The sequence below is a fragment of the Anopheles arabiensis genome, chromosome 2, assembly GCF_016920715.1.
Source record: "Anopheles arabiensis isolate DONGOLA chromosome 2, AaraD3, whole genome shotgun sequence".
In the NCBI taxonomy this organism is placed as follows: domain Eukaryota; kingdom Metazoa; phylum Arthropoda; class Insecta; order Diptera; family Culicidae; genus Anopheles; species Anopheles arabiensis.
The window spans coordinates 104,124,789-104,695,339 of record NC_053517.1 but is presented as its reverse complement, the minus strand read 5'-3'; the positions used below and the strand labels follow the sequence as shown (position 1 = coordinate 104,695,339).

The 570,551-nt window shown below is 45.6% G+C and overlaps 18 protein-coding genes and 1 long non-coding RNA gene across 51 annotated transcripts; 6 read left to right on the top strand and 13 right to left on the bottom strand.

The window, feature by feature from the left end:
- Window positions 1-1,386: 1,386 nt before the first annotated feature.
- On the bottom strand, window positions 1,387-2,774 carry LOC120894447 (calphotin-like). The gene is made up of 2 exons (XM_040297041.1): window positions 2,582-2,774; window positions 1,387-2,511 (listed from the first exon to the last, which is right to left on the bottom strand). The coding sequence occupies exons 1-2, from the start codon at window positions 2,597-2,599 to the stop codon at window positions 1,483-1,485; spliced, it is 1,047 nt and encodes a 348-aa protein (XP_040152975.1). The 5' UTR covers window positions 2,600-2,774; the 3' UTR covers window positions 1,387-1,482.
- A 16,115-nt stretch (window positions 2,775-18,889) lies between these two features.
- LOC120894319 lies at window positions 18,890-19,485 on the bottom strand. Its single transcript, XM_040296831.1, has 2 exons — window positions 19,351-19,485; window positions 18,890-19,262 (listed from the first exon to the last, which is right to left on the bottom strand). Exons 1-2 carry the CDS (start codon window positions 19,459-19,461, stop codon window positions 19,002-19,004), a joined length of 372 nt encoding a protein of 123 aa, XP_040152765.1. The 5' UTR covers window positions 19,462-19,485; the 3' UTR covers window positions 18,890-19,001.
- Window positions 19,486-29,316: 9,831 nt separating this feature from the next.
- On the bottom strand, window positions 29,317-31,442 carry LOC120897456. The gene has a single exon (XM_040302379.1). It carries the CDS (start codon window positions 31,057-31,059, stop codon window positions 30,181-30,183), a length of 879 nt encoding a protein of 292 aa, XP_040158313.1. The 5' UTR covers window positions 31,060-31,442; the 3' UTR covers window positions 29,317-30,180.
- A 6,039-nt stretch (window positions 31,443-37,481) lies between these two features.
- Window positions 37,482-42,655, bottom strand: LOC120894999. Its single transcript, XM_040297955.1, has 5 exons — window positions 39,600-42,655; window positions 39,486-39,527; window positions 38,422-39,421; window positions 38,019-38,341; window positions 37,482-37,938 (listed from the first exon to the last, which is right to left on the bottom strand). The coding sequence occupies exons 1-5, from the start codon at window positions 42,653-42,655 to the stop codon at window positions 37,776-37,778; spliced, it is 4,584 nt and encodes a 1,527-aa protein (XP_040153889.1). The 3' UTR covers window positions 37,482-37,775.
- Window positions 42,656-42,697: 42 nt separating this feature from the next.
- LOC120897170 lies at window positions 42,698-42,973 on the top strand. The gene is made up of 2 exons (XR_005738504.1): window positions 42,698-42,833; window positions 42,913-42,973. It is a non-coding gene; the product is annotated as an uncharacterized LOC120897170 (long non-coding RNA).
- Window positions 42,974-71,047: 28,074 nt separating this feature from the next.
- Window positions 71,048-71,800, bottom strand: LOC120894996 (trypsin-7-like). The gene has a single exon (XM_040297940.1). It carries the CDS (start codon window positions 71,798-71,800, stop codon window positions 71,048-71,050), a length of 753 nt encoding a protein of 250 aa, XP_040153874.1.
- Window positions 71,801-74,628: 2,828 nt separating this feature from the next.
- On the top strand, window positions 74,629-75,565 carry LOC120896993 (trypsin-1-like). The gene has a single exon (XM_040301558.1). The coding sequence runs from the start codon at window positions 74,685-74,687 to the stop codon at window positions 75,429-75,431; it is 747 nt and encodes a 248-aa protein (XP_040157492.1). The 5' UTR covers window positions 74,629-74,684; the 3' UTR covers window positions 75,432-75,565.
- An 88-nt stretch (window positions 75,566-75,653) lies between these two features.
- LOC120896994 lies at window positions 75,654-76,727 on the bottom strand. The gene has a single exon (XM_040301559.1). The coding sequence runs from the start codon at window positions 76,713-76,715 to the stop codon at window positions 76,338-76,340; it is 378 nt and encodes a 125-aa protein (XP_040157493.1). The 5' UTR covers window positions 76,716-76,727; the 3' UTR covers window positions 75,654-76,337.
- Window positions 76,728-115,712: 38,985 nt separating this feature from the next.
- LOC120898409 lies at window positions 115,713-116,177 on the top strand. The gene is made up of 2 exons (XM_040304231.1): window positions 115,713-115,797; window positions 115,889-116,177. Exons 1-2 carry the CDS (start codon window positions 115,746-115,748, stop codon window positions 116,170-116,172), a joined length of 336 nt encoding a protein of 111 aa, XP_040160165.1. The 5' UTR covers window positions 115,713-115,745; the 3' UTR covers window positions 116,173-116,177.
- A 14,125-nt stretch (window positions 116,178-130,302) lies between these two features.
- LOC120894532 (Fc receptor-like protein 5) lies at window positions 130,303-182,958 on the bottom strand. Of its 2 annotated transcripts, none has more exons than XM_040297177.1 (7): window positions 182,735-182,958; window positions 179,127-179,667; window positions 156,881-157,026; window positions 154,045-154,255; window positions 153,265-153,376; window positions 150,631-150,806; window positions 130,303-136,663 (listed from the first exon to the last, which is right to left on the bottom strand). In XM_040297177.1, the coding sequence occupies exons 2-7, from the start codon at window positions 179,236-179,238 to the stop codon at window positions 136,242-136,244; spliced, it is 1,179 nt and encodes a 392-aa protein (XP_040153111.1). In that variant the 5' UTR covers window positions 179,239-179,667; window positions 182,735-182,958; the 3' UTR covers window positions 130,303-136,241. The 2 variants fall into 2 exon arrangements, with proteins under 2 accessions (XP_040153111.1, XP_040153112.1); XM_040297178.1 differs by having other exon boundaries at window positions 182,840-182,957.
- Window positions 182,959-201,924: 18,966 nt separating this feature from the next.
- LOC120895779 (sodium-coupled monocarboxylate transporter 1) lies at window positions 201,925-246,439 on the bottom strand. Of its 8 annotated transcripts, none has more exons than XM_040299401.1 (12): window positions 246,148-246,439; window positions 240,860-241,366; window positions 240,588-240,791; window positions 240,294-240,442; window positions 235,982-236,143; window positions 224,228-224,343; window positions 221,591-221,754; window positions 220,389-220,584; window positions 216,335-216,457; window positions 207,496-207,643; window positions 204,996-205,291; window positions 201,925-203,229 (listed from the first exon to the last, which is right to left on the bottom strand). In XM_040299401.1, exons 2-12 carry the CDS (start codon window positions 241,020-241,022, stop codon window positions 202,614-202,616), a joined length of 2,337 nt encoding a protein of 778 aa, XP_040155335.1. In that variant the 5' UTR covers window positions 241,023-241,366; window positions 246,148-246,439; the 3' UTR covers window positions 201,925-202,613. The 8 variants fall into 8 exon arrangements, with proteins under 8 accessions (XP_040155335.1, XP_040155331.1, XP_040155336.1 ...); XM_040299397.1 differs by lacking the exon at window positions 246,148-246,439 and adding an exon at window positions 244,600-245,247; XM_040299402.1 differs by lacking the exon at window positions 246,148-246,439 and adding an exon at window positions 244,600-245,247 and having other exon boundaries at window positions 240,860-241,342.
- A 10,119-nt stretch (window positions 246,440-256,558) lies between these two features.
- Window positions 256,559-333,588, bottom strand: LOC120894363 (protein ECT2). 4 transcript variants are annotated; one of them, XM_040296889.1, is made up of 14 exons: window positions 333,140-333,587; window positions 332,191-332,773; window positions 280,173-280,410; window positions 273,198-273,333; window positions 269,915-270,021; window positions 269,579-269,828; window positions 265,577-267,076; window positions 260,212-260,343; window positions 259,664-260,053; window positions 259,199-259,595; window positions 258,935-259,095; window positions 258,265-258,807; window positions 258,004-258,153; window positions 256,559-257,601 (listed from the first exon to the last, which is right to left on the bottom strand). In XM_040296889.1, the coding sequence occupies exons 2-14, from the start codon at window positions 332,495-332,497 to the stop codon at window positions 257,467-257,469; spliced, it is 4,446 nt and encodes a 1,481-aa protein (XP_040152823.1). In that variant the 5' UTR covers window positions 332,498-332,773; window positions 333,140-333,587; the 3' UTR covers window positions 256,559-257,466. The 4 variants fall into 4 exon arrangements, with proteins under 4 accessions (XP_040152823.1, XP_040152824.1, XP_040152827.1 ...); XM_040296890.1 differs by having other exon boundaries at window positions 280,173-280,407; window positions 332,191-333,587; XM_040296892.1 differs by having other exon boundaries at window positions 257,490-257,601; window positions 258,018-258,153; window positions 332,191-333,588.
- Window positions 333,589-334,247: 659 nt separating this feature from the next.
- On the bottom strand, window positions 334,248-336,081 carry LOC120897055 (transmembrane protein 43 homolog). The gene is made up of 3 exons (XM_040301663.1): window positions 335,889-336,081; window positions 335,602-335,825; window positions 334,248-335,537 (listed from the first exon to the last, which is right to left on the bottom strand). Exons 1-3 carry the CDS (start codon window positions 335,982-335,984, stop codon window positions 334,730-334,732), a joined length of 1,128 nt encoding a protein of 375 aa, XP_040157597.1. The 5' UTR covers window positions 335,985-336,081; the 3' UTR covers window positions 334,248-334,729.
- Window positions 336,082-337,731: 1,650 nt separating this feature from the next.
- LOC120896884 (division abnormally delayed protein) lies at window positions 337,732-464,713 on the top strand. Of its 8 annotated transcripts, none has more exons than XM_040301442.1 (9): window positions 337,732-337,802; window positions 339,024-339,775; window positions 429,945-430,106; window positions 437,183-437,753; window positions 437,860-438,046; window positions 457,530-457,714; window positions 458,901-459,105; window positions 459,363-459,486; window positions 459,613-464,713. In XM_040301442.1, the coding sequence occupies exons 2-9, from the start codon at window positions 339,553-339,555 to the stop codon at window positions 459,777-459,779; spliced, it is 1,824 nt and encodes a 607-aa protein (XP_040157376.1). In that variant the 5' UTR covers window positions 337,732-337,802; window positions 339,024-339,552; the 3' UTR covers window positions 459,780-464,713. The 8 variants fall into 8 exon arrangements, with proteins under 8 accessions (XP_040157376.1, XP_040157383.1, XP_040157369.1 ...); XM_040301449.1 differs by having other exon boundaries at window positions 337,742-337,844; XM_040301435.1 differs by having other exon boundaries at window positions 337,745-337,898.
- A 9,261-nt stretch (window positions 464,714-473,974) lies between these two features.
- On the bottom strand, window positions 473,975-476,733 carry LOC120896796 (DNA replication licensing factor Mcm7). The gene is made up of 3 exons (XM_040301246.1): window positions 476,601-476,733; window positions 474,594-476,517; window positions 473,975-474,487 (listed from the first exon to the last, which is right to left on the bottom strand). Exons 1-3 carry the CDS (start codon window positions 476,626-476,628, stop codon window positions 474,286-474,288), a joined length of 2,154 nt encoding a protein of 717 aa, XP_040157180.1. The 5' UTR covers window positions 476,629-476,733; the 3' UTR covers window positions 473,975-474,285.
- Window positions 476,734-477,255: 522 nt separating this feature from the next.
- LOC120895053 (NEDD4 family-interacting protein 1) lies at window positions 477,256-480,550 on the top strand. Its single transcript, XM_040298051.1, has 2 exons — window positions 477,256-477,792; window positions 478,172-480,550. Exon 2 carries the CDS (start codon window positions 478,213-478,215, stop codon window positions 478,918-478,920), a length of 708 nt encoding a protein of 235 aa, XP_040153985.1. The 5' UTR covers window positions 477,256-477,792; window positions 478,172-478,212; the 3' UTR covers window positions 478,921-480,550.
- Window positions 480,551-480,973: 423 nt separating this feature from the next.
- Window positions 480,974-482,493, bottom strand: LOC120896200 (60S ribosomal protein L8). The gene is made up of 3 exons (XM_040300163.1): window positions 482,380-482,493; window positions 481,909-482,060; window positions 480,974-481,827 (listed from the first exon to the last, which is right to left on the bottom strand). The coding sequence occupies exons 2-3, from the start codon at window positions 482,044-482,046 to the stop codon at window positions 481,180-481,182; spliced, it is 786 nt and encodes a 261-aa protein (XP_040156097.1). The 5' UTR covers window positions 482,047-482,060; window positions 482,380-482,493; the 3' UTR covers window positions 480,974-481,179.
- Window positions 482,494-482,936: 443 nt separating this feature from the next.
- On the bottom strand, window positions 482,937-567,367 carry LOC120898043. Of its 14 annotated transcripts, none has more exons than XM_040303366.1 (15): window positions 567,118-567,367; window positions 564,746-565,016; window positions 544,695-544,719; window positions 518,492-518,687; window positions 507,042-507,462; window positions 505,904-506,594; window positions 504,730-505,685; window positions 503,827-504,655; window positions 503,609-503,761; window positions 491,412-491,733; window positions 489,617-489,637; window positions 488,814-489,068; window positions 487,580-487,810; window positions 487,425-487,465; window positions 482,937-485,441 (listed from the first exon to the last, which is right to left on the bottom strand). In XM_040303366.1, exons 4-15 carry the CDS (start codon window positions 518,594-518,596, stop codon window positions 484,598-484,600), a joined length of 4,869 nt encoding a protein of 1,622 aa, XP_040159300.1. In that variant the 5' UTR covers window positions 518,597-518,687; window positions 544,695-544,719; window positions 564,746-565,016; window positions 567,118-567,367; the 3' UTR covers window positions 482,937-484,597. The 14 variants fall into 14 exon arrangements, with proteins under 14 accessions (XP_040159300.1, XP_040159299.1, XP_040159302.1 ...); XM_040303365.1 differs by having other exon boundaries at window positions 567,130-567,367; XM_040303368.1 differs by having other exon boundaries at window positions 564,746-564,992; window positions 567,130-567,367.
- LOC120898045 (forkhead box protein K2-like) lies at window positions 515,056-516,907 on the top strand. Of its 2 annotated transcripts, none has more exons than XM_040303377.1 (2): window positions 515,056-515,198; window positions 515,277-516,907. In XM_040303377.1, exon 2 carries the CDS (start codon window positions 515,291-515,293, stop codon window positions 516,665-516,667), a length of 1,377 nt encoding a protein of 458 aa, XP_040159311.1. In that variant the 5' UTR covers window positions 515,056-515,198; window positions 515,277-515,290; the 3' UTR covers window positions 516,668-516,907. The 2 variants fall into 2 exon arrangements, with proteins under 2 accessions (XP_040159311.1, XP_040159312.1); XM_040303378.1 differs by having other exon boundaries at window positions 515,262-516,907.
- Window positions 567,368-570,551: the final 3,184 nt, after the last annotated feature.

The following is a 570,551-nucleotide window of genomic DNA, read 5'->3' as shown; positions in this document are numbered from 1 at the left end:
TCCGGTGAAGTTACTAACGCGAGCGAAAGCTTGCCTCCCGACACTGGGGTTCTGGGTAAGTTGCGGAAAATTGATAAAATAGCTTAAGCTGAGCTGAGCGTGGAAGCACTTCCGAAAGTATGCGTTGGTTGGTTTGGTGTTGTTTGGTGTTTCGTTTTTGGGGTCCTATTTTTAGCCACACGTTACTTCCTTGCTTCATGGGCAAAGCTTTCGCAGGCGTGGTGCTCGGCGTGCGTTAATTAAGGTGTGCTGAGTGTGAAGGAAGTTCTTAGAAACTGTCATGGCAAAAAAAAAACTTAGAACGTGCTGTTTGGTATGTTTAAAAACAGTTCCATTGGGATGGATGTTCTCATGACAAATTTAAAAGACTTAATGAGGACAGTATGATGTATTTGGCTTTTCTAAATTTGGATTTACATCTTGATCCTTGAGTGGCGATGAAACAAGGGATGGGTAAAGTTGTTTAAAATCCGCCGTCGACTCCGATCCAACTCCAATAATTTAGGCATCGATTCCGGAAGGTAGATCCGCTTACCGTTATCCGAAGTCGTTCGTTTGATACCGTGTGGAATTGCCTAGAGTCTTGCGGAGTCGCCCAGAGTCGTCTGGAGTCTTCCGGAGACGCTCGGAGACGCCCGGAGTCTTTGAGAATTGGCTGTTGGAGTCGTCCGGAGTCATCCGGAGATGCCCGGAGTCGTTCAGAGTCGTCCAGAGTCTTATGGAGTCGCTCAGAGTCATGCGGAGTCCTTCAGAGACGCCCGGAGTCTTTCAGAATTGGCAGGAGTCGGTGTTGTCCGGAGTCGTCGGGAGTTGTCTGGAATCGGCCGGATTCGGAGTCGTCCGGAGTCGGATGGCTCCGTTTCCGGTCGACTCCCAATGATTCCGACTCCGCTCGACTCCGATTGACTCCGGACGACTCCGGACAACTCCGAATGACTCTGGACGATTCCGACTTCAGCAAATTCTGAACGGTTCCAGGCGACTCCGCAAGACACCGGACGACTCCGACTCCCAACGACTGTGGGCAACTTCGGATGACTCCGTAAGACAACGAATCTGGGCAGAACTACTGGTTCTTATTTTGCCAGAGTTGGAATCGCACTAACAATAGTTAGAATCGGATCGATGTCGTGGATGCGCTCCAGAAAGCACAGCACTTGAAGAAACCATATAGATATACATTGACAATGACTATAATTTGGTCCAAAGGATAAATAAAAGGTAGCTTGTTGTTAAAAGAATCTACTCAATTTTTTGAAATGAAAAACAGCTTTCGTTTTAAGATGAAAGAACTTTTTGTTCTGCGGGATAGCCTAATTAAAGGCGTCAATCGTTATTAGCGCCATCTAGATGCAAAACATGGAAATGAAACATAACCACTTGAAGTAATGTTTGATTATGTTTGTTTATTCTATAACAATCTCAGGTATTTCAGGTATCCATTTTGCTACTAATCCGACCCCTCATCCGTCCGTCTGGTTTTTACGGGTTAATAGGTGTACCAGCTGCTACCGGCAGCCCGTACTCGTTAAAAGGTGTCGGCTGCTGCTGCTGCTGCTGCGGTTGCTGTACGCCAAAGTTTTCCGGTCCATTTGGTGACGCGGCCCGTCCAGCTGGCACCGTGCCGGGAGACGACGATCGACCCTGCTGAGCGCCACCCTCCTGTCCACCGGGTGCAGCACGTGCAATCTCAACGTTCGTGGGCGCACCTTCAAACGCTTGACCACCGGCGACACCCAGCAGCCGAATGCCTTCCGTCGATCCGAACGCAGTTACGAAAGCTCGCTGAAAGTTGTCGGCCGCGGCACGGGACGCTGGGGCAGCGGCGCGTGCATCGAAAACCCCGGGCAGGGAGTTGGCCGGAGCAGGTGCACCAACAGCTGGCGCGAGTTCGGGAGCAACACCGACCGCTGGAACTGCCGGCGCTAGACGGGTGGAGAGGACCGATGGAGCAAAGACAGGAGCAGGAACGGCAGCACGTACGGCCGGGGCAGCAAAGGTTGGAGCGGCGTAAGCTACGGGTGTCTCAACGGCATAGGGACGCACCGTTTTTAGGACCGGACCGGCGACAAGCTGCGGAGCGGCAGCATAAACCGTCGGGACGGCAGCTTTGACGATGGGAGCAGCTACGGGTGCGGCAGCGTATGCCGTCGGGACGGCAGCTTTGACGATGGGAGCAGCCACCGGTGCGGCATATACTGTGGGGACGGCTTTCACTATTGGGGCAGCCACCGGAGCAGCCGCATAAACCGTGGGGACGGCTTTCACCACTGGAGCAGCCACTGGAGCGGCAGCATAGGCGAGTGAGGTCGAAACCGGCACAAAGGATGGCGCATAGCTACGTCCAACAACCTGACTGTAGGCCGTCCTCAGGACACCCTGAGCAGGGACAATCGGTGCCGCTACGGAGTAAGCGAGTGGGGTTGCCACTGGGGCCGCCAGATAGGACGCCGCATGTCCTGCTTCCGTGCTGGAGCACAGCATAGCTACCAGCAGCAGCACCACGGAGAGCTATTGAAGAATGAATATATGATACTTTGTGAGGTGCTCTTTGTTGCAGCTCGAACAAATCATTACTTACCGAGCGAATGACTGCCATGATGGTTGGAGGATTAGATGAAGACGTACGCCACACAACTGATGCCTTACTCGGTGGCTAGGTGTGACTTTTATAATAGGATCACGATCCTACAACTATCCCTACCAAAAGTGGGCAACCAAATCGAAAATGAGCGGGAACGAGCAACCCGTGACTTCGGGATCATTCACAATGCACAGTGCACAGTGCGTTGCGCTTTGCTACGGCCCCGAATGGCTCAAACATTGAAGCTAAATTTGAATTTAAATCGTTTCATTTTCCTTTCAACGTTGCACCACGGTGATGTAAAGCGAAGGTTTTAGAGGACCAGCAAAAAAAGCCACTCCACTCCGTTCACCTTTTCGTTCACGGCGCTGACATGAATTATGCAGAATGCTTCTGGCGGGTGCGTTCGTTCGTTCGTTGCGGCAGCGGCATACACCCCGGCAACAATAGCAACAGCAGATATAAAAAGAAAACCTCTCCGAATTAAAAGCAATCAAAAAGTGCGCGCTTCGGTAGAAAAAATCCTCTTTCCTTCTTTCCTTCCTTCCTTTTTTTGCAGGTGTTCTTTTCGCTTTCTTTCACTGAGCGCGCTCTCCGGATACTGTGTGTATGGATCATGTTCTCGTACGGAAATTTGCCCAAAGCTCACCGCGGCAACCACTCTGCATACTGAAACGGAATTTGATCGGGTTTGTTATGTGTTGTGAAAAATTAATTTCTTTTGCTGAAAACTTTTGTGTGTGTGCCGGGCTTTTTTCTGTCGTGATCTTGTGTTTACCTTTCCTAACGGTATCAGTGTAGTGAGGAGAGTTTTGAGTAACGCCTGCATATTACATGCTGTTCGGTAGCTGATTCATAATGGGAAAATGTGTTGTTCTTGATTTTTGTTTTCGAGCGCAAAGTTAACCCCATGCCGGAACTAATCGCACACGATCGCACCGTTGTGATGAGGATGAGAGAGAAGCCCGGCAAGGAAATCCCACCGGTAGTGATTACGTACGGGGTTTTGGATTGGCCTGTGTGTTTTTGTGAATATTTTATATGCTGCTTTCTGTTACAGCCGAATGTAGACGGTTAGGTGGTGCTATTTTAAAGTAATTTAAGCCATTTTTTACTTTAAACAATGTATGGGTTTTTTCAAAGCTGATCTGTGCATTGTTACCATCAAGTGAAATGCTTAAAACATGTTATTACATACATTTAGGCGATATTGAGGAATGTTTTTTTGTAATTTTATCATAATATTTTCTGTAATATTTTTAATTATTTTTTCTTGTTACGTAAAACAATAAATATTATGTTTAGCTAAATTATGAACCACAATTTATAATATTTTAGCTATTATTGAATGTTGATTCATAATTTAACTTCTATATGTTGCATACCTTTAGGCGTTCTGACGACGCTGGGGAGGAATGCTGTTTTGCAATTTTCAACAAATTAATTTCCTTCGTTTCCTATTCCTGTGCTCTTCATTTAGCTACTTTTGAAACAAGATAAATTTAAACTGAACAACTAACGACCCTCCCAATTATTGAGCCTTTTTATTTCCATCAAACCTGCTGTTTGGTACCGCATACGGTGGGATGTGCTGGTGAGGAGAAGTGTGGAGGAATGGGAATTTTTGGCGTGAGTGTGTGCGTGTTTTTGCACACGCTGCTTGAGCTGGGTGCGCGGCGCTCAGCGATCAGTCGCGAATCGATACGGAATAAAGACACACGTGAACTGTACGAACAATATAAATTCCTCCGTGTACGGCAAATTAATCAAAAATAAAAATATCACAACGTAGGGCAAATTTGCTAACGATCACGGGACAGAACACCTGCTCTGATGAGGTTCTCCAATGAAAATCAATTCTAGCTCGTACACTCAAAAAGCTATTTTAACCTCACACGAGCTTAATTACTCTCCCACCAAACGGTCGGCCTTAGTTAGCAACGTCATCAGCCATGATTCCCGGACACTATTAAAAGATTAATTCCGTGCGATAAACAGACTGTGTGTGTGTGTGTGTGAGAGAGAGAGAGAGAGAGAGAGAGAGAGAGAGCGAGGTGGCAGCCCTAAACTGCGCCCAGATGCGCACACGTATGTGAGCTATTCTGTTTGGCCAGTAGGCGCTAGACTGAAGGATAAATATAGCGCACCTATTCTCAATTAATCGTATCGGGACACAGGGTAGGGAAAGCGGAAAGGATAAAACACACAAAAATCCAAAACACCGATCGAAGTCTTCGTCGTGAAATTAGCCTATTTATAGGACAATGAACAAACACCACACACACACACACACATCCCCTGCCTGTGTTTGGTTCCGATATGCGAACGCACGCTTGCCACTCTCCCCCAAAGCTACATGCAAAAGCATCGATCTCAAAAGCTTGCAGTCACACTATTTTAATGCGCGGCAACATAATGAGGAAACTTTTGCTAATCTTTCTGACGCCATTCCTGATGCCGTCATTAGCATTGGGGTGTTGGCGGTGGGCGAATCGAGTGCGCGCTGACGGAGGGAAATAGTTTCATCCGCTTTCTTGATCTTTCCTTTTTGCTGTGATGTGTTTTTGTTGACAGTTATGTATCGTCATGTTTTGTTTTTTCTAATGTTGTTTTTGTTGTGAATCCTGTTTTTAGATATTTTCTTTTGATTTGTTGCTCTTGATGATTTGCTTGATATCGCTAAATAGATACCGTTGACCTATAAGTGTTCTAGAAACGTTGAATCATCTTGCTTTTTGACATTTTGAGTACAGATTTAACACACCTGGCTAACACCTACCCTGAATCGTACAGTGTATCTTCACAAACGAACGCACAATGCCCTTCTTCAGGCTATTTACCTACATGGTTCCATCCATTGTTTGGAGTTTGTAGAAAGCTTAATGCCTTACCATTTGTTGTGAGATTGTGTTCCGTTCAATTGATCAAAACCTTGCAACAATAACACACACACACAACACTCACATACACTGAGAGTCCATCCCGGTGTTCCCACTTTTCATAGAAGCGCGATTGAACTTTATTTTCCCATCCCGTGAACTTATCCGATCCATTTGTTCATACCATCCTCCCGCAACCGCAGTGTGTATGTCGTCCCAGTGCTAAGATAAAGTTCAAAGGTGAACATCGAGCTCTAGTACGAACGTACGCATTCAATGCTTCTTCTGCCCGGGGTCTGCCGGAACTGCATCGAGGCAAGAGACAAGGACTGCGCACTTCTCTTATCCTACTCTCGTCGCTCTGGCCTTTCCGCAATGTGTTCGATCGAACGTGTGACCTTTTCAAGTGGCCGTTCACGTGCAGCCACGGTTGGATGTGCCCATTTTCGGTGTAAATCTGTGTTCGATTGCACTCTGTCCAACAACAACAACAACACACGGCTCGAACGTCACGGGATAAGCTGGATCGAACACAGCAGTGGACACAGAAACGAGACCCCTTGTGAAGGCCATCGATGAGACGAGCAGTGACACACCTTAGGCTGTGGTGTACCGTCTGCATGTCCACCGGTGTAAAGACAGTTCACGTGAGCTGAACGCTTAGGGGAGTGCAGCTTGTACGGTGGTTGCTAGCTGTTGGTGATAATGGCAACTTTGTTTACCATCGTTTTGCGTATGGAAAGGTCGCTACAAAGCTTCACCTAGACATCTTCTAGGAACAATCACGGAACACTTACGGAAACAGCTTCAAAGAAGCGCATTTGTGGCGCACATATGTCGTGGGTAAAGTACATTGACGTGAGTTTGAAACGTGTGTAAGCCTACTACGGATTATGGCTCGAGCACGTAGCACCTAAAGGTATAAAAAAAAAGTCATGGGGTTCAGTATTGTACCGTATGGTCCGAGATTAAAGACGCTCTTCACTAGAAACGTTCAAAGTTATTCATTTTACCTCTCTTTCTATATTTAGCATTTCTTTTCGTATAAATGTATAATAGCCAAGCATAACCGAACCGCATTATCTCACTTATTTTTATACTGAAACAAAAATACTCCACAAATGCTTTATAATGCGCCATAAGTTATGCAATCTGCGTAACAATATGTTCATTTTATTCAGGCTTGAACCCATGATGGGCATGTTATTTATTGAGTCGTTCGAGTTGACGACTGTACCACGGGATCGCCCTCCAAAGAGCCAAAGTTGTTAAACCTAAATATGCTCAAACGCATCAAAACTGTAGCTGACAGACCCTCGCTTTGTAGAATGTACATACTAAATCTAGCCACTCGTAAATAATTCCCCATCACACGTGCTTCCCGATCCATCACAATCCGATCACAATAAACTTCAGTGAGCAAAGCCACTCCCAAGTGCAGCATAAGCACTAATACCATCGTTATCCCCAATAAGGAGATTCAATCTGAATCACATTCCTTTTGCTGGATTTCTTCCCTGAGCTTAATAAACAGTATCACTTCCTCTACTGCGTCCAATGACCAGCCCCGAGTGCTACTCTGCTCAAATGGAAAAGTGTGTACAAAATGTGCCAACGAGCCAGGGATAGTAGCAGCAGCAGCCGTGTCTGCCCCGCACATAAATATAGATTCAGGTTATGGGAGGATTTATTTTAAAATTTATGAACAGCTGCGTTCGATGGGCTGCCGTGCTATCCCGGCAAATAATGGGGTACACTAGATGTGCGAGCTTCATTGTTCGCTTAATCGATTTCTACAACCGTCTTCTTAACCCACCACCCTTTCGACTGTACACTCAATGTATCGCAATCCTTCCAAACGGACGGCAGTGTTAAACGTTTCCCAGAATAGGTCAGATTGTTTCGTTCGCTGCACGCTGTTTATGTTTCTACGGATATGCATCCTCACACACACACACACACACACACACACACACACACACGAGATAAAATTGTTTTATTGTTTTTAGTTTTATTACAAGCCCATCGTTCCATCCTTTCGAGTAATCAGGACGACGGAAGCTTCCTGAGTAAGGGACGCTTGCCTTAGGGCGCGCTGTTGTTTACCGTCCTTTCCGGGTGGTGGAAGTGGTTTCTTTTTGCGGTCCATACCTCTCTCGCTGATGGAAAATCTATTTTTAGCCAGCACGGAGTATGAGCGCTAAATAAAGCTCGTCTTTCTGCTGCACGTACGTGAAAGTTTTCGAGCAGAGTGCTTCCTAGATCGCATAAAAAATGCACGGTGAAGCCCACCTTGTTTGTACGTTCTTTTGTCATGTCTCGCTGTAAGCTCTTCGTTTCTCTTCCTCCATTGGGTTGGTGTGTTGCTTGTCACTCTCGCTGCCACGTGGTTAATGTTATCCCTTCAACCACTTGTCCACATTCGCCCGTCATGCAAACCATCTTACACACGTTTGCTCATTGCCCACCTTTGCCGCATTACACCAGCCAAACCCGCGTTGCAACAACGTCCTTGTGCGGCTCACCCGCTGGGGTGGGTCCACTGCAACAGGTGACAATTGCAGGCAAAAGTAGTAGGTCATCGCTCGTGAGTGTGTGTCAAAAGACACAACCCTTCCTTGGCCGGGGCCATTGAACCCCGAGACTCGCGCAACGAGGACACTTGCCCTGCGCGCGAGCGCTGGCGCCAAAACACGGCGTGGCAACCCTTAACACTTCCGCTTCATCCTCTCTCGCATCCGTGTAACGTACCGACCGAGCCAAGGGTTCACGTCCTCCTCTCCACGTCCTCCCCGACCCACCCATACTCGGTTCGTACGACGTCATCCTTCGCTTCTGCGGCCCTGTTACCGATGGAACTCGTGCGCATTCCGAAACGATGCCGGCAAACTCGTGCACGCTGACGCCGCGGCCCTGTGTATATTTCGACGACGGCGCATTCGGTACGCCGGCCGGGTTGAACCCTACGCCACAGAGGAGAAAACAAAAAACAGACACGGATGCAACACACTGCTCGCGCGGGGCGCACCACGACGACGCGCGCCACCTTTGCGTCAAAACGCTGCCACCGGGCGAGTGTTCGTGTGCACACAGGCGCACACGCCAGCAGCGTCGCCGGGCATGCCCGGACATCAGGGAGAGGGTATCCACACTCGCCTTCCCTCCCGCCTCTGTCTCCCTCGCCAAGGTGCCGCTATGACGATGGGCAACTTTTTCATCGCCTGCTTCGTGCATGCTTTTGCGCGTCTCGCCCGGTGCGCCTTTTTCGTGCGTTTACCAACGATGACGTAATGGGGTGTAGCGATTCATCGCCGTCCAGCCATTATTATACTGGTCGGCGGCGAGCGTACACACATGCAAGGCGAACATATCGGTGCGGTGGAAGTGGCGGCCTTGTTCGACTTGCCTTGCGTCCTGGTCGCCTGGTAGTTGCGCGTTCCCACCATTTTCGTAGGTTCGCGGTTGCCAAGGTGTCCGCTGTTTTGGAGCATGGCTGCTTCGTTCGGGTTTCGGCTTGGGTAGGGGAAGATGCGCACTGGCCACGTTGCCGGTATGGAAATACAGCAGCGAATGGAGCAATAACAATAACAGTGAGGCGTGTTGTGTACAAAACGAAAAGCAGCAAATTTCACAGAACTTTTTCCACGTGCTTTTGTGCAACACAATGGCAACAATGTAAGAACGATGTGTTTGATAAAATCTCTTGTTTTTATTTTGCCATTTTGGGATATTCGCTGGCACTACGCTGTAAGGGTGTAGTGGCTTTCGAGGATGTTCAGCTCGACTGAAAGGAATACATAATTGTGAATCTATTCTCATTGGCGCTTAACGAGCGTTTGAGAGACGAAATTAGTGTTTTATTATAAATAAGTTTTGTTATATTTTCATTAATTATGAAGATCTAAAAACACGCAATTTGGCAGCAGATGGATCGCAGTACAGTCTATTAAAATGTGTTGGAGCTGGAACTGCACTAGTTTTTAACGCTAAACGGAGACGATAACAATTCTTTAATGTCGTTTTTAATTAATTTTAATTTGAGTATCGTTTTTTTATGAATTTGCTTAAATAAATGAGGCCTGAAAAGTTTCTTTTACAACGTTCTTCGGAACAATTCTTTTTACAACGTTTAAAAAAACTTTCAATGACTGTGATGCTAACATAATTTTATTAGTTCACATTTTGCATACCTTCAGGCGTCTTATTCGCTAAAAGCTAGAGCTATTTATATAAATAATATTATTAACTAAAAAGCAAACGATATAAAGCTAAAAAAATGCAATTTAAATTCAATTTGCTCTTCAGCTTCTATTATTCCCGCATTTATTTGTACTGCAGTAAATTCATTACCTCAGAGTACTAAATAAAGAATAGCTCACAGAACGACTGTATTTTCATTCCGGAGGCCTGCTTCGATCTTTTCTTGCGCACAGAAATTGACGCAATGGAGTGGGCACATAGAGCACATGTCCATACATTTCGATTCACTGGAAACGACGCGAACATTCTCGTGCATGCAACGACGTCACAGTAATAATCAACAGTACTGACCAATAGGTACGTTATGGAACGCATTTAATCCTGCTGCTCGGTGACGGCAGAGCTGACCTCGAACGGGGCAGGATGTGCTCGAACCGTACCTTACACCTCGCAACGAATCGATTTAATGATAACATGTTGATAACATGTTGACCGGACCGGTACATACCGGTACATCTGTTGTTGCAATTACTGAATAGTACTTTGTTACGGCACAGGCTCTCTCCGTCAACCAGTACAATCGAGTGCGGAACTGAATGCAATGTGCTATTTTTGGACCTTGTTTTGATCTCATTTATCGGCGAGAGATTGTTTGAAGCAGTAGCTCTTCTCTGCTGTGCGTTGCCAGAAGAACGCTGGCTGGTATTACAAAAATTGTCATGATTTTCATCTGTGAGGATAAAATAATTCTCTTCGCCGTATGCAATCTTGCGGGAGTTGCAATTTTCGCAGCACTCGTTCGCATTTTGATGGCCACCCATTCCCATCCGGGCGTGCTGAGAGGGTGGTTGGCTTAATCATCAACACCGCATGATGCAACATATTACGTGATGCAATACTGTTCCATTTCATCGAATCATTTGCTGAAAATAGATACTGCTTTGGCAAAACCTCAACGCCTCCATCACAACCCAGGGCCAGTTGTTTCGATTTTAATCGTTTCCCGTTTGAACAACCGCAAACCACACAGAAAAGGCTTTAATCTCTAGATTCGAATGTCAACAGAGCGAACCATGCGATGCGTCATGCTGGTCGGCCCAATCAGTTGTTGTGGGATGTGGGTTCTAGCGTTATCTAAACTGCCCACTGCCGTAACTGCGGCATGACATAATATTCGGCCCCGCTGGAGCAAGGAAAGGCAACCGTCGTTTTATCAATTTTCCATCAAAATCCGGAGAATTTCAGGGCGGAAAGCATCCATACAAACGCACCACTAAATGGGACCCATTCTTGATGATAAAAAAAAGTCCATTCGCCGGACCGCAGCCTTACAATAGGAGCTAGTGGTTCACAAAAACCCTCCCGCATAAACACACACACACACACTTTCTCTCTCCTAAGTTTTCTGTGTTTCGCTTTTCAATAGAATGTGCTTTCGACCCCTGACCCTTTGTGGAGCGCGAAAAACGTGTTCGAGCTTTTCTGCCGCGCGTTTGCCGCAATTGATACGCACGGTCCTTTCCACGATGCCTTAAAAATAGTGCCCCAGCAGCTGGAGCGAGCCCAAGCGGGCGGCTGGCGGCGAGCGGTGAAATGTGATTTTTCACGCTGCACGTGGCACGTGACTCACGGCAGCCCGCGAGACGAACGACCGCGGTAAAACCGAGCGAGTGCGCGCGCGGCAACTGGAGCTTTCAGTGCCGGAGAAAAGCGTGACGTTTTTGCCAACCGCTTTCCGCTCCATTTGTGTCGCTTGTGATTCTATTAAATAGTACGCTTCAAAAGGTTTGTTTGAAGTCTGAAAGTGAATGCCCACACGCAATCGTCACAATTGGTTGTTTTTGCTGGTACCGCTGTGCCTCGGTTCTGGTTGATTTGTTTGCCTTTCTTGTGCTTTATTAAGCTGAAAAGTGTGGCACGTGGACTAGGGAAATGGCCCCTTGTGGTAATGACACTAAACGGGCATCTATTTGTGTGTGGCTGCTTTCGCGTAAACAAAATCTCTTTTTTTTATAGTGTTGTGTTTTATTGATATTTTATACATTTAATTGTAATTTAAACGTTCAATAGTTAAGCTGATGGTGCTTTAACAGAGATTTTAGACGATAAAACCTCCTTAAAAAAGTTAAAAAAAACAGAACAACACTACAATCTTTTTAATGCGCCTAAACGTATACCTTTTGTTTTAATTGTACATATGTTCAATTTGCATACTTTTAGGCGCTTTAGTAGTAGCTTAGCTTTAGCTTCTTGGTTTGAGTACTATAACAATTAGGAATTGTATGGTACAACATATTATCTAAACAGCAAACGAACTTATACTAAAAATGTGACAAAATCAAATGAAAACATCTACTCAAAGAAGCATTATTGGACAGAGGTCTTCAAAAGATGACGGCAAAAAGGAGAAATACACAACTCAAGGACCTTCGATCAGCCTCCGACTCCTCGTAATAGATCCTTATCTCAATGTTAAGCGGATCAAACGATCATCCACTATCTTTAGATCCGTCTACCCAGATGAAAATTGCCACCGACCTGAGACCGTACATCACCTACGCCCATCAGCTCGGCAGCTTGACCCACTAACCTGTGAAAAGCTCGATGAAATCTGTCCTGTGTCCCGTATCTATTTGTGGCTAGCTTTATTTGTTTGCCCTTTATTTTCTCGCCCGTTTCTTGTGCAAGTAAACAGTAATCTGCCCACCATCGCTCGAGGCTAATATTCGCCTTGCGCAGCATCATTCCGCACCAACAAAAAGACCGGCAATGCCGGTCCTGGTGACCAGTGGTATGCTCCAACAAACGACACCATTGACCTAGCCGGCAGGCTAAAAGTCACCACCGACAAACGACCGTTGCTGTCTGCCAGTCGCGACCGGTAACGAGTACAGATTGGACTTCGGGCGATGGCGAAAATTTAATAAATTACACCTTGAAACTCTCCCACCATATGAGGTGGCACATTGTTTTTACCAAGCTGCGTAGGTGACAGCCAAGAAATTGTAGTAAAAGAAATAGGAAAATCTTCCACCTGCAAAGCGGTTCCTTACCAAATGCGATATCAAATCTAAACCTGACCTGCGATAAGCGAAATGGCCGTGAAAACTCTGTTCAAGCAAATGAGCGTCTTATCTATTCCTACCTTCCCCACCCACGCTCCTAGGCTATATCTTCAATGACGGTGTATGTGTTTGTGTGAGCGATGAATATTTCCGGAAATGACGCGTTCATTTATCTACCGTTTCAGCATCCAGCTAGCGGCACAAACGGCCACGCAAGAACGGTCCATTCGCACGTGACCTTCGACCTCTTGCGGTGCCGTAGCACGGAAATGAGCATAATGAAGCGAAGATGGTCTTGCGGCACTTATCGTGCCCGGGTGCACCCTGCACCCTGCAACACTGGCTGCGACGGACTGTGTTGTGACAATTGCGATCGTTTTGTCCGTTGGGCCACGCAGCGCAGCAGTCCAAACGTGACCTTGATCCACTTCGACCGTCCTACCGACCGACCTTTTGCTGAGCAGACGGCACCGCACCGTGTCCTTTCACTCCTTTCACTCTCACCGTGCGGGTGTGCAAATGCATTCGCCGTTACTTGCGGTACGTTGCCCATCTGGGTGATGGGGCTCAGATGCGGCTGCTATTAGGGTTAAATTGCACGGTGGAAAAGGAGGGTGGGGTAGAGTATGATTTGCTCACAACTTGGTGTCCAATCGGAAGGACATTTACGAGTGATTTGTTGTTATTTTGCGTTGTTGGTTGAGCTCTCGATTTTTCGTTTACATACGTTGTTGGTAATTCTAATCTCTATTATTCAATTATTGTCTATAAGAATTCACATGGAGTTTTCTTTTTTAATATTTTTCTTTTTTATCTCTTTTATTTCTTTTTACTAGAATTATACTTTATCAGCATGGCTGCAAACAGAGGCCTAGCAGAGAAAAATAAACAGCTCTTCCGACAAATCAGAATACAAATAACAATTTCGCTTCCTGTTCCTTCCTCAAGGCGCCTGCATGTGTGCAACTAAATACTAACAAAACGCCTGAATTCATGCAAAACAATGACGTCATATTTAAAGACACTTTACTCATTAAAGCTTCATGGTGCTAACAGGAGCTGCTGTATGACCACAATCATTATCAGTTTTGGTTTTAGACAATCATAAACCTTTTGATTTGAAATTCTTTGGAAAACTAAACAATTAATTTAACGCACGAATAGTCTCTATGGAGTATTTTTAAATTACATTTATCCGTGCTTGCTTGCCTCGAAAATTCTTGGAAATTTTACACACAAAAGCTTCCATTACCGGTGGTTCCAAAACAGCAAACACCTTCTCGGAACTTTCTTGGAGGATTAATTCCGGGAAGTGTTAATTCGCCATACCACCGGGTACAATGATGTAGTGGTGTTCACAGGGTCGGAATAGTCTTGAGATCTTATTCAATTAAATATTCAACATATCCCCTTCCATCCAACTCTCGTCGAATCGATCCACGTGATTATGCTACGTAATGCGAACTAATTATAGGGTGTTAATGTGTGTGCCTCCACACACCCATACACACACATACGTTCAACTAGAAGGCCAAAGGGAAAGAGCGACAGCGATTTGGCGTTTTTAGCAACCGAAAAAGGATAAAGGAAAGTCTTGTATCCGCTCGCTAATTTCGACGAATCATTTGTTGAAGGTAAAGCCGGACGGAAGCGGAGTCTGGCCAGAATTTATGTATCCTATTGTCCTTGAGAATCTAGGTTAAGCTACACAGAAGGGCCCATTGGAAAGTCGTGCTGAAGGATTAGCACACGCACACTCGCACACTCGCACACCGCTCATCCTTGAGAGTTTTGGTAATGTATAGGCCCAGACGGCCTAGAACAGATCGACGCAGTAACAGTGTGCCAGATTTGGGATGCAGACCTTCACAACTCGTCACGGTCGGTTGGTCTACGTGCGGATTGGAACGTAGCTTGACACACCACGCGCACAATGCTGCCATGTGGCGAAGCCAAACAAACAATCAGTCATCCGATGGGTTTGGAAAATCCGGCAGTCGCAACACATAGCAAACACGGAACGGCATCTGGGTCCGATGTATGTAATCACCCATTAAGCCACTCTGACCGGAACTGTTGGGTTATGCTTTTTTTGCTGTGAATGTGTGTGTCAAGCTTTCCAACTAAACACAAACTACCCTTCTGAAACAGCATTTTTAGCAAGATAGATCACCCATTCTACAAGAGGGTCCTTCATCGAGTGCGACCGAGACAGAGGAAGCGATGCTGAAATGATACGGTACGGATGCAGTCAGCGTGTTGACCTAGATTTTTGTCCCGATTCCACGGGACCACATCCTGCCCGTCGGTGTCCGTGCCGAGCCTACGAACAGCGTGGGAAAGTTCCGCACATCAGAACCAAAGTCCTGCCACACCCAATGCACAGGATCCGGGAGGCTTGCTTCCCGGGGAAAGTCCCGCGAATACCTACCTACGTCAACACTGTGACGTCATTGGGTTGACCTACTTTTTCGCGTCCGAGCGGGCGTCCTTGAACGGGAAGGTAGAGAGAGGGTGCGAGCCAGACGGTGTGGATGGGAATTTCGGGACGCTGCTTTTAGACTGTGCAAGGTGGTGAAACAACAACCCCCTACTGCTTGTTCCATGGTCGAGTTTTTTTTTTGTTGAAGAACGTGACACAATTTCAGCCTATTTTGAACGTGTCACCTTGCGAAACATTCAATTTTGGCGCTCAGTTTTATGGATTCGTTACAAGATGAGGGAGGTGTTGTGATGGTGTGTCGATTTATGGTCCCCGGATGATAAGCGCCTTCTCCTAACAACACAATGCACGTTAAGGGCCCGTGTTACAACCGCCTGGCGGGAGGCTTCTTGGTGCGATGCAAATTCCAAGCCACCCAAGCTGGCATGTACCGAGTACGCGCCCACGTGAACGCGTGCAGCAGTGTGGGATATGACGGAGAACGTCGGCAGTGTGCCCGCATGCTGCTGTTCGCTATCACCATGGATGATGCTCATGTTTATCGGCAAAAGGAAGCTGCTGCGTGCGTTTTTCCTCGAGCTGCTGCTGTTGCTGCTGCTACTGTACTGCACGGCAATTAGCGAAACACGTTACTGGAACTTTACAGCGTTCACGTTTCGAGACGCCCATAAGTCAACCCGACCTTGGAACTTGTTTGAGCAGTGCAGGCCCCGACGATTGAACTGAGTGACCTTTGCTTGCTTCGTCGATTCATCGCCACAAACTAATGGTGCGGCTGAATTGATTTGTATGATGATTTTTGCACAGATACAGTGGCGACCATCATGATCGGGTAACTAACGAGGTTGATATATTTATGGTATAGGACACGCAAATAAAAATATTATCTTTAATATGTTTGGTAGCGCTAAATATACTGAAAATGTGCCTAAAAGTATGCAATTTGCATGACGCCGTGTTCCAGATGTGGAACGGTGGAGTAGTACAGATAATAGCAACAAGCTTGCATAGCTTCAGGCGGTTGAATAAACGTTCTTACTAAAGTTTCCTGAAAGTATGCAATGTTTTCCCGGCTTTACTATTATTCTCACTATAAACTTTGCTATAATCGTTGTGGCGTGCAAAATAGTCACAGAAAGCACCTCGTTTTGCAAGATACAATGTTCTCTTTGCTTTTTGTTCAGTTTACAACTTTGTTATATTTAAAAATAAAACTAAAATAAACAGAGGCCATAAACAGCCTTCCAAAACGTATCGAGCGGATGTTAATCCCATTGAAGTACTCTTCGTACTTGTTTAGCCGCATACAAAATGAAAACTGACTAACACGCCGTAAAGTGAAACGCTCGCCTTGGGAATGTAAACTTTAATTATGCAAACACTGACACAAAACGTTCCCCACCATTCGGATTTAATACTGTTGCCTAGCAAAACAGAAACCCAGTTCGTCGTTCATGGTCTTCTGCCTTTGCAAAAACAGGCAACAAACGGACAAACTTTTACGACCTACTATCACACACGTCCCAAACATCAAAGAGCAGCAGAGGATTGTGATTCCTTTTTTCTTTCTTCCTCCAAAATGTTGTGTCACCTTCACCGAGGCGGATGTTCTAAGTGCGATTACTGTGTTCTGCTGGCCCCGTCTCTCTACCTGTCACACACAAAAGCCTGCCAGATTTACTTTACGAAAGTTGTTGTGAAAACGCTGACGAGCATCGTCGTGAGGGTCGTAACAACGGGATCGTCTGACGTCATTGCTAGTGCGGTACCTTAGGGGAAAAGAACTTTTATCCACACCAAAGGTAGCCCCTTCGAGTGTGTGATGTTTGAAGGATTGATCTGAAAATTTTACTGCCACTCTGGCAGGACAGTAAATAAAACACATGTAACACATGCCTCGAGATGGTTTGTCTAGTGAAGTAATTCAACATTTACGCACCCGGTTCATCGAATCTATTGGACCATAAAATGAAAGCCAAACAAAAACCAATTCCAATGCAAACTTCCACGAACGCGCGGCGGGTCTTGATGATAGATCGGGTCTTGATTAAGCCACAGCAACGACACGTACTTATTTGTACGTTACTTGTTCTTTTTTTACTCTATCTCTCTCTCTCTCTCAACTGCAAAATAAGCAACTCTGCTAAAAGATTGCACTTCAAAGAATTGTTATGTCTGCCGGACGGGTTGAGGCTCTTGCTCTCCCCAGAGGGACTAATCCCACCGGGGGGACTTCCGACAGCGCTCGGAGGACACTTTATTTCTCCGTAGTTCGTTAAGCGTTTCTTCCACTGAAAACGAACCCATTAACACCACCTTGTTTTTTACAGCAGCAGCGACAAGCAAGATGATAAGCCACCATTCATTGCCCTTTTTTCCTCGTACGGGACGTGTCTCGGCGATACTTGGCCCAATGTACGGCAACAAAACAATACCGAAGGAGAGATGTATGTGTATCTTTGCTGATCTGTGGCAGTGTGACCTTTTCGCGAAACTCATCTGCTGAGTGGAGCCTAACCAATCAGGCCGTCCGCCAACCGGGCGAGCTAATTTATTGTCCCCTGATTAAGGACACCGGGGCTTCGGGTTCGGCGAAGTGGTGCAGCGATTCGTAAAGCAGAAAGGCGCGCACAGGCACGAACAGTCTCGATAGTGCACATGGAGGGTACAGTCATCTAACCGGAAATGTATTAATAAGCGGCACACTCGGTTCACGCAAACGGCTTGATTGGTCTTAGCCCGAGTGCTTGCCGCCGTTATGGGTGTTATTTTGAAGGAAAACTTACGCGGAAATGGGTAGCATTTCTTTCGTGAAAACAGAGGTGCCGAAATTATAATCAGGGTGTTCATTTGATGAGACGAGTTTCCTGTACAGAATTATGTCAAGCATTTCCTGTAAAATGTTGTTGTCCAATATGTCCACATTGGCGTAATTATGGACAGCTTTAGCTATTTATCGGCATGTGCGCATTAAGTGGAATGCAAACAATGTACTCATTTTACACCTTTATTGTTTCGTTTTAGGTATTCTATTTGTACCAATAGCAACTTTTATACAAGCGATTACTATTTGTTTGCCCATAGCGATAAACATAGAAGTATAAACATCGCAATACACTCGTACAGATGGTCAGTTCAAGCAGCAAAGATTTTCAATCCAAATATCGCTTTTTGAACGGACATTTTTACTTTGAAGTCCTTTTGTTTTCGACTCGAATCGAATCTAACGCATAGGATACGTCATTATTTACAGCAAATCTTTTAAACCAAACGTTATAAACACATTTAGTGAGATCGCCTGATCGCCTTAAGGTATGCAATTGGATGCCCCATTTTTAAAACATACTATCAGGCGCACAGTATAGCTGAGAGTCTCTACAAAAGGTATGCAGACGGTTCGACAACTTACCCGATCTATTTATGAAAAGCTTCTCACACAATGTTGTTCCTTTCTGGTATTTATAGTCTATATCAGTGTTAAGTGCTTTGAATACGGAATTCCATTCAGCTTAAAATTTTGCATTTAGTTCAAACTGACCAACTGAACATAATGAACCATTCTAGATTGTATATTAGTCGGATAGTCAGTCATTGCTATGCAGTAACAGTCTGGCTGGGAATCGCTTCCATTCGGTCTTATTGGAGCCAACGCAGCTGTCGAATCTACTACCCGAATGCCCCTTGTCATCAATATACAGTACGAAAAAGAATCCTTGGCTAAGCAGTGTAACTCACGGTAACTTCATTTCAGAAAAATAACAGCACTCTTTTTTTATACAAACATAAGCTTTGGTCGGGTGTTTGCAGCGAAAACTCTTGGCTTTCAGCTTTTACTTGCGCAGCAGTACGGGGGCAGCGACGGGTACGGGCACGGCAGAAAGGTACGGATCGTAGGCAGAGTAGGCAACGTATGCGGCCGGCGCCAGGTTACCGTGGAACGTTTGCTCGTAAACGGTCGCATAGCTAGCGACGGCGGGAGCAGCAGCGGCAACGACCGGCACACCGGCCACATTGTACGCGAGGATGTCCGGTTTCGGTTCGGGCTTGGCCCAGGCACATCCGGCGACGGCAAGCACAACAAACAGGCAGATCTGAGAAAATTGAGACGGAGGAAGAAAGTATGCACGGTTAGAAGAGTTTTCGCGCTTTGCTTCGTATTTTCCAAACAAATTAACTTACAATCTTGTTCATTTTGATGCGGTTGCTGTTGGTTGTTTTGCAGTTGAGCTGGCTAGAGCAGTTTGCTAGTGTAGCGAATGGCACTGACTGTTGCTTGATGGTTGGTTGCATTAATTATTTATACTGTCTTAAAATGAAGACTCGATTGGCCGTTCGATTGGTTTGATTTAATCGGTCTGTTCATAATTGAACAGTCAAAACAGTGCTCTCCCACTCTGCCCAACCAATGTGTCTACAGCGGTCGACGATTACGTTGACTCGACCGCATGCAGCTCACGTACACGCACGAGCACTGCGCACCGAACCTGAACCGCGCACCCCAAAACCGGGAAGCCGAGCATAGCACGTAATAACTGCCCCGTTTTATCGCTTACTATTCGAGGGTGTTCCCTTTCGTGGCCGGGATTCGTCTTCGGTGCGAGTTTGTTTGTCCCACCGCAGTGGCCTTAGGCTCGGTTAACCGAAAGCTCCACTTCAAGGGCAACACTCCGGTTTTGGGGTGAGGGTGAGCTTCGGTGACCGTGAAATGTGCAGCCACATTGGGTCACACAAACCGCCCTATCGGTCAGTTTTGTCAGCTGGATGGGTTACGTTCAATTGATTGAAGCCACTTCTGCTGTCCACCTACGGGTACGTTTGTTATTGAACGGGGGATGGTTGCAGCTACGGCTGTCGGGATTAACCGGCTGACTGGGATGTGAAGGAACGTCCCTGAAGCAGCAGGTAGGCAGTCCTGCGTGCGAGGTTATTAACATGCCCGTTTGATTGGGCCTGTCTGAAAGTGAAGGTTGTGTAAGGACAGTGTTACCTAGGGCTTTGCACTGGACCCGGATGACACTTGGCCAGAATGTGAGAACACACAAGACGGTTTAGTGAACTGGGCTAAACTGATTAGACTTATGTCAGCGCTCGTTTGCTAGTTACGTGTCTATTATGGGTATGAGATGATCCATGAACTCCTGCAAGAATTGACGAAAGATTATAGTTGGATCTATTTTGTGTGGGATAAGATGTTTCTTTGTTAGTTTGGGAAGTTTAGCAAGAGGTCAAGATGTATTATTTTGGAGACAACTGATTCTATAACAACCTAAGTGTATCATCTTCCAAGAGTATCATGAATAGGAAGTCTGTAAAAGATATTCAACTCCAGAACAGATAAGCTAGGAGTCTGTCATTTGAACGAGAGGCTTATATACTTAGTTTTTTGTGGAGGACAAGGTAGTTGCTTCAATTTTACCTAAGCTCCTTTTGCCGCCAACTCTTCTCTCTTATGTTCGTATGTATCTTCGCAGCAATGAGCGATAATTTCGAAGTACAAACATCAAACAGTAGGAGTGACGGGAGTGCACTATAAGCATCATCTATTGGAAATAAAAAATTACCTCATTATCGTATCTCTTTGACTATAATCCCCGACCTAGACCAACCAGTTTAGGTGGGCATCAGCAAGAATCATATTCAACCACCAAATAAGCATTACCGTCTCTTTTTCTTGTATTCTCGCTACAAGAAAAACAGATAAATCTCCCCGAAATGTAATGTGTGTGTGGTTGAGTGTTTGTCATGGCGACCGCCAAAACAGTTTCCGATTACAGTTTCCGAAAAAAATGGTGTTCGAAAATGGGCGCGCCATCACGCCCGCTTTAGTGTATCGCGTATCACCTGCAGTCATCGACCCTGGCGGGCACTGCGTGAATATCATCTGCTCTACGGCAAACCACAACCTAGCTACACTTTGTCTAACGGTTGCCATGGGTAATGGGTAATAGGTAACTCAGTCCCACAGCAACGCATCCTGGGAGTCTGTTGATTTGGAACGGCAAGAAAATGTGCCTTCATTTGTGCGCCGTTGTGCTGTAGAGTGCAAGCAAAGGGAGTGGCCAAAAAATTGAGGAAGTTTATTTTATTTTTAGCTTGTGTAATTCACGTTTTAAGAAAAAGCAATTTGCAAATCGCAAATCGCAAAAGAAGCTACACAAACAACCAACTTCCAACCCCTCCCGATTCATCCAGCCGGGTAATGAGGAATGGTCACGTTGTGAAGACGGCACAACCATCATCGCACAATCCTTTCAGCAAACGCATATACGCAGCAGCGGTAAAAAAAAGTGAATAAAACACAGCACCGGATATGGTTCCTTGCGGGACCACCCGGAATGGAAACGTTTTCCGGCACGGTGCCTACAAACAGGCGCAGGCCGTGCTGGCCACATTGTAGTGAAGATGCTTAAAATTAGCTGCCTGTCATTCCTTCCCGTCCCGGGAGACGACGGTACAGCGCTTCTTTGAGTTTTCAATTTGCTTCAATCCGCGCCGCACACACACCACACATTTTCTTCCCTGACTTTTCCCACTAGGCGCTTTCTTCCACTGAACCTGTGCCCGTGCACATGTTTACGCAGCTGCTTTCAGCGTGAGCCTATACGCGCATATACGCCCCGTTACCAACGGCAACAGTCTCGGCAACATCGGCGTAACACAGCATGTTCGTCCTGCCGTACAGCACGTTGTATCCCTTTTTTGAGCCAGGCAGGGCAGCATGAGACTTCGGGTGGACTGCGTGTGTGTGTGTGTGTCCGGTGCACGGGTTTTACCACACAGTGAACCGGATTGTGCAACGGGCGGGTTACGCGAACATGAGTATTAAGTTTCTTCGTGCTTGCTAGACCACCGATCGTGGAGACGATCACGCAACTTGGAGTGTAATTGATGGTCCTAATAATATCCTGCCTCAAACGGTGGAGGAGATACAATTTCCGTGCCGATGTGTCTCAATAGAGAAATCGGTTACCTGCCAGCCTTCGGTCCAGCTCTCCAGGCTGGCTGGTGAGTGTAATCCGAAATTAAACGATTCACCAAACGAAACGGTCCCTTCCGGGCACGAGGCAAAACCGCGTAAAACCGCGTGTTGTGCCACGAACCGTTACCACCGCCGCCAATATGGCAGAAACGTGGTCAATGGCAAAAGCGTTCAGTGTGGGCGCTGTCATTGAAAAACAACAGCCCCTAGACACACTCTATTGCAGCGAGTCCTTTGCTTCCTTTCCCTGGTTGCACCCTCGAAGTGCTCGATCGAACGGAGCAGATTGTTTTTGCTTCGTATGCGAATTTCTCTATTTTGTTTTGATGAAAGCCGGGATGGTCGTACCCGGGACTGGCCCATCATCATCGTCATCCTTCCATCCCCCTACAAAGTTGTTGTTTTAAGATTGTTTATCCTGCATGCGGGATTGAGCAGGCTGAAAGGAAGCAGCCACACGACAGAGCGAGAGAAAGAGAGAGAGAGAGAGGCAGAGTGGAAAAATGATACTAGCCCGAAAATATAAACATATCAGTCAATTTGATGCGCTACGGAGAAGACGGAGACTAAAAATAGCACCCAATCAGTTGTCTTTCTCATGGATCTCAAGGTTTTCGCATCAGCATCGGATACGCAGCAGCAGCAGCAGCAGCAGCAGCAGCCGCAACAGGAAGCACTCCGGGAAAATAATAACACCATTACGCGTTTGGCGTTTGCCTCCTTGGCGGCACTATGCTATCCCCCGGGGAGGAGGTAGCTTCCAAGAAAACACACAACAAACTAATACGAAAAATGAAGGAAAAACTGAGTGAGGGATGCAGAGCGAACTGAGTCTCAAAAGTGACCTTTTGGGGAGGAATTTGCGCTTTTGCAGAATCTTTGTCAACTCGGTTGCGAAAGCTTTTAACCGGTAAGTTTGAGCTTTGTCAAAACACTGAAGATAGCCTTTTGGGATGATGTTTTCATGTGTTTTTCTCTCCTTCTTCCGAACACATATCTTGTGTTGATGTCATGCATTTCTGCGTGTGTATGACAGCATGGTAATTGAATTATAATATTTTAGCATGGAAAAGGTTCTGGTTTGCGTAAATGAGGCCTTCTTTTTACCACCCCGCAGGCAGAGGGTTTAGTGTCCTTTTTTGTTATTGCTGTATCTTGCTGTACCTTTGTCGCTCATTTCACATACAAACCACACATCCGAAGGGGACGAAATCGTGAATAAAAAATGGCACGGTATTCATACATTATGTACCACGTGAGTGCTTGGTTGTGTTTCCCTTTTTGTTCTCCTTCGTTTACTTACGTGTCGAGAAGATTCTTTTCCCACGTCGTACCTCGAATCGAATCGGGTTATTCATCAAGCTAAATGAAAAGAACTCTCACCGCTGACGACACCAGCGACGGCACAGCACATGAGGTCATCCGTTTCGCCGAACTGATTCGGTTTGTGCAAGCAAACTTTACGCTTTGCTTTCACCCCGAACTCCGAACGCCCTCCGAAGCCGGCGTAATAGCATTTGGGTTTCGTCAAAGTTTTGTGTGCCGTCACATTCGCTTTGTGCGCGGCAGCCAAAAGGTCAGGACGGCTCGGAAAGCATCTGCTGCCTCGCTAATGGAAATTATACTCATCCACCACGCCAAATCGGTGGCCTGGGAGCCAAGCTGGGAGACACATTAAGTGGTGTTCCTTCATCGAGCAGACTGATCCAGTCGTACGGACCGCTCTTGAACGGCTTATCCAACGCCTGTCCGGAAGTGTTTTGTGGGTGCTCTTGTGGGGGGCGTTGGACGTGAAAGAGGGAAGGTTTCTCCATCAATATGATTTATTGATGAAGAGCAGCTTAATCTCGGCAATGTTGCTGTCGCTAAAGTGCTTGCTAAAAATAAAAGCTACGTTTATTAGATTTCACTTTACAGCTTAGGGTTGATGGGAGAGTTGGTTCACTTTTTGGGGCGCTTTTGTTGGGTTGGCAAATTATCATGTATTGGAATTGGTGTAGTATTATCTGTAGAAATATCTAGCCAATTTAAGACACCTTGAACTCCAAGCAATAGAAGGATATTACTTCTACAACCTCTGATGTAAATTACCCGTATCTTTCAAGTACTGGATTGTCCTGTTCGTAACAAAGATTTTTCTATTTGGCGTAACGTCCTACGCACGCAGGCATGCCGGCCTATTCAGGCTTTCGAGACGTAATCCATTACCACGCAGCCAAATAGTCAAATCCTTACTACGGGAGAACGGTCCATTGTAGGCTTGAACCAGTGACGGGCATGTTATTGAGTCGTTCGAGTTGACAACTGTACCACGGGATCGCACCACGAGACGTAAAGGAGATATTTAATATCGATTGTTCAACAAATGTTGGAGAAGATGCAAGAATCGTCAACGATTTAGTATGATTCAGAACTTTTTAAGAATAAGCCCAATCAGTCATGTTCTTACTCCTGTCGTAATAGAGCTTATTTGGAGTTCTGCCTTCTTAGCAGTGGCGGAATAACACGAGTGAAGGACCTAATCGATCTCCCAAAGCTAGGCCTTTTTGAAGACTCGGGCGGGAAGTTGTATCAGGAATTCTAGCCCATGGTAAGATTAAGAAGTAAATTCAGTTGTGAGCGAAGAATGGGTTCCTTTTCTCGATGCTCCTGCAGATCTTGAGGCCTCACTTGGCAGCTGGTGAAAAAGACGACAGAACAATGACCAAAAAAAGGGAACAGAACATTGTAAAAAGGAATACATTATCCATTTAATAAGAAGACATCAAACAATAATTCAATGTTCAAAGTTCTAAGTCTGTCTAAGGTAATCATGAAGGCGAAGTCTACAGCTCACAGAGCTGCTACATTCATCACACAGGGAAAGCAACTTAACCTGCTACTAAGAGGTCCAAAACAACATCAACATATTACTATGGAGCATCGAAGAATTCAATCCGATCAGCATTAGATTTCCCTGCAATCAGAACGAACTCTCCCAAACTCTTCGACTACCCTTGCTACAACCTAAAATACATCCCTGCCCATGGTTCAATGAAGCGATTCCCATAAAATGTGTCTCTCTCTCTCCCTAGTGTGTTTCACCCCCATTTTTACACACGTCACAACAGGTGCGCGACACATCCCAGGTGGTCGGTTTTACCACGAAGCCACTCACCGAGCCCGTAGTACATCCGTCTGGGATGCTAATTTAATTAGACGTCACTGCATCCCATCCAGCTGTCTCTGGCCAGCAACCAGCCAAACAGCAAAGGGTTCTTCTTGCGGAGGCCTTGTGTTTCAATACCATCGGCAAAGGAATCTGTGACCGACCGATCTACGCTCTGTGGGATGCTATTTTAAACGCTTGCAATATCCTTTCACACCCCGACCACCGCTTGGCTGGCCACAACAAACGATGGCGCCGCGCGAGCGGTTAGAGTGGGATTTTATTTTTGACTTGCTTGCTTCCTTGTTTTTTTCCGTCCACACTCCATTGACAAGGGTTCTTGTTTGTTGTGGCGTGTGATGGCACAATCTCTTAACCAGCTTTCCCCAATTGCCAAGCTCGGTGCCGTAAACTGTAAACCCTTCTGTTTTTTGGGCTTTCTTCAATGGCACCGATGGCTTTCCCGCACACATTCCGATGATGGAAAATGTTTACCTTTCTGCTGTTGAGCCAGGGCGTGCGCCTCTCGGGAAAGGGTATGGGATGAAGGGCAGAAAGGACGGAGTGGGTCATATTTTTGGATCAAAATATTGAACATTTTGGTATGGTTTATTTTTAGCAATCGTTTCAACATTCCAACATGAACATCTCGTACCCAACAGATCCCGCAGTAGAGGGCCCACGATGACGGATGAATGAAACGAGCCAGAATGACAGGGTGACTTTATTCTTTGCCGGAATTTGCTTACTTTTCTCCTTCGTGTCTTTTTGTGCCATTTTTTCACATTTTCTGATAAGCTATCGACCGGATATTGAAAAGCTCGGTCCTCAATATCGATCCCGTCTGCGGGCGGACACAGTTTCGGTTATCAATTTCATTTCAAACGCTCTCAATTAGGACTTTGATTCTAGTGGCTGGGTGTCTGTCTGTTTCCACCCTCTTGGAGGAAGCTCATAATGCTTCCCTCTCTCTCTTTGGTTCAATCTCGTTGCTGAATTTGAAGAAAATTCGCGGAAATTGCCCTTCTGTTAGTGGGTGGCAGGAGCAATTTTTTTTGGTTTGATTCGTTACTGCGTTACTTTCACTTGTTTTTTTGTCCCCCCTAATGCGATTCGTCAACGTTCATTTACGTCGTCATTTGCATGTTTTCTCTCGCTCTCTACTCTTCCTATCATGTTGCTGTACCTTACTTTCAGCAACTACGCTTTTCCTCTTGCTCGACGGGATGCGCGTCGTCATCAACGTCGTCCTTCGTCCGCGGGATGAGGTTGTGTTGTATTGTAGTTTTTTATGGTTTTTTGTCGTTCTCTCTCTCTCTTCTCTCGGCGAAACTTTACGGCCAGACAACACGCAGAAAAGATGACGACAAAACCACTTCCTCCTACTGCTGCTGGCAAACTTAAGTACCTTGGAACTGCTTGGACAGCGTAGTATTAGATAAGCAAATTTTTGTTTTGTTAGTGTAATTGTTTTCTTCTAGCTAGGAGTTTCTTGCCTTTTTTCACCATCCTCCTCGTGTACTCTTATCTTAGACGTCTGTTTTCTACTCCTGCGTATTTAGTTTTTCCACCGCATTTCACCCCACAATTCTTTGGGAGGTAAAAGTTAACCGTTCGTTTTAGCGCTAAGCCATCCCGCCTCGGTCGGGCTTGGCTTTTGCGTCGTCATATTTGAAGTTGACTTCCGATTTGCGTCACGACACCGTGACACTCACTTGTTGTCCGAGGCGAGGTGGCTATAAGCGTTCGGGGATAAACGTTTTATCTGACCCGCTTGATCTTTGGCCGATCTTCAGCGGTGCTACAGGTAAGATGGTATCATCTCACCTATTGCGTCGTCGTTACGCTCGTCAGGGTCACTCCAGCAATTATGCTCGTTAGACCAAACAACCAAAGTCTATTTTTGTTCCCCTCCCCATGCTTCTGTGAGGCGGCGTTGGGATGCAGAGTTATCAAAATTTATTCAATAACTCATCTGCTGCTGCTTGGTGCGAGAGCGCCGTTTATTAAATTATACTCCAATTTGGTTAAGAGAAGAATGATTGATTAAACGTGTAACAAAGTCAAATGGATTATTTGTTGTGGTGCTTAAGGTAACTTGGTTAAATGAACTTTAAGGCGGGTAATTGCTTATACAAAGTCTGTAACCGCTGGTGAACACTAAGCTTATTGGATTTGACTCTAACAGTACTTAAAATTGATACTAGAAGATAATAAGACCCATAGTGGTTTAAGGAAAAAAACAATGATGAAATCTAGTCATGGGCCGTAACGCTGTATTTCCAATCTTAGCTCATATGTTCACTTGTTTTGAGCTTTTTACTCTATTTGGCTACAATATTGAAGTAATTACTTCAACCTATGTAGTTTGAGTGTTTACAGAATGAGTAATTATTTCACTCAATTAGTCTACCCATCAAGATGCCTTCAAATTAACTAGAGATTATTTTATTCTTCTTCTACCTGGCGTAACGTCCTACGCGGGCATGCCGGCGAACACAAGCTTTGGTGGGACCAATGCAGTACCATGCAGTAGTGATGGGCGTTTCGGAGCGCACCAACGGCTCCGGAGCCGGCTCCGGACTAACGGCTCCGGAGCCGGCTCCGACTTTTTCCCCGGAGCCGGCTCCGCTCCGACGGCTCCGGAGCCGGCTCCGCTCCGACGGCTCCGGAGCCGGCTCCGCTCCGACGGCTCCGGAGCCGGCTCCTCCGACGGCTCCGGAGCGGGCTCCGCTCCGACGGCTCCGGAGCCGGCTCCGTACCAACGGCTCCGGAGCCGGCTCCGCACCAACGGCTCCGGAGCCGGCCAATACCACGATGTGGAAACCAATACACGATGTGATTGCAGTATTGACATGCATGACGTTGTGTAGCATTCGTTGGTCTCGCCTTTCTTAATAATATTCAAAAGTCATCGATGTTTTTTTTTGATAAATTCTTTTATACATGACTTACTCCGCTATTTACGGATTTTCTCGATTGAAACTTAATTGAAAAAGTTATTTTGGTCCTTTGTGTTAAAACCGGCTCCGGAGCCGTGGGTGCGGAGCCGACTCCGGAGCCGTCGGAGCGGAGCCGGCTCCGGAGCCGTTGGTGCGGAGCCGGCTCCGGAGCCGTTGGTGCGGAGCCGGCTCCGGAGCCGTTGGTGCGGAGCCGGCTCCGGAGCCGTCGGAGCGGAGCCGGCTCCGGAGCCGTTGGTGCGGAGCCGGCTCCGGAGCCGTCGGAGCGGAGCCGGCTCCGGAGCCGTCGGAGCGGAGCCGGCTCCGGAGCCGGCTCCGAAATTGTCTGGAGCCGGTCGGAGCCGGCTCCGGCTTCGGAGCCGTTTTGCCCATCACTACCATGCAGCCGAAGAGTCAGTCCTTGCTACGGGGGGACTGTTCATTATGTACTTGAACCCACGGCAGCAATGATGTTAAGTCTTAATGGATAACTTAACTTAAGTTGCAATATACATCCGTCATTTGTAAGATTTGCTTTGGTTTGATATGGCGAAGTGTTGGGCTGTTGGGAGAACTCTAATATGCGTAGGGGTAGTGATACAAATGCCGCTGTATAAACCATACATGCCATAACCGTAGGACTTTTTTCTGAGAATATTAATAATTTTGAAGATTTTTGAAAACCCACTTCTTAATATTTTTGATTATAATGATTTTTGGAACCAGCAGTTATTTCAAGGTCGATGAGATCAGTGAGCAGAATTGAATGGAAAGGAGTTTGAAGCGTTCCAGACTTTGGAATTGCCATTCTTCAATCTTTTGGTTCATTACTTCATCAGCGTTTTAGTTCTGTTGTATGATCTTAGAGGCGAATATGCAATCAGCATGAACAACTGAAGACAGGAAATATTTGGGATATGGAACTGGACCGAACATTTTTTCCACAAGGTCACAACAGACACAAGAAAAGCTTACAAAAATTCATGAAAGATATCAATGTATAACAGCAGAAAGGTTGAATTTCGGATATTTGTTTGTCTACTTACAAAACATACAATGTATTTTTGTTTTAGTTTGAATTATTATTTTTAAATATTTATTTACAAAAAAAACCCCACTCGGACAATTGTTTCTATTGCCGCAGAGGCATTTACACCTTTCTTTGCCTCGTCATATATTTTTTGGCCCGATAGCTCTACTCTAACTCTTACTTTAACGATAGTTTGATTTTCTCTCTTTCTCTCTCTCTCTCTCTCTCTCTCTCTCTCTCTCTCTAATGCACAAGTTAACGAATCTTACATCTCGCTCGCCCTACCCGCTCCCTGCACCCTTCGTTTGTCTAATCGAACTGCGAAAAAGAAGCTACGATCGTATCATAAGAGAATCGTTCAACACTACAGTTGCCTAGAGCTTCCACTCAACCCGTCGCCCGTCGCGTGTCGCGTCCGATCGGGTAAGAATAATTGCACTTTTTATCGCAAATAGTTTTTTCTTAGTAAGGTCGGAGGAAGGGTAGTGTGCCCGTATTATTTTACAATTTATCTGCATTTCGTGGTGTGACCAAATGGGGGGAGGAGAGGAATGTGCAAGCAGTAGGCAGTAGTTGCGAAGATCTAAAGAGACCGAAAGCGCTTGTGATTCTGTGTCTTTTTTTCATTTTGTTTGTTTGCTTATTATTACTAAGGTACATGGCGTCTCCGGCCGCGCCATCCCACTAAACCTCCATCCACGCTCGCTCTACTAATTTAGAAAACGTATGTATCAGTGATCCCAATTGTTGCCTTAGTTTTGGTGCAAGAACTCACGTGTTTCGTTTAGCTTTTTTTTTTGTTCTTCACTTTTTTTCAGTTCTGTGTTTTTTTTAACATTTTCGTGGCTTAGTAGACGAAAACAGTAATGATATGGTGTTTCTACCGGTGCTTTCACACACACACTCTGGCCCTTCAGCGGCCATAGTAGCCGCAGCAGACCGACGATCGTGGCACTCGCTGCGTCGGCAAACCGGAGATGCCGCGCAGATACGTGTAGGAGACGGGCCGGCGCAGGATCTTCTTGGGCGGTGGTTTGTTCGACTCTTTGCTCAATCGTTCACCGCCACCTCCGTTGGCTCCATTGTTGGCACTGCTGGTGCTGAACAGTGAACACTTCGACTCAGCCCTCGACTCACGGCCCTTCAGGTGGAGCAGATTGTTGACCGAGCTGTTGCTGCAGGACAGTGATCGCGACCGGATCGGTGCATTAATCGCTAAGCTTTCCAGCAGCCGCAGTACGGACGAACGTCTCGATTTGCGCCGGTTTTCCTTCGCTCCTTCCGCACCGCTCTGCTCACCCTCTTCCCGGCCATCGTCGCTACGCTTGTTGGTGTTGGAGCCCGTTTCGCCACTGACGCCCGAATCGCTGGACGCACTCGAGAGGGCCTGGTTGGAGAGCTGTAGCTGAAGCTTACGGCCACTGGGGCGCTTGCTGCCCGTTGGCTGGTGGTCCCGCTGCTGCTGCTGCTGATGCTGCTGGTGGTCACTGATCGAGGAGCAAGAATCGACGGACGAGCTGCGCGAGTCTTCGTCCTCCCCGTGCACACCGAGCTGATCGAGCTCGTCGGCGTCCTGCGACTTGAGGCTTATCTTGCGGTACACACTCTTGAAGAAGCTGAACGACTTCTCCTTGCCGGGCGAAACGGACGCCGACATGGGCGAAACGCTGCGCGTGGACGGGGTCGGTATGTCGATGTAGTACCCGTCCATTGGTTCGGGCGTGCTGCTCTCGGCGTGGCGTCTGTGGCGCCCGTTGCTGCCCGTGTCCAGTTTGTCCAGCGTCATCATCATGTTCTCGAAGCTCCGTTCAATAGCAACACCACACTCTTACACACACACACTCTTCAAACTGTTCTCCAAAGTGTCTCTATTCTACGGGACTCACTGTTACGCGTGAGGTAAGTCCACGCAAAAATGTCTCTTTTTTCCTCACGCTCACTTTATGTTTCGTATCACACAAACACACACACACACAGTTTGGTTTGGTATCCGATTCCACGATGGTGATTTGTATTAGAAGAGTTCGTTCGGTTCGGTTTGGCTCGTCAATTCGAACACACTCAGTCTCCTCAGCTCTGCTTTGCTGTAATTTCCCAGGTATGAAAGCTTTCCCAGTTCAACTGCTGCCCAGACTAACAACTGAATGTAAAGCTTCCCTCAGCATGGTCGTCTTATATAGAGTTTTCCAAACCGCCGAAACCAACGAACGCGTACATAGAGCACGAACGCACCCGAACGCTCCCGAACGGCGCTCAGGAAGGATGCTTCGGATGCTGCGACGTCGCGACTGCTGCTGCTGCTGCTGCACAGTGATGCCGAAGTGAGAGTGAAAGCATATGGCTTCGCGGCAACAGCAACAAAAAACTAACTTCCTTTGGATGGGGGGGTTGGTCGTCATGGGAGAGGGTCTGATCACGCGGCTGATGCCATCGCGGTGGCACTGGGCACGGTCTCCAGGAACAGGGCGAAAAGTATAATGCACAATGCCTCCAAAGCAGTACGGCTTCCTAAAGAGGAAAGAAGCGGCCAAAGTTAACACCGAACACTGTAAATCAGTTCGATGTGTGGGGAAAAGACTTCTCTCTTGTTGCTCGGGAGGAGGTGGGAGTGCAATGGTGAACGATCTGCTGCAACTACGCGACACTGGAGTTCCGCAGTTCCTCGCAGTGGTGGAGTAGAGAGAGAGAGAGAAAAAAGGGCCACATTTAAATCCTTTAGGCTCTATTTCACCATCTTCGCCGTGGTTTAAATTGCACCAGTTAACCTATTTACACAAATATATGCTGCATCCCGCCGTGATTAACAATCGTAGCGCTAGTTTTACATGGAAAACAACCGCCAACCGAACGCATTAGATAATCACGATCTGGCGGCATGGTGGCTGTGAGCTCCGTGGGGCGCGCGAATTCCCAGAACGGCTAGCGGGATGCGGGTCACGCCAAGTAGAGGCATCATACCGTAACCAAACATTTTCCTCCGTAGGCACATAATAATTCGAAATTGAGAACGCGAGAACAGCAGTAGCAGTAGCTGGGAAGCAATCAGAATTGGAGTCAGCAGTGTGGCTCATTGCGTAATTTGTGCGAGTGCGTTTTGACCTAATTTTAAGGCGCGGAGAAAACAAAATTCATACAGCCTCTTATCAATCATACGTTGGTGGAGCTGGTGCCGAGATTAAGAAGGAGGGCGATTTATGATGCCGCAATGGGGGGTAGCACAATTATTTTGCAAGTGCCGATCTACTTACTGTGCGATTATTTCCACCAAAAATAGAAGCGCACGGAAGTATGTCAGCGATATTGCCCTAAAAAAGTGGAAATTTTGTGCTATTAAATGTGTTCGACTTTTGCAGGTGATGATAGATTACATGGAAATGGTGGGCATATTTACCTTTTTAAGGTCGGGAGCTTTCATTTGAAAAGTGTGTTTTTCAATATTTTTACTTTTCAGTTTTTGGGATATGGTTTTTTCAATTGCATTGTTTTCTAACGGAAGGAAACGTGCCATTCTTTGATAAGATTTAACGTTTAATTTGAAAGTAAAAAATGCATGGCTTCCTTCGGTCTCTTTCCCATTAAAAACCGTCAATACACTTCACATAGCTAGCATGCCATGATTTCAAATGAATAGCGTTCTGTCAATTCTACTATGTGATAACGCACATTAGTATTGTTCCTATACTCCTATACGTTTGCGTATTCTATCGGTTCCTGGACCTTCAAAGGTTTGCGAGACAGATACAGGCACAGTTTTTGTATCACAATATCAATATAAACAGTGTAGTTGCAGTCCCAACAATGGTTCAACAGCATTTCTAGGATCTTTATAGGTACTGGATATGTTCGAAGGTCGATATGGATACATGAATTAGTATCAGCTCCAGGACTAGTATAGGTTCAGCATCAGCTCCTCAGAATGATAAGGGTTCAGAATCAATTCCATGACTGCTATGAGTTTGAGATCCAGGGAGATTCCGGGACTGATGAGTGTTGAGTATCAGCTCCAGCGTCGGTATGTGTTCAGGATTAGTTCCAAAAGCCGGAATAGATTTGGGGTAAATACCAGAATTACTGTAAGCTCCGTGTTTGTCTGAGGGCTAATATGAGTTCTGTTCAAGTATCAGATCCGGATGAGTTGAGGATCCGTTCCAAAATCGGTATCATTTCGTTATCCAGGATCAGTCATGTCCCCGTAGGACGTTTACGCCAAATAGAAGAAGAAGAAGTAAATCAGAACCTTAGTTTCCTCGGGATCTGTCCCAAGAGTGGGGTTATGTTAAAGATCAATTCCAGCCCCAAATATGGTATGGATTCGGGACAAGTTGCTTCTCCGTTATGGGTTCAGGACGGGCTCACAAACAATTCCAGAACCGTTATGGGTTCAGTATCCACTTCAAGACCGTTTTAGGTTTGGTACAAATTCACAATACCTGGTTTCACAGTTTGATATGGTTTCATGATCCGTTCTAGTACCTGTATTGCTTCAGGATCAATTCGAAGAGCGAGAGTTAAGTTCGGGATCTGTTCTAGAACACGCATGCACCCATGCCTGCAACGTGATTTATGACGTTTATGGTGGAAGCCTACCGAAAACAAAACACCAATTACAGTCCTCGCAACAATATCCCAGCAGGCGTTGAATGCGCTTCTACGCGTACAAATCCCTCGGAACTTTTCCCCTTTGTGTATGTGTATGTGTATGCATGTGTGTGTGTCTTACCAGTTGAAAAATAGTTGAACACGTCAACAGCGAGGAATTGTTCTCATTCATCCACCTGATCGGGCACAGAAACACAATCGAATCGGTATGTATTGGATACGAAATAAATTCCACATACATTCCCAGGAAAAACGTTTGCCCTTTGACCGGGCCATGTGATTTCATTATATAATTTAAAAAACGCTCGCTCCAAGTACGTCAGTAAAATCGCTAACTTTTCACACCCTTTTCAGGTTTGTGTCCCGCTACCGCCGCTGTCACCGCCGGGAGAAACTGGAGGAAAACTAACGACAGGGCGAGTGGGGAAGAGCGAGAAAACTTTTGCGATTGTAAACCATTCCCTCCCTCCATGGCATCGACACGGTTTCGGTACGTTTACCGCGAACGCTGCTTTTGCAAACCGGCCGGCCGGCCGGCCTGCCGCACAAAGATCAGGAACTTCTCACGTGCAAAGTCAACTCACGTGGACACTCCTAAATGGAATGGTGGGGTGAGGTAGCAGGAAACAGGAGACGGGGAACTTTCTAGCAGCCGGTATGGAAAACGTTGCCTATTGTAAGCTTGAAAGTAGATGAAGGTGGTGGGGTCGGTGAAAAATTAGCACCATCAATGAATGGCAAATATGGTCGTTCGTGGTGCACATGTTCCGGTGGTGCAACCGTGACGTGATTCCACATGGCATCGGCACCGGAAAACCCCCCGACATGTAGTGTAGGTAAAGTTGTGAACTACTCGTGTAAAAATGCTTTCAGATTTAAATTGCTTCTTTTATTTCCTTTTTCAGTCCTTTTTTACATCTCCATGCAATGTCACCGTTAGTACAGGAAATCCGCTACGACCGCACCAGGACTCGGAGGGAACAAGGAGATGGCCTGATACTCGGAGACGGTACTAATGCCGGGTGATTGGGGCACTACCTCCTGTACCGTCACTACCGGTCCGGGCAGCACAGCAGCAACACCGAACGGGACGGCATACGGTACGGTGGATGGCACTAAAATCGCTCCCGGCTTACAGTTGGCCACGGTAAGCAAACACAGCAACAGGAACTAAAACGGAATTAAACGGTGGAGGTTTAGTTTTTTCAGCTCCAGGAAAGGATCTGATGGTACCTACGCTTCGCATTGTATATCCTGAGGAATCGACGTCGACGTCTGACTGAACCGATCCGCGGTTGCAATGACACGATGCTTAGACGGCAGCAACGGGTATGTCGATGGCCGGACCGAGCGAATGCACTTTTTATAGTGCGTGACGCTGTCTGTAAACACGGACCCAACAACGGCCAAACAGGTTACTGTCGCCGCGATTGTTCGGCATCGTCAAGAACGCTTCCCTGCCTGCTGTGATTGATCTTGGAGCTATTTTGAGCGCTTTCTGTGCAACATCCAACAGCTGCTGGACGGCAGGTAATTGCCGATTATCATATTCCGATGCTACTGGTTGCTCCAGCATCATCGCCATCATCATCATCATTATCCAGAAAGGGAGAACGGGAGAACACACACAAACACACAACAGGGAAGGAAGTCGGTGGGTGTACCGTTGGGTTTACGCAACGATAATCGCCACAACCTGATGCAACAATATCTCTCGGATGGACGGCGACATTGAGCTCGAAAGGGGGGAACATTCTCCCTACCCCCCCCTGCCTGGCTCGATGACATTGAACGAGCGCCGTGCATCAGATCAGATCAGATGATTGCAGTTTCCTTTTCTCCACTCGCCAATTATGCAGCGTGACGCGGGAACGCCTGATGGAGGTGGATGTGCAGGGCAACAATGTTGATGTAATGCAACGGAAGGGGTGGCACCGGGGACGGTGTACGTTGACCCGAAATCAATGAACTTGTGGTGGCGTTCGTTGTTTATTGTTTTTATGCTTCGGTCTACTCGTACGTTCCAGAATGCGTACGTGGGACGGTTTCTGGCACGTATCTGGTCGTCGGACGAGCCCACTGTGAGCTCGCGCGTGTGCTTGAGTTCTCTTTTTTTTGCACAATAAGTGTGTTATGTTTTAGGGCGCTGTAACAAGTGAATTAATTACATACGTAGGGATAGGTGCGAGATTATGGTGGTAGTGTTATGGAGCGTGTATCACATTCGTATGCTGTAATTGGAATCATTCGAAAGAATTGCTCTCGTTTGCGAATGAGCAAGGAAACAGTGAAAGGTAGCACAATGACAAATGCATTGTAGAAGCAGTCATCCCACTAGAATGGAATTCAGTATTACGTATTTCAGTTTGTAAAGGGAAGCTGTTAAACACCCCACTTTTATGGGTTTGTAGGACCTAAGCGACTGATACCTGTTCCTGTGCCTAATCCCGAACAGGTGAATCACCCTGATGGCAATGCGTATAACTTCCCATGTTTTGCTATTGACGTAAAACGTGGTCTTTTGGGATGCAAGTGCATCATCATCAATACAGTTCCTGATGATTGGGAATAGATTTCTTCGTCACAGCATAACTTTCAATGTTTGGTTAGGCGTCCAGGCTTCCTCAAGTCCGGATGAGATCAATTCTAATCTTTATCTCTATCGATCTATCTTGCTGACACTGTAGGACAGATTTTTGGAGGGGTATAAGACCGGTATCTTCAAAAGATGCCCCGGCCATCGTATCCTGCCGGTCTTCGTCTCCGTTCAGATGTCCGATTTGCATGCTTGCGAAGCATGCATTTTATCTTTCGCCTCTACACTCCATGCAAGAACACACCGTCCAGATATTGTCGGCAGGATGAGTCGGTAACAACATGTCTATTGTGGTCCAAGACCAGTGTCCATAGAGGAGAATATCTTACAGGTCATGCGGTCACAGTGTCTTATGGATCTCAGCCAGGAAGTGAAGGCCTATTACCTAGTACAATGCGTCTCATAAGAACGTTGCTGGTATCCATGTCACAAGATAGTAGAAGTACTCTACCACTTCAATGTTTGAAGGATGTTGTTGCCTCCCATATCTTTTTGAAGGATTCCCACGATTTTTTGAGCGTTTTCCCAGAATTTGTTGGTTCAATTGCATTAATGTCCCATCGCACGAGCCCAAAAAATGATGAAAATCAACCAATAATTCGTGGAAAATGACCATGTATCAGTCAACAGCTGGCTTTATCATTACCCTTTAGCAAGTCAGTCCTCCACATGGGGCAAGCGTTTGTTAAGTCGTGCATGATGACGACTTATAAGGTTGCACTTTAGAATCCGTCATAAAGGACTTTGATAATCCGGTACATATTTGCTTTCAGTAAGCTAGTCCAACTAGATAGTGATGCTCAATATGTAGGTTCTTTCCGTTCCTTATTGGGAGTTAGGTTTAACATTTTGAACCGTTTTCGGTCGGAACGGTCGGTTGTGTCGGGTCGGACGGAGCGATAACAACTGTCAAAGCATTCTGCCCAAACTACAGCACTACAGCCAACACTAAGTTCGAGCACGTGCTCGTTGTGCCCAAAACAAGCTCTGTTACTCAAGATGACGAGTGTCGAGGGCAATTCATGTTACCAGTTGTCGTTTTATTTACAATACAGTTCATCTCTCAAAATTTAGCTCATTAATGTGTCTGCTTTTCGGGTTATTATAGATTGTTTATCTCTTAAATTTAAATGATCGTGGTTCATAAATGGATAAATAAGAACTTTGATATAAACTACCAACAATTGTATTTCAAAGAATATTTCAACAAGGGTTGCTTTTGTCAAAAGGTTGCAGTTGTATAGGCGTCAGCCAGCTTTAGTTTAGCGGCCACTTTTTCCCTTATTCTTACATCAATTTAAACTTGTCAGTTCTCAGCAATCTGTCGCCACAACGTGATGCTGTTTCGCGTACTCCCACATAAAGATGGCCCCAGTAACGTGCACGTTTAGCGAACGAACAACACCAAACTGTGGTATCTCTCCGATCAAGTCCAGATGTCGAATGATTTCTGCCGGCAGGCCGTTTTTCTCATGACTGAAAGGAGGAAAAAAAAATAGACTTTTAGCATTCCAACAAACGAATGGGAAAGGATACAACACCATTATCTTACTCACCCCAGCACAAGGACGGACTTTTTAGGAAACTGTAGCCGGTGGATCGGTTTGCTGCCCGTGGTCTGTTCTGCGCCCACCACCGAGTACCCTTTTTCCTTCATCTCGCGCAGATATTCAACCACTCTGTGTGTCTTCAGCTCGCCAATCTTGAGCCACTTTTCGGCCGTCATGCTAAGCGCCTGGAACTCCTTGTTGCCAATGTCCTGCAGTGAGTTGATCACCAGCTGCTTGATTGCAAATATTTCCCCCGTTCGTGCAAGCCCGCCGAGGTTGGGTGCACGATTAACGAGACTGGCCACCACGATCAGTCCATCGGTGCAATCCTTCAGAAAGAAAAACCGGGAGCAATGTTATCGAATATTGACCATCAATTAACTCGCGTGGAATGTTCCCCTCAACGTACCATCTTTTTAGCGCACAAATGTTGCGGCAAGCCGAGCAGCAGTTCCGGGTTCGGTTCCAAGCTCTTTAGCGGCACTATCTTGCGCTGCACGAAATCCGACCCACCGAACGATTGGGCAAGGAACAGGGTTTCTCGCTTTTCCGCCGGCAGTGTATTGAACTCGAGCACCTGGCCCAGATTTTTCTCTCCACAGCCACCGTGCGCTTGAACGCATTCGAGCAGCACGTCCATCCCGACCACATCCTCCGCCGGTGCGTCCGAAACCTTCGGTATGTTGTGGAACACGTTCGCGAGCGTTAGCAAATTGTGCCCGTCGAGCACGCCGCCGAAGCGAAAGTCCTTCATGCACCGCTCAATGTTGCGCTCCACGTTGCCCTGCCGCAGGTAGCTGTTGACCGCGTCGTAGATCTGCCGGAGCGGCCCACGGTTGTGCTGGGCGAACCGCTCCAGCAGCTTCTTGATCGTGATCTGGGCGTACAGCCGGGTGGAGAAGTTCTGTGCCATCGTCCAGGGCAGTAGCAGATTGATGTACTGCTCGTCGAGTGCCTGCTCCCGGCAGCAGCGCAGCCACAGTATGACGAACACGGACTGTATGCCCGACACCTTCACTTGCTCGTTCCGCAGCGTGTTCCAGACGGTGAGCGTGTCGATCGTGCTGTCCGCCACGATCAGCTCGAACAGGTAGTTAATGTTGGGCTGGTTCGTTTCGTACAGCATTGCGTTCAGCACCGGGTACGGCTGGGTGCCGGTCAGCTTCAGCACCACGCACAGCGCTTGCACGATGCGGAGCTTCTGCCGGTGCGTGATGGAGTCGGCGTAGTAGCGTTCCTTGGCTTTTGTTAGCTGCGCGAAGCGTTCGATCAGCATGCGCTCCACCTTGAGCAGGAACAGGACCGCTACCGGGTGGTTGGTGCTCGCGATCCGATACAGCACCAGCACGCACAGTACGCGAACCCGCGCGTCCGCTTGAGCCAGATGGTGCCGGGAGTGTTGTTTGAAGCTGTGTGCAAGCGTGGAAAATGATTTTAATGGTTTTGGAACGTATTTTGAAGGGCACAACTTACGGTAAAGGCACACCGCAGGCATCGATCACGTCCGATTCCAGCCTGTAAATAGAAAGCAAAGAGAAAGCTGTTGCTCAACCATGATGAAGAAGTACGAGGAGTGCTCTAGTATACTTTTGTTCGCGCTTCGGCACCTCTCCAAAGATGATGCCCTGCAGCAGCAGCTTATCGAAGCCGAGCCAATCGAGCAACAGCTCCACCGGCAAACGGTACATGCTTTCGTACACGACGTTCGCCAGCCCGCCGATCGTGCTGGCCTGCTCGAGCAGCTTGCCCACGTAGCCGGTAACGAAGCAGGAAATGGTGATCTCCTCGCTTTCGATCGTTTCCGGCCGGCAGGCAACGTACGGTTGAAACAGCATGCGCACAAACTTTTCCATCAGCCGCATAAAGTGATCGGATTTGCGGTAGTTTAAGATTTCACTGTAACAGCGATTCACCACCGGCAGGAGTGCTTCATCGTCGTACCAGTCCGATCCTATCTTTTCACCATCAGTTTGCAGTATATCAATCACGACCGTCAGCACGTGAATGTTACCCACATCGAGCAGATTGATTAGTTTCGACCAACAGGTTTCCGAGGTGAACATTTTAGGGTAGTTGGGGCTGCGCTGACGGCAGTGCAGATAAATTTCCGCAATCATCACGTACAGCTGATCGATCGATGGTGGTTGCTCTGACTGATAGCGTCCGAAGCTCGTTTCGAGCTCTTTCAGCGAGACGGAAGCAAAGAACGGATGCACCGTACGGTCGAGATCACCTTGCGCTGCAATTAGATGCGTTAGTTGTATCGTTTCTTTTGCGCTCGCTTGCGCATAATCGAAGCATTGCAACCGTTCGGCAACGATTTCTTCCAGATGCAGCCGCAGCAGGTTCAGCTCACTGTCCAGCTCGGTCGACAGATGCTGGGCGCTATTCAAATGGAACATTTCCGCAAGCAGAGTGAACGTTTTGTGCGGAATTGGGTCGTTCGTTTTGTTGCCCACCTTTATGCTGCTTATCGTAGAGTGAACGATACCCGAAATCTTCCGACGGAGCAAGTGATCTAGCTTAGGGAAAAGTTGAAACACTTTCAAGCAAACGGGAAAGTTCGCATCGATCAGTACGTCAAACAGTTGCTCGTTTTTGATACACCCGTGCTCTACAATCCGGCTCGCCAACACTTGCTCGACGAAGAACGTGTCCGCAACGGTAACCTTCTCGAGCAGCGGCATTAGGGCTGTGTCAGCAATGTGGTCACAGAACGTCCAGCCAGCCTCAGATTGGAATTGGCCCAGCGAGATTGAGAAAATTGGCGTAAGTTTTTCCATTTCCGCCACCACGGCAAGCAACAGCCCGGGGTCGGTCGTTGGTTCGCTGAAGTGATTCACGCTTTTCACCAGCAGCACGAATGTAACGTATCGCAGGGGAACGTTTTTAATGGCGTGGCATAGTTTAGCACAGCTCGTGAGGGATCGTAGCATTGTAGCCGCTTCGTCCAAGCGTTTGCATTCGCCGGCCAGTTCACCCGCCCCGTTGTGGATGACACGGACGAGACAGTAGTACTGTACCGATTTCCATTCGATTTCCGGTAGCGTTTGCACGAGATAAGCGAACGCTTCCCGCTTCCCGTAGTACGCGCTTAGCTTCGCGATCATTTCCTGCACATTTTCTAGCAGTGCCGCTCGGTTGAACGCTTCAAGAAATTGCTTTTCCAGCTCCGTCTCGGTAGGATCGAACGAGCGGTGCTGGAGGAAGTAGTTCAATCCGTGGTTCACGACTCGCCCATTCTCGTGGAGCAGTATCAAGCGCAGCAGAACGTTGCTCCATGCGACATGCAGCGGTTGCACCTTCTCTATCATCTCCAGTGCTGGTAGTATGAGGTGGGTTTGCGATTCGTTCAGCGCCTCCACTATCGTCACGAATGATTGCCAAGCGTTGGTGAGCTGTGCGGATTTGTCCTGCGACCAGTTGAAATACTGTCCGGTTAAATCCAGCTCACACTGTTGCGCGTACCCGATGGCATGCTGGATGGTGGCTAGCGTTTCCTTCCGGCACACGGCATCCTTGCTCGCGATGCCTTCGATCACGAGTGTCCAAACGTGGTCCTGCTGCAGGGTATGCTGTATGTCCGCTTCCCTGCCACCTGTACGTAGCAATGTTTCCAGCAGCTGGAACAGTAGGAACACTTTGCTTTCAATCATGAGGTTCGGACTTTGCAGCACACACAGCCACTGTCCGTACAGGTTGGAATTGAATTCTAGCAGCGTTTGCAGACAGGCCAGTGCTTTCATTCGGATGGTTTTCGATTCCGAAGTTAGTCTACGAACCATCTGCTCACCGTTCAGCTGACAGCAGTGCGGCATAAGCTCGGCATCTTCTTTCGCTAAAATGAGGAACGTTTGAAGCACATCGTAGTACAGTGGTATTTCGTGCAGCTCCTGATCGAACCGTTTCACAAACGTGTCCAGCTCCGAATGTACCGCTTCGGTATCGTTTGCAGTCAGCACCGTGAGTGCTAGTGCACTTAAGATCCATCGGGAAGTTTCGCTGTCTCCCTGCAGTCGCAAATGGTTCTGTTGGATGAGGGACATGATTGTTTTGAGACTGAATTTTTCCCCACTCAGCATCGCGTCGGGCAACTTTCCACGTTGCTTTATCAGCAACACGTACACCAGGGCTTCGAGCGATGGTTTCCGTAGGTTTTGCACATTCTGCAGGAAGATGTGCTCGTTGAGTGCGAACTGTAGCAGCTGCTCGTAAATTTCCGTATCGGTTGTGCACAGATTTTGCACAAATTTCGTTCGGAAGCCCATTTTTGTGCGGGATGGTATGGTTTTCCTACGAACCCGGCAAAGGTTTGTTGTTTTACTTTGACAGATGGAAACATGCGCGCACGCGAGTGGGAAGTCGTTTGGGAAGGTGCGTGAGTGAGAAGGCAATGGAGGAATATAAATTGTGTTGGTGTGCGTGAAATCACGTTTGACAGTTGGATTGTAAACAACTGGGCATGTCCATACTGTTTGATCGAGGTTCAGCAAAGCAAGAATATTATTTTGGAGGTTTGTGTGAAGGTTCAGCTCTAAATTGATAATGTTATAAAAGCAGATGAATTTAAATAAATCAATCAACTTGATTTTTAGACTTGAAAGACGAGAAACATTGGATGAAAATAATGATACACTATACATCATGTACATTGGATGTCACACTGTGCGGCAGATTGTTTGGGCGATTTTGACACATCTTGGCAACACGTCTTTCGTGCAGAGTGTTCGGAAGATTGCTGCGTTTTGCTTCTCTTCAGTTAAATTTGTGTAATTTGCTGTGGATATTCACTAAAACTTGGTTTCGTAAGTAACATAAATCGTAAGTAACTTAACATAACTGCTCAGATAACTCTTTCGAACAGAAACAATGAATCATCGTTCAACGTGTTTGCTTTTAGACTGAGGAGTAGGATGTAAACAATCACCAAATTTCAACTGCTGAGGATGGGACATCGGTTGGAAAAAAGGAGCCAAAAACGATCTGGAGAAAATTATCCGAGAAAATTGCACTGCGCGTCCGTATGTCACAGCGGGGCCGGCAAAATTGGGAAAGGTGCAGATGGGGGATGAAACAACAGATCGTATCCTGATGGATATGAAACGTATCGGTCGAAGAACTGCTTAAGAACGTGGCATTTTCATTCCTACAACTGCAATGGAAACCCTTCCAACCGTACGGAAGTTGATTGAATGGTAAAAGCGCTAAAATAGGTAAAAGAGGATACTCCTGGTACTCTTCAAGAAGGAACTCGCCAGGACGATACATGACAGGCCTGATGTCGATACCATCTTTCCCTGGAATGGTCTTGTTTCGAAGACTTAGTCTTGACAAATCTTGGAGATTGGTTATGGAGAAGAGATATGCATCGTGACCTTGGTGACGTGTGAAGATGAATTAGAAGACATCCTGATAGTGGTAAGGACTGGCCAGATATGATATTTGTGGCACATATTGTAGGATACTGAACTTATGAACATTCAGTATGGTGACCCACCAGGTGACACGAGATGCAAAGCAGCGCATCGAGCTCGTTTGCTAAATCAGATGAAAACGACCCTTTCGGAGATCTGGCGCTAAATTAAAGCGATGATAGCTTTCAATTCTATATGGAGTCTCTACTTGTTACCACCAAAGCTATTTTAGTTATTTAAAATTATCACATGCTTACAGGCTTGAACTGCAAAGTTAACTTTACGTCGAGATGTCTCATTTGCTAGAATATAATATGCCTGTTATTGTATTTAGATTTCGATTTGAGTCAAGAAAATGAACACCAAAGTGATGTTCCGGTCACTTCCATACAAACCAACTCAAAAGCTGCACGTCCACGTCGAAATGGCTCGATTGCAAGAATTGAATACGCCTGAATGTATAAAAGTTTGTGTTTCTCCTTGAATGTAAACACGCACATTGGGGAACTAATCGACTTTCTTTTAGTAGTTCTTTACGTTTCGTCAATCGCTCTTCTTCTTTGCAAGTCATGCTTTCAACCATTTTTGTTGTTGTTTTAATAGAAAAAGAAAATCGCGAAGAAATATAAACCAAATAAAAAAAAATACCTTTTTATACAAGAATAATCAAGCATGGTGTAATGATGCGTTAGCCGAACACGTGAAATCCGGCTTTTCACTAACGAGCACTCCCTGCCGACCATACCCTATCGCACGGCCGCGCAGTTCTTATCCGACCAGATTTCTGAAGCATGTGTATCTAATGTAATATTTGCAAGACCTGCTCGGTCGAGATGTGCGCGTACAAAAGCAAACGTCGTTAACGCGCCCTGGTCCAAGGCGAGTCTCCGCCTGCACCTCGCTGTGATGCACGGTAAAGGGTTGGCACAGCCCTCATTGAAACTGTTTGCGGTTGTACGAAAGTATTCATCACCTTTAGCTAACGCTGCTTTACTGTTTGCGTGTCCAATCCTTTCCGTTCCCTTTCCCTTCCCATCGACCCGTCTTCCGACTTCCACCGACCACCGACCACCGGCATGCTAACGACAATGACGGTCGACGTGTCGTAATTGAAATTCAAAATGCAATTCATAATTAAAATATGCGCCCCGGCTCTCTCCGGCACGGTTGCGTGAAAATCTTGCTCCACTGCTCTCAGCAGGGTGGGGTTCAGATTTCACCACCATCAATGGTGGAGCACGGTGGTACAGCACGCTGTGCACACTGGAGCCGTGCACAAATTGTCGCCGGAAAGGAAAGCTAGCCAACAGCAGCAGCAGAGGAAGCGCCAACGGATCGGGTGAGCTTTTCCTTTTGGTTTTATCCTTTCACTCACACAAAAGAGAGAAGGCAGATGGCGCAAAGAAGAGGAAAAATCGAGCCGCGGCAATCAAGCGGATTGAGAGGAACAGGAGCGGGAGAGAGAGAGAGCGTAAAGCAGAAATCCTTGGCACAAAGATAAACAACGAAACAAGATCATGCCGTCCGTCCGTGCCGGTGTTTCGGTCGTTGGTTTAGTTATCCTTATTCTCCTCCTCCTTCTCCGCTTTCCCTACCACCCAAGGAGTTAATTCATCTTCGTTGCTCGTTCATTTTGCGAGCTTTTCACCAGTTCGCTTCCTGTCACCTCTCCCCCCCTCTTTTCATACATCCCATTTCCCGGAGGGATTCGCCAAAGGCTCGTTTAATGTGTGTGTGTGTGCTTGTACTCTCCAAAGCAAAGCGTGCGTCTCGGTCGGCACAGCTTATCTTTTATTCATCTCCGTTGCACCTTTTCTCCGGTCGAGTGACGCTGTTGGGATCAGACGCTCATGCACCCCTCTCTCCCCTACATATACAGCCAAGCATACACACACACACATACGCAAGCACATGTGATGTTCTTTTCCAGATGCGCATCCTTTGCTTTGCAACATACAAAGAAGCGTTTGGCTTTCAATATTTGCCCTATACACGTATACTATACTGAGCCAGGAAGCCACTTCACTTGATTTGCTTACCAGCAGGTTCTGTGTGTGTGTGTTTCTGTGTTCTTTTACCTTGCAGCTCTCCATTTTGCCAGTAGACATAATTTTCTTTCCTGAAGCACCTTGCATCATTCGCTAAGCTTTTCCAACAGTATAATCTCGTTCGCCCGACCATCCCTTTCTCCTAGTTTTTCTCACTTTGTTTTAAGATATCCTTGAAGGATGGCAACAAAAAAGTAACTCTGATATATACCAACATTATTCACGCTCAAGTGCCGCATGTCGCAAAAGCAAAAATTCTTTTAAAGACGCTTGCTCTCCAGCATAAGTCACACCTTTCAAGCGTTGGTCTACTCCTGGACAATTATTCAAAGGGATCGTTGTTTTTTTTTCTCCTTGTGTCGTCCTCTTTTCTCTTTAATGTCGTCGACCTCTTTGGGGGGAGCTTCTCTTAAGGGAGATGACTGTGTCTGGGCTGCCCAAATTGAGACGGGGAAGAAAAATGGATTTCGCGTCCAAACGACCCTCGGGAAGCAAAAATCGTTATCCTGTGGATCGGTCTTTCACTGCAGGCATCCGCTTCTTGGTTCGGCCTTTTATATAGGAGTTTGCTTGACTTATTCATGCCACGTAACCGGACAGTCAGTCGCTGCTATGAAGTGATATGATGGACCGGCTGGGAATTGAACCCGGTCAGGTCTAGTACGAATGTGTCCCTTCAGAAGGGTAGTTCTCCTAGAGCCGGTGTAAATATATTTGTTTTTTCATTTAATTTAAACGTTTTAATAAACTGCGAGTCTTTTGTGCATGAGTTTCCAAACTTTACAGATTTTGGAACAAATTGTTCTAATGGAATTATTTTTTTTTCAAATTTAAATCAAGTCAAATTTTAATTTGTGAGCAAATTTATTGAAAGTAGATAAAAAAGATATTATTTTAAAGCATTTATTCTAATGATTAGTTCTTATAGATGCTTAAACCATCAATATGAAAACAAAATGATACATTTAGATCTGATATCTTCAGAATTAATGAACAATATTTCAATCCATGACTTAAGTATTGATCGGATCGTCAACTATCGATCGGTATATCGATCGTTCAGTTTACATAAACAATTGGAGTAAATGCGGTCTAATTCCATCCGTAATCTCGACTGTGACTCGCTTCATCATCTACGACCATAATTGTGACCATAAGAGACTTTCCTTGCTCGACAGGCACACCACGGTTTGCGAAGGATATACGCTCAACAGAAGTTGTTTGTCCGAACGTGTGCTCGTCACTCGTGGTGCAGCTACTTTTTTCTTATTGTAGATACGACATCCACATCCTTATGGTCGTGATGGCAGCCAAAATTGACGGTCGTTTTTGTTTTCCAGGAACCGGAACATCCTCGAGCATTGGATTGGTTTGGGAATGTTGCACTCTGTCATCCGGAGCCGTAGACGCAAGCAGCTGTGTCAGTCCGAGCCGTTGACCGCGTCCGAGCCTTTGCGAATGAGGCTGCAAATTCCCCACGGCATGTTTACCTAATCCTGTTCGAGGTGACGAGGTGGGTCGTGCTGGAATTGTGACACATACTTTACTTGTTTTGTGTTTGTTGTATCTTGGACGTGGCAATGCCAATGGTGAGGCTGTGTGATGTTTTCTTGGAAGATACAGTAAGACGTTTGAGTCGTTTAATGTTAGTAATGTTTGATTATTTTAGTTTATTTTTTGCAATGATTTAAACGTACCTAACGCAAGGGGAAAATGAATCCTATTCTAACATCAAACAATGGAAATAAGGGAACATTAACATTGCTCACGAATGAGAGGAGTATGGCAGATAAGAGCAATAATGACAGCACCTTTCATCGGGCAGAGCAGTAAACCACCCAGCACTAGCAAAAAGGGGTGCAAAAATTCAATAACACACCTAATCCGAGCGCTGATGGAAGGCGGCGTTAATGTGACGTGTGCACATTTCCGGAAGGATGCTTGACAAAAGCGTTCCCGTGCCTTCGGTGTGTCATTCGGCCGGAAGGATTTCCACCGGCAAACCGGTGTGTGCTTTCGGTGTGACATTCATTACCGGAGATGTTTGGGGATTTGGCCAGGAAATTAGCGTCCCGAAGTGCACTTGAACAACAACACTCCAGCTGGCGAGGGGTGGCCCGCGTGTGCACATTTCTTGGACCGACCGCACATCCTGCACGACAGAGCCGGTGCTAGGAAGCGAGCCGCTCGCTCGAACCATCCATTTGCGGTGTGCCCTGATGTTTGATGATGATATCATTAGATAAAGAGGGCCGAGACCGGTTGTGCGCCACTTGGTCGAGATGGTTGGCCGGATGTCCTTTTGCGGGAGCGATGCCGTTTCCCGGTCAACTTGTTTGCGCGTACGCCATGCTTAGCGTCGGATTGCACACGCACACACACGCACACATCCTTCATCGTTTTCAGGGCGGGTGCGTTACTTGTTTGGTTAGCAAAATTTGCCCCTAATTAAGGTGCCCATTTGCTAAGAAGTTTCAGCACACAGACACACAATCAACGGGTAGTACGGGTGTGTGTGTGTGTGTGCCGTTGCGTGGATGTTGATGCGATCTCGTTGCGCATCAACGGGACACACGCCTGTGTCGTTAGCATGCTTGGATAAGAAAGTGCAACCGGGTTCCTTTCCTACCGCGACCGCAGCGCAGTCGAAATCGTAGTTGGCTCACTGCAGTGGGCCTACGCCAGGCATCGACAAACACCGCAGCATCCAGATCGAGATGCCGTGCGGAGCAAATGCTCCCCCTATGTCGCTGTCTCGAACAAGCAGGACAGGGAGGGAGAAAAAAAAGACACAAAAACTAGAAGCCATAGAACACGCCAAACGGGAGTGGAATTTTCATTAAATTTCTGTTGCTTGTTCGGTGTCATGTTGTGCCCCCCGTGCCCGACCGTCACCCGACTGCTGCTAACTGCGCTTTGTCGTCACAACAGGGCCCCGGCCCCTGGCGCGAACCTAATAATGCGTGCGCTCAACCAAAAGGAACGTACACGAAAGGTGCATTCGCTGCATGAAGAATGTCGCCACAGTTTGAATGTTCTGGCAAAGAGCACACTGACTGAGAGAGAAAGAGAGAGAGAGAGAAAAAGAGAGAGAGATAAAGAGAGAGAGAGAATGAAAGGAAAAGAGAAGATAGTAAGCAAAACGAATCGCTAGCTCTTGGCGTTCCTGGTGGATCCTATGGTAACGATGCAGATTGTAGGTAAAAACGTGAGTACGCGATGTTGTACACACTGTTTCGCGTATCGCGTGGTTGATTGTAGGCAAATTGGGATGATAAGAGTGATGAGATATTGAGTGATTGGGCGATGGAACTTCAACTAATCCCTAATTTTGTGATTTTTCTTTCCACTTCAGTTAATCGCTTCATCTGTGGAGCGTTGTTCTCTATATTCTTGAGGTTAATTGGACTTGTAGGTAATTTTTCCATTGAACGGTTCATCAAACGATGCATAAATCTTGTAGAGTACGCTTTGAATGCAAAAGTTTAATTCTACAATAGGTCAAGAAATAGGAGATAAAATAAATAGTTGAATTGCATGGCTTTATTATTATCATTTATTTCATATTGTCAGACGCCTAGGGTTTTGCAAAAATACATCTAACATATTAGGCAAGAAGGAAACATTAAGGATGGGAGACCGATGATAGAGACAAGGACTCGGAAAGACGAAACTGAACAAGGGTGCGTGGTGGTCAAATCGTGAACTTCATTGATCAGGCACAGGCTCTCTAAAACGGATCCTTTATACCAAAAGCAGAGCGACGGAAGGGGATAAAAAATGGGAGGTCTGTTGCGGAGACGACGAGCAGGAACGTAATAGAGCTGAGGAGCGATCTCGGAGGTAAGGAGAAATCTACGTATACACGTAAACTTCCTTTGAACTCTCTCTAGTCTCTGCATAGTGGTTCCTCCAGCTGGGATCCACACAATACTAGCATAATCCAACATAGATCGAACCCAGCAACAGTAAAATGCCCCAGCTCAGAGGCCATACGAGTAATGCGTCCCTGTACTTGGTTCGCTTTATAAACGACATGGTTGATGTGGTTCTTGAATGTGAGAGTATCATCGAGCTGAACACCAAGGTTCCTAATTGAAGACTCTCTCGTTATGTGGATTTGACCTTAAAAGTAGTCTCAAATAATTGTTCTGGTAGTACGACCAAAAAAGACAACATAACGTTTTGAGGGACAAAACATTAACTTTTGCAACTCTTGAAAATGTGTTTTAACCGGGGTGCTGAATATGTATCTTGAATTTCTTGATCAAGTTATTTACACATAAGCTAACGTGGCTTATTAAATTGACCAGGTGTGTTTGAAAGAGGTGTAGAGAAAGAGAGTGTTTGAAAATCTAAAATATATTTAAAGCATCTCTACAAGCTCTTGATCATTACAGATGTTATCAAAGAACCGCGAGACACTTGTACAGTTCATTGTGAGCTCAACGAAGCGCATTGTAACTAATGCTTTTAATTTAACAAATCTTAAGAAAATATACCTCTCTGCGGCACAAACTACTTACTCACCACAATCCAATCTAATAGATTCCGCTCTGTTTCCGCCTCCCAGAAAGTCAATTGGTTTACAAAGCATAAAAGCAAATCAGTGCTAAATCGCATTAGAAACCCGCCCAAGAACCCCTCTCTCTCTCTGTAAAATAGTTCCAAAGAGAAGACCAGTTGCTGGTACCGACCTTCACCATAAGTTCTAAACTACTACCACTACTGCTACCACTGCTGCTGCTGCTGCTGCTGCTGCTAAAACAAGCGAGAAGCTTACGCACCACAATCCATTTACAACTTCAAGATGCTGCTGGTGGTTGTGTGTTTGAGGAAGTCGGTCGTAATAATCGTGTTTTTCCATGCTGTTCGCTTCTCTCCCTAAACATCCGCAACAGAGCAAATAGTGTGCGATTTTTCCACCAGCAAGCCCAGCAGAAGATTGCCGTCTTCCGAGCTGGGTATGTGTGCTGTGCTGTTGTGGGCAGCGAGATGGAAAATGAATGGCACGATGAGGGGCATGAACTTTGCCCAGCCGCGGAACAAACAAAACACCGCTAGAGACAGTGATAGTGCTTATTTGCATATTACATCAAGATCGTGATGGATTCGCCGGCAGAGCGAAAAGCGCCATAGGAATGTGCTGTACCGTGCGGACCGTGCTGCGTGCTTATTTTCCTGCACCATCGAGTGCGCACTACCAAGGGAAAGCCGTGTTGCCTGTCGGAAGCACTAGAGAGAGAGAAGCCAAAAAAAAAAAAAAGTCAAATCATTCCTGCTGCTGCTGCCCAGTTTTCCCGGTGACTCTGCCGGAGACATTCGTTTGGTGCAGTCTACCGATCCGTCTCAGTCTATCTCTCTATCTTTCTCTCTCTCCTGCTTGGTGTGGCATGTTGCTGCGTTCCGTGTCACTTCGTATCTTTGACTTTTATTGCCCCAATAAGGCATTAATAAGGCAAGGGGGGAGGACGGACATGGTAGCTTGCGCTGCATGAATTGTCTCTGTCTGTGTTTGGCTGTTAACAAGGGAGGGCGCAAAAATCGAATCCATCATCGTACAAACCGATCAGTGAAGCGAGATACGCGGAGCGTATGAATGTTATCGGCAAAAAAAAACAGCAGTCGGTTAAGTCAGGCGGAAAGTTACGGTGACATTTCTAATTGATTGGCTAGTGGTGGTGGTGGAAAGTAGCAGGACAGAAAGGAAAGCAATTGGTTTAGTGAGTTTAAGCATTAAAAGTGCATAAATTCATGGGGAAGTGTACAAGCGTTATAATCAAACAATGATAAACTTTAAATTCATAATATTTATTCAAATGTATCTATGCTGAGCTGTACAACTTGCCGAAAACTTACAAGGCAACCTAACTATCGTTTACTTTATTCCACCATTTTTTCATACATCTTTCTGTCTGCCATCGTCTCTCTCGTACGATACGCTGCATATTATTGATTTATGTATAAATAAAATTACGATTTCCTTACCACATGGTATGCGAATGCTGCTTAATATCGTTGACATGAGCTAAGACGTTAACCGCTCCGGAGGTTCTTTTTTTATTGTTTCCGTGGGTGAAAAAAAAACTCCACCAAATTCCAGCATCGTCAATGCACTGGAGAAGGCAATGGCCCTGGTGCAACGATCCATACATTTTCCATTTCACTGCGACAGTGCAGTGGGAACAGCTGCAATCTACCATCACCACCACCACCACCGAGGGAAACTCCCAGCCGGGACAGGATATTAGTTCGGCAAAAGGGACAAGTTTTTCAATATTTGTTTGCGCATTGCCAAACGAGGCATCGTTTCGTCTCCACTGCTGCTGCTTCACGCTCGCATGCATATCATTTTTCGTTCATCGCTCCGCTCTGCTTGCTGTTGCATTGCATCCGTGCAACGCGGGGCGCCCTCGGACACACAAATCGTTGTTTCGTAGTGGCTGGGCGGAGGCGGAGAAGAACACAGAGCAAATGGGAAAAGTTTCGGGCGTGCTAGTTTATTCGCTAATTTTAGGTGGCAGTTTTGGCTTGGTTTTGACGATTTAGCACCGTGTGTAGTTGTATAGAAAGGTTGTTAGTAAGCGTGCACATTTCTTCAGATGCAAGAAGGCGTAAGATACGTTTCTGGAAAGGCCTGTATTGTTAAAATGTGAATCAAATGTATGTCATCAGTATTTCATTCATTGGTTATTCATTTTTTTGTACATTTTGTTACCTTTTTAAACGTACTAGGCGTCTCCATTTCGGTCAACTAAGGACAACTTAGACTTACTTAGATGATTGAAGCGCTTTTGGAATCGAGGGCCACTGTCTAGCCAGAGGCTCTATTTATTTATTAATTTTTTTATTTATTTTTAAAATATATTTTTATGTTTTTTTTATTTGTTTATTTATTTATTTATTAATTTTTTTTATTTTTTTATATAATCATATTTTTATTTGTTTGTTTGTTTATTTTTTTAATTATTGATTTATGAATGAATGAATGAATTAATGAAATGAGTAGAAAATTGTAAACTCATGACATATTATTATTATTATTATTATTATTATTATTATTTATTGAATAATTTGTTGGCCTCTAGGGTTTTACAAATGTTTTCTTATAATCTAGGGAAACATATGGGATGAGGAGTCACGAAGACGGGAGCGGAATTGGGAAACTGGGACGTTGAAGTCGAATAGGTGATACGAATCGTTGAATGCAGAAAGAGCGCGCAAGAAAGGGTCATTCTGGCCATGACGAGTTTGGCGGGAAGGAATAAGGAGCGGGGGTCGGTCACGAAGACGACGTGAGGAGGCATAGATAGGAATCGAGGATAGGAGGGCGGGAACATCCAAGTCATTGGAAAGGAGGCAGGCAATGAAATGTGACTGGATGTGATAGATACGCGTTCTTAACGTCTCTAGCCAGAGCAAACGGCATCGGATAGGATACGAAGGAATTCGATCCGATCGTCCAAGAAAACGACGGATAGCGACACGAATGAATTTCCGCTGAATTCGTTCGATCCTATCGATCAGTGTTAGGCCGGCAGGCCACCAAACTACCGACGCATTCTCAAGTATCGGGCGGACCCAACAGCAGTACAGGGACTTTAAACACATAGGATCAGTGATTTCAGAGGACATACGAATAATGAGGCCGAGCATTTTATTGGCCTTATTAAGGGTGATTTCGATGTGTTCTTGGAACGAGAGTTTCTCGTCGATCCACACTCCAAGGTCCTTTGTGACAGTAACTCTGTTAAGTACAGTACCACAAAGAACGTAATCGTGCTCGATCTTATTAGACGAGCGGCCATATGAAATATGGCTGCGGCCATATGAAATATATTGCATATATTTAGGCGCTTTGCCCTTTGCAATGGTGGTTATGGGTGATATTTACATATATTGTCCAGATTTTTGTTTTTGCAACCAAAACTGTTTCCACACATAAACGTTAGAGTTTAACAATTATTGACTTGTTGGCACCAAGTGGATTATAACAGTGTTTTATTACTTGCATCATTTATAAAAACCTCCTTTATGAGTTAATAAGACTAACGAAAATTTTTCATTAAAAGCCCAGTTTGTTTTGCTTTTATTTCAACCAACCAAAAGGCAGGAACAACACAAACAGTTGTAAATGTTACCATCACGGATTATATTTTGTCCCGTTGGTAGCAGTCCTTCTTTCTCACTAAGCTCATTAATGTAAAGTGCAGCACGCGAACAGTATTGCAGCAATTAATAGAGCAGCACTTGTTCGACTTTCCGTCTGCATTAACAGCGACTGGGCGCCTCCATTGCCGAGTGCCGCACCGTTTCTCCTTTCTTCGCTCCATCGGATTAGCTTGTCGACTTTTTAATGGTTTTGAAATGATTTTTTGTAGTTGAAAGGGACCAATTGATGGTATGACTGGAATATGACAACACATTTTAAAAATTTGACAAAATAAATACACAAACAGCCCGTGTCATTGAAAATCCATCCAGCACTGCTGCGAACAAGCTAATTTTGTAGCGAACGATAGCGCTGGCGGGATCAGAATGTGACTACAATTTGGGGCAGACAGGGCCATCGTTCAATCTCCGTTCTCCTCACACCCAAAAAACCCCCACCGTACCCGGTGCCGTTCCGCCGTGGCTTGTGGCGTTTTTTCCATTAAAAAAGGAACGGAATATCCATCAGAAAATTACGTTCATAACTGCTTTTGACTGCAGTCTAATGGCTTTTCAGCGGTTGGTGCTAAAGTCGGAAGATTGGCCCCGGAGAGTAAATGCATTTGATGGTGCAGCTCTCGTGAACGAAAGAAAGAAAAAAAAAACAAGCATTGGAACGGTGAATCATTGCGACGGGAGGGGGTGGTGGTGACGCAAAACTGACAAAACACATTTTGCCCATTCATAACGTTTTAATTTCTTTTGCTACTTTTACACCTTTCCCCCCTTCACGGGATTTTCGTCCGGGTTCGGGTTTCGGTCCCTTTCGTTGGCACAGTGCCCTAAACAGACACATACACTCTCCAACACTCGTCTTCGTATTGAGCGGAATGGTGCATCCCGGGTCGAAAAGGGTGGAGAGTTCCCCTTCTGCTGCTGTGTTGCTGCTGTGAGGTCATTTTTTCTGTTCGTTGCGCGTTTTGCGGAAAGGTAAGCAGGCAGCAAAAGGAATGAAAAGAAACAAAGCATTGCAGATGCACCTTTTCCATCGACGGTACATTCGAACGGTGCACCGGGCACCGTGCACCGAAGGGTTGCGAGTTTCGCGTGAGTTCGCAGAAAAGCAGATGGCTCGACCGGTGCGCATCAGGCGCCATTTCACTTTTCAAGCCCTGAGCGCACCACCAACTAGTCTAGGCTGGCTAGGGCGAGGAGGCATTCATTCGCTCTGGCGCCTTTCACCGGTGCCGGACGGAAAATGTTTCATTAAAATTAACGTTTTTTTTCTTTCAATCTTTCGTGAAAGGGGCGCGCGACCCAGAAAAAAGACGGAGGGAGAGAGAGAGAGAGAAGGAAGCAGGATATCCTCCGTGAGCCGTCGCTTTTATTTTCTGTGCCGATTTTGGGACGCTTGCTATACAAACGCGTGTACTTTTTCTGCTTTTGCTGCGCGGAGGGATGAGTTCTTGACCGACCGAAGTACGTCGAACGGGCAACGGACGGCTGTCGGACACAAGCACAAGAAGGGGAATAATTGTAGAAATGTCATAATTTTCAACGAGCATAAACGGTTTGACCGTTTCTTTTCCCGCCCTATCTCCTGCTAAGCGGCGCAAATACCGGAATTTCTTCCCAAGCCTGTTCGGGGATAGGGGACAGAAACCTAGCTCTTGCAATCCGTGAAAAGCTTGGTTTTATTTTTGTGAGATGGAAAAAATGGGGAATTTCCACAACCCGAGCTTAAAACAGGATAAAACGCAAATGCAAAGGCATAATGAAAAGAACATTATAAGGTTAAGAAAGGGTTTCGAAATGTGCTGAAAAGTAAAAAGAGAGAGACAGAGAGAGAAAGAAAGGACATAAAAAACGCATTCCTCTTACCGCTATCGCGTGATCGAATGGTGACGGCAAGCGAAAGGATTTAGCGGAATGCAGCAGGTGTTGTAGTACTGTGTAGCCTTAGCGCTAGACTCGAAGGAAATCGGAGCTTCCAGCAGGCGGATAAGGCGAATGAATAATTTTAATAGCCTCTGGTGCGCTTTGGTGCTCCCTCCCTGACCGGTGGGTTTTTGCTGTCTCCAACAATCGCTATTTTTTCGCTCCGTTCTTAAGCTCCAAAAGACAAGGGAGGGAGGAAAAAAGCGTCATCTCGTGCTTTGTGATTTGGTGCACATGCATGCGCACGGTGTGGCACGGGTTTCAACAAGCTGTCCGTTAAATGAATGACCATCGTTGCGCAAATCGGTTGCTATTTCCGTTGCTGCCAGTGCAGCGTCGTCGTCCGTGTGGTGTGCGATACGCTTTTCGATTGGATTGCTTTGACCGCCCGTGATTTGGTGGATTATGAACCGGTGCAATGGCAGTGCTGTTTAACGGTGGGTTTAACCGAAATTGGGTACAGCCAGGGTGGACGGTGTCTAGTGCAATTTAATGTTATCTTGGAATGGTGTGCTGGAAGGAAGTTGTTCCAACGTTGGAAGGTAAAACAAATGAATTGCCCTGTGGCTTTACAATGGTTGGCATGAGCATTTTTATCTATTTAATTTTTATGCTTCATTTTAACAAGTAATTTCCATGCTTGTGGAAAGGCATTATTATGCTTTCTCTATCTCGTCTGAAGTTAAATAATATTCAGGAAATTAAAAGGAGAAATGTGGTCTATCATCAGCTATTGGATTTAAAACATACCCTGATTGCGGTTTTTATACAACTTTTTGCCATATTTCAAATGTTTTTGGAGCCGTAAGTCCCGGAAGGAACAATCATTGAAATGATAATGTTTAATGTTTGCCTATTTTAGACAAATTCTTAATGAAAATGTGACTCCTCTTCTCCACTGTATGTATCAATCAAATATGGCAAATAATGCTCCACGTGTCTGTGTGAATGCTTCATATAGAATCGATTCCGTGCCCACCAGCACAGGTAGACTGGGGTGTGGTTTTAATCTCCATCTCTCAGATTCAACGCCTCATACACACACACACACACATAGTGGACGCCGTCTGCGGGTCGTCCGTCGGTATTATACGAACGGGCATTCCACTCCGTTAACTACGAGAATTAATTAAACTATAAATTGGAAAATGGAATTATTTATAATGAACTAATGCTTGTTCCATTAGCCAATGCGTTTGCAGGCGGAGTCGAACCATCGTCTGGTTGCCGTACGCCGCCGAGCACACGGGTACAATCCTTCTTCATCCCCGGACCCGGGGGGGGGGGGGGGGGCATTGGGGGAAAAGTACAATGTTTTCCCCCCGGGGTAAGCTGAGCCAAAGCTGAGGCACTGCCAGTACAGGGGGATTATTGCGTTGAGTGGAATAGAGCGTAGGAAGCCACGGTTCTGCCGGCTAGCGAACGCGAACATGTCGATGGCGTTGGTTTATGGGTGTCTAAGTATTGAGTAGAGGGGATGTGTTGGGAAATTTTCAACCAACGCTGGAAGTCGTGGCTGCAGAACACATTACCGTGCCGTAAACAGCGTCCAGTTGGTTAGATAAACCTTATCCTTGCTCCGTCCTAGAACGATCGTGTGGACAACGTTAAGAGTGCGCCTCGCGGACAACACCCAACGCGCAGTGGGTTCTTTCGTTGGAAGACACGATTCTGTGCAAAATGGACCACGACAATGGCAGTCGTGAAGCAGCAGAACGGATCGGTTTAAAGGAACCAACGGTTTGTTAATCATTGGCAAAGCTCCGACCGTCGTTCGGTGGTCCGATGGGTCGATGCGATCGATGTACACATTCGATTAGACGACCATTCGAGGCTGTGCTAGAGTTCGAGTACCGTTTTTGTCCCAACCGATTCGAACACCACCGGACGCACGTGCGCAGGGTTGGTAGGAAGAAAGATAAAATTAACCACAACGGTGGCATATTGAAAACGGATATTAGCTCAAATGTGGCAGCAATTACATACGCCAACATGCTGCTGGCAGCGCTAAATCTAGTTGCACACTGTTACTGCCGGTCCGTAATGTTTATCCCCCAGTGGTACGCTGTTGTGTTATCCTGGGCCTGGGTCCGTTGCTGCGTTGTGAGCTCCATCGCACAGCGGATGGATTATTAGATTAGACGCCAAACGATTACGCGTGGAGCAATCGCCATCGGTGTGTGAAATGAGGCGTAGGCAGACCAGCACACACGCGCACACATATGTGTGTGGGCCGATGAATGTGTAAATTTCAATTCAATTACGGTCAGCGATTAGATGCATGCAACATTGGTTTTTATGGATTGCTTGCCCCCAGTGCGGGATGTTTTAAACTTTACAAAGTATGTCCCACACATTGATTGAGGATGGGTGGTGGACTGTTGCGTCCATGGCGGAATGAATGGTTGCCGAAATTTATCGACACTAGCAGATGGTTTTTCCAGGAAGTCAAATGTTACGAGTGAATGGTGTGCTGTTGATTGCTGGCGGTAAATCGGTACATTGTTTCTAAATTTGTTGTGTTTTAACTGGTGTGGAGGAGGATAAAGGTTTGCTGGTAAGCCTGGAAAAAATAACCTTTTTAGCGATACTTGTTTGCACTGTAAACTAAGGCAAGGAAAGGCTATTATGTTTTATTTTCTAAGCTGCCACTTTGTGTAGATCTGCAAAAAGCGTAAGTAAATCATTATTAAAGATTTAATTTTAATTTAACAGTAAATGCAATGATATGTTTTTTTTATGGAAATTGCATTTTTTTAAATAATACTTTACAATACACGTATTAAAACAACACATTTTTACTCACAAAACTGTATTCCAGCGCAATAAACCGCAAAGAAATCTCACTTATCGTATAACAAATGTGAATTTGCATACTTTTAGGCGTATTCGGTTTGCATCAATTTAGGGGTGTTTACTCCTTCTAAAAACTACAACTTGCCTTGTTATGTGTTTAAATCAAAGAGTTGTAGAATCTAATTGCTAAAGTGCATTAATTTTCCTTCACAGCTCCTATTTAATTTACGTGAAACTGTTTCATCTCTCGAGCAGTACAATGCCAAATTCAAACTTAACCTACTTAAGCAGTTACATTAACGCGCTACAAAGTGAGTCAGAATTGCACTCGCAACAAGAGCGGGCTGACCTACATCGACCTACAACCTAAACGGAATAATGTGAAAACATCCTCACGGTGGCCGCCAACATCCTGTCTAACAAAGCGCACCCTCGGTAAGCTCTTAACTGACGTTCTTTTTAATTGTTTCGGCCACAAAACATCAACCCCGAGGCCCGCTGCTACATGCCGTGCTGCTGCTGCTGCTGCTGCGGGCCAGCCAGAGGGCAAACATTTGCAAACGTACCGGACGTACCCATCGGTCTCGGCGTCGTAAGTTCATAATCACTCCCGCTCGCAGAAACTCGGCGCCGGTCGATGCAATCGCTCCATGGGTTGAGTGAAAATTCTTAACAAATTTTCCACCTCGGTTGCGATGGCGCTGATACTGTCATTTATGCTTCGGCTGCACGAGTTACCAAAAGTTCGGTGCTTACACACCCGCAGACGGAGGGCTTCCCTTGCTCTCTATTGCGCAGCACTTCACTGCTTGTCACAGCTTACACAAACTTTTTCGGCCGCCGTTCATGCGGTTCCGTCTTTGCTTTTGTTCGGCATTTAGCACGCTTTCATTCTCAGTATGTGTGTGTGTGTGTCTTTTACATTCACACACTTTGAGCCTCCTTCTCTCTACTTCTCCACTCCACTCTGCTATTGAGTTCGCACAAGCAGAGCTCGCGAGAGGCTTGGTCCCCTCTTCGCAGCAGAATCGCGACCACGAACAAACTTAGCCGAGCGATAGTCGTTGTCGCGTACATTTGCATATCTTAATAGGCAACATAAATTCTGGCCCAAGTTCAAGCCCTTCGTCTGTAAGCCCTCTCCCACCCCTTGTTAGCTGTGCCAAGAGCTTAGAATCGGGATGGGAAGGCCACCGTGCAGCGGACAGAGCTTCGCTTTTGGCTGCTGCTGCAAGTTACAAAAGTTTGTCGGGAAATAATAGAAAATGCAATTAAGTGAAATGCTTTTCATCGCCACAGTTGCGCCAAGTGCAAGGACCTTTACACCCCCGTGGGACGTGTGCACCGGTGGGCAAGGCACTGTTTGTTGCCTTTGGGGCCTTTTCTCGTGCCGATTCGCATGATGTACAGCGGCACTTCACCGGTACGTGTCCGGGTTGATTTCTCCCGGGAGCAATTGGTACAGCCGGATGTGCTCCCGCCAGCACATGTACCAAAAGGGTGTTGCGGAAAGCGATGTGCATGTTTCAGGTCGGTAGGATGGGTTGGTTAAGAGTTTAACTGTTGAAGTTGATGTGATAAGCAAAAACGAGTTAAGGAATGGAATTTAAGCAGGAAAGTATTGAAAGCTAATTTTAGAGCAAATTAAGACTCATTTATAGCTTCATTTTATAGCACTTTATGGTACAGCAAACTGTCAATGTGCTGTAACAATAGTAATGCCATAAATTAATCCTAGTACTCCCTCATTTTGCAATGTATTATTCAAACCTGAAACAATAATTCTACAATAAGCTCCTATCTGTACACGAACCTTACAAACTACCCAATGCCGGGCAACCCGACCACCAGGACGAAGAACTGGTAAAACATTCCGCGAATTCCTTTCCAACGTAGCGTGCCGCTGGTGCTTTCGCTAGTGCGTAAATCTAACAAGAGTGCCACTTTCCACGAAGGTCAAACTAGAAAACCGGAAAGATAGGATAGAATCCTTCCGAACGCTGCCACTCTCCTGTCCCCTCGACATTCCTACCGAACGCTACCCCTTTCGCTCACATCTAACACTGGCAATGCAAATGGCAACGGCCATGGCAAGTGAAATATATGAATATTATTTAACTTTAATTATGATATTATTTAACCCGAAACTGTGGTCGTAAAATATTTTGTTAGCTCGTTTGAGCTGACCGAGCACCGGGGGAAACCTCGCTGCACCGCGATATCGGAATTGGGGCCGTGTGGGAGGTGGTGGTGAATCGAAAATAAAGCACTTCCCCAACACAGACGCAGGCACGGGCTGGGAACTTAACCGAAACTAACTGTTCGTTGGCTGGCTGACTGGCTGGTTGGCTGCCTATTTGCCCTTTTCGAGTTGTGTGTGTGTGTGTGCAAGTGTGTTATTTTGGGTGGCCCTTGGGTGGCAGCAGTTTGTTTCGGTTTCGGCGCTACCCCCTCCAGGAAGGAGGCGATAATTAAGTTAACTTTTTTAATTCATTCTCTCGGAATAAATGAGCCATTCTTGTCAGGTGGTACGCTGGTACCAAACGGTACTGCTCGTTCGCAAAACCATGCGCCAGCGAACGCACGTTCCGTTTGGTATTCGCTTGGGAGCAGCAGCCACCGAGCTGTGATTTGCGTTGGTGCGTGGGAAATTCCATAAAATAGCCACCTCTCCGGTATTCTCTCTCTCTCTCTCTCTCCATTCACCAGCCACCACACTGTCGGGTCTGATGATGTTATTAGGAAAAACAGTGCCTTGCATGCGACTGGCCAATGCGTACCGCGGCGTGCTATGATTTCTCATTAATTTAATGGGCTCGTGTCGTGTGTGTGTGTGTGCTGCAAGTACAATGCGTATGGGGTACAAATGAACAAAAAGGAGGGTTGGTAAGGGGTTGGAGTGATGTTTTTGTTTTACTGGGTGGGTTGGTAAATAAGGGTTGAGTTTCTTGCACCTTAAGAAAATAAGAATGTTTAGTGTGCTGCAAAGAATCAGCTGAGTTTCCAGGAAGTTTTAATGGGATTTGATTATTTAAAATAGTCTTACAATCAAATTAGCCTTATTTTGGATAGGTCGTTAGATTGATCGCTGATAAGATAAGCTTTTATAAAAAATACCTACTAAGACGACCTAATAAGCAAATTGGCGCCTAAATGTATGTACGCAGAGTGCTGCCGGTTGCATGTTTAGATGGTTCGCCTTAAAGTATGCAAATACATTCATATTAGGTTTTATTTTAGTTTTAATGTTGTCGCAGTTGCTTACACCTGTAATATTTATTGAAGTTCAATTAATTAGGTAAATGCTAGATAAAATAGGTATTATAATTTGGGCCAACAATTTTCCTAACATCACAGTGCGCCTATAGTTACGCGTGGTGCATTCAATATCTTTTGATTTAATCTATTGCTTTAATTTTATTATTGTGTGAAGCGAAGAGAATGAAATGGATTGACAATAGAGGAAAGCCTAATTGTGTCCAGCAGCGTACAGATAAACACCAGAATTGATAGCTAATCACGCACAAACAAATCATCGAGCCACCCGGGTGTGCTTAATCTTGAGACCATTCAACGCACCTTTAACACAGACATTAGCGCGCTAGTTTACTGCCGAAACGGTGAGCTATGCGCGAACTTGCTTGAATGCTTCATCTTATGCTCAAGCACGCCATTATAAACTATTATACTATCAGATCGAATGCATGCTTGAAGAGTACACCGTCCACACAATTGACTGCAAAGTGGCTGCGTTGTCCCGCAATCTGGCCCGCGATAAATTGCCAACCGAACCGAACGCGATCCACAATCCCTATCTTGAGGCATGGCCCGGAAAGGCCCCCAACCACCGGGAAGGGGACCGGGGAACAGGGGCCACTGTTAATCAAATCAAAACAATGACGCATTATCGCTGCCTATGTTCACACACACACACACACACACACACACACACACACACACACACACACACACACACACACACACACACACACACACACACACACACACACACACACACACACACACACACACACACACACACACACACACACACACACACACACACACACACACACACACACACACACACACACACACACACACACACACACACACACACACACACACACACACACACACACACACACACACACACACACACACACACACACACACACACACACACACACAGACAGACAAAAACAGACACGCACAAAATGGCAGCTATATTGTGCTGGGGATGATCACTACGTGCGTTCACTGCCAGCCCTTGGGGGGAGCGAGTGAATGTGGTCCCGGGGCGTATCAAGTCTCTAATCATTGGTTCGGGAGCAATTAGAGTGTTTCACTATCGTCGATCAAACGGCAATTGATGGGAAACAATGGAATTCCCATTCATGTGGCCACCATTTTCGCCACGGCGCTGCCAAACGGGGGGGGGGAAACGCATCGGAACATACATCCTGAAACAGTGTCACGTATATTATGGGCATGGGTCTCTCTCCCTGTGCGTGTGTGTGTGTGTGTGTGGTGCAATTATAAGAGCTAATCTAATTTTCCATCGACAACTTCCGCGACACGAGTGGGTAACGAGCACGTGAGACGCATCGTAATGGGACCGATGTTAACAAAATGCACGATAATGGGTGTGAGTTATGAAGGGGATATTAGCTCGGTTTCTTTCACGCTCTGCGTCGGGGTGGGGCATCCTTTGCGGTTGCTTGTGTGTGGAGGAGGGGATAGGTCGGAAACACACACGCACACACATATCCGGTGGGCAGCTGGTGAGCTTGATGATTTTGCCGAGCCATCTGTGGCCGGGGTTGAGCATGTTTAATCACTGCTTAGTGGTGTTAGTAGCAGAGTGCTAATAGTTTTGCACATACTACCACATGTTGTTGCATAAAATGTTCCGGAAGAGTTGACGTAGGTACAGCTGTTAGTAGTTGTTTGTAATAATGGATGATTTTGTGTGTTAAATTGATGCTAATTCGATCGTATTTTTCATACTGTATACACTTTTACTACCTCAAATGACAGCAGCTTTCTTAGTGCTTCGTAATACCTAATGTTTACAGCAGAGGGCGCTGCACTAGAGCGTCATATAGTACTATAGGTAAGGTTGTTTTTGGCTTGGTATTATAAACCGTTTTATAGCCTCAATAAGAGCTAGTTAATCGGATTAAGTACACATCATAAAAGCTGTTTAAGTTTTCCTGTTGATTTCATAATAGTACACAATAATCGCCTTTCGTTTAGCATCCTTCCATTGTACTAAAGGTTAAAAAAAACGATTGAAATCATGTGGCATTTTCTCCCTCATTATTTATCGTATGATCAAGCTCAACCATTTTTTATTGTGTGCCGACACAGTTACGACAACATTATCTACACAGCTACGGACCCGGAAATTGGAGTTTGTGTTAATTAAAATAGAGACATCAGAAGAAATTGCAATATCTATTCATCTCCGGCCCGAAGGGGGGGTGGGATCGAAACTGGCGGGTTGCGATTGGCAACAACCATTTCGCCATCATCATTTACCCGGTTTGGTAGGGCAAAGGGTTGAAAATTACTATCTATCTGTCGAAACAAACACAACACCGGTCGCTGTACACACAGCACGCAGCAGCAGATCCGCTATCCCTCCCCGTTCAGTGCTGCGTGACCAGTTCTTTTGCCAGTCGTCGGCCGACCGGTTGGAGTTGCATTTTTTCACACTCGACCCGGGCACGGGTGCGCTTTCACGGGCAAATCTGGCTACTGTGTTTGTGCTGGTGTCCCGCTGAGTTACTATTTCAATTATTTGCACCCGTGCGATAATGGTTTCGTGTGCAATCAAACATTTTCCTCCGACGGGTTCGGGAGATGGTTGGTGGCGGGAGGGGACGGTTTGTTTTACGGTGAAAATATGCTCGGTTGGGAAAACGGTTGACTGAACCGGACCCGGAACCCTCGGGATCGGGATCGTTCGTTCGCTTGGTTCAAAAACGCGATCGCTCTGAACCGTGACGGTTCGAGCGCCGAAGGGTGGTGCCGTAGACCCCTGTCGCGTCGGTAAAAATATCTTAAATCGGTGCGCGGTGGTAGTGTGCGGACTGAGGCTGTGCGTTCGGGCTTTGATTCGAATCTCGCGAAATTCCTCGCCTGTCAAGCGTGATTCGCGAGCGTGTTGTATTTTAATAATTATTTTCTGCAAATGAAACGCTGAATGCAATGCAGAATGGAGGCTGGTGTTTGGGGTGGGGGGCAGGGGGGGCTGAGGCATAGTACACGGGCGAGCAAATAATGTGTTCGGGCTGGGAATGACATTCATGGTGTGTTGTTTCACTTTTGTTTTTCACTCTATTAATTGCTTTGCCACGGCAAGGGGTTTTTTGGCGGCGGGGGGGGGGGGTGCAAATAAGACGCGCAGGGATAAATGGGCCATTTTGCGCCTGGTGCCCTGCTAACGAAACGGGAAACAAATTTACTAGACCGAAGCGTAATGGTATGGTGTTCCGGTCGTGAATAAAGCAGAAAGTATGCAATATTTTGTTGAAAACGCCTGTTAGTATGCAACCTTGGATCAACAAAATATTTAAAGACCAAATATTATGCGCTTTTGAGAGCAGAGCGGGCATTTACTAAAACGATTGACATTGATATGGAATCACGTTTGTTGAAGGTTACCAAACATTTACCAAACATTAAATCGTACCTGCGGGAGCCCTTATCGTTTGGCCGAATGATTGCAAACGAATCGATTCATTGGAATCAATGTCCGTTTTATCGTGAAAATATATCGTTAAATAACCATACCACGCTAACCAATTCCCAGGCTAAAACTTGGCACAAGAAATCGGAATGGAACAGTTAAAGCTGACCCCTTCCCCCTGGTTGATCCTTCCTCACTTGTGCCTCAGTTTGGCAACGGCAGTCATATTGGCCAGGTCAGTGTTTGCCCACCGTTAGACACCAGCAGACACTTTGTGTAGGGAGGAAGCAAAGGAATGTAAACCTTACAAACATCCCCGGGCTGCAGTGTAGATCGATCAGGGTTTTGGGCAGAAAATAATTAAGTAATGCATTATTTATTTTGCCGATACGGCTCCCCGGTGAACACTTACCATAAACTGCCCTGCAATCGATTTCGACGAAACTGAAGCTCTTTCGGGCCAGGCACTGATTGCCTATGTGACCCATGTGCTGGGCGGGGCTGTGTCGAGTTACCGAGTTACCGGTTTTCCAAGAACAGGGAATCATCATTTTATGACTTTAATGGTCTTTTGGTTCGGAGTATAGAAAAAAAAAGTTTGTTCGTAGGCTGTGTTTGTGAGAGCACACAGGAAAAGGATTTTGCTGGCATTTGTGCTGCAATGCTGTACGATTAGCAATTGCATGCTTTAAAGCATTGCAGCTTAACAATGAAGAAAGTGGCATTTCAAATCATGGCATTTGGGCTTGGAGCAATAACTGTTAATTATGCAGAGAAAAGAGGACACTTTGAAGCATAGTTTTAGGAGCTTCATGTCGTAGGTAGTAAGATCAATCGAAGGATTTTCTTTGCATATATTTAGGCGTGAAGCACAATTGATTTGTTTTTGCATAACGAGTATAACAGGAAAAATAAACAACTTTATTGCATACATTTAGGCGCTTAGCGGAACATCAATAGGGGAATGATTAGTTTTTTTTTTCCATTGTAAACATATGACAAATACTCACCAAGCATACAAAATCACCTTTTGAGGCATTTTAAAGTGAAAAATGTAATTCAAACTTTTAAAGAGCATTATTTTTAAAGCTATAGGCTTCCTAGTCCTCATTTCCTTGTCAAATGGAAAAAATCTTTATTATTTGCCGCACGCAAAGGCCACGCAGGCCAAGAATTCAACCGTTGCACCGTTGATACGTTCGTACGCTGACCGGTCGGGAAGGCAAAGCCATCAAGAGCACTATGGTTTCGGTGTTTTTGCAAAACATAACTATTGAATTTGCCTTCAGGCTGACATGCTTTTGATTTTGAACACTGAATGGAACGGAACTGAATGCAAACCGAAAAGAGTGTGAGTGAGAGAGAAAAAAGTAAAACGAAAAGCGTCTGACATTTGATGTGTCACGTATTTGGCTTAGGAGAGAAAAAAAGAACGGGCACGTTCTGTTCCCTTGAAACCTTTTCTTTTTGTTCTTTCTTTCGTTCCTAACGCATTCAGCGTGAGAAAGAAATAAGGCTTTGGACGTGCAAGTTTCGAAACATTCTTGAGCACCACCCACAACGCCACAGCCGACACAACCGACCGGACATGAATGATGACGAATGAATGCTATGATTTTCCGACTCGTTTGAAGATTTGGCCCGGCTTGTTTCCGGCGGTTGGCCGGGGGTTTTAAAGTCAGGTTTCGGGCGGATTGTTCGGAATTGGTTGGCTGCACAGTTTGTCACGAGAAAAAGTCTGTGGCTAAGGTGACGATTTTCATCATCAGTTTGCCGTCAACCGGACAGCTGGGAACAATGCGAATGATTTTCGGCATGTACGGTACAGCTCGTACCACGGAAGCACTGGTTGTTCGTCACACCGTGGCTAGCCTGCATGTACGGCTAAGCACCGACTCTCAGATTGGAAGCTTTTTTCTCCCTCCACTTGAAGTTGTGGCTTGAATTTTGGTAGCATAGGGAATTGTGTCTGTATGAGTGTATGTACATATGTTTCTGTGTTCTTGTGTGTGCGTTCACCGAAGACGCAGACGTCATCTAAGCTGCACGTTTGGGCATTCGTTTGCGTCTAGGTTCCGATAAGGATAATGAAGTTTATTGCCGGGAGCCAATGGCGAAATAGGGTCCGTCTGTCACCGTTCTCGGTGCTCGGTGTGTACTGTCTGCGGACGGTGTCGTTTCGTAGGTTATTTGGTAAGTTTGCTCCTTGTTTCAATAACGAAAATGGGGTGGAAACAAAGGGGAAGCGAGAGTGGGAGGGTCCGTTCTGCCTTCTGCAAAAGGCACATTTCTCGAAAACAGCTCGAGTGTAGCCGGCGAACATCATAACGGAAGTTTTGGAATACAGATGATATTGGATTAGAACGTCAGCTATGATTTTTGCTACGAGATTTGCTTAAAGTGGATAAAGCTTGCGAAGCAGTGACCTGGAAAAGGAAACAATGCTTCCGCAAAAGAAGGCAAGCTTGTTAGAATTTAAAATAGGATATTAAAGGAGCGTTGGAGGAATTTCTTTTTTAATAAATAACAACCTAATTATACCTTCAAATTCTGTGTGGCAGCCTAAAGGTATGCAGTGACGGTTTGAGCCTAAATGTATGCAATATTTGTTGCAAAAAACTTTTATTTGAATGCAGCAATAGCCAGTGAAATGTGCATATTTCATTGACCTATTATAGAGCAAATGCAATTAAATTGTAGCCTTTCTTCTCTACTTCTACTATAATTTACTCTACTTTTAATAAAATTTCAACCCTTCTGTTGCACATGTGCAAACAACCGTCAAAGCTCGTTACACGTACCCGTGAAGCATCGTTCATCCACGGGATGAAGCATAAAATATTGTCCATTAAAAGGGATCATATGCTTCCGTTGCCGGTGCTTCCATCGAACCCTTCCGTCGTCGACGTCGGAAACCGGTTGCCTAGACGAGAACGATAAAGTTTTCCAACGGCGTCAGTGCACACTGCGACACAATAAAGCACGGCAACACAGAGGCAGCACAGGAGGCAGGAGGAGGCAGGAAGCAACCGACGTCATTGATGGTTTCGAGTGCCGTAGAAAAACAGTACCCCGGGTCCATTATGGAGCGTCTTGCAAGTACACTAATCCTGCCACCGTCTCCCTTCCTAGGGGCTAAGCTCTTCCGATTGGCTTTTTCAAATTGGCGAAGTGAGATCAACCGTATGTGGGTAGCATATGTTTCGACATACACATGCACACACCCAAATACACAAGACAGACGACACTCGGGCGGCCGGTTGCTTTATCAATTTTATTGACATTTATTTAGTATCTACATTTAGGCGTTTTGCGGCAGAAGAAGAGATCCAAACGTTACCACCGGTCGTTGCTTTTTGATCAAACAACGAGGTGGGATGACGGGAGGAGTTTTGGTGCTTATGTTTCGCTGTCCTAACGCGTGTATTCTTCCTCTGGGCTGTGAGGTGTTTACAAAAAAAAAAAACAGGCCCATTTATTTCACCGCTGACTACTTTTGGCTGGCGTGGTCGAGGAGAACGTGTTGGAAATGTTGTGGGGTGTCATTTTCCAGCTGTACTGTCGCTCTCCCGGTCGCCGGTCGTTACCAGTGAGCCATCGGTCAGAGACTCGGTGGTGGCTAAAGATTTAGGCAATGAATCGTAACGTCCGCGCGCCGAGGGTCGGCTGCTTTTACGACTGGTGCTAATAAATAACCATGTTAACAAGATTTTAATAGCTGATTCACCAGCTTTCCTGTGACCATCCCATGAGTGGTTCATGATTCGTGCTCTGTTAGCGGTGTTTTCAGTTCCGTGTTTTTTTGTTGTTGTTGTGTGTGGTTCCGAGTGTTATTACGGCTCTACAAACTCCTGACAGTCTATTCATGACGGTGACCTTGTGTCCTGTTGCTGCTAATGTCTGTTTTCTTTCCTTTTGTTTGTCGATTTTCTCTCTCTCTTTCTCACTGTCTCGAACGAACCGTTGAGGGTTATTAATGTTATCGTTTTGTTATCAATTTTATGCCTCCATTATCTCCATTGAAGCTGGGATAAAATACTGACAGCAATAAAAGTGACTCTCCAAAACGGACAATACGACGGGCTACGGGCGGGTGTCAAACGATGACAACGGCCCGTTCGTTGAATGACACCACTGTGTGCATGTGTTGCGGTGGATTTACTGCGGTGGGATTATTATTTCTCCAAAAAATGTTGCTCCATGTTTCCCTGTCCATCCATCCATTCCGGGGTGAGTTTAAACACATTTCGGCAGCACGGGGAAATGAATGGTTTATGTGGGGTATTAAACATTAACAATGTTTCCTGTGCTGTACGCTTTCCTCACGCTTATTATTTCATTGTTGAAACTGTCGCCAGCTTGTTGACCGGCTTGTCCATTGTCGAAAGCTTGCACTGTTGCTATCGTTGCTGTAAAGTGTCCATTGCTCTTCATCTCGGACACAGGTTATTGTACCAAACGGTGGGTGAATGCGAGTTTTCCCCTCCCATCTTCCCATCGACATCTATTGAATTGAGGTCACGTGAAGGGTTTCTTATCCGCTCGGGTGACAAAGTTTTCAGCTTTTCAGGTGTACGAATGACGTTGACAAACAGACAACCATTAGATCGACTAGGGTCAGTCAGGCCAGAGTGAATGTGACGTTAGCCGTCCAAAGCCCGTTTCCGCCGCTTGGCTGGTGCACCTTTGTTTCGTCACTTTGCTATTTCGGGATTGGAGCGTGAAGATGAGTTGCAGTACCAGTGGTTGGCAGCTAAAACGACGATGATTGTCGTTGTCAGTGGTGGTGGCTTTTGTAAGAAATGCAATGACACCTTGGGATAGGATTATCTGTAGCACATTCGTTTAATATATCTCAGCTCACAGTTTCTTGACACAAAAGGGCTGACTCTCGTTAACCTTTGACCTGCACCAAGTTTGAGATGATGAGTTTCTTTACATCGCACACAACAGACAGTATCGGACAGTTGCTGAAACTTTTCCACCAAAAACACCGAAATGAACAGATAAGTTGACAAGCGTGTCCGTTTATTGTTACTGACGACACTGGACTGTCGTTGGGAAAACTATGTACAGCTTTGGACGAACTTCTTGCTCCAAACTCAAGCTAGTGCACCATTTGCTATATTTACCAAGAGAAGAGAGATTGTAACATCATCTATAATTTGATACTAGTCGAACGACCCGTGCGAGCAGCGCCCATGTCCGATGAGCTGTCCGAAAAGCTCACCCCGTGCCGTACAATGTTTACCGATCCGGGTTGACCCTGCACCCCCACAAGCAACACTGTTTGTGTAGGATGGGCACCGGTAAGACGATAAAAGTAGCATTGCGCTCTCTGCATTCATGTCAACAATTATTTAGCTTACCGAAGCCGGAATACAATCATTTGTGGTCGTTTCCTGTACCTTTTCCGGTGCGAGTGAACGTTAGCAGTGCACAGTCTAAGTGGGTTAGCAGGGCAAATGGTTCCGTTTCTAGGAAGCAGAGCAATGTGTAATGTGTTTGTAGTATAGAACACGGGAAGAAGAATGAGGTAACATTGTGCTGACCAATGGCTTGTTGTGTCCTCTTGTTATATCAAAGGACAGGAAGAGCAGGGCGTTGGTTCTATGGAGTGTAGGTTTTGTGGTAACTAAAGTGACGCATCACGATGAGTTGAAATTTAGGGCATTGGCATGGAACGGTTGATTGATAGGGAATGTTTCATTTCATTATGTGTAAAATAAAACTTGATTTTCACCGAAAAGCAGGTCATAACAGGAGAATGGGAAGGGTATAAGGATAATAAACATTGATTTGTGCAGGTGCCCCTGCATAATTAGAGCTAAACTCAGTCAGAATTTCTTGGGAAAAATTCTTTAATTCAATACGTAATGTGTCGTTATAGAGCACATATGAATTGCTAGTTTGAAGTTGATTTATTATTTATTTAAAGTAAAATTGACTAAAGTTGAATGGTGTTATCCAAACATTCTTACTCATCACCTCTTAATAATCCCACGAAACGTCCGTGGTGGTCGTGATCCAATCCTTAAAGTGCCAAATGCGTGTAGCAACCTCCTGCCCCTTGTGGTCACTTGCCACATGCTTGGCAAACACTGCATACAGCACCCGGTCCGCCACAATCGGAGCTCCCGTCGCGATGTGCCACAGATCAATCGTGGTGCCCGGTTCGGGCAGCGCACAGTACCCCACACCATCCCAGATGTACTGCTTGGCCAGGAAATCTGCCTGCTGATCGATACAGCTTTGATCCGTCGTTAGCACCAGCTTGGCTTGCCGAAGATGGGCCTGGTGTTCTTCACTTCCACCAAACGAAAGCATTGTTGCCGCTTCGACCCCGTCCGGATTGCTGGTGGGCAGATGGATGGGCTGGACCCGGGAAGTGTACTCGATACTGCCGCGAATTAGCACCACCGCAATGTTATAGTCCGAACCAATGTACTTGGGATGTTTGTAGCCATGTTCCACCTCGTACCAGGTGGCTTGGTCCTGGTAGTCCTCAGCACCGACCGCTACCGTGTACTCGGTGAACGAGTACCTGTAGAACGTGCTGGCGGATGATAGGATCCATCTTTTCGACAGGATCACTCCATTGCCATGAAGCTGGCGTGCGTAGGTAATAGCTACAACGAACTGGTACTGGTAGATGCTGGCTTCAGCTACTTCATTTTGAGCCTGCACTAGACCGAGTAGGAAGGTGCTGAGAAGCACCACAAGCAACACAGTAACTGGCCTCATCTCACGCCTCAAAAACACGTTTAAACGTACTGCCTGTTTTCCGCTCTCGGTTCAAAGGTTTTTATAAATTTCAGCAACCATACATCATACCACGTACAAGCAGTAATATGGGCAGGAAATCGATCAGCATGTTGTTTTGCAAAAGTTTTCATACAGCGAAATTGGATTCGAGATCGCTAGCCCCGTATGTACACCATCGAAGCGTGCTGCAGTTTTTAATCAACATTTTCTAATAAATGGTGCTGTAAACAAAGAACTGCTCATAAATCGTGTACCAATTGTGGATTGTGATTAAAAAAAAAAGGAAAAACAAGCTGGTGATAGGAAAACAACCCTTGTTCGCTGCCAACGACAAATGTAGCGCGGTAGCAAACTATCATCTCGCTCACAATTTGTCAAGCTTTATTAATAGACAGATGAGCACAATGGTGGTCTATCCAATTTTAACTGAGCTGGCACGATATGGGCATGCCGGGGCTTTGTTGCCTTCCTGTTGCAGGGAGCGAGCTACGAATGCGTCTCTATTCATCAACTCTAATGGAACAGCGTGGAAACCGTATGAGAATAAGCGTAGGGGAAATACGGTAAAACACTATCAGGATTGATATTCGTTTGGATTTAGCTGCATTCGTTCGAGATGGGAAACAATTAAAATCCTGCCTTTTCCATTGATGATTGTGCTTTGTGACAGCCAACACATTGAATGATGACGTTTAGCTGTGCGTTTATTTATGACCGTTTGGTTGTATGTCGTTGTAAGGTATTCATAAATTAGTATCTTTTTACTGATCATTACTTACTTTTGTTCAGTGCGTGCATTATTTATATTGGAAATAGTTTTAAGTAAAAACAAAAATGACACAAAAAACTCGTTTAAAACTACCCAAAAATGAAACATTTGAACAATTACTTTCAATTTTTTTGCCGAAATTCACGAACATTAGAACCGCATGGGTTTCAAATTACCTGAAACACAGTGTTCTGTAAGTCTGTTAGATAGACATACTAACTTCTACAACACCGAACGGGTTCGATTCTCATCCGGACTTGACCTCCTTATAGCAACAACTGAATATGGGGCTTCGTAGCACTTATAATATAGTCTCTGCAGTAATGATTAGTTTAGTACGAGTTGAGGAATCGATGTTTGATTTAACTTTGGTAGTGACAATGACAATTTGCTTTGTCTTTTCTATCAGTTCTAGGATTATTGATGCCTCATTTAGCTTCTGCCTACGATCTCCCTTCGATCATGCAAAATCCTATTTAAAAGAACCGGTCGTGTAGTCTCGGTTTCCCACTTTGTAGTTCTTAAGTCATGTGACTTTAGTTGAAATATTGATTCATACTGATTCTAGTTGATTCAGGTTTATGTGAATACATGTATTTAGTACCTTATTTTGTCCTCATGATGCTATTGGTCTTTGGTGGAATGTTTAGAATGGCGTCTTGACGTAAAATTCCTTCATTTTTTCGGAATTGAATAATTCAGTGGTTAAAGGGGGTAGTGAAGTAAAAACGCAAAATATGCATTCCTTCAACCGGATATGTACCCAAAACCCTCGAACCTTCTTTTGTGAGTTTGTTGAACAACTACCTGATCCCACTTAATTTAAAATTGGAATTTTATATGCGCTCCTTTCCCATAAAGTTGATCGTTTTGCTACCTCCACAATACACCTACTTCTGGAACAGATTTCCTTCGTGCCAAACACCAATCGGCATTGGTGCCCTCCTAAGAGCAATACCAGCAACAAGAAAAAAGAAGAGGGACATGAAAGGACAAAAAACCCATGAATTGTTCAAAACCATGCAAACCCCCTGTACGACCAGCCCGGATAATCTGTTGACATTTAATAAGCAATAAATATTCTCCATCGCGTTATCCTTTCATCGTGCGCTAAATACTACTGCCTTACTGCTTACCGCCACCAGCGCAAAAGGTCACTCGGCCTACTCGTGTGTGCGATCGGTCGCCCTACATATATGTACATGTATCGTGGCCGTTACGAACAGAAAAAAAGAAAGGGTCCGCTTCGATGCACGGTCCACTGTGGCTAAGTGCTCTAATTTCCCTTGCATCCGGTGTGTACGGGTGTACGGGTGGAGCAAAAGAAAAGCTGGGAAATTTTCGAGCAGCGTAGCAGTGTGTGTCGGTCCCCGGCCGGAAGTTCTTTGAAAACGTAAATTGCTTTCCACTCACTCACTCACTGGCCGGGCGTCTCGGGGGGGTTTGGTGCACAATACAGTTAGCACAGTATCAGGCCGTGCCGGTTGACAGGGAAATGCTGTATGAAGACTGTGTATGACGGGGAGACGCCGGTCTGTAAGCCTGGTTTGATGTAATTATTCAAGCACACTGACGGCTTGCTGACATTACGACCGAGCGCTTTTGAAGCCCTGCCCGGGAACGATTGTTCTACAAGGGCTCATTAATGGGCTTCATTAATACGAAAGTCATGCATTTTAATTCCTCCGGGAAAAGCTTTCTGATGTTAAGATCTGGTGCCACCGAGTGACGGCTAGCATGCGGTTGGGGATGATGAAGCGAAAGTGTTTTGTTTTACGATGTAGAACTACTGAGCTACGGGAGGGACGGCAAGGAGTTGCATTTGCAAGTGCCCCTCTGCAGTGTAGGTGGAATGTGACGTGTGTTTTTTAAACCACCCGCACACCCAAATTGTGTTTGCGAAAGTTGAGTCATGGTTGAGAACGAAACACATACGGTTCATTGCACGAGTTAATGCGGAACTAATGCAATTCGCTTGCGCGACGCTGTTTGAAATTGAGTTCCAAATTGCGATAAAAAGCCCAGACGCCCCACTGTGGCTCTCACTACGAATGTGAGTGTTTTCGTTCGGTTCGCGTGCAAGAGTTGGTTAAAATGCGACCCCTCTTTTTTGCAACTTTACTGTGCCTTGCCGCCTTTGCAAAGGGGCAGCAAATCGGGGGCACCGATGTGTCAATCGCCCAGTACCCGTTTGTGGCCGGTATTCTGGTCCAGCGAACGATCATCATCGGTAATGGTGCGATTCTTGCACCGACCTGGGTGCTCACCTCTGCCAGTGCCGTCTATAGCACGCCGGACAGTGACTACAGTATTGCGACGGGTTCGGATGATCTCTTCACTCCTGCCGCACAGTACCAGGTGCAGCGCATCTTCCGCCATCCCGAGTTTGTCGGTTGGGATTACAACGTAGCGCTGGTAAAGGTGAGCGGTAAGATAGTGTTCGGTGACACGGTGCAGCCCATTGCGATCGCCACGACCGAGCCGGAAACGGTCAACGATGCTACGATGCTGTCGTATGGTAAGAACGAAGACGGCACGTCCCATCTGCGCAGCGCGACCTACACGCTCATCTCGGACAACGACGACTGCGTGCGGCTGCTGCAGGAGTACCAGGCGAAGGAGGTGATCTGGCAGCATCATGGATTCTGCCTAATTCCACCCCCGGGCACGCAGCAGGGCCAGTGGTACAATGATGCAGGGGCACCGCTCGTGGCCGACGGTCAGCTGTACGCCGTGTTTGCCTTTGCCGAGAACGAGGGTGGTACGAACGAGGGTTCGGTGGCGACGCGGCTCACCAGCTTTGCGGGCTGGATTCAATCGATCATGTTTAGCAATCGCTAAATCGGTGGAACAGGTGAAGATGAGGATCGTGTTAGAGGCTTTGTGGGAGGTAGAAGGATGTGTAATCGATGAAGTGATAAGGTTGAGTTGTTAATAAATACATTAACAATAGAGCTTCATATTAGATAAATGAATTGCTATGCTTTGATCTGTCATTAATCTTTCGTAGTTATTTTTTTACAATAGATCTATTTATTGTATCTTTCCGCTTTTTTATTAATACTAAATTGATATATTTTTTTAACATAAACAAAGCTACTTTCAACGATAAGTTTAAAACTGTGTAAAATGATTATTTAACAGTTTTAAATTGTCTTAAGCTGGATTGGCAGCAGTAAACAAAGTTTCATTACGTAGTTTATGGATGCACCCTTTACATTCAAACAATCAACTTTGGATTTTATGCATGGAGCTACAGCTGATTGAATTGATTTCTGTATCTACGATTTAGAGATAATCTTTCGCATACTAGTCATGTTCTTCCATTGTTTCATAAATCCATTCCAAAAATGCGGAAACCCGCGTACCGATCGATCCGACATTGGTTTTACCTTCCTGCTCAGAAAACGCAAACACACCGTACAGCTTCCCGTCGGCCACGATCGGTGCACCGGCATCGTCGGCCCACTGGCCCTGCTCAGCCCCGGGCGGGCTACGCACACAGAACCCGTGCTCTTGAATAATGATTTCCTTCGATAGCCCCTTGGTGAGGGAGTCCACACACTCAGCATCGGTCGACGCGGTGTAGATGGCTTCGCGCAGATGCATCGTACCCTCCTCATTGGTGCCGTACGAAACCAGCAGCACTTGCAGATTGTTCACGAAAGTGTCTGCAATAATGGCCGGCTGCACCGAGTCACTGTAGCGGATGGGTTCTTTCAGATGTAGCAGTGCAATGTTGCAGTCCTAGCCGATGTACTGGGGATGTTTGTAGATGGTTAGCACCTCGTACAGGTCACCCGGACCCTTGAAGACGTCCGCACCGAGCTGCACTTTGTAGAGGGAGTCGTGCGGCTCGGCAACGGCACTGGCCGAGGTAAGGATGTAGCGTTGTGCAATGATCGCACCATTGCCGACGAGCTTTTGGGCGAACTCAATTGCGGCCATGTAGGGGTACAGGAAAATTCCCGTGTCTATACCGCCTATCTGGAGGCGCTTTGCTTGGACGCTGTGGTCCAGGTGATGGACGGTGATCACGAATAGTAGTGCTGGGGCTATCTTCATGTTCTTTCTTTCACAACTGGGGAAATACTGCGACTGTGTTGGGGTGTATTTGTAGTACATTGTTTAATTTTAATTACGCCATTGTTCAATGGGTGGAACATTGATTTTCTAACTCATTTAATAAACAAACTCTTTGATGATATAGTCTAGTGCAGCCAGTTGCTGCTTTTACAGAGCTCAACTGAGGCTACAAGCTGTGCTGCAAAGCTATGCATTAAGAATTGATTTCCAATAACAAGATGTTATGGTTGTAAAATGCTTTGATTTTGCAATGGAATGTGTTGCCGTTCGTATTTCACCTTCAGTTACTAGCATAAGAAAACTGTGGGACCTAATCCTATTGGAACGCTCAGCTTTAATGAGATCCTCAATATTTCTGCCCGATCGCACTGAACTAAGCGAATTTCAAATTGGATTGTTTAACCTTCAAACCAGTGAGTGGTTTGAATAACTATAATATATAATTTTACTACCGCTCGTTTAGCCTAACCACGGGAAGTGTCTTGCTATCTCTAGCTGAGTAATTCAAATCCTCAGAAACAGAGACAGTATCATCGGTCACACCGTTAATTGTTAAGTGTGCACCATAACTAAAGCGAACCAATCAATGGTTGATCGTGCTTGCGGCCATCAGCAGAAGAAACCCGTTTTCTGCGCCACAATCGATAGCATTGTACCGCACACCCACCATCGCCACAGGGAGGGAGGATTGGTCGGCTGCAAACACGGATTAATTTGTCGTTATCTGCCGAAACACTTGATCCAAACAAAACGCCCTTGCCCGCCCCAGATGAAGGCGGCCAGGGTGTACCGGGCAACGGCGAGATAATCGAAATATCATCGAACAAAACCAATTCGTCAGCATCCCCGTTCCGATGTTGCGTTGCGTTGCTGCCAGCCCTGCCCGTCTGCCTGTATCGCTTCAGCCTTCGTTCGTTCGTTCGTTCGTTTCGGTTTGCGGAAAGGTTGGAAGGTCATCTTTCCCTGGGCCTTTCGCTGGGAACTGTACTGTACACCGTGCGGTGGAAAACGATCCGTCAGCCTCCAGCGGGCAAGGTTCGTTTCGCTTTGCGCGCGGTACTACTACTTCCGTCACCATCAGCCACCACCACCACCACCACCATCACTACCATGGCTTCCTGTCAGTGACACTGCCTGCGGGATTGTTTGGCGACAGATCAACAGCGCGCCGTGGCTGTTTGTGCCGTAATTCGGCGCATCCTGCTGCTGCTGCCCCGCTGGCAGCACAATCAGACCGTTCGCCCCCGCTCGCTTTGACTCATCAGCCCTTTCGGTGGGTGGCCCGGGGTGGGCAAACCAGTGGAGGTGGAGCAAAACGAAAAGTGAAACAGATAGCTTCGGAGTGTCGGGAATTACCTTTTGCCTTCAGCTGATACTCCGCTTCCCTTTCCTCCTTTTCCACTCGTAAGCTCGCACAGTTGAAATTGAGAAAATGCGATACTTTCGTCCGCTCCCACTGCCGAGCCTTTTTTTCCTCCCACTCCCCCCGGGGGAAACCGGGTGGAGGTGACACACACACAAACAAACGCGAAGCCACGCGTCGGCCCGTTCGGAAACGGAAATCCAATTTAATTTTGACATTCTTTCAAATATTGATGAAGCAGCGAAATGTGTTTCATTATTGAGCCCCGACAAACACGGCGGATGCCGAACCGGATGGGATGAATTCTCTTTTCTCCGGGTTTGACGGTTTAATTTCGTCCACCGAGAAATGACATTCGTTTCGGTGACTGATTTCGGATGTGAACGTACCGCTCGGTTTGTGTGTATGTGTATGTGGGTGCTTTTTTGGTATTCTGCCTGCCCTAACGAAAGGGACGAACATATTTCGCCTTGCTTATACAAGTTGCTTCGATGCAGAAACGCACACACACACACACACACACACACACATGCACGATAGCAGTGTCATCCCGGGGGACATAATTAAACTAAATCATGAGCGCAGAATGCAGTAAGCATTCGACGGCCACTGGCCGGTAGCGATAATGCAAGCGTTAACTCTAAATTTATGCTTTCCGGTGAATGGGCGATGCGCGCATTATCACGATTTGATGAGCAGCACATCAAACGACCGTTATGCGAGGAGCGACTTTCGAACGGTAAGGTGAGCATGAATTATGAGGCAAATGTGTACACATTCAGGGGGTGAGCTTTTTGGTTAGGAGCGCGCTGGTGCCGAGTTAAGCTAGCTAATACTGTATGCAAGTAGTCAGTGTATGGCACTATTGTTGGTGCATTTCATGAAACAATTTCAAGCTTTTCAGCAACGGATTCCTACGAAATGATTTCGATTGATGATCACTTTGATTGACATGAGTTGCGATGAATCAACCAATGCTGAAATTTATTAATAATTTTTCATGGAAAACAAAATTAACAAGAAATTGAATTTATTGTTTAATCTCACTATTTCGGATAATTTATTTTCCGCGTTTCGGTGTAAACATTTAATATTGAGCAGCAGTTGTTCGCTGTGTAGCAAAATTGGAAGCGAGTTTTATTCGCGACATTTACTAATACTTTTAAACTACTCGATGAAGCCGAACGCTTGAGATTGAAAGAAGAAAGTTCGTGTTTCGTTAAGCACGATAGAAAGCGACAGGGCTATTATATGACTTCAATATTCAAAAAACTACAACATTACGAATATCTATCTAATTACAACTTCCCGAGCGCCTAAATGTAGGCAAAATAGCCATTCCTTTATAATTGTTTTGAATCATCAGACCGAGTATTGAGAGACGTTATGGAAATACATGCCTTTTCTTTTTCTATTCATTCAGCTGAAATTTCAGCTCCTGCCAGTGGAACAGTATTCATCATCCAGGTTTCCTCCATTTGATAGTTACGTTCCGCCATATTAGATTTCAGCCATTGTGTACAAACAATATGCCTTTCAAAATTGTTTTCATTTCTTTTTCTCTCTTTGAATCAAGCTATAGATATTTTATCTAACTTTGAAAAGTCGATCAAAACAAATTTTAACCTTTCTTGACACAATTCTTCATGAGCTAAAATGATCGCGCACGTGACGAATCAGCGTTTTTTACAAATTTTCTGGCTGAAATACTGAGGCTTCTTTAGCGTATGGTTTTGTATGGAGTGTTGACATGATTTCAGCCACCAACTGTCAAGTTACACTTAAAACAGCTGGAAACTTATCGTATAAGACTCCATATCTAGCACAAACTTAGCTTAGAATAACCTTTGAAAATATAAATTTTAAGTTTAGAACATTTTAGGCTTAATTTTTGCCTACATTTAGGCGTATTAAGCGCTAGGAACAAATCGCTGTACACTAGAAGCATTTATACGGTTTTCTGTAAAATCATTAGCCGGAATAGCACTGAAAGTGCTAAACCGTCGCCAACAATTAATTGAAAATCTAACGTACATCATCGTACTTCAAAGAATTCAATTTTCGTCAAAACACCGCACGCACACTACACTGGGGAGCAAAAGTTTTAGTTGTGGGGGAGAAAAAAATAAACTTTCGCAAAATAAACTCATCGTAACGAGCACGTTCCCGCTGCACGCTGCCACCGGTTGGGCTCGGTGCCAAAAGATTCCACAACGAAACCATTTTGCAACCGGTGCGCCGATGGATCGACGGAGAGCTGCTGGGTATGGTAAATCTTCATTCATGTCATAAATTCCACCGAGAGACATCATCTCTGGGCATCATCACAAACCGCACAAACCGCAACAGCAATTTCACTCTCCTTTGTTTATACTTTCTCGTACACATACTTGGCAAATGTAACACCGGTGCTACGGGACCGGATACGCTGTACATCATGCCCGTTGACATGATGGAAAAAAGGGTCGGGGTAAGGGGTCCAATCAATGAAAACTTCCCGGCACATGATATACGGGACGTTAGGGTTTTTGTGTGTTACGGTTGGAGAAAATTGATATTTATTCGTGTACAAAGTTTGTTGCAAATGGAACAAATTGTGTTCAGCGCGCGTTCATTGTTCGTATGCGTATAAGTGTGGTTTTGTGCATCGATAAAAAGGGTAATGAGTGTGTACGCTTAGCCGTACAGTACAGTACAATTTAAAGAGTGAGTAAAAAGCACCACAGTCGTTGCTGCACTCGAAATGAATTCTTGCAACACAACAGTGGCAAAGTGGAAAGTTGCACTTGTAAAGTTTAACATTTACTTACCTTGGGCCGGAGTGCCTCTGGGAAAGCATGGTGTTCCTCGGGCCTTCGCTCGCCTTGTTCATCGATCACTTAGCCATTCTTTGATACAATCGTCAAGTAGTAGTAGTACGGTCGGCGTACCATTTGCACGATAGTGCCATTCAGTGCCCATCGAGCCGTGGCATTATACACCTTCCCGCACAACTAACTGAATGTGCCAGCGTGCGAGTCAACCTGACCCAGACTCCTTTACCCGGGGAGCCTCGCATTCCAAGTGCTCTTGTAAGTTCGCGTATTTGAGTCAGGAGAGTGAGATAGAGAGAGAGAGAGGGTATGTGCACGAGCGAGACATATGGCAAGTGGCGTGCATGAATCGCATCGGTGCGTTAGGGTTCCGATTAGCTATTTGACGCATGGATGAGCGGCAGGAGGTGGGAGATGCTGCTAGAGTTTCGCCGCATCTAAGACCTGTTTACATCTGCAGTGCTTCACTGCTCGGCTTCTGGAGGGCACTCAGGGGCACATGTTTACTCGTCCCTCGCAACGCTGCAGTGGTTTCGGTACACCAAGTGGTCATTGTCGGTGTCGTGCTCGTGGGGCAGCAGTCCTAGCTGCATCCCGGAGTCACATTACCGCTAGTGTACATACGAACACACGCACACATACACTGGAGTCAGCTGAAGCACCGCCTGCCAATGACTAGCCTCGGAATGGTATAATCGTTTTTATTGAACAGTTACCAACCGGTGTAGAGTGGTGCTTAGAGCTGCAGGCTGCAGTGATTCCAGCGAAAGCTCAAACTACTGCACCGAGAATGCAAAGATGCATTGGATGTTGCTGTAGAGCCAGGCTCAAAGTAGGGGTGGAAGGTACGGGCGATTTAAAGAGAAGCTATAAATGACATTTCTTATTTCAATCGAATAAAGCATCAGCATGCGAAGCGTGGTGTGATGTTCCTATTCACTGGAAGAATATTTATGGACTCATAATCCGATAATGATGGACAAGATTTTCCGTTGAATCGTTAAAATCCAGTGGATGTTCATGATAGGATGATTGTGCATTGCGAATTGCATACATTGAGGCGTATTTATAGAGAAAGCTAATAAAAGTTGGCAATGTGCTGAGTAGCATTCTCGAAAAGTCTCATAAAACAACGAATAATTGACTCGTTGCTCCGGGGAAATCTGTTTGTTCACTTACAACGTAATTAAGCAACTGTTTGGTTGCATCAAATTATACATTTCAACGTCACAACGGACCGCAGTCAGGCGAATTCAATAAGGCCAATAGCAAGCCCAGTACAATGGGTTTGGCTGAATTGTATCCACTCTGGAAACGAGCATGGGTTTCTTTTCGATTTCTGGAAAGCCACTAGAAGCAATAAAAGACGGTATTCTTCGATGGTTTTTGTGTGTGTCGTATTACAAGCAAACGTAACTCACGTACTTGAATCGAAGACGACGACGGTGCCGTTGTGCACGTTGCTGCCCTTTAACCTAGCGGCGCACTTCAGCATCGAGAGGCTGGCGATCTTTTAGCATCGAGAGTGCCCCACTACACTGTTCACATGTAATTCTTTTCTAGTGGCGTTCTCCCCAAACCATGCATGCATGCGGATCCGATTACTGTGGAGACGGGTTTTGGGTGGTGAAATTTATTGCCCCGAAAGCAATCACGATAAGGCGTATCGTAGCCGAAGAGGTATGCTTGGTAAAAGCCGCGCTTTCTCTCGCCATGCTCGACCGCGACAACATGCAAACGGAAACGCCACGCTGTCACCCACGGGTGTGATTGTTTGTGGCGGGGTGCACTGTAACCGTGCACATAAATCACCGCATCGTCATCGTCCATCATCGGGCGAGGTTGGTTTGTGAGGGCGAGATTGAGGTAAATATGAGAGCGAGCGGATCCTTATCATGGTGCGGCCATACAATTTGACTTCGTAGCAACGAGCACACAAAGACATTTTCAAACACACACACACATGCACACAACAGCCACGTTTGCTACTTAGAGCAGCAAATTAAAGCCATCGAGCAGGGGCTGCGACTTTGAAGTTATCACTCAAACCTGAAGATGTGCGCGTAGGTTTGCGGGAATGCATACAGTTGGGCGCGTAGAAAACCAATTAAACGCGTAGCCTTCCCGCGCGTACATTGACAGGCCAACGGGCAGCCGGGAGTAATTCATACACCCTGGTAAGCGCAGGTAATCAAACACCGAGCTACCCGGTGTTTAATGAGATTGTGGGAAGTGTGTATGTGTTTGCGAGCGCTGGGTGGTTCGCTATCCTGTTGCCGTGTTGCCGATGCTCTGAAGTTATTTGGTGAAATAATCGGTTTATTGTAGATAATTATAGTCGAAGGTAGATAGAACATGAGATATCTTTAATCAATGAGATGAGAATCACGGAAATATGATGAGGCATACATAAATTCAAACTTTTATTGTTAAATTCTAGACATGGCATTAGACCAATGATTATTTTCAATAGTATAACTTTAGGCGCAAGAAACAGTGCACCTTATGTTGTGCGTTTTAAGAGCATTACTTAGTTCATCTCTGCCAATTCACGCATACCTGTTATATTTTCATCTCCTTTTACGAATATTCAACCATTTTCAAGCAATGTTACCCATGAATATTTCACTCCATTCATCTTTAAGACGTCCGAACCATCTAAACCAACCACCAGTTGCGCGTCCGCTCAAATCTTCCAACTGACACGCATCACGCTGCGGCAGCACCGGCACGCACCGACGCCAAACACCATCCCACAGTTTAAAATGCGTCCTTCGTAGACTGTATTTGTATGCATTGAAAAGAACGCTTGCTGAATTTGGTACGCGAACCGCAGACGGTAGGCCTCGAACCTTGGTCGACCCAAACCAACAGCATCCAGAGGATGAAGATGGGCAAAGTAAAGAAATGAATACAGAAAAAAAAAAAAAAACGCCGGACCTAACCAACCGCACACACAGAGCCCATCCGCTCGAGCGAAATTCAATTCGTCGCAATTTAACGGATGAAACGTGATTGAATGCCATGAAAACTAATTTAATTACGGTAAACTAATTAATGGCTTGGCTGAGCCTCGCACCGAACCCCGGCGCCTGAACCGCGGAAACCCGGGCCGCAGCAGTTGGCGGGTGGAGTTTTTATTTTTAAATTTATTTATTATTTTCTTCTTCGCCTGTTGCTACGCTACCTTTTCTCGATAGTTAGCACGCTGTTTTCGGCTACTCGACCGTACGTTCGCTTTCTGTGTTTACCTTTTTTTGTTGGCTGTGGCTGTGAATGGTTTTGTGAGCGTGTTGGGTTGGGAGGGACCGCAATTATCAAATGCAACCATAATGTATTAAATTGAGTGGACGGTAGTAGCAGTGCGGGTGGTGTGGTCAACCGTTTATTGGTGCAATAATTGTTGTATTGTTACGACGGGTCTTTGACGTTGTAATGAGCCTGAAAGTATGCAAAGTAATTTCAGACGAAGCGTTAATAAGGAGCTGCTTATTGAATATCTGACTAATGTTTGAACCTAAACGAAACCTATTGCATACTTTTAGGCGCATCAGCTTCAAGAACGTAGCGGAAAATGCTCAAGGGAGTTAATATATTTCCTTTTCATGTTGCTAGCATTTTAAACGATGCCCGCTATGGCCGGAATATGTAAAATTAAACTACATTCTTAATCTCCATCCCCCGCCCAGATTGCCTCCAACCTTGAAAGCATTAATCCGTCCGGTCGTAGGAAAATTGCACAGCAATGCGATTATAATTTTACATTTTTGGCGAATTTTTATGTGCACCCAGTAGTAGCCGAGAAAATTCCCATCGGTTAACAAAATTTAAATAATGCACCAAAGCTAAAACCGTTGCACAAAACTAAAGCACAGCAAAAAGAAAAAATCTGAACCATCAGCATCCAGAACCTAGAGGTTGCAGAGACAGTGCGCGTCTTCGCTTCAGCGTGGTGTGAATTCCGCTACAAAGGCAAGTCGGGAGAGCAGCACCAGTTGGTCCCGGGCAGTGCATAAAGATGGCATTTGCAGGCATTTGAATTTTCAAAACGAAGCCGCCCTTTGCCGAGCCAACACCGAGACAGTTTTATTTCCATTGCAGGCAAATGGGCTTCCGTTTTCACACCCACCCCTCCCCCGTGGAATGCTAATTGATGCAGTCGAGAAAACGGCTCTTACACGCTTGCATTGAACGCGGCAAGGAAGGCAAGGCTGGCATAAAGTTTGGCCCTGCCTTATGTGTCGCTGCCAAACGGTGCGCAAACGGTCATTTCGGGCAGAACGTATGGTGCTATAAAAATTTGCCCAGTTTTGCCCTTTGCCTGCAGTGTTTTTGCTCCGGGTGGAAGGTGGAGGGTATGGAATTGTGCCGCAGTTGAAAATTAAAACACAACAGCTGAGTTTGGCGCGCTGGAGGCGCGCTTGGCCCATTAACAAAGGCTACCGCATCAGCACCGCAATACGCTGGCAAACAAAGCGAACGGGAGGGTAAGGGCTACAGGAATGGGGGACGGGGTCTGTTAAAATTCATCCAATGTCCTTGCCACGCTTAATCTAGCCATCCTTCCTTCGCCCCATTAGCTGCGACGGCGTGATCATCATTATCGTTATCATCGTTATCAACATCATCATAAATTCGTCGTAATTCACTTCCAGTGCTCGGGTGATGAGCGGCTGGGCCAGCGTTCGGTACGTAATGCAGAGCACGTAATGAGAGTAAAATGAATATAGGAACAACAGATGAGCGATACACAACAAAAAAATCAATTCCCAGCACAATGACGGAAACAAAACCATGCAAAAAAAAAGGAAACACGTCTGCCGCCGGTGACAGTATAAACGGTCGTAGCGCATGATGTATTTTTTTGGTACTGTGTTCGTCCGTTGAAACATCCCTCCGTATACCCAGGTGGCAACTGTTTTACCCTATCGTCGTCCAGTCTGTACCCATCGATGAGTCTGGTTGAAAAATTTACATGCACACACACACACACACACACACACACACACACACACACACACACAAATACATACATACACACATAGACAATGGTAAAACCGAGCCCGCATGTCCGATGCCCCGGAGCAAAATTATGACCCCCGGAACATGAACGACATCGTCCACGACCCACGGAGACACATTCCATGCCACATCAGCCCTCAGTCTGGCCGAGCAGACTGTGATGCTTGGGTAACGCGGCAGTGGTGAAACATGACGATGATGATAAAATGCAATGCCTTAATCCTGCGTGTTTTTTTTTCTTTCTGGTACGCGCAATAGTCTGTTTACGTTCGTTGCGGTCGGTGACTAACCCCGTGCACAGGCCGCACGCGGGCTGTGGGATTAATTTGACAGCGCCAAACATGCGCCCGTGTTTTCGGTTTGGACAGACTGGCCTGTGGGATCTGGTTTTTCGTTTTCGACGAATGTCTCTGTAATGAACAATTACCCGAAACCAGCGTTTTGCTGTGGTGATTTGAACAGTGGGAGCGGTTTAATCCGGCTATGATTTCGATGGTTTCATTTCACGCTACAAAAGCCGCACCGTAGACCAATATGAAACGGTACAGCAGGCATAGAGGGGAAAGGAATGAATTAGTACGGTATAAAGCAGGTCATCTAGGTAGGCGATCTACCCGGTCTTCAGGCCAGCGTACTTTACGTTTGATTGACGGTGGGACAGTTACACGAATTCGGAACAGGGAAGTTTATTTGCATTTCAAGGAATTAGCCATATATGTGACGGAATGGTGTGGTGCCCAGATCTAGCAGGTTCGTAATATGATATCATGGATAGGAAGCTTTCAAAATCTAAAATAAAACGGAGAAGATTTAAAATTATTCTTGAAAAGAAGAATGAAGATCGCGCCTAAATGGCTGCAACCAGAACCATGTTTGGTGCAGATGGTGTAGTTAGGTAGTAGTTTTTAGATCAATTTAGAGCAAATGCATTCATACATTTGACAGCGGTCCTTTAAATCCGATTATACTCATGAAAGGATATTGATGGCTGTCGATGTGTTATATAAATAAGCTCATACGTATGCAACTACAAAAAATGAAAAGTAAGTTCTTTTATTGAACGTTTTCCCAATTGCAGCCATTTAGGCGTTGTCAATAGGAGAAACCACACCGATTATAGCCGATTATAGTAAGATGGCCGGTCTCGTAGTACAGTCGTCAACTCGTACGACTTAACAACATGCCCGTCATGGGTTCAATCCTCAAATAGATCGCGCCGCGCCATACGTAGGACTAACTATCCTGCTATGGGGGGAATCAATTAGTCACTGAAAGCCAAGCCCACAAGTGGGTACAGGCAGGCCTTGACCGACATCGGTTGTTGAGCCAAAGAAGAAGAAGAAGAAGCCTTTGCTTTAAAGCACAACGCCAAAAAGTATGCAAGCAATGCTCTAAACTTCTCAAATAAAAGTATACTTAGTTTCAATATCAATGACACATTAAAGCTTCTTAGATTTATGTGTGCATACAACAATCTGCAACGCGATAGAATACTTTTAAAATTTACCCATCAATTTGTCGAATAGCACACAACCTTTATAAGTTTTTCATAAGTATTCACTGTCAAAGGCTAACTACTTTTTTTTTTGGTCCACGCTTGTCAAACCACAGCAAAGAAGCAGCTTCGATGACACTCGCAACATGGTCACGCACTTAATGGCCGGTTTTAATTGATTAATAAATTGTGCTCGAATGTGTGGCACACATTCGCACTCACCGGTAAACGGTACGTTGAGGTTGCAATTTTATTTATTTCGCCTGCTCTTTTCACTTCAATTTATTGACAGGTTGCCGGGAACTGAAAATAAAAGCTTAACATTTTATTTCACGTTCCCATTGGCAAAGGGTAACGATATCTGTGCTGTGGTTGTGCGTGGTAGGGTTTCGTTTTTTTTTTTGTTCACTTTGTGCATTAAGTGCAACCCATTTTAAAGAAGGTTTAAGCGAATGCCGAAGCGCTACAGAAGGAATGGCAGGAGAATGGGCAAGCAAGCGAGAAACATCCAATCCAGGGGAAAGCCACACACGTCGTTGCAAATGACAAATTCGTTATATTTATAAATATGGATGAAGATAATGCTGATTCAAATGTGGAATTCGTTTGCAAAATGAGCTTCAGCGAAAGATCTTCGAGCATTGGGAGTAGAAAATGGTGCCTTTGCCTTTGCCTGGGCACGGTAATTGAGGGGACGAGGACGAGCAGCGTGCGATATTCTCACCACATGGCGCGGTAGAAAAGTGCTGCATCAGCGTGCAAAGATTGTGCTGATATGCGCTGGTAGCCCAACCGTCACCAAAGCTGCCACCGATATGGTAAAATCGAATGAAAATATGCGCAACGCAAAAAAAAATAAAAACGATCGAATTAAAATGTAAAAAAAACCGATCGCATTTGACTGAATCATTTTGAACGGCATGTCATTTGTGCAGCTTGTTTTTTTTCTTACTGTTGAGTTCATGCATTTGAACGGTGTGTGTGTTTTTTTATTGTTGGGTTTATTTGCTCTCGGGTTCGTTTTAATTTGTCAAGCCAGTTTGCACTAACATTTAAATCGGGAGGCACCCAGCGCTTCATTTCTGTCTGTGTGTGGTTTTTTTTATTTCAATGTGGCGGAAATTGTTCCGTCCTCCAGGGCCAGGTGAATAATAATTTGCGCATTCGCTTTTGTGTTGCGTAGCCCGAACTACAGCAGCCCCCAGCCGCACATTATCGTCCTGCTCCACAAATTGAAATTTATTATTAATCTCATTATAAAACGAAAAATATTTATTCAATTATGTTCGCTTGAGTGTTGCATGATTTATTTAAATGCTCAATAGGTTGCACATTTGCATCGCATTTGCAATAAAGGACCAACTAGTCGTGTGAAAACAACAGAGTGGTAGAGAGGTAGAAAGTGATATAAAGAGGTAGGTAAAGCGATGGAGATAGTAAAAGAAAGAGATGAAGTGAGGAGAAGAAAAGGAAGCTAAAATCCAAATTGACCGAATCGTGAGCACGTGATGTGCAGTAAATTTTCATACATATTTAGAACAACAGGCATTTTAAAATTATCAAAATGTATTGTTGTTAAAATTATGTTAAAAAAATAATTATTGAAACTGTGATGGAGTTTTGTATTTTATTTTATGAAAGTACACAATATGGCAGCATGTAGAACTCTGAATATTACTTACTACACTCATAACAAAGTTCAGCTGGCAGTAAAGCATACTAAGCTTTATTAAGAAGCAAGCTAAATTACGAGTAACTCTCTATACTAAATAAGCCACTTATTCAATCTCGCCAGAGCTAAACGATGGCACTCTTAATGCAATTTTATTTTACTCAATTTTGGCTCGTTTCTTCCACATTGCCTGCTCTGTTGGTAAGCGTTGTTGTGCTGTGCTGCGAGGAAAGGATATGAAAATTAATCCACTTACAAAGTAGAATAATAAAAAAACAACTACAACCAAGAAAGTATCACGGAAAGTGTACGCTGGCCGCAACGAACAAAAACTCTCCGGCACAATGTCACCGAGTGACCAACAGGCCCATTTAAGACTCGACCCAACCATTCGCATAGCTGAAGGGCCATTAGTTTTTGTGCTCTAAAACACGCAACAGCATCGTGAAGGAAGCGAGCGACTGGGGCGCTCATGAACACCACCAAAGAGCTGCTAACGGAACTGTACAACCTCGAGTGAAGTGCAAGCGAAGTATAGTTCAAGGAAAATCGAAAGAATGAGGTGACATGAAGCACCACCACCTCAAGATAGTTCGCATATCAGTGCACCCTTGAAAATACCTGCGATTAGCTGCCGGGTTCGGAGCGTGCACTTCTTCCGGTGCACAGCAGCAGGAAATGGGACAGTAACAAAAAATGAAACCGGGGCCACACAAACGCGCATTCTAGGTTGTATAAAATTTAATGTGTGTAATTACTTAATTAGATTGCGGAGGATTCGTCGTGCCCGTTTGCCGGCCTGCACTCGGTGACTTAATTGTGCGGGATCTAGCCAGGGCTACGAAGCTGCCGCTCAGCTAGTGTTAGCGAGGACGTGACGCTACCGACTTTGAACTGCTCTGCTTCGGTTATAAACGAAGTGGTTGGTGCTACAGCCGCAATGGGACGTCCACACGGGTCACACGGGGCACAAAAAAAATAAAGAAAAACGCGCAGCTCGAGCGAGATGAATGGAGCTTACTTGAAGTTGATCCAGCACAGATCGTTGAAGGTGCTGAGCGAAAGAAACAAAAATTAATTACACAACTTGAGACGTGCGGATTTAACCTGATTAACTGATGTGGCTTTAAGGTTCCGGGGGAGGTGGTGAAGGGGTTTTCGGAAACCAGATTACTAGCGGGAGAGCAGATAAACAGAGCGACTGAACAAAATGCTCAATTTTACTCAATGGTTTGTTTGGTAAGCATGTCGACTCCTGCATGGTCATATGAGGATCGACTCTCATTTAGACCTGATTGCAAGGTAATAGTGAATATCAGTAGTATGTGTATTTCGATCAAGATAAAGCCAATCGGATTCCTCACGAAAAGATGTAGAAAGCGCCTTAATTTATGCAATCTAAACTTATTCAAAAGTTATTTGTTACTTGCTTGAACAATTTGAGTGATTACGATAAAAATAATATTTCTCATAATTTTGAACGACTCTTCATTCGATGAAAAACTAGTTTTAGTTGATTTGGTAGCATTAGTATCTCTTGATTGCTTAAGGTACAGAAAAACACGCCTTAAAGTATGCAAATAAAATAAGGCGAGGTCGTCAATTAGGCGATGTTGATGATAGTGTGTTGCAATCGATCTAAAAGAATGTTTTTAATTACTAAACAACATTTTTTTAAGTTTTAATCAATAGAGCAGGACATTCTCTCCATGTGTGGATCATTATTGATGACGCTAAATATATTATCAACAATAAAGCATGTTTTGTACTGTTTTTAATGATTAACTTTTATTGAAATGATATGTCTCAGCAATTGACGGAAAATTGAATGTTTTAAATAATATAAATCGCTAAATGACATCTACCTAAAAACAAGCCTCAGCTTTTGAGCAATATAATAACGTTCAACATAAATTAATAAACCCTTCCCATTAGTAATCATCATTTTATAGTCGAGCCATTGATGAGGCATCTGTTCTATGCTGGAGCGTGTTTTATACTATTCCCAAACCAAAAAAAAACAAAACGATTGTTGCGCTCGTTTAATCGCAATGCTTTGCTTGATCGTTATACAACACTACCCCAGCAACGGGGCTTTGTTTATCAAATTAATGGCTTTTATTGCCTCCGCACCATTAATGTGCAGCGGCATATTCAGTGGTATGGACATTATATTATCTACAAATATTGGTGCTGAATGGGCATAGGAAATGGTTAAAACAACAACCACACTCTGAAGAAAAACCAAGCCCAACAAATTTGTGCATAGTTTTGTTCTAACGACATGTTGCCGGTTGGTTTTGTGCTAATATTCGACGAATCGGCGAATGCCAAATTGCCTCCCCCCCATTATTTCCTGCCTTCAAAAACATCAGATGTTAGGCAATGTATCATTTGCATTTCATTTAACAGCGCAGCGCTTAGCAGCATGGGACCGAAAATATCCAAACCCATCCACTCGATTTCGCTCGGAAGCTTTGCTAACGGGTGAAAGAGAGGGTGGTGAGGATCACTTTATGCTTTGTGTGATCGTAAGTCTTGGGCCGGGCTTAGTGCGTCCTTCCTGCCGCTTTCCTTATCACCCCGGTTGCCACGGGCCGCCTGTTCCCTCGTTTGCAACAACTCACCCATTTCACTAAACCCAAATGATGGAAAACATAATCATAAATCAGTGTAATATAGCCCACCGATAGTCGGTAACGGCCAAAGCCAGTTCTCGCATTTTGACTTTCGCCCTTGCCCTCCCCCCGCACAACCTTCGGCCCAAACGGTTTGAACGTTTTATCCAACCTCTTCCAACCCTGCGTGACAGGCTCACCCCACCTCAGTCCGATACACCCACCCGCAAACAGTTTGGGCCGAACAAGCTCGGGACCGATCCGCCTATGCTCGTTGGTGGGATTAATTTATTCCGTAAAAAATACAACCCCTTTTGTTTTCGAACGGATCTGCAAAATGATATTAAATTCAGCGAAACAAAAGAAATTAATTATTTTATACAAATGCCCATCGCTCGGGCAGAACGGGAACGAAATAGGTGGGTGGCATAAAGGGTGACTGTTGCTTCCGTGCGCCGTTCGAAGTTAATGTTGGTTCTGTGTTTTTTTTTTTTTTTCGTTGCAGGTGCCCCTCACGGAACAAGCACGAGGAAAAAATAAAACCGCACAGTTTGTGTAGAATGGTTGTGGGCTGATAAAAGCTTATAGCCGGCCACTATCGATCATACGACAGCGTAAAATCTGTCATTTCACTTGTCATATATTGTATATTTTTGCCAACCCACCAGTCCGGCCTCTAGCCTTTGGTTTGGTACAACGTGAAGCGTGTCCCTTTGGCAAGCTGGCAGAACCTTCGTGTTGTTCACATTATGGGATCAGCCCCGTTCGCCGATATTGACCGAAGCTCGTCAATATACGTTTGACAATTTTACGGCAGCCATTGGACCCTCCACCCCCCCCCTCCCCCCTGTTGCTGTGTGCGTTCTGGGCAATAAAATCGCTATCACCGAACCTGACCAACCGAACCGGGTACACAGTGTCGTCGCATTGGTTGGCTGGATTTTTCATGGCTAGCGTCGGGGTTTCGGGGGTCGCTTCAGGTCGCTCGAAAACGAAAACTGTAATTTTATCTCCGAAAACGGGGGTGAAATGAAAGGGTAAATAAAACCTCATGAAATGCGATCGCTCGGCTGTGCGGTTGATGCGGTGAGCAGAAGGAAAGCACAGTATGTTGCCAAAAGGAAAAGCGCAGAATGTTGGCTATAAATTTACAGAATGCCGATGAGCAAGCTCAGTCCCGGGAGGACCGGGACAAGACGTTGCGAACGTATGGTGGCCTTGAAGTGAACATGCTTATCTGGTTTCATTTTTGGTATTTTTCCGAGAACGAATAGCTGAAAAGAAAAGGAATACAAATGTTTGCTACTAATATGTATGGTTTTCACAGAAGGAAATGATTATTTATCTTCGCTTGTATAAAACGTTTTTTCATAGTTAATTTCAGAATACACTAAAGTTGTATAAAATTTAGTTTAAGGATGACAAAGTTGCAAAGGATACTTAGAAAAACTCTTTAAAATTTGATTTTTTGAAGACTTATTTCAGCTTATGAATGAATACAGGTCATACAGTTAAAATAAAGCATAGTCAGCACATAAGAGAGCAGATAGGTCTATTAAACTTCAACAAAGATAAACGTCAAGGACAAAAAGTCCTACAATTGGGCTCATTGTGTTAAATATTAGTTTTCTTTGGATAGAGAGGATTTGCTCGTGTTGGGATGGCTGTAATTGATATTTATTGCCACCTGATGGTAATAATGGCTACCTGTACTTGAAAATAGGAAGACTTTCCACTTTGGAAACCAAGCCTTTCAACAATTCTGTGAAGTATTGCATTTATAGTTTGGGTTTTAGCATCTCCTATTCTAGTAGTATGTATCGCAAAATGTGTTGAATATTTATGCAATTTAATATATCTAGTGATAAGATTTGTTTGGTTGTGTTACAAATTCCTTCCCTCCCTAACAGGAATGTAATAAAATCTCTTTACACTTTCTTATTTCTAATCGTGTTACTTAGGATCTTTTTTCTTGACACACATTAAACGTGCTACAGCCTAGAGGTAGAGCTTTACGTTTTATCTCCATTCCATTGTTCCCTTTGCTTTACAATGTACCGAGTGAATCCCTTCAGCGAACAAACCGTACCGGTGCAGCGTTAAATCAATTGTTGGAATCTTTCTTTGATCCCGATTGGTGCAACTCCAACCAACGGCAGCGAGTACGACTGGTTCTTGGGTTCCTGGTTGCTCTCGTTGCTGTGGATCAGTGTGAACTGGGATAAAACTATCCCATCAGTCGATAATGGTCGTATTGGACATAAATTCTACCCTTTTTGAGGAACATTTGTAAACCTGCCCTAGAGTGGAGTACATCGTTGTGCGAGGTTAAGGATACGATGCGATATATTCAATCTAGGGCAACTGCTTGCATCGAATGGTGCAAGCTCTTTAAACGAGCGTTGTGAGCGTGTGTGTGTGTGTTTTTGTGGGCAAGGAAGACAGGTTGAAAGGATTCGTGCCCCATTGGTATCAGCATGGCATGTGAGTTGGTTGTGGATTTGAGCCTGCTGCACCTAGGTTTGAAGTCGATTAAATCCCGGCGGCTATCGTTTTCCATAGCTAAGGGACTTCGAATAGGGTGTTCAATGCTTTTTATCCCCCTCTACTGGATAGATCAGTGATTTCTTGCGCCGGGCAGTGATTCTTGCATTCTTCGGCACGTTGGAGTTCTTTATTCAAACGCTCGGATAAAGTGATTTATATGGTGATGAATAACCTATCCAGTCATGGTAGATGTGCGAGGATTATTAAATCAGTGTTAAAAGAGATAAAGTTGAATTGATCTTTATTCATCTGTGGACATGTCTTAAAGTGCATTTTAAAGCTCTTTGGAGCTCAAACAAGGAAATGAACTAGTTTACAAATTTTGTTTCTTTATAATGTTTCTCAATAGATTTACTACCTCTTAAACATATCCAAAGCAGCTCCTCAAGAGCTTTCGAAACGTGTACCGAATGGTAGCAACTGGTGGACGACCAGCAACAAAACATTCGCCACAAAGCCACAACAACTACACGCGAGACGTAAAAAAGGGGCCTCATGTTCAAATAAATATTACGTGCGCTCTCTCGCCTCGTTCCCAGTGTTCGGTTTCGGTCAGTGGTTTGTGCCCGAGAATAAACATAAATTTCCGTATTTTAATTCTATTACATCGCAATACCAAGCGCACCAGTCAACCACCTCCACCTTCCTCCCTACGGGATGATCAATGTGAAATCCCGCTGTGCGCTTTGCGGGTATCTTCGGTCACTTTTACTGTGCATCGGTCGGGCAACGCGGGCAACGCCTGGCTGCAACCTTGGCTTACGCTGCTAGAGCCGATGTACGATAGTGCTTCAGCACGCGTGGCTACTATGGTGTGTGTGGTGTGCGAGCATACATTTTCCCTCAGCCAGCGGCTAGTAACGCTCGCACTGTGCTTTACAAGTGATTTTGTGTAATATATAGCTTTGCCTAGCCACTACCAGCAGCATTGGCTTCGCCGGACGCCTAACGCTCGCACTCCCGGGAGATGACGACGGGGTTCAGAAGGTTGGCACGTTGGGTTATAGCTGTACAAGCGATGCTAATTCTCTGCCCCACCACGCTTCCAGCAGAGTGCCGTGCCCGTGAAGCAAAGGATTCACGAATAACAAATAGTCTAGCGCACGGGAGGAATCGTTGAGGTGAAAAAAGGAAAGAAAAGAAAGAGTACACCATAAGCATCATTACCGCCCGTGGGTTATGAATAAATTATGGCAGCTTTCTTGGTAAAAAATTGAGCAAAATCCCACCGAGAGGTAGTAAATCTTGCCATTGACGCTTGCTGGCTACGAGTGCAAAAGCTACAATTAGAGCGCGTAAGTCGGATTGCATACACTGGGGCGGTTTTTGTGCATTTGTGCAGAGGGTGGGCTCGAACGTGTTGTAGAACAAATTTAAAGGCTTTTGATTATTTTTGATGACAATTTCGGTTAAATAAAACGTTTGAAGATTGCTGATGTTTAACGTCAAATTTTAGAGATATTTAAAATGAAAAAAAATTGGGTATTTCCCTTGAATGTTTTTAAATTGGTCGGTGCAAGCGCCTGAAAGTATGCAATTTATAACGTTTTTTATTCTAGTGATGCCAAAAACGATCTGAAATAAATGAATTGATAAGCAAACTTTTTTTTTAACTAAATTTGGTGCAACAGACTTCGTCAAACATTTTTCAAAGCTTTTCACAAATGGCACTGTGCTTCCAAACCGCCTAAAAGTATGCACTGTTCACAACGAAACGCCAAACTGAATGATTTTTAAACCGTAAATGCACACAATCCAAACTCTGACCAGCGTTGTCAGATAATAAAATTCAACATTCGTACCTATTGTATGCCAACCCAGCAGACGGGATTAGTGGAAACATACTGTTACAACACAATTGCAGCGTGCTATTCAAACAGCAGCGCCTGAAATCCACCCTCAACAAGCATTATGCATTCCCCAACCAAAGCGCGAACGAATCGTATACGCCGCGTTACACCCGCATCGCTGCCGGCACACGGTGCAAATTAAACACCAAAGTACGAGCGGACAATTCATCAACATTGATTGTTCGTCATCGCGCTACCAAAGTGCTAGCACCATTTTGCCCCAATTACCCATGGGTAGGGAAGGCGATGAAAATGTCCGTCTGTTCGTGGTGTAATAGTGCACTAGAACAATTTCGCGGAATCGTTCGGTAACGACGAAACGTTCCCATCGTGGTGAAACGCAGCCCGTGGTGCTGCAGGCCGTGCTGGTGCGGGTGGTATTAAAAATTTTAATTGAGAAATAAAACCCACCCAGACGTAGAGCGTGGCAATAAATTTTCCAACCAACCGGGCGGTGGCGGCCACTTGCAAAAACAAAGCGGTTCGGGATGGGTATTCGGGTGGAGCGTGTTAAATAATTTTCTGCCTGTCCAGTTTACGGGTTTACGGAATGGTCGGCTGGACTTTGGGAAATGATTCTTGAGCCGGTTCGTGCTGTCCATTTTCTGCCACGATTTCGGGATTGTTGTTTTTCTTTCGACGCGGATGGAACGATACTGCGATGCCAAACTGAATGAATTGCAGTTTGGTTGGATTTTTGGTGATTCCAGCACAGTTGAGGTGGATTTTTTTTATTTCTTTCTGGAGTTGGAGCTCACACCGAATCTAACCAAACGAATCAAACTCGTGTAGGAGCGCTAAAAACAAACACTACAGCGTTTGGTTCGTTAATTTGGCTTGTCCCGCACCAGTCGTTGCAGTAATTTTAGCGTCCCGTACCCATCCCAGGGTATTTCGATGAGTGTGAGTGAAAATTGGGCACAAAAAAAAAAGCAAAAATAAAGCTCAACTCTCGGTGACGCTCGCTGATGTTCATTCCGAGCAGATCCGCTGTTTGGCAAGCTTCGTTTAATTTATGGTCGACTCTTGGTTTGCACGAGATTCGGATCGTCGTCTTCCTTGTACCGAGGCGCACCAGCAGTGGTCGTCGTTTTGGAAGGATTCGCTGTTGCATGGTTTTGTCCAGGGGCGGCCCCAGGGGCTTTTACGGCCGTGTCCGTAGCGTGTCGTCCCGTTTCAAATCCTTCCAGCTTCAAGTTTTGATCCTGTCGTCCATCACCGATTACTTGTTTCGGGGGTTTTCGGACAGCGAGTGGCAGTTTATTTTTTCCTTTGCTCGGTTGTCCAGAACCACCCACTCCTCAATTTTGGCCATGCGAATACCGCGTGACGTGGTGAGTCTTTTGTTTTTTGTTCCCCCCCGAATGTAGCTGTCATACGCTTTTTGCGCCACTGCCAACGGGATGGTTCTGTCTGCTGTGCACTGTATTGTGTTGCCGGTTGTGATTGTGAACACTGGAAGAACTTTATTTGTGGCGCTGTGGCGCTGTGCGAATGGCATTATGAGGTGCGTCCTAGCGTATTAATACAATTTAAGACCGGTGGATTAAGAGCGCTCGTTTGGCATTGCGCTTGATGCGGTTGGTGGGAGTTTGGTTGGTTGGTTGACAGTGGAGTCGAGTGGAGATGGAAGGCCAAGATAAGCCGTTGAGTTTGGTTGTGGGAGAGGTTTGTGTAAGGAGTAAACATTGGATTGTTTTTAATGATTGGACAGTCTTCGTTATGGTTGGTTAATTGTGGGATTTACTGGGAAACGTGTTGGTGGCTGCACGGCGAGAAAAGTCGTGATAAGAAGGAATGTAAAATGTATGATTTGTAGATAACAAGGGCCAAGTTTAAAGACGATCCAAACAGATGATTTCAGTACCATTTCTGTTGTATCTCATTGCACGCCTAAATGTATGCAAAATGATTTTTTTTAGTAGAGCTTCACCTCAAAGAATATGTGCATTGCGAAAAAAGGAACAATTTCTTTTATAAACATATTTTAATGTCAGTACAATTAAATTCCCTCTCTTCCCTTTCGACCCGTGTTAGTGTCGAGCTTATAATTATACTTTATGTTTTAAACGCTTGACGGTATGCAAAAAGTTCATTTTTGTTATTAATAGACTTCATTTCAAACATTTTTAAATAATGCCGTTTCACAAAAATACTCTTATGCCTTACAGCTCAGTCTAAAAAACGAGCTAATGTGTTGTACAGTTACACCTGAACAATCTTTTCTACCGAAAAATCAACAAACCTTATTCCAGAATTCCAAGAATATTATTCAATGAATAAGGTTAGTTTCTAGTTATGGCATAAAGCAAATATTATCACATATCCTTCAATACTGGATCTTGGCAAGGAACCGGTGTGGTCAAGCTCACCCTTTTTCTTGAAGTGATCTTTTTTTAACCTTCGTTGTTTATAATTGTTTGTTAGCTAAAATTGGAAAAAAACGTTGTAATAAACAAATATATTACGTAGCTGGATTCGCTGAGTCTGCGTCCATTTAGTCCGAGCTCAACAGTAAACTAAAAACCCCACGCTAAAAAGGTAAATCGCAGTTTTCCCGCAGCCAAATTGAGCCGTTTACCATTCCGGTTCGGGGTCGCAATGAGAGAAGAAAAAATACAAGCATGCTCTACATCCGGTATGCGCCAGGTCCCAGAATGGCAGTACAGGTGATGCCAATGAGGAAGCAAAATGAAGCAAAAACAAAAATCATAAATACACACACACACACACATACGTGGGAGCCCATTTAGAGGCTAGGGTTTATGAAAAAAAGGGTAACGTAAATAAACACTGGCATAAATTTATTTGCAAACGCAAGGCAAAATGTTCTACACCCTGGGACGGGTGTACCTACCCTTTTTTTTTGTTGTTATTCGGATAACCAACCCCTGTTCCCTGTTCCCATGGGGGGGGGGGGGTTGATTTTTTTGCACACTTCTTTAAACTGTCTCACACTACACGTGCACGTGTGCCGGGTCCGTGTGGGCGGATGGGCGCACTAGCTAAAGCGAAATTGAGTTATATGATGTATGGGACACGGCCGTGGGTCCGTGGGTGTTTTACAATGTGGTCGGTGTATCATCCCTCTGCCATTCGGGGCCCACGGAGACAGGTGTGCGGTGAACCTGAAATGTTCAACCCAAAGCCCGTGTGCTCCCGCTTTTGGATCGCGTGCGGTCATGTTTTTGGGCTGTGTGTGTGTGCGGGGAAAGTAAAGGGAAAGCACAGACGAAAAAAAGAAGAAAAACACGATGGTAGAAAATCCATCCACCGGTCAGAGCCAAAGCGTGGATCTTTTCCATGGCTGGGAAGGATGGAAGTGCAAGCGAGTGCAACTGCAACTTAATCAAGCTCTCAGGGCTAAACGGCGACAGGAGAGAAAGCACACAGAACACGGTCGCTTGTGGGAGCCAAACCAACGCAACGTTTGGATGGAGCGGCGAAGGGCTAGTACAAGGTGGCCACGAAATGAATGGTCGACAGGTAAGGTGTGTGCGCGCTTGCAAGAAACCTCCCCTCCTCCCCACTTGCCACAAACACGAAGCTTGAAAATGAACGATAAACAATGTGCCAGCGCAAGAGGAAATGGTTCTATCAGTATTCTCCCTTGTTTGCACTCCATGGAGAATCATAATTCCATAACGCTTTGTTTTATGTTTCGTGTTTCGTGTTTGTATGTGTGTGTGTGTGTTAGTGTCCCGTGGAAACCTCTTCAAGCTCATCTGTTTCGAGAAAAAAAGGGTAAAATGGGGAAAGAAATGCTCACAAATATGCTCGCTGGAGCGCTGATACGAGATAATCCTGTCTCCTGTTTGTAGTTCGGTTCCGTTTTATTTTTTCATCTTCTCATTATGACGCTGGACAATGTGTTTTGTCATCGTTTTTCATCGTTTATTATGTGTCCATGGTTCATGATTGAAAGAGAGAGAAAAAGGGCAATTTAGTAATTTAAATGGATCTCTTTCGAATTGCTTTAGAATGAACAGTTTATTTAATTGTATATCATAATGATTTAAAGTTAAAAAAATGCATGTGTACTGTATGTCAATCGAGTTGAGGGTTTTGGTAAGCTAGTTTCTGCAACAGTTGCTACTACTTCGGTGTGACTTCGACATAAGTTCATCTCGATCACCCAAATTTCGCTCGAAACAATCTAATAAATTATGATTTTTGCTGCAGCACAAACGTATCTTTCCCATTTGCCAGCAATTGCAGACACGAAAAGACAAATGGTACTCGCCACCCTTGCACAACTTCAGTAATTGAACGTTCCCCTTTACCCTTCCGACCGGACCTGAAACGGAGGATCTGTTTCTTAGTTTTTGATAGCGTCACCTGGTATGCACCAGCAGATCATGTCGCCCGTCAGCGCAGTACGTTGGGGGAGCAAAACCCGGCCCAGCTTTCCAGGACTTTGACCAAGTGCTCTCGAGTGCTCGCTTTTCTCCGGGCGATAAATTATGCATTCAATTTGGATACCGTGCACTCTTATTCACGATGAGCTCGGGCTTGTTTTTGGGCGTGTTTGTAGGGAGCAAAAGAGGGGTAGTTGTAGCAAAATTATCGGTCCTAAAAATAAATTACTAACTGACATCTCTCTGTCCGTATGGGTGTGTGTGTGTGTGTGAGTGAATGAGTAGGGTGAGTGCGTGTTCAAATTCAATTCCGACACAAAACGAGATCGAAGCGGAGAAACGTGCTTAATGGTGGGTGTTGCATCCGTGTGCCTGATTATTTATGCACGAATTTTAATTATATTTGATCCACACGTGCACGTGCGTGCAAGCGTACCCCAGGATGTGTACCGGATGTGTGCATTGCGGGCGTTAGAGTTATGCGCGCCCAGAACGACTGTGGGGAGCGCTCGCACGTGCGTACGTTTGTGATGAAAATTCGACAATCGACCGACTGACCGACCGACGGAGCAGTTGCACCGTACCCGCTTTGGCGGGTGATGATCATCGCTAACCGATTCCGCTTATTGACACTTGTCGTCCGGGAACAGTACTCCGCCGTTGAACACCACCATCACGCGGCGGTACACCATCACGCGTGTGCTGCCCGAAGCTGTCACAATATTTATCGTACATAATGAAGTTCGGTGGAGGAGAAACGAAGATCTTCAACTGTCAAGCAGCCGGTGCGAGCAAGCGGGAGGCTGTGCCGTGTTTTGGGACCCCGAGAAAACAATTACCGTTGCTCGGGTGCCGCTCTTTTTTCTCTTTTCTGCAGTGCTGTTCGGTGAAGCTTTCCTCTCGGGGACCATTTGAAATCCTAATAATGTCCGCACAGTTGTGACCGATTGCAGGGTGGTTCACGTTATCCAAAGGGTTCCTAAAGGGAGTAAAGATCAGGAAAGTCTGGACGTAGTGGGCGTACTCGTACTGTTACGTTTTGCTACCAGCTGATACATCCTTGTTTATCGGTGTGTTTGGTAAAGCTTATGACGTTTTTGCTTCTGGTTGTGGTGATGTTTTTTGAAGGTAACTTAAACGACATGAAACAGGCTTACGAGCAACAAGATTTTACTGGACAGGGCGTGTGCCGTACAAAAACATTACCGGCCGAGACGATGTTGCATAACGCTGACGTCAGCGTAAGTTTTAAGAACGATGAGGGTAATTTCTTTTGTTGCGAGCATTTCAGGTCTTGCGCTTTTTCTGTAATGGGGATGATTTATTTGGCTTACAAAATTGACGCAAGCGATAATTGTCCTTGTTATAGCTTTAAGCGCCTAAAAGTATGCTTTTGAGATAAATTGCATAATTTTAGTGCGTTATTTAAGGCGTTGAAGCATAGTTACACAAATAGCCTTATAATTAACCTTCAGGGGTTATTTGACTGTGAAAATCAGTCTGATAACATAACTGAACAAATCAAATAATTTGTTGATTACTTCTGAGATATGTTTTGTGAAATATATTGGTTTAGATCCATGTATAGAGAGGAAGCTGGCCTAGACCAATTGTTGTGTCAAGAATGACTTGCCATTGTATGAACCAAAAGCAACGCTACCATTTCCCCTGCAAAAGAACAAAAAAGAATAACAAAATCTTTTGTACCGTCTAAAGCCTCCTTTCAACTTCGAACAATAGGCTGCAAAAATGCGTCTCACAAAAATTTGTTCAACAATTTGAGAGCACAGCACAATCGTCTGGACTGGTTTGAGTAAAGCCATCCAAACCCTTCCCCGTGCTCCACTTAACAAGCGTCACAATGGAGCGTGGCATATTTTATTCATAAGGCTTAATGAAAAACATTTTATTTGCATACACTACAGAATCTGTATGAAGCTGTGTGAATGTATGATACGGGTTTTCACTTTCTAGCGAAATGGAAAATGTGTCGTATTACTGTTATGGTTGTTGTTGTTGTTTTTGTTGCATTGTTGGTATACGAGAAGAAGTGGAATTTGAAAGAATTTGGTTGGATGGTAAGTGTTCTTTAATAAGAAAGATATTCAGAACAATGCAGACAAATGCAATAATGTGTATGCCAGACGAACAAGAAGTTCCAAAGCGTTTAGTTTGGCGTTACTTAGAAATTGAAAAAAGTATTATTTCGGGATAGTTACGATGATTCTTTTTGTTAACAACAGAATTATATTATTGTGTTTGTCCCTTACATGAATTCAAATATTGACAAGAAAACAACGTTCCAGGGAACTAATACGTCCGTTTCACATAATTGCATAATTTTAGGCGCCGTTCATGTTCAATTCGTACAGCGTTTATTGAGGTTGAATTTCCAATTCCAACCGTGGTTTCCAATCACCCCTACCTAACCATATTTACATTACATGCCGATGGTATTAAATTTGAATTGTATCAGTTCACAAGTTCAAAATTTGATTTTGACGATCGGCACCGGAGTGCTCTTACTTACCGGCACGACACTCGATACATGGGTCTGCCATCGAAAAGCGCCGCCCCGTGTAGCAAACACCAATGGCAACGGTTGTGGTGCTTCGTTGATGCTTAACCAACCTTGAAATTAAATTTCATATTCTTTACGAGCACCCGCTCCAGCTACAAACAGCCGTTAACTCCCCCCCAAAAGTGCTCATTCGTGTAACGCTGTAACTCATTTGCTCATGAGCCGAGCCGTGGCTGACATTGTGTAAAACATTTACTTCACAACCTCCGCTTCGCAAACTGGGATCTACGTGGATGGGTGGAGTGGTGTGCGTTGCTGCACACGATGTGTTGCTTCATTGTGGTGCTATAGCGAATCGATTCGCAAATCCATTCATTGGATCGTTCATTGGCCATTGGCGGCCTGTGCATGAGTGGTTTGCCGACGTACGGCTGCCCGGATCTGCAGCGATGCGACAGACGAAACCTTAATACTCGCGAGCGAAATACACATGGGACCAAATCCATACATTGTCGGTGCGCCCGTGTGCGGTAATAAGCTTCACCATGAGTCTCTCGCCCTGTCTGTGTGTCTACGTGCACTCTCGAACATCGACCACAATAAGAAGCTGCCTTTGTCTTTCTTTACGGCCATTGCGTGTGGAGGGAAAATCGCTTAACAAAACCACGACACAATCGCCTCCGGACGGTTCGAAAGCTCGCCGCATGCTCGACGAACGGGACCTTTATTTAACGCTGCCTGCGCGTTGCACGTTGTTGGCAAATCAGAGTGGTTTTGGGTTTTGCATGTTGCTGCGCGTCGTACGATCGTGGGAAAAATCAGAGCAAAACTTACCGTGCCGTGGTGTACAGTGGTGCAAAACGAAGCGAAAAGAAAATGACAACATGCAACGGTACGCGGGGACAGGACTCTCGCTTGATAATCATCCGTGTTTCGATGTCGCCGCGGCATAAACGGTACCGAGCGCCATCCGACGGGACAGTGCCGAGAGATATCGAGCACGAGTGCGCGCCTGTGTGTGTGTTTGTATGTGCACTTGTCGTGTGTATGTGCGCTTGGCGCATTTTATCCGTCCACTTTCTTGCTCGTTTCCTGGTGGAAAAGTTGAGCCGGGAAACGGTGGGAAAGCAAAACAAAAAATCCACTACCTTCATGCCCCCTTTGGCACGATAGTTTCCTACTTGGCTGCAGTTTGCTCACACTTTAATTTGATTTTTAATGAAACATAAATATTGCCATAAAATTAAACCGCAAATAATCTGCACCAAAAAGGGTGTGTCGCAAACTTCAGCCAGGGCATCGTGCATGTCTGTCCGTGTTGGGAGACCGACTGGGTCGATTACTAGTGCGAGTGGTTTTGCGGTGGCCATATGGGTCGGTTGCTGCTTCGTACGAGTAGTTGGATTTTGTTCAGGTTTGATTTGAAAATATGCCGATAGTGATGAGGTATTGATTTACAATTTTTAACAACAATTTTAGATTATTTTCATAAAAACGACCATGTGTTACAGTAATGCATCACTTTAAGGGGTCTGTAAGTATGAATTATTTTTGTTAATTTTTAAAATGTTTTATGAATAACTGGGATAATAAATACTACAGTTAAAGCAAGGTACCAATGTCATGAAAAACGTGTTTTACTATTTTTTTATTGTTTGTGTTGGGAAATTGTCATAAGATTAGAAGTATAAAGCGCCTAAAGGTAGACAATATTTAACTTAAACAAGTCTCGTCGCCTATAAATTACAAGTAACAGGTTTGGGTACACTATTTGCCCAGATTTGGACAAAAGTTAAGATAGAGTGACGTTGCAATAACTCTGACAGAATGCAATATGTTTACTGATTATCCTTATTTTTGACCAGAGGATGTATTTAAATGCTAAATTGTCAAATACTCATTGTGCATAATTTTAGGCGCTTACTACCCTGTCCAACACTTACCAAAGACACTGAGCTGTCAAATTAAACATTAAGTCGCGTGTACTATCTCTTGCGTAAGTGTACTTTACCAAACTTAACAACCATCCAATATGAAAGCATGGCTTACCAATTCATAACCACATGATTGCATACACAAAACAACAACACTCATTTGCAAATGCAAACATTACTAAACTTCACACTTCCCCAGCCAACGGCTTCTCGCAAGTGACCACTCGGTAGCTATCGCAACATTTCCCAACCGCTCCTACCAACCGCTCCCGCACCCCTTAACGGACCGGTTAAAACTAATCTGAAACGCACAAAGCAAAACTTGGGAATTTCAATATTTAACCCACCCATGCTCAAAATTACACCGGCCAAGACATCAACCGGCCGTACAAGGGTACAAGTGACCAGCAGCTACCGAAGCGGCATAGTCTAGTGGCAACAACAACGGGCGCGTTGAGTTGGAAGTGGCAGTACCGAGTACCGGTGCGCATTAAATATGCAGAGCTACATTAAACAGAATCGAACAGGTGGGGGGTGGGGGGTGGGGGGTGAGAGGAGTGGTGGTATGGGAAGCTCCCGCCGTTCGAGCTCTGATCATGCCCATGGATTGGTGGCCTCGGTGAACAACATCCTTGCAGCAGCATCTTTGTCTCATCGCTTGTAAGAAAGCAAAGTTTACATTTGGTTTGTGTGGAAAGGGGGTCCTGGGAGGGGGGACTCCATGCCGACATGTTGCTTGGAAGCCAATTTAGTCTGCTGTGGTTAGCGCTGCAGGGAAGTGTCTGCAGGAACGGTGGTGATGGTGGTGTTGGTGGTTTTAGTGAAACACTCTCGGCAATATTAAGGCACTCGCCAGTTGTTTGCGAAGAAGTGTGCTCCAGTTGTGTGCAGAAAGTTATGGCGTACAGGCAACCTGGTACCTGGTGTAAGGTTGGTCAGATTTTCCCTCGCTCTATCGTGCGCTCTATTCTTCGCCTGTAGGATTTTCGAGCTGCTCTGTGTATTGGTGCTGCACTACCATCAGTTTGCGTCATAAGCTACGGCTCTGCTTAAGCAAGTAGCACAGAAGCGCTCTGTAAGGAAAAAGTTTAACCATGCTCATTGCTGATCTCTTCCACGCGCTCTCAGTGACAGTTAGTGGGAGCACCGTTTTACGATCTGGATGCCATAGAAGCAGAACAGTTGAATGCATGCCACCCGGTTAGCGGTTCGGTACAGGAAAGTGCACAGAAATTAGCACACAACAAGCCACCAACTGCACAAACTCAATCGGAAGTAACATTCTTCCACGCGCCTTTTTCAGGGTGTTCCGTTCACGTGCGTTCACGACGGGATTGAATTGAAACTTTGCAAGAAGTCTGGTGCACCGAATGCATAGCGCTGTGTAGCCGCGCAGGGCTGTCAAACGGGGCGTACTCACCCAACCCACGTGTGCTGCATACGATCGGCACAATGAAGACAAATGGATTTCCTCGGCGCAAATGTGATTGTTGTGGTGTGTGTGTGTGTGCACCGGGTTGAATGCTTTCTCTTTTTTCTCCAGAAACTCTCCCAGCACTTGGTACGTGTGAACGCACACGTATGCTGCTTATTTATTCACCTTTTTATGCAGAAAGCGGGTAAGAGCTGGGTATCACAAAACCCTGAGCAATATATTAGTCGTCGCATTGTGGGGTGTGGGAAGGGATGAGGTGTTCGGGGGAAGCAAAGTAGTTTGGTTTCCGAAAATCCAGCATCAAACCAAACACCGAGGCCGGAAGCTCGGAGCTTTGCTTCGCTATCTGCCACAGTTCTGCACGCTCTGCTTTACGGTCTTGCAGTCGCAACCGAGCAACGATCCTTAACTCCCAACAAACACGACAGATGCCGACAGTCGGAGAGTCAAAGTTCAGTCCTGCCGGGTATCGGGGCACCGGAAATGAAGAAATATTTAGCATAAATGATTCTATTACGACGGGCAGATAATTTGAATTTACAAGTTGGCTACCATGTGCCACCCGGACGGGCTCCTTTTGTGTCCTCGCGGGTGGTTGAACAGGAAGGGAATGTGTGTGAATGTGTGGTGAAATTTCACCAGCAAGACGTTCGTCAGTAGCTCGTTATGGTTTGAGCGGAACACATACTTAACTTTCGGGATGGGAAGGAATCGTAATGGAAAGAATGTCAGTTTGGGGGGAGGGGGGGGGTGCTCGAGAGCGCTGTTGGAGCACTTTTGATATGAGATCTTGAGTTGAGTAGAAAGGAATACCGAAAGTTGAAGGCAGTGTTGAATGGCGAACACTTCAGGGCGAACACGAATACATGAGCAACCACCTCCCCGATAAGGTGGACAAATTTGTGTGACGTGTTCAAGAGGGTGCTCTTTATTGGAAAGAAACAAAGTGCACTTCAGCTCGAAAGCGTTAGCCTGCTCCTGCCAGTGCCAAAATGGTGTAACAAGTGAAGCGTTTAGTAGTGCCCGTAGCAGGGGGGTCACTTGTGCTGGCATGAGGCAACACTCTTTTGTGAGTTTTAATCCACTTTCCTCATCTATCTTGACCTTTTAATTCAACTAGTCGTCTCACTGACCGGAAACTAGCTCTGCGGTCGGATCGTTCTTGCAACCATGCTCTCTGTAATTTAATCTTTGTTGCCCATTTGTAAGCGGAGAGGAGAATCGAAACATAAGTTAAGATAAATTTACCACTTGCATTGTGCTGGAGGGTTTTGGTTTCTTCATTTGCACACACTTTTGCATTTACAAACTGGATGCATATCTTTTTGATGGAATTTCTATTAATTCTTCTGTACGGTGCTTGGGTAATGCTTGCCACAGCTGTACTAATACATCATACTATGCTATGATGCTTTTTACAATTAAGCTTTGCAGGTTTGCGTGTAAGTTTCACTATAAGGAATAGTTCCAGAACCATCTCGCACTATTTTTTACTTTTTATTTGCAGTGCAAAATAGAGTACGCTCGCCGAGAATGTGCTAAGTACTTGCCTCATTTACGATGGATCGTAAATGTAGGGTTGCAAAGAAAGTTTGGTAGCCTTAAGCCGTGAAGGTTGAGAATGTTAAAGTTTCTATAAAAAAAAAGAAATTTGAACGATAAAACCATTGCACAATAATGAATTTCAGCAAGATAGTATGATCCTTGGTATATAGCGCCTGAAAGTATGCTAACATTATTTCAAACTTTCATTATCCACTATTTCGGATGAAGTATCGAAGCTTGCAATGTATTGCATACATTTAGGCGCCCTCATTCTGGATAATACTATGCAGCCTCAGCAAAATATGAAAATTATGTCGAACTCAATTAATACATAGAATTGAAAGAAACATAATAAGAGTAAAATGTCATCATCACGGGTCAGGGTGTCATCATCATGACTATCATCATCAAAATAATAAAAAAGCTATTTTTTGTTTGATGGCTGCGCCAGTAAGGGCGGCGTAGCGCCCTCTGGCGGATTATTGATAAAGTAAATGTTTTAAACAATCTAATTAATCAATTTCATTGAGCTTTAATCAACATTCTCAAAACAGATAGTAAAGTATTGGCAAAATAAAATACTACAATATCTACTATAAGCCCTACTGGTAGCAAATGGAGCATTTGGTATGAATATTTATTATTTATCCAATCGAGTGATTTCAGCCGCTTTTGTTAACCTTAATTGAGTGCGAAACATTCTTCCAATTTCCATACGTTTCGCTGCTATTTACATTAACTCGACATAAAGCATTTCTTTGCGCGGAAATGTGGCACCGGGGAACAAAACTTTGCAAAGAACGTTAGCTGACTCACAGCTCTCCAAGCTCCAATACTTTACCTTGTTTCACATGGAGGAAGCAAAAAACAAGAACAAGCAACAAACACCTCCTACTCCCACCGCACAATCAATGCCGATCATAATTTACATTCTCCCGAAAACAGATTGGCCTGCGGGTAATCGTTTCAATCTGTTCACCAATCATCTGCAAAACGATGTTGCGAAAAAATGTCCAAATCGCCTTGGCCTCGACGCGCCCGCCTCCCACTTCTCGCTATTGAAATCTTGATGCCTTTTCTTGCACAGTGCCACAGTGCTTCGCACAAACGATGGGCGCGAACTTTTATTTCAACGCCACGAGCAGTGTACGTGTACGAGAAGTGTTGCCGTGTCAAACGGCCGTCAGCAAAAGCGGCACAAAACCGACACAGAGAGATAGGCGAGCGATTCCTTTTCGTCCCATTTTCCCATTTCCTCTGTTTGTCCTGTGGGGGCGAGGGTGAAAGCGGTTTGACGCAAACCGTCGGTATTCACATTTCGCGCACAGAACCACCATTAGCGCTAATCAATTTACATTCCACCGTGCTTTCCCTCCCGCCAGTCTTGCCACCGCTGTCCGGTTGGTGTTGCTCGAGGCATTCCCGCTTTTCGCGAGGGTTGAATGGTGAATGGTCATGAAACGTGGTGGCAAACGCTACCATTCAGGGCAGCAAAACCCCTTTTCGCCAAGCTTTGACCCAAAGTGGCAGCCAATTAGCTAACGTTGCTGCGCTGTTGTCGGACTTTCCGCCGATGCGATGTTTGGTTTGGTTTGAGTTGTGTTTTTTTTTTTCGTTGTTTTGGCGCCCTTGACACGCTGCGGTTCCTTTGCGGAATCATTGTTTCCTCGCCAGACATTAAAACTAATGTTTCGCTGTAGGTGATGGAGGGTAAATTGTTTACCCTGCTGAATCTGGGGAGTGGCTGGTCCGACTGGTTGGGTGAGAAGCGTTGAAGTTGAAGTATCTTCTCATTATGAGCATTGTATTTTGCTCATGCCCTTTCCCTGAGTTGAAAATAGGTACACTAAAGTAAATGGTTCTATAATTGTGTTTTTATGTTGTGTTTTACCCCCCTTAAAAAGTTGCATACAGCTTTCCACCCATCCTTTGGCAGTCCATTATCGAAGATCCTATTAACTCGCCACCAGTCTGTAGTCGACTTAAGGATTTTCGCCCCGCGTAAGGTGGCCCCGAAAAATCGACATGTTTCAATGCGTACCAACCGCCCTGCCGGAATGCTCATAATGTAATTGAAAGCTGTTTTCCGCATATATTTTTTGTGTCGTTGTAGACCCCTCTCCTGCAAATGGCCCTCATTGCCCTGCCCGTCGGTCCCATCGGTGCAAGGAATTGCAAAATAAAAGGAAAAAGCGAAGCATCATAACAGACGGTACTGGACGGTAGCGAGAAGGTTGGCACTCGGCGCATTTGCCCTTGTTAGGCTAATTTATTCATTAGCTCGTATTGTGTTGAAGGTTTTTCGTGTTCTCTTCTTCGCTTCCTCTTTCTTTCGAGGAACAAAAAAAATCTGATCGAAACAAAATGCAAGGTGTGAGTGAAGCGGATTTTCTTGTCCCTGTCTTTTAGCGGCAGGGCAAACTAACGTTGTTCACCGTGTGGTCAGTTAAACCATTGCCGATGCTGCCGTTCTCCCTTCATCCCACCAACCTTCACACATAAAGTAAATAAAATAGTGAGCACAACCACAGAAGCACATTCGAACGTGTGACTAAAGTCTGTAAGGCGTGAAGGTCTCGGTGGGCTGTGTGAAGCATAGAGGAGAGGTGGGAAAAAAGATCCAGGAACGCCCTGGACGCAAACACTCTGACGCATCCCTAGCAAGCAAGCTGAGTGATCCCGAATCCAAAATGAGGAAAAAGAGAGCGAAAGTTTCATTATTTTTATTAGATTAAGCACCTCAATTATCTGGTGCTCTTATTTCGGTTTGCGTTTTATTATTTCCACCACGCGAGCACAGTTCAGGCTTCCGTCAGGGACTGCAGCGAGGGAAAAATTAAAGCCGAAACGAGTAGCCACCTAGCCGGAGGTGTACTTTGAGTGCGGAGTTGTCTTAATTTTATTATCAAATACTTAAGTGCCCGCGAACCCATGGTTGTATGTGCAGCGGGCCGGAATCGGGCATTTGAAGGAAACGAAGGAAATGTGCGGCAGTTGTTTTACAAACGCCATTTGAAGGATGGCTTTTTATGTTCACTTTTCATTGGGTGTTGTAAATAATTTCACATTAGTGCACACTTTTAATGGCGATTTGTAAGTATCTGTGAAGTGGCTGTGGGGGAAAGAAAGGTAAGAATTGCAACGCCATCTGTAAGGAAACAAAGGAAGCTATTCATAGGAAAGTAATAGACAGTTAGTTCCAAAACAATAAACAAGATGAACTATGAACCTAGGCGATTATTGAAATGAGTTTTGATAGGCATTGAACTAAAATGAAATCATCATCTGTAGGGTTAAAAACAAATGTTAATGAAAATCATAAATATTTGCATAACTTAAGGCGATTCATTTCTGTAATATTTGAGTCCAGTAGTTTTATGAGATGTTTAATCCTTATTTGTAACAGAAACGAAAAAATGTCTTAAAATAGTATCAATATCATATCATAACAAGTTGGTGACGTAAAAACTGTAAAAAACCTTAATTTTTTAAAGAAACCAAGAGAAAATAAAAGTCATTTGCATACATTTAGGCGCACGATATCTTAAGCACATTCCATTAGGTACACTCATTAAATACGATGAAAAGTGATTTATTTGCAGTGCTTGAGAGAACATCTAATTCGTTCGGAAAATCTAATTACCCCTTCGTTTATAACAAAAAATATCCCCGAAAAGCAAAATCCGTTGCAACAGATTGCACGAAATTAGATGCTACGTAGTTAAGCCCCAACCCCTCAGCAAGGCACAGAGCGGGACTGGAAGTGGAATGAAAAGCGAATAAACTTTTAAATCTTTTCCTAAAACTTGGGTACTGGCGAGAGCAAGTCTACCGACGCCCTGCAGTGCCCTCCGTGTGTTTTTGTGCGTGTGTTTCTACGTACGAGCCTGTCGATCGAGTGCCTGCACCAAAGTGAATATTTTATTTTTCGGAAATTGAAAACTTGCACAAGCCATAAATTTTATGTACGGCTTTCGATGGCACGTGCGGTGGACCCTCGCAGCTTGCGAGCGCATCCCCACATTATCCGGCGAACCCTCCCACCCTTCGCTCAGCTTAGTTTGGTTAGCTCCCAAGGTCTTGGGGAAAGGCACTGCCGGGTGGTTGCAATTTCCGAAATAGATTTTGAAAGGATTTGGTGGGTGATGAATGGGTACAAATTTCAATTAAACTAAAATCGATGTGCCTCTCCGTTCTAGCTGCATGCCTTTCCGGCGTGTGGAGCAGATTCAATCTGGTAGAGTGTATGCATTTTGCTTGTCTCGAGCACAAGACAAAAAATACAGAAGGAGCACAGTAAACATACCACTTCGATATGGAAAACATTGTTAATCTTGCAGCTGGGATGGGAAACTTTTCACTATAAAGTTTAATCCTTAAGCGCCTTAAGCGACTGCCCGTTATCTGGCGACATAATTTAAAAAACCTAGATGGTAATAAAGCCCACAATTTCGCTTCAAATGTTTATAGCAAGTTCGTAAGGATTTCCCCTTCTCCCGACACCCAGCCGGCTCTCATAAACAACCTGCGTGATGATGACCATAAACGAATGCTAATCGCTGTGATCATAAATCGTGATCGCTCTTGTTTATAGCTCCGCTGGCTGTACATCCTTCAAACTGCTGTCCTATCTGTTGGGCGCGTAAGTGGCGAAAAATCGCGAGGCGCCAAATCTCGCTACATTATGAAGCCGTTTTAATGGCACGCAATCAAATGTTGCAATAGACGCTAACAATAGACTACGCAGTAAGAAGTATGATTTCCCGGTGTATCTTTTTTGTGTGTGTTCCAAATCACAATCACAAACACAGCACGGTGATAGAGCGCGATTTAGCAAAGGTGATGTGTGCCAGCGTCGATCTTATCTTTAACCGTTCAACCAAATAACGCACCGTTTACGGTAATGACCGAAATACGGGGCCACTTTGATATGTGCGTGTGTGTGCGTGTGTGTGTTTTTACTGCATCGAAATGTGCGGGGGGAAAAGGTGAAATTGAAGAGGAAGCTAAATTTCCTTGAACAAACGAATCGCTTCCGGGACGGTGAAATGGTCAAAGAATGGTAGTTTGGGATTGGTTTTCCCCGCTCTTTCTCTCTTTATCGTTTTTATATGCCAAGCTGTCCACTAAAATATGTGCTACTAACACGCATCGGTACTCACGGGGGATAGGCTTAATGCTCCAGTATGTTGGACGGACTGTTGGAGTAGCTTCGATTTACAGACGAACAATTTCGGATTTAGTATGTAGCAGGTAAACAACGTTTTAGTGATGAGAAAATGTTTTTTCTCATTTAATTAAAAAAAAACCATATATCAGGTACATGCTACATCTTTCTTAAAATCCTGTTTTTATTCAATTTATTACTTCAGAAAGCTAAGCAGTTTGTAAGCGTCTGTATTGTAGGAGAGCGGCAGTTACTTTAAAGCGTGCTAGTAGTTAGCCAGGGACAGTAAAAAAAACAAATGTTTAAAAAACGGATTGTGCTTGTAATATCGTGCGCCTAAATGTATGCAATGAGCATTACAAATTCAAGATGTTAATACATCACCAATATTAGTTATATGGTTGTATAATATATCTGTTTAGGCTACAAATTATTTTTAATAACTAGACAAATCACGATCAAATCAGTTTACAATTTGAGATGACATATCTATGATAATTATTACGCTAATTCGCTGTTCATATACGGCCGGATATGGTTCGTTGAGCGCCCTCCAGTTCTCCAGTTCGTTGAGTACCCTGTTCCAGTATCAAGTTTGGGTGTGTGATCGATTCCAGAACTGGAATGGGATCGGTATCAATCCCTGAATCGGAATCAGTATCGGTTTTGGTTTCAGTAGCAGGCCAATCAATGGGTCGTCCTAAGCGAATAATACAGAGCTGAGAGGATCTTTCACATGCTGTCACAAGATATGAGGTGCAGAAAAACCGTATAGATCAATAAAAATATATAAAAAATCTGTTATCTTTATCTTTTAAATGCACACCATTCACATTTGAAAAGTAATTTCATCAGACAAGCCATTTCCAATAATAAAATAAAGCACTACTGCTCAGTATTAACTTAATAAACAGAAGCAAAACGAACTGTTCACAACTTAAATCTCGTGCACCATGTTGCAACCGCTCAAACCTGATTCACACACACACACGTTTTAATAATCACACATTAGCTTCCTAATTAACCTTTTCCCATCCTACCTCATTCGCTGCGAAAGCATTACAGCTTATCACACGTGCTGACCGTTTCCTTTACCGCACGTCATGGCTAAAGCGGCGAGACCCCACCCGTTACTGAGGTGGATTATCTCCTGCATGCTTGCGTCTGTGTGTGTGTTAAAATTACTCCTTTGCTTACCTGCTTGGGCGGGGTGACCCGAAAACCAACGCCCGGTCTCCGCACTGTCGCATGGATCCCACCGAAACGGATGTCACCCGCCCGAAAACGTCACGCGAAACGACAATGCCTGGCTACTTGATGCTGGCTGACGTGCAGCGTAGCGTAATGTGTGGTACGTGATTGTGGCACACGAAGGGCAGCGCGCACGAAACGCCTTCACCGCAAGCCTTTCGCTAATGCGCAACCCGTTAGCGTCAGCTAGCCAAAACCGCTTCCCTGCGACGAGAGGAGCACGGGACGGGCGTTAATCGGTGGTCAGGGAAGCATGATGACTCTTACCATGCCGGCTAACTCACAGTAATTTCCGTAAACTTTTTAAAGACGGGGGTGAATCAGAGACAGAGAGAGAGAAGGAGGGAGTGGGAGCTTGTGACAGACAAAGCTGTGTGTGGTTGTTTTCCTTCCTTCCTAGCATGATTTTGACATTGGCGGTTTAAATGCCCCAACTCCTCCAACACAGCTTTGGCTGCTATATTCTAAATGGGATACTTTTTTTTTGTAAAAAAAAACGAAGCTTAAGCGACGAACCAAATGTGCACAAAGAGTTGTCCAGCAAAAATCACCAACCACTTGTTATGATGCCACCAGTTTTTTTTTTCCAGCCCCACCTGCCCGAACAAAGCACAGCGCGGCGATAAACAGTAATGTCTTTTTAATGACTCGCCTTCGTACAGACGGTGCGAGTCGAGAGTAGATTATCAACGTGTCGCCGGCGATGCTTCACTGAAGGTGAAAATCCACTGCGTGTCGGTGTGTTGTGCAGGTTTCCGAGCGAGGTGTTGAAGGCGATTTTTCCTCAAAGAATCTGAAGCGAATCGTTCGTTGTTTTACTTTTCTTAGTTGTAGTTCTTTGTTCTGCGACTTTTCATTGAACACAGCTCCCAGCGGCGTTTTTCCACTGCGTAATGGTGAACGGTAATCGTGTGAGTCTTTTGGCTACCCTCGCTAGCCTTTGTACTGTCTCGGTGGCGCGGGCGGATGAAGTTGCCCCGCCAGACTGTGGGGTGCGTGGCCAGTCGAACGGTTGGCCCTTCCACGTGGGGCTGTATCGGGCCGATCGGAACGATAGCCATTACTTTTGCGGTGCAACCATCGTGTCCAGCTGGCATGTGATCGGTTCGGCACACTGCGTACAGCCGTACCCGGTCGAGTCGCTGTCCGTGCGCTACGGTGTGAGTGATTTGACGCAACTCGAGCCACCGAACCGGTGCCGGGTGGAGAAGCTTATTGTGCATCCCGAGTATCAGGCGCCGGACTTTGCGAACGATATTGCGCTGGTACAGCTGCTGGATGAGATTCCCCTTGGCCCACTGGCCCGACCGATCTGTCTGTGGCCGGAGCCGGCCACGAACCTCGAACCAAAGCAGGACGTGGAGGAAGATCTGGCCGGTGTGCGGGGAGCGAGTGTGGGCTGGGGCATTGGGCTGCACAATGTCTACACGGCAGTGCTTCAAAGCGCGGTCACTACCGTACAGCGACAGGGCCGCTGTATGGAAGCGTTTGCCGGCAAGCTGTTCGAGCGCAATGAGTTCTTCTGTGCGAGTAAGTGTGCTGATAGTGGGGGAGCTAAAATTTGGGGGAAAACTTCTAATAGCTAACACACACACACACACACACACTCTCTCTCTGGCAGTAACGCCCGTCTGCAGCGGAAGCGGTGGCAGTGGGTTCTACGTGGAGCAGAAGGATCGTTACTATCTGCGTGGGATGACAACGTTCGGCATTGCGCCGAAGGGTTTCTATCAGTGCGGAGTCAACACGCTGACGGGACTGCTCAACGTTGCCCGGTACAGCGGATGGATCCAGCAACAGCTGCAGCTGTTTGCGGAGGCGACAACGAACTCAACTGGCGGCGTTGCACCCATTCCAGATGCGTCGGATAATCGGAATCAACAACCGACGAAACCCGTCATATAAACCGAACATGGGTGTGGGTTTTAATGGGTAGCGTTATTAATGAAAATAAACATCGAAAAACTACACCCTGCTGGACCGTTTTTGAAGAGTTGGTTAGTTACATGGATTTACCTTGCTTTAAGCTTGAACTTGGGTAAATTTAATGATCCTGCCAGCGGGGGATAGGAACAATACATTCAGGGGTTGTAATTTTTTAACATAATGCATTGATCATTAACACAGCCTTTGTTAGTGGTACAGTAATTCCATATGAATTGCATGCTGACTAGTGTTGGGTCATACGATTCATTTCACGACCCGATCCGAAGTCGGGTGCGGGCCAGCCGGAATCGCTTCCAACCCGTGGGTACAGTGGGTGCGCTAGGTCAGACTCGGAATCAAATCCGACCCGCGGGTGCAACGAGTTCAGGTCGACCGGACAGGGATGAGTAGGTGCAAGAAAGCATAAGTGACTCGGACCCGTTGGTGCAGCGAGTTCGGGTCGGGTCGAGACAAGGTAGGTTCAATACCTGACCAACGGGTCAGAGTCGCTTATTCTTTCTCGCACCTACTGATCTTTTCGGGACGACCCGAACTCGCTGCACCCTCGGGTCAAACTGAACCTACCGTGGCCCGACCCGACCCGAACTCGCTGCACCAACGGGTCGGAGTCGCTTATGCTTTCTCGCACTTATCGGAGTCGTTGCACCCACTGAACATACTTGTACCTTTCGGGTCGACCCGAACGACTCCGGATCGCTTACGGATGGCTTCGACCCGGTAGGTTCGGGTCGACCCGCCCATCACTAATGCTGACTGTATCGCTCATTTACAGTACGTTTGATGGAAGTACATCAAAGAACTTTCGTTGCAGGGCGACAAGCTGGGAAACACAGAGAATAGATGAGAGTAGTTAAAAAGAGAATGTACAATTGGTGACATCCAATACAATACAATGCAGTTCTAATATGACTGCATGGCTCGTATTATGTAGCACAAAGGGTAGGGCGAATAAATAGTTGCATCAAACGAAATGGGTTTAGCGATTTGTACTGTGTTCACCGAGAGACAGTTAAAAATAAAATTGCTGAATGCTGAATGGAATAGTGCTTCAAAACTGCTTTGTCGAATGCTAAAGCTATACATGAAAAGCTTCAATGAAACATTAATTATTAAAACGCATTACAGTTTAAAACTAATTGTTTTTGCCATCATGTCTGTTGATTAGTTGTAATGCGATTCCGTAATGCAGCGATAACACTAGAATTTAATAAAGATATTTAAAGTGTTTATATCGAGCTAAATATTGAAAGTATCGTTTGCGCGCGCCCGCATCTAGACAATTAAATAAATGTGCACGCCTAAATGTATGCAATTTAACCAATTGTGCCCTAATATCAGTCACGCTTTTCCTCTTAATATCTTAGAGTATTAAATGAATGTATTAAATTCACTAAAGGAAAGGAAATTGCACATGCTACGAGTCGTTTATGAAATAGTTTTTATTGGTTCATCCAACAGCAACAATAACACATTGCCTCTTTCCAGCGAGCACCCGCAACAAGCTTTTCTTTATCTCGCACATCGATGCTTCCGTCAAAGCCTATCAACAGTTGACCATTTCTGCCAACCATCTCGAAAGTTAACTCCCAAATCACCCTTCTGCCTTTATCAAACATTAAATATCAATCCCCAAATCTTCCAGTCACATGTAAAGGACGGGTTTCTAGTAACTTGCTCAGCAAAGTTGCGCTCACCACTGTATCGTTTGGTTCTAAAGATGAAGAAAACGAAAGGGACACACACACACACACACACACAGTTTCACCAAATGATTATTACCCATATACAGGCACATACTCACAAACTATTGCTCAGTGCTTTCTTCGTTCGATGTGCCAGGGCCAGTGGGGTTCTCATCGTGATCGGCGGGTTAGTCCCTGGTGAATCATATTTTTTACAAGAAGCCGTCTCGCCACCAAACCCCCGGACGGAAATAGTTACCCGGGGTATTGGAAAGCATCCCCAACCGTTTCCGATTTGGTCGCACATATTGCACGTTTGATTGCTTCCTATCCTTTTTTTTATTCATCCCTCGCATTCCAACCTCTTTCTTTGCTTCGCTCGCTGTCACTGGAAAGATCGATCGAGTCGCGTGGAGTACATAGCATTTCGTTTTGCTGCGAGGGAAAGACAAGAAGAAATGCTTGAAAACTGTGAGATGCTGCAGAAATGGAGAAAAAAAAACAACTTTTCTCTTTACTCCAGCGATGAACGGAAGCGGAAAACCCATCACCATATTCGTTGCTTACGGTGAGGTGCTTTTTCCCCATTTTGTCTTTCATGAATCCTGTTCTTTTCTACTTTTTAGTTCCGTTTGGTGGAAAGCAAAGCAAATGCAGAAGGGTATGAATTTGTACCAATATGTTCGATTTATGGCGGCAACACAGCAACAGACGGGTGAATGGGAAACCTATAAAATGATCCACACAACCGGCGGACAGGGCGCGTTGGATTACTTCGTGCTGCTGATTCACACCGAAACAACCAACCACGAGCTGTTCACAGTAAGCGAAGGTTGCAGATTTTGCCACGGGTTCTTTGTCATCGGCGTTTCCGGTGCTTTTTCTCACAGTTCGATCCAATGAGTGTAATAAGTCCGGACAGCCTCTGGTGGGATTGTCACGCCCTAGACCATTTATTGGGCATTTCACAGCAGCACGGGGCTGGTCGTGCGCGGGCGCCCAAGGAAATGGGAATATTAATGAGGATAAATTTGCTCACCAATAAGTTCGTTAAAGCTGGCAAAAAACGGTATCCCAGTGAATGCTGATAGCTTCCATTCGCTCCAATAACGCACAGCCACGCGGACACACACAGACACTTTTGCCTGCTGGCCATTTGCCAACCCGGGCCGCCCGGGTTGTTCAATCGGAAGAAAATCTTTGCCAGAGGGAAGGAAAAAGATGCAAAAGAAAAAGGAAAACAGCATGGGAGAGTGAGCGAGAAGGAAGAACGCCCAACTGGGAGCGAATTTGTACTGCAATTTATCATATAAATTAAACTTTTTCCATGAATCATTAAACTAATTTCTCATTCCGCCGATACGATAATGCAAATTTTTACCCCACTTTGGAATGTTTGCTTTCGGGTGTGTTTTTTTTTTTGTTGTTCTTTCTCTTCTTCCTTCTGCTACCTCGCTCCGTGCGGATGGGTTGAAGTGGTGGGCAAAAGTTCTGGCCCTTATTGGAGCAGAGTAACAGGAGTTTGAGATTGCAGGACCCAGAGCCGGTAGCAGCAGCAGCAGCAGCAGCAGCAGCAGATGCAACACATCCACCGGAATCAGTGTCAAGCTGTTTTGTTCCTCCTTCTTAAGCACCGGTGAAGGGTGGTGGCGGGGGAACCGAGCTTTTCAAGCGATATTTTGTTACCCCAGCGAAACCCAGCGATGAACGTTTTTCACAGGGAAGTATTTTCGCTATGGCAAGTGCGATACTGCAGTAATGTACGCTATTACGCTTATGGATTACGCCGGGGACATGCAAGTATTGCTGTTGGTTGCATTTTTGTTCCTCCAATGGATGCAATTTGCTGTGGCAGGGGAAATTTGTAGCTCTTTCTATGTGCGATTTTTCTGAGTGGTTAGTTTTTTCGGGTGGCGGGAGAAAAAATGTCATAGTGCTGCTCTCGTTATGCTGTTCAGTGGAGGAACATAACATTAATATACATTTTATCGTTTCACATCGTTCACTGTGAAGTAATGAATAGTGTTGCATGCTTCATCTGAGCAACATTTTTATTCCCGAGTGGCATAATAGTGTATAGTAATAAATTGAAGAATCAGGCGCCTAAAAGTAGGCAATTCAAATGAGTTCAAAGTAGGCAATTATACTTATCATAACGAAATAAATACTACGATTTACAATGGAAAACGATAAAAAGCAAAATAGCAGCTATATTTTCGATCTTCAGGTAGTTTTATATTTCAACCTCAATCGGACTCAAAACTCTAAAAATTTACATCATAATTAACTGTTTAACATTATAGCGATTTATGAGAGTACGATTCTATCAATGCATTATCTCTGGTTATGATATTGAAAACATCGATAATATGGCATGGCAAAGTGCTGAAATCCATTCAAACAGGCCCCATGTAAATGACATTTCTAATTAAAGCCTCGAAAAGCAATGACAACTTGAGATAATAATGATGCAGTTTTAAGAAGTATATTCACATCTTACCTCTTTTACAAGAGATGTTCGCTCAGTCTCATGTGGTGCTTAATATTCCGATGGAAACCCGACAATGGGGCCCTGCACGATTCTAGTCAGCTTTTTATATGGCGGTTGACAGTTGGAGGCTGAAAATATGTAAACACTCCATACAAAACCACACATAAAACTAGCCTGCAGTTTTCAGTCTAGATTATTCTAGCCTCAAAGCTAGAATTGGATTCAAGTACCTGTTCGAATAAATGGCAAAACACGGTGTTTATTACATTTATCCCAAGGTGCCTTTAAGAGATCAGGTGATGGAATCTAGAATCAAAGTGTATGTAGTACAGGTGGTTTCATAGCATTTTTTTAAATCAATTTTGAACATCACTTTTTGACAGGACCGGTGATAGCTTTCGCTCAAACAAGCTTTCTGGGGACTTGACGAATACATAAAACACTCTTAAAATCTTCATTCAGAAAACAGAAGCGATAAAAATCAGCCTTCTAATTTCATGCACCTTGGAATAAGCTCATCCGTATGTTATACCCACTAAGATAGATGCTCGAAAACTGATATTAAATGCAAACAGCTGACAGGCTGAAATGTCAGCCTAAGAACTTAAAATGGAAAGGGCCCCAATGTTGGTAAGATCTCATTAATATTTTGCTGAAAGATGTTCAAACGGAATCACAAACAATATGCATCAGGAATAACCTCACTATCATATTCTAAAAACAAATCCCACATTTTGCTCATTGAAACCTTCCTAAACAACGCCATACAAACGATAATAGTATATGATATGGAGTGATCTAAGGGTCCACAAAATTGTAATAGATTACTTTAACTTCTCAACTGCTTGGAAACTGCTAGCCATGTGAGCTCAGTTAAAGATAACCATCCTGTCTCGTTTATCCATTTTCCAATCAGAGAAACATTTATATTCCAAACGTGCACCACTGATCATCCCAATTTCCCATCCCTCTCAACCCTCTCTTCCCATTTTACCTTCCGCCAAACAGAACCGCAAATGCAACGAACTCTCCAAAAACTGCTCAACTGTTCCTGAAAAAAAAGTGTTAAAAACGCTAACTTCCTTACCAAAGTAATAAAATGGAGAGCAAAAAGAAAAACCCACCAGCAAAGCCAGTTACATTGAAGCAAACGTTTCCAGAAACCCTTTTTCTCTAGAAGTAGCAAACGAATGCATTTCTTTCTTCGCTTCACAGCGCCGCTCTCGTCCGCCTGCTCAACAATTTTCACTTTTCTCGTTATCAATTCGATATCAAAAACTTTACCCACTAACGATCCTCATTTCTTGGGTGGTGAATTTTTCCTGCTCCGGTTCAATGTTCTTCCTTTTTTTGGTTTTTCGTTGCTCGCATTTCCTTTCGGGTTAGCAAAAGTTTTTCCTTCCAAACGTCGGAACGTCTGCACTGTGTGTGCGTGTTTCTTACCAAACGTTGCTCCAATCGGGTTTCAGCACACCAACCAACCGGACGATAACTTTTACTTGTGGGACAATTCATCGTGTGTAGAATGGCAGGGCGTGCTTGGCCCACGCCGATGCACATACACACAGTGACAGGTGCATACAAAAGAGGGTTAAAAAAACACACACACACACCTAAAGAACGGGATATAAGAGGGGGAAAGTTTTTAAAATGGATTCAAAATGTCAATCCTATCCGTGTGCTTACCGTGCCCCGGGATGTGGAAAACAATTCGCCGGCCTGATGCAGCCGGCCTCGGTAAGTGTGCAGCAGCAAAACGAACAAGTTGCACACTCTTTTTTTCTCTTCTATCCTATGCTGTGTGTTTGTTTCTTCATTCAAACTGTGCAAAAGAATAAGAATGTCAGTTGAAAACAAATAAAAAATGGGGCAAAACATTTCGTCCTTCTCCTGTGCATTGCACTTTTCTGTGTCTTTTGTTTTTGTGTTGCTCTGGTCGCTTGCCAGGCTGGGGCTCGGGCTTGGTTGGTGGGTGTGTCGCCATCAATGTTTGCGTAAAGAATCAACTTTTTGAAGCACGTTTTCAGCGCGAAGTGCAATGAAGCAGCTTTTGCTGTGAGTTTGGCTTCGCTAGTTGTTTGCCAAGCTTTTTTTTGTCGCGTCGCGTTTCACTCGCACTTTGCTTTTTGTTTGCTTAAATGTCACATTATCGTTATGCTAGTTGAAACGGTTACTTGCTTTAGTACAGCAATTGCTGCGTTTTAAGTTGAATGTTAGCATTTGACGAATTCTCAATGAACTGGTTCCACGGGAACAAGAGTTTCCTGTTCATTAGCTCACAATGTAAAGAAAAACTAAACTTTTGAATGCATAACCTTTAAGATGGATTTTTGTTTCTAATTGTAATAAATAAACTATCATAAAACATCTCTCTGAGTCAGTGCACATTTTGCGCGGATTTTTGCGAACGCGTGCGAAAGCGAAAGCCTTTGAGGAGCCAGCAGGATGCTCCATGCCTTTCAGCAACTTGGCCCCCATTTTCTCTCTCTCTCTCTCACTCTCGCAAGTGCGGGTGATTTTAATTTAGAAACTTTTCAAAATTTATTATGCAGATAATGAATAAATCAACCTTGCCTCCACGCTTGACGCTGACTAATTCAGACTCGCAACACAAAACTTTTCCGCAGAAAATGTTAGATGCTGCGCTGCTGTGTGTACTGCTGCATCGTCGTCGTCGTCGTTGTCGGAAAGTGCTCGGTATTTGTATTGTGATTTTTGTTTGTTTGTTTGTTTTGTTTTGTTTTTTTTGTTTTTTTTTTTTTTTGGTGAAAGTATGTACACACTCTTCTGGAAGCTTTTAAGAAAAACAGAAAAGGGTACAAGTCGTACCGGAAGAGAATCGGAGGGATAAGCAGCTTTTGGTGAGGTTGTGGATTAAAGGAATGGGTTTTTTTTTGGGACTTCTCCTGCTGTTTCGACTGTTCGCTTTGCTCTCGCTGCTCAGATTATTTAATCAGCAGTCGGTTCGGTTCCGGCATTCCATGGCTGTGCCGGCTTATTGCCGGCATGTTGAGTTCAATTAGTGTTGCCTTCGCGCTGATGCGTTGTGAGTGGTTTGGGGTGTTTTGTGATGAGTTATCACCTTTTTTTAAATTAACATGCATAATTTAGTTTTTGACAAGCTGGAAAAGTGTAAGATATATTCCCATATTTTTAAATACTCAACCCTTCGTCTGCCTTTTTTATGAAAAATTTAGTACAGCAAGAGCACTTCATTCAGAGAGTCTTTCAACCGCACAAACCCTACGGTACCCTACTGAACCCTTTGCACGGAAGGAATGCAAAACAAAAAAACAAAGCCAAAGCACTCTTGCATCACTGCCACATTCCTTCCACGAACGAAGGTTTTGGGGTGGTAGGAACCGTAACCACTTGAAGTATTTTCTTCCATCGACTGGTAGTAAACGGTCCCTCCCTGGTTGCTACTGGAATGTTTCATCCAAAAAAAGCAGGAGCAAGTAACCGCCCTGCTAAACCCCCTGTCGATATGAAAAATCAATCCTTTTGTATTGATTTCTGTGCAAAAAGTGTGCGAAGGTCAAGTGCAGACACTTGCAGGAAGCGGGCACGTCAACGTCGTCAGCAACAAATTGATACACTTGCTTTCTGCAGGCGTTTCCACTTTGGAGGCAACGCTGTGGTGCAGCAGCTCGCAAACCCGTTAACGCTTGCTGCATTGGCATTGGCATCAGCTTTTGCGGAACCGAACCGAAGATTGATTCCTGCCAAGAACTTTCCCGAAACGGCGGTAATCATTTGTTTCCGACAGTCGATTCCGTGGGTAAAACGGTTTTAGCTGATTGATTTGCTGGATCGATGGTTTGCGCGCGCCGGTGCTCAGAGTAGTGCAACAATGTCGATTTTTTTTCTATGAAACAAGGAGGTTGTCCGGGGGTTCGGTTTTGGATTGGTGAGGGATGGAGCTGGTGCAATTTATTTCGGTTTTATGCATAGAATTTTAAGTAAGTACAAGAACATCTGCTTCTAGATGGGAAATGAAGTCGATATGGTGCTAGTTTGCAATATTGTGAGCAGGGATGTACCAAATCGAGTATTTTCAAATTTGGGAAAAAAATCCACGAGTATTTACCCGGTAAAAACGGTAGTTTTTCTCGGGTTAATTGCGTTCTTTGAATCGTGCAACAACTAATAAGAGTTTTTTTTTCATATTGGATGTTATTGGTATTTATGGCATGGCTACGATGGAACGGTATTCAAAGGACATTGGAAGCAAGAGTGCACATAGTGACAAGCATGGATGCACAATGTTTAAATGATTCCAGTAGAAAAAAACTTAAATGAAGAACATACAAAACATCAAAGCTAAAACTCCTAACAGAAAGCGCTTAACCACTTGTATTGGTGATGGGCCATCACTACGTGAGTCCGGGTCGTGCGGGTCAGTACCGCAAGGTAAAAGTAGGTTCAGTTGGTGCTACGAATGCCGTAGGTGCAATACACCATAAACCATGTGTAGCGAGTTTGGGTTGCGTCGGGTAAAAGTAGGTTCAATGCCAGAACTGAACTCGCACCAACGGGTCCTGTTGAAACGTTATCAACAGGATTCTTTCTTTCGCCCGAAATATGTAAAACAAGCGGTTTTTAAGCAACGTTAATTTATTGTTTGAGGCTAAAAATTCAGTCACTTGGCTCGGGGATACGTAAAAGAATGGCTCACGATCGTAACCTTTGCCGCAATCGGAAATTTTCGTTCAATCGGGACGACTTGGCCCGATCGTGTTCAGCAGTTGTCCACACGACTCCACTTCGATAGCGTCCTCTATCGGGATTGTTGTAAAACACTAATGTGCCATCGGATTGACCGTGAATATTTATTTTAATATTTAACAGGTCCATTCAAAATTCCAAACATAAGAAAATACCCAATAATTACCCGACAGTGACAGAAGTACAAGAAGTAATATTAGTTAAACTGTGAAGAGTGTCGAGTGCCCGAAACCGGGGAACATCAATTATTTTACTATGAGAAATTATTAAAACAAAGAGAAGAACTAACAAACATCACAGAAAAGGAAATATTGAAAGCTCAGAGGGAAGACAACCCGTGAAACATTATCAAGAAAATAACAAAATTCATATAAATGACAAGAACCTAATATTTTAAGCTTGTAACTGTGATACCAGAAAAGAGTAAGAGTCGAATAAGAAAACGGGTATAGGACTCTTGAAGTCAAAAACCCACATAGAATGGTAAGTCTTTGAATATGTGTTGGCATCATATAAGATTGTAACCCATTCGCCAAAACAAAGAAGAAGAAGAAGAAGAAGAAGAAGAAGAAGAAGAAGAAGAAGAATAAGAAGAAGAAGGAGGAGGAGATGAAGAAAAAGAAAAAAAGAATCTAGTTCGCTGATGAAACGATAAAAAATGCTTAGGAAACAGTTAAATAACACAACTATTACACAAAACAAGATTAAAAGATATAAACGGTAATGCAAAGTGCATAACTTTAGGCGTTTTAAAAATAGTTTGAAGCTCTTACATTCATCATAAAATGATAACAAGAAAATTGATGTGTTAATTCGTTAAATGTCACGTCGCTGTTCATGAAATAAAAACCAATTTTGTTCCATAACCGAATGTGGTTCGGAATACCAGCTTAAAAAGTTATTATTTTTGTTATAAATGCCCTTAAGACTCATCCATTAACATGTTTCCCTTTTCTTTTTGAGCTATAAAACATGCCTTTTGATTGCCACTGTGAGTCATTCTGGCAATCTATATCGATCTAGCAATGACTTCGTATCGATTAATTCACTGCCACATCCGCTAAATTTCATCCTACAACGTAATGCTGCCTCGATATTGATCATCGCTTGACCTTTTCCATCGCAAACTAAAAAAGCAAAAAAAAAAACCTTGTCTGTGTTTCTCTTTTCCTTTGACAATTTTCACCACCACCGCACTTCTAGCAAACAAACGCAGCCCGTGCAGAAACGAAGCGTATCGGCCAAGTGCGGCTAGATCGTGACCGGCCGGAGTGCCGAAACACAAACGAACACAGCGCCGTAGAACAAGAAAAGCAACTTTGCACAAATAAATTAAAAATATGAGTAAACTTTTCCATCAGCAACAAAAAATAGAAGAAAAAAGAAACACAAAGAGTGAACACTGAGACAGCTCGGGTCTGTCGGTCGGTATTTGGCCCCATCCAAACTCCTTAAGTTTTCTTTGCCCCGTTTCTTGCTCGGCGTGTTTTGCTTCGCGCAACCGATTCCATTCACGCCGTGAGTGTGCGGGAGATTATTTCGTTTCATTTTTATGACGAAACCTGCGACACGGGGTTTATCCCGCATTCCCTTTGTGTGTGTGTCTGTGTGTGTTGTGCCTGGTTAGCTTTGGGCAAGGTGAAAAGTTTACCCTGTTCAAAAAACACTCACCCCCTTTCGAAGGGGCGTACAAATAATCCTGTCACGTTCCACCAGAGCCTCGACCGAATTAAGCGATCGGAAGCGTGGTAAGGTTGAATTTATCCACTCCGCCCGTGACGGCGCACCGGTAAAGGTGCAAAAAAGTGGTGGGCACGAGAGCACGCAAACAGACACACTTGGAAAGAGAAATACCTACAGTTGAATGTGTTGTACTGTTGTACTGTTTAAACACGGCGAAGGAATGTGGTAACGGGGATGCGAGTGGTGTCTCAATTAGAAAGTGGAAAATGGAAAAGTTCTTACACCAACCCAACCCAAATGCCCCCGGGCTGCCTTCGGGGTGTTGCGAAAAATTCGGCAACACGACGTGATACAAACAGTTTTATTTATGATCAAAGTTGTGTTTGTTTCTTGGGAGAACAAAAAATAACCAAAAAAAAAGGGAATATTATTTGTTTCTTTTGGTGCGACATGAGCTACGCGCACGGGCGGACGTGCTGAAGTTAAGCCGGCGGTATGATTTAATTGTGTTTAAAATCATGAAAACCTTGGAGGGATAAATCGTTTAAGCCGGTCTCGTGGTACAGTCGTCAACTCGTACGACTTAACAATATGCCCGTCATGGGTTCAAGCCCCAAATGGACCGTGCCGCCATACGAAGGACTGACTATCCTGCTCTTTGGAGTAATCCATAATTCACTGAAAGCCAACTCCGCAAGTGTTTAATATGTTTAATATGTTCGTTGATAGAAGTATAAATCGTTGATTGCAGTTCAAAGAGGCAAAGACCAAACTGATGGTGGCAACATCAGCGGGCCTGCCAATAAATAATCAGAATCTGCGTAGGCGTGACGTGCAGATAGGTGAACACACTTTTCTTCTTATTCTTCTTCTTCTTATTCTTCTTCTTCTTCTTCTTCTTCTTCTTCTTCTTCTTCTTCTTATTCTTATTCTTATTCTTATTCTTCTGCTTCTTCTTCTTCTTCTTCTTCTTCTTCCTGCTCTATTCCTGCTTCTATTCTTCTTCTTCTTCTTCTTCTTCTTCTTCTTCTTCTTTTGGCTCAACAACCGTTGTCGGTCAAGGCCTGCCTTTACCTCTTGTGGGTTTGGCTTTCAGTGACTTATTGATCCCCCCCATAGCAGGATAGTCAGTCCTACGTATGGCGGCACGGTCCATTTGGGGCTTTAATCCATGGCGGACTTGTTGTTAAGTCGTACGAGTTGACGACTGTCATTCTTACTTACTTACTTATCCGGCGCTACAACCGCTTTGCGGTCTTGGCCAGCCTCAGGAGTGTCCGAAACCGCTCACGGTCTCGCGCCTTCGTCTGCCAGTCCGTTATCCCGGCCTTAATGGCGGACGCCTCCACGCCATCTTGCCACCTCAATTTGGGCCTACCACGCCTCCTCTGTCCTTGTGGAGAGACTGTCATTCTACAGCCTGAAAAAGCAGTTCACCTCAAAGAACCTGTCGCGACGGACGAAGCTGGGACTATATAGTACCTACATAGTTCCGGTACTCACATACGCTTCTGAGACATGGACACTGTCCAAATCTGATGAAATCCTCTTAGCCGCGTTCGAGAGGAAGATGCTCAGAAGGATACTTGGCCCCGTATGTATGGAAGGACAATGGATGAGCCGCTATGATGACGAGCAATACAAGATGTACGGCGACCTCACTGTCGTACAGCGTATCAAGCTCACCAGGCTCCGGTGGGCTGGACATGTTGTACGTATGGAAACGGACGAACCAGCCCCGTAAAATCTTTTTAGGCCATCCACAAGGACAGAAGAGGCGTGGTAGGCCCAAATTGAGGTGGCAAGATGGCGTGGAGGCGTCCGCCATTAAGGCCGGGATAACGGACTGGCAGACGAAGCCACGAGACCGTGAGCGGTTTCGAACACTCCTGAGGCAGGCCAAGACCGCAGAGCGGTTGTAGCGCCGGATAGGTAAGTGAGTAAGTATAAATCGTTGATAGGAATTTTACAAACATTGTTTGAAGCATTGTCAGCCTTATGCAATTATAAGAAAACTGATTTTGCTTTATTTAAATATCCCAAAAAAAACCAAAAAAAAAAAACCAACCGAGAATTGAACTGTACCTCTACAAATCATGAGTGATTAAAGTATCATGGAGCCAGCTTGTGGTTTAGTAAATGATATAAAAGAATAAAATCCCCTTTGGACAATGTTAAACAAACGCTTAGTTGTATGATAAATATGCTATACACTTTATACTTACTTAGTTCATTAACTTACCTTAGTAAAATAACGTAATATTAACCCTTGCATCTGAAATCTTTCATTCCTAAAACAACAAAAAACCATCAATAACCCCAGTTTGTCACTTTTTTATCAATAATATTTATTATTTCAGATACTTCATCACTTTAATTATAACCATTTCCTTGTGTGTATGTGTTTATGTGTGTGTGTGTTTCTTTAACCCCTTCTACCCGCCCTATTTTTCCCCCACCCCGGAAGGGGACACAAGTCACCAATTAGGCCCACCGTTTTCGTTTCTCCTTCCTTTGTTTTTGTTTGTCCCTTCGGTTCGGTACGTTCGGAAATTATTTTAAATTCAACCTATTTTACAAACTAGGGCCCACAGTGAGCGTACTCGCGTCAAGACCCCACGCCCTACAATATCGGCGGCCGTGTTAGCACTTATTATTTTGTTTTTAAAACCATCCCACACGAGTTGTTGGTATCGATTGGTATGACTGCTTTTTCCCGGGGGCTTTTGTGCGCTCGTTTGTGTGTATGTGTGTGTGTGGAAGGAAACTATCCTAGTTTCAGGGGAGGGGGGAGGGGGGAATTTAAGTGGTTTAAAAATACAAAAATTGATAGCTGCAGCTGGTTTGCTTTTAATGAAAAAGAGCCAACCCCTTTTAACCCATAAACAACAAAGTGGGAAATCCCACACGATCGCGGGTGGTTTGAGGGAAGGAATCATCAACACGTTTTCCATTCATTTGTTGCGCACATTGTGTAATTAAGGATGAATGCCGTCCGCCCAAAACCGGCTATTGAAAGTAAAAACACCCACTCACAGGTAGTCAACATTACAATGCCACCCTTTTTTTTGTTTTGTTTTTGCTGTGGCCAAAACAACCCCTTTGGGCTAGGTGAAAGTGCCACTTGTTATACCGAAAGCTGCGGAAATTTCATTCACACGTAAACTGGGGTACGAAGCGAAGAAGGTAAAAGTTAATTCTAGCATTAAAATTTGTTCTACCACCTCCTTTTCTTTTTTCAACACCTCCTTTGCACCTTTGCTTAGGGGGTTTAGGTGTGGTTTTTCTCCGAAACAAAAAAAGCGATCCTCCCAAGTGTTGCCATGTTTTGGTTCGACTGTTTAGCTGCTCATTGCTATCATTGTATTGGGTTGTGTGTACACAAACACACACACACACACACGAACGCGTCACGCCAAACGCAGAACGAACTTTCCGATTCCGAAACGCTAAAATCTACCTACAGTGTGTAATGTGTGGCTGTGTGTGTGTATTCTGTATTTCTTCTCCATTGTATGTGTGTTTGTGTTCTTCTTTTCTTACAATTAAAAACTTTTTATTACACCCTGTGCGCGCTAACCGGTAACCGAGCAGGGGCGCAAAACGACGGTAAAACCCACCTTACCCACCTCCCACTTATACGTGTTTATCATTTCCCTTCCCAATTCCTGCTTTACAGTGATTTGATAGGAAGAGCTTCATTTCCTATTGCGGCATTCTTTTCACTAACAAACACACACACATACATTCGTCCTTTTGTTCACACATACACACTAACACACTCATTCAAACCCCTCGTGCCGCAATTGACCGCAATGCTCTCTCCGGCCGCCGCCGCCGGGTGGAGCGTGCGGACCACCGGAAGTAGGTGTGTAATTCAATGGAAATAATTAGCCTTTTTAACAGTTATTTTTAATCGCCTTCGCTCCGTAATTGTTTCCGGCGTCGTATATTTCTGTGTTTCCCTCTACCGTTTCCTCGCCGTTTCTTTGTTTCTTCGTGTTGTTGTTGTGTGTTCTTGTTCTGCTTCCTCTGCTCAATATCCTTTGCACGAACGGGCAAAAGCTTCCTACAGCTCCTCTGGAGCAGGTTTAATCGCTCCCCCCCCTCCCATTCTGCGGGTGCAATTGAATTATCGCTTTTGCATGGAGTTGTTTTTGCTTCAGTTTGCTTTCTTTTTTGTGTTGTTGTATTTACTTATTTATTTTGATTCACTTTCAGCACCATGCACAACATGCACACGTCAAACGACATATTCTTTTGTTTTGTCACAAACGGCTTAGCTTTGTTCATTATCTCTTTTTTTGTTTTGTTTTTTGTCTTTTTTTCCTATTATACAATTGTTCACTCATTTCACATGTTTTGTCTTGTTTTTGTTTTGTGTTTTATTGTTATTTTATTTCAACTGTGGTTTTTTTTTTCATTATTATCTGTTTCGCTTTGTTTGTGGAGTTGTGCCGAAACTGTTTGGGTTTGTGTGTTTTGAGCTTATGGAGATTGTTTGTGGGTTTTGTGATTTGTGTATTTTTTCCTCTTTTTTTTGCTTTTGTTTACTACTATTTTCGTTAATCCATAATTCACATCTCTTCTTTATGTCTTAGAGTTCCGTTTTGTTATCTTCTCTTTACGCACTAAATTATATTTCTTTTTCTCTGTGTGTGCACTTTTTTTCTTCATATCATTTTGATTGCTATTTACTGTGCTTCATTGTGGCGCCGATAGTGGCGCCGGTCGTATTTTTGTTCTTGCCCCACCTCGTTCCCCTTTTTTCCCGACGTCACTTTAATCAAGCTAGCACCACAGCTAGCTAGCAAACGACACATTTTCTCGCCTTTTTGCACAATTAAAACTAACGACCAGCCTATCTGGCGGTGCAAACAGCGTGCACCACAGCCAAGCGCGTTTATGTCGCGATGTATCACGCTTTTCAGTCAGGCTGTTTGTGTGTGTGAGTGTGTGTGTGTGTTTTTTTTTTCTCTCTTCACAAAATGGCCACGCGGACTGTTGTGATGGTGTGGCGCTAGTTTGAAATAGCACCACCCCTCGCTCGGTTTAGTATTCACACATGCTTGGCTAGTTTAATTTTATTACACTATGTGCCAGCCTGTTGTCCATTTAGCCGGCGAGAATGGGCCCCCCGGGTACGAGACGAGCGGTTTGATAAAAACAAACCTTTGTTTCAGGGTTTTTTGTTGTCGTTGTTGTTTGCTTCTGGTTCAGCTGTTGGTTGCATTGTCGGCTTATGGTTTTGCTTTTAAATGGGAACGGCAACAATCGATCTCTGTGAATGGACGATTTTGTTTTTTGTTTGCTGCAGACCATCGTACCTTTGGTGTCCTTCGTTCAGTATGCGGTTCTTAACTTTTGCTGAATGTGTTTTGCTAGAGATTGTTTCGTCTCTAGCTTTATAAACAAAAATAAAACGTTTTCAGGTTCAGAAGTTTGTTATTTTATCACACATTCCGCCAACAAACATTTGCAACACCGCAGCAAAATGGCACCCCACTCTGTCCCACTCGATGAACGAGAGCGGGCTCATCGGTATCAACGGCTGCAGCTGCAACCGATTGTTGTTGATTGAAATAGTTTCCCTTGTTTTGTGGGGAAGTTGGCGTGTTTTATTTCCCCCGGCCACGCTATAACGTGTGGGCGCTCAATTGGCTACAATCAACCGAAACCCACAATAAGCTTACAGTTCCCATTGTCGCTGGTGTGTGTATTTCCCTACACGCGACTGCACCTGAGCCGGGACACAAGCCGGGAACGTTACGATAATATTTTGCAACGCTCGAAAAGAAAATAGGATTGTCATTCGATTTGTTTTCGATCGGTGTTGGCATCAATGTCGTACCATCATCGTTCATTCTGCACCATGTGAGGTCCTCACAAACTTTCTTTTTTTTTTCTTTTTTTTGCTCCTCGTTGGTTCACATAGTTGGAGGAAAAATTTTACATTCTTCTTAAGGGAAATCTCCTTACCCGTGCCGATGTGCTGCTCACATGGATGCACCAAAAACCCCCGATTCAGGATGACTGCTGGGAGTGGGGAATTGGCTGATGAAAAATAGATGCACAATCGATCAGAACAGCACAACAGCTCACACGATCCGATCGGGTGGAAAATGTTTTTCGCTGTACCGTGGCTGTACACCATCACCGTGAAGTCGCCGTGGTTTGCGTTGTGTAGTCGGGTTGTGAAAGAGCAACCGATCTGATCGATATCCAATCTTGTGGTCTCATCGAGGGAAATGTTACTTCAGCTGATAAGTGTGTGTTTGTATTTGTGTGTAAGGAGAGTGTGTTGTGTTGTTCTTGTGGAATATTCATACTCACATCTCGTGGCCCAAAGGCACAGCCAGTGTGTTGAAATGAAATGTTCATCTCACAGAAAAATATCTGTTGTTTTCACAGAAGACATGAGTATGTGTTGATGTGACTAGAAATGATAGATTAATCAATATAAGAAGTGAATAAGAATAAGAAAACAGGAAAATTAAGAATTAGACTACATAAATTAGCTATCTACTAAAAGGAGATAAAACAGCTAAAAGAAATAAATTGATAAAGGAAATAAAACTTAAAACTTTTGATGATTTTAATTTGAATGAAACATTATTACAATTATTAACATTATAACAATTATTAATTTCACTAAAACCAGTCAAGTTTCGCAAATTGCATACTAAAAGGCGCCTTTCGCTTATATACATAACGGTGACGCCTAAAAGTATACAAATATTATGCAATCATTGCTCGTAGACGCATTAAAGTACAAAAAAAAATTAAATTAAAGTTGAAATAAATAGCATTTCAAACCAAAACTGAAGCTAAGCGCTATGAACGTGATCCATATGAAGAATTGGCTTTGTTTTCCTCTCCACATTAGAATGCAACACAGCTTTTCTCCTATTATGTGGAGCATGAAACCAGGACCGTTAGTGATTAAAGTAAGCTAATCACTGGCGGCAACTCAATGTGACACTACCATTATGACACCAGCAGCACTTTCCATCTGATGCCGAAACCCTCATTAGGATTAGAAAGTTTTCACTGTGTCTGTCTCTCTCTTTCTCTCTCTCTCTCTCTCTCTCACCTTCTTCCTCTCGCTCTAACCTTCAGCGCACAGCACCTGTGCCCGCTCATGCTCGTGCACGTGCCAGATAAAGTGCTCCGGTTGAGTTTGCAATTGCAATGCACCGAACCATGAATCCACCGGCTGATCTCGACTCGAGATTTGCCACTTCATTCGCGGCCCGTGGCCCGTGGTTAAGCAGCGGCCACGATAGTTCGAGATAAAATAACTATAATTTGCATTTTTAATCGCTTATGCAAATACCATCAATGATTCAGCGCCCGGGTGGCGCAGTGCGAAAATTCCCCCCTCGAGCCGCAACGCGGGAAATGAAAAGCTCAGCTCACGTTGGAACGTTGGAGCTGGAGAAGGGAAACTTTTTCCTCCTGGTGTTTCTTCTTCAATTGCATGGACCCGGATCCCGATGAGCTTCCGATTGCCGGCAATTGGGCCGTGGCCAGGAGGGTTGGCGCAGATAAATGTACTTTATTCATGATTAGTTGCAAACGTCCTCAACGCTGGCTCATTATAGTGCCAACGGGTAGCAATGGGTGTGGGGTGGTGGAAAGAAATATCCAGTGCATGATCATCAAATATTCGCTCAATTCATCCCTGGTTAGAGGAGCGATAGAGAACCGATCGGAAAGTTTTATATTACTTTCCTTTTATTTCTTCGAACTTCCTTTCAATCCTTTCGTGGTTTATAGCTTTTTCCCCCATTAGTCATCCATCGCACGGATGAGATGGTTGTGAAAGCAGGCGCCATCTTTTACAAATGGAAATTCAGCAAAAGATTACACCCTGCTTTTGAACAATAGAAGCTCACACTTCATTTCATTTCAAATGGAATATGTTTTATGAGAAAAAAATTCAAGCAAAAAATGTTGCCTCACAATTGAGTTAAGCGATGGAAAATCACCATGCTTACCGTCATCATCTTGAAAGGGGGAAAAATCACATTCTTTCCCACCAATTTCAACTGCTGCTTAATGATTCCATCGCAACAGCTCCTTGAGCCTGTCTGTAACAGTAGAGATGGTTGGAATCGAAACTCAGATCGGATTACAAAAATCAGAAAAAAACAAGAAAACACTCCACAATCTGCCACAAGTTTTGCTACGGGGAAAGTTCTTCATCTCTCCTTTCAAATGCTGCTCAACAACTCTCAAGTACAACAGCAGCGAAAAGCGAAAAGGGAATAAAAAGCAGCGCACACAGATGCACACACAGAAAACCCATCTCGGTACGTTTTTGGTTAACCAGTACGAGATGTAAAATGAAATCTTTCCAACCGCCGAAGTGATTGGAAGGGTCCTACAATCTCCCCTCTTCGTCCTTCCCGAACGTGAAATGGAACGAAATTTCGTTTGTTTAATCAATATTTCATCGTAAATACTTTTATCCACCAGCAATCGGAGATGGGAATGATGATGATGATCATGATGATGGTGAAGTTTTGCACCCCCTTAAATCTGTGCTGCTCAAAGACTTGGATTGCTCTCACGAGGGCGTTTCGTCTGCGGGCAAAAGTTCGACCAGTTCTGTTACATCCCAATCCGTTCGCCATCACCACAATCGCCGGTACATTGCGATTGTGGCTGGATTATCTGCAGCAAGAAGGAACAAGAACAATCACTGCCCTCAGTAGTGATTGATTTTGAATCGGAAATCGGTATCGGGTGTTTGTCTAACTAATGATCCAACCGGGTACGGTGCGTTCAAGGGAAGTGTGAATTGATTTTATACAGAGATTCTGACCGGAGACGATCCTAGTGCTTGTGCCGGCGTTGCAGTGACCGGAAGATTGCTTACTTAAAACCACTGCGTAAACCGAATGGGCAGGGTCATGACAGTTTACCGGTGCAGATACAACACGAACACTGCAACCCCGGAACATACCGGAATCCAAAAGATAACAATTTAAGCTTAAGAACCATTGCATACGAGCTGCAACTGCAACCCTTGCAGTCTTCCTAGTCAAAGTCCACCCAAGGTACGGTTGTCCGGTCCGGTCGGGCCCTCCCGACTGTGGGTCTTATTTGCTTTGCAAACAATTCCTCTAAAACTGTCCCCATTTTGTACCTAGCGCCTCATTCTATCTTGCCCTCTCTCTCTCTCTCTCTCTCTGTGCGTTCAGCTGTGTTGTACTTTCTGTTCTGTTTGGCCAAACAACCAACACACACATTGTCCTCTCAATTGCCCGTAAAGATTAACCCTAAACATTTTAATGCTAGAAAACCTGTACAAAATATTTATACGTATGTGTTTTTCCCCCCGTCGTTGGGGCGTTCGCTTTTCCACACTCACCACACCCGGGAAGCGGGAACGTCCCAAATTTGCCGACGAGACGGGAACGGGGAGCGGTTTGCTTTTAAACTACATCGAACAGTTTAATACTTTTGCTGAAGATAGTCTTAACGGAGAGCAGAAGTGCGGTTAGTATACAGAGCGTGAGCAGCGCGGTGCGGTGGCACTGCCGGCGCCGGGATGCGACGGGAAGGTAAGGCTCGGATGGCCGTCGGCCGTCGTCGTCGGATGGTTTGGGTGTGGGCCCGGCTGCACCCGGCCGCTGGCCCGTGCCCCGCGCTAATCGGCCCACCATCGTCAGCAGCATCGTCGCCACGAGACTGACCGTGGCAGGCAGCAGGCTAACCGCGAGCAGGGGACACCAGGAGCGAACCGGCCGGACCCAACCGCACCGATATGCGGTCAGCGGGGGGAGCGTGCCCGCCCGCGCACCGGATGTTGCTGTCGGGTTTTTGTTGGGATGTTGCATTGCGGCTGGCTTTTCACCTGGCAGGAAGAGAGAGAGAGAGAAAACAAGACCGAAAAACCGATTAGTGACGCGGGTTAAAACGTACACACAAACAGAGAGATTTTTGAGCCCAACAGTCCAATGCAGCTGCGGAACCGGCCATCCAGTTTACGGACAACAATGCAGATAGATTACGATTCTAGTACCCACTAGAGTCAGTGGTGGTGGTTACTAACAGGCAGGCATGCAGTCAGGCAAGGCACTTGAAATAGTTTGACGCTACACCGCAAGCAAGGCAAACGACACCAACAGCAGCAACACACAATGTCTGACGTTTGATGGAGAGTGCTCACTCAACTAGCAGCAGCAGCAGCAGCAGCAGTAAGGGCAGTGCCAGTCATATGAAACGTCCCGGTCAGGTCGTACACAACAATGATGATGATGGTTTTGTAGAAATTGTCAAACAATTTGACAGTGACAGTGAGCCCCTGGGTCCAAGAGGGCGTGCGTGATTTATTGCCATCATGGAAATGGCAAAGGAAGCGAACCCAATGCGACAGAATGGTACGTCAGAACGATTGGAAATGTTTCTCTTTCTCTCGCTTTCGTTGATGAAAACCACACAATCGTGGGATAGTGGGAATACAATCGTACCCACCCGAAATAGGCTTTCAGGTTGTTTTTTTCAGTTTTCTGATCGCTTGACAGGATTGAAACGATGGCTGCAAACAAGCACGCGGGATTTTTCCGCTCCGTTTAATCTAGTGTGGATTGACATTCGTTTTGGTTTTGTTTTGTTTGCTTGCGGTGGATGCGCTGCAGCGAGCACCTGCAAGCGAGCACACGGAAGCGAACGATGACAGACAGTAGCAGTAAACAAGAGCTGCTTGATTTAAATGCCATGCCATGTGGGCTTGATACTTTTTTGGGGGAATCTGACTTGTAGGTGGGTAGGTTTAAAGTATTATTCACATGGAATTTGCATGGTTAACGCTTGAAATTTTTGAAGGAAAAGTTTGTGTCTTTGACTCTTTGCCTAAAGCAAAATAAAACGTGTTATAATCGGTTATAGGTCAATTTTTTCCATTTTAATTCTACATACATTGTAAGCCTGACTTGACCAAATTTCCAGGAAACTGAACTTCTTCTGTTAGGCGGTAAACCTAAGGCAGCCACCTTCCAGTTCATGACTGAGCCCAAGAAACATATCCCATACTTTTTACACTTAAACATGTCTTAAAGCATTCTTTACTATGAGTATACTGAGCCACATAGTTTTAACATGTGTTTTGAAGATGCTTAACAGTATTTAAAGTTGTTAAACCTTTAGAACGTTCTGAAGTCGCTTATAAGACTGTCTGTTCAAACTAAAATTGGAGTTTTGATGGCAGGCTTTAATCAATCTGTAAATTTTTTCTTAAGCACTTTTCAAAACTTGTTATTTAAGACTAAGGCATCAATATCAATTGATCTTATTAAATGCCTATTAAGTCTTGGACGAAGGGAACTTGAAACAGGCTATACAGGTTGTACTTTAAATACGCTATTAACGAAAAATGTTGATAAGCCGAGTATTTCTAACTTCTTCGTAAATTGTATTCTGGGATTTTCAGCTAAACAATATTTAATTTTATTTTCGTTTTGCTTGTAGTGGGTGGTTTTATACCCAACAAAGACTATTCGATGTATTTCTAATTTTATTAATAAAAAATGGATAAAACTGGGAAAATCACGATTATGTAAATATGCGTATACCAGATTCCGCGTATCTCTAACACTGCCTGTACCAGGAGATTCTCAAAACTTATTAGTCTGCACAAGCTGTTCCTATAGCTATGTGCTGTTTAAAAAGATCTTAGCCACACATATTGCACTACAAATCAACTGAACTTGTGATCAGGAAAGACCTTCTGATCTTAAGACAATGGAATCCATGTTTATTAATATGATTGTTCATTTGTGTGTGCAATATGTGTCAGCCATGTTGATATTTTGATAAACAAATTCATAGTTTACATGACAAATAGAAAAATGGCAATTTTTGAAACGATTTTCACGTCATGTTTATTTTGACAAAGCTTTTGGTGTAAATTGTGGGTGTTATAAACAAACTTTTATTTTTAAATTAATGTATTTTTAACTAAAAATACATTCGTATTATTAAAGCGCTTTGATATTTTTCAAATTATTATAATATATTTCAATAGTGAAAATTTCTTGGCATGGATTTCTGCTCATACGCGAGCGAATTCATCAGAAAAAATATCAAAACAACATAATAATACTGAAATATCTCTCAACCATATAATATGACTTCATATTCAATGCTTCATTTCCATCTCAAGAACATATCCATAGCAATATGTTGTTATTTTGATAGTTTATTTGCGCCACACGTTTTAAAGGTCTTGAAATGGTTTTATCTATTAGTCTTAACAGAGTACTGTAGATGGGCCCTTTCAGTCTTAAGTTAGTTTTATTTTGGTCTTATGAGGTCATACACGATTTTCAAATGAAAAAGAAGGCTTAATGAAATTTCCGTAGCAACATCGTTAAAACTATGATAAGATTTAAAATGTTCCTTGGGAGCCTATACAGGTTTCCAAGACTAAAGACATTGCTACGAGGAGGTGCTCTGATTGGAAATCGATTCTGTCCGGCCTTGTAGAAGTCGAACCACCAGTCAAATAGACCAATGGGCCGCTTGGCAACCAAGACACATAACTAGTTATTTATAAAAGACATGACTGATGTTTATTCATGCGTAGATTTAACATTTGTTTTAAAAAACATTAAACCAAATCATGTTGAATTTTGCGCATATAATACCAAAAAATTGGGCATTTAAGATTTTCAATCGTAGAAGTTTTTCAGCATAAAAGTCTGCATAACATTTAGTTTATCATCCAGCTAGCAAACTCTCTATGGCAAAAAATAACCGGTTATTTAATAAATGAAAACTTAAAGATAAAATATGTCAGCAATGATATGTCTCCCTGTTCGAAGCGTCACCATCCCCGGTGCAACACTTCCCAACCCTTAACCTCTCTTTATACGGTCAACAAGCGCATCAACCCTTTTTCATCATTCATCATCCCAAAGCCAATCGCCTGGACGGGCGTTAAATCACATTAAACACAGAGGCCGCGGAAGGTCACGGCGCATTATGTTCGTCTGTCAATGGCAGCGGTGTTGCGGTACCGGAACGGGGTAGTTGGAAAAGCAGAGGAAAAGAAGCTCAAAACATTCATCAATTTTAAATCAACGCGTGTGGGGTGTGTTTTGTTATTATTTTTTAAGCTCAACGCCCCCGAACAGTGTAGCTGCAAAACAAAAACAAAGAAGGTTGGGGGGGGGCATCAAACAAAGCACAAACCACGACACGTCACCACCAAAGAGAGTGACCAAAGAGGTGTGAAAATGTATCCGGCTGGCGAGCGACTTTGATGAAGATTGATTTCATTGGCTTTCGGGGGAGGTTGCGCTGTTTTCCCCCGACGGTTCTTAGCTCGGACGCTACGATGTGCTGGGTGGGAAAAGCTTGACCATAACGTGTACACCTTTCTTTGTTTAATGGGGATAGGCGACTTCGGCACACATAAACTCTTCTATTCTTTCCGCTTCGAGCCAATCATGTGTAAAGATATGATTCAAGCAATCAACCGTTCCAAAGCTCCCCCGAGACGGATAACGGTGTCAAAGGTGGTTGAGTGTGAATGTGTCAAAACAGAGCAAACAGGGGTGGCGCTTGGGAAAATTGATTGAATTTTAAGGTGTAAGCGTCCCCGAAGGTGCGTGTAGTAAACATGTCAACGTCTTGTGACACCTTTTTTCAACACAAACACGCACACACGTGCAGGGAACAAACTTTTTGGCAACTTTTTTTTCACCTTTCCCTCCGAAAGGTGACTCGCGTGTGCCGTAGGTGTAGTCTCGGTTTCATAACCAATGTTTATTTGTGGCACACAAAGGGGATGCACGGTTCGAAACGATGGCGAAAAACATATCCTTCCTTAGAGAGTAAGCACACTGCGAACAGATATACACAGACGTTGGCGCACGGTTTGTAAAAAAAATCCTTACCACGGGCAATAGTGCCCCTTTGATGTGGGTTTCCTGCGGGCATTCGCGGGCACTCACGCGGGCATGAGCATAACTTTGCCGGAATGATAAGCAAAGAACGGCAAGCAAAGTTAAGGCAAGCTTACCTTTTCCACCGCCCGATTCCAATGCGAGGCACGAAAGTTTATGTGTTCCAGTTCTTTCTTAAACTCCCCGCCAGCTAATGCGATTCAACGGGAGAAAGGTGCAAAAATTTGCATAATAGGTTAACCCGGCACAGCGGTGCGTGTACGGTTGTGGAATGGTTTAAACCTTTCGCTTTAACACGTTTACCTCATCCGTGGCTTCCGCGTTGGGCGTGGGCTCGGTGGGGGTGGGAACTTTGGTGCGTTGAGTTAGGTTGCCACCGAAAAGGTAAGATAATGTTCGGACCCCGGGAAAAAAGGAGCGAAACTTTCCTCGCATGTAAACGGTAACAAGTTTTGCAATGGTGCGGAAAGGTTATGGGTAAGAAAAACGCTATGAGTTGAATGGAATCGCATTAAAGGTGTTTTACGCTGACGAAATGCAATTTATAAGCACTTTTGTATTATTTTCACAAGCTTTACATTGTGCAGATGGGATGTGTTGTTTCATTGATAAAGCTTTTATGTATCAATGTTTGCATACATTCAGGCGTTTTGTTTGTACCCGTTAATATTATGGTACTAATTCGCCAAAATGTATGTAAAAAGCTGCTTATTAGTGTAGAACTGCTTTAGCGTGACTAATAGAGCACAGCAAAAAGGACTCTAAACCGATTTTATAAACAATTTTTTTATCATCTCCACTCAATCTTTTACGCTAAAATGATTGTACAAATGTCAAACATAGCTGTTGAACCTCTTTTTTGAGATACAACACAAACAGTTACACCGTTACAGCGCACAAAGTTCGTTTGCTTCCACTTTCCACTCGAAGCGTCTTGCATGAGCAGTTTTTCACATGACGTACAAAATAAATCAACGCTTAAAAGGTGAAAAAACGTTACACTTTCCAGAGCCCAAACAAGTTTTGCAGCAAAAAAGAGAAAACTTTTGTAAAGAAAATTTATATACATATTTCTTTTTTTATGGCAAAATTCTGTTTTTTATACTTGTTCTCCGACTGCAGTACGTTATTCTTGTGCGGGACAAAAAACCGGTAGCTCTACAGCAGCAAAATTTACAGTTCACCAGCTTCTTCACACACGTAATGGAATGGAATGGAAAAGCGATGCGAAAGTTTTGCCAAGAGAGGTACAAACAAAAAAAAGCACGCCCCAAAACCGAATGCTGCTGCGTATCGTTCAATCCATCAGCAGTTTACAGGCACGTAGCAAAAGGAAAAGGGAGAGAATATGTTTTCTACCATTTCTTATTTTTGTTATCGCCACATTGGTTGAAACGTTGATACTATGTGAGAGTGTGTGGAGAGAGTTTTTTCTGTGATTCGCTGTCTTGCGTTCATGAAGTGTAAATGTGCTGGAAGCATGCGTTGAAGTTTTATTTCTAAATATCTATATATGCACGCTTACAATGCTGCAGGGTAGGTACAGCTTTTTTCATACCAAAACTCCAACGTATCATGTGCAGCTTTTGCTCAACAATCGTGCTTGAGTAGAGGAAAGTGGAGGAATAGGAAAATGCTTATTCCAATGTTTTATTCACACTGTATGCTTGTAACACGTGCCGAGAGTACCCCGCATGTGGATGGTGAGCTAGTGGAGCGGGTTTAAAAGTAATTAAATAAACTTTTGCCGGCATCGGAATCATCCGGAAGGGAAAGTAAATCAATTATAGCGAACTATGCACATACATACAGAGCTGTGTTTGTTCATACACACAACACTATTCGTACGTTTGGCGAATAAACTGGCTAATCTAGTTTACAAACGGTTCTGCTTCACTAAAGCTACACGCCGCGCTCAGCACAAATTAAATCGTAAAGCGGAAACTTTTTCTGTCCTCTGTCGCGCCTGGTTGACAGAAGTACAGAAGAGAAGAAAAAAAAACAAACTGGAAGACGTTAAAATTTTGGTAAATTATGAGCGCCACCCTGTTGGCTCATCCTTTTGGCAACGTAGAAATCATCCTTTCCAACGCCGGCGGCAGTGTCCGCTCGAGGACGATTACACAATAGTTTCCCGGGACACGTTCGCCCACAGTTTTGGGAACAGCAGACAAACCGGAGCGAAAAAGGGCAACCGAGATAATTCCGTAACTGTTCCGCTCTGCCACGGTTTTTGTAAGAGACGTGGCCGCGAGTGATTACACACTCATTGCATCGGTCAGTCCAAGGCGCACGATGCTACCCTCAATGCACGTTCACGTTTCATCGACGTGACTTTTCACTTTTCCCCCTTTTTGGCCGCACCGAGTGAATGGAGTTAGTTACTGGGACAGGAAATCCATTCCAAGGCAAAACAGCGTGCCATGCTAGAGAGGATAGAAGATTTTGCTCACGAACGCCTAAATTTATGGCGGTTACTGTTATGCAGGTTGTGGTTTTGTTTGATAAAACTTTTCCACCGGACGCGTAATGTGTGTGATGTTTTAAATAGAAAAAAAGCCGTTAAATTAAAGTTGTTTTAAAGATTCAGATGAAAACATTTTAATGAAGTATGTCAAAACAAACAATTATTGTCATGATGTTTTAACATCCTAACCATTTCCTTTTTCACAATAAAACTATAGTCATAATCATAAACACATTTTAAAGCATGTTTTCGCAGTAACAGTAGAATTCAGAGTCGTATTAATTATCAATAAAAAGCACACAAAATTCTGGAACTGTCAAACCCAAGCCTCCCACTGTACAAAAAGCCTCAGCGGAAAAGAAAAACTATCGTTCACTGCTGCACAATCAACTCGAGTGAAAAGAAAAACCCCATACAAAAGCGTAGCAAAAGAATGAAACGCTGCTTTCATGTCTTTTCCCTGCTCGGCAGTCGCTTTCTTGTGGTATGGAAATTGCACCAACTTAACTTAAATATCATAAACATCAAATAAACCGGGTCGAGGAACAGCGCACACGCCTTACTCGTTCCAAGCTGCGAACCAACCGACAGCATTATGCCACCAAGGCCACCAGTGTTGCGGGCTCCGGTGCGGAGCGTTGACTGGTGTGTATCGTACGGTCTTAATTTTACATAATTCAGCAAATGAAAATTTATTGCATACGCTCAAGGGGTGGTTTCGACCTCCTCGTCCCGAACCCAGCACCAGCTCCCGTTTCCTCGATCGGTGTAAAACGCTTGCAAACGGGCTGTCTTCACTGCTTGTAACGGCAACACACAGACGGGGAGAGAAGAAAAAAAACCAACCGTGCTTTTGAATGAAAGCAACAAACTGCTGGTTACCCTTTGAAGAAGAGGGAATGTAAGGAAACCTAAAGCGAAGTCTAAATCGGATATCGGAAACGGTACGGGCTTCATTTCTTTCTAGGCCAAACCATCCATACTGGTGGATGTGGGTCTTGTTCATTGAAAGCGCAAACGTACGGTTGCTGCCAATGCAGATTTTGAGCTTTTTCATTCCCGCCCCTTTTCCATTCTTCTCGAAGCTACAATATGCTACCGATTCGTGCAACCTTTGGCTATCTCAAGATCATTGAATCGAAGGGATTGGTAGATATAAGTGTAATCTGAATAACGATTGATCAATAAAAGGAACTGTGCCGCTGGTTTTTCAATGTAACGAATTTGGTGTAACATTTGGAAGGCTAAACTATAATACTTTTCTGTTTATTATTCTTACATTTGAAACGAAGGAATATTTCCTTATATCAAGTAATACTAAGCGCCTGAAGGTTTGCAAAAAGTGTGTTTTGCGCCATTTGAAAATCAAACACATTGCTATTTTAAAGGGTTTGCTAAACGCCTAAAGGTATGCAAGTACGTGTTTTAGTTGAATCGAATATTAAGTTTAATAATAATATTTAATACTATTAATTATTTTCTATATTAATATTTAAAAAAAATGGTTGAAAATATTAAATCTTAAAATATTCTAAATAAAAAGGCAAAAAGCAAATCATTTAGAATATACTTGCGCATATTTATATGAAAAGGAATAAACTATTAAAAACGACAACTCTATCTCAACTCCCACTCGTCCCTAATGGAATCTTAAAGCAATAATACTCTCTCTTTAAAAATAACCCTAAAGGTCAAACTATAATCTCAAGCGCTGGCTCCCCCTTTTCAGTGACGCATTCATAAATGCATAAAGCTGAAAAGGTTCAACGGCAGCTCAACCGATGGTCAGTTAATGGGGCGTGCAGCATTTTTTCCTCCCCAGGTTTCGCCTCTATACCAACACGAAGGACCAAACAGAAACGAAATTTATTAAAATAAAGCATAGCACATGAAACTGCCACGGTTTAACCACACGTTCCCGATTGTGCTGATGGAGAGGATCACCAATGCAAATAACAAATGTAAAAAAAAAAAACAAGGTCCACTCACCACACCGCATTCGGCTGGAAGAGATTAATTTTCTGTCTGTGTCGTCCAAAAAAAAAGGTGTGCAACTGGCAAATGAATGCTTAATGCATTTTCACTACACCGCGCTTTTGATGGGTTTTGGAAAAATAAAGTGCACACGCTGAAGATGACACTCGCCCATCGATCCGTTGGTGTGACCGACCGCGGGGGGCGGGGGACCATACATCACCACCGGCAATGGCATGAGGTGCAAAATTCGCTTCACAGCTTGTTCATTCGTTTTCATCCCTTTAACTGTTCCCTTCTTTTTCGAGCTTTTGCCCCGCTATCTACCCAAGCAGCGCTCTTAAAATGAGGTTAAATCACTCACTGGACGGATCTTGCCGTACTCGCTTCGTTTTGGCTCTCTTTCTCTCTCTCTCTCTCTCTCTCTCTCTCTCTCTCGCGCGCTCCTTCACTTCCATCTCTTGGCTCGTGTTGTGGTTTATGCTTCGTCCGGACTGGCTGCACACGTCATCTGATCGGTAAGATGATTGGCAGCTGGGAAGGTCCTTGAGCTCAATTTATGCGACCGGTGGTGTGAAAATAGTTTTTGCTTTGATGTGTGTAAGAGGAGGAATTTTTTGCCAACCTTCTATTCCTTTTGCCGCCACTATGCCCCATCTTATCGCCCGTTCAAGCTCAGGGTCGTGTGACAGTGATCCTTTCACGTGCACAACGTAGCCCTCAGCCTCTCATCCTGTGGTGCCTTGTGGTACAAAATGTCAAAGAAACGTGTCATGTTTAGAGTGTAAGGTTTCCCTGCCCTTTTCATCTTGTGGTGCGTGAGTGTGTGTGTGTGGGAAGCTACTTGAAGCTGCTTTTTAGCTTGCTGTAAATGTTGTTGAAAATGAGAATAATTTCTAATGTAACATTTCGTGCCCAGGATATTAAGAATGAATTATACAACAATTTTAAGATCACAAAGATCATACAATGTAGTGTAATTATTTGGAACCTGTTAAATCTCAGCCAATTTAAGTTCATAGCTTACATCTGAGTGTCTATTTTAAAAGCTTTAAAAAGGCGTAAAAAAGGCAATTTATTTGATTTTTTTTATGCTCTTCACTGCATAACCCTTCTGCTGCAGCAGTTTTCGCTAGCGAAGCGAGCGAACCATATCAAACATTTATTTCAATTTCTAGCACCACTCGTTTCGACACGTTTAGCCTGCCCGGGTGCCGTTTACTCCCAATCAACGGCACACCACCAACGTACACTCGCCACCCTGCAATTTCCATCTCGCTCTCGCTTGCAACCACTATCCAAACGGTCTGCTGCGTCATTGCACCGCCATAAATGCATTAATGAAATTCATTTTCTCACATCCTGTTCCCTCGAACAGCAAAGAGTTGCAGCATCGAGGCAGGGTGTCTGTGTGTGTGTGTAACAATTTCCTGGGCTTTCCCGGACGAACAAAAAGAAGAAAAAAGACACGATGCACAACTTTTACCAGCAGTAGGCATTCGTGGGCCTTCCCCGAGCGTACGAAAGGTTTCCAATCATTGCAGCAAAAAAAAGGGAAACGGTCCCCTCCGCGTGCACGCGTTTCCTATCCGTTGTGGACTATCTGCTCCGTTGCCGTTGTGTGAGCGAATGGCAAACGAATCATAAAATAAGACCCCACCAAACCAAACCGCCAGAAGTAATGCGCCGGAAAACAGGGCATCCCCGTTTGCCGCCGAAGCAGGATGGACGGTGTAAAATAACTTTGGCTACCGGGTTTGGGGCTTGCTCTATCTGAGCTGCTCTGCTGTTCTCCGGTTCGTTCTTTCTCTATGTACGCCCGCTACACTAGCAACGAGCTTAGGGAAACGTTGGCGTGAAGGGCTAACAGCTCTGGAGATGTATTAAAAACTTTTTCCCCTCTACCGGCGGCCGCTTTCCTGTCTCCTTTTTCGTTGGATGCCAAATTTACAGCGGAAGTGAATATTAAAGTTATCGTTTTCGCTTTACACGCACGAGCACCCAGTTTTGTGGGTGTCATTTTTGTTTGTTTTTTTTCGGGGGTCTTTTCGGCAGTTTTCCCAGGCCCCACACTCGAGACCACGGACCAGAGACGGTAGTGGTGGTGGCGGTGGGAAAACAAAGTTTAATGCACGAACAGTTCCCATTAGGAACCCAATTACGTTCGTGGCTGTTTGGTGTGAATCCACACGCTCGAGAGAAGTATCGGGCAATTCATTCTCAGCACAAACACACACACACACACACACACATACACAAATGCACTTCATCCGTCCAGTCTAGTCCACAGACAGGCCTACATCTTCTCCTGCAGGGCTGTGTGTTTCCATTCCGAATGATGGGAAGGAAAAGTTTTACAAATACATTGCTTTTATTTTCCAGCAGCTCAGTTCCTGTCGGTATAAATTTCAACATTCAGTGAAGTACAAAAAAAAGACTCCTCTCAATCGAACCTTATATTTGTAGCGGTATTTTGTAAGTTTACCACGACCATGGCTCTTCATATACACGCAGGGGACGGATGCGAATGGGCGTTAAAGCGGGCAGTTCATAAATAAAGTTTTCTGCCTCTGTCTGCCGCTTGTGTGCTCTTTGCATCGATGGAAATCAAAAGCGTACCGAAGCAAATAAAACCAACCACAAAAAGAGATTGAGCAGGAAGCAAAGAGAGGAAGAGTGAGAAAGAATAGGTGAGAAAAAGTGTCAGAGAGATGGACCGCACGATAACGTCTCGGAAAACATGTTTGTGTCCTTTGCAACGATCGTTTGGTCAATGGTGGAATGAAACGATCAAAAGCAGGGAGAGCTCGTAGTAGAAAAGTTGCGAATACTGTATTTTTTTATGTAAGAAGGAAGTCGAAAAGGTCCTAGAATTTCTAATGCTACATTTGTGATTTTCTGATATTTCTGTAGAAACATTATTATAAAACAAAAAAATATGTTAAAATCTTTCCTTTAGAAATCTTATGTTTTAGAGCGATACATGACGAAACAGATCTTGAAGAAGGTTAGGTTATTTCTGTAAACAATTGATGCTTATTTTTCTAGAACATTAAGTCATCTCATCTCAACGAATGAGTTCTAAATATTTGCAAAATTACTCATGTTAGACTACTGCCATTGTTTAAAGTAATCACACAGATGGCGCTAGTAACGGATGAAGCATTTTAGCTTGATCATTCCAAATTTTAACCAATTTAACATAAGCTTCAGTAAAGTTATAATAGCTTACAGTATTTTTAACTCATCTTTCAAATGGTTTTTTTTAAATCGATATCTTTAAAAAAGTCTTCAAGAACCAAAATTCTTCTTGATCGACCGTTCTCGATTGCCAGAACCATGATCGCTAGATAATGTAATACTATACACAACAATATTTCGAATTATTGCGAAACTGTACAGCAAAACTTAAAAAAAATAACGCACCAGCACGATCACAACACCTGTTATTATTCTAATCTTCCTGCCAACATGTCCGTTTCACCCAGCTGTGAATGGCACCGGTGAGAAATAACATCAACCAAACACAAAGAGCAAGCAAAGTTGGCATCAGGACAACTGTTCCCACCCAACAACTTGTGCCGGCACCCAATCGCGTAAAAGCTCCACACAGTGAATCCAAAACATGCTCGCTTTTCCAGATTCCGTGTTGCTTTTTTGCTCTGTTCACTCCTTGTCTCACGGTACCATATACAGTACCTTAACCTTTTCCCCTTCGTTTTAGAGTGTTTCTTGTCGCCCCGTTTTCGGGCCGTCGGAAGTGGAAGGAAATTAAATTTCTCCTGCACGGCCCAAGTTCTCCATCCTGCTCCTTCTCGTCCTTGGCAGGAGAACAGTACGCCAAAACCTTCCACACCGTCCGCACCATTTTAATGCAATCCATTATACTGCTGTGACGCCGAAACGGGACAGAACGCCCCAGCAGCACATGTGAACGGGAAAATTGTATATTTATTTTCTCCTTCCCTTGCCTCAGTACCATCCATTCCACCATTCACTGTTCACTTTCATCCCAAATGCAAACCAAACGTTGCGTTTTTTCTTCCTCCAAGCGTTCCAAAACATTGCTGCTCACAACGAAATAAAACAACACTAAAACAAACTCCTTTGCTAACACCAGCGTGTTACTCTCTCTCACACACACACAAATTCTCAGTTTGGTGAGGTGAGTTCGTTTAACGGTATGTGGAGCTTTTTTCGGCACAGGCCGACCTGTTTCCCCTTGAAGGCAAGTGCCTGCACGTACGGCCATCGAGATCCTTGGCCTTTTTTTTCTTTTTTTCTGCTTTCTTGTACCACCGTCTCTCCTGTTCCTCCCCTTACACCACACCTCTTTACGTCATCAATCTTCCTGCTGGTTCTCCGACCCTCGCAGGAACGAACATATGTTATTGCACTGCTCATATTTCACAAAGTGTCCGATAATGATGCATTGCAGTGGTCCCGAGGCAATTTCTCTAACCGTTCATTTCTTTTTTCCTTTTTCTTACAGTACACACTACGCTGAGGGAAGAATTGCAAGCTACCTAAACCGGGCGTTTGTGCACGATACAACGAGCCACTTCTACTAAGGGTACGTGAAGTTTGCTTCAAACATACGAAACGAAGCCTAGCGCTACGCCAGCCACTATGGGAAGAGTGAACTGCACTGTGGAACAATTCGGTATCGTGTGAAGATGGATTTAAATAAAACTGCATCATACTAGTTTTGAAAGCCTTAAGAAAAGCTCTTGTGGTAATTAAGAACTATAAATCAAGAATATATACATACTGACGTCCTATTATAAATGAGCTATGCATTTTATGCTTATGAAATTAATTGAGGGCTTAGATATTGCTTTCAAAAAGATAAAATACTTCCTTGGTGAATAAACCTTCGTTGAGAGTTTTCAAACATTTCATAGACAGATAAAGGTTACCATCGATATAACATGAGATATTATCTTAAATTCAAACATTTTATATACAGTGCAACACTAAGAAATTTAAAGGAATGATCTCCTTCGATGAATTGTAAAATAAATTCCCGAACTATGTCCTACACTCTTCCCACAGTGCACATATGCCTTATCCGTCCGCTTGCCGTTGTGCTGGCTGTGGAATTTATGAATTTTCCCTTACCCCAAAATACTTTCCCCGCCAGCAAACTAACTCCACTACCCAAAAAAACGCAGACAAAATGCATGCACAGAATTCCTATTTTCCTAATCGACCGAAGGATTGTAGACGCTATTTGCGGGTTCACGTCTAGCACACCGGGAGTGTTTGTTCCCACCTGCAGCAAACACACCTTGTTGGAACTGTGCAGGAAAAAAACTTCACCAAACTCTTCGTCAAGTTGCATTCCATCCGCAATTGCCCCGAAACTGCCCTGCAGCACCAGATGGCTGGTACCGGGCCGGTGGATGAAAGATCGATGCCATATGCAAACCGTCTTAGCGGCGGGGAAGGCAAAAGAATAATCCAACTTACCTTTCAGCACGTGCACGTAAACACTCGATTGGCGCGCGTTCGCGGGAGCACAGGTGTAGTTGCCACCGTGCCGGGCCGTCGCATTCCGCACCGTCAGGATGCTGGAGGTGAGCTTGTTGTTCGACACGGACACACCATCCTCCTGATCGTAGTTCACCATCCGATCCTCGTGGTACCTGTGGCGAAGGGAAAGAAACAAGAACAAAGAGGTTAGAGGAAGAAGAGCGAGAAAAAAACCACCATCACCACCACCACACCAAACAGCAAAAGCAAGCAAAATGTCACCGACGGGCCCGCTGTGTCCTTTTAACCAAACTTCGTCGTCGTCGTTGTCGGCGACTAAGGACTTGTCCCGGGTGTTGTCGACGCTGCGAGCGTATTTGTACTTCCCTTTCCACTGCGTTCACCCCCTATTTTTGGTTGTTTTGCTGGTGGTACAATCGGTACCGGCTTCAGCTGCTTTCAGCTTCGCTCAGCATAATAAATGAAGTGGAAGAGATTGAAATTTGATACGCGTTCATAAATCGTCTCCGCACATGCTGGTGCTGACAAAACACCATCGCACAGGTAGACAAGGCGGTGGCAGTGTGTTGCCTTGAACCTCTTGCAGGCAGACTGCCGGCTTGATAATGTGGAAAGGGGTCATGCAAAGTGTGGTGGCAACGGTCGATTTGAAACAAGCCAACCGGCCGTTGGAGGGAGCTGAAAGGCAATGTAGACCCACATGATTGTATCCAATTTTTCGCCGCTTCTTTTAACCTTTTGCTGGCGTGTGCATGGCGTGTGTTAAAAAGCTTTAAAGGGACGCCTTTTTTAACACGGAAAATTACTCCATTACGGAGGAACCTTTAATCCACAGATTACTGGCGAATGATAAAGTGTTGCTTAGGTTACGGCTCATAAAATCTGGCGTCTACTGGTATCAGGTGACTGTAACGGGGGTTTTGCTATGAAGAGCTTTTTTGCGTATGGTTATTAGTTTTTTCTGTATTTACAAAGCTCTTCCCTAATATTGGTGTCAAATGTGTGCTTTGAAAACGATTTGGACTTAACTTGGATATAAAAAACAGTTTAATAACCCTTTCAACGGAAAATAAATATGCCAATTCTTGGGTCATTTCAGTTTGGCATTACCATTTACCGGCAAAGATTTTAATTAAAGCTAAATTTTTTTTTAACTTTATTCCAATTCATCTGATGGCTTCTTTGACTACAATTCACTTAGATAAAAGTTTGCTAGTACAGTAGAACCTCGATTAACCGGTGGGCGGTTTAACAGTGTGCATAAATGTCACATTCGGTAAAACATTTGTTAAGTCCCCCGTTAACTACAAAACGATAGCAGCGCCCTCTTACGGATTAATCATTTATTGCCAGCTGTCAGTTTGGAAGATGGGACCCTTGGAGATCACATCAGGCAGGTTAGTTTGCAAAGTTAATCATCAATGTTAGTCTTTCCAATTGGAACCATTTCATCTCAACTACTAATCCTTCATAATCCTGATCAAAGCTGATATTGTTTAAGGAAAACCTTGAAGACATAGCAACAAAAATCTCGCATCACATCCAAACCAAAGCGCAAACAGCATGCTTCACCGTTCGTGCAATAGCCTACCAAAACGTGTCGGCTATCCTTCAAAAAACGACCACCATTTTCTCGAATTAAACCTATTGATCTACCGGGAATGTTTTTTTTTTTATCTTCTTCTCGTGAACCACACTCTCCCCCATCCAAAGGTATTCACAAATACCTTTGTCCACTGGCTCGAATCAAATCCGCACCATGGCCCGGCACGTGATCGAGAGATGTTTGTGTTTGCATTCCATGTCGCCTGCAATAACTCTGACCAGTCCACCGCGCACCGCGAAAGTGGGGCAGCCCAATAGCACCATCTCCACCATCTCTGGTCTCATTGCGGAGGGAAAAAGGAAAGAAATTGCTTTCCTACCACAACAAAGCTCGCCACTACTCCGCCACGAGCCGGGCTTTTGCCCAGTTGTAAAAGGAAAGTGCGGTGGACAGAAAAAAAAGCAGAGGAAGAACAGGGTACCCCATTTTATGATTACGACGCATTCCATCACGCCACGCCAAACAAAAAAAAACATCAGCAAAAAGAAATGCTTTTCCATCGCCATTCTGCATGCCTTTCGATTCGAGGGCCAGCGCTTTCACCTCACGCTGAGATGCTGATCTCGGGCCTCTGCAACGTATTCGGAACCGTTTCATCTTTTTGCCCACATCAAACGGCGACCCATAGCGAACGAGGGTGACCGGAGGGAGTCCCAACTCCGCCAAACACAAATTGTCCCCGCATCCCCCTCCCCACCCCACATGGTCACCGTGGCGGCTTTTGTGTGTTTGGTTGGTGGTGGTGGGTATCGTGAAATTCGCGGCTTCCCTCCGTCTCCATTCTCTCCACCCAACGGCACCCAACGTTGACGGATATTTATTTATTTCATTTCATCACCACCCGTTTGGCCCCTGCCAGTATTCCAGTTTTATATTCATCCTGCACTTCTGCACCAGCGATATTTTGCCCCACGCGCTTGCCGTCATAAATCTTTCATAACCGATCAACCGAAACTGGCGCACAGAGGGCAGAGGGTGCACGGTGGGCACGCGGGTATACTTACCAAAAGACGTACAGCGGACTTTCGGTGGCACGTTTCAGTTTGCATTCCAGTCGCAGCGTCGATCCTTCGTCTATATGCAAATCGGGCGCTTCGAGAATTTCTGCGACCGCCTCTGTGTGTGTGTGTTTGTGCGTGTTTGTGTGTTGAAGAGAAGGAAAGAAAGAAAAAGCATGAATTCAGATTCAGTTGGTTTTGCGAATTGCATTTGATGATACGGCTCTGGGGAATGGAGAATGCTTGTTCTATTTATTGAGACCGATTTGGTCGCAGATCTCGGATGCTGAAGATGACAGATACACAAATCGGAATTCTTCAAGGTTGTAAAACAGCTCTTGTTTCAAGAGGAACCATTTTCAGAAGTGCCAAGAAAAAAGCAACCAACTAAGCTTCCGTGTTCAGGTGTCATAAACAGGAAAAGGCGACAAAACAGCGCAAAAAAAAACGCCAGAAATCACCCCAAAAATATATTCTTCTTCCCCTTTTGGACTGGAGACTCGTGTCAGACCGCATTGCCACGTTCCCCCTGGTGACTAATAATTCAGCTGAAATTTCCATATAAATTACATTTTCTGTTTTTTTTTTTTGCATCACAGGTACGCAACCGAATCGATTAAGAAATTTCAACCACAAACAGTCATTGACCAACAGAGGAGGAAGAAAAAAATACATAGAAAAATCCCAACCTGTCCCAACCCTGCCAGACAATGGTTGGTGCAATGGAAGAGCAAAAAAAAAGGCGACCCAAAATATAGGTTAAGCCACAGCTATAGCCAGACTTACCGACGATCCTAAGCTCGATGAATATCGACTGGGGTGGATGGGTGGAAATTTGGCACTCGTACAGTCCTTCGTCCTCCTTGCGGGCGTTCTTTATCCGCAGCGCCCAGTTGCCGAGGTGGCGCGTATGCTCGACCAGGAACCGGTCGTCGCTACTGTACGTCGACAGGCCGACCGTCAGCAGCTGGTAGTCTTTCCGCCGGAACCAGGACACCTGAAAAGTGGGGAGAAAGAGAGGGAGAGAAAAAAACAGTGCCGCATCGATGGGCACACGATCAAGTACTGGAGCTGTCAAGCATCAGCTGTCATAGGAGGGGGGAGCAAAGGGAGCAAGGAGTTAGGTGAACGAGCAACGCGAAGCAAAACTAATGGCAGCGGGGTTGTGTTTTTAAGGGTGGAGAAGACAACACTGCACCCGAAAGGGGGTGAAAATTTAATTTGAACCCGTGCCCGTGCACAGTCGTATCCAAGGCAGCGTGCGCCTTACTAAGGCAAACTGGCACTGGTCGTGTCGTTGAAACCGATGGCCCTTGACCGTACTTGTCGAATTTTACAAGCCCTGTCGACCGTTTTGCACTGCACTGCTGTTACGTTACCTCTTTCTCTCTATCACTCTAAGAGGTCTCTCTAGCTCTCTCTCTCTCTGTATACCAGTGCACTTTGGCATGGGTTTTGTGGATGCTGTTGCCGCTGCCAAAACACAGCCCAAGATATAGCCCTTTCTATGTGAGAGCGCGCGCGCGCGCCAGAACACTACAGGAAGCGAACGTGCACACACAAGCAGGGCGAGGAGGGTTGGCTGGATAAAATTTCAATTAGCAATAAATTCCTAAATTTTCACTTGTTGTAATTGCTCGGCAGATGGTTGCGTCTCGTCCGTTGAGCCCGATGAGGTACCACCAAATAGGCCTGCCTATTTAGCCGGAAACCCGAAGCCGGGATGGGGTGGGAAAACTTTTGAACGGTAAAATTCATCTGCTATCGATTTAACCTTGCCGCATTACGGGGCAAGTTGCGAGGAGGCCGAAACCGACAGCGAACATGCTGTAGCAATTTCAATTTACAACGAGCCGGGGGGTTTTTTTCATGGTGGAAAGAATGGAAAAGTTTCCTTCAAGTCAGCGTTTCTTTGCCTTCGATTTTACGTTGCATGGTGATTGGAAAAAAAGTTTGGTAAGATACAATGGTGGATAGGAATGAATTTTTGCAGGCTTCTTGTGGGGGTTATTTTTGAAGAATCGATAGCTTTGGAATTTTACTTGCGTTTTGGGACATGGACGTGCCGTAGTATACAGTTTTTTAAAGTTCTTACTTTGTTGCTTGGCATTGCGAAAGGGATTTTAATGACGTCATCAGAAAAACAAATCTACGATAACGATTCTCTTTCGTAATCTGAATCAATAAGTGCACTTTTATAGTACTATTTTTTGCACTAGAGGGCGTTGAGTGTACCGCATTGATCAGTAAACTAACAAATGACGTAATAAAGCGATAAAAAAACATATGCTTCCTAAAAATCTTTATGCACCCATTTTATATCTCAATATAGCTCCACTCCTACGATCAGTTCTATTGCTGTGCAGCAATTTATAATTTTAAAATAAAACGAGCAACCGAAAGCAAAATTGAAAAAAAAACGCTGCCACAATTGGAAGCACTTTTTCACTGACCCATATAAAATGCTACCGTACAAAACCGGCAACGCCCGAATGTCTTCAATGTCATCGATCTAGCTACGGTCAAAAAACAAGAATTGGAATTCAAGAATTCAAGAGACAGAGCGAGGAAGAAAAACCTTTTCATTCCAAAGCTCCACAGCCGGAAGCAGGTTGTTTTCGAACTTCCTGCAGCTGCTTTGCTACATTCTCCTTCCTTGCAACTCTTTCCCAGAAGGAGCGCACAGATTGTACTGAATTGAACCGTTGTATTGTATTGAAGAGAAGCAGAATCAGAGAAAGAAAATCAATCTGTTCGATGACTATCGTTTCGCCGCTCTTGGTGCTGGCACTAAGCAGCAAACGGTAAGCACGTGAGCAATAATGTCCAGGAACTTTATGTTTTATCATCGCCGCTAAACGAAAGCTGCGAGAGTTTCACACAGTGCTAGACATACCTATAGAAAAAGGTTTCCTCCTTGGCAATAACAAAAGTCGGCACGGATGTCACTAAGAGCATCGTCATTGCTGGACTTGCAACAAAATACCTGCCCCACCACCTGTCTACGCTGCCTGTTGCAAGCGTTTAGGGCAAGGTTTGAACCAATAGAGCAAAAGTGGAGGAAGCAAAAACGAAGAATTACTTATCCTGCAAGTAGGTGTACTAAATATAAATGGTAGAGAGATGTTATTCAGTGTTGTTGTGGATGTTTGGAGCTTAAAGCTTGAATCTACCGTGTTTAATACTTCAACAAATTTGTTAAATTTCATTCCACTGTTTACTGCAAAGGATCTACAAACGTGTTCATTTTGTCTTGCACACACACACACACACACACACACACACACACACACACACACACACAAGGATTGCGCACATTGCAACAATAAAGATGAGTTGCCCGTACATCCACCAAAATACAACCCACCGTGGTAATTAATCATGCTGCTCAAGCGTAAACGCTGACGGAAAGGGAGGAAAATGGGATTTAAGAATGCCTCTCATTTACACAAATTAACGGATAATGCAGCGTACTTAAGTTAAACATGGAACGGAAAAGTGTAAAAACAAGAAGAAAACCCAGAACAATAAGCGTATGAAAATTGAAACGTAAAAGTAAACGTTACCAAACAATAAAACAGAAGCAAACCAAAGCGTCTCGACTAACAAAATACTTACTTACAGTGGCTGGTGTTGTCATGGTGACGCTGCAGGGCAGCACCGCTAGGCCTCCTCGTTGGCTAATTACTCTAGTGTTATTCTTAGTAATAAATTGACTTTGTAATGGACCTAATGAGTTTCTGTGCGCTGCCTTCGCTTCGTTGGAATCTGGAAGAGGGAAGGAAGAAGAGAGAAGGTACGGAGGTTGAGAAAACAAAAAGAGATAAGCAACAAAAATACACGCACACACACACTGTGAACCCAAAACCACACCACACTGCACGGCAGAAGCTCTGGAAGGAATGGATGAGCTGAAGCCAAAAGTAGGCAGCCTGCCTCTCGAGCTAACATTAGCATCATCGGTTGCGCTGGAACGCCTTCCCTGCCGCCACGGCAGGAAGATTAATGAGTTTTGGCGACAGATCGTTTTCGGAATTGGATTAAAGCCACGGGCCCCTCGATTATTATCATCCAGGGCAATAAAACATCACCCAACCCAGCCCAGCCCGTACCGGTATGGCAGGTTTTCTCCTGCACGACAAAGCAAATGCAAATATCATGTCGTAATGAAGTTTAAATTTGCCTCCTTTCTCCTTGCTTAATCTCATACACTCTTTCGACGTGTGCTGAAAGGAGAACCAAGAGACAACTTCCTCACACGGCGTTCCAATTTCCCCCGAGGAATGCTCAGTTGTTGTCATTTTCTCTTTTCTTTGTTGGCTTTCACAAAAAAAAAACCCAGCAGAAGGTAGCATGTTTTTCCTCTGTTCCTCGTTATGAAAATGACTCCTGAATTGGCACATTTCCGATGGATCATCAGAGAGAGAGCTGTGCGCGAATGCGTAAGCATAATTAGCAGTTGCACGGTGTGTTGGCGTAGGAGGTACACGACTTTTCGTTTTACTCGCCGCGGCGTGTTGATGTTTGCCGTTTTTCCACCTCCACGTAGCTTGCTGGAGTGAAGTTGTCCGTTGCGGAACGAGTTGTTTTAAATGGGAAATTTTAATTTTACGTATCAAGCTCACGGAAGTGAGAAAATTGACTTATTAGTGAATTATATGATGATGTTTTCTTGTGTAAGACATTATAAGAGCATTAAGCCGATTCATAGAGAGTGTCACTAAGCACTTGGTTGATGGTGTTTAGTAAATACGTTAAACAAGTACTGGCAATTGAACAGTTCTTTATAATAAGGCTTGTTTGTTTTTCAGATGGAGGTTCATGAATTTATAATTAAGTTTATTGAGATTGAGAAGGTTCTATACTAGACATGAAACGAGCATTATTACTAATTTTGTATTGAAAACTGTAAATATTCTTAGTTTTAAATTTTTAAACAAATAATACCAAAGGGAACAGAGAACTCCATGTTATGGTGTAATAGTATTAGAATTGACCCATTATAAGGGAAAAAAGCTTGAAATGAATCAAAAGTATGCTTCCAGTTCTAACTCAATTCCTTCAAAACAACCATAATCAAATCACGCCCATTTGCTGAAACTACACATTTTCCCATACAATCAACGAGCAACGTAAGCATTACACCACGCACATGCATTTGCTTTACCGCGGAAAGAACGCAAACACACTGTACAGTGCGGTTTCCAAAGGAAAAACAATGGAAAATGCTCATGTAATCATGTGGCAAGGACCTCATCATCGCCAGGTCTTCCCATCAACGGCACCCATTATCAACGGCTTCGTCCGCGTCGTCATTATGCTGTGCTGTGTGTGTGTGATTGCATTAACATTTATTACAACTTTCCGGTTGCCCGGTTTGCAAAATTTCCGTCCCATTAGGAACGCATCAATGGCACCATCAGCCCGACGGCAAAAGCCACTGCACTGCCTTGTCCTCCTTGTTTGGCTCCGAAGGCGGCACAATGAGGCACCATCTCGCCGGAAGTAAACTGACTAATGACAGACCACGAAAACGGTAATGTTGTTACTACCAGCGTGCCCGGATGCTTGAAGGGTCGGTAATCAAACCTCACAAGACACAGCTAATTACATAGCTTATTATTGCTTGCGCTCTGCCTGGCACTGGCTGCTCCGGGCTGCCGAGAGAGTGATAACAGGAAGGCACACTTTCCTGACGCTTTCTCCAGTACGGTTGCTCTTCATCAAACGACTGGGGCACACGGCTGACTTGCGGCCTTTACAAGATTGCTCACATTCTTGGCGTCTTGCTATATTGAGATTGCCATAATTAGGCGCAACGCAGAAGTACTCCGTAATTTCGCATTTTGTGTTTATTTAATTCAATTCCTCCATTTGCTTCCTGCTTTGATGAGCAGCGGTACTGAGTGTGGAGGCACGCCCCGGCACAATCCGGATGTAATTGCCTTTGCCGTTCGACGATGTGCCGCATTGGTTTCCGATTGATTGAGTGATTTCAGACTGCGAGCTCAAGTGAGCGAAATTCCATTGAACTGATTTCATTTTGTGCCATCAAACACCGTTCAGCTTGCCACGGTAAGCGGTGTCGGCTGGGGTGTGCTGAGGGAGGTAAACGGCGTAAGTAAGCCAATCAATCCGAACGGAATCTCACTCGCTTCTGTGAAGCGCTATGATTGAAACGGATTGAATCAAGCATCTTAATTGCACAGTCTTGCTGGTGCACAGCGATAGAGATGCAACGTTACATGCATGTCGTGCTGGGCAAAAAGCGAAAATGGAAAAGTGCCCATCATGCATGTCTTGCCTCTAGCACGATAAGAGTGCTCGAGATCATAGTGCGGGTGCAATCATTTGTTTGAACAGTATTCAAATGATGCGGACGGGTTTTCGCTGGAATATGAGCAAATGATGAAGGTAAATATTACCGCAGAAAAGGGCTCTGTCATGTGCGGAGACCTTGTGCATTCAGAGCGCTGAGTGGCCTTTCTAGATGAAATTAGCAGGAAAGTTGCACTCTATTTCAAGGAAAAGAGAAGTGTGTTCGATTAAGATACGAGCTCAATCAATGGAGATACCGGTTTGAGGTAAATTCCAGGAATAATATCTTAAATGAAATCCATTACCATTATAGTTGCCAATTGCCTGAAAAACGAGTAGAGTTTTTTTTAAACAGATCAATCATAATTGAAGCATTTAATGAAGAGACAATTTTGAACTCAGAACTTAGAATTTTAGATTTAACATGCATTGGATTCTCCATATGACATTTCATTAAATTTACTCTTTTAAGTGATGGTGTAGTAATTCTTCATGATTTGTGCAATCTTTATAATTGAAACTTCTTAAATGACATTCTTAGTTGGTTTGTCAGGGTGAACTTTATGACATACAATTTCGAACGAAATCAACTTATAAATGAATCTTGTTATTCAATATTTTTATATTAACAAATTACATATTTGATGGAAAAAAATTCTTATTCTTCTTCTTCTTCTTCTTCTTCTTCTTCTTCTTCTTCTTCTTCTTCTTCTTCATCTTCTTTTTCTTCTTCTTTCACTTTTTCTTCTTCTTCTTAGGCACAACAACAATTATCGGTTAAGGCCTGTCCCTGTATTACTAATGAGCTTGCCTCTTTCAGTATCTTATTGGTTTACCATAACGAATTAGAAAAACACTTCATTCGGGACTTGATCCTATGAAAAGCTGGTTTTGTTAAGTTGTACGAGTTGACGACTGTACTACGAGACCGGCCCAATGAATAGCCTTTGAGTTTGAAATAAAACAGAAAAGCCCTCTTCTTATGTGCGTTAAATGGATTTTCCTAACCTTGCTGGTTAAGCGATCCGTCAGCATTTGAGCGCTCAGCAACGCTCTGTCACACTATTAACAACACAAATAACTATCCAAAGTTAATATCCTTAATGTGCTTCAAGATACACACCATTGCTGAGCCATTTCTGAGGAAAATATACAATTCCACTGACATGGCTGCTAGGCACATCATTTACATGTAGCATGCCTCTACCAGCCTAATACGTCCAGAACATGCAATCATTGATGTTGATGTTTGAGTTTGAAGGTATTGTTGTCTTTTTTTCCTCCTTCCCTATGCCCTTCCCTTTCTAACCGTACATTTTAACGCCACAACTTAATGGAACTTCCAATTATGCAGTCAATCAAACGCAAATCGAACTGACAATTGGAACATATTGCCGCACATTGCTGCTCCGAAGAGCCTCCTCCTTTTGGTACATTCATCATGTGTCTCTGTGTGTTGCCATCTGTTTCCAATATCTGCACCGGATACACTTATTACTTCCCACCCCAAAACCACCCCCCTTTGCTCGTCAATCTATTTGTCAGTCTCGTTTTCGGTTACTTTAACTTCCTATCGCCACCGCCGCCGCCAACACCACAGTCACCGAAAGATCGATGCAAAGTACATTTGCACCCTCACACTTTGGAGCTATTTGTCATTTTACGTATGCACACGCACACGGTACATACAGCCAATGGTACATTTCGTAATGTGTGCAATGCAAGGTAATTGATTCATTGTTTTCCTGTCACCATAAATTATACCTTCCACTACCCATCATCCCGTCACACATCCCGTGTGGCTTTTGTGTTCCGCCCTACCTGGGAGAGTAACCGTTTCCTTGGAAGTCCTACGTCCAAGTACTAAGGGGCACCAAGACGGAAAGAAACGACAGACTCGTGGCCATGAATTTGCCGGCTACACACGAAACGATTGTTTCACTCCTTCACTGCTGTATGATTGATATGAAACATGGTCATACTTTATTGCTCACCTGAACGCGCACAGCCCAGGTAAGTGGTTGCCTCCGGGTGGCCATATTCTCCAACAACTCGAAAAGTCACTGGCACTGGTTTTCTTCTGCTTTTTTTGTTGTGTGTAGAAATATTCCCACCTTTCCTTGGGAACTGGTTTGGCAAACTGGTTGTGGGGGGAGTGGGGCAATAAATTATGCAAAGCTTGATGTCATCTGGGGCCGGTTCCGGACCGTACTGGACCCGGGCACCGAGAAGGAAACATGCTTCAAGCTCGTCCACCAATGGAAGAATCAACCAGCGGCAATGACTTAAGTGCAGCAAACACTCCCTTCTCCAAATCCGCCCCCTGAAGCCATCCTTAAATGGCACTACCCCAATCCTGAGCTTATCTGATGTGTCTTCTTCTGTTTGCTCGCTCCTGCTCTCGCTAAGAACACAGTCGAAGACCGCACCTGCGTACCCTGCAGGCCAAAGTGTGCGTACCCGGTTTGCCCAACACGTTGGCGCTAAAATTGTTGATTTGGGAGTCATTCTGGAGTGAAATTAAGAAATTTGCTTTTAATGAAGCACCCACCTGGGAGCAGCGGCCGGAATGGTTCCGCATAACAACACACAGCCACGATCCGTGCCCCACGGAGTAAAGAAGCAGCATGGAGTAGATAAGAAGGGGGAAGAGCACTTTCGTTGGACACATCTTGACCGTTGGAGGAGAGTGTCTTTGCTTGTTCTCCTTTCTTTTGGTAACAAACGCAACTTGAAACAGCCCGGCAAGAAGATAGCAAATGCTGGCACACACAGAGAGAAAAAACATACTACTTTTTAGCGCAGCATTTTCCAACCTTGGATAGCGCGAAAAGCGAAGACGACAGCGGACACTCGACACTCGCCATGTTGGCTGCATGCATAATGCAGTGCAAGTGCTACTGCGGCGAGTAGAAGCAGTGAGGCGGGCGGGTGAAGGGTTGTAAAAGTTTTTAATTAATGGTAGAGTTGTAAGAAAAATCACAAATTTTAATTAGATGATAAGGCCTGACGGTGCAACCTGCGTTACAGGGCCATTTCAATCAGACCGTTGATATTTTGGAAGGGAAGAAATTGTTTTTATCACTTTTGTCCCTCCTCCGTTTCTTTTTTAAACTTGGTTGTTTGACACTTGCTAAGTAACTGTTTCATTGAAAGTATGTTTTTGGTATGTGTGTGTGTGTGTGTGTGTGTGTGCTCTCGGCATGAAGCAGTTCACTTTGAAGAAGAAATTCGCATTAATTTTGTATAAATTGTATAACGAAAGGACGAACTTTTAAATGGCATATTTAAGAGACTTGTTTTTGTAAGACTCTCCCACCAAGCAGATTACATGGCATGAGTAACCAAACTGAGTTTTCTTAATTCTTCTTCTTCTTTTGGCTCAACAACCGTTGTCGGTCAAGACCTGCCTGTACCAATTATGGGGTTGGCTTTCAGTGACTAATTAAATGTCAACTTATAACTTTTCTTAGTTAGATTTACTTAATAACATGTACTTCATGTAAATGAAATAAAAAAAATAATTTAGTAAAATTAAATTGCTTGTTAAATAAAAAAAATCGTAACAAAAATATTTCAAATCTTTAACAATTTCTGACCATTTTTTTACATTTACTTCCCTATGATTGTACATCTCCTTTTTGTGTATAATTTATTGCTAAGAAAGCATACAACGGAAACAATTTAAATCATTCATAGCGAACCTTTTTTCCAATTCATGTTGACAAATGCTTTAAAATGTGGGCAGTAAATTTTATCACTATTTCCTTCCCAACCATATTATGGACTACATTTCCTTTTATCCATCGTTAGCCGAATAGGCTCGCAGATAAATTTTACAACCACATCCACACACAGCAGCACCGTGCCAGCATATGTTTGCCGTAGGCCATGTGTTTTTTTTTTTTTTCGTTTGTATTGCTCTCTTTCTCCTTCCTTTCGTTCGTAAGCGAAAGCTTTAAAACTCATTTCATCCTTCCCGGCCAACCCCGGGGTCCGCTATTCATCATTTTTACCTATGCAGGAGTTCATTTTTATTTTTGCATGAGTTATCCCGAAATCCCGCATCGGAAAGAAAGGAAAAAAGTATACAGGACATTGTTGTGATTGCATTGTATTGTGAATGTGTGTGTGTGTGTGTTTTATTTTTCGCTCTTAAACCGTCAAGTCACGGACTTGTTGTTTTTTTGTACTACGCAGCGCTTTTTTATTATAATTCCTAGTAAAAAAAAAAGTGGAAAAGTTCACTTCCTCCGAAAAGCAGCATAGAAGCTGCATGGCCTGCGGAGGGATACACTGTAACTGCTCCACAGCGGGGTAAGGTTCTAGCGAAACTGGCAGTAAAGGATAATCTTACCATCCTTCCATGACCAACATTTCACATGAAGCTGTGCGTGTTTCGGTGTGTTGAAGATTTATCATACTCCAGGCAAACGTGAAAGTCACTCTCACTTGCCCTTCATACGCACAAAGACACACGTAGCAGAGTAGAAGGAGGCAAAACACAACAACAAAAAAAAAGGATAAAATCATAAATCTTATCTTCTTAGCTCGACAAAATGGATGGCGACGGTAAAAGTGAACACAATGACAATATTTTGCGAAATTGCGCAAAACCAAAAAAAAAAAGTGTGTGAGAAAGTAATAGGAGTCTCGAAAAAAATAGAAAACTCTATATGAAAGAACGTCCCCAGGATGAGCCGGCGACAAATCTTGGCTGATGAGTGAACGAAAGTTAATCATCTCGAATGATGATTGGGTCAAACGAGCGGGAAAATTGATCTCACATTCATTCATAACCCGTGGCCTACTGGGCGTCTCCATCGCATTTTTCATAATGGTTTTTCGTGCACGGTTCATAGAGTGTGAAGAGCGAAAGAGCGACTGTTATGGTGGAAGAGAGAAAGAGCGAGAAAAAACTGCTCAATGCTGGACGGTAATCAATTTCCATACAACAAAAACCTCACATCACCCATGGTGGCTACCCAAGCAGAGGCAAGCAATATGTTTCCGCAAAGCAAGCCCGGTTCATTGTTGACAATAGGGATGCGCTTCCTTTTGACTTTATACCTTTACTCTAAGCTTACGAGATGCCCTTTTCGGATCTTTTCTTCTATTCAAATCCCCTTTTCCGCTCGATACATGTGTGCATGTGTTCGTTCGTTCCCTTGCTTGAAGGAAGCTAAAATTGAATTTGTGCTTTTATGCCGTACCATGCCGTTTTTATGATGCTTTCTACTGTTTTTTTTTCATCCTTTACATCCCAGTGCATTGGTATTAGTATTTGCCTTTTTTTTTTTTACTCCAATCACTCCCCTTTTTTCGTACCAAAATTGCAACCACATTGTGGTGTCGTAGTTGCGTAGTGTCAGATTTCTTACACAACACACTCACGCCATTGCGCCACTGGGCCGATGCGTCGTCACACACGCACGGGCACACACACACGAGCACACACACCATTCCGGTTAGTTCCGGGTGGCAAAAATAATGCCTGCCCGTGATGTGATTGGAATAAATTTTCATACAAATGTTACTTAATTATTAACGCCTCGTCGCCGTTAAACCTGTCCCCTCTTCTTGCCCCTCCCCCCTCTCTCTCTCTCTCTCTTTCTCTCTTCCACAATATCGATTGCGATTTGACCAAAACCGGTAACGAACGGGCTGACACCGCTCCGGAGTTTTGTGGAGCCGACCAAACATGGGAAACCCACTTCGCAAGAAAGTAAACGGTGAATGTTTCATGACGTTGTGCCCTGGCTTTCTATCTGCTTGCGCTTTGTTGCGGTCGTTTCGGTGCCGGTACCTCTCGGAAAGCAAACCGAGCAAACAGAATCTACTAGCAAACGTACATTTTATCAAGCCGCGGCAGCAAGCAACTTTACGGCCAACGTACAGCAAAACACCAAAACAGTCCCCTCGGTCCCGGTCAGCGGTCGAAACGGCAGTAAGCAATAAATAGCAAACTACATTATCCCACTTCCCATTTCTATGTGTCTGCGTATGTGTGTGTGTGTCTGCGTTGGAATTGTGATCGGGTCAAGATGGTGTGAAGTTCCTACCGATATTGGTTGTGTCTGGCTGTGTCGTTCATTTTGCTGCCGGTAGGTTTTTGTGGCTTGTTTGCCTCCTGTTTTTTGCTTTTTGCCTCTTGAGTGGGCCGGTTCAGAGGGCCGGCAAATACGGTCGATATGTTTCCGATAAGCGGTTGGATATGGTCGATGCAGCACGTGCAGCGCCTGCAGTGCAGTGTTTTGCAGCAGTCTCTTGTTTTCATAGAAGGGACGTGATCGAAAAAAGCGTTGAAAGTGTTTCCCTTTTGTTGCTTCCAGTGTTTGCTACAAATTAGTAGCAGTCATTTATTATATTGGGATTACTTTGGGATTGTTTTTACAGCAAATGATCATTATTCAATTGTTATTTTGACAATAGAACATTTGATTAAACATATTTAATTAGGATAAAATTATCTAAAATATTCAACTGAACAGAGTTTATAGTAATCCTTAAATAAAGATTTTCAACATTTTTTTTCTTATTCCCCTGACCACCCAAACACAATGATGTGCAGAAATATAATGCTATTTTGCACATGCTTGCTTTTTTGCCAAAACACTCCAGAATGATTCGCCCCGAAATTATTCCTCAAACTGAAGAATTTCCATATCTCCGTCGTCCAGTTGATTTGCATTTAATACACTATTCAGCTTCATTTGCAAGAATAAGTCACAGTTTCGCAAAGCAGAGCTCCGTTTCTTACGCGAAACCCGGCTCTTCTCAGGGTCGCATTTCATCCCATTCAGCAAAAGGGAATGCATGTTTGCTTCCCGGTTTTACCCTGCTTGCCATCATCATCATCATCATCATCATCAACATCGTCCACATCGTCCACATTTCCACACGCTGCACGACCATGCAAACGATGCTCATAAAAGTTGTGAATGGGATTCCATTTATTTATTCCATACGGCACCGAAAAATATGCTGATCTTTGCAGCGCTCGGTAGCCGGTATTTGCTACAATATCATCTCCTCAGGACTTCTTCTGTGCATCCTTCGCTACGATGCTGCTGCAATGGGGCCCGGAATGGAGCAGTGTAATGAATTCTAATCTTGCAACAAACCGTTCCCATGCAGCATGGGCTGCTCGTTTGGAGTCGTTTGGTTTGGGCGTTGTTGTTTTCTTTCTCCTTCTTTTTATTCTGGAGCTGTCCAAAGGCTTCCCGAAATGTATGCTGATCTCATAAATTGAATCTGCCAAAACAACAGAGTGAGTCAGCAGTGGTATGTTGGTTAGCATGCATAAATCTCAATCTGAGCGGGCTTTAAATTAAACTCATTCAGCGTGAGGCTGAACTAGCACGAAGGGTTTCGTCACGCCCTTGTGAATGATTGGTTTTAGAGTGAAATACCGTTGGTTTTGGAACGGATCAAACTAAAATTGGGTTTATCAACAACAATGCTACCCACAAACGCTTGAATGTATGTAATATGCGCCTAAATGTATGTAGATACATGTTTCATATAATTCAAAACATGTATAAAAATGCGATTTAATACATTAAGAATACCTATAGCACCGAGAGAAGCATTTTCTCAATATTGTTAACCCTTTCTGAGCAAGATCCGTATCCGATGGTTGACTTTAACTAAAAGAGCTTTTATTAACGTTAAAATCTAAAACTTTGCACTGAGATTTTCTCAAAGTAGCATATTTTTACACTTGAAAAGTCATCTTATAGGAGTTATTTAAATAAGTCTTATCAGAATTTGAGTAAAATCAGTTAAAATTTAAATTTATATTCAGCACCTCTCAACAGTCAAACTGCCCACTGCCTTGAAAACACGTTCACTCCCACTGCCCCGGAAATCATAAAACTTTATCCGGAATGGAATCCAAAAATTTGTCACCTCGTTTGCCGCCTTCCGTTCCCATGGCGCCGCAACCTTTGACAGGCGAAATCCTTCAATTCATTAGCATACAAATGTCGTTGATAATGTAACTTTACGCTCTTACAGCGAAGGTCAGCCCTGGAGGGTGGAGATAGTCATACCTGCCATCACCTCTCCATCCCTCTCCCACACCTTCAATAGGTAGCCATCGTTCAAGGGCTGCGCCGTTGCCGTATCTGTTCCCACTGAAACTGCGCTTCTCAAACGGAAACGAGTCCGCTGATCCTTTCGAAGCTATAAATATCTGAACTTCGCTCCGCCAACAAAGCCAATGAAAATCTCTTCCGGGGCGCTGTCAGTGGAAACGAAAAATGCTCCCGACCCACGCTTGGGAACGGTGTACGGAAAAGGGTTTTTTGTTCCTTCCCTTCCCGCATTTTCCCAAACACCCGGGAACCAGCTGTGGCACACGCTCGGTGCTTGGATGAGAAAGTTTGCCGCGCGTCTTGTTTCTGGTTCCTCGCTGCATTTCCTTTACTTCCCTCCCGAGCTGACCGAAAAATCTTGTGACCGAAAAGCGGGTCATCTTATCTGCCTTCCCCCTTTGCATTACCCCTTCGCCACCAGCTTCTGGGTCGAACAAAATCCCAGATCGAAAATGGAAGATTAGCCGCCGCACGAGCTGGTCGCAGGTGAAAGGAAGGAGAGGATTCGTTTCTGTCGGAAAGTTTCCCACTGATCCACGATTACCTGCCGTCGGTAGGGGTGGGCCATTGGTTCTAGTTTTTGAGGGTGATTTCTTACAGCCCCCGAAACGAAAAACCCTCTCGCAGACACTAGAAGGCCAGACAGGCTTGCCGCGGCTGTTGTAGGCAGCTTTCAAAGTTGTAAAGCATCGAGTGCCGGTCATGTCGGCGATGAAACTGGTATTAGGGGTTATAATTGATGGATTTCAAAGTTTTTGCTGTTTCGGGTTTTTTTTTACTTTTCTACAAACATGCACAACCAACCCTCAGCTTCCATGGTTCGATAAAAGCCCTTAATTTTCTTAACAAGTACGTGAGAAGACTCACCAAACGAAGCTTTGAACAACGTTGGTAGACAATTTTCTTGGAAACATATTTTAACAGATTCCCTTTTGGATGAAATGTTCAGCCGATTTCTTTGAAAAAACTGTTCTTGTTAATCCTCTCACCTGGTTTATCTCACTGACTAATATTTTAGCAAGCATTAAGTCCAGTTTTTGCTACCATTAAGATGTTGTGGTGGGTCAAGGATTTTCTGTCACCTTTTCCAATCTATTGTGAATAGAAAACATGTAACATTGACCCATCTAACTTTATGAGCCCTTTAACTTTAGATTGTGTGATTGCATCTCAAAATCGAATGTATTTCATATATATCAATTCTTATATTTTTGTATCCTTTGCAACACTTCAAGTACACAAACTTATAATAAGATTCACAATGATTGTAATGAGCAATGTAAGTTGGATATAAAACGTCACTTCAGCACTTTGAATCAATCAACACACAAATCTAGAAACAATATTTACTTGAACCCTTACGGAAAGAATAGTTGAAAGGAACATTAAGATAACTTCACCTCACAACTTGACATGTTTATGCAGATTATCTGTTCGTGTGTGTGCCGCTAAGAAAATACCAATTTGCTTTCAAACTGATCCTATTGAACCTGGCGCATGGTCAAACCCAGGGCTTAATAAACAAACATCCAGCTCCTCCAGAAAAAGGAGTTCACTTGCTTACACAGCGAATACCACACAAATAAACATGTAACGCCTCCGGCAACTCTGGAAACTTCCACCAAAGCAAGCGAGAGCGCAAGAGACGCTAGGTTGTTTGTTTTCCCAGGCGCTGGAATAATATTGGGCACACAACAGCTTAGCCGAAAGATGCTGATGAGAGAATGTCTCTTTAACTTCCGTGCCCGAGCACACAACAAACGCAGCAATCGATAGAGATAGTGTGTGCGTGCTTTCTGCACCAGCAAACGCTCCTAGTGAAAACCGTCTCCAGCTTCTTACTTGTGCTTCCTGTCACCCTTCAGTCGCATTTCACGCTTATCTCAATTTCCCATCGATACCCGGTCGCGTGACTGATGGGAGCAATCCATTCTTCTTCCGCCCCAAAACGCAAGAAACACCCTCGCTCACTCCGCCCGCCCGCTCCATGGACAACCTTTGATGACTTCAGCACTCTCTCGACCTCTAAACCGAAAGCATTGTTGATCCAGTCGGCTGGAAAAGATAAATTGGGAAGCGCAGAAAACGACAAAGGCCAATAAACTAGCACTGCCGACATGCCGAGCCTTTGCCCCCGCACACACGCCTTTGCGGTTGAAGATTGGATCGTGGTGAAGTGTTTTGTGTACAGACTGGTGTGCCTTTCGCCCAGAAAGCCGATGGAGCCTGAAACACATTCCCGGGGAAGTGGTAGTGGCAACCGTTGCTCTTCTTAAGATGGCCATAAAGGCACACATGGAATATGGGAAAGAAAACTGGACCAAGTGATTAGATGTCGTGTGCAATTAATACCGAAGAATCTTGTTCACTGCTTGTGTGTGTTTGTGTGATCGAGTGTGTCGCCGGACCGGGAAATGGCCATTCCAGTGTCTACGGGATCTGCGTATCTGATAAAGGGAGTGACTGCGTATGACCCGTGGTGTGACAAAGTGGAACAAAATACGGCCGGACATTGGATACGCCACGCCACCGGATGGGGCCGGTTGACTTTTCTCCCGCAAAAAGATTTATCGATGTGGGACAGCAGCCAGCGAGTTCAGAGTGGGGGGAGGTGATAAATTTATTTCCCAGCGGTAAAGATTCATGCTTAGACAGGCGTGCGGTGTTTATGGGGCTCCGGTACCGTTATTAATTGTTGAGTTAATTCCCCGTTTATTACGCACGATCTTTCAACGCCGCTTGCGTATGTTTGCTTCTCTAGAGGGATCATTTGTGGAGGCAGTTTATGTAGATTTTAAGTTGCCGTTGATGAAGTTTTGCTGCTGCTAATGTGCTGATAAATATTTGCATTAGTGACTTGACCTCACGCATTAGACAAGTCTTGAGTTAAATAATAAATAAACATTCAATAAGTTCCTTCAATTGAAGCAATAAGTTATCTTTAACCGTAACCTTTTTTTAGTAAATTTTCGTTCAATCAGTGTTCGGAAATGCCTACGAAATTCATTCGGCATCTTTTCTCACACAATTGCATACATTTAGGCGAACAAATACTGAAGTTTCCAACGCTTCATTGAAGAAATGAGCCTAAAGTTATGCAATCTGTTGGCCAAACCATGCCATCGATCATTTGTTAGTAAAACATTAGCCTTCAATATGCACTGCAAATGATCGGTTTATGTTGATTGTTATAATTCAATCAACCTAAGAGCCAAAAACCCCTTTCTAGATATATTTTAAGCAACCTTATTACACTGTTTGTGTGCTGTAAGTTTCAAGCAAGCTTACAAAATGATACATTTTAACCCATGCTACACTCACACAAACCAAATAGCGAGACATAGGTAGCAGCTGCACGGCCAAACCCAAGACGCCCTCGGAGCGGCTCATTAAAACTTATTCCGAGACGATTCACGAGCCCGGTAGCAGCATCGCATCCCCGCACCGGCCGGGTACCGAGGCTAATATATGATTTATCTATCACACATGTTGAACGAGCACGAAAACACCTTCCATTCCCCCGCACCAACATTCCACGCACCGAACTCGTGGCCGTGAAAGCCCGTCTAAAAGGACACATGTTCCCGCGATGCCATAAGCCGGCATCGTACCTCCCCCGAAGGCATTTGTAGCGCCGTGCTCACAACAATCTGAAAACCATTTAATTATTCCAATTATGAAAATTCGCTTCTCGCTACCTCTAGCTGCGAAAAGGTGGGGCGTGTGTTAAGAGTAGCGCGTGAGGCAAGCGAAACTTTCAGGAGACGAGAGAGCGAAAACAAAACGCCGAATCGACCGGAACGACCCCAGTGCAGGGAGATCGAGCTCGTTTGAGGGCGTTTGCGAGACGGCGTTGTCGTTTGCGAAGCGGATCATCTTGATGAGGTGCGATGGCTGTTCCGAACAAGCTTCATCCGAAAAAGGGCCGAAGTGCTGTGCTGTTGTCGGTCGGAACAGGTTTTTCAATCTTGCACAACCGCCTCAACAACGTACACGTACACCAGTGAAGTGTATGAAAAACTGTACCACAGCACAATTACATTTGATCCAATTAACATCTAATCTAAATCGTGGGTGCCGTATGCGTAACCGGTGCGCGCTAGATTAAGCGGTTAGTGTTTGGTAGGGAAATTTTATTAATTAATCAGCTGTTACACACGGTAATCTAAACGCTTCGCTATTACATCAACCCATCAACGCTCGACGTGCGAGATTGTTTCAACCAAAATAGAATCCTGCTTCCTGCGCAGAGAGCGCTCGAGTGCTTGCGGTAACGTTGTACGCTTGCGAGCGTAATATGAACCCTTGCGTCGCTACTTGCTGAGACGGACCCGAGCAGTACCGCCCAAGCACGCTGCTGCTGTGTGCGAAATCATTACACACAATTTTGCCCTTTTCAGTTCATCACGAATTACGTCAGCCGATGCGTTGAGGCGTGAAGCCGCACGCGGAAAAACGTGCCTCTAGCTGCCACAAACGAGGCGAGCTGTCGATTTTTGCGAAACTTACTACCGAAGCCCGGAAAAGCAATCCTTCGACGGGTGGCTGCCCATTTTCCCGACCCCGAATGACGGTTTGCGTGGGAAAAGATGAATTGATTCCAGGTATTTCTCCGTCCCTTGCTTGCGCCATATATATAAGTCCCTTCCTGCTTCGTTTACGCCTGATAGACAATGACACCTCCGGCAGGGTTTGTTAATAAGCGCTTCCGGTACGTTACGGTGAGCTTTTGGGCCAAATTTGGCCTCCCGAACTGGCTGCCTCAATAGATTTTTGCCGGAAGCGTAGGAGTGTAGGCGGGAGGAATGATTTAAAAAAGCGAAAGGTTTTCAGGAAGGCACGTGCGGTTTTGTGATAAATTCGGAACGCAAGAGAGTGAATGAAGCGAGCGTTACGAACAGAAGACAACTTTACCACAAGAAAATGTTTCCTTTTGCATCCGGATTGAGTTTGTGTGAGTGGTGCCTAGGAAATGATTTATTTATTATGAATGCTCACGGTTGTGATACTTTGATGTTTTAATTTAACTTTGATAAAAAAGATTATAATTAAGTTTCTTCTACACAAAATGAGTTTTAGTTGAGATGGTAATGTTCTCAACAGCAACATTTATTCATATCAACTTTATATGAACATCAAATAAAAAACAAGACAAAAAAATAAATTCATACATCACGTTGCGTGCATTTAGGCGCGTTCAATACTAGAAAATAGAATCGATTCAATCGATTCGGTACAAGATAAATTTGTACATCAAAAGCCAAACATGCAGCAACCTCGTCATTGCTTTTTGTGCACGATTTTCATACAATTGATTGAAACAAAAGGGCTTTGGCAAACAACGTTTCCTGCCAATGTGCTTGATTTCACATGCTTCCTACAATGCTGTTACGGTGTGTTACGTTTTAGCAGCAGCAGAAATGACACTACAATTGGTGCCCCCAGGTAATGGAAATTCTTGCGCTGGCTTCATACTAGACTATTAATAACCGGTTCCTTCACTTCCATGCAATAGTGCAGTGCTGGCTCATTTCCCATGTGGCACGTTTTCCTGTCGTTGCATTTTGCACGAGCAACATTCCCTCTAAATTCGTGGAAATTTCAAACATAAAACAATGCTTGGTACAAGATTGCCCGGGCAAGATCGTCCTCGTTGCTTGTTCCCGAGGCAAACTTGAAAGCTTTCATATTGTGCACGGGAATCATGGGGAAATAGAGCACAGAATGATACGAACACACATACACAAAGGTGGTTGCTATCTGCTGTCGATTGTGACGTGCAAACGTACAGCCATTACGAGGTTTTCGGCCGAACTTGCTTCCCCTTTGATTTGTTTCATCCTCACACAGGATTGAGCCGCATGATTCAATTCAGTTACATGCTCTTCCTTTTGATTCCTGTCCCATCAACACAACCCAACCTAATTTGCCAGCACAATTGCGCGAAGCAAACAGTGGGAGAAAAAAAGCAAAACCTGATCAAGCAATCATCGCAACGCGGTAGCATTCTGCATTTTCATTCCCAATCCAAGGGCACGATAATGCAAGCGCTCGAGCGTGAAATGAGCATAGCTTGATGGGAGGAAGGAGGAATCGTACAAATCGATTACGAGACTACGTGTGCGAAAAACACCATCCATTAGCGCGCTCACCCGGGTGGAATTGTTCCCGGCAAAACCCGGTCGCCCAGATTAGCCAGTCGGATTGATACTTGCAAATGAATCAATCGTGCTTTTCATTCCTTTTTGCATTTTCTGTCGATTCCAATCCGCTTTGGAGGTGTGAAAAATCAAACACACAGCTTTGCGCTAGAATGAAGCAAGCATTTCATTTAGGAATTTGGCAAAATGGAACATTCAGACATTTATTTTATAAAAAAAACCCATATTCCATTGAACGAACGAAACTTTTCGCGCTTTTCGCAGATAAAATTGTAAGCTGCAGGAACTGTGTGAACAAAATTCCCCAAGCGACGAACGTGAATAAATTGAGCGATCCGTTTCCAGGAGCTGAGGTTGTGGAAGGCAAGCAAGCCGGGAATGCCATCCCGAAACACATCGCTGCTCAAACACCATTACGTTAATGGAGTTCTCGATGTGCCGCAGAGTTTTTAGAAACAATTTTCACTCCACCTGCCCTTTCCTTCCCCTACCGGACATAGAAATTTTCACGCCACTCGTCCTCGTTCCAGGCAAAGTAGCGTGAGCAAAATATTGCAATTTCACCTCGCATCCGCATCACACTTGGGTTGTTCCCTCCCGTCATGCAAACATTATCGTGTCAATTACTGACTGGTGCTGGTTGGTTTTAGGGGAGGAGGCCAGAGGCTTAGGGTTTCCAGCACACGGAAGGAACATTTTGCACAATTCTGTTTTTTTTTTTTGTGTGCACATTCTTCTCTTCCATTCCCGCTATTACATACTCGCGCAGGGACAAGTTTTGCATTCCGTAAGGGATATTTTTACTCAACCTTCAAAATTCCGAATGTCCCGTTTCCGTATTCCGCCCACTCCGCATCCGTAAAACTGGTACAGGGTGTGGCGGCAGGATCCAGGATGTGGGTAAACCTTTTGCGGAATGTCATCTGCATACGGTAATGGCCAGAGAAGCACTGTGCCACTCTCGGTGTACCCTCTTCAACTGACTACCAATCTACCGCTGTAAGCGAAAGGTAGGCAGGTATGGCGAAACGAACGCTGGATGAGGGCAAGAACATGCTAGTGAAGGTTTATAATACGCCCGGCTTCCCTCACCTCAACTCCTCTATTTTTCTTAATGGTATCTCCAACACATATTCGCCGAAAATCCTCCCCCCCACGGTAAAAAGACCAGATTGACCAGCAAAAAATGGCTGACGGAGGAGAAATGGTTTCATTTTTTTTGCCACACCTTTTCCACTTACACTGCATGTGTGCGTTTGTCGACAGGAAAAACTTTCTCAGCACAATTTTAAAATTGTTGGAAATGGTCGCACATAAAGTGATTCCATGTACTTGCCCGGCCCTCAAATATTAACCTCAACCACGAGCAAAGTTGAATCTTTCCCCCTGGTGCACAACTGTCTCTCTCCCTCTGTCTCGTGTCGTGATTGACTTAACCGACCTTTTACGGGTGAAGGAGAAGGAGGAGCTTAAAAACGGGTCTATTAAAAAAAACGCACACACACACATACACACGCCCGTACCGTAGCCTTTACTGCTCGAGCTGTACGAGCGATCGCAACACGCCTAAAGTTAGGCTTCGCAAATGGCAGCCTGACCCATTTTACACATGTTCATTACATACTATCAAAATTCCACAATCTGCATCTTTCATCGGGGCCACGCCGGAGCCCCGGCGCGCTGGTAGGGCACAGAATTGGGAAAGTTTTTCCTCCTCCCCCTCCCATGCCACTCATTGCCCTTCTTTTTTCCGGTGCAATGGAAGAATAACACACCGGAGTGGTTGTAGAAATCGGGCTTGTACGGTAGCCCCGAGGACACATACAGCACACACTCACACACAAACACACGAAGACAGTAGCTATTCGCATGGTCCATTATGATGCCTCGTCGCGCACGTAATCCGGAATCGGAAATGTTTCCGCCTGTCTATGCATGCATGTATGTATGTACGCAAGGTTCACAGTGAAGGCAAACTGGAAACAATAACGTCAGCGAACAAGCATCGAAACGTCAACTTTTCAGCTCGTTGCGTATGTGTGTGTGTGCACACTTTTCCTCGGAAAGTCCTTGCGAGTGAAAGTGGGGAAAGAAAAACACAAACTTGTCCTGGGTGTAATAGAGTTCTTCAACGGCGCGGGGGAAGGATGACGCTTCCCTCTAGTCGCTCGAGACTCGATCGACACGGTTGATGGTAATTTTTCCTCGCCCAAACGGATCTGTGCCCCATGATAAAGGTAGAAACACCCTCCTGGAAGGAAGGCGCACTCGAACGGCTCAACTGGCAGTGGAGACCCGAGGAGAGGTTAGTTTTGTTGAAGTTTTTCACATTTTCTTTTACCCACCTGCACGCGCAGGTCGCCGTCCCGACCTTCCCTACTGTGTGTGTGTGTTTGTGTGTGTCTGTGTGCTTACAATCGGAATCAAGTGGGACAGGGATAACAGCTGAGAGCAAACCGGAACGGTAGGCGGTTGTTACTGTTTGTATTTTTGCGTTCATGTGGATGGGAAGCTACACACACACACACACACACTCCCCAACTCACTCCTCATTCCAACCCGTGTGCGTGTTCGTTTGAGGTTCGTTCCAGGCGTTTGAGTTTTTGCTGTGCTGCGCGGGAGGAAAGGTACGTAGGTGGCCTGCAATCGAGCTTGATTGCCCACCGAACGCGTCTGTGGCGTAACGTAACCCATCTGGCAGGAAATGAAGGAGCCCCGGGACGGTTGCCAGGGAGAAGAAACTTTATCTTTCCAGGCCCAGTGTGTGCAGAAGTGTACAGAGCGCACGGTGCGGAAGGGAAGGAAGTCCTACCGAGTCATGTTTGCTTGTTGTGTGGCCATGTAACAATGCCATTACTCGGGGCGAGAGGGATGCGAGCAGCTCGAATGTGCGGGCTCTGGGGCGGGGGTAGGAAAGTAATCTCGGAATGTGGTTTTAGAGTGTATGAAAAGCCAATCTTGATTTGATGGGTGTACAAAAATGGGTGTGCTGTGCAGACAGGGTGATGTGTCGTTTGGTGGTGGTTATTGCTAGATCTCATCTATGACCGCCTGCATGTATGCAATCGGGAGCGCTTTCGCTGGTAAGGTAGCGGAAGAGCGCTAGAAGAAGTCATTTTCCAGGTATTTATCGAATGAAAAAACACCACTAATATGACCCAAACGATCATGAGTCGTATTTGTGTGTTCCGTAAACGTTGTGTTATTATAAAGTATCTCAACTGTTTCCCTGGGTCAACATTCCCTGAAATGGCTCTGAGCTATTGTATTTGCTTAATTGAAATGATATTTTCCTTGCATTTTCCATTGACTTTGCACCTTGAACCTTCTCGGAAGATCGTCAAAATGGACTGCTTTTAATTGCTCGGGCAGGTTTGGATAAAAAATGAATGTGAATAGTAGAGAAATATTTTTATTGCATACCTTTTGGCGCTAGGCGTGAGCATTGAGGATTGACGTTTACTTAGGTCAACGAAACGGAAAAAAAATTATTGCATACTTTTGGGAGTTTTGTAACTGTCGGAGGAATAGTGGTATACATTACAGCAAGCTATTCTATTTAAACATTTTTATTCGACATCAAGTTACAATTTGGATTCATTCATGATCTCATCGATCCTGAAATTTCCCACGCCATTGATCTTTGCAATCGAGGCAAACGCTTCGTAAATGAAAGTTTCATCATCCTTATGCGCTCATTAAAAAGCCGCACAGAAAACAAAACACAAGATCCAATTTAAATGGAAGCATTTGCTCGAAAAAAAAACCTTCCTAACGATGAATATCGCCTTCAATCATCGCAATCATCATCGGTCTGCCCACCAGGCCTTTCCACTTTGCGCACTTATCAAATTCAGATCCGTACCGAAAACAATTTAGCACAGCCTTTCATCGCCAACGATGGTCAAGTAAGGAGGGAACGAAAGACACCCGCAAGGAAAAAGCAACAACAAAAAAAAAAACATACAAAAACAATAAAAGCCCAGCATCTGAAAATCCGGCCGGCTTTATTAAACGGAAACTTTTACTTTTCAATCAACCGCGGTGCTCGATTGAGAATTTATTAAACACTTTTACCCTCAACTCAACGCCATTGCGCGGCGCATTGCCCTCCATTTCCCCCGACGGGTCCACACACAGCACACAGCCCGCGGGTTTCTTCGAACGGGAGCGCTTCACAAAAGTTTCCCTCACCAAGTTGGGACGCGGACAAATGGAAAGCGCGTAAAAGTAGCAACTTTTGCCCGGCTCCGTGCGCAGCACAAAAGGGCACGCACGCACAAACGCTGAGCGCAGCGCGGCGGGAAGGAAATGGACCACCGCTGCCACACCGCCGGGGCCACAAAATTCGCCCGAAATACCGTCCTTTGTCCCGTACCGCACACAACTCGCGACGCTCGCGGTAGGAAAAACCGAAATGTAATTAATTTATCCAATAAGTCTTCCGCAGCTCAATGAAAGTCAACCTACCGAGCGGAAGAACATCGAAGCCCGGTGGAAAAACATCCCGATGGAAGGTGGAGGAGGTGTAGTGAAGCCAGCGGCCAAGAACGCTTTAGCCTGGGAGGGAAATTTTAATGAGCTGGAACTGCTTCACCGTCCAACCGTGCAGGCGTCCACCTAATCACACCACCCGGGGGGGACGCTTGAGGTGTTTTGCGGGGGAAGTTGACGCTTCCTGTCACTTTACCGGTGTGCGGAATACACCGCTTGTCACTCTGGCACAGGCAGAGGCCCCGGTTTTCAGGTACGGATCGATGGGGGAAATTCGGCGATTGGGAAGCGAAAAATAATGAACCCCGGTGACGTTTAAATTGTTTATCCTGAACTAATTAAGCTCGAAACCGGGCAGCAACCCCACTCCATACACGGGCTTCCCTTATTAGGGCCATTTAAAGCTCCTCGATCTTGAGCTTTCAACCACGCAGTGTTTGATAAAGTTTCTCTTACGCCCGTGAGAGTAGATTGGATCTACATTTGCGGAAAGGAAAATCGATAATAGACCGCTGCTGGTGGAAGAACGATGTTCTACCAACGGTACTCATCAACAGCAACCTATCGCGAGTGATGAAGCAAGCTTAGTGAAATTCACGGAACTAACTTCAAACTGTCCGACCAGATAATTGGCTCACGGGTAGATCAATTCGAGCCCGATATCATGTCGGAGATTTCTCGGATTTTCCCCCCGAAATTCTCAACCCAACCCAGCCGCAAAAGGACCCGGGCAAACGCTAACCCTGCTTAAACACTGACGATCTCGTGTGGTGCTGACATTTGATGCACATCTTACCTTTTCGCCGATGGCGTCCATTACTCTGCAGGTGATGATTATCCAGAAAGTATCCATCCAGCGAGTTGAACAGTGTCAGCAGGTACACCAGCACTAGCTTCTCGAGCCACATCTTGCCACCGCATTCAGCAGCACACCACCAGGGCAGCGGGTGGTGTGCAACTCGCTACGGCGTTGTGGTTCTTGTTATTTTATTAGTTTGCTGTGCGACCACCTACTAATCACTTGTCAAACACTTACACTTGCACGCTAGTATTTTTTACCCAATCACTTCAGTAACTTATGTTATATTAACACATCAGCTTCACTTTTCACACTAACTTTACACCAACGCACTTCCTGGGGTCTTGTGCGCCTTTTCAAGGGCACCTTCCCGGTAGGTAGCTTTTCCAGGGAAGTGGGATTGTAGTTTTGCAAGAAGCGCCTGCAGCACAATTTTCCTAGATCACCTGCCACGCTGTATGACAAGTGCTTCTCCTGTCATGTTTTAGCTGGAAATAGCTCTTTGCTTTACACTGAAACAGCACTGTTTGTGAGACGCCTTTGAAGTAGTAAACAGTGTTAAATTAATTTCAATTTCAATTGAAGCTACAAACGTTTTAAGCAGTGAGCAAACATCTTGAAACATAAACATTAAATCACGTCGATTTAAGTTGCATCTCATAATAGTTTCTAGTAGTGAAGATAATTGACATAACACGTTTGACTATATGACTTTCAGACGTTAGCTAAGACGACGCTCCACGCCCATCTCTGTTCACAGCAGTGGGTTGAAGTGTTAAGTTGCGGTTCCTTTTCAAACCGATAATCATCAATTGATCAACAAGCGGCAATGATAAAGAGCTCAGCATCTCATCTCGCCTTCGAGCTCATGCAAAACCCAGCTCTACTCAATCAACCATAACAAGGGATTATGCAATAATTGTTTGCTACCTGAACAAATTATAACAACACATCCACTAATCCCGTTTAATTCCAGCGCTTATTCCCCTATCTGCCCCACCATAAGCCACGCACCAAGCGTAATGAATACGATTTCAACACCTTTCTGACAGCGCCAGTAGGCTCAGAAATGCTCACGCGTGTTTTAAACAACCCACACGCGCTCACCTTTTCCAATAGGAAATGCTTCTTAGAATAGAGAGCCTGCTTGACTACTTGCCTCCCTACGCTACCGGCAAACTTCACTTCTATGTTCCTCTGAAAAATTGACTTCTAAAACGGGGAAATTCAATTTCTTCCCCCCCTCCGGTGGCGGCAGTATGGAGCGAAAAGTTTCCACCAAACACGTTGCCGCTAATGGTGCTGCTTGGTGGAGGCGAACAACAATAACAACTGCCAAAAACCTGCGCCCCAGCATGAACGGTCTGCGCCCCATAAAACCGGGACACTGCCAGGTGGATCAGGATTGTGTGTGTTTGTGTGTGTCTGCGACAATGATTGGAGCTGAACAGTGCGTAGGCTTCCGTAGCTTTCCACCGGCACATACCCCGTACACATTCCTTTTCATCGATGTTCCCACTGTTCAGATCGGAACGATTTCTTGGCGTGGTGTGGACCCCGGTTGCTGAAAAATAGCACCGAGCGAACACGCGAAGGGAATTATTATCATTCCTCCTTTTTTGCAAAATCCGACATTAAAAGTACGGCCCCCGTCCACTATCTTCCCCGCCAAGCTCCCCAGATGATGAGGACCTGCTACTCCACAGTTCTATCGATGATAGCCAAAGGTAAACAAGCTTCGTTTTCTTTCCCAGTTTCGGAACCGAACCTAACAAACCTCTTCGCTCACTAACGATAATCCTGTTTCCGATGCCGTGGACGAGCGCGAGCAGACCGGGCCAACATCGTCACGCGGGGCAATGACGATGATGGTGATGATGGCGCTCTTCTGGTGATTCTGAAGCAAAAAGCTGATTTTGAGCAGCAACGATGACATTAAGCTGAAAAGCATTCCACTCTCCCTCGCACTCTCCGCGCAGTCTCGGCTCGATCTGTGCGAAAGCGGAAATCCAACTAGACGGAAAATGGGTTTCCTTCACGCGCGCCCACCTTTGCCAAACGCACAGCAGTCAGTGCTGTACGCCAGGGTGGTGGCACCTTGTGGACAAAAGTATTTAGCATATAAATGGACGACTAATTTATGATTATTTCCCATTGAGTCGTCCGATTTTCGCCCCGGGTACCATTTCGCTACAGTGGGGCGTCCCCCGGCTCGACTCGGCCTGTCGATGTCTCGATGGCAAGGAGTTTTGATTTGTTTTCCCAGCAAGAAGCAACGTCGTCGGGCAGACTTGCACACCGGCGGAGACAGCCACACTTAAGCCGGATTACAAACTTTTCCATTTGCCACCAGCGCGTTTCGTTCGTGCGGTGTTCTTCCGTCCCCTGGGAGACGGAGCCTTGTTGGTTCATTGCTTGATTCAATTCTTCCCAATGTCTCTCACACGAACCAGAGGTAAGACACTGTAGCGACGTCACGTGAGTTCACGAACAAGCTGAAGTGCTGTCTTGATGGGCTTGATCCACAGCAATCGGTTCGAGTTATAATTCCCAGCTCCCAGGAGCTGACACTGACCCACCGAGTGTCGCTGGAACTTTTAATCCTTTGCCATTTGCCGCTCGCAAGCTGTCAATAACTTTTCCCACTGTGCACACAAAACTAGTGGCCTGATGTAGCTTAGTGTCCCTGACCCAGACCCGGGGTCCCGAAAAACATCGCCGAAATAGATTTTAATCGGATTTCGGACGGGCTTGGAACGGTCGTTTGATGCTGCCGTCTGTCCGCTGTCGGTCGCTGCGGCTCCGGAACTTCTGGAGCAGTGTGAAGACCGGAACACAGAAACAGCTGGTCTAATGATGATGATGCTTCGCTGAACGCACCAGACCAGCGCACAGATTGTTGCACGCGAACATTCTCACACATGGTAATGGATTGAAGAATCGGAGAGCACCGTAAGAGCACGCGTCTTACGTAAATATTTAAAAACGCCCGTCCGACCGTTTGGCGGATCGTTTGCATTGCCTACTCCCCGAAAATTTGAACACACACACCGTAGCAACGAAGCACACCGTTTTATCGACCCGCACACTTGGATGTGTCTGTGTTTGCCACCGGCCTTTTCAACTTGCAGAGGGCACATCACTGTCAACGGCAGGCACTACAACGGAACAGCGGCACTGACCTCGTTACCCGTTCTCACAGTTGACTACACACACATACACAACCACACACCCACACACACACACACATACACACCGAACACACCAGTTGGTGGCTGCTGCGCATCGATTTATCTTCGTTTTCACCTTAATTTATCATAATTTATGAGGAGCTGCAGCAGCTTCTGTCACTCGTTGTTTTTCCTGGTAGTGGATACCACGGCACACATACACACACACACAGGGACACCTTTTGCCAAGTGGCACCCGGTGTTAGGGTGTGATTAGATCATCATCATCCTGCATCACCTGAAGCACTTGGTGTAATATTTCACGCCATTCACGGTGTCATTAGTTGAACTTTTAAGCAAACGCCAGGTGACATCACGACATTTCTTGCCACCTAAAAGGGATTGTTGTGATGACGACATGTGGACTTTTGGTACCTTCTTGTAACAGGACACACACACACACCCTCAATCGCCCATCATCCGTTCCGCACCCACAACCACAGTGTGATCGATTTAGAAGAGGAAAAAAAAGATCCACACCACACACACGCCTATAGCCCCGAACGAACGAACGTCACGGCTCGCGGGGGAAGAAAACACCGTCACACGCGCTTCCGACGCGATTGTCACGAGGTATCGCAGCCTACTGAAACAGGGAGCCTGGATACCGGATCTTCTTCACAACGGCACCGCACGCACATTGGGCCCGTGATGGCGTTTCTTCGGGCTCGGGCTGTTCGGGTTTTTGGGACGGTTTTTCGTACACACTCCGAAGCCTCGCCTGCGGCGGTTCGGAAACTGCTCGAAAAAATACCACTGCCAACTGCTCGAAAAGTGTCGTTCGCTGTCGCTCGTGCTGGCGAAAGGACGAACGAATAGGTGGCGCAGGCGCACAAGCGATCCTACGGCTGTTTGTAGTACTGCGGACCGCACAAACCCAAACCGAAATTGAGCTACTCTGGCCGTTTGCCCAGCTGTCGATGCTGGGAACTGGGGCGCTGGGCTGGGGGAGTGGGTGAGAGTGAGTGGGGGGTTTCCGTTTTCAGCGGAGCTCAGTTTTGCTGGCGGATGGACCACGGGCGCCCGCAAACATCGACCAGCGTTCGGTGTGATAAGACGGGGTCGAGCGTACAATACTGTCACGTGTGATAAGAGCCAAGGGGAGGATTTTTTGTTAGTCGTTCGCTTACTATTGGGAAGCAATTGACGAGTTGGAAGATGTACAAGAAGAAAGATTCGCCACGAATCTAGGATGAAAATGTTCAAGTATGAGTATGGATTAGCTACGTCATCGGGCTGGTGTCATTGGGATGATAAAAATAATTACTCATTTTGTGACTCGGCTGCAAGACAAGATACTACCAAGTCGAATCACTCCTTAAATAACTTGAAGGACAGTGTTCATCAGTTATATTACAGTTCCACTTTCATGTTTATTATACCAGAACCGGAAAGCTGCAGCTGGAGTATACAATTTCTCGGAAGGTTTAATATTTCTGGAAATGATGCAGATGCACCTACTGCATAAAATCAACAGTACCTTGGCAACGGCATTGATATGTTTAAACATCTGCATACCCAATGATAGTTTTTCGAAATCTGGATTGAGCTTTGGGAACGACTGAGGCCAGTTACATCATACAAGCTTAGCAAACCAACACTCCCTAGCACACGATTGTGCATGTCCATGAAATACGTTCATCACTTGTTTTCAAAGAGAATTTCGTGGAACTACCAACTAATACGAAACTACCAACATTGAGCTGAATTCTTGAAAAGGAAGCTATTGACGCTATTACTCCAATGTTCGCAAAAGCATTTCAGTGTCTTCTCTTTCACGAAAAGCAACCCGAATTATAGCGTACCGTGTATGTCATTTTCCCAAAATTCTACCAATAAAACACCTCCCATTTTACGCAGCTGCAAAAACTAACGCTTCCAATCAAATTCAAACTGATTTCGATTGCAAGAAATAAACCCCCCCTGTAATACCTCTTTTACAAACCGATCGTGTCCCATTTTATTAACCAGTTCCTAATAAAGGACCAACCAAGTGGCCAATCTTCCGCTTCGGCCCCATGTAACGCCTCGTTCACTTTAACGAAAAACGATACCGAAAACGATAGTTTTTGTTTCCCCCGTAATAAAACGCATCACTACAGAAGCGCCACAACAACCATATGGCGAGTTTTGGGGAGTTCTTTTTCAAAAGGAATCGTCCCACACGGGATTGAAACGCGCGAGTCTGACTTCTGAGTGGGATTTTGATTAGTTTTGATTGGGTAAAACAATAGGTCCGAGCTTGGGCGTGTGTGTGATTTTATTGCGGTAATTTGACTCGGTTTGATACCGGTTTAGCATGCTGTCAGTGATGCTCTATTAACGTTTGGTTGTTTCGTGTGTTTGAGGTGCTGGTTGTCATTGAAATGGGTGTTGCTATCGCGCTGTTATCCGTAGAATTACAGTACTGTAGAAGCTTCAAATTGGAATCAAATTCAACGAGGTGGAACATCAAGTCGACACAATTTCCCGAGAAGCGTTACATTTTGTTTATCCAATTTAAATGTAACAAAATTTTCTAAAATTCTGAACAATCCAGCGGCAAAGATTAATACATTAAGGACCAATTTCGGGTGAAATTTAATGTTGCAGGTGATTGAATTTTCGGAATTAGTTCAATAATGCCATTACCATTCAAATGTTCCTGAGAAATTCCCCTCCATCTATGCCGCTAAAGATAACGAGTAAAGCCGATGAAGCTAATAGCCAATAAGCAAAGGAAATTCTTTTAAAACTCGATAAAGGGTAATTCGCGACTGAAATCACTATGGCACAATTTCAGCAGTATTACGCGTTAAATATTAATCAAATTTACTTGAAATCCATCAACAAAAACCCACTCCGTTCCTAGGTGAACGTAATGGGGATAAAACATGTATATTTCCAACAATAATCATAATTAATCTGGCGTGATTTCATAAGCTTAAACCAAAAGGCTTTGAGCAGCACACAAAGAAGAAAGAAAATATAGACATTAAGCAACCGCTCATCAGTTTGATTTAATTGAAATGCTTTTTATTACTGACCGGTGATTATCTTTAGCCGCTGGCCCACAGCGCAAAGATAACCCATTTGCTTCATGACCCATTTATTTTGCGCTCACCACTCACCAAACGCTAAACCTCACAGAGGAAGCACACCGACAAAAAAAAACCATTCCCACATAACCGAGCTTCCAAGCTTTATTGTACACTATTTCTCTCCACGCGTTTTGCGCCAGCGATCCCCACAAGCCCGCCATGAGCTCGTACCGGAAAAACCTACCATTTCCGTTTGCTTTCCGGTTAAAACATCGTGTTCGTGTGATTTTCATCGAACACTTTCCCCTTTTAACCGACCCCCTTTGCAGTCTCATTTTTGTTCCTTTGCCTTTCCCACCACACTCAGGTTCAATTATTTCGTACGTGTGAAATTGAGCAGCGCCACGGCTTGAACGGCATTTATTAAAATCAACGAAATGAAATGGAACGGCTCACTCACGGCAAAAGGGAGGGAAGCCAAGGGCCTCGTCACTTAAGCGTCACGGAACGATAAACGAACATGCATTTAAACGTGAAGAAAGGGAGTTCTTCGCTTGCCAAACACGCAAATTGCCATGTCCAAGCGTATTTAGTACTGAGGTGGGTATAACAAAACAACACACCAAATCACAGATGACCTTCGTTCCGCGCACACAGCGTAGAGCTTAACGAAACGAAACTTTAATTTTGCTGGAAGCCGTAAGAATTGCTTTTTATTTAAAGGATGCATCATCAAAAGAGTCCTGGATCAATTTGATTTTTGAAAGCTTTTTTTTGTAGGTTTTCTTTTTCTTCTTTGGTACACCAAGGTATAGTTTAACGCTGTTAGCCTCATATTCATGGCATAGGCATAAGTGTAGTAGTGAATCCATTAAGCATGCTAAATAAAGTATAACGAGTGGTGGAAAGATTGACCCCAATATACAGGATTTGAACCCATGTCGGGCTGTTTGATATAAAACGTTCGACTTACCGACTGTACTATAGCACCAACATGTACACGGGAGTGTTGAAAACGCAATAAAAGCGTAACAAAAACTGCATTTATTATTTATCACAACAGTTGTTCCTACAGGACAATCCACTAGCAGGAACGGATTAATAGGTATTACATTATCTTCCGGAAACATAAATCCAATAAATGGAAATTCAATTAACGCAAAGCATTAACAAGTATGTGTAAATCTGTAGCGAATCGTGAGCAGCCAAAATCCATTTGTAAGCCCTTTCCCGAAAACTTGTGTAATTTTCAGTGTCCTTTTGAGGGACATAATTTTTAAATCTCAAAGCTTTTTGCCCTTTCTATAGCCACCGAATTCACACTCATGCAGGTAAAGCTTGGCTGACAGTGACCTCCTCCGGTGTTTTCTCTAGATTGAAAAAGCCACCGAAACCAATTATCATACGAGATTGGACCCCTTCACACACTCATCGCACACGCTCTGCAGTACACGCCTGCCACCACACACTATAGCAACATTCCCCGCCGAACAGGCGGGGAAGGAAAGAGCGATCAAGCTCACCGCTCCGGGCACGGGCAAACGTCAGGCCTGTATAAATCAGCGCTAATGTGACATTTTAATGTTGCTACACGCAAGGTAGCAAGCAGTAACTGCACGCCCGAAACACCACGCGAGACGGATGCGTGGGAAATACTGGGAAACCCACGTCCGAGTTCCGACCCGTGACCATCCGTCCACCGTGGAGGGCGAGCTCAGTGTGAGCCCATGGAAAGAAATTACACAAACAAACGCAGCCGACCGCACGCACTGGTCTGCGTTATATCACTGTGCGGGCTTTCGCTCCCTACTAGAAAGCGTTACGAAGTTCTTTGTCTCTCTCTCACACACACAGACACACACACTCTCTCTCCTGCCCTCAACCCCTTTTCGGAAAGGGCAATAATAATTAAATAAATATTTTACTGTGCAACATAAATAAATTTGCCAAGAGCCAAGAGCGAGAGACAGAGAGCTTTGGTCGGTTGGTGCCTGCAGGTGCTCGAAGTCGAACCCAACCTAACGGCTAACCGGAAATGTCGCAGCGCCAAACCAAAGGGCGAACCATCACCACCTTCAACCAGTGGGGCCCCGTCACTCGTTACAAAAATCCGGCCTCGGTACAGGTGAAACCCTTGTTTGAGCTGAAAGGCATTACGCAATCGGGCATCCTTTCAGTGGGATAGGTGCCCCATTCGAAAGCACACACTTGGCACCGGTGTGCGATGCTAGAGCGCTAAGGCCAACTTCCGCCAACCGTGTGTATGGGTACGGGACAATGGGATCCGTTGCTTGCAACCCAATCCGATTGATGTAACCGAAGTGTACCGTGCGACCTTTCCACTTCACTACGATGGCGGTACGGTTGTGGCGTAATGTAGCAGCTCGGTGAGGTATTTAGTATCGCTAGGCGGGTTTTGTTCCAACAAGCGCTGAGCGGCCGGAGCAATTGTTTATGCTTGTCGAAAGCATAATTTATAGGACGGTTTGGTTCGCGGAATGATGATACTATCATAAAATGGGTATCGAAATTCGTAATGAAACAGTGAGTATGTGTGTGTGAGAGAGATAGAGAGAGAGAGAGGGGGGATAATATGGGCTCTTGGCAGCTTTGCATAGAAAACACACAAGCATTATTGTCGATCAATGTCGATGTAACTATTAAAAGGGAATCGTCCTAAAGGAAGGAACTATATGAGCTTTATCATGAAAAGCTTTTACATACATAGGTGTTCTAAAACGTACGTTTTTTTATCCAAATCGTACATAAACTCTTAGTGAGCCCCTAAATGTATGCAATAGCTTTTGTTAAAGGGGTACAAGTGACAGGCGTAGCAGGCGCAGACCCGCTGACAGTATCCTTTAATTGTGTCGCAAAGAAGCAAAAGAAAAGAAACCATATTTTGTTAGCAACAGTGGTCAATCAATATCATGAAGCATAGAGCGTTGTATCCTTTGAATAAAACGCCTAAAGGTATGCAAAGGGTATAATTAAAAACGCGGCTTAAGCACATTTCGTTACGTATACGTAAAATTTTCATTATTTTAATTCCATTTTGAAAATCTAGATCAATTAATAAATGTTTTTATAATAAGCAAGTACCTTTTACTAGACAAGATTCTTTGATTTTACTTCTCAAATAATGTTCAAGGCTTCTGAAGCTGATCGTATAAAAAAACAGTAAATGTCTCTGTTCCACCCACTTACTAACTCCTTTTTTCCATCGTGATTATCCATTGTTTCGGCAATGTCTTACCTTAAAAGTAACAACCGGCAATAAAGGTTTTACTTGATGTTGAATAATTTAAACTCCTCGATCGTGCTGTAATGTGTGTATTCTCCAGCTTACAAAGACAACAAATTGTATCCGTGTGTGTGTTTGTGTATGCTTGTGCTCATACAATCCGGCCTTTTTCTACGCTCGCCAAAGTTTTACAAGCCAAATCTATAAAGCCATACCACAGCCGAGAAGCGTACGGACGACGCAAATAACGACCACTTCACACAGGCATTGCTCTTTAATCTTAAGACCCATTACAGACAGCGAGCACTGAAAAGGACAGGTCCTGTTTGCACTTGCTCCTGCGGCCAGACGTAATGTGGCCGCCTGGCGGGAAGAAGGGATGTGTGGGGTGCGTGGGGCCCCTCTGCTGTGCTCGTAAATCATGCCTTTCAACTAATTTTGAATTTTATCACACCTCGTAAATAAACTTCAACTACATTTTATCCGATCATAAACTTGAAGAAGACGGTGTGTGTGTGTGTGTGTTTGGCCTTTTGTGTGACGCTCTCTATGAGTGTGTGCGAGATGTCCGGGCAGTGCTGTTAGAAAGTATATGTCCACCCATTTGCCCAGCAGTATCCCGTGAGAAAGTAGTCCCCCATCCCCGTGTGTGGCTGCTGCACCAGGGCAGGTTTGTTGTGTCAACGGTAAAACTCATGTGTGTGTGTGTGTGGGTGTTCTTTCATCCTTCTTTCATCCTGCTCGCACGGTTACCACTTTTCAACAAAGGCAACCGACTGACACTTAATTAAGCTTCGGCTTCGAAACCACAAGGATTTCATTCTTCGGGCGCGGTTTTGCACAAAAACCCCGCTCTGTGTGCACCCGAAAACAAGAGAGACACACACACACACTTATGTGAGCTTCTTATCGCACAATTGCTTTCGTTCGTTCACTTTTCAAAACTTCCGTCCCCCCATGTTCGCACTGGCACTGGGGTTTAGTTGATTTTTTCCCTCGCTTCGCTTGGAGTTTTACCTCCCATGGCCATGCCAGGAAGCTTGTTGCAACTCTGCTACTGCTGCTGCTCTCTCTACATAAACTGGTTTCTGTGTGCGCAAGTACTGCTATGGATGAAAGGATGTTGCGCTTAGTCGCCGAGGAATACGGCAAACGACGATGGCCCTATCCCTCCCGCGGGGGATAAAATGTGAAGCAAACTAATGATTTATGCTACGAGATTTCACTCTTCTTTTAATTACTCCCATCAGCCTGCGCTGCTGCATGAAAGCTTAACGATCCACAGTGCCCTGTACAGTCTACATCATGGCTTTCTTTTAAAGGGTAGAAGACTAAAGCAGCAGAAGTTCTTAAGGCCCATCCATTCATACATTAACAGAGAGGGAGAATGCATTCGACTTGGGGTTGCCCAAAGGGGGATAACACCCAATGGATGATTGAAGACGTACCCCTTCGAAGAGCAGCTTGAGCCTTGGGGGAAATCTATATAAATTCCTCCTAAAAATGGTTCGGGACTGTGTGTGCAGTAGTGCAGCTTCCGTCCATCTAATCAGTTCACACAAAGCCTCCTTGCTTTCACAGTGACAGTGAGCTTTTCCCTTTGGAGGGTAATTTGTAATTTTCTAAACACGCCAGATTTACACGCTTCGATGAGAGATTTTCCCTCACGCTTGTTCTCATTACCTCACACGAAGGCGAACAAGCGGAACCAGTTTGATATACTGTCCTCCGCCCCATCACGCGGAGGACCTTTGTTTTCGACCGCCAATGTCGGTGAGCCTTTATTGGTGGCGTCTAGCTCCGGCTTAATGCCACCGCTTTTCCGACGCGTGGCAAAGAGGAAGTTTCGCGTGACACTCTACGACAATGAAGCTGCTACTGATGATGGTGATGGTGCTGGCGGTGGCAGTGTGATGGGAGCGATACGCCACGCACTAGCGTTTTCTGCGGTCCTGGTGAGTCTTAACGTTTGCACACTTGGCTCTTGAGCCTTCGCTTTCAGTTAGAGGGGCGGGAGAGAAAAAAAACCCTCCTGGGAAAAGATAGATTACACATGTTCTACACTCATCGAGTTTTGGCAAAACTTCCCACTTTTCTCTTCCCTCCTGGAGATGGTGGAATGGATGGTGACACTCTAGCACTCGTGCGTTACGCTTCCTCACATGCGGGATCTGCTTATTGCCATAACTGTCTGCACAGAACCGGCTCGCAAGGAAGCAACGTTGCATGTATATTGAATTTAATTACAAAATTAATCTGCATAACCGTTTCGCTATTAAGTTTGAACCCACCGTCAGTGGGTTCAGTTTTCGGTAGCAGAAAACTTTGACAGCAGTAAGCATTTCTGCTGATGAAAGCGCTTTGTCGCGGAAATTGATTATAGAACAAGAGAAAGAGGAGAAAAAGAAGCTTTTCTTCAGACACAAAGACAAAAACAAATCGCACTCAAGTTTTGGTAATTAACTTCAAGTCAAATTAATTTTCCAATCACACAACAGAAAATTGAGTACGTGCCGGTACGTTCTGTTGGGTGGATAATTTATTTTCCCCGCATCGCATAGCGATTTTCTTTAAGATTTGACTTCAAAATCAAACATCAAAAACCGAAAAAGGTTCCAAGTAAAAAAAAAGAAGGAATTTGTTTTTGTTTGTAAACGATTAAAACACATAATTGAAAGGCAAAAACCGAACTAAAAATGGACGTTAAAAGCTTCGCAGAATAAATGTCACCATAAATCTCGCGCTTGCCATTCCGTGCCGATAAAGCGTATGGTTTATACCAACAACACAAGCCTAATAATCCATTACGGGGCCTACCCCGGGCTAGCGCATAAATCTGCCAATTTTTAAATTTATTATTAACTCAAAATGGCACTTCATCAACCAAGTAAAGTAAAACAAAATCAAGATAAAAAAATTATACATCGATAATTGAAAAAAGCGGTCATTAATTACCAAACCATCCCGCCATCCTTCCGGGAAGCACGAAAACGTTACAGGAAGGCAAACCAAATGCAAAAAAACAACAAGCCGAGAAAATCAACGATCAAAAGCTTATAAGAAAACATTGCAAATTAAACATAAAACAACACAGCATGAAATATTATCCAATCCAGGTTTTGGCAAGGCAAACGAGGCATTAAGTGAAAAAAAGGCATAGCCAAAAAAATGATGCAAAAAATAGCCCCAGATCCAATGCAACACTGTCAGCTCTTTGTTTCGATGAAATGAAACACTGTTGTGTAGCAAGAGGAGAGAGAAGAGGGAAAAAGTTAATTACCCAATCCAATAGGGAAAAATCCTTACAAGTGTCGATAATGTTACTTTTCCATCTGCTTCGTCTGGTCACTACTGAGGAAACGGCGTGCTTGGGATAGATCAACCAACGAGTAAGGTCATACGCGTGTGATTTATCTGCACAATAAATTCGCCTATTCTTCAAAAGCCAATCAACTTTTGGAATTAGAACCGTATGGTATTGGGAAGGGGGGAGTATGGTGGAAGTAGGTAAATGTAATTTAATGCCTTTTTTCTCCCATCATCTGGTACTTCATACACTCCCTCTCTCCCCCAACCGTTACATATTTTGCGTACATTTATTTTGCAATAAATTATGTCAACCAAAAAGCAATAAACAATCACTGCGGAGGGGAGTAAACAAATCACAGCCCCGTTCGTGTTTGCATTAGTGTCGCGCAATTGAGCATACGGCAACAAAAAAGCCGAGGAAAGAAAAACCCATACATCCACATAGCTCTAATGTAATCGACTGATATGAACACTGTAATGTGTGCGTTTAAAAGCTCCAAACACATGATCAAAAGCAACACATTAGACGCAACCTCGCCTGCAAGACAACGGCACACCAAACTCATCAACCACCGCACAGTAGAATGAAAATCAAAACGAGCAAAAGCTTTTGGCTTGATGAAATGAAAGGCCTGGGAAGAGAGAGAGACAGAAAGATCGGAGGCCTTTTTCACGTTTGTTCCGGACTTCACCGGTGAAGTCTGCCCGATTTAACGTGCAAAGGCGGATAAAAGCTTCACCAAAAGCGGCGGAACATCACAACTCAGCAAACACACATCTCAGGTCTCTTTGCTGAAAAGATGGAACCTCTTCGAAAATACCCTTAACTTGGGGTTTTCCCCGAGTTTAGCAGTGAACCGTGTACTGCGTGTTGTTTCCACAACGCAATGCACTTACAACTCTTCCCCGCCAGCCACGCAGACACACACATACAAACTGCGGGGATAAACACTAAAATGGGTTACAGTGTGTAGCGTAGTTCCATATCCATGCTCTCAACCACTTGAGCTGAACCAAAAACCATCCGAAAGTGAAGTGCCTTTAAAGGGGACCGAGCCGCTTACTTTCCCCCAAGACGATGAGGGGTTTTATAAACCCTTTTCCGAATCCTTTAATACGATTCACCAAACCCGCCACCCCTCGAAACCGACAAAGTCAAAGCACTCGCTGCTCTTCACTCAAACAAGCCGAGAGCCGAAGCCGGTTAAAAGCATCTTTAACTCGTGCCGCCGCTGCCTCACGCAATGTAATCCATTAAAAATTGCGATTGGTCAAGCACGGATCAGCGCGGGCTGCGGGCTTTAAACGATATTTTTAATGGAATTTCAAAGCCTAGCGAGCGTGAAATTGCCACGCAAGCGTGAGATTTTTCTTTACAAATATAAAAATTCTTTCATTTTTGGGCCTCTTTGAGTAAAGAGAGTTGACGTTCCGCTGACTACAAATCTGACTCTATGTAAACGAAAGCAAAAATGAATCTTAAAGACACCGAATGAAGTAACTTCCAAAACATTGAAAATCATGAAATGCATGAAAATCAATGCTTCAAACGACTCTATTATAGCCGGCAATAGCTTCGTCGCATTCATTCAACCTCGTAAAGTACCGTACACCCGATTGATGTATGCGATGAAGATAAGGTGCATTGACGTGACAAGCCTTAATCTTGATCGATAGCTTAGCGAATTGACGAATCGATCCTGCTCCATTCTGCTGGCACTGATCCAGCTCCCCGTCGTGTGGACAGAAATTTGTTTTCGGGCTGACAAGTAGTAGAGTAGAGTAGAGTTGATTACGCTATAGGCAGTAAAGAACAGTGGCGTATTTTTCAAATAGAAAGTCTGTTACGCCTAAATGTATGCAAAGCTCATTCAATACTCCTGAAAGTATGCATGATAGGCAATGTCTTGTTTTCAATAGGATGTTCTACAGAAACTATGTTCGTTTATTACATTCATGTCGTTTACGCTTGATTTGAGGTAGTATGATTAACGTTTAACGTTAATTAACTAACTAATAATTTATGTCAAACTATTACTCATCTTGAAAATACTGACATAGTTGTGAAGGACTAAAATTATACCTACGTAATACCTCTATACACGGAACGTATAAGGAAGCTGCTTCGTATGACACAACTTCAGAGCAAGTTCACCTAAAGCTAAAGCCAAATGGACCTTCTCTTCACTGGTCACTCACGGCACCATTGTACTTTGCAACAAAGTACCTACACAACTTGTCCAGAAAATCTCATCCTACCCCCGCTCACTGTACACTTAACCCGTACGGTTCGTTCTCGTTCTATGCTGCGTGTGTGTGTGTGTCAAGCATAATGGGGTCATTCTTCGGTGCACCGACGTTACCACCAGCTTCGCCACCGTCGACTCACTCACTCGCGGAACCGATTCTCATTAGCTATGCAAGTAATAAACGTGATCCTTTTCCTAATGACATCGTTATCAAATTCATAACAATACTTGACACGGCGTGTCAGGACGTCATACGGTACCGGTAAGTGTAGTCTACCGGTGCCGTAGCGTAGCAAAGTTAAGTACGCTTGGACACCGTCACATACACACATACCCACAGACACACACATACAAGCCTTTGGAAGTGGTGCAACACCGATTCACCCGACCCGTGTTGGACGTGAATTGGAAAATTCATGACCCTGTTATCACTCTTCCAGCCATACCTAAGGGTGAAGGATGAGGAGCAAGCGAAGGGTGAGTGAGGAGAGAACAAAATACACTTCCCGATCCCGGCCTTTCTAGGCCAAGATGTTGACGATGCTCAATCATAATTGGACCGTTGGCGCAGCGTCCGCAAGCGTAGGCATTCAGGTAAAATTCTCTTTCTCTAGCCGCCATCACTCGATGCGCTTTCGCCCCCGGCGACACAGAAAAGGGTGTCAATTTGTTGCACATTATTCTCAGCAGCATCTGCCGTCGGCGTACAGTACAGTGTAACGACGCACTCGAATGGCAGGCAGTTGAGATGGCGTTCTAACGAAAAAGACACAACAGATTGTGATTGTTTCGATTGAAAGCGCTTCGCAATGATTACCTTCGTTTCGTTGCTTACAGAGGGAAAGGTTTTGATTTACAGGAGATGGATTTGATTGTGCATTTTAAGCTCATTAAATAAAGGTACAATAGTTTACTCTACCGAAATAAAAATAAGGTGTAAAAAGACGAGAAAAATTTAAAAACAAATATCTAAATCTTTGATAAGGAGCTCAGTCGGTTCGTGCCATGGTTATTGAATTATTTACTATTTGTGATAAATATGTATAAATCAGCTAAATGAAAGTAAAATTACCAAGTGCTCCAATCTAGCAAAAATAAAAATGTTAATACGTATTTCCTACGCTGCAAAAAAGATTGAAATTCAAACATCAAGAAAATCACATATTGCATACATCGAGGCGTTGGACAACCTTTTACCTATAATGTCGCCGTAAAAATATACAAGTTCAATAATTATCTTGCATGGTCTCCCATTAATGTAATAAGACGGTTTAACATCAACATTCCCTCACAATTGAGTCATTTTACACTATTATTAATGGAAACTTCTTTATTAGAAAATATGAATCCGAAGTTTGATGCGGATGGAATAAAATGTAAAAACCTCGCAACACTCCTTTTACTGTTCTTTCCCCTTTTTCTTTTTCATCTAAAGCGTTGTTTTTTATTACTGCCAACGAGCTCATCCTATTCCATCTTTACGCCAACAGCACACGCCTTACTTGCTGTTGCCTTTATTTGCTCAGTCAAGTGAGATTAAATCCGAATCTATCATTTTTTGGCGAGCCCTCCTTTTCAACAGGGAAACAAGTTTTCACTGCAAAAGTGGCCAACCGTTTCCACCCGGCAAGGCATACCGATCGATCGTCATTTGCACTGTCCACATGTGTGAAGCTGGCCGTCATAAACAGCCCTTGCCGCGAGTCCTTTACCACCCCTTTCCATCGACTGGCGCTGACCCTTTTCAATGGGGCAAGGAGAGTGCTAAAAACTTGCACCGCCGTTGTCGGATTTTACCAGTCCAGCTGGCTCGTGGGAAGGGGAAAAACAACGGGAATCAACTGTAAACTCCCTTGAGTGCTCATCCAAAATCAAGAAGCTCCTCTCACTTTCCAGCTGCTGCTCTGGCAACTGGCAACCCTTGGTTGGTTGGGAGTGGGTGAGCTTTTTCCCCTACGCGAATGTGCTGGAGCGGGATGCTAGCGATGAAGATTTATGTTTGACTAACGATTTCCCTCGCAAACATCGTACCAGCTCAGCCACCAGAACCAGAAGTAGTAGCAGTAGCAGCAGCAGTAAAAGAGTAGAACACTAGCCGACGGATCATCCGGGGCTGTCGAAGCCTTGACGAGTGTCGACGATGCTCTCGGGAAGGGCTGATTTACAGCCCGGTCATAAATCATGGAAATTATTTCAGCAAAACTGAAAATCTACCCCGTCGAAAAAGGCTCCGGTTCGTTTTTTGGTGGCAGCGGATGTGAATGAAGTTGGAAAGAAAGAGGGAGTAAGGCAGCAAGAGAGAGAGCGGTGAGAAGTCGAGTGGAGTCAAATAGCGAACAAGAGGCATGTATTAAGATGGCCAAGTGGACCCAGACAAGCGTTAGATCAAGATAGTAACGAGATGAAGTGGTAATACCGCTTGGCTGAACAGTGTGTGTGTGCTGCAATGCACTTTGATGTATGTAGATGCAAAATTCACATTGCAATCAACACGAACCTAATTAATGTAGCATTTTTTGCTTTTTTATTTCAATATTTTTAGCACCTTTTTTGGTAGTCAGGACAATAAAACGGGGAAAAAGATAGTAAAATTGGCAATGTGTGGAATGTGCATTAAAAATAACGAATATTAATCCATACACACCACCGTTTTAAAGCTATTATATGTGCAACCCATGTAATTGATGATCATCGAGCCAAAACTACTCACCAACGCAACATTGCCCACATTTAGGCGCAATCGAAAAATATCATATCGTTAATTTAATACCACTCAAAGCAGTGACGAATGATTTTGCAACCTACACACTTGGTTCAATCAATATCATACCTAATGAACGTCCCTATCGTCAGTGCCTATACGTTTTAATTTGGAACTACAAAAAACCCCACCACTGAAATTCCGAATTCCATCGCTCCATTACCAACCAATTGCAGTGCTAATATTTACTCACCGCACCGATGATTAACCGATTTCCACCGGCAACAGCGCGCGCGTGAGTGTATCAAAATCCAGTTTTGCACTTCGTTTTGATTTTGCTGGTTTCTCATTCCATGCACACATGCACCGTGCGCGTACTTGATGAATTCAAACAAATCCTGCACTGATGCATCGATGTTCGTTGCATCAACCTCGTCGATGGGAGGCCCTTTGGAAGCCGAAACCACACTGAAACTATTGTGTGAATTTGTGTGGTACGCTGAAGAATACACAGAAAAACCTATAATGCCAGCCTCGATAAACACGGTAGCAATGCAAACCGCACACAGGGAGTGAGGAAAGCGTTTTTGCACATTCGAGTAGTGGTATAAATAGAAAAAGCATTAGTGAAATGATGCTATGGGAGCGGCAGCAGTGGGACGTATTGTTTCAGAAAACCACGAAAAGTAAACACTAATCTGCGGGACCATACCATCAACTGGTTTTTATTGAACCATATTGGTTTCGTGTATCAAAAATCGATCGACAGTTGTTTGGGAGTGTATTGTTCAATTGCACAGCGTGCTCATTTTTGTGACGCAAATGTGGTTAATCATTTTGAGTGCAATTGTTAATGTAATGACGCAGCAACAACCACATTAACAATCCAAAACAAGGTTGAAAATATCCTGAGCTCAGAACTAAATTTACCACGAAATTTTTATTAATTTCTTCGATCTACAACAGGTTCTCAACCTAACTAATACAGTTCTGCCAAAGGTTTGTATCGCTCTGAACAGTGTTTCGTTTGTTTGTGATTATATTCAGTTATTATTACAACGCTGATTCCGCTTTTTAATCAATTTTGAAGACAATTTATTTAAGGAACGTGCACGATTTACATATAACATATGAAAACGAGCGAGAGATACTAATCATAACTGGCAGTAAATTGCATGCAAACTTATGTGTACAAACAACAGCGCCTACATATATGCAAACCACACAACAAAGCCCGTTTTTTTAGCATGAAAAAAGAATCGTCCCACTCTTTCGTCAAATCAAATAATATTTGATTGATTTATTATAACAATCTCGATTTACACATTCCGTTTCGAATTTGCTGCCTGTTCACCGTTTACCCACACGCCGCTTATCCACAATATCGAGAATGGGATTTTAATTGATTGATGAATGGAGAATGAAAGGCGTACCAGCGCACACACACGCCTCCCTTGTCACTATTGATAAGGGATGATTGTACTTGTTGTGTATGTGTGTGTGTGTGAGAGAGAGAGAGAGAAAAATTTATTTCAATCAACAGCTCAATCAAACATGAATTAGTGTCCGAGGGCTTTTTGTGGAAGAGTTTTGTTCATAAATTTAAACCATTCAACAGGAAATGTTGTCACATTTTAGTGTTTTTTTTTTAATTCAGATTTTTTATTGTGTAAACTTACTGTACGCTCATTCATCACCACGAATGATCCCTCAAAGAGGGCCGATCATCATCCACGTTTAAAAATATTTTAAATTAACACCATTGCCACGTCACCAGAATCTTTTGATAGGATCCCATCAACGCATTGCCAAGAAGTTTGAAGCGATAAAAATTCGACCTACATTTCCGAGCTTCCCACACAGAGCACAGTGACACATTGTGTGACGGCCTTGTTTGACCGCTTTCTTCAGTCACAGTTTCAACCCCTCCACACCATTGCTTTGGCTTATCAAAATGCACGAAGGCAACATTTGACAACTCACTTTTTACGACTTTGTTGCACAACTCGGGCTTTCGGCCAAGCCGAGTACTGTGTTGCGCTCGGTTTTTTTTGTGTGCAATTTGCAAATTTCACGACAAGGTCCGCTCAAGAGTGTGCTGGCGCGAAAAGTTTTCCGCTTTTGGTGAACCATGAATGGGAAAAGAAAAGTGAAAAACTTTACCCTTTTCGTCCAGTGTCCGATTGTGAAAACAGGACGCACAGAAAGCAGTGCAGGACGGAAACAAGCGAAACAAAAACGAAACCAGTAGCAAATAAAAATACTAAAAAAAACGCAGCAAAACCTCTTCTTCACCGAACAAGACGCTCACTAAAACAGCCTTGGTAACATTTTGCACCCGTTCGATAGCTTGTCTCATGTGCTCGGGTGCACAAGTGCTGAAAGCAAAGACCTGCCACAATCTTGAGCCAACGATCAGTTTGCCAAACTCCCAGCCAAACTGTCCCACTCTCCACTCCACTATCATCACCCAAACTCGAGCTGAAAATTCGTTCACTGTCGTGTTGTCTGCCTTCAGACTTTACTCTTTGTTTCAAACTTTCTGCATTGCGTTCACGACGCTGGCGAAAAGCGGGGAAATTTAACTTTGCGAGAATATTTACCAGCCGTAAAACACCGAACAAGCCGCAACCCACATGCCAACAAACACTTTCCATGGGCTTTTGAAAAAAATACAACCCGCACACACGCCCGCTCGCACATACGTGGACAGTGGAATACATTCACCGGAAACGGATTACCTACCAGCCCATGTGTGCTCATGTTTCTTTCCGGGAAAGATATTTTAAAAACATGGCTCCCACAGTTGGTGTACCATCCGCTGCCGCTGCATTTGCCGATGACAAGAAGCTGTCTCTTTACACAACTTTACTCCACCGAAAGCGTATATTTTAGCGACAAAACACTCGGCGTGTAAGGGTATGTGCATTGTGCCGGGTACAGCTGCAACACATTGCTGTGGGTCTTTTTCCAGCCTGCCAGCAGGGATTCGACTGAGAAAGTGATACCGGAATGCAATGTTACGATGGTGTTTCTTAGAATGGAACTTTTGTTTTTCTTTTTTTTTTGCGTCCAAAGAAGAGAAGCATAAATTGTTGAGGTTTTGCATGTTTTTGGTTTACACATGTAGAGCGTTGCAGGGTACTGCTGGTACGAAATTACTGTGAATTCCCTTTACTTAATGATGTCTGTATGAGTAAAGAATAATTTTTAACAAATATATTGGGTTCAATAAAATTTCATTAACTTAGTTGTCCTAAAAATAATACAAATAACTATACTGGGCATTTAAATTTTTTTAATCATTGCCTACCTTCAGGCGTTTGAAATTGCTTTTCGAAAGCTATCTTAGAAAAACGCCTACATGTATGTAATTATTGCAAACCTATTTCGTTAGTACATTCTTTTCTAAGCCCATTTAGTGTTGGAAAAACATGGTAAATTTGTTAAGGTAGTACATATAATAAGTTATTTTACGAATAAAGTAGAATACATTAAATTAAAAATTGTTTTGCGGCCCATCATTGTAGTCTGTCCAAAACTGGTATAAGCATATGAAGCATATGATGAAATTGCATAACTTCAGGCGCTTCGCCGGAAGGTAGAAAAGTAATAAATCCCGTATCACCGAGAGTAACCCACGGTACATCACATTTAACAATAAAACAGATCCGTAGTCACAATGATTGAAAGAATTGAATGTTCTAGTTTCTGTGGAATAGTTGAGGTAACGTAAACTAAGAGAAGTGTTTGAAACTGTAGCATCATTTAGACACAATTGAACTGAATACTCTGTTGCCTCTACAAACATGACATTCATCTGACGTAAAACCAATCTCCAAGAATCAATTAATATCTACCGACAGAGGCCAAGCAGTATACAATGCCTACCGTCTACAGTACCATGCATAGTTTGTACCACGCTAACAACCACGTACTCTAACCATTTTGCTATTCTAAAAGCTCTAACAAGCTCTTGCGGTGCTTTGTCAACCACCAGTAAGCCAATCATAAATACTAACATCCTGCAAACGATGCAAGGTTCAATCGTACCGAGCAGCACAAGACAAAATAGAGAAAAAAGCTATTATTTTCAATCTAAAAGAATCCGCAAGTTGTGCGATTGTGTCACTAGGAGCAGTCAGCCTTGCCGTACCCTTTCCGTCGCTTGTTCCGCATCAATAAATAATGAAAAGAAATGATTGCTATTCATTGCACGATACAAATCGTCTGACAGGAAGGTTGACAGGTTCCAGCTTTTGTTTTTTTTTTGTCATTCCAATGTTTTGCTGATTGATTGCACAAAGGTCCTGTCGTGATGGAACAATCAATCGTTTGCTCGAACTGTACTACACACCAAATGAGTAAAAACTAATCTAATTGAACTTCCCCCGTCGAAAGTAAGCTTTTCCAGTGACGTGAACCATAATAAATTGCAAATCAGTGACAAGCAGAAGCTTAAACATGTTCCCAGATGATGGATTTGTAGCGTATTAGGACGATTTTTGTACCAAAAAACTTGTAAGACACACCGACTAAACATGCAGGCGGATGGATTAACCATCTGTCAACGACTAAACGGTTTGTCATTTCACGTGCGATTGGATTGCAAGAAGAGACAGAGAAATAAAGAAAAAAAACAGCGCACCCAATTAATTCAACCGGATGGAAGAAAACGATCATGAATCAATTACACCATCGAGACGGCTGATTAAACTATCTTACCATCTTACTCGCTGATTGGTTGGCATGATAAATGCACACCAGGCACGGAACCACCACCGAGCGTCATTTCGTTACATTGGAACTGGAACTGTTCCCTTTGCTCATTCCTTTTCCATATTCCGGTGCTTTCGAAAACGGTGCGCCCGGATATTAGCATCAGCAGTGCAGCGCTAAACGAATGCATTTCTTTCGATTGAATGAGCTTCAATGCAGCACGAACCAACTTGGTGGAGCGGGGGGGGGAGGGAGGTAGAAGAAAACTGCACAACCTAACAAAAAAGCTTAATTAAACGCTCAATCAGCCTCACATCGGGCCGTTCGGGGTTCGCTTTTCAAAAACAAATATCCGGCATTGGCCGGTGTTTTATTTCCGCCTGAAAGTATGCACCTCCCAACCTGCCACTATCCATACATGCTAGAAAGCGGTTTCTAAAGCTACCAAACAACAAGCTGCAGATTCAAACCTCCCCAACAGCACCGCACGTGCTAACCATGTTCCTACTCTATAGCACCCCCTTGTTCGGTTCAGGAGGAGCATAACATCAAGACGCTATAAATATAAATACTGTGTGTGGTTGTGTGTGTCTGTGTGTGCCACATCGGTGGCATACACAGAAGTAGTGCATAATAAACAAACAACTTTCATGCCCGATAATGGACACATAATAACCGTATCTCGAGCACCGAATCATCAAGTGCCAATGACACTCTCTCCTAACACTAGACAGTAGCAGAGGCAACACGTGCACTAGACTCTTCACTTATTACCAAAACATACATGAACCAATGTGATTTCGAGCACGATTGAAATGCCTCTCCGCGATTGGGTGGGGCGGTAGATGACGTTCCCGGTACGATCTCATTTCCTTTCCCGGAATGCAAAAAAAACGGATTGTACAGCAAACGAGCTACCATCCTGACCTCCTGTGTCCCTGTCCTTGTACCCAACCTTATCGGGATGCAATTTTCTTTGCGAAAGGAAATGGAGACTTGCAAAAATTCATAATTAAAATCGTTCCGTTTCCACCTTCATCGGCGATTGCGTCGTGAGAATGCTGCTCACACTACGGTCCAGCTCACCGCGCCCACCGCGGTGTTCCTCCTCCGTGTACGATCCATCCAGCTCGGAGGTAACCGTTTGCTGACCGAGGGAGTAGATGCTTGCCTGGCTCGAGCCGATACTGGCATCGTTCTCCAGCGGTCGGGCGCCACCGGCCGGCGTGAGCTTTACCGAGGTGCGCATCATCAACGCTAGCGGGGCCATCGAACCGACGCTCAGCTTGGCCGCGGTGGTACGTTTTCCCTCACCGCCACTCACAACGACGCATTGGAGGGAGTCTTTCTTCGACGATGCGGACGGGTTAGCGTCGGTGGTCGGTAGCTCCGACTCGACGGTGGTGGATCGGCTGAAGCAGCTGCCGAACGACGGTTCGTCCGAGGTGAGTAGCGAAATCAGCAAGCCCAGGATCACCGTCAGCAGCGTGCCGAGGCAACTGTACCACATGTAGCTGATTTGGTAGACGGAGGCGAACCAGGATGATGAACCGTCTTCCTGTCTGGTGGTGGATAGCTTTGACACATCGCTGGAAGCGTCCGGGGATGCAGCATCTTCACCGGCAAGTCTGTAACGATGGAAAGCGACAAAAGAAACGGTTAGTTTACCCGTTGTACATATAGTAAACTGTCTGTGAAGCAGAAACGAAAATCAGCTCTTTTCAATATCTTTTTCACAGCTCCATTATGATTGTTGCAAAGTTAAGCTGATCGATTCGAACGTTGATGCTGCTGCTGCCTTCACCATCTCCCAGCGTCTGTTTGCCAGTTCCTAGATTGGTGTTATTCGAACTAAAAGAAAGTCTCTGCCACAGTGAACACAGCGATTCCATTTCATTTGTGCCGCATTTGCCCTTCGCTAAAGCATTTTCCAACTTCGATCGATACCACGCTCCCAATGCTTTCCTCTCCCTTTCTTCGCTGTTGCAGTTCACACCTGCATCAGGCGGCAAGCGATCGTTGCGCTATCGAGCTAAGCAAACAAGCCCCCGCCGTCTTGGCTTCAGCTGCTCCCCCTTCGCAGCTGGCAGTGCTGACAGGTCTCGCTGACTAAAAACTACACGGAACCAAAAACCACCACACGCTAAGCTAAGAAAGAAGGAACAGGCAGGGTAGAGCAAAAAACTCGACACGCTGGTTTCGTGTTTACTCTCAATTAACTTTCGCTCCCACCTGGCACACCGGACACCTTTTCCCTCGATCGAACGCTCACTCTCTTTGCCCTACTATCGGCGCTATCTTCATTTTGAGTTGGCTGGTACCCCTGGCCCCCAATGTAAATAAGGCCGGGTGTGCGGTAACGGATCCACCCCCTGGTGAAGCTTTTTTTCTCACTTTATTTTTTATTGCATCGTCCCCCATCGTCTCTCGAAAGCTACTCGAAAGTATGGAAAGTAGTTACAACAAGGCGAACAAGGTGCTGGATGCGACTCTGCATTCTGTTTGCATTTCTTGAGCCACTCTACTCGCTCGGTGATTGTTGAAAGTTCTCAACGCGAAGAGCTGATGGTTGTGCCGGGTTTTTTTAATCGTTTGAATAGATTTGAGACGTTAGTTTACCTCAAGGGAGTGGGAATGTGCAGTCTGGATGGGATAATTTTTCCTCTGAGGATTGTGAAGAACCCTAAGCAAACAGCAAACGTATGGTCAGTACAATCGCTACCGCCGCAGTGAATGCAAAATAGTGACATATTTTGTGCAGATTGCATACTTTCAGGCTCATAATGTAGAGATTTTATATCGCCGCCCAGATGTAGGCAATCTGCGTATCAAATTACCATTTGCTGGTCAGTGTTCAAATGCTTTTTTTCAATTTTCATTCCAAACTTCAAATTAAAACGAACCTGATCAGTTTAAACCAATCACCGGAACCGGCCATAACAACGAACCCATATGCACGCGGTATTCATCAAATCAACCGATTGAAGCGTTCGTTTCAATTTGCACACTTTTTAATTTGTTTTGCCGTAAAGCAGCTGCAGCTGCGGGTGCAATATTACCAGGTTTTGTAATTGAAACTGCGCGAAATGAAACAAAACCGAACAAACAATTAATTGTTTGTCGGTGCAATTTTTAACTAGTTGCTGGGTCCATGCCATGCAGCTAGTGGATCGTTGAGGCAAGTGCAATAATGTAATTGGCATTCTCGCGGTACGGAGAAACCGGACGGGAGCAGTGAAAATTGGCAGAAGAGAGCTGATTGATTTGAAGTTTATCCATTTCCGGGAGAGAAAGAGAGAAAACATGCACACCAAGCCCAACAATTTCCCTTCTTTCATGTAAAAATATCAGTTTTCATGAATCCAAAAATGGTAATAGTAAAAAACCAACTTACCGGTAGAAATTTTGCTCCATTCCCTGCCCATTCCAGCCATCCTTCGTAGCGATGGACAGCAGATGTGTGACCGTTCCATCATCGACGTGATGCTGCAGCGCTAGACTAACTGCACCATCGGCGGGCTCGATGTCGTACGCAAAGCCGCCCGAGTGTAGCCGACCGTCGAGTGGCAGCGTCGCGTTGCAACCTTCGACCGAGGACGGCAGTGGTGCCGTTGGTCCGTTGTTCAGCTGTGCCAGCACACCGACCGCTATGACCAGTACCAGCGAAACAATTCCACCGATCATTGCACCCTGATTAGAAAAGAGACGGTCGAAAGGGAAAAAAAGGTTAAGTAAACGATTTAAAAAAGAGAAAAAAATAAAGCAAATCAATTTTAAAGCACTTATTAAACGAATTTACAACAAAATACAACCCTTAGAGAAATTCAAGACGAAGGTGGTTCAATTCTCGCAACCAAAATCACCACAAAAGTGGTTTGCATATGCATCTCATGAGAGGAATGGATTTTTAATATCTTTGATTACAGCTCAAGCACCATATCCCATCAGGCTTTCGCATCTTACAAACGCCGCACCATAAAACGACCACTCTCGAACGCTTGAAAGCTCTCGAGGAAAGCTGTATACCACAACGGTCTCTGGATAAACCGCAAGGCAAACCCCATGCACAGCGAAAGCATCTTTTTTGGTAGTATAACTAACCTTCTTCCACTTCTCTCAGGGATCTGGACTTGGCCATCACTGCCAGCAGTGCTCAAGACCTTCCACCACCGCCGATTTACAACATCGAAGCTCCTCTCGCTCGACCTAAGCGTTTGTACCTAAGTTTGTACCCCCGTTTCCCCACCTTTTGCGCGCAGAGAGGCAAACAACCAGAGCTGCTCGCTCGCTTTAGAACTGATCCCATATAATAAGCTCATCTTGTAGCGAATGCGCCACAAAACACGGTATATTAACAGGTAATCAAATTTTCATATTTTCAATTTCCACTCGCCCCACTTGAGTGGCAGGCAGTGAAAGAGGGAAAAAATACAACAACAAAAAAATCATTACTCCTCCTGCACTCATCGACCAACAGCAACAACACGGGTATGGGACTTTCATTCATCGTTGAGCGTCCTTTTTGCTTTCGCCCCCTCCAAACCACTCCCTGTGGGGGAGATATTCCAAGTGTGCCTGCAGGAGAAATGCGTCATTTCTTTCCCATTTACACCTCACCTCGATAAGCTGCGATGCGAGCGCGACGATGAGGCCAAGAACGTCTTGATCAACATCAACATCATCAGTAAGCGGCGATGATCCTCATCATCATCATCATCATCATCATCATTTGCCCATCGCCCGAATCAACAGCAGCGCAGCCCTCATTGTTACACATCGTACCCGGGGTCGCGCGTGTGTTGACGATGAGATTTTATGCTGCCATCCTCAACCCCAACCACCACCAGCTCATCGCTCATGTTGACGGGATGGATGGCACTGGCAGGATGGAGAAGGAAGGAAACACACACACACTCACCGATCCCCCCGACAATGCGACAACTCGACGAGAAGGATAAGGACCATCTTCTAGCGATTTTATGCGTACAAGCAACCAACCACTCGTGTCTCTGGATGTGTGTGTGTGTGTGTCCAACACAAAAAAGCCCCCACCCTCACAGGCACATGTATGTGTGCGCCAACCAGCCAGCCGGAACCGGAACACCGGGGACACAATAAAAAGCTCATTTAACTTCACTTCAATGAGATTAATCGGATAAAGTGGAATGTTTTTCGCTCAGCTTTTCGTCGTCGGTCTTCCCTTACGGCGGGCTTCCCGCCCAATGTGCCACTGTTTACCATCTAATCCTGTGCCGTGTTGTGCGTAATCACTTGCGCACACACACGCAACGGGTAAACAAGTTACCAAATGAGAGGGATGGTGGGTCGGATGAGAAGGCGCGCCAACCACCCATAATCATATTGCACGAATTAGGCACGCAGAACGGTATTCCGGACACTTTCTCCCTTCTCTCCCACCGTCAAGTGGATCATCACATGGATCCCGTGTGTATGCGTGGCGGGTGTTTGCAGCACGCTGTTAAACAACTTAAATTGAGTTTCAATTCAATTTTGTCGCCTTCCGAGCGTGAAAAGCATTTGTAAACGCCGCGCTTGCCAAAGCCTAAGACGTTTAGAGCGCGCGATGCTGACAATGGAATGGAGAGGAGGATACGCTCGAGCGAGACCGTGCAAGCGGCCCTGCTGCCATCCTTGCCCGGTATGGTAGCTTATGCCAAACAAAAGCTATGCTCATTATTTTGCTGTAATTATTATCCAACCGGTTTATTCCCCTCGTCGACCATTGCAAACTCATTTAGCTGTAAAAGAAACTCGACAACAACAAACTGTATCATCTCACATCACACGCTGCGCAATGTTTTTTTTGTTTCAATTACTTTGCTAATCCACTTTGCACATAATCCATACACTCCCTACACTGCTGCTTCACGTACCTTACTGTTTGCACGGCGGAAAAATATTCCCAGACTAAATAGTCCGAGCGTGACGCCACCGATCAGCCCGTTCAGCGTCAGGGTGGCCTGCAGGATGCCGCCGAGCCGTTCCACCACAAACACCAACCCGAACGATACCAGTCCAAAGCTGTAAGAAAGTAAAAGAGAGGGAGAGAGAGAGAGAGAGAGCAAAACATCGATGTTAATAAAATACTGAAGGAATGGAATTTGTAATTCGATAAGTGCACTGTGGAAAAGGGTAGAAACATCTATAACTCCGCACGAACAGGTAAGAAATGCACCTGTAAAAATGCATCCCTGAAAGGGTTTCTGGTTTTTATCCCAGCGCAAGACAGCTAACTGCCCGTGAGAAAGTGGAAGAAGGTGAAATTTGGATTTAAAAAAAAAGAGTTAAAATAAATGTAGAATTTATGATTGGTTGTGGGAATGATTCATATCCATTGTAGAATAAAAATGCATACAAGAAATGTGAAGGGGAGAGCTACGAGCAAAATGGATCACAACACTTTAACATAAATGTGGAATCTGGAAAAGTTTCCGCCAAGAGTTGTGAGTGAGTCAAAGGATGAGAAACTATTTACAATCTAATTCCCAATTGCATTCAGCGAAAAGCGCCGAAAGGTATGCAACATCTCTAGAAAATATATTGTTTAAAGGATTTTCTAATGCGGTGATTCATTTTAAATTTTTATGTTTTTTTGATGCATTTTTTGAACACTTAAAACAAAGCAATACGACCTGGCACATCGTTATGATTACAAAAACATTGCATTTTAAATACATTTGCATACCTTTAGGCGTTCAGTGAATCGTTACATGCAAATATCACAAATTAAACTTAATAAATAAGATCTTTGGTCCCTCACAAAGGATATTAAATAACAAAAAAGTAAAAAAAAACCTTTCCCAGGTATTTGAAACATTTCTAAATTTGCTTCAATAAACCAATAGAACCCAAAAAATATGTATACCAACTCAAGTAAGCGTTCAAAGCTTACTGGAAACTTTTTTTTTCTTTTTCATCCTCACATTATCCAACCGCGCCCAGAATTTGTTTCAACCGATTTTGGAAATTTGTTTCCAGTCAAAAAGGCTGACGGCCAAAATCCCTTCCACCAAATGCTACTCGAATCCAATAAAAACCCCTTAACCCTTGCTCTGGAAGTTAATCGGGCAGAAATTTCACCAAGCGCAGAATCTCCTATTTCTCCGGACCGGTGTGTTATACGACCGTTGAAAATACCAAATCAAAAAACCACCACTACCAAAACAATTCATGAAGGTAGCTCAGGTGATTTTCCGTCTTTTTTTTTTGCACATAAGCCACCTACCTAACACGCACCATCCATTTTGCTTATTTTTTTTCATTATTTCCCTTTTCCAATCCCCGTGCAAAATGCGCTAAAGCTCTCGTTTGCCAAAAATTTGCTCTATTACTCTTGCTCATGGCTGATAAATAACGAAAACGCAGCTCTGACGCTCACTCCAAACGCAAAGAAGGAATAAGAAGGTAAAAAACCGCCACCACACAACATTCTAAAGTTCACCGATGTCCTACTAAACCAGCCCCCACTAGCCGTAGAGCCACAAAGCTGGCTCCAATTTCTTTTTCTCCTTTCTGCCAGAGTCTAAGAGAAACGGATAGAAAGAAGACAGCCTTGCGCGGTACGGCTTTGCGTAGTTCTTTTCATTCTTTTTACCACTCGCCGAAGAGTTTTCGCTCTTCGCACACTGCCAGAGGAACGGAACTATTTAATCCTTGGGGCCAACCGGAAAGGAAGCACCGCAAATGCCTTCTTTTCCGAGCCGTAAAAGCGCGCGGGATCGGAAAACAAAAATCCATTGCACGCGCCATAAATCTCGGCAGCGGCTCAGGTTCGATTTTACCACACACCGCCCGCACCTGCGATACCCCGTAACTGCTCATCCTCGAGTGACGGTGAAAAGAGCGTAGATTGAAACGCCAACGAAAACAAACCACCGCCAATAGATCAACGATGCCGACTAGACTTTGCCGTTCTTTCTAGAAGTATTTTCTCCTCTTCTTTTTTGCATCCCAATGGACAGCTTCCGAGACATTCTGGGTGCACCTTTATGGGTGTGTGCGTTGTTGCGAGGAAAAAACTCCTCTGATAACGATACCCAGGGAAAGGTGCTGCGTTCCGGGAAGTACCCTCCACTGTCTGCTTGAACGCAATGCAAACAACAACAATTCAGCCGACCGAAAATCGTTACTAAATGTCAGTTGGCGAACGTGATAAAGTACCTGTTTGGGCGAGCGCAGGATGCCGCAGGAAAGCGGGATCATCTGCGCCACACTCCAGGAACTACGTCTTGAGCGGAGAAGAAGCAACTACAACAGCAAAAAAAACACCCCCAACTAACGAGCAAGAAATTGGAGCGGGAGCTGGGAAGATTCTCTTGATGCGTGACACAACCGTGATGCTGCTGCGTTGGCATGTGTGTGTGTGTGTGTGGGGAACCGATTCCGAGCAGAACTAGCAGCAGCAGGTACACAGCATATTATAGACTTATTATTTACCTTAACCGAGATCGTACAACAGCAAACGAATCAATTCGAGCTGGTTGATTGAGCTCTGAGAAGCCGTGCCGGGGAAAGAAAACGTCAGGCAATGGGGAGGTAAACCTACTGTACCACCTGGGGATCGATTTCCCAGGCTTCCGGGAAATGGAATATTAGGATCATAATCCACTCCCAACAGTGGTGTCTCTGTGTGCGTATATCTTTCTCTTTCGGTTCATTGACAGAACTTCGTCTTTAGTTCCGTCTCATTGACTTTGCTTTTCTCCTTTCAGGGGGGGTTTTTTATATTAGTTATCATAACACACTGCATGACTCTCCAGCGCCAGCGCTCCGGCAATATGGTTAGCATTGCACGTGCTGCCAAACGATCGTTGAAGCTGGAAAGGAAATGCGAGGGAGTTGGTGGCGTTGAAATGAGAAAATCTGGTAGGAAACGACTGTCGGAAATCTTATCCCAGCCAATAACCGTGCCAAAATATACTGAGTGTATTTATTTCCACTGTCATGGCTCATTGGTCGTCTGTCTCACTGTGTGTATGTGTGTCGCATCGATTGCACAGGAGGCAAACCACATCAGCACCTGCACGTTCAAACACGTACCAGGATAAACAGTTTGCTCTAACCCGCCCGAGGACACAGGTGGCATAATGCCGGCATGGGATGCCAGTACGTGTACGTACTACGTACTACCACTGGCAATTGAAAATCGTTCTGCTCAGCATGGTGAGCACAGGAATGATGGCATTAGCTCAACGAGGGTGAGCGTGTGTGAGAGCAGGAGGATCATGAACGAAGAGGCAACATCAACGTTCGCAAACACGCTGCCACTGGCGAGATCTGAGCATGGTTCGGTGTGCCGTGCCGAATGAGAAATGCAGAAAGTTTTTAACTCGTCCACAAGGCCTAAGGCAATTAAAGTAAACCTTATTAGGGTTGCAAAGAGTTAGTCAATACGGGCAGCAGGAGTGCTGAACGTGCGTCCATAGTAGTAGGTTTATTGAGAAACGATTGCTCCACAAAGAAAATAAGGCAGCACGCATAATACTTGCACGCTTCATTGTCTTGTTAATTAAGAGTAAACAGTAAACATATATTGAAAAATTGTGCAGATTTCCCATTTAAAGGAATTTAAATTAAACTTTAAGCCCAAAAAAACATAAAACGAGTTTTTTAAAGCTGAAAATGATAACTTTGTAATGCAAATTGCATAACTTTAGGCTGACAAATCGATACATTGCCTACTGCTACCGAAATTGGAGAGCTAAAAACGCCTAAAGTTAGACAAACAAAACAGCAAAATCTATTCTACGTCAGTTCCTTTCGTTCCTTTCCAAAAGACAAATTACAACATCGTTCAAATCAATTGTTCTATACACAAAAAACAGCCTCCAATTATGTTGTAAAAAACAATCGATTTATAACAAGCTACATCCCTCCCGCTTCAGGTTCGGTTGGGGGATCCCGGACCTCTCCATGATAAAAGCAATCGTTCTGCTAATATTATCCCATTTCAGCCCGTAGGCTAGGCATTCTTTCGCCCGTGCCGGTGCAATCGTTTTGATGCGAAACGTAAACAATTCACCTAATTTTTAACACTAACGACTTTACGAATCACAAATTCCACACGAAACAGCAACTTTTCTCCGTACAATGGGTCGGCTCAATCCGAAAGCAAAGGAACAGGAAAAACACACACACCATCTTTAGCCGACGACCAATTGGAGATGTCGCCATGGAGAGGCACAAATTAAATACCATTTTCCTGCCGACGGTTGGTACTCCTGCTGTCGCGGCTGTTGCTGTCATGAATTTCAAACATTCCGCCCGAACCCCAGTGTAAGGTAAACTACTTAGAAAGGACAAGCGATCTCGATCCGTCCGCGATAGAGCTCACGTTTCTTCCGCTCACACCAGTCCAAAGACCCGGGCCGGTTGGACAGCAGCAGCAGCAGCAGTCCTTACAATGTTATGATGTCTCCGTTTTCCACCTTCAATTCCCTTTTTTTTGTGCTTTTGTTGCTTCCTCTCTTTCCATCCCGAGCGCACCTGTTTTCGATGCCGAAATAATTCGGCAAACGCAATCGAATCGGCAAACACAGAAAACGCACGGCCTTCGCCACCGCCGCCATTGGAATGACAAATCTAAGACAAATCGCACACGAAACTCGGAGGTGGTTTTTCGGGTAGGGAGGGGGAAAGTGGGAAGATGTTAGAGCTTGCCTCCTCCACCCCACTTCACCACCCAAGTCTCAAGCCCGTGAGATGAAATTTCAAACAGGTTAAAGGTGAAATCGAGCGAAAATCCAATTACATCCGTTTCAGCGCACTTCTCTTTCAGGCGCAACGGTAAATGGCTGGGGGGGAGGGTGGAAGAAGCAGTGGTCGCGTTCTTCGCGAAACAAGCAGACGGGGGCTCGCCCATTTTGGTCGCAAACGAATATGCTTCATTGCATCATTTCGAACAGAGAAACCCGAACAACCAGCGCAAAAAAGGAAGGAAAAAGGGCCTATCTATCCGCTCATCGTGCTTATTGTCTGACTGTCTGTCCAGTTGTTCTACCCCTCCCGTTCGCCCCAGTGCAATGTGGTCGGACGGAAACAGTATCCTCGAGAACGTGCTCGGTTGACCGGAATCAAAACTTGGCCGATTGCCGATAGCCGAGTGGAGAAAAATCCAATTTTTAAAAACAACAGGATTAATCTTTCGCTTTGCGGCTCACACAAAAACACACACACACACACGGAGCTATCAGCTGAAGTGTTTCTATATTACGCGATTCCAAACTCCCCCTCCTTGCTCCGCCTAAGCACTGCTGGAGGTGTTATCCAGCTTTTTTTGTTGTGTGTATTTGCTGCATCGCAGCACAAACACTTCGGCCGCCGCCCCGCTTCGAACTCTTACGTCAAATGGGGCGAGAAAAATTCGAGATTTTATAGCTTTCCATTTAGAGCACGCCGCACCACAGACCGAGCGGTGACCACCGTCCGAATGATTTTCAGTTTGAATGCAGCTCCCAAACGTAACACCAACACAAAAAAGGCTTTCTAAATAGAGGGGGAGAAAAAGCCCTGCAACGAGCGCTGCCGGAAACGGGTTTGTTTCAAAACGAAAAAAAAACCTCACCCCTCGTACCATTTTCCGCGTAATCGATCGTGAAGCGGTGCAAAGATCCAGAGCCGCCAGTCGATGCACCAACTGCTACAATTGAAGTGAAATTGCCACCCTGCCCTTGCCGGAAAGCATTTTCACCGCGCGCCGTCTGCCACGGAGCGGGGCGAACGATAAGGCGAGAGATAGATACGATGGCTTCAGCCTTGTCAGCCGGACCTTTTTGTTGGGGGAAGGCTGTGAGTCCGCGGTCGGAAAATCTGTTTCGATCAACAACGTCAGGCAGCACTGAAATCCACAGCCACCTCGTGCCGATGGTGCCAACCCGAAGCTCCCAAAACGACACTTTTTTTTCACGGGCGTCACTGTCGAATCTTTGCAGCACACCAAGTTGGTTCCGTGTGCAGCGTAGCATAAGGATGTGTGCAGTAGGTCCCGTGTCCGTGTTGCAAACGGTTATCTCGTTTATAGATTTCGATATTTTCCGATGCATTTCATTTCGGCGCACACACACACACACCAGATATCTGGTTCTTACACCCAGCGCGCGCTCGTCGAGCGGTACACACTTCTTCCGCTACAATAAACTTCCAATAAGAGAGTCTGGAGCGACGGAGCGATCCCTTTTGCAACCTTTTATTTCTTTTTGTTTTACTGTGCAGCGGTAAAAATCGAATCCAATATCCAATATGCGATATACAGCTCCCCTGCCCGTTCCCGGGGGGGTGGGGGGGAATCTCTGCACACGATTGGAGGTACGGAAAACATGCAATCCACCACCAACCGCGGCTCACTCGCCGGAAACTCACTGGTGAGGAATTAATTTTTAGTACAAAACATTAAATCTAACAGCGCGTTTTCCCCCGCCGGGCGTGGATGCCGCTCATCCGTTCGTGATCTTGTTCATATCTTTGCAAATAAATGCAAGTACATCCGCCAGTACGTCACTTGGCACAATTGGTTCATCCCAAAACAAAAAGCCCCAAAATGGATCGGACCAAAAATGGTGTACTGTCAATGGGGTAAAAGGGGGAAAAATCTTCCACAAAGATACAAAACACACACATTCCGCAGCTTGTTTTATCGCAAAAGGGTGCAAAGCCGTACCTTGGACCCCGACAACCAGCGTACAATCTGCGTTCTGAGGGGGGGGGGGTTTGTAAGCCATTATTTTTCGCCTGTCAAAATCGATCGACAACCAGAACGAAACAAAAAATGGAATCGACAAAGCATCCCTCCTTCCAGCAGTTGTAATGAAGTGCTGGTTGTTTCGGTTGCCCTTTTTTCTTTTGTTTTTTTTTTTGCGGTCTGCTACAACTAACCTTTTCCCCCCAAAGCCCTGTGTGCCTTCCCCCACTTTCCGCTTTTCCGTGTATCGACAACACCATCATGATGACCCCCATCGGGGATAAGATGAATGAGATGGGCGATAGGTAACGAACGACAACAACCAAAAAAAAAAGAGTGACAACAAACTAGCACAAAAAAACACAAACTCCCTCCGAGTACAGGAGAACCTCAAGATGCGCATCGTGTAGTGGGAAGCGCTTGTCACAATACGTGCGCATGTGTGTGTGTGTGTGGAGAGGAAAACACGGGTAAACGGGTCATAAATTACCCTTCGAACAGGAGAAGGTTAAACCATCGGCAACAATCCCCGGCCAAAAGGGGTGTGTGCGTATGTGCGTGTGCAAGCAGGTCATAACCATTTGACATCAGTGGCCGCCTGCTTGTACTCTGCCGCCTGCCAACCGGTCAGCACGCCCCATATCTTCGGTTTTGATCGGTTCACATGGTTTTGCGCCTTTCCCTTTCATATGTTGCGTGTGCGTTAGCGGTTAATCTAAACACGAGCAACGAGAAACGCACAGTGGAAGGTGGCCAAACGATGTAATTCGACATGCCGGAAAGAATCGATAAACACACACATGCACACGTAGGGGGTTTCCCCCCCCCCCCTTTCCAATTCCGATTTGGGGTCGGTGGGGTGAGAAAACTGTCAAAAAACGACACCCGGCTGTTGATATGTTCCGGGCGGGTTAGGTGACCCAAATTTTGCCCCACAATTTTTACGACTGTCATCTATTTTGCTCTACTATTGGCAGGCAAGGAGGGAGTTTACGAACGGTGTCGGTTGTGGTGAAATGCCAACTTGGCTTCAATCAATTCATTGACCTATCCTGCCCCGACCGGAGCGATTTGCAGCGGGGTGGGGATAGTTTTATGCTTTTCTGCCAAACCAAACGGGCTTCATGAAAGATGTCGCTGGGCAAACAAAATTTCTCATTTTTTACTATCCTTTTTTTGCCAAAAAATGTGTACCTTCAATCAAAACAAGACTTCACTCAGTCCTTCCAGCGCGTGCAAAAGCTTTTTTTACTCCGTCATCACTTATTTTCTCTAATTAATCCCTTCTATGACAATCATCTCTATTGACCATAATTGCGTTACTTTAACACAGAGACTAGACAACAACATAAATGTGATACTCTTAACATATTATTATAGCAAAGCTCAGCCTCCAATAAAAGAATTTAGAATTGGCATTTTTAAGCTGATTAAACGGTTGCAGGTATTTCATTTAAGAATCCCCATAAGATGAAGTGGATATTCAATTTACAAAAAAAAATGTATAGAATATAGATTATAAAATCCGGAAAATTTTCCTCTGGCACGACCATAGTGTCAAACTATTCGAACGGATTATGACCATAATCATGTCAACGGTGTGATCGAATGAAATGTCACAGTAAAGAATCAATCGGCTTTGGATCATTGCTTGGGCAACATCATCACACTTTAAGCTCCATTTCAAGCATCAACAATTCAAGTTGTTTGAGATCAAACACATTCATCTTGAAGTTTACTATTATCCTTTCTAAAAAAAATGCTTAATTTAGAAGGCAAACCTCATAGGAAAGCGAACAGGAAAGCAAGTCGTCTCAATATAATTGAATGCATACCACCAATGATCCTTTGCACCTCCCCAAAAGACATTACCACCAGTTGAGCTAAGTGCTTCCCCAAAATTCATACGTCTCGTCGAACACGTAAAACACATGCAAACGTCCAAAAGGCGTCCCTGCCCTGCCACCAAAAACCGTATCATATCAACCATGTGAGAAGGTCATAATCATACAAACGAAATTACGCTATCTACTTACCCGAGGGACATCCACTTGGCGTACAGTGCACCCTTGCCGGCCGGTATCTTCAGCTCCATACCGGACACTAGCAGATCCTCGCAAGTGACGGCTGCCAGCGAGTTCAGTGCCGCTGCAACGGTGCTGCAATGGAGAAGAAGAAGAAGATCAGAAAAGAACCTAATAAGAAGCTGAATTCTCCATCCCAAAACGCTTTTGCGCGCGGCAACGCTTCTGTCGTGGCGCCCGGGAAAGCGCCCGCAGTCTTAATTGTGCTGCGAAATTGTGCCTCAATGTGAGTCACTTAATTGGAACCGAACCGTCGCTCGCCGGGACGGGTTTGTTCGTGTGAATGTGTTTTGCTCCATTTCTTAATACGCTCCGAAATGCCAGACGTGACGCTCGCCTGCACTGAGCCGGGCGCAAAATACGAATGTAATTATTATAACAACATAAAAGACAAGGCGCAGGCAAACAGGCGCAGAGTGGTCGAACCTCCCCCCCCCCCTTGTGCCGCTGTGTGTCGACTTCATATACCCGCGAGAAGTGATAATGCGAAAAGGAAGTTTCACGAGCGGTGTCGACTTCCTGAAGTGGGCCCTGTGTGGCGCAAACCGTGTTTGCCACTCCCGGTTTTCCACCAAAAACAGACGTTTCGCACGACTTCTCAGAAACACCCGAATGATGATGATGCACCGACAAAAGCTTCAGCTTCAACACAGAGCCGCTGCCGCCGCCTGGTGAAGCAAGTGATCAACCTGAAGCAGCCCGAACACACAGACGAATTTTATTAGAATGTTAATTTTATTCCAACGCCGCGCGCGGCCTTCAGTCGGTGGGCGAGCGAGGCGGAAAAGACACATTGCACAGCCTGGCCCAGGAAAGGTACGAGAGTGTTTAGTCACCGGAAGGCACTCGTAGCACCTTCCATGCCCGGCTGCCGAGGCCCTGTATTCTGACAATCAAATTTGAAGACTTTGTGCATAGCGACCGAAAACTTCTGCCATCGAACGAAGTTGCACTTTTCGCTCTGCCGCATCTTTGGCTAGAGGAATATAACACAAAAGCGCTGCGGAGGATGGTTGCAGTTTCGGAAATACAAATGAAATGTATATTCCACGGTCATTAGAATACAAAATGAGTACGTTTATCGCGACAGTTTTGAAGATATGTAGTGTCTCACGGAATAGCCTCAACAATGGGAAGAAAATGCTTCAACATGTCTCTCATGCCACTCCAATGGATATGATTGAAGATTTCAATTATTTTTTACAATCTTTGATAACCAACAGACTTATTTTTTAGTACTTCATTGTGCATTTGCCCTTTATTATTGCTTTAGAAGCTTTTCTTAATCAACAGATTGTTCTGGCAAACACTTCAATCGCACTTAATCCTGCGTTGCATGTGTTCCATTAAAAAAGGTTTCGGGACATTGAACAACGCTCCGTATTAATTGCACGAAAGCATCATCAACAGTCAATGGTCAAGAAGGCTCTAGATTGCTTTTGATTCCTGTTTTTCATCTTTTTCTAACATACAATACACACACAAAAAACAGGTAGCGTAGAAACACCAAACAATGATTAACAAGAAATGCTTGCACAATTACTTTTGCATGCTTTTCCCGCTTTTTTATTACTTTTCTTCCCTTCTCCACCGGGCATGACGTTCCAAAAAACCGAATTCCACTGGTCACCAGAACACCCGTAGGGAAAGGTCAGTGTACGTGCCGACGACCCTTCATAATCCCCAGCACGATGTTTGATGCCGAAAGGAACGGTCCCGCCGCGTGGGATCTCGTCAAGCGGGAGGCTTAAATTCTGCGGAAATTTCGCTACTCAACAACCGCCCCAAAATCAATCCAAATTAACAACCGTAAATGAGAGCCACGCGGTCTAGGCTGACAAACAAATACACACACACACACACATCAAACGGTTGTGGGAAACGAAAAACGAAAGGAACAACACAGAAAAAGCCAACCATCATCCACGATAAACCCATGATTCCAAGAATAGTCCCGGCATGAAAAAAAAAAACAAACAAAAATCCACCTCGCCTCAACGATGGGCGGTTTCACCACCACGTGGAGTGCAGGATGGCGACCGGATGCCATACTTTTATGGATGATCGTAAAGTTGATTAATCGGGTCTATTAAAAACTTATCAAACCCTGCTCCCGTACCTTTCTTTTTTTTTCGGAAGTCTGAAGAGAAAACTCCCGACACATTCGCGAGATGACCGGGCAGAAAGGTTGTGAAAGCGAGGGCGGCCTCGAGTCCATCAAACAAGACCATTCGCCCAAGATTAGTGTCTCAATCCCGCAGATGGCTAGGGGGACGGGGGGACCAAAAACAAAAACAGACGTACCCTCGGGCGTACCGGCTACCAGCATCCAAGCATTCCCGCTACCATCCAAGAGCTGTTTCCCCCATCATCTTCACAGGGCTTTTGGATTTGCCGTGATGGCTTAGTAGCGATGATTAGTGTGCGCCCATCAGCAACCTAATGTTTCCTCTCTTTTTTTTTGACTTCCCTGGTTCCTCTGCTGGTTCAAATGCGTTCCCTTTCAGCAGCAGACATTTGCACCACCGGTTGGTTTGAATGGTCCCGTTGGGGCTTCTGTTGCTGATTTAATGCGACTCATTATCGACATTCGTCAATATCTGTAGAGGCAGCAGCACAGTGCCTCGTAGTCGCCAACGAGGAGTGAAAAAGTGTGTGCCGAACGCGTTCGACTTTAACACAGCACGGCGGGGTGGAAGTTAATTGAGAGCTTTAGCTTTCGGCTGTATGCGGATGGAGTGTGGGCTTTGCAGCAAACGAATTGTTTTGCGCAAATCGACTCCTAAATGTAGATTTATTTAAGGCGGTCTTCTGTCAGCAGCTGTTTGTGAGCAATCAAAGCTGTTATTTGGAGACCCTCGGGGTTAAATGAAACATTGTCTGGTGCCATAGCTTCCGATACAACCAGTGCAAGTACAAGTAGGAAAAAAGAAGAATAGAAGACTTATCTGCATGTTATTGCGATTTCACTAGAATAGAAAGTACAACTCCTACGCTACTAATCGAATGGTCGGAACATTGAAGGCATTATTTGATTATTCCAGCAACGTCCATCAACAAATCATCCGTGAGCATTGTTCAGCAACGGCAACCACCAAACCCCGTACCACGAACTGTCCAACAACGCAAACCAACACGGCTGGAATGTAAACCAATGTGAATGTGCCTGGGCGAATTTTCTGCCGAAACCGAAATTCCTAACCTCTTCCCCCCCCCTCCCCCCCCTGTTTCGAACCGGTGTACATCGAAAACCAATCGTGATCGTGGTTTGTGCCAATCTAGCCTCACTCACTCAGCAACAACCCACACATACAAACGGTACCTGTAGCTGCGCTGGCAAGGCAACGACCTCAAGCATGGAGCAGCTTACGAGGCAGCGCAAACGCAGCGCCGGCGTTTTGCAAATTAATTGACAAGGAATTTTCGAAATACCCCACAATGATAATTAACCATTTTGAGGCGGGAAGGGCGGACCATCACGATCATCATCGAGCAAGTGTACGTTGCATACCGCGGTCAACTGGTACCTCGGCCGATACATTCCTTTCCTGCATTGTGGCTTTATTCCGTGGCACGAGATTGTTAACTTGCCTCCGAGCTTTACACACATTGCTTGGTTAGCTTTCAAATCAATTTGATCGTTGTAAAATCTAGGGCGCTGTCACGCTTTCCTGATTTATGTTATGCATTGCTATGTTTGGCATTTTGGCGCTGCACATACGCTTTCTGTCAGGTCTGTCTTCTAACTGTTTAAGATTGTAGATGCAATTTGAAAATGTTGCATACTTTTAGGCGCTGCACATACGTCATTCTTCGAACTGTTTATAATTGTTGTATCAAATTGACAATTTGGCATACTTTTAGGCGCAAAATAAGGCAATCATGGAGTAGTATTATTCTTGTTAGAGTTGGCAAAAAATCACAAATATATAAGAAATTTCACAAAACAATTAATATTCTCTAAATCCTAAAACCTATCTAAATCCTTGACGCATTCATTACTTACCCCAAGCTGGCGGCGAAAATGCCCGCCACAAAGATCCCGGCCATGAATTTGATGTGCCCGAACACATCCATCACGTAGAACGGCAGCAGCTGATCCGGGGCCGTGATCTGGCCGGCCGCCAGCGGGTCGCAGTCGGAATAGTGTGCGAAAGTCATCAATCCCGTGTAGAAGTTCATCAAAAACACCGCAATCAATCCTGCGAGAAGGAGGAGAAAAACCCGGCCACAGAAGCCCGGTCGAATGAGTAAGCAATACTAGACGGGGGAGCTGTGAGCTGTGCGAGAGGAAAGATATTTCAAAACTGCACCACCCGGAAGTGGAAACCAAATTAAAGTAAACGAAAAATAACAACACACTCAGCACGAGAGGAGACGGATGGAAATGTGTGAAGCGAGCAAAAGAGAGTTAAAAAAAAAAGCTCGAACAGAAAACAGTTTCGGTTCGAACTTTCGAAAACATATCAATTAGATTGACTTATTCGTTCGTCCGTCCGTTCGTGATTGCATGCTCTCTGGACGATATGCAGCCAAATTGGAGGATGAACGCCCTGGCAAGGGGTGGGTGCCCCGGCAAACGGGAACACGATTAGTTTAGTTTTTGGTTTGGGTAAACAACTGCAAACAAACAGCAAAATTTTATTTCCACTTCCTTCAAACATTTAATTAACTTTGTTGGCCAAATACGACGATGCCGGACGCTTCTTGCCAGCTGCAATGAAACGTCCCACAGCACCCGAAAAGTCAAGCGAGCCCGAGCGTTTGCCGAGACTGACGCTGAGCTGAGCTGAGACGAGACGAGAGATTGTTTCAAAAAGTTGCCTCTGCATCGTTCGGGTTTGCTGTTTGTTCAATACCGGCTCTATGAGATTGCTTTTTGGGAACGGCACTGATGGGCCATCGATGAGCGCAAATGTAAAACTGTGTGTCTCCCCACTTCCATTCCGAGTCTATTTGTTGTATCGGGCCGGCATGCACGCACACAGCCGATACAGAGAGATTCATCAAAAACAAACCTTAAACTACTCAGCTCAACGTGTACCCATCCGCTGTCGTGTCACACGGGAAAGCAAAACAAGTATCTTTTTTCGGGCCCTCACCACTCTGTCGAAGAACTTGCACTGACATTGCGTTCAACAATGGTTACCCGTTGACACAGAGAGCAATACAAAAAAACCCCTCCACCGTCACGCCATCAACACTTACCGAGCAGCGAGAAGTAGAGTGCAAGTTTGGCCGTTTTCAGCGATTTTAATGACATGCATTTTTGAACGGACGCCTGATTGGTGCAGAACATCGAGGTCCAGTAGAAAAAGCCACCGATGATGACGGAAAACACTGAGTGGCGAGTCGTCGGATTGGGATCAAAACTGTTGGGTGGGGCGAGAAAAAAGGGCCCACACAGGCATACAGGCACACAAATTGCATCCCATTCGCACCGCGTTGACGTGTGTCAGTACGGTGAACGGCGCGGACGAAGGCATGGGACCGACAAAAAGTCACACGATGTGTTCATCATCGGCCAAAGATTCGCCGCAGTCACAATTCATCACCAGCGTTGTGCGTTGGGTGTGGGCACCATAAGGGTTTTGCGGCGCAGCCGATGGAGTTGTATGTGTGTGTGTGTTTTTTGTTTCGTTGTTGTTTTGTCATTTGGTCCATATCCACATATTTGCCGCCATCAAGTTGCACACCATCCGTGAGTTGTTTTCAATTGTTCAGCCAAAAACAACATTGTCGTTTGGCGCAGGAAGCGAGTTCGAACAAGCGGTTTACGATGGGATCGATGGTATTGGTTTGCAAACCGATCAAACACACACACACGTTCGCGGATGGGTCGAGGTGTTGGCAGGATTCGATAAACATCCCAGAAATCGATTCAAAACGGTCCATTAGACAGAGATTGTGTGTGTTTGGGTTTTAGCGGTGGAGAAGAAAGAAAAGCATGAAAAGAGAAAAAAGGGAAAGAAAATAAATTATAAGAAAATTATAGTGGAGATTGACAACATAAATATAATATAAACATATTGACAAAATGAGGAAAAAATGCATTTTTCACATTGTTGTAACAATTTTGGATGTGTTGATGGGATCAAATAAACCAAATAATTTTCACTACGACATGATGGAGACGCCTGGTAGTTGATAATTATAAAACGAAAAGTACCTCATATGTTTTGATTTGTTTTGCCTTTCAATGAGCTGATAGCGCCTTAAAAACATAAAATTTTCAAATAAAACATTCCAAAAATATTACAATCAGCAAAAAAGCTTTTTTACACATAAACAACCCCCAATTATTGTAAAATAATAGCTATTGCTCGAGTAAAAACGAACATTACTAATGAATGAACGTGTTGACAAACTTCCGTCAATTTTATTGAAGTGCATTCATGTTTGCTAGCACAGAAAACGGGAACACCAAAAGCTACCAGCACTCCAACTGGGCCATTTTGCTATCAAAAAGATTACATCCCACGGCGACAAGAGCATGTTCGCTCAGCATGTTGCTCGTCGTTTCCCATGTCTAGGCCATCAACCAGATCTCCCCAAAGCCTGTGTACAAAGCGTCATACAATTTTGCACCACTCGAGGGCATCCCATAGCCCCCCCCCCCTCTGTAGGAACCTGTTTATCGACGCTTCAATCACATCGCACGATAGCGGGCAACGTGATTGGCCCGATGGAGGCGCATGGTTGCCCATCACAACACAAGCACGCGACACAAGCACCAAGCGAAAAAAAGGAGCAAATTATGTGCATAATTAATATTTATGAACTTCCGCACGGCTGCTGCTGCTGCTGCTGCTGTTTTTCGAAGCGGCTTTTCCGGGTTGTCCATTCCCGCTGACAAACCAACCGGGTAGAGTACTTCTTTGCTACGAAGACAAAACACATTTTCATCGTGCCGGGTCGCTCCACGATAAAGCTGATGGAACCGACCGGATATGCGATCGACTACCACACACAGTGCCCATCCAGCACAGGTTTCGCATTCACGCGAGCGAGAGTATATTAAACAAAAAGTGGCGACAACAACAACTCTCAAAACCCTCCCCCAGGGAGGAGCACAAACAAAAACACAAGACATCGGGGCAACAGCAATTGCTTGAATAAAACATTTCCTTTTGCTGTGCGGCAATGGTGGAACAGGGAGTCCAGAGGATGATAAAATTTTCAACCACGTCGGTTTGGTACGGTAAAATGAAGGCTTTGCGTCCTCCAAATCGTGCACCCGGGAGCATGAAGTGCATGCGTCACCCGGAGAGGATGCAGGCGATTGTTTACCGCACAGAACAGTAGCAAAGAAAAATGTAATAAACGAAACGCTAAAGCAAGCCGGTGCAGGCAAAGGTGATTCGAGAGCCTTCTGCCCCTTTAGGCTGGGGTCAACAAAAAACACAGTTTCTATTATTGCAGCATCACACCCGGAAAGCAATTCATTTAAAAGCAATGATATTGGTTGCAATGGTAAAACTTCTCCTTCTAGCTCTAGTAATGGCAAGCCGGAACTTAAACCGGAAACCTTCAATGTACAGCAGAGCGTTGAACCTTCTCCCTAAGCCAACACAGCTAACTGTATCACACACCTAAAAATTGATGCAGTTTGCTGCAGTCTGCCAGTAACACGCTGAAAGCTTTCAGCCTGCACTTTATGAAGCAAATATACGTGGCATCTAGCGATGCAATAAAAACCCCCTCGCACATGCTCTAACCGGCTCCTGCTAACCGACTTTTGACTTTCACTCAACCGAACATGTAGCAGCTAACCGCGCAGCAACAAACGGGAAGAGAAGCGAGCGAGAAAAAAATATTAATTTTTTAATTAAACGTGAAACCTACTTGAAAAATTCAATCCTGTCGTGTTCCGCCGCCCGGCTAAACACGTCCGACAGTCCGGCCGAGTAGTGCGTCCCGAGTGCGAGTATTAGTATCAGCGACAGCAGCAACACACACGCCTGCGGAAAGAAAAGAGCCGAAGAAGGGTTAGCACAAACCGAAATGTTTGAAAGCTGAAACGAAAAAGGGTAAACAATAGCACACATTTCTAAAACCTTTCACTGATTCAAAATGTTCCCCACCACCTACACCTCTGCTCCCCCACTCCACCGATTTACTCTTACTTGCCCTCCCCAGATTATGAAATAAATGAAAAACGATTTAAAACATAAACAACGGGAAAGTGCTGCTGACAGGTTTTGATGCGAATGAGCACGAAATCGGGCGAGCATAGATTAACAAAGACAATCCTTTTTCCGGCTTTGCGCCGACTGTTGCAAAGTGGGGGGGGGTCGATTCCGATACGCTATCGAGATGGTTCTACGACCCCATTCCGCATCACCGTTCTTCCCCCCTACGTCTACACCTATTCGTTTACCACTACTCGATGGTGATCCTTTCTTCCGTTTGCACAGTTTTCACATTTTTAACTATGTTCAAATAAGCTGTGCCACGGACACAACCCTACGCCCGAACTTTTGTCAAACAGCCGGAGCAGAGAGCTTTGGACGGTAAACATTTCGGGGGGCCAAAATGATAAATGATATCTCTTTTTCTCGTTCACACCTCCCTGGCATCGGTAGCGAGGAGAAAATCGCTGTTTCCCAATCTCGTAAGCTCTTTGCGTCTGTGTGTGTGTTTTTTTTTTGCCTCACTTCCTTCACCGGAAGAGTGAAAGCATTCAATTAGGAGACAAACACACCCGACCAGTTGGCTTCTTCGTTTCCAGCAGCTCATCCGGCACGAGTGATCTATCGTTCCACACTCCCCGCTGGCACCGCTGTGACAGTTCGCAAAACCGAGTTCATTCCGATAATAATAAAAGCCGACAAATAAAAAAACATGCAAAAGGCTCACTGGTGTCAGCTATTTTCCAACAGCACCGCCAATGAGGGGAAAAAATGAACAAAAATGCTGGAAAGTTGACAATGTCCGCCAACATTTAGAGGCAAACAGGGGGGGGGGGGGGGGGCAGGGACATCATCAACCACGGCCGGCCTATCGTTTTATGGACGAAATGTTTCAACGCGTTGTCAAGCACGAACATAATGCGAAGGCACAGTTTGCGCCTTCTAGCGTTCGCCCTCCCTCCTTTGCTTCCCTACTTTCCATTCTGTATTGTATTCATCATCGTTCCACTGAAAAAAAACACACAAACTAACTTCCTGCGAATGAACAGCCTGGAGGCTGGGCTGGCGATACTGGGTGGCTCGCAAACAATAAAACTTTCTAAATCACGTTTCAATTTCGTTTTCCCATTACTTTTACTCCCACTGGGGAGGGGCAGTCGTGGGAAGCGGACTGTGGGCGAGATGGGTGGAATTTTCACGAATCCTTTTAAAGCGCCGCTTCCGTTAATCAAAGCCAATGGTTTGGGGGTGGTTGGGTAAAGCTGGCTGGACCTGGTTCGGTTAGATGATTTCCATTTTTCATACGCCCTTAGCCAGTGTGCGGGACATCCGAGTGGAAGTGCTGTTGCCGGAAAAAAAGGGATTTGGCAATGGGGAACAGCATGGACAGAAGGGTTGAAGCTTTGAACATCCCGTCTGTAGCGACATTTTCATTCACAGCAGCTGCTGTAATGATTTAACTTTTAAACTATGTAAAGTAGGAGTGTATCCTTACTACAGTTTACTCATTTCGAAGGTACAAATAAATAAAGGCATATATAAAATAGAGATAAAAATAAAGGAAATTAAAAAAGGTTTCAATAGCTGTAATAAAACTATATAAAATTTACTAGCTTACCCTAGCAAATAAAACAAATCTTATCAGCTTTCACAAAAACCTTACAAAATAGAACCATTTCCATAATCAACACACTCTTCCCTTCCAATAGCGTGAGGTCGTCCGCAAAGTAACAAAACAACAATACCACTGTAAACACATCCATTCAAAAATCTTGATTTCTCTTTCTCCACCAACGAAAGATAAACACTTCCTTCGTGTGTATGCGACCCACACTCACGCACCATTTAACACCCGCAACTCGCCGTTTTTTTGATGGAGCAAATGAGCAAGCGCATAAAAACTAAACAGCAATTTTCACCCAAGCAAACAAAACATAACCACACTTACATTTTTCGCTCGTTTTTTTTTTGCCTTTTTGCTGTCGTTTGTTTCGCATCCCCTTTTGTTTTTCGCGCACCGACCAACACGCGCCGGTTGCCGAAAGCGTCCTGTTCAAAGCCTCTTTCCCTCCTAAAGGCATCCTTTCCTAATGGACGCACACAGAATAATACACAGCCGCCAAAGAAAAGGGGTGGCACGAGCGACAATAAAACTGGCGCCACCACTTACAGGCTACACCACAATAACAACAACAACAACAACATCAACCAGCAGAGGAAATTCTTCCTTCCAACTCCAAAGAGAGTATATGGTGCATGACATCATTCACACTCATTTTTTTGTTTGTGTGAGTTGTGTTTGGTAAGCCCAGCAGCAAAAACTTAACGCCCGAATCTTCCTTTATGCACGCCACTTTCTTATTTATTATCATATTATTATCTTGACGGTGGATGGGTAAATATTCATCGTCACTTCCTGTCAGGGGGAAAAAATAGAACTCTTCAACACTAGCGAAACGCTTAGTTTTTGTGGTATAAGCAAAACAGGCGAAGGAAAGAAAACACCAGCAAACCAAAATGACAAAAAATGTGAAATGATATTTATCTAATTTCCAGCTTTTTGTCTCCGTTGCACGGCATTGAATAGTACTGGGCAGACTTTTCTCTTTAAATTAATGTGTTGACAAAAGCAACTTATTTAAATCTTATACCTTCATAATGTGTCTGTCCTTTGCGCCTAAATTTAGGCAACACATAGTGCAATCTAGCCTAATACTGTGCTTATTCAAATTAGTTTTCTTTTCCGAAACATTTAACCAATCTTTAAACCGTTGTGTACACACGTAGCTAATGTACGGAATGCTCCCATCTTCAATATTAATTCCAGCTGACGTCAACATGCCACTCCGGTACGTACAGGCAAATATGCTACTAAACTTCAATCAACCCAATCTAATTTCTCCCAGATATTGCTAGCGGCGTGTGTGACACACCGGCGAACGGTGCCGAAACATCCAATCTGTTTCTAGAAAACTCTCTAGCATCACCGCGCGCGCGATCCCCGGAGCTCTCGAAACGAGACCGAAAAACCCTCCCCGCCAGGAAAGCAGCGAAGCGCGAACCAAACGTGCACGGTTGAGCAAATCGATTCAGGAATTAAGAATGACGTACACTTTTATTCGTACTCGCGGCTGTCAGCGCACCCGATTGGTGTAAGACTAATCAGACGCCAACGTACTCCGCACGCTAGACGGGGAAAGCTCTTGCCATTAAGGAAAGCCGAACGTTATTCTCCCGAGACCCGGCGCGTGCTGCTTACTCAGACACACACACACAAACTCCCCACGTTCGATCGCATTCAATTGTCATTCGAATGGGATGCAAATCCTGCTTGAAATGAAGACTAACACACTCTTGCTGCTGCTGTTGCTGTGTGGAAAGCGCACAATCTGGCAATGAGTCGACATACTCATAGCAGCCACATTCACCCACGTTAGCCGGCTGTGTTGACGGTGGCATCAAGCAGACCGGGCTACGAAATTTTAGCTTTCCGCTCAACAAAGCGGCAACCGTGTAAGACCATGTGCCGTAATCCTTTTCGCTTCCGGAATCGATTACTGCCCGTGCCATCGCCGTGCCAGCGTTGTTCGTGCGGAGGTGCGATGAAGTAGCTTTGAAGTTGACAACAATTCCCGGGTCGGCAGCGTCTTGGAATGGAAAGTAATTTTACCCAGACGGTAAAACACTCTCTGCAGCAAGGAGAAGGAGCACCACACGCGATTGGTTCGTTGTTTGGCAAAATCTTTTACACAACGTCAGACTGCTGGTGCAAAGGCACGAGGGCATCCGTTTTACTCATTACAGCAGGAAGGTGTCAATCGGAACGAGATGCAGCCGTCGCAAGCGGGCTTACAGCTGTGTAGTTTTGTCTTGCGACTTTGCCATTTCCCATCAATTACGTTTCCCGCGAAACTACCACACAAAAGCAGATCCAAAGCATTCCATTGAACGGTGATAGAGATGGATCGGTTTGGTTTTGGTTCTCTTTTGCTATTCGGACGCCTTTCTTCGTAATTTCACGGGTAACGTACGGTGAACGAAATAGTAAAAGACATCTACATTACTTGCTATTTGTATTGCACATGTGTTACCCTAGGTCTAGTGAACACAGTGCTAGGAAATAGATGTAGTAAGATTTATAAATACATTTTGCAAAATGCTGAAGGTGAGTTACGTTTCACGGAGTTCGCCTAAAAGTATGCAACATGGCAACACATAATAGGCCGTGAAGCTGCTGAAACTGCTAAAGAAACAAAGCTATAATCCACACATTGCATACTTTTAGGCGTATTGTGTTTCATGCATAGTAAAAGAACAATTTTGACTAAAACAGACATAGCCAAATTAGCGTAAATATTATTTTTGGCGATTAAAAATATTGATCTAACTCTTAAAAACGTTCATCGCCACAGCATTCGTCTAAAATTTTCCTCAATTTGTATGAAATGCAATCATTTCAATCAAGTTACCGCATTTAAAATCGTTTAAATTATTTTTTCTAATTTTATACCTGTTTAGTAAACCTCCTCCGATGGGAGCACCATTCTACGAAACTGCCAGATTTTACACAAATCAAAACCTACCATTTGCATAATTCGCTTTCCTCTCCAGCACCATCATCGACAATACCCTTCCCAGCAACAATCAACACCATGCTACCACCCCATGCGAAACGTAATCATCTTCACAAGTAAACTCATCACCGAAACCCTCCCCTCACTCTCTCCCTCTCGACGTGGCTCACAAAACCCTTCAACCAGCGCCGTTGAAACGAACGAGGCTTATCGGAAATTCTGCATAAATCTCGCCCCGAACAGCTACAGCTATCAGCAGTGCAGAAGAAAGCGAACGGAAGGCGAAAACGGAAGGCTTCGTCGGTTACAATGATTTTTTGCTTTCTTTTTTTCTTTTTTACGTTGAAAGAAGCCATCATTCTCCACGTGCAGGCTGGATGGTTTGGTGATGAGGCAGACGCCCTTACCATTCCGTTTATGGCTTCAGCCATGGGAAAAAGAGAAGAAAAAAATGGCCTAACCAGATGAAGCTGACTCTTATCTTAACTGCAGCGATTCCGTGCTGCTGCAACGGCTTCATCTTAACACGCCACTTCAGCGTAGACTTTCTACTTTGGGGAAGCAAAAAAAAACAACAAGCTACAAATAAAAAATTATCAAGAACATGGAGATAAAACAACACTATACAAAAAAAAGTTAAATAATGTCCGAGTTTGCCACAAAAAAAATCTTCAAAACATTGACGACCATTCCGAGCGAAAGAGTAAAGTGACTTAATTTTCATGCCCAACGCAACACAGCACCAGGGCACGAGGGGGAAAGTTGCCAACAATCGTGAAACAATGTGCCAAAAACCAACTACACCATTACGGTGAGCGCGCACACGTTATGATTTTATAAACAGTTCATATTTTTCAACCGAGCTTTTCCTACTAAAACTCAGAGCTCGGCTCTACCAAGAAGGAACTGGCTCCGGGGCTAGAAAAGCCCATATCATTACGCTACAACCAGCCGGAGAAGCATTCATTTTTCTTGCCGCTTTACATTCCCGAAGCATCGCGCATACCGCAATGCCCTCCCCGCTACTTCCCGGAACACGGTGGGTCGTACAAAAAAAATGAGAATATCAAGACTTTGATTGCACAGCGCCAACAGCGCGCACCGCTGCTCCTACTCAGGAATGATTGACTCGCCGAGTGACTGAATGCTGCCGCGCCGGTCGTCGCTTGCTCCAACGTGCCGGGTGACGGGAGAGAAAAAAAAAGCAAATGCCCCGTGATTCCATAAGTTGACGGAAGGAAATAAATTTTCCACTACATTCCGGTACCGCTTTAAAGAGCCCCGCGCTACAGGCGGAACCAATAGAGCGCGGGACGACGACAGGGAAGGCTTGCAAATTTACAACCTCACGCCCCGAGGCGCCAGCACCAGCACTGTCAGCTGGCTGGGCCCGAGAAACACACCAACCGACCACGGTGGGACACCCCATTCCATGCAATTCCCTTTTTCGGTGGAAAATTTATTCAAATTTGTCATATTGCAAAGGCCTCCCCTCCTGGTTGGTTTTACGCGGAAAGCGTGGCGACAAAAATCAAGCGCGCCTTTCGCGTCTCTACCCAATTTCCATATGACTGATTGCGATAATCGGATACCGTTTGTCAGGCGGGTGGTATGGACGGGATGCCCGCGAGCCGACCCACCCGCCTGACAAACTACAGCGTGACGGCGCGTTTTTGTTTCGTGTTATTTTTGCCACTACCGTTTCGGTGTTTGGTTTGTATATGCAACACATACAGACAGACAGACACACACACGTAGAGAACAATTCACATCATACTTTGTCAATTTTCACATTTCCGTGATTTAAGATGCGATGTGAGCAGGCACCGTCGTGTGTGGGTGTCAGTGAGTGTGTGTTTCACTGTGATGCAATTTGATTGTGGAAATGAGCCTGCAATTGGATGGGGCTCGATTTATCTTCACTTTGAAGCAGGAAAAATAGCTCCATTACTCTTCCGTAAATGCCTGCGCGGCTTGTCTGTTATTTGTTGTTTGCGGGATCCCGTTTTAAACGGAAGCGTTTGATTTGATTGTTCGCTTGGCGTCGAGCAAACCGAACCGTTCTCGTCCGAAACGCCAAGCTTATGTACAGTAGAAATTAATTCAATTTAATTGCATACATTTAGGCGCTCGTTGATCAAAAAGGAATTGTTAACAGATATTTCCCCTAAAGGTATGCAAAATGTATGTCAAACAGCTTTTTAATCGATTTTGTAACATGAAAGTATTCAAGGAAACATATTTTTTAATGCATAAGTGCAATACATCACACAAAAACCATCAGACATCGAACCGCCAGACATCAAACGGACTTTGTAATTGCTTTTGCCTGTGAAATTAAAATTAAACATGAAATCCATCTAACAGCAAATACTAGCAACGTGTCTACGCGTGTACTACCGATTTGAAAAAAAAGACGAATGCATTTGTCCAATGTCAATTGACTTTGCGACAAATCGATAACTTCCTCCCAGAACCGCAAATTGTTTGTTTTCCCCCTTTTCCTTATTCCGAACCAGATCAAACGTTTTTGTTTTTTTTTGCATTTTTGCAACAAGTAGCTTGATTTAATGATTCTTGTATCGAAATACATAATCATTGAAACTGTTTTAGCTAGTACATATTTACCCAGCCATTTGGCGATTGAAGGTTTTGTCGACGCAAACACGCACCAAGAGCTTGTGGCTAGGTTTGAGTTTGATACCCTTTTTTAAGCAGCACCCGTACGAAAACTCCTGTTCTAAATGTTCCCGTTCCATTCATCTTTTCGCTATACGCCATCACTGAAGCGAGCGAGTATTAACCAAACACACACACACATGGCTGCGGTACAAACGTACACATGTCTGCGTATTCCTTGGAGAGTTTCCTCCCATTGCAGCCACTTGTTGCCAGACCCGGCAAGCATTTGCCCCGTTACGCCAAACATTCTTCCTACGCACACGTGTCTGTGTTACCTGTGTTGCCTTCCCTCCCTAGCTACAGATGGCTACTCCCCCCTTTCCAGCCACTCAGCATATGCACGGATTCTTGACATCGCTCCCGCACGCCGCACCAATAACAATAATGTCACGCTATTTATCTTCATATTCTATACAGGTGAGATTACACTCATCTGTTCACTTTGCAATCTAACTTTTTGCCTATTTTTGCCGTTCGCTGTACCATTTGTTGCTTTGCCCTGCATCGCACACCACCCACCACATCATCGTGCACTCCCACCCACACAGCAATGCTACCGTAAATGCTTAAAAATTTTAGAGCAACTCCCGCTTCTTCCTCCGCCTCATACAGCCTGCACCATTCAGGGGAAACAGGCGAAACAATAAACGAAATTTGTGGCACGTGGTTTCAATTGCAAATTTCGCTTCACCCGGGGCCTATGCTATTCTGACAGACAAAAGCCTTCCACTGCTCCGGGAAGCGAGTGGGCGGGTTTGTTGAGTTTTCCGCCCCCTGTGCCTCCCATCATCAACCGACACCTCCCGTTCACCACACCCCCTTAGCTTTCTTGGGAAGAAGTGTCCGTGAAAGAAACAATAAATTTCCATTAGACGTTTTCCAACTGGGCGTCTTACGCAAATGCGGGAAGCAGCATTTACTTGGCACATCCACCATCCCCAGCTTACATACCCGGCTTCTTGGGAGACGTCAAATACTCAACCTCTCAAGAGAAAAACGGAGAATCGGGCGCCCGTTTGACTGCGCGGTGTTGCTACTTGCTGCTGTTGTGGAAATATTTATTCCCTGCCCGGCCCCCCCACGACCGCACGCGCAGATTAGCATTACACTGTCTCGAGGTGACTTCACACGTACCATCATCATCAGTGCCACTTTCAGCCACCAGGCATCCATGATTCCTTTTATAGGAGGGAAAAGCAGGAAAGGCACATTTGGCAACCAGATCTCCGAAAGCACGACCGTACCACAGGCCTGCCACACAAATACAATGCTGCGGCGGGTGCTAATGAATGCATAATTTGTCTAATTACAAGCACCAGCCTCCTCAGCAAACCCAGCACTGCGGGGGGGGGGAGTACCAGTATAGCTGTATAATTTCCAAATTATGGAAAAAAGGAAGATGGGTTTGTATTGCTGCCGATAGAGTGGAGCTTTTGCTGCGTGTTTTCGTGGAAATGATGTTGCCCGCTTTGCAGAAAGTGTGACTTCAATGCGGAGACCCATTAAGACACTCTCTTTCTCTCTCTTTCTTCTTTCCATAGAAAATTATAACAATATTAGACCTCCATATGATGTCACACCAGCAAAACGTTAGCCCTAACCAGTAGCAGTTGAGATGGGTAAAAGGAGAGAGGCAATAAATGGCAGAAATGAAGATGTTTATTGTAGGCAATTGAGTCGTATGCGACCCGCACCACTGACTCGTTTGTAAGTAATCGAATTCAATTAGGATCGTATGGACTCGTAAACCATTCGAATGGGAAGCCATTGTCGCCTAAACTGATAAGATTACTGGCTGTGAATAATTTGAGCAAAATAAAACAATATTAAATACTGATTTTAAACTGGCGCCTAAATGTATGCACTACATGGATCTTATCCTTTGATTTTATAATTTATACTTTTTTTCATCCCAAAATCAATTACCATTTATTATGTTTTAAAGGTGTGGCTTATCGTTCAGTTAACTTTCGTCGATGGGAATTAATAAAAAAAAAACAGAAACCATTTTAACCTCCCATCAGCTTCTTCTTTTACCAAGTTAATAATCATCCCAAACATCGAAAATGCTGTCATCTACGGCAAGGCACAACATAAGCTCTAAAGTATGTAAAAATTGAAAAATAATCACTGCCTCTCCTTCCACAAACTTTCCCAGCAGACACACACACACCATAAAAGTATTTGTGAGCTTCTTGATAAATACAACGAAACAGGAAAAAGAAACAAAACACACACACACACACACACACAAGAATAAAGCTACTTCTTCCTCCCGTAACGCAACATTTCTCTCCCACCCCTTTTGCTAAGACAAATAATTTGTTTCCCGTGCGCGCTGTCAGATGTCACGAACGTTACCAGTCACACGATTGTCAAGGGGGCAAAACAAAAACAAACCTTGTTCCTTCAGTTCGATGAATAGGACTAGGGGGGGGGGGAAGAAGCATGAGCAGCACACGCTAGCAATATGCAAATTGCTTTCCATTGTACTTTGGCAACGGTTAGCGCGCCATTCAGAAAAAAAGCCTCGGCACGTGTGTGTGTGTGTGTGTGTGTGGCTGTAACTTCTTGTTGTTTAATTTGAAATTGCTAAACATCACTCTATACAAGCAATCAAAAAGCAAAGTTTGCCTTACTGTTTCCGATGAAAAGCTTTTGCGTTGTTACCACCCGCTCCCGGTGCATTCACGCACGTTTATGTGTGCCTTAAAGGCGGGAGAGCGAAGAAGGGTGGGGCGCTGAAATGTTGCTTGCCTTTATCTGTTCGCTTATCTTTCCGGGTGCTTCTTCTTTACCTTTTTTGTCATCCTGTTTTAGCACAAAACAAGAGAAAAGTCTAAACAGCGTTCGTTCGTGTTTTTGTTTGTTCTTGCGCAAGATTGAAATTTTCTACCTCGTTGCAGAAAGTACATGAGAAATGTACCCCCATGTGTGTGTGTGAGTGTACCTTTACCATCCATTACACGGCAGTCAGTGCACGACAATAAAGGCAACATCAAGAATGGAAACAAGGTAGCACAATACACACCGGCACTAAACCGAAAAGAAAAAAAAAACTTCCAGATGGAAAATAAGATAAGCAAGAACAGAACAGAAGTACGTACAAACATAAAAGCTCTTAAGCACCCGTCAAGCGTCTGCAAAGAGCGTTACACACACACACACACCGCCGCCGCCGTCACACTAAGTGAGCAGTATGTTGGCCCATCATGCAACAGGAAGGGAGAGCGCCTGCTATGTGAGCTCTTCATTACAATGTAATCCTATCATTGGACGACAGCTAAGCCCGTCCTTCTTATCGGCACCCCGAAGCCCATGCCTCTCTCCCTCTCTCTCTCTCTCTCTCTCTACGTCACTTCAGCATCGCAAAGATCCTGTCGTACCGAGGAAGCGTCACTGAATCCGGGTACAAAACGGCTGATCTGTTTGTCTTAGAGCTTCCACGGACTGACGACGTCACCACTGACAATCTACCTTCTTCTTTTTTTGTTTGTTACACCACCAGGATAAGCATCATCCCCCGATAGAGGGGGGGGGGAAGGGCAGGACAGGGAAATAAATACTCTCGAGTGGCACACAGACAACAGAAAAAGACGTAGGTACCATCCAAACGACAATCACAAGATCATTCTCGTCTCCGTTGGCATTGTTTTCCTTGAGATCGAGACGCGTCGAAAGAGAGAGAGAGAGGAAGTACGCATGAATCACTTGTGCAAATCGACTCACGGCGCAGAAAGATGCACGGGAGGCCTCGGCTGCCGCTTCCTACCCGCAATGTAATAAACTGCACTGCAAGCTCCTGCCTGACTGGCGCTTGTTTTCCCCAGTTGCGATAACACAACAGTGGAAAAGCACAACAGGAAGTAAAAGGCAAAGAAAAAAGCCAACTACCATCTTCAGTGCGCCGTTAGAGGTGCTTTGGTGGTGTGCGTTTTTTACCGTTGCTTTGCACATGGATACGTTTTCGGCTCGCCGAGCTGATGCAGATTGTTTCTGGATTGTCCGGCGGAAAGCAGTTCGTTCCTTCCGGTCGAGCAACGACCTGTGAGGAGTATTGTTTCTTTTTTTTTTTTGTTTAAAGAAAAAGTATCCACACTTCCAAGCAACTGCACACGTCACTTATAGGCAAGTTCTCTGCCTTTCTGCCGCTCTCGCACCCTAATCGTACCAACACGCTTTTACACCGAACCTCCATTAGGGGAACTCACCTGGAACGTATCGGCGATAACGACCGCCTTCATGCCGCCCTGCGACGAGTAGAAGATGCACACAAAGTAGATCAGGACGACGGCAATGTACTTGTTCAGACCTGTTGCTTCCGAGAGGGCGATGGCGGGCGCCAGGACGGCCACCGACGTGTAGAACAGCATCTGGAACGGAAAGGAGAGCGAAAACGGAACGTTCAAGGCACAATACGAAGCGCTAGTAGTAGTAGCAGTAGTAGTAGTACGTAGTATGTGGATCTAAACGCCCAGGTACCGCGTTGAGCGCTGTGAAACGTGCCTAGGTCAAAGGTTCGTCTCTTGCTTTCTTTTCTTTCTTCGATTTCTTCCCCAACGCCGGCAGGTTGGCTGGCTGATTGTGATGGATTCATGGTACGAGGTACGAGCTCCCGGAACTACCTGACAATCTACCCACACCGTGTTGTTGCAAGTGGAGCTATAGAAAATCATTCCCGGTACGGGAAGAATGTTGCGCACACACACACACACGTACTTAAGGATAGGATTACTTAGAGCGTGGAGCGTTTTGTGACGGAGCAAGATGACACTGGATTAAGGCAAAATGGCGCAAGAGATTGAGGCAAAGTATGATGTTTACACGAGACGCTGGTAACAGCGTAATTCCCGGTTCCCATAAGGCTGGATACAATAAAAACGACACACACAGACACACTCGGCGGTCAGTGAGTGTAGTCCTTCCGACAAATGCGACTTCCGGGAAAATGTGCCGCCACAACATACCTGGCCCATCCCATGCCCCCAAGACACGCCACACGGCAAAGCGTCTCCGACATTAAGCGAACGTTGAGCGTTGTGTCCCGGGCATTCATCGTTTTCAATAAAGTGCGCTACAGGGCGAACACACTTGTGTACGCAGTGAGGAGGAGATGGCTCATCAGGGTGCCGGACACCCGCTTTTCTCTCTTTCTCTCTTCAGCAAGCCTCAACAATCCGACATGCTCCTCGCTCGGTATTGTTTGGCTTCAAATTAATCCCTAATCCTCCCCGGTGTAGGATAAAGCTATGAAGCAAATAGGGGGGGGGGGGTTTCTCGATGTAAGTGACCGGAAACGAGCAGCCACGTAAGACCTACCAACAGCTTTTCCTTGCCTGAACCTGTACTTCGTTTGAACAATCAGCGCCGTTGGAACTAACGAAGCAGTGCCGAACGGAGCCGTGGAGCAATTCGCTGAAAATTCTTACCATTTTCCCGAGCCACAAACCCGACGACGCATAAAGCGACCGGAGAAACAATCAAACGCTTGGTAGACTACCAAAACTCAATTCCAGCCGTGTATATCTATATATATTCCCATTGGGGGAGAACGAAGACACACAGGGATCAAGCAGATGGTAGCTGGAAGTTTGTCCCTTCCGGCATTATTTGGGGGGGATGCATTTGGCCACCGGGCCGTCAGGTGGTGCAAAAACAGCAGCCAGAGGGAAGCGAAACGTTGGGAATAAAATTCAATCAAACTTAATTCCATCACACCATTTAATCCACCTTTGATAAAGTTTACCTTTCTACCTAATCTCACCGTGTCTGTGTGTACTTGTGCTTTCCCAGTCTGGGGAAGATGCTGAAGTTGTGCTGGGTACACTTCAACCCGGACAGGCTCAAATTTGCGGACCATTGCGGCTCGATGAAAGCATCTCTATGCCTGTGTCTATATCCAGTCTGGCTAGTAGTTACAGCAATTCAGGCTTTAGCTTAAGTACGTGATGGTTTGTTCCGGTTCCAAGAAGAAATCTATCTGCGCAATCAAACGGCTCCAACACGTCCGGTAAAAAAGCTTACCATTCGCTTTAATTCTCCACCGTAAACACTACGGGAGGAAATCGTCCTAGTTTGACGAAGGTATTACCGACCGCCCGCAAGCCAAATGTGGCCCCATCCAATTGTTTGATTAATAATAGTAACAAGCAAATATCACAACAGATCAGCAACAGTGAGGGCTGCCAGGTACTGCCAACGCCCTCCAACACTTCCCAGGTGCTAGGGTTTGGTGCTTAGGGGTTATTACTACCGGACAGTACTTGCCCGCACGCCCACAATAGTGACACCTTTTTTGCGGCCAAATTTTGTGGTGTGTTTGTGTGTGTGTGTGTGTGTGTGTGGATTAAACTTCCTATACTGATCCCAATCCGTACCGCAAGGGGCGCGTCAGTGTGGCATAGAGATAGCACTGACACTTGGATTTGCTTCCAAAACAAAATCCAGTGCTGTCCATATTTATGCCCCAGATGTCAGACTGTACGCACACTCGTACGCCTGTCGGTTTCGTGCCGATTCGCAACGTGATCCTATAAGCTGTTGGATAAGGTAGGATTTTGGTTTTGCGTTGCAAAGGAAAGCAGCCGTTTGGCAGTAAATTTGAATGTTGTATGACCGTTATGATGGTTTTTAAATTATAAAAAAACTAACAAAAAGCATCAGCCGTTTTAATGGAAAGCTATGGCGCCTTAAAAGCCTAAAAAGGATTCTTTAAGCTAAAGTAATCTTAATGCCTCTTACTTTCAAAAGCATTGCGCCATTCTAAGCATCGCCCGTTTTAATCCACTTCAATCGAACAGAGATTCACTGCCATTTTGTGGCACGAATGTTCCAATTCTTAGAAAATCCTACAAATATACTTCACAACACTTCGTGCATTACTTCTTGGAAGTTTCCTCATTTTCTAATGCACGCGTTCATTCTCGAACCACACACCACCTCACCACCACATGGTTTTGATACCGAAACGCGCATTTGCACAACTTAACCGTTTCTCGCAGATTTCACAATCACACCTAGCTCCGTAAATACACACCTGCGTCTGGTAAAATGGTAAACCTCTCAACTGGGGAATAGAGGAGAGCAAGGAAGGCTCCGATCAACAACTCTTTCCGGTAGGGCGGCAGCAAGCGTACGATTTAATTTTCTACCTCAAATAAACAGCATTCATTCTAAACAACGTTTCCCACCAAAGCAGTATTCTTCCCCCGTATGTACCATTGCTTTAGCGGCCTCTGCCCCGATCCCTTCAAATGGTGATAGCGAACAGAAGCCAAAAAAAACGGAGGCATCCTTGAAACAGAATACAGAAGTCATCCCTTTTTGAAACGAGCCTATATCTGTTCCGGGCTCCCACGGTACGACCGGTTGGCACACCGACAAGGAACACACCAGAAGCCAAACGATACACCTTTGCCTATACGCACACACACATATACACCTTTTTTTGTGCCCCAAGAAAATGCAAATAAGATGGGCGGAATGGGAGTTGGTAAACATAAATTTTACAAAACCCTCTCGTTGTCTGTGTGTCGCATCCTTCTCCCGGCTTTTTTTTTTTTTTAGATCAATCCAAATTCACATTCGGTTTCGTGGTTGTTTTTTTTTTTGTGGGAGATACACACAGATACATACACAAACGCACCGCATATGTGCTAGCAAACGGCCATAACAACAACCACAACTTCAGTCTCCAGACCTTTACCACAAACCAACCAACAGAGAGAGAGCGAGAAAAAAAGCAACATTCAGGACGGTTCCTGTTCGCTTGATTCGATTTAACGACCGAAAATGAAAGACAAGATCAAATATAATCAACGCAAAAGCATCATCAAACCTGTGCGGGAAGGTTTTGAACCTGAGCACATACAGCAACAACAACAAAAAACAGCGTAAACCAGTTAGAAGAAGAGCGGCAACATTGCATCAAACAACCGAACCGTTTTCTGGCGTTGGTTGCAGCCGTGCGCAGCACTGAGCTAGACACAAAATCAACCCCCGCTTTGGCCCGTTGTAATGATACCCCTCGGTTGGAGTGGATCTGTTTTGTGAACTGTGTGACCCCCCTGGAAACGCATCATCCCTTTGCCTTGGAGCACCGGCGGATGAATTGAAGGTACAAACGGTAACGCAAGATTCAGTCGCAGTGTGTTTTATCGACGTGCGAATACCGTGCAAACCCAAAGTTTACGACACACGTGTACATGGTGGTTTGGGGGGGGGGCAGGAGAGGGGCAGTTACTTGGCAGTGCTGCCACCCGTAAATCGTTTGCTGTTTTATGAGTTTGTAGCACACCGAGCACGCCAAGCATCGGGGGTTTTATTCGTGGTCGTGGTAAAGCAGCGAGTAAGCAGAAAGGCTTAACTCAAGCCCCACGAGTACTCGGGTACTTCCGCATCGAGTACTTCCTGCCTGGAAGCTTTCAGCGTTTCAGCGGCAGCCTTCATTTCAATCCTGTAAGAGCTGGAGGCCTCAACTAACGATATAGGCTGGAGAGGGAGAGAGAGAGAGAAGGACCTTACCTGAAGAATGTACAGCACAGCGCCGAACGTTCTGATCCGCTTATCGAACCGCATCCCAAGATACTCGTAGCAACTGGTTACATCCAGCTTGTAGTAGATGGGATAGAACACCTTCACCGCAACCGGCACTACCAACACCATGGAAATCACTGGAAAAAGGTGGGGGAGGGCGGAGTAAGATTGTGAAAATAATACATCACAAACCAGAGAGTAACGAAAAGTACTTTCTTGCTCTCTCTTTGCTTCTTCTGGTACTAAGGCCGAGAAGGATCGACTCCGGCCGCCACCACTTACCGATTAGCGAGAACTGGGTGCCGCTGAAGAACATCTCCGCCGGGTTGCCGAGCAGCTCGATCGCCGTGATGAAGCTGGTGGTAAGGCTGAGCGTCACCGGGAACAGGCTCATGCCCGAGCCGAGCAGAAAGTCATCGCTCGACTCACCGCCAGCCGCATCGGCGCCACCGCTGCCCCGCTTTTCAAACCATCCGTAGAACACGCCTGGTGAAGAGGTGGGAAGCTGAGTGTGAAACATTGCTCACCGGACTTACTAAGCAGCAATTCCTTACCGATGCCTATCGAGATGACCAGCATGAAGGCGACCGCCAAGTAATCGTACACCGTAAACGTCGGTCTCGAGTCATCCGTGGGCTCGCTGCGGATGCTCTCCGGCTGCCCAAGGGCGACACCCGCCAGCAATACAACCAGCAGGTACCGACAGTAGCTTGCCATTTCCGCTTTGGGTCTGGAGGACTCTGGACACTGAAGTTTGTGTTTGTTGTCGCACGCTCCGGATGTTTGTCGCAACTCCTGCACCAACTCGGCTTGTTCACAGACACTCGTAAGAATTCACTTCCAGATGGGTGTTTTAGTGGATGGTTGGTCGGTTGGGCAATCGGCAAACTTAATTTGTTGTTCGTACACCGGTTAAAAGGATCGGTCTCTCTTCTATAGCTTTGCGGGAGCGGCTCGGGAGCGGTTGGCGGCTGTGTTCAGTATTGCTTGCACGTGGGCGAGTGATTTACATCTCCACACTGAGACTTGTACTGTGCCTGGCAGATGAAAGGATTATTTCCCTATTCCAGGTGGAAAAGAAGGGACAGAAGAGAGGGCCATTAGAGAGTGATTCACACACACACACACACACCAACAACGATTCCATTAACGATTAACTATCCAAGTGCAGCTCTAACCTCAAAGAAAGGCGCGCTTGCGATGGGGAGATTCACGCAGTGTCAGTACAGTGCGAAACTGTGCAATCACAAGGCGTCCCTGGCTGTCCCTTTGGTAGAGCATTCGCTTTCGAAACTGGACCCCTTGGCCGAACGCACACACGCACACACTAAAGTTTTCCCGAACGACTACAGCACGCTGCCCACACTGCCAATGAACGCTTTCCAACGGAACAATTCCAACTGAACGACCAGCGAACGAGCAGCGCACCGTTTATACACCCAGAGTTTTGTACACTTATCAAGATCTTCTCCAGCACGGCTACTGCTGCTACTGCTGTTTCCCGCATTCCCGACCAAAGCTGCACTCCCCTTTATTCCCATCTATCCATCACCCGCACCTGACACAAGACACAATACACCGCGCGTTTGCCGGCACTCAGCACAGCGGGTGACGACGTGCATTTGTGTTTTTTTATCTTGCCTCCCCTTGATTACCGGTAGTAGTGCAGATCGGTTGAGTTAGAAGAAGATCGATCCAGTTCAATCTTCAGAAATGCAGTGCAGAGGCACTCACTCACCTTGCCGCCCAATCAATGAGCAGGGGAGGACGCTCCCGCGACCAAACGCGTTGCTTGTGGCCTGCCCATTGGTCCACGATAAAGCCACTTCACTCATCCCGTGTGCTCATGCTTTATTAGCTTATCACACCGCAAAAGTACCGAAAACGGCCAAACCAACAACCAAAAACAAAAAACCCCAACCAACCTTCGAAGCATAAAGGGTGTCGATGCCTGATAGGGGTAGCGAGTAGGGGTAGCGTCAACACTCCACAGAGCATTGAGCGCGGTTGTTGCTCCAAAACGTGACCGTCCGATATATCGTTCGGCCGCTCTCTCTGTTTGCCAAAAGCGTTTAATTTTAGGTTCCATTTTTTATTTTTCAGGAAGCAGCAGAAACTCTCCTTGGAGACCCATCCATCCGATGTGAAAACAACTCGCAGCCACACAAAACCCATGAGTCACGCATGAGTGTTGTGAGACGCGGCGCTGCTGGTTGCAGATAGCAGTGCTGATTCTGCACCGTTGGGCGAAATGAAACTGATAAGGGCAAACAGCGCTCTCTCCCCCACGCGCCTCTTCGGTCTCTTTTGGATGTGTCTCAAATTAATCAAAGATGTTATCATCTCAATCAGGAAGAAGTAGACAAAAAAGAGAACGCTACGAGATAGAGCCCAACAGCTCCACCGGACACATAATTGATGGGCATGGACACATAGTGCGCCAAAGAGGGCCTTTTGATTAGATTGATATGGTTGATAAGTCTGCTGCTCTGGGGAGCCCACTGGCAGAGCAAACTGAGCAAAGTGGGTGGGTTTTTCACACCACAGTGAACACCGTGATTGTTTTCTGTGGGATGTGGGCAAAAAAAATCGAGAAAATATAAATGCCAAAAATGTCTATTTACCTCAGCGAAACTGGCGCTTCCGGTGCGGCACTTCGCGGTACTTGAGAAACGTTCTAAACTGCAGCAGTACGATCAATCCGTAGCTTCCCGTTCTGTGTTGCATTCGCGGTATTGCACTGACCACTTACTACCGTAGCACCACCATAAACACGTCCGCAAGCTGTAGTTTTTTTTTAACAAGGAAGGGTTTTCAGGTCCACCAGAGTGCAACCGATTTAAAGTTCAATTCAAACGGTGATTGTAATTGTAAAAAGGTTTTTGGTCTTTTTTTCAAACACTTCCAAAAGAAACTAACGTTCACACTTTCACTATGCCCTACCAATACACCACAGCTCAGGACCGTACTCCGCGTGTTCGTGATCGTTGCTCCGTTGGTATGTCCGTACCGCACGGAAGCAAATTGGAAACTCAATGAAACGCGCCCGAAACGTTCACCATTTATTAGCAAAATTCGCCCTATGTGTGTTGTGGAGACAGCGGGTGGGGGAAGAATGATGAGTAAGGAAGCATCCGTTCGCGTATCGACGGGGAGAGTGAGACACACACACACGCACGCAGCTGTGTAGCTTCCTCCATCATGATCTAACGCATGAACACTCCTCCCTCATATTAGTTTTTGGCGAGATGGATTGAAACTAGAAAAAAAAATCATACGCAACCAACATAACACACACACATGACACATTGGGTCAGTGGTATGATTAGCACCCCAACGCCCTCCGAAAGCCACAGCCCGAAAATTTTCCACTAAACACTCGCGCGGCCCCCATGATTGCTACAACATTGCAAAAGGCCCAAGAGGCACGGCAATGCTTCGCGCGCTCAACGTTGCGACACCCTTAAGGGCTTCCCGGGACCACGCCGGTACCGGGCGGATCGGGCCGGGTTAGAATGGGATGGAACTAGTTCAAACCTCAAGCCGGCGGACATAACCAGCTGCAACAAGCACCACAGCGAGCGGTGCAGCAGCAGCAGCAAACGCCCAACTACGACGATCGCTCGGGGGGGGCGCGCAATACACAACACGGTGTGGACGACCTCCGAGGCTGCTCTGACTCAGCGCAACCACCGCGGTGCTGCAGTTGCAGCAGAGGGGGAACCGTACAAAGGAAACGCAACATTCTAGCGCTACTTCAAGATGGCGCACGATTACGAACGACCCTCGAGCCAGGGCAATTATTGCAATAAATGGACATACTTTCCCCTGTGGCAAGTTAAAAAACAAAAAACTGTCCCGCCACAAATGAGGATCGAATTAACCCCACCTTAACCTTAACGTCCTTATTTTGCGCAAACATTTTGCACATTGTGCCGCACGACAAAGCGACGCGCAAAGAGACAAAAGCATCCAAAAGCATGATGGATTCACATTCACGGCGGGCCAATCGGAAGCAAGTCGCGTCTTCGTCGTCGTCGTCGTCGTCGCCAGCAGTTAATGGGGTTGACATTAATTAATTGTCGTAATCCGATGTGTGTTCTAACCAGCACTACGCAGCAGGCCATGCTTTCCTTCCGCTCACACAGTCAGAGAGAAAGGGAGCTTTTTCACCGCCTCACCGCCGCCGGGTGAAAGGTTGAGTTTATTAGCGCGCGCGTTTTTATTAACCCCGACACAAGAAATTCTGCCACGCTCGTTAATAGGATTATGGTTTCCCCGCTACATCACTTACCACCACCATCACCACGGGTAGGATGATCAAGATGAAGATTCTCACAACACAAGCACACACGAAAAAGAAGCAAGCTGTTCTACTGTTCTACTTCCTCCGGCGCTTTCGTTTCCGCATGCCCACAAACAAACCGAACGTCACCGGACCAGGCAACGGTACTGCGAAATTTTGGCTAGCCCTACACACGGCTGTACACACCGGAAGGAAGGTCGACACAAACAATTTTGATATCACTGCATCACAACAGCACAACAACCACCACACACACGCGCGCACACGGTGGAGTTTGGGTGAGTTTGCACCTACTTGGATTTTGCACACACGAACCACACACACACACATGCTTTGAATGACGTTTGGGGTTGAGGGCAGAGCAAATTGCGTCCAATCAATTCGTACGAGCAACAGGAGACGAACCTCTTTTATTTTGGTGTTTCTTATCGGACGGAACAAAATTAATTTCCTGTGCCGATGGCTGTTTCGGAGGGACGCGAACACCACCGACTGGAATGAGCATCATTTACGGGCGACGGCCTATTTAAGTGTGCAAGCATGATGAGTGTGGGTATAAAAATCATTCCCTCCCCCCGTCCCATCCCGGTTCAAGTGGATGCGCCGATTAGCGCGCAGGGCCTCTAAGGGTGAACTGTAAGAAACTTTTGCAAGTTTCAAGTGTTCCATCCACGCCAGGTGAGTGGAGAGGTATTTTTGTATAATCTTCCACACTCACTGCCGCACACTGATGTAATTGTCCGTAAAAATCCGTGCCACCGTTACTCGAGCGCAGCGCTCCGCAACCGGCATCAAACACAGTGACTAACGAGATTTTATTACACTAATTAAAATCTATTCCAGGCTGAAGAGGCTGGCTGCCCCCCTCACAAGACCAATCGTCGTCAATCATCAGCAACTTCAGCTCAAATGGGCCATTCTGAGAGTAGAAAAAGCGGCGGCGGCGGCTGCACACCGGTCGGTAAAGTACGGCCGCAAAGTGTGTGTGTGTGTGTCACATTCTTGCCCCGCTTAACAAAGAGAGACAGCAGTTGGAAAAATATTCAAACTTTGGTCGTAAATTTTCATAAAAATTCCAACGACGACGAGTCGCGCCATACACGGGAAGAGATGAGGGAGGAAAATCGTTGTACTATGGGGTACGAGAAACAACAATGAAGCCTAATGGATATAAATGGCACACAGAAACACACCGAGCAGTCGGGGGGGCAACGCGTTGATGAGCTTGATATCCCGTCGAAAATAACAAAATAACGCTACGCCCGTGTTAATTCCGTCCCTGATTTTGTGTTAGCACACTTTATCAAATCACTACCGGAAGTTATGGAAAACAATAGGGGGAGGAGGGGGAGGTAGGGTGGAAAACACAAGATGTAAACAAACAGCCAGCAGAGACGCGGTCACACAATGTTTTACAGCACTCAAGCAAGCATCCACTTAAATTAAAAAGACCTTCCCCACTGATTCCCACGGACAAGCTTTTTGCACCTGGACAGCAGAAAAGGTAAACAACTCCTCCAACGCCGCATCTTTTACCTCAACGAAACTGGCGCTTCCGGTGGGGCGATTCACGAAAATTGCTCACAATCTTCGAACACCGCTGGCTGTCACGACACGTACGGTGGGGCCGTTGCATTCGCCTCAAGCTGATCCGCCGTAGGGACAACACCGTTATGCACATACACGCACTGTGTGTCTCAACACTTCACTCACCACCGCGATGCATTCGATCGGAACACTGACGGCAGAATCAAACCTAGAACACTGGATGGCACAGTAGATATAGCTTCTTTCCACCGCTTATCAAACCGGAAGCAACGCTCACGCAGAAATCGGGCGGAGTAACAGTTTTGCAAATCGGACCACCTGAAGTCCCCCTCACTGCAAGAACTGGAGTGGAGTTCGGGCGAGATAAAACGTGCCGTGTGCGTGTCTCTCACGCTCTCGAATGCAATCCCCCCCCACCCTTTTCTTTGGAGGTCGATTAACGTTAACCGAACGGGCCGTACCACAGTAGTACACACACACACCTGGTGGAACCGCATCAAACCGATTCGAACCATGCGGCGGCTGGGGCTTAGTTTGCGATCGACCAGGCCGGGCCTAAAGGTGCGAATAGACCCCGCTGTGGCGTGTGGCAGCAGTTTCGCCATCCACTAATTACATGCCAATTTTCGCACAACAGTAAAAAAACGGGGATGTGGTGATGAAAGAAACGGTAGTAGTATCACCTTCCCTTTCGAATGTTCTAATGAATAACAGCATAAAGTAACTAATTTTACAGAAAGTCGATTAGCATACGGTTGCTAAAGCGAACAAAAAATGGTTTACTTTTAGCATCGTGCAACAATTAACGAATAATAGCTCAAACTTCCAAATTTGTTTAGCAAACAATTATTCAGTCAACAAACAGGCTATTATTACGCATCTTTGTAGTTTCTTTAGATAATTATGTTATGTGCATGTTAGTTAGTCAATTCTGGACACTTCTAATTTTGACAGCATTTGAAGCTAAAACGTCAGTTAAACATTAAAACTATAGTTATAAAACTATATGCTTTAATTTTAGTTAAAATGCGCTGTCACTACTGGTTGGGATCTAAACAAAATCAAAATGTCCGGAATTATTACATGTTTTGTGTGTTTTATTTTGTAACTCAAACAATTTCTGGCAACATGCATAGACAAAAGGTAAAGAAAATACCGATAAGATCTGATAGTAATTTAAAATTGCGTGAAGATGCACAACTCTTTAAATTTCAGATATTAGAAATTGATTGAGGCCCGTCTCGTGGCACAATCGAAACATACCCGTCATGGGTTCAAGCCCCGAACGGACCGGACCGTAACCTCGTGTAGGGACTTGAGTGTGTATACGTGGGATACGTGTAGGGACTGGACTTGACTATCCTATTATTGTTGTTATGCCAAAGAAAAAAAGAAGAAGAAGAAGAAGAAGAAGAAGAAGAAGAAGAAGAAGAAGAAGAAGAAGAAGAAGAAGAAGAAGAAGAAGAAGAAGAAGAAGAAGAAGAAGAAGAAGAAGAAGAAGAAGAAGAAGAAGAAGAAGAAATTGACTGATGATGTGCCACGCTCATCATCTAATATTCGCATTTATCGAATTAATATAAAAAAATTGTTTACACTACCGATTAGAAATTAGGTATTAGTATTAGGTATTAGGTCTAGAAATACAGAAACAGAATGTTGAAACAAGTAATTTTACTGAATTTTCGGTGTGGTTTTCGTAAATTGCATGCTCTATAGCTCAAAACACGCCTATATCAAAAGTAAAAAGTAATCTTTAAAAAAAAACATACAGAAAGCTGTCAAATAAAAACTAACATCTTCGAGAATTGCTTCATACTACGGAAAATTGCTGTACTGTAAGTGTTTTCATGAACTATTCATTACAAATGCGATATGACAGGGAGATTGAGTTATTTAATGTTATAGAAAATGATTTTTTATCGATTTGGAATGCATTAAGCTTCATATTTCAGCACATTTGTAAACAAAGCCAAATCATGAAACCAAAACTACTTCGACTTGCTTGAACATCACTAACTCTAATCGCACCTTAAGAACGATCCGAAGACAGGTCACGGGCAGTCCGTTGTTGCTCACGCGCACTCCCCCCCCCCTCCCGTAGTCGGATCAATGAAGATGGAACCAGTTCAAACTGAACCGCATGGATACACTGACCCTTACCTGCCGGCGTGCGCACGCATTATAATGTATCGGGTGTGACGTGACGACGGACGGACGGCGGCGGCAGCAAAAGCCAGCTTGCGCAGAGCCCGCGTGCAGAAAAGACCGGTCTCGCGATCACGCTCACGCGCGTTTCAGTAGGCGATGTCGCGTGAGGAGGGGGAAGTGTCACAACACAACAACACGGGACTATGACATTTTGGAGCTCCGACTCTCTCTCTCTCTTTCTCACGCTATTGTGAGCGTTATGTTTTCGAGAGAAGTTGGTTTGTCTTGTTAGATTCGTTGCAATTCATCCGCAATACTTGAAATATCAGACATCTGAGCACAGAACGAATCTTTTAGTTACCGTTTGCCACTCCATTAAATTGCAGTACGTTTTACTAACTTTTCCCGTACCATCGGCAATTGATCGGCGCTGGTTGATTAATGAATGGAGTTTGGGCAATGCTTCTAATCTAATCCCTTCCAAAGCACCACAGCAACATAATTACCAAAAACGACCCCACCGCCTAAGTCACCTGTCGTCGAAATTTGTCGAAAATAGTTAACCCGGTGTTCGGCTGATTAGCGTGACATGTGATACCGCTCTGCGGGGAAGGAGATAGATAGAGACCAACCGGGATACGGGGCGCGCTCAACATTCGTTTGCGCTCCAAAACGATATCTAATTGCGTACGCGCTGAGCACAATGTTCCCATCACCCGTAACAACCCGCAACACTTTGGGAGCAACACAAATTAGTCCGCTTAATAGGGGGCCCAACCAATACTGGCGGGAATGCTGTGCGCGGGCACCTTTTGGGGACCGTCCGAAAGCATGCACGTCGCCCAAATCTGCTCAAAATTCCACCAATCGATGTGCCAATTCATTCATTCATCCGGCAGCGCACCAACGCACTCTTGGAGGACACATTTTTGCCCACCCAGTCCAGTGCGGGAAGGGTGGGTTGGCAACACTGGGTAATTGATTTGATGGCGAGCGCTTTTTGGTGGACGCGCAAAGTACTGCCGCCACCGTTTCGCTAATTAAATTGCCATTTGACACCTAGGGCGCAATTGGAGTGTGCGGAGGCGCCGACGCCGATTAGTCGGATTCGTACTGGAACGGTGGACGGCACCATCACATCAGAAAAACTGCAAGTGGACGAATATTTTTGTATCGGGCCGGCACGGTTCGACGACATTAATGTGTAACGACCGTGACACATGGAGCGCGTCCGACGGATCTACACTATTATTGTCGACTCTCCTCCTCTTTCGCGCTGTCTTTTCGGGTAGCAATTTGCCAAACCCGACCGAAACCGATCCGAACCTGATTCGTGCGGTGCACCGTGATACCGTCCAGTTTCTTCCTGTACACCATGGGAGAACCCGTTACACCCAAGCCAAGGACGGTTAATAACGTACCGTTGACCATATTTATCGCTGCAGCATCGCTGACGTTGCCGTGGTAAGTTCGCTCTTAGTCACTGTTTCGTTTTCGAGCGAGTAGGGATAAAGTTTCCGTCACGTTTTGCATGCTGCTCCCCCCGAACAGCTACGTCATTTCTCGCTGCAAACAAACAAACAAACAAACAAATATTGAGCATCGCTTCTTTGATGCGCGGATGGCTGGTCGATTGAAGTTTCGGGTTGTTGGATGATTGAATTAGCGAGCGGTCGCGAGAATGATTTACAAGCTGCAAACGGTAGCCAGACATGAAAGAACTCATTATGCTCAAGTCGGGTATGGCGTTTCATTGAGCGAAACCAGGTGAAGCTTACCGTGGGTCAGGGATGGGTTTGTCGTGAATAGAGCATTTGGTGCATGGACGATGGAATAGTTCCAAGAATTCTTGTTCGTAATTGTGCTGAATTTCTACAGAAATTTCATAACTTGCACAAAGCAATAAGCTTATTACTGGTAGACATCAAACGAGTTAGAAGTGTCACGTCGCTGGAACTAATTGGTGGTCTGTAAGGTAGATGATGCGACTTATACAAGATGGGTTGTGGTTTGATTCCCATCTGAAGCGTGTACAAACTAGCAACAACACTTTATTTACTACTCTATTCGGCTATTAAATAGTAATATAAAGACACATTCACATTCGATGTTATTGATATACTTCAAATATACCACTAACCATGGTATTATCATTTATTTCAGATAAGTTGTTTTAGTGGCAAATGTAGCAATCATTGTCATGTCAATTAAACCTTTTCTTTCAATTAAACCAACAATATTGGTTACTTAAACTGTACACAAATTAAGTACCCTTCTTTTTTGGTAAATGATTTTTATATCATTTTATTTCCTTTTTTCAAATCTTTCTTGTTTCGTAAATATTTGTCCCATTTTACGTATTTTACATGAAACTTTTCTCTTTAATTTGTTTACATGTATTTCCTACTCTTTATTTCGTTTGTGTTAGTAGTTATGCTAGTAGTTGCAACAATTACAGGGGTATTATGGTGTTGAATACCGCCTACAAAATATTCTCCCTGATCCTTCAGGATCGCCTTGTCCCGCACGTCGAAGAGATAGTCGGAAGTTCACCATGCGGCAGATCTTGGAGAAGATGGCTGAATACAGACACAACACATACCATCTCTTCAGTGACTTCAAAAGCCGCATATGATAGCATAGCTAGGATAAAACTGTACGACGCTTGGAATCCCGGCCAAACTGATAAGGTTAGTTGGAATGACTATGACCAACGTCACTTGCCTGGTGAGGGTGGATGGAAAACTCTCAGGACCTTTTGGTACCACTGGGGAGGTATGTGTGGAAGGACAATGGAGGAGCTGCTATGATGACGAGCTATACGAGATGTACAGCCTATCGAGCTATACGAGATGTATAGGCCTACACGAGATGACGGGTTATACGAGATGTACGGCGACCTCACTGTCGTACAGCGTATCAAGCTAGCCAGGCTCCGGTGGGCTGGGCATGTTGTACGCATGGAAGCCCGTAAAATCTTTTTAGGGCATCCACAAAGACAGAGGAGGTGTGGAAGACCCAAACTGAGCAAGATGGCGTGGAGGCGTCCACCATTAAGGCCGGGATAACGAACTGGCAGACGAAGGCGCGAGACCGCGAGCGATTTCGGACACTCCTGAGACAGGCTAAGACCGCAAAATGGTTGTAGCGCCGGATAAGTAAGTAAGTAAGTAGTTATGTTATTATTCATTGTATTTTTTACTAGTTAACTTTATTATCATAGCTATTTATCATTCTTTTTACCAGTTACTGTTGTTCAAATAAATTCAATAATCAAGAATTGTTTACGGATTTCGCTTGATATTGTTTTTCAAAATTCTAAAAAAACAATTTATATAATATGGTGGAAAATCGGCAATAACACTAATGCTTTCTCCGCTTACATTGTTTGCTGCTAAATTAACACTAATGAGCTCAGATACCTGACGCAAACGATGCACTTCATTTCTATCACAAAACCATTCTATAGAGTGCACAAACACACTCCTACTACACATTTCCTGCAACCCATTTCCCTGCAACACTTGCACAGATTGGAAATGTTATCTATCACAACACAGGCAAATTACCATCATCCCTACATCATCATCATCATCATCATCAAACGGGTGCGTCACAAAACCTTCTCCTGTGGAGTGCAACATCAGCACGACGGTTATCATGAAACATCACCAGAGTGTGTTTGCCTCGCTGCAAACCGTTTGTTCAGACAGAAACGGGGGAGGGAGGAGGGAGGAGAGAGAACATTCCGTGAACATTCCGCAAGGTAAATAGTTGATTTACGCGAATTACCGCCAGGATGCCGCACCACAGGATATGAATTGCACTCCCTTCACCATCCGCGTTTTGTTTCAAGTGTTTTATTTATTCTTCTAATTATGATAAATTGCCGCATTAGTGTGCAACCCATCGGGACGACCCAGCCGCCCATCGGGAGAGATGATGGCGGTGCAGCAGCACATGAAAATCATTTGCCAATCTGCGGTCGCCAGCTAAAAAAGCTAAACAATACACACGCGTGCCAATCGGATGGCTAATAGCAACAAAAAGCCCCCGCGCCGCGCACCGGTTGGTTGTTGTTGTTGTTGTTGATTGAAATCGATTGGCTAAATGTATGCATTTATGCTCAACAAAGCGTTAACAATAAAGGTACGCGGTGTGTGTGGGGGGGGGGGTGAATCGAGGGCATCAGGATTAGCAAACGATAAAACGCGCATAAAAACGCAAATAATAAAACAACGGTTGAATGCTTAAACACACAACCAACCATTCACTCCATTCCCGCTTTACGACTTCGAGAGCACGATAAACATCGCTTTGTGTGGCCTATTTTTAAGCATACGAACATTATGCTCTTTCTGCCCTCATACCCTCATACCCCATGAAGATAGGGACCAGGTAAGATAGGTTGCCGGGGTTCTTCCCAAAGTAATGCGCCACTAATTGAATCGCGTGGTAGCAGCGCACCGCTTGAAGCGTGTGTGTGTGTGTTTTTTTTCTAATAAGAATGTTAAAGCACTGATCTAATTGTGGTTGAAAATAGAGGGCGTTACACACTCACTCACGAACGGGAAAGATAGAGAGAGAGAGAGATAGAGAGAGGGACGGCCCCCGCAGGGTTGAAATTACTTACAAAAACACACATTTGTCTCGCGTACCCTACAATTATTGGCTGTGGCGCTCCTTTCCCGTAGGAATTAAAGGGAATTAAAAAGTGGGAAACAATTCCACCACTGCAGGTTCACCTTTAAGCGTACATTTCAATTACAACAACCTAACCCCCATTGGCCTATAATAACGGTTTAGCTTTTACTTGCCAATTACCCGTGAGGGGGGGGGGGGGGGTAAAACAACACACAAAACCCTGCTGTCGGTCCGATTCCCACGTGCACACAGCCATAGGAGCGGGGTTGAGGGGACCAAAGTTCGCTTTTCCACCAATTAAACATTCAAACATTCGCTTCCTTCCTTTTGCGAACCCCCTAAATGTGGATTCCTTCTGGCACTTGGTGTAGCTAAAATGGGAAGAAGAAAAAAACCCGCATCAAAATCGGTTTCATTAAAATGGAAAGAAAGGAAAGGGACGGAAAAAAACGTACGTCAGCATCCCTTCTTCAGCAATGCTGGTTCGACTTACACTTTACACCACACCTGTCATCGATGGAGGGAAATTTGTAGCACCGAGGGATGTCGGCATTAGAATTCATGACCCGTTGTGACCCATTCGATTCCTTTTCTGTTCTTGCAAACGTTCCAAAACACCGGTGGGCAACGGTCAGATGATTGATGCGGCGGTGAAGGCAAAAATCATGCTGATGCTGGCAGCCCTCGGTCCACGCGGCCCAAACACGCAGCAGACTTCGCCACGGATGGGCTACTGCCCGGTCCGGTCTGTGTCCGGTCCACCTTTTCATCGGGGGAATGGGGTTGTACTGTGTGCTAATGTTGACTTACGATACACCCCTCTCCCGGGCAGAGTGAGATACTTCCACGAACGGAACGGAACGGATGATAACCCATCGAGCTCGAGAGACAAGGTCCTGGCGTTAACCTTTCCTTCCACATTTGACCACCGGTTGGTAGGGTTGTCCAAAAAATATACAAATCATTCGCTGATTACCCTTCCGAGAGCAGCAGTAGTAGTCGCACAGAAAGGTTAAGGGCACACACACACACACATGCCCAGCCAGACCGCCACCAACCCCCTCCATTGCGGTCAATCCCCGGTCACGCATCCACAGTTCCGCATTGCGAAATGGGTAACAGCAGCAGCATCCCTCTGCCTCTTCCTTCGTTCTTAAGGCGGTGGCTTCCTTTCCTTTCGACCACCGGCAAAACAAGCCAAACCTGCCAAAGCTCGTTCTCTGCCCTCTTTCCGTCCAGCCCCTTAATCATGCCAGTCACCGTGCCCCCGATGAAGCGATTTTAGTGCTTTTCTTCTTCTCCCGGAGGGTTTGACGGCTGTGTTTACACAGGATACACACCGGTCGCCCTTGCCACCTTGAAGTGATCTTTCTCTCTCACTCTCTCCCCACCAGAAGATGATTATGTTTGCCCAACTCGGACAACGGGGTTAAAGAAGGACACAGGAGAGTATGCGAAAGGAAGAGAGAAAGCGCGCGCGCGCGGTTTTGAACGTCTTCAACGCCACACCGCCGTAGGGACAAAAGTTTTTCCCTCGAGTGATCCAATTATCGGGTTTCCGGAAGACTTTCGCAAAGCCCGCCTACTACCCGCCCTTTTCACCTGCTGTCTTTCACCGGCTTCCTCCTGCACAATCATACAGTCCAGTGCGTTTCTTCACGCACTTCACAGGCCACGATGCCGCGAGGCAAACGCAGATGAAAACGGGACCGTTGCGAATGGGTAGGGAGGTTGGAGGTCGGTTATCGTTAAGGTTGGCGACCTCCGGGCGGGTTTTCCCGGGTCTGGGTTGGGTTTTTGATGGGTACGGGAGAGAGAGAGCGCGCGCGCTGAAGATGATTTGACAGTAGCCCGGGGGGGTAGAGGGCATTCACAACTGGCCACACGAATTCTTCCTCCCCGGGAGTTGTCGCTCGCGGCATCGATTGTGCATCCATCATTCGAGTTGGATTTGGAAGAAGGAAAACTCACCCCGGCAGTAAATAACTCTCCGTCTATCGGTCGGCATTTTGTTAAACTGAAGTTTCTCCACTTTGAAATCATGGCTCGTTGAATTTTCTATCAATCTGTTCGAAGCAGAAGCGGAGCAAGCAACACAACAAAGACGGTATTATTTCCTGTGGCCTTAACTTTCACCTAAAATCCTTGATTTAGCTTCACTCGAGACAATTCCTTCAACAACTGCACGGTCCACCGGTCTACTTTGATGGTTTAATTTGACAACTCACACCAGTTCTCATTCAAAGTGTGTGGTTGATTCTCTCTCTCTCCCTCTCTCCCTCTCTCCCTCTCTCTCTCTCTCTCTCTCTCTCTCTCTCTCTCTCTCTCTCTCTCTCTCTCTCTCTCTCTCGCTCACCTGCATCCCCATCATGTAGTAAATTCAATTAAACTTCACCTCAACGATTATCGCATTATAATCACGCGCCGTAGGTAAGAAGCGCAGCACAAACGGCTGACCTGCCTGATACGCGGGTCATGCTAACGCGTTCGTCCCCGGCGTCGTTTAAAACTACATCCCTCCCCAACATCCCGGATATCCGGCACTCTTTTAACGTGTAATTTCAACGCCCCTCATTCATGTGCACCGCAAGTAAACGAAAAAAAAACAAACAAACACAGACGTTTGTAACGCGCGTGGATAAATGGCGCAAAACACTCTCTCTCTCGCTGGTCCTACCAACGCTGGGGCGCAAAAGCCCCGGAAATCTTTACAGAAAAAGTACACATCCTAACGGTGATGATGGCGGTGCACAGCAGCACACAGCAGGAGAGAGAGAGAGAGTGGAGTGCAAAAAAAGGAAGAAAAACGTGGCACAAAAAGAGGATCTTTTTTTGCTCTCCTCTCCTCTCACTATCATGTTGTTTGCTTGCTTTTGCTTGTTTTTTCCCTTTCTTAAAGGTTGTGCGCTTTTCATAACCTTGAAAAAGTAACCATACCTGAAACGATAGCAAAAGTTCTTGATTTCTTATAGTTTTTATCTTTGCCTCCCCTCCCGTTCCCCCCCCCCCATCCCTTCTTTCCATCAACACTTCCGGGACGAATCCATTTTCTTTCACGCTATAGTAGTGGGGTGCTGTACTTACAGTTAGTGTTGCGTCTTTTTTTTTTTTGTTACTTTACTTCACTCTGCACCTCCATATTTCCGTCTACTCTTCTTGCACGCTCCGGAAAACCATACTTTCGGTGTATCAGGGCCATTTCTATTCTATCTTGCTATGTTTCCTCTCTGTTTGTTACGTTTATTATCCGGTTCTTTTCACCGAGCGAAAGCATTATATCTACCAATGCATGGCCCTTTTGTGTTGCTCTTCACAATTGTTTGCTTACCAGTTGTTTTTTTTTGCTTTCTTCGATGCTTTCCTTCTTTTTCTTTACGTACGTGTGTGTGTGTATTTGTGTGGTTTATTGTTTTCCGTTTGCAGCAAGAGAAAGCGTTGAAAATCAATATCTAGTGTTTGGGTTGAATTTCTTCCCTCCTGGGATGCGTTTTGTTGTTGTAACTCATTGTGAGCAATTGTGAGCAATTTTTGTTTTTACCCACAAACAGTTTGTTTTCTTTCGTTCACCACCATTCTTCTCTGCTGCACAATAAAACATTCACAATAGTTACAAAATGGGTACATATACATTCGCGGGTACGGTTAGCGGGCGCGCTCGCCAAAAGTACACGAAACCACCCAACCTTCGAAGAGGTTTCTTTATTTCTATTCGTCCTAGCGTTTCTCGCATTCACCACTTGCTTCGAAGAAGAAGAAAAAAACAAGCAAACTATACTCTCCACTCTTGCGCGCTTCTATTTTCTCTTTCCCATCTGCACCACCTTCCTGCTTACCAGAGGAATTCTGAGAGAGGGACACCACACCATTGCCATTTTTAAACTGTTATATTGCTTTATAACCTTCCCACAGCTGCATAGCTAGCTACAACTGCACACACACGCGTTCGATGACTTTCTTGATGAAATCGTGATGAAACTCTTCCCTAAACACTTATCATAAAAGTAGTTTGTTTGTTGTGCGCGCTTGTTCTATCCGGTCACATCTATCCCACCCCGTCTCCCTTTTGACTCGGATCGACCGAGCGTCCGGCGTGACAGTGAAAGGAAAAACTGCCATGCAACTGTACCATCAAGCGTTAAAAGTAAAGTATGATTATTGATACCATAAGTGTAAGACTACAAATCAATTAAGAAAAAAAAAGTATTGACAACGCACACACATATCGTACGGCTCGTAATTTTGAACAGAGGGAAACAACGACACTACTTCCCAAAATCTGCATGGCATGGCATGGTAGCGCGCAATTCGATTCGATAATGTTATAACTTACTAATCTGTTGATTATAATATGTACATAAATTTCGAATAGCATCAGCAGCAGCCGCTTTATAGCGCTCGAACGATACCGCACACGCACACAATCGGTACAACTGTCCAACTGTACAATACAATCGCGTTCCAACTCTCTTCCTTTCTCTCTCTCTCTCGATGCTTTAAAGCGGATCAAGCAGCCTTCTATAGGGGTCGAAGGGCACCAATCGATATGGGTGGATTTTTGTTTTTGCGCGTCGGCTGCACGGACATCGGCGCTACCAGCTTGGAGGACGAGGGTGACGATCCGTTCGAGTCGGCTCCTTCCTCACACACCTCCTGTGTACCGCGGGGAGAAACAAACAAAACGAATGATGATTAATTTAACACACACACACAAACACCCGAAAACGAATCAAAATCAGTGTTGTGCATCTTTTGAGAGAGCTCGACAGGACACGACTAAAAGGATTTTTATACAATGGTTCACGTATGCTTTAGGGCACCCCGCGTCAAGTGCTTGATAATGCACAACGCCGCTCTGTTGCAAAGGCAACATTTTGAATGTATAAAAATCCTTCAACAGCGACCCCGGAAAGTGACACAACGCATCGACCTTCCGCAATCACAGCGTACACGTTCAAGCAAAAGTTGCACTACACTACGCTACTAATAGTGCACAAGAGAGAGCAAATATACAGGAGTGTAGGAAGGATGGTGATGGTGGTGTCGCAACATTACATTTAAATTCGTACAGCTTGCCAGTTTCATCTGTGCCAGCTGGGAGGCGGGCGTCAGTGACTGCGTACTGCCAAACGGCGACGGCATCATCGTGGACACGGTGCGCTTCAGCTTCGAGGGCGTTTTGTTGAACGAAAACACACGGCCGACCTGTGTGTGAGGAGAAAGGAAAAAAAGAACCGTTGAAATAAAAAAAAAAAAAGCAGAAACCCCCCGTCGCGCTTTATCGAACGACCGAGGACCAACGGAACAACGACGCACCTTCATCCGCGTCTTGGAAGCAATTTTGAACGCTTTCGACAGCGTGCCCACATTAATGTCGCTCACGTCGATGTCCACCTCGTCCGCGGTGCTGTTGATCAGAAAGTGGCCCGCATCCGTCCGGCACGCGTTCTCCGCCATCTGCTTCGACAGGCTCTTCAGGTAGAGCAGCTTGTCCTGCTCCTCGTCCGCAATGTTGAACGAGTACTGGCGGTCCTTCGCGTTCTGGGCCAGCTCGCGGCAGTTCAGCATGAAGGCGCGCGGACTGTCCACAATGTTCACCACCAGCTGGACCGTGCTGAGCGGCATCAGCTTCACGTGCTTGTACGGTTTCGTCGTCGCGCAGGACGACCGCGTCAGATTCAGGCTGTTCGTGTTCGGCGACTTCACATTATTGAACACCCGGGAGCGCTTTTTGCACACCTCGAGCGTATCGCTGAACAGAAACAGTACCAGCGGGTCGCCGCGCCCGCTCAGACTGTCCGACAGCTCCGTCACCTCGCACCGCGACACGAAGCTACGATGGGACGAGACGAGATGAGGCTGGATGGGGAGGGGAAAACATAATTGGTTGAAAATTAACCCACAACAAAAAAGAAATAGAAAGGCAGAACCAATTGGGCCGGAAAATTAGGACACAAGCACAACACACACACACACACATACATACCGGACAGTTGTCGATATCGTTGAAAATGTCAAACATTGCCATCTGTCCCTCCGTTTTGCGCTTATCCTCGTTAATGTACGTCATCACCTCCCGGATGGCTTTCAGCGCGTCGTCCAGCTTTTTGTGGTCCGGATTCGCTTTGCCAGTGTGCTTCAATATGTCTACAAACAGGGTGGATAGAAGGAGAGAGAGAGAAGAAGAGACAATGATATACGCCACACGCTTTACACTACTTGCACCAGAGTACGGCGGCAACACGCTTACCATTTAGCAGCAGGCTGATGCTGGGCAATCGCTGCACCGGCCGTATCATCAGATCCTGCAGCGACTGCCGGCCGCACTCCGGCTTCGCCTGATTAATCTTGAGGAATGCATGAAACCGCGGATTGCTCGCATCGCACTGGACGAGCGTTTCCTTCATCTGCTCGAAAAAGTTCACGTACGGCGGGTACGCCTTCAGCAGATCGTCCCGATGGTCCAGCACGATCTGCCCGATCAGCACCTCCTCGCTCCAGCAGGCGTGTATCGCCTTCAGCCGGTCCAGCATCCGCTTGTGCACGTCGTGGATCGGTAGAAAGTTGCCAAAGATGGACCGCAGTTCCGATTTGTTCAGCAGCGGATTTTCATTCTCCACCATCTCTTCGAGCGGTTCCTTAAAAAGCTGGTAACAAAAATCGACAACAGATGAATAGAAATATCAATTTTCTCTTTCCTCCTCTCTCCACCCACCTTCACGATCGTGTCCAGTATGCCGACGTAGTTCGATTCCGTGTGGAAAAAGTCCATAAAGTGGTTGTGCCGCATCGACTGCGTTTTGCCCGATTGCTGCTGCTGCTGCTGCTGGTCGGCGGACGCTTTGGCCGAATCGGGAATGGCGTTCTTCTTGCTGCTCTCATGCTTGTCCGGGCTGACCGTGCAGTCCAGGAAGCTGCCGGACACGGACAGCAACCCGGCATCGGACACGGACGAGCGCCGTTTGCCGACACCGAGCGGCGTCCCGCCGCTACCACCGTCCGCCGGCGTTCGCTGCGAAAGGCGCTTCCGTTTGCGCTTGTTGAAGCTGACCGGCAGCGAATCGCGCCGATCCACGACCGGTGTGTGCGCTATGCTCTCCAAATACTGTATTGCACGCGCGCCCCGGGGAGAGAGAGAGGGAGTGTTAAAGATAGTAAAAAATAAACATTAAATAAAGTAAGGGTTTTAATGTGCACTTGAACACAGAAAAAGGGACACACAATAAAATAAAACACATCTGTAACGATGGTAACAACACTTACGTCCGCAAACAGATAGTCGAACTCGTTCGCATAGCCTGCCTGGATCGTGTACCAGAACCAGTCGGCCTTGACGATGTGGGTGTTTTTGTTCTTCGTTTCTGGTTTCGCCTGAACGACGTGCTCATCCACCACCTGGCATGGAAGGGGAGGTACCAGGGAGGTTCAAGGGAAGAGAGAGAGAGAGAAACAAAAGGACACACATATGGTGAGAAATTATTGTAATTTTGTATTGTAAGCTTTAAATTAAAGTGTAAGCAAATCTGCAATCTTCTAAAGGAAAAAAGAGAAGGAAAACTAAATCATTATATAGTACACGGTTGCGTTAAAGGTTAGTTAGTGTAAATCAAGCATGAAAGGATTATAAAAAAAAACTATAAATTATTAACACCAAAATGTTAGTCATTTATTATCCTGCAAACACCACGGGGCGTCGTATTGCCTTATCGGACAAGAGAAAATGGCACACTTAAAGCAAAATGTAATAGGATTAAGATTTGTTGTGGTAATATGACGATATGACGGTATGCGTAGAGGAATGCGTGATGGCCCAATGGCACCCAAATGCGTTATATTAAATAATGCCCGATGATCGCTCTGGAAAAGCAACCTTTTTCACCTACCCCCCCCCCCCTCCCCACCCCACTAATATGGATGAAGCACACAGTGCCGCCGCCGCCGCCACTCAAATTACTCCCGTATGCATGCACTTGATGGAAATTTCATCAGCTTTATTGGGATGCACACATCGCATACAGAAGAAGAGAGAAAAAACGACGCGAAGCTGTACAAACGTCACGGTGCAACTCCTTCCCCATCCCTGCCATCGCACCGGGCATATAGCTTTTAAGTGTCATTCATCGATTGGGAATTAAACATTATCCAAATGGATGCATAAATGATGGATGACCGGGCACTGACCGTGCGCCCAGGGGAGAGAAGGGATATGATGAACAGTGTGTGTTCCGGTCGGTCGGTCGACACATATGTTCCAAAATATGCAAACCCCTACTCGCACACACGGTGAAGGACAGGTGTGCCCGGCGATGCAACTGCCAATTTAACGGTATGTTTTCTCCTTCTCTCTCTCTCTCCTTCTCCCTCTCTCTTTTATTCTGCACTTCTCCCACCACAACCAACAGAGTGCGGAGAGGGAGGATGGTAAGTGATTCCGGATGAATCAGTCGTTAAAAGAAATTTGATTTTACTTGATTCGGAAGTGAACCGTTGAAACCAAAAAAGGTAAAAAATTGTACAAAAAGCACCGGACTTCGACAGGCGCACTGGGAGGGTGGTGGTGGTGGTGGTGGTGGAGAACCATTTAAAGGCACATAAAAATGCAATGAGCATAAATTAAAAATCAAAACCCTTCAAACGGGCCATGACTGGAACGGTACGCGGGACAAGGGTATTGAGGGTATGGTGTGGGACGGCGGTGGACACGTGTCACGGGCGGTGCAATCCTGTTGATGGCACGGCGAGGTGTTAAAATAAACCAACAAGGTGTCGAAATGGTTGCTGTTGCACTTTTTTCTCCCTTTTTTTGTATTTCAATTGCATTTCCATTTTCGATTGAGAGAGAGAGCGAGAGAGAGAGAGAGAGAGAGAGAAGAGAAAGAGAGAGAGAGAAAATAACTCAACCAAATAGGAAAAATATAAAATAAAATTTCCCCAATCATACATCAAAACGCTATGAACACTTCAACAGGTTGAACCCGACCGCTGATACTGATCATCCAATCAATGGGCGTCACTTTTCACTCTTTCCCCTCGGTTTCGTACTCCTTCTTTTTTCCCTAGAGAGTTTCAATTTATAGTATTCACTTCACTTGCGAATAAATATCAATTTGTAAAATGAAAGCAAGTAGTAGAAGGTGGAAAAACTAATTATCCCCCAGCAGCGCATCGCTGGTGGTTGGCTTTTTGTTAACATACTGCCCTCGCTCGTGCATTTTTTCATTGTGGCACAAAAGATTTGGGCATTCAAAGCACCGACACTTGTGTGCACGAAAAGAAACAATAAGCAATGAATTTCACAAATAAAGGTTATTATTGAGCTTATTTTCAACGAGGGTTTAATGCAAGGTTGAAAAACTGCACATGAGCAACTTTAACAGACGAAACGGAACATAAAGAGAGACACAAAAGGCACAATGCAATTACAGCCACCGTTAATGCAAGTGGAAATGGGCGAAATTTAATCCCACGCTTGATATAAACGTGGTAAAATTCGTGCATTGTTTTATTACTATTTTACGCCCGTTCCGTTCGCAATACTAACTTCCTGGTAATGGTAGGAGAGAAGGTATGAAACAAGGGTTTTTTCGTTGTTGCTGTGTACCCATTGTATCCTCAACATTGCCCAACCAGATCCAGCAGCAGCAGCAGAAGCAGCAACACCAGCAGTTCCAGAGTTTGAGTGCGCGTGAAAAGTGCGCTTTTCCGAAACGCACAAATCACATTTTGTGTGCCACTTCTGTGTGCATGTGTGTGTGTGTGTAAAAAGCCTCTTCCCGTGGGGGTGTCATCCGTGCAGCGATTTTTCATTGTTTTATTAAGCAGCTTCACTCGCCGGCCTCAACAACGCCCTTCTTGAATGGATTTTTGTGCATTCATTGTCGCGCTTTAAATTGCACAAATAAAAAATATATACATCCCATTTTTTCCCATTTATTCCATGTATCCCCTTTTTTGGTGTGCGTAGCTGGGTACAAAACGGAAATCGAATCCAGTAGGATTTTGCCGTGCCTTTTTTTATTGGAAACACGACACGACTGTCAAAAAGCAACGACATTGATGGAGACGCCCGGTTAGTGACAATGATGTTTATATAGTTGTATATATGTAAAAATCGAAAGGGATGGGGAGGGATAAAATAAAAACGCCAGCCTAATGCAAAACAATGTGCGTGTGTGTGTGAAGAGCAACAACACATCACATCTTTTTGGGAGAGAAAAAAAACTCCCCCAAAACCGGACACCAAAAACAAACGACGGGAAATGTATAGAAATTGCAATAATGAATATCAACGCGATCAACGAGTGAGTGAGCAATTGTTGTATATTGTCTGTCGAGGGGTTGGGTTTGATTGGTTGGGTGAATATTTCACTTTTCAAATTGGATGGAAAGCAAAGAGGGGAGGGGGGGAGAATGATAACGAATCGGAATGAAACGAAAACAACAGCCACACCTTCCCTTTCTATCCACCCTACCTCCTTCCACCTTCCCTTTCTATCCACCACCACCGGCCGCCACCAAATCTACACTCTACATTGTGCATGCGATCGTGCGACACTGGGAATAAAATTAATTTATTCTACCGCTTTTTACTGTTACTGTATATTCCTCTCCTCACTTATTGATTTATGATTCAGGACTTATATGTTGGAAGCAGATGTTATGATTGGTTTTTTTCCTACTTTATAATTGTTTGTATTATTTACTTTATAGCTCCTTATTACGGCTGTGTATTTTTGATTAATACTCCTTTTCCTACATATTGCAAGGTTTTTTAGTTGATTTCACAAGTCTAGCAACTTTTAATGCAGCTGCAGCATTTAATAGCACAAGCGCATCAGTTGTTTTCGAAGCGTAAACACGCTTAAGATAACCTTTGCACTTGATTTCGCAAGCGCGGTACGCAATATTACAATTCCAGTGTTGCGTATTCAAGGAAGTATCCAACTACAAGAGTATAAACGGATTTAGGGCAATTGACAGCTTGAAAACAGGGTTGTTTACAAGTTTTTTGGAGATTTTAGCAAAAATTTCCGAAATATTTCTGTACTTTTGATTTTCGGGTGTATGCATTACTTTGAACACGTTAACAAGCGCTGGTTAAACGATTGTTTCAAGCCGCAACAGCATTTGTGTACCGCGCTTGCGATAATACCAAGGGCAAAGGTTGTCTTACGCATGATGACGTTCCGAAAACAACTGATGCCGTTGTCCTGTCAATTGCCGCGGTTGCGTTAAACGTTGCTACGCTTGCGAAATCAAGTTCGAAATCACGCTTGCGAAAACCCCTCATATTACTCATTTCTTTCAGTTCAAAATGTTTGAAAAATCACAACAACAAAAAATCATATAATTGAATGCTCATAATCTCTTAAGGACAAATGCAGACACATAATAAAAACGCAATCGCAAACCAAAAAACCGATTATACATCGAACAAAGCAATATACAATACACATCGTGCAATACAATCACGAAAATCACGAAAGCAAAACACAATACAACTGTTTAATTCTCCGCCCGAACAAGGAATTACAACAACGCATTGCTGGGCGCGAACACGCTTGTACAAAACACGCGGAAAGAGAAAGAGAGAGAGAAAGAACAAAAACTACCAATTGAGCACAATTCTTGCACCAGCAACAACATATCCCGCAGGTTAACAGACATTTAAGCATTGCGAAATAAATGCCATAAAAAAAAGAATACCGAAACACGGCTGAGAACACAGAGCATCATCGCCTTGTTCTACCCCGCAACCCGCTTCTCCCACACAACTAGACCGACGAGCTCACTGGAACCCCACACTCCGTGGATTCGGAGTAACATCCGGATAATCCAGATTAAGTGATTGCCGCCGGCCAGCCGAGCCGGGCAGCACATTTGCTCCTCCCGACTCATGTATGGTCTGGCGGGCGCAGAAAGCCCGAACCCGAAGAAGTGATCCTTGGACGACTTATGCACAGGAGAGGGGTGAGCAATCGTCCAGAGTCCATTGTTGGGATGGCTGAGTCGGTTTGGGGAGTCGGAGGTGAGGGAGGAGAGACACGCAATCGACCACCAACTAAAGCTTGGCGAAATTGGGTGTGTATACCAGCGGTTGTTGAAATTGCACTTAAAACCATCTCGTAACTCGTAATTGGATCTGTTCGCTTTGCCGCCACACAAGCACACGCACACACGCACACACCATTGACAAAGCAATTAGTGGGCTTACTGTAGTTTTCTCCTTTCAATTAATTCGATTCCTCCTCGTCCTCTTTTCATATTGGAAACAGCAAAACTCTCTTCATGTTGAGCGCACCCTCATGTGAAGTTGGTTTCAGACATTCGCATACACACACCTACATAAAATCGTCTATCGTCCACAACAAATCAGAATTCTGTTCAACAAATCGCTTGGAGTCGATCTCTAAGATACAATAATTAGTAAAGGAATTACCACCAAGTGATGTGTGCTAGATTACACTAAAGATATACCGGGAGGGATGCTTGATACTACTGGTTTTGGGGATCTCATCACAAGACCCGTTCGCATACTCTGATCGATTCGAAAAACAATACAGGGTTGAAAGAACTTGGGAGAGAGATCAATCGGGACATTACGAAGAAGGTGCTGCTTTATAAATACCGGCATCATGTCTGCATCTTCCGAACCAACGCCGGCGCCGGCATCGACATTCTTTCCCAGCTGCTCCTCGTCGACCGCCATCGAAGAAACGGCATTCGTAGCCTTAGCCGCCGCCACCGCCTCCTCCTCGTCCAGCTCCATCAGCGTATCCTCCTCATCCGCTCCTGCTCCACCAATCGACGCGATCGAGTGGCGTTGCTGCAGTGTTGCTGCACCTTTCGCCAGACAGCTCCCAATCTTGCCCCGACTGCGCGTCAGCATCTTCGTAGCGGAACCGTTCTGCCCGCCAAAGCTGGCGGCGGCAACCGGCGCGACCGGCGTCTTGAAGTCCACCTCGCTCCGATCCTTGCACTGCTCGGGCGTGTGCGGTCCGGCCGACACTACCACGGCCGCCTTCCCGCCATCCACCGACTTGAAGTTGCACACCTGCTTCAAGCTGTCCAGATTGGCCGTCGTGATCAAACCCCGGCCCTTGATCGTCTTGGGCGTGCAGTCCTTCTTGCCGCTCTTCGTGATCTTGTCCCGGATGCTGCGCAGCTTCTCCTTCACCGGCTTCTTGATCGACTCGTTGAACGTCGCCTCGATCGTGTTGTTGATCGACGCGTTCGACGCGTTCGGGTCGACCGAGCTGCGGCGCGACCGCAGCATCGTCTTGATCGGCGTCTTGATCGCGGCAAAGCTCATGCTACGCCGTATGCCGCGCGTAATCGAGCCCGTCCGCGTCAGCTTCGGCTTTTTGGCCGAACCGCCGTGCAGTAGTAGGGCACCACCACCCCCACCATTGGTGGCGCCGGCGACGGTCGATGCGATCGAAATGTCCACCGACAGGAGCGATGGGTCGTCGAAGCTATCCTCCTGCCGTTTGCGCTTGTACGCCTCCCGGCTAGCGATCACGTAATCGTCCATGGTATCATCGTCCTCATCATCCTCATCCTTCTCCTCCACGATGCGGCGGAACGACTCGTCCACCATGCTGCCGCCGCCCCGTTCGGTTTTTAAAATGGGTGAAAGATTGTTCGGGTTGAGAAATTCGTTCGCTTCGCCGGATGTAAGCACGATGCCGTCCTGCTTTGGTGCAGCAGTGTTTGTTGTAGCTGCTGCCGGCATTGGTTCCGGTGCTGCTCCCTCATCAATGTACGGCACCGCCGGGCGGGTGATGCTGCTTTCCGCAAACTGATTCTGATTGTTGTCATTTTCCGCAATGCTCAGCATGTGATCGCCGTTCCGATCGTTGCGGCTTCCTGCCGGCTCTGCTGCCATTCCTTCCGTCGATTCGTTCTCTTCCGGCAGGGACGGTAGTGCCGCGGTGGCTTCCTTTCCGGCATTGCTCTCCTGTGGTTGCTGCTGCTTCAACTCCCTCGCTTCAGGCTCTTCGCTCCCAGGTACATCCGCTACTGCTGCTGCTGCTGCTGGTGGTGAAACGGTGGCCAGTTTCTTCGGCGAAACACTCTCCAACGGCATGGTTGCATCGATCAAGTGTGCGCCCGTGTTTGGCATTACCTGCAAAAGTGAGTTAATATGGTCGATGGTGTGTTCATGCAGCTTTTGGAAACAGTTATTGCGGGACAATTTGGAGCAGACCGGCCGTGTCCCAGTGTCCCACAGAGAGAGTGTGAGAGAGATGGTGAGGTGGTAGGAGGGAAGTTGAGAGGATTCTATTTCCTTTGAACTACTATCAAAGCCCTGCCAAAATATTCAAAACCAGTTGTACATTGTACGCCCAATATCTCCAAACTACAATCTATAATATCGGACGCACACACACACCCGCCCCAATTGCCCTCCCCTCCTTCTACAGCTCCAATATCCCGATATCAGTGATATCTGATTTATGATCAATTATTTAACCATTTCCGCTGATGGACACACCACAAATCACCGGACGCATCCCTTCCCACACCCGAGCGACCGCACGCTCGCACGCTTTTCGGAAGCGACCACGGGCTTTCCACGCATCAACCGCGCGCACACACACACAGTACGCGCCACCCGAAGTTCCCTCGTTGAAGGCACATACTCACACGGAAGGACGAAGAGTATGCGATGGTAGCAATTAATCAATTAAAGCTTTTCAGATTCGGTGGTCCCAACTTCACCAGCTTTAGACCATTGGAAAACGGACGCGGGGGGGATGTGATGTGCATGTATGCACACATCCCGCGGGCAGCGCTACATGGTCGCGCTTTTATCAAAAGGATATTGTGAGGAGGAAGATCAGAGAGGGAGCCAGGATAAGAAGGATCCTCACAGAACGTTCAACAGTGTGCTTCCTGGTGAGGGAGGGTGGTAGAAGGATAAGCCTAATGAACTGCGGGGAGGAAGTGAAAAGCGGAACCCAACCAGGACCGTCCATTAATTACACTTTGAATAAATTGTAAACCCCGGCATCATATATCAAAACGCCCAGAGCAGCAGCAGCAGCAGAGAGAGAGTCCTTTGAACGAGGACGACAGTTTCACACACTCACACACGCGCGCATGGTGTAAAGTTGTGGCTGAAGCGGAGAGGAGGGTTGGCCGGTCATAAATTTCCCAATCCATTACTACGTGACTATGTGTGTGTGTGTGTGTGTGCGCGCTTACTGTGTAGCTAGCGAAACGAGTGAGCGCGCGCGAGAATGGAAATCAATCGGGACGCGATTTAAAAAGTTATACAGCATATAAATTAAATCGGGTTCTAGTACTCTACAGGGGGCTACCTAGAGGGTGACAGACTAGGAGTATGTCGGTGATAGGTGGGTGTGGGTTCGTAGGCATAGGCGCTCTAAATAATTGAAACAATATAATTGAAATCCACGCAACGTGCGATAGAGACACACCCAGATTGGAATCCTCTCCCCAGACCGATTGTCGGTTAATCAGCATACTAGCAGGGAGCAGGGAGTGGTGGTGGGTGGAAAACCAACGGAAAAGAAGCGGCAGAGGCGGGACAGATTGTCCGTGCACTGACGGCGGGTAACGATAATGTCGTAAGCTCCTATTACACACTCGATTAAAAGGGCATTAGCGATAGTCGCCAACGGCACTTATTGAGTGTACTACTACTGCTGGTGGCTAATTCCACATCCGGGACCAGATTCCCCCTGGAAAGCACTGTCAGGGTAGGGAGGTGATTTACGCGATTCTATGGAAAACCGCAACATAACGCTCCCCTGAATATGATGCCCCTTTTCCAACCCCATTGAGCGGTTGATTTTTCCACGTGGTCTTGAGGTGAGAAAGCGTCATGCGGGAATTAGTTGTTAGTTGTGCTGCTTGCTGATGAAAAGGTGTGCCGATTGGACGGATGGATTGGGGAGTTGTAGGAGTTATGAATGGTGTGGAATGCAGCCCAACGACATCTACCACATATTGCACTATTCGTTGTCTATGGACATTTAGGCCTGCGTTTCGTGCGATTAATTGGAAATGTTCTAATTGGAAAGCGGAAGTTAGTTGTATTACTTTGTTGGCTGCCGTTTCATTTCGTTTTGAAGATTGATTTGATTTCCTTTCCTTTTTCCCTCCGCTATGCTTTTCCTGTTTTTCTTTTTGTGATGGTTTATGATACACCCCGATCGCCTCTCCGCAAACAACGCTCATTCAAGCTCAGTAATTGATCAATCGATCTTTCCCAAACATGCAGCTGATGTGGCGTGTGTGTATTTAATGCCTAGCATTATGTGCCCGTTAAAGTGGGTTAATTTTAAAATTACAATTTACATGAACAAATACACACTCGAAAACGATACCAGAGCACATACTGCACATAAAGACAACAATTACAAAACATACGACCGGCCCACCAGTACACAGTAGCGACAGACAAAAGCAAAGAAGAAGAACAATTCTAACCACTGCTCTGCCCCTTTGAATCAGCTAAAAAAACCCCTCCCAAAACGTCGACAAAGATAGAGGTGCAACACAATTAGTCGTGAGTTTTGGTGTCTTCTCCTCCAAGCGACATGCTACAGTTTACACACACAACGGCCAGAGGGGGGAAGGAAGGGTAGTACACACTTACCACGTGCGAACATTCCGGATCTTCCAGATCGGTCGGGATGCCACCGTTCGTGCGCAGCACATCGATCATGTGCTGCTGTTCCTCCTCCGGGAAGCCGAAGAAGCACACCTTCTGCCCCTCGAACGCTTTCAGCCGGTGCTGCTTGGTGAACGTTTCGATCGTGGCGGAAAAGTTAGGATCGTGCCGGTTTTTCCACGCCTCCAGCACCCAGTTCGGGCGTATGATTGCTAACCGGAACGTCATGGCGTACCTAAAACCAAAAAATAAAAAAAAGGTTGCAAAATAACGTGGATTTAGTTTTGAGTGTTTTGTTTTATTAGCAACGCCGAAACTTACCGATACTTTTCGCCTCCGCTAGAGTTGCAGATCAAATGGGTGACCTTCGTGTCCATGCCTTTCCGTATCGAGCCGCCCATCGAATGAATCAAATGCACCAGATGTGTCTGTGAAGTAGAAGAAGAAAAAGATGAAGCAATTAGGATTAGCAAATTACGATCTATGCTCAAAGCACAAGCAAAGAAAAGGCCAGTCTCCCTCTCACTCGATCGATCAGACCCCCTTCCCTCGTGTGGATGCTCCACAGTAATCAGTGCACGTGCCAGTGTACAAAGCGAATGTAGCAATGTGACCTACAACAACAAGCTGCTAAAATAAGCATAATTTCGCCATACAAAATCACCAACCACAGCCGTACACCACACCTTGCTGCTGTCACACATTCACAACACCGGAGCATTCGGAATAAAACTAATGTGTCACGAAAATTGAACCCCTTCCATCCAAACAACCTCAACCAAATATTCCCAGCTTAACTGCCACTGTGTACTCGTTTGCCACAGCCGAATCGTCCCCCAAAATGTCGAAACCTTATCAAACCCCAGAAAACCTAACCCAAAATCACATTCATTGTGTACGTGGTGGCGTGGTGTTTTTCGTGCCTTGATTCTTTTACATATTCTCATTACATTCGTGTACCGCCGTCGTCGTCGTCGTCGTCTCCGGAAGGGGTTTGCGGGCTTTTGTATTCTGCACAGGTACACGGAGACGGCACGGTAGCATGGTGTAACCACAGAAGATGGCCATTTTTAGGCTGCCACACACCACGCGGAGCAACGATCCGCAATGAGGGGATAGAAACATATTACTTCATTTAATATACGCCACACAACACAGCACAGCATCTCATTCTCTCAGCGTGTGCGTGGTGTATGTACATACCAAGAACTGGTGTAGTAGAATCAAGGGCAAGGGTGAGTTCCTTCGCAGCGTGAGTTGTAAGTGATTTCCTGTACCGATGTCGTTCCAACTTCCCGCTCGGCGGCGGTTGAATGTATTGAAGGCACCACCGACCGGGCAAAGAACAGCAACAATTAGGAGCAATTAAATGTACACGCGTTCCGAAGCGGAATTACAGATATTAAAGATGTCTACATGACGGCCACCAATATATGACTGCAATAGAAGACCCCTTACAGCAGTACAGCTTACCGAGGTTAGAGTTGGAAATTGTTTATGGTTCACAGATGCTTTATCGCCTCCTCGCGCTTGGCATCTATTATTCATCAAATATTATTCAGCACAAGGATCCAATGATAGGTCCTCATTCAGCACTGGATGGATTTGTGCTTCCAGCCCTAAGAGGACAATCACACACGGTAAATACACACCATAGCAAGAGCGTTCTTTTGCGGCAAAGCAGCACACAGAAGAAATGGAAGGCATGATGGTTTAGACAGATTTCAAAAACATCCAATCAAGCACACAACATCTTCCCGCCAATTCTGACCCGAACGTTGTTGCAATTTGCCACTGCCCAACCCGAGCTGGGACCTCTTATTATCTTGTGTTCTGCTCCCCACCCAATCGTTTCCCATTCCGAACTCCATAAGCAAGGATAATAATAAGGCCATAACCAGTAGGGGCACGTGACCGGAGAACGGAATCAGACTGTCCACCCACCAGAAGGAGGTGGAGGACGAAATTCGAAGTACAGAAGTAAGTAAGGCACCTGGCGAGATAAGGTACAGCACGTCCTCCAAGAATAGGGCGCGGCGGTGTTATTTAAGGAGTCTCCTCTCTTTGCTCCAAAACCAAAACCAACAATCTCGCAACACCTTGCGAGCGAAGAGCGCTGGTTAGAGAATTCGACGAAGAGAAAAGGGACCTCCAAAGGGAGCGGGTGCGTACGTACTGTCCTGCAACCGGAAAACTGTAATGACAACGGCCTCATCCTCATCCGTAAGGAAGCGCAGCCGGGGGCGGCTGTCAGCGAACGACAATTCGCAGATCGTAGCGTTAAAGGCGAACGGAACACAACGGGACACGCGGCCTTCATAATCAATTTCACTAATGACGTCTTCATCGGTGCCTAGAATCCTGGGTGGAATATCCTTCCACAGCAAGGCAGACACAAAAGGAAGAGGAGACACACAAACAACTGGACAGCAGCAGCTCAATCCTTGGAATCGATTGGACGTGTCCGAGTCGGAGCAGCCCGGGAGACTGCTGTCACGTTTTGCTCAAACTCAAACACCGAGCGTCCGAGCTGATTAATAATCGCAGCAGGAATCAATTTGCTACGCTCGCTTCCCTCCCCCCCTTTCTCTTTCTCCGCTGCCCCTCAGAATGTCTGACGACACACAAACAGACGATTGTCGCCCTGGGTCCAAACGGGGGTTACAACAGCGTGTTACCTAACCTTATACTGTCCACTAACAAGGGGGGGGGGGGGGGGGAGGGAGAGCAGCGAAAGCAGGATGATGTACGCACTACTGCCTGCCTGCCAGCCAGGCCGATTTTCCGCTAAAGCTCAATAAAGGAAATTATGCAAAATTGTTTCCCCTTTTGCGAACCGAAGGCAGGCAGGCACAAAGACGAGGACAAGAAGGACGAATATAGTTCGTTGTACCTGATGGGCAAGAGGCTGTCCATTTGGCTGCAGGGATAGAAGATTTAGGGACGAGTTCAACAATTCTGACCACCATCGATTATGTAAGCATCTCCAACCTTTTTCCCCTTATTTCCCCCCACGCCACAGCTCCACGACCGGTGAACAGGTTCCGAGAGCCGTATCCGCACGCCAAAAATGGCGGTCGTGTCCCAGGTCATCCTCTCCCTTGTACCGAGAGACGGCCGACGAACTAAATTCAATAATGAAAGGGTAATTGCTGGGTTTCGTTGAAATCTTGCAGACCGGCTCTGCGAAAGGGAAAGCCAACCAGTGTAGCAACAACCATTAACCTTTGCCAATGCTATCTTCTCCCAAAAAAAAAAAAAACTGGCCAACGATCACACAGACACACAAACGAGCTAATCAAGCTTTTGGGGCAGAAAACGGATGAAACCTTCCATCATTGATTTTCCCGCTTCCTCTCAGATTTTCTGGGGATGATGGCGGGGTAGGTCTCTTTGTCCGTTCCAAAACAAACAAGCACACACACTCACTCACAATCAAGCACCAAACCCGTCCCATTTACAAGCATATACTCTCCCTCCCCCTGTGAGCCATAACGTTCTGCTTTCGCACAAAAATTCGGCTCCTCGTCCTCATCGTCTTCATTACGCAAATTACACTGTTAAGGGAGACCGACCGACCGTCGGTCGGAGGAAAAGTGCTTACCAGTTCGTCCTTCTTGCGTATGCCGGTGAAGCACGTGATGACGCCGCGCATGCAGTAGTTGTAGATCGGGCGATTGTTCCACACCAAACCTTCACTGAATCTTACAGCCTGCTGTAAGGCCGGTGGTCCGAGGATTCTGCAACGAGAGAAAGATAGAAAGGGAGATAAAAATTAGCACACATGTCGGAAAATTCAAAACAAAAGGGATATGGAACATACACATTCTAAGGACAGGTAAAAACCACATACAATTTGCACAACTATTTCTCTAAGCTGCCACACACACACATCGAGCACACTATCATATCGAACTTTTACCCTCCGAAGCGGACCGTTTTGGGACGAAGAGAAACATTCCAAAGTCCCCCTCAATTCCACTCCCACCCCCCCTGCGGTCAAACCATTTCCATTCCAATTCCTAAAACCCACAAAGAAAAGCCCCAAATTGGTGCCCAAACTTTTCAACACAAGCATCTTCATTAAAATCAAATATTAGTATAACTTTTTCGTTCCTTTCTCGAGGTCCTTGTTTTTTTTGGGTGGGAAGTGAGCGCTGGTTTGTCTTTGCTTTGGCTCTATTTTTCTTTCCCTTTGGTTTTTAGCGCTTCCCTTGCTTCTTCTTTTGTCCTTCTCAGTTTTCACTAAGCCCGAAGTGCGCTCTTCCCCTTAAGCACTTGGTGAAATCCTTTTTTACCCCTTGCTGCACCGGTTTAGCCGTTTCTTCCCGCTCTTCAAACAAGGGTCCAACGAGAGAGAGAGATTGTGGGAAACGATTTGCGAAAGACCCGTCGCCGTCGCCTCGAGCCAAACCGATCGAAAGCAAACTCTTGAACTAGGAAAAGGAGAGACGACATACGGCTCACGGTGTGCCAACACAAAAATAACAAGGCATCATTGTCTTGACGGGGAAAGAATTGGAGAAGACACGCCGCCGCCGGGAGGGAGCCAGAGAACTTGTTACCTTTTTTGTTTGCAAATTGAAGATAGAAAGGGGAAAAAAGCTGAGGAAAGGTATCATTTGTAAACAGCCATGTTTTGCTTGTTAGGCACCACATTGAAAAGTACTTGCACAAGGAAGCAAACTCCGGCTAACACCGCAGAACCTGCAGGAAGGATAATTAATCAGCGCAGGCAAACTACCGGCACCAACTAACCAGAACTAGTAGCTCCTGTTGGGATGTAAAAATAAAGGAAAATTCATATAAAAATAAGGATTCTACTTTTAATGCCACAAAACATTCACAATCTATAACACAAATAAAAACAAGCTTTCTTCCAAGAAATTGAAAAGTCCAAGCAGGATGATGTTGGATAAAGAAAACACAGTCGCATCTCTTCATGAATGACGCACACCCTAGGTGGATAACTCCTTCGAACTGCTGCTGCTGCTGTTGATGCTTTGTGGCTATCACCTTCTTTGGCAAAAACAAAAAAAAAAATAAAGAGTTTGTGTTCTTCACAATACCACTGCCCACTGCCGTTCCTTTCTCCACAACTCCACCACGGCCCACGCAAGAAGACGACGAAGCGCACGACGTGCAAAGGCACTAATGAGCTGCGGTAAAAACCGACAACTTTCTTGCGGTTAAAATACCGGCAAGGGAGCGCCACAGACAACGGGGAGCCAAACAACGGGCAGGCACACCACCGAACTCGAGAGGAAAATTGAAAATCAAGCGAAAAAAAAACACAAAAAGAAAACACACAGATAGATAACTCCCCCAACGATGATGCGCTCCCACACAACACACTGCGCTGCTGTACTGTTGCTGTGGTGGTGGGAGGACTCGAGGCCGAAGAGGCTGCAGGATAATTAAAAAACTATGATGATTCACCAGAGCATCATCAGTCTTTTTAGCGAAGAATGAGGGAAGAAAAGATGGGGGGGGGGTGAGGGTTCGAAACTATCGCTTCATTGTCATTATTTCACTCAGCACATTTTGCAGCAGCTTCGTTCGATGTGCCTTAGAAAGAATGCTACAATAGGGAGCGGCGGGTTGCACGACTGATGAAAACGCACACGCTCTTGGCTGATCTCGGACAAGTCAGGATAGTCAGCAGACGGAGAAGGGAGAAGAACAAGAAGCCAGAGGTCCAGCGGGAAAGAGGAGGACTACTTCATCGAGCGGAACCGGAAGAATTGCAAGAAAATGGGACGGAAAATTGTTTTCTTGTACGCTTCTTTTTTGTGTGTGGCTGCTGCATAGCCACAGCAGCTCAGGGGACCTTGTCGGAGGAGATGAACACGGTCGACCGGTATTAAAGAACCCGAGGGGTAGAAAAAAGCCGCCCAATAGGCTATCGGGAAAAATCGATTCATTGGAAAAACGGGTCGGTTGGGCTATTGTTTTCCAGGAGCGATAGACCCGGATGGTGGTTAGAGGCAAAAGCCAAAAGGGAGAGCTTTCAACGTGCCACAGACGAGAAGAGTTTGCACCTTGGGGACGGCGTCGACTCAGACTCGCCCGTCCCGTTGTGAGGTCTTGAGGTCTTTTCGAATTCCCACCCGGGTGTGGGATGTACGGTTTGCAGCACACTGCGGTCAAAGGCGATCTTGCCTTCGGAAAAGCGTCCATATGCTCTGCACAAACGCTTCGTACGCTTCGTACTATGCCAACACACACACACGTGAGCGACAAACCTCAACACCTTCTTGCACGATGTGTGTTGTGCATGTGCAGGTAGGACTCGGTCACTGGGGAGAGGATCTTTCGATGGATGTCCGGTGAAAGAGTTTACATTTCAGCGCACATGGATGCAGGGTTTGACCACAGCTTAATACCCCGGAGGGAAGGGAGTCATCTGCTATACTAGAGAGCTTTAGCAGAACCGAAGCATCTTTAAACCTTATCGCTATCGGAAGGCGTGCTTTGCCTCTTTCAAGCCTTCCTTTCCAGAGATCAACGTTTACCGGCACAAAACGGTCCCACCATTGAACGAGGAAATGTTTGCGGTTTTCTACCCTGCCGGACGCAGCAGAGCCGACATCTATATTATGCTTTTCTTCATTATTTTTCTACCTCACTTAAGTTTCCATCAATTTTGCCGTGGTTTGCCTGAAACATGAAAAATGAACGACGAGGCAAAACAACACTCTTGGTTCCCGTTCGTTCCACTTTAACTGCAGAACCGACGACTTTACACAGGTTTGTGGTTGGTGATGAAGTCTTGATGGGTCATTTAAAATCTTCAGCACCGAAGCAGACACAACCGATGCTTCTGGAATGGGGCGCAGTTGTGCTCTGGCAGAATTGCACAAACCATCCCCCTCTGCAGCGTTCTGCACATTCACTTGCAAGAAGTAAAACGCATCGACAGATATACACCCTCCCCCTTTGCATTGCATTGGGTTGTGCTAGTGCTGCCGCCCTCCTTTTCTCGACTTGTGCCTGCATTGTGGTTAACTTCACAATATCTTTTGCTTATGTATCCTCTCCTCAACAAGCAGAGCTGAACTGTAAAGAATTAAAACTGACATAATTGGCCCGACAGACGGCATCAACTACGGCATAGGAGCTCTTTGGTGCCAATTATATCTTTCCAAGAATGCACCGGTCGCTTAGTGCCGCTTTGAAGATGCCTGAAGTTCCTGAGATGCAGAGATAATGGCATCATCTAATCCGTTCGGGAAGCTCTGTTCCGCACTGGAGCTTCCGTTCCATTCGTAATACAATTGCACTGGGAAGATTTAAAGTGAAGTACTCTTCAATGAACCACTGCACAGATAGAAATGATTAAAAACAAACCAAAGTCATATGAGATGCTTCAAACTCAAGCTCCACACATCAGTGAGGCATAAAGGATATAAAGTTAATTGATTATCTGCACAAAATGAGCACAACAGACATGCAGGAAATGCAATACACAACCAGACGCACGCATAAAAATAGATCGAAGCTGTTAGAATCCAGAACCAGTTTACTGTGCCAAGACAAGAGCTGTGAAGGCTTCGCTATTCGACTGCTGGCATGGAGTTGGTTAAAGTGTATGGTCCTCATCAAGATGATCTCCCACACTCTCTCTCTCTCTCTCTATGTATCTTTCTCACTGTCGAAAACACAATCTGTGCCCTTTTGAGTCCGATGCTATGCGTACTACATGCTCCACAACCCACAGCAGCTGGCCACGAAAGCAAGTTCGCGAACGCATTTCGAGGGTTAGCAGAAATTGATATTGTTATTTTATAGCTTTTATTGGGGACGTGAGTATCATACTGATGCCACATAGCACACACACATGCATCCACACACACACAGTGTCATTTGCTATCATTTGGTATCGATAGTTCTTCGGTCGTTCGATAAAGTATTCATTATTTTTCGTGCTCCGAAGTCGACGCATGCAACCGGAAAGCACTGAAGCGTACCTATCACTCCAAGATGCATAGCATATTGAAGATGATCATACTTTAATAATAACCAAGATCAACTGACATAAAACGGGCCTTTTTAATGTCCATCCATCTATATTTAGCCTTACTCAATGCTTTTCCATTGGACCAAAATGCATTTACAACACGTGTCTTGGAACTTGAAAACAAATGAAAGGCTTTAAATCATTCTGTGGCGACTAAACCGCAGCTATAAATCTTAAAACGTGGTTCGCAAAATAGAGAGCTTTGTCGTGCAGGCTTTAACACATTCAAGACAGGCACGATGCGACCTAGTAGACGACACAAAAACAACCCTGTTGTCATCATCTACAGCAAAATAACAGCGTCATAAGGAAAACACTAAAACTTTAGTTTATTTTGTGACAGGCCATTGCAAAACCAGGGCCAACACATTACTGCTAACACGGACGGACGTCCCACGCGCTTCGAAATTAGCATTATCCGCTCATAAAATTTAGCTCAAATTCATCAAAAAACATAAACAGCGCACAGAGCAGCGCAGCAACCCGCCGCCGTCGTCAGCATTTATATAGCGTCCAATAAATTGAACCCCCATTTTGCCGCACTCTCCGATCCTTTCTCTCTCTACCTCCGGCTCTCTCGCTCCGTTAAGCCTTTCTTCTCCGGATCATTCAACAATATCCACTTCCTTGATGGCAAGCGCAGCCGGGCCCGGGCGCCTTCTTTCCATCTGCTTATTTTATGAACGATTTCATGCTACATAAAATCTAATGCCCGACTCTTCTCCACACCATGACATATTTTCGCTGATACGATTATGATCGCGTCCCCGGTACGACAGGGTTGCACATACCCGTGGGAGGAAAAGAGCAGAGCGGAAAGCTTTTCAATAGATAATTTAGTTTAGAACGATCCACTACTCCCTTTCCTCCGATCCACCGTCAGCGCGCGAGTTTGGACGGACATGATTCAATATTTGTTATGCAGCGACGAGAGCCCTAATATTCATACTTTCGTCGGTCGGTCATAACGTGACTTTCAGGGAGGGCGAAAGGGGAAATTTGAAAAACAAACCTTACGTAAATAGGCACTGTGAGTAAATGTGTTCCGCAGCACCGAGCCAACGACGCCTATCGGTGTCGATCAGCACCAACCGCACTAGCATAAACTACTACTCTTTTTTTGTTGGTTGCTTCCGAGCGAAAGTTAGCAGCAATATGTTGAATCCTTATGAGCCTTCGCTTCTCTCTGCTCCCCACATCCTCACACACAGTCACAGTGGCTGGGCGGCGGGGGGAACGATTCCACAGTGAAGCGAAGCGGATGTACACACACTAAATATTTATTGCCGGACTACATTAAATTTTACCCATTCTTCATACATGCCCTGATATCGTTCGCATTTCAGAGGGCGTAGTAGTTCCCGCGTTCGTGTTCCCGTTTATCGCCCCCAGCCCAACCCCGCCGAGTAGTGGCGGCGATCGTTACAAAATCCGATTTTATCGTTTTCGACAAATTGAATCTTCATCCAATGAAGTGGAACAGCGAACCAAACAAAAAATGCTAAGAGCCAAACGGGTTGTTACGAATCACTTTCCTACTCCAGCCGATGGATATAATCGATAACTTCCGGAGCTAGGAGGGTAGGATAAGGCTTCAATCTGCACAGCGCGTGGGCAAACTAAACTGTGCGCATGACTTTCATGCCGCATTTGAACGGTTTCATCTCTTGCTAAAGCTGTCCTTAATTGACGAGTGAAATTTAACTACAATTATGTAGAAAATGAAATTTAAAACAGGTTATGGGTAATTTTCCGCTGAATAGTTGGTAGAGGTAATGGAAATTCTAACGTTAATAAAACATCAGTCGATCTTTTGATGAAGAGATTGTTCACTAAACGCCTAAATGTAGGCAATGATGCAACTTTCAACAGCATTCGCCTAATAACGCCAACAGTTATGCAATATTCATCCTAAACAGTGCTATTACATTTATTAAGCTGTTATTGGACTGTTTTACTGTAAAAAAACGTACTACATCCCAATTGCATGCAAGTATCGAATAGTTGAAAGAAACACATAGCGAAAATCATTCCACCCACTCACAAAATAAAGACCTCAAATTATATTGCTAGCTAAATTTAATTTTACTACCAACGTAAACCAGCAACAATTTACCCTTACGACACTTCAAAATGTGGTTTAAAGCTAAGTCATCGTAAGAATAGAAAGTATTCGCAATAAAAAATGGAAATGAGTTTTTCACGACAGCATAAATTAAAACCATGTTCTGCCAACGATACTATAGCAACATTTCGACAGGTTCTTTAGCTCGCGGAGAGGAGAAAAAAAGCACATTGTAACTCCCTGACAGTATCTACGTAAATGTGAGGCCCCACTCTTCCTTCCCACTACACTCTCCTGCTTCTCTGTACGATGTATTCGCACGCTGAGCAATAACGGTTAAGCAATACGACCCTTTTGGAAAGTTGAAGATGGGCACCAGGCCGCAGCGAGCGCACTGGTGTGGTAGCTTTAATAAACCCGTTAAAGTACATTCCCCGATTGCGTATCGATACCAACAAACGCACATCCCGCACACCATCACCCCCTCCCCTTACCTTTGCTTCGCCTTGTAGATCGCATCGTAAACCGGGCCTTCGAAGTCGTTCAGCACGAACACGGTGCTGATGCTGATGTCGTCGTCCCCGATGTACTCCGCGCCGGTGTCGGAAGTCACGATCGGCAGTTTGAGGCTTTGGGCCGCTGCCAGCGTGGCCGCATCCTGTGCCACCGGGCCCACCAGACAGATCCGAGTCATTTCCGGCGTTGATGGTGACGTCGATATCGACATAGCTGCTGGAGAGAAAGAGAGAGAGAAAGCGAAGAGCGGTGTGAGAAGAAAGTGGAAGTAAGCATCCGGATGTGTCGATGGGGGTGGGTAAATTCGGTTAACGATTGTGAAAATGTGCCAGTTAATGTGCTGTCGGGCGCACCAGTGCCAGCAAGATAAGAGACACCGAGATGTGTCGTCGTCCCGCCGCGAAGCGTGCGACACATCCGTCAGAAAGTTTTGCGCTAGTTGACGCGGACCAGGGGGGAAATAGTCAGATGGGCGCCGGGTCATTACTTCATGTCTTCGATGTCTGCGGGCTTGTGCAAGAATACATAAAAATGACGAAAGTGCGAACGAGCCAAAATGCCAAAGACCTCATTAATTACGATCGTTTCGTTGAGCCAAGCGGCGGCGGCAACAGCGGCAGCAGCCGCAGCAGCAACGGCAGCCAAGCTTAAAGCTTTTCATTTCCGCCCCTGGCCGCTCGTTTATCGCCCGCTAAAAGAATGATTCCTGCACCGTTAACAGCTTTCCCTTCGCGCGTACTTTTTATGAGCCTTCATATTTTTCATTATATTCCAGAAGGCAAACAGAAAGCAATTGACGAATGGGAGAGTGAAATGACAGCAAATTTTTTTTCTTCATAAATGCGTCACACAATAACCTTGGAAGGATTGTGATGGAATATTTACTCTTCTTTTTCTAACAGCGCAAAACAATGAATGATTGATAGTCGTAGAACAAGCGTGCCGGTGTCCATTTTTTGCAGAGAAAAAAGTTATATTTAATGAGACAACTTTAATTGTTATACTCTGATGCATTGAATAAAATTAATCTTATGGGTCATAATTTAAGGTACCATGTCATTGGAAACTTGCACTTTGGAGTTCCAAATGAAGCAATTACCATTGTGTTTCGATAGTACATGAAATACATTCTAAACTCCACTACAATAGCTAAACAAAGTTCAAACTCATTTTTGCCCCAAACGTTGCCCAATGCAGTCCCCGAACCCAGGTGTGGTTTGCCAACATTGCGACAGCTAATTATCATACAATGTTCCACTTGTTCGAAACGGGAGGTTGCCTTCATCTCGTGATAAACATCAAACAAGGATCATTTAGATGCAGTCAACAGGCTGCAGGCACGGCAACAACACCCAACGAACGAACTGCTGCATCGATTATGTAGTAGTTGCAGCAACAGCCACAGCACAGCGGCATTAAAATCGACCCGTGCGCACTTCATTTTATTTGCAGTTCAATAGACGGTCGTTGTCGTTTTCGATTGCCACCACCTCCACACTCAATGTTGGAACGGCTTACCACACACATACGCACGCACACACACACACACACGTAGGGCTGGTGGTAGGTTTTGGTTGCATTCACACGAAACAGGTTACACATTACGTGACTCAAATGTAATTCAATAAATTAATTAGCTTGTTGAAAACAGGCACGTGCTAACGGGTAAACGTGCTCCATATAATCAGCCCGTCTGCGTTTAATCGTTTGCCATACATATTTGATTGTGTTGGTGTGTTGGAGTGTTGGCGAGTGCATCGTTTATTTTTTGTTCGACGCGCGAAAGCGCAAATAGTAAATTATCATTTTATTGTGACACACAACGATGTACAAAACTATGACAGGATAGTAAACGGAATATAAGTATATTTTTTTCGTATCTCAACTAAAAGAGATGATTAAGGCATATTTTCACAATTTTAACAACAAAAATGAATAGTTATTGCTAACAATGCTAAACGATCGTATTATTAGGGTCACTCTGCCATGCATATTGCATACCTTTAGGCTGAAATGTACCTATCTTGACATCGTTCAATATCAAACCAATCTAAAACCTTCTAAAAATCAAACGAAAACAATCATTGGAAAAAGCTCAAAAATAACCAAAAATCCAATTTTCCTCAATCGTCAACAATCCTGTTTGTGCTAAGTTTGATCGCTTAAATGGGCAGGCAAGCGTTTTAACCTGGCAGCGTGTTTTTCGAACGCATTTTAAGCCGAAACCCAAACAAACCTGTGGCAACAATCAATTCTGCCAAAATCAATCTTATCCATCCATCTGATAGGCACGAAGCTACGCGTTCAGCCTCACTCACCCGCCCTGCTGATAGCGTCGGGAGGGGGCGCCGCCACGGTGTGAACCACTCTTTAATCTTCCCCACTTACCTAATAAATTGATTTCACTATTTGACGGAAGCAATTTCCCGCACATTCTAGCAGCCGGATCAAGCGCGATAACAGGCACGGGCGCCAAAAGAGACGATGTAACAGATTTTCATTCACTTTCCACGAAAGGCCCCAGAACTGTATTAGAAAAGCTACCGGTTGCTGTTCGGGATGTTTGATCGAATGTTAGACTGCTAGGATCTGCTTTTCACCGGCCGGTCTGTTACAGCCAGAATTTCTGGTTGGTTGTTGTGCTGGTTTAGTGGAGGCTGCCTCCCCTTTTCGGTTTTTGGCGGGGACAATGTTTGTCAGATGAAACGCATCCCTTTTTTCTAGAGGGGCAGAAAGGGCAGTGGAGCGCATAGATGACGGTAGAGCCGCAGCATTCAATTAATTCGATTTTGATCTAAATCCGATTACACAAATTGTGCGTTCAATCAACACCAGCTTGCTTCTAGCCTCTCGGGTTCCGTATTGCTAAACCGATAACAAACGCACTATAGGAAAGTGAGCTTGTTTTCATCCAGAGGGCGCTACAAAGTTGCTCTTTGGTTGGAGCTTAACAACAGACATCATTTTCGATAGCGCCCATATTCCATAGTCCAAATTTCCCGGTACAACAGAGCATGCACTTTTGCGCTACCGTATTTAAGCTGCATCACGAGCATCCCCATTATCATCGGATATTTCAGAAACTTGAATGAACATTAAGCGTACCGTGCTACGAACTGTGACACACAGCCGTGTAATTGCAGCTATTTTCAGCTTTCGCTCTTCAGTCAGTGGATAAATGGATCGTAGGTACATATTGACTATCTTTTTGGGGAATAAACAGTGTTGTGTTGCATTATCCTTTTTTCATAAAATTGCGGACGCTTGCAAAAGGGAAAATTTTCAAAAAGATAATTATGAAGTAGGAAGTAATGTGTTTCCATATAAACCCATTAATGTAAATAAATTCACCCCAAAATTGATTACAGTTTCAGTTAAAACAGCTAAAGTTAATACACAAAATCCCCAAATAAGATGAAATGTTCGAACCTTTCAGTGCTATTTTTCGTAGAAGATTTTGGAAAACAAGGTCCCCTGGCGTCAACGAGCTACATTAACCATGCACATAAATCTTACTTCAGCCTGAACATCGTGTACAAGTTGTTTGCGATTATTCACGTGCAGGCTATTAGCTTACAACGTTTTGGGGTAGGATTTTGCAATACAGACCTGTTTAAATTATATTAGGAAAAAATAAAAAAACGATCGTATGAAAGAAAGATGAGAGAAACAAGATGAGGGTAAATTAAATTTTGTAAATTCCATACACAACACTTCTCGAGCAAAGCCTCCCGAGCCTCAATTTTCCGTATTTGAACGGCGCCCTGAAGGGAAATAGCTACACAAACAACACGTGCAATACAAGGGAAAAACACCTCGACAAAAACAAGCCCACGCACGCACACAATCACACACTTGATTAAAAGGAAAATATTGCCGAAATATTGATCGCTTCCCTTTCGATATGAGACGCTGGTGAAAGGTCAGATTTGATGCTTCCGAAAAGATTGATAGCAGGTGAAAGAAGGAAGGGGATGGATGTTGAGGAGGAGCGAATAGCCGTTACTGATCCGGCGCTAATCGTCAGTAACAAACAGATGATAACCGAGCAGGAAGGAGGGAGTAAGAAAAATTGAGCTATAACACAACCATTGAAGGGGAAAAAGGCGGGTAAAGAAATCAAGCCTTGTTGGGGGGGGGGGGGTGAGGATGCCGCGCGCCGTTCTACGATGCGTAATTAATTGAGCTATTACATTATGATTTATGATCGCATTCAGCGGCTGACGCCACCACTCGCACACTCTTTACCAAATATTATCGACTCCCAGAGTGTTTGGGCCGGCCTATCAGGGAGCTTCGCACGGAAGGAAAAGCCGCCACATGATTTAAGAGCAGAGTCATTCGAGCGAGCACCACCGTGGAAAAGATATTCGAAGACACATCTTACTTTTCACACCGCTTTCAGCTGAAAACTCGTCTCTTCCCAGGCCGGCTTGACGGATGAGCCTTTGCGAAGGGATGAAAATTGTTTTTTATTGCTGTTCCGCGAAGGCTTAGTAGCTGCCCCTCAATCTGATCCCCCCTTCAGCCGCTCGCTCTCCTTATTCCTTTGTTGTCTCACAAGGATTTGCTTGGTGCAAGTGTAACCAGCAGGCTTTCTCCTGCTCAAAGGCGCGCTCCGATTATGTCATAACTCACGGTGATAAAGCGGACAATAATACCCGCATAATTAATACGCGATGCGCCCACCCCACTACTGCCAGGTCGATAGAGTGATGGGTGAAGGCGCACACAGCTTCCTTTCATGAGACATAGGGAACCTCCTACCGGCAAACAGTTCGCTCTCCGCAGGATATTTCGTAGCGACGTCATTTCCCGACGTTTTTCTCGCTGCTGAGGAGGGACGAAGAGCAAGCGACTTTGCGGGAACAGTCATTGCGCCGCGATACAGCCACGACACGACCGCGAACCAAGTTCGCCCGAGCACGCCACATTAGCACACGCCTGGAAGGAAGCATCACATTAACGGGCGACGGTTTCTAGGCGGTAGGAGGAGAGTGTGAACGAAGGGGATAGGCCACCAGATCCAGGGTTTGGACCAGCAGCAGGATCGATGAGATTGCCGAATCGAACACAGCACACACATCAATCTTGCAGTGGTGCGAAAATTATGCGCCTCCGGAGAAGGACCAATGTTTAATGGAAGAATCCGGGGGAAACCCGGTAGGGAAGCATTTTCTTATCTATCAGCATTCCCCCCTCCCCCTCCATTCGTACCCATCCGCTCTTCTACGGTCGTTTCGCGCTCAGCTTGACGTAAGAGTGTTGTTACCTTTCCTCTGCGCCCGGTTCCTAAAGTCAAAGGTGTAGATGATCTCCATCAGCTTTTGCCACCAAAGCGCTCCGTACACATACACCCACCGTAACCTTCATCTATTATGAAGATCGCCACGTACTGCTTTTGTCCATAAAGTCTTGTGCACTACACGCACACAAACACAAAGGTTAGCCACGCTAAACCCTGAACCACCATTTTGTCTATCTCAGCGAGATTGATGATGAGTATTAATAGCCACTAAGCGCTATGGCAAGGAACCAAATCGACCAGAAAACGAACTTTTCCCGTGCTTCTATGCGGGAAGGCAGCGCACATGGATTTTTCCTGGCCGAAGATTGTAGTTTAAGATGATGGTGACGTAGCAACTGAACTTGAATGTTGTTTGAATTGAGATAAACTAGATTAAAAATACAACAACTTAGTCGAGAAAAATAAATTGCATCTATATTACTGTGCACACCAAGTTCCCCATCAATCAAATTAATTGACAATTTAGTAGCTCCCAAATCATGTAATGAATGTTGAGTTCAGTCAATCGTCTGTTATTGTAATCAGATTCACGTCATCCGATGAACACATCATTGCTTTTTATTGCAGTAAATACCACCACCCAGAGCGAATGACGGATAACGCAATGCGTAGCAACCAATCCTTCATACACTGTGCGTCGTGTGTTCAAATCTTGACTCAATCCCATAAAAACAGATACAATAATTACCCATAAAATACCTGGAAATTTTAACAGAGAAATATGACGTATGACCTTCATCGCCTGCATTATATATATTTAAACTTTGTGTGGAGTTCATCATTTATTCAATCTCTAAGCGCTAGCCAAGATTTATGAGTAGCCCAAAATGGACACCCACCCACTGGCACACAGGATACGGAAAGGGAAAGAAGAAACTTTCTATTTTACCGAGGAGAACGAAGGAATATTATACTCCATCCCTTCATTTTGACGACCATATCTTTCCTAATAACTCGGTCCATTCTGGTTGAATGGTGACCGTTGGGGGAAAGGTAATCTAAAACCAAGCATCTGGCTCTCTCACCGGGCTAAATAATTCCACAGGAATCCCTAATGGAGCGGCTCTAGCTGCATCGGCAAATAACCTTTTCTTTTACTTCTGCTTGTTACAAACCCACCACCACCACCACCACCACCTTGTGCTCAATGGCTAAGAACCGCGGAATGAATGAAGCATAAGGCATTTGGAGTGCTCGGGAACAAAAAGGCATCAGCAATATTGTAGCACCCTTTTACCCCTCACTCTCGCCTCGAACGCACACACACACACAGGAAGAACCATCATGGATTAATCACAAAGCCATATAATATTAAAGATGCGCTTCGCTCCCGTTCCGGGGCTGTATCTTTTAACCTAAGGAAATCGTTCCCGGAGCAGAAACATATAAACTTTGCACAACAAGAAGCTTCAGTATTCTAGAAGCGTGACCGTTGGGTTGGGTAAGAAAAAACAACTGGTCAAGCTCAGGGGAGGGGGTGGGAGTATCGCGCCACTCGTTCCACCTCTCGAGCGCCACACGCCAATGCTGCTCAGGAAGGAAATAACTGTGCAAAGATTTTCCGCTCCAGCTTTGCTTATCAGCCGGATAAACAAACATCAATTATTCGCTGCCCGTTCGCCGCCGGGCAATATACACCACCCGGGTGGCCCTGGCCGGACGCACACCGGGTCTAGTGGAGGTGGGTGGTGGGTGGTTGGGTGAAGGCCATTTCCCGGAACGTTTTTGCCGGAAGGATGGACCGCCAGCAGCAGCAGCAGCAGCAGCACTAGCGCATGCACACATTTCACATCGCGCTGTCGGATTGTTAGATGGTAAACAAGCGCTTGTGCTGCTGCTGCTGCCTCATTCTTCTCTCTCTCTCTCTCGCTAATACCTTCTCCGGCCAAGATTAGCAAAACAACAATCTCGGTCAATAGAGGCAGGCTCAAAACACGGCACAGAGCGAAAGACATGCGAAAACAACTGGACAAAACAACACGTCCTTCCTCGGTCCAGCCAAGGTGATGCGCCGGTGGTTCGCACCACTCTGCCGGAGAGGACCCACCACACTTATCGCCCACTGGAGGACACACAAACATACCAATTTTGGCAGCAGTTCTCACGCGATCGGAGAGCGAGATTTGACCGTAAAACTTTGCCGAACCCAGGCCAACGCAGGCGAGCCACAAAAATTCAGGGGAATGAAAAAGAAGCGGGAAGGGAAAAGCATTCCTGAAACGGACGTAGGAATGAATATTCGACACCCAAAATAGATACCGAAAAGCTCACAAACGAAACCTTGCGCTTGGTTATCTTCCTGCTGGTCGGATGCCAGGAGTCTGGCGTCAATTTTAGCACATTGAAAGCAATATATCGAGGAGATAGGAACTGGAGGACAATGAACATGAAATGTGTTACGCATTAAAGTAATAAAGTACGATTTAGAATTACAGCACTGCCTGCAAAGACATAAATCAACTTCAAGACAATTCACGAATGTTTTCTTATTTGCGTTTTCCCCTCTCACATCCAGAGCATACCACTAAGCTATCCTCCCTTTTGCATTTATGATTAATTGATTAACTTTAAGCCCCTCCATCCTATCACGCTACGCGACAATAGAGATGGTAAGCAATCATACACCGTCATTGATATTCATTGTTATGGAAAATTATTCCATCCGCATGCACAGCCAGCCAATTGCTGAACAAAACTATAGCTAGCTGATAGATAGAGCAAACATAGCTCCGGGTGTGAAATACAGAATAATAGCTCGATCAATACGTGTAAACATCGACTCACACCGGCCTTTCCTGCGTAGAAAAGCAGGGGAGAAATATATGATAACAAACGTTCCACAGAAAAACGATAAAAGAATTCACATTAACATGAAGCACTAGGCAGTGCGAGCAATAGTAGAAGGAAAACACAATCCACCATCCCTACTGTCTAGGGCAGTATGTAGAAATGCAGGACTAACAAAAACAGGATGAAGTTGCACAAATGAACAACATATCGCCCTACTAGGAAAACATTCACACAAGCACATGGATCTGCGCTGTTTGAATGTTTTTTTTTACAAATTCATCCTTGCTACCTTGGGAGGCTCCCAAGCGGTAGTAAATTCACATTCCCATTTTTCTTTCCATCAACAAATAAAAACATGCAAGAGCTTCCAGCTCCCTATTTTGCACCACACGAGAGTAAAGCATGAATGCCTCTTTGGACGCTGAAGCGATGCCAACAAGATAAAGGGTACATCTTACGACACAGAGCAAAAGCAGGTGTTGATGGTATAACATATCTTTGAAGTTTATTGCTACCAGTTATTGGGAATAAATGTCTCATTTCATTGAAAGGAAGCAAACAAGATAAAATCGCATCTTTTTCATTCCTGAGAACTTGACAAAATGTCTTCAGTGCTGCCAGAGTGTTGGAATGATAGGATCATCCAAATTTTTTTTGAATAATAATGCCCTCATCAAATAGGTGCATCTGCAAATAAAAACGATTAACTTGAAATCTATTAAAGCATCGAACACAACCCAGCGAACACCTGACAAAGATCCACCAGTTTTATTAGGAGTTAAAACAATAAGCTTCAGCATCTCACACCCATAAAAGAGGAAAGCTTAAATGCACAACCAAATATTCGTATTAAGGCTCCATCACACTACATTAGTGCTGCAATAAATTGCTCATGTGGCCGCTACCATCAAGCCAACGAACGGCCGCAATACATCAAACCTCTGCCAACAATAGCAGCAGCCCTATGACTTCCCAACATTGTAAGCGCTTTGTAACGACCGTGTGCTCATCGTGTCACGTGCAGCATGCTCCCACTGGTGTAAGTGGCTGACGCTGCATAGAGGCCTAACAATTGTACCACCCAACACAACAAAGCCCACCGTAAATCCTTATTAAACAACTCGATACTGTACGGAGCGTGCATTCGAACGTTCACGAGGACAGAAGCGATACCACCCAACGCCAGTTTAACGCGTACAACGTGCTCCCTTCCCCATAAAGCCTGGGTTGAGCCCACCACAAACCATTTCAAATATTGGTGTCCATAAGTACGTCGACCGAAGGGACGAAGGACGCGGTCTTACTTTTATCCGTACACCACAAAACTCACAATCTACTCGTGGGGCGGGAATGGAAATATAGCTAACAGACAGATTCACTAAACATTAAGTTTACGATTGCCTCATCAGTGCATCCGGAACGAGAAACGTCAAAATAAATGCGATCCACACGAGCTGCGATTTGTACCGTCGGTCGCTAACGAATACGCCACTGCTACGACACATAATCGTTGGCTGTCTGTGTTACCAGTTTGGTCTGATGCTGACAGCCTCTCCCCGGTTGCATCCACATGCTAAATCCATGATATGATACCAATTCGCGGCTCGCACTATTCGTTCGTTGCATACAATTTGCTCACATAAAGCTGCAGCAGAGAGCTTTGATTTGTAACGTAAGATAAACGTACGATCGGCTTATGAGCTTAAAACATGAGCACAATCGTATCGGATCCTATCGATTTTCTCGCTAACAAGCGTCAATTTGCATTGGATTGGAGCGAAAGCAGAACATGCAGAAGCAGTTGTTTCATTAACAAATCAAATTTTATGCTGCTTTTTTGTTGTTGTTGCAAAAGCTGACTTAATTATCAGGTTACATTTTTTTTCATTCAGTGCTTTTTGTGTAGCGTGCATTCCGTTTCATAATAAACAGCAGCATTCCATGAATATCCGAGAGTACAACAGCAGCAAACGAAATTAACCGCAATTCGTACACCTTATTAGTCGGTATTTGAAGCACGGAGAGCATTAAACGGAACTCGTATCAACACACACAGAATTTGATTAAATGACCCCAATCACTGACCGACCGTACCCCCCAGGGGCAGTCTAGGAGCATCGAATCGAATTTAGTACACCAACAAGTACCTACCACCACAGCGCCTCTCCACTGACCGACAATTTATGAACACACCTTTCGCTGCCAGCTGGTTCCATCGTAAACTGTACACCCTCTTCGTACGAAGTCTCACAGCTGCCTTCGGCCTCCCAGTGCCTCACAACGAAGTGATCCATTTTCGACTAACGACTAATGGGGATTTGGGATCTTAACAACAATCCCCTTTAAGATTGCTTCCACTAGCATATTGGCAAACCTGCTTTTATGCAACAACAAAGTGCACCCCGTTAGGGAAAGACGAAGGCAACGAAAGATTGGAGAGTTCGGAACGAGGCAAACCTAAAACGATACACACCCTGGCTGCAGTCACTTCATAATGCAGCCGCCTTCTTCGCAGCGGACATAATAATTCATCGTCCACAAGCGGTGGTGATGGCACCAGTTGTGTGCGACGTTTCGGGACACATCATCTTCGATAATGGAGCGTCCTGGGGCCTTTTGCCAAACGCAGGCGGCTAGCTTTTCCCGGTTGTTCTCGGCTCTGGTTGGTACACATTTAGAAATATTAGATGGACGGCAACACACATCAAACGAAGTTCGAAGCTTTTAACGACCTAGGCAAACGGGACAAAGGCCATCGCTATGCCATACTCCACCCCGTAGTGGTGTCAATGAAGTTCAGCTGCAACATAAGAAATGCTAGCAAATGTCGCCGCTCACCTCCTCGCTGGTTTGCCAAAAATGCAGCTCGAAGTCGTCTGCAGGTCAGAAGTGTTAGATTTAGGATTTAGTGTCCGTCTACTTCTAGGCAGGTCCCCAAAAGGTTAAAATTCTATCGTTCTACAGTAGCAAAACATCTAGAACCTTCCTCAGCTTATAACACCCAATATTGTGTGCACCAAGATGCCAGACAGCAACGTCGCCACCACCGCTGCTGCAGTGAAAAGTATTTAAAAATATCATTATTGCGCTTACGAAGCTCTTAAGTGCTCAGTCTTTATTTGCCATGATGCAGCCATTTTGTGACCATTCTCCATCAAACCGTCCTCCCAAAAAACAAAAAGAATCGTAGAACAACCAAGCATGAGATGGTGGGTGCTACTACCAAAATAAACGATAGGAACCGTCGTCTCCCGGGCCGCCAGCGACGACATACAGCAGCAGCTCGACGACCCCCGTCGTCGTACGAACAACAATTTATACTTATTAATATGACCTCCCGTTTCCGTTCGCGTTTGGGGTGTCTCTCGTTTGGAGAGACCAATCACATAAATCTGAGTTTGTGGTGCCGATTGGGTTTGACGCTTGCTGTGGACTCCGCGGGCGTGATGATGCTGCTACTGGCAAACGCTATTCTCGCATAAACAAGTGGCGAAATAACAACCCAAGGTGACGATGATATTGGCGAATTTGTTTAGGGCCATTCGGTGGGTGTTTTCTTCCCAGCACGTCACGAGCGCCTCAGACTCATAGATAAAGATGCTCGAACTGTATTCCGTATCTCAGCCAGCCCTATTAACGATCTCCACCTAAACAACACCACTGCCACCGATCACCTTCCCGAGACACGTGATCGGTACCGTGGCCGTCCAATAATTGAGCGACAGCGGGAGTCGCGTTACACCACCAACCCCCCGCGACGGCAATTAGATCCACAACGTGTGTAAACTGGGACACACACACTCTTGGCCTCTCTGTCTCTCTTCCGTTTGCCTCACCGATAACACCCGGTGCAAACAAAATGACACTTTTTTTCTTCGTTACATTCACAGGCACACGAAACATTCAGCACGCGTTCTGGTGTGAGGGGGAATGTGACCGCAAAAACCGCAGCCTCATCATCAACCGGTAAAGCAGTGTAACGTACGCTGCTGACCCAGTGGTCACAGATTGTGTACCCTACCTGCCGTGAGAATATATTCTTGTTTACGGCGCACCTACACATTCATTCGCCCAGCTGATTTCCGGTTGTCTACGGCTTACACACAGAAACCATCCATTTCCCACCGGCTTGTCGGTCATCCCGTGTTGTCCCCATCGCCAGATCTACCTGCCTGCCCTGCCACAATAATCACCACCGGTTTGACGTTAATTAGTTGGCCAACTGGTTGTTGGATGGCTGGCCTAGTTCACAATCCGTGCACTTGCTGTGTTACACATCCACCAAAAACCCATTAGAGAACCGCCCGGACGCGCGCGGAATGAACCAGAAGGGTCACTTACTGACTTCAAACTGCTGGTGTCAATAATTTAGCAAACAACTAGCTGCTGCTACCTGTCGTACACGCTGCCAGTTTTGCTGGTAGGGCTTTACCGAACAACGCCCTAATAGAACGGGGAGTTAATTTTGTACCCAGCAAGTCTTCCTACATTGGGAGGAGGCAGGACAGGTGAGGACACAACATTGTTGTCTAGGCTCACAATCCCTCAGAAACGTACGGGCAACACACATACAAACCAACGGGGAGGGATTAAATATAGCCGGCACTTTGAGCTTCAGTTCTATCAAAAGGTCGATTGCAGAACGTTCACCCGCCGGTTGACTATTTCCTGAGGGGGCACCGCGAGGACAACCATCATCAATTCCAAACCGGAGTGCGGAAATTCGGAACGATTCGAAACAATCTCGCTGTTAATAAGCTACACGAGAGAGCGGCGGTTTGACATTGATATTGCTGGAGGACCGCATTCCTTCTATTGTACCAGGGAGAGAGCGAGACAGCGTTCCAGAGACACAGAGAGGTCGAAGATGAAGTCTCATTATTCTATTACCCTAATGGCAGTAGCAGCACATTGTGCGGTACCGTGCCTTAGCCACCGTTTTGAAGAACCATATCCCGACCACCGAAGGCTCCTGATCCCGAATATCTTTAGCAGATACAGCCCGTTCCCGCCGCAAGCCTGTAAACCGGTGATTACCGAATGGGACACATCTCTAGCAAAGCCAAAGCTGGTTTGTAGTACAACGGCTTATCTGTGAGGGGAGCGTGTGCTCAGCGCTTTGTAAAGCCCTAATTAAACATATGAGGCTCACACACATGTGGTTTACCCGCATCGTATATCGTACCGATCATCTTCTGAAACGGCCTCGTCTCATCTCATTTTACCCCTGCCTCGGATTCTGTCGGAGCACGACGTATTTTCTTTTCTTTTTTGCCATCGGACAGGCGGCCCTCAACGTGAGAGGCAGCAGCAGCAATGCGCCTTATAGATCGATCGAACCGTCCCCCTTTTCATCGCCATTGACGCAGTGAGTGACGGGGTGTAGTACTACTCCCCACAGGGGCAAGAGGTGTAAGAGACGACGACAGAGCGGAAAGCAGCAGGAGGGAGGTGGTAGAGACCGTAAGCATTTGCAACCGCTATTAGCACACATTGCGATATGTTAGCATTGTCTGGTCTGTCCCTTACCCCGGTATTGATTTACACCACCATCTCCCTCTTGCCACCTCAACACAGACACAATGTGAATGATGAAGGAAAATCCCGATAATGGATTGTTTAGTGCATGTACGTGTTGTCATAATACGTCCGCATACAGGCGGCTACCCATTTCACCCGCCGTATGCAGCAGCATTAAGCCTCTCACATCTCACCCTCCGTAGAATGCGTAGTGTGTCCGGCAAAGGCATGGACATTCCACCGATCCCGTACCAGCCAGGCAGCAGCAGCAGCAGCAGCAGCACTGCGTATCAAATTCTACTTATGAAAGACTAATATAAATTAATTTCCACCAATGCAACCAACCCGCCCTGGGGGTCCTCGTCGTGTTTCCTCTTCTCCGCAGCACCAGTAGCACCGAATGGCGCGCACATCTGCATTAGCAGACGATGCAGGACGGGAGTTGCCGTATTTCTGACTCTCGAATGCAACATTCTCCACACCGAACTACAAAGCGCACATGGTGGTGGTGGTGCCGTCGGGATGCTGGGATTGCTGATTGACTTTACTCTATTGCGAGGGAAGGGACGTGTGTACGACGGAAGAAGATACCTAATTCCCTGAGAGCGCTACCGTACCAGCAAACGATGATGATGAGGATGGGGGAATCCGCCGAGCGGATTGAAAACATGGATTTACGTTCCGGGAAGTGTTACCTAAATCAACATGTTTATGTTGGTAAAGCTGGTGCCCGTTCAAATTTGCACTGTTTGGGAGAAGGCCTGGGGGGGTTTTGTAGGAGTCGAATTACTTGTACATACCTGTGTTTTACGCTAGTACTGGACGTTGTTTCCAGATTGGGAGAGTGTATGGGAGTTTTCTCATTAACGCTCTGCTTCACCACTTTGGGGTGTGTTTGTGTGGTGCAACATTGCAGTGTACCAATGGAAAAGTTTTTCTTTTAAAATCAAGGTAGAGCTTTTTTTGTAATACACACTAACTAACTGCTGAATGTAACAACTCAAACTAAAGAGTATAAACAAAAAAAAATCGTGTATTTTTGTGTTTAGTTTCTACAACGCTCAAACAACTTTGCTCGACAACTTTACTGGGATACTGCGGTGCATGCAATTATGAAACGTTATGAAACAGGATACAGGAAGAATTGTGGTAGCAACATAATAGCACACATTTTCAGTCACCTCTTGGACAGTTTGTCCTTAACCCTTGATGTACTAAACTGAGATTAACTTAACTCCAATCAAAGCAAAATGTTATCAAAATAATAATATAACATCTTAAATCTTTTCAAAACTATTTACTTCAAAAATTAACAATGCTATTGCTTAACATACCCGACAATAGCGACAACTTTGGTAACACATAAAACAACTGATGCTACTGTTGCCCTTCCTTCCTCCGGCAACTTAAGGGTTTGAGAACGAAGCGAATGAAATTTCATTTAAAAGCATATTAATTTTCATCACATGACCAACACACCGTCTCTCTCAGGGCACAGCATATCCCTTGCTAGATATGGTCACTCCATTAACACACATCGTGTGATGTTGCATACGAACGTTCCTGCTGGCGATCTTCCCTCCACAACAACTCCATCGCCCGACAACATTCCCTTGATAGTAGTAGTATCAAGTTAACAAAGCGAAGCGACGAAGCGAAGGAAAAGAACCTTACCCCCCGGTTACAATTTCCTATGCATCGGAATATTACACTTGCTGCTCGAATGCTTGACCGGCCGCCTCTAAACCATGGCTTCTTGTATTTGGCTCGTTCGACAAGACAGCATAGTGTCCCATTAACACACTTCACACACTGCCTGCACCGCTGGCCACACCGAGCTCCTCTGCATTTTCCTGTTGTTCCTCTACTCTCCACAAACATTGACAATGTGGTCGCCGAGTCAAGGCAACATGGTGCAGGAGAGGCTTCAAAAAGGCCAATACTTGTACGATGGTGTTGTAGTACAAGCGTCTATTCCCCGCTTTGGGAGGGAGAAACCATACGTATGTGAATCAATGGGACCGAACTTCCCATATATCAACCGTTCTTTACCGGCCATCATAATCATCAACTCTTAATGCACCCGGCCCAGACAGCAAAAGCGACAAGATGCCGGGCGCGGAAAGGAGCTTGCGTAACGACGCAATGGCACTTCTGGTCCACAGTAGCAGTAGCGCTCGGCCTGTGGTGCCCAGTAAAGTGTAAAGTGCGCAATGTGAATGGGTGGAAGAAGTGCATCGAACCCGATGGCTGGCAAGCACCAACAGCTAGCGAACTGCAACAGAGGAGGTTATATTTTCTTCCCGTCTTGGGCGCCACAAACAGGGCGACGGCTCCACATCCGGTGAGGGAAAACCGTGGAAAAGAAGTGAACCGCATCAAGGAGTCGGTAGGAGAAACATTCGCACCACATGCTTGCTGTCTGAAGTGGGGAGTGGGTAGTAGTGCGGCAGCGTCGGATGCGTTTCGAATGGGAAAGTTTCTGTGCACACACGTACGTGCTGAAAACGAATCTCAAGCGGAAGATTACTTCCGCAATTTTCTTTGTGCTGACAGCGGGAGTGTGGGGTGGTGCGTGATCAGATTTTATGAAAACGAGGCAAGCAAGTCATGCTCTTTGTGGCATTGTTTTAAAGAGAGCATTGAAAGGTTTAAAAACAATCGATAAACTTCAGCGTCTATTAAGCTACACTAAAACAAAACCCCTTTAATGTGATAAGGCATGCGTTTATACAAGCGAAATAGATACTTCAGAAAACGGCATGTCTTATATACCATATGACCCATGAGCAAAGCGTGGCTATTAGAAAGCTGCAATATATCACCAAAAGTAAACATTGACTTTGAAAATTGAATGTACACACAGTGGATCGAATCACTCGCCGACCATTTTTAAGTATCAAATTGATTGCAACAGCCCACAGTCCAATGAACCCACAACAAACCAGAACCATCTTGAATGGCCTTTTTATCCTTTACGAGACCCTGCGCCTGAACCATTATTATTATCATCTGCCGGCTCGCGCTGTGATAAATTTAGCTCAAAGACGCGATTGCTTATCATGTGCTCCCACTGGTGGTTGTAACGAGATTTTCCATTCCATAAAGACCCACAACATTCACGCATTGACATTAGAGCCTGGCAGCCCTAACAAGGGCAAAGCATGATAGCATAGCTGCTCAGACACTGTTTAAATCTTTCATTTTTTGCTCGTCGTGATACCAAGATACTGCGCCACTGCTCTTGAAGGCAGGATAGCACACGAGGCCAAATTGCACAAAAGAAGCTCCAAATTGTTAGGCAAGCGGTCTCATAACTTCTGCCCTTCCTGCTGCCCTCACACTCACCCAACCAGTGCGCACTTTTGTGGTACAAATCCCCGAAAAAGGTTACAACAGACATGAACGAGTGCATATGTGGGTCTGCCCCCAGGCAAGACAACAAGGGGCAAAGGCTGTTCAACCACACATAACAATACAATAGCAACGAGGCACGGGGGTGAATTGAACCCATACTGTGGTGGTGGGCGACCATTTTCAAATGGGTTACCACGCGATAGGCGAAGAGACTCTCTTACACCAAGATTGAAGCAAGGACGACCCTCGCTTTCTGCACGACTATCATCCACATTCCTTTTATTACATATCGAATATGGAAAATATACATTCATCGATAACCATTAATGGTGGTTGGCAGCAAAGGCTCCAACACAATCTAATCCCCCTCCGCCCAGCGGAGAGCAGCGTTTTATCCTTTCGATCGATCAACAGCAAATAAAAGGACACCGTTTTACATCCGTTTTGAGACTAGGCCTTTTTTGCACTTTCTCCCGGACCACGGTGTCACAAAAGAAACTCGTGGGAGAGATTATCGGCAACAACACAGACACCATGCCATGCCGTCGTCAAAGGAAGAAAGCATTTAGAGCCATTGCTTACCAAAACACACCGTGCAAGATAGACAGCAGACATGCAAGCCGCCCAATGGCAGATGGGCAGCCAGTTTATGGCCAAAGATACAGTGTGCAAATGACAAGCTATAGAGAGAGTGTGTGTGTGTGTGTGTGTGAGAGAGACACAGAGAGAGAAAGAGAGAGGGTAGTAGCTAGTACAAAAGCTCAGTTGACAATACAAACGGGCTGTTGCTGCCGGGCCAGGCAGGCATGCAAACAATTCTGCCAGTCAAATATTGCTTCCCTCCCCCGACGCCAAACCCATACAAAGGGACAAATAAAAAAGAAGGGGGTGATGATTTTGGCAACAAATTCCAAGCTGGCATTTTGTGAAAATGTGCAATTTGGATTTGGACGGGAACCGTTCACTACTCGGGTCCTGGGGGCTGCGGAAAATAATACTAAACCGAGTGCTGCTGCACGCGACGTTAACGCGAAGGAAAGAACACAAGCACGCACACAAACACAGAAATTCCACTCCATCTCAACACACATCCGGGTAGATGGTGTCCCCCCCCCCTTTTTTTTCACATGAAAGTGAGGATAAGAAAATTGACCCTTGGTGCTGGACAAACATGCTGTGCGCTGAAGATGCTTCCCCGTTTTTCCTGCTTGAACGACAGCGCAATATTGGTAAAACGGAGGCCATGATGGGGACAAGGCAGTACGGGAGAAGCAGCGGCGGGCTGATAAGCGGGCTGACCAATACACAAAATAAGAAGGGCAAGAACTGACTGGTTGTGGGCAATCCTTTTCCCTGCCATCCACGCCAACACGTAACCTGTCACTGCGAGGAGCTTGAAACGTGTTACCACTTTGTAGCAGTAGCGGTGGCGGCAAGTGTCTAGTAAAACGGAGCAGACAATAAATACAATAACCAACATATATACTCACACACACACACATACGAACAAACATAAAATGACCGTTGTCAGGATGGGTAAAAGACAAACTGGACAGATTCTTCCTGGTACTTCTTGTTCGCACAACCCGGAAAAGCATATGGTGCGGGATGATATGGTTCTGTTTGCACTAGCTGGACAAGAAGACTCTTTCTCTCTCCACATATTCTTAACACATTTTGATTGCTATCTTTCGTCTGCTAGCAGAAGCTAGAGTAACAGCTGTTTGGGCAGTAAAAACAAAACTACATAAAGCACACCCACAACAATTGTTCATCAAATAAAGGCGCACAATAGAAAGTGACAATGAGCAGCAACAATGCAGAATGAATTGTGGATAATGAACAAGCCATATGGTATATTAGAAAACAAGAATCTAATTGGAAAGATCCTTGTTATCAATTGTATTGAGGTAATTCCAACTTTCCAGAACACGCATTTGGCTGCAAATTGGAATCCTAGTGAAAACAATCTACTAATAATTCGATGATCGACGATTCCTTTCATTTTGTTTTAAATCAATTTTTAACACCTTTTCGTATTTCTGTCATGGGAGATGTTATAGACAAACTTCTTCTTCATTAAAAATTGTACTAGTGTCCATTCAAAATCGTATTGTTCCCATAGATTGTTTATTCGTTCCCATAATTTATTGGTATTTTCCGATTGGATATCAATACAATTGAACCAAACGATTGTGGGAAACGGCCAAAAATTCGTGGAAACGCACCGAAAACATATGGGAAACCCACCAAAAATTCATGGGAATCAAAACAAAAATCGTGGGAAATCCTGTATTGTATCACTTTTTGTAGACATCTGATCATCTGGCGAGTTTGAGAAATACGTAGGAAAAACATGGAAATGAAATTCTAGCCGATACTCGAAGACTCCGGATGACTCCAGCTCCTGATGACTCCGACTGCGGATGACTCCGGCTCCGAATGATGCTGACTACAAAGGACTCTGACTACTATGACGCCGACTCCAGATGACTCCGACTCCGGATGACTCTGGCTCCGAAAAACTCTGACAACGGACGACTCCAACTTTGGACAACTTCGGGCGGAGTCGTCGCCAAAGTCGAAATCAAGCTAACAATAACCGAAGTGAATTCGGAACGGTGAATGCGCTCCAGAGAGTCATACCTAGGACACACCAGTCAAGCTAGGACATACCAATTCTGGTGCCTAATAATGATAATACTATAGAATCATAGACTATTATCAGGATAACTACATGTGACATCTATGCCAACTCGTTTTTATACATCCTAGATAACACTGCCCATAAACGCCTTGATCCCTATTCCAACATCTTACCTAGGTTGCATTTTTTTCCCCGATTCAGCTCTACTCTTAAATTCGTTTAGTTTGAAACCTTGTTATAAATGGGTTGAAAATAGCAGTAGCCAGATTCAAACAGAAAGAAACCCTCCTCATCTTTATCACCCTTTAATAGTTTTCCTGTATCACAAAACTGCACAACCCGATACACGTACGAACCATCCTACGAACAGTTCATAAAAATCATAACCGCAGTTCATAACGAGTGTCTCGCTGCTGTATCAATTAATTACTAATGCGCAAAAGAAAGTTAACCCCAAAGTACTACCCAAGTCAAAAATATCGTATTAAACCTTTCCCATCTCACAGTCGACCGCACACAGATGGCGATAAGCACCTTTTCTCACAATGCACACCCTACCACTAACACATTCCCACCACCACCACCAGCCACGTTCTACTGCAGAAATGAGCAACTAATTTTGCTCCCTTATCTCGATACGAATGTACATTCCCCATTCCTTCCTACAACTCGCCTCCTCCCTCATAGGGAAAGCTGAGGTTAAAGTTGACCGCGCTCCAGACCTCTCGTTCGGTGTCTCAAAGCACCAGAACACCAATTAACACCCACCAACCCTGCCCCAACCGACCACCAATGCTAGCTATAGCGGATGCAACAGCCGTACAACGGATCGAAAACGAAACGAAACAGCCAGCACCAGAACGCGCCAAACGACGTGAGCCATATAATGCTAAAACTCGCCCTTTTTGCTGCCAAATACCCACAAGAAACAATACCCAAAAGCTCTATTAGCTGCAACTCCTTATAGACGGGCGCTTAGTGGTCAAGAGAATAGACCCCATTCTCCCCCATTGCTGCCGACGCTACGGCAAGAAAGCGAACCAAGCAACAGCACAACACACATGCACATGTTAAAAACCTCCTCGCTCGACCCGGAAAGCTTTAGCCCACTTTAGCATCTTTATTTATTATTTATTGCTTTAATTACTACCAAATCATCGAGAGCGGGAGCAGGAGCGGAGAGCGTTTGGGACAAGAGTACAAACACATACACACGCTACGGGCTGATATTGAACGGTCCCGGTGGTGCAAAGCACGGGAACGCTTCCGTGAGCGGTCGGAGTGTTTAGTCAAATTGAGCTATCAATAGTTTAACCGGACTGGGGAAGGCGCTGGCTAATGGGCGAGAACGATAGCTAAGGGAAAAAGGAGTGGTAGTCGTGCCATAACAAAACATTATTCCACTGCTTTACATCCAATTTAACACACGACAGGTGGTAGGTGTATTTTGCATACCTTCGTACTTTCAAACATACTTAACATTAAATGCCCTTAAGTTCGCCGAAAAAGACCTCCCCAGCGTGCCGAATTTAAAATGACCGATTACACTTCCACCGCACAATAAATAATTCATTTTCTGTCGTACCGATACAGTGGCGGCCAGCAGACGAGGAATGCAGCTCGCTGTGCGGTTGGGTTTTGCAGCCATCTTCGAGCAATGCACTGCAACCAGCATAACCAGAGCCAATACTTGACACGGCTACGGAGAAGTGCAAGTGCGCGCGCGAAAAGTCATCGAAAAACTTTACCTGCAACACCAGCACGAACAGAACCCGCCCATACCACACGGACGTAAAGTACTTTACACTTCAAAAGAGAATCCTTAACGACACGGGAGAGAACGGGTGACGACAGGATTACAACAAATCCTGGTGCCGCCACCGGCGTTTCCTCCAAAGCAGCACACACCTTTTTTCGTACCAAAATCGGTAGTAGTAAAAGTCTTGTGTGACCTGCAGTTAGGTTGCTTTCATTTTATGCACTTTCTCTCCCTAACACACCCGCCATACCGCGATCGAGTGATACACGGGGGAAAGGGGGCAAAAGGATCGGTGTGCAAAAGTGTGTCAAAAAGATTGGTACCAAGCGCGCCGGGGTTCGGTGTCCTAGTGAAGTTCGTCTTATACATTTTGTTCTGCTATTTTTCATCTACTTCTCGAGCGTTTTCCTCATGCATTATTAAAGCTCCCACGCTGCTAGTGGTATCGATTCGAACGTTTCCCCCCGTTACCGTGTTGCATACTGCTTCCTTTTCTTCCGCCTCTTCGATTCTCGGAGGCGAAAGGGTTCTTTTTTTTGCTGAAAGCTACGCGAAGAAACCCCTGCAATTTATTCAATGGACTTTAGCGCACACTTTTGGCCAACACGCTCCTCCTTCTTTCCCTTCACACGATGTACTTTTTTGTTCATTCTTTTTTGTCCTTGTGCTAGTCGAATATTGTATCCGAGATCCCTAAAATCCTTTACTACACACTTATCGTCACGTTCGTACTTCACCTTGCTAGGTGTGTTTCTGGAAAAAAAAAGGTGCGCTCGCTCGGAAAAGTCAAGGAAAAAGTGCACGTAAGCGTAATGGTGGCAGCAAGGACACCAACACACCCACTCAAACCCGAATGACCTTTACAGTTTCTCCAGAAACGGATGAGGAGCTGTACTACACCGCACCGAGTGCTTTAGGGTCGTGAGGGAGTGGGTCCCCGAGGCAAGGTGATGATTATTTCTCAGGATACACCGGATGCTCTCTCCGTCGAGTCTGCTGCTGATGATGTAGAAACTCGCCATGTCGTGGCGTGGCAGCCCACATTTAAGTTTGCTTTATCTGGTGCCATTCTCAAACCGGACTTTATCTCGAAACTTACCTAAAATGAGAAGAATATGATAGAGAAACATTAAAAAAAATGCAAATCATGTCCATAGTTGCAGCACATTAATCGCAATTGCTCAATCGCAATTGCTCGAAAGATATTTATACAAAAAAAGGGAACGAAGCGGGAATCCTTCAACCGGCGAAAGATGACGATGACGACGATGATGATGATGATGGACGGGAATGAGAGCAGGAGACATTCCTGCCTAAATAATGAGACCACAGGAATGGTACCCGTCCCGTGGGGGGTACCGAAAACGTTCCACCGCACAACTGTGCAGAGAGCATATGCAAATATGCAAGAGAATACGGGGCTCGATCCGTCTAGAGTTTGGTGTCCCTTTTGCTTATATATACCCGACTCTACCCTCGGTTGGGCCTTTCCCCCGAACAGTCCGGGGGAATGATCCCACCAATCGCTCTGGGTAAAAGTCCAAACCTTGACAAGCGCATTCCACAGAAGTCTTTTGTGTGCTTTCTTTCTGAGGATTGTTTGTTTTTTTTTTTTTATATACATATATCCTGCACTGGAATCACCGCATACATTTGTGTCCTCTCCTAACTTTGCTTAACTTTTTGTGGCACATTCAGTCGGGTACAACATTCCCTCCGCAGTCCCAATAGGTATGCGCGCCAGGATGATACCAGGTACTTCTCTCTTTCTGCAAGAAGCTCATCTCAGCCCCTATGAGCCCCTTACCGCCTTGCGCGATATTATCCCGGGAGAAATTTATCTCGTCCCATAAAGCACAAGCTGCTGCTGCTGCTGCTGCTGCTGCACCGTCGGAATGCATGAGGGAGGGAGACAGCAGAGGTTTACCCTCATTACCTGGGCCCGACACACGAATGCAAATCGTAGGGAAGCCGGATTTTATCGTTCCGTTTAGCAGCAAAACAGTGACAGTGAGTTTCGCCGTCGAGCGATGGTTTTGCAAAAATTGAAAACCGTTACCGAAGACGCTACTGTGTATTTTGCTGATGTGCCCTCCTCGTCGAGGGACACATTGTTACGAAGTTTTGAGCTGGCTGAAAGATTCCGGCCCGGGAATGGCTTTTTTTTTCCTACGAAATTGTTTCCGAATTACGCGGGCGAGAGGAAAAAGTTAAGCGAAACATAGCACTTAAGGTTTGCTTGTGTGGGTTCTTGGTTTTTCGTTTTGGTGCGACGTCCGACAAGCAATATCGATTGGACTTGAGCTGCAGAAATCGTTCCAGAAGGGAATATGGTGGATATTATTACATGGTTGTTCGATTTTACGAAACGTCAAGAGCGGGACAAGCTTAGAGTGAATAGATTTGTAAGAACAAGTTCAAAGAAGTCAGGCAATCATCAAGTCTTGATTATTGGAATTTAGGCATAAAGTGACGGAGGCTTATATGACCCAAAACGTTGCCTTGAGCAATTCCAGGTTAGAAGATGAAGCAGTCAGAATGAGATCTTACAATTTAAGATATGACCTACAACAGAGACCGGCAAACGTTGGCGCCAAAATAGCCAAAATCTATAAAAATGTCACACGTAAAAAGGTTCTATAACGGTTCTACTCTATATTCTTATTAGGCAAAATGAGTTGCCATGTAACAGCTGGTCTCGTGGTACAGTTGTCAAGTCACACGAATTAGCGACACGCTTGCCATGGGTTCAAGCCCCACATGGGACCGTACACTCCCGTACGCTTATAGGATTTATACTACTCTGTTATGGGGATAATCCTAGCGTGCTTTTTGTAATACAAGTAGGACTGGGCTTTAATAGGAAGAAGAAGTTTTGCCATTTAACCATCACAGACCACATGGCACATGCGGGCTCTTCATGAGCACCACTTTTTGCAGTCCACTTACCAAGAAAGATTTAGATGAAGAAGATCTGAAATCGAATGTCTCTGAAGTTCGCTAACTATCCTAAAATCTCCAGCACCAAAGCCTTGAGCACAGCACGATTATTCGAATCATTCAACCTATTACACATTTGTTTTAATACTTCTAGAATACTAAATCAGATCCAGGTTTGTTTATAAATGTCTGATATTGTGAAATAGCATTTCGCAGAGTATTTCTCTGTTTTATTGATAGAACAGCGATAAAATGTACCTTTCGAAAGTCTGAAACAATGAAATATGGCAAGAAAAACGTCAAAAAATCAACTGAAAAACTAAAAAGGACCTGCATTCCAACCGAGACACTACACATACACACACTTCACCCAGTGCACACCTCGTGGTGATGACGATGAAATTAAGCCAAAAAAACAGAGCGATAGAGAATTCCCATCATACCGAGCGGCACGAAATTTGCCACGGGGAATAAATGTGGCTCGCCTGCTGGGCTATAGGTCCGAGGTTCTTCCTTTCCCCGCTTCAGGCAACGGCAACGACAGCAGTCGACATGTCACGCGATAAAAGGTGGCGCCGGTAGAGTACGTGGGGCGAGGATGTCCCCACCCAGCATACATCCCACACGACCACTAGCTGAACAGTATTCCAAGGATAGAGGAGCACGGGAATGTTAACTAGCGATTTTCAAACCCCCCCCCTCTCCTCCTAACCCCAAAAATTGGGAGAGGTTGGTGACGCAGTTGGCGGTGGATCAAAAGTGATGAATTATATCTCCCGGCGGTCGGCGGATGAGCAGTTCTGTAGAAAGAGAGGGGAGAGGGGAGGCGTAGTGCTTGATGACAACGCCCGTGGCTGCCCATTGTTCGCGCCGGTGCTTCCGGTACTGGGGACCGGTCTGGCGCTGTGTCCCGGGCGACGGAAGTGCCGAACAGAATAGTTCGGCTCTCAGCGGGAAGCTCTCTCGGTTTTCGGTCCAGCGAGCTTCAGCAGAACGCTGTTGCCATCGATGGGCCCCGTCCTCCCCCGCCTAACGGTCAGCCGTGATGCAAGCACTGAAAAGCCAGAAGGAAGTTGTCCTACCAGCACTCTGTCGCGTTCGGTATGGGGCAACACACACGTCCTTGGGCCACCCTCTTTTCACGGTCATGGCACAGAGAGGCAAAAAAGGTCTATCTCTTCCCACAATTGCACACCTCACACAATGCCTGATGTGGCCAGCATGTGTGTGTGTGTGTGTGACTCACTAACGAGGCACTCTGATGACCGCCCACCGTGCGACACACACACACGCCCAGGACGGACCGCAGCACAGGATGTGTGTGCGATGACTTCTCGAGTCTCCAAAACTGTCGACATGTTTTTCGGGTCCGAAGCACTTCCTTCCTGTGCAGGAAAAAGAGCATTTTTATCATCTAACCCGCTCCTCTCGGAGCAGGAAAGCTTTTGTCTTTTCGCGCCGCCCCTGCTCGGTCGCGGTGATGCATTCCGAAGGCATAGGGGGGTGGGTCGTCGCTCAAGAGAAATTGCAGCTGCACACACATGAACATCAACGGTCTGTCGCTCTCCTCCCAGGAAATTCCTCCCACCGGGTACAACACACAAGCGAGTACGCTAATGAACCTTCGAGCGCAAACCCACCTGCCCCTGGTTGGTGACAAAACACCCCCAGAGCAGAGAACATCCGGCGAGAGCCACGGATTTGTGGGCAAACGCCAGTGGCCGCAAGATGACGAAAGGCTTACAAAAACAAATTTGCACGTAAACGTGTCGTAAAGGAGTGCCGAGGTGTGTGCCGGAGGGGAGTGGATGCAAATTTTGATCGGAACAAGGCTGATACGCGCCAGGAAAACCGTGAGCCTGGATAGGAGGAACAAATTTGTGCAGTTTCACACGGTGGTGGTTCGTGCAAAGCCCGGGTTCGTTCACACGGGAAGGCGCAGCAGAATACTTCGGTACAAAAACGGGCCATAGAGAGCTCTTGTGCTGTGTGACCTCCTTGTGTGTGCTTATCAGTGTAGTGTTAAATTTAAGACTACACAAGATCACATCACCTCCGAACCTCAAACTAGTGGTGCGCCTTGTCGCGCGCGATGACACCTGCGAAGATCCGGGCACTGCTAGTCGGAAGTTGCGCTGGATAAAAAACAAGGAGCTTTGCCGAGGGCCTGGAGCAGTGCGAGCGTTTGCAAAGCCCATTTGTCGCGGTGCATGTAGAAAATGGTAGAACCGTTTTGCACGGTACAGACGCAAAACATGCTCACTTCAACCTCATACCCCATTCGTATTCCTTATCCTCAAGGGCACACACACTCAGGGTTGAGTTGCGCACCAAGGACTTTGCGGGGAACTTCGGTATGTAAGGGACGCACCGGCCAGGAGCTTTTTAGTAACACAGAGCGATAAAAAAGAAATCACAAGAAAGACAAAACTATAGAAATACAGACCGGGCCTCTTCAATGTCACGATTTGCTTTCAGTAGCAGAAGGCAACGACCATCATCTCAGCAAAATCTATCCCGCATTGTACGTACGGAAAAGCTCTGCCACCAGAAAAAAAAACATTACGCCGTCGCGGCTCACATGGTCCACACCTCGCTTTCGGGAGGGCAGCGGCAGCTTTCGCGACACCGATTATGGTTGTCTCACATAATTATGGTGATTGCAAGCCTCCCAACCCAATGCAAACACAACACTGTGTTCTGTGCCATTTCCAATGCAGAGTGTAAGAGAATTTCCAACGACTAACGAAAGCACGTGTATGCGGGCACTTCGCCTAGTGCTGGATTGGATTGCAAATTATAACACGATGCTCTCTTCGCAGTGTTCTAACAGCTGTCACATGCTGCCAAATGAAGTGCTGCGCTTGGAGAGAGAGAGAGAGAGAGAGAGAGAGAGAGAGAGAGAGAGAGTGTACCAGGAGTAGGTGTGTTTTACATGACCAATTTTATGAGGAACAATTCTGCATGATGGGGAACAGTTCAACAAGGAAAGAAGCATACATTTTTGAAACACTCCAATATCTCGGAAATCACATGAGCTCACTAGAATACTAATTCAATTACATCTACACCAGCTAGGACAACAGTTTTAATTGTTATGTTCTGAAATTTTACCACAATGCACCATCTCCTCATCGCACCGTTACCCTACATTTCGTGCCAATAAGCAATTTTGCAAAAAAAAATAACGGAAAAAACTATATCTTCCATTAGCCCAAGAATCAGCCAAGACACATTCCACCCACCATCATCCCACCATTGTACCTCCGTACTACTGTGTGCTGTACTATTTTCACTTTTTAAACAGCCACTACCGATTGATGCCACATGGACGCTTGTGTTCGACGGGATCTGCATGCATGCGCATGCAGTGGCACCCAAAAATAGGTACACCACACTGAAACACACCACCAATCGCAACAGGCAAAACGACTTCGGCGCTCATCGACAGTACAATCCAAACAACAACAACAAAAACAAATGCCCAACCCATTTCTCTGCACACAATCCTTCGCGTAACGTGAAATTTGGTGAAAAAGTTTAACCACACACATGTGGCACACATCATCATCGTCATCATCATCAGCGGTGCCGTTGTCGTGCATGTCGCGCGGAGCTCGTATCATCATTTGCGACCAGGCCAACGTTCGCAAACGACGATGAAGCCGTCCAGCGGTTTTTTTGGGTGCTGTATTGTGTGCCTCATCACTTGAAGTTCGTCTGACACCGCGGCACTGCTCTAGCGGTACAGTTGTGGCAGGAAAGCTGAGCATACACATGCAAAGGAACCGGACGGACGCAGACAGGCGGAGTGACACTTGATTAACCAAGAGCCAAAAAATTGATGTGTTAATCAATGTCGTTCGACAGCGAATTGATGTGAAAAGAAAAGGTTGGCCTCAGAAGAAAATTGTATGTGTAAAAATGAAAACATTTTGAATAAATCGCATCAAAATGCATCCAAATAGAATAAAACTCTCGAAAACGTCATGTTAATGCGGAGTTTATCATTCATTGACGAACCTGTAGGACGTTTAACATTATCTTCTCCAGACGCTATAATAGAGCAGTTGGCAAGCGGTCTGTTTCACACCCAACAAGCGTCGGATCAAGCCTCAAAAAACCAGAAAAATATGCTTCAAGGAACATGATCAAAATCTCATTTAAATTCAATATTTCCAGAACATGTAACGTCTATCAATCAAAATTAAATTTCCTGGACTTTTTTGCAATACCTTAAAAATTCTTTCAAAATTATCCCTTTAACATATCCTTCACCTACACACACTGTAAAGGGGCACATACTGCCGCCTTCTCTGTGTGTGTGGTGGTGTACGACGATCCTGTCGCGAGTTCAACGATATTGCCTTCTCCCGTTTCTTTTTTAAATTGCACCAGTTTCATGAACGTCCACCGACCCGCAGTGTTGTACCATGCCAGAGAAATTCGATTTGTGGCAAAACGCAACCTTTTTGCTCTTCCCCATACTCCTCACAGTCGTGACACACAAAAAGGAAAGGAGCGCCGGTTGGTCGGTTACGTATTTGCTGCTAGTTTACTTCAAAAAGCCAAACTGCAGCAACCAAACATTCGCGGACCAAACCAACCAACCAACCAACCGAACGACACAAAAAAAAAGAATAGGAGCAAAAATCGAAATAGAACACGACGGGATGCACACAGCAATGCTTTGGGTGTAATGGATGGCAAATAGGCAACGAGCCGAGGAACGCTCGCTTATGCAATTTTCTGCCAGCGCCTTCATCATCATGCTGCATTCGTCGTGCCGTGCCACTACACTAAACCTTACCAAAGAGAGCAACGACATGGTAACAACAGTTCAGCAGAAGAGCATAAACTATTGATCAACGAAATTCAGTTACCTACCCAACACGCCAGTCCCGGAATTCACCCAACATCTGACCCCCATCATATCGTTACTGTGTAATGGAGCATTTTTGTGTGTGTGTGTGTGCGCGCTTCCACCAACCATTCAACCAACTTCTTAACCTTGGACTTCATATTAGAGCAGCGGCAAACGCGATGAAGCCAATCCGAACCGTACACAACACCGGGAGAGATCATTGCATCGTTTGTCCGGGACTTTGCCCCTTCCGTCCTCTCACTTTCATATGGGAAGAGACCGGCTGGTGGGTGAATTGATGCGGTACACACCGCATACAGCACACCCGCGTTCACCCCGGGGGGCGGTTGTGTAATATGGTGTACAGCAGCAGCACCACCACCACCACAACCGACAACAACCGCGGTACAATTTAATCGTGCGAAGAAAACGAAAAAAAGCGGATCCAACAGAAGTTTGACAGCGCCACACCAACGAGCGGGACGACAAAACGATGCACGTGAGCGGCATCTGTTAACCCCGACACCAATCTGAGCAGCAAAAAATGGCTACTTTATGGAGAAATTGGGCGACAACTGGATTTGTTGAAAAATGTTCCAACTTTTGTGGTTCCATTTCCATTTCCAATAACTTTCTCCACTGCCGCTGTATGGCTCCTTCTTCCGCTCTACTTCATGAATAAGGCAAGCGAACATCAAACTTCTGAGGGGCATAGCAATTGAAGCATTGAGCAGGTTAGGAAGTACACCGAGCGGTGGTCCCCAGTGGCACATCACACGGCCAGTTCTTGCTGTCCAATTTCATATTGTTGATACATACTTTTCAGCCTCATCCTCCCCTCCTACACTCGTCTCCAATGAAAAGCCCGAAAAAAGACCGAAACCCCGCCAAAAAGGCCGCCCGTGTCTTTTGGCGTCGTCGTGCGTCGTATTACTCATGGGAGGATGAGCTCGCGTCACCTTGACGCCACGTTCAGAGAGACTCGGCGGTAGTGATGGTATGCCGCGGGTCCCCATGTGGCCCCGAAGCCAATGTACGGAAGACACAAACGCCGCTCGATGACGAGCAGCTGGCTCAGGTCGAACAGTTGACGAGTGTATGATGGGTTTTTTTTGTGTGAGGGGCATGAGGGACAAAGTCAAAACCGCCTGCGCGGCTGCACCGCACACGCGGCGGCATTGACGCAATTTCACCACAACAAAAAAAAATCCACCAAAGTTTGAAGGAACACCCGCCGCTGTTGGCCGCACCACACGCGTGATGATGTTCATGTTCACTTTTTTATTCCCCAGTGTGTGTACATGTGTTAGGGGGGAGTGCGTACTGCCAACGGCCAATGGAGATTTCAACCATTTCTAGCGCTGTTTTGCGGAAGATGACAAGAGTTGTACATTCTTTTTTGGGAGAGCAATAGCAGAGAGCAAAGCGTTCCCCAAAGAATACAACAGAAGCGCAACGGCGTTGGGAGGTTTTTCCAATATTTTCGTTTATTATTATAAAGCCACTAAAACCGCTTCACTATGTCAACGAAGGTAATCAAAAACAACACTCAAGGAAATGAAATTTTCCATGCACCCCGTGTTTGCCCAGACACTTAAAAAAATAATTAAAATATATGTTACACACCTCATAAAACGTTCACATCTCATGTGTTGGTGTCTACTACCTTTGACTGAAATAAAATCAAATTCCAATCGATTGCCAATGGGGAAGCGAGAGAGAGAGATTAAAAAACCCGAAACAACAAGCATCATCCAATTGCCATTTTTGCATCACACACTTGACCACAGTGACATGGTTGATAATGCAAACAATAAATATCGCTCAATGCACTTACCACCCATCATTCATCGGCAGCCACCACCGTGTCTCTGTTCTCGAGGGACCACCACGTGGTGGGTTTCCAATGGGAAAAGCACGGACCCTTTAATACCGTATCACAACTCATTAATCCGATACGTAAACACACGCACAGCGCGGGACTACTGCTGTTCACACAGCGGGCGATATTATACATTTAATTAACCATTTTTAGTAGCGCTGTATCATTAACTGCAGTTCATATATACACATATATAAAATTCAAGTAAATTCCCAGTTTCAATCAACCAAGGGATGTTGATTGCTCCATTGTCAGTCGAACGGGAGGATGGGATTTAATAATTGTTTTACAAGCAATACACGAAAGTGTGGTGTGGATGTAATTGTACGACAGCAGAAAGCGAGTGTAATTTAAGGGTGTAAAAATTGGGAATGATAGCTATTATTTTGAGGCACATATTTTCGACACCTGCAGTAACTCTTTCTCTTCATAAAACATAACTTAACACCGCAGGAAAAAGTAATATACACCTAGAAAAAGGCATACAATCTAGCATCGAACGCATCAAACCATCACGCGTGAATGAAATTACTCATCCCCGTGTGTCTTCGGCTGCGGCATTGACTTTTGGGATCGAAGATAACCTCTCGGAGCTGAAAGGTACAAGCAGCAGCATCAGCAGCACCCACCAGCGGCAATGGCCTCGGCAAGTGATTAGAACAGTGTTGTCTGTGCACTGTGTGCACTTTTAGCGTACGATTCTCGTCTGCCTTTTGGTATCTTCACCCCCCCAAAAAAGGGGTTCTGCCGTGAAGCTTTCACCTGTCCCCGCTTTACTGATTGAGACAGAGTAGGGAGAGTGTGTGTGTCACTACTTTGCTCTTCAAAAAGCAATTATTTTTGCCCTCGCCGGTTTATCTCCAAACTTCGCTTGCCACGCCACCTTGTCTGGGGTGTATCGGCGGTCACAAAACAGGACTAACCACCCACCATCATCATCCTCAGGTGAAGAAAGGCGGCACCGACGCTTGTTGGGGGGGTCATCGTTCAAACGCGTACGATTGAATGTCTGGTGAGGGATGAACAAGACCAAACGCTCTCCGACCACCGACAATAATGCAATCAGGACAGACGGTGGAGAGCTTCCAGCTGCAAGCGAACCAAGAGGAGCCACATTAGACTACTTATGTGTCAACATGTGTCTAACCAAATGTATGTGTGTGTGTGCGTTTGGTTTCGAGCAATCATTTTCTCATCCTCGCAAAACATCCTCGCATCAAACATCATTCACTTGCACCTTTCCAGCATATTTGCTCGATTCGGTGTTGATTTAATGCGCTTCTCCGTTAAAAGGACTTGGGCGGCGCCAAACCTTTCACGCACTGGCAAACGCACATCTTCTTGGTGTATTGCAGAGAGAGAGAGAGAGAGGTTGGTGCAAGGTTCAAAAAGTGAACATTCAATTTACTCCGAATTTACACCGGCGAAAAGGCACCGAAGTAATTAATGCACACTCGTTGACTTTTAACGGTGGTGGTGGTGGTACGTACACACCTTTTCGGGACGAACTGCACGTTGAAGCCGTCGTTGTCCTCGTCCTTTGAGAAGGTGAGGCACCGGTTGAAGCACCTGATGTGTTGGCAGTATACCCATCACACTTCGAATTAATAACTCACCCTAGAGGAGGATTTGAAGAGTTCAGCAACGGTTGAGCTCCTCTCTGGCCCCGTCAGGAGTAGTGTCAGATACCTTAGACACTTCAATAGAGCTTAGACACAGAGCATACACAGCCAGCACCGCGCAGCAGCACAGGTTGGACAGGCGGATGTGGTGTTCTTTATTTCATCTTCACGCTGTACGCCGAAACACCATCATCATATACACCACTGCACTGCTCATTGGGGTTAGCCACAAGTCCAACATGATGCGTGTTTCCCTCTGTGTGGCTGTGCACAGCCAAACATACGTAAATCAAACCCGGAAGATAGCCGACCCATCATTCACCTCACACAGAGCAGCAGCAGCAGCAGCAGCAGTCAAGGCTGGCGCAGCGGTGTGAAGCGAGTGGAAGGCATCAACAGTAACAACAAGAACAAAAAAGACTCTAAATCTTCACTCCCAATATAGACCACTCATCATCGTCATTACCATCGTTGGTTGGGTTGGCTGCGACGGCACATACTTCCACCACTTGCTAACGTTTTTGTGCAAACGGTGCGGGGTTCTATATCGACTCGGTGGTGTACTTGGCTAATGGTTGTCTTGCAAGCCGGCGGGGTCGACAGAACGGTTACGAACGACTTTCGCACACCGATCAAACGGGACCGGATCGAGCGGCATCATCATGCATTGCAGCAATATGCATCCGCCGACAGGAGTGCATCGGAAAGTATGTGTTACCTCCGCTTTTTTGTTGTTTCTGGTTATTAATACCACACCCACAGGCAAACACACACACACATGGTCATAACGAGCAGTAAGTTCATAAAGCATTCGTTGTAGACAGCGTTGTATCATCTTGCCGAAGGGTTCGTTCGTTGTTGGTAGGTGTAAAGAGAGGGAAGACCACACAGCAGCACAACGCAATTTTGCCACAATTCACCGTTTGCTAACTCAGTTGGAAGTTAGTGGCATTAAGAACTTCCACGGCCCAGCAGCTTGCACCATAAACCACCGTGAAGCGCCGCCGGACGGTAAATGACTGGCGTGTACTCTCTTGCCATCATCATTGCTGTGTGTGCTTGTTGTTTTCATTGGGCTCGACGCTGTTGTGCGAGAGTTGGACAAGTTTCGTCCAGTTAGTTACTTCTTTGGCTAGCCGTGAAGCTGTAGATAACTTTTGTTTTAATATGGCAGTGCATTCAGCGCAGCGGAGAAGGATCAAAACTTGTGGGCAGTGTTGTCTGGTAGTTAAATCTGTCGGGGTGATGAGATAAAGTTTAAACTCAGAATTACCTTTTTAAGTAATTCCAATAAAATTTAAGCCATTTTTGAGACTAAATGTGCACATTGGTGTATGTGAAGCAACTCACCGCCAGTACCTTGGGGAACTAACTCCATGATGTTATTAAAAAAAAACGAAAATAATGGATGAGTAGCCACAAAAAATAACACCGCTAACAAAGTATCGCTAGTACTCTTTCTACGTTCAATAGAGCATTCCCGTAATAATCATATATTTTTTGCTCACCAGTCAATAATAATGTTGGGTAGAAGAAAGGGATAGAAAAACAACCTTTGTTGAGGTTAAATTACATGATTAATGTCTATTCAGGGGATTATAAATACTCATAACTCTTTCTCTTGCATCGGTTGGTACTAAAGTGTTGTGGAATTACACCTCACCTCATAAGACTCAATACATGCAGTAGTAAGAGTGCCGTCGTATGTCCTACTTTTTTTTTTGCAGTTTTCACAAGAGGACACTGGCGGGAAGAAGTCTTTTTTTCACCTAACAATAAAGTTTAAAAGTAAAAGTGAAAAACAAATCGATTGTTATTTGAAAATGGGGTAGCAAACAAACCACAGCACAAAAAAATAAATGAGGACACAAAAACCTCACTCGAACAGAAAACGTGGTGTATCCCACAGAACAGTATCGAACAAAAGGAGAGCAGCCCGTTTGTGCATCGCAGCTAAAAACGCGAGCCCATGTAGAACGGATAAGCCAAGCTAGAAACAAAGGCAGTACCACAAAAAAATAAAGTTTAAGTTAAAGTAGGCGCTGCTATGGTAAAAGGCACCATGGACTCTGCCATCTGTTTATTTCCTATGCCTATGCTGTGTGTTTCGTGCACTTTTTTTCTGTTGCTTTACAAGAGCTTCAGGAATTTTTATTAACAAAGTTCGTCCATTCCGATCGTTCCTCGCTTGTAGCATGTGACTAGTACCTAGGAGAGAGTAGAGAGATACTTTTTAGTCTTAGTTCATAAATACCATGTTTACCGACCGAATTACCCGAACGCGGGTGGAGTTACTTTAGCAGCTACACTATTACCGCGGTCATTATTAAGCATCAAAACGGTTTAGTTGGGATATTTTATGCAACAAAGCAAACGTAATTAAACCTTAAAGTAGCTTATCAAATTTCGGTGAGGCTTTAAAACTGGAAGGATTAAAGTAGAGAGAAAACATACAACAAAAATCCCCACAGAAATTGAAAAACGCAATAATTAATAATGCAACAAAAGCTCAGCAAGTAATCCTATATGGTTGATGAGAGGCATTGTAAAATTCTTCTTTGAAAAACTCTCATAATCTAAAAAAAAGCTTCCTCTTTGCTTAGCATGTGCGCTCTCTCCATCTCTCTCTTTTTCTGTGGTATATTGTTATTGTGGTTATTACCCTCTCTTGTGATTGCACAAACACCTTAAAAAAGGATTCAAATTTAAATTGCATCGAATTTAACCGATTTCCCACAACTTTCCCACACAATGTTGCATATACTGGGGAATCCTTTAACTACCCACGGCCAACTCGGAGGATTAATTCGTTAATTCTGAAACCTTCGATATTCGATACCACAGTTGCAATACCATGCATTTTGCACTTGACTGCCTGGTTAAGGTAGGGCTGGAAACTGTAGTGTTTCGTTACTAGATATCGAAGACCAACGTCAGTGGTAGTCAGATGCCTTAATGTTACAAATCCTGAACATCATGTGCGGTAAAATAAAATGAGAAAAATGATATTATGTGAAAAATATATAGATATGCCACTTTGTTTTTGTCAAAGAACTTAATGGCTACGGAAGTCCTTTCGTTCTTCAATTTCCACTGTCAATGTGAAAGGTATCACCTATTCACCTATCATTATGACGTATCACTTCAAAATCAATTTTGGAATAATACAAGCTAAAGTCAAACTTAAGTCTTGCCCTGCCATTGCACAAACTTATAACAAACTTAAGTCCAACCATGCCATTGCACAAACATATTCATACAATCTTCCTTTTGGAACCACGCCTAAAGAAGCATGGCGACCACTGGGGCTAGCGAATGAGTGCAAACTGGCCAACAATCGATGTAACCAAATCCAGCGACCAAGCCTGCAATAAAAAAAGAGCGTGAGGCAGACATAATTTCCAGGCGCGTTATCCGGAAACAGGAAGCAGCACAACGGACGGCCTCTGCCCAAGCTCCGAGTGGAGAATAATGTCGAGCTGCACACCCTGCGTTCGAAGGAGCAAAAACATAGACACCCAGAGTAACGGGCGATGGTTTCAGTTTGCCACCGTTTGGCCACCAACCAGCAGCCCACGCGCTTAACGCAACGTTGGGTTTTTTTAAAATCTGGGACAATCAAACGATGCACAACCCTTGGATGGGGACAGCAGAACCAAAAAAAAAAAAAGAAGATTGCACTCCCGCATTCACAGGACATGGATAACACTTTTCACGTCAGTTGCAGTACCTCACACAACTCGCGGGGGCCCCAGTAGTGTACCAACAACTCCGCAGAGTTGCCAATGAACAAAAAAAAAAAACATGCTCTCGAAAGCCACCAACTCCACCAACCGCGCGACGGTAATTGGAGAGGAGCAACTACTACTAACGGCACCAAACTCCGGAAGTGCCACCGTTGAACGGAAGTAGCACACAGACTTTCAGCTTTGCTTCCCTGCCCACCTTCCTGAAAGCTCTAATTCTCGCACCCACGCGCGTCCCGCTTCACTTCTCTCTCTTTCGCTGTCCACCTATTGTTTGTTTCGTGAAGGCGAACACAGTGCGCCGTCCACTTTTCTATGTTTTTTGCTCCACCTCAGTTGAAAGTTGGCCAATTTTCAGCAAATCCCAGCTGGGGATTTAAAATAGTTAGTCAACTGTAATGGGTCCACCGAGGCACCGATTGCAACATGTACCGCACACACATACAAAACGCCTAACTCGGGAGAAGAGTGAAAATACTGTTGTGTCGCATAACGCACTGGGAAACACACGCATAGCCGCCGCACAGAAAGCCAATCGTCCGTGTTGGGCACTGTCGGGGCCGTGATCGGTTCCAAATGCACTCTGTTGTCCTCCACCAAACAACCAACCAACCAACCGACGCGGGGGGAGGATTTGCATTTCCAGTTGAATTCAATGATCCATACACCGCAGAGACAACCGGGCCCCTGAAGGTACACACACAGTAGTGCACAGGACACAGGATGTGAACCAGATTTTGGAACGTCACTTGCACACCACGGTGGAAGGTGACGGTGGTCTCGAAGCATCGAGCAACATTTAGACCGTTGCTCGTGTAACCAAATGGGTTGCTCTCTTCCACTCTTCTTTGCGGAGAGTGTAAATTGTACACCAGATAAGTGATGTACCTTTTTGTTCCAGCGAGCTACAAACACACAAACACTATTGTGGTTCACCGCAACTGTCAGTTTATGTTGGGGAAGATTTACACCGGGCAATGGTTGGTTGTTGGTTGTGCATAGTGCGTTCATTAATTATGTTCATTAACAGTGCAACTTCATTTTCTAGTCCGCAACTCCTCAACAGGACATGAAAATAATAACTCTTTTCTGTGAATGGAAACAGAAAGAAAGAGTGGATATAGAGATATGAATAATTGCTACGCGAATAAAGTCCATCACTCACACTTTGCGCTCACAGCTGAACCACTCTTTTTGGATGCAACTCAACCACTCTTTGTGCTGAGTAGAGATTCACTCTTTTTGGATTTTGATTTACTTTTTGTGATCACTAGAACTCTTTTTGGATGTCACAGATCTCACAAATCTGACTCATCTGATCACTCTTTTGGGACTCAATTCAGTCACGCTTTGGGCTAATTTTGGGCTGATACTCCCTCTCTAGGGATTCAACTAATTCACTCTTTGTGCTCCTTAACGAAACACTCTTTTGGGATTCTACTCACTAACTCAGTGTGAACGGGAAGCGCAAAAGAGTGAATCAAACTGTACAATACATAGTGAAAAGATTCATATGAACTCTACACTCGAGCTGAATTTAATCCATTGATTTATTTGCACGATTAAACTCACTAACTCATCGATGGCCACAGTTAGCTCATTTCGGCACTATTCCATGAAATTGGGAGTTCTGATACCACGATGATTCTGATTCTGTCCTAAAAGTACTAATGCGGTTGACACTCGTCCTTGCTGGAGTTGACACTTATTACCATAAGAAAGCATCATACTACGGAGAATCTAAGAGATATATCAAAAGATTATTATAAGAGAGGAAAAAGAAATTCTTTAAATGAAGTTATGCCTTAAACTGTTATGCCAAAAATAGTCCAGTCACCATGTAAGCTCATGATTTTGGTACGATTTTTTTTTTGTGATTACATCGAGTTTCAATGTTTTTAACAAAAAAAAAAGTATATAATAAAGAAGCATTGAATGCTCCATAGAGAGCTATCATGCCAATACTTTAAAATAATTAAACAGCTTGACGGACAAGCAAAACGAAATATTAGCTTCTCAACATTCCCGCACTCTGGACGTCACCGAAAGAATTCCATCGCATCCAAGAAGATTTGCACAAACAAATTCGAACGCAAAATACCGCCTCACAGGGAAACTCCTCCTACCACAGTGGAGAGGAGGGAAGTTGAAGGTTAGGCAAGATCGTTCAACAAGTGCCGCAATAAACTTTTATTATTCCACCAAACATCTATCGAATAAACATAGAGAGCTGATGCTAGTACAGCTGCGGCTTCATCGATCCCAATTCTACGTGCGGCGAGTGTTTTTATTCAACCGCCTCAATCATCCCCAGGCAGGGCCGGCCTCTGGCCCAACATCAAATGAATCCCCTCCCCTCGTGCCAGAGGCCATCCAGCCGTCTAGTATCGTCATCATCATCATCATCATCAGCACCATCACTCGGAGCACAATACGCTTCTCCTCCAAAGGGGTACTGGCTGGTACCGTACCGATGTACATACACACACGCCACCCAATCTTTGCTATCACCACTGAAATAATACCCTCTTGCCGCCTCTACAAGTGACCGATAAAATTAAAGTAGCCCTCCTCTGTCTGCCCGGGTGGTCTTATTTTACTATCAAATTACTTCAAAATCCAAAACGATGGCAAAACGGGTCGGCTGGCACACACATTGGAAATGATGCCGGAAACCAATTGGTAGGGATTTTAGCCGCACAGGAAGAGAGATATCCCGCCGGCCATATCGCCGGCCATGTGAAGAGCAGCTTCCGCGAATCTCCTACCAAAACGATAGCGAAAGGACGCATGTGACGGCAAAACGAGGTACCGTTGTTGTGGCCGGCACCATCATCAACGAAAGGGTAGTAGACGGAAGCTTATTCGAATTTCTATTTGTTCCTCTAAAATCCCTTCTGATAGTACGGTCCATCCCATGCCCTCTGCTGTCTCCCTTTATGCCATATGCCAATTCGATTCGACGCGCTCTTTGTGTTTGACTATAAAAATCAAAACAATCTCGACGGGTTTGCCTGTCGAAGCCGACGACTCTGCTGACCCCACAACTACAAGTGGCGGTAAAACTACGTCCGTTTACCTCTTCTTCCTCTGGCCGGCCCCGACTGGTTCCTATTCTGATAGCTCTGTGTGTAGTTTATAGTCTAGTGAAGATGGGCGAGAGGGAGTATTCTTTGGTTTACCGCAAAATTGTACATGCTCAAAATAGTGGATCGGAGGGAAAAAGGAAAAGGATTAGTCCGCCCTGCCCCCGGGTGTCCGACCGGGACCGGGACAGAGTTTTCAGCTTTAAGCCCACACACACACGCACCCACAGCAACCACACGATACCGCGCGCACTAGGGCTTTGCAGGGAGCGATGTGGGTACGTGGGGCTAATTCTCGGTAGGCATTTGCCTACGAACAACAGGCTCCGCGCGCGCGCCGATGCCGCCGCTAGAGAAATTGGTTCCGATAAATAGTTATGCTGTATGCCTCTGTTTTTGCGCACACTATCTCTCTCTCCCTTTCTCTCTCTCTCTCTCTCTCTCTGCCCAGTCAAAACAGTTAAAGTATGGGGATTTTGCAATGGGCTTATTCGGGCCCAGTAGGCGTGAGTGTGCAAAAAAGGAAGTCAGTATGTGGGTTACAAACCAACAGCCCAACGGCGACTGGAGAGAAGATAAACCCCTCCTCCTCCTCCCTGTGTGCGTGAGGGGTTGGAACGAGCTTTAAGCGCCGCGTTTTGCAGGCGAACATGGAGCAAACTTTAATGTTGGTGGGTGCTTTGGCTTTAAAAATCGATCGAGAAGAAGGGTTGTACTTTGGGTTTAAAAAGGTATTCCGTGGACTTTTGAAAAAAAGACGATGTTACGAGCACAGTTTCTATTGGATTTAGAATAAAGGTAATAAATGTAAGACGATATTTAGAAAATGACCGATTTACTGCACTTAAATACAGTTCATTGGTGTAGCATTTGGTTGGACATATGATAAGATCTTTCTGTATTTGTTGTATTTATCACCAGCGTCAAACAAAAATTTTTCACAACTGGTTTATAAATATTAATCAATGTGTACAATCGATATAGGAATTCTGCGAAATTCAATATTTACTAAAAGAGACATTAAACGACTCTAAAAATGCATAACTTAGCAAAGTTTGTCATATGACTTGTCATATGAGCATGCAAATACACAAATCGAACGTCAACAGTGCAGAACATAGTTGACTTCAAACCACAGAAATTTGTGCAATTTGAATCCCAATATCACAAGCCTACAATCATACAAGCGTAACATCGCTGACTCGTCTAACTGTGTGCCAAAAACGTTGATATAATGTTTACATACTCTTACAACAGTATGAAGAATAGGCTACTATATGTAGATAACATCGTATCGTATTCTGAGAATTACCTACGGTCGATTATGATGCTACTACTTGCCCAGAATTCATACAATACAAGCAACCTTACAAAAGCCCTTACAAAATGTATTCTGTAGATACATTTCGTAGATAGAATTTCGAATGATTGCCTTTTAATGCTAGAGGACCTGGTTTCACCAGTCACCAATTCTATTAATTGGAATTTTGGACTTTTAGGAAGCCTGGCAAAACATCCCAACCATAAAAAAGAAACGATGATGGTACCCAAAATTGCTAGGTAACATAGATATGCGACAACGAACCAGCTGTTTTGTAGTCGAAATTGAACAAACCAAGAAACTCCAGATATTGGTGAAACGTTTGGTTGTCTTTCAACGGAGAAGAAGTAGCCTTTCCCGAATCTCACAGCAAACCATACTTGGAAATACTTCAAAAATTCAGCCTTTCTGATAGGAGCTTAATACGAACCGAAGCTCCTTTTAGTCCAAAAACAAAGAAATGCGAGAAATTTCCTCTATTCGGTGAATATTCTAAAAGGACTTCCAGATAGACAATATTACACAGCAAAAAAAAATCAATTGTATGCTCTGCAGTTGAACACCAGTTCCTGATGCACCTCAATCAATTAACTGCTGCCCGGCAGCACAAACCGAAGCTTAAATTACACACGCATGTGTTTCCCTTTTTGCGATCATTTCGTCGCACCGGAACATTCGCAATGACGAGCAATTTATAACAGCATTATCCAAAGCATTGTTGCGCCCCTTCCTAAATGCGCCCAGTCGATATGGAACAGTTTGTCCTATCGTACTCGCTCTCCCTTCTCTCTCTACTGCGGCTTAATGTCATCATCCCGGAAGGTTCGAAGGACCATCGGAAATGCAGTGTAAACTGTAGTAGCGCAGAGTTTTCGGTACACCATGTGTGGCTTTGCTAACTTTCGGGCGATAACTAGCGGCAAGTTTGCCTTCGCTTACGCCTAAACCACCGGGCCTGCCCTGGCTCTACTGAACAACACACACGCTCTTTGCGGCCGAATGCTGGAGCCCGTGTGCCGAACCGTTCGCGAAATTTGCGAAACTGCAACTGCAATGTTTACTCAAACTCCCTCCCTGCTCGGCCCAAGCAGGACACATCCTCATCCCTCTCCCGGAGGCGCTTTGTAACGACGATAAAAGCCATCGCCGCCCTTGACCGTCTTCCGCTAATGACAACGTAACAGGGGCATCACCCTTTTGAACGCTTTTGTGTGCTGATGACCACAACCACCACACCGAGAGACACACTGTTGAAAGGGAGCAGCAGCGCACGGCTTTGGCATAATATGACAACGGTCCGAAAAAGGACAACAGAGAAGCCACGCACCACGCTCGTTCTCTCTGTTTGTGCGTGTTTACACAATAGGCTAAAGGTCCGCTACATCCAGACAAAGAGAGAGAGAGAGAGAGAGAGAGAGAGAGAGAGAGAGAGAGAGTATCAGAAACGACCCCAAACCTGCACCCAAACGGTGGTGATGGGGCTAAATGTCCCCACGAGTTCCCACGAGGGAGGAGGATAGTTCGTGTCTCGCGGACCGGATGTTTTGTGTTACCGGAGGCTGTGGGCGACTTTCAGGGGTTTTACACAACGGGACCTCCTCCGAAAGTTAGTCCTTCTCTTCCCCTTGCAATGTGTGTCTGGCTGCCCCATTGCGGGAGGGGTGCATCGTTGACAGTTCGACCTTCGGTTGAACCGAAACCGGTAGGAAATGATGCAGCCTAGACCGTCGTGGCTACCGAGAAAATGTCATCCAGTGGGGCCACAGAATACGGCAAAGTTTTGTATACAATTTAAACACTTCACCCCACAACATTCATGCTGCTGCTGCTGCTACTGTTCCGGATTCTAGGGCTGGTTGCGGTGCGGTGGGTCACAGGATGTTAAACGGTACACTTCACTACCATCCTCCCAAAGCTTCTAGTTTCAGCCGCACTAGAAGTTTGGAGAGAACGAGTGAGCTGTAATCGGAACGGCGCTCGAATGTGTTGTCCAGAGGGCGCTATTCCTGTGGGAGTCGGTCGGTGTGTGTGTCCCAATCGTTCAAGTGAATGGAGCAAACTTTTGCCACAATCACGAGGCCGCTCTCCTCCTCTCCCCTTGGTACCTCCATTACAGTTAAATCCTTTCGGACGCACAACTTCCCGATCGATTCCCCCCCCCCTCGACAGTCGATCTCCAGCAACAACAACAACAACTCGTCGGAAAAGTTGCATTATGGAATATAAATATTGCACCCCGAAACTATCAACCTAACAACTATCATCTGCCCTGTCATTGTGTGGGTTGTTTGCCAGTTGGGCAATAGAAATCTTTTGTGGGACAATTCCATTGAGATTGTGTGTGTGTGTGTCGGTTACATAAATTTAACAATCCTTTGGTGTGGCATCAAATCGAATCATATGCAGTGATTACCTTTACTTTATTTTTAACTTTTTTGATTTATTTTCGTTTTGTTAGTATGCATTTCCTAGTTAGTTTATTGGTATATTATTTCCCTATTTTTCTTTTTCTTTATTTATTATCGTTTTTCATACTAGGCATTTCTTATTTAGTTTTCTTGTATTTTGTTTCTCTCTTTTACTTTTTCTTTATTTATTATCGTTTTTCTTAATATGCATTTTTTCTTCAGTTTTCTTACATTTTGTTTCCCTCTTTTCGTTTTATTCTTGGTATTCTTTCTTAGAAGTTACTTTTCGAGTTAATTATTTATACATTTTGAAACTTACGCTCACTTTTAGGTTACTTTTACTTACAATGCGCATGAGTAAATAGCTATACTTATCTCTTTGACTACAGAATTAGCGACACATCAGCACAACTTCATGGGAACAAAGGCTAAACGCTAACGTAAAACTGAAGCTAAAATTACGAGAAACAAGTAAACTGATGACTTTTCTTTTCCACAGCCACCCAAATTACTTGTGTTGGCGCCATTTTTTTTTTTTCGCCAAAAAAAACATCACCGTCCTCAACCGGTAAGCCAACAATTAGCACTTTTTTACAAGATGCCCCCAAAGTAAGGCCTGCCAAGTACGCCGCAAGCACGTAAAAGGGCAAAACAAAAACAAAAAAGGCCCGCGACCTACGCCTTGAAAGGATTAGAACGCGGCACAGCCAAATGGCCGGAGATGAGACCGGAGATGATGCCCTGTCGTCGCCTGGGTGGGTGGGTGGATGTGAGCAACCGAAGTTGACGAAAGAAGGTGGCTAAACAAGCAGCCACTACCTACTTCCTAACATACACGTTAGGGACGTACAGCGGGCTGTTGTGGGCACATTTTTAAAACTTTCTAGTGATCGTGTAAACATTTTCATTCCACCGGGCCCTGAAGGAATAAAGTCACGGAGCGAAAAATACAACACTCTTGCGCTACGAAACCATTACCTTCTAACACCTATATTCCAAAGTATCGCACACGTCAAGGTTTGAAGGTGGTAGATACGCCCCTCCAAAAAAGATGCATTAATCTTTCCTAAACAGCAATGTAAACTTTCTTCCAGAGGATCTTTACCAACATCCTTACAGTGGCCGGCAATATAAAGTGGCCACTACTTACAATTTTATATTTTTTCCATTTTTTCCGTGAAAGATGAAGTTATTGTACTGCTTTATTTTTTGAAACATTGTTCGTGATATGCTTAAGAATGCGCAGTACCATAGCATGACAAAAATGAGAAGTTTGCTACAAGAAAAAATATTTTTTCCAAAATTGATCAAAATCACTGTGCCAAAATAAAGTGCCCACTTTATTCATTCTACAGAAAATATTTTTCTGAACAAATATAACACTAAACTTATAATTTATATGCGTTCCTCTTGCATTCTTTACATGTTCGAGGATCTTTGACATAATTTAGTTTTGTTTTATTTGCACATATTTGGCATTTATTCTTCCTAAGAGTATTTCAGAACTTTAACATATTTTATTTTTCCTAATCACGTCATTCTCACCACATTTGCATCAAAATTTGCACACGAAATCTCGATAGTATTAAAGTTAAGACTAAGTAGGAGCCATTAAAGAAGTTTTATTCGATTTGATTGAAAAAAAAATTAAAAAATTCTTCGTGTGTAACTTGAGTCGTCTTCCTGTTGTAACATAAATTTATTTACTAACTCCGTATTTTTCACAGAAAACAGATAAATTCACACAGGATGCTTATATAGGTATAAGCTTTCATTATGCTGTCGATTCATACCATGCTCCCCACTCCTCGCATAGAAAACCCCTCCCTGGTCATCACATTGCACTCTTCATACATATTGGTTTGTTGGATCGCGTCTAGTTATTTTTGAACATCAGTTCTAATTTGGACTCATCTGTCCAAATACCAGTTTTTCAACAATCTAACGATATATCTGCATGTTCTTGATCATATTGAAGCCAATTGGCTTTGTTAGATTGCTGTAGCTCGAGCGAGGAAGTTGAAGGACGCCACATCTAACAGGCAGTAAATTACGAAAATTGCAATGTGATAGCTAGGGGGTGTTTATCTTTAGGAGTAGCGTAAAAACTGGTGTGAATCGAAAGTACAACTATGGCTGATACCTTTTTTAACATTCTTCATCAATACTTTGGGATATTTCTTTTTAAAAAATGGGGTTTGAAAACTAAAAACATGTTCCTACAGGCTAACATCTCAACACACACAATCAATACAAAAAACATTTCTCAACTAGTATCGTATGAAACACCTTGCATGTCCTCCATGAAGTCTAAATCTTGGTTCCATAGAGAATTTGAGGCAGATTCTATGTGCGAAGGTGGATAAAACTGGTGTCACAAACAAATAAATTGAAATTTAAAGCTCTTGATAACGCTTGAGAAGAACCAGATCCAAAAACTAGATGCAGAACTAGATAAACCTTTAAAAATTAGAAAAAAAATACGCCAAAGATCCTCGAACATGTAAAGAATGCAAGAGGAACGCATATAAATTATAAGTTTAGTGTTATATTTGTTCAGAAAAATATTTTCTGTAGAATGAATAAAGTGGGCACTTTATTTTGGCACAGTGATTTTGATCAATTTTGGAAAAAATATTTTTTCTTGTAGCAAACTTCTCATTTTTGTCATGCTATGGTACTGCGCATTCTTAAGCATATCACGAACAATGTTTCAAAAAATAAAGCAGTACAATAACTTCATCTTTCACGGAAAAAATGGAAAAAATATAAAATTGTAAGTAGTGGCCACTTTATATTGCCGGCCACTGTATCTGCGACAGAGAGATGACTCAAAAAAAGCATCAGCAAATCGAGTTAGGGAAGAAAATTTACGTTTTTCTTCGTTCATAGACCGCTGCGATAGAGTTCCGCTCCGTTTCTAACGAGTTAAAATTGTTCCCGAAAAACCGGACAGCGGAAGTTCTTCTTTACGGTTGCATTTGCAAAGCGCACGCAAAATCTTAACTTTTAAAATGTTGCTGAAGCGCCCGTTCTTCCCCTTTCCTTACTACAAAAGGCCGGTTTAGGCCGTTCCCTACCGTTATCTCATCCGTTTTGTTCCAATTCGTATCCGTATCCTTTATCCGGGCGTAATACTTCATGCCTCACGATGTTATTTTGGTGGGTGTGTGAGTGTTTGTTATAGAAATGATGTTTTTTTTTGTCTAATTTTCTCACCAGAAAGTTTTGTCTTGGGACACACAGGCACACGCTCCATTTCATATTTCTCAAGAAGCCAAAGCGCGCTATCTCTCTTTAAGAAAGCGTTTTTTTTTTACACTAAACGACAAAACGAAACAAAAATCCCCAAACTGGAAGCATCCCTTTTCTCCCGAAACGGAAGATTAACCGGCCTATTAAGACAAACGAGGTGAAGAATTGCTTCGCTCGAAAAGGGGATCTCCTCATCCTCGCCTTTGGGTGGGAATTGTATCCTTTTTTTTTTGAGTAGCCTTGGAGCCTTGTTTCTCAGCACAATAACCCGTTGATCAGAAGCCGTAAGAAATCCCATCCCAAGTCATCTTTTGCAAAAGGTGGCCGTCCCCGGAAGGAAGAAACAACAGCACACACACAAAAAAACGCTCATTTACACACACTTTTCTCGCTCATTAACATCTGCTTAGCATTCGCGCGCACCTGATGTTTCTTACCGAGAAACCTGAACCCTTTATACCCTGACGTTTAACCTTCATGCCCACGATCGGTCCTGGTAAGATCGGTGCTCCCTTTCGGAGTTCGTTACAATTTATGCAAAGTAGCATTAGTCAGAGTTTGTGACTTTTGGACGCAACATTTAGCCGAGGAGGAGAAGTCCTCGCTGCCCGCCGGTCGCTGACATCACCGGCCCAAACCGTGACGCGCATTACCGAATCCATCTGTTTTGCAAAATGTGCGGGTTTAAGCAGCTCAATTGGTAAGCGTTTTCATACAAGCTCCACACACACACACACAGGTGACTGAGATCTACTTGAGTGTCTATTTTTTAACCCCTTTTTTGCATAACGTATTACTCATCTTAACTTCAATGATTTAAAAAATACGAAACAAAAAACACCACCTTTACCTTTGTAAAGCGTAACCCCGAAAATAGATTGCCCAGGTACACACGGTACGAATGTGAAAGATCGGTGCACCTTTCACTGCCATTTTGTCGCTTTTCAAAATCGGATGACCGTGTCCTTGTCAGCGGCCCGAGAGCACATCACTGTCAACCTGCCCGCAGTGTGGCTGTGGAACTGGTTGATCATTTTCATTCACAAAAACCCCGCGCGTCGTGGTGTGTGGAGAAGTGTTACTTTACGCACCGATCTTTGGAGGGAATGTGAGTAACACCTTTTCCTATTGTGCCTTTGTGGTGGTGGTCGTAGGATTAAGAATTCTTTTGTGAGATTGATCATACCTTTCTGAATCTGAGATAATTTGAACTGATTCGTGATGATGTACTGCTTTTGAAAAGAGTATTATAATAGGATGTAACTTTAAGTGTTGGACATTGAATAATAATTTGAATTTTATTATTTCGAACTCTATATTTGAACTGATTTACGGATAGGTTACGCATAGATAAGACTAGCAAAATGAACAGTTTTGGTCCTTCGAACCGGATTGAACCAATAACCTATCGATCTACATTCCACAGGAATTGGATTGAACTAGTGACCTATGGATCTATTTGGGCGGTCCCGTGGTACAGTCGTCAACTTGAACGGCTCAATAACATGCCCGTCATGAGTTCAAGCCCAGACTGGACCGTCGCCCCGTAGCAAGGATTGACTATCCGGCTACGTGGTAATGATTTAAGTCCTTAAAGCCTATACAGGCGCCGGCATGTTCGTGTAGGTCGTTACGCCAAATAGAAGAAGATTTAGATTTTTTTTTAAATAGTTTCTGTTTTGACATTATTGGAGAAAATTGTAAGCTGAGTTAATCTCGGTTCGAATAATGGAGCTTTTAACTAGTTTTCAATTATGTGGTTGACATTAAGCAAATTGTATGCAATAATTATGCCAATATTTCATACACACATGCACACTAAAAAGCTACAGGTTTTCATTTGTTTTGGCATTTATAACCTATAAAAATCACTTTCTTAAAGCTTGCGATTCTTTATCAGATTAATATTTGTTTTAAATTAGATTCAATATAGAGCCGTTTTCTATTTCAAGCTAGAACGCTGAAATGTTTGCCTGTCAGTGGAACAATATTCATCATCCGGGTTGTATCCCAAATGACAATTACGTATCGTCATATTGTATTTCCCCATTTGTGTATGTACAAACAAAGATGCTTTTAAACATCCTTTTTGTTTTCGCTTCATTCATTCATTCGCTTTCATTCAATTTTAAAACATCGATTCAAATTGTGTTATCTTTTCGGCAATCGGAATTTGTTAACATTTTTTTTTTATTTTTTTTATGATTTCAGCCACCAAATGTCAATCTCCATGTAAAAAAAGCTGACTAGAATTGTAAACCCTTCCCCCACATTTTATCAGGCGTGCTTTACATTCGTTTAAAATGGCACTTAAAGCATTAACAAAAATGCTATAAATTGTGCAATACAGTTAAACGTACAACGAAATTGATTTCGTGTCGTATGATGATTTACACACGAATTGTCGAAAAATATCGACCGAACGCATCTGTCAATCAAGCCAATTAAAATGGACGCTTGTCGCAATGTTCATCATTTTGACTAAATCGATCAAAACGGCAATTGGTGAAGTTGATTTTGCTATGACAGTCGAGAATTGTTGTTCCAATACAAAGAAAATTCTAGACATTTAGTCGTCTTCATGTGAAGTAGCTGATGTTGTGCTCTCTTATTTAAAGCAAAAATAGATTCCCTACACGAAACAATGCTGCAAACCTTCCAGTTTAAACGAAGCCACTTTACCCCTAAACCGAATTACATTAAAACTCATTTTTCTCCCATATCCCTACAGAGAAGCAAAAGTTCATCCTCCCAGTAGCTGAGTTAATATATCGTTCCCATTTTTTCCCAGGACAGACACACACACACACACACACACACACAAAGCTAACCATCCCTGCGATCCCCCTAAAAACGTCCCATCACGGCAAGGCAAAAGGATGGACACACGTAATCAACCTGTTGCCCACACCCCGCAAGGTGATCCGCATCGTCCCCAGCACTCTCTCTCTCTCTCTCTCTCTCTCGCGCTCTCTAGCTCAACGTAAATGTACCCTTTTCATCAACCATTCACCCTTCGTCATGCTTCAAAAAATCGTGCAAGTATAACGCGGCGACACAACGCACGAGAAGACGCCGCCTTTTTGCTGCCCGGGACGTGGTGGAGATAGAAAAAAAAAAGTACGAAAAAAGGAAGACACCGCGTGAGAAAGTGGCACAAAGCTCGCTCGCTTGCCCTGCTTAGCAGCAAAAGGGGTGCCCCGCCAAAGGGGCCAAGGGGGATCCCAACAACAACAACAACAGCAACAGCAGGGAAAAAAGGGATCCATCCCTTCTAGCTCGCAGGGGGTTCTTCATTGCACACAACAGGTGGTGCCGTGCGCGCCTGCAACTACTACAAATGCTGTTTTGCTTGCCTTTGTTGGCTTCACTGGACACAGGGAAGGGGAGGGCGGGACCGTTGAGCCATTAAAATGGACAAGAAAAACACTTAACTGTTGCCCCGCTTGAACCCGCAGCAAAAAGCGTTCTGAGAAAAGGTGATTTTATTTATTAAAAATATGTTTGATTTTTGGCGAAAATATGTGTTTTTAAATTAACATGAAAATGTAGCGTGTCAATATTTGCTCGATAGTTTAAACATTTGATTTAAAATTCTGTTCTAAGACATGATAAGGTATTGTTGTCGAAGCAATACAGGCAAGAATAATGACTAACTTTGCAATCATACCAAACGTTTTTTTTTTTTTTTGGGGGAAGGAAATCGAATCTCCCAACCCTCCCTGCCACAGTAGCATGACATCATAGGACTAAGCCCACCCAGCTCTGCCAGCGTCTTCTTTTCCCTTCCTCCCGAGCAACAAGCAACCATCACCACACCACGGTACACCCTTCTGACCCGCGCATACCTCTCTCCCTCTCTCTTTCTCTCTTATTGATATTTGCAAATACGTCAGCGGCGGCGTCCGGGAGTCAGAATTCGTATTTCCGAAAGGAATGTGAAATAAATGTCGGTGTGGCACATTGAGACAAAGCAGAATATTTCAGCTTCAACGCAACATGACGCAAAATGCACATACACGCACACGCACACACACACAGAGGCACTGAAAGTCGCTCTGGAGGTGAGTTTTTTTTTTTTGTTTATTGGTGATGCTTCCCTCCACCAGGGAGTTGATATGTTCAGTGTGGTGGGTGGATGGGTTGGTGTGTAGCTTTGTATTACAGAAAAACAAATAAATGTTTGAAGCGTGCGATGATATGAAGAAGATAGACGGGTGCGTAACTCTGTTGAGGCCTATCACATGATTTTGATGGAAAAATGGAAATAAAAAACTAAGATACTAACTAAGATAAATATGGAGAGGGGAGAGGGGAGGGAGAGTTCATATTGACGATGAAACATTCCAGAAATAATATTGAAAAAAAAAACACTGGCATAAATAATTCATATTCAAATTAAAGAAATCCATAAAATCTAGCAAAAGAGAATTGAGTCGGTACAATAACAGTTAAATAAGAAATAATTTAATGGATTTAAATGAGAGCAAATACATAGCCAAATTATAAAAATAAAAAAAAATAGTTATAATTTAGAAGAAAAATGTACAAAAAAAACAATACAAAAATGTTACAAACAAGAAATTGGAACGGCTCATGAAAAGGAAAAAATGAACATAAAACTACAAAAAGTAAATAAAATTATATCGAAGAAAGCAATAAAAACAAATTAAAAATTAACAATAAATTTGCTTAACAATTACAAAAACCAAATGCAAAATAAAAGGAAAAAAAAGAAGAAAAACGCACAAAAACACAAACATTTTTTTCCTTCGTTAAAACTCCAAAATAATGTCCATAAAACGCCAAACATGTTCATTTTGCTCCTCTTTGTGCTCTGCATCATTGAGCATACCTATGCTCTTCGTTCTCTACCCTTCTTCTCTTTCATTTTTCTTTGCTGTCTCTCTCTCTCACACACAGAAGCGCACATTTTCGTTCAAAATCGTTACAAGTAATCGTTAAGTTTGAATGAGTCGGAGAGGGGAGGAAGTTCAAAAGGGAATGGTTGGAATTCAAAATAACCAAACACCAAAGCGCACATAGCACACACACACACACACACACACTGAAGCATCCCGAATGGTGGTGAGTCAACACCAATTGCCAAAAACAAGCAACATAAGGGTAGAAGAAGGGAAGAAAAATAGAACCAACATGTAAATACGGCCACAAAACGGGACACGGAAGAAGCATAACCCAGATTGAAGGAGTAAACGAGATGAATGGAAGCGGAAAAAGGGAAAGATACATGCAAAAGCGTACGAAACACAAGCGCTCGTTTGCTGATGCGACAACATCGAAATGGCAAAGCGAGGAGTGAGCGAGCGAGTCCGATGTCATCATAGGAATGTTGTTATGGTAACACACACTCTCACTCGCTCACGCAGGCGCGCGCGCGCACCCGCTCGCACACACAAGCGCTCAAAAGCCTTCTAAGCCTGCTCTAACACGACACACCGAGTGGCGTTGTCCTGTGGGGAGAACTTACCTTCCACATTTCCAGCTGACAATGATGGTGGTGGTGGTGGTGGAAGCCCTGTCGCCATCAGCACCGCCGCCGCACCGTTGATGGGCTGCTGGTGCTGTTGTTGTGGTTGTTGCTGCTGCTGCTCCACGGCCGTTGCCGTATTTTCGATCGGTTGTAATGGATTCTTCTGCTGCTGGCACGCTGACAAATGCGTGATCGGGATCAATTTCTTATCGGCGGTTAGGCCGGTTTCGCCCGTCTCGCCACCGCCGATGCCGCTCGACATTATGCTAACCTTCTTCTCATGCAGCGATAATGATTCTTTCATCGTTTCGGGGGGACACACAAAAAAGGACACGCGTCGTTGTTGGTGGTGGTGATGGTCGTTTGCACAGCAAACGGTGAATTACACACACACTCTACCACAGGGTCAGTGCACTTGTTTTCGCATTAAAATGTGCAGCCACAGTTGATGCACAGTTTGGTGTCTTTTCGTTTATATTGATCTCTTTTAAATTATGTTCAGCTCCTTGCCTTCGGAATGTAATTCTTGTTTTCTTTAACGTTTGTATGGAAGAGAGAGACAGGCGCCTTATCACGTCCACTGATGGTGAGTACGATGGGCCCGATCGTTCGCGAAGAAAAGATTATTTCATTTCAGTTGTCGCGACACAGCATACAAACAGCATACTTTTTTCCCTTCTTTGCCAAATTGAAACCAATCGCTCATACCACAAGCACACACTCACACACTCACACACTAACACTGCGCACAGAACACATTAACACATACCAGCTTGCACAGAGGCGCCCATGAAGCACAGCCTACCGGAGGCTTGTGCTTATGCTGCGTGCGCTCACGCTTCCTTCCTCCTCCCAGGTACAAGAAACACACAGCACGCACACACACACACACACACACTCATACACAAGCACTCTGAACCCACTTTCGAGAACAGGTTTTTCTTACCTCACGGAAAAACTTCACTGGCTTAAGAAAAACTGCACACACAGACACACACGCGCGCACATGCACTAAATCTTGCAGTTTGCTCCGTTTTATTTTACTGTAAAAAAATGCACGCGTTCGAGCCACACAGCAGGAAACTGGGATGCGAAGCCCTACTACGACCGGGACGCGCACTTTTCGCACCTGAACTGGGTGCCCCCTTGTCGCACCACGCCACCGAAAGGGAATATCAAAGCAAACGACGCGATCGTAATTTTACCGATGATGATGGATGATGCCTTCTCGCGAAAAACTGCACCATAATTTGCCTCGGGGAGGAGGAGAGTTCCGTCACACGCATTCACTGTACCGACAACGCCGGACCGTACCGCCCGGGATCTTTCGCGATCGTGCGCGACGCACTTTACGAGAGCGATTGTGTGTGTTGCCCTGCTTCGCTTGGCAGTTGTGTTGCGGCGGGTTTACGGTTGTTTTTTTGAAAGTGACAGCTGGCGGACAGCTCCGAGCGCACGCTGGGACGAACCGTGCGGACATGCGAAAGGGGAAATTTTTATTTCGGGGAATTAGTTTTTTGTTTATTTTAGTTCTAATTTGTTAAAAATTAGTGGATGAACGCGTTTAAAAAATTACCTTATATTTTAAACGATATGTTTTTTCACCGAATCGTGTCTGTCGGTGATATGAATTTTTTTATATGGTTTGAATTATTTTTGAATAACCATTGGCATCCAATCTTTTTCTTTTGATTGATTCAAGAATCACTGCAAATTAAGAAAAACACAATCGAGGACCAAAAGAGACGGTTTTATCATTTACTATTCATGAATAAAATCGTTACAAAACAAATTCGCTTCAATTTCGCAGCAGTCAACCACTGTGGGCATCGAGCTCTAGTACTGCACAACTGACAGACGTGTGACAGTGCTGCCAGTTGATGCAGGGCATGAATAAATTTGAAATAACGGCTAGAACGCTTCGTCCTGGCCTGACAAAATCATTCTTTTATTTAGTAAAATAATGCCTAAATGTACAGTTTTCATTTAATAAGGAATAAATACCTCATTTTCCTTCATATTATATTAAATTCAACGCTACTTTAAATAAAATATTGAGTTTAAAATGTATATTCCATCGGCCCCGTGTATGCGGAGTTGACTGTTGATGGTTGAACCAAGAATTTTTGCTGATTCTTTATGCGAGTATTGTTAATTAGGTGCTTAGTGCAAAAACATTCACAGTGTTTTATTTACTGCTGTTTATCTACATGATTGTAATGGTAGAATCCTTTTTTATCGAATCTTTATTTATTGTCTTTAAACATGTGAGTATTGATGTTCCTTCACTCAGTTCCAATTACTTATGAGTAACAATTGAAGTTTGATTTCTTAAAAAACAAAGTATTTGTTATAACTAATTTAAGGAATAAGTTTCCCTTTTAAAACACTGACTCAAAGAACGCACAATCAACACTCAAATGACAAAATCAGGTTAATGTATCACAAAACAAAGAAACCAGTTAAGAACACGATTTGGTTAAAACTTACATCCATATGTTACGCTAGTTAAAATTGTTTCCCATCCTCACACTCCTCAATCCATCCGCTGATAGCTCCCCATAATACCGCGTGCACAGTACAGGAACGGTGACATGGCCGCAAACAGCAACCCGCCGCCCAGCCACGGCCGATGCACGATCCACGCAATCGAAACAATCACCAGCGCCACCGAAAACGACATCATGATGTTGGTCGACAGGGTAAAGTGAGTGTCGGGCAGGAACAGCCGCACGAGCCGGTGCTCCCTGGCCAGATGCTGCATGATCGTGGCACTGCAAATGGTGGCGAAAAACAGCAACATCCAGCCAATGAACCGTATGCCCCACGTGTTCATCCGTTGCTGCTGGTGCTCGAAGCGGAAGATTTCGTGCAGATTGTGCTCGCCCGGTTCGAGCAGCAGCACCTTGCGGAAGTGCGTCGATTCGTACGGTATTATTTTACCGTTTTCCAGCTTCCCCACCACGGTCACGTACGAGCCTTCCAGCCCGGCGTACGCAAACTGTATCCGTATGTCGCCGATTTCCGGGTTCCAAATGTCGTTACAGTGATAGTACAGCCCCGAGTGCATCCTCACCGATGGGTCTTCCGGTCGCGTGTCGGATGTGACCTCCTGGAAGGTTTTGAAGCGTTCCTTCGCTACGGCACCCAGCTCGTACGGACCGACGTGCACGTGCTCGGACAGATGGACGGTGGAGTCGATCGGAAAGGACGTGGGATTATGGTGCCCGGTGCGTATGTAGAAGCTGCGAGAGTCGACCAGTTCATCGCGCCACTCTCTGTTGTAGAAGTACGATCTGTCCTCCGTCTCGACCGTCGCGACGGATTCACCGAAACGGTTTTCCCTACAAAAATGAACATAAGATAAGTTGATCTGATTTTGATTCGATGCAAATGGCATTTTCATACACTGTTTCCTCGACCCACTGGTACATCTGGACGCGTCTTTTCAGCTTCACCGCCTGCACCTGGATGTTGTAGTCCGGTTCGGTTAGCGGCTCACCCGTCGACAGCGCACCATTGAGATGAATCAAGCGTCCTTCGTATTGTTTTTCGTACGGCTCATCGGCTCGCACTGTGACTGCATCGTTCAGGGCCTCATCTAACGATAAAAGAATCCGAATCGTTCGGCCCTACGGAAATGGCAGTGAGTAGTGTGAAACGATCAAGCAATTCTTCATTTTCTGCTACCTTACCTCGTTCCAGATGAGGATGGTGGAGCCGGCTAGTAGCAGCACGGCACCGAACAGTGTTGTTACCCAGCAGGATTTGAGCGCATCTGTGAATCTCATCGTAAGCAGAGTATTTTCCTGCTTTTCACCACGGAACTGCAGAAAAGGCGGTGCATGGAAGGCGTAATCGCCCAACTTTTCACCGGTATGTTGTTTATTTTCGTTATGATTGACATTCGCAAGATTTGACGGTTCTTCGCTGTCAGCTGTCAGATGCCATAAAGTCGCACACAGTGGGTGCTCGTTGAGGATTTTTAAAATTTTATAGCATTTCCGTTGGATTTGAGGAGAATGCGACAGTGTTTTTAATAAATTACGCTAGTTTTAACGACATTGAGCTTTATTATTTTATTGAAGGTGCCTTAAACAATTATTACGTCTTTTGCAAACACCCGTGGTGAAACAATGCTAGGGTATATATATTTTTATTCGAAGAAGGAAAAATAAAATATCAAATCATTATCAAATAAGGGAAATTTCATCAACGATTCTGATTAGAAATACAGTCTGAACTGATTGGTTGAACTTCGATTCCCTGCCAACTATTGAACAAGTGTTTTTTAGTTGGCACGTTTTCCCATACAATAAAAATCATATTTTTCTCGGCAGGCCATGAGATTTTTGTAAAATTTCCAAAAAACCGGTTTTCCCATACAAACGCATGCTTTTTAATTGAACTGTCAGCAAACTATCGAGCGTTCAACTAGAAAGCATGCCAACTAAAAAGCGTTCAACTTTTGAATTCTGACTGTATAATTCCTTTGTTATGCAGTTTTTTCCTTATTTGGATGCATTTTGAAAACTATAGTACTTTGGAAGAACTGTTGAAATTTGGCAAGTGAACATGCAATTTGTTGCAAGTATTGAAGATTTACATAAAAAAGTAATTTTGCAGTCATGTTTCGCCAAAAAGTCAGCTCGTGCTTCACTTGTTGTTCGTAAACTGTGTCAAAATAAATGCCCAAATGCATAAACATATAAGATGAGTTCAACACCAATATTTAAGTGGCTAACTCGGAAAAGTTTTATGGTTCTAAGAGGAGAAAAAAGCTGTCTACTTGTGAAGTAAAGGGTCACATACGGATCCTAAGCCGTATTTCGCAAACCACTACTCGTCGGGGAACCAGTTAGGCTGGCTGTTGGACCGTCTTTAAAATAAATTTCAATTCTGCCAAAAAAACACATATGAAGTTGTATAAGTTTAATCTAGTAGGCTGCAGTACTATGTGTATGCGAGTTACGGAATGATTCCACCCTTCAATGTCCTTCATGCGAATATTTTACCTTCCGGGTTTGCTGTCGAGTTTTTGCAGATCTTTATTTTAAACCGCATATAAAATGCAGCTATTTGTTTGCTCTTTTTTCACTACTTCTGCAATAAAATCATCGAATCAATCAGTGCGGGTGTGCGCAATGAGATTAGCTAACACGCAAAGAATCTTTCTGAGCAAATATTCTTCACCGTGCAGTCTAACGCACTGGTGCAAGCAGGAGCGACAAACAAATGCATGCGAGGGAAAAAAAATAATTTACTCGCTCTCTGTTTGAACACGATTTGCTCGGAGTGCGGAATTGCGAGAGTGCGCTGTAAAGTCCGCCGATGAGTGCGAGCAAGAAGGCTACACAAATTAGAGCGAGCAGCAACGTGTTTCTCTCTCGGCAACGGTTTTGTTCCTTGGGAAGATGCCGTTTGCTCCCGCAGTTCGCTCACACGCTCGCGTTCTCTCACTCTCTTCGCATCAAGATGCGAGAGGGCGAGAAAGAGATAGAGAGAGTATTAAGGTCTTCCACAGCGGTGCGTACTCTTAGTTGTTTCCCCTTACGCGAACGAAGCGGACGTGCGTGCCCGTACTTGCGTGGCCAAAACTCATCGTTTCAGTGTTGTAGCGTTTGTTCATCTTGACTGCTGCTGCTGCTGCTGTACCGTGTTATACTCTGTTTTCACCCGGAGCGCAGGGAGCAAAAAGGGACCTGGTAGAAAGATGTTCGCCTCACCGTGTCTACTCTAACGGGTGCGTGTGTGTGTATACAGTCAGTTTCTTCAGGAATCTTCTCGTACAGCCGGTAGTGGCATTCTCGTCCTCTACACACGGTGCAAAGTGCGTCAGCAGCAGGAGAAATATCTTGAAGGTTATTCGCTTGAACATACAGCCACACACACACACACACACACACGCACACCCGCACGCCCGTACCGAACACACACAACAGCGTAGTGTGGAGGGTTTTGATTGATACGTGTGTCCTAATAAAAACAAAACACAAGTGCAAAACAGAGCAGACCCCGCCAGTTCTCGCAGCGAAAGGCAGCACACCAGCCAGACGCGGCCCCCGTAGAAACGATTTCTTGCACGCAGGTCGTCACTATCAGGAAGTTGTGCAAAAGTGCTGTAGCGTGCGTGTGTGTGTGTGTGTATGTTGTTTCTAATTGCAACAAATCTAAGGTGGAGAAGAAACAACAACGCAGCGAGAACGTGCAAATCCTCCACTTGCCGGCTCCAAAGACGAAGCTGTCCGTGCGTGTGTGTGTGTATGTTTTGCTGTGTGTGACTGTGTGTGCGTCTTCGTGGCCGCGAGTCTTGCGGCGGCGTAGAACCACGAAAAGCACGTAGACGGAATGGGAGAGGTAGAGCAAAAGGGAGGAAGGAAGCGAAAATTGCATCAACAGATATGCAAGAGCAACAACAGAAATGCATTTCTTAATACAAGTGTGTGTGCGTGTGTGAGTGTGGATGAAGACGGGCTACTTAAGTGGTGTGTTGTGCAGCAAGTGCGCGGATTTCTTCCACAGCGAGATACAAACGAGAGCAATCAGATGAGAAGGAGGAAACAGAGATATAGTGAGAGAGAGAGAGGGAAGAAGGGCGAGAAGCAAAAACGTCATCTTCATCAGCTGATGCTGCACAAGTGGTTTTTCTTGTGTGGCTTGTGTGTTCGTTGTGCACTCGAGACGGCTGCCGGGAAGGGAAAGGAATTGCTTTTCGCTTCCTTATCATATTAGTGTACCTGTTTTGTGTGTTTAATTTTAAGATCAAATTCTTAATTATTTATTTTCAAGGTTTTTCATGTTGTTTTTTTTTCTTTTTCAATATTAAATAGCATTTAAAAAAAACATAACTAGTAGAAGACCCCATCCTGTGTGAAAAGTGTGTCCTGTGTGTATGGTGCAATAGTGAATTGCGAAACCCCCGCCCTAACCCCTTCCTACCCCTTACACTGGGGGGAAGGTTCATCGTATCCGTGGCCGTCGTGTGTCTTTTTTCCGTGATTCGTTTGAACGCGTAGTAGTAGTCGTGGTGGTTAAATGTTCTTCGTTCGGTCCTCTCGATCAAAGCAATCCGTGCGCGTGTGTATGTGTCTCTGTGTGGGGTAGTGTATTGTTGTGTACAGTGCGTTTTGGGGTGGTGAAGTGAAGCATCTGAAGTTCAGGGGGTGGCTCAAAAAAAGTTTGAAAAAAAGCTGTGAATTAAAAGGGTGAAAATTTGGTGTTGTTTTGTCCCCACCGAAGGGTGAAAATAGTAAGCGTGTGAAAACATCCCGGTTTGCCCGGTCCGATTTAGTGCGATCCTGATCCCGAGTGCGCGCGGGTGGATTACGTGTCGTTTGCGCCACTGCAAGAGCGAACACCATGGCCCGGCTTATCCTCGTGTGGCTCGCCCTGTGCGCCGCCACCGTCCTTGCCAGCGGATCGGCCGTGCCGCCCTCGGCCTGGTCGTCGCGGGTGCACCGAACGGCCCGGGATACGATGGGCGATGGGCGGGACCACCATGCAGCCGCCCAGCCCCGCTCGATGCTGTCCTGCGACCGTGTCAACAACTTCTTCTCCTCCATCAATGTAACCGTCAGTCAAGGTAATGCCCCCACTGCCGCCTGTAGGAGAGAAACAAAAAGAAAAAAAGAAAAAACCGCGCCTGCATGTACGCTATACCGCATTACATTTCGGGTGTTTTAGCGTCGCAAGAGCCGGCACACGAGAGCGACATCGATCGGAAATTATGCTTTTGATGGCTGTGAAGGGGGTTGTTTTTTGTGTTGTTATTCATGCTGGCATCACATTTCCGCAAATTCTTCAATCCACTTTCCCCTTTATTATTCTTTTCTTTTTGCCAGCCGTGTGTGGCAGACGTGCGCTGGTAGCAAGGAAGCGGAAATGAGTCATACTTTTTCCTTTTTTTTTGTTTTTTCTCTTCGAGGAAAATCGGAGGGGTAAAAACTTCTCTGTGTGTGTGATTTACTTAGTCCAGAGCCCTTAAGAATGCTTACCTGCTGCCTGCTGGGGTTCATACTCATAATCAGTGTGGTTTATTGGAACGGAAAACATAACCCGGGAAATGGGCAAGGAGTGGCAGATACTGCTCGGGCAAATTGCATTGAAAATTTTACTTTCAATCAAAACTTTCGATTAAATCAGAAATGCCAGCAAAAATAATACAAAATGGTTTTACTGGAAAAGGGTTTCTTGTTCGTGCGATAGAATCAAAATTTATTCAATCCTACTGCTGCAAAGGTTTGAAATGTGTTGCGTGTCCTTTGACCTCTCTTTATTGCAAGGCTACGGGGATTGGAAAACGGGTGTCAAAATTTGCACAATTTTGTGATCGATTGCGTGACACCGGGAATGTCGGTGTTGGGTAAAAGATAATATTCAAACAAATAAAAAATCTATAACCCGCTGAGTGGGAAATTCGTTCCCCTCTGTTCAGTATCGGATCCTTCAATTATGGCTTCATGTTGCTGCTGCTGCTGCTGCTATTTAATGATTGATATCTTCGAAAATAACCATCAGTAGCTCATGATACACCTTTTTTATGTATATTTTGACTGTCACAAATTGTTTCAAAAAGAAATTCTTTCTTCGTTTTTTTCTTCTTCTGTGGCGTAAATTCCTCCCTCATAATGTTGCGCATGTTGTAATCCTTGCCATTCAAAAAAGGGCGCAGGAGTGTCGGATCATCCCTTCCCTTTACGCTCTCAATCCCCCCCCCCCCCCCCCCCTAACGGTTGTCTCAAAATCGATTGCTGTCACGTGGCAGCGGAATGTTTTTCTTTCGCTCCCCTCGTAAACGCCCGGGACCTCGTGTTTGATGTTGAAGGGTCGAGCCGGTTGGTTTCGATTTTATGTTGCTCTTTAAATCGGCATTAAATGATTTGTAGCGAAGTAGGGTTTGTTTCATTTTACTGCTCGCAATGAGGTGTTATGTTTTCAGCAGCATAAAGGTGTAGACATTTGCGATGTAACAAGCCGTTTATTATTCCATAATAAATGAGGACTGGAGCGAAAAACGGCTCGAAAGTGTTGGGACACGGGAGCTGGTTTTGAAGAAATAGGGTGAATGATGCGAATGGACCAGAATTCAGAGAATTTCACATGTCAGATTTCGTTCAAATTTGAGCAAAATTCGCTAAACAATTCCCATGCCTGTTAAAAAAACATATCATATTGTTTGGAGCAATCAGGTGATTGGAGAATTGGCGGACCGATTTACCATCCAGCGTCACAGACCCCTAATCGCTGCGCCTAAAGACGGGAGGTACTGCAGTTTGTGTGAACGGCGCACCGAAATCACCGTTTTTGCTGTTTGTTGCGATAAGATATTTTTAAAATGTTTCCCCGCCGTGTGTGTCTGGGTTTAGTGGCGTGGATGGTGTCCCCGGGTATAATCGTAATCACTCAAAGTTCAGATTAACGTTCCACCTTCCTCTGCCGATCGGGTCCTTATCGATGGAGTCCGCCTGTTACGTGTATATCGGTCATGATTAGCGAACGTGTTCTTTAGATAAGCGAACGGACGAAACGGAACCAGAGAGAGAGCGAGAGACAGAGGTGTGTTTTGGCCCGATTGGTTGGTCGGTTTTGGTTTTGAAGCGTTGCAGGATGTTTTTGCTAATCAAACCAGGATCTACGCTTTTAATCAACCTTCACGCTTCGCCCCGATATCGTGCGATAGGTGTGAGAAATGTAAATTTCAGTTTGTTGATCAACGAATTCAATCTTGGGTGGTAGTCAAGTGGTTCGCAGTTTCGATTTCCCACTCAAACCTGTGCCGTTTTTTAGAAATGGCAATTCTTTGGCAAGCAAATTGGAGCAGTATAATCCGTAAGGTAAAGCACACAATTTTACAACCCCTTAGAACAAACCAATTGCCTGGAGCTGTGTGGATTAGGGGCAGCAAAAAGGGGGCGCAATCGGAATGCTTTGGCATTTTTTCCACAATTTTCAGCTTATCCCCCACGCAGCTCGACACGCAAAAGGTCAGCACACCGGTACGAAAAGCTGAAGAATCCCTTTCCTGTGCCGGGTGGCATGCTCTTAATCAATGTGGCCTAAAGCCTAGAGGAGGGCTCCGTCGCCGTCTTACCTTGCCTTGCTGGGTATGTGTATCAATCCGAAATTGATTGCAAAAGAAGCGGGACAACAAAAAACTGGGACCTGTGCTCTGGGTCAATAGATTCACTGATCCGGGCTGAACCGGCAGGCAGAGGCTTTCATTCGTGCGGAAATCTCCTGGAAAAGCTCAATGGTTGCATGGATGAAGTTATTGCTCGTTTTTTTTTTAAAGAGATTGCGAGAACCGGAAGGGATCTGATGCTGCTGCTGTGGGGAAGATAAATGTCAACTTCTTTCCCTGTACGGGTGGGTACACTAGGGGTGTGTTCTCTGGGGCGTATCCAGAACTCCGATCCGATTCCGACTCCGGCAAAATCGAAACCACTAGTTCCATCAGGGGTCGGAGTCGCTTGGAGTCGTCCCGTGTCGTCTGGAGTCGGAGTCGTCCTGTGTCGGTTGTAGTCGAGTGGAGTCGGAGTCTCTCGGAGTTGAAGTCGGCTGGAGTCGTCCGGAGTCGTCCGGAGTCAGCAGGAGTTTGAGTCGGAAAAGCCTGACCGTCTGGCTGACTCCAGACGGCCTCGACTCCAGTAGACTGCGACCTCGCGTGACTTGGGCAGATTCCGGTCGACTCTGAAAGACTCTGGTTGTACTCCGTAAGACTCTGGATGTTTCTGGACGACTCCGAACAACTCCGGATAATTCGAGACGACTCTGGATGCCTAAGGACGACTCCGAATGTACGGCTCCAGACGATTTCAAACGGATCCGGATAATGGTGGACGGGTCTAGCTTCTGAAGCCGGGTCCAACATTTTCGGAGTCGAATCGGAGTCTACTCCGGATTTTTGCAAACTTTACCCATCACTATGGTACACCGGAGTCGACCCCAAGTCAACGTTGGACGACCTTTTCTCCCCCCTCTGCATTTGACTCCTGTAAACGTAGGTTTGAAACATTTTCCGAACGCCTTCCTTTATATCTCTCCAGCAGTTGTGCCACAGCACGGGTTGGGGTAAGATTTTACTCCATTTCAATCACACCCTGCCTTCATTGGGCTGATTTCATTCAAAACTAACGACTTGCGTACGACCAGCAAGCACCTTCACGCTCCGAGGAGCACTCGGGATCAAACGGAAAAGAAGGGTGCCCTGGTGCTGCTACCTGAGCGATTCCCCGTTTCACAGCATACGCTTTGCTTCCTCGAAACCAAACCCTGTCCCTTTTCCCCCCTCCCGCTTATCGTGTTTTTGTCCCCGTTCGGGTGCATTTTCCACCTTTAAATACACTTGTTTTCGGTAGATAATGGGACGGTCAGGTTGCGACCGGGATAGGAAAGGATTCCAGCACACTATACCTTTCCCCCGGTTCTATGCCCTCCGAGTTGGTTGTGCTTATCTGTGCGCACCTTTAGGTTTTTTCTTTCTTTGTGTATTTGTCTGTGTGTGTGTGTGTGTGTGTTTAGTTTTCCTTTTCCGCTACAGCCTTACCGCCCTGACAGCACACACGAATAGTTTCCCTTCTTTGCTCACCGTTCGCGTAGCAAATGCCCCCTTTCCATTCCGTTTTAGTGACCCTTGTTTTGATGTTTGATCCCATTTCTCACTTTGCTCATCTCGACTCTTTTCACAACAATACAACAGGACCTTTGGTGTTGGCCTTCCGATACGGTGGGTTTTGTTTTCTTTGTTAATTAGATAATACATCTTATGATGTGTGTTCGGGGGTTTTGCTTGCTTTTACTAGAATTACAACACACGGTCCATGTGGATGTGGATTATACCATTCAGTTTGTTTGTCGTTTCGATTTGTATTTGCGTTTGTAATGCTTCTTTTGCTGCTTTTAAGCTATTATGATGTTGTTAGTATTTAGAAGGATTGTATTTTGAAGTCTTTGAGAGTTTTTCCCATTGTAGAATTAACTTTTTAAATGGAGAACTCCTCATTTTATGTACTATGAACAATGATTGCACGAAGGTCTTACTCGGGAAACATTTTTCGCAATGTTTTTCGCTTCAAATCCCTTCCTTGAGATTGTTCATTGATAATTTTCTTGAGCAGGACCCTACGCGAAACACGTCAACGTTCGATGTGCCTCATCAAATCTGTACGCCACTAGAAATCTCTCCGCACTGCTGCAGCATACCTTTCCGACATCCACAGCAGCAGCCACTCTTGGGCCGAATTTCCGAGCCCTTGGCAGCACACTGGGTGCACCCGCCTTTTAATGACCGCTTTTCGGCACAGGTCAATTGATTTCGTCTGAGGATATGGCTCGGCTTCGTTCGTTCGTTCGTTCTTTCTTGTTCATTCTTTTGCTTTCCCACACGGCTCAACTGCTCAAGCTTAAGCTCAATAACCAAGAATAGAATGGAGAGCACCACCGGCGTCCGGCAAAGGTGAGTTAGCGCAAGGTATGAGAAACACACTGTGAGGACTTGCTCCCAAACCAGGCCCAGGACCTCCCGGTGCGCCAAGCAAGCAGGAACCTTCTCTCCCTTTTGCGTGTTTCGGACTGAGATGAAGGGCCCTTTACCATGGAAGGCTCTCCGTGCTGTGCGCCTTTTGTGTAAATGGTGTCCTGTTCTGTTTTCTGCGCCCGCTCGCTGTGGGAAGCACATGGGCACACACACGCACGCAAGGGGAAATAGAGCAATAAAAATTGATTTTACGACTTTTTTGCAGAGCGCCTTGTGTGTGTGTGTGGATGACGATGATGATGATGATGATGATGATGCTGTTCAGAAGGCAGCCCAGTAGTGCGGGAGTGCGCCGTTGTGCATTTGCCGGACAGTCTCTCCCGGATCGGGTCATCGTAAAGGGCCATCCTCTGTTGTTTGCTGGAGTGTTTTTTTTTTGTTTTTCCTTCTGTCGTTCTATTCTTCATTAGATGTCGCTAGACAGAAGGCGCAGCTACATAAAAGCGTCCAGCGGGTTTTGTTTTTCGGAAAAGCTCGTATCTTCCAGGCGTTGAGAGATAGACAGGAATAGCATCATCGAAAAGTAGGCCCAGCTTGTGATGTAAAAACCTGACCTTCACCGCCTGCTCCAGATTCTCTTAATCCTTGGAGAGTCGACAGAAAGAATCTATAAGTGAAAAGATTCCTTCTTAAGTGTATGTTTTCGAGGTTTTACATTGCTTTAGCTGAGAGTCTAAGAAGTTGCAAATTACTTACGCTTCTATGAGCTGACGTTAACACTTCTTACACATTGAGACACAAACATAAGCTGGACCTTCCGACGAATGATGCAACGTTTTAATATTGTTTCATCCAATCTGAGTTAGATTGGTTAGAGTAGGGTTGCCTCAAGCGTTGTTCTGTTGTTATTTGATGTTGCCTTTGTGCCGTTACTTTCTCCGAATGTAACACACAAAAACCACCATCCTCCTGTGGGTTGCTATCCGTCGCCAACGGTAGTCCCGCACGATCCACTTGTCCAATTGCCGAAAGCGCTTGTGGCACACCGTCGCTATCATTCCCAGTTACAAGAAAGAATGTCACGGCCTTCGGAGAAACATGCGCCAAAACAATACACAATCTTTCCTAACCTTTGATTGCTTTGGCCCGGGTTGTGACCTATTATTAGGTTACGAGCCGCAGACAGGAATGTAGAATTGCGTTCTTTTGGAGCACACACCAGACCAAGCTTGCTGTCGATAATTAAGACACACCGTGTGTCCGTTTGTTGGCAACATACAGCTTGCCCTTCTGTCATGTGTCGCTCGCCATTCAACCCTTTTTACTCGTCACTCGTCACTTGGGTGTAACGAAAATAGACGCTCTGCCAAAACCCTTTTCCATCCGGTCACATCCGGTTTTGCAGGGGGAGTAATGTCCCTTAGTAGAAACCCGGCCGTTGCCATGGTAAAAGCGGACGAGCTCGGTTTGTTTAGTTCGCTGCTAAAATAAATACGAAACAGCATATGAGTATGCGGAGCAGAAGCATACGGGACGGTTCCGGTTGTGAATCATCAGGCACCGGGTGCTGATCGGCGAATGATCGCAGTGCAGAAAAAAAGGGTTCGTTGCAAAGGGAGGGCCTAGAACCATGTGCAGTTGATTAAATACCGCATGCAATAAGTACGCAGAAAGGGTACGACCGTTGGACCGTTTGTTGGCATCAGTCTCATCTCAATAATTAGAACTTCCTTGACCTTTCTTGGGGCAAGCGTTGTAATTCCTTCACCATTCCAGTAAATGTGAATCTAATGTGCCTTATGGTAATGAAAATCTGATTGAAATCGAAGGCAGAATGGCACCCACAAAACGTGTGATGCATTCGCGCAACGTTTCGAGCGTTGTAATGTTCGCCGCTTGCCGCAGATACGCATCAGCACAGCAAGCACATTTCGCACATTGATATCAAAAAAGCCTGTTATAATTGTGGTCCCATCGGGCATCTGGAATGATAAGAACGTCGCGCCCCAGTGCCTGTTGAGAGCCGCCTCATCATTCACCTTCCATTACCACACCATGCTACACCAGCTGTCCAAGAAGCCGGGAGACGGGTTCCAATAAACAACGAACTTTGTGATCATATCGGACAAGAAGCGGCCGCAGGGCCGCCGTCCCAGCAGCTATGACACATGAAATGTTTGTAAACAGTGCGCTCCAAACTGCCCCGTTGTGTGATTTGCTGCATGTCTCGTCCCGTTGGCTGCAATCATCGCAATGCCGAAGACGTGGCGGCTCGTGGAGCGTCTCCCTGTTGTTAGGTCCCAGCGGGTTGCCGCTTACCTTGATACTTTCTTTGCTTTGGCGGAGCTAATTTTTATTCTGGATTGGGGTTTCAGGTGCTGCTCTTTTTAAAAAGGGATTTTTTTTATTATTTCGGGACACATGTTAGTGTCTTTTGCAGGCGATCGTGTTCACTTCATCAGCTGTGATCTACCTCCTGCACAAAAAACCCACTCATCGTTTGCATGCACATCGCACGCTTCTTACCATGTCTTATCGACAACCATTGCTGATAACCGGCCCCCGTGCTCCGGTTTGTTTACATTCAAGAGCTGTATGTGCTGGAATGAAAAGAAGCAGCCTTCTCCCGACAGGCCGAGAGTGCAAGTAATCGCAACAAGGGAGCAACAACAACAACAACAAAAATGGATCACACGTAGGGTTGATAAGGGCGTCCGAGAAGGCGGCGCCCACCAAACAACCACTGCGACAACTTGTCGTAGGTCGTCAACGGGGTTTTCCTTTTTTTTCGGAGGCCTGTGAGGCGTTTGCTTTCAATGCGACCAGATACGTTTTCGATTATGCTCTGCCAGCCAGACAACCAGCCAGCATGGTCAGATCCGACAAAAAACAAAAATCAAACATAAATCAAACAGCTTCTCAAGACGGCGTGACGGGTGACTCATCCATACACTCCGTCATATATGGGGAGGCCCTTTTTTTGCCTTCCAAATGTGGCACGGCCACGGCTCGTCGTTTTCAATTCATTCATCACGAGCGTATGTGCCCTTTTCGAAACTGTACGGTGGTAGGTTAGCTGGGGAAGGAAGGATTGATAGCTCACGAGAGTGCTCGCTGTGCGGCGGTGTTGCACCGCAACGAGGACAGCCAGTTTTGTCCGCGTGACAACCGGTGGTTGGCCCGAACGAGATTCGCCCTGTTCGTTACCGATGGATTAAGGGCAGGTGCCCACGGAATAAACAAACCCCTGGGGAGAGAGAGAGGGTTTGTGGGTGGCCAGCGGCTGCCACGGATATACCAATGTCGTTTTTGGTGTAACAAAGCGTTCGTTTGTGGCGATAAAATGCGTTTCGTACTCTGTAGTATTGCGCGCGCGCGCAGGCTTTCGTGGAGGCTGGTTTTGTTATTGGGTGCTGTAAATTCCACCCGCCTAGAGGAGAGAGAGAGCCGAAAGAGCTGGAAGCTATGGCGCAGTGTTTTGTGGCTGCCAGTGCTCAGTGATCAAGCCATAGGATGGATGGATATATTGGTGCCTTGGCTACGGTACAATAAAAACTACCTTTTTGGTGCGGTATCTTAATCTTGGTTACCTGTTTTCGCCCGGGGGAAGATTCGATGGTACTGGAATAGAGAGAGAGAGAGAGAGAGAGAGAGAGTTACGAATAAGATAGCTTCAAATCGTGTCTGTTTAATCAATCTTTTTGGGATTTGAATTATTCGCTCTTAATCGTATACGATTCGACCTTCATTTCAAAGATCCAGTTGAACTTCAAACTTTTTAAATGCTATAAAAAGCACTGATTTATTATTAAACCTTCCCTACTTCTTATCATTTCACAATTTCTTGGAATTGCTTCTTGGCTGCTAATCAAAACACCAGGATAAAATAAACACCACCGACTAAACGGATCTGCCCGGGGCGTTTTTAATGGCCGCCCCCTTCCAACCCAATGGCAGGTAATCCTCGGCTAGTTTCCCTTCACGCGTTAGACGCGTTTTTGTTCCAATAAAATCAGCTGCCAGCACTGGTGCCAGTCACGGGAGTTTCACCCGGCAATGGGAGTGCAATGTATTTATATCAATTTATGAGTTGCGAGCATAAACATTTATGATCTCGTTGTTTTATGACGTTCTAGCAGCGCCGCTTGGGATGAGGATGAGAAAACGATCGTTGTGGCGAGAGGCTCTAGTTTTGAGGCCTGCCCGCTGCCTGTTAGCAGTGGGTTTTATTGCTCCGGTGAACGAGTCGAACGTATTTTGAAGGGCGAGGGGAAAAAACTAGAGTTTCTGTGTGCATCAGAACTTCCTGTTGTGTGTTTATTCTTTTATCTTCATCCAGGAAGCTTTTGATGGGTACAGCAGTAGGAGGAGAGCTTAGAGGATGCTTGGGAGGATTTGTAGAAGGGAATTAATCTTCTACAGTACACTGGACGTCTAAAGGAGGTTAGTTTCCTAAGTTTGAGAAGGAAAAACGTGCGGTAAGATGCTGCAATAACCTTAAAAAGCTGCGTGGGAAAATAAAACTAGATAAGGGACTGATGTGTGTGTGTGTGCCTGAAGAGCATTTTTGTCTCGTGAGTCATTTCAGTTAGGTTTTTTCTCTTGGTTTCGGTGTAAATTCTTGATATTCGGAGGAGCATCAACATGTCAAGGTCATGTACTAAATTGCCTTGGGGCAGCTCGTCTTTGAGCTATTTACCTTTGCTTCTGTTTACCTTGTGGCAATTGAAATACGAACAATCTTTCATCCAAACAAGGGCACACGTGCCAACGCGATTTTCGTATCTTTTCTGGAAGTTCGTCAAATCGTGCAGCTCGTTAATGGAGAAAGCCTAGGCCCACACTTTCTTCGAATAAGCTTTTTCGTGCCCAAATCTTCAAACTGAAATGTTGCACACTTACTACTGTACAGCCTATTACATCTTGTTATCGATTAAAGCTTCTCCGTAAGTATTTGCGATCCCAGGACCAATCGTAAATCACCCTTAAAACACAGCGCTACAGTTCGATTTTGTCTGTGTGTGTGTGTGTGTGTGTGTGTGTGTGTTTTCAGAAAATCAATTGGAACACACCATGCAAGTCAGTGATGTGGATGCCACAGTTCCTGGGTTAATGGAATTTTCGGCGCCTGCAACCATACCACTGGCCTAGCAACGAATTTGCAACGAATCGGTTTTTGGCGGCGGAGAAGGCCAGCCAAAAATGAATGGGTTAATGCTCGCCCATTCATTAAATCGATACGCCGAAGTGGGAAGGCAATTAAAATTTTGTTCAAGGTGGTGTGGTATATCTAGGGGCATTGCTGAAACAATTCCAATAGTTGCGGGTCTGTTTGTGTCTGTTTCAACGAATTGTAAGCGCATTAGCGCACCAAACACTTCAGGCATTCTGAACCGAAAGCACTCCCACAAACACACGTTAGCGGAAAGCATACATTTATTCATTCACACCTCTGCATTTTCGCTGGGTTGGTGGTTGCGATTGAAAGGCGGGTTCAGAAACATTACTCTGCCCTTTTCCCTGGGATCTGGGTTTGGTTTTGCAATTGGGCCGCTTCCCAGCAATATGCTTACTCCAAAAAAAAAGCTGCACTAATTATCAGCAGCCAGGGCAGCACAAAATCCATTGATTGACGCTGTATTTCGCCACGGTTCAAATGTCTCGGTGAAACGCACGGTGGTTTTAGGGTGTTCAAGTGCGCTTAAAATAGAACCTGACGTCCCGATCGCCGGCGGGGTCACTTCGCCTATCGATTCCGCTGCTGTGTTTGCTCAATCGTAGCTCAATCGATGATCCTACCAGCCGCTAGTGTGTAACCTAAGTGTGCCCCTAGAATCCAGCAGATATGGCCACATCATCGCGTCGATTGACTTCAACCGGATGGTGAGTTACTCAACGCCGCTTTCCAGGAATCGATACGGCCGCTCCCTAATCCTGCTTGCCCTTCGAGTGGCGGCAGTAGTAGCAGTTGTTTACCGAAGTTTTATTTACATTTTTAGCAGTTTTGTTTCTAATTTGCGCTGCTTGGCAGGTGACCACGGCACACATTTCCTGTGTTTACCGTGCCAGAGAGCAGTAGTAGTTCCAGCAGGTACAGGAAGTGGATGCTTGATGCTGATGATGGTTTCGATATGGCCTGGGAATGGTCTGGTAGCGTTGACTCAGTACCTCTGACCTCCTTCCCGCTGGTAGGGTTAGCGTGTGCTAATCGTTGTACGCTACTCTGACTAACCCCGAGGCGCGCGTTGTGTATCTAAAATAAATGTTTTTCCGGCAATTGGAGCAATGAAAGGAAGGGGAAGCACTCTCAGCGTTAGTTAAGAGGAATTTAATTTTAAAACAAAATTGCAAACAGAGCTCCAACTCGCTAGAAAAAGGGAGCGTTCCGTAAACGACGTTGTGGTGCTTCCTGATTCACCTGCAACCTCGGTTTGCTTTTTTTAATTTTATTAATATACCTTCCACCAGAGGGACGAGGGACTACCGGTTTCATTCCGCTTGATTTCGCCTTTCGCCCATTTCCAGCAGAAGGGGCAAGCCAATCCGCTGGGAGATGATTTCAAAAATTAAAACATTGTATCGAAATTAAGACTGACGTTTCGTTTAATTTGCCATCCGGTGCCGCTTTCCGTGGTTTTGCATCCGATGGTCGGTCTGGCGCGCTGTTGCTACTGCCGGTGGTGGTTATGGTGTTTGGTTTTTGCAAAAAAAAAATTTTGTTGGTATGCTGCGGTTAATTTACTCTCATTTGGATTTTCTACCCCTTGCTTTTTTTTGGTGCTCGGCTTCGGACACTTGCCTTGTATGGGCATAATGATAAATTTGTATGCCTTTTTATTGCACTGAAATGTGATATCCAATATCCATAAAGGGGGTGTCGTGGGTGCGTGTGTGTGCGCCAAGCGTCTGTGTTGTTGTCTGAGACGAGGGAGCGGGTGGTTTTTTGTTGTTAAATAACGATCATAAAATTCAGCAATATCCTTTTCCGTGAGTGCCGCTTGCGCAGTTTCCGCAAGCCACAAGCGGACGTATGGAATGCAAATTTCTTTCCCAAAACCAGTGTGCTTGTGTGCGTGTGTGTGTGTGAACATGTTGTAGCAAGCCCCATTCCAGACTCCAGGCCCGGCATGTTGCAGTTTGCGAAACGAAACTGTTTGCGATCGATATATTTCACGGGCCGTGTGCGCAGTGCCTGGACCACACGAAAACCGGCTCTATAGCGTAGCATCACGAATCCTGGCAAAAAAAGAGTGAGACATAGTTGCGCAAAAAAAACATGATACGCAAATGCGGCACCCTCAAAAATTGTCACAGTAAGCTGAGCCTGTGAACGGGCCAAAATCATCATAATCGGTCAGAATCGACGGGCAATTTTGCAGACTTTGGTAGGTCGAGTTTTGGTCGAAACTCCAGAAGAAGAAGCGAAAGGAGATTAAAAAAAAAACAAGCAAACCGGGTCGGGATTTGCATTAATGATCTGCTGCTGCAGCGCGCCAAGAGGAGCTCGGTGTGTGCCCAGACTCAACCAGATCCGGTTCTTTTTTGTTTGCATTGGTGTCGCGATTTTTGAGATTCGCCTTTTGGGGCCACGCGTGTGTGCGTGTGGCCTTGGCTAAACAATATTTCCAGCACCCACGAGCGCTTTCGATGCCTTTTGGGTGTTGGGAGATGAGGATGTGTTGCACGAAATTGCTGGCCAATTGCAGCGCACAACGCTCGTTAGAAAGCTTGCGAGCTGCAATTTGATATGTGCCCGAAAATAGGAAAGCCACCCTGCTGCGTGGCCATCAAAGAGTCGATGCATTCCGGAGCGTTCACTTCAATCGTACTGAGCCGTGTGCGCCCCGAGAGTTGGTGAAGAAGATTGAAAGGTTGTCATCCCATCCAGCCGGCCCAGACCAGATTAGCGCGGAAGGGGAGCTGCTTTTGAATGCAATTTCGTCGCATTCGTGCTATTCAATAGGTGCATCGTGCTCTGTGATGAGATTGATTTTACTTGTGCACGTGTGTGTGTGTGTGTGTGTGTGTGTGTGATTGTCTGTGCATATCATCGAATGCTTCGGTGCTCTCGTTTGAAGATGACACCCTCTATCTCTGGAACGCGCTTCGCCATTTGGTGAAGGGCTCTGGTGTGTTTTATACTTTTCGACATTGCGTCGGTAGGCGACTCTCGATGACAAAAGACACAGAGAAAGGGTGAGAGGACCAGGGAGAGCGGTTGGAATTTCGTTTAAAGCTCTTCCCTCTCTGTCTCTGAGGACGTGAATCTAATCAAGGGCTTTTCAAAGAGGGTGCGCCTAGAATGGCGCACTGTCTGTTGTTGTTGGGCGCACCTTTTCCGAGTCATCTGCCTGGCAGGTATGATCTGAGGGTCCTTGCGTGCATCACTGCACAGCTTTTGATGAATTTCTGTTCGATATGCTCGTTGTGATTTGTGTCACTGGGGAGGAGTATTTGGTTTTTGGGATTGAAACAGACGAAAGGGTTAATGAAGTAACTAGCAGACAATCGAAGAACAGAAATGAGAATTGGCAATCTAACGCAAAGATTGAATATTGCTGAGAATGCATTCCAATACGATCTTGTCGTTACAGCTTCTTGTTGCTAGCGTAGTTCCATTCGTGTTTTGTCTTCATGCTTCCACCTAAATTGCTACACTTTTCCCATATCGGTTTCCATCGGCTGGGCCCGATCGCGTGTCTGTTTGGAAGGCGCTAACTCACGCCGCAAATCTCCCGAAACACTCACCGGAATCAACAGCAACCGTTTGTGGCTCGTTAGTGTTTGACGCTTCGGAACAACCGCACGACCACTTAACGGCGCCCAGCCTAGCATGATGGCGTGCGAGAGAGGCACCTGCTTTGTCTAATGTTTCATGGTTGGTTAAGTTTTTCGCGCCTTCACGCGTGTCTTTTTTTTGTATGGTGTCGAGTGTGTAGAATGGAGGTCTAATAAGCCGGGCTACACTAATATGAACATAATATGCATTTGTGGTGACATACAGTGAGGGGAAATGATTTGCTACTGTAATCAGGCTTTTGATATGGTTAGAATTAAATGAATGCTTTTGGGGTTTCGGTTAGTTTGTCACGCAATCTGATATCCTCTGATGGGTTCATTATGTTTGTCACTTTGTCACTATTACCTGCATACGTATCTGCACGTCAGACGGTGTGTGGTTTTGGTTGGATGTAGGAGTTCTCCAAAGTGTTGTACCTCTATACAATTGGAAACTCCGAAGAAGGTATAGTGCTATCAGACATATTTATTGGATTTAGGACATCTTGCTTTAGGACCTAGGTTTATTGTTTATGCTATCGTCATAGATGAACATCGCTATCATTAATGTATGAGTCATTTATCTTAAATGGAACTCTGAAGAAGGTTTAATTCAAATAATAAATATGACTACTCTTTGGATTTAATGCATCTGATATCTAGGTTGATATTTTTGAAGATCACTACAGATGAACATCTCTATCGTTAAGTTGAGTGTGTTCTTCCACAAAAACCAAACAATCTTGAGATCTTAGTGTTGTAAACCGTGGTGTTTGTAGAATTGTTTATCATTGCGACATATTCAATCAGAGAATTAAGAAAAATATAGATTTTTTTAACTTCTACATACTTCAGGAACTCCAGTAACATTATTCAACCTGTTTAACCGTCCTAAAATACACCTTTTGTAGAAACAATCAATACCTATATCTGTCCCGTATACCAGAAACGGCCACTAAACACATCAACCGACACTTATAAACGATACGCATCTCTCAAGATCAGCCGGCGATCATCGCGGTCTCATGTTTTCATCTTGCTTTATTCAAGCTTGTTTTCGGGTTATGGATGATTTTTGGAAGGAAGGTCCCTCCCCACCTTCACCAGTCTTTCTTCCATCGTTCGGTCTCGTTCGCTAGCCCCCAAAAATTCACCAATTAGTATTTCTATCAACATCAATACGCGCGCTGTCAACATGAAACATCAACCAGTGTTTTTGGGGTATGGTTTACTGGTCTCCGTGGGCGAACTGTGTTTTTTTTCATTTGCTTGACGTGATATTTCGAATGTATGCGCACAAAAAAAAACATAATGTCGGTGTATAAATTGCGAGCGAAGTATGCGGTGCGATGATTTGTGTCCTCGGTCACGCTCGGGTGAAAAATACACAAGATCATGTTGGCGTTATTTTCGTGTTTTTGTTTTCCTGTGCCCACCCTTCTTGAAGGGAACGTACCTCTCCCACGTTTTGGCGTGAAATTCTGGTCGTGTTTGTCAGCGCAGAAAAATTGTCTCCACAACCTCCGGGTGTGTGTGTGTGTGTGTTCCTGCCGTATTTCCGCCAAGATTAGGCGGAAAAGAAATGTACTACACGATCGACGCCTCGGCGCGTCCGCGCTCGATCGATGCTCTGGAAAGGTTTGCCGGTTTATTTATGGCGCCCCCCAGAAGTCTCGCGCTGTATGCTTGCAGTGTAAATAGAGCTTCCGATTTACCATCGGAATGTGGAGGTCCGTCTGTTGGTGTGTTCGTCTTAATTGTGGGGTTTGAAAGGCGAAAAAATACACACCGTACCTTGCGTGTTGTACATCATTTAACAAACAAAAAGACAGATATGCAAATTTTCCACCATTCCCTTATCGTGTTACACTCGAGTAGGTTTTCCAATTTTCCCTCCACCGCAGTCACAGCTGCCAAACGTCATCGGAGAGGTTCATCGGAGTTCATTGACTGGTTTTTTGTTCGGTATAGGGTGGGAGTGTTGTTATTGCGCATCGCCCATACCGTGTGTTCCAAAAATGTCTTTTTGCGTTTGATTTGTGATGTGTTTCTGTGCTCTCTCTCTCTGGCTGCTGCTACCCGTTTTTTTTGCCTACGACGGTTACAAATGAGCGAATAATTAACGCAGCGGAAATGGAAAGATAAACCAAACCAGCTCTCTTTTTTGGTTATTTTACTTCTGACTCACTACGAGAGCGCAATGGCGAAAAAACGAAACAAAATAACGCATCGAAAACACTACAACACTACAAGCCAAAGATATGCGACCGCTGGGCACGTTCGGCTTCCTCTTCTCCGGCGCACAGCCCCGTCCCACAGGACGTGGGAATGTTTGTTCGGATAAAAATAAACAATCCGACGCACGCACTCGCCGCTCGGGAGGGTAGCATTTCGCACCGAAACCGGCCGGCTGTGCTGTATATGTTCTCGTTTTCAATAGTGATGTTCGCATTTATTTTGCCCCTATGTCCAATTCTCGAACCTCGACCGTGTTTGATGAACTGGCGGGGCGTGACCACGAGCGGCCACGTGGCCGCCGTGATTTGCTACGTTTCAAATGTTTGCGAGCCAAGACGTTAACGCTCCCCAGCTGTGCAAAGTGCCGCCCACCCCCTCCCCCCCCCCCCACCCCCCGAAATCCAACCTCTGTGTGGACTAATTTTAAGCAATTATAGTTGATGTCGAATTTTTATTTGATGTCCACTACTAGTCTTTCCCCTAGTGAACTCCATTGGGGTATAATTTATTTGATATTCGTTTGTAGTAGTGGGATGGAAGAGATGTTTTTCTCGCTTTGCTGCTGAAAATAGATTCGCTTTGCGTGTTGCGTTTATCGAATTGATTTAGTGGATCGGCCACTCATTAGCGCAACGTATCGTATCATGATCATCATCGTCATCAAACTCTAGGCCTAAGTGGGGCGCAACACATTTGACTGTGGGCAAGAGGTTGATGATATTTTATGCACAAACCGATTGCTGCTGCACGCCGAAGGACACAGGCCGTGTCGCCATCGTGTATTAAAAAAACCGTCTTGCCCAGCTCGTTCTCACGACCAGCACCAGCCCCGATAAGACAGTTGCCACTTGGGGGCATGCTAATTTTTGGTAGCTTTTAACCTAATTTACTGTGCTTCTCGGGGCCTGTCACATTGTCAGTGTGTTTGAATAAGCCCCCAAAACACACACACACTCTCTACGGACACAGGGTGACTACCAGAATGGTTTAATTTGTCCATTAAATAGAAAAGAAATAAGTAAGAAAAAAAGGCTCAACCCAATCTCGTCGTCGTGTCGGCGCAGTGTCCAGTGAGTTTGAAAAGGCAATCCATTCCGATGGACACATACAGCTCTCTCTTTTGGGAGCCCTTTTGATGGCTGTGCCGCGCTTATCGCAGCCGCACTGTCTGGCCCGTTTTGTTTGAAGCAGCGTTTCGTACGGGAGAGGGAGGAATTTGCTCCCATTTGCATTTCAAATTGGAACCACACAAACGCTCGCGCGCGCGCGCGCTTGAGACGGTGGAGGCAATGCTCTTTGCTTTGAGCAGGGGCTCAGGTTTCGGCTGGAGAGTTCTTTCTTGATTCCGCGCCGAGGCTTTGGAGCTACTGTTGAAGTTAGATTTGTCTTTTTGTTGCTGTTGTTGTTGCGTCAAGCAATGAGAAACACGTTGGAGAGCGAGTTGGGACGAATCTTATCGGCCTTGCTTGCTTGGAGTGTTATTAGGTTCGTTGCGAACTCTAGGAGCTGTTTCGAGATAATTGTGCAATAGTTTGTTTTTTTTTCCTTTCTTTAAGATATTTCTACGTCACACTGCCAAGTGAAACAGTCGTTACGTTGAGCTGTAGCAAAACGCCATCTGTCATCTGGCACTTAAAGTCCTCCGCTCTACCGGGGTCGTAGAGAAACTTATAGAGCTCGAGAGGAACTTAGGAAGGTGCTGCGCACAGTAATAATTTAAAGACGCAACCCTTGTGCGCACTGGCTGGCTGGCTGGCTGGTTGGCTGAACCCGTTTGCAAGATTGCGGAAAGTGCCATTTAAGGAGATTCCATCGACCTGATTCAGACCCACACCAGCTGGGTTCGCCGCACCGCTTTGTGCGACTTTTATTTGTTCTACAAAGCGCTGTGAACGCGGCCACGCACACACACACGTAGAGCTAGTCGCGCGCACCGAAAGGGAAGGGCCCGTACCAGTGCCAATCCGTGCCATTTTATCGATATGGCCTGTATAAACCGCTTGTCAGACGCTCCCCGGAACGCCAGACATGAAGTTTTCCTTGCCCCCAGGTAGGTGCCCGAGCAAACCTGCTCCGCGGCGGTAAGGTGTGTCGTACTGCTCAATAAGCGCGGTACATTGAGGCTTTTTTGTGTGTTGTGTGGCTTTCTTTGCGTTTTTTTTTATTATTATTTGCACTGTATCTGGAGCGTTCACTTGCGTCTGTCAGCTGCTGCATTGAAAGGCAGGCTAAAGTAGATTCGTTCGTGTTCGTTAGTTTTTTTTTGGAGAAAATCGCACTCTAGACAGTTCACTGTCTGAGTTCTTCTTCGCACTTCTAATGTCGCCCCAGTGGCTGGTTGGTTAACAGTGGGCATTAGAACAAAAAACTGGGCTGTATTAGAACCGCCATCGTGTAGAAAACGAACGTGCACTGCATGAAAGTAGCGCTCGGCGGCTGTGCGCGATTGTCGCAGTGAAGGTTGATGCTGTGCTGTGCAATTGCTTACTACAAAAAAATGCTGCCGCTCCATCCTGCTGTGTGCTGTGCCATACGCCACATGGTTTATGGGCGATACTACGCATGACTACGTTACGTACCGGTCTCGGTCAACGATGGCGACAAAAAAGCGGCAACGCGAACGCCGCCCGTGTATGGGAGTCGGCCGAGACTTGGTGACGGCGAATTTTTAAACGCGAATTTATGCTGCGAATTCGCTCTCGCTGTGTCGGTGGCCAATCATCTTCTCGCAGCCGTCGCAGCGGCGGTCAAGATGAGAAGCCTAAAACTCTCGCTTTTTGAAGTAACCGTATTTCGCAAACACACACACACCAGTCGGCGCGCCGTAATTGTCGGCAAGGGGAAGGGTTTTGGTCCGCAAAACGGAAGGGGTTTTCCCCTTCGCTGCCTCCGGTAGTGTCGGAATGTTGGAATTTTGGTGGGCTGCGGTTCCCACCACCGTTGCAAAAGCTTCTATAATACTCGGGTCGGCGTCGGGTGAAGGGTGAAGAGTGAACAGAATGATCATGAGCATAATTTCCATGATTATCGCCATGTGCCGCGCGAAGCTAAATTCTGTTTCCGTTTTGCCTTGTTTTTTTTGTGTTGGTGGGTCGCTTTTTGGCTCGCTTGACTTGGTTTACTTTTTATGCATGTATGAGCGCTTTTTCGGGTGGGTCTCTTCCACTTTATGACCTTCGGTTACGCTTGGCTTTTATCGGCAGGAAGGTTTTCTGTGTGCTCACAGCATTGCCGTTTTGGACCCCGTGGGACCAAAAAGCGGGGGAAACAAAGCTAAATAACGAAATGTAAATAGCATAATTATTTGAACCCGGCTGACCCCACCGGGAGAAATAACCTTTGATTGTGATTTCATGTTTCTTCGCGGACGGGGAGAGGTTTTTTCTTGGGCCGCGCCGTGGTTTAGGTCTGGGCCAGATTTTTCCGACTTCTCCGGCGTGCGTTGCTGCGTATTTCGGCAGAAAGCAAAACTAAATCCCACCATACAATGCACACATACACAGGGCACCCACAAATATTGCCCAGCCTTGGGTCTGCGATACGGCTGCGGTTCCGGTTCGGGGTTTGCGTAAATCATCGAAAAGTATGACCCAACAACGCAAGGATGCGGCATTTTTAGGGACATTTAATATCGCTCCAAAGGGAGGATCGCCGCACTGCCAGCAAACGCCGCTAAAGTACTCCTGCACGTACACGCTATATGGTGTGGCTCATAAACCAAAGGTAAAAACAAAAACAGTGTACAATAAAGGGATGTTAGTATTTTACCTCCTGTTCGAGTGTGGAGTGTGTCCTCATGGCGGCTCAAGAGGTATATATTGTGGACCAGAAACCGGTGAAATCGGAACCTTATATTTCCTGTCGGTGCGATGCCTTCATTCCCCGAGGGGCCAAGGGGTGCAGGAGTCAGAATATTTGTGACCTGAGCCTGTCGGTTCCAAATGACGCTTACCTACCTGGCGCAAGGTGTTATAAGAACATTTGAACTTTGGTTCCGGTCTTTGTAGGGTTCTTCTTAGGCGGGGTGTTGTGTTACATCGTTATCTACCCGGAAAGAAATGAAACGGTGTTATTCAATATTTCGAGGAGTTATTCATTCGAATCTTTGCTGGAAAAGGATTCCTATTTGGAGGATTATCTGCAATGAGAGTGGGATTTTCAAACTGTTGCCGCAACTGCATTCAGAATGGGAGCGGCGGATTAAGAGCTCTTAGCGGTAAAGCTCTTTGAGCTACCGATCCTCCAGCATGTTTGAAATTCGTTTGAATTTTGGAAAATGCTCCCATTGCATTTTTGTGGCATAATAGGCTATTTAGAGTCATTATATGTCCAGGCTCGGAGATCCAGTAATATTTTGATCTCGGGTGTTAAGTGTCTAAGAACTGGTTTCAAACCCAGGCTTCTTCAAAGATTCTCGTGTGTTTTAAATAGAGAATCAATCTGCATTCAATTGTTGAGTTCCAAACGGCGAATATTCTTCTTTTATTAACGCTTCATGCTGTGAGTAATTACTTTTTGCACACTTTACTGTTAAAGTTCTACTTGTGTTCTCTTCCTCTGCAGCTACTTTCAAGAAGCTATCGCATGTATCGAGCGTTAAAGTGACAGTTAAAGCGACACAAAACCGCAATCATTCACAGCGATGCTGCTACCGCATGCTTTTTCTGTTTGTTTTGTGTGCTTTGTGGGGCAAGAACTCATGCTGCGAATATTTTCTACCCTCCCTAGGTGACAATCCAACACCACAACCTACGGGTTTTCGGAAGGGAAAACAAAAACAGCCATCATTTGATGTCAAAAGCACACTTCGAGCCTAACGTGTCATAAAAATTTGCACGAAACCGTTGATGACACAGGACGGTGACACGGAGTCCTCACCGAGACCACAACGTAACAAAAGGAGCATGAAATTGGAAAAAAAGTTGTGTTTGCGTAACAACGAATTATTGGTATCTTTAAATACCTTTAATGTGCAGGGAGAATTGGTTTAAATATTCCCTAAAATGATTCTCCTCAGTGCTGTACAAATCAAACAAACTGCTGACTAATCAAGTTCGCATCGTTCGCTCGCATTAGATTTGGGACATTTGCAAATCGTTCCGTTTGTCGGCTTGTTTGTAGAATTGAGCACTGACGCTGGCAGTTTCCTACAACGGACAATAATTTACGGCGGGTTTGCAAGGTTTCCTCGCAACCCCTTTCTGACCCCATCGGTCTGATCTGTGCTTTGTGTGCCCGTGATGTAGCGGTTCGTTATGATGGTGTGTCCTTTCCTCATCCCAAAAATTGCCGCACCCGACTCAATTCCAACTTTCTCGAACTGCTGATCCATATGGTGAAAACAAACTGGGTCTCCCGCCGGCACGATCCTTATATATAGCGCTTCGCCGTCAAAGACTAGCCGAAAGGAGGCACCAAAAAAAAAAAAAATACTCCGCGACCCGTCAGATTGGTCGCGAATTGGCTCGTCAGTCATCAATCAGCCGCGCGCGCCCGCAGTGAACACACCAATGCCAACAGCTTTTTTGGTGCACAGGTTTGGGGAGGGAGATCGAGACGCGTACAAGGGTGGGTTACAAAGTTATGGTTATTCTCTTTGGCTGTGCGTTGTGTTCGATGTCGCACGCGTGGTTAGAAAGCACAGCAGAAGAAAGGAAGAAATGCGAATCAAAAAAAAAAAACTGCCGCAAACACTCACGAACGAAATTCCACTGAGTTGCCCGTTGCCGCCACCACCGCCTCCCCCCTCCCCACAAAAGCACTGGTTTGCTTGTGACGTTCGAATGTGTCCCTTTCGCGGGTGGCTGCTGCGAGGGTGAAAGTGATTACACGAATTTAGCAGCAGTCTCGCACAGCATCGCATATCTAGCTCGGGGCGCTCGGGTGTTGTTTGTGCTGCAGCTCCATGCTGATCAGTCCATTGCCCTCTGCCGATTGACCTTTAAACGAGCGATTGGGAGGGGGGGAGCAGGGAGAACGTGATGATTGGGAGCAGTTTTTGTGCAGTTTCCCACCGTGGTGTGGTGTATGTGGGATGTTTTTTTTGTACATGTGTGTATCAAAAATGGTGTTGATTATTTTATTATGTTGTTTGCTTTTAAATGTAATGTTTGATGTGATTTATTTTTTGTACCTTTAAGACGTACTTTACGCGAGAGAAGGTTTTGCACACGGCTTATCAAGCATATAGGGCAAACAAAAAGTTGGTAACGCATCATTAATTGCTTTAAGCCACTGATAAGCGACGCCAGGGCACACTTTATCACGGCTCTGTTGTATGTATTCCATTTACGAACTATACAGGGTATTTTTTGTGTTAAAATTATTCAACTCTTCAATGTTGGAAACCACCCAAGTATTCAATAACGATGTGATTATGCTTTATCAGCCCTAGGCAGAAGCGAATGGTTGTTTTGACATGTGACAGCGAGTATGTTTAGTGTTTTCCAACGACCGTAAATGTCCTTTTATTGTCACAACATTGGGTAATCTTTGGTCTAGCGGTTTGTTGTGAAACTTTCAATTCAAAGTTCCTAAAAAATATCTCAAAACTTGCACACCTGCAATCTGCAATTCTGGTTCGAGGCAACATTTATTTCCCCTCTTGGACGCAACTTAATTTATAAAATCAAAATCTTCCTAATCTGGATCAGGTCGGCTTTACTTTTCCCCAAAGTTCCATTCCCTTTTCGAACGGATCCGTATGTAACTGTATAAAGCAAAGCCTGATCCCGAATGATTGAGGTAGCATTAACTCCATTATCCCGGCTAGCTGTGTGTGTTTGTGTGTGAGTGTTCCAGCCAGGGCTTCAAACCGTTTTCTCAGTAGTCGATTACGTTTAACCGCTCGGAAAAACGACAGTATGCGTCCTTCCGGTGCAGCAAGTCCTTGCCGGGGACGTTTAAGGCTCCAATGTGCCTGTGTGTGTGTGTATGCGTTTATGTGCTGCCTGGAACGTGCTCGGACCTGGTGTGTGCAGAAGGGAAAATCCTTGCAGGTTTGCTGTTATCGGTGAAATTGTCTAGACTGGTGGTAACTTTATTCCGGCACGCTTCGAAGGGCAATTGCTTCTGGTGGTAGGTGGGCTATTTATGTAGCCATTGCTTTTGCCATCGGATGAACTTGTCGGGAAAGTTGCAGGCTGTGTGCTCGTGTATTTGTATGTGTGTTTGTTAGTAGTGTTAGAAACTAACGATGGAGTTAGTGGTTACGGTCGGAATTAAATTCTTTGTATTTCTCGTACCGAAAGACACCACCGAGCTCGCATTAGATGTATCGTACGAGCAAAGAATTTGCTTTCAAGATAAGCTTCGGGATTTATGCGTTCGGGTGTGATTCGATATAAAAGACGTGCTTTTTGTACTAAAATAAAACAGGTTGCTCCACTTGTTTTGTCATCAAACGCCATCTAATTGAGTACCGATAAGCTCCTGTGTACCGACAACATTCTTCATTTAAAAGCATCCCTTCCACGAACGCTCAATAACATGCTCACTTCGTTCGAACGTTTTACAACACCGTCGCTCAACCGATCACTGATTCCTTTTCAAATATTTATCTCATTTCAGGTAATGGAACCACATGCCACTTTCACCACCTTTGCAGCTCTCAGCCCCAGCACGGATGCGTATCGAATCGATTATTCAAAGCATCTTCTTCAAGAAGCTTGCCAAACGAACCGTTCAGTGGTAACCATCCCGGGCAAACACAGCCCGAACCAAAATCAATCATTGTCGGACGCCATGTTCTCGGCTCGGCTTCTCCCCCCATCGAAAGTGTTTCTTGCGGCGTCCTGCCATCCGTAATTATTTACCGTCTTCATGTCCCTGTGATGTCAGACGTAAACATTTTCTTCCAGCCTACCTTCGTTTGCCCTTCGTTTCCTTCAAATAGCAAAAGATGCTTTGGTTGTGCGAAAAATACTCCCTACGTCCCGATCCTTATGGGGCGTGTGTTGCGTGTGCGTTCGTGGTCGAAGGACCAAATGGGGAATGCGTGTGCGCGTGTAGCACTCGCACACACATGCCGCTTGCGGCGGTATGACGGTGGGTTGATCAATTATTAAATTCCTAATCAAATCAATTCCCTTCTTTACCTTTCCAATGGGTTGAATTGGCAGGATCACACAATTTGATGTAGTAAATGATTGAGTCTACGGGACATGCTTGGGGAATGGGGTTTTATTGAGTATGTACAGGAGTACAATGGAAAAAGCATAACGCCAAGTACATATTTGAGAAGGCGTGTAAGTAGGGTTATTTTTGATGAGTAATATTGTTGCTGAAATTGGAAGAAAAGGAGAAATGAAATGAAACTTTCCAGGGTTTGTGACAATTCAGCCTATAAATATAGGATTTTTGCAGTCATAGACTGCCACATTATTGAACTGACATGACACCTGAACTTCTAAATTTTATGGTACGGGATCGATTGCTGTGGGGTTGAATGCTAACGCAAGAACCACTAACTATTTTTAATTAATTGGATATATGTTGTTGATCATTCCTAATGACATTCCAGACAAATTCTATGCATATTTGATGTTTGATTGTCCCTGTACCGTGTATTTGAAGAACTTTTATGCTTTTTAAACTGAAAAAAATAGATGTCTTGAAACTTTACCTCAACATCCGATTTAGTTTAAGCTACATATCACTTTTTTGGGAGATAAATGATTTTCTTTTATGTTTTTACTATCTATCTCTTTCTTTCTTTGGCTTTCTTTACGTACTGCCAATATGTGTCTTGATCAGTCTTGAACCGCTCATCTTTGAGCCGCTTTGGTGGTCCGCCCGGTGCATGGAACATGGAACCATGTGGAAAACCCGTTTTCCTTCACATAATTGCCGGCGAACCCGTTCCAGTTCACATGTGCTTGAGTGTATGTGTTTCTGTGAGACCGCAAATGTTTGCGATGCTGTGTATGTGTGTTATTTTACGAAACCCTACATATTGTCAGGCTCTCCCTCAGGTCAGGCAAAGCTCTGTGGCGCTTTACACACGCCGGTGAACCTGAACCTGCGCCTGACGGTCTGGGATGGGATGGATCCAAACTGGCTGGAACCGACAAGCCGAACCAAGTAAGGGTGAACCCGTCGGAAACGGCAGCATAAAGGAGAGGAAGGGAGCATCTTAATAATAATAATGATGATACAAATAAAGCTAAAAGGAGGCACCCAACATCACGCACACAGCACGGAAGAAAAGCGATGGAGCAACACGGAGAAACAAAACAAAGAACAACAGCAGTGGGCAAAAAAAAAAAAACAACAAAACAACCGTTAAGACGCGCATGATGAGGCTAAGATGATGGGTACGCCTTGCACAGAGTCCTTGGGGCGTGGTGAACCTTCGGACCGACGGGCCGCCGCAAATTTATTGGGAAAGGGGTTTGCAAATGGGCGATGATCGCGCGGTTTGCCCAACGCACGCGGACAGCATTCATTCATACAGTGACGGACAATCAATGGGGGGGGTTTTGAGTTGGTGTTTGCTGCCTCTCCGCGCCCCTTACCATGCCCGATAATCGAATGCGTTTGACATAAGTTATGCTCCGGGCGATGCACCTTGACGAGTTGGTGGTTAGTTTCAAAAAGCGTCTCAAGCATAGAGGCAGGAGTCTTCTGGACATTAGGACGAAAGATCTCCATCCTGACTTCGTTTCAACGTTGCGTAGAACTTCACAAGGTGTTGATTACAGTAAATGAGCTTGCGGAGATCGTATTTGTTTGACATTTTACTGCACAACACATTTCAGCTGCAGAAGTAAAACGTTTTGCGATGTAAATGCTATAAAACATCGTTAATGCTCCGTGAGGGGCGATCCCGGACCCGGTTCCGGTCATCGGCACCGTCAACTGTAACCAGGAAGAAGCAGCTGGTACCAATTTAAGCTTCGATGAAGGTAATTATTGTAATTATGCTATTTGTGTCTTAATACCTTTGCGAGCTCCTTCGCCTCCTTACTGTGCCGTTGTACACGCAGCTGGTACGGGACGGACGGCATTAGTTCTTTGTTCTTGAATCGATCCTGGGCTACGCTCGTCGTAATGGATAAACTATAATTTGACTTGTTGCGTCCCTCACGCCATCATTCAGGGTGTTGGAGTTTATTTAACTAGATATTTGTAGGTTGGCTGTGACATTGGCACGCAGTTTTGCTAGCAACTTTTAATGTACATATTTTATAGTCTCTAGAACGTTTCAAACGTCCTCAGAGATAACTATATACGGAATTTAGAGGTCAAGAATGGAATGAGTTATCGAGCGAAGGGGAGCTAGTGCGTAATTCATGATGCTAGCTGTGAATGACATTACTCTCGCTGAGTGGACAAGTTTATGAATCACTCCGGTTCAATTGCAATAAGAACAGCCTATAAAATGACAACTTACCTTGGCAAGGCATTAACCGTAGAAGGAAGTATATATTTCTATACCCACCGTGCGACTTTCACGAATGCCTAGACTATTGATCCTCTTACCTCATGTTAGCATTTGAATTGATTGCTCGACTTTGAACGAGCTTTGACTAAACATTCCCAAAGCGATCAAACCTTTCGCTTACACTACTCTGCGTGAAAAAAGGCGTTTGAAATGGACCAGATGTAACTGGACATCGTGGAGCGGAAAGAAAACAGCTCCAACCAACGCCCAACATTCGTGAAATTGTTAGCCAGATGGATAGCAGCGCTCTCTTTCCCTTTCTGCCGGTGTCTGCGCAAAGGGGCGACGTATAATTATCGCATTCCCTTGGCCGATTTGCACTTAACCCGGTCAGGGGGCACGGTGTAGTTAAATTGTGAGTTCCGCCTTCTGCTGCTCCCCGTCGTCGCGCACCCTAAACGCCAGTCCAGCTGCTCGCACACACTCGCCGAAATGTTCGGAGTTTCTCAAAAGTAGTTTTCTTGGTCGGTTATCTTTTCTTTGTGTTGCCGTTGTTAGCATCTTTTCGTCTTCTTCTCCTGCTGGTGCTGGTTCCTTTTCTTTTGCCATCCCCCTGAACGATGGTGTGGCCATTCATGTGTTCTTTTCCACCACACGTAACAGCAGCAGGCAGGCAGGCAGGCTACATTGGAATGTGGCTTTTTCGCATATTCATGTGGCTCGAGTTCGGGATGGGAAGGGGCTAGTATGCCTCCCTGTGCGTATCGGCGAAACAGAGGTCGATTATTTCGGTCGGTAAATTCGCGAATATGAGCAATGAAATTGAGCAGTGCGAATAAAAGAAACGCTCCCTCCGAACGAATGGTAATGGAAGACCGTTCGATTGCTGTGGGGGATGGTTGGTTGGTTGGTTGGTTCTTTGGAACTCATTCTTGGGAACCTGGCCTGGGCTCCTTCCCGTTTTGCACACACACCGGGGGGAGAGCGCGTATGTGCAAAACCTGAAAGGTATCTAAAAATGGGAAGAGTCGAACTGGTGGAGAAACCAAGAAATGCCATGCTAAAACGGAATGGCGAAAAACCATCGCAGACGACGGGGAGATGAAACAAAACGGCCGAGTGAGAGAGCATCGCAATGCCGAGAGACGAGAACTTACTTAAGGGTTGCGGTAAACCGGTTTCTTAGGCTGCAGCGTGGAGCTTTCTGTGTGGGGAGGCACACACGAAGTTCACGCTTGTGTGACGCACACGTCGAAAGGCAACGGGGAAGATTCCATCCCGTCTTTGTTATGTTGCGTTCATGCAGGCGCACGGGATGGAAAGGAAAAGTATGCTTGAAGGCGTCTGCAAACGGCATAACATAGTGCGCAGGTCAAAAGGTGTGCATTCGTACAGAATCGAAGATTACTGGGGGGGGGGAGGTGAGGAAATGCTGGGTTAGATCGCAGCCGCAACATGGATGTTTTAAGCTCGTTCATGATCAGTTGGTAGGACGGATGATGATCATGGTTTCTTGGGATATTTGTAGGTAGTCATTACACTGTATCGATGCACACAGTTTAGAATCAACTTGAGATTTTGATAGACGTAGGACAACTTCATTCTCATCTCATTTACTTCTATCAATCGATCGAGGCATCCTTACCCTTAAAGTTCTTGGACGGGATGCCCTCAATAATCTTGGACATGTTACCGACTATCTTAATTTTATAACCGATATTTAAACAATTACTCAAGTATCTGCGCCTAACCTGCCTTACCTTCAAACTGTTATTCCTCCTTCTTCCCGATCCATCATCCGATCCGATCAATCAGGACAAGAAAAACAGCAACTCCAGAGTGCTGAGCTACAACTTTTTTTACGAGATTTTAATTTCGCCGTTGCGATTTCGGTACACTTTTGATAAAATCATCTACAGACGGAGCAAACGACGATCATTAAAAAAAAATACATCATCGGCCTATGTACGGGTTTGCCTTTCACGGCAGTCGGTAGAGTAACCGGCAGTGAACAGGCCAGACTGATTGGCCATTTTGTTGCGCACCTTGGAGCGTTTTTGTCCGAGGGCCGCTGATTAGCGTTTGTGTCACCGAGCGAGAGAACCGAGGAAGAAACCGGATATCGTGGGATCGTTGTGTGGCGTTCGGGCCGTTCTTGCAGCTTCTAACGCTGCGGTAGAGACGTGCCGTTGGTGGGTAGTTTGATTGATTTTAAATTAAGAGATTTATGGGCTACCCTGCCCTCCACCACTGGACCGTGGTGGAGCGATAGGGGTTCGCCGGTTTTAGATGACCGTAGAGCGATAACTTGATGTGCGGTGTAGTTTTTTGTTGTTGTGTGTTACTTCCACCTACCACAAAAACCGGCTCCCGTCAACCGGCTGCCCCACAGGAGTGGGATGTACTATTTCGCAGCAACTGGCGAGAAGCTTCGTCCGGGAGTCGCTCCCCGGACGAATAACGATAAATTTTATTGATGTTCGGTTCGATTCGACACGGGCCCAAGCAAGGGGCGCTCAAAAGGGATGATCATCTTGGTGTTAACCGGTCGGCTGGACCGGACCCTGGACGACAACAATGTCTGCGACGATGACGGGGTGGCGCCTTGTAAATGAGATATCACACAATGATTGGGTCCCAGGTGACAGTGTCACCTCTCGCCGCGGATGATGTTTCACTAATGTCTGGTTAGCTTAAATTTGGCCCAAAATTGGTTAAAAATGCTAATCCTTACGGTATGGTTGCTGCTGGAACGTAGTTGAGTCATGATTCAGGTTCATCCGAAGACGGAGAGTTGATCTTTAAACTTCCAATGCGCAATCCGGATCCTGGTGAAGCGCAGGAGCCTAAACATCGATCGATACTGGGCACTGTTTAATGGGGATGGTTAAGTTATCGAGTCATTTGGATTGTCTGCTTCTCTTATTGGTGTGTCAAAATTTACATACCTTATGGTGTGATGACCGCACGGTGGCTCCTGTACGTCGTAAACGCTCGTGTCAAGCGGAGAACTTCAGACTACCGAAAGAAACGATGGATTCCAATGCCTAAACACACTCTGTTCGCGTGTCCGGTTCAGCGATTTATTGAGTACGTGACCGGTGTCAAATGTTCGGAAGTGTTTGTTGTTTGTGCTTATAATGGTTTAGCTGGTGTGACATTTAATGCGTGGTTTTCGTCCCGTGCCCATTATGCTGAACGATGCAGACTTCAGATGCGCCAACCAGTAACTGGAAGTGTTTTCCAAGCATAAAAATGATAGTAAGCAAAAGTTGGGAATGTTTATCTAAACATTGAATCATAAACCACACACACTCACGATGATATGCGCCAGCCTTATCTATATCGTTCTGCGCTACGTCATGTAGCGAGATACGACCGCGTTGTTGTTTGGGTTCTGGGCACCCAACATTAGGGCCCGTTTCCTTCCAAAACGCATATTGATCGTTATATCGCGCGTATGTCGTCATCGACTTGATCACCACATTCCAACAACCTAATGGCGTTTTGATTCGGCAGATCACAGGAGCCCGTCGGTGAACTGTAAGCCTGTGTGCACCAGAGCTACCTCCAACAACACGATCACAGTGTGTACATTATGTTCCCGATTGGTACACGTCCGCTTGAACGCGCGGGAAGTCGCGAGGAGTTCCGTTTATTTTCAGCTAGATGACTCAAGTTTGATCTGGACGGTTTTTCGATCCACCGTCCCTTCCTCTGCCAGCTCTATGCTAAAACATTATGGTAAATAATTTTCCCATTTCATAAGCAAATCACCGACTACAAAGACGATAAATTCGACGCCAAGAACCGACCGGTTGCCCGGTTAACTTGCCTCCCCTGCCAATAGTTCAGCTTTTCAACCCATCATCATCTTTGTGGTGATGCCCGTCGCCATGACAGCTTTTGACCATCTGCGGGCAAACAACAACCCTCCAGCAAGATGATGATGATGATGATGATGCAATTGCCAATCCAGCAAAAAGTCGCAGCAGAAAAGTGATCCACCAGGGGCTTGAAGGCGGCATCGGTGGCGACAGTGGCAATTTGATCGCGAACGCGCGTGGGCACCCGTGACCACAAAAGCGCTCATCTGCTAACGATTTATTATTTATTTTCATCAATATGACTCAAATTGCTGACCGTCGTGTCGGGTTTGGTTGGCAGCGCGGTTTGGAAGGAGCGAGCGAGATTAACCTTCGGTCGGTACAAGGTCCGCGTGGAAGCTCAGCTCCACGCTGCCGTAATGATGGGTGATGATGGGGAGAGGCATATTCTGCCGTTGGTTTTCAACAGCCGTTGCCGAATTCGGGCATCAAAAGCCATCGAGGCGCACCCTTGCTGAGAAGGCTGGCCAGGCCTACGGGCGTGGGAGTAAAATTACACATTATGGATTCGAAAAGCTTGTGGAGCGCGAGATCATATTGTCTAGGATTTTGGCGAGACAGACAGCCCGCGTGAGAATGTTACTGTCTGTGACATACACAGACACACACACACACACACTCCCGATGAGTTGTTCGCGTGCATTAAATGTTGTATCTTATCGAAAGAAATTGTTTCGATGGTAGAGAATACCGAAGAAATGCACGAGAAAGTGGTTCTCCGAATGGATGTATTATATTTGTGGTCCCTATCCACAAACAACCGACCGCTACCACGGCTGCCATTTGCATCCCACTTTGCGCGTTCAGCTGAGGACCGCGAATGGTGGGCCATCGTTGAATTTATTAGTAAGCCTTCAAGACGTCCTCAAAAACCGTCGCGCGTGCCAGCCGCGATGTCGAGAAGAAGTGCCGCGCCAGCACGACGCCAACCGCACGAGACACGCGATCGTCATGCGAATAAGTCATGCTGCTGTGAACGGAGCACTCGGATGCGCCCTGCCTAGGCAGCGACCGCTTCAGATGGTGCTAAATTACGTCTTTGTTTTACCACCGGCTGATTTATTGACGGTTGATAATTAAAACCTACCGAATCCTCCCCCCGCCGAGCGAAACGAGAGCCACCAGAATCGCTTCGGAAATGCAAATCAGCAGTGTGTTTGTGAGTTTCTAGTTTTGCTTTGCTTTTTTGCTTCGGGTTCGCTCAAAATTGCTCTAGGGCACCACCAAACGGGTGATAAGCAAACGGATCCTGGCAACAAAACAAACGGATGGCAGCGACCACCGGAGACCACACCGGGCGGTTCGGGTTTTTATGACCTACCCTCTACCACAAAACGGAACCCCTGAGATCTTCTGGAAGATCTGTTTTTTGTTGTAGCGTTGTGTGCTGATTGAATAGATACTTCGGACGCATAAAACTCGTCGTCGTTTTGTGGTTCACAGCACGTTGATCGCATATGTTTTGGCTACCCCCCTGTTACTGCATGTAAATTTGCACTTTCCTACCATCTTTGGCTGTGTCCACCGAGCTCTACTTGGCCATCAGCACCATGTTTGGGAGGGTGTACCTTCTTTGCGCGTCGAACTCCGAATGCGAGCGTCAGTTTTTCACACTCACCCCGTCCAGGCATCCCACGCTAATGGGATGCATTAGTGGAGGAGTTGGATCGATTTATGCAAGCCTTCCCGAAGGCTCCGATTTCGCCCGGAGCACGGAACATCAGGCATAGATTTGTACGCGTTTAGTAAGGGGGAAGACTAACATAAAAAAATACGTTCGCCGGGTAGAGTTGAACATCCTAACCTTCTAAACAATAAATTTCACTGCCGAATGGATCGATTTTCATCTACCATCATCCGGTGGAGTGTGCCGTTGGTGCTTGAGTCGGTAGGTCGTATTTCTAATGGATTTTCCGGTTGCTCTCTGTAGGCAAGAGTGATGGGGGCACCTCAGTGTCATTTATGGGGGGCGGTTCGTACCACTCTGCACGAACCATCTCAATCGCAGGATGGGATCGATTTTCGCACTCAAGCGTGGCTCTAAACGCGGATTTTAGATAAGTTTATGGGTTATTTTAACGCGATGATCCAACGTGAAGGTGTCGGCTCGCTGTTGGACGCTTCGGGTGCATGAGTCATTGGTGCGTGTGGAGCGCATCCTGAAGAGCGCGTATCTGTTGGAAATCTTCTTGTTGCCTATTGGCTTGAGATGCGATGGATGTAGCAGATGGAGAGTTCTAGAATGCAAATGACATTTCTTGTGGGTTTTGAGGTTCAAAGAGAATGGTAATTTACTGTTTTTGTATCTCCAGCCTAGACTCTCCAAACTCTTCGTGTTCAATGCCACGCGCATTGGGGAACTTCTTAGTTCATTACAAACTCAGACATTCGGGTAGCTTGCGTTAGGTGCACAGTACAACAGAATGGCACAATAAATCATACCGAAGAAATCTCCAAAAGCCGATGGACCTTGCTGCTTCCAAACCGCTGCGCTCAATATCTTTAGCAGTCTCTTAAACGGCAGTCTGTAAAAATAAACCCAAACTTCACAAAGTCGTAAAACATTTGCCACCAGCGGGAATGCTCATTAAATGTCACGAGCCGTCGACCAACCACCGCCCCTCCCAAACGCCAAACGGTGCCGTAAAACGCTTTGATATGGGATGCAATTAGTCGAGAAGTCGCACACAGTCACAGGGGTTTTGTGCGGTTTCGATTTTTGGCAAATCGGGATGACCTCATGGGATGTGTGCTTAATCGTATTGACAGATTTCTGCATAATTCAAACATCATCCGCGCACCGCCTCGAGCAGTGTTTGCAGAGTTAGACGAGTTAGGACCCAGGGGAAAGGGGTGGCGGCAAAGGCTGACTTCCAGTGTTTGGGGGAGAATCAATTGCCTGCCAGACCCGGGCCCGTTGTGCAAAAATGTGAAGCTTTTTTGCATATTATGTTTGGCGATTTTATTGCACCTTGGGTGTGCGAATGTCAACGGGAGGGCATTCGAAAGCATTAATTTGGCGGGGTAGTTTATGGGCAAGGTAAAACGGATTTGCATATGCACAAACAAACGGGGTAGAAGCTGTCAAAAGCAATGTACAGACGCAGCGGTACAAAACGAAACAGGCGTTTTCTTTGTGCAATCTTTATATTATTAGAAGTGAGCACTTGTGGTTTTTTTGCTGTTTTTTTCACATCTGGTAACGTTACTTCACTCAAGAGTGGGCGTGAATGTACGATATTGTTCTAACGCTTAGAGCCCCTAGTTGCACACACACGCTTTGTACGTTCAGCAGAAAATGTATTTTGTTTACACTTACGGTTACGAGTGTAGATATAATTACTTTCCGATAGTGATCGTGCCCCGTCCCAGCCGGGGCAAGATGGTTGTGTCGAGCGTTTGGGTGTGTGTTTCTTTCGTCAGCAAAATATTACTAACGCAACTTCAAGATGTTCGAGTCCCCACCGCACAATCCGTCGGCCGTCTGGTGATGGCATACTGTACGGATTTGTCAAACGTCTGTACGGCGCTGTTCATAAATCATAATGTTATGATCGTTTGCTCTGTTGCCCACACAGCACAAGAACGTAGCTGCCGACCGCGGTCAGCTTTCAACGTGGAGAGCCGCGACGTCTGGCGCAAGTGTCAGATGTACAGTTTTTTTTGTAGAATTATATGAGCGTGCGTGGTGTTTAGTGCTTTGAGCCAGAGTATTATTTATTGTTTTGAAATGCTCTTCTCAAGGGGAAAGAAAAAGGCATTAGCTCGCTTGCTTGTGGATAGAAATTAAAGACGTAGTTTGCTAGTGCGGTGTGTGTGTGTCAGGTTTTTCGACGATTTTGGATGAATCGATGCCTACTACTACGACGCATTCAATTAACGCACGACTTTAAGGGAGAATTATTTTCATTGCTCAGAATTGCGCGAACCTTCGCAATGTTTGCCAAGAGTCTCCACTAACGAAGTGATTTACTTGAGACGCGCCCAAGAGGTACTTCAAGCTCGTATTTTATTCCACACCGAACGCGTAAGTGCGTCCAATTTCAGTATGCCGAAGCTTGCGTAACTGCCGCGGTGTCATTTTCCCGCCCATTCCGCTGTCACTGGCAGATGACACTTCGCACCGGTCACGTGTCGTCGCCCCGTTACTCGCATACACTTCAGGCTAAAAGAATGTGATGTAATTTGTGTTGGACATAAATTTTCCGACACGAACGATTTGCTGCTCACACACACACGCACGCACGCACAAAGGTCGAAGAGCAAAGCAGACAAAATATGGGTGCCAAAAAAAACAAAACAAAAAAACAGGCAATGCATATTGCGCCTTCGAACCCACAATCGCGCGTGTGGAAAAAACCACCGGGCCGCGGACCGCGTGAGCGATGGCGATTGGGGAAATTTTCCTCGTTGTCATCGTGGTTAAAGCTCCGGACCGGGAGCAATCGAAAAATGGGCGTCATAAGGGCCAGTTTCGCGCCAACGCGGTGAATGCGGAAGATCCCATCCATTTTCCTTCACCGGCCGGGGAGGGGTATAATTTATGATTTGTTCTCATTTGATGGAAGAACGCGTGAACCAGCGGGTGTCTTGTTTTTTCTTTACTTCTATTCGAGATGCATGGATGAGGAAACTCTCCAAGAAAAACCGGAAGACGCATGGTGCATGGAGGGTGCCACTGTGTGTGAGTAATTCTTGTGATTGAATGGGATGGCCCATCGCGGTGTACCGTGGCGGGTGTGCGATGGCGCGATTGTCATAGTGCCCGTTGGAGCTCTCTGCGTCGAAGAGGAAAATTTTATTTCATTAATCATGGCAAAGAGAATTCATTAGACGCTAATGATATTTCCCCGGCACAGAAAGAGAAGAGTCTCCCGGGTAGAGTGTGTAAAACAACGGTGGGTGGTTTTGTTAATGGCGACGCCGAAGGAAATTAGATTATTAAAATCTTGCCAAGATTATCATTACTGTTAAAGCGAGAACAAGCTGTACGACGACGCGTACACGTTGATGGCATTTATAATTGAAGGTTTGTGTCTCTCTTTCGTGAAGAGAGCTGCTGTCGCGAGTTTATGTCAGAACTACTGTAACAAACACCAAATCTCAAACTGATAAGGTTACAGTTATATCCCAACTAGACCACGCTTAAGCACTTGTCTTACAGCTTTGACAGGTTAATATAAAGGATTCTTGCACTGTCACAGTGTAACCAGTTGATCGATATCAATATTCCCCAAACTGTAGACAAGTTAAAAAGTAGCACAACGCTGACACAGTCCCAGTAGAGCAGAAATCTCACCCCGAAAACCCCCAGCAGTGTCCCTACTCAACGATAACGGGTCAGATCGAGGCCGAGGGAATTATTCTGACAGTGGGCAAACTTTTTTCCCACCCAAATGCAATAGTTTCGCTCGTCCGATCTTGCTAACTTTGATGCTCTCCTTTGCCTCCTACGTTAGGTCCTCGCCTGATCCTATACAAGCTGAATAGGATAAAAACATTTAATGACATCGAAGCAGAATACGCCCAGCGTGGAGTTACAGACATGAAACCAATCTGTGAAGCCCTTGATTTTATTGTGTCTCGCATGCGTGTGTGTGTGTGTGTGTGTAACTGTGTGTCTGGGGCCCGGGCTGGGTCTTTGATTGTTATGCACGGTAGGGATGGGACCGGAAAGGTTGGTGTCTCGTGGGACACAATCGTTTGGATGAGCAGAGAGAAAACTTTCCTCGCCCGGGCTCCAGCCAATGGGGTTTCTTTGTGTACCGGTTGTGTGTCAGTTGTATGCTGGTAGAAAGAGTTGAGTAAGGCGAAAAGGAAACTGAACCGAATCGAAGGAAAGTTTCATCCTTTTGCCCGGAAACAGACAACCGATTCGCCCGAGTGTCGATGGGTTTGGTTGCTGTGTCTCTGTGTGTGTGGGCCGCCGTCCGATGCGAGGTTATATGCCTCGTCTGTAGGGAGTTTTATGAAATTATCTTCATTTTTCTTCAGTCCCACCATTGCCGGAGATCGTTTTCACTAGCCTCGGTTCGGGCAGGATGGAATGCCTCACTTAAGGAACTTCTTTAGGAAGTTAATGGGTTTTTCGCGGAAACAACACTATTACAAACGACGACGCGCCGGAGCTGCTTTTCTGCTCCGGTACCTAGCACGGCAGCTCGTCGGATCCTCCTTGGATAGCATCGCTCGGCTGTTGCATATTTGAAGAGTGCTATTTCCAGCATCCAGCGGCAAGGAGTGGTACAGGTAGTGGGGTACGGTTGTTGTTCTTTGATTGGATTTAGCAGAAAAAATACACTAACTCCACAGACACGGCAGATATCCTGCCACCGTCCCGCTCTGTACCAAGTCGTGCCAAGTAGTTTGTGGGGATCTTGAATTGGGAAGAAAACAGAGAGGATAATCGTAAGAAACTACTGACAACCACGTCGATAATTGCTACCAGAGGCCCCCTTGAGACGGCACAATCTCTCACTTGGCGATGTTCCGATTCAAGAGTGTGGAAAATTAGTTTTAATCATCGCACACCTTGACAAACGCCCGCCAGTGCTTAACTTCTGGTTAAACTCCTTGTTACCTAAGTAGTACCGTTTGTGCCATCCGTTTACCGCGAGCCGTCACTTTTCACGCCTTGCGCATCATTCTAATGATGGTTGGAGTATCCGGGTTTGCTCAACAGTAATTGTCCCGCTGTACGCTATCCGGCACTATTCGGTCTCCGAAGAATATCTGCTCAAGAATCACCAAGACACTAATGCAACTTTCATCGTTCGTTTGACGTTAAAAAAGGTATAACAACAAAAAGGATTCCTTTCAGACGGTGTTGAAACAAAAGCGCGTTTTCTGGTGCACTGCTGAGGTGGTGGAATTTGTTGAGAATAGCGCTCAGGACGACATCAATGTCCCCCAACTGTACCATCCGCACACGCACACGTGCTCATGACAACCGGAAGGCAATTATCTCCGCTGCACTTCGCTCCGACATGTTGAAATCCAACATTTTGTACTTCGTGGGTGTATGTGTGTTTGAGCCCTTTCTTTTCTTTTTTTTGGGAAGCAATATACGTGCGGTACAATTTCTGCATTCTTTCGCTAAGCTCTCGACGTCCCAAGCGTGTCGACCTGTCTTTCGTTGGCGCTAGAACTCGACGGAATGCACAGGACGGAATTGTGGATGGAACCGGGCCCTGGTCCCCGGATCTCGCCTGTCATCGTGGGCAGACGACACGGCCGGGCGCGCTTGTTCGTGTTCTACGGGGTTTTGGAGCACTTCAGAGTTTTGTTCCGACAGCACTGCTCCCAGATCCGTGGTTGGTGATGGCAATAATACGAGTACGTTTAACTTTGACATGTCTCATTTCATTGCCCGGGAGGACATAAATTAAAACGAGCGACTTTCTCCCGACTGTCCCGCCGCTGTTTCGACTTCGACATGTGCACCATATTGAGGAGACACGAACCGCATGGCTCCCCGCCCCAAAAAAGGGAAAGATTAACGAGGTTTTAATTCGTCGTTATGCTAGACGCTTCGGTACGGTCTTCATGGGAAAATATTGTTCCATTAATGAGGGAACCTCTGACGTACCTTGCACGAGAAGAACACGGTGGGTGCGTTCGACAGAGCATCATTGCCCGGCTCTGCTCCTCAGGTAAGCCCCAGCCAACATCAGGAGCTTGAAATGAAAGGCGTGTGGAGTATGTCTTCGTGAAACTATGCACTTGTGCACACTGCACAACCGTTTGTGGCACATGCAAATAGCCCTCTTTGCATGTGCTCCTCTTCTTGTGCTTCTGAGTCATAAATCTTTTCTCGTTTGTGATACGTAAATTTCAATTTTCATTCAAAGTCTGTCGACAAAGACAATAGTACTGCTGGAGGGAAGGGGGGATGCACTTTAGTAGTCGGGGGACGGTGTTTTTCCCTGTTTTATGCTCCCTAGATTATGACGGTGAGCGCTTCATCCTGCAATGGTGAAGCGATATTGCACCAAACTCTCGCCAGTGACTGGAATGTGTGTGTGTGTGTCGTTCCCTCCCATTCCGAAACCTTATTATTGAGATAGCAACCGTTGTGGATTGTGACAGCAGGGGATTTAATAGTTGTCGTTTATTTAAACGCGTTCGGCATGTTCGCTATTGTCATGCTCTGCGATGCGCGTCTCCCCTAGTGCACACACCCAGCGCGGACAGCAATTGAACCAAAATGGGGCTATAAAAATGATTCGCATAAATAGTCATGTTTCTGCAGACGCGCAAACAACCGCTGGCGAAAAAAAAAATGGTTCCCTTGGAGACACCCTTTGCCTTGGGTTGGGTGAGTTGGTTCGTCGGACGAAAGAATGGAACAAATATGACGAGTTTTCGCGTCAGCGTACGACACATTGTTGAATGCATTAATCTGCAGTAAGCTCCCGGTCATGGCTGTGTTGTCCAATTCGGCTGACGTTAATGAGAGAACGCAATGTTGCGCGTCGTCGGAACGAGCAAGCAAAAAAGGGATCAGATTTTTTTTATCACCCTGCTGAAGATTATAATCGCCTCAAAATGTATCGGCCATATATTTCATCAAACGCCATTAATGTAAGTCCGGCTAACGTTTTTATTGTGGTGTAGTAGGTGAGGTTTTTGTTTTGCTGTTGTTGCCGATGCGAAAACAAACCCGCACAAAAGTAATAAACGAAATTGACAGCCGTTTCGGGATGGGTGCTATGAACTGTCAAATTATAGTCCCATGTTTTCTTCCCTCTATGCATTCCCGGCCGAACTGCAGCCGAGAGAATGTGCAGGCCGAGCGCTTTTTTGATGAAATATGCGAAAAGCCTTTCATTAGGTTTTTCACCAGACCCAACGGCCCCAGTCAGTGGGAAGAAGGGAAGAAACGCGCGGCGCGGAGGCGGCTACCTACTACTGTGTGCACTGTGGCGTTGTCGTCTCGGGCTTGGAGTGGAATGTTGAACGCGCGTGTGCGTGTGAAAATTCATCACACAAAAACACACACACACACACCGAAAAAACATCAAAGTCCTCCCAAAGTGCCGTTTTCCCGGCTTTTGCTCGCGCCGTGGTGGTGACGTGTAGGGAAGTTTGTGGGGCAGCATTTCCCGCACACACACTCCCGAGACGACTTCACCTTCTTCATACAGTAGGGGGTTTTCTGCACCGTCCGAATAGGATATGGTGGTGTTTTTTCGGCTGCTATAAATAGGTGCAATTTTCCACCGGCGCTGAGTTGTGCGCTCGCGTTTTGGTTGCCACCGCTCCGTGCTGTGTGTAGAGAAGAAGGTTGTCAGGCGCAACATGTGGGAATTGTTTGATGGTGATGGTAGATGTTTTCGGTGCCCTGTTTTTCCGGTACTTTTCAAACGGGTGGTGGTTGAGCGAAACCGTGCGAGCTCAATCCAATGATCCTTTGGCCGTACCGTTGACTCGAAGTGTGCGTCATAGATGATTGGAGATGGGAGTTGTTTGCTTACGGCAGCATCGACACCGCCAATGCCTGTGTAATTGGAGCTCGAGTGCTTGTCAAAGTAGTTGAAACAGGTGTACATTTACCTGACCATTTTACATTATAGAGTAAGAGTGTTCTTTTGAGTTCTTGAAACTCGTTTATATCTATTAACAGATTTATGAATTCAACATACATTTTTGAATGTACTGAAAATCTGACAGTTAGTGCACCGGGTCAATGACACGGTAAGCTAAGCACATCAGAAACCATTTCCAAGTTGTCTAATATTTTTCCAACCACCGTCTCCGGAGATTTCTACCACGGCCCAAGAAACTGCCAATGGTGTAGAACAGACGGACGCGGCAAAATGCGGTATCGCGTGACGAACCACAAATTCTTGCTACGGTTTCCGAGGACTTCCCGATAGAACGCTTCCTTTTGCCTTGGTCTCTGTCTCTGTCTCTCTCTCTCTCTCTCTCTCTCTCTCTCTCTCTCTCTCGCCCAGATTTCGCAACGCTTGGTTTGTGTTGATTAATTGTGCAAATAGTCGTGTGTGAAAAAGATTACAATGTACTATGCAGCTGCATCATCAGCTCCGAGATGTCTTGATGTGTCGCGAAGGTTATGAGCATCTTTTTTTACTTCCTTCCCCCTAGTCTCAGTCAGCAGTCCCCAACGTGTAGACGAACCATTTTAACGAAAAACACACAGCTTCCGCATCCTAATGATTTCGGTAGCGCATGGCGTGTGTTGAGTGCATGGGGCGAAACCGGTTGGTCCCAACGAGACTGGCAACGACGACACTGACCAAAGGTTGGGGCCTAGGTACGGTTGCGGTTACAGAAAATAGACATCGCACAAATCATTACCAGAAATATATGGCACCGAGGAGGAGAGGAGGATGTGGTGGAGGTGGCAGAGGTGGTGATGCGGTTGCATAATCGAGCGACGGAAAGGAGCTGTGAATAAATGGGAGGAGGTACGGATGAAGCAGAAAAGTGACACCAAAGCACGGCAACGACGTCCGTCAGTCTGCTGTCAGTCAGTGCAGGGGGGGCCAGCCTAGTGCAGCACGGATGATGTAGAGATACCTCGACGAGGGTGATGTGTTCGTGTGTAACACCCTCACCCCTGTCCACCCCATCCCAAAAACGCGAACATGGTGTGACATTTTCATTGACATTCTGCCGGTCCCGTGTGATGGTGTGGTGTTGGCGATTCGATGTTGGATGATTTTCCGCATTCATGCGGACACCCATTACACATTGCGCGTGCTCTCTCTCCCACTAGCTCCGGATGGGCTGTGATGTCCCGGCTGATAATATAACGACTTGGCAGTCAGAAAAAGATGTACTGCGCTATTTAAAAACAGCTAATGAACTTCTTTATCTCATGCTGCGGCTGACAAAATTACTATCTAGACAGGCTTTTTTTTTGATTGCGAATATTATTAACGCTGACGTGTCTCGGTGCCTTTCAACCAAGGGAGGCCCCCTTTTTCCTCGAGGACGAAGGTGTCAGCTGTAACCCCGTCCGTCCCGACTTGTGGATCGTGATGTGTTGCGGGTGGGTTTCTGTGCAGCTACATCCGCCCTCTAATCGCAGCACGCTTGGCGATTTGTTTATTTTTAAATCGTACAAATCACTTGCACGATTTGTGGGGGGGCTTGTTGCAGTGTCGCTGGTTTACTTTCACGCCATACTAGACACACACACACACACATGCGCGCTCTGTCGATCGTCGTCGTCCAACTTGATCACCATCTGTTTGTTTGAATTCGATTCGGAATGGTTAACCTTTAAGTGTTTTTTTTCTGTTGCTATTTGGTGAGGGTGTGGGGTTGTCTAAGGCGAACGTTACGAATGTTTTGCTACCTTCGAATCAGCAGATCATATGATCTGGTTGGTCCACCAACCACCATCCCCTTCGTTGTATCGTTTCCCAATACTGCCCGCAACACGTTGCTAAGGTTTCTGGCCGGGGGCGGAAATAGCGAAACAGAAAAGGCTGTTAACATAAAACTAGCACGAGACGGTGAGATATTTAACCGTGCTGGGGGAATGCCCTGTGTCTGCTAAAGTCGAAGTCTCCCCAAGGTAACATAATGCCGTGCGTCGCAACGGCAACGGCGCCAGTAAAATGACACACTTTTTGCGTTTTTTTGTGAACGATAAAAAGTGTTTCCCTAAACGTGGGAATCGTGACTTTGGGAGTGCGCACAGTTTATGCACTTTTACTGAGAACTTGCGGAGCGTGGAGGAGATGAGGTGTCCGGTCGAAATGTGTTAAATGTTTGCAAACTGTGAAAGAGCGTACCTGATTGTGCAGGCGTGTGACTTCCGCTCGATAAGTGCAATTCCCACCCTCTCGGCTTCGGACTGTTTAGGGAAGTGCACAAGACATCCCAACGGATCTACCAGAGGGGGTGTACGGTTTCTCTCGGGGAATATGTGTTGTGAAGATTTTATTGCACCGAAAACGGTAAACACCGACACGGAGGTGTGTGTGTGCCAAGATCGACAAATCGTGAGTCGTAAAGTAAAGTTGGTGTCGTTTGGAACATCCCGTCTGCGTGTTTTCCCTGATCGTCTGGATCGTTTCCGTGTGTGCATCGATCGCATTATCTTCGTCGAGGTGTTAAGTGAGATCACACCTTTTGTTTTGGCAGGGAGGGAGAGAAAAAGGGAAGATAAAACTGTTGTCTTCAATGAGGATTAGAAAAGCTATAATTCCTCCTTCATGGATGGAACAGAAAAGCGAGTTAATTAGGAGGTCATCGCTTGCCAAAACGGCACTAATGGCAGACAGCCCACACAAATAAACACAATAAAATCGACATGTGGGATTCATTTAAATTCATCTGTAAATAGGCCAGTGCAAAGTTCAACCCATGCCAGGTACAAATCATTTCCCGATCTTGATCTCGCGCCCGACTCTCCTGCCCTACGAAAAAAAACCCATCAAACCAAACCATTGACAGCTCTCTCGTAAAGATGGCGCCACGATGTGTTTACTGCACGCGGCTCTACCAGGTTGGGCCATTGTTCCGCCGTGGTTCGATACATGATCCGGTGCGCCGGGTTTTGTTGCGTAGGATGAAGCAATTTTAACCGGACAAAAGGTGCACATGAAACATGAAAGCAATGTCGAACGTGAGCGCACGCGCCGCGCGTACGTCAAAACACGCGCCCGTGCCCATAATGGCACAATCTGCGGTTTAGGGGGAACAGTGTAGTGCCCGGGGAGGTCAGTTACACGCGCCAACTGACAAAACCCGATCATGGCAGCACCTCTTCCGGTGATTAATGATCAATTGTCACGCGGGGTGCAGCCGTGTCGGTTATGTGATTGTTGTGACATTGTTCCGTGACGCAAAGGGAGAAGAAAGTGTGGAAGTTGGGCCCTGAACGGAACACACTGCGTGAAGTATTGTGCGGCTTCGTATGAGGTCGCACCAGTGTCCAACGATCGTTATCATCTACCGTTTTTTTGCGACCTCCAGCTTTTGCATGACAGCTCTTTGAGACCTCTTGGAGCATCCTGACGCATTCTAGGCACGTCCGGCGGGGCGAACCTTACCAATTGAGGAGAACACATGCCATGGTTTGCGCTATTGCCGACATCTTTCTGAAAACTCCCTCGTTCCCTGGTTGCTTGCTTTCGGACGTCGCACAGGCGCTCGGGACCCGCGTTGAAGTGTCTGTAATTATGAATAATATTTCATACAATAATTATTCACCAAAGCTTTCTCGCTATCTCTCTCGCTCTCTCTCTCTCTTGCTCACCGAAAGATAGCGCTCCACATGTGTCGTTCTTAATGGACGTCACGCTAGTTGAATGCGAAGAAAACTATGTACCTTTAGCGGAGACTACCGTGCAAGTGTGTTTCTATTCTGAATGTCGACACACTCGCGTACGGATCGGATCCCTCTACGATCTTCGTTTCGTTCAGAAAGAAGACACCAAGACACTGCTCGCTGTTTTTGTTTCGTTGCTTCACTGCTTCAATTCCCGGCAAAAGGAGTTATGAAAACTATGACGGTAATGAATTGAGTTACCTCACCTTACGGTTCCGGCAGCTGGCTGCTGCATTAGGGCCACGGATGCATTCAGTGTCCCAGGATCCCTCGCTTGCCGTGTAGTTCTAACCCTCTGCTTGCAAGGTAATTATTTATTCAAAGCTTCGTGCAAGCACACTCACAACACACCAGGGTGTGTAGGGTGTATTTCATATTGCGCTCCCGTTGCTTTATGGAGAAAGCATTCGTTAACTTCACTGCCTGATTGCGCAGAAGAAGAAAGAAACACGAAGCACTCACGCTCATCCCAGGGCCGGGAAGGAATATTCAAAACGGGAATAATGCGCGTCCGGTCCGGCTAGAATTAATTGAAAAGTCATAAAAAATTCCCGCAGCCTTTCGCGTACCTTGGGACATTATTCTGCATCGAGCGTGCTCACACACTTTGTCCAGGGCTCTGGGATGTACGGCGCACATTTTTCTAATCGTTGGATGCAGTTCCTTGCACCGCCCTCCCGTCTGCTGTGGACGAAATCACTTGTCGTTACGCTTTCCGGTGTGTGTTTATGTGTTTGTGTGTGTGTGCATATCCTACGCTAATGGACAGCAAAGGTTTACGATGCGATAAATTTCATTAAAAGGCAGTAAGCTTCCTGTACTGGTGGAATTTAATTTGTTTGTTTGAAACGGGTCGCGTTTTCACTGTACGCGAATCCTTTTGTTGGCGTAGGATGTTGAACGTCTTGGTAATTTGATCCACGGGATGTCCAGGGATTTCATTTGCAAGGGTTTTTTTTGTTTGTTCCTCTAACAGTTTGCTATTGAGACACGATTGCAAGGGAATGGAATGTATTGTATTGTTGTACCGGCGGCACATAGGCTATTATTTGCATCCGGGCTAATTTTGTGTGCGCTTCAGCTGCATTCCTTCATGCTTTATTAGCTATAATGATTGTTGTAAACTTGACAGCTGTATGATAAGATGGCAAGATTTTATTGTTATTCAGCATATTTTTTATGCACGTTTAAGCACAAAGAAAAAACCTTGTGGATTGTTTATTCTGCATGCAATTAAATAAACTGGGAATATATTGCCTCAATCCATTTTGTCATTAAAACACACGCACACTTTCCAAAGGGAGCTATAAATCTGTCCCATGATGCAGTTTCTCCACCATGGAACGCAGCAGAACAAATGGTTGACATGGTGGGGCAGAATAAAGATTGATTTACTTGTTCGCTAAACCCATTCGGAGCGAAACATAAACAAGGCGCGCAACGGCACAGAAATACATTTCTGCTGAAAGGGCGATGATTAACTTGTTGCGATGTTGCTCATTTTGCGCGTTAGAATGACGTCAGCTGGATGCAATCCGTGTGCATTTCGCAATGTATCACACACACACACACATACGCACACGGCACCGAAAACTCGCGCTTTCACAAAGTGTAGCGTGGCCGTGATGTAGATGTAACATAAATAAATGGGTGATTTAAACGCAAACAAACATTGGGGAATTTGAAACAAAGCGAGTTTTTCGTGGTTGCGAAATTGGCTTGTCGCTGGACGATGAAAGATGGATTATGAGTGCAAACGGATGCATGCACATGAACACTGCAGCAATATTCTGAGCTGTTGATTGTTTGGAGGAGGATGCAAGCGTTTGTAATGAGGTTTTTGGTGACTGCATTTAAATGTCCAACCTCATTAGAGCTCAACTCATTTCAAGTAATTGTGACTGCTTGTCGCTATGAGTTCTTGAATCTGTTTTAACTCTTGCAGACATCAGTCGTACACTGCCGCTAATAAAAAAGCGGTCACTTTAGTAAATATGCCATCAGTGCGTCAACTTGGCATCGAATGGCGCACGCAAACCGTTGGTAAAAGTTGTTTGCAGACTCGGTCAATGACTTCCCGCTCATCTGTGCTGTGTCCTTGAGGTGCAGGCGCAAGTTGTTCTACCAAAAAAAGATCTGTATGTCTAGAATACGCACGGAACAAAAAAAAACTACCTAACACGAGTACCACGCTACTAAAACGGCACCCAAATCGATCGATCAAGCAACGAACCTCGATCCGGTAGATCGTTCAGAAGTTTCGGCGACGACGTTCTTTTTTGTATACGTGCGTGTAAGCGCCAATAGTTTTAGTTGCTAGATCGTACACGTTATGTGTATTCCAACAAAAAGAAGTGTAAAAAAAAAGTCCGTCATCCAACAAAACCATCCACTTGAGTGAGCGACGTTCCACACGAAGCACGGGAAGAGCGGGTGGTGCGATCCGCAAAACGGTGGATACATAAAACGCAACGAACCGAATCCCGGATGTGTTGCTGCTTAGCTTAGCATGTACTTGCGTGGTTTCTTTCGTGTAGATTCCCCCCCCCCCCCCTTTTGGTCGTGGTTTCGTAGGAGTTCACGGCTCGTTTGCCTGAGATTCCGAACCGCAATCTAATCGGCCTGTCGCCTTCTTTGATGCTTCGATCACGATAGCGCATACACGCATATGGGCGGGGTGGATTGGCTGGGAGAGGATGTTGAAGATCGAGTGGTTTCATTTCGTTACGCGTGTGCTGTTGTTGTTTGGTTTCTGTCAAATGCCAATGAGTGCAGTCAAGCAACCGTTTGGCACATTTGCGGGCTGGTGTAACATGTGCTGTAACCGTTTTTTGCTCCTTTAGAGGGGAAGTTGTGGATGGCAAGAGATGCGTTCAGTAGGCGTTGAGGCTCGGCTGTTCCCACGGGCGTCATTTTAATTTGAAATTGGATGACCAATCTTTTGTGTCGGAGGTTTTGTTTGTCGTGTACGATATGGTACTTACCGTTTGACAAAGGTTTTGTGTGATGCTTTTTGCGCATGTGTTTAGTGTTTCAACTCAGAGGTGCATTCACCTTTGTTGGATCGTATTTCCAATCACTGGTGGCATGAAATTAATTTCTTACCTAAATTGTTCGTAGTTGCGAGAATATCAGAAATGGAATTCTTTGTTTTTCGAAAAAAAAAAACTGACTATATCGTCAAGACAGCCCAACTTCAAAGCTTCAATGCCAAGATCTTCCATCTACCTTTCCCGTCAAATTCTCAAAAAAGCACGCAGGCAAGACACCCGGCAAGTGAAACGCAATGTCCAGTAATGTGTGAGCTAATTGGACACTTAGCCCGATCATTCTTCACGCCTACTCATGCACAACTTTTCCCAAAGCCCATCCATCTCTGGTACCCCGCAAGGGTGGTTGTGGCGTTGCAAGAAACGGCGTAAGATGCCTCCGTACGGCTCATTACGCTCGGCGATTAAGTTCTGCTTTAAGACACGACCGTCCGACATTTGCTGAAATTGGAAATCTTTTGCTGGAAAAAAAAAAATGTGTGCAGAAACCGCAAAAGCCACTGAAAGAAATGGTGAAGAAAATGGACGAAAAAAGGGGACCACATCGCGCAGCAGCACAAGCGCCTCGTCAGCACAAAACCAGGGCATTGCAGCACGAGCTGTTGTTGTGGCATGGGGATATGGCTGGAAATAAAAAGGGTTTGTGGTGGTCATTTGTCTTTCGCGCTAATCGACGCGAATGGCACTGAAGAACCTAAGCTGTGTGTGTGTGTGGGGGTAAGTTTTCGGTAGACATTTCCAAGACCTTCCGACCGGAATCGACCGTCTGAAAAGAGGACAGATTCGTCGTGTGCCTGCTTGGGGGTGTGTAGAGCTTCTCAGTCAAGCTTGCTCAGTTTTTTTCCTTTTCTCCACCCAGGGCTGGAACTTTCCGAACCGAGGCGTGACGAAATAAGCGCGAAAGGGGTCCGTCTTTCCATAACGCGATGGAAGGCTGGTGAGGGATGGATGATGCGCTGGCTGGCCCGGGGTGTGGCATCAAGCCGTGCGGGGGATAATTTATTTAACGTTTTTAATTGACGCTAATAAAGAGATAAATGTTGGCAGGTTTAGGAAATTGTAATTTATACTTTTGCCACGGGCACACAGGGAGCAGGGAGCGATGATGGCCGTTTGGACAGTCGTTGTGCAATCCGATGTGGCATTATTGGATTCCTTTTCGGTGTTGGTAGCGCAAAAACTGCTGTTAGTCATCGCTTAACTAGTGCAGAAAATGCGATGTGGAGGTGTCGGATCGTTTTCATATTACGAACATGTCTGATTACATTACTATCCATTGCTCTGCAGGGATCTTGTGCAAATGTCTCTGCAGTGTACAAATATTGCACTGCTTCGGACAACTTCTTCAGAAAACATACATGCTTAAAACAGTTTTCTTTGATGAGCCTTGTGCTATAGCTATGCGGCTAAACTGATGAGTGTAAAATAATTTAACACTTGTTTATCTTACATCAGCGCAGAATTCGAACTCCATTGGATTTCCTTAAAATAAGCAAACAATCAACATTTAATCAAAAAACTGTTTCATACTTCATTGCATCCTCAAACACGGGCCAAATCGCGTACAGATACGTTTCGCCTCCGTGTCCGCACCGTCAGTCTGAAAATGACACTCTAAAAGACCTGTAGCCGGCATTGTTGTACTGTTCACCGTTTGTTTCAGCATTTTTTCCCATTATGACGCTCCCCTTATCTAGCCCAAGTCGCATGGAAGTTCCACTCGCTTTATGACCAGCTCGGTAGCATCCGCTTTAGGACCGGCGCTCGCTGCACTGTGCGAGTGGTGATTTGGAGGAAATTGAAAATATAAAAATTGATTGTTTTGCTTCATCGTTTCGCTCCTGCCCTCTCCATGCTTTGCAGCTTGGTTTTTCCGGCTGTTTAGTTTTTTTTTGTTCGCTCTGCTTCCTCGGGGCAAGCGACAAACACTGGGACAAGCATGAAGAAGTAAATACAAAAGTTAGAGCGAGTGGATGAAAATACCAAACTACACGGTCCACGATTAAGACGCACAGTGACAATGTGGTTTGGGGCTAGAACAACACAGCAAGTGGGCTCGGACGGACACTTTTACTCGGAGTGGGCTGGCTTATCTCCACCGTCGATTGACATTCCGACGGTTTTGGACAACAGAAAAGTTGTTTCATTTTCATTCCGATCTCACGCGATCGATCGCATTGAGGCGCGTTATTTGCCGGGCATTCTATTTAACTTTCCCCGGAGCGTTGCGTTGCGGATAGAAAATTGATTCGTCTCATTTACGTCTCGGGGCACCGGGTCCGATAAAACCCCCGTCGCGAAGAAAGCACTTCTGTGGGGTGGGGTTTGGTGCTGTGTTCATTTGGAGAGAAAATTCGGTGCGTTTTCGAAGTCATTAAGATATTCTGCTGATTGCATTCGATATGACGACAAACAGTTGTGTATTGTTCGAGTTGCCCTCAAGCCACCGCGTACACCTTTTCCTTTCCGGTTCCGGCACTTCCTGCCTCAATTGTGGCCGATGGCCGGAAAAGCGTATTCAGTTTATGTTTGCTCATTAATATACCAGCGTTCATGAATTAGTTTCCTTTGTTTGGCCCAGGCTGTTGATTATGCTTTTATGCAGCGCGAGACGTAATCATGCCACCATTGGGACATAGGTGACCGTCACCTAGCAGCTCGTCGACGATGCATAATAGAGCATGGTGATCATTATTGGTTCTTGCACCGGTAATCATCAGTTGGTTCCCGCCCTCGCGCGGCTCGGCATGCTGCTAATCGTAATGTAGTACACACAGTCAATAAAGTGTACAATACAGGTGACTATGATAATGGAGCCAGCCCAACTGTGCTCGGGAGTGAGGGATATTAGTAGCACATTGTCTATTGTTTGTCCCGCCCATAATGATGCTGCACAAGAAGTTGTACATTCCGGCTCCAACAATGTGTGGTATATTGAATTGGTCCCAGACAAGTGTTAGGTACATTTTATGGTACCGATACTGCATGAGCTGTGATGCTACAATCATGTTGAAATGCTTCCCTTCCTACTCTACAAAACCATCGTTCATGACGGTTCTTTCTAGGGTAAGGGAGTTGTCTGTACGTTTTTTATATCTGTTATGACAGTTGGTGCTGCAGGTTGTAAATTATTTTTAATCCCTTTCCCTCGCTGTACGGTGTGTACTGTGTTTTGATGCTGCACTGATGGGGTCGTTGTCGCTGATGAAGATGTTTGTTTAGATAAGACAGAAATAAAGTATACACACACACGTATGCAGCCCCCTGCGTGTGTGCGCCAGACGGTTGGGTCTGGTTTGGGTGCAGATGGGTTCCACACCACAACAGTCTTGATAACCAGCAACACACACACCAAGGGCTCTTCATTGGCACAGAGCGAACCGTAAGCGGCGAAGGGATAAACCATCACCTTAGATCATCCTGGAAATTAATGTCTCTGCTGTAGGTCATTCTGTTTTCTACCGTGGTGTGGTACCGTGATGAAATGCTGTATAAACAGTTTTGGCGGCAGGGCAGTAATGCCGCAGTGCTCGAACCCAGGAGATGGTGATAGCGATTGCATTAATGGTACACTCTGCGTTCTTGCCATGTCTAGCTGCTTCGTACGCTTCATTTTTTTCTGTGTGTATCTTTGGAGCATTCAATTTGAAACACTCTCTGCCACACACCGTACAGCATAATCTCTCGTTGGCTTAGTTTGTGTTTGAAGTTGGTATGCTTGTTTTTTACATTTTATTTGCACTTCTTTTTAGATAGAGCCATTGACACGAAACGGGAACCAGATAAGCCCGCAGGCTCGGGTAATAACTACCATTGCGCTCCAGTGGTTTATGATGTTTTATGCGCTTATCTGGGGGCATCTTTGTCGGCATACTGGAGCCGGTGGGATAAGGTGATCGCTTCTATTGACCGATTACCAGCGAACGCACTGCTTATGATGGCGCTTTGATCGGCTATTTATTGATAGTTCACGTTTCACATGCCCTTACCCCGTTGCCGTACACGCACATTACCGGCGGCACCAGACCAAACCAGACAGCAATACCTCAAACACAACCGCAATGTGGTTATTCCTGATTACGGTTTTTTGTTGTTGTTGTTGTTGTTGCACACTGTAAAACCTTACCCGCCCGTCGGTTCGGGTTTTATCAATCACACATTCGTGTTGACGGGGGTTTTCTACTCGCCACTTCACATCCACTGCCAATAGCCAACGCGCACTGTACAAACATCCGCATCCGTATCATCGGTATCGCATCCCGATACCCGGGTTGTGAATGAAATGGGAATGCGATTTGACAGCTTGATTTACTGATTCTTGACAGATGAGCCTGCGCTCCGCCCTGGGCTGGTAGGGAAAGTAAGTCCCGGGTGATAATTTACGACTCCCGATCTCGTGCATCGTATGCAGACGTCCAGACCGGCCGGTATCATCGAATAAGAAAAGGTTCTGCAGCAGAGCAACCAGAAGTCACCCGGTCGGTCGGCCGGTGAAAGGGGTTCCAGGGGTTCTTTGGTGGCGATTGGTTATCTAGGCATAGTTTGTGGATGGCGTCACCGTGAACCGTCGGTGGGTGTTCCTATAGGTGCTGCCGGTGCGACGGTCGTAGAATGTAAACAAATGCCGAGAGTCACGGGATGCACTGGGGTAGCCATCGTTTGTGTGTGGCTCGTTCTCTCGTCCTCATATTCTCGCCCTACTGGATGCACTTTTCGTGTACATTCTTGGGTTTATTTACTTTTTAATGCGATGCCAAGTACAAACCGCAGTTTCGTGTGGCTTTTGGGTCGATGTTTGTGTTTTTGGACAGAGCAATAAAGGAAGAATCGCTGATCATGTATATTCAATCAGCGTATGATGTGGTTTTGAATTACATTGAATGTTCTCTTCTAAATACTTTTGTAGACTTTGATTCATTAGTGTGGTAACTAGGTTTTTATATTTCTTGCACATTACTGATACACAGAGTGTCAGGCTCTTGTTAATGTAATTTTACGCCATAATGTACTACAACTCCCCGTACTATAGGATAAATGAAGAATTGATGGAAGCGTCGAGTTAATTAAACTTGTAATTGAACTTCTCTCCCTAGGGCTAGCTTTCATGCGTACATTAAGCAAAAACCAACAAGGATAATTGATTAGCTTTGCATAGTGGGATAGAGCTCTACAACCGATGAATGTAGGGCATAATATAAAAATAGAAAACATCTCGAAAATCGATAGAACTTGCATCGAAATTATGCATACCACAGCAGTACGAACACAACCTGAAGCAGAAGCGCTCGAATCTACCGTTCACTTCATTCATTAAAAAATAAACATATGCAAAATTGTAGCTAACGGAGCAGAAACGAAGTTTCTATGAATGCGTCACCGCACTATTCTCGCTACCCTTGCGCGTCTTGGTGCCGTAAATCATCCGTTACACCTCGGGGTAATCGCCGCTCGCGGGGACATACTTTGTCATCAAAGCTGTGGAATAATTAAAACCCGTAGGCACATTAGCGAGCAGAAATTGTAAGTCCGTAGCTGTAATCTGTGATCTTGCAGGAGCACCCTCAATACCCTCGCCACCCTCGGGAGGTCAGATGGCTTGCATTACATTTGAATGTATAAAATGCGTCGTTTTATGGCGATACGTCAGCTTAATAATTACCAGGAATCTCGATACTTTTTAAAACCGGGTGTATAAAATAAACATGAGGTATAGTTTCCGAGAAGCGATGGGTTAGCTATGGTTTTTATTTCCGGCTACATTACGAGGAATATTGCAATGGAATACATCAATTCGTTTGAATACAATACATGCAACCCGTTTTACAGTCGATAGAGAAATGATATCCAATGATCAGGGCACTGCGCATTCCCAGATCTGTAGAACTGAATAGCGAACTATACGCATACAATATGCTTTCAGAAAATCCAGCAAAGTTAGATGCATCAGCTTTGAATTTCAATCCTGCTAACATACGGAAGCTTGTTCCGCTGAAAAACCAAATTGATTTATCCAGTATTCCGTTTTGCATGTGTGCAGGGGTAGCAGAAGTACGCATATCATTTTTCGCAAGAACTCAAAACTATGTAGACAAGCAATATTCATATGGAAGTGTAAACGTAATTGCATTTCTTTGTAACTACCATCGTGCAAAGAGCAAAGATATGAATGCTCTTCAACACTCTCCTACACAACAGTGTGTGTGTGTGTGTTTGCAGATACAAATATCCACCCATGACCAGTGTGTTTGATTAAGATGGAAATGGCAGAAATGTCCTGTAAATGACAGCAGTGACTTGTAACGCCCATCCATCATCTTGCCACTTTGAAGTGGACCCACGGCCCTGTCGCGGCGTTGTGTAAAACTAAGGTAAATAAGCATCGATAAATGCATCTGCCCGTCGTCCTGGTCCGTTTTCTTTGTACCTTTGGTGCTTAACACACGTGCTGTTTAACTTTTTGCAAGCAATCGAATGCACAGTTCGTCTCCTTGGGACGCGAGGAGAGTTGGAAACTGCGGCACTTTAGTGCATAGCCAAGCGAATTTTTGCTTCCTTCCAAACGCACACCGTAGCCATGTTTGCCCGTCGGTCGTGGCTGTGGGTGGATGTGCAACATTGTTGCACCCACCGCAACCATTCGAAACCTCCCGCCAACAACGAACGATGGATGTGTCGGTGCCTTGAGGCGCTTGAACTTTTTTTGAACCGAACAACAATTCGTTCGCCCGACGAACCTTGAATCGTACAACTTTTCTCAACGCGCGGTGGTGCAGGCCGGTTTGGAATCGTGTACCGTAGATGAGGTTGTGGAAATGCCTGGGGTCACGGGCAGCGCATGATATCTCTTCAGCAAATATGTAATCTCGAGCGATGCGTCTCTCGCGCGCGCGCTCACGGTTGACTTCAATTGGGTGCGAGAGCGCGATGCGCTGGGGATCGTTTGTTTGGTCCCAGACTTGGGTTGGGAGATGTTGGGAACCGCACACTCCCCCAGATCCAGCAAAGGGAATGCCTTTTCTTTGCATCGATGTAGTCACATCATCGTGCTCATCCTCCCGGGTGCGTTGCGGGTGGTGTTTGTTTCTTTATGCCACGTACACGTACAATGCGACTTATTTAGTTGTTTTCACATCCTTTTTTCTGTGGGGAAGAAGACGAAAGTGGTAAATATAGAGCCGAGGGTCTGTGTCGGCAAAAGTTATACTTGTCTTTCAGTTTGAGTTGATTAAATTTACTCATTATAATCGTGGAAAGTCGACGGTACATGAGGGACGTGTGGGGTAAAGTGTGTCGGAGAATTTCGTTAGATGTTGTAAGGATGTTTGTTCTAACCACAACTGTACGAAGCTACAAAGTACAATTCAGGGTTTGTTTTAGCGTGAAAATGGTTCACAAAATGTCTCGGAGACATTGCATCCATGGAATTCCCTTTTTCAAAGTAGTTACGTCAGGCTACTGTAAAGCCAGCAACCCAATTTAAACCAACAGCAATTCTGAACCGTGAAAACAAAGCAGTTGCCCATGAAAGGCTTTTCAACCTCTCTCACTTTCAATTGCCTCTGCACTATAAATGGCAGCAAAAGTTCCTCTAATGTGACCAATAAAATAGCGATTGATTCGATATATGGTTACCCATTTATTTCAATTTTCCAATGCCCGTACGTGGTCCGATCGATGCGACCTTTTCGTGCGACCGATTCGTGTGTGCGCCAACTGAACCAAATAAAATTGTAGCCAAGAACGAACCTAACCGTATACTTTATCTCTTCCCATTTCAGGTAAATGATGATGATGCCTTACCGAACGAGCTAGAAAATTACTGCCAAAGCGTCAGCGATCTATCAATCAGGACAGAGCGTCCCAAACACTATCAATCGTAGAATTGAGGAGCGACAAAAAGGGTTTGCAATCATAATCAAGCTTTTGTCGGACGTAGACACCTTCCACTCAAGCACTTACTGCTGGTTTGTTTTGTTCTGACAGCTTACTCTGCCACTTGCACGCCTTTATTGTAACGTGGTAGCAGAAAGAAACGATTGAAAATAAGGTTTTTTAACTACTCCCCTTGCTGTGCCCGCCTGAGCATCACACTCGATTAGCGCAAACTTAAAGAGCATCTTTTTTAAGCAGCGCTGGAAAGCCTGCTGGCGTGTCTTTCGACGGTGCGTCGTTGGTGCACGCGCCCCAGTGTGACAAACAAACTGTTTCCAACGAGGAGCGAGAATGAACAAAAAATCCCGCGGGAAAAAATAAAATCCCTGTCAATGACGTCCGTCACGCGAATCGAACCGCAGAATCAATTTCTAGCCACGCGGGACAGCGTCATCGTGTGACAGCGTGCTAAAGTGCGCTCGCGTAATGACGGAAGGGAGAGAGGTAATACGCACGCGTCCTCTGTGTACTTGAAAAGGAGCGCGAATGAAAATGGGGGTTATTTTTCTCCCCCCGTTCGCGTAAAATACCCGTCGCGCGTGGAGTGATTGGATCGACGGGTTGCCACTTGTCGCCTCGATCGGCTGTAACTAATAGGAGTTTAATTTCGTTCGAAACGAATTAACACACTTGCGAAAAAGGGAACGAAAACTGGTGAGCAGATTTCGCACCCTTACCGGAGCCATCTTTCTTCGGGCACAACGGGGCGTTTATTGTTTAATCAAGCGAGCAAACAAAACACCACAACAGCCCCTATCCTATTTAGGAGAATCTGTTTATTTCATCTGTTTATTTCATCGCTAGCTGCTGGCGTGCGTGTGCGCGCGTGTGTCAAAACTTTCGATACTTAAAAACAAGCAAAAGATGTAGCATCAGACCCATTTACCCCAAGCTTGCGGCCGAGAAGCTGTATTTGAAAATAGGGATGAACCAACCGCAACAACAACAAAAAAAGCGATGTAGTCGCCGAGATGCAAAAATTAAGCTACACAAACGCCATCCCAAGCAGGTTATGTGGTTTCTCCACCTCTACTGGAAATCAAGTCCCGTTCCGGGGCGTTCCAATAATTATGCAAATGTTGGAAACGAAGCTAATAGAATGTACAAACACACCAACCCCAAGGTTTTTTTTTACCTTTTTGCGCTCCTCGCTTTTCGAAGATCTTAATTGACCTCGAAATGGGCAGGCAGGCTGGGGAGCTGCGTGGTGGATGAAAAACTGGAAATGTCCACGCCTTGCTAAACGCGCGCTCGCTCGCACCATCTAAAGGAGTAAGATCTTAGGATTGCTAATTAGGTAAAGAGTTTCTCCAGTAAAGTGCCTCGCCGGCTCGACTCGCCCCGGACCGTTTGGTAGAAAAGTCGATGGAGGAGGAATCGAACGGAGCATCAAAAAGGTACCATCGCTCGATAAACATTCCGCTTTACGATTATGGCACCTTGGGTGCGGGTACTCTCCCTAGACACTCAATAACCCGAGCGCAACGGGTTTGACCGGAGCGGGCGCCAAGAATGTCAACGCAGCAGAGAGACGCGAAATAACATCCGAAGCAACACATGAACGTGGGCGGGCCAGAAAGAAATGCCATTTTCTTCAACTCTCGGGTGTTTCTTTTCGTTTGTTGTAGGTTTGTTTAAGACGCTTGCAACCAGTGCAATTGGCCACTTTTTTCCACCGGTTTTGGGGACAGTTTTGTTCAATTTTGTCCCGGATGCAGATGTTGCCTTGCTTCCGAATACGAAGTGAAAGCTGAGGCAATGTTTTACCCTCCCAACCCATCGTAATGGTGTGGTGGTGTGTGGTGGCATGGGTTACACACGCGAACTGGAAACAATCAAATGGCTGTGTGAAATTGGTATCGTTCGTGCCGGTGTATAAGTGAAATAACATCAGTACAATTGCTACTGGAACTGGTAACCAGCGGCGCATGTGTGCAAAACGTTCCCAGCACGCTCTGGTCCAATTGACACGTCCGACAACTGTCGCACAAAGGTGCGGTGACGATTTGTGGATGTGAGCGTCACTGAGCTGCGATGACACCGAGATGACTACGGAGCCGTGATACAGAAATCGAATTCCGAGTCCGTTACGGTACGCTGGAGACAGGGGCGTTGGTGACATTCAGCAGTCAGGAGAAATGGCGTCGTTGGTTGTGATGATGCTGTCACAATGCCACGAGCTGCTGATGTTCGATGAAGTTGAAGGGATTACACAGCTCAGTGGAGTTGTTGATATTAATGAGGTTAAATTTCCGCAGTATACAATACCTTGGATTGAGATAACTTCTTGTTTAACTCGTAGTATTCTAATATTAGATTTATGAAACCTGTAAGAATCATTGGGGATCTATTCTTGAAGCTGAGAACAAGCATCTGATGTTATTTCCTTCACTTCCTGTTGGATATGTAAGTATGTGATTTTTACTGAGGAATCTTCATCTCGATTCTCTGCCAAACAAACCGTATCCGGCACGAGAAGTACGAACGCTCCAGTACGCGCGATGGCACGCAAGTGTCGAAAGTGCACGCAACTTCACGCCATCGCGTCTGCCAAGTGTCTGCGTGCGAGTGTGAAGCAATGATTAATTAATTAACGCGCCAAGAATCGCGATGGCTCGGCTGGATGCGAAGACGGCGAGCGGGAAAGCTGCATGGTGGCAATTGGTCCCAAAAAGGGTCCGCACTTCTTCCCTTTCTTGTCCAATCGACTCCATGTAGGCAAGTGGATGCTGCTGCTGCTGCTGAATCAAGCAATAGCCAGCAGCAGTTAAGGGCTGATAAATCATACCACCGCCATCATCATCATCATCATCATCTTCATCTTTTCGGTCTGGTGGCGTCACACACACACACACTCACGCATCCCCCGGTGTGGAAGCTGTTTGGAATGTTTGGTGTAAACTGGCTCGCCAACGCGAATTCTCCCCCCCGAACGCGGTCGCACGACAACGAGATGCTCTACGGAGAGACCCCGAGCGACATAAAACACATTTAGCACACGATGTCGAACAATTGCGTTGATTAATAGTGCCGTATATTGCGCGTGTGCCCATGGCTTTTTGCCGCACAATTGTTAAGCCGGAGTTACGGATAAGGGGTATTGCGAAAGGGGGAGGTGCGTAAACCAGCCCTCCCCCGAGGCCGTTGACTTTTAGTTAACTAGAGTTTGTTTTTTTTTTCTTCTGCATCATTGCGCGAGTACGCGGTGACATGGATGCTCCCACGTGAATTCTTCAACACAACACAACGCCCTAACGGTTGGTGCCCTTTTCTTCTCCTCCGAAACAACTTGCAAACTGGATGCAACCGTCCTGTAGGTGGCACAAGGGAACCACAGACTACCCCACGCAACGGCTTACCACAGGGAGACACGGGCGACGCGCTGTCATCATGGTTTGTAGCAGGCTCTTACCCAGCAGTGCTGAGGGTGATCTTCAAGACTGCAAAAGCCTGAAGTTGCGAAAGCCCGAAAGTCACAAACGACCTGATTTATGTTGCACTTGCAGGGCACACTAAGGGAGAAATGTGTGTTGTCTCTCCCGTCCCGTCCTAGTGCGCGTGTGTGGGCAACGACAGCGTTGCTGATATAGTGGCGTACCTGAGAAGATGCTGGAAAACGCGCAATGATCAGATGGTGTATAACGCTGTATCAAACTGGAGAAGAAACAGAAACACCTCTTCAGGAGCAGGAAGATTTATGCTTTCGCCACCGAGCGCGTACGCGTGGTGCGTTGGCTGGAATGATAGTTCGCCGCTTCGGTAGGTCCGATGCTGTCTTAATTAAAGAATGCAATAGTTTACCCGTAGCTCGCATGGAAATGAGCTCGCCGCACCGCGGTAAACCAAATGGTAATGGCGGCATCTTGGAACACGGGGCGTATAAATCAAGTCTACTACTGTTCTACTAACGACGTTCGTCGGTACGGTATTGCCTCACGTATGCCTCACGTTCGGTGGAGAGTCTGAAGTGCTGAAAACCGGTACAGAAAAAGCGTGTGTCTATCTGTTCAGAACATTTGTAGTACAACACGCGCGGCACATGTGTGCGGGGTTTTGTACTCTACAAGGGTGGATAACACCGTATCTTGACGACCCGTTCGGCTCTAGCAACGCCGGCTCTCGATAAAGAGATAATTTGGTTGCTTTCTTGAAAATCAAATAAAAAAACGGTAACTTTCCGTTGGGAAAGGAAAGGAACGAAAAAAGGGTAGGAAATCAAATAAAATTTGAATGAATGCTCGCTCTGCGCCGCGTGGAAGCGGCGCGAAGCAGGCGGGATGTTGTATGATAATGAATAAATAATTTTATTTCCTCACACACACTTCGGACGGGTTCGCGTTAAGTGCTTTTAACGTGGGCTGGGCGCTGGTCGTCATCAGTTTTTTTTTCCAACAACAGGACTGGGAATCTTCCCAGCTCATCACATACCGTTCGTACTGCTAGGCACGTGCGATATTGATTTCATTAATTATCACGCATCGTGATACGCGTGTACGTTTTCCCGTGTGTGGTCAGGTATGTTCCGCTGGAATGCGTACAATTCCTCAGTTCCTCAGTGGAAGGTTTTTTTTCTTCTCATCTTCCGGTCGGAGTTTGTGCCGTCAGGGAGCTTCGCAAGCATATTGCATTTTTATTGGAACCCAACGGAGCAATTCGAAGGCTCAAGAAAGCACTATTATACTCTGTGGCCTTGTTCTCGGGCAAGCATATCCAACCATCTCAACCTTGGAGCATTGGGTTTGAATATTTATAAAGCATGCAAAAATGCGCCCTAATCGGTGCCTTGTGCTTTGGCGGTTGAGTGAAGTGATTTTGTAAAACTCGCTATCACTTTAGGTTGATGGAAATATTAAACCATAGAGTTGAGCGTGTAATAATAGGTTTGATTACCATACAATCCCAATGGAATCTCCAATCGCTATTGTGATCTGGTGCAAATCTCCGGCACAAATTACTTTCAACGAGCTGTACTATCTATTCCCGTATCTTTCACTCAGCTCGTTTCCCGACCATCCTTCCTATTCGAAGTAGGAAGTAATAAACCACCCGTTAGTGTACTGTTGAAGCAAATGGGTTTTCGACTTCAGATGCGCCCGGTTTCGTGCTGGAATTTTCAATTCGATCCAATCGATGACATTATTACGCCCTCCTACGAGCGAGTCAAACGGCGACGTGTTGTTGTGTTTGATTTTGAGTAACGCACGTCGAATCAATTCGCGAGATGCTGTGGCTGCTGCTGGCGCTGCCGTTGGTGTGTGTTGTCATCCGCATGTGGCTGTGTAGAGGCCATCAAAGTTCATGTTCAGCCGCTTCGCCCTGCTCCCCACCCGATAACGGACACGAACCTCGCGATGATGAGTTTTTAATGGCACAATTCCAACCGACGGCACCGACTCGTGATAGGGCTGTGGCGGGTTAAATCAATAAAATATTATGAATGGTGAGCAATTATGCGCTTCCCAGGTTCCCGGTGTGCGCTTGTGTTGCAAGCAGGGATGATAGAGCTTTAGTGCTGTGTGTGTTGGCCTTACTGTCGTGGCTTCCATGCCGTCCGCCGTTATCAAATATGAAAACAGAATTTGTACGGATTTTTTTCATTTAGAGTCCGTTGTCAACAGCGTGGCGTTGATGGTGGAATAAATACACCACCACCGCTAGCGAGACAACAATCACGCGTGGACTTCCGTGCACTGCTAACTCATTAACGGTTTGTTTGGGGTGGGTATTGAAATTGCTTATTCATTTAGTTTTTGCAACGATTGCTCTTTGGCTGCTCTTCATTAAGGGCGTTGAAATATTAATTTATTTTAACTTGACCAATTAGGGTTATTTATTTCAATGTTTGAATACCTTCCCTAACGGGCTTCCAATGATGCCATGTCATTAATAAATGTTATTTTTCTGAGAAGCAAAACGTTTGTTTTTAAGCCCGCTTCTTCTTAACTGGAGTAGCGTAAATGATCCATAACAATGACTCATTTTTGTTATTGCTTTCATCCAAATCATTCAACCCGATTCGACGATACATGTTTGAATATCAGAATCAGCAAATGCCAGGATATACTCCTACCTTCCACACACATTAGGCTTTGGCCTGCCACGAGCACAGACCCTGCAAAGTTCGTGTCAATTGCAGCACGCTTCGTGTTAAAGTCTAATTCGCGTAAACTGCAACAGATTTCATTTGACAAAATCGTCCAATAATCCTGATTTGCACCAGTTTTCCCGGGCACGGTGCACTGGATACGCTACGTTAATGGCCATCGTAGATGCACGCGATGGTCGGCATACCGGTGCGCCACGCTCCAGCTGTGCACGGCTCCAGGTAGCCGTAGTAATCCAATAGGCCATTCGATCGATTGGATCAACTCATCCGATGCGACAAACTGCAACAATCCCCCACACCCGGCGGGGTGCCGCCGTCCGATGGAAAGAAAGGTATGCATTCTCTATTTGCTAGATTTGCACTCTCTGCCCTTTCCCGATAATGGTGCGCTGACATTGAGCTGGCTGGTACCGGTACCGAAATACCTTAGACACACAAACACACAGACAACAAGCAACCACCCGGAGTGGTCGCAGAATTGTTGGATCGCTGTGCACAGGCCGCCCTGCACCGCATTGCAAAATACTGCACCGTGCAAATTGGAAACAATAAAGGGGTAAATGCGCGTTCCGAGGCGCAATTGGCGTCCCCAACATTGACGTTGTTACTACCGGTGGTGTGCCGTTTTGTCCTTCGTATCATGTCCGCACATCTATCGCAGAAGGGCACACTGCTAACTATCGTACCGCGTCTGTGTCTCCGTGCGGTACACCTTGGAATGCTCTTTCTGTCCTACTTTTTGTCTTTGTTGGGGTTTTTGTTGTTTTTGCATCGCCCAACGACTCTGGAGTTGATTGCAGTGGGGTCTAATGTCACCCTAAAAAGGGAGAATGTGTGTGTGTGTATTTATCGTGATGCCGTGGATAAGAGTCGTTGTTCCGGGGTGGCATATCCGTTCACCCATCTATTTGTACGCTGTGCGCTGTATTTCCCTTCCTCTGCGGGGTTCTTGGGCGAACTATTGGCATTGCTCCGGTTTGGAATTTGCGCCCGGTGAACAGTGTTGCATCGGGCTGAGATCACCATTTCCACGACACCAGTGGTACCCTTCTGCAGTCGGTGATTTGTGCTGTCTCTGGAAGCTTTTTTTCTGTGTGTGTGTTCCTGGTGACTAATGTTTCCTTCACGATGCGTCATCATGTTAGAAAGGTTAGAGGTACGTTAGCAGGCGCTACACAGGCAAGCGATGATCTAACTTATTCATGTTAATTCGGTGTGCTTTGAATTGGATGTTTTCGGAACCGGCACTGGGGTTAGAAATATCTATTTACTTGCTCCAAACGTGATGGGTCCAAATATATTGCTTCTCCTTGAAGGCAAAAGTTAGTGCCCCGTTGGCGTACTGAATCGTTTACTGGCTATTGAAATTAATTCCCACGTTGCTATCCCCAGTACAATGCTGCTATCCAGTTCCAGGTAGTGATATCAGACTGAAGACATGGCTTTATCCCACGCCAAGCCCAAGACGGTGGACGCAAGTACACCAGTAATGGATGAAGATTGCCGGCGGGGCGTCTACTACCTTCCGCATTATCGGACGGCATGCCGACCGTATCGGTGGTGTCCCCCGGGCTGGATATGTCTGTGACATGTCCTGTCGTCGAACGTAAGCCGCACCCACGCTAATCCTTCCACGGCGAGAACGCAGGTGTCCGTGGGTATATGTGGTTTCGATCGTTGACAACCAGCTCTAGCGATTATCTCCTGCCTCCGCACGAACCTGGACGTGTCTCCGCATCCTGGTTTGTATGCTCCCGAGGCTTCAGCGTCTTCATTATCGCCGTCCCGGATTTACCATGTACGGAGGTGTACGGACGCCGTACTCCCACGCTTATCAGTATCCTGAGTACCGCGGGTACGATGTGTCGATGACGAGTGTTTCTGGTGAGCTAATTGAAATTAATGGGTCGCAAAGGCGCCTCATCCCAGGAGTTGTTGTGCGTGCAGGGAAAGGCACAGTGGAAGACCTGCTTTTCAAGCACTTCAGGCCAAGCTGCGGCAAGGTCGACCGCGTTTTAGCTGCGCCGATCGGCACTAACGCTGAAGCTGATCGAATGGAAATGATAGGCGCGTAGGCGAAGGACCTTTGCCGTACTTTGCCCACTCTTCCTTCGCCTTCGTGGAGTGGGTTCTTGTTGTGGTTGTTGTTGTTGATGGAGTACAGTGTATATATAAAGTACATACAGCCGAGGCTAGGCTCATTTCCAATGCAAATATAACGCTGCCGGTGAAACGGTAGTCGGATTGGAAGGAACAGCTAGGCGAGGAATTAGTCAGATAGGATCATCGCACGTCTAGCTGTGGTGCTTTAGTAATTAATCAAGTTAATAACAGCGAGCACAAGGATTCACTGTCTCGGAAGGATTTGTTTGTGTAGTAGGTTGGAGATGTTAGAATATGTATAGGTATAAAGTGTAGCTTATCTATTCTAGGAAGAAGAAAAAACAATACTTCAAACGATACTACGCACCTTTTGGAATAGCTTCAAGGCAGTCAAGAAATCACACAGAAAGATAAGCATTCCCCTCAGTGAGCATTGCAATTCCTCTACCCTTCTAGCAGCTCATCAGCTTTGATTGATTACTACACTGAACGGTTAATGCACGGCCGTTGTCTCAGAGTTAATCAACACCCGAGACTAGACACCCGCATCCATTTTGGGCAGCAAACAGTCGGTTTTGCATTCCGGCCGCGTTGACAAATCGACCTGTTGATCAGGGCAGGCAGGTGTGACATTGAAACTGACAAAAACGAACCGGGCCGACATATTTCACAAACATTTCACACAAACCACGGACTTCGATTTTTCTACCTTGCGCGGTCGCGGGGGTATGATTTATTTTTAAACCCGCGTTTGTCGGCTCGTAGGAGTGCGCAACATTTTTGCAAACATTTTTAAACCTAGACATCACGAACAGGAGAATGGGAAGACAACCGCTGACTGGCAAAGAGCATGATTTCCTGCCCAACATAGTGGGGCGGCGAAGAGTGCCGATTGGAGGGTAGTACTGGTGCGACGGCAACCGGGGTTCGGTTGTGCGCATTTTGCACAATGCGGACGGATGTCAACTGTGGCGTAGCAGCGGCTGTCTGCTGTGTGCGGTACGGTCCTAGCCGGCTGTCCATCACGTCGCTAACTTCTGACGCAACTTCCGGTTCGGGGTTGTTCGCCCGGCACGGAGGAAGTATGCAAAATTTGTTGATTTTTGTGTGTGTGTGTATGTGTATTGCTTCTTTCTTTACTGTTAAATTATTTTCCCGTTTAATGCTAAATATAAATCAGCAATATGATGGAACACTGATGGTAAAACAATGCTGCTCCAAAGTCGGCAAAGAAGAAATGCACGAAACAGCTCGTCTTTGGTTTCACTTCTTCGTAGTAGGGAAATTGCCCGCAAAGTGCACAACGGACCGGTACCGTTTGCAGGGCCAATCAAAGTTCGCCACAAGTTTGAGCCGGAGTTTAGCCCGTGCAACTGCAGTTGATGAATTCATTCCTGAACCTGATAGTAGCGCACAATAGCGAAGAAAGAAATACAATCGGATTGGGATAGCAGAAAGTTTAACAGTCACTTGTCAACCGAGGGGAAGGAGAAGTTTTAATAATCCTTTTGAGCGACAATTGTGGGAGGAGAATAATTATGCTTCTAACGGTGAGGGTGTAGCAGAAGAATAGGGAGAGTAGAATATTTTTGGTTTGGTTCTGTAGCTGCTAAAGTATTTCTTTTTGGATAGTGCATTTCGCGGTGTTTAACAGTCCCAAATCTACATAATCTGTACAGTGGAATGATATTTCGATGAGTTGTTTCACCATCTGGTTGAATGGGCTTTGGAGACGCAGTTTCTACGGAACCGTTTTCTCATTTTTCAAATGACAAAATCGAGAAAAAATACCAATCACATTGAGCTCTTTGTGTTATTTTAAGCAACTGGCTGAACTTGGAAATGGGTTATCCTTTGCGGCCGGTGGAAACGTAGGGGTAACCGTTTTCTCGTCCTTCAACTGACAACACCCCACGCACAAACGCATATCAACTGAGGGCACTTTCTACATTTGCAAACGTCGCGCTTTGTACGCTTCTCACCCCATGAGGGAGCAATGGCTTCTATCTGACAGTTGTTTGAAGTCTGTCACCTCCTTCCGAAAATACTACCCTACCTGCCTGCGGTACGTGTCGGATTGAACGGGTTAAAAGTCAGTTGACCGTACCGGGAAATGGGAGCGCTGCGACTGTCGGCACAGAAATTAAAATGCTCGCTCGGCGAAAAGCATAATGGCGCAGGCCGTTTATTCTATCACTTGCGGCCAAACCCACGTATGTCTGTGTGTGTGTGTGTCGCAACTAACGCGCGCTTTGTTGGCAAGAAGGTGTGATATATTGCGCACAACGGTAGCACATCTCATAACAAAGTGCGCAAGATTTATTGGTTGCGTATCTAGGGTGCTCTATTAATTTATGAACGTTTGATGTGATTTTTCGGTTGACAAAGGGTTGTTTTTGTGGCAAAAGTCATCTGCTTCTTAAAGTACTGTGCGAGCACGATTCTATGCAGTGTCCAGAAAAACCCACTTGATAACGGTGCAACGGTGTTCCAGTCCGAGAGAATTAAATACAGTTGTCCAATGAGCTACACAGACATTGGGGGATGTCCTCTGGTTCCTAACCGAACAACAAAGGGATTGAATTTTGCTTAGGTAAGCGATGTTTTTTCTTTCCTCTTCTTCTTGCCTCCATACTCTTACGGACCCGTTCGGAAGACAGCACCAAACAGCACGATTCCAACTAGCGGCTAGTGCTGTGGCTGAAAGAAAACACCGCTGGGGAGTTTATTTGCACATTTGTTATTTGCGTTTGGTGGGGGAGTCCACGCCCTCCCCCATCGTACGACAATGCACCTTTCGGTCAGCGACATCGTCGACAGTCTTTGAAGATGGAGCTACGAGATCTAACGTTTTTTGGCGCTATGGTGGAACATGTGAACGCTGAGCTTAGCTATTCGCTGGAGCCTGGCGTTCTAGCCTGAATGCCAGGAAGAAGGAGAACTACACAAAGCGGCAGTGAGTGTTACGTTCACGGAAGAATGATGGCGTTGCAGCGTGTTTATGGAAGGCGGACTTTCAAGAACCTCCGTTGGCACCTTTTGTTTATTGATTGTGGGTTTGAGAAGTGTACTGTTGGAGAAATAGAGTTGTAATGGAGAGCAATTCTTATACATACTTCTTATACTTAATACATCTCCGCGTTGATTTGTTATCGGATCATCATGTCATATCTACGGGATCTCTTCAAAATGCTTACAAGTCTTATCGATAGTTGTTCTTAGTAAGGAGATACATCTAAACCTTGCCGTGAACAAGTTGCCCATGAGTTGATTGCATCTTTAGCACTATTTCAACTGACCCTGTCCAACAGCGACGCTTGCGTAAAGGGAAGTTATTAAATTTCTTTGGCGGTAATTTTCACCTGATGGTAGACGATTTATCGACTGATGTGTGCCGGAGGTTGGCAATAGACGCCGTAAACCCGACTTCGCCTGGCCCGGTACGGTACGCTCTAGCTTCGATCGTTCGTTAGATAGTCGGCATTCCACAAGTGAGGCTTTCCCCCCTTGCAAGATGGGATCAATATATATCAGAAATAGATTAAACAACTGCCCCCGACTCTGTTTGGTACGGGCCGAAGTGACGAAGAAAGCTACCCGAGATCGGAGACTATCTGAACGATCCGACTTGGTTGGTGGGATTATTCCGGTAAGGGGGAACCGGTTCACTCGGGGCCGCTCGGGGTGGAATCCAAGATCGGACGCAAACGCAGGAAAAACGGAAATTTACGGTCATCATTAATCTGGGCGTTGTAATGAATATAAACAATCGGCTGTGCACCTTGTGCACGTTGCTGCCACCAGCCGACGAACACCGCCCATACTCTCGACAAACCGCCTATGGGTCAGTGGAACTGATTGGAAGCTCATTTCAGCTCGCCAGGGCGCGCCAGCAAGTGCAGCAGTGCTACTTGCTGGACTTCTTGCTAGAAAGCCGATCCCACGTTGGTACGATCCGGACGACCGCCCTAGTCGCCGGTTTCCGGATTTAGAATGGTACCCACACTTCTTCCCCTCACTACTCAAGGATCTTCTTTCACTTCAGCTCGCATCGGCACAACGGTTTTACTAATGGACGGTAGTAAATTAAAATTCAAAGCCCCTCTCGTCGTAAGATGAGGAAACTTAATCTTGACCCCGTGCGGACCGCGTCCCGTGCCGTCGGTTGGTCTTTGCGATACACTCCGGTGTGGAACTACCGTTTTGGCCATTTGTTTCAGCGTACCCTTCAACACAGTTCCGACCCGGGCGACTTGGCGTTCTGCATCCAGGGCAGGAGGGGTTGGTGCGCGCTCAAGCCGGGAGCGGGTGAGAACAGTGGTTTTCTATTTCGGTCCCGAGTTCAATCGATGAAATCAATTCAAGATTTATGGGCTGTGCGCCGCCCGGATCGGATCGTTCCGAATAGAGAGAGAGGGAGAGAGCATTTAAAAGAGGTAGCGGCTTGTATTTGATAATTTGCAGCACAGGAAGGAGGAGGCGTATAAATTGGAATAGAATGGAGGATAATTTTATCAGCATCTCGAGCCGTTTGTTGTATCGGTGCAAGGTGTTGGAAGAAGAGCTAGGTGTTTCAGAATTAATGTGCCATATTTAATTGACGTTGTACTTTGGGTAACGATTTGTTACCGTGAAAGGTTTACTAATAATTTATATTGTATATTCGTAAGACTTGAAATCAAGATGCAAATATCCTTGATGTGCTCATTGATTTACGTCAATGCACGTGTAATTTAAAATATCAAACGCACTGAACTGAACGGTTTATCGTTTAAAAAAGGAGTGTTTTCAAATTACATCATTCCAATCCCTCTTGATTTGAGCCCTTTTCCATTTCGCTGATTCACATCGATTCACTTTTCGCAAACGAAAGCGCAAGGGTATCCGCCTGATTACATAATTAATCAACGCTAATGGACCTTTTTCATATACATATATACACCCCTATCACTGTATACGCTTGGGAGTGGAGCGTGGAAGGTGTTTGCCAAATCAACCTCTTCTACCCGTTCGCTAACTCTAACTTTTGCGTTACGAAGCGAGCCACCAGCAGCCTCACTGGCCTAGTCAATCAATGAAAATGGAGCAGCAAACTCAGTCAACGTGTCCGGCCACGACGGCAACGGTAAAGGTACAAAGTGCTCGACGATAAAATCTCTTTCCCCCATTATTGCGGACGTGGTGAAAGAGGAAACTCTTCCTGCCGGGTTGCTTCCTTTCTCTCATGGCCGTCGGTGAGTGACGGAAAGGAAACAGAAAAAAAAACAACTTCACAAACCCAAGTGGTGAGGCTTTGCTGTGAGTGAATCGAACGAAGAAAACGGGGGAGGTCATTACGTCCTTGGAAGCACGGGTTTGATGGGTCATTTGTAATGGGGGAACACATTTTTTACGACTTTTTCACCATCACCACCGGGCGTCTCCATTTCGCAAGGCAGAGCTCACCCTGGGAAATGTAAAGTAAGGTCGGGCGTTTGGCAAGGGTGGCGGAAAATTAGTAACGTCCCGGGAAGTAATGGGCCGTATTTTGAAGCAGCTCACCAAATAATGCAGAATGGTAGTGAATAGCCATAAAAGCTGCTGTCTGAGGGCTTGTTGTTGCTGGGTGGTAAGTGTCACACCGTTGAATGGTACGGCATTTATGAGATTAAAATCAAATATTTCATCAATGTGTAGGATTGGTGCGAGAGTTATGACAGATCGTTACAATTGCTGGTAAACGATGCAAACATACGGGCAATAAAAATGCTCTTCAAATGCAGATAGTTGCACTGTGAAACCAATTTAAACAAATATTAATTACTGGAAGTATGAACAGACAAAGTAGTAGAGATAGCATCGCACCAGTGCATTGCAGTGTAACTTTGTCCAGTATGGTGGCCAGTCGAGCAAAATGGCAGAAGCAAGAAGCTATTTGAATCGTGCACCCAGACAAGCGATATAATTCGTGCTAGCAGGAAAAAGGGAGGACGGACGGACTGCTTTTATACCGTGAGACTCTTAATTAGAACTCTTTGCGTTGGCTTCAACCACCACCGACTCGAGTGACACATTGGCAGAGGAGTGTATGTGTGTGCGATGGCCCTTAAGGGAACAATTAAGCGTACTACTGCTGGTGTTGGGACTTTTGCATAATGTGGCAGCTCCCTTTTTTTATTCTCCTGTTGCAATAGCACCATACACTAATGAGTAGATGACGGATGGCAATTTTGGTGCGAAACGTTGCGCTTAATTGAATGGTGCTGCAGTAGAAAATTTAATCCAACCTCTCCTCGTGCTGGGGTTAGCTCGGGCTGCTCTTTTGTTAATAATATCAGACTCTGTGGTTAGTGTAAGGTTGTTTAGTGTATATTAAATTACAAAGCATGATTGTATGCCGACTGCATTGAGGTGTGTGTTTGGAGTGAAAATTGAACCGTTCCGTTTGAATTATTGCGACAGTCGAGGAGGTGAAAGGCACCATGCCAGTATTTTTGGTTGGTGGTTTGCAGTAATTGGAGTACAAATCCGATTCGACAAATCTGATGTTCATTTCGAACGCTTGTGTGTGCGTGGGTGCGTGTAATCTAAGTTTTGCTGATGGAGAAAACATTTTAATCGAAGTCACGCTTTTTTACTACCGCCCATCACTGTGTTCGTGTTTGGCCCAGTGCCATAAGCATCGCAGTGCGCAGTGGAGCAAAGGCAAGGATTATGTGGCCAGAAATGGTTTAAAATGGGAGTAGTAATGAAACTTTTAATTGCCCCCTCCCCTCTCCCCCGTAACCGACTGGCGGCGAACGAAACGAACTAGTTATTAGTTGGTTGACGACAGCAAATAATGTTTCTGCGAAACGATCGGAAAGTTACATCCATGGGCGACCGATAATGTTTAATTGCGATTTTTGTTTTACGCAACAGCATAAAAGCAGTGTTTATCATGTATTTATGTGTACATTATACGTATTAAGTGGATTCAAATGTATTTCAATATGGCAAAACATTGAAAACTCTTATTTTCATATTGGTAGATACAATTCTAGTGAAAAATTGTAACATTCTTGTTAATAAAGTAATTAAAACGACACGATTCAACGATTTCGTAGATAAACGTGACCATTATTTTCTTAGAAAATCCACCGCAAACCCCACTACACAATGAGCATCAAATCGTGCAGCGCAGCCAAAGCCAAATGAAATCATTCAAATGAAAGAGCGTGAGCGCGATTAAATTTCTCACCATTTTCTTGTTATCATAATGAAAATAATTAAATTACACAACCGGCACCCATCGCCGGTGGAGCGCGAAAAATGGGTTGTAACTGAGCCGGTGGGGATGGTGGGGATTTTATCGCGAAAAACTTCTTCCCTATCTCCTCCCCTTCGCCCTATGAGCGCTTAGTGTAACCTACCATCGAGCAAAAGTTTTATCATTAAAGTTTGCCCACTTTTGGAGAGCAAATTATTTCATCTCTGGTGCACTTTTTGCAAGAAGCCCTACGGGGTTTCGCAAGAACCACGCCACCACCGGTGGGTCAGTGGGGGTCGGTGAGGGGCTTAAAATAATGATAATACAATCAATGCTGCGTTGTTTGGCACTGCCTTCGGTTTGGGCCTTTTACTTTACCGAAGTGTTCTTGTTTGTTTGCGAAATTCATGCTTTGATGGTGGGTGAGTGCATTAATGTTGCTTCCTTTTTAGGTAGGCGGTTTGTACATTCCAAGTTCAACATTTCACTGCATTCTTTAAAAGTTATTCCAATCAATAGCTGGTGTTTTCTTTTTTCCCTTTTTCTATTTACATTTATTCAATATCTCGTAAAATAAATATCATCAATCTGTTTCGCATTGCGTCTTCACATCAGGCCGCAACGATTTACATCCCATTTATATGACTTATTAAACGAGAACCATCCTTTGCTCTGTATGCCACGCGCGTGTTTACTCAACTGCTGTATGATTTAACTCATCCTGGTCGCCCACCAGCCCCCAAAAAACTCATTAATGTTTAATTTGCCCAACAATCTGAGCAAACCGAGCTTAAGCCAAAGGTTCAACTCGTAAAGCAACCCCATAAAAACCAACCACTCAAATTTGCAAAATAAAACACCAACACCGCCATTAGGTTGTTTTGCTTCAGCAGCAATGGACGGTGGAATGCGTAAAAAAAATGAACAAAAAGTTTTCTCTCTCAGGAATGGAAAATTCAACGAAAATGGAATTTACATACACACATTTCCCAACAGAAATGTTTCATCCCGTTCGGTTTGTTTTAACTCTCCCTCCCTCCATCACCGGCTCACGTGCGGAACGGATTGCTTTCGGGCAGTGGTGTGCGTAGTTCAATTGGTTTGCTGTGAGTCCCCAATCCTTCCCTGCTGCTGGTGTCGAGTGCGACAAAAGCAGGCGTGAGGACTCTCCACCACTTCTCTTCCAGAGCGTTATCCTTGTTTTTGTTTTTTGCGTGCGTTTGACATGAAAGGAGGAGACGAGAAGGACTAGTCATTCGGTAAAGTGGGCTTTAATTTTTCCTTTCTGCCGTATGTGTGTTACTACGCTTGCTGTGTATGTGCGTGCTTTGGTTCGGTTTTTATGTACACGTTCGTTTCATCCGGTGTACCAATTCAAACAAATAAATATGTTTTTCTGTCGTTTTTTTTGTGTTGTTGTCGTTGATACACGATGTACGCAGAATATAAATTTACTTACTGTGGCCGTCCTGTGCTGCTCATGTGGTAGAAAACGATGGCGAACCTAAAAGAAAGAGAAGAACAACGGAATGAGTTTTAAATTTGTTTAATTTCCATACGAATAAAGCCGCATAATCATGCATAATACTTCGATTGTTTTGGAGCCAACGCAAAAAAACGATTGTTATCGGCCCAGTTTGCTATCGCTTAAAGTTTTTTTTTCAATTCAACGAACAAATACCCTAAGTTGTTGAGCTACGGGATGCAATTATTTTGCAACGTAAATACGTTCCCTTCTATCTCGAATCTATAACGCACCTATTCTGACTCATATCGTGCGTCGCGCAATATCCACTATTACAACTGCCGCTTCTTCAAAGCTTCTTTTCCCTGTCGCTGCGTACTCGATTTGCATACCATTTACGCATTCATGTCTCATGTGTATGTGTCATCCCGTCAGGGCGCACAAACTTCTTTCAAACACTCTCGAGCACGGGCTGTAGAACGTCGAGAGGGCGGAGAGGTTTCGATTTGCACAGCAACTGCATCGAACAGCACGCGACAAACCCGTCTGTTCCGAGTGGGCATCGTTTGGGGGTGAGCAGGGAAGGAAAAAAGTCAACAAAACGTCTCCCTTACCCCCGGGGAGGACAAACTACGAACAACCGAATAGTACAGGGAAGGCTCAGGACAGGGAGAAGGCAGTGGAAAGGAAGCAGAAATCACGATGAGTGGTTATGGATATTGCAGTTCGATTTCCGTCCTATTTGCTTCCAAAGCACATATTTGAGCCATCGTGTGCGGAATAATGTTTGCCAGCGGTGGTCGAAAATCTTGCTTCATGTTTGGCCCGGCTCGGCCCAATGCTACAATGCGGCCAAACGTCAAAGGCAAAGAGCGAAGTAGTACGTATGTTTGTGCTTACTTTTCATTGGGAGCTCTTTTCTGTTGTTTTTTTTTGCGAGTCTATTCTGAGAGATCAAAGTTTCGGTGATTTCGGTGCTTTGCAAGAATTGTATACTCGATCGGTGGAAAAGAAGAGCTATAGTGCCATGGCTTTAGTCTTTATTTAGCAAAAAGTAGTGAAAATCATATGCACACAATACTTTAAAGTACATATAACTTCATTTCTTGCTGCTCTGCATAATATTTCCTCCCCTACATATAACAGCATCCTCTTCTGATCAACCGTTTGCCGTTGCAGTAGCATAAATGTGGAACTCATTCGAGCTATCTGTCTAGCTTGCGGACGGAGATGGAGCTGCTGTCTGCAGCTGGGACGGATTTTCCATTAGCTTAATTACGTCCATCCTACACGCTGGACAGATCGAACTAGGGTTGCCGCAAAACTTGGCAAACCCGCGCCACCCGCTTGCATCGACTCGCCCATCCATCATCAGTCGGACCTTAGAGCACTTTAGTTCGCGTATATCGATCGATACGCACGAAGAGAAGTCCACCGTACTGAGAAGGTAGCAACACCCGCGTCGGGAGCAGCACATGGAAACCATCGACGCGCTATAGTGCGCCAGAACAAATGCGAATTTCATGTCGCGCGTCGCAGTGTGCTCGTCGTCTGGGTGCAGGTTCTCTAGCGCGCGAGACTCCGTTAGGTTCTCCCATTCGTTGTGCTGACATTTTTCTGCACTCGCAAAAGCGCCTCGGATGTCGCTCGAGACATCTTCACTCGAGTTATTTGACGACGGGGGACAGTGATGCCAGTCGCGAAGAGTCGCCAGCTTACAAGCGGAATGAGGGTTCTGTGTACACTTCGATAAGGACATCAAGTTAAACAGCATTTAATTAGGCGCCTCGGTGTGATGTGCACCTCGCACGGTAAAGGGTTAATTAGGACGCGGATGCGGGGATGGTTGGTCTGTTTGATTGATGCTTGAGACGCATTTGTACATATCTGCATAATGATTAGAGTGCAAAATGGAAAGATGGGGGCGATGTACTGCTGTTGCACGGTGGTGCATGATCTATTTACAGAAGGAATTCCATGTTCAAATATTGATTATTGTATTTTTGCCTGGGCGATGCACAAGCGATTGTAGGCGATTTCGTTACAGTAAACAAATATTTTGCCATGTATCATTTCCCAATTATACTAATGAAATGCACTTTCGAGCAGCTTAAACGCCCCAACCGTGTCTTTAAACTGTTAATATTTACGAGTTTTTCACCAAACTGTGTGCGTTAAAATGTGTGCAAAAAATAAAATGGAGAAATTAATGACACGCACAAGCAGCAGACGCAAAACGGTTCGTTTCATTTCATTTTCACTGTCGAACCACTGTCAATCCACCAAAAAGACCCACACACAGCGTCACAGGAATTGTCACTAGCAACGAGTAAAACAAAAAAAAACAACTTATACCTTAACGTACCTTGCCTTATACCCATCGTTTGCAATTTCACGTCGCTCGTTTAAAACCATCGTTGCATGCGTATCGATCTGTACATTTTATTTATTTCCCATTTCGTGTACCCGATCTGCATACATATTGCGCGGGGATTGGCGGAATAATAAGTAAAGCGGCACGCACTGCAACGTAGCCACAAAGCGGAGGAAACAAACAAAGTAGTTTAACGTGCTCCTTCTTCTGCAGGCATGCGAACGAATTCTCTTCGCCAAAAAAAGTGGAACATGCGTGCATATAAGTTGATTTTGGCGCTTAAATACGTATGCAAAAAAAAACAAGACCGTAGGCAGACATCGACAGCGCACACCGGGGCGAAAAGTGTTCATTAAAAGGGGTCAAGCAAGCAGGCAAGCGTGCAGCGAGCGAAAAAAAGCCACGCCATAACACGTGGCCAACACTTAAATTGGTGGAGGGGTTGAATGGACTCCTTGCAACCGAAACTGCCCTCCGAAGTAGTCTCCGTGTGTGTGTGTGTGTGTGTGTCCCGAGGAGGTGGAAGGATGCCACCGCCAGGTCCGTTTGCCAGTGCCAGGTGTTCGATCGGGCGCCCGTTAGATGTCATTGCCGGTGCCGAAAATTGCAGCCTGGCATGCGATTGCACGCCGGGCGGTAGAACTGCACGGTCTAGCGCGCCCGCCACGCTCTAGGCGCCTCGGGTGAGGTGGAAAATCAACGTCAAAGAAACATTTGTTAGCTTACGGCATGGATGATGGGTACACCAACCACCACCCGGATCGCTTTGTGTTTGTTCCGAGGCGAAATTCCGTGTTGCAATCGCTGCGATGATGTGAAGTGTACAGCAAGTACTACGTTGCAGAGCAGTGCCGTTGTACACAGTTGCACACCGGGGAGGGAAATGGGTTCAAGAGGTTAACCCTCTCCCGGGCGCTCCCTTTCCATTCCACAGCAGAGTGAGTGGGGTAGGTGGCTGTACACGGTCTTACACGGTAGCAGCAGTACAACAAAGCGGGGCGCGCAAGAGGAAATTAGCAAAATAAAGAGGCTAATATTCGCTTCAGCCCTTGTATCGATCGGGAAAGGAAAACAAGGAATGGATAAAATCCCAGAAGGGTAGGAAAAGAATACAATTTAACATCAACACATTGAACACGTGTTGCGATACGTAAATTAACGACCGGCGGTTCGGTGGGAATCAACCGAAGGGCCGCTGCTGCTGGAAGGTTGCGCATTCGTGCGTGCTGATTCGAATCACCTTCTTGAACACACATACACTCTCGCCGTCTCTCTCTTGGGGCCAGCGAAGCCCAGTAACCTCTGGGTGCCCATTTATGGGATGTACTGTTATTTACTGTTGTTTGCGCGCTTACCTGCTGTAACCTCCAGCTGCGGAGGGGCTCAGGCTTCCCACAAGATTTTTTCGTTGCGTTCGCTTGCGTTGTCACTGTGGCTACCCTGGGCATCGATCGATCAATGTAAAGTGTAATAATTTTGACTCCTTTTTGGTGCAGCACCGGGGCTGAGGTCAGGGATTGTGAAGCGCGCATACGAGGGGTGGAGCAGAATTGGGGCATTACGGTTTAATGCTGCGATCGGAAAGGATCAATTTAATTAATTCGCTACCCCGCTTGTGGCCGGTATGCAATTAATTCTAATTGCGATGGGAAAGTGATTTATAGTTTGGCATTGCCGCATTGCTCTCCCTGTCGGCTATGTGCTACTGGCAGTGGGCTTAATTGAGTCGTCTGTTGTGTGCCTTCGTTCTGTCCTTCCATTAAGGCGCGATATGTTTATTACGCGTTGTCTGTTTTAGTGCGATTTTGTGCGTTTCTGGAATCAAGGACATGATTATGAAAAACGAACAACAGGATAGACGGCTTACTTTATTTGTTTATTTTTCGCTATTAATGGATTTAATTTAAGACTTCATGAAATTCAGACTTTTGTTTTCATTGTGGCTTCCCATGAAATTAATAAAAAAAAACTGTATCTTTTTGTTAAGTTTCAAATCATAATCTCTTAAGGTTTATGATGAAGTCGTAACAGCTTTACGTTGCCTTTAGCCTTGGAACTGAAAGCATTTAACACTAGCTCGGTTGGAAGAAACACTTCCAGCAAAACCACTGGATTGCGGTAAGCTGCTTCCCTTCGCCCATTAACCTATGTCCTTCTTCTGCCTGGGCTGCCCGTTTCACCCACGGTTGGTCAAAAACTCCAGCAGAAAAAAAAAACACTGTAGAAAACTCCATGCATGTACATGCATACATAAACATGCGTCGTGTTGTCATACCGGCGACGAAAGCCCTAAAGCGTTGCGTTTTTTTACATCTTCTCCCCTTAACTGCACGCGTTACGAATGGAAACGACGCTTTCCCAGGCTTTGTCACCCGTTCTGAAGCATGACCCGTTTCGTTGGTTTTGCCTGCGCCTGTGAAAATATTAATGCGTGTGCCTCTGGTCGGGTCGTCTGTTGCACTCTTCTCGTACAAAAGGGCGCGCGCATTTACCGCAAATAAATAGCCAACGCAAACACTGCTCGCCCATACTGAAACGGTTTTTGTGAAACCAAATCCTCAGCAAGCACACACACACACACACACAACCACATTTGCAGCCGGTTGAGATCATCGCCAAGCTGCTGTCGGTAGAGCTCGGTGCGGTTGAAATGGAGCCTTTGGCGAAGTAACACGGCCGTAGCGCTCGTGTCGTTGCACTTGCTGGCGCTCATATCTTCCCGTCACTGGAAGAAGACGTCGCTTCTCAGCGCTTCTTTTCTGCACCACCCTTGCCTTCCGTGTCTGTGCTCTCCTTTGCTCTGTGTAATGGGTAATGGGTTGACGATGCCCGTGTCCACGCAGGCGGGCTAAAATGCTATCAATTTTCAATTTTCGCTCGAGGGTGCAGTTTCCGACCGCGACGCGATGATTGCAATTCCGGCACACTTTGCTTGGGTGGTGCCTTCCCCCTAGCTACCACACACACACACACACCTGCTCGGATTGGTTGCTGGAAGGCAAAGCAGAGGACCACTGATGATCTGGTGGCCTAAATATGCCAAATTCGGCCTGTCGTCAGCGGAGTGAAGTCTTGGGAACGAGTTTACGAACCGCGAGTGGTACAGCTGTGACAAATCGATGACATTACGGCATAATTGCAATCCAAATGGGAGTACAGGGCGGTCGTTTGTCGTTTGATTTGATCAACATTTACAGTAGCATAAGCAAATATTGCACAATTGTCTAAGAAATGTTTATATCATAAACTTCGACCTAAAAAAGATACCACCACAACGTAAAATTTTCTGCCCTTTTTAAATACTTTTCTCTCATAAATCTGCTTTTACGTGCCAATTTTTGTATATCTATTTGGTCATTACCTTATCATTTTCAGTCTTGCTTGATGATTGTTATTATTTTTTCGTGACGTTACCAGCAGTTTACCCGCACTTTGTTCACTTGTAGCTCGCTCCACAGCAAACAAACGCGATAAGCTCCTCGTCCACATCAATTTTCAATTTGACGAGTAGATTGAAGATAATTACCCTTGTTGTAACAGCATGTCATCGAGCTTTATCACTGTCGGTGCATCGGTGCAAAGCTTTCTCCCCGAGGGAGGCGGTCTACAGTGTTCTGGCTATACGGAGATCCCATCGTTCTGTGTGCCTCTCTTTATTGCTCCCAACCGTGCACACCGTGCGTCATCGCACCGCCTTAAACAAAGCCTCTCTCTCTCTCTTTCTCCCTTTCTATCGAGTTTATAATGCTCACTGGTGACAAGATGACAAGTACCGGCACCTTCGATAAAACCCTTAAAACCCCTCAGCTCACAGGGAACGCTTTCGTTCCCACCCGTTCTTCCCACCCGGTTCTACCGTCATTGGCCTGTGAAGTGCATCAAAATAATTAACTTCACTCACCCTGGCTGGTAACTTGCGCGTAACTATAGCCACGAGCCTCCAATGTCAGGGGAGCGTATTAGGCTGTGCTTCGACCACCGAGACCGGTCCCAGGCGCGTACGGTTGGTAAAGCGGATTTTGCTACCGGGAGCTTCAAAGGGGCAAGTTTATCGATTTACTCGAACAAAACCATACAGGCAGGCATTAATCTGTTGCTTTTGGTGACTGTGTGTATGGAGCAAGCCACAGGGAGGACCGGCAGCTTTTGCATCGCAGACAATGTTGGGCAAAGTGTCGAAGTTTCAGTACAAGTTTATGGTCGGCTGCTGTTGCTGCTGCTGCTGCTGTGTTCTTTCAAGCGGTGTTGATCAATGATTTATTACTGAGAGAGAGATGCATCACATCAGGGAGTAAGTTTACATTCATGAAGTTTCTTAAGTCGTTCGGTTAGAGCGCCTCGGTCGAGAAGATTTGGCTAGGGATTAGGGAGACGTTTTACGGCGTGCTTTAGCTTCAAGAAACCAGCCATACCTCAGGTGGGATTTAAGTGTTTGGAACTAATATTCGTCTTGAGTAATTCTATATATAGTATGTACAATTTTTGATAACAGTATATTGATTTTCTTTTTATTATTTCTTTACAGGTGAGTTGCAACTATGAACACGTCTTTGACGTCAACCAGATGAGTACTGAGTAAGAATGCATCAGGTTAAAAAAAGATTTTATCATACATCATACGATTTCTCAGACTGTTGAAATGTCCTTTTTACTACCACTTACTTCAAATGTAGCTACAACGATATTTCAACATTGTAGACGAGTTCCACGGGAGATGGATAGGGAGTATATTAAACTGTAATCAAGAGCCACACTGCCACTGCTTCTGCGAGACCCATCGGCAAGGCAATCAGCAATTTGAAGCGTCCTCTACCAATGGTAGCAGCAATAGGAATCGTTTCAATGTCTACTTCCATTCCGACCACTACCAGCCATGCCGTTTTCTTCCCGCACCCTTCCCGGCAATGTGCACGAATATTGCGAGAACGGGAGGAACCGAACCATGCAAAATAGATGGAATGAAGCTGCTGCCACCGTTTCAGTGTTATCGTTTTTAAAGGACTCGTAATACATTCGCCCGACTTCAGCCCTGAGTGTAGCAATTGCCGCCCCGGGGGCACAAACGGAAGCGGAACTCAATGCAGTCGCTCTGGTGTAGCGGTGAAAGCGTCATAAATCCCGCCTGTCTTTTTCTTTGCCAAACGCCCGGCGGTCGACTTGCTTGCTTGCCCTCCTGCACGATGCCGGAAGAGGTCCATCGCAGCCGCCGTCTGGAACGATGGTGGCAGACTAGACGAGGCGATGGGTTTTGGGAGAAGATTGCTTTCGCTTCTGAATCCTTTCGGTCCGTTTTTTTCTTGCTATCCTCATACTTTTCTTCTCCTTCCGGGACAATCGAGTTTTGAGCGTTATGTGGAAACTGAACAGCAGTAGTTGCGCTGGGTGTAATATAGAACCATAAAAAATTCTATCCTGAAGAAACAAAAAAAGGGAGAAATACTCCACTCGAAGTACTGAAGCTTTCCATCGGCTGCTTTCGCTACACGCGGCGGGAACCCCATTTGTCATTGGGAGCTTCCTGTGTGTGAGATTTTGTGCACGGGAAGCTTGGAACGGTCGCTGGCAACACTGTTACGGGAGATACGGTTTTACTGGGGAAATGGTCTACTTTTTATGTCATTTGTTTAATATATTTTGCGATTTTATTCTTCACACATCGCCACCAGAAGAACCCTGACGCAGGGGGGCGCTTATCCCTTTTTGTGTGCACACACGCGCGTGTGTGTGTGTGTGTGTATGTGCACACTGTTGGCGGCTCTGTGGCCTTGTCCATGTACTATGTAGCGACAGGCTTAAGTCTTATGCTTTAATAAATTACCGTCAGTTTGTATCAGCCCCACCCGGCAATGCAATGTGTGAAGGACAGTAATCTGTAAAAGGGAATGAATTGTAGCAGGGTTTTTTGCTGGTGGTTTTCTCACTCCAATGAATTTAGGATGAGTTTTAGTAAGGACGAACATTTTGTCAACCAACGTTTGGAATTGTATTTTTTTTATGAAATTTGTCTGCACAAGAACAAGGAACGCTGTATTATGCTTAATAGAGACGGTTTTTTGTAACGTAAAGTGAAGTTATGAGAGAAGCACAAGAATCATGATAAATGGTGAGCTGGTAGCATAAAGATAAGTACTTCCTGTCGCAGTTGTATTATGTTTGGTATACAAAGTAACATATAAACTGCTATAGAAACGTGAAAATACGTACGCTTTAAAATTCACAGAAAAAATTGGTTCTCTTCACAAAATGTGTTTGCCAGTTTACCTTATTTCAGCGAGAGTTTTTCAACACTTTGAGTACATATTAGCATAAGCCACAATGTTCTTGCTCCTCGAAAGACCCCTGAATAGACTTGATTCGTACCACGCTCAGCCTACGCGAGCATGCTTTGGGGCAAAATTATGGAGAAACATGAATAAGCATAATCATTGCAAAACAAAAATAAAAAACGACCGTTTCGCAAACTGCTTGCCGTGAGGATGAAAAATTCGTTCCCACTTGGTTCCAGCTTTTAAGATGCAGAAAAGCTTACATTGTATTGAATTTGACAATTCCGTTGGTTTTCTTTCTTCTGCAGCCGAACAAGCATAAAATGTAAGGTAAAATGCGAATAATATAGATCCCTGGGGAAAGGGGCATTGTTGTGCAATCATGTTTATATCGGATTCGGTACCAAAACTGGTACCAAGTTCCAAAAATTTGTTATAATGATTTTCCAAGAATTCTTATATTGTAGGATTGTTTCCGTGTATCTCAAACCCTTGCAGACGATCCTTTTGCTTGCTCATTTTTCTCCCACCGGACGAACGCCGGAGGATGTAAGTGAGGCGTCTTTTTGCAAATGATGTAATGCCCGAGATGTAAGTGCATTAGGTTGTAACGTTACTTCCGAGCGATATGTTGCCAGGATTACTTTGCGACAGCTGTAGCAATGGCGTACAGTTTAACAAAAGACCATCTACTGGAGTGCATTAAATGTGTGTATGTGTGGCTTTCTTTTCATTCCACTCTTTTCTGCCAAGGATTCGGGTGCGGCAGAGCTCTTCAGTTTTCTTCAGGTTGCTTACCTCAGAAAAAACGGACCTGCAAAATGTGGCAGTAACTTCCGACAAGCTACAAATAGTACGCTCTGAACATCTGTGGACAGGGCATAAGTGAGCAGTTAGTAAGGTTGGATAAATTTGAGTACTTCCGCCCGACAAATGACACCGAGGTTCAACCGATGATTCATGACCTTTTTCGTGTCACGGCTGTAAACTATTACATACGCTTTAGAAGGATGCTCTCAGGAAGCGGTAAGCTGTACTTTTAACACCTTCCAGCATTGGTACAGATACAATGTAAGAATGAGTATAAAAATGAAATTTGTTTGGAAATAGTTTGATGGAAAATTGATGCTTTTTTAGGTTATATTGGGCATGTTTGTCTAACGAAACCTAACAATACAAAGTTTTGCTCCAAAACTTTGTTTATTATTCCGTTTAATCGACTATAAGAAGGATACAATAATATTTGTACAGCTGTATGTAATTCGCCTGAGGTAAAATGCAAACCCTCTTAAAGTTAGTTTTCGCTCGATAAAGCGAGCATGATGCGTATGTATCTGTGTGCCGTATGGCTTATTTACGGACCCACCTACGGAGCTATACTGTCATCCAAACATCATCCAGGCTCAAGTCAAAGTTAGATGGTCCTGTGTTTTGACTGTTGTACCGCTGCCGCCGTACCGATTTTGTTTTAGAAAGCATCACTTCAAGCACATAATTTGATTACCATTTTCTGTCAAGTGAGTTCACCGCAGCACGAACTCCAGCTTGTCTGCCAAGCCTTCCGAAATGGGAAGCAGCAGGCACATCCCCTTCTCTACCCTTTAGCCGCTGCTGTAACAAATGTTTGCCACGCGCATCAATGCTTTCGGGCGAAGAGGGAAAACCATCCGAGCCGCGACGGTGGTGAAGCAAAAAGAGGAAGACCATTAGAAAGGTTTGGTTTCATTTGAATGGCTGGAAATGGGGGGAAAGGATTCACTACACCGGGAGCTGCCTTTGAAATTGGACGAGATGGAAAAGTTGGTACCGCAAAGTGGTATGATTGAGGTTGGCCACGGTAGTGCTTGCAGTGCAAAGTCGCCACGTCTTGTGGGAGGCAGCATACATTAGAGCTTGCAAATATGTATCCATATTGTTAACTCACTTTAACAAATATGGCCAAAAATTGGTTTCAAATTGTTCGTTTGAGTACCTCAAAGAACCTAGCTAATTACCTGGAATGATCAAAGATGAACAAGTTCTTCACATGCATGTCGCTGTATCTAATCTCAAAGCATATTTTGTGGATCAATGTCAGTTTGATAGTGCATCGCCCGTCTCAACTATCAAACATCAAAACTTTTGATCAGATCCACATCCATTAGGGCACTATCTGGCACTCCTGCATATCCTTTGCTATCGAAAGCAAAATTCTCAGTCTATCTTTCTTCGAAACTAATCCTAACATTGGGTTTAATCTCGGTTTTGCAAATTATCCTGCTCAATGACGTCCCTGAAACGTACGTACGTTCCGGTGTACCAATCTTCTGCCTTATAAAAGCAACCCTCTCTCGCTCTGCTGCCTCTCCAATCATATCCATCGCCGACTGGAGATGCATTCAACGTTTGAGCAAGTGCATACAGCGTATCGTTCCTTTTTTCCTTGCTGCGACATTCGAACTCTTCACCGAGTCAAACCGACAATTTAAAAGACAACCGCTAACAAAACCCGCCCGAGATTGGCAAAGAGAGTGCTTTTTGCTGAAAAGGATCCAGTTCCCGGGTTTAAAAAGGAGATGACAAATGTCTCGATTGTCAGTTGGCAGCTCCACTGCATTTTTTGTTTGTACCCACTCACCGTCCGCTCATGTGGTGGAAAATGGGGATGTGGCCAGAGGAAATGCTGCCAGGGATTTCGATGTCAAACATATCTCTGTCGAAGCGCTCGGCTATTCAGTCCCTGACAACCCGAATTGTCATCATCTAATCACGCTTGTTAGCTTCCATTAGCCATCGGTTGAGATGATGATATGCTTCCTAGTTTCTTATCATATCGGGCCAACCAATATCGGGGTAATGGTAACATCTTTTTTAATGTTAACGAGCTTATGAAGCACAATTACGTCGCACCATCTTTTAAAGGCTCATTTCAATTTTCCTAAATTCACAGAAAATCGCTCACTGCAAGTGAGTTTCGTTCCGCTATCTGTTAAAAGTTACGTTTCGAATTTTACTGCCGGCTCTTGACCAATTCTAGCGTAGCAAGCAAAAAAACCTCATTCCCCGTTGGAACGAGTTTGAACCACCGGAAGCGTTTTAATCAGAGAAACTTTTTCCGCCTCAATTCTAACCACATGCTGCAGCACAGGAAGCACTGGAAACATGCCGCGTAGGAAAAGTTTTATTCTCATTGGAAGGCGTGCCGTGGTTAAAATATAGCTACCAACTTTCAAGCGACGTCAAATTTTGTTCCGTTTTCTCAGTTAAAATCACCATCACGAACCGAGACGCGACGCGGGCAACATGCCGGGACGCGACGCGGGCAACATGCCGGGTTTTCTCTGGTCAAGAGGACGATTTGGTTCAAGAACCCACTGGAACATCTTGTGCAGTGGCGAAAGAAAATTGCGTGTTTGGTGACTACGAAAGCTATGGGGCTTTCCCTTTTTGAGCGAGCAAAACGGAAAACACCACGCTCAATTTTTCATTTTTGTGTATGAAACAACTTTGAAACAGTAGTGATTCCGCCGACGGAGAAGGAGAACTTACGGTGCTGGAGGCACGCAAAAATTTGTAAAAATAAAGCAAGCACATCGATCGATATAAGAAGCTGACTTGCCACAACTACCAACTTCAAATTTGTTCTACCACAAGACGGACACAGGGCGAAGAAGTTCCGTCAGCGTTGTACGGTGAACAACAACGACAACAGCAGCAGTGAGGCGCTTCCCGGCTTGCGCTGAGCATGGGAAAACTTTCGTGCCCCATTAGGCCGGGCAAAATCGTGCTTGTTTTGGAAGGAGAGGAACATTGCGACCCCCAACAAAAAAAGTGTTTGAAAATGAAAAGATCCATCTCTTTTGAGGGAAACACATTTACACATACACACGCATGCAGACACAAACACGCATATATATATATACACACGCCCCGAAAGCATCGTAATCCCTACTCAAACCGTACGCAGCTCAGTGAATTGGAAACCTCAACACAAAAAATGGGAAAGAAAATGTATAAAAAACGATGAGAGGATTTTGGGAAAGGATTTTCAAGCATTTCTGCTTCATTTACAACTGGTCCTAGCGTTTAGCTTTCGGGTGCGGCAAGGGGCGCACCAGGGCATCCCGTTTGGACGGGGGCAGCAGAGCGATGAGATTGAGCTGTCGCACGGAGCGGGACGAAAAAGAAAAATGATGAATGAGAGTTGCGAAGATCCTGGATTTCCGGTGTGGCTCAGCACCATGGATTAGGCATTTTCATCGATAAAGCTTCCGTTTGTCTTGTTTCGCTTTTTTTTCCTCCGGTTTTCCTGCTCCTACCATTCTGGGGATGTAAAAAGGGATGCTAAAAAACCTTGGGCGTTGATAAAGCTTCCCAGATAAGGTGTGTTTCCTCTTACGGAGCGGACGCGTCCCAAGTGTGGACTATCAATCTTTCCTGCCAATGCTACCGTTCCTTTGGGCGTGTGGGATTGAATTGTCCAGCCCATGGGATCCGCCCGCCCGCTCGAGGCAGCTGAGACAGAAATCGGAAGCGATCGACCTTTGGCATGGGCTACAAATTTAGAGCCCCACTCCGGATGCTGCTGCTGGCTTCGGGCCAATCTACCGGTTCTATGTGGAGGGGAAAATACCGAAGAAAAGACAACGTGCAAGAAGTGATTTTCTAATACTCATTTGACAATTTCGGCAATGGGTCAAGATGTTCGCGGTATGAGTGCAAAGGCAATGGCACGGCTCTCGAGCGCAGGGCAAGAAGCCATTTCGTCATGGCCGGCACAAATTGCAAACGCCATTATGGCGCTTGCCATGGTGCACCACACTATCTCTCCCTCAATGCGATTTGTGTGTGTCCTTGCCGGTATGCAGGGAAGCAGTACAGCAGCCGATGGAACACACACATACGGCTCGTTCTGTCCGTAACAAATCGTTTTCCGTTACGGTCACGGCCAACACCCTAAATAAAGGGAAAGAAGCACACACATGTACACAAGCGTGCGAACACAAGAACAGAGAGAGAGAGAGTCCCCACAAACCAAATTTATAATAGCAAAAACCTTCCCGGGGTCCCCGGATCTGCTTTTTTTTCTTCTCCCTGTGAAATCACAGCCAACACTCACACATGGGCGGGAGAGAATTATTTTTCCCACTGACCTATTTCAGTGACACCGGTGTGCCGTTTCTATTGCTCGTGTCGTCGTTAGGCCGGAAATATATGCACACGATTGCCAACTGCTTGGCTGCTTTGGGGATGTAAGCGTCGCATGCAATATTTTGCCACGCTTTTGCCACAAACCTGCCCCCTCCGGAAAAGACCAACCATTTTGGCAACCAGTTCCGGTGTGATGCACATTCGATTCTAATCAACGTATCATCGCTCATGCTGGTACAGGTGGATGAGAAGGTTGGCAGTAGAGAAAATGGGAGCACAGTTCTGCCCTCCCAGGGAGGACACTAGATCATGTTTCGTCATGCAGTATAGATAGTCTGGGCTCACACGTACACACAGAGAGAAAAAAGAGAAAGACTGTCAGCCACATATGGAACCAATACGTTTTCGTTTTGCTTCACGGTCAAATGGGTTTCGAGGATTGGTGTTTTGGTTGTGATTTTGGGTAGTGTGGTCTCCCTCATTTTTTGCACCGCACCTAGGTACGGAGTTCATTTGTATGGGCAAAAGAGCACACGCTAGAATGGTGTGCATATTTATGATTTATGTAGATTGTAAATGTGACATATATCGGAGGCTTATGTATGCTGTGCAGAACAACAGCATAGGACCAAGGGCTTTGTGTTAGATTTATACCGCGCGAACAATGTGGTACCATTTTGGAATGAAATTAAAGGAGGCGCCTGGTCATTTAGTCATTTTGGTCGGTTTTCGTTGTAGCTGATATTTACTAAAATTGTAATGTAGAACAAGTTTGTGAAATATACCAAAGTACTCATCAAAAAATCTATTGCGAGCTTTCCGAAGGCGAAAATAGCATCAATTTCGATCGATAGTTGACTGCAGCTAATTGAAATTTTATCACAAGAGAGCAACCAATCCATCATGTATAGCTAGCCAATCGATCGCTGTTCCCCAACTCAGCGCACCAAATTCCCCTCGTCAACTCTTCCATCAACGCTCCGGTAGGACCGTACCGGACGACCTCTTGCACCGGGAGATACTCCACCATCAATCACTTGCTTTGGAAATTGAGTTCGGGTCGAGTTCGGAAAACTCTTAACAAGCTGCTTGGCGAATGGTTTCGAGCTGCCAGCAAAATCCTTATCCACCAGTCAAACGCTCGCCTGTCTGGTGTGTCGGGCTTTCGTATGATGAGCCAGCCCCCTATTTCGTGGTGTGATCCCGAGCAGGGAGTGTAGGTTTTTCAGGGAATTAAAATTAAATTTCGCATTATGAATATGTAAAACCATTTCCCCTATAGTGCTTGCTGTGCATTAATAGCATCACACCAATGTTCGTTGCTTCGTTTCTCCACTGCACACTTCCCCAGGCAACGAGCTTTTCGCACAAGTGCTTCTAGCAAATAGAATTTCTGTCGACCAATAATGCACAGCATACGACCAAACATCATCTTGCTCTCGCTTTTGCCCGGTTCCTGGAAGCGGGCTAGTGGGTTGGGGGAGGGAAAACCATTAGCCAGCGGTGTAGTACCGGCGTTGCCGGGTTCCCGAGGCACAAGCAGAATGGATGGATGAGGCGCGCACAATGGTCGAAAGGAAATTGGAGCAATGTGAAATAAAATGACAATTCCATTTCCTGGCAAACGCTGAGCACCGCCGGGGAATGGTAGACTTTGAATTGTTCTTCCTCTTCACATCCACAGACGCCGAAATACGCTTCCCGCAAGGCCATCACCGGTACCGGATATATAGATTTTTTTTTTGTTGCGTTTCACGTTCGAGCAGGCCTGTGCCTCACTACAGTCCCGGATTTCGTTCGAGCTGAAATGAACGAGGAACAGACCCGGATAAACCCAGCATACTTTCACCAATGGTGAAGAGAGACAGAAAGATATGTATTCTGTGTATATCTGTGTATGTGTGGAGAGAATGGAGGAAAAATCGTTGCAAAAGCAGAAAAGCTAGAAAAGATGGAAAACGAACAGCGGAAATCGTACACCCATCCAGCATTTTCTGCGGCGAGTTTTGCCACATCTAGCGGAGATGCGATACCTCGATGAGCGCAGATGGCAAAACAGATGGTGCCCGGGTGCTCTGGTGTCTAGAAGCTCTATGCTTACGAGAGCACCCGGGCACTTGGGTAGAAAGGAAGCCCCGTCAAGCACCGTCAACGGTGTCTGGGGCAGTTGTTGATCCTTGCTATTGGGCCGCTGCGGTGGGAGAAATATTGGAATCAGATGAAGCGTAACATTAGGAGCGGCGGCTCTCAAAAGCAAATGAGCTTCATTCCGGGAGGAAAACAGTGCCCGGTGACAGATTTTATTTCACTTTGATGCGAAGGCAGATCGGGCAGTGCAGTTGTTTTATTTGTGTTAAAATTGTTTCTAGGAAAAACTTTGCGGGATGAGTTTCGGTCCATTTATAATAGATTAATATTTAATTCTTCTTCTTCTTCTTTGGCTCAACAACCGTTGTCGGTCAAGGCCTGCCTGTACCACTTGTGGGCTTGGCTTTCAGTGACTAATTGATTTCCCCCCATAGCAGGATAGTCAATCCTACGTATGGCGGCACGGTCTATTTGGGGATTGAACCCATGACGGGCATGTTGTTAAGTCGTACGAGTTGACGACTGTACTACGAGACCGGCTCAAATATTTAATTAAGAGTCTGTTAATGCAAATCATCTCACAGTCAACTGTGTTTTTTGTACTGTTTTGCCGGGCATGAAGATATTTGCCAGAAATGCTATTGCGGCTTTATACTTTATTAATATTTTTTACAATTTATTCTGCTAATGTTGACCACAATGAGATGGTAAGCGAAGCAGCAATGTACGTGCCATACATAAGACACTTCTTCAAATCATAATTCATTTAATAGGCTTTGCATCAAAATTAAATTAACCGAAAGAAAGCACTAGACAACAGAAACGAAAACAAAAGTGTGGCACGGAGACGCTAACCAAATGCTTGCAAACCGAATGCATTCGCAAACAAACCCTCCGAGTCTTCAAAACCCACTTGACTTTATTACACACACTTCACGAGCAATTCCCACCGCCGCCGCTCGAATGGTGCTGTGGGTTGTTGGAAAAATTACAACGACAAAAACAAAACAAAATGCTTCCTACGCAAGTGACAACCTTCGCGCTGTTGTATTCAGAACTCGGCATAGAATGAAAACTCCAACACGGTTGGGGGTGAACTTATAAAAATAAGGACACTTCTGCCAGCGCACACTCTTGCGCAGCCAACAAGAGGGAAGTGAAACGCGAATTGAAGACAAATCCGGAAACCTCACACACCACGTACAGTGAGCTCAAAGCTGTATTGCTAGATGAAGCTACTTCTAAACACACACACACACACGCGCGCATATCAGCCAAGAGGGATCGGGTTGCTTGAAATTTAGAATGGCTCTAGGAGCCGCAGGAGTTTGCTGTCGCAAACGTCCTCGTGGAGGCGTTTCTAAAGCCTTCTTAGAGCGAGCGCAGGCCACGTGGTCTGGTGGTTGTCGTTTCCTGGCGGCTGTGATCATTTGATAGTGGGGTTGTTATGATTGTTATGCGCTGCTATTGTTTCATACTTGTATACAGCCAGCCTGAATGGCAGGAGAAGGCAGTACAGACGCGTGCGAGTTAATGTAGTGAATGAAATCTAAGCACCGGCAGTGTTCATCTGACTCCAATTTGATAAGAATGTGTGTGTATGTGTGTGTGTGTGTGTGTGTGTGTGTGTGTGTGTGTGTGTGTGTGTGTGTGTGTGTGTGTGTGTGTGTGTAATTTAAAACCAACCATTTGCTCTCGTTCACCTTTATTTCGTTACCGTTTTTCTATCCATCGCATAGTAAAAGAAGAAAAAAAGGAAATGAACGTAGCAGTAACCCAATTTCAATTCTCTTTACATAACGCTATCTCGTAAGTGAGGCAAAAGTGTACGGGGCAAATGGGATAGTGTTAAAGGTTGGCCAGGAATATGCCCTGCTTACCCCGTAACATGCACACGCGTTTTCTCTGGTACGCGATGGACATGCGCAAAATTTGCGTCCTCCACGACCGTGGGGATGCTGCCGTGAGTCTCCAGCGAGCGAAGTGAAGCCAACACGCAAACAAAAAAATCCATTACAACGAGGAAAAAACTACACACTGCGCTCTGGGCATATGAAAAGCGCCACAAGAGTGGTCGGCTAGGTCCTGTGATGAAGCGGATGATGGTGATGATGATGGCGACGGGGCGACGATACGGACGACGGCGGTGATGCCATCAACGCGCCTTTATAGCCATTATTCGCACACTTTTGAAGGTGGGCTTTTCGCGCCCGACCGCGTCTCGTATGCGCTCCAGGCTCGTGGTTTGTTTGTTCTCTCATTCACTTTGTTCCTAGCTTTTCCCTTACCCTTTTTGCATCCCTCTGTTGGTTTTCTACCAAACGGTATGGCAAGAATTCTGGCAGTGGCAACAAGAGCTTTGGCGCGTTTTCCATTACTTACGTAACGGAACATGCCGACAGTGGCTACAACGACCACCACTATTTGTACGCCATCGTGTTGTGTAGGTTAAAAGTGGGAGCTGGGATGAGTTTTGGAAAATAAATCTAAGCGAGAGTGTTTCCACGCTAATGAGATACGCGGCCTGTGCGGTGGGTCGTCACAGTGTCGAGTAGTTTGCTCTCCGTTCTTTTGCGTGCACTTCCCCTATCGCTGGGTGGATGAAATCTCGAGTAAAGAATAAATAAAATAATAACAAATCAACTCCGATCGACATTCTGGCACGTATTTCTGTGCTCTTGGTTGATGATTTTGCAGAGCGAGATAGTACTTTAAGTAGTGTTTTAAGAATTGCTTCACGGGCTCTGAGATACGCTCAATTCGACGTTATTGTGTACACGGAAGGAACACAAACGAAACGCTCACAAATTAAATTCACTTCCAATTCATCTCATTAATTATGCCAATTGTGCAAACTAGCCGCCTGTTTGGATTAACATTTTTATTATTTACTAACTGGAATTGGTGTCTTTCTCTCTCTCTTTCTCCTATTTATCAGGATCACAGCACGACCAAGGCCCGGTGTGCGGCGGTATCTGCTGCGATGCCGAGACCGAACGACAGTTGCAGGCGAAGGCGACGAAAACCTTCGAACGACTAGTCAAACACCACATCCGAAGCCAGCGGGGGCTCTGGGAATCGGCTGCTAATGTGTACAAAGGTAAGTGTGGCTGTGTTGGTAGGTGCCAGCAGTGTGGCTGGAGGATTAGAAGCTCGGTTAATTTTACAGTTGGGTGCTTTTTTATGCGCCTAACAAGGATTAAATCAGTCCGGTTGTGTCCTTCTTGTTGAGGTTGCTATATTTATCAGTTGAAGAAGGTTTTTTTTTACATAATTTTGCTAAAGTGCTAAGTGCTGCCTAAAGTGCTTTTGCTAAAGTAATAAGATATCGAAACATATTACAACGATTCTAGGAAGGTTTCAAATCAACTCCTGTGAAATAACAATCATTGTAAATTGTTATTAAATCTTTATCGTGTTTACTGCAATCTTTCTATAGCTTGCAAAATCCTCGCACTTCATCTGCCGGTTGTGGTTGACTATCCGGAACCTCAAATGTCACTACCACTTGCAAAAAGTTGATCTCCCGAAGCACGTTGTTGTTTTCGACACTGAGCCCCATCCTACACTCTCCAGGGCAGCGGCGGTCTAACAAATCGCTATGATACAGCCATAAAATAACTCATCAATCGTATGACCGCTTACGTACGGTTATGACTGGCCCGGGCACAGGAGTCCACCACCTACACGCGCACCACAAACCCCCCTACCCCGGTAGAGCGGCGGTATCCTTTATTGCACCAGGTTTGTCGTCCGGCCTGGCTCGGTACGACCGTATAAGGTTAAGTGCTTAATTTATTAGATCCGAATGTAAATGCAGGAAGAATATGTTTTCCAAGCTCGCTAATCCCCCGTTGTTGTCGTTCGCCAAAGCGGGGGGAGGTCCAATCGATCAAACGCTCTGCTAGCTCAGAGCTGCCGGGCGCCTTCAGGTGTGAATGTTGTGTGTGTGTGTGGAGCGGGTGGACTCTCTTGGGTGTAGAGCAAGACTTACCCAGTGCCCGGGGTGAGTGTATCACCCGGGAAAGAGCTACGAGACCAGAATATCGATGCCACCCAAAAAGTCTCCCGATAGTCCTTCGGGTGTGCTGGTGGTGGCTATTGTGGTCCGTCTTCTTGATTCTCGATTGGCAGCCCAAAACCCGGTTTCCGATGGGTTAGCCCGCGCTGCACCCCGTCCTCGGGCCGAGCCCACACACCTCACTCGATGGCCGATTCAATCGCTTCTTTCTACGCCGTACCGCAAGCACAGGGCGACATTGATTAATGCGATCAATTACTGCAGCTGCAGGTTTTCTGTGCTGGATTTGGCCGTAATTTATTTACCACCGTTTAGTCCGACCGGCACGAACGGCGAGCACGGGATCAGATCACCCAACGGTGGATAGCTTTTAAACTACGCACACGTACACCTATGTGTGTGTTTGTGTGTATGTTTGAGACACGACAGTATGTAGAAGCGTCGATGATGGTCACTAAGAGAAGGTACGGATAACACCCGTACCGCCGTCGATTACTATTCTATGCTTGCAGTCGTGACAGCATTTTCTATGCATCTCGAAACAGTTCATCGATCGACGGGAACCTCATGTATCATCGATGGGACATTAGGTTTGCCCCAAGTGTGTGTGTGTGTGTGTTTGCGTCTGTGCCAAGAATTGGTTTAGATGCCTTGCCGTACATCGACCGTCATAGAGACCGAGGCGCTCGAACGCCTTCGTGGAACCGTGCTTCGTGAGCTTGACATGTTTATGTCAACGAAAAGGAAGCAAACAACATAAATCGATGTCTAACGGTAGTAATAGGGGTTGATGATGATCGTGCTGACGATGTAAATTACCATCGGCTGTGCGTTTAACAAGCCAATCGAACGCGCTTGCTTGGGCCGAAGCGAAGCACGCGGACGGGCGTGTGATGATTAATACAGAACAATTACACCGCAATTAATGCGATAATTATGCGTGACATCACACTTTCGAGTGGGCGAACTGGACTACACACACACACTGACACACACATGCACTTGACCTTTGATTGGTCCCGGTTTTGTGCCGTATCGGAGGTGCGCACACATAATTATAACAATTGTGTCCCGCCAAGTGTGTTGTTGGGCGTTGAGTTGATGTGTAATTCGTTTAGGGGTTTTGTCAATTGCTCTAATTGCTTCGAACAATCATCGGGGTGCTGGGTGGGTGAATTGGATTGAGATGTCGATGAGTCATAAAACGGGGGACGCAAAAAACCAAAAGCAAACAAACAAACGCTTCCGCACATAATTGCAGAGCGGTAGTTAACGTTTGGCATTAAGGGTGTTGTGATAGGGGTGGATGTTTTGAAATGTGTTAGTTATTTATCAATTAACACGTTTTCTTTTGATTGCTGCTTGAACCTAATTGCTATAATTGGATGTTCTATTAAAACTTCACAATAAGTCCTCTCTTATATTAGTTCGATTTTCTTTTCTTTCAAAAAACAAAAATAAAATAAATTCATGTGAAGAACATTCACATTAACGACACATTCCCATCCGCTTTCATTTGATTTCAAACTACACGTAGCTTATGACGCGCGGCACCACTCGAATGCTTAGCAATTGAATCCCGGACCTGGATTGGATTTGAATCACGTCCGGATAGCTTACAAATCTGACGAAACGAAAATAGATCACTCGATTTGGCAGCATTCAGTTGCGCATCCTGATCATCCTCTAGCTGGGTGCTTTAAACCTATGCAGCTCTTGCCATGCATTACCGGTGGATAAAACCACCCGCCGAGAGCCGAACCCTGCCTGCCCAGTGCTTGCATTCTTCCCACGGTCTTTCCCACTGACGGTGTGCAGGTGAATATATGGAGCTGCATTTATATATGTGCATATATTCAACAGTGCACCTCCGCACGGCGTATCGGACCGCCCTTTCCACGATACCCACAGTCGACCGGGGGTGGGGGACGGGCGGGCTGTCGATGCTGGCTGCCGGCAGGGCTAGCCGTCGTAGCCAACCTGCCTTGATGGACTGGGGTTTTATGCAAATTTTAAACTTTCCCATCGAACTCGTCGCCGCTGTGTTCCGTCGGCTCGAAGATTGGCATGCTGCGGAGGGTGGTTGCCAGTGCATGTGTGCATGTGTGTGTGTCTGCCTGTGCCGGTGTATGTTTATGTGGTTTACGGAGGTGAATCTGCAATCCGAAGCTCCCATATCCGCTGTTTGGGCGTTTGGGGCAGGGCAAACAGCACACCGGAGAGCAGTAGCGGCACTAGAACCGGAGCCTAAATTTCAGTAACGAACTGCTGCACTCCAACGCTTCGGAAGTGGTGATAGTGGAAGGAACAAGAACAACAACAATAAAAAACCGGTGGATCGCAAAGTGCACTCTTGTGCAGGTGCGGGGTAGTTGTGTTCCAACTCCGGACAGCGGTGGCTGGCTGGACCGATGCTCAACCTCAGGTCTGGCACAGAGGGAAGTGCATCTGATTGAATTATGTATGCAGTCGAAAATTGCATCGCCCGGAAAACTTTGGCAAGCCTGGCCCGGGGCCCCGTGGGCCATAAAGTAATGGGCATCGCGCGTCCAGAGGCTACCTCTATGCGATGGCTTAATTCAATATGCAGCGCTGCCGGAGGGGGCGGCGGCGGTGCTGTTTAGGCGAGATCGGGCTTTGTGCGGTGCGTTCAAAAGTGAATAAATATTGTATATTGTACCCTGCCCTCACCCGCGTACCACACGTAATCCACACGCAGAATCACAAAATTTTGATCAAATATTAATCGACACATACACAAGCTTAATGGGTAAATATGTAGCGAGTGTTTTGATCCGTCGGAGGAGCCGGAAAAAGTGTCAAAAATCACTACAATCCCAAATAGCTTTGCGTTCACTCGTCCACTTCAGTAGCGGCAGAGCTCTCTATTTGGAGAACGTGTAATTAAAACCAGCTTTATATTAATCACACCACGTCCACCACGGTTTTGTATGTTTGCACTGGTGGATTAAACCGAAATTATGGGTACGACATGCAAATTCATCAAAATTGCGGTCAGCGTTAGAGAGAGCCCTCCCGTAAAATTAATATCAAAATTAATATTCATTAGAAAACACCTCGTGTGATTTTTTGTTTTCCCCCGCTCCAATCACAATCTCTAACAGCCCACATTTGACGGGCTCTCGATAATCTAATTAATTGCAAGAAAATAATCTGACACCAAGCGTATAATCCCGGTCCGCCGCTAGAGCGAGCGCTCGCGCGATGATGATACATCCTCCATTAAATGTCTTTCACCCTTGGCACGGGTTCTTCCGATCCGCTGCTGGCCGCTGTTGGCACGTTTGGAATACATTATTCCTGCCCCGAACGAGTGTTCCCTCATCCCTTGCCAACCAAACCGATCACCGTTGGGATCGCATTAATTGGATAGCCTTATTTGGCGAGAAAACGCTCGCTTCTAAAACGTTGTGTGGGGAGCTTTCTGTTAACTTAAAAAATCGACAGAGCGAGATGATACGAGAAGGTGCAGCATATTTAAAATGACAACGGGATGAATGAAACAAAAAGTGAAACCGAAGCAAACACATCCCTGTGGAGAACTCGCGCAACCCCCGCTCCGCTGCACATGTCGTCAAGCTGTGATTTATCATTTTATAATTTTTGCACCAGCAGCTTCCTTCCCGATTCCGATTCCTTCGTTTCCTTCGTGCACGGGCCACAGCCCGCTGTTGGGTTGGGCGATGAGCGGAAAATGGATAAATTTTTATGACAATGTCATTTCGAACGGCAAAATCGAAATTTTACGAGTATGGTTGTTTTTTTTTTTTGCTTTATTTCGGCTGCTGCTGCTGCTGTTGTATAATATTGCTTACTGCAAAAGCAAAAGTGAAGCTGCGCAGCGGAGAAAAGAAAACAAATCGATTGTGGGCCGCAAACCATCAAGCACACGGGGGTCGAAATAGGGGCTCAAGTGTGTGTGTGTGTGACAATAAATCTCGCGTCGATTTTTTTTTTAAGAGGCGCCAGAATACACATCGTCAAAAGAGCGGACACGCGAATTTATGTGGTGTTCGTTTTATATTTTTAAAGAATTTTTTTCTCTGCTCCACAACCGGCATATAATGCGGCCGATATTGTGGGACATCCATTTTGTGTATTGTGCGCGTGCTTTGTGCTCCATGGTTCATAAAAAGCCACCACCATTACTTCAAACTATTGATACATTCTGGGTTATGGGGTTCAGTTTTGTGTAACGGTGTCGAAAAGATATTGTTTTGACACTGTTTACAGGTGTAGTGACATTTTTGACACGCTTCAGGGGGAAACGAGGCGCTTTAGAAGAGTGCATTGAGTGGCACAAAATTCAATCCAACAGCAAGTGAAGGCGTAATGAATGGATTTTGAACTGAATGAATGGACAACAAAACTATGTAATCAACTTTTAAGTCATCCTTCCTGGGTTACAAACTGCACAAAAGAAACTAAACTCGTTTTGAAAACGTGCTAACCGGTTGTAACAAATTTCAAACTGTAAAATCATCACTTTTTGACGAGTTCGACTTGTGGGGGGGGGGGGGGCGAAAATCGACTTGTAAAATTGCCAGACAACGAAAACTTTTTCGGGAATATTGACAGCGCCACGACAACGTGCGTTCGGTTAAAGTTTGCCTGCCACCATCTAACCGGCAAAGGTGGCGCTGTCACTAACCGATCCGTTCCCCCATGTTTTTTTTTCAGGATTCCTACACGACCAGGACTCCCAAACCATTCTCCAGATCCTCCATTCCCTTAGTTCCCCCCACGCCGCAAAAAAAGCGAGAGGAAGAACAGTTGCGTCCCGGTAGTGGCCGGAAACGATTTAGCAAAGCGAGAACGAGTTCGTCGTTAAATTTGTGCTCATCCGTGCTCGTGCAGCGCCCCGGCTAACAAATGCCTTTGGAATTACTCTCGTGTGTGGAATACACAATTTCCAACGATGCGAACGCGACGAGCGCAACTTTCGCAGCCTTCCGGAAGGACGGATGTCACAGGCAAAATGCTTGTTTGTTCTACCTTGTGCTCTTGCAGTCCGGGACACCGGGTCTATACGGAGAGGCATCCGATGAAACTCACGGCACGGTCAAACTATAGCATCCGGAGCAGTAAAGTTTGTGACTCACGTGAATTGCATTAATAATCTTCGATGCAAACGGATTATTGGATGATTTGTCCTTGCAGCAGTGTATGTGTGTGTGTGGTATGCGAGCTGCTAGGGAAGTTAGGGAACGAGATGCTCAATTATGAACAGGAAGCAGGGCTGGACGCTTTGGATTTTCATTCACGTCCTAGCCCAAAACATTCCTGCAGGAAATGCTGGCTGCTGGTTTTATTTTAGCTTTATTAGATGTTGTAAAAATCTTTAACCCGTGACTAATTGGATTGGATGAAATGCCTTAGGAAAACTAGACAGAACAGGCAGCTGCTGGGGTATTTGTTCCTTTCTAAACATACCAATTCCAGCCAAACTTGTTTGTTATTAATATCCATCATGAAGCCATCAGCAAATTCTTGCGCCATGTTCAATAATCCAATGACGATGGAATTCTTCAACCACTGAGTCATTCGGTTTTACTCTCACCACATCAGAAATGTAGGAATGCGTTCTTCTTCTTGCTGCGCTTTCTCACCTTTCCAGGTTGTGCAAAGTAATGCCGTTTCCACTTTCAACACTTTCAGCGCAAAGTGAATGAAAATTGTATGCTTGGAATTGGAAGACGCCGAAGGCCAAGTTGTTTCGTTGCTGCTTATCCATTCTTCCTCAGTATCCTTCTGGGTGTACATCAGACATAACTTCTTAGGCATTCTTTTCGAATGGAATGCGATGTGATAAAACAATCCAATCAAACCAATGCAAGAGGTTTTCGTCGTCTGCTGTTGGTTGCTTTAATAACCTCATATAGTAGTTGAATTTGAGATCAATGAAATGAAATGGAATGAAATGAAATGAAATTATGTTATCATAACAATCAGTTTAAGTCCACTTTACCAATATAAGTGACTCTTAACGAATATCCTGGTCATGCTCACATCCCAGTGCGCCTTGAATAACCTTTGAAATACATCATGCCACATGTCATGCGCGTCATCATCCACGACTCACCACTTCGATGGATTAATCCAATTTTGATCTTTCCGTGTCCCGCTCGTTTCAGACTATCTGCTGCAGCTGCTGCAACAGTCGGAAAACAAAACGCTCAACCTGTTCTCGACCGTCTACCGCAAGATGTCGCCGCTGTCCCGCGAGCCGATCCGCGAGCTGTACGAAACCATCCGCCGGAAGCTGCTTGCCGACCATGCCGGGGACGATTTCGAGATTATGACGATTCTCTTCTTCCGCGATCTGTTCCCGGTCGCGTACCACCACGCGATCCACTCGGACGTTCACGGTACGGAGCGGGGCCGCCCGGCCAGCGGCAGCAACAGCAATCGGGACTTTCACAGCGACTACAAGAACTGTCTGGTGCACACGTACGACGATCTGAAACCGTTCGGCATGGTGCCGCAGGAACTGTCCAGCTCGCTCGTGTCCTCCGTCAGTGCCGCGTCCGTGCTGCTGCGCGCCCTGCGCGAAGGGGCCGAGGTGCTGCTGAAGCTCGAGGAGGTGGGCGTATCTGCGCCGAGCTGCCGGCAGGCGCTGCTACGCATGAACTACTGCGGAAGCTGCAAGCGGTACAACCATCTGCACGCCAAACCGTGCGCCGGCCTGTGCCAGAATGTGATGCGGTAAGGACAACGCCCTTGCACAACTCGCGCTTGGCTTTCTCCCCAGCCGCGCCGCGATGGATGGAAAATTAATCAAACAATGCCTCCGATATTTTGTCGTCCGCAGGGGCTGTCTAATCGAGTTCGTTGGCGCACTGAACAAGGGCTGGTCGACGCTGACGGAGGCGATCGTTCCGCTGATCGGAACCGTCCGCTCGGTCGACGGCATCGAGACGGATATCAAATCCCTGGACGGTAAACTGTCGAACGCCATCATGCACGCGATGCAAAATGGACCTCAGCTTGAAAAACAGGTAAGGGGAGCACACCCACACACGCTGTTGTACACTGTGATGATTCAGTTGCGATGCAATTCGTGCCTGTTTGGGAGGGCGCGTTTCAGGCGAAAACAATACCGTTTAGATTTAATTTTAGAACCATCGTCCCACGCGGCATGGGGCGGTTTTGCTTTGGGGTTGGATTTAAACTGGCGGTTAAACAGTCTCACGACTACGATTGCAAAACTCCCGGCTGCATTTGCAGCGTGTTGGTGCGTGTGAGCGGTGCGAGGTGAATGAATTCGCGTTAATGAAGTCTATTCATGGGAAATTGCCACTTGTTCGCTAAATTTAGTCAGACATCATCACTACATCACCGCGCAACCCCGTGACCCATGTGGATAAATTAATCAACATTGTTCATCGGACACGCGTTATGCCGGCCGACCACCACACCATCAGGCACACCAAAAACAAACCAAAGCCACAACGCAAAACAACACGAACTGCACTTTGCAGTTTGCACATTTCGTGGCTGAGGGAGGGAAGGAGGTTTGTTTAATCATTTTACGCTTGGTAATTATGGGAATTAGCAAATCAGCACATCGCTCACTCATCAGCAAATCGAATTCCGGCGAAAGGGGTAGAAAACGTTCCTCGTTTGTTAGTCTGTTCTTACCAAATCGATCGATGGAAGCTTTTTTTTTAACCCTACAAATGGTCGTTGGACATTAGCAACATTTGGCCACTCTGAACCGATCCGTGCCGTTCCGTTGGCTGACATTGGAGACATTGTGCTGCGTGCCTGTGCTCCACATTGGTTAGAATTGTCACGATCGGGTTCAATCAACGGTTCGTGGAATCGCGAATTAGTCCAGCGTCAGCAAATGTCACAACGCGCCATTGCTATTGTTGAAGTTTTGGTTGTGCCGAAGCCGGTGTGGTTGGACCACAGCTCGGCAATATGAGGAAACGAAAAAACCAGCGAACTGCAAATCGGCCCAGGAATGCTGACGTGGTCTTTGACCTGCACGCGCTAACGTTGATCGGGCAATTCTGGCTAGAACGGGCTAGCTTGAAACCTACGGGAAACCACGGTGTATGGGAGTTAGGGTTTGAGAGTTTTTTCTTCTGTGTTTTCAACCCCTCGGCTATTGCGACGAATTTTGTATACATCACTAAACATGTGCCACACTAAGCACAAACCTTTGGGAAGGTTCGGAGTTTTGAAGCATCTCTCCCCGACAGCGCGTACACCTGCTGACAAACTTCAATGGGTCGGGTTTCAAACAGTGTTCCGAGGTTTTGACGAATTCTTGCCTTTTTTTGCATTAAACTTTTTGTTCCCCACAGCTAGCTCAGTTGGTTATTTGCAACCCTTGCATATAAGCTGGATACAATGACCCTAAAGAGGAAGAACAAAAAACTGAAACGGTTTGCCACAATTTAACTGACGATTGAAAATAGTTTGTTTGTTTATTTTACAACGCAAAGTTATTAAACTTGGCACCAAACTCCAAAACGACTGGAGTAAACAAATATTTACCCGACGTCGGTGCATTTCATGCCAAAAACAAGACCCAACTTTGAGGCATTGATTCTCTGTTGGCATTGGTGGAGTTGCTGCTCCAGAGCGGGCTCTTAAATTAAAACAATTTGGTGTTTTGGCTCTCTGTCCCTCCCGTCGAAAGCCTGTTCAGGATGGTTGAGATTATTTCTCAATGGTACTAAAGCTGCGGTACCACAACAGCCAGTGGAGAGCAAATGATGGTGATGACCGATGCGAGATAACTCCCTGTACACACACACACAAACACACGCCCAGGGAGTCGAGAGACCATTTCCGACCTTGTAGCAGTTTGTTAGCGAGCGCCAAGTTACGGTGCAGCAACGAGTACACACACTCGTTGCCTCCGATCCCGGCCGAATGCCCCCTGCCCCTGATGAGAGTGGCTGTAAGGCTGCGGTGTAGCAGCTTACACCCGGTAGCTGCTCGCAGCAGCACGGCGAGAATCCGACCGGTACGTAAACGAGCGCATAACATATGTTTAATTCAGTTTAAACGAGTGCTTTATGGTTCTCGAGAGATGGTAGCTGGAATGCCCGGGACAGGGCAAACCTTGTGCAGAGAAACCACACGACGCGTTCGGCAGATAGTGCTGAGGGCCTTCCCTGGTGGAGGCTAGACTTTGTTGCCAGTCGTGTCGGCCTTCTCGTGCCGGTGCTCCTCGGTGGCGATATGGTTGGCGATTGTCTAGACACTGCTGCTTGTGCTTCTTCGCCAGTCGATGGTCCTTTTACTCCGGTGGATGATGGCTCTCGTTAGAATTCCTGTAATTATGTTAATCATAAATTTAAGAGGCTCTGTTGTGGCATGGACGGTGTGCTAGATCCAACGGACGTGCGTAATGTGGTTTGCAAAGGAAAGGTTTCAACTAACAAAAAACTGCCATAAATCTAGCATCGTCCCACATCAATTCTGAGCATCACTTCGTGCCGCGGTATCGATTATCGTCTTGTAAACTCGAGTCGCGTCCGAGAATTAAGTCAGCGCACGAAAGTGCCATAAACATTTTGGCAAACTAATTTCGTGCTATTCAAAAACCACACCAAACCAGTGCCAACCACGATTCGTCAACGAGAGTGGCCATCTCCAGCGAGTCACGCCACGGTCGGTCCCCTCTTCTGAGTCATCGTCTCGATGACTAATCGAACGAGTACCGTTGACGGATAATCACCGTCGAAAACGCGCCCGCTAACTCACACTAATCGTTCCTAATTGTGGTCGTTATCCTCGGCAGTGGGACCTAAGGGGGTCGTCCAGATCGCCCAGCCGCCAGCCTCGTGTTGCTTGGTCGCCTGGGAAATGATTTTATTTCGTTCATCTCTTGTTATCCACCATCATCATAAACGTCTTCGTCGTTGTGGGGCTTGGAAGCCTTTGGAAGAGGCCTGTTTTTCTTCCTCCCAGCTGAGGACAATGTTAGTCTCCGACTCCGATCACCGAATGTCGAAACCGAGCAGCACTTCGAGAGCGGAGTCTTATCTAAATTGTTCCGTCAGGCCAAAACCAAGATCCAAAACCAAACTGTTTGTGTGTGTGTGTGTGTCTTGCTGTGTGTGCGCTCGCGCTTTTGCTTTTGAAGGTGGGTGGCACACGAGAGACCTTGAAAGTGGTTCTCATGGTTCATTCCACCCGCTGCTGCCGCCATCACAGGGCTGTGAAGTTTTGCCCTCCCAGGGTGTGTGTGTTAGTGCGCGCGCGAGGTGTGCAATGAATTATCTCCGTTTTGGTAAAGTGTGCGCCGAAGTCTGCCATTTCTGGGGGCGCTTTTTTGCGGACTTTCGGCAAGGCGAAGTATCCGGGAAGGGACCGCGCGGAGGCGCAGTGCGGCAAACATTCTTTTGACTTTCGCACAAAGTTTGACATTGAGAAATACTCGTTCGTACCTGTTTTTGGGGTTTTGGTATTGGAGTGTGTGTGTGTGTGTGCCGTTGCAAGCTTCACTCGGTAAAGCATGTCCACTGCCCGCACGGGAGAACCATTTACATAGTGGTTTTTATGGCCAACGTCACTCTTTAAGACGCCGAACGAGACACGGACAATCAGTTGGACGGCTTTTGGGAAACTCCACCCCCCCTTCCCTTCCCTCGAGATAAGAACCCAAAGTAAAAGTTGTAGCAGAGCGAGAGCATGCTTAAGATAATCTTTGACAATCAATTCATCCGGCTTGCATGTATAAATACTTCACCAGATCATTGGCTCGGTGAGCTCATCGGGTCTTTGTTGGCTCAGCATCATTTGATTTGGGGGCCTTTCTAACCTTCCTCAACCGGTCATTTCCGTTCAACGCTTAACGCTTGTATACGCTTAGCTTCTTCACTTTTCCGACTGCTTTAAGACATTCTTTACCATTCCCTATCCTGTTCTTCCCTCCCTCTTTTGTGGGTCTCTGTTGCATACGCTTTCCTGGTGGCGCGGTTTCCTTTTCTGTGTTTCCTCTATTCACTTTCGTTGCGCGCGCGACACCTTGTCTCTGCTGTTTGTCTTCGGTCGGTCGGTTGGTGGTACGGGGTTCGACATATGAAGGAATGTTCCAATGCGCCTGCTCTGGAACCCGCGTGCTACAGCGCACCAGAACTTCTTCCTCACCCATCCCACCTCCCAAAATGCACGAAGCGAAGGCTGCACCCTTGTGGAATGTTGCCGGCTCGGGAAGAAGCTTACAAGCGATGGTTCGCTTTTGGAGCTGTGCTGGCCGGTTTTCCAGTTCTTAGTCATCCTTGGCTGTTGCTACTTTGGCAGTGGCTTTGCTTCGCTTTGCTGCGATGATCATCTTATTTAAAGCTCATTGCGTCATGGGACACACACTCACACACAGCCGAGCATTCACAGAATGGCATTCAGAGAGACAGGGCTGTGTGCGTTGGAACAGTGAAGCCGAGAGAAGCGGCGAGGCATTCCACGCCACACTGCCATTGCCCGGAGGCCATGCCATTGCAGAAAATAAAATAAAAAAAAACCGTGGAAACAGATTCAATTTCTCGTTAAGTGTTATTGGTCAAAGTAATAAAACACACATAAAACAGGTTTAACTGGATATGTGTGTTGTTTCTTTCTATTTTTTTTCCGTTGTTGCTGCCGCTGTTGTTTCGCTTGCTTGTTTGCTTTGTTTGTGTTGTGCTGTGCCCGGTTCGCAGGAGAGAGAAATACATTCTTAGCCCCGATTGCAGTTTTGTTCTTTCGCGGGGAGATCTTCGCGCTCCTTTACCCCTTTCGCTGACGCGGGTGCCCCCGGCAAACTCGTTAAAAAGGCGATGCCGCGATGATGCTCTTTTGCCGAACGGGCACCTCAGTTGCTTCTTCGCCCAGGGTTCCATCGATGCGTACGTGTGTGTTTGTGTACCATGACCACCCGTTGCGAGGTGGAAAGGAATTTCGGTTGACGTTTCTGATACCTTCGGGTCGAAGGAAGCAACCGCACTGGGTGTAGGCCCCGGAGGCCCCAGCAACGCTTGCCGGAGATGATTTAAAGACAATTGAATGTAAAGTAAGCATGTGCATAGAATTTTCACATTTTGTTACTGTCTGTCCACACGTCATGTCCCCACAGGAAGCTGCCACCTTCGCTTCCCACGTTCCCATGCTTTTGGGAAAGGGGGTGAACAGTTCCAGTGCCGCTGATTATAATTTTGCAAATCAACGCAACACTTTCTTGCTGCTTCCCGATCTCGCTTCACACTGTTATCTTCCATTTGTTTTTATGCTGCTGCAGCATAGCGTTCAGGGGCATAGGGGCTGCTTAACGCGTCGTCGCTGGTGTTTGTTTGCTAACAGCTTTCAGTGCGCCAATAGCGAACGGGTTTCTTCGTTTTCGGGGCTTTCATCCCGTGCCCGCTTGTTAGCTGCACACGGACCGAACGGCTTCACTTTTCTTAGCGCTTGCTTACCGCGCGGCGAAGGTGTGCGTTGCACGGTTATGTTTCTTCCGCCTGCTTTACGCCTGTCTTCTCACGTGTGGCTGTTAGTTGCCGTGGCCTTTTTTTCTTACCGCAGCCGTTTTTGCTATCCGTGCGCGCGATGCACATTTCGATGCTGTTGTTGTTGTTGTTGTTGCTCTTGCTCCATTCCTGCTTGCTCTATGTGTTGCCATTTTTCCCTTTTAGTTTTATGTTTTAAGTTGCGTTTCTTGTTTTGTGTGTGTGTGTATTTGTCTCTTTTTCTCTTTTCTTCTTTTGTCTTTTTTTTCTGCGCCCATGCAAACTCTCTGTCCCAAACATTCCAAAACTGTTTCGCTCTGTTTCGCGTTTCGCTTTGCGCTCTTCACAGTATCGAATAATCTTCATTTCTTCGATACGTTCGATATTTCGGCAATGGCAGCAATATTGGCGCCCAGAGCCAGCCGAGCTGCGGCTGCTGGCTAAAAGCATGCTGGCTTCATTCACGTTCCCACATGACCACGGGTGCGCACACACACACACATCAGTATGGGTATCGGTTTCATTGATGGGCCCGCTGCCGATGAACGAAAGGGCGAGAGCGTACATCTATTCGAAATATGCCATTAACGATGTTGTAATCTTCGCTTACACGTTTCATTGCGCGAAGTCATGCTCCGCTGGGACGAATTTCCGGACGTTTCTCCCCCACACGCCACCGGGAGGAGCCTCACGCGTGAACCGGAGGAGCATTACGCACGACACGTTTAGTCACGAAATTTGTTAACACATGGGAACTATTCTATACTGATTAGGTCAGATTATGCAGGAGTTTGTTGTTGTTTGTAATTAAATCTGACATTGAATTAATCTCGTTTGAATGTTTGAAATTGAGTAAGCATGCGAAAATGTCACAACATGTGTTAAATCTTCTATAATGCTATCTTATAAACTTAATACTTTGACTGAAGATCAATCAGTTTCCAAATTTTAAAATGAAAAAAATTGAAAGACAAACGAGAGAATTTCCTGGGTTATCTATTGAACCAAAGTTTCTCACACTCTACACACACACTTTTGAAATTTCGGACTTGTCACCCTCCAGTTTTATTCTTAAAATAACCAATAAACTTAAGCCGGTAACCGTCTGTCACTCGGATATCGGCATGCCAGCTGTTTCAAGCAAAACAGCTTTACCGCTGCTCCAAAAGTAGTGCCTATCGCTCTGATAGCGTTGTCAAATGAAAGTCAGCTTAGTGTCTCCCAGTAACTGAACGGGATCATCTTCTTGTTTTTAACTGGCGCTGTCTCAGCTGTATGTATGTCGAATCGGGAGTTCTGAATTTTCAGAATTTCTATCACTTCAAAACCAAGGCTGGAGAAAGACCTCCTCCAGTCAGTCCAGAGTCCGAGGAGGATTACTTGGGTGCGAATGCCGCAAAGCTGTCTGGCGCACAGGTACGGACAGGTTCGGAGCTGCCAAACCTGTATCAATGTTCAACACTCTCGAATTAGTAGAGTCAACAGCCGAAACAGGGGCCTACCAGCGCTACCATAACAAAGCCCGTGAACCGTTTACGAACCCGTGGACGGATGGTGGTAACCTATCGCAGAGAAGTTAGCCTGATAGAAGAAACACGAACGATTTGAAGACAAGGCAAGAAGTCACTTCATCCTTCCAAAATCTTGCACCACTGCACGCGGGTGATATGGTGTAAGAAGACGCACACAAACACACGCGCGCGTGTCTGCGTTCCGTCAGGGCGTCCCTGAACGTCTTCCAAAACGTTTATTATTTATTTTCCCTCCATCTCGCTGAATGCAAGGGCTCTCGGGGTACGGTTCACTCCAATGCTTGTGTGGTACAACCAAGGGTTGTACCTTTTTTTGTTGTTTGTGAGATCCAGAATTCTCTCCGTGTTCTCCTCCGCGTGATCTCTCCGAAAGGTTCGCCGTGTTAAAAGGATGGTGTCACTGCCACTCTCCGCCGGGTGTGTGGACCCTGGTGTGTGGGATGACAGAACAAAACGAAAAACGGGCCGAACAGAACCCGAAACAATTGCAATGCGCGCGCGTTTGCTTCTTCTCCTCCTCGTTTCGAAGGTCCGCAAGGACCACGCCAGGAGGTTGAACCCGACACAAACACAACAGACAAACAAAAAAAAAAAAACAAGGATACACAACACTAGAGAGCTCCCCTCGCACTGCTAACCACCCAAATGGTGAGACTTCCATCGTTACGACGTTGAATGCGTTTTCTTGCTCGCCTTCTTGTCCGGGGCTTTTTCGTCCGATCGTTCAACATTCTTCCCCCGGCTGGCATTTGACCACCCCGGCAGCAGCAGCAGCAGCAGCAGCAACAGCAACATCAGCAGTTCTCCTAGTGTGGCCATGCAACTTTCGTCGAACCCGGTTTTCGGGCGGTTTTGCGTTCCGCGTGCCATGGTCGCACAGTTTTGGGCAATATAGTCCCACACGCGGCCGCGGCGATTGCACTTTGCAGGCCCAGGGTGCGGACTGCAAGGAAGCTGTTGTGTGGAGCAGAACCCACGTATCGTCTTTGCCGTGCGTCTTGTCCCCCCGCGCACATCCGGAATAGGTTTTGTTGGGAATCCTGGAATCTCACCGGTTTATGGGTTTGGGGAGTCATCCCCTTTTACAGACGGTGCCGCTAATTCTCTTTCTTTCTTTATCGCTGTTTTATCGTCGCTCGTTTTCTGTGGCTTGCCCTTTTTTTTAGTTTGGTTTGGTTGCTGTTTCACAACATAGCTTTCTTCTTCTTGATTGCATTTTTGTGTCCCTGAAAAATGCACTAACACACACACACACATACACTCGTAATCCCGTGACTCTCTGTGAAAGAAAAACTGCTTTCATTGCTTAAGATCAATTTGCACACACGCCTGATGCCACACGAAAGCGATGATACAACATTGCACGGATTCCCTTCGCGTTCGTGTCGCGCATAACAGTTCCACTCTCGCCCGGGTGACTTATGATTGGTTTGATTGGTAGGCTCACGGTTGGCTAGAGTGTGAACCACCAAGGGACACGGGTAATTACCAATCATGTGCGAAGCTTAATAAACGGTTGTACTAATCGATATGTGATTTCTAGAATTGGAGAGGCTGTTTTGGGTTATTTTTTTTTGTATATTGCTGTTGTTGTTCTTTTCCCCTTGATTTGTTGACTCCCGTTGCTAGCCTTTACCCTTGCCGGTGATCTCCGCACGGCGATGAGTGAGCAGTAATTGGTGTTTGCTCCCCTCGAGATCGACCCATACCTTAATGATGGGTTTTATTTGCGCTTCCTCCCATGTCCTGTGCGCGTGTGTGTTAGAAAGAGAGGGAGAGAGAAAAAAGGAGCCTTACCAGCTCACCTTGAACTTTTTGATGCCTCTGCCCGCGCCACTTGAGGTGTGATCTGATGAAATAATGGCTTACTGTTGTTGTTGATTTTTTTTTTCGCCAATTTTATTATCTTCCTTATTACTGCCGAGATGACCCGTCAGAAAATCAATTACACGAGTGATTGAATCGCTGCTGCTGCGCCCAGAGCACAACACAAACCCAAACGCGTTCCGCACTCTGGAAAGAATTTGTGAATGATTTCGACACACAATTTGCAAATGTTCATGCTGCATGTGGCGCTTATATAAAAAAGCGATTATCATCCTAATTGATCGTGCTTTGTGCATGTTAAATTCAGGATCACATTCAGGTTGCGAGTTGCTGTGTTCAAAATTGATTCATTCCAGGAAAAAAAGGAATGCTCTCGTCAAATGCTTGCACGATCTCGTTCTTGTGCTGTGCGTCCGCTCTTGACCGGTTTGACCATTTTGACATTGTGCAATGTTGTGCGGTGTCATTTTGAGGATGATATTTTGCTTGAGACGATAAGCACAGTCACGTCTTTTGCGTCTCAAGACTGATGAGATCGGAACGAGATTTGAGTTTTTGTTTATAAAATTTATCGTTTAAAGCGAGAAGGACTCCCGGCTTGCATTGATTTAACTCGTTTTGTGCTTATTCACTGCATTGATTACGTTACGATTACGTTTTTGTCATCCAAAAGTCCTTGGATAGAGGGTAATTGAATGTAACGTTTTCATTGTTTCGAAATACCTAACGTTGGTAATCGGAGGTTCGTAGCTTACCGCCCGCTTGAGTCTTTTCCCATACAATCTTCTTACTTGCGGCTAATTCTACCGCACAGCCGTCGGTGGGCACATATTTGAACATTGTCATGCATGTGTTGGCATGTTGGCATGTTGGCATGCTTTTAATGTGTTGGCACGTTGGCAGAAAGTAATATACACCCACGTACAAACAACTTCCACATTACTACCTACTCGGTCCTGATTTTTAACTCACTTTGCAAATCAAAAAACTGTTTGCCTTTTTTATTCAGAAAGACTTGCATGCCGATTTTACTCAGCATAAAATCTCTCTCCCAACATACATACACACATACACAGCCCAACGCTTACATGTGATGATAAATGATCATATTTCGTGAGAATTTCCAACCGAAAACCAAACGCACCTCCCACTCCCACCGACATGAATACACACATTTGCAAAGGGTGAGCGAGACGGCGCAAAGAATGGAATTTAATCCACCGCTCACCACCCCTGTGCTCGTGTTCTTCAACCCCTTGGGGCTTGGGCCTGCAGTTCCAGATCCTCAGTCTCGATCTACACACTTTTCCTTTTGCCACACTACGTTCCTCGAGCAGTCGGCGTCGTCGTCGTCTTCGTTGATGCGTTCCCGTTCGCTCAGCTCGCCTTGAAGCGTTACGGCTTTTCGGAGGGGGCTTTTGATCAAGCGGGCAGTGCCGCGTGGATTCCTTGCATCGAAAGATTTCAAATAAGCGAGCGAGAAAACAGAAGAAGGAAAAAAAACGCTCGCACACACGCACCAACCAACCGGGGGCTCGCAAGTGGCTGGAAATGGGATGGAGGGAACGCGCGCAGCTACAAGATGCCCGGGCCACAAGCAACGCGGACGAAAATCCGGAGAAACGGTGGAAAATTGGGAAGCACAAAGTGTGAGAAACGTTAGCCATGAATCACTCTCCACTGATTTTCGGATTTCAGCGACAACGAGCCGAGATCGAAAGCGATCGACGCAGCGCAAGATCAAGCGCGCGGGGAGAAGCAACGAGCGAGCGCAAACTAAAGGTTGCAAGAAAACTGCCAAAACAGCGGGGAAGGGAGCGAAAAAAAGCACAAAACACACACCCATACACCCTTTCCTTCTAAGTTTTTCCATGCCCTTGCGACTTGTCCCCTGGGAAGAGAAAGAGACCGTTGTTCCAAGCGCCTGCAGCCCTTCTTCCTTTCTTATGATGCACACTAATCATTTCTTTAGCATTTTTCAGTTTATTTGTTGCATTCTTTACAACGGAGGGAAGAAGGAGGAATGCAGAAAAGTGTTGCCATCCCGTTCGCACTGGAAGCGTTTCGTCGGTTTTATGCTTATCACATTATTTGGCTCTTTTGTGAGGCTTTTTTCACCTTTTGCTCACCTTTTCGGTCTCTTTATTGACACCCATTGAAGATGTTTCGCACAAAAGCGAGACACAGAGAGCAAGGGAAAGAGAGGCTCTTTGGTAAGCGAGTATGTAACAACAATATTTATGACCAAAAAGATAGCATTCCACCCTGTTGCCGCAACCTGTTTGGCCAGGGTGAGTAAGCAAACAATCTAGCTATTTATTGGGTGTTTATTATGACACTGCATTTTTGTGCTGCCTGAGGTTGCAAGAGAGGTTTAAGGGCGCGTCCGAGCGTTTACCTTTGTTTTATTAATGAAATAATTGGAAGCGCTAGAACCAGTTGTCTTGCGCCTGATGCATTAACGGTGCCCTGGATGTCCCAGTCGGCAGCAGATTAGACCAACGTGCATATCGTAAAATTGAACCAACATTCCGATCGCATCACAGCAACATCCGGTTGCTTTGGCTCGCTCGAACAGCAGAGGGTTCCTGTGTGTCATTTTCTACCGATGCTCGCTTGATCTTTATCGGCCAGCGGCTAGAAATTCGGAATGGAGGTTGGAATTACGGCTATATGGTACCTTTTACGGCGCTAAACGGGGTCCTCCGAGTGTGCCGGTCGCACCTAGCAAGAAGAGGAAGCGAACCCGCGCAGAGCGCGGCACAACAATTATGATGAGCAATCCGGGCGCCCGAACCCTCAATCTCCTCGACCGAGTCCCGCAGAGAGAGAAACAGCAACAAAGAGAGAGAGAGAGAGAGAGAGCATGTGTGAATAGACAGAGGAAAATTTAAAAATAATGAGACAGCATCTTTTCACCGGAGTATGGTTTCAACGCTGAAGAAGAGTAGCGGATTATTGCTGCTGCTGCTGCTGAGGATGCTGCTCGGTGCGCTCACAACACAAACATCGCCAGAACCATTCCGGTGGGACTCCCGGGGGTCTGAGAAGGGAGAAACAATAAAAAACCATTCGATAATCATAGGGTTCGGCTTGAAGGGCTTAGCAATACGGACCGCGCAGCAGCACTGCAACAACGGTCATCTTCCTGTTGTTTTCTCGCTGGACATAATGGTCTCGCATAGAGGGGGGAGTTTTTATAAAGGTCCGGAGCTGAAGAATGGGCATGGGCGCAAGTCCCGGTGGACAAAGATGATCACCATTTCCGACTCTGGTGCAATACATACACACACAGATACACCGGGCCTGCTTTGCGTAGCCAAGGGTTTTGAGCATGGATGAAGAGAAGAAAAAAAAACTGCATTATCATTCATAATGTGCCGAATGGCTGGGAATTTTAGAATTCCGAACCGCGGACCGGGACGAGGGAAAGCAGAAAGCCGGTGTACGGTGGGGATGATGGTGGAAGAAATTGGGCAGAAGCATCTGTGTGAGAAGCAATGAGGAAGAAGTTCAAGTTTCTGTTGGTGTGGAATGTTTGATCATGATCGTGTGTAAGCGTGTGAAATAGATTTCAGAGCAAATACACGTAGTTTTTTTATGAGAAAGCACCTATGAATGTGTCTAGGGGGAGATTCAATAGATTTTGTTACAATTGATCTACCCCAAAGTAAAACATGTGTTTTGTTGTTGTCTGGTTCAATAACCTGCTACGTTTTTTCTTATTACCTTTACTAGGAAAATGCAGAGTTAAGCTATGATAATATGGTGAAGATTCGCGATTCGAACTCACGCTCTCCAGTGTATCATACCAGGTGCTTAGCACGACACCATAGATCTCCAACGAACGCACTCGTCTTGTAGACGTATAGTTTAGGAATGCATGAATCCTTGAAATATGCGGTTTTAGATCGTATCGTTATGTATCTCAGTCTTACACTGGCGAATATTGCTCAGACATAAAATTAGACAATATATTACAATCATTCCTTTTCATTTCAAGAACATTAAGAGCATTCATGGTTCTATTACCTGTTCGAACGCATCCTCCAACATCCAAAGATTCATACCCAAAGACTCATTTCGAACCAGCCAGGCGCATACAACAACTGAAACACGAAATTTCATAGAATTTCATTGTCCATTGTTGTAGCGCAAGAACAAAACCGCCGGACCGATTGCACGAACACCGCCTCAATATTTTGCCTCCCGCTCCATTCCCACAAAAACCCGGCAATTTCTATTGATCCATTCCGGGTCCGGTTTGTGTCCTCTCTTCCGTGTAGCATCGCTCTCACCTCACCGGGAAAATGATTAATGAGTATTCAAAAAAATGCAGTACTAACCATCGAACCGAGCACCGAACTAATAGACCAATCCTAGCGAGGACGGGGCTTTTCACTCCAATCCCGTTGACTGTGTTGAATTCCTGGCGGCTGTCGTCTCCGGGCTGTTGCGAGAGTTGATCGTTCACACACGACTCGGTACTCGATAGAACCACCCGGCCCCGGAGGCTGTGCTGTGAAGGAATGTGTGTGTGTGTGCCCACAATAGAACCACGAAGGAACAAGCAGGGCGGCAAGAACGGGCTTCAGCCAGATCAAAGATAAAAGGACGAAGACGAATGATTCTCGATCGCACCACGGCCGGGGTCCGGCGATGCGTCATGTTTCGGTTGCGTTCGAAGACAAAATCGAAACAGCGATCGCGCGATGTTCGAAGTGTCCGCCGCCTTGTACCCGATCCGGTCGGCAAATCGAAACAGAATTCGTTGACGTCGGTACGTGTGTGTGTGTGGTACAACGACAACAAAAAAAGATGACTGATCGCATTATTTGACCGGTTGGAGTTAGGCTCAAAAGGTATCAAAGTGTACGTATGCGCAGCGCTGGTAGGACGCAAACCTCTTCGACAGGACATTCAAGCTGGCGGCAATCGCAAATATCTTTAGACTTCAGGGTAACGCTGCCAGTGTGCAGGCTGATGAAACGTGGTCGTGTGGTGTAAGATCGCCATCCATCCAATCGAGCGTGTGTAGCAGTGTAGTTGCTCACAAGCGAACCCCGAAATGCGCTACACAATTTCGCACAGACACAGGCACCCGATTTTTTGCCATTAATAAGAAGTGACACTTTTCAACTTTACCGACACCCGGAGGAGAGCGATGCTTCAAAGTTACCAAAACGACACGTAGGAGACGGGGAAGCCAATCCTGCCGACATCCTCTCACTGCCCGCACTGAAAGCGTTTCGGTGTTTGGTTTCGGGCGTCCCAGGCCCAGAACTATACCGAACTATCGGGCGGTGCTCCACAAAATCAGATTAGCCGCCCATGCCCCGGAATGTTCGGCTACGAATGTGCCGATCCGAGTGTTCGGACATTCTGTTTTCAGGTTTTTGATTTTTTTTTCGGTTTTTTGCGCATCGGATTCTTCACTCGTGAGGCCTCTTTGGGGTCCGCTTCCCTCCGCGATCGGCTGATTGTATCGGTAGCACTTTTCAAGCTCATAATATAGCACCGGGCAAGATATCAGGTTCGGGGTTGTGTTTGCAATATCTTCCCGACTTCTCGGGGATGAATTCCAACCCAACAGTGGTGAGGAATTTGGGTTGAGAATACACAACACAAGTCACAAAAAGGAGGGCTGAAAGCAACAGGTTCGAACACGATTTTTCACTTTTCGGCCCGGAAGATGTGCACAATCATTGATTCGGGCACGCCACTCACTGAACCATTTTCAGTCCGTTCGGCAAAGATAGCATCACGCGAAAACTTGGTTTTGATTCTTAAGCGGTGCTCTGTTCGCTCGGTGGATGATCTTCGCAATGTGTCGCATTAGCTGTTCGATAACGAAATTGATCTAGGTCTTCCAAGATTCGCATTCAACGCCGTTCAGTCCCCGTTTCGGCGGTGCTCATAAAAGCAAAACGGTTCCCGTCTCGCTCACCAACTCACGTATCGATTGTTGGATCTCTGTTTAGTGTGTGTCCAACTTTGGAATGCTTTCGGTATAGCACCTTCACCCAAAAAGAAACACACACACAGACTAGACATTTCGAATAAAGTCATAAATTATCGCAAAGCTTGCCGTATCGAACGCGGGGCGAGCGCATCAAACAACGCGCCACGGCGCACAGTACGCCAGTGTGTGCCAGACTAATAAAAACAGGAATAATGTCACCGTACATAACTGGATACTAATGATCTTTTATGGCGGTTTCTTTTTTTTTGTTGGCTAGCTTTTGTTGGCTGTGTAAGAAAGACAGCGAAGCTTGGAGTCGGATTATGCAAAGCAGTGCAAACGATTCAACGATCATTTCAACGGTGACAAAGCGGCGCCAGCACGAACACGCTTGTTCTAGCACACTTTGGGCTTTTGAAGGATTTAAAGTAAGAGCGGACATAAAAATGGCTTCGAAACAATCAAACGATAATGTTGAACTTCAAATTGCTTTCTACTTGTGTGTCTCTCGTTACACTGTTTGCTCACAAAGCTGTCCCGGGCCAATTGGAAAGGGTCATTTTGGAACCAAAAAAAAAGTAGCTGAAACCTGGTTGTGCCTTAGCCGTTAGGAACGCAGTGACATCAATCAATCCTCGCTCGAAACGTCCCGGAACGATGTAGAGCGAAAGCACCAACCCGCCCACTCAGAATGTGATTGATTTTTATTGTTTCCCAAAAGTCAAACCCAAGTGCAAGGTGGTTGGGACGGCCACCAGGGTGCCACCGTGTCTGTGCGGAGCTTGCTCGCGCGTTGCATTGGCTGGAAATTGCATTCCAGCCATCCGACATGCGATCCATGGCGCTGTTTACAGTCGTCAGCTTCCGCCCCGGTGATAGTGATTGGTTTGGAAGGAAGGAGACTTCACGTCACGCTACACGCCCGAAAGCGCAACAGAAGATTGGAACAATTCGGGTGCTCTGCGCGTTGAAGCTACCGTTGGAGTGAAGCAGTAACGAAACGGGTCATATTTCTTGAGCCAGCTCACTGAAGGGCTGATTGAACGTCACGGTACGATTTGTTACCTTATAGCGGAACTACACGCGGTACCTGCAATAACGAAAGGATTCTTAATGGTGGTGGTGTGAGTTATGATGACTTTTGGGAAAGAAAAGAAAAGCGTGTGAGCTACATCTCGTTCGTAGGAAGATCTGTATGATTTAGATGAAACTGGACATGCATTTTTGTATTGTCTCTTGATCTATTGTCTCGAATGTTTTACTCTTATTCATATCCGTAGTGTTTATATCTTATTAATTCTTTACTCATAATTTTCCAATTAATACATTCTTTCACTTAAAAAAAAACAGGATTAATTCGAAACTCACAAAAAACGCACAATAGTTTCGAACGAGACCCATTAGTGAACAATGATGATATACACTCACTCCATTCCTGCCGCAGTAATTACTCGTCGTAATGTGTAATGCTGTTGTGGCTTCATTCACTGTTTTCCGCTTAATTTGATTGAACATCACACCAACCAACCATTCTACGGCACCGTTTTGGTCAGTCGCTCGTGAGATTAGATTTAGGCTTAGCTTAGCAGCAAAATAAAATCATTTTATAAACCCAGCTCATCCAGATAGAAGTTGTAGTTTCCGTTTGCGTTCTTTTGCCTTTTCCACAACCGCCACCACACACACACACCTACCCCACTTGCCACACGTTGGTGGAAAGGTGTTAATTTATGCTAATTGAAAGTGCCACCTTCTCCCAGACCCCTGCTGAGAAGGGGGACAGCGTTCCGCTCCTCCTGGTACCTTTGGATTCAGGATGAAAGCAAAAAAAACGCAATACACAGGAATAATAACAACTGGGAACGAAAAAGCGAAACAGCAACCAACAACAGCAACAAAAAAAAGCTCATCTCGTAAATGGTTGTTAATGGGAAAATACCACCAACAAACCAGACACAGGCACTCGAAAGAGGAGCATCACAACAACAACAAAAAACACATCCGCAGCAGTAGTTGCCATGAGTGTGAATGGTTTAGCACTAATTGAGTTAGGATTTGGGATTGGGAAATACCATGGAATAGAGTTATATATTCGGCTCGCAACACCGCCTGGGAACGGATGCCGCATCAATAAAGTTGTTGTTTTGCTACCATTTTACCATGTTTAATGCAACGGCTCGCTTTCGCCAACTCCACCAGGTCGAAGTGTATTTCTTTGCAGCGTAGTGTACAACGCGAGAAGCGGTCATTTAGCACGCGTAACTCATAAATCTCTCACCTGATTGGATGCAGCTGCACTTATCGTTGATTGATTGAAACATCAACGCGCGGGCGTGGGCTGGCTTCAATCAAAAGCGATTAAAACTGTGTGTGTGGAGCATTAAAATCAACTTTCCGCTGCCAACCACGTTGCCGGGATGAAAAGGAAGCGAACGCAACGTTTAGAGAGCTCTGAAAAAAAAAACGAAAAACAATTGCAAAAATAATTCATATCATCATCCCTCAGGGGCGCTGGCTGGTGCGTTAATCCATCCACTAAATTCCTGCACACACCTTTCCCCAGCGCACTCCCAGGGAACGCCCGATCCCGAAGCATAAATCACACACCCAATTGCTCTCAACCCCTCACACACAGCCACAAACACACACACACGCACAATCCGTTCTTTAATCCATCACCTTCCCGTAATCATCATTCTCGCTTCGCGCGCGCAATCATCAGGCGGGAAATACCTTTTGCAACCGCGCGCTCGCGCATTCCCACGTGCTGCTGCTGCCGCCGTCGTTGGAACGTGAACGCGTACAAGCGTTCATGTATGTATGTTGCGCAATGTTTACGCGTGCCAGAACCGTGCGTGTTTGTCTGAGCATAAATCTGATTTATATGTTCACACTCTCTGCACACCGACGGCGGCGGCCAGGCCAGTATTGCACCAGCCCGTTGGGGAAGCAATGGAATCATCATCATCATCATCGCCGTGTCCGAGATGTGTTGCCGAGATTCGTTTGCCTCACTCCTCACTTCCTCTTCCACTTCTTAGCTTCACGTGTACTGTCCTTTGCAGCATCCAATTGTGGGCCCGTTCCTTGAGGTTGTTTTGTGCTGGCGCTGGATTGATGCTGACCTGGGAATTATTTTCAATTTTTTTTTAAACACAAAACCCACTCTTCCCACTCTCACTCTCAGCGCTCTTCAACTCGCGTTCGTTCATAGTTTGGAATGGTTGCCAGTTTTTGGTTACACCACTCGGACGGAGCGCTCGCTTTGGCGATGCAACAAACGAATGCAGTGATTGAGTGCTTCCTTAAGCCTTCATCAGCGATGCACCGCACGAAACCTGGTCAAGCCGTGCAATAAGCCTCCTCTAAGGGGGGGGGGGGGGGGAATTGATGGGGGCAGCTGTATGGTGCAGTAACAGCAAGGAAATTGGGGGATTGGCAAGACGAGATTATACTCGCTGACGTGTGTCCGCCGAGGCCGAACTCTGATGCCCCGGGGCGTGCGCCCTCACTCCTGCGACGGCTACTGGATTAAATTTTTAATTCCAGGCACGTGCACAGTACACTGCGCGACAACGACGACGGTTCTGTTGCCCGGAAGTTGTGCTGAATGGAACGAAAACGCGCGCGCGCCTGTTCTTTCCACCGGGGGGCCCCAGAACATAAGTCACTCAAGTTATTAGCTCATTTCGCGTGTAGCAAAAATCTCCTGCACACACTCTCAATACAGTCGAAATATTTAAATTATGCGACCGGAGGGTGTGGCGAAAAGAAAACACGAAACGCTGGCTCCTCTCTCTGCCTCGTGCACCGGAAGCGACACGATTTCACACACAAAAAAACGACACAAATCTCATCTGCATGCCCGTGACATTAATCTTCATTCAGAACCACTCAAATAATTCCACTCACCCGACCCTCCCAGCTACTTCCCCTCCGCTCCAAACGGCAACGCATCTTCGCTGCAAATCGCACACGTCCGCGCGCACAGTGGTTGATTTGCATTCCATTTATGCAGCGGCGGCCATTCCACAACCGCCCCACGCTGTTTCGGCATTCGCCCAAAGTGCTCGCGTGCTCATATTCGCGCATGCATCTCTTGATGACTTTTTAGACAGTGCGCGCGAAGGACACACACAAACAGTCGGTGGCCGTTGCAAGCAGAGGCTGTTAGTGTAATGGAGTTGCACGGTTCGCTCGTCTAGCTGCTGCTGCTAACAACCGGGGCACAGCAGGACCATCCTAATTGCGTACGCGTCCTCCCAACCGCTTCCCAGCGATTGCCCGATGGATGTTTGGAGCAGCTAAATTTAATTCTTCACACACTGATTAATATTAATATGTTTGTCCCAAAAAAGGCGCGCGCTGTGCTGCATGGTGCGTTTTTGCTAAATTTTGGCACACCGTATCTATGGAGGCGCCGTTCCGTGTTCGATTTTGGTTTCGGATGATGAACGATCCGTGTCCGTGACATTCTGATACCGTTGCCCAATCGGGCTGATTGTAGTAGTTCGTGAGGTTTGCGCTCCTCCGCAAAGGGAAGTGATATTAGCATCGAATAGGATGGAAAGAAAATAATAATTATGCAACCTTTTCCGATCGCGATTGAACCATCGAAACGCAGCGAAAATTCTCTTTTTGTTGTAAATGGAAAGCTCAGTTACTCAACTCATTCTAACATCTCGATATCTCTTTTTTCTCCATTTCCTGCACACAGGTCGAACAAGCTTGCGGCGTACCGTCGATGATGCCATCCGAATATCTGGCCGACGGATCGTACGACGATGCACCGCAGACGCTGGCGGGCAGCAGCAAGTGGCCGCTCGCACCGAACAACGAGATGCTCCAGTTCGAGATGACGATCGACAAGAACAAGGATCTGTTCATTCAGCTCTCTACGACGTAAGTGCTGCTCGGGCACCCGCATGATACTAATTAACATTCCGCGATTGTTCCTCCTTCCGCGTGTGACATTGCCCATTGCTCTGGATGCGTTGCACAAAAGCGGACGCAAAGGGTGCAGCAATTGACGCATTACAGCCTGATGACAGCATGAATCGATCCGCCGGTTTTGCCATTGTTGCATGTGCAGTCAGAAAATTAAGATTACACGCTTGTGATTGCTCTTTTTTCTGCTTCTCTTTTGCTGCTCAATGGTTTAAGGGCAGCTCAAAGTCATTGGCAAATTAGTTGCATAACAGCTTGTTGGGGGTATTTATTTTTTTTTTTTTATTATTTTAAACATCAATCAAGGTTAAGTGAGGAACACATTACAGTACACGGCATGATGTTCTCTCCCTCTCTACATCGCATATCGTGCGTGTTACAAAGGAATCTTTTCACGCCGGAGCCAGCACCTCCACCAAACCGAAACACCCCCCGCCGTGATGAAATTGCTTGTCAGGCTGCGCGTTTCATTAATTTGCAGCGAAATCCTCACCGACACCGAACGCCGAACGCCTGCCGCCTGGCTCCATCGTACAGAACTCAATCTTCCCCCGTGTGTATGACCTTCTGCCAACCGCGTGCACAGACATCCCTGTTAGAAAACAATCGAATCGATTAATTGCACACCCGTGCGAGTCTCAAGACAAAGTCGGTGGTGTTGGTGGTGGCGCAGTAGCAAGGGTTGTCGGTGATTTGGTGGTTTCATATGGTGCCTCGGTGAGGTGTTGCAATCATTGCATTCGAGTGGGGTTTGCAAAGGAAACAAGCGCACATATGCCGCCAAACTCGGCACCTTTGGGACGGAACCGGGCATGCAACAATCGTGTTCCATTGTTTGAGCGGTAAGAGCGAACATGTTACGACGGGGGAGGGCGCGTGATTGTGTCATGCCGCACGGGCGGGCCGTACCCGCTAAGATGACGCGCGCGCGTGGGTGTCACTGGGTTAATGATGCGCGCCCGGATTGATGCGAGATGGCCGCTGCCGCTGAGTATGTGCGCCACGCGTGGGTTTCGCTGTCAGATTCCGGGAACTGCCGGGTTGCCCGTCATAAACAGCCCTTTGGGGCGCAAACGAGATGGAGCTTTTAATTGGCTGCATAATCTCATGCTGGTTTTTTGTGTGTGTGATCTGCTTGCAGGCTGTGCGAAGATGAAGACTACCACCCGACGGACGAGGACTGCTGGACGGGCAGCAGCCTGAGCGACTACACCCAGCAAGTGGTGACGACGATCGGCGACCGGTACAACCCGGAAGTGGTGTACAATGCGAGCGCGACCGTCTCGCCCCACATGCAGACGCTCGTCGATCGGCTCATCAATCTCAAGACGGCAGTGAACAAAGCGGTAAGTTGGGGAGGGTGTGGCAATATTTAGGAGTTGTAGAGAAGAAGAAAAAGCAGAAGAAAGTCTATTGAAATGATAAAAAGGTGCTTTTTAAACCTCTTGTGTAAGAAATTGCATACCTTTAGGCGTTTTATTGACGTATGCATCATATTAGACGCCTAAAGCTATGCAATCTTCAATACAAAATGAAGTACAACTGCTTCTTATAACTACCAGCGTCCTAATATCCTGTTTTTATTCCCCATTTTGCTCCCCAGTACTCATCAAATACGTTCAGAAGTGACGTAGACAAGATGCAGTCCGATATGGCGGAAGGTTCGGGCGACTCGTACCCCTCCGACGACGATGAGGATGGAGATCTGGCCTCGGGTTCCGGTGACGGTAAGTGTCCTTTAACGCCAGCACTTTTGGCTTTTGCTCTATTTCTTTTTGCCTGTCTATTAAAATGTACATTCTAAATATCTCATTTTTAATCCTGCACTCTTCTTCCCATCCCTTCTCCCGTAGACGTCAACCCGCGCACCATTTTCAGAGACAATCCCAACGTCACGCCCAGCCACGCCGATGTTAGCGCCGCGAAACGAATCTCGACCAGCTCCTGCTGGAGTTTGATCACCCTGGTTGCCGTGTGCCTGCAGGTGCTACTGCTCAGCAACGACTTCTGCGGTCACTGAGGGACTGGTGCGCGCACACACACATACACCCGTCCTCCTGTCCCTGCTCTGGATTAACACGACACACACACACACCCTTCGAGAAGTAAGCGTAAGAAAGAGTGTAGCATGAAAATACGAAATATGGCTGCGAATTACTACGTACACACTACTGCGGCGTACACACGATCTTCCTCAAGCCGGCGCAACGCAACCAGTTCAGGCGGAAAGGTCGTCAATTAAGTACCGAAAGGCGTGTGTTCGGCGTGTTCCCTTGCGTGCACTGACAGCCGATTCATAGTCAATGCATTAGTATTCCCGCAGCCCGTCTTGGTGTGGGACGGCCGTGTGATACCCTTCGGAGTCACTGCAATCGCAAGGATAAGTCATGCACAGTCTGTTTTACTATTTGATGCTTCATTCTTTTCTGTGTCACTCGTCAACTGTTAGGAGAGCAGAAACTGTTAGGAGTAAAGTCAACTGTTAGGAGAGCGGGAACGAAACGAAATTCAGCTTTGATAGTGGGCAGCTTTCCTATTACTACGATGGTAGGGGTTTGTTTCGTGTTACTAGCATTGCAGCTATACGCGAAAAGGCTCAGCTTCTTTTATTTTTATGATACGCTGTCGGAAGCGGCCGCTATCAACTGTTGTGTGTTTGTGTGCGTGTGTGTATACACATGGTGCAGCTAAACATGGCTGCTCAGCAAATCTCAAACCGAAAGATCACGTTTCGAAACTTGATCTCTCGTGGATGTGACAGGTGGGGTTTTGTTTGTAAGATTTCAGAAGTCATTCGAGCCAACCGATAACACAAAGAGAGGAGCGTAAGTGTCGTGCGCTCTATTGGTTTAATGCCGTGATGATTCTTCCACTGTCATTTATTTAATTCGAAAATGTGTGTTTTTTGCGTAGAAATCAAGATTTTTGTTTCCAAACCCTTGTCAGTCATTGGATCATTCTGCACGACTTCCATTTCGTCTATTTCTCTCTTACTCTCCTCTTTCTATCTCTCTTTCTCTATCTCTCTATCATCTCTTCTCAAGCGAGTATGTCTACTTTAATTAGTCGTTAACAAAAAAAAAACAAACAAGAAAAACAGATCAATATCGTAGCTAGACCATTATCAAAAAACCGAATTAAAAAGCAAACTAAAAAAAAATCACAAAAAAAACTCATCCTAGAATCACGATATGATCATCTTACCTTTCTACTAATCCATACTAAAAAAAATGGAGTAAAAAGATGAATAAGAAAATGTGTGCAGGTTTAAGCAGCAGGAATGGAAGAATCGAATCGGTCATGAAAACATTATGTAAATAATTAACTTAAAATCAATCACCTAACCTGCTACCGTACCGAAACGGTAGCGGGCAAATGGGATGCAAACAACAGTTATAACCAAGATAAAAAAGAAGCAAGAAGAAGTGGAAGAGGATTTTTTTTTCGTTTCAAATAGGAACATAGAATCAAGCCCGCAAGAAAGCAACCTACGCATAGATTCTTAAACACTAGTTAAACAAATTCTTCTACACGCACGACACATTCACCCGCAAGACACTTTGTTAACGCCGTGCCAGTGTGCCAGACGGTGTGTTAGAACACGGGAACACTCTGTCCCTGATTTTGTGTTGCTTTCGGTGGTGTCGAGCAATTGATATCACGCGGACGTAACGAAGAGCAGTATGAACATTACCACTAATCGTTGCAAACGAGTCGAGTTTTGGTATGCGAGTTGCATACTGTTAGGCGGTATTGCTACCGCTTTCGAAAGTGTATGCAATTTGAAGCGCAAAAGTAGCTCCTTTTTATAGCACGCCTATCTGAATGGCATGTGGCATTATCAAGTTAAAATATGTTCTGCTTAGTTCACAGCTGGAAACAGTTGCTGTATTTTTTATTTTTTATTTACAAACATATTCTTATTCAATTTCAATGAGACACATGGCACACATGGTAGGCTACTTTATGCTGTATCATCAAGCATAGAGAGCCGCCTGAACGGAAGGGCTACTTAAAATAATGCCAATTTTTTTTCCTTTCTCTCAAAACCATTCGATAAAGTCCAGAAACAAAAGTGTACATTTTTGAGTGTGTATGTGTGAATGTTGTTTTTTGTGTTGTTTTGGTGCGTAGGTGTTTTCAGTGCGGAAATGTTGTTTTACGATAGAACGTGCGCGAGAAGGAATGATTCGTTGTACAGTAGTGATGGTACGGTATGGTTTGTTACGGCCACGCGTGAAAACTGCCCCACCCGTCACCAGTCGTGGTTGTGTGGTTATGTGTGTGTGTGTGTGTGTGTGTGTCGGAAGTCGGTACGCAATAGAGAGTCACACAGAGACAAATTAAAAGCAAAAGCAAAAAAGTAATAGAAGGAAAAACGGTCAACTGTGAAGTGTAGTAGCGCACGGAATGCTAACCCAATTGTTTGAACTATCTGTGATTGTGGGAAAAGAAGATGGAGAGATAAGCAAAGATGAATACAATCCGGTAAGCGAGAGAGAGAGAAAGAGAGAAAGAGAGAAAATAGGAATGTGTGTGTGGGTGTGTGGTTTTGGCGAGTGTGTTTGGTGATCTTCGGTTTCTGGAAGCTGTAGGCTGGTGTGCTAAATTAGAGGGTGTGCAAAATTTAATTTATTGTTAGTAGATTGTTGTTTACACGGGCCTACTTACTGCTACTAATACTATTACTACTACTACTACTGCTACTACGACTACAAGCGTGGGAAAAATGGAAAGTGGACAAAGGGGACAGAATCAAACGCAGTCTGATCCGTAACGCTCCGTAACGCGTCCAAACTTCTAACAGTTTGGTGCAAGGGAAAGAAAAGGGAAAGGGAAATGTTTAAATTAACACATAGTTTACACCGCACACACTTGCACAGAAAGCGATTGAGAGAGAAAGAGAGAGAGAGTGGAAGGTTCACGTTTCCAGTACCAGACCGATCCAGACAGAACGACCTCTTGGGTGTGCGAAAACGGAAGCGTAATCTTATGGTGCCATGAACCCTTTTTACTTCCGTTGCGTTGAAAAGAGAAAAAATATAGCAAACAAAAGGGTTTTGTTGTCAAAATAACAAATATGTCAAAACTCGTCCGCCAAACGTACGCGAGGAGTAAATACACAAATTTGCGGAAGAAGAAACGGATCGAAATACGGAAAGGAATGCAAACAACAACAAGAACAACAGGTAGCATTAACATTCAAATGCTAATTCCACTTCCAGTGATATATCTTAGATTTAGGATTTTTTTGTTTGTTTGCAATTATATATTATGTTTCTGTAGTATTCTTTTAACAGTGCATGTGTTGATTTTCTCTGTCCCTTTCAAACACCCCCCCCACCACCCCCTTTAGCCACGGTTCGGTAGCAAAGAAATCAGTCTTCAAAATTCGAGTCATAATTTGTAAAGAAAAAAATCCCTCTTACGGAAACTAACTTAAAAACGAAAATCACCTACCGAATCGCTAAATGAGAGGGGTGACAGTACCCTTTCCCTTTCCTTCATCCCGTCTCGTAAGCGTACAGCGCTTCCTGTAGTTCTAAATTTTCAACGCTTGCGCACGCTCTGGAACAAAATTCAAAATCCGTGCAAACATGCAAACAGGGAGGGGATAAAAGCTTTCAAAGCCCTTAAAGCTTGCAATCGGTTTAGCTATGCAGGTGCAAGCTTCGTGGACAAGGCAAAACTTACCAAACATCCCTCCTTCTTTTACTCCCTCCCTCCCCAATACGGCTTCATCCCGACGACGGAGGAAAGTTGTACGGCAAAATTATTACCATTATAAGTGTTAATAAAAAAACTTGTTCGGAGAGCGAACAGGAGAAATCAAAGTGGGGCGAAAAACAAAACAAAAAAAAAGCGAGAATGAAAGTGTGGCAGTGAGAAGTGTGAAGCAAAACAGAGTGGAAAAAGCGCAATTTATTTTGTATTTATCTAATAAATACAGTTCAAACACAGGAAGTAAAAAAAACTGGAAACAAGAAAAAGAAAACGGTAAATTAATTAAACTAAGCGCATGAGTAAATAAGGTAGATTCTAGGATGGTAATATATATAAAAAAGTATATATATAAAGAATAGTTTTGAAAGCACGCAACTTGTTGGAAACGAAGCGGTGACGTAGCGGAGTAGAAAAAGGCGCGACAGGATCATGGATCGGAAAATTGCAATCCACATACATCCTACAACAGTCCCGTGTGCCGTGTGTGAACGCGAAATGCGAGCGTAATAATGTGTATTATATGTAGGCAAATAGGATATGAAGGGTTTTCTTTTCTGTTTTTCTATTCTTCGTCGTCGTTGTCGTCGAAAAGCAAGCAAGAAATAAACAGATTGAAACGCACTTAGAAAAGTGATTAAGCGAAGCAGGACAATGTGCTAACCAATAGCAATAGGGAAAGAATTGAAGTAAAAACGGAAGAAGCAACCTCAAACTACAACCTCCTCACAAGCGCACACATACACAAACGCAAGAAAAATAGACAAAAATAGGCATCTCAACCCTCCTTCCCCCTAGGCAGGCACAATCGATGATCGATGAGTGCGTGTTAAATGATGAGTCCTCCTACTCCACTTGAATTAATTTGCTTCTCCCCATCTGTACCCCATCAGTCTCTCGGTGCGAGATAAAATCGGTGCAAATGAGAGCGAAATAGAGAGAAAGGGAGAGAGAGGGTGAGGAAAAAAGCAAAAAAAATAAACGCACTAGACAACGCATAAATGGACACAAATATATACACAAACACAAGGAAGTGAAATAGCCATCGAGCGGTAGGGAAACGTTTTGCTGAAAAATTGAACCCCTCCAGCTGCAAAAACTGAACGTAAAACAAACACACTGAAAAACAAAATAGAATTGCAACAAAAAAAACCCGTCAAACCAACCGATACTGTGCATAAGGAAAGAGAGGAAACAATAAACATATTATTCTGAACGAATAACAAAATAAAACGGCGTGTTGTGTTTTCTATTGTAGCGGCTTGTTTTGTGCCATCATTTCCACGAATTTGGTGAGGAAGGGGTTAAACTGTCCTGTCCCCAGGCAGGTGTACCGCGTGGATTCGTATCCAAACTGCAGGTAATTCATTTTTAGCTATTATTGTATCATTCTGTGGTTGTGGTGAAATTAAATCGTTTTCTGCTTATTCGAGCGGTCTGTTGTTGTGCAAAAATATCCATTTTGTACCGTGAATTGCATAAATGTAGGCGCGCTGATGGGAGGGTTTTTGAAATTGACGTTGGTTTTGCGTGTTTTGTGCTTTGCGGGTGTGTTTTTTCGATGATTTGTTGCAACATTTTGTTTATTTTTTAGCGTATTTCTGTCTCTCTCTCTATCTTGCTTACAGTTTTAAAACCAATTACTCAATTGAGCATGAACTACAAATCTGAAACATTAGTTTGACTGGTATTAAAAAAGCAAAACATTTGATCATTGCTTTCTACAAGCTTGTTCGGTTCAAACAACAGCTCAATCATTTTTAATAACTTTTTTTTCATACATATTGCATTCTTTAAGGCGAAACACTGATTTTTAGATTCGCTCATTTGTCCTAATAAATAAGCGCCTGTGGGTATGCAAAGTATGTGCATATTTTATCTATTAATCGAACATTTAGCTATAAAAATGTCATCCACATCCACAGCTTCTAAGTGCCAGATTATAAACAACTATGATTCTAGTAAATCAAACCCCTTGCACACCCTTTCACTGCTTCCCTTTACATCGATGTGTTCCTCGTATAAAGAGTTTGAAGCCCAAAAAGCTTCACCGTACGCGCGATAGCCTTCTAAAGCTTCCCCTATGTCCATGCATTCTTATCTAGCAAAAGTACTAGTTTCCCTTTTTTTTTGTTCTTCCCTATCCTGTCTCATATGACAAACTACTTCTGTACTTCCTTCGCTCCCTGTGCATCGTTAGTGCTCCTGACCTACGCACCCGTGCATTGCCACAGCCTCGCGATGTAAGAGCAGCGATGTAACTGGGTCAATTCTTGCTGATCCGATGCCAAAAAACATTGGTTGATTTATTGGCAACGGTGGCGCCACTGTGTGGCGGAGGGCCACTTTTCTGTTCCGACTGCTCTGTGCCCGTGTGTGTGTGTGTGTGGTCAGCTTCAGGCTGGCCGGCTTGAAATTCATCCCCTTGTTATTTTCTGTTTCCACCGTAGGGAGTGTGGGAAAATATGTTTTTCCCCTTAAAAAAACTTGTGTGGACTTTTTTGTATTATGCTTGCGCTCTCACATAAATGTTCCCCGGGCAGCGAGAAACAACAGCAAGGTGTCGAGTAGATGTAACTTTTTGGTGTGGTTTTTTCCTTTTGTTTGTGACCTGTGATATGAATATTTTAAGCTCTGCAAGTTCGTTTTTTGGTGAGGAAGGTATGATGAAATAAACAACAACTTGTGCAGTATGTTGTTGTGCGCTGGTTTTAATGACTTTTGCTGTTGTTCATGCAAAATCATGCTGTAGCTGGAAAATTATTTAATATCTTTTGCTACTTTTTTGTTGAACTCGCGTTGTACTGACTGTACTACCCATTATTATTGTTGGAAAGTTTTTAGTATGAAAATTTTGTTTTTTTCTTCATCTCAGCGTCCTCATTGTGCCCTTTTTTAATGGAAAATTGCATGCTGCTGCTCTCTGTCTCTCTGCGGTACGACCTGTCACGAGCAGTGAGGCCTAGAGTTTTGAGATTTATCATAAGCCGAAGAAGGTCTAGTGAAATGCATAAAAAAATCGTCCATATTTATTGTATATTCTTGCCACTGCCCAGAACTACATCATTGCTGTCGCATATTGCTCTCTTGAAACTTGTATAGAACGGCGTGAGTTTTGTTTTGTTTAATCTTTTTTATCTTTCGCATCGATTTGCCAAAGTGTTTTGCTGTGTGCGAATATTTTATATTCACCCGGGTTCCCCCCCCCTGTTCCACCTTAAATGATTTGTAGTGGAAACTTTTGGGCTAAATAAATAAATAAATACACCCCACCGCTTTGGCTGGAAAGGGAGGCTAGGCTAAACAACTCTCGAATGATAGCGGCCATAAAACGCGGCTCTTCCGCAACACTACTAAACTGCAAGCGGGACTATCTTGCGACAAATGCTAAAAACTCCTTTGCTGCCGAATAAAAGCACCACCACCGAGCAACCGAGTATTTTGAACCATTTAAAAGTTGGCAACAGACAACCTGCGCGCAATACGTTTCGGAGCGTTTGCTGATTTTGGCTGAAGCCGGAAGTGGAGCGAAGGGCGCAACCGGAACGGCAAGTGCAAGGGTTTGATTTAAAGTGTTTTCGAAGGTTGTGGTGTGGTGCATTATAGTTTGCTGTTGTTGCTGTAGGTGGTTGAGTGAGATTGGTACTTTGCTTTGGCAGCGGGTATGTTTTGAATGTATATTTTAAAATCAAGAGTGAATTTGATTTTTACTGATGCAAATATTGATGCTAAATATTGAAATAAAATTTCTAATTTTTTCCTTTCAAATCTATAGCTTTCATTCACCAAAAGCGATTTAAATAATGTCAAAAGGTGATTTTGATTGCATAATTAAAGGCGTTTTTCTTTCCTATGCAAACAATCAAATCTTTTGCACCTAAATGTATGCAATATTCTTTACAAAAGAGCAGCATATAGCAGTTTCTTGATGACAAGTTTTAAACCCATAATGTACCAATTGTGAAAATTGTCGTCAAAACTTATGTGTGGAAAGAAACTCCTTGAATCGCACAATTTTCTGCTACCACTTCTTCTTAATGCTATAAAATGCCCCTGATGGTATGCTATTTATTTGCCGATCATCGTTAGAAACGCAAGTAAACACTCAATATTCTCCATAAAAATGTAACAATAACATTTCTAAGTGCTACCCACGAACACATACACACAGCACTGCTCTATCTCCTGCCAGACAAATCAAACACGGCCAAAGATCGGTACGATGAAAAATAAGTTGACCTACTAATTGTACCAAAACCCAAAGCCCCAAAAGCGAGACTCTTTTGCCATCCTTTATTTCCCTCTTGGTGGAGTGCACAAAACCCATACCGTCAAGAGTGGCTCAGCGAAACGGGCGGCCAGAGAGCAGTAGCAGAACGTGCTGAAATGCTACTCTTTCGCGAGCGCCATAATCGGACGCATAGCGCATGATGTTTATTGAGGACAGCATGGCGCCAGTTGGAATCGATCGTCCAAAAATCGTACGCAGCAGCCACCATACAAGCAAGTAGAAGTTGGAGGAAGATAGAAAAAAAAAACTCAACCTCCGGCTCTATCTCTCTTCTACTGTGGTTCTAGAGAGCAGTGGTTCTAGAGTTCAGCATCCTTTCAGTGGTGTTGTGTATATATATATATCCTTCACGCGCTGTACGCTGTCACGTGGTTGGCTCCGTGGGGATTGTGATGTTTCATTCGTTTTCTTTTTTAGAGAACCCTTCCCTACGCTACAGCTTAGCAAAGTGGCATACGCTTGGTTTGAATTCAACTGTCGATAGATTCAATTGAACAAAACCTACGCGTACACCTGACGAGTATGTGACGATGGGCTTCTTTTATTACACATTTCCAAGCTGACACGTGCATTCCTGGGAATGCGTCTCTATTCAGCAGAGCAACAACAAAAAGAAGAAGATTACCATCGACCAGCTGTAACATTCCCGTGCAATCGTACGAAAGGTCAGGAAGGGATGGAAGCGACATTTTCCCTGAATAGATGAGCCGTTCTTCGTGCGCGAAATGTGGCTCCATCGCTACTTTGCTGGCGTCACAGTCATCCATACATTCGGATTATGTGACGCAATGTTGAACGAAGGGAGGGAAAAATACCAGGCAAAACCTTCACATGAGTCACACCAACTCTCGCTCGTTTACGAGGGAGATCGTTCAATCGTTGGAAAGGATCACAACAGCTCACTCCTACGCTTCGCGGCGCAACAGCAACGAGCAACGCGTGCAAAAATATTATAATTACTATCAATGTGGCAACATTAAATCGTGATTTAAGGTTATGTATACGTACCCACAGTGCGGATGCAACGGGGATGATTAGATCGGGCTTTTGTTACGGTCGGCATGATGGGTCGTTGGTTTGCCGTGTTGGCAGTCGAACACGGACAAACGGACTTTTTAATGAACGCTGAAGCAAACGATTAACGCAAGCAGAAATGATTATTAGCTAGCTTATGGGTACAGTGCTGGATAGAGGAAAGGGAGAAGGGGGATAATTTAAAGCATTTTGCTGTTGATGATGTTTTGCTTTGGCATTGCCATTTGGTCGGATCAGGCAATAATTGATAATTATGGCAATTTGAATTATTTTGCACATTTTTTTCGCTTATTTTCTGTTTTTTTTTATTTATTCAGTTTTCGGTTGCTTGTCAATTGTATTTTACATTCATTTGGGCAGTTTCTATTATAATGTTGTATCATTTGTGTATATTGATCGGTCCTTTTTTACTTGATAAGTGTTACGTATTTCAATCCTTGAATTATTCTATTTATTATTTTCGTAATAGGCTTTTGTTATTCTAAATGATATTTTTTTTCAACATCAGAAGAACTTCTGCCACTACAAAATCATTTAGACGACGTTACTTCATAGGTTTTTCATTAATTTTTTATATTTTTATTTATTTTTTATACTATTACCTTCCTTTCATCCCACATCCGCTCAATCTCATCCAACTCGGTTTTAAAGCCTGTCCTCTTCCCTATCAAAAACGAACTTAAAGCTTCGAGCGTCGACCACAAAGAGCAAAAGAGTGAACAAAACCATGAACCAACCCATTTTCTTCCTCCGGGCTGCTTTCGACATTGATTAGGCTCGAATGGAATGGTGCATGGTGAAATGGGACGTTCCACTACGCTCCTGAATGGCCCATTAAGGGCCATGTAAGAAGAGCTGGGCCAATGTGGGGCACAATATATAAACACGCTAATTTCTGTTGGAAAATAAGCTCTAAAAAAAAAAGGCTTAGAAAGCATTGTTCAAGTTGAATCTTTACACGAAATAGCGCCTGCAGCTATGCAACGTGTATAACATAATCAAGTTTATTAGGGACAACAATGTCACTAATCATTTTTAACACTTCAAGGCACCAAATCGCCTCAATCTCCTTACATACAACAGCCCAACAAGGCTGTGAAATATTCCAACAGTACATTCGGAAACGAGTGCCAGCTTTAAGCGTCTTCAAATTTCCCATAAACTGTGCAACCACACCTAATTAATAACCTAATCGTGCTTGTCCACCGCTTCCTTTGCACTACCTGCCACTGGTAACCCAATCGCGCAACACCACCGACACCTTCATGAGGTGGCAATGGACTTGACGACTCCCAAGATTCCGTTGAAACACCTTTTGCGGTAAAACAACAACGACAGCAAAAAACCTATCGCCTTGGACAAGACCGTTCTTTTCGACCGTTTTAATCGACAGTCTGGCGCTCCACCTCCATCCAGAAAGATGTAAATGTGTTTGCTCGCTCCGTTTCGATAATGGCTCATTAATCAGGCAGTTAAATTCTAGACACTCCATCCCTAGCCCTTAGGGTTGCGTTTCAGCAGCGGGGCAAAATGGGCAGCGTTTGCGGTGAAAGGGGGCTGAAGCAATTCTAGCTCCAGCTCCGTAGCATCGGCGGGGAGTGGTAGTTAATGGGGCTGGAGTACTGGGCTACATGTCAATTAACCACGCATGCTAAGGAGTTCCGGGAAGTTAGTGGCAGTTTGTTGGGCTTTGCGATGGTTTTGCTGGGTGAGTTTGATGGTTTTGCGTTTTGATGATAGCTACGTGAGGGAATTGTTTGATATCAGAAATTTATTGGCAGTAGGGTAGGTGTGAGACTACTAAAAGGGAACGCATTTTGTACTTTTTCACTTAATTTAGTTTAGTTTTTGTCTCAACGCAGATATTTTTATCAAAATTATTAATTGTAAGAATCATCTCCCTTCATTGGTCTTTCTAAGCGCCTAAAGGTATGCACAATGATAGCTTTTCTAATCGTTACAGCCCGTTAGCGACTTCAGCATCAATTTTGCGCCGAAATGAATGCAATTATTGGAGCAAAACTAGCCTTTCAAGACTAAAGTTTGATTATAGCCACAAACCTTAGTTTGCCATCTCTCCTATTCTTTTCTCATTAATCTTACAACCTTCTTCTTCGACACAGTTCAACTTTAAGCAAAGATGAAACATCAAAACATCCCAAAAAATACCTTACATTCCCGTTTTGCTTCGCTTGCATGTGGAATAATTTCTGTGACCTTTAGTAGAATTCAAAAAAAAGGAAGAAAAATACCAGTCCAAAATCGCCAGCCAACAACACCCTGATGATGGCTACCATCCAAAGCGGTGTAGCGTCCCGGTGTCTGTGATCTCGGGCCAGCATGCAAACCGAGATTTATATGGCATGGGACAGCGACCAACCTCCGAACGCCGACCACCGGTCGAAAACCATAACCTATCCCGAAACGATAAACGACGTCCTGACCGACCCGACCGACACCGCGAAACCTTCGGACCGCCGACGAGGACGAACGAATGCAGGAAAAATAGGCCGCACAAAAGCGGTTCCCAAAAGCGCCGGGGAAGCGCCCGTTTGGCATCTTTCGTGCCGAGGAATTCGGGGCAAATGTAGCGGAAAGCTGTTTGCATTCGATTTCTGGCATTTTCTGCGCCCTTTCTGCTGGCGTGCTGGATGGTCCCTTTAGGTGTGTGGCTTCTGGCTGGGTGGATTTATCTTTGTGCTTTTCTTTTTGAAACCACCCGCTCTCTCTCTCTCTCTCGCTTCGATTCAAATGATGCTTTGAACTTCCAGGATACGCGGGCGCACGTATGTGTGACTCCCTTTCTGGTGGTGTACCATGTTGTTTGTTTGAAAGTGGTCGCTCTAAAATGGTAGGAGAAAGCAAGGATTGGAAGGAAAAAAAAACAACTCAAACCCACCGACCAAAATGCGATAAGATCAGTGGCAATCAGATTTAATGAATTTTTTGGCCATTTTCCCCGGCCAAGCTTCGCTATCACGGGCAAGGCACGGCACGATGGGCGAGAGCCGTTCGATGGGTTGGATAATCGCGGACACCGATTTGCATAACGTGAAACACGAGTTCGCTTTGAAGAAGAAAAAAGGACATAGGTTGCGAAAAACGGACGCTTTCCACCTGGGTTTTTGGTGGAAAATTGGATGAACTGTAAATTGACCAATCTATTGGGTGACAGGGATGCGGAGTTGAGAAGAAGGAGGGAAAAAATGCTGCCGGTAAGGCCGATGTAGCGGCCGAAAACGCTAAAAAGACTAAACTAACTGTAACTGGCTTTTTGGTGAATAAATATTGAGTTAAAATGGTTAGCTCTTTCAACGGCCTGATGCGGCGCACCCCATATGGCATGCGATGGCGGTTCGCTGGAGAGATGTTTGACTAGATTTCAAATTTAATTGAATTTCAGCATTGTGAGACCTTGGGAAATGCGTTGTTCGCCGCTTATATTTGATATTGAAACCGCGAAATGAACATTAACTTGTACCGACCACTATTAATGACTTCATCGATTGCGCCTGGGCATAGTAAACACTCAACACACCCACTTAAGCACCCACCCGAAAATATTTGTTGCCAAACAGCTTTTACGATTGCTTTCCGCTTCAAAGCCCTTCCAAGAGGCCCTTCAAAGTACAAAAATACTAAAATTGATTCACTCAAACGAGCGATGAGACGTGATGTGATTGTGCGTGTGCTTCATAAATCACATTCTCCAAAAATACACCACACATTCCCTTTTATAGAGCTTACTAGAAGTCGTACATTCGGACCAATCAATTCTAAGGCAAACACGGTGTGATTTGCATTGGCGCCGGAGTTGCGGTGTTTTATTGGCAAATTTTAATGACCGTAATGTATGGAGCATTTTTAAGTGTGTTCACTACTATTCACCGGGATCGATAATTGTTGAGGACAGGGTGTACGGAGTCGATCGTGATGGAGTTAGCTAATAAGACAAGTGTCTCTAGAATGTGGTTAGACAGTTATCAGAGCTTTATTGCTGTGATTATGGACCTACAATTACATAAAAACACTCATAAGGGACATAAGGGAATGCTGAAATTTTGTTGAAGTATATTGATAATTTCAATTATTTTATAATGCACTGGTTCCTTCAGAACTGTATAGATGTATTGATGTGTTGTTTCAAGCACTGTGAAGCTCGTATTATATAATATTCAGTCAAGGTTTCTTAAATCCTCTTCAATCCAAGGGGCACATCAAGCGGAACTCATGCCGATTCACAACTCTTACCAGTCCTGGAAATGATTCCTAATTCATGCAGGTCTTAGAATTGGGCCTGGCCCTATACTTGGTCTTGGAACTGATACCGAACATATAGCGACCAGGCAATAAATCTTGAATAGTGATGGGTAAAGTTGGCAAACATTCGGAGTCAACTCCGAAGGGTTTGGTCCACCCAGTTTTATCCGGAGTCGTTCGGAATCGTTCGGAATCACCCGGAGTCGTTGGTAGTCGGAGTCATCCGGAGACGTCCGGAGTCGATCGGAATCGTTCGGAATCGTTCGGAGTTGTTCGGAGTCGTCTGGAGTCGGTTGGAGTTGGAGTCGTCCGGAGTCGGCCTTCGACACAAAGACCTGTATACGAAGAGCATGCGCAAAGTGAAAGAAAAAAAAACACACTACGACATCAAATGGCTTATCACTAGCAAAATTGCACCGGACGGCTCCTGTTGACTCCGGCCATCTCCGTTTCCGGATGACTACGATCGACTCCAACTCCGGTCGACTTCGGCCGACTTCGGACGACTCCGATTCCAAACAACTCCGGACGACTCCGATTCCGCGCAGAGCTATTGATTCGAATTTTGCCAGAGTTGGAATCGGACTAACAATATAACTTGGCCTTAGAACTGATTCTAAATCCATACAGGTGCTGAACTGATCCCAAACTCATAACAGTCTTCAAAATGATCCCAAATCTGTTGGTGCCCTGGAACCGATCCTGAATCCATGCCGGCGCTGGAACATATCTTAAACTCATAGCAGATCCTGAGCCCCTTTCAGAACCAAGAATTGCTCTCTAACCCATAAAGTTGCTCCATCTAAAACTAAACTTATTTCAATTCTTAAACTGTCCCTGATTCAATCAGGGTATCGTGTACCTTTCCTGGTTCTTCGGAACATCTAAAAACCATAAAAACAACAGTATTTCATTTTTCAACACGTTTTATTTCGTTTATCAATAATTAATGTATCAAAAATGTTGCATTTCCTAGCTTGTACTGGCGTTGGTGGCAGGCCCTTTTGTAAAATGGTAAAAGAAATGAACTCACACAAACTTATCGTTCTACCACGGACAAAAACACAGACAACACTACTTATCAACAACGAGAGAAAATCCTCCTTAACGCTACGTATAAAAAAGAAGCTTGTAAATAATGATGATGATGATGTCATTGATGAAATACGATCAAGTGAGAGGATAAGGGGTGTTTTCCACACACAGAGCCACATCCACCCTACAGGAAGGTGATTTTCGTTCGCGTCTGGTTAACCTGCCACACGTTCAGCTCCTCGTACGTTTCGATGCACTCGTCGACCTCGTCCGGCTTGTAGCCCTTGGTGGTGCACCGCTCCATAATGTCGGCCACCTTTACCGTCTTGCTTTCGCCGGCCAGCTCCCGCACGAGGGCAAATATCTTGTCCGAGGTGTTTTGCACGCTGGAGAGCAAGGAAGGAGAAATACATTAATTATTTAAGATCGATTGTCCTCTTTTCGACAGTGTGTGTGCTCTTCCCCCTCCGCTATATTCCCCATCATACTTACTGTGTGTCCCGATGTTCGGTCTGATTGAGCGAGTCCTTCGACATGGCCAGTAGGCGCAGCGCTTCCTTCACATCGTCCTTCTCGACCGTGTCGGCCAGCCGCAGCCGGGCCAGTGCCGTCGAAAGGCGCAAAATGCCGAGCAAGTTGCGGGCGGACGTGAACGTCATGTCGCGACTGTTGCGTGCCTCACGGCGCAACTCCACGTACGCGTTCACGATGTAATCCGTCAGCTCCGGTGTGATGACCGGGATCTTGCGCTTGCACAGCGCGATGTACCGCCGGATGAGCGTCATGTCGAGCGTCTTGATGCGCGATGGCGGCTGCTTGCCGTGGCTGTGCACGTACGTGATGTGCTTCGCCAGCCGCAGATCGTTGTCCCGATCGGCCTTGTCCTGGATCAGCCACAGCAGATCGAACCGGGACAGCAGTGCAGCCGGCAGCTGAATGTTCTGCTCGATCGTGCGCCGCGGATTGTACCGTCCGTAGGCAGGATTGGCGGCGGCCAGGATGGACACGCGCGCATTCAGGCACGTCATAATGCCGGCCTTTGCAATCGAGATCGTTTGCTGCTCCATCACCTCGTGAATCGACACACGATCCTCGTCGGCCATCTTGTCGAACTCGTCGATACAGCAAACGCCCTGGTCGGCCAGCACGAGCGCACCGCCCTCCAGCACCATCTCCCCGGTGAGCGGATCCTTCATGACGGCCGCCGTAAGACCGACGCCGGACGAACCGCGGCCAGTCGTGTACTGGCTGCGCACCGCCAGCCGATCGATGTACCCGAGCAGCTGCGACTTGGCCACACCGGGATCGCCCATCAGGCAGATGTTAATATTGCCACGAATCTTCATCCCGTCCGGGCTGCGATCGACGCCTCCAACGAGCAGCAGCAGCAATGCCTTCTTCACATCCAAATGGCCGTAAATTTCCGGCGCCAGACTGCTGGCGATGCGCGTGTAGAAATCATCCTTCGCCAGCTCGTCCAGCTCCTCCTGCGTCAGCTCGTTGTTCAGCTCGCCATCGTCCGACTTGTTCAGGCACACGATCCGATGCGCATCGACGAACGTTTCGCTCAGCAGCCCCGACACCACCGCCCGGAAGCCCGTCTTCTGGATCGGCAGGAATATGCCCGTAATGATCACATGGTCGCCCGGCTGGGCGCAGCGTGTCGTTTCGCCCCGGCACATTACCGTCAGCGAACGGGGAATGTGGCCCACCGGCACCTGATCGCTGTGCTCCTGGATCTTAATCTCCTGGAACTTGACAAACTTGGAGCCGCGCGTCTGCAGGTACAGCCGGCCGCCCGCCTTGTTCACGCGGCAGTCCTCCGACGGGCACTCGATCGCCGGCTTGAAGCTCATCGACGTGACCGGCTGGTACGTTTCCGAGCCGCACCGATCGCACGTGTACGTCGCGACCGTCATCATCGGCTTCACCTCGGTGCATCGCGTCACGATGCCGCGCACCGCCACCAGCTTGCCGATGCTGTCCGCCTTCACGTCCCGGATTGAGACCGCTTTCGCCATGCTCGGCGCCTTGAAGTACACGTCGTACCGCTTGATCAGCTCCATCGGGATGGCGTTCCGGGCGTCCCGCGTATCGTTCGGCCCGTGCAGCCGGCCCTGCATCAGCAGCCGATGCTCGATGAAGATGTCGAGCGTGTCTTTGTTCGTCACCTCCCGCTCCTTGTACGAGGGCAGCAGCTCGAACACGGCGTCCGAGAACAGCTTCACGTAGCGCCGCGAGTTGACCTGCATCGCTTCCGCCAGCTCGTCCTTGTAGCTGGCCACATCGTCCAGATCGACCACGAGCTGGATCTGCTCGCGGTGCGCAATCTTCGTCAGCTGGCGGGCGTACACGAAGTTCTTCTTGCCATCGTCTTCCTCGCGATAGAACTCCGCCAGGAAGGATTTGATCGTTTCTACAAGCCGGACAGAGGAGAGGGACGCAGACATGTTTAACAAATCCAATCGGACAGCTTTTTATGCAACAATCTCTGCTTACCTTTATCTTTGGCGTAATCACGCTGCATTTTTGCTACACTTTACGGAAAATAATGCACGAAAAACAGTAAATTGAACGGGGACAGATTGTGCTTGTGCGTTGCTGCGCGCCAAAACTGATGATGCTTTTGAAGATGGCGATCCGATCCGTGGAGCCGTTGTACCCGAAACGCCCATCACTAGCGGTATTCGAGCTGCAGCTGCTCGAAACAAAAGTAGCTCAGTCATATGGTGAAATTTTCAATCATTTCCGTTTATTTTGTTTTTCATTGTAAGAAAATGTGTTTTAAAGATAATTTCATAAAAGTAAAAACCAATTTTGAAATTGTTTTTCTATTACAACAAGATTTTATCTGCATTTTCAAATGCTTGTCAAGGTGCATGCAGTTTTCATTTATACACACCTTGACTGGTTTAGCTCGGAACGTGAAGATGACCTATTGTCCGTGGTTTGAAGACAATATGATTGCGCATTTAAACTTTAATAGATACATAATAAAAGTAAATGGAAAATGCATTTTATCATGAAATTGCATTGATATTTCCGTTAAAAAGTGTTGCGTTCCAGGCAGTGTTGCTCAATTTCTTCAAGGCCAAGCTGCGTGACAGCTCGTTTTTGACAGCGAAGTGTAGCTCAATCTCGATGGCAAGCACAAACTGACAACATCGCCTTGTGCTAGTGTGCGTGTCCGTGTGTGTGTGATGATGTTTGGATTTTTCCTCGTTCGCAGAGCACACAAAAAAGAAGGATTGAAAGCTTGAAAAGCAAAGAAAGGAAAAAAAGATAAAACTTTTATTTGCCCCCGTCTCTGTGCAACGCACCCGAGCAGAGGGTTGTGTGTGACATATCTCGTTGAATAAATAAACCCGTACTATTATCTCTCGCCGTGTGGCACTCGCTACCGTGTTTAGTCCGAGTTTAACGCACGGACATTGTAAAGTTCACGATTTACGATTTTGCAACACACAACACAACGTCGTAGGGATTATTTAATACGCGTAGCGGAAGGAGAGGGCGCGCGTTCGAAGCGCACGAAAGGTCGCCGTCGCCGTCGTGAAAGGTGACGAAATTGTTCAGCCCGTAGACGGGACGGGAAAAGTGAAGCGTTTCCGACGGAGAAAACCTCTCCCGTGAAAAAAAATAGTACGACGCTAATCAACACAGCCACACGGTGGTGCCCAAAGGCGAAAAGGTAAGCAGCGGAAGCTTGAAATTGATACGCAGTGCGTAGAAGTGCCGAAGATAAACATCTTCTTCTAGTAGGCTGTGGTGGCAAAAATCGATATCGCGCTACGTAGCAAGCACGACACGTTGTTTGTTGGAAAGGAGGAGGGAATGGGGGAAGAGGGAGAAAGGTTGCGGTGACTCATCACAACAAACTTTTCAGCTCTACTGTTGTTTTCCTTTTTGCGTATATATATGTGTATGTGTGTATGTGTGTGAAAGTAATTTGTCCTTCCCTGTTAAATCGGCAATTAACCAACCAACATCACATGACTCATAAAATCTAAACCCTTCGTTTGTTTCTTGCAATCATAATTAATTGCCTCCGCCTTCCGAACCCTTTTCAGCAAACGTAAACACACCCGCGCAATCCACAGTTGCGTAGAAAATGCCACCAACCAACAATCGACCGGATGAGCTGCCCCCGCCAAAGGCGGACTTTAGCGCACCGCCGCCGTACGAAGCGAACGATCCGCAGCAGCAGCATCAGCACCTTCACCAGCATGAGTACGGATCGCAGCAGGCGGTACCGGTGCCGGAGCTCACCACCAAGCTGCCCACCTACGAGGAGGTGCAGATGGAGAAGATGATCAACCACGAGCTGCCGATGGGCCCGATGGGACCGCTGGGGCCACCGCAGATGCCACCGCCGCCGCCCAGCATCACCTCGATGGGTGGCCGTGGGGCGGCCGGTGTACCGGGCGGCCCGCAGGTAACGTTCATCGCGATCGACGCCGACGGCGAGAACATTACCGCCGACAATGGGCTGCTCGGTACGGACATTATGTTTGTGACCGCGTTTCTGATCGCGTTCCTGTTCAACTGGATCGGGTTTTTGGTACTGACCTGTTTCTGTCACACGATCGCCGCCCGGTACGGGGCACTGTCCGGGTTCGGGCTGTCGCTCGCCAAGTGGACGCTGATCATGAAGCACTCGACCGACTTTGCATCGCACGAAAACTCGTGGCTGTGGTGGCTGATCATGGCGTTCGGGTTTCTGATCTGCGTCCGGGCGCTGGTGCAGTACATCAGCATCAAGCGCACCTGGCGCCTGCTGTCCACGTCCGCCCAGGAGCGGCTACTGTTTTTCTACTAAGCTTCGGAGGTGGAAGCTGTTGGCTTACCTTCTTCTTTTTTTTGTTGTAGTTTTTAGAACTTCCTTTACTTGCTCTGTTCGTGTTTCCTTCCGAAACAGGGGGGAAGTAATTTTAATCCATTTCCTCTCCGTAGTTGCTGCTGTGCTTCTTCTATTTAGAAACTACACAAATAGTGCTCTCACACACACACACACAGGACAACACACCGGTGTGATCCAAGTGATCATCGGTTTTGGTGGTTCATATATCCCGTTTTAGCGTAACGATGGTAACTCTCCCCCATGTCATGGTGTGCTGTTCCGTTCTAGACACTTTTCACCGGGGTGGGCAAGCAGAGCGGTCATATGATCCATATCTATTGTATGGTGCAAGTCGGATTTGGTACAGTTTTCGGGGCAGGAAGACCCGAATGGAGGGGTGTAGGTGTAGCGAAGGAATCATTATCGTAATTTTGTGATAGCAATCAGCGAGAGGTAGAGAGGAAAAAAGGGGAGAATATGGGTATCAGTTTGGGTATGTGCTTTGTGTTGTGTTCTCTTCACCGTTCCCCCCCCCCCCGGCTCCCCACCATTCCCTAGCTGTATCTTCTTCTACGTGTGTGGTGTCTTTTGTACTGCCACACGAGCACGGCAGGATTGTATGTTTAAATATTTTATTAGTTACAATTAGGGCTAATAATTACTGCTGCTGAATGTTGTTGTTTTTTTTTTCTTTTTAAACGTGGCAATGGAAAACAAAATCGTTGTTTTAAATTTCTGCACCTTATTTCTCATGCAACGAGAAAGAAAAAAGGCGGCCTGCTGTAGGATCTATGTAGAATGGGTAAGAAACAATGGGAAACAATGGAAAAGAAAAAGGGAAAAGGGGACAGGAGGCAGGATTGTAGAAAAGCAGGGGAAGAAAGGGTGATCACATCCAACAAAGAATCAAATTGAAAATTCAGCAGGAAACACTTACCATTTGCTAAAACACAATCTTCAATCTTTGAGGAAACAAAAGCCGGAAAATGAACAAACTTGCAACAAACTTTCACAATACAACAAAACAAAATCAAACACTTCTTACTGGCCTGGCTCCCACTGCTACTACTACACGGTGGTGTTACCGCAAATAGAAAGAGAGAGAAAAAAAATCATATTTTTGTACGCTGTAAATAGTTTGTAACCACAACACAACGAGAAAGGGTAAAAGAAGGCGAGAGAAAATGGAAAATGGCGCTATAAATTGGAACGGAAAGGATCGTTTGAAAATTGTGGAGGATAACACAAGATGCAAACACACAAAACATAACGAAAAGATACAATAAAATACCTACTACCTATGTGTGTGTTTTAGCGCCATCACTACCACTCTCTCTCTCTCTCTCTCTCTCTGTTTTGTGGATATTGTGTGAAACGGAAAAAGTGGGGGGAAATTGTGGTGAAACAAATTTAACTGAATTGGAAAAAACCAACACGCGAACCATAACTGTGGAAGCGAACAAGAAAGAGAGAGAGAGGGGAAAATACGTCTACTGTGCTGTATTGTATAGAAAAGAAAGCATATTAAAACAAAAAAATTATGTCTCAATATTGTGAAAATCTAATAAAATGATAAAAAAAGGAATAAAACTATGATATACCTTAAACACCCCAGCTGTGTTTCATGTTGTGGTGACGCATTTGGGATTGACTAAACGGTTTTAAATTCAAAATATTACTGGTTGAGTGTGAATCACGTGGGGGCCTCTCTCTAGTCCTATCCTTCTTAGTAGTCCTGTTGTTTTCATGGCAACGTGGCAAACCGTACGAATCTAATTCGAATCATGACAGTTGGTCTAATAGGATAAATTGTGATGCAAATCATTTTGGAAGTTATTCCTGATGATGATTTTTCATCCTAATTGTAAACAACCTGCCCCATAAAAGGGGCAAAAAGAACACGTGTTAATCATTGCTTTGATAACACACGTGCAACAAGCAACTGACGCGCAAACGATGTGAAACTCAATGCTGATGTGATGACTATTGGTAATACAAAAACTCCATTTTAATTGTGGTTGGAAGTTGATTATTTTATTTAACAACTCAACTCCCGCTCCTCTTTTCGCTTTCTTCCTCTTCCTTCTCTTTGTTTTATCAATACACAAACGATATCGATACCACGCTCCTCCCTCCTTTCTTCCACACACCGTACAGATGGACGTCGGGTGTCAGAAGAAAAAGTAAAAACACCACCACAGAACATAAACAGCACAGCGACGACACTTCTTCGGCTGCTTACTTCTTCTCCTTCTCCTTGAACTTCTCGTCGCCCTTGCCACCACGGATACGACCGGTACGACGGGCAGCAATGAGACCGACCTTGCGACCCGGGGGCGTGCCGCGCTTGACGGTCGACGCCTTACCGATGTGCTGATGGTTACCACCACCGTGCGGATGTTCGACGGGGTTCATCGCCACACCGCGCACCTTCGGCCAGCAGTTGCGCTTCACCTTGTACTTGTGGTACGCACGGCCCGCCTTCAGGATGGGCTTGTCGATACGGCCACCGCCGGCCACGATACCGATCATGGCACGGTTCGCCGACGGCAGCACCTTCTTCGCACCGGACGGCAGCTTCACGCGCGTACGCTTGGTGTCCGGGTTGTGCGCAATGACCGAGGCGTAGTTGCCCGACGTGCGGGCCAGCTTGCCACGGTCGCCGGTCTTCTCCTCCAAATTGCACACAATCGTACCTTCCGGCATCAGACCGATCGGCAGCACGTTACCGATCTGCAGCTGGGCGCGACGTCCACAGTACACGAACTGGCCGGTGTACATGCCCTCGGCCGCGATGAACAGCTGCTTGCTCAGGCGGAAACGGTACGGGTCGCGGAAGTTCACCACCGCCAACGGGGCACCACGGCCTGGATCGTGGATGATTTGCTACAATGTGGGGTGTGTAAACAAAAATCCAAAATTAGCCTACTTGGATCGGGCGGGGTTGTGTATGACGTTTTACTCTACCTTCACGACACCCTTCAGGTAACCGTGACGCTCGGCATAGTCGAGATGGCGCAGTTTCGGCTCTCCCTTTCGCTTCTTGGTGTGGGCCCGGAACACGGATCCGGCACCTTTACGCTGCGCGCGAATGACGCGTCCCATTTCGACGCCTTAAACTGCAAACAAGGAACAAAACACAGAGAGGACAGCATTAGAAGTTGAAGCAGCTGGAAGCAAGCTACATTTTATATCCCAAAAATCACGCAACATCACACAGCAGGGCAGGCAAGGCGGCTATAGTGTCAAACATCACCCTCCACACAACACACATCCACATCGCCGGGATCCGGAGCAAGCGCGGCGAACAAACATTAGCCACGAATCGGGGTTTTCACCCGTTTGGAGGGCAAATGTCCACTTTCCACATTGCCCCTCGTTGCCAATTGTGCGATGTTGCGCGTTTTTCAGTATCACTACACGGCGAAAAACACTTACGGGGCTTAAAAGTTAATGTAATGATACACAAAATGTGTGTTCACTAGACTCTGCGACGAGCCGGAAAGAAAGAGAGAACGGCCGAACTGTCTAATGCAGGAAGCGGAGAAACGCACACTTCGCTTTGACAGCTGTCAGCGAGGGGGCTTTGAAGGCAGCTGTCAAAAAGTGTGCGTTCGTGGGTTGATGCGTTTGCGTAGCGACCGGGAACGTTTGTATGGAGTGTTTGAATTGGCCGTTGATATTTACCAAAAAATGTTCAAAAAAATTAACAAAGCAGGAAAATCAACGTTCAAATGAATGAAAATGGTCAATGATGGGGATTTCTAAATGAAAAGTCATTTTCGCCACATTTTCTCAACACTTTAAACCAGCAAAATATGGCCTCCTTGTTATGCCTTTACAGTTTAATAATTTATTATCGAAATACTTTTGTCTTTTTGTGTGTTTTATGTTTGCATTGCATTTGCTATTGTATGCTGTGTTTTGTTGCTGTTGTGTTGTTTGTGTTGCTTACAATTGTCCATTTGATTTCTTACAAACACAGCTTAGTATAACGGGACAGTATGCGCGCATTCTGCACAGAGAAAGAGAGTTATGATTTCAGCGTTGTATTTTTTTTTTGCGATTTATCAAGTCGTTATATTTTACGTTACATGGGGAATTATTTCAAAAGTGGGATTTTTGCTCTGCTCTACCTGTCCAAAGAGTCTGCCACGGTATCATATTTTGCCAAGAGAGATTTGTGTGTCTTCACTGTTCGTTCTTTGCACGTTTTTTTTAACTTTTAACCTGAATTTAGCAATTTAAAAAAGAAACAATCATCCTTTAACGCACTACCTTTTGTAGGGTTTCAACGAATACGTAGAAATACTACTTAATCAACATATATTACTAGGCGCACACGTGGCAGCACCTTTGATTCGAAGAAACTTTACCATTTTCTTTGCCCTTTATCTCTCTCTCTCTGTCTCTCTCTGTCTTTCTCTACAAACTAATATGCTGGCGCATCTGCGACTTAACAGTTCCTAGCCCCTCTTGTTCAAAACTAGAACTAATCCAGAAGCTAATAATACAACGACAGGCAACAATGAGCTACTGTTAAACTAATTGCACAAAATGGAAGTGTTGTACCGAGCAAAAAAAAAAAAAAACGAGTGTGACCATATCATTTCAATTGTGGTTTTCTGTTTCCAATTTTGCTAATGCTAATTTCCCTGTTTTTTTTGTCCTCTCCTACATGTGCTCACACGCATAAAGCCACAGGATTATGTATTGTGTAAAAATTGTAAAAAACAGCTGCTACAGGAGGCGGTTTGTTTCTCTCTCTTTTTCCCTTTTCATTTTGCATTTTGCTACAACAGCGTGCTATGGGTGATTTTCCGAAGAAAAATGGGAATTTTCGTTATGTTGCTTTTCAATAAATACAACCGAAACTAGGCTTTACACAGATTTCCCTTTCCCTTTCCACATTGGGTGCCCTTTCTTTGCCTTTTTGTGCACAACGGTGAAGGTTGTTTCTTTCCCCGATTTGCCTGGGCCGCTTTGCCTTAAACATGTACAAGAAGGAAGGGTACTGCAATACACAAATCATCATCGATCACATTGGTTCGTAGTATAATTATTAGGTATAGTTATCATTTTGCTGCTGTTTTGCCCCCCTATTTTTGCTTGCTGCTCTTTAGCTAAGATTTGTGTAATATTTCCATTTGTTTGTTATTAGTTAATGCATATGTATACAACAGTGGTTGGGGGTTTTTAGTTGCCTTTTGTTTTGGAAGAGGAGAAAGAAATTACTAAAATAGGCAAAAATGATGGAAAATAGGAAATTATTCACAATTGAAACTACTGCCGCCCTATCCTTTTACGCAAACTGAGAACACTTGGTTTCCCCCAAGCCAGGGAGCCTCTTTTTAAAATCATTAATCTAGCAGAGCTTGCCAGCAGACCGTTTTTTTGCATGAGGTGGAGGAGGGAATCTTTTAACAACCACCGTCGCCCAATCTTCCCAATGATTGCTACTAATAAAGTAAAATTATAACTTACTGCAAACGAACGATTCTCTTCTAATCTCTAATACCTCTCCTTCACAGTGGAATCTCCTTCGCCTGCTTCTCTTCTGTTTTCCGACGGCTTTTTCCCTTCCTTCCTATGCGCCTTCTATCACACATCGATTTGTTTTGTCTCTTTCCATCAAACCCATCCGACCCCCGGTCGTTCAGTGTCCTACGATACCGTTGACGGTGCTGCCGTTGGTGTTGCCGGCACTGGCAAGATTGCTCTCCTCGCTGCAACAACTCCCCGCCGTACCGATCGCTCCTCCATTCACTACCACCGTATCCTTGTCCGAGTCCGAGGAACTGGACGTTTCCCGCTCATCGCTCGTCGCCGCACCGGTAGCGGCCGGCGTTAGGAGCTTCCCATTCGGCACCACCACCAGCGGTGCCGATTTGCTTTTCAGCGGCTCACCGACGCTCGCTAGACTGCTGCTGCTCCCGAACGAAGACGGTGGCCTGATGATGCTGCTGCTGCCGGTGGTAGTCCCTGCCCCTGCAGCCATTCGCTTTGCCGTCCCATTCAATCCGTTCAATTTCGACGCGGTCACAACACCGTTCGTTCGGCTCGGCGGAACTGCTTTGGAGGGTGGAGGTTTCACGGTGGTGCCGTTGGGGGGCTGCCGCTGGATGGGTGATGCGAGCGTCCCGATGTGTGTGGTGCGGACGGGTTTGTTGCTGCCGTTCGGCGATCGTTCGCTGGGGCTGTGCAGCCCGAACGTGCTCAGATTGTGGCTAGAGCCGAGCGAGGTGCGGCGCAGTCCGTTCTGTGCGCCGGTGCCGTGTGTGGGTGTGGTTGGCGCACTGCCATTGCCGGCGTAGCTGTGCCGCACCGAGGACAGCTGCGTGTAGACGGAGGAGATTTGCGTTTTACTTTTCGGTGTCGTTGGCGTCCCGTTGGTGTGGTGGTGGTGGTGGTGGTGTTGGTGGGGCGGTGTTGCCCCCGCCAGCCCTACTGCTGATGGTGTGCGCAGTCCGTTTTTGGGCGTCACCGGCTTCTCACTGCGACTGTAAGGAAGGTGAAAGAAAGGGACAATAAAAGGGAAATTAAAATTAATAAAAATAGATAATAGATATTACATAAAAACTAGAACGATTTGCTATAAAATTAATGAACTTTGATTATGAGATCACTCCATGAAGCTACTTTTTTTCCGTGTTATTTTCTTTCTTAGTATTCCCTATTTGTTAGACAAAATGGCGCGTGTAAATGTACAAAATTGAAAATGACAGAGGGTGAGAGCACACACACACAGACAGAGAACCGGCTGTATCCTTTTACCTTATTTAACTGCACAGGGCAAGGCATGAAAAGATAGGGAACATAAATATGGTTCGTTCGGTTTAGGGCGCATGGTTTCGTATATGATTTTACTATTTTGCTACTACAACAAACACTATCACATTATCTACTATCACACACACACACATACAGAGAGAAAGAGGGAGGTTATAGCGTGACACGACGGGAAACGCACTTGCGCCAGCTACGGTGCGTACGGCAACCCGATCGTCATCCGGTCCGGTAACGAGGGCAAACCGTTCGCCGCACTCGCAGCAGGGCAAGTGTCCAGCCGGCTGTGCACGAGGTGTAGGATGCAGATGAGATTGATCGCACACAGCATGCCTATTGCTAGTACTATATCACAAAGCAGTACCTGTCCCAGCTGTCCCAGCCTACGATGTTGGGGGGTTGCGCAGAAAGCCACCAACAAGCCCAAGGAAGCAAGCGAAAAGGAGCCAAGGTTGGAGCGGTCCGGACGGTTGAAGGATGGACAGGGAAGTTTTTAGGGGGAGCAAATGGCGAAATGATGATGATGGCGATGTTATTTACAGATGATGTTCCACAATGTTGTTAGTTGGTTGATGTGGTTTGTTACGTGTTAGTTGGTTACAGACAGGTAGTACATTTTGGCAACAGGTTTTCGCCCCATTTGATGTTGTGGCGGTTGTGATGTGTTTTCCCCCGGACGAATGTTGTCAGTTCAGTCAGTGGTAAGTTTGAAGGTGTTTGCGAGCGAGCATGTTTCGAAAGAACGAGACGAGAAAAGAACAATTTCCATATGAGCTTGCGTAAGAGGCATACGAGAGTATGTGGGAAAATGGAACTCAGTAAAGGGACAATCGAAATAAAACAAATAAATCATGACAAATAAACAAAAATTAAGCCGCAAACAAGTGCCTTAAGGAGTGCTTTCCCTCCGGGTGTTGGAAAACAGTGCAACAAAGCAATGCACCAAGGAGTAGAGCTTTTGCAGCACGTCACGCACCAGCACGAACGGAGCAGAAGCTCCGTCCAGGCAGTTCCTTGCCCAACGGGCCATCATTGCCGCCCCGCCATCGTGGGCTACCCCCCGGCGACTTAATCGTGTTAGCAGTAAGCGGTTAAACAAATCAGCGATAATGGTTAGTAAACGGTTTGCCAGCACAGCGATCCGGGCGACCGTTACACGACAGCGGTTAGCACAGCGTGCGGCAAGGGCCAGCTCGAAGCCGACCGAACTGTGGCTGATGGGAAAATAGTCCGCCACGTACAGCGGGCGGGACGGGAAGTGTCGCATGAACGTTCTGTGTTTGGGACAGGTGTGTTTTTGTGTTGTACAATTGATGTATCACATTTCCAGCACCGACAAGGGAAGGACAGATTAGTACAAGTGTAGCCAAAAACACCGTCAGGCACACAAAAGAGGAACACAAAAAAAAGGAAAGAAAGAAAAGAAAAGATAGGTAAAAATAAAGGAAAACCTCATCCATAAAGCGATTTACCGAAAACAGAATGGAGAAAGGGGATTGAAAGGACGGCGAAAGTGGGGAAAAAATGAAAGCAAAACACACCACCCGCCACCAACACTAACGTACTAAACTAAAATGGTTTCACTAATATGCGCTAAGGTAAAATCAATAAATGTAATATATTATTCTGCAACCGGCGGTCGGTCGGTCGGTGGATGGATGGTACACGCGGTGGGTACCTCAGAAACCGATAATTACCTTCCTAATCCTTCCTGTCCACCGAAGGAAACGGGCCTCAGCTGAAGGAGAGAGAGAGAGAGACAAAAAGACGTTTGTAAATTAGATTTACTGGCAAGCAGTTGCTGCTAGAAGCGAAGAAGGTCTACTACTACTACTGCTACTATTGTACGTACTCGTTCCGTTTGCGTGGCGGTGCTGATGGTTTCCGCCGACTGGTGGTTCCGATCGCTGCTGCCGGTACTGTCCGGCCCGGATAGGGCCGTACCTTCCCCGCTCTCCGTGGACGAGCCACCGTTCGTGAGGCTGTGGAGCTGCTGCTGGTGCTGCTTCTCTCGCTCCGCTTCATACTTTTCGATCAGATTCTGCTGCTGCCGAATCGTGCGATCTTTGGCCGTTAGCTCACCCTGCGTACGGTGCCGGAGAGATGGGGGTAAGAGTAAAAGTGATTAAGTAAATAATTTTAATACGGAAGCGAACAGTTCTAACTATCGAACAACGAAAGCCTAAAGTAAATCTAACGAACATGATTCTATTTTACAGAATATTTTATGGTTTTGTTTTGATTTGCAATAAATACTGATTATATTTCCAGTAAGAATTTATATATAATATAAAAACAATATTTTTTCTAATAATATTATTTTGGTCTCTTTAATTAAAGGTAAAAGGATGTTTATAGATAAAGCAATATCTTTACAAGCGTTCTGGAATTAGTAGAAAGGTATTCTAAAGCTAATGTAAAGGCAATGCCTTCAAGAGGACAGAGAGCATCGTTGCACGCTGCAAAGGAGTAACAAGTAGAGGTGCTCGAATATTTGTGTTTGATTTGTGGGAAAGGGAACATAATTCAGAGTTTGAGTATGATAAAAAAATAACTTCACAACATCAAAAGCCAATTCGATAACAAAAAAAGAACAGTGAAGATCTCAAAATAGTGGAAAAGAAGAGCTCAACAAAGGGGAAACAATAGATAAGCGATAGACTTGTAGAGTTGTAGTCCAATTATTGAGTTTCGGTGGGTACAATAATGCATATTTAATTGTAATTGTTTAGTCATTTTTCGCGAAGGTCCCTTCGTGATACCTTACGCGTCCTATTGCTTCACCGTTGGTCCCACCTATTCCAGGGGTTTATGCTTTTGGGACAGAGACAATTTTGGAAAAACTCAAACAAACAAGAGCTAAGTGGATATAAAGTGGGGCAGCAGCATTATGCACCGATTGCAGCACAAACGCTGGAACGGGAAGCCCCTTGTAATGGCGAGACACTACCGTTGCAACTATAAATAACACGCGGAGCTCGTGCACTCTCTCCCTCTCTCTCTCTCATACTACTACAAAGCGGGCGGGCACGAATAGGAAGGGCGGTAGAGTAAGAGAAATAAAAGGGAAATGAACGTGCAAATACCTGAAGGTAAACCACCTGTCTTCTGAGATCCGCCAGCTCCTGCCGCTGGTCCTCGAGTAGGGCAAGGGCCGCCACGCTGGACTCGCGGATGAGTATGTTTTCTTGCTGCTGCTGCTGTTGCTGTTCCTGGGACGTTGCCGTCGTCGCTGCCGCTGTAGTTGTTGCCGAGCCGATCGTACCATTGGCGGCCATTGCGGCTGCTGCCGTCGTGAAGAATTGCCCATTGTTATTTTCAAATGGGTTGAGAGTATCGGTCTGTGAAAAAGGGGGAAAAAACCCACAGTTAGGACGGTATGAACGATGAGTTTTCCGGAACCTTCGGCGGAGAGTGGGAAAGAGGATCATGTAGTGGTGGAGCTGGGTTTACAATTAGTTACATTAGTAGGGTTTGTTTTTCCTGGTAGCAAATGCAACACAGTGGTGTATGGGGATATCATGCTTTTTTCGATATTTATACACTAGCACAGCCGGTCTCGTAGTACAGTCGTCAACTCGTACGACTTAACAACATGCCCGTCATGGGTTCAATCCCCAAATGGACCGTGCCGCCATACGTAGGACTGACTATCCTGCTATGGGGGGAAATCTATTAGTCACTGAAAGCCAAGCCCACAAGTAGTACAGGCAGGCCTTGACCGACAACGGTTGTTGAGCCAAAGAAGAAGAAGATACACTAGCACACACATGGTTAGTACGGTACGCGAGTTAGAAGTGGTGCGAAGGAGCGAAATTGTGGCTAGAAAGATCGTACCCAAAATATGTAAACTGTAAACATAAAAGCACCTGTAAAACATATAACCTACCATCATCAAATTTTCTTCATCCTGTTCGAGTTCGTGTTGGTGGGTGGTGGTTGTGGTGGTTCAGTTCGTACGATGGTGGGGGGACGGCCGTCACATTCGTGTATTCGAGGACACGGCCAAAAGAGGGTTGACACATACACACATACGTTGAGGTGGAGGGAAGCAGTAGCAGGCGTTAGGGAACGGCACCCACACCAAAACATCATCGGATTTTTTTTCGAAGTTTGGATGAAGAAAATATGGCGCGTGTATATACATCACATACACACAGAAAACACAAAAAATTGAAAAGAAAAACAGAAAGAAAGAAAGAAAGAAAGAAAAAACAAATAAAAGAGATAAGGAGAGAAGAAAAAACAAAAGAAATGTTAACAAACAAAAATAAAACGACGAATAACGATCGAGCAGGAAGCGCGCGCACGAGAGATAACGAGATTGCATGGTTGCGTATGGCGGTGCGCGAAAATGAATGCAAAAGCGCACACAATCACATCAACACAAACTAATGAATGATGGAAAGGATGCGAGAGGATGGAATGGGATGCAATTTTCTCGCGGCGAGGAAATTCGAAACCGAGTTTGCAAACTTTTAATCAGGAGAGTGGAATCGTGCGCTATTTGGAACACACAAACCGGTGATGTAAGAGCAATCGCCGAACGAAAACGGAAATGATGAAATGAACGTTATGAGAGGCATTTGAGAGGCATGATGATCAAGAATAATGCGGTCGATGCGGGCGAAATGTTAACACAATTGATCCAGTGTGGAAAGTGAGCGGGATGTAATGATGCGCGAGCATGCTGGTTTTGTGCGCACGAGAAGAAGACAATCAATCTAGGTAGGCGTTGACGTGAAGGAGCTGCATGCATTTTCACTGATGATCAGTGCTGCAGAATGTCATGAGCATCATGAGACGTTCAGAAAGTGCGTTAATGTTGAATCATACGCGAAATGTGCTGGCTGACAAGCTGAGCTTAATGCCGGCGCAAGCATAATCATGATTTTTTTTTTCTGGCTGGCTTTCTGGCATTACCAACACTCATGACTGAAACGAAGCTCAAATCAGCTCACGTACACAACTGAGATGATCAGAAATGAGACTCAAACAGTTGGTGGATCAATCACATGCTTAGTGACATTTTGTTTAGCATCCAACTCTTGGTCACTCACTAGCTCACGACATTTTCTGTTGACGATAGTCACGACATTCTTCGAATATACTTGGTGTGTAGTCCGAAGCAACAAAAAGAGCATGCTTTCTCGCTCTGTCTGCTTTGATCATTTGCCGGGTCAAACAGAGCGAGAAAATACGACTCGCAAGGACCGCATATCTCCCATGACTATCGTGATGATCACCGACACAAAATGTCGGGATCAAGTGAGACCAAGAGTCTCACAAAATGTCACTTATCATGTGATTGAACCACCGACTGTTTGAGTCTCACCTCTGATCATCACAGTAGAGCTCGTGACGCTGACATGATTTTGTATCAGACGGAATTCGTCATGACTAAGCCAGTGACACTTTGCACAAATGATCACAAATCAGTTTCACAAAAAAAAGTCATGACATAATGATTGACCAAGCTAAGGTCGCAAAAATGCCATGAAGCATGTATTGGTCATACCGATCGTTTTGAGTGATCACTTTTGATTATCACAATTGAGTAGGTGACGTTGACATGGGTATTGTTTCAGGCAGTTTTTTATGACATTGACATTTTGCAGCACTGTTGATGGCAGTTGATAGAAAAGCGCTTGCTTAGAGGCTCTCCCCCATCCCTGTTTGCTCACCTCTTGCATTATCCGGCGGAGTCGTACCAGCTGCTTCTTGAAGTGCACCACGTCCTGGAGCATGGAGTTGCGCAGCGACTTGTCGAGCAGGGTGAGATCTTCCGCGGAGTTGGTAGCGGTCGAGGCAGAGTCCGTACAGTTGTTGTTGTTGTTGTTGTTGGCGAGATTGTGGAACTGGCTCAGGGTGGCCGTCTTGTACGAGCCGGCGAACGTTCGCCGCGGCAGGCTGTCGATCGAGCGCGGGCTTTCCGATCCATTCGTGGGCGTCGCGTTGTTCTGCAGGCGTCGGGTGAGTAGCCGTGCCCTTGCCGGTAGCTGGGATCTGGAAGCGAAAGAGCACAAGGAAATAAGAATGAGCGTCAGTTCCGCTGTCTGAGTGCGCTGTTGGAGTTTGCGAATATGGTTTTGTTTGGAGGGAGGCAACACAGTAAAGCGCCTCCACACTGCGGATACAATAAATATACGTTTATGGCACAACGCGCTTTTTTTTGCAAAAATATCAAGCGAAGGTAACAGACAAAAAAATTGGTGCAGTAAAACTTGTTTACTGCGAAACTAAGCCAACACCACCTGGCAGCCCACCGTGGCAACCGTGGCTGGCAGAAAATCGATAGTAACCTATTTGCAATTCCCGTCGTCCCCGTCGCAGAATGGTGGTGGTGGTGATGGTGGTGGTCGCCGGCTCTGGAGGGACTCGTGGTGCTGAGGCGCACGCTGGCGCATCGCTCGAGCGTGCTGGTGCTGCCGGCGGTGCCGGACGGTGCCAGCAGGCGGTGATGGGCCGCTGCGGATGTGCGGCTGGCCGGTGCTCCGGTGCTGCTGCTGCGCTGCCGGCTGGGCACCGCCGCATTGACGGTGTGCGGTACGGTCAGGTACGCTGTGGCAGTGGTGGTGGTGGTGGTGGTGGTGGTGGACGATGACACCGGACCTTTCGGTTCGCTTGCCGCTTTCCGGTGGTGCGTTAGGAGACCGTGCCGTCCAGCGGTGGTGGTGGTGAACCCGCCCGCATGCATCGGGGAGTTTGAGCGGGACCGGCCGACGGAATGGACGTACAGCTTTTCCGACGTGTGCAGATCGGTCTTGACGCGGCGGGCACCGATCGGTGGGGACGAGCTGGTCGCATTGGATTGCATTTTTACACGACGTACAACAACTCAACCAAAGGCACACGCGGTGGTGGTAATCGAATTATGAGCGTTCTAATTTACACACGTCACACCACGGCGAACGTTGATTCCACGGGTTCCGTGGCTTGTTGCCCTCTTATCATAGTAATCCCATGGTTGACACGATAAAAAACAAACACCAGCGGAAGGCACTGGGGGTCACTCAGATTAGGGACAAACCGCTAATGCACACTCTGTTTGGGTGGTGTGCATATCGATTTTCGTCTTGCCTTTGATAAGGAACTCGTGTGCAAGACGTCGTACTATAATAGGGATGCAGTATCGATTTTCTTGCCCTTACAGAAGACGCACCACTACAGTAAACACATGACGGTTAGCGAGGGGCACTACTTTATCACAATTATCACAAGACGTCAATGGGACCGTACTTTCCCTTGTCTTACACGCGGCCACAAGTCGGGTTTGCTGGGTCGATATCAGGACGGGACCAACTTCTCCTATTAGCCGCACTCTGCACCGTCCGCTTGTTGCTTGGATGGGGACTTTTCGCACAGATTTCGCACTAAAGACCCGTCCGTCTTCGTTGGTTGTTCGGTGGTTCGTTTTCCCTCCTGGCCTACTACGATTTCCACTGCATTTGTAGTATTACTCTCTCCGGTATGTGTGTTCTCACTCTCGGGGAAATTCTTCCTCTCAGTATTACACTCTCTTCACTCTCTTTTTATCTCTCTCTCTCACATACACACTGTTCTCTCTTGCCGTTCTATGTACTCTTTTCGCACACTTGTTATCCCTTTTTAGCCCTTTCTTTTTGGTTTACTTTCTCTGCGAATCAACAGGGGGTTTTGGAGAAGAAAACCCCTTTTGCTCTGGAAAAAGGATGCGCACACAAACAGAGATACAACGTTCTGGAGACAGTGAGAGGAGCGAGAGACCTTTCTTGTGGAATCGTGAAAAACGTAAACAAACGAACACATACACACACACACACACGAGCGCGCTGTAATATTGAACGGAATCCCTAAACCCGTACCACCGACGTACGTCGTCGTGCGCGTCGTCGTCTGGTGCGGCTGCTGATTGCGTACTGAAGAAGCGGCAGCACGCGCGCACAAGTTGCGCCAGCAGGTTTTGGCTTTTCCTTGCCCGCGGCCTGCTGTGGGTATTCGTCCGTGGCCCCCCCAAGCCTCTTGGTCTCCGTATGGTCGGTGGGCAGCGGCGGCACCACATTCGCGTGTTGCGTTCGTACGCGTTTTCGTAGTACACACCTGTTCAAGCGCGTGTGTATATTGGGCGTTGAGCGCGAAAGAGTTTTCGCGCGTGCGGTTTTGGGGGGTGCGAGCGAGACAGCGCTGTGTGAATGGGGGACACCGGGTCCGGGTTGGTGCGTAACGTGTAAGACGACCACCACCGCGACCGCTGGCTGGCTGCATTGAATCGGGTGTCGTTTGATAAGATTGCACACACGCTTCCGCGCACCACCCAACCGCTGATTCCTCCCCTCTCCGTGTGCAACTCTTCACGACGGGTAGCCCGGGGTGGTGGTTTGTGATGGTTGATGAGGATGATGGGCTGAAATCCTTCCGCAATTTGGTGCGCTGCTTCGACCACGTACGTTTCCTTCTCGCCGCAAGTGAGCAACGCGTGTGCTGGTGACATTCACCAACACCCCCCCGATGACAGAGCAGCAGATTTTCTCTCACCAGGACCGAAGAAGGGAGAGGAGGTGGGTGTGTGTGGGTGTTTTGTTTCTATTTTTTCTTCCGTCGCTTCTGTTGTCTTTGTTTATCCGTTCGGGGCTTGGGCGGTTTTGATGATCATTTTGCCATTCGGGTCGCTCGCTCGGCAGAGCGTGAAAATTCGCTCGGAAAATTCGCTGCCAAAATCGCAGACGCGGATGATGTCACCCGTGCATTGATGATACTAAGCCGTGGGGAGGTGTGTGTGTTGGTGATACATTTTGAGGGACATTTTCATTTCAGTGTCGGCAGCGATATTATGGGCTTTTCCTTTTGCCTAAAAAAACACGACATTCTTGATGCATCGTTACGGTTTATATTGCTACTTCCGGTCAACGTCACTGTTTTTCATCGGAAGAGAGCCATTAAAACGAAGTGGAATTAAACAAGCATTCCTTTTTAAAGCACACTGCTTACTTGCTCGCCATCAACTGCCAGAGTTCGAAAGAAAAAAAACTAATACACATCTAAAAAGTAATGCTTCTCGATAATTGCCCTTTTTTTAAACACACAACAAAACCCCGGTTGCCCCTTTGTGCTGCAATGATAGGGTTTGGTTTGTCTGGTTTTCCTTAGTGTATTTTTATATAAATACAGACCATCGATTAAAGGTGGTGAGAGAGCGCGCGCGCGCGCGCACGCAGGCCCTCTAGCCGCAATGTGAAATCTGTGAAATTTTGCGCGCAGAAAGTGAAGCTACGAAGACAAAAAAAAACAAAAAAAAAAAACGCTACAACCAAACTGTTTTGCCGGCAACATAAATCACGAGCATCAGCAAGCAGCTCCAATTACGGTGCATTCGACCATAGCCGGAAGGCTGTGTGAGTGTGTGTTTACTTATCGGTGATATCGGAGTTGTTGTTGAAGGTGATAGCCCCGTACCACCGCGCAAAACCAAACACGCTGTACAGTGTTGCTGCGCGGCTTTTGAGCTTAGAAGCGGGTTCGATTTCAAATTTCACGTGATCGCGTGCAGTAGAATCACGTGCCGCTCTCACAGGGCAAGGAATCTATAGTAAGGCAGATCGCGCTCGATCGATCGTGCTTTGTCGAGGGCTTTCTCTATTCGCGCGAAATAGTTTTGTTTTTCTGTGTTTGTTGCCTGTTTGTGGGTTGAGCGAGGAATTGGGTCAGTTGGGAAGAAGTGAAGCGTGGAGGTGTTTGTTTTGATCGCTAAACCGGGTGCGGTTTTCTCTTTGCATGCATCAGCCCTTTTCGCGAGCAAATTCAAGCATGTGGGGGGCAAGGCATTGGATTTTTATATCCTTTTCAGGTACATTTCGACGCGATTTCTTCTCTTTCTATGTTAATATCTTGCGAACATGTTGATTTCCCAATAAGATCACACAGCCGGCATCAAAGAATTCATCTCAACATGTTGTCTCAGGATCATTTAAACAAGCAATAAACTACACCACCCTTAAGAAAGCAACAGGAACCAAAGCCTTTGCTTGTCGGAAACAAAAAGCAACAAAATCGGAACATCTTTTCAATTTCTAAACATCCACCAATAAATGTTAACGCAATGTGCCGAAAATATCTTCAAAAGAGCACAACCGCCTAGTCACCGTCGCCGCAGGTTCACCGATGAGTTCATTCTTTTCCCACCAAACAAAAGAGTGAAAGAGATTTGGTCACATTTTTGTGCGGTACTTGCAAAACACCAAAGTAATAAAACACGCTGCTTTATGTTTATTTCGTGTAGCACGCGTCCGGCGTATAACAGCATCATCGTGTGCCGAAAACACCCGGACACCCCGTAGAGCAAGCATACACCGTAGAGGAGCAATGCTACATAAATATTGAACCAAACGGTGTGCGCCGCCAGCTTGCCATTTATTTGTAAATTGTTTAAATATTTGAACGTAAATGAGAGAAGAAAAAAAGGAGGATGAGTAAGACCCACAGACACACAGTGAGGACTCTTCAAACGTGTCCTATTCGATGGCTGACGATGATGATGATGACATCCGATCGCGAAACGGTGAAGCGCAAAAGGTGTAGCACAACAGACACAGCAGCACGTGGTTTTTGGGGCGGTTTTTTGGTCGGCGCTCGCATCATGTGAGGTAATCGGATCGTGCTTAATTAAATTGATGTCACACCTCGACGAGCTACAGCAGCACAGCACATCATAAAGCGGGAGAGAGGTTGGGGTGAAAGGAAATTATGCCAACCTTCATCGACCGTGATGTGAGTTAGAGGAGCGCAACAACATCTACTATGATGTGGTTTTATTGGTCCCGTGGTTTTAATGATCTCAAATCATATTGGAAAAACGAAGAGTGGAAAAAATGGACAATAAGACTCCCATTGGTGCCACCATTTGTTGGTCCTTTTACGTCTGCCCTAAGCTCCAGTGTCCATCGACAGTTTACGACGATGGCATAGATGGCACGCATGGCAGATCATCGACAACCATCCCTACAGCCCCTTTAAGCCAACTATCCGTATCGAGCTAACTTCTCTCACCTCGAGCTCTCTCGTGACCAACCATGCGGCACCAATAGATTCTACCATCGGTGAACGGAAAACACTACCCCGAACCGAACCTCCAACCATCGGCGGCTGAAGTGACTCATCCGATGACTGCTCGAAAGCATTTGAGGTACACGATGATCGTAACGAGGGCTCTCGCTTTAGAAGACGGTAAAAGACGCCGTGAAATTATATCACGCACGCGCATCATTTGATTCCGCCGGTCGGTGCGCAACCACAACACATCCGGAGAGGAAGTGGGTGGACCGGCCGGCAGGCGCTAAACGAGCTGCAACCGATACATTACAACCAGCGTGTGCAGTGAATTAACCAAAAACGGAAGCAGCGTGTGCAATGCACTGGAGGGGCTGTAATCGTTCCGGATGCGTTTAATCAATAATCATTATCGAATGTTGCTACTTCGGTGCGTTATCGCACGCCGCCAGGTCTGACATCATACAAACACACACACACACCTTATCAATCGACACACAAATGACTGTTTTCGGGCTGCACACACACACACAACTGTTTTCGCTTTCTATACCGGTCCAGAGGCGGCGTGGAGTATTTGGAAGCAGCGCTGAATCTTCCACCCAGGTTTGGTTGGCCCAGGTCAGTTTGTGAGAGTATGGGGAATAGTGGAATGGAATTTTCCAGCAAAGTTAAGAGTTGGAAGAAGCGCAAGCAATGTTATTTTCCTTCGGTTTGCCTCTCTTTCGCGTGAAAATGCTGCACCGGAAGTGGATGGTTTTCAGGCTGTGAGTGTGTGTGCACGCAAAGGCGCACACAGAGAGCGCGCGGAGGATCACCACCAGTGAAGCATACAATTAATTGATTAAGCTTCGATAATTGACGGAGCCGTGGCTCGCAGAGTGGAGGCGTTGAGGCGGAAGCTTTTTCGATTACAAAACTGGCCAGCGGTTCGTCGTGAGAGAATATATGGTTTCGATTGGGTAAGTAGATGATCGCCATCGAGACATCGATATTGTTAAGTAACAAAGCAACAGGAATCGGGCAATTTAGTGAGGCAAATTGCATACATTTAGGCGTTTATAAAATGCACAATTAAAGTCTTGCTTTTTTGCTTGTTTAAATTCCCTTTCTGTATCATTGTTACTTCTAAAATTTAGTTTAAATGTAAGCCTTTCACTTTTTGTTTTTTCCATATTTTTTGCAATTTACGTTCAAGCCGTACAACACTTGGAAACAGAGATATTCCACAGACCAAAGCACAGATAAAAAAAAAAACCAAACACTGCTTCGTTTTGCGTTGTAGTAAAGCGTAGCAAATGATTTAATGTTGCTGCATGTACCTGCAAATCGCCATCGCAAAACATTCCGTAGCACCAGAGATAGAGAGAGAGAGTCACCGTCACCGTCTACCATCATCGTCAGGTCAAGAGCATTTTTAGTTTGCACGGTGGCCTTCAAAATTACAACGACGTTTGTTGGCTGTTGTGCAAATGCGGCCCAACAGCGACAAAAAAACCGATGCCATAATTAGCTCTAATAGCTTTGACCCCATAGCTGCTGCTGCTGCTGCTGCTGCTGTAAAAGTCATTACCAATTAAAGTTAAACGTTTTTAACTCTCTTTCATAGTCGTTTAAGAAGATGAACGGTACCGTTCAAAGAAGTTTCAATGAGAAGTTACTTCTACAAACTGCACTATTTTAAGACATTACATTCGCTAATTTCACCCACCACTACACACATCATTTACAGCGTGGCACACTGCCTTCCTCTCCCATGCGACCGCCCCACCTTCCCTAGACGTGCGCTCGTTCGCCACAGTTTAGTAACACACGCGAAAAACACGCGAGACTAGCGACGCCATAACAAACAGCATTGGCTTTGCCTGTGAATGGGTGCCCCCACACCATTGCAGCTGCACAGCACTGCATCACTGCACCGTTATCGCCAACCCAAGGTGTAGCATTGATAGGCTTATCAATTGTTCCGATGGTCACCACATTGGAGCATGAAATGATGAAATAGTTTTGAAAAACACGCATGCACGCTCGTACGGATTGCCTGAAGGGGGTTTGTGTTTTGTTTTGTGCTCTTGGATTCTATGGTAATTAGCTTCGGTGGATTGTTTTGCTTTTAATTAGCGGTACGAGCGTTTCGCTCGCCTGTGCAGCATTGCTTAAATTTATTGGCAAATTAGACGATTCGATTTGCGTGTTTTGCCAGCGTGCTCCAATGCAAAGCAAACGCACGATTTGCCCCTTGGTTGGTTGCCTTTTTTGTGTCACTGAGATTAATTATGCAATTTTGCAAATGAGCAGTTCACTTTAAATTAGTAAAGAAAAATGAGGAAACACTAATGCCACTGAAATGCGTATAAGAAAAGAGAGAAAAAGAGAAAAGAGTAAGCTGGTCTCGTGCGCTGCAATTGTTTCTGCATAATAGGAGCGCGTTCATTCGCGCCCGAAAGCTTCCGCCGTTTGCCGGTTTCGTGTCTCGACTATTTCCACACATCGCTCGCGGCATGGAAATTGGAGCCTGCGAATGCCTGAATGTCTGAAATGCATAATTTCCACACAAGATACACATGCCCTGAGACGCCCCGAAGGGGAAGTGGTGTTGAAATTTGAATAGAATAGAGCTGCTAGTGATCTAGTTTTCCCTCTTCTGCTTCTTTACCCTGCTAAAACACACGGCTACAACAACTACAAGATGGAGAGAAACGATCATTTACCCATTGGTGGTGGTGGCGGTGGGAGCCGGAGTCGGTTTTTCCTGCAGCACCACAGCCGGCGACGAACCGACGCCACTTGCCGGCGGTGGTGCATTCTCAGCCGACGTCGTTTCACAATCCTTCATCGTGATCTGGGTGGTGTTTGCCTGGCTTCTGCTGCTGCCTCTTGGCAGGCGTTTTGCTACCACAGTAAGACAAGTATACAAGTTTCCCGATCGAACCACACAACCACTTCACTGCATCGCACACTTCACTGGTAATTTCACAGCATCGGTAGAACCGACAGAGGAGGAGCAAAGCTTCTGGCTTTCAATAATTTTCACGTCTCATGCACAACAGGTACGTACCAATCGGCCAACCCGCCAACCCTATGCTGCAGCATACACCGTCGTCAAAGACAAGCGCGTGGAAGCGGTGGAAGAAGCTAGCAAAACGCAAACATTCTTAGTGTTGGATGTTGGATGTTGGCTTTTTTACAGACGGGTTGATGAACTTAAAGGAGCGGGTTGTTGCGGTTCTCAACTGTAAGTTGTGGTTTTTTCGGTAAATTATAGCTGAGGTTGAGCTGTTGTCGGACGAGTTTTAGGCCTTTTTTGTTGAATCTAACCACTTTTGAATGGTTTGTGCACTTGTAGGACTTTACACAATGTTGCAAACACAGCTCGAATTCAGCATATAACTGAATGAAGGATGGTTTAAGCACTTGCACTATCGAAACACCACAAATAGCAGACCGCGTGAGCCACCGACGTGCAACTACAGACTATTTGCTTCTGCACCAAAACCCCAAAAACTCAACCACCTCTTCTCACTCATCAGCTGATGTATTTTTCCCTGTTCTTTTTTCCGTGGGTGCATCAAACATCAAATAAAACCCGCATTAGACACACACACATACACTGCAAAGATCGTGTGCCACGGGGAGAGATCGGGGGCACAAAACAATAAAAATATCTTTTCTTTTTTGTTTTACCACACTAAATCACACTTGATCGGTGGTGCTTGGTGATGGTGGTGGTGTTTGTTGCAAGAAAACTAAACGTTCCACAACGGCTGTGCCTGTCTGTCGGTTGACCCTGAACAGGTTGCAGGAAATGATGCACCATAAACAGAAACACACGCGATCGCGTTTACTGCTCACAGTGCACGAGAGAGAGAGAGAGAGACAGAGCAAAACTGTAGCACCACGTTTCTAATTTGCCGCCCTGCCGCCGCTAGTGGGATGTCAAAATTAGAAACTAAACACAAACCGTATGAACCAGCACGTGCGGTAGCATGCGGACGGAATGGATTCGAACCGGGTAAAGGATCGGAATGGACGAACGACAAAACACCACAACCACCCTTTAGGAGAGTCTCTTTGTCTCACCACTGATCACTCGGCGAGGGAAATGCTCCGAATAGTTTTGCTGATCGGCAGCCTCCCACCGCCCCAAACCGATCACAGCTGATGGCCGTGAGGTCGATCTTTGCCCTTCTATCAAGTATCACCAACACCGCGCCCCGCTGGTTGGTGGTTGATCGAACCAGATAACCTTGCGTCACACAGGCTGTGTGTGCGTGTGTGAGGATCGATCAAATACTGAATAAGGGCTGCAAGCAGGCAGCACCACAGCCAGAGCCACGGCAGGTATGTTGTGGCCGTAAAACGTACACACCAAGAACTGAACGGGCGAGCCAAACCTGCCACCAGCGACCAGAGAGCATCGGAGAGAGTGTGTGTGTGGGCTCGTAGACCGATGAATGCGCGAGTACACACGGTTGCGTGTGACTCACCCCAAAGGCTCGAAGTCGTTGGTGGTGGTGGTGTTACCTATACCGATGGCTCCGAGTGGTGGAAAATCTACCTCTAGGTGGTGTTTGTGTGGTGGCCAGCATAACATCCCTTTGCAAGCCGGGGGTGAAGAGAAAAGCTTCTCAACTGTTTGAACCATTAGAATCGACATACAGCATGGATTGTGCAACACACACAAGTAGCTGTAATTACACACCTTCACCTCAAATCAGATCATTCGTGTCTTGAAGATACCTTTTTGAGACACACATACACAACACCATGAAGATCATTCATGATCATGCGGTGAGATTAGGTTCAAAAGGGAAAGAAAGAGAGTGAGAGAAAGAAACCCAAAAGCAGCTTCCATCCCCTATTTGCTGTGGTATTTGAGAGAAACAACAACAACAAAAAACCGGCTTTCCCATCACAACTACCATCACCACCACCAGCGCACGCGAACGCGCGTTCTCATCAGCTGTGCGCGCGGTTGAAATCCACACAATGCACGCCACCCCACACACACGCGAACTTCACGCGAGCGAGCAAAGGGCAACCAAGCGCGGCGAAGGGACCAGAAGAGTAGTAAAATTGCGGTTAATGCACATCATCGTCCCGGTGGTGGTGGTGGTGCATTCCATAACGGTGTGGTGTGGCTGGGCGGGCAGGGATTTTGTTTCTAGAGCAAGTAGCTCTAACTTCGGTTCTAGTAAGCAAAAACTGAAATTAAAGACTAGCAAAGTGTGTTGTATAAAAAAAGAAGGTTTTGCAAGGTTCTTTTTTTGAGGGTGCATGAAAAGCGCCAACAAAAGAATGGTTTTATATGTGTTTTACGGTGATGTCTAGCTGTAAAGTAATTAGCATAATGCATGTTAAACCCCCCAGCTATGGTGTATGTCAAGGTTAAGCTGTAAAGTTGCTATGTAGATGCCTTTTTTGGTATAATCGTTTCGTGCGCAAACCTTACACCGTACTGCACCAAATGAGCCCTCTCCCCGCCACTAGTCGCTGCTCTACATAACAGTAAATCGACTAACCGTTCAGCGGTACGCCCTTTATAGAACGAATCTTTAGCCCGAGCCAAAAAGGCATAATGTTGCAACATCATACTTACTTTCCGCTCCCCAACCCGTCAGTAATATATTTCCCGTTTCCCGCTCATCAACACACACAAGCACAGCGGCTTCAATGGTGAAGTAAAGCTAGAAGGGTAACATGATCGCGATAATCTCCCCCCATGGGTGTATCATAATCGCCATTAGTTGCGCTTCGGAGGATCGAGGGAAAACAAATTTCCAAACATTGAAGCCCGACTGCAGCTATGACAGCTTTAGAAGCGATTTATACTGCTTTTGGGGAAGCAATAAGAGCAATAACTTCCATGCAAAAGACGTGTCCAACACTAAAAACCCCTTTTGGTAGGGCTCACGAAGACAAATGGTGTGCAAATGACTGTGCAACTATGGGCGCTTTAAGTTCGCTCGTTCCGTTTTCGTTCGATCGCCGCCACCGCGCACCAACATAAGCAATAATGAAGTGAGGCCGCGTTGCCGGAAATGGCAAACGAGAGTACTTTGAGCGTCCCGAAAAAGAATCCGCTATTCGATCGTGTGTGTGTGTGGCTAGCTGAGCTTCTTTCGCAACCTAGGAGAGCACTTTAAGGGCAGCAGGAAAGACAATCATTTCGATTGCGATGACATACACACACAGACAGACACATACAACCGGGCCGGTTCGCATTTACGGGGGAGCAGAGCACGACCCTAATGAGGGTGACGGTAATCCGCTCTCATTAGGGACGAACCTAGCCTAGCCCAGGGGTTACCATCGAATACGTCGAACCGTCCGAGCATTAGTGCAGCCATGCGAAAGGGTAAGCCAATTTGCTGTTGGATTACCGTTTGGACGTTGGTATGTCAAAAAAAAAGTCGAGCCGACACTGCAAAAATGGACAGTCGGTACGGGTAATAGGAGACCCCGGACCGAGCCCAGCGGCACTATTACATGGGGCGGAGGTTTTGAATTAAAGGTACATAGTGCAATACACTCCGTACAGTGTGTAGTATGTAAAATATAAAACAAATGTTTTTTACAATGAAGATTACAGCAGATAAAATACATTTCAAGACATTCAAGACAAGTTCAAGTTACATATGGTGAGAAAACACCAAATTCAAATTAAATTTTATGGCTGTTTCAGTCAATCCACCATGCTATAACGTTTTCTAGCACCATGCTATAAATGTGCACATGATTGCATACTTTTAGGCGCATAAAATCTTCACCGACCAAGGGCTTACACCGAACCTCGCAGTTCAGTTTTGATTTCGAACGGAAAGAAAGTGCAAAGCAGTTAAACAAAACTTCAACTCACCTGTGAGTGCTGTTGCTCTGCGGGCTGCTGCGTAGCAGTGTGCTCCACTCGCGTATGATGTGTCCGCCTTTGTTCTCCAGCTCGGACCACAGCTGCAGCTCGTCCATCGAGTTTAACCCGTTAGCGCTGCCACCCATACTGGAACGCGCGACCCTAAACCACCGAAAAAAGGAGGTAATTAGCACGGACACGAAATTAACCCACCCACTATAACATACCGATCGATGGAGTCCATGCTGCTGTTGCAGTCAAAGTCAAGCATAAAGTCATCGGACGCGATCGAGTCGCACGGTGAGAGCGTGTCGAGCGATTCTGCCCGCGCCATGCGATTGCCGCTGCGTGCCGACTTGCGCGACAGGGCCGGCGATTCGTACGCATCCGGCATAGCCCTCCTCGGCTTGGGCGCTGACGGTGGAGTCGCCCTGATTGCTGCCGGTTGGGAGCCGGTCCCGTTTGTAGTGCCAGCAGCAGCAGCTCGATTGTGGTTGTCCTTTAGCGTTCGATCGGTGTCGGTCTTCTGTGATGTCAGGTTAAGATTGAGCGAGCCAAGATCGAGCGTACTGCCCTCATCGAACACCAGCCCCGGCTGGTCGGCGATTTCGTCGTCAATCAGAAAATCCCTCCCGCCGTCCGACAGCGACAGTGAGTTGGAAGCATGGGTCGGTGTGCCGGGCGAGACGGGACTGGTCAGCTCGTCCAGCTCGGGCGAGATCTCATCGATGTCCTTCTCCTTTTCCTTCGTGTTTTCGGCCGTTTTCTTGCCGCCGCGCGGTTTCTTCACGTCGTCCGAGTTCTCCGTACAGCTGCTAACGAGACTGTCCGTCGGGGAGGTTTCATCGTCCAGCAGCAGCACGTCACTGATGGCGGCGGCCATTTCCGCAAACTTGGCCTGCTCGTTGCGGTACATTCGGTTCGGTTCGGTGGCAGCATCGCCGCCCCCACTAGCAAGCGGATCCGTTCCTGGGTCGGTGAAGCTGACCAGCACCTCCGACACACTGTCCAGGTTGGTGGCGGAAACATCCATCGGGATCGGCGCTGAAATGGAAGCTGCAAGGAACACGCAACAAAAGGTTAGAGCAGCGCAAAAATGAGATGCTTCTCTCGTGCGTAGCAAAACTTACAGAACGCCGAAGGATTGCCCGCCGTAATGGTGACGGAGCTGATGTCCTCCTCTTCCTGCTCGTCCTGTGCGCTGCCGGGCATCGAATCGGTCTGCCTCGATGTGCTGCTCTCCACGCTGCTCGTTAGGCTGCGGATGCCAAAGTCTTTCGCGGCCAGTGCCTCACCGGCCGTGAACCAGGAAGCGCGCGAGCAGCTCGGCGTCGAGCTCTTGCTTTCCTCGTAGCTCTCCATCAGCTCCTTCATCGCGCCGCCCTTGATCAGACTCTTTTCCGACGAGTTGTTATCGCGCAGTAGCTTTTCCTCCTCGAGGCTTTCCTTCTGCCCTTCGCTGTCCGGTGCCGTCGGTGTCACTTGCTCCTCTGCCGCGCCCGGCTCGGCCTGCTCGTACCGGTTATCGTTGATGTCGATATCGTCGTGCAGGGCGGACGCATTGGCACTGGCATTCAGCTCGGTCGAGCGGATCAGCCCGCTGAGCGGTGCCGTTCGCTGGTTGCCCGTGCTGCAGAACGCACTCGGCAGCTCCGGCAGCGGCAGCGGTACGATCGGTTCCGTCGTTAGCGCTTCCAGATCGCGCACCTCGAACTTGTGCCGGCCGCTCATCACCATCTCCAGGTTGCGGTAGCGCTGCCGCGGCATCCGGATGCTGCTGGTCGTCGTGGTGGTCGTGTCCTCGAGCGCGGGCGCCCCGGTCACGTTCGTGTTGGCGAACTCTTTGCGACTCACGTTGACCGCATGCTTGGCACCCTTCGTGTCCATCGTGTAGCGCGAGCTGGCGGCGGCGGCGGGCCCGGCGGTAGTACCGGTCAGTGAGATCGACACCGGGTACTGCGGTTTCGGCAGGCTGGACGTGTGCAGCGTAAACTTGCTGGCCGTTGTGGCCGCCTCCTGACCTAGTTTGGCCGATGTAGTGGTGCCGCCGGCCGTATGCCCATTGCCAGTCAGTGGTGGTTTTGCACTGCAAACGAAAACACAACGATGGTTAGAGTGAAGCTATTAATAAATGTATCATTCTGCTGGCTTGTACTGTCTCTTTCGGCAAGGAAGCATGCCAAACACACGCAAATTCGGAACGGACGCGTGACGCAGATGGTTGGCACGCTGTTTACAGCCAAAGTTCACATAAATAGTTCCCTTTACACAGTGCTAACACGCAACCAGTTCTAACGTACTTACCATAGACCACCACCGCTTGGTGCGTTCTGGCCGGCTTCGCTGCCGTGCGTATACTGATGCTGCTGGGCCGTCTGCTTCGCCCCGGTACCGGAATGCTGAGTATTTTTATGCTCTCCCTGGTTGCATTTCGTCATCTGATGTTGATAAGTCCCACCGGCACCACTGTTGGAGTCCGGCACGGTGGGGTGGGCTATTTTCGTACTCGGCGCCTGGTATTTCGGCAGCGGACGATGCAGCGCAGTTGCACCCCCACCGTACGCGTGCTGGTGCAGCAGGATCGCCCCATTCCCGCCGGTTCCGGTTGCAGCCGCCGCCGCTGTTGTGCCCGGCAGCGGCGTAAAGGTTGTGCGTGCGCTGGCCGCCGAGGAGGCGCTCTTCGAGCGGCGCTTGTCGTTAACGACGTACACGTTGTTATTGTTGTTGTTATGGGCGTGGATGTTGTTGTTGTTGTTGGTGTTGGTAGCGGTGGAGGAATGTTTGTCAAAATCGTTGGCCACCCGGGGCTGCAGCCCGACCGATGCCGGCCGGACGATGTTGTTGGTGCGGAAGCCGAACCGATTGCTGCGGTACGGCGCCCCGTTGCTGTCCTTCTTGGCGGGTTGGAGCCGCGGTGTGGAACGGCCGGTGGCGGCCGTGGTTCGGCCGGGGCCCATCACACCACCGCTCGTGTCGTCCACCGACTCTACCGATCCTGTGGGGCAAGCAAGAGGGCAAGAATGGGAAATGTTATATTCTAAGTACGGACAAGACACGCAACTGAGGGGTTTGAAAACACGTGTTCAAGGAAGGTTGGAAGTAGCCGTCTATTACCGAAGGAAATGATCTGATTGAACGAACATCCAAACAGTGCGATGAGGAAAGCGTTTGACATTCGGAATCAGTTCTAGCTGCTAGTTCTACTACTGTTCAGCTAAGAGAAATGCGTGGAAGCGCAGGAATGGTCCAAAACAGAATCTAACAGCTGCCTGGGGCTGAACTGGGAATACTAACAACAACCTGTCAGTCAATGATGTCGTTGACCCGAACCATTTGATTGACATTTGATACTTGTCTTCTAATTGTGTGTCTGCGTCTTCTGTCTGTTGCTAACGTTATTTATCTTGAGTGGAAACAACAAACACCCCCTCCGCACACTTACCGCTATTTCCGTTGTTGTCGCTAAATGCCGCATCGACGCCCGGGTTCGAGATGACGGTGGCCTGCACCAGCTCCCTTTCCGCTTTCTCCCTTTCCAGTGTCGCATTATTGCTGTTGTTGTTGTTATTATTATTGTTGTTGTTGTTGTGGTTACTGTGGCTGAACTTCTTGATCTGATTAGTGACCGCTCCCGGGACTGGTTCTGCGCTGGCACCGACACCACCACCACCACCGTCGCCGGTATGTGTGACCGCACCCGGTGGCAATTTGTTGTTTCCGGTTGTGCCGATCGTACCGTTGCTGCCGGTGGTTGCCTGATGCACCTTGTGCTTCTTGAAGCCAAACGACATAGCCGTCCCCTTGGTGTGCAGGCCAGTGTCGGTGGCCGCTTTCTTCGACGCTTTCTTGCTCTCCGATTGGCCCTGTGCAAGAGAGAGAGAGAGAGGGAGAACAAAACGGTAAAAGATTTATGGTAAAATTTTAAAGTGTTTATTTGTTTGGGGAGGGGGATTACAGTGGATTAAAAATTAGTCTACGTGCCTGACAGCTCGGTTGAGTGGAGCTGTCAAATCGCAATGGGTGTTGACGGTTTGTTTACTAACATTGCGACATTGGCGGGAAAGGAGAGCAGCCGTTTCTGTACGGTGGACACATTAATTTTCGTTTTTCAAAAAGGTAGGCAAGATTAAAGCGTAACATAAATCTTTTTTCCACATTTTTTTTTTGCTTCAGCACCACTGAATCAACCTCCCCACAGCTTGGGATCAAAATTGCACGTAAAACGTTTTGGGCTCTCAAAACTTTTTCGCTTTCCCACAGGGGTTTGGGTGGGCACTAGTCGAAGGAGAAGCAAAACATAAAAAAAAATCGACCCATCGTTGTGCGCTGCTTGCATGTTGACCGAAGCTCCACTGTCAAGGCCACACTCCAAGCCATCCATTCCAATGTAAACATTTGCGTACGGCTCGTTACTAACCCCGTTCCATGCGGCGGGCCAGCAAAGGAAGAGGAACTTTCTGCGCTCGTGCCCGCGCGCCTGTGTGTGTGTGTGTGTGTGTGTGTGTGTGTGTGTGTGTGTGTGTGTGTGTGTGTGTTTTCCATTAAAGTCGAACAAACATGAAACAACCTTCAACTTTGAAATGCCTAACCCCCAACCCGTGAGGCAATCAAAAAGCTCTGGTTTCTTTACATTTTGAGGTGGAACGTGCATGCAACACTGCAACGATTTAACCTTTAGCACCATACCAGCTTGTTTGGTAGCTTTTGATTCGCCTCTTAACGCGATAAACCAACAAATTGAATTGTATTTTGCGATCGGAGAAATGAATAGTAACAACATTGGCTGTGGTATTTGTATGCTTTCATTTAGCTAACGAGAACTAGTCAAACCGCCTAACCGGACGCCACTAAACGGTTTGAACGTTTGAACCCCATGCCTAATGGGCATGTTGGGCTTTAACATGCCACCATCAGCCTGTTGTACACATGCCTCCGCCTTAAGCCACGTGGTTATGTACGAAAGCATGACCTACCCCGGTAAAGCGATCCGATTTACTCTGGGGCGGGGCCATTTGTGTGTTTTCCACCCATCTCATGGGCCTTTGGTGTACTGGCAGAAAGGGAGCTTCCGACACACGAGTTTGACCTGCGGGTGTCTTCCAGGCAGACTCGGAAATTGCAGTATTGGTCTTGTTTTTTCTGTTTCCTCTCTCCACCCTCCGGTGTTAATCTCTTTTACATTATCGCGGGCCAAGCTAACGCCACAGCATTAGCCCGCGGGTGCGATAATAGTGTGTACCGGAAAAGGGTGTTTAACCACGACTTTGGTACCATTTTTTGTAACTGTTCTTATTGAACCACAACGCGCACCAATTCCAACCAGTGAAAGGTTGGCCGGTGGTTGTATGCAGCGAATGTGGGACAGCCATGTTTTCAGGTGCCCTGCGAACGAACGATCTGCAAACCGAAGTGCACAGGTGAAGGTGAAACAGTTGGCCGCGTAAATGATGACGGGAGCTATCCCGGAGAAAGAAGACGGAAGTCGCACATTTCTGGCATTATGACCGCGTACAAGTACAAGCAAACGGCGAACGGACGTTGTTTGGAGCGCCGTTTAATGGAAGAGCGAGATGATTTTTGGCACGTTTTTTTTGTGAAAGACTTTCGATGGAGAAAGGTCTAAAGATAGGTAGTCTTGTTAATGGAGCGAACGCCACGCCAACGAGAGGGGAAGCATTTCTTTAGCATTATGAGCGTTTATGTTGGGCTTATTAAGTGGGAAGATTGATGAAGCGCCTTTTCGAGGAAACACACACACAAAAAAGGGAAAATTAACTCTTTCAAAATTGAAACAACATCAGTTCGTCCAACGTAATGAACCAAGAGGATGACCCAAAACAAGAGAAGAAGTGAAATGGCTTTTTTATTCGGATAATCCATTTTACGACCTTTCACTACCGTCAAACCGTTCCCTTTTGAGGGGCTGCAGTGGCGAATACAAACCATTTCTCCTTGCTTTGACATTCAGGGGCATTGATTTCGGTGCCTTTTGGGCGTTTGCCAAACCGGGATTGAGTATTCTAAAGCTCAGTGAATGCCAAAACGCCATGACATGGTGCAGATTTGCGTTGCAATTTAAGCATCTAATCAACGTATTATAGCAGCTATTAAACATCAAATTCTAGTGCTGTACGCAGTTTGGTTCGTTGCACAACATGCGCATCGTTTCATCAACGTTTCAACAAACACAACACCGAAACCCAAGACGAAAGACGACTACCGCACGATAAAGCTTACATAATGTTCCACCCCAAAAGACGCTTTTATTGGAAGGGTGTGTGTGTTTGTTTTTTTTTATTGAACTCACTCGCAAGCCCTTTCTCGGTGGAGACGATTGTGCTGTTTGTGAAAAGTAGATCCGTTTATCTTCATTGCGGGGTTATCCAATTATGTGCCAACTCGGTGCAATAATGCACAATAGGCCGAGCAGCGTGGCATCGTAGCCAACATACCAACCATCTTATGCTCTTATGGGAAATTGAATGGGATGGATGAAATTAACCTGTTATTAACCTTTCATTGCTCCAAACGGTTTAAGCGCTGTTACAGGAGGTTCCATTTCCCCCTTTTTTTGCTGCTGCACCACAAACACCCAGCATCAGGTTAGGAGCAGATCGTGGAATGGTAACAACATGCTTTGCGCCACACTGGCTCATGGCATCCATGGCACAGGGGTACTGCTGTACGTTTAGTGTTTGCTTCAATTATCCTAGCGCCTCAAAGCACTTTGCCATTATCCGTCTCGCTCCGGTTCTCTTTTGACCCTGTAGGGTCTACGATCTGGCACCAAACAACCCCGTTCCTATTTCTTGCTTATGCTGGTGCAATCAAAGAGTGGATCTCGACTCCCCCAGTGTCTGGTAAATCGATTGTTGTTCATGTAGAAAATAATATCCCAGCATTGGCAAACAGCCGTCAACGGGTTCAGGTTTTTTTTGCCAACACTTTGCCCTTTTTTACGTGTTTTAATATTTATCTTTTCCCCTCCGTGATCTAACACAAAACATCGCACACATAGGGATGTACCGCAGCTAGATCGCTCGAAATGGCGAAGCAACACGCGAATCGATTGCGTACCGGTGGTGTACGATGTAGCTTGCGATAGAAGTCGGTAGACGCCGTATAATAGGGGCTTGAGAGAAGAAACTAAGGGGAAAGAAACATCAATTTTATCAGCAAAAATGAAATGAAATCAATAGGGCCGCTTCGGCGCAGCGTCTGGTGCCGTTTAGCTTGCATGCATTGCGTGTGAATTTTTGCATGGTTTCGAATTTTGAAAGTAAATGTTTTTTTTTCTTGAATTGTAGATATCAATCGTATTAATAATATTAAGTTTTTTTTTGTGTGCCACACAATCAAAAGTAAATTAAAAGCAACGTGCACGTGGTCTTAGGGTTCGTCGCCCACAGCTTCCCATCACGCAGCTTTCTGGCGTATGTTGCTGCTGCGGCAAAAGAGTGCACGTGTACCAGAGAGAGAGAAAGGAATAATTTTGGGTAAAATTATATGCTCTGCAGCAAAGTAAATTTTGAGCCAATTGAACCAATTTTCGATTTTGGACCCTTTTTGCCGCACCCCGCCACGTTCGCCGGTTCGGTTCCAATTTTCGGTACCGAAGGGGCTATGCTTGTTTCTTTATTTATTTTTTATTATTGTATGCTGCTAAATCGTGACTTTCTCTGGCCCGGTTTCCCGGAGATTTGGTGCATCGACGTTTGGACCGAGAACCGAGCGAAAGGGGAAGCCGTTTTGTCGAAAATCGAAAGTTAAGATCCACGCCAGCACCGCTGTTGCGCTGTTTTTTGCGAACGCGATTGCGGAGAAGACAACACCACGCGCGACTGAAGGTACTTTATAGCAGCAAAAGCACGCCAACAGCCCAGGGGGCGCCCGGATTGACAAAAGGGAAATAAATTGCAACGACCGGCCCCGGACGGAAAGCGCAACGAACCATGGAATAGTGCCGTGGACGGTTTTCGAGGGACGAAATTTGTCAACCTCGTGTCCCGTGTTCCGTGTGTGGGCTTTGGTGACAGCCGGTGTTTTCGCCGATTTCTGTCCAACTGCGCACGGGGCGTGCTCAAAGCACATTGGATTAGCTATGGACACGCGAGCAATATTTGTGTATAAAAATCTGTCCAAATGTGAAAACGTCCGGAACGAACGAAGCTCTTTCCACTGGCACCTCTTTTCCCTTCTCCACGGTACTTCTTCAAGACTCAAGACCGTGTCTTATTACCGGAGAAATCCAATTATTATGTAAGGTTTATCGCATTTGCCACATTTGACATCATTCGGCTGACAGGGGGGACTAGGTTTTACGCGTTCGGTCGGCGTGGATTAATGTTTGGGTGGCTTGCCGTGTTACGAGGGTAGGCTTTCAGCTTGACCTGAGGGCATTCGCGGGGACAGGACGCTATGTTCTCAGGTTGGTTTCGGGGCTTACCGTTGCGTAGGACGTAGGCGCGACGAATCCAATCTTGTCTTGTAAATGTCAATAGATAGTGTTGATATTCGAAATGTCACGTAATCTGTCAAAGTGTTAGTAATACCGAATCAATACAACCCCCCGTCCATGGTGGTTCCCCTTGCAGTTCAAACAAAGAAAAGCTGCATATTTGATGATACAAACGCAAGTCCCAGACATCACTGCAGACCTATAATTAACGGGGTAGGTAAGCGACGCCGGGGAAGGGTTGCATGTGCGCCCAGGCGTCTGTCTGGCGCGCTGCAGCAGAACATGCGACGACAGCAGAGCACGTTAGACGCTCGCTTCCACACAGGCACAGGTTTTGCACAGGCTTTTCACGCCCGTTTTTTCCTCCGCAATACCAATACCTGGTCGGCAACGAGGCCAATAACCGAGGGCGAAGGCGATGGTTGCAGTGGCTAAACGATGGCAAACATTCCGAGTGCGCTGAAGTTCATGAACTTCAACTGCGGCATCCATGTGAAAGGTGCTGTTAGTCACGGTAAGGCGTATTATTATTAAAGGGAGGAAACGTGTCTTTCTCGATTAATTAAATGTTTGTTTTTTTTTTATGATGAAAGTTGCCGTTTCATGACTGCAAACGTTGGTTCGAGGTGGTAGCAGCCTTCAACGTCATTTGAAGATTCCCTCCTACATTCCACTTCGAATTGGAAGTGGTAGATGCCAAGATTTGACCGCTGATTACATCAAGGCCACTTACTTAAACCACACTAACCTTCGGCATTAACATCTCATTACCATCGTGAGTGGAGAGTACTTATCGTAACCGTTATCGTTTCTTCCGTCATAACTGATTCATGCACCCAGAAGATGCCTAACTTTGACTGCTGACCGTACCTGCACACTCTACCGACAACTGCAGACGTAAACAAATGGAAGGAGCATGCGTATAACAGGCAGCACATGCTACATCGCGCTCTCCCTTTTGGATGTGTTGGGTTGGTGGTAACCTTCGGTGCGCTGCAGTAAGGAAGTTGAAGGCCTTCATCTTACCATGAAACCCATGGGCGATTACGAATAATTACGAATTAATCAAGCCACGGGATTGGAATAAACTTCTTCATGCTTCTTGTGGGAAATGAAACGGCAGTAAAATAGGAATTTGAAGGCAATAATCGTGACGAGATGACGAGCGCGCCCACAGACATGCTGAGAAAAGGGCTCTCCGGCCGTACAGATGATGCTGGGGATGTATAAGACGCCTCTCGACGTGACTCTCACGAGAAAGATAAATTGTAGGCGCCTGTGTCCTGTGGGGAGGGCACAAATGACGTGTCTACTTTTAGAATCGATTTCCGTCCGAGATAGGGTGGCCATTTTTTCTTCTTCTTTCGTATCCTGTGCTCCCCATCTTGACTCTCTCCTACACTGCACCTACCCCAACTACGTCCGGGGAAATTCCCTCCACCAACCTATTGAAGTGTACTCCAGGAAGGATAGGACCCTGGGGGGCGGGGAGAGAAAATAAAATCGATCCATCGGGCTTACCATATCTCTAAACCTTTCGCCCGCTCCGCCTCCCTCCTCTGTGCCGCCCGTTTCACCCAGCTGGTCCGCTTCCGCTTCTGACAGTTCGTCCTCCGGCGTGTGTCTGCACAGTTTTTCTAGCTCCTCAAAGTCGAGCTCATGCTGGCATTCATCCATAGCTGCACAGCGAAGATGCTCTAGGGCCGCCCGGAGTTTGCAGCTGCCGGTGGACACGGTTCACTCATATATTGCACCACCGGGACAGCGTTGTGTCCCCCGAGGTGGTGTGAAATGCAATTAAAAGGGGAAGGTGGGAGGATGTCACAGCGGGCAGCGGGAGTACTTCACGGAAATATGCACTTCGCAGCTTCGGACAAACTTTTGCTACGTATCTGTTTTCTACTTGGCAGCTATTTCTGCTCCCCTCAGCAAGGGTAGACACTTTCCACTGGAATCACGTGAATATTTATCGATTGCAGGCTGGTCCAGACCAGACATCTCCATTCACTGGCGGTGATGGGGGGTTTGCACAAAACGGGGCAGCAATAATGCCTGCCGTCTTCACTAATCACGCAATACACTGTTTCAATGTTAAATAGTGTTAGCAATAGCAAACTCTAGTCTGCCTTATTTCACTGGTAAAATCGCGCGATGAAAACACCTGCACACACGACCGTCAAGAATGAAGCCACTGCAGAAGTATCAATTTTTCCTACGGCTTTCCCTCAACTGGAAGTATGTGCGCCGTCGTGTGTGCTCCCGTGTTGATGGAAGAAAATCGGAGCAAACGCGCGAGAGAATGAGAGCGTGCGAGCGACCGTGTGTGTGTGTGTGGATTTTCTTGGGGTGGAAAATGTTCTGGAAAACTGGAGCTTGCGCGTGTCGCTGCAAGTGTGTGAGTGGCGGAGGTCGGTAAATATTGAGCGGATTTGGACTAAGACTTTCTCCCGGCAGGGAATGTTGTTGTTTGTGCTGACGCTGGTGCTAGACATTTGTGCGTCGATTCTGTTGTCCTGTGGCTGTGTGCGCAGGCGTTGGAAGTGGTTCGGCAAATGGCCGTTGGGCGTGGAAAGGAAAAGTTGAACGCAACGTTTGATGTCCTTTAGCACTGACATCTAGGTGTGAGGCAGTGTGAGCAATCGGCAAGCATGCAGAACAGAATAAAAGTGTAGGAACAGGGACTTTGGGAAATGCTGAATACAAGTCAAGCAAGGCTTACCGAAAGCTTTCGTTGTGGTCTACAAAAATCTCTTGTTCTAATTTCTTGTTTCTTTTTTGCCACATAATTATAGCACACAAGCTCGAAACACTCATATGAAATATTTCAGTGTATTCTAATTCAATAAACATACTCTTTCCATTGTAAAACAACAGCAAAATGAATGGACGGTTTGAATTTTGATTTCCCAACCGTCAAACACTAAATTTGAATTTAAAGCTCCAACTGACGTTTGGAGTCCGATGACACCAATACAATCACAGCCGGCGCTGCTGTCAATCCAACAGCGCACTTTGATCCGTTGCCCCCGTGAAAGCGTTGTGTTCTCTGGAAAACCGTTCTTTTTGCAATTCGCTTGTGTCGTGTTTGTGTCGTCCCTACATGCTGGTATTGTAATTCTTCCATTAGCAGCATTATACAAGGTTTGTACGAAAGCGATAGTTTGCGTGCTTATTTTTGCAATACTATTGTGCATATTACGTTAGTCTCGGTCGTTGCAGCACTGTACCGTACGATGTCTACTACCAACCAGATCTATCCGAACAATGAGCTTCCGGTGCCAGTTCCATACAACAATCAGTATGCTCCATCCTTCCCGTTCGGAATAGTGGCCAATAGTAGCGCAAACGCCTACCAACCTTCCAATACGGTCATCATGTCCCCCATGTATGCGGTCTTCGCGCGTCTAATCTGCGGAGACCAGAATGTGCTTATCATCGGGCACAGGGTGGTCGTTGGACGCGCCCGCCGGAACAATGCCGTGGATTTCCAGGTAGCCAGGGATAAGTTGATTTCGCGGAAACACTTTATTCTGCATTACTCCAATGGCGTATTCGCGTTGGAGGTGTTAAGCAAGAACGGGGTTTACCTGGATAAGCTTTTTCTGCCACAGAGCGACCTGTCGTACATGGTGCCGAAAAGTTGCGTCTTTAAATTTCCGAGCACGAGTACGACCGTGTTTTTCGAGAATCTTGTTGAGAGCGCGGCAAACGATGGTGTTGTAATGGTTATGAACGGGCCTACGGCACCGAGCGCTGAAGCGGTGGATTTGAGCTGTAACATACAGCATACTGAGGATGCCAGCGTCAACGATGTGGTGCCTCAGGATAATGCAATTGGTAGTGAACACGTGGATAATAATCAGACTATCGGCTCCGATATAATGACTCCGATTGATAAGCTTTTGCTTGCTGCTAACGTCAAATCGGAACCACCGGCCGGCAATTCGAAGGAAGTGGATATCCCGGACGTCCCATTGGATTGTACCGGTAGCGGTTCGCCTATCATCTCCGAAGAGCATCAGCTAGAAGCCCCTCCGGATGCGTCCGAGAACGAATCATCAGCCTCTTACGTGCCGACTGAATCGATCGAAATTGTCAAGCCACCGTACAGCTATGCGCAGCTGATCATCCAAGCCATCACAGCCTCACCGCAGCAGCAGTGCACGCTGCCGGAAATCTACGCCTACCTGCGCGCAAACTATCCCTTCTTTCGGCAGCACCGTCAGGATGGGTGGCAGAATTCGATCCGCCACAATTTGAGCCTGAATCGGTACTTCATCAAGGTGCCGCGCATGACCGATGTGGCAGCGAAAGGTTGCTACTGGCGCATCGATCCGACCTGCTACGCAGCGCTCAAGAAGAAACGCTTCCAGAAGCGCTTGCAATGGCGCATTCGGGCCGCAAAGGCGGAGTGCCGTTCGGCACCAGTGTCTCCGTACACTAGCGACGATTCGAACGGTGAGCCGGCGCTGCTGCCCGTATCAGCACCGGCGTCACCGGCGCAAACGAGTGGCACCGCGCAGGACAACGGCTACAAGCAGTATGTACGCACGTGGCGTAATTTTGCTGTAAGAGATAGAGCATCGGTCGGAAAACGCCTTCAGATGTAAATGCAACGGGGAGCAAATCATTTGAGGTTTTGATGGAATCTGATTTCTCTATTTCCCATTTCCCATCAATTGAATTCATTTTCTCTATTTTTTTTCATTTGTCATCAATTATTTCGTTTGTTTCTGGTTGTAGCATCGGTGTGAGTTGCTGCTCATTCAAACGTCGCGTTCCTTCAATAAAACCGATCTGTTTTTGTGTGCGTTCTTGTCAACTCTATGTTGAAGAATAATAATTTAATACGTTGTTTGTTGAAGATTTCAAATTTTTTTAAAATAATAAGACAATTACATTTACTGCGCTGTTGAAGGTTTTTGTTTATTGTAGAGCTCAAAGGACAATTAAAAAATATGCTATTTCCGTGTTCGCAATAGGTTATTTACTGTTACAGATGTTTAATTAATGTTACCTTATTTTTTATGAGTAATCTCCTGTATTTTGAGCTTTGTAAGAGAAGCATTTGTGTAATAAGCAAAGATGCATTTCATCATAGCGCAGAAGATAATGTATGTTAATTGAAAGCGAAATTAAATTAATTACCACAAACACGACAACACGGCCCCTCGAAGAAGCAAACGCATCTCTCGGACGGTGAAATGGACGCTGCCGAATATGTTGCAAAGCCACGGTCACGGAGCTTTTCTCACGCCTCTCTCTCTCTCTGGTGGGCGGTTAATCCGTTAACAGCGTATAATTTTCAATTACGTGCAATCGAAACCGCCAATTTTCAATGAATTTTAATTTCGCTTGTTCGTTCGTCGTCGTTCGTCGCTTTGATTCACAAACGCCCGGAATCGCGCGAACCGCCTTTGGGTTTGGGTATGCCGCGAGGTGTGAAAGAAAAAAGAAAAACAGTGGAAATGTCCGGACGACGGTCACGGTAGCTCAGAAAACCACAGCTAATGCAGCAGCAACCCACCCACTCACACGGCGGTCGGAGGTGGGGGCCGGAGAGTGAAACCGTTGCGAGACGAATTTCAAGCCGCACCCGGCACAAGGCAAGGCTTAAAATTAAGACTTCACACCAGCCGATTCCCGGGCGAGAAGGGATGAAAGCTGAAGCCAACCAACCAAGGTCATCTTCGGAATGTGGCTTTTGTGGTTGCGAATGCTATTTGTGCGGCACACCGCAATGATTTTTATGCAATAATGCCATCCACCTTCGGGTGGGTGGGTGGGCGAAAGTAGCTGGCCACGAAATTAGTAGAGAGACGCAGTGGTAAGATACGGTGGTAGGTGGGGACTTGAATTATGAAACTTAATTCTCTTTCTTCGTTGCAGGTAGCTGATTGAAATTGAATTGAAATGCACGCTTCTTGATGGGCGATGGTTACACACGGTTAGTACACGCCGTCGGCCGGTCAGTCGAATGCCTTATCTAGCAATAGGAAATGTCATGCTTTTGTCCATTACAAACTGCTTCCGGAATAGGACCGCCCGTTGGGAGGGAAGCGGGTGCCTTAACTATGAATAAGTGATGAGCTCGGAATGCCATATGACGGATAGTTGGAACGCAACCGAGGGTTGAAATCGTCTCGTTGCTCAGGTTTTTGTCCAAACCCTGCCAACGGCGCACATGCGACATTGTAACAAAATGCCGAACGCATAATGCGTGCGAATGGTTGCGCTGTGTGAAGCTGCATGCTAATGAGTGACCGAAATGGGAGCGAGCTCGTGAGCTTCCGCCAAAAGCAATTACCGGGCGCGCTTGTTTCCGAGAGCTAATCCGAGGTCCCGGGCTTGAGAATCCGGCGACCCCGCGGGGAAGTGGATGAAGAGCGGGTTAAAGGATAGGAGGATGGTATGGTACCTCCCCGAGGACTTACCACATTGATGTAGAGGATGTCATCTTCGCTGCAGATGGCAAGGTACGGTGCGCTTCCAAATTCGTTCAGTCCGGGAGCTGGCTGCTTCGAGGCACACTTCCCCATAGGGGGCGGGTTGGTCCCGGCCGGGCCAGCTGTTGACGGGGAGGGCGGGGCGGTCGGTGAAACATCCGGCTACGTCCGGACGCGGCGCTCTCTGCGGGAGTAGATAATTAAAAGTGCAGAAAAGCCACTTGTTAGTGTTTGTGAATGGTTCTGCTTCTTTTTCTTCTTCTTGTGGTTGGTTTTGCTTTATCCATTTAATTAACTGTTGTATGGAAAGTAAGGAAACATTGTTATAAAGATGGCGTTGTGTGGGATTTGGCATGGATGGAGATTACTGTTGAGTTGACTGATAAGAAAGGGAGTAAGGACCATGGCAGCTTGTAGCTTAATTATCTAATTTGATAAGTGCGATGTAACAAGAAACAAACGGCAATGTAATTGTTTTTACAGTGAATTAATATTGTAGAGGCATTATCTTATTGCTTTCTCATTATATTTTCTAAGTGTGCCGATGCATGGTCTCCAATTTTTCTGGCTCAAAGTCAAGATTGAGCAGAGGGAGATGGTGCTGTAGAAGAACATTGTATGAAATTAAGCAATCAATTGCGCAAATGATCACTTCAAAACAATCCTTTCCCATGAGCAAACAAATGGATAATTATTAACCCTTGCTCATGCTCGCGATTATCGAGCGTGTTCAGGCACCATTATGAGCATGTCTAAGCATCAAACACTGAACCGTTTCTTTTTGCTTCGTTTAGTGTTTTTATACACATAATCTCTCAACTGCTATGTAAAATTCCCTTCCTTTGCCTAACACAATCATCAACAATGAACCATGTCCGGTTAGGTGCAAAAAGAATGATTCTAAACCCCTTCCATGCCCCTTCCAGCCAACGAGGAATTAACGCTCTCGGTCGTTAGCCGCTTGCCGGCACGAGAAGCACAAAAGTTCGTGACGTGCAGTGGAAGATGGACCCAAAGCTCCCCTTAAGCTCTAGCAAACTGGGCGCGTGTAAATCAGTGCAAAAAAACTGCATCCAATGCACGCTGGGGGTTGGGGTGGTTAACGAGCTGCCACACTCTCTCTGTAGGAAGGCTCGAAGCCGTCGTCGTCGTGCGCTAGCCGGAAACAACCGGACGGTCGCGGAACGGAACGGCACGGATAAGGTAAAGACCCTCGGTAGTATTATTATTAATGTTTTTCCTTTCGGTTTCGTTCTTGTTCGTTCCTTTGCATAAGCTTAAGGAGGGGAGCGGCAGGTCTTGCTTACTTTCTACTAGCGTGTCGTAACTCTTTTGGCCGGGTTTATTAGCGTGGTCACATGGACCGTCCTGTTGTAGGCCTCCCCCCGTAGCGACAGAACCGGAAACAATAACACTTTGGTAGCAATAAAAATATTATGAATGGATGAAATGGTAAAATGAATGTGCATTGCTTTGTATCCCATCATCGTGCCTTTGGGCCGCAGGACGGGTTTTTTTTTGTGGGCCGGGATAGGGTTGTATGGGATGGTTCTTAAGCGGACGATATGACAAATCATGCTCGCCTTTCACCGTTCGGCCGGCTGGTCAGTGTGTGGTCACAGCTCGAAGGGACTGGGAACGAATCGGCTATGGAATAATGGAGGGAATCGATGCGGCAAGAGCCCTCATAATCCCTTATCACAAACCACTAGCCGCAATGTCGGGTTGGTGACAATGATTGCGAACAATGGTTGTGATGGGGCGAACCAAGCAGCAAGAAAAGCAATCTTCAAGCAATAGTTCGATCACAATCAAATGGCATAATCATAAACCGTGGTTTCAGCGCACAAACCACAGTACACAGTAAACAAACGAAACGGCACAAACAACAACAAATAATACCTCGGGTTTTAATAATGCCGGTATTATTATGCAGTTCGAATTTGTTTGTGCAGCGCGGCGGCATCTAAACGGTTGTTTTTGCACCTTTTCCGATGGTTTTGCATCGAACGTCGTGGTACGGCTTTGCGTACAACGCTAGAACTATGCGCCAGTGGGCAGGGCGTGTTGGGGATGAGAGGGGATAGGAGGGGGGTTTGCAATGATGCATAAATAATTCCACATTCCCCCTTCGCCCTTCCCAGTGGGAGAGTTTGCCCGGGGATGTCCTCCAAGGAACCGGGCAGCGGGAATTTACATACAACAGCGAGTGAGACAAACCAACCCAGTGCTTCACCACCGCGAGAGACACCGAGAAGGAAAGGTTAAATGTGGCGCCAGGGAAAGGGGTGGGGGGACCGAAGGGTTATGTGTCCCTCCCTTCTTTAGCGTTGATGCTTTGGGTCGTCTCACAGTACGAAAACACGAGCGTAACTCTGTTGCAAACGCTAGCACATCTGTTCGTTCGCACTCTCGTTCTCTCTCGTGCTTTGGGCTCGCGCGTTGTTTGTTTTCCACGCTTTTCTTTGCAACTGTGTTTTGTGTTTAGTTCGCCTTTGTGCAGAGGGTGAGCGTGGTGCATGCCATTAGGAACGTGTCGCACGATTTACAAGTACGAGCGAAATATTAATAACGATAATAACGGAATTATTCAAATGTTATTTGTTTGGTTTTGTGCCTCGGATTTCGCACCATTTTCCAGTGGTTCTTTTATCCCTTCCTTACCCCTGTACCACGTTTGAAGGACCTAAGCGACCCGAGAGAGTGTCCTGGCGGGACCATTTGAACCATGTACTTGGTGGGGTTAGCCCACCAACCGATTTGATGTAATGATGATGTGTCTGGCTTGTTTGAGTTGCAGTAGCGAGTTGGTAGTGAAATGCTGCATTATGCACCCGTTTGATTGCGACAAAGCTTTCCCAAAAGGGGCTCCAAATAAAAGACGAGAAAAGCTCTTGTTATTGCAAATTAATTTTGGGAAAACAATCGAACTAAACACGGGGAACGCTTGTGGATGCACCGAGGCAGAGTGGGAGCGCACAGTGTCCAAACGTGCTTGTGTGTGCCGTGTAAGCTTTCCAACGTTTAAACGTTGCTCTCATAAAACTGTTCTTTATGTGGTGCTTGTTGTTTTTGCTTCTGGTTTACACCTTCACTCGTGTTCTTTGAGACACGGAGAGAACCACCTAGACGGGATTTTATTTACGTATACGTTCCCCCGAATGGTAAACCGGAGTGGTGTTGCTGGTGTATCGTTTTTATGATAATTTTACAGCTGTTTTCCGTCCGCTCATATTTTGCACCGCGTATTATGTTGTGTGCGCACGGGATGCTGACAAGGGACAAGGATTTTTTGTTTGTTTGTTAGTGCCTAACCGACCGTTAGGTAGACGACCAACGTCGTGGGTGAGCCACTCCAGGGAGCGAGCGGTAACTAAACAAGCTCCTGGGAACGTTGCCAACCGTCGTGTCTCGATCGAACGAATCGGCCTAGACAGACACACAAACACACGACGATCGTACGAGTTTTTAGATGCAGTCATGTGCATGTGGTGGGAAAATTTACACCCACCAGTCGGTGTGTCGCATGTGGTTTGAGGGAAGAAGGAAAGGCAGGGTGAGCCGGTGACCGGTGGCATATGGCACTGGAAGGGTATAATTTAGTTGTGTGCATTTTCGGTGCATTTACCCTGTAGTAAGGGCAGCATAGCGTTCTTTTGGTGTGGTGTGAGCTCTTCAGTGTTGTTATTATCAGTATATTATTGATTGTATGGGTGTTGTGAACTCTCTGCTATCGATAAGTTTCAATATTGCTACCAGCATCATGCTAGCTTTAATATAATAAAGTAGTTCTTACAATTGAACTGAATGTAATCCAGTCTACTTACGGAATATTCTAGGATTTAGCTTATTTTACTGTACAGATAAAGCATTCAATTAAGGATAGCTTTACAGGGTTTTCCAGGAGTTCTCATAGCTGTAGGAAACTTTATTTATTCTTTCTTATTTGAAATGAACTTATTGTAATGGGAATTGAACTCTCTAGTACCCTTGTTGGACAAATGCAATAGGAATTTCCAACGAACTTGTCCAATAAGGTTGCCATAGAGTCGAATTTCCATCGTATGAAGTTCACTTCCAATAGGAAAGAGTCTAGGAAGTGTCGCACAACTATGAGAAACCCTGGAAATCAACCTCAATTACTGATTTATAAGCTCATTTACTGGAATGATGCCACATCCTTGACTCTTTCGTATTCGAAGAGAATTTCATGGCACGCTTTATGGATAGCCTCCTGAGAAATTGCTATTGGATTTGTCCAAAAAAGTGTGCTATAGAGTCCAAATCCCATGACATTAAGTTCATTTCACGCAAGAAAGAGTCAATAAAGTGTCTCACAGCTATGAAAACTCCTGGAAAACCTTGTACAGTAATCAAAGTAAATTAGACTGTGGAGTTGACGATATACTCAACTCCAACACAATTACATTTAGCAGGAATATTATTAATGCATGGAAAGCATCCAGAATCTAGGGCTTTCTGGAAAATGCATATTGTAGATAAAGACAGCTGTTGAGAAATAACTCATACCATCGTTGCACTTAACCTTGGTATTGAACAAATTAAAAAGCTATGCTATGCTTCTCCAAGAATAGAGCCAATATATTAACCAGAGCATGTGCTCTGTCCGGTGCTTGGAGCACTGTTTCCGACCCCAGTAAATAGTCGTTGATGCACAGTGTATCCTCGCTATGCACATGTGTGTGTTTGTGAACCGTTCAACCCTCGCTCGACCGGTGTAATACCTCTTTAGTTATGATTGGCTTAACTGTAAGCCTCACTTGAGCTTGTTGGACGGTTGGGCATGACTTTCCGTCCAAGTCTTCGAACGACGCATCACGTACACGTTTGAAAAGGTGTGTGCAGTGTGTACGATTTTGAGCTAGCATGGAGTCGTTTTTGGCACGATTAATCTATCTTGGTATGGAATTTTCCGGTAAAGAAGGCAAGAGGGCCCATGGCTAGTCCAAAGCAACACTGTGTGTGTGTTGACGATAGAAAACCGACTGCCCAGCCCATCTTCAGTGAGTCATGGGAAGGCCACTTGTGATCGACAACGGGAAGGATGAATCGTTTCCTTCCCTGTGTTGTTGCCCAAGCTGCAGCTTACAAGCTGGGATGGGTTTGCTAATGAAGAGCACACTTTTCGGGGCGGGCACGACGAACGGTGTACCATTTACTTCAACTTCAACTGCAACGATAGGAGCATCGATTTTCCCTGTGTCGATCATTCGATGCGTTCGTGGGATGGATTGGCGTTGTAATAAGAGCCTAATTTCCTTCGTCACGCTCTGACACTTTGGGCACCTCTGTCTTGGCAGTGTGGCGTTTTGAGGGTGTTTGCACGGGTTATCGTTTGCTGTTGGCTACTGGCAGACGCAGCTGAAGGCCAATGAAGGACGCTTTCCTTATCGGGTTTACGGTGTGCGGTTACAAGACGATCATGGTATGTGAGCTTGGGTTCGAACAATAACACACATACTTGACGCGTTTGACAGATTATACATGGATTACGGCTCAAAAGTGTTGAATTTCAAGAATAGAAATAACGTTCAACTTTGCTTAATAGGGCGTATTATGTGAAAAGCTTAATGGAGAGACAAGTCACGATGATGCTGATGTTGAAAGGGAACAAGTTAAAACTGCTAACATTGATCGCAATCAGCACACAAACACACACACACACACATACACACACACACACACACACACACACACACACACACACACACACACACACACACACACACACACACACACACACACACACACACAAAGGGTGCAAACATGTAATCAATGTCCACGAATTAGAGCAACCACACTAAGGGGAGCACCAAACAGGCATTGGTGGCAAGAAGGAGAGGCAAAACCCTGTTCCGTCCTGTGGTACCCTACAACGTACGTACATTATCAGTGCAAACGCACCGTTTTCTATTGCGTATGCCATGCCAAGATAACTTCCCTCCCTTTTCTCCTATTTTCCCTCTTCCCAGCATGAAAAACGTCAATCAAAAAGCATCATTGCACAGGTTCGGCTCGATCCAATGGGAGAGAGCGTGTGTGGGGGGCGTGTGTTGTGCCTTCTTCCTTGGTTCAGCGAAGAAATGGGGGCATTGGTGAAGAATCGTGATCCGGATTGGCACCCCACTCAGGCTGGGCTGGGCACCTGTAGGCATTGATGCTGTCTATCATACGATCTGATTACGGGATCGGGAATGGGTTGGAGTGGGTTCGGCTTCGCCGGAAGGTACAATCATGCTTCTATGGGCAGAAAAAACTCAACAAAATGACGATGATGGTGGTGGTGGTGGTGGTGGATATCACATCTGTCGATCCGCTTTCCGATTCCGTCAAGTCCGTTGCTAGCGTTGGTGTGTTCTATCCATGGTACCAGAAACCAGGAACGCGTACAGCGCGTAAAGAAAAGGGCCGGCGGATAAGGCAAGCGAACAGGAAAGGAAACACGCACACAGACAAGAACGCACGTAAAGAGAGGGAAAAAGAAAGGTATGTGAATGGAAATTCATAAAGCGAACTTGACAATCATTCTTCATGTCGATCAAGATGAATTCAATTATTTTTTTTTCCCCGTATTCTGCGTTTCTACCAGTATCCGCCTTTTGCATTGAGCAGCCTCAGTGCATTTGCAAAGAGTTATTGAAGAGGTGAGGAGATTTATGCCGGGCTTCCCACCGTGAGAAAAGGGCATCATATTGATTTTACGCTGGAATGCATCTTGGTTTTTGCTCCGCTCCTCTCTAGCATCGCTCTATCGCTCCTTTCGCGTGGTGCATTCGTAAGCCTCGTACATTGATTATGGATTTCCAGCTGACTTTTCTAGCAACAGCAGTGTGTGTGAGTGTGTGATGTGGATGCAGGAATAGCAAGAGAGGATTTTTATGTAGATAGGGAAATGATACACTGTAAAAACGTATGCGCGTAACGGCCTTGAGTTGCAATGTACGTAGAGCTTTTCAACAAATGCTGTAAGAACCGAGCAGTTGGAAGGGTGAATTGAACCAAAAATGTAAAATCTATCATGCAATATAAATCATAAACGATTAATATTACTTTAATAATAATAACAGTGGATCCTCTTTAACGAAGACTTGAAATTGGAAGTAATACCTAGCTATTACGGTAATGCAATTTATCTGCATTTTATAATTCCATTTCCAAAATATAAGCTCCTCATGAGACTCTCTTAAAAGTCCCATTATAAAACATCTCCACAGCTCTGTTAGCTATCGTGAAACTTTGTCTGGATTTTGGAGTACTCCAGTCCAGCAAAACTGCAACTCCTGCTGCTCCGTCGTACCCTCAAGCTGTAACGGTTTGCAACACTACCATCCACTGAATATGAATGCATCATAACGAGCAGAAGTTGAAGTATCCATGGCGAAGCAGAAATTAACGCTCTTAGGAAAGATAAATAAATGAAACTTGTGGCGAGGAATGAAAGCTCCTCTTGAGGTACCATCATTCAGCCCCATGTACTACCATGGCTGTTGTGTGCAAGGTGCAACTTCTACTTCCAAAAATTACACACCACCATTTATGGTGTGGCCCTTTCGGCGACTTCGCCAACAATCCATATCGAATCGAAAAGCGTCGGACTCTTGTACGCTAGCAATTAGGTACACGCGACTTCCCCATGCATTAGTCTAGTGACAAACTTCGCCGAACTAACTTTGCTCCCGGAGAATCCTTCCGCACATTTTGGTGATAAGTAAAGCGAGACCTAGGAATATCTTCCTCTTCTTTTTTGTTTTGTAATCGCTACTCCCTCCACCCCAGCTTATCAGAAGCTGTACATCTTGAAGCAATTTGCATTTGTCACAATGGAAAACTGTTGCGCGAACTTGCGCTGGCCCTTCTTTCTCTCATTCTCCTCCTTTTGCACGGTGTAATACTTCCTTCCGAGAAGCCAGCTTTCTCCAAGTCCTTCACTTCACATCGGAGTATGGTCCCTCCTTTTTTTGACCTCTTCTTTGTATTTTATTCCAACACGGTCGGAACTCAATTTTGGTTCATTTCCTTATTTACATTTTATTACAACTGAAGGACGTTGAGTTGCGTTGCTCGTGTTGTGGTTCGTTGTTGTTCGTTGTTGTTTCGGCTTTTGTTTTACATTTCTTTTAATGCTTCAGTTTAATACTCTGTTGGTTAGTTGGTTTGTTGTTTTTTTACCCTTCTCAGTACCGTTTGTCTATTTCTCTCATTTTCTCTCACTGTTCCTCACGCTTCTGTATTTATTTTCACGCTCCGTAACATTGCTGATAGCTCAAAGCCCCTGTGAAAATTACTTTCGCTTTGGAAGGTGGAAGCGAAAGATTGTTACCATCTTCTAAGGCGATTGTTATTGGCACATTGTAAGCCGGGTTTTTTTGTTTGCTTTTGGTTTGCTCTAGAAACTTTGTTTCGCTTTCTTTTATCCCAACGATACGATCCCTTCCACTTCCTTGCTTGAGTTGCGCTTCGATCTGCGATCTGCGGGAGCATTTGAGAAAATTTAAAAGATTGTAATATTATGTTTCCCTCACACCTTTGTTTCCCCCCCCCCTGATAGTGTTTGCTTATCGCTGCTGCTTGTTTAATATCTTCCCTTGTCCTTATTCCACGGCCCTTTTTCTGCACCAGAGGAATATATGCAATAAGAAAGCGCTAGCTAGCGAAGCTTTGCTTTGTATGTCTTGCGAAGCTCGAGCGCATAATGCCGCGCGGATGCGGAGAAGGTGAATGTTTTCCCATTTCTCCAGCATGCCATGAGAGTGGCCTTGCGCGACTGGACACCACCATCATGCGATTGGGAAGAAGAAGAAGAAGAAGAAGAAGAAGCAGAAACGAGAGCAGTTATTTCGCTGAAACTATCCATAAAGATCGCCAGCGGGAGATATCCTGGCTGGAAGGAAATAAAATGATGTCCCTACCACCACTGGCGCCATCTCAGTGTTCGGACCTCAGAAACGCATGGTCTATTCGTAACCATCGTTGCCGTTTGAGGGGGTGGTACTATCGGGTGGGATCTTCTACCCAATAGCCCTGCGGAGTAAAGCATCCGTAATCCACTACTAGCAATAAATGGGTGTGTGTGTGTGTTGGCAATTTCGCCACCCGTTTTCATTTCATTCAGCTTGATTCCATCTTCCAGCCAGTGTTACTTACTGGGGACACCGTTTTCGTTGTGTTGTTTCCCGAATCCCGTCTAGTGGAGCAAGCACTCGCGCTTTCTTCAACGCGGCTCGCATCCTAGAGCAGTACAGGATGAGTCCGTTTGGTATGTTTGGAATTCGTTCCATTCCGTACCGTTACACCCGTTGGCATCGGGATGACCATTTACGTAGCAGAAGATTAATAAACGACACAAGATGGCAATTTTCCAGAGTTACTGGTTGATTAAAAGATACCGGGAAAGGGGCAGAATGCTGCAGCGCACAGGCACATTGGAGCATTCTTTCTTCGGTCGGAAACGATTAGAATTTGCTGTTTAAATTTCATCCTCATACTGTGCAATGGATGGATGTAAGCCTTTTGTATGTCTTGAATGGAAGGTTATCGGAATTCCCGTACCAGAGCGTCCGCCTGTTAATGACTTTAATCGCAAATGGACTAAGTGCTTCGAAGATGTATGTGCATCTTAGGCTGACAGTGTCTCCTTTACAAATGTTTGTTCCATGTTTTGTTCCACTTTTGCGCACAAAATTGGTTTGCGTAACAGGTTGAATTTGTAGGTAGGCTTGCCTGAAATTAGACCTGTCCCCTGTCCCCCATCTACCTCTGTCGTTTGGCTATTTCAGTTCTTTTTGCTTGAGTCTTTTAAATCCATCCCTAACGGCCTTGTGCGAAGTTTCCTGCACTGGAGGAGAGGCCAAATCTCTCTCTCTCTCTCTTTACAGATAAAACCAATAAAAGAAGATCTAATCATAGTCGGGCGAATAAATAGACGTCAACAAACGAGCTTGAACGCAACGGGAGGAGGGGTCAGCAATGGAAGCCTGCATTATTGTCCACGGCGCAACAGCCAAATGGTTGGAGGCGGTTAGACGAAAAGGAACATTGAGAACATTTTCAATCAAGATCCAATCCGATTTTTCGTATTGGTGCAATGCAACAAAACATACAAAAAAACTGTAAAAAAGACACTTTTATCCCTGGTCCTGGCGGTCAGAGCCTGCATGTGTGAACTCCATTCAGGGTTCTAGGATCTTTCAGTAAATCTCTTTCCCTTTTTGCTTGGCAAACCTCTTGAGAGGTCGACCGAGCTTGAACGAGACGGCGCAAACAGAACGTGGAATCGTACACTATCCTCCTCTTCGATATGACACTTGGGTGGGGGAGGAGTGAGAAAATTGCTATTGCGCTGGTAGAGCTTCTCGGACCACTTGGGGGGAGGGTTTTTCCGCAAAAGCATAACAATCGGCTGTTGACAGAGTGTTGTGTTGCGCCTCTGCGAAGTAGCAGGGAAGGTGTCGTTGTCGGATCGTATCATCAACAATAATAACAACAGCAGCATAACAAACGGGTAGTTTGAGTGCAGAAAAACAGACATAGAGAGAGAGCGAGCGTGGGTCTGCATCTGCACAGGAAGTGGTAACACACTACGCAAACAATACGCAACGCCGCCGTCGCCGCCACACGCAACTGGCGCAGCTGCGATGAATCGATTCCGCAACCGTATCGTCCACTTGGCGGCGTAGAGGCGTGTGTCTTGTGCAGGATGCGCCCAGAAAGATCCGAGATGGCTGTGGAAGGATCTTCCTTCCATTCTTACCCCTGCTCAAAGCTCACGCAATGGAAAGTAAATAAATAATCTGTTTCTTGGGTCGATGGCGGTGAAAGTGCTTCCAGTGATAAGATACATCCATAAACACCGGCCACGCACACCGATGGGGCTAATGCGCCTTTCTTGGTTATGGATATTCAAACACTCCATTCAAACCACCCCGGTGGGGCCGGTGTTTTGATATTCGATGTGTCGAAGGAGAGGAGTAGCAAAAAAAAAAAACAACAACAACAACAGGGCTTTACAATCTCCTTACCGATCTGCACACAGTGGCACACTAGTAGGCGACGAACGGTACGGTTGCTGTGGCGGTAGAAACCTATGGCGAAGCTTCTGTTGCCACTTACGATTGATTGGCACTTCGTTTCCGTTGGTTACGATCGAAGACAGAGGCTGTATGCCCTGTATTGTATGCTGTTGTTGTGTCCATTGGCAGATGTGTCTTGTGTAATACACTACGCGGCCAGGATTTGACTGAAGAACAAAACTTGTGTAAACAATCTTCGCTCAGGGCGCGCCTTCTCTCGGTATCTCTTTCTCAGTCGATCGAAGTGAGAAAGCGAACGCTTGTTCGATCTCAAGATCTGCTTTCCACGGTAACTGGAAGCGCTAGTTAAATTATGCTGATCTGCTGTAAGCTCTTTGTACAACGGTTGGGGGTGGGGAAAGCGGCACGAAGCGATACAGGATTTATGGTGAAAATTGAAAGCCAGCAACCGTGGTGTGCATCGTTCCCAGAGCATGGGGACCATCACCGGATTCACACGCTTTGCAGCTGGTAGGACTGTGCCGGGGTGACGAAATGGAAGGAAGCTGGACGGCACACGTTAGCACACAACCCCCATCACGAATTCTCACCGAATCCGAATGTAATTGGAATCGAATTGGGCGGTTGCGAGCGGTATGGTAGGGCATTGTTTGCGTGTAAATTTGTTTAGCTTAACCGGCCGACCAGGGTGGTTCCTGCGCGCAATGGCCCGCTCGGGGACAGCACTGGCGTCCGTAGACCGAAGGGCGTCCTGTTTTTAATCTAAGTTGAGTAAATGGCACTCTGCGTGTCGATTGGAATTCAATTAATGTTATTGGCAAATGGGTTCCCCACGAAGTGTGGTACCTTCCTTGGAAGTAATATAAATTGATTAACAAAAAAGCTCACACTTGGCTTGGGGCATCTAGGAAATTAAAATGTTTTGCAAAGTGTTTATAAAACAAATAGAAAAGGACCGAATTATAAACCACTTCCTTATGCTGCTTAAGATTGCATAGTTTTTTTTTTATTAAATATAGGTTTATACTTTCACATTATGCAAGGATTTTAAACGTACTTAACATGATCATCAAGATAGCTGTCTCACAAGAATGTCAAATATATAAATTGAAACCATCCACAATTCCCGCTCAAACTGTTCAAATGACACCCATAATCTACAGTTCGAAGTTACCATTTTCCCCCGTATCGTTATGACAATTGTGTCACGTCAGAGATTTCCCGATAGTGTCAATCGGGAAACTGGGGAAACTCCACGACCTGTCGGTGGAACTATTTCCGCAATCGACCTTATCTAGCTCCCTTCACTCCGGATACTTCGGTGCGCTTGGAGCGCGTTCCTAAAGCACGGTCCGTGCAGATAATGCCAAGAACCCATTTGCTGAACGTATTAGCGTGGGGCCAGACAATCTTATCATCGATGTGTGGCCCTTTTCTGAGGCGAGAAAAGTCATCCGAAATGTCGAAACGGTGCGCCGGTCAGGTTTATCGTCACATACAATCAGTGTCAGTGCGCAGTGCCATGTGTCCAACAGCCCAGGCGGCTGGGTGTGGGTGCTGAAATTATGCTGGTCAAAGTTATTTTTCTCGCCCTCGCGCTGGGGTGTCCATCATTGGGTATTGGGGTTTTTTTTTGTTACTGTGTGGCCCGTTGGCGAGATAGTAGTAGCAATGGTGGGTGCTTCTTTGTACTGAGGATTGAAATAATTTCATGCCAGCACACACTGTGCGATAATGAAGGTCCTACTCCCCTCCCGCTCGTTAGTTCAATAAAAAGGCACTCCAGAAATATGCTCACAGTCACCAGCGATCATCAATTGAATCCCGGGAAAAGGCAACACTTTCCGCTTACCCAAACCGGTGGCTCCCCATCGGTAGGAGGTTGTGCCTTTTTATGCCTTGGATGCGACGCAAAGCAATTTATTGAATATATTCAATCATAAAATGATAAATAGGCCAACGGGCAACCATGGGAATATACGGTGGCGGTGGCGAACAGGAGTTTTCACGAGTTTCCCGCACCAGTAGGCGGCGTTCGTTGTTTGGGGAAAAAAAGTAGAAGCAAAACTTACCAACAGACCTCAGAACACACATCAATCGTCAATCATGCTGCGTGCACGGTTATTTCGTTTTATTTCGTCGCTCCTCCTCCGGCTGCGTTCACGGGGTGTTTATGTCGCGTGCACATCACTATTTTCTGCAGCAGGAGACCGGGGGCTGCCCGCCTTATCACCGTCGGCAGCCCCTTTTTGACGTACCGGCAACAACACGCAAAGGTTTATGCTGATTTCACCGCAAGGACACAGCTTCGAGATGTGGGTGTGGTGTTTGCCTTGTGTGTACTTATTTCCGGTATCCGCACGCAGGAAGTCGCACGGTTGACGTCGCTCGATGATGTGTGCGATGGCACGGATTGGTGGAAGCGAAACAGGAAACGAAGTCAATACACTACCCCAAACGCAACAGCGCCTACTTGCGCCACTATGCTGGCTGGCACCGCGGTAATGATGCTGATGGATTTCTTGGTTGCCATCCCGTGCAACGGTTGACAAGTGACGTTAGTAGATCATAAAGCATGCGTTGATGCCGTTTTTTGTTGTTGTTTGTTGCTAGCCATCGAACACACACACACACGTATTCGTTGAAGTGGAACATTTTTTCTTCCTCTCACCATTCAAATACACTAGTTGGCACGAGTAATCAAGTGAGAGGAAATCGATTTACAATAATATTATTCCACGATAACGAATAAAACGAACGGAGTTTTAAGTGTGTGCTAACGGGCGTGTACAAGCAGCCCGCATTCGGTGTCAAGCAATTCCCGAAGAAGTAGTCACCCCGTAGAAGAACCAACATCCGGAAACGGGTAATGTATTGAAAAAGGGAATCCCATTCGAGAAGCGATTCGCTTTGGAATTCGATGGCATTTATCAGTTTATTAGCCCCGCGCGCTCGAGATGCTCGTCGTTATGACATTCGTGTGGCAATATCGCAGACCATTGCTAGCTCCAATGCCCCTGCCTGTTGGGAGCTGGATCCGTTCGGTCTTCACGCTTCACCAGACACGGTGGAAAAGCAACAAAAAAAAGGCTTCCATTTCGCGATACAACAGGAAGCAAGGCTCGATGGAGTTTCGAAGGATCTTCCAAGGGAGGCCTCGTTCCTTGGAAGTTAAGCAACTGACTTGAGGGCGATGCGAAAACCCTACCAACCCTATTCAACGGAGTCAAACAGAGCTCAGTCAGCTAGCATTCAGTCGAATGCTAGAAATTGGTTCGAGAGAATTAGAAAAGTTTTGCCCATTTTGAAAAGGGTACCAATTTGGTGCGCTTGATTTGCTTTTTCGCCCGTCCCGTGCGCTATTTCCCCCCTATAATATCACTCGACTAAGGATGTGTTTATGAGATGCTGTGTGAGTGTGTATGTGCTTGTGTTGGTGGATGCAGAGGTGGGCTGGTGATTGCGATCGAGAAGACGATTGGGAGAAAACCTTTGGAGGGGCGCATGTTTGGGGAAATATGTTTGCATTTGCCTTCAGTTCCACCTTCTAGTAGGTCTAGGTCTAGCGCTACAGGCTGTCGTGAGTGTGTGTGTGCCAGATCTAGTGACATTTCGGGTCGGGCGTTTGACAGTATGAAAAAGGTTCCCCGAAAATTCCCCAAACAGTCGTGCCCCGGTGTGAAAAGAGAAGCTGCTATTATCCCCGCCGGACTTACTGGTGCGGCGGAGGGCCTGGGTGGGCCCCGGGTTTGCAAATCGGGAACATTTTCACGGACGTTTTTCTCCGCAGTTCCGGGCTTAGTGGAAGGGAGTTCCCGTTTGCGATTGCGTTTATAGAAAAGGGATAACTTTATTTGGTTGGCCGAGCTGGTGTGCTATTGTTGTTGTGAGCGTAAAATTAGTGAACTGTGTGAAAATTTGCTGATAAATGTCATCAACAGGCTGATAAAAATTCCATTCAGAGAGGGAATGCAGCGGTAGAAGTGGGTGGAGCTTTCAATCTGGGAGGAGTTTTTAAAGTCGGAAAAATACGAAAAGTTCGTGATGTTTTTCGCACGACACAGGACGGGTCGTGTGTGTGTGTGTACTGGTTGAAGCATCCAGATTGAATTGAAAAATAGGAAAATAGAGATTTTGGTTGAGGGTTTTATTGCTTCACCCAGAGTTGTGATAAGCTGATGTTTTGAAGCTAATGATTTGATTTCAATTATGTTATGATTTTCGTTGAAGAAACTGAATGAAGGATTGATTTTGACATGTTCTTATCATTGCTTTTTAATTCATTATCTTAAGCTGTAAAGTCGCAGTAAAAAGTATTTCAAACTTAACAGTTGGGCATTGCTGATAATGCGAAGCTTCTCAATGGCGCTATATTTCACGAAGAACGCCTAAAACTATGCAACCAGTTTGACATTAGCTGCTTAATATAAATCATTGTAGTAACGATTAAAGCACTATTGTACGAAAGATCGATTTTTGCTAAGTTTGTACTTATTAAACAGCCTTTATATGATATTTTAATCGATATCATATATGATATTTACCCCTTTATATGATATTTTAATCGATATCATCATGCTTGCGTTAATACACCTGCGCGTTTTCTAGAGTTTTAGGTTGTTAATTATTACTATTCAATCAACATCATTAACTGTCTGCTCTCTGTGTTTACGGTATTTCAATACAACAGCTTTTTTTGTATCATGTAACAGCTGTGCTTTCAATCCTGCTGTCTATCACTCCCTCAACGCCTCCACTCAGCATCAATTCATCATTCCTCATGACGATCATGAATGTAAAAGCTTGAAACGTAACTCGTGCAACTGTTTTGAAATACAAAATTTTGAAATGTAAAAAATAGAAAAACCAGACTTATAATAGCTTTCCAATTTTGATAAAAGCACCGATAGTGAATCGATATGGTTCTACCGGGCGAATCGTGGCAGATGATTAAAGTGTACTACTACACATTGTCCTCGAAACCTTGCAATCGGGAATTTCCCATTATGAGTGAGCTCTATTTTTAATCGTACCGAACGGCTGCTCTCCTTGCCTATCGTTCCCAGTTCCCGTCCCACGCTGTGGGCTGCTGTTGCTTCAGAGCAATTGATTACCATTCCATTACGCAAAGGGCGTCTTGCCTATGTCCGTGTCTCCTGCCTTGTCCCAAGTGCATGTGTACAGGTGGAACCCGAACCGATCCGATGCAGGTATTGCGCCGGGAGGCATACCGGAAAGCATAAATGGAATGACTTTTTAAAGGTACGCTCCTCGTTGGGCCGTTGGGCGCCAGCCCGTCTAATGTTTGGAGCATTCGATGGGAAAGCGAGACACGTTCCAACAAAGCGGGAATGCAGAAAGCAAGAAGAAGGATGAAATCGGCATGTAAATGAAGCACAAACAACAGCCCTCCCACCAATGATCGATGTAAGGATTGTAAGGAAATACTTTAGTCGCTTTGCCGTCCCAGAACGGCTCCGAGTTCCCGAGTGAAGGAGGGTGGAATTGCATAAATTCATTATCACATGTTTGTGAAACAATGCAACAATGATTCAGTTTAGCAAGTGTCTGGATCTGAAGTTTTGCCCGCTTTGTGCGAGATCGAACATGGGTCGAATAGAACGAAAGCTCTCTGTGCTCTATTCCAGACCGGAGTGACCGGCGTTTAGTTTTCAACGTTTGGTAATCAGGCATTGAAAACCCTTCTCACAGCCAGACAGGGCTTCTATGTGTGTGCGTGTGCCTATGTGTGTGCGTGTGCCTATGTGTTCTCTCATGGCATCATACCACTCCCTATCATAGCACTGCTAATTATGCGTTTGTTTTGATTTGTAAATAAAAGCTTATTAATTTGTGACCCCCGAGTCGATGTTCACGCTCGCTCCAAGGCCTGATTGGACGTGCACGGTTGTGTGCTGTCCCTGGCCCGTTGGTGGTGGTGTTCGCTCTAATCAACCGACATTTCTTCATGTTAGCTTTAATCAATTCACAGTGTGTGATAATTACTCTGATTGTTTTGCATTCTGTGTACGGGGTGCCGAGCGCCCGACCACATGGATGCGCCATGTGCTGCAATCTACTTTGCCAGCAGCACGTTCGGTGGATAGTGGATGGTAGCAAGCAATGCCGGATCGGTTCAATATCGTTACAGTGCGGTACACAACAACGATTGGACCGAGAGACGCCAACATTCGACCGATGAATTAGTGTTTGTTGGCATTTGTTTTTTTTTCTCCCCACCCTGGAGCTTCCCACTTCGGTCAATGTCTGCGAACCATGCGAAGCGTATGATTACCCACACAACTTGCGCACTGCACTGCTGTACCGTTACAGCGTAAAAGTTACAGCTTCAGTTCTTACATCTTTTCCCAGTAGGGGGGCCCTACGGGGAGTTGTGTTGGTCAAATCGGGCTCTTCTGTTGCCACTAATGTTACACACTGCTGCAGTTCCCGTGCCGGGTCGTTGCAGTCGCTGCATGCTTTTGCAATTTAAACGAAACACAAGTAAACTGTCCCTCGCTCTGTGTGTGTGTGTGTGTGTTTATGGGATTCGGGGCACTTCACCCGCCGGACACTGCAGTTATTGCATTTGCTATTGCGACTATTGATTTTCAATGTGTGCGGGCATGTCTGGAAGAGGTCCATGAAGCTTGATTGCCCGGGCGCTTGGGCCACTACAATTTCCCTACAGGCTCGCGTGACCTTTAGCTTCCCCCCCCCATTTGGACGACCCCTCGGACGTGTTGGTTTAGCCCGTTCGGGTGGCGCGCGCGCGCCCCACACATATGACATTAACGGGACGGAATCCTGCACGGCATTTGTGTGTGTGTGTGTGCTGGGTCAGTACGGTTCGGTGGAATTCTGATTGCAACTGGGACGAACCACTGCTGCTGGGACGTGTGTTGCGTTGGGAATGAAAAATCAAATCATAGAACACAAACAAAACCGAACCACCGCTTCCATTTCTAACACCCCCTGACCGCCCCTGTAAAGAGGGAGTAGGGGTGGAAGCGAGTGGCGTGAATGATAATGAAGATAATCAATGCTGTATTCTTCACCGGACCGGTGGCGAGTTGGTGATGGTTGGTGAGTGAAATAAAAATCACAGCGTGCTGTTCGATGTTGACGTGAAGCGCGCTTAGAAGCACTGTCCATCATGGCAGCTTCTTCGCGTCCATCCATCCATTCATACTGTCGCCCGCCGCTGGTTTCAATTCGCTTCAATCAAGCTGAATAAAGTTTTGATGCGTTACCGTTCGGGTGCGTTTAATTGTCGGGAGTATTACGCTGCTACACTAGCACGTGCCATTGAATGACACCTCCTGTCTGTTTCCTTTCCCGTTCTCTGCTCTCCCAAAAAAGGGTTCATTAATTGAGGGGCCTGATGCATTTTGAATACGATTTGATCGCAACATTCAATTGTACAAATCCCGGTGACCCACGAGCAGCAAACTTGGGTGCAATTTGTAAAGCTCTGTCCACCGGCACTGCTACTACTACTACTACTACTGCCTTCCCCCTTCAAATGGTAAGCCTTTCCAGTGCCGATGCTGTGGCAGGACACCTACGGGGCCACGCCACTTAACTCTCCGCGGCATCCATTAGGTGGCGCAACGGGTGAAGAGCACAGATGCAGCCAATTAGAAGATATTTTGCATAACAATTGAATCGGTAATGAATATTAGCTTGCGGGTTTGAAGTACACGAATTGGCAATTTCGGGGTCGCGCCTTTACCCCGAAGTTAAGGGGAGAACGGGGCTGTGCGCCCATTAACCGATACCGCTAATAGGCAGACGCATTGACGTTTCGATTGAGGTCCGATTAAGTGTGGCTGTGCTGCTACACTAATCGGAAGTGGGCTTTGGGATTGATGTTAGAATCGGTGCGAGTGCTCTGAGTGAGTGTGTGTGTGTGTGAGTGTGTGTGTGTGTGAGCGTGAGGCTTCTTCTTGTTAAATGCTCTCTCCGGTAATAGAACACCCTACTGTGATGCTATTGATTTTTGTATCATTTATATCATATCATTTATTTTAGCTGCGTTTGGCTGGCTTCAAATTACCCACGGGATCACGGGTTTGCGTACAAACAATGCGCGATTGATGGTGTTGCTTCCAGCGATGTTAATTAGAAGCGCAATGAGAGTATGAAGGGGAAACGGGTAGCCAACCCCGTAGGTGTTAAGTGGCGTTTAACCAAAGTGCACGCGTTGAGTATACTATTTAGGGCAAACTCTCGGTATCGGTTTACTAGCAAAACGGTATCATGTCGCTCGTTGGTAAATACAATTCACAGCCAGACAAATGTCAAAGTCTTTATGAACTCATTTGCTGAAATCAAAGGCGCAGCTTCGATTGCATACTTGAGCTACTTTACATATCTGTGAAACTCAATGCGATTACTTACGCTGTTCATCAGCAAATGATCCACTTCAATGTCGGTCCCGCGATGTACTAGAATCAGTTCGGAGTGCTCTGCTAACAACTTTTAATTGTGTCAGTGAACAAAAACAGCTTGAGCGAAAGCTTGATTTCATCGTGTTGTTCGCCACAACAAATCGTTTCGGTTTCGCCACGCCTGTTTTAGTCCCTTGTTTCGCCCAATCAAAACGATTCTTGGGTAAAGAACTGGGGAAAGGAGTAGAAATACTAGCCTACTACGATGCGTGCGTAATTAAATCAAAGACTGCCGGTCGGGGGGATATTTGTTTACACAATATTGCCCTCTTGGGTGCCACTTTAAGGTTGTTGTTATGATACGGACCAAGGAGCTACTGTCCTACACAATCCCCACTCCTGCTTGGAGCCATGGAACTCAATTACTTTCAAAATGTGATGACGGCAGCGACGACGACGGCATCATCAGTCATCGATCAAATTACGCATCCGCTTGTATGCGTCACGGTTCCGTGTTGTTCTGAAGAATGGATGCGTCGTCCTGCCGGTACTGGCAGGGAAGGATCCTATTACACACGGCGTTAAGCCTCTGTGTCTGTGAGTGCAGACAGAATCATGACAGCGCGCAATATGTTTATTTAGTACAGCAAGAGAGGGCACCGGGAGTGCAGACCTTTGGGTTTTGGGATGCTTTCCCACATTGCCAGCTTGCGGGCGAAAGTGTGCCAGCTATTCAGCATACTTCTTTTCGGAAGTGTAAGCTGAGAGTAACAAGGATTCTTACGTTTCATTCGCCCCCTGACACGATCAACTGTCGGGTGAGTGTGCGGGTGTTGAAAAGGGCGTCAAATGTTGATGGGTTTAACACGGCCAAAGGGGACGATGGGTTGATGCTGTTGCTGCTGTTCCGCGTTAAGCCGTGCAGGCAAAATGGAGAACATGGCTATGGAATGGAGGAGCAGGTGGCATGGGCGGTGGGTCTTCTTAGGGCGGTTTGCAAACGGGGTTCTCAAGCTTTGGTCGCGGCGCGTCCTGTGTATCGGTTGTGGGTCGTCGAATGCGGCATCTTCCGGATGATAAATATACTGGCCATGATTAGCTCGTTCTAGTTTTGCCTGTCCGTTTCCTTATTTTGCTGCGAAAGTGCGCTTTTGATGGAACTTAAAATAGAGCCCGGAGGACCATTGCCGTGGTAATGTGTGCACCGTAACGCCGGCAAAAAGACTTCGCTTGAGTTCGCGCGGATGATGGATGAGTGCCGTGCCCGGGCACGGGCATTCAATTCCAACGTCCTTGGACCGTTGGAAAGTGTCAGCGTGGAAAATGGAGAAGCGCAATCTAAACAGAGAGGGGGGGGGGGGGGAAATCAGGATATACAGATGGGAAGCAGCCCATCATTCGGGACGCTTTCTTGAGTTCATAAAAAGAACCATGCGCCTCTCGGAGGAGCGATAATGTGTTCACCGTAAACTAGGTGGACGATTTACTCGTCGTTTACCCCACAGTTCGTTGCATGTGTTCTTTGCCGTCGCTTGACACACGCTTGAGCAGAAGAAATCTCGTCAAAAAGGGTGACCTGTCAAGTGTGCCTTGATTTGCGTTTCCCTGGAATCTCTGGAGTTGTGCATCCATTTTTCAGCAAGCAGTCGGCGACAACCCCCACCTAGTGACACCGTACATGTCGTGTGAGTGTGTGCAGGTGTGTGTTTACTTAATGTGTTCTCACAAGTTCTTTCATTTTCACCCCGAGCAGCACTGCAACATGATAAATGTGTGCACTATCCTCCGATCGGTCACCTACGCGAGCAATCACGCTGAACAGGATGCTCCATTTCCCGGCGTGTGGAAATTTAATTCACACTTGAGCGATGGCGATACATGTTTTTGTTTTCCCTCTTGGAGGAATACACTGTCAACCGGTTCTTTTGGTGGGCGAGCTCCCCGGACATTTGGGTCACTGTTAGAAAACGAGAAATAAAGCTTCGATCGATGGACCAAATCTCCCCTTCTCCAATCGCGCTGCTTGTCCGTAATAGAGCATTATAATGATGACAGATTCTGTAACTCATTCAATTAAGACGCTTCCGCCACCAACTGGTGCGAAACGAAACTCTTCATCTGTTAGTTGTAGTACCTAGTCTCCTTCCCTAACCCATTTTACCTTTGGAAAGAGCCAGATTTGAATGAACGCTTGGTTTGATTGATGATGACGGTGTTGCTCACTCTCTCTCTCTTCTTCCCAGTACCTTTCTAGGGTCTGATGTTTTGCTTTTTCAGTAGCAGTGCCAACGCCCTCCCGGAGCGGCCACGCGCCAAATACACATACACACACTGGGCAGCTTCCTGATTTTGTTGCGACCATCACCACCAACACCGTTTGGTGAAAATGAAGATTTATATGATTCTTCGAAGCGACGCCCGGTCAACCGGCGATTGTTCGGTTGCTAGGGGTAACCACACACAGCGTGCTGCCATGCTGCTCCCTTTTTCCCGCGCGCAAGATGGATGATGGGTGTCGCCTTATTTTCGAGCAGCTTGCTTAGTTGTTGTTGTTGTTGTTTTCCCGCAAGCAGATTATTTCCTTGGACAGGCGTACGCTAGAGCGCGCGCGCACGTGCTCGTGCTGACAAAAGTAATATTAAACTGGTTGTTGGTTTTTTTCACTCTCGACCCTCTTTTCCGGGCTTAGATATGTACTCCTTCAGAAGTGGGGTGCACTTTTTTCCGGGAATGATTTATCGCTCACCCTGGCAAAAACGTAAAGCAGCAGCAAAAACAGCCCCACAACACACGGTAATAGAGACGAAGCGGAAAGGTGCAGGGGTTTTTTTCCTCTATTCAAAAGTGTACTGGTGCTTCTGTTTTGAACTTTTCAAAATGGTGAAATATAATGCCGGAGTACAGCCGAACCGGAGTACAAAAAAACCGAAGGCCGATTGATATCGAACGAAGCGCACGGAGGAGCCCTAAATTGCCCGCCTCACACTTGCCATGTCGATACCAATATTCTCATTACCGGTCGGTTTTCCGACGAGGAAGACTAAAGTGGAAGCGATGCCCCGAAGCAAAGTTAGGTCAGTATTACGTTACATACCGTGGGGTTTTTGGGGTTGGTTGCTTTGCACTTTTGCACCACACCGGGTTTCGTCCGGATAGTAGCACAAGTAGGGAAGGTGCGGGACATGAAAATTCAGAGGATCGGATTTAATCGGAAAGGTGTTTCAATCAAGAAAAGCCTTCCAAGAATAGATAAAAAGGGATTGGTTGCTTACAAATCTAGTAAAAAAAAGGGAGAAGGACATAAAAAATTGGGAGGAATGGAAAGACACAGCATTTTCTATGATTTGAGCTATGGCGTTTTTCCTTCGTTCTTTCGTTATGTGCATTACTTCTACTTTGTCAACATTCGCATACCATTCGCATACCATCATCATCATCGTCGTCGTCGATCCTTCTGGGATCGGAAACGATAAAGAATAACGACAGTGTCGGGTTTGAGGGACATATTGCTTAAGAAACCCTTGCCTGGCTAGATTGTCCCCGGTCGGCTGCAATCGATCCTGGTGAGTGGTAATGGTGGGTCCCCATGCCGAGCCAAAGAAGTGTCATTTGAGAGTAGTGTTGTTGTGTTCGGGGTTTGCTGCTGCCGTTTGTATTGTTCCCTCGGAGAGCAATCCTTTCTGTGGTTACGTTACAGCTCTCATTGGTGGTTGGCGTAGAACGATGCGATAAAGCCTTTCAAACCGAAAAGAAAAACTCCCATTCAATGGTTGTGGAAAGTGGATGTAAAAAAAACAAAGTGTACAGAATAAAAGTAAAAAAATATATAAACAAAATTTGGCAGCAAAGTAAAACGGAGGAATAACGAAAAAAAGGTCAAGTTTGAATGGAGAAATTCCACCAAGAGGCAAGACTCGTTCGCATGCCTGGAAAAAAGGATTGCCTTTCCGAAAAGCAAAAGTAGTACAAAACAAAAGAGAACACCACCGACCAACGGCGGGTAGCGATAAAATATGGACGAAAGAATCCAATCTGAGATTACGAGGGCTGCGAGGCGGGAAGGAAAAAATCATTTTCCTTCCCCGGTAACGGGTGAGGTTACAAATGAATATCTTCTGACTTTCTTCAATTCTTGGACGCTTCATTGCCGCAATCAAACGGTAGCAGTCCTGGGGGAAGCAAAATGGGGGAGACAGCAAACCGTTCCGGTGCCGTGTCCATCTTGGAAATGAGCGGGGGAAAAACTAGAACCCCGTGTACCTTATGCTTCCTGCGCTTGAAGCAAAAAAGTCGGATGGAAAAATCGGTGTTTGAAGAAATTATGATCAGAAGGTTCAGATTTAGCACTGGTGTATTGTCCCCCGGAGCAGACAAATCAGTTTCCTTCGTAAAACAGAAGTAAAATAACACCACAAAAAATACTAAAAAAAAAGGTTTATACATGCTGGGGAAAAGAAAAGGCTGCTCGAAAACCTTTCCATGGGCGCTACACAGCGCAAAAGCTAGCCAAAAAGGTGTGTTTGCGATCGACGATTGGGTTCTCGCTCCCCATCTTGCCCATCCGATCCACTTGATTAGGAGCAGACGCTTTCGCTTTCGGGACGGTGATGGTGGTGGTCGAGATTGCGAAACCATTGTGATACGTTATCCCAAAATCGTTGTGCCCGCCACCTCCTCCAAAGGGGTCCGAATGTTTAACATGCAATAAATATGTGAAACATCTGTCCCACGAATCTGCCGAGTTTGGGGGCAAGCGGTACAGAGATGCTGCAGCAGCGGTGTCGTGTGTCGTGTAGCCGGAGAAAACGGCTATTTTATTACATGCCGATGACATGTGGTCTCGCATGAAAGCGTTTGATTGAAGAAGCACCAAACTGGCTGGTGGGTGGGTTTTCCTATGTTAAATTACACCTCAAAGTAGGAATGTCAATGAGTGGGATTTTTTGTGTGTGCTATAGCTTCAACATAACTGCACATTTCAATAGGAGGGAACGTTAGAAGCAGTGTGCGTACATTGGAAAGCTTCGCGTAAGCTTGTCCGCATTGCCTGGCAGCTCCAGCGTAACGGGTTGTGTAAACCTTCGTCAAAATATCTTTATCCTTATCCTACAGATGTCCCATACCCAAAAGTCCCGTGCCAAAAAGTCAACCGTAAAGTGCGGGTTAATTTTAAATCGAAAGTTTTCTCCCACTCCCCGCCACCGTTTACGAAAGATACGGGTTTTGACAAAGGTTATCGATTGTCGAAAGTTTCGTCTGAGGGTGGAGCTGGAGCTGGAGAGAGCTAGTAGATAGGACACTTCAGAATCGTCAGAACGTGGGATACGCTATTCATCACAATCACGATGCCCGGCTGAACGGTTCAGAATATTAAGTGCTTTGAATTTACCCAAAGGCGAAACAGGGTTAGTGACAGTTCACTAGAAGTACCTGTCAAATAACGCCACCCAATGGTATGCATCCAAAGCGCCCTCTAGTGTCAACTCGAAGAGACAGAGAGATAGTGAACAGAAGAAGCAGCTGCGTTGTTTCTGTACTTCTTTCGTCATGCCAATGGGTCTGTTTCCCAGTAAAATTCTTTAGCGTCTGAATTATCGTGTGCCCCTTAATCTTGTGCCAACTGTCCCACTCAGTGTGCCTTAGTGGTTTGTGTATTTTAAGATATAACAACAACAAAAAAAGGCACAAAACTCATCGTTCTGTCCTGTCTCGTTTCCGCTGGACGAATGATGCCAAGATGATCGTTTTCCATATTCTTTTGTCATCACAACCCCTCGTGACGTCGTTCCCTGACACATGACGAACTGACACGGCGTGATACGCAGCGCTCGGACTGTTGACGTTGGGTGATTGGAGGCCATGGAGCTCGGTTTGCTGACAGCAGGCGCTCTGACTGTGCTCTGCTGTGTCGTTGCCACACACAGCCGGGAGGAGGAATGGCCACCCCGCCGTGAGCATCGGGGGAAATCAGTTTTCCGGTCTTATTACACTTTTAATGAAAGTCAGAATGAAAGAAATGAAATACCAACACAGTGTCCCGGGCAGCCGACGGTGTGTTTTCTGTGTGTTGTGTAGGCTCTGGGTTCGGCATCTTCTCGCACATCGTATCGTATTTTGTAGCGGCATTACGGTGAAATGAAGACAGTAACCGGGAACAGTAAATCAGGTGTGTGTGTGTGAAGATGGTGACAACGGTGCATGAGAATGAAGAGATGAAATGTCACCACCTGGGGGGCAGAACACATAGGTTGCTTGCAGGTGGTTTCTATTGCACCGTGAGCAGTTAAAGCGGTAGTTGCGGGCAATGATTAAAGAAAGACGTGTGTTGCAGACAGGAAGCACCTCTTAAGAGTCTATATCCAAAGTAAGCGATAATGATTGTGTGTGTGTTTTTATTATTGTGCAGCGGAGTATGACAAATGCTGTGCAATAAGAACATGTTTTTTAATGTGTCATGTTAAAAAAGCTACAGATCATTACGCCAGTGCCGCAAGGCCGTTGATGGTTTGCCGCAGATTAATATGAGACTGAATAGGAGCGTCTCCAAAGAGATTTCGACGTATTGAAACTTTGCTCCGATTAATGACCAACATAAACACGTGGGGGAAATGGGAAGAACTACCTCATCATGATATTCGTTAGTAGGAAAGATATCATTGGGGACATAAGAGAGCCTAAGTATTTCTTTTACAAAGGTTTTTATCTCTTTTCGTATACATGATTACTCTGGTATGTTCCGTATCTTACTTGTACTTGGTTGAGGCTGTAGTATCTGAAACAAGAAGAGAATAATTGGTCAGTGAAAGTTTATTGTGGAGTTGAAGTATTTATAGGTGTATGATTAAAGGTCTTTTTGAAGTTTTCACAAATGTAGTATACATTATTCTAAATACGTTGTGTATGGTTACAATGAACCATTGCTCTAATTGTTAGAACAGCAATTCGATTGACTGTATTTTAAATCAAATATGCATAGTATAATTTTTACATACTAAAAACTTGTTATTAACTTTTGCAATAAAATGTGGGAATTAAAATGTATAACGTCATTCTAATTTAAAACTGATTAGAAGAAGAAAAGGTAGATTTAGGCCCGATCCTTTTCCATTTATTATATCTACGTATAACGCCCTCTACCAACATCACGTGGTACTATGATGTGAGTCAGGAATGTCAAATTGTTTTGACAATTAGTGTATTTACAAGAACAATCATTTTTCCGGCTCATATACCATACTGAAACAAGCGTATTTTGCGTCCATCTTTATCAGAAGTTTATTTTAAAGAAATAAGTTTAAGCATTGGGGCGGTCCAGTGGTACAGTCGTCAACTCGAAATGGAGTCCTTTCAAGCCTGAAATGGATCGTCTCCCCGTTTCAAGGATTGACTGTCTGGCTGCGTGGTAATAAGTGAAGTCTCGAACGTATACAGGAGTCAACATGTGTGTCCGCGTAGAACGTTACGCCAAATAGAAGAAGTTTAACCATTTTTTAAATGCATTTGTTTTTATCTCTACCCATTGACACGTTCCCCACTTCCTTCCTCCTTTTGCGTGTAATCATTTGTAACTTTCACTGATATTTGTTTTTCAGTAGCGCATGACGCACGCATCGCACGTGAGATGATGTAAGCTTCTTACTTTCAATGGAATTACAAGTTTTATCTCACAGTTACAGCATGGCGGGACTTACCCTTACTTACGCATGATAAGCGCTTTGTAGGGGAAAACTGATGGAAGATAGTATTACATTCCATCAAACTCCGCCTGGGAAACAAACATGAAACAAAAACCAAAGAAACACCGCACCGCGCCACCACAAACCAATAGAGATTTAAGCAGCACAATTTCTTTCGTTCACACATAATCGGAACAAGCGGTAGCGATTTGCAGCGCTGCAGTTCCTTCTCACCTTTTGAGAAGGGGTGTGAACAATCAATGCCAAACCAACTTACACACACCCACACACCAAGTAATGTTTGGTTTGGTTCCAGGGCCCACAAGAATGGCGGTGTGAAGCTACATTGTGGAAGCGAATGGTTGAGAAGCGACCGCTTAACGATCCTTTCACGGATGCAAAACCCGCGCGATGCAGAGAGCAACAATAAAAGCATAACAATGTGTGTTGGATTAGTGTTTTCTGGCGGGAATCACGATGCAACACCCCGCTGGGGAGAGGCGGTGGTGCATGTGTATATGATCTTGAGAAGGGTGCCTCTCAAAAAGGGAAGCAAACGAGCGAATGAGAGTCAAATGGACCACAACAACAACAACAAAAAAACCTCCATTATGTACTCAGCAGCTACTACACTACTGCTTGTACAATGCAACTTTTTGTTCGTGTACTCTGCTACATCACTTAAACTGAAACCCTCCCTATCCCCAACCCCGCTGGGTTTGCAATTGTATAGCAGAATCGCGTGCGTTTTCGTTGCCGGTGAAGCGTTTTTATCGCGCGAAAGGGAAACACTTACGCGTTTGGCGCCTGTGCGCCTATTATTCAGCTGCAGCTAGTGAGTGCGCGTCGCTGCTTGTGGTGGTGGTGGTTGCTGTTGTTTTTGTTTTTTTGTTGTTTTGTGCTTCTTCTTTCTCTCACCTTTCCTTCCGCATTTCTTCCGCCGGGGGGTTTCATCATCATCGCGAGAAAAATCATTCATGAATGAAAATGAAGCAGGCTAATAATAGTCATCGTAAACAGCGCTAACAAGAAGCAGCTCGGCATGCTCGGCATGGTGTGCGGAAGCTCGCATCACCTGCAAACACGTTTTTGCGGGGGGGAAGAAATTCACAAAAAAAGAAACAGCACATCAACCAGCAGCAGCAGCAGCAGCAGCACCACAACAACATCGTAAACAATCAAACCGTTAGGTCCAATTTCAGTTAATGGATTAAATTGTAGCACCGATTCGGGGTAGCTCACGCCAACCATCTTCGGGAACCTGCCCCGGTAAGGGTTTCGGGAGATGGGCGATGCGTATACAAAGCTACAGAGCACCACGTGTTGTTTCAATGCAAAGAAAAAGGGTGTAATTTTTCTGCAGCACGTTGAAAAACTGGGGGAAAGCAATAAAACATCGTTATGCAGATCAGTTGGTTGCTTTTGAAAAGAAATATAGAAAGATTTGGTGTTTTTGAGGCATTATTTTGTTTGAAAGTGACCGTGACTAAATAATTTTAAATAAGTTTTGGTAATAAACATCTCAAAAATCTTTAATGATAGAACATTCATTGGACGAAGTGTTATTTTATGATTACTTTATGATATAAAAAACATAAATGAAACACATTCAATTATCTTTTGGGCACGATTTATCTACGATCAACTTCCCCGGGCTGGCCGAATGCCCACAACACTTTTCGTAGAGCTTTATTTTAACACACACAAAAAAAGCTGTACACCGTGCAATTGTGAAGGGCAGCCTGTACGGAATGTAAAGAACTGGCAACAGATGACAAAAAAATTAAGAAAGACTAACCATTTCGGTTATGATTTACGCGAACCGTTTGCCAAAATTGCATCCGTGAGGTGAGGTGCAAGATCAAGGACCTAGGTCGTTTGGTAAAATAGAACCGGCCAAAACACTATCACTAAAACTGCACTAGGCACATAAATCAAGAAGTTAGCTTACCGTGGCTTCTTTGCTTCGCCGGCTTATGCGCGCGGTACACACGCGGTGACAAATTAGTTTAGAAAGCCATTTTGCCTAAAATGTTCAGTTCGGTTTGATGTAAAAGTTTCTTGAATAGAAAATTCGATTGCAGTTGGTATTGGTTACATTGTTGTGCTTTTCGTTCATTTAGGTCTCATTTTGTACGATGGATGCAAACAGTTAGCAATTTGTTGAAATAAACGTCCAAATAATTGAAACTGTCCACTTTTCGTGCAACTGAACCGCCCAGGGCCGCCACACTTTTTTGAGCAACTCTGACATCGCTGACGGTGCACACGGTTGGTGGCTATCTATTTCCCCGACGCACAGTTGGCATAATATGGATTTAATGCTTCACAGAGATAGAATCGGAAGCCGCTAGGGTTTTACTTACAAGCTCGCATCTTTTTTTGCTTCTTCCCCAGTTCCGCATGAAGTTTCTCGCGCGTTCGTGTGCCGATGGGAGAAAATTTTTATTTAATTGCAATCAAAATTTTGTACAAGTTGCACGCGCCTTAGATTCGTGGACGGTGTTCACGGTGCGGAGGAATGTGTGAGGCACTTTGTCTGCTATTTTTCCGTGCAACTTTGGACGGAATGAAAAATGGTTAATTGAAATCCCGCATTACCGGAAATAGTTCTTTTCGCAAACGGAAAGGTGTAGCATCATCGTTCCTCTGCTGCTGACGCGGTAAGAATGGAAAACAATCTCTGTCAAGGGAAAAGGGAACGCCATTTCAAAGCCTTCCGCTAGCTGCCATCGTTCTGTGTGTGTGTGTATGGAGCGGGTAAATTAGAGCATTGTGGCAGTGTTGGACAGTACGTTCTGGAGCTGCGCTTGGTTGGACGCTGAGCTGGCGATAATGAAATTATAATTAATTAAATTGAAGGAATTGGTGCATTAAGGCGTGCTGGGAAGAGATTTTCAATGCAAAGGAATGCATTCTTTCTGTTTTTTTGGTAGAATCGTCCTGCGTACTGCAAAATTCCTGCAAAAGAAAGCTCATTGTATTGTCGCTATTGTATGTAACAAATAACGATCACTCAATAACGAGCTAACTTTTATTCCGTTTTGCTGTGCCGAACCGATGTTTGTTGTTGATTTAATCGCAAACTCGTTCGTTCAACGTTAACGTGCCAGTGTGAGCTGGCGTGCACAATTTATCACACAATTGTAACTACTCCCCGTTCCTCGTTCCTTTTTAATCCCTTACCGTTTTGCCTGTGCTTGTTGATCAAGACATTAAACTTTTTCCTCTCTTGCGGGTTCGCAAGAAAGCCTGCCGGACACAATAATTGGCCAATTAATTGTGCTTTTACAATTGTCCCACCTCCCCACCCCTCTGGTGGGTGGTGTGTTTTGAGCTTCGCGTACAGCTGTCATTCCTATCCAGCTCAATCCCAACATCAGTGGGAACGGGAACGTTAAAACAGCAAATGACTGGGAGACCGCCCGTGGTCAATCAGTCGTGAAAGACATGCATAAGCAATTGGTTTCGGTACGGGAGGGTTTTCCAAGGTGGATACATTTCATGGCCAAGCTGTACCTCTTCAAGCAACCTGGTGCTGGTAGATGGGAAACATTTTCCAATGTTGAAGGATTAAGCTGATTAAATGGAATTTTAATTTAAGCGGGGGGAACACAAATCCATTTCAAAACGTATTTCATACCGCGCGTGTATCGTCTGTGACTTTTACTAGCTTTCTGTCTGCCTTTCTGTAGCCCTCTTGCTCCCAAAATAGCAGCTAATATTTCACATCGAACGCGCCAAAATGAAAGCATTGGCATTTTCACTGGTCATATCGTGGCGTACGTAGAGTACGTTGCCGCTCGCAAGGCCGCTTGCTACAACTTAATTAAGTTCGTAGTTTAATCGAGCAAAGTGTAACGTTTTGCACCGGAGAAGAAGAGATCCTGGGGTTTACCAAACCAAAACGAACGCTGTGGGAACACGACGCCCTAGCCAGGTGGAGCGTTTGGGTAACGTGAGCTGCATCAAACTGTGTGTGTGTTTTTTTGTTGCTATTGCCACTACGTATTGCCTGTACCGACGGGGACGATCTACCCAATATACAAACGTTTGCGTATGATATCATCGCGTTCGGCTAGGTTTTCATCGCTTTAGCGAAAGTGTGTACCTTTTGGGAGCTGTTTTTTGTTGTTGTTTTTTGGAACACCTTCCCATTCTTTGACCTGTTTCGGAATCGTTTCTGTTCTTTTTTTTTGGGAGGGAAGAAAGGTTCGTTGTCTAGCGCTAGCTTTCGACAGCAAGCGTTTTCGTTTGTTCTACCCGGGGGCGTTGTAATCACTGGGCTGTGGTGGGGTGGAGCGCGCATTGGATGAAGGTTCGGGTGCTAACATGACACAATGTTAGCGAAACCGTACGCAGGGCGACCAAGCCACCGACACCGTTTGTCGATCCTTGCTGCATGGGAACGTTTTCGAAGCGAACGGAAGGAATATTTTCCCCGGCGTGTTTGTGTGTGTGTGTGTGTGTGTGTGTGTGTGTGTGTGTGTGAAAGAGCGTTTTCTTTCCCCAAGGGTGACATGTTTCCGCTGCACGCGAACCGATGGAGCTTTATGCAGTTCGCGTACTCGCGCATCCGAGCGCAACCGACCCGACCGACCGCGTGTTTGTGCTTATTTGGTTGGCTTTGTGCATACGCAAACGGCTACGGCCGCCGCCGCTGCCGCCGTACGTTTGTTTGTTTGCGCAAAGCTGGGGTGGATGGATGGACGGGTTCGAAAAGTCATAAACGAAGTAAACGCGCCGGGTTTCTTCTGCCCGTATAGCTGAGCGGAAGTGTGCTTTACTACAAAGCTTTTCCACACCACCATCGGGCCAGCCAAAAGCCCATCACACATCGGCTGGTGGATGTACTGTGTATGGGAGCGATTGAAATTGAATTCTTTCTGTGTCCCGGTGCCTGTGCTGGTCTCGCCGACGAGAATAACGTACCCAAACGCCGCACGGACATACACACAACAGGGACCGGGGCTCGCACGCGATCGTACAATTTTGATGGGTACAGCGTTCGAGCGCACCACCACCAGTCTTCCTTCCAGCTGGCTGGCTGGGTGTTATATTTTATTCAAGTGGGACAGTGTGGTACATGTATTTAATAAAATAAAACACATCGTTCCTGAGGTTTTGTGTTTTTTTCTGAGTGCCTTCTTCCCACACAAACAAACAAAGAACGTTTATGCACCTATTGGTCGTTGACTAAGTCAGTTGGAAGGACCGACCACCACTGCCGTGACAGCAGCGGGATGGTGTGTTTATGTCACCAGTTGTGTCACCGGTAAGGGGGTAAAGGTAAAGTATTTATCATATTCGAGTATTTGAATTTGGCGTGTTTGGTTGGTTGGTTGGTGTTTAAAGATGTTGGGGATGTGTTTGTAAACGACTCGTGCCCTTGTGCGGTTGAAGATGAGTGTTGTCCGTGGGTTTGATGGCAAGCAAAATTGGGTGATGAATGAAGCTATGTTTGTGTTTTGATGACTAATGTCGTGTCGTGCAGGTCATTATCAAATTTCTTTTATGTTTTTGTTGGTGTTATGTTCATCATGTACACGTGTCGTTGTGTCTACAGACAGAGCTTTTCTGAGGACGGACTAGAATAGAATTTAGTATGAATGAAGATGGATTTCATGATATGCTGTCTGTTTTAAAACGTTTAAATATTCAACTCCAACTGACGATACTGATGCGGTACAATGTTTAAGTCCTTAAAAAGACTTTTCTGAGATACCTGAGACTTTAGTGAGATACCTAGTCCAACCAGCTTAGAGTAGCGTAAAAGCTGGAAAGAAAGCTTCACGCAATAAAACACAGCACACTCTGACCATTTTAAATGCAGAATCTGATACATGAAGGTTCTAGATTTCTAGCCTTTGACATACTTTGAAAAGCTGCATTGAGCTGTATGTTGTTGCTAAGCATTTAACGAGTAGCATAATTCTCTATAGCAACAAAAAACTGTTTTGAAAATTTCCAGAAAGAAGATAACGAGACAATTCCTTAACATACATTTTCTGAATAACAACCTACTACTCTCCCTACGCAGTCATGAGTTTCACAACGGCTACCGTACTAGCAGGGGTGTAAACTTTCCAAAATAGGCCAAATCCTTTTACAGCAATCACACAAGATTCCTTTTTAATTGAACACTCCTAGCCGGATAGCAAGGGGAGTCATCTCTAGGTGGGAGAGTGTTCCCCTGCATCGAGGCGCATTGAAAAAAGGTTGGCAGAAAAGTTTCGACACTCACTCCTAGCTCAGGTACCAGGATCAATCCAATTAAAAACGAAATGTTAACTGTTTGGTTCGTCAACATACGTTGGCCACTGGGTGCTTCGTATGTGTGTGTGTGTGTGTTTGAATGTTGGAATATTCACCTTTGCGTTTAATTCAAAAGCCGCTTTGATGTAAACGGGTTTGTCTGTGTGGGGATTGTGGCAATTGCCAGCTGGTCTCCGAGGAGGAGGAGGAGATGACACTGAATTCCGGCATTCCGGCTGCTGCCAGATGCCTTAAAGTTCTTTCCGTCCGATGGGTGTAGTGGGTGCTGTCGGAAGTCAAGCACACAGGGAGAAGGAACAACCCGCTTGCCTTCAATAAAGTTGAACGAGTTGACCCAGATGTGTGTGGGATTGGCGCTCAGGTATCTGTATGTTTGTTTTGAGTGTGAGTGATACGTTTTAAACACACTGTCAACGGGATGTATGGATCCAGCTTGCAAAGAGAACCCATGCGGGACTGGTTGAACGTTTTGGTCGATATCGATTTTTTCCCCCACAGCTCGGAGCATCATAGCTCGAAATTATGGCACAGGCTCCAGATAGGGACGGTTCTGTGTATTGGATTTATGATGGGTTTTTTTCCAGGAAGTTCTGTCTCGCAAAGGCCCACGGAACCCTTTTGTGCTTCTGCACAGACAAAGCTGCTGCTTGTGCATCCAAACAAGCGAACAACTGGTTCAATTTCTTTCGGTAGCTTCAGTGCACAGTGGCCCCAACCAACGGCAAGCGAATATGGTAAGCTTTTGTGTTTAAATATTTGGACAGTGCCGGAATATCCTTGGCAAGAGCGCAGGGTCGTTTCAGAGGGGGAGGGGTGGGTGGGGTCGGTTTTCGGCTGTGTGCACATGTTTTCGATCTTTCGATCCCTGTGTCTCACGTACGATTGGGGCTGGAAAGCGGACCTGCATCGGACATGTGCGGGCAAACACAAACCGTCACGAACATCGACCCGTCGTACCCACGCGGCACTGTTTACTTGTCGTACGTGCGAGGATTAGGGGACGTGTAAGGGTTTTTTGGGCGAAGATTACAATTTTGCAGTCCCGTCCTGTGCGCGCCCCGGCTGGTTGCTGGCTGGGCTTCGGGCAGGGTCCGCTTCCCTTTTAATCGGTCCCACGTCGGGCCGGTCGGTCGCTGCTGGTCGAAGTTGGCCCCCAGGAAAAGTGACCGAGGCGGCGAACAGCAGTGGTCGACCCCGATGGCAACGGTGTACTTGTCAAACAGAAAGTACCAACCGGGGAGGCATTTTTGCGGTTCGACTTTTAATTAGCTGCATCGAAGGTGAACAGATTTGGAGCCGGAATTGAAACAAATCTCACCAGCGCCAGCATGGCTGTATCGAAACGCTATCGGCACACGGTGGCGAAAGGGTAGAAGGGTGTAATGTTATCAAACAACTCAGTTCAATTGAATTTTCGTACCACCACAAAACAGCCCGCCGGGGGGTATGTTGATGAGTTCATTAGAGAATCTGGTTGTAAAGGGGGAAAGTTGTGTTTCTCTTTGTGTCTTCGGGGCAAAAGGTTGATTCCCCTCTAAAGGGAGCAATTTTCGGGTTAGTTTGTGGATGGTGTGACAAGTTGCTACAGGTACAAATTGGAAACAAACAGCCGAAACCTTCAGGACATTCAAGGAGTTTTGTTGTTGTAATTGTTATTTTTGGCAAAGATTTTGTAACAAAATACATTTTCTTGGATTTTTCAATAATTTGTAGAAGCTCTAGATTACTGTATGGCTTGATTATTGAAGCATTTTAGTTTGTAGAACTAGGTTCAAAGTTATAAAGCAAACAAAAAACCATTAATTTTGTATCAGGAAGTACAAACTTTAGGAAAGATTTTTATAGCTACATCATTTATTTGGTTATTTGTGATTGAATTCTATCAAAGTTCATCATTACTCACTACACTGAAACAACACCAAAGGACGTTGTATATTTTTTGCAATATTAACTGATATCTAGGATCTATTGTTCGTAAGAAGCGTCTCAATTGAATGATGCAATTTCAAACAAGAATCTTACTGCGTTTGCAAGCATTAAGAGATTATATTACATCTAGAAATGCTTGTGTAAGAATGAAATGTCCGTCATAGGTGGAAGGCCTTCTGCAAAGAAGGAGCATGGGATTGCTCGCAAGACCCTTAACTTTGCTCGCAAGACCCCTCGACCCGAATGCTTTTATTTCTATTTAACTCATTGACAAAAGAGTTTATTGTTAACTTCGTGTTCATTTTTTTACAATCTCCTTTTTCTTATCCAAGTGTTGCATTTTACAGATTATTCTTCGGTTCTTTTTTAATGTCAACATAAGCTGCTTGAAACAATGCTTTTAATTAGCCTTTTTATACTGCAGCAAAGCAGATATTAAAAAGAGCATTGCCCTCATACACACATCACACGACGCCTCGATTTGCCACTCGCATAAAAGCTGTATCATGTAGTGTCTTTCAGTTGCGGATAGAACACAGCCCGGGCCCCAATCCCAGGGCCTGCCAGAGAAAAGTGCCACTGGGCAATGAATATGACAACGGTAGCTTCGAACGGGGAAGTAAAGGATGGCATGTCCAACAAACACACACACACAAGATGCACATTTTACGTACAGTTGAGCACGTTGCCTGTGCTGTGTGCTAGGTCACGATCTCTACCTATCCGTGTTCGACAGTGTTCGACGTCCTGTCGTAGGCCTCCGGGCGGTTCCCTCCCGGAGGGGTCTGTGTGTGTGTGTCTCTCTCTCTCGCTGTCGTAAGGAAGCGTAAGGACCGACGTAAATCGAGGAAACATGCGATTCAACGATACATTATCGCATACAAATTGCATGTTGCAATTGCTTTTAGCTCCGTGTATGTGCCTCCCAAACAACACACACACGTGATGCGGGAGCAAACAACGGGTCGGAGGTAGCCAGCTACTGTGAAGGCACAGTGAAAAAGCATCGCAAAGGGGAAGAAGAAAAAAAGCGAGAGTTACAGAAGAAGCATATTCGCACATTCACACACACATGCATACACGTGCACGGTTGTGCCGTTAGCTTTTAGTTGGCCATCGGTGGCATCCCGGAGAGGCCGCTCGAGTGGGTACTAATGGGTGGTACCTCCGTTTCTATTTGCTCATTTATGCTACATGATGATATCCTTGGCCGTCGGATTCGGTGCTCTTTTACACACACACACACACACACACACGCGCAGGGTAAGATTAGTTCCTGTGGGCGTTAGTGACGCTGGCACACGGCAGCCATAGACGTGCCAGCGAGCCAAATCTCGGGAATGTATCGCACTGCGAGCAGAAAAAAGGCAAACGCAGTACTGCTCCGGTATCTTGAAAATGCTGGTAAACATCGTCATGCCGCTTGTGGGCGCCATGTGGTAATTTAGCGCTGATGGTTTAAAGTAGCCGACTACGACACCGACCCTCGGTACCGGCGGCGGCAGTAAAGGACGAACGTGTGTTGTTAACGGCCCGATAACGGGGCCGGCCTCCTGGACGGGTTGAGCGTTGGCAAAGCGTGTTTTAATGATTTGTACGAGTATTTAAGATGTAACGCGATTGTTTTGAGGGTTGAGTAGTTGAGATTAAGCTAGTCAAAGCAGCGGAGCTAGAATGTGAGCAAATATGTGAGGACAGTTGAGTGGTAGTTTGTGTCTGTAATGCAAAGCTGTTAGAGCTGTTAATGAGCTTTGTTTTGAGGCGAAATGGAAACAAAGATAAGAAGGCACATCAAAGTGATAGGAATGGAAGAGGTTTTGTATGAAAATTGAGTTTTTATCTAAATGTTTAAAGGAATGGTTGGTAAATTCATTGCTGTTACTTTAAAATATTCTTCAATTTGTATGTTACAGCGCGTTAAAGACAGCTTTAAATTGAAAGCTTTTTGACCTCTTTTTTATACCTTTTTCGATTTTTACAACAGACTGCTATTTAATAAGCTCATTGCTAGCCTTAAATATTTCACTTTAAAAGGCAACGCGACATCTAGTGTATCGAATGAAAAAGGGAATAATGAAAAGAAATTCTCCATAACCTTCCGATAATACCTTTATCAAAGGAAAATTGTTACAAAAAATTATCTGTAAAGGTCACAGAGCTTTTTGCGATCAAGATTCGGTTCGTTACATGGGCAAATAAAGCTATCGCAAATGGATCACTCTCGCGTGGTAGCATCATAATTGGACATTATGCTAGCACGTGCGCTTGAAAAAACACATAAAAGACGTCCATCCTACGCAAGCATTCAGGTTTGCCTGGTGCGTCATTATTGCTGGTTCCTGGGCAATGGTTTGCATTTTAAAAATATTTTAGTTGAATGGACAATTATTTGGGTTTGGTTTGTTCGTTTTGTAGTGTAACAAGTCGTTAACGCTGTAACAAGCTGTGAAGATTGTCTTTGTTGACGTCAAAGCGACACGTGCAACAGTCACACCGATCGCGAATCGTACTTCAGAGAAATTTATAAAAAAAAGTAAAAAAATAGTTGTTTTGTATCAGTTTCCTCCCCCTTCTCTTCTTGTAGATAAGCTTTATGTGTTTGTACTTCCCTCGGTGCAATTAAAAAAGATTTGCGCCAACCGGGCAAGGGAAGCACAGATAGGAACGTTGACTACGCAACGGTACACGAGCACTATCAAGCAGAAGATAATACTTCCCTTTGCTTCACGAAAAAAAAAAAGATTTCCGTTTAAGAATTCCACTGGTATCACAGACTCTACTCTGGTTTTTCTTTACTCAACAGTTTGCTTTACCTTTCGCGCGCGCACGGGAGCTTTCCGAGGCCGCGCTCCCGTTGCGGTTCTTGTTGCGTTCATCCGGTTGAGCGTAATTATTATTTTGCGGGAAAACACCGGAAAACCTTGTGCTGGGGGTTGCTTCGATACTTCCTTCGCTTGAAAAGTAGCAAAAGAGAGAGAGAGAGTAAGAGAGAGGGAAGGATGGAGAGGGAACGCAAACCGGTAAATCAATTCGCCAAAAACCAAATAAACACCACCGATGAGAAGGATGATGAAGTAATTGGATCCGGCCACTGGGTACTGGGGCACGTCCCGAACCACCCGAACCCAGGCCGGTGAAGCTGTTTCCAATACCCCCTTCCCCCCTCCACTCTTCTGCTTAGACACGCGGTCGCTTCACCGGGCGCGCAATCGAGTAAAGTGTTGTTTTCGGCGTAAGCTTTTCTTTGGAGCTTTTTCTTTATTCATGCCCCCGGGGCGGCAATAGGCGCAAACCGACCGACTGGCGACTGGCGGGATTACATCTGGGCTGTTGGTTTCGTGCTCGTGCCGGACACCAGTCGGAAGGCACAAGCCGATGTCCACCCCGGGGGTAATAAGTCTTTTCTTTCGCCCTGCTTGGAAAATGAATGCTTAATGAGCTCTAGCAAACGAGGAAGGGTGGGGGGGGGGAGGGGAAGAATGGGAAAGGAAAAGCGATAGGTCAAAATAAGCCGCCCTCCTCAGTACCCTTCACCCAGACAGTAAGGGGTGAAAGCTTCCGTCGTCACCTTTTTCTCGCAGTGTGTACGTTCGGTGTCAAAACAATCTAAAATGCAAATTAGCTCACCTTGTATTTGGCCGTGCCGTTCCTTTGCCGCTGGGAATCGGAAGTCGAAGAATAGGGAAATGTTTCGCGTGTTAGGCTTGAAAGGGAGTTTTTTTACGTTTCATTTAGCTCAGAGCCAACAAACAAAACAACAGGAGAATTGGACAGTGCAAGTAACAAAAGTGATACCTGCAACGGGTCAGTAAAATATGCATTCCGAAAAAGGAAGTATCTCTAGTTTGATCAACAAAAGCATAAAAATTGCTAAGTAGCTTGAACTTCATCATCCTTTTTCCAGATTTGCAGGTGCTTTTTTACAGAAAATAGCTCCTACTGACGGCGATCTTTCGTGTTTTGTTATGTGTTTTTTTTGGAAGCGTTTCAATGTGCTTCGTTCTGCTTTCACCGTGCAATGAGCAGAAATTATGTTTCGGGACACGGTTGTGACGGTTGTGACGCACAGCCAACCACAGCCCCATGCGCCATGTCAATACTGATTTATTGGCTGTCGCTTTCCGGATGACCAATCGGCAGCCCATCGTTCGGGTGATGTTGTTTATGAGAGCGTTAAAAGGTGTGTGCGTGTGTGTGTATAGAAAGTAAGAGTATTTTCGGTTGATGGTGAGTGGTACGGTACTTATGGTTGTTATTTTTCGTTTTCTGTGATTTTAGATTTCGCAGAAGTAGGTTAAAATAAGAAATAACATTTCGATTTGAAGACTCTGTTGGTGACTGTTGATTTGCTGCAGGGGCTGGGCTAAAAATGGTATTGAACTGATACACCTATTGGCACTCTTGTATTCTTATTGGAATGGGCCATTACAGAGCGTTGGCTTTTACACATCCAGAAATAGCTTCAAAACATGATTTCTAGGTGGCCCTTGATTTCGAAAAATAAACTTACTAAACTAAACTTAAACAAGTCTTTCCTAGTTGCGCTGGGTTAGCCACCGCTATTTGCTAAACTCTTGCAATGTACGCTTCATTTTTACATGCACAAACTAATCTTGCACCTTTTTATTCATCCACTTTGCTTTGCTGGCGGAAATTTAAGTCGTAGATTGTATTTAGATTTATAAAATCCCGGTAGGTGTTATCTCCACCGGAAATCTCCACTGTCATCTTCGCTGTGCAGCTCTGAGATACGGTGGAATGTACCGTACACTTAACTAGCCATTGTGTCATGGTGGGTGACACCTGCAATCAGTCTGAATCGCAAATGCGCTACACGAATGTTATCTTATCAACTATAAACCCCCGCCCTATTCGTCCACCAACAGTTCTCAAGCATACTGTGTGGCAAGCACTGAAGCATCTCACGTAAAAACGCGGAAGTGTCCACCGAAACGGTACGGTTTTCTCACGCACCGCCCAGGTAAGGCGGTCGGTTGTGCGGCGGTGCGTGGTGTGGCTCTTAATTAAAAGACACTTTACGGTTGGGCTACTTTTCTGCAGGTGCCAATCGGCGTTCGGGTTGGGTGAACGCCGGCTAGAGGAAAGAAGTGAGAAAAAAGCAACACCATGTAGCGGTTTTGCTGTCGATTGGCAAGAGTCGGTGTGTGTCTGCTGTGGTGGAATTAAACCAACAATCGACGGGCTGGACTAAAGGGAAGTTAGACGGTGATCATGCTTTGAGCGATGGTGTACACCTTCCGAAATTTCGCTCCCTCAAAACTAGGCGGTACATTCTTGATCGAACTCGATCGTAGCGTGATCGACTTTCTAGACAAGCTTTCTATAGAGAGGAGATGACGGTGGCCCTTCAATCTACCCGTTTTTTGGTGTGTGTGCATTTAAAGCACTTTACTTTCGATCCAATTTGAGGAGGAAGTGGATCTATTGGCTACAGTGTTTGGCACAATCGGGCATATAGTTGGTATTCGACTTTTATGCCACCATTGTTACCGTTTACCAGGGGGCCGACTGAAGGTGTGTACATGCACGAGCGGCAGACGGCGGCACGCTTGAATGGCTTAATTTTGTGTTCCCCCTTTTTTCGCTGTACCGCTGTTTAGTTCGCACCAAATGGCCGCAGCAGTGATTTACACAGTGCTACCGCAGGCGGGAGGCGAAATTTCATTAACCCAGTTATGGGCGCCCTGTTGAAGGCACCTTCGTTTTCCACACAAAAAACCCCCCGGTTTCGCACACATAAAATTGCTGAGTTGTTGTGACGGGCAGATGTCTAAGGTGATCGGCGACGATGGTCAGCAGCAAAATGAGTGGGATGGACACCTTCTTCTCCCTCGGTGCTGCCTCTTTACCCGATCTAGTGCAATTAGTAGCCGCTCTGACCCTTTTGTAATAGGTCGTTTAATGGAAACGGGGGTGTTTTCTTTCTGTTTCATTGTGGGCTAGACTGCTTGATGGAAACTGTGAGAATGATGGAAAGCGTGGTTGCATCAATCCAGCGGCGCTGTGTCGATGTGTGAAATGATTCGCGGAAGCGACAAAGTTTTAACGGTCCATTAATTTGGCTTTAATGAAATGTAAATGAGCGTTTGTGTGCTAATCGTACCCGTAGATGCGTGCTGCCTGATAGGTGACGGATAACAAATAGTCGTTAGTGCTGGCAGAAGGGGGTTGTGGTTGTAGAATGGCAAAACAGTGTAAAAATAGTGCATTTTTCGAATATCATGCAGGCAAAAGGTGTGCGAAAGTGCGTTTGTTGGTGCTGTAAACTATATTTTTTATAGCACATATTTGAAATGCCCAAGCAAGAGTTCCCACTGCTATTAGTGTCCATACGAAAATAACCTTCTCCAGTTGATGAGAATTAAATTGGAACAGTAACTGCATACGCACACTTTGTGAGTCGTTTTTTTGGGCAATGAAATTATAAACCAAGCAAATTATAGAGCCTACAGCCATGTCTGGTCGGTAGTTTCGGATTTAGTAAGGTGTCAGGTCAAGGGTATTGCATCACCCCCTGGTCATCGTTGCAGCTGACCAACTGCTTGGAATAATCGAATCTTCGGAAATAGTGTAGTCCACCTTGAGCGGTGTCGCCTGCAGAAGCACCCGCTGTGGGCCTTGAGAATATACATTTGAAGTCAAACTGGAATAAGTTCGGGTGTGAGTGAGACGTAGTAAAATCGACTTTGTGAAATATATTTCACGATTTCGATCGTGTCGATTGCAAACCAAACGACAGTTAACATTGTTTTCCCATTCATTTCACAAAATTATGACACGATAAGGACGTCCGGTAAAAGCCACACTTTGCTCTTTCTTCCCTTGTTTGCTCCCGCTTCCCTGGCTAATATCCGTACAGACATCCCGTCACTTGCCACACTTGCTGCTCTCTACTTGGTTGTTGCATGTGTCCGTTTTCCTGAAATTTCACTACGACCACTCTTCCATTTTCCATTCTCCATTTCTGCCGACATTACTGGTTTGGCGTATTGCCATTGGGTGCGGTTTCCGCTGACTTTCGCCTTCCATTCCTTCCATTCCTGCCCATTTACATTTGCGGTTGCACATAACAATCCGTCAGAACGTTTGCTAGCGTCAGCGACTGGTGACTGTGAACATGCTGGAGCGCCGTTTGTAGTGGAGCGCAGAGGGTAGTTGAAATTGTAATTGGCAATGGCAGCTTTTTCTTTAGTCAAATTCCATTCTGATGTTTGCATGGATTTCACACAATGAAAATGTGGCACACTCGTTTGGAAAGGGAAGGTTTTTCCTGGGAATCGTGTATTGATGTGAATCGTTAATCGGTAGCATCACAATTCTATACTACTACTACTACTACTACACTGGTAGCACTTTTACAGCAGTGCAATGCAATCACTGGCAAGCGGAGTTGCAGTGGAACGATGTTAATTTTTACCACACAGTTTGAGCACGTACCTTTAACACCGTCACGTGCCGTTTCCGGACACAGCGCCAGTGTTAGCACAAAACAGTAATGTCTCGCACTATCGATAGGCCAGGATGGCCGGGGAAGGAAGCGCTATAAATTGCTGCGGTTTTGTGAGCGGATACTAAACCGTTTATGAAGGTGGATTGATGGAGTTCGTGTGTGAAGCCCATATTTCGATAGTCACATCTTAATTACCCGTAATTTTCGGTTCAAGGGGTACATTCAGAGCACATGGTAGGTTTGGTGGTTGTGGATTATTACTTTGTTGCTGCAGTATTGTTAAGTATTTAGCAGACATCGCAAAACAAGCCCGTTCTATGTAAAATGTGTAGCACGTTTCTAAGTAACACTACAGAACTGCAACGCCATCTGGTAGCAAAAAAAAATCACACCAGTATCTTCATTATCGTTAAACAGCTCCTAGTATTACTACAATGAGGTTAGAAATATTTCATCAAATATTGCAAACACACAAAACCCGCAATCCGCATTCGGTAGGGCTGAAGTGCAAAGCTGAATCTGCTTAACCTTTCAAGTGCTCGCTTTCATCCACTACGAAGCACTCGGGAACAGTGCCGGGTGTGCAAAGGCGCTTCCAAACAAGTGAAAGTATGCAGTATGTGACAGATTTACCAAACAATCGCTCGGTAGTGCCGGGTAGTAACGTGCATCTAATGCAAAGAAGAAGAGCTTATACCAACATCCCTGTGTGTATTTTTCCGGATTTCCGGCTCGAATCGAATATGAATGTCCTGCGCTGCTAGGTCCTCCCCGGCGGGTAGCGCACTGTCCCTAAACAACTTAGCAGGAAGGTAGAGACCGTTCCGATGCAAATGTAGCTCGGGGCTTGCCACAAACAAACGAACTCGTACAGCCCTGGCCAATGGGGGGACAAACCAAACCAGCACCAGTGCGCTACCAGTGAAGGAAGGAATGGATGTTATGAAGCGAATGGATTTTTGGCATAGCATGGAAAATGGGAAAAGATGAACCGTTATGAAACTTCTTTTGTGCCGTGCTTAAAAACTCAAGATGCAGCAGTCGATGGTGCAATACAGCTCACAGGGATGTGCATGGTCAGAAAAGCAGGCTGCTAATAGTTTTAGGGTCACAAAACACCGTGAAAGCTTTTCCCTTTTCAAACGACAGGTCCTTGCGTAAATGGATGCACACTGCTGATGGAGTTCTGAGAAGTTTTAGGGAAGATACTCTACCACGTTTATCAAGAACCAATGCGGCGTACGTTACTCTCATCTCATTGTAGACGCGCTTCCTTGCACCCACTCTACCCAAGGCCGGGATCCTTTTGCTTTCATCTGTCATAATCCATACCTTACAATGCTCGCGTGGTATATTTTCTATGCAAAAAGCTTCCTCTTACAAAAGCATACGGGTTGCGGCATCAAGGGAGCGGAAGTTGGGTTAATTTGAATTCGGAATTCCGTTGACAAGCCGAAATAAGTCGGTATGTCGGTGGCTTTGCTTTTATCTTCCAGTGAGTCGGTTTTATTTGAAGAATGTCAGTACGGGGAGAGAGAGACTTTTTCCACTCTTTGCTTACTGCACGTATACGTCTATGCTGTTGCTCCCTGTTCCGTCCCCGTCTGGCAAGTTCCACCAAACTTGGGAAAAAAGACTCTTCCACGCATGGATTGGGTTCATTCTCGTTTGGATCTATGCTTTTCTTTTTTAGTCTGTATGTCGTCTTGACTCCCGTTGGAGCATTTTTTGCGTGTTTTTTTCTTTCTCTCTCTCTATTGCTCTATCTCTTTCTCTCTTTCTCTGTCTCCCGTAAAGAGAAGCAAAAGCAGGAAGTTAACAGCATTGCAAACGGATTTTGAGGTCGAATTGGGTTTAACGGTGTGTGTGTGTGTTCGCGGAAAAGGATAGTGAAATGGTTGAATTATGACTGTCCTCTGTCCCATGTTCTGGCCCCTTCCCTCTCTCCATTTTTCTTTATCCCATCCCACGGGAACCAGGGGAACGAAGCGTCTCAAAAGCCGACAGGATTATGGCTTCTAAATCGGCTGATTTTAAACCACCTCGCCGATAAGCGACGTGAAAGAAGCGGGCGAGCTTTTTATTTGATCCACGCAACGGTGGGTAAATGTGGCGGGGAGTGGGTGATCTTTTTTCCTTTCTTTATTGCAGAACGTCCACATGATTTATGATGGTCGTTTGGCCGCTCGGTAATGGTCAATGTAAGACGACAATTTGGTGACGTTCAATTTGTTGTCGAATGGGATGGAATTTGTGTATATGTATGTGTGAGTGTCTGGCGATGTTCCGCTCTGGTAACACGTGATTGAATTTTGTTCTGGTTCGGGAAAGTGATTGGAATTAGTTGTCGGAAAAAAGGCCAAAGACAAAGAATTAATCAGTGTATAAAGTGTGTAGAGCGAGTCGGATTTATGTTTGTACTAAATTAGTTTCCCAAGAGATTGCGCTCAGTGCAACTTTTAAGAGAGCTAGTTTGACTAAATAAATAACTATTACCATGCTAGTAATGCAAATAGTGCTTGCACAACATCAAACCGTAAGTCACGATTGGAATAATCTTCTCTAAAGCTATCCTTTGCCTGCTCTACATCCTGGAGTTGTAGAGCCTAGTTTTGCAAAAATATATCTCACCAGAGCATTTGGGGCACATCCTTCAGCACATACCCAGTTCCCTCATCTGTTGTGCACAACTTTCCCCTTGTCAATAAGAATAAGCTGCTCTCCATGCGGTAGACGAGAAAATCAATCTACTGCATAGCCTGACCCACTACTGTCCAATGGTTCAGCATTCCTGCACCTCTTATCCGCACTTTGCCTTTTTTGGTAACTTGCACTCAGCACGCGAAACGAAGAAGAATCCAGATGATGGCAGAAAAAAACACACCAAACAAACACACATACCTTACCCAAAGCCAGCGCATAAACCGGTCTGGAGAAGTTATTGTGAGTTGTTGGATGTTTGCAAAACCCTCCTTTGGCTTCAATTTGGGGGGAAGCACACCGGCAAAGGAAGGTGCGCGGGTCTGTGCAAGAAAGTGAGAAATATGGTTGCCACGAATTGGACACACCAAACCAGGATGAGTCATTCTGGGGACGCTGGAACGCTGGAGAGCATTGGGAAATCGAGATCGAGACTCGTAAATCCGTTCCCCATAAACCTTCATCAATGGGTCGTCGTCGTCGTCGTCGCCGTCTTGGTCGTGAGGGTTCACCGCGAGCCCCCTACTGGCGTGCCTATGAGTGTCTACAGTGGTATATATATCTATCTCCTACGAACGTGCCTGTGGTGACTGTGGTTGGGCAGAATGCGTCGGTACTTCGTCGATACCGGTGGAATGCAAATGACCTGTTTGTAATGCACCGTGCGCATTGCACTCGGTATCGATGAGACGAAGTGTATGTGTGTCGGGAGGTCGGGATGTAAGCAGTTGATGATTGGAACTTACCGATCTACGGGGCCTTCGCTGGCCCAGTAGCTGCCGAACGGTCCGACGGTTGTAGTTTGTTGCAGCTGATTTCAGTCACAAATGCAAAGCACATTTCCACCTCCGACTGAGAACCTTTGAAGGTGCCTTTTTTTGTGCAGCGCCTCTTGTTTGTACTTCTTTTGATGCTCTATTTTCTTCTTTTGTTTTCAAATATTAGAACACACTCAAACACACACAGTCCGAAAACTTTGCACGACTTCAGCTTCTAAGCGAGTAAATGTGTAATTAGCTGGATGAGATGAAAGAGAAACTGGCTCACGTTAATTAAATCGACGAAAAGTGCCAGCACGCGTTTCCCATCGACCATCGAGAGTAGCCACCGAAGGAAGCGTTAGCACAGATTTTGGTTGGTTTATTAGAGCGCGTTGTATTATTGCTCTTCCCCGGAACATTCTTTCGAACTACGCTTCTTCACCAGCTCTACACCCCACTGGTAGGTCATTTCACTTCACTCACAACTCTCAAGCTTCTAACCCATCACCTGCCAGCACCACGTGGCTTCCTGGACCACACTCCTGCACCTCAAACTGCGATGATGCCGAGGCGAGGTTCCCGGCACGATCCACCCTGTTATTTCCTCTCCCACCCCGGAGAGGGGGTGAGAGTTCTTCGCAACCCTCGCGCTCACGTATGCTTCTCATGCGCGTACATCTTGATGTAATTATTTCGATTCCGGAAGCTCATAATTGCGCTCCGCGCACGGGGTGCTTTGAAGGGGAAAGGTAACGCCGCTGCCTCGCACGACCAAATTCGATAAGCTCACTTTGCACAGTGCAGCAGCACGCAGTGGAGAGGATGGATGTTTTCGGCGAGCGACGGGGCAATCAAAACTTCTACCAAATGCGGTGGAAGCAGCAGCGGAATGAAGCTTTGCCGGAGGAAGATGGATTGACTAGTGCGTTTTTTTGCCCTTCCCTTTTCTCTCTCCGTTATTCTTTTGGGGAAGAACGTATGTTCGGGGAAAAGGGGGTATTTTCATGCTTAATGAAGTTTGAAGAGTCTTTCGTTCTTCGTGTGCTCGAAACGTATTTGGTGCTGGAGGGATGATCGGAAATATAATGAACTTAAAACTAGCAAACGCAAGAAAGCTCCGTCCCCGCCAGCTAGCAGTTAGCCGAATCTTACGGATTTGTTTGTTATTATTTTCAATTCAATGGAAAAAGTTTTAGGAGCGTTTTTTTTGTTTCGCAGTGTGTATGGTATGCACTGGAGAAGATAGTTTGGTGCTTTGCACAACATCGAACACCTGTGTGTTTGTATCTTTGGTACGTGCTTTAGTGGTTGAAGTTATGAGTGGGCGAATGAACGGAAAATATATATAAAAAAAAAGAATTGAGTCAACACGAGAGAGGCAAACAGATCTTATCGAAGCCACTAGACGTTCACCAAACACCCCACACATCACCTCATAAACAACCAGCTTCTTGTGTGTAACTTGGGGAAGGACGCATCTGGTGGTAGAGGAGGAACTCCTACAAATAACTTGCAAAGCAAAGCACCAACACCGGTGAATGCATGGTCGGTTGCTAAAGAACCAACGTTTGGAATAGAATGGCACAGTTCACCTACAAAGCGACCCTGAAGCAGTCAACTTTACATTTTGTTCAGGTTAGCTAACAGGCGGTTTGAAGAGCTGCAACAGAATCTTATAAAGTGTGAAAACGAAAACGGTGCTGTTTTCTGCTTTATTTTACAGCATAAAATGACTCCGTTCCACATTAGGCCATATGGCGCGCTGTGTTTGCTCTGTTGTGCCGCCAGATTGTTTATTGAACAGCTGCTTTGTTAATTAGAGTGTGAAACAATTCCCCAATATACGTATATCGGGGCCCTTTTCCGCATACCACACACAGGTTCCCTGCTGTCCGGCTTGTTGTACGCCGAGGCAAAAAAGGGCAACATATTTTGCATTCTGCAGCTAAATGTGGATGCAGCTTCCCCAGAGCGCATTCTTTTTTTTGTATTGTAACAGAATTAATGAGCTTAATTTATACTAGCCCCCGTTGTTTCTGAGAAGGGTTTGCATGTTGTTTTTTTTTGCTTTGTTTTATCATCCACCACCACAGCTGTCCGTTGCACGGGACATACGCGGTGCAAAACATTCGTTTGAACTCTTTCTTTTACACTTTTTTGTGCAATCAGTGAGCACTCGGAAACATTTGCCCTCACCCCCCTGCACAGGGCGGATGCGGGAATTGGGTTTTATTCTAATTTACAAGCGCGTGCTTGAACGATTCGTCATCCGGCGGATTGTTGGTTGGGGCCCACAGAACACCACACCACTACAAACAATTACACACTAAAACCCCAACAGCAACGCAAACACATACACATATACGCACCCTTTACGTTGGTGCGGTTTTTAACATTAGCGCCCGGGGATTGCAAATGAGATAGATAGGCACAGACCTCTACCTCCCCCTCCCGGGCAGCGTAATTGTCACGCAAAAAGATCACACACAATACAAAAAAACAAAAAATCACTGCGCGCGTGTACCGAGCGAGTTTGTCGCGAAACACTGCGAGCGAATTGTGCGCGGCCGCGTACGTGGCTTGAGTAGTGCGCGACCGGTTCAAAACTGACGGCGCAGATGGTGGCGCATGTACGCCGCGGACTGGCTGCGCGGTATGCAGTTGATCGCGATGGATGCGCGAGAGAGGGAGCGCAACAGTGATACATACACACAGGTTGATCGGAGCAGCAGTTAAGGGTGGCTTTCGAGAGTTGGAGAGGAACCGCACCACACCTAGCGGTATCTTGCACCGACCGGTTTCTCATCCCCTTTGGCTGTAGTTAGAAATAAAGAGCGAGAGAGATGGATAGAGCGAATGAGAGTGAGCCCAACACCACGGAGAGGCTTCGAAAGGCACAGGTGAGAGTTGGATGGAAGTAAGAAAAAAAAAAAACGGGTTCAGCTGGTGCGCCGATGACGTCATCGTTTGATGGTTGTTTTGGGGAGGCTTCTTCGTTGTTTGTGTGGGTCGGTTGAAAAGTGCGTTGCGAGTTTCTTAAGCACATTTTGCTTATTCTTTTGTGTTAAGAAGTTGTGCTCTTTTATAGTTGTTTCATATATTTTTAAATGAAAGTTTATTCAATTTTGGTTGTTTTATTATTCGACATTGAATTGCTGTGGCATTGTTTACTTTACCTTAAATTTATTTCATTTTTATTTTACCATTCTTTTTTAATTCTTTTTGGAATTATTTAAATATAATGTAAATTATTAAAATAATTTAAAACAATAATATTCTTAATCTAAATAAAACTAACTTATGACCTTAAATATAAAGAAGAAGAAAATACAAGAAAAACGCATTGAGACTACCGTAAACTTTGTGTGAAAAAGAGAGAAAAAGAAAACAAAGAAGAGAAATTAGCAAAATTAGAAGAAAGAAGGCGGTAATGGAGAGAATTAAGACAGGAGTTGAAATCAAACAGATAGTAAAAAGGGTTAAACCACCTGAAGCAGGATAGCAGAGGACCATTGAATGTATGTAGCGTATGCCCTATCTCAACTGACAGAACATAAGCATAGGCGAAATGTACCAGAAGATACAAACAGCATGATAGAAAAGAGCAAATCAAGAGCATTAGTAAAAGCTAAGCAATTTAATAATTAATAGGCCGGTCTGGTGGTACAGTCGTCAACTCGTACGACTTAACAACATGCCCGTCATGGGTTCAAGCCCCGAATAGACCGTGCTCCCATACGTAGGACTGACTATCCTGCTATGGTAACAATAAGTCACTGAAAGCCAAGCTCATTTCACTGGTGGGTACAGACAAGCCTTGACCGACAACGGTTGTTGTGCCAATGAAGTAGATTATATAGTTTAAATAGCTTAGGCAACAAACCAATAACGCTCCAAATCATAGTATTTCCAAATTTCAGTTTTTTTGTCCTCAATAATGTAACTCAACCCCACTTGCCTCTAAAGGGATAGAATGGTAGCCTATGTTACAATTGCAAGCAAGCTACAATTTAAATGCTTACGCTCTATCCATCCCTTGAACAATAATACATCATGCGCTCCGGTGGAATGCGAGTCGTGCTGAGCCGTATTGTTTGAATTTATCAAACGCCACGAGGAAGCAACGGTGCCGTATACTGTTGCATTTCGGTAAACAATGAAACGCTAGCACATCAAAAGCGCAAGAAAGAGTCCTCACAGCAAGAGGAAATGCAAGCACTCGGAGGTAAAATGTTCCACCGCTGCGACGATGACGAAGAGCAGAGGAAGTTTAGCTTGCGTAATTTGTAAGGATGAAATATGTTTTGCTTCTCGGGCTGCGTTGCAATTGTGCAAGCGAAACACTGCATTGCCTCAATGGGGACCCTATTGTGGGAAGTTTAAGTGGTGAATGTCAAAAGGGACTCTAGTATGTCAATGAGCTGCCGTCAGCAAAAGGAGAAGAAATCGCTGCAACAAAGTATGATGTACAGAGGCAATGAATAATGTGTGCTGAAAAATGTTGGAATAACATTGTACAGAAAAAAATCACCAAAGTTTTGAGGTTGTCAAGTGCGATGGCAATACAAATGGACTTGCTTGTGCCTAGCCTAATGGGAGAAAAAGTTTTCCCTCTCTCGTGGATCGTTAGTTGATCGGAAATGGTTTTCTTCATTCTTTTTGTAAAGTAACTGCAGGCGTTGCATTAGTGCAAAGACGCGGTGAAAGCATTCGGTTTGTTTTCCCGGGCCAAAGGAAAACTCTTCCCCCGTTCATCGAGGGAGTTTTGTTTCTTTCCGGACTGATCGCATCCCAGGGGGCATTTCTTTCTATTCATTTGCATCCGCTAGCCGCTTGGGTGGAAGGTTTCCTGTTGCTTTATTATGTTGCTATCCAGGCGGGATCCAGTTCTGGTCCAGTTCTGTTAAATACATCGTTTCGCTAAGGGTAGGAAACTATGGCACGCACACAAAAAGGGAAAGAAAATTATTTACCTCCCTCGGTCAATACAGCAATAAAAGTTGAAATGAAATGAAAACCCCAAGGGGTAAAGTTGTTTTTTTCTTACTGATCTTTTCTTTTCTACTGCATTGCGCAGAAAGTTAACCAACCGTGGAAGATCAAGTTTGGCGTGTGCGGAAGCTTGACCACAGCGGCAAAGATGCTGCGGCCTGGGTAAGACATAATGACATTCTTAGACTGTTGAAATGGAAAACGAAGCAAATTGGTGAATTGGAGAAAAAAATAAATCATTTGGTTTATTTTTTCTGCTTCATTCAGATGTCCAACTCATCAATACAGATGTAAAGGAGTGATGGTGGAGCAGTGTAGTGACATTTTTCGCCAGAAGAAACGCTTTGGTGAAGATTAATTATTCAAGTACGGACTCAAGCAAAACTTTGGCTAGCTTTTGAGACCAAATCTTGCAAAAGTTGTTTGATTGTTGTCCTGATTTCCTTGTGATGGCTCGCCGCAGTCACAAGCAGCTACGTTGATAGCATAAATTTAGGCGTTTAGAGCGATGGGAGCATTCCAATAGGATAAACCAATATAAGCTGAACGATGTGCTCTACCATTTTTAATTTTGATAGGCAGACATATCAAAATCAATTTATTTATCTGGTTATTTGGTTATCTGTTATCGTTATAGTTATCTGGTTTTAAATGTGTAAAAAATGTAAAAAAAAAACTCTAATTCTGAAAAATCTATTTGGGTTCCGTGGGTTCAAATTCACCAGGAATGGTATATAAATGTCAACCAAAGTAACAACAATGCATCGATCCGAAACACAATGCAAACAATCGTTTAGGG

Excerpts from the sequence above, each read along its gene's own strand:
- LOC120894319 (XM_040296831.1), bottom strand. The coding sequence starts at position 19,461 with ATGCAACCAACCATCAAGCAACAGTCAGTGCCATTCGCTACACTAGCA. Across the intron at positions 19,263-19,350 it reads GCATCAAAATGAACAAGATT|ATCTGCCTGTTTGTTGTGCT; the intron begins GTAAGTTAATTT and ends CAATTTTCTCAG.
- LOC120897456 (XM_040302379.1), bottom strand. The coding sequence starts at position 31,059 with ATGATGATGACGCTGGACAAACTGGACACGGGCAGCAACGGGCGCCAC.
- LOC120894999 (XM_040297955.1), bottom strand. The coding sequence starts at position 42,655 with ATGTATAGTGTATCATTATTTTCATCCAATGTTTCTCGTCTTTCAAGT. Across the intron at positions 39,422-39,485 it reads GCCTGCGGTGTGCCTTTACC|CTTCAAACAACACTCCCGGC; the intron begins GTAAGTTGTGCC and ends GCTTGCACACAG. Across the intron at positions 37,939-38,018 it reads AAGTCCGTCCTTGTGCTGGG|TCATGAGAAAAACGGCCTGC; the intron begins GTGAGTAAGATA and ends TCCTCCTTTCAG.
- LOC120894996 (XM_040297940.1), bottom strand. The coding sequence starts at position 71,800 with ATGAGGCCAGTTACTGTGTTGCTTGTGGTGCTTCTCAGCACCTTCCTA.
- LOC120896993 (XM_040301558.1), top strand. The coding sequence starts at position 74,685 with ATGCGACCCCTCTTTTTTGCAACTTTACTGTGCCTTGCCGCCTTTGCA.
- LOC120896994 (XM_040301559.1), bottom strand. The coding sequence starts at position 76,715 with ATGTACTACAAATACACCCCAACACAGTCGCAGTATTTCCCCAGTTGT.
- LOC120898409 (XM_040304231.1), top strand. The coding sequence starts at position 115,746 with ATGGAAGCGTTTGCCGGCAAGCTGTTCGAGCGCAATGAGTTCTTCTGT. Across the intron at positions 115,798-115,888 it reads CAATGAGTTCTTCTGTGCGA|TAACGCCCGTCTGCAGCGGA; the intron begins GTAAGTGTGCTG and ends TCTCTCTGGCAG.
- LOC120894532 (XM_040297177.1), bottom strand. The coding sequence starts at position 179,238 with ATGTGGCTCGAGAAGCTAGTGCTGGTGTACCTGCTGACACTGTTCAAC. Across the intron at positions 154,256-156,880 it reads CCATGACAACACCAGCCACT|GTGTCCTGGTTCCGGCGGAA; the intron begins GTAAGTAAGTAT and ends CCCACTTTTCAG. Across the intron at positions 153,377-154,044 it reads CATCGAGCTTAGGATCGTCG|AGGCGGTCGCAGAAATTCTC; the intron begins GTAAGTCTGGCT and ends ACACACACACAG.
- LOC120895779 (XM_040299401.1), bottom strand. The coding sequence starts at position 241,022 with ATGGCAAGCTACTGTCGGTACCTGCTGGTTGTATTGCTGGCGGGTGTC. Across the intron at positions 240,443-240,587 it reads CACCCAGTTCTCGCTAATCG|TGATTTCCATGGTGTTGGTA; the intron begins GTAAGTGGTGGC and ends ACCTTTTTCCAG. Across the intron at positions 203,230-204,995 it reads ATGGAGCAAAATTTCTACCG|ACTTGCCGGTGAAGATGCTG; the intron begins GTAAGTTGGTTT and ends CCATCGTTACAG.
- LOC120894363 (XM_040296889.1), bottom strand. The coding sequence starts at position 332,497 with ATGAAAGAATCATTATCGCTGCATGAGAAGAAGGTTAGCATAATGTCG. Across the intron at positions 260,054-260,211 it reads TCGACTATCTGTTTGCGGAC|TATTTGGAGAGCATAGCGCA; the intron begins GTAAGTGTTGTT and ends CGTGCAATACAG. Across the intron at positions 257,602-258,003 it reads CAAGCTGTACGAATTTAAAT|GAGGTGTGTGAGGAAGGAGC; the intron begins GTAATGTTGCGA and ends CGCGGTACACAG.
- LOC120897055 (XM_040301663.1), bottom strand. The coding sequence starts at position 335,984 with ATGAGATTCACAGATGCGCTCAAATCCTGCTGGGTAACAACACTGTTC. Across the intron at positions 335,826-335,888 it reads CCATCCTCATCTGGAACGAG|GGCCGAACGATTCGGATTCT; the intron begins GTAAGGTAGCAG and ends CCATTTCCGTAG. Across the intron at positions 335,538-335,601 it reads CAGTGGGTCGAGGAAACAGT|GGAAAACCGTTTCGGTGAAT; the intron begins GTATGAAAATGC and ends TCATTTTTGTAG.
- LOC120896884 (XM_040301442.1), top strand. The coding sequence starts at position 339,553 with ATGGCCCGGCTTATCCTCGTGTGGCTCGCCCTGTGCGCCGCCACCGTC. Across the intron at positions 437,754-437,859 it reads CTGTGCCAGAATGTGATGCG|GGGCTGTCTAATCGAGTTCG; the intron begins GTAAGGACAACG and ends TGTCGTCCGCAG. Across the intron at positions 459,106-459,362 it reads AGACGGCAGTGAACAAAGCG|TACTCATCAAATACGTTCAG; the intron begins GTAAGTTGGGGA and ends TTTGCTCCCCAG.
- LOC120896796 (XM_040301246.1), bottom strand. The coding sequence starts at position 476,628 with ATGCAGCGTGATTACGCCAAAGATAAAG. Across the intron at positions 476,518-476,600 it reads TGATTACGCCAAAGATAAAG|AAACGATCAAATCCTTCCTG; the intron begins GTAAGCAGAGAT and ends TCCGGCTTGTAG. Across the intron at positions 474,488-474,593 it reads ACCGAACATCGGGACACACA|CGTGCAAAACACCTCGGACA; the intron begins GTAAGTATGATG and ends CTTGCTCTCCAG.
- LOC120895053 (XM_040298051.1), top strand. The coding sequence starts at position 478,213 with ATGCCACCAACCAACAATCGACCGGATGAGCTGCCCCCGCCAAAGGCG.
- LOC120896200 (XM_040300163.1), bottom strand. The coding sequence starts at position 482,046 with ATGGGACGCGTCATTCGCGCGCAGCGTAAAGGTGCCGGATCCGTGTTC. Across the intron at positions 481,828-481,908 it reads ACCTGAAGGGTGTCGTGAAG|CAAATCATCCACGATCCAGG; the intron begins GTAGAGTAAAAC and ends CCCACATTGTAG.
- LOC120898043 (XM_040303362.1), bottom strand. The coding sequence starts at position 513,734 with ATGGATGAATGCCAGCATGAGCTCGACTTTGAGGAGCTAGAAAAACTG. Across the intron at positions 489,069-489,616 it reads ATGAAGAAAATTTGATGATG|ACCGATACTCTCAACCCATT; the intron begins GTAGGTTATATG and ends CCTTTTTCACAG. Across the intron at positions 487,811-488,813 it reads GACAGGTGGTTTACCTTCAG|GGTGAGCTAACGGCCAAAGA; the intron begins GTATTTGCACGT and ends CACCGTACGCAG.
- LOC120898045 (XM_040303377.1), top strand. The coding sequence starts at position 515,291 with ATGTCTACTACCAACCAGATCTATCCGAACAATGAGCTTCCGGTGCCA.